Source organism: Stegodyphus dumicola, chromosome X2 (genome assembly GCF_044657685.1).
Source record: "Stegodyphus dumicola isolate Sdum_Otavi_A_Nest chromosome X2, ASM4465768v1".
Classification (NCBI taxonomy): domain Eukaryota; kingdom Metazoa; phylum Arthropoda; class Arachnida; order Araneae; family Eresidae; genus Stegodyphus; species Stegodyphus dumicola.
Window position 1 is genome coordinate 14,074,736 of NC_140781.1, and position 433,699 is coordinate 14,508,434.

The 433,699-nt window shown below is 33.3% G+C and overlaps 2 protein-coding genes and 1 pseudogene across 11 annotated transcripts; 1 reads left to right on the forward strand and 2 right to left on the reverse strand.

Moving 5' to 3' along the window:
- Positions 1 to 18,588: 18,588 nt before the first annotated feature.
- LOC118201288 (tetraspanin-33-like) lies at positions 18,589 to 86,914 on the forward strand. Of its 8 annotated transcripts, none has more exons than XM_035373363.2 (8): positions 18,589 to 18,743; positions 61,398 to 61,477; positions 65,814 to 66,002; positions 72,427 to 72,606; positions 75,572 to 75,694; positions 78,029 to 78,088; positions 83,511 to 83,624; positions 86,614 to 86,914. In XM_035373363.2, exons 2-8 carry the CDS (start codon positions 61,406 to 61,408, stop codon positions 86,800 to 86,802), a joined length of 927 nt encoding a protein of 308 aa, XP_035229254.1. In that variant the 5' UTR covers positions 18,589 to 18,743; positions 61,398 to 61,405; the 3' UTR covers positions 86,803 to 86,914. The 8 variants fall into 8 exon arrangements, with proteins under 8 accessions (XP_035229254.1, XP_035229255.1, XP_035229252.1 ...); XM_035373364.2 differs by lacking the exon at positions 18,589 to 18,743 and adding an exon at positions 33,861 to 33,899; XM_035373361.2 differs by lacking the exon at positions 18,589 to 18,743 and adding an exon at positions 48,672 to 48,814.
- A 98,779-nt stretch (positions 86,915 to 185,693) lies between these two features.
- Positions 185,694 to 412,859, reverse strand: hook (hook microtubule tethering protein). 3 transcript variants are annotated; one of them, XM_085809576.1, is made up of 23 exons: positions 412,646 to 412,859; positions 398,932 to 399,017; positions 384,437 to 384,509; positions 369,843 to 369,893; positions 360,568 to 360,700; positions 348,026 to 348,093; positions 333,795 to 333,941; positions 331,852 to 331,946; positions 319,803 to 319,882; positions 315,321 to 315,385; positions 296,866 to 296,949; positions 294,428 to 294,470; positions 286,168 to 286,253; positions 278,673 to 278,837; positions 274,872 to 274,941; positions 268,267 to 268,345; positions 263,141 to 263,281; positions 259,377 to 259,576; positions 250,908 to 251,008; positions 248,753 to 248,857; positions 230,769 to 230,837; positions 219,751 to 219,881; positions 185,694 to 186,147 (listed from the first exon to the last, which is right to left on the reverse strand). In XM_085809576.1, exons 1-23 carry the CDS (start codon positions 412,676 to 412,678, stop codon positions 186,135 to 186,137), a joined length of 2,118 nt encoding a protein of 705 aa, XP_085665702.1. In that variant the 5' UTR covers positions 412,679 to 412,859; the 3' UTR covers positions 185,694 to 186,134. The 3 variants fall into 3 exon arrangements, with proteins under 3 accessions (XP_085665702.1, XP_085665701.1, XP_085665703.1); XM_085809575.1 differs by having other exon boundaries at positions 230,769 to 230,840; positions 412,646 to 412,857; XM_085809577.1 differs by lacking the exons at positions 384,437 to 384,509; positions 412,646 to 412,859 and having other exon boundaries at positions 230,769 to 230,840.
- Positions 412,860 to 419,606: 6,747 nt separating this feature from the next.
- LOC146992686 (uncharacterized) lies at positions 419,607 to 423,953 on the reverse strand (annotated as a pseudogene).
- Between the last annotated feature and the right edge of the window lie 9,746 nt (positions 423,954 to 433,699).

The following is a 433,699-nucleotide window of genomic DNA, read 5'->3' on the forward strand; positions in this document are numbered from 1 at the left end:
ACAGGTGATGATGCAAGGAAAACTGAGGGTGTAGACACTAGAAGTCAAGATGTAGGTGCCCACGAAGAGGGAGGGTGACTGACATATATGACAGTTCTGGTGCAAAGATAAGAACTATTTTGAGACAACCAAAGCTCACCACTGTGTCTTTGTTTCGATAAAGTACCCGATACTTCTTGGGTTGTGCGACATAGAACTAGATGTGGACCTGTATAAGTAGACTCCAAAGACCTTTTTTGATACATCGCGCGTCAAAACACATTCGAGGATGTAGCGAGTTTTTTGGAAATAAACACAGGCCTTCAAGAATGTGCACTAGTGAGTTTAGAAGACAATGTAGCCTTGGTCTCGTTAAAGTGTCTGAAAAACGCATGAGGCTTGACATTGATTGGGTATTTAGTGAGGGTTATAAATGTTGTGTCTTTATTGTGTATTTATTGCACAAGACACATTTACATTTGTTTAATTTATATGACATTTTATTTACATACAAAACTCATCACCACTACACACAAAAGCTTATAACTCCTTGACCGGCTTTCACCGTCTAGTATATCTGGTTCCCAATCGCCTCACGCACTTGGCGATGCTTATTGCTGCGTGGCGAGAGACAGCTTTAAGTTCGATTACTATTAAGTTCTCGATACACGACATCCCTTCCCCTTTATCCAAAGTTTAGACTTAGGGGGTCGTCAAATTCTGGTGGACTAACGCAAAAGTTGCAGCACAGCTGGTCTCTTTGGTAACCTGGTTGTATCAGCAGCAGGTCCGGTGGATGAAAGATTTGATAAAATCTTGGGCTACCTGTTGGCTATTACCTTTGGATGGTTCTGTAACTCCACTCTTATCCGTTTCTAGGGAAATCGCGAGAACTGGAGGTGAACGTATCCAGTCATCATTAATTATGGTTATTCCATCACGTATCTGGTCGACATGTCGCCGCTATATCTGACCGCCTACATTTATTGTGTAATGTAGCTTTCCATCCCTGGATTGGACGGTTCCAAATCTCCGTCATCTGTCACCTTGGCGATAATTTCGTACTGCCACTATATCGTCAACAATGACTCCTTGGCCTGCAAGCTAGTAGGTTCCTTTTCGAATTTTTCTTCCACCCTCTTCTTGAGATCTCGTCTCAATACGTCAATTCTTGTGCGAATATCCCTCTTCAGCATCGGCATTGCAGTGCTCTGTAGAGTAGTTAAGTTCGGAGAGTTTGGAGCTATTGCATTAAAAATGCACTGAGTTTTTTCTCAAAGTTCGCGGATAATTTTGCATGGTTCTTAAGGATAGTTTTAGTCTAAACACATACCGTTCATCATGCCCATTACTAGTTGGCCTAAATGTTGCTGCGGCCTTTTTTGTTTGTTTGATTCTGTTATTCTACAGTATTCTTAAACTGTGGGTTGTGACCCCTGTGGGGGTCGCCGGACCTGCAGCAGGGTTCGCCAAAACTTTTAACAGTTTAGATATTTCTTTAACTCATTATAATAATTTTACAATTACCTAATATTTTTACACAGTATATCTGAAAATAGATAAAGATAAAACAATACAGACAAAGAAAAAACAAAACGCTTCGACGCTTTTTTTTATAATATCAGCGTTTATTTTACTTGCTTTGTCCATGACGCGGTCATTTCGTCTATTACTTTACAAGGTATTTCTGCTGCCCTCCTAGTGTGCCTTCGTGGTGTAGTGGTTCTGCACGCTGGGCCGGTATTCTAGAGTTCCGTGGTTCGATTCCCGGCGAAGACGATTGCCCATATTTCATCTTGCCTGCTCCTCAAAAATTACTATAACTCAATTAGACATAAATTACTATAACTCAATTAGACACAATTAGACATAAAAAAGTAACTATAACTCAATTAGACATAAATAAAAGTAAAGATATATATGTGGGTAAAAGAAGAGCGTTTCTGATAATAGAATTATCTCATTTATTTCTGTTAAATCTCAGAGACATTGAAAACTGTCCCTGTCATGATAAATTAAGAAGCGGTTATGAAGGTAACATAATCAGTATTTTAATCAAGTATAAATTTATTCGTGTTTCACAGTAAAAAATATAACCATTAACTTCTATATCTCCAAGATATGCAAATGAAAGACAGTATAAAGTAGTCAATAAATGTGATCAAAAATATTTCATACAAAAATATACCTAAATCTAATAACTTCCCATATTCTTATCTAAAATAAAATAATAACCTAACAAACAACATACATGGCAGCTGTATTTAAGAAAAAACATGAACTAGTAGTGTTTGAAAGTATGAATAGCAGTAGGAAGGTAACAGAACTAAAATTTCCAATTAATAAAAAAAAGTGTGTTTTTTAAATAGTAAGCAATTAAAAGTGCTATAATTATGGATTGCAGTATTTACTAGTAATGCTGATGTTTCTTAACACCGTTTCTTTCGATCATATGTAAATGTATTTACTAACTTGCTCCGTTACTAACTTGTTCGAAATTAGCAGCTAGCCAAAGCGCGCAGCCGCGAGCTCAGATGTTCGTTTATATAATCATCCAGTAAATAATATGCATCGAAAGTCGAACAGCAATTCAGTGCAACGTTTCAGCGATTTATTCGATTGCGTTAAACCTTTCGACGATTCTTCTGATAATTTAAAAGAACCTTTTTTAAATGGCCTAGAAGAATTATTTCAACTGAATAGAATTACGAACAATGTTCACAAAATACGAACAAAAAAATATTTATCTGGATCGCTAAAACTTTTGTAATGTCAATGTCCCTAAATCCCGAGTGTACCGTAATACTAAAATTAAACCAAGCATTTTGGAATGCACGTGAAAAACGTAAAAACATAACAAACTGTTGATCAGAATTTGTATAGGTAACGAATTTCGTATTTTTGTTCACAGTTTCTCTAATTTTGATGTCAACAAATTAGTAATTTATCAAAGCCATTAATTTTGCCGTTTTCCATTAAAATTGTTAATATTTCTTTCTCCTTTTCTATTAATTTTTCCGTTCTGTTTGTCCTGACCGTCGATGAAGTTTCCGTCATATATATTGGACAGACGTTCAAAATGCATGGATATGCATCGTCTTTTAACACTGGACGTTTTCTCGGAATTCTTAAAATCGCCCTATTTTTATCCGTGTATACATCTTCGCGAAAATTGTACTTTTTGCTCTGTATGCGGTAAAATGTTTCATATTAATGTCAGAATATTAATTCAAGTAAATTCGTCCTTACTTCAAAAATAATAAATAAAGTCATATTTTAGCAGTGAAATAATTGCTAACATGCGATTTGCATTGATTTCGGAAATATAATTTTTTTTTAAATATATAAAATGCATAACTACTTATAGAACATAAAATGCACAACTACTTATAGAACATAAAATGCAACGTACTTTATAGATTAGTTTCGTTTTAAAATATTTTGCTATAATATTAAAAAAAATATTTTAAGTACTAATTATTTTTCAAAATTTTAAACAATAATTTAGCACGTATTTTATTAAATTTACATTTCATTAGATGGATCTACCTTAGATTAATGTATTTAGATGAAATAAAGTAATGAAACCTCGCAAAATAAATCTTATGCGGACTTCAGATTCTTGAAAGGGTAGATTTAGTCTCATTTCATTCTAAAAGTAACGCTGATAAACTATGAAAAAAATGCTAAAACGATAACGTCTAAAAGCAGTCATATCATGACGTTTCAAAGACGTCGACAAATTGCTAAGATGCAACGGCAATATTTTGCGTCTTCGCAACGTTGTAAAGACGTCGTAAAAGTTACCATGACCACTTTGAAACCTTTCGGACCAGTTTGCAACGTCGTGTGTTACTTGGGATGCTTGGAATAGCCTGTCAATGTAACGTTGCCAAATTGCCAGCGCTGCATTCAGCGCGAATATTTATCTGTTACACTTATATTATCCTTTCTGTGTGTTTATTGTTGGCACTTTTTAAGTCTCTGGGTGTCCTTTCATTTCTAAGTACACTGGTTATCATAAATTAAGGAAAAATCACAAAAATAGCGATAACTCCCTCAAAAATTAGCCAAACCGTGTAAAATTTGAATATGTTGCCAAGTAAGAGTAGCTGAGTAAAACTCCAAAATGCAAATTAGTGGCGCTGCACTCGAAATACGTCATCTGCGAGGAGCATAGAAGTCCATGTTTGAGAGCAAGCCCACATATTTCACTGTGATAATGACATCAGAAATCTGAAGATAGCCAATTCGTAACAACGATCTCCGGGCATCATCTGCCTGCAGAACTACGACAGAAAGCCATTGGGAGACTAGAGGCAGGACAAAGTCAAACAGAAGTGGCCGGATGGCTAAATGTGAGTCCTTTCTGTGGTTCATAGACTTTGGAGGCAATTTCAAATCACAGATTCGGCACCTAGGAGGTTCAGCCAAGGACGGCCAACTGCTACGACGAGCGCCGATGACCGATATTTGATATTATGTGCACTCAGGAATAGAGCCGCTACTCCGACTCTTCTTAGATCCTCCCTTGCTGCAGCCACCGGAAGGTTCGTGTCAACGTCAACTGTGTGTAGAAGGCTTCATGAAGGTGGTCTGTATGCGAGGCGAACAACCATTTGCGTGCTGCTGAAGTCACGCCATAGGAGAGACCGTTTGCAGTGGGCACGACAACATGTCCACTGGACGCCTGAGCAATTGATTTCTATTCTCTTTACGGAAGAGTCCAGATTTAGTCTAGAACGAGATAGTAGGCATTATTTGATATAGAGACACCTGGAACCCGTTATTATCCGTCAAACATCCGTGAAAGGGATGCATACGGAAGAGGCAGTGTCTGTGTTTGGGGTGGCATCTCTTTGGGTGGACGCACAGACCTACATGCCTTTCCAAGGGAAACCGTGAATGCTCAGATTTAAAGAGATGACATCCTACAAGTAAGCATGTTTAAATTCAATTTTTGAAAAATGCTTTGTCCCACACAAACAAGAAAATATTTCCTCAATGGTCTACAAAGGGTGTTGATAGGTTGCAATATTTTGGTTTATTGTCACCGAGTAGTCGGCACACAGTCTTAACTACTGGTACTATCGGAGTTGCCCATTCTGATGTTTCAACCTGTAGAGATTTATATTTATTTTAACTAATAATTTAAAGTTTTATTTGAAACTTTCCTATAAGCCTTCATTCCCCTAATTGTCAGTGCCAGAAGAGTTAAATATTGTAGCGCGCGTGAACGCATGTAAATTTTCTATGTTGAAGGAAGTAGTTAAAAGCCGAGTTTCGTTAGGAGAAAGGGAGAGTTAGGCTCTAGCTGCTGTCTCTGCAGTAGGTACGTTTTGCTTATTGCTGGTTCAAGTGGCTTAATTGCATTGCTTTGCTGCCACTAGCTTAGAAAGGGGTTTAAGTTCGGGATCTCGCTGAGCCCTGTAGGCTAGTTTATCATTTGTTAAACATTTCAACTTTTAATTTCAATTATCTGACTTTCAGTTACCGCCCAAGTACAGGCGAAGTTTGTTAGCGTCGAGTTCACGCATTCTGAATTTTAAAGAGTTAATTTATAGGATTTGAACCCTTCTTCTGTGTAGTTTCCAGCTACACAGTATACAGATAGAAGTTAACCCACCTGGACTCTACAAACCATTTCGATCATGCTCTCCTTTCCAAATGATCAATTTCTTCATTCATCCAACATTTTAATGGAAATGGTACTTGCCTAGTTCTACAAAATTTTGGTGAAACATTTGGTTTTAATTCAAGCTTAACCTCATAATTTTTTTATCTCCCCTAATGTTCCGTCAAAAATCTCTTTGTATTGTTACGGATTTGGTATTTGAATAGATAATATTAGTGCAATTATAAATAAAATTATTTTATTCCCGTGCAGTCCAGCGCGTGACGAATATTAAAAGAATGCTAAGCCAGAAGATTAAAAATACAAGAGCGCGTACATTTAACATTTAATAAATAAATAGCTCTTTTTGATTTCCAGAAAATTCCAAAAAATTCTCGCGCGCGATTTAAAATCTTATAATGAGGAGGGAAACCTCTCAGTTCGGTGATTTTAGTTAGTTTGTTGTTATTTTAAGAGTTTGTTTAGAAATTTGCTCTTGTTGATTGTAGAGAATTCGCGGATTAGCTTTCTTTAGCTGTTTTGAATTAAGTTTTTCTTGAACGTTTGAGTAGTCAAAAGATAACTACTGTGAGTTATTATAATACTGCACGAATATCTGAGGAGATTTAAGCATTTTTGTTGTGATAATAATAAATTTTGTTGATTTTACATCGGTCTTGTCCATTCATTTCGTAACGAACCCGTACGCACGCAACAATTTTTGGTGTCAGGAGTGGGGTTTGAATGCCAATAACAAGAGCGATGGAAGAACAATTGAGGCAGCTCATCAGTGCTTTTGCTGCGTTCCAAGAAAAGATGGAAGCTGGCCAAGCATCATTTAAAGCAGAAATGAAAGCGGGAAGGGAGGAATGAAAGCAGAGATGAAATCTGGTCAGAAAAGATGGAAGAATCTGTTAAAAACGAGATGAAACTGTTAAGGAAGAGATTATCTGCATAATAGAAAACAGATTTGATTTTATGGAAGGCAGAATAGACGCCGTTGAATATAAAGTTGGAGAAATTCAAGAGAGAGTTTCTGCTGTGGAGCAACAAATCGAAGGAAGAGTTTCGGCCGCATTCCAACATCGAATCGAACAACAAATTGAAGAAAAAGTATATGTCGTCCAAGAACATGTCGAACAACAAATTGATGACAGGGTTTATGCTGCCGTCGCCAAAGAAGTTGAAAGCCTAAAGAAATACATAGCGACAGCAGGAAACAATTCTGAAGGTTTTAAATTTCTATCTATGCCTACTCGTCCCTTTCTGATGATATGATGGGAAGACCTCCTGGCAAGTGTGCAAAACCCAATTTTCTATAGTTGCGGATGCGAATGGATGGGATTCCTAAGCTAAGGCCTGTCATCTTGCCGCTTCTCTGAGAGCAGACGCAGCGGATATCCTGCAGACGCTTCCCGAAACTCAGAGACTATATTTTGAAGCTCTGTCCGGCGCGTTGGAGCTGCGCTTTGGGGAAAAGTGTTTAAAAGACTACAGTAGGCTTCAATTAAAATCCCGCCAACAGAAAACCACAGAAACACTCCAGGAACTCGCCACAGATGTTGAAAAGCTATCCCATCTCGCCTTTTCGGAATGCCTGACAGAAACAAGAGAAATCCTGTCCCTGCAGTACTTCATCGACGGCATCCGGGATCCTGAAATACAGAAAGCTCTTCGAATGGCAGATGTGAGGAACATAAAAAGCTCTCTGTTGTACGCCATGAAGTTCGAAGCAGCCCAGCAAGCAACTAGTATAGATCGCTACCCAGTCAGAGCTGTGCGAGTCCACGAGTCAGTGGATCAACTGATGGCTCGTTTAGATGATTTAGCCAGAGAAGTCAATGTTTTGATACGGAGTAGGAGTGAGAACAAAGTGGCTCTAAGCTGTTGGAAATGTGGTATTGAAGGGCACATACGACAGCATTGCAGAACACCCCAGGGCACGGATAATAAAATGGATGATTTGACAAGACCAGTAATGCCTTGAGACGAAATATTGGTGAGAAGAATCCAACCCTAAAGTGCTGGAACTGCGGTGTTGAAGGCCACATACGAAGGAATTGCAGAACACCCCAGAGCACGGAAAACAAGATAGGCGGCTTAAACAGACAAATAAATGCCATGGAACAGAAAAAGATTGACAAGAAACTAAAGTGCTGGAACTGTGGAGCTGAAGGCCACATACAAAAGAATTGCAGAACACCCCAGGGTACGAAAATTGAGACCATTTCTGAGCAACGACGCAGGAAACAAATTAATGACCATATCAAGGAACGGAGGTTGCCAGATAATGAAAAACCTTGTTTTAAAGCACTCAAGATTTCTACGGTGAGTGGCAACAGTAGCGGACTGTCCATCCATAGGCATATGGATGGAGTTCCTTGCAATATGATCATTGACACAGGAGCCAATATTACCATCATTAGGAAAGATTTAGCTGAACAGTTTAAAGATAAACTTATTTGGACGCCATCCTGTGTTACCCTTTAGACTGCGTCTGGTGACAAGATCGACATAGCTAGGAAGTTAAACCTGAACATCACGTTTAGAAGTGCCGCCTACCATCACACGGCATATGTGGCGGATATTACAGATCCATGCATACTCGGATTGGACTTTTTAAGGAAATACAATTTTCCTTAGACTTCAAAAACAACAAACTGCTTTCAGCATTTGAAGACATGACTATCCATCCTCAAAAGGGAGCCTCGCCTGGAAATGTCGACTACTTGTCCGAAAGACCCAGCTCGGGAAGCTGCCGAAATCATACTAGGAGCGAAAAGAAACGCAAGACTACCAGCTATTCTCCATCTCAGATGCTCTTCGGTCAAGACCTTCGTCAGCCTCGTGACCGTCTGCTTGGTCACCCTACGGATGCGCCTTCATCGCCTGAGGAGCACATCTAAGATGTTCAGGCCCGCTTTGAAGTGATGCACCGTTCTGCATGAAAGCGAGTCAACTTGGCGACGGAGAAAGTGAAGACGAGATACGACACGAGAGCTACTGGACATAGATTCAACAAAGGAGACAAGGTGTGGTTGTGGAACTCGATTCGACGAAAAGGAGTCAGGCCTGAATTACAATCATCTTGGGATGGTCCGCACACAGTCCTAAACAGGCTGTATGACGTCGTGGTTCGGATCCGTAAGTCTTCGAACTCTAAACCTAAAGTCGTTCATTACGACAGGTTAGCTCATTACTATGGCCATAGCACGTAGCGTAAATAATTGTAAATAGTGTAAGACCATGGTCCTTTTTGTTTCTAAATGTGTATTTAGTATTTGATAGCATTTGATTTGTTTTATTTATTGCATTTATTGTTCATGTTGTTTATTATTATAATGTAATGCTTATTATTGCATTTATGCCACAGTTGTAAGTTTGGCTTCCTGTCCAGGGATTGTACTGCCCGGGACGTGCAGTCCTTAGGAAGGGGGCAGTGTTACGGATTTGGTATTTAAATAGCTAATGTTAGTTGAATTGTAAATTAAATGGTTTTATTTCCCGCGCAGTGCAGCGCGTGACGAATATTAAAGGAAAGCTAAGCCAGAAAATTGAAAATACAAGAGCGCGTGCATTTAACATTTAATAAATGTGTCTTTTTGATTTCGAGAAAGTCCCAGAAAGTTCTCGCGCGCGATTTAAAAATCTTATAAAAAGGAGGAAAACCTCTCAATTCAGTTAGTGATTTTAGTTAGCTTGTTGTTGTTTTAAGAGTTTGTTTAGAAAACTGCTTTTGTTGATTGTAGCAAAGTCAGGTATATGATGTGAAAATATAAGAATTATGTTAAAATTAGGACTATACTGGAAATTATGAAGGTTAAAAATGTATGAGAGAAATCAAGTAAAAGTCATGTATATAGTGTGAAAATATAAATTGGTTAAAAATTAGAGTACATTAAATATAATGAAGGTTAAAATATACAAAACAAGCTAGAAATGTTACATCTAAAATTAAATACAGGTCATCTACTTGTATATGATCAGAAAATATATGAAATAAGTTAAAATACAGAATATGTTGAAGATCACTAACGTTAAAAAGAACGAAAAAAGTTAAAAATTACATCTAACATTGAATAATATAACACATAAAAACGCTCGTAATTACGCTCCTAAAATATAACAAATAACTTAAAAGTATGGCTAACAAGTATGAAAAAAACTCTGTTTAAAATGAAATTAATAATAAAAATGAGTAATGTAATTAACATTATGGAAATTATATCTGATATTATGAACAGAAGATTTAAGAAATAAGGTAAAATTCTGAGTGTATAGGATCACTCAGTCATTAAATTCGAAAATAATCGACGTTAAGGGTACCTAGGAAATAATCATCTTATATGTAGTAAAACAGTTGGAATACAAAGAAAAAACACAAAGGCTAAAAATTTATTAACGAAGGAAATCACCTTCGGTAAATCAATAAAATATAATCTCTTATTAAATTGTGATGACATGTAGCAGTTTCGCAGATATTCAGTCATAGGATAAATACAAGTAAGAAATAATTATCTTCCAAAGAGGTTATACTGTGAAGGAAACATTTTATTATATAGTAATTTTGTAGAGTTTTTCTTAATTTGCATAACAAATTTATTTTAAGTTTTCCTGTTCTCGGCTTCTCAAACTTCCCCTCACATTCTCTCGCCAGGATGTAAATTTAAAGTTAAGTGAAGTGATATTTAAACGTGTGATAATCTCAGTTTATTTAGAGCGTGTTTCGCTAGCCTAGCGCACGTTTCGTTGTTATTTCGCTGTCACGCTAGTAAGCCTCTTGGCCATATCTGTTTAGTATCACGTCGGTTAGATTTCTGTGAGTCCATCTCTTAGGAGTAGTTTGAAGTGCGTTCTTGCACTCGTTTATTTTGAGATTTTAATTTGTCTACGTTTTGTTATCGCCGCAAGTGAACGGTGTTTTGTAACGCACGAAGTCCGTGCTTTCTGTTAATTTAGTTTGAGTTAATAAAGGGTTATTTTGCACCCTTCTTCTGTGCTGGTATTTAATTCACGCCTGTGCGAGAATTCGCCAGGTTCATTGTAGGATCTAAGTTAGTGTATGTGGACAACTAGAGATAGATCTTACAATTTCTGTTTAACGAAAATCAAACACGTACTTGATATATGTTTTTAAGAACTCAATATAAATAAGTTCACAAGTGATCACATGGATCTAAATGTCTAAATCACCAAATTATGAAATAGTACTCAATATTATTTGTGTTTTAATAAGCTTATTATGAATTGGTTTAAAATTTGTTGTCTGTATGAAGCCCATTATATGTAGCTGTATTATAGACATTCAACCTTCGGTTAAATGCAAGTAAGAAAATAATTATTTTCCAAAGAAGTTATACTGTTAAGGAAACATTTTATTATATACTAATATATGTTTAAGGAAATTAACTGTATCAGTCATTGAAAGCACCTACTTGATACATGTTTAAGAATTAAATATAGATAAGCAAGTTTACACATTATCATATAACTACTAAATGCCTAAATCACCAAATTAATAAACCTCAGCACACGTCTTTTTTCTGTGACATAGCAACTAACCCTACTCAATAAGACTCCCTGTCCCCATTTTCAGATAAGCCTACCTCCCACGGCCAATCATTCCTCCTCGGGAGCTCCCTCAACTCCCGCTCCTTGAGCTCCCATTGAGAACTGTCATTTCCTCTACTAAGATAAATAAAAATAAATGATAAATAAATAAGTTATAAAAATTAGATATGATTAAAATTTGAATGAAAAAGTTCTATAAAAATAACTACAGTAAGGAAGACACCAAGGCTAAAAGAAATGTAAATTATTTCAACTTCATTTTCGTTGTTTTAGATTCAACATCAACAGTAAATCTGATTATGGAAGTTTTCTTAAATTTGAATTTTTATTGGTTTAGATTTCAAAACTCAATGTTGGAAATTTACTTTTTTCATTATTAAAAAGATCAGAGAATCTTTAAAACTTTAGAACATCTGGGAAATAAATATTTACAGCAATTTTTCAACTAATGAATTAAATGAAATTGAGAAAAACATATATTACTACTCCAAACTTGCCTCGCAGATTATTATCATTTTTTTATTAGGCTTCTGTTTATGAAGCATTATTTTTTTCATTAGTTTTATTGGCTATTAAGAGAATGTTAGGCATAAAAATGTACGTTTTACTGTGAGTCGAAATAAAATAATTCTTTAAATCTTTAAATACTGAATGCTGGGCTCTATTAAGTTAATACCTGTCCAAGGCACAACGCCTTTTTCAACAGCTCTCAAAATTCACTTTCCTTACTTTTATAATTTCAAAAAGACTTTGGGGAAACAAGACAGTTAAAATTGCCTCCAGACCTAGATCATTTTAATACTGAAAGTAAGCCCTTACCTTAGAGTAATTAAGTTCTGAATAAACATGTCATCCAGGTCCCTTTTGGATACTTTTTAAACTCCAGATTTCAAAAATAAAAGTGCTCTTAAAGAATGAAAGCAAGATTACTTCAATCCTATAGAAATGTTATGGGTAAATGTGATTCTAACTTCTCTTTTGTCTCATTATTTACTTCCCCTTTTTGGTTCAAGATTTTAAAATCCTTACTTGCAGTGGTACATAATATCACTCGTTCTCAGTGTAAGTAATCTTGCTGAATTGCAAGTTGAAAACCCTGTTGGACATTGGTAATTGGTCGCGGGTCTGGCTGATGTCCAGGTCATGGCATTTTCTTGGTTTTTTTCTATGTGTAGAGCGAATACGAAGTAGTTCCGATGACAAAATCCTCCCTTCTAAAGCAGTTAGTCCTGAGAAGTTTCATCGTAATCATTTAACTTGCTATACGATTACCCCACATAATTACTAGACGCTATTCAGAAACATTTGTTGGCTGTTGCTCATTGAATACTTGCTAATTACCTAAATATCAGCATCGTATTTTAAATATTCTTCGCTCATTTTTTAAACAACATATAAACAATTTAGCTTCATTTCAAAGGATCCGATCTGCTGGCACATACTCAGAACAACGCTTTAGAGCAGCGGTTCTCAACCTTTTGATTAACGCGTACCATTTAAAAAAAATTGAAACCTATAGTACCACCATTACCTTTTACAATGATTATTTTTCAGTTTCTTAATAAAAATATTTAAAAAAAAAATCCGAAAGCTTTCACACTTTATATTACGCCCAAAGAGGCATTTTTTTTTAACGTTTTGCGCGTTACTTTTATTTGTTAAATATAAAGTTCTTCGCCCTTAAACCATAAAATTCAATTCAACAGCAATATCACAAAATATTTAAAAGAGCATATCTTTAGAATTTCTGATACACAGTCTCGCGTGATGGAGATAAACATTTATTTTTTTTCTCCCCCAGTACAGTGCTGCCATTGCTCGCTTTGAAATCGTTGAGTTTGTTAATCGAAAATTCGTTAAAGAAGTTACAAAATATGAAATCGATAATAAAACAAATTCCAAATTAGGGCTTTCAGATGCCCATATTCGGTGGCGCATTACGTTATTCAAAATTTGATGGCTCTAGGTACCGTTGTTTTATCACAATGCGCGAAACACACATACATTTATGCAAATTCTTCATTATTTAATTTCTTTAAATATAACACAGGGGATAATATTTGCTTGCAAGATATTTAGAATTTCCGATACACAGTCTCGCGCGCTAGAGATTAAAATGATTTTTTTTTCTTTTCGCACAATGTTGCCATTGCTTGCTTTGGAATCGTCGAGTTTGTAAATCAACAATTCGTTAAAGTTTTGTAAAATTTGAAATAGAAAATAAAATCAATTCGAAATTCAAAATTTCGGGCTTCCAAGTGGTCATGTTCGGTTGGAAGACTACGTTATTCAAATTTTGATGGCTCTAGGTACTGTTGTTTTTTCCCAACTCGAGAAACATTCATGCAAATTCTTCATTATTTAGTTTATTTAAATATAATGCATGACGATAATATTTGGAAGCAACAGTTTGAAAAGTGAAGCGACGTAAAATGCCGTTTTGAAATTAATAGCCCTTCTGGGCTAACGCCCTTTGGACTAAAAAATATTTTGGCATTTGTACAATCTATTGGTTATTTGAAATAAGTATGCACAGACAAAAATATTAGGTTAAAAAAAATTGGTTACCATTTTTATAATCAAAATTTAAGTTTATAAGGTATTTCTCCCGCCTTCCTAGCATGCCTTCGTGGTGTAATGGTCAGCACACTCTGCACGTATTCGACAGGTCCGTGGTTCGAGTACCGGCGAGGGCATTGTTCATTTTTCATTTCTTCTGCTTCGAAATAACCTAATGTCTCTACTGTGGCGCCCGAAGTAAAAAAGGCGGTGAACAATGATTCTCCACCACCAGGATTTTTCGAGTGGGTCCCCTAATCCCCAGTCGCCCTTTAAAAGGGAGGTATATAAGGTAGTTCTCCCGCCTTCTTTGCCTTCGTTGTGTAATCGGCAGCCCATTTGGCGCGTATTCGTGAGGTTCGTGGTTCGAGTCCCGGCGACGGCATTGATCATTTTTGATCTCTCCTGCTTCGAAATAAGCTAATGTGTCTACAAGTTATATTACTTTAATTCTAAAATTTAATGAGAAATTTGGGCCTGTTTAAGTGAAATAAATTTCTTTATGGTGCTATTTCACTTAGTTTTAAGCGTAAATTAGAATTTACATTTAACTTTTTTTGTGTACTAGACCTAATCACCAAATCCTGGGTGTGGAGAATTATCATCCACCACCCTTTTAGTTCGGGCGCCACTTGTAGAGATAGATATTAGGTTATTTTTTTAAAGCAGAAGAGATGAAAAATGAGCAACGCCTCCGCCGGGAATCGAACCACGGACCTCTGCAATACGCGCCCAGCGTGCAGACCACCACACTACGAAGGCATACTAAGAAGGCGGGAGAAATACCTTATACCATCACCTGTGAATCATCACCTTTCCGGTTAGTCAATCCTACGCATGTTTCCATTTTGAAAACCTAGATTTGTTTTATTATTTTTCCACAAATATTTAAATGCACAATATATTAGGACTTCTTCAAAAACAGACGTCGATATTCTCTAGAAAAATAAGGCATACAAAGCACAAGAAGATAAAATGTCTACTATTAGAGGCAGCAAACCGATGTAAAAATGATTCTCATTAGAAACGGAGCAATATGAGCCCAGAAATGGTGACATAAAGCGCTGACATGCTAATAAATCGATAAACTCTTAAGAGAATTAATGACATACTATTATCTTTTTTATAGGAACTTATTTTGATTTCCTATTAAACACAGTATCCATTTCTATCACTCCTTTTAAAAACATCACTTATGGCAAATTTTGTTATGTCTACGGCTAAAAGAATATTCTTGAAACGTACAACATGGAAGAACCACGAAAACTGCCATGCAGACAGATCGTTCGCCTCTTGCTAAAATCTATAAGGGACTTGACCTTGAACAAAGCTCAGATTGCATAAATTTACGAGTGTTAGAAATGTTTGAATTTAACAGTTAAAAATACTTTACTTCTTTGCCTACTACCTATTTTTCTATTGCGTATCACCCAGTGGTACACGTACTACCACTTGAGAACCCCTGCTTTAGAGCAGTTTCTTTTCCCCCCATCCTTCTTTTCTTTTATGTATGTGTGTGTGTTACGTATGCGCATAATACACTCATGTCCATAAATTAAGGATAATGCAAAATCAAGCAAAGGAAGAGTTAGAAGCAAAATAAATTTGACTTATTTGTAAAGCTTATTTATTAAACAAAAGGTAAAGAGCAAAAAAAGATGCTATATGTTTGTTATTATTAAAAAAAATTAGCGATTTTTTCTCCCTGGAGCAAATTACAAAAAAAAAAACCTATTTACAAAAAACCAATATTACATGGTTGGTACGATTTTTAATACACTGTATGTGTCCCAGACGATGCAATACAGTCCGTACAACGCCTAGGCATGCTGAGTATCAAATTATCGATCTGATCTTGGGGGATATTACACCACTCAAAAAGCAATGCTCTCAAAAAGTTCCGGTAGACATGTAGGAGGAGGTTGACGGGCTGAAACTCGTCGGCCAAGCATGTCCCACACGTGCTTACTGGATTCAAGTCCGGTGAGAATGCTGGCCAGTCCATACGGGTGATATCCTCCGATTGAAGGCACTCGCTTACGATGTTTGCACGGTGAGGACGGGCGTTGTCATCCATAAATACAAATTGTGCGCCCATGGCGCCCCGAAACAAACGTACATGTGGTTCCAGAATGACATCCCGATAGATTTGGCTTGTCATGGTTCCAATCTAAACATGCAGGTCAGTTCTGGAACCCAGAATAATTCCACCCCAAACGAGCACTCCTGCACCACCGTAACGGTGTCGTTCAATGATGTTTTCTTGGTGGTAACGGGTGCCTGGAGCTCTCCATATGAAAGTCCGGCGAGAATCAGACTGCAAGCTAAACCTGGACTCGTCGGAAAACATCACACAAGCCCACTGTTGCGGTGTCCACAATGCATGCTCTCTACTCCAGGCTAACCACATACGACAGTGAGTTGCAGTAAGTGTAACGCATCTGACAGGTCTACGAGCATATAGACAAATCTGCCCTAAGCGTCTGTACACGATCTGCCTTGAAATTGTCGTACCAGCGGCTGAAGAGTGCTGACGAGACAGGTCTGAGGCTGTGCTCCGCCTGTTTCTTTTGGCAGTGTAGCTGCCAAATACTGGTCCTCATTCGGCGTTGTAACTCTGGGGCGACCTGTGCTGTAACGTCTACTCACATAACCATCATTTTGGAATCGTTGCCAAAGCCTCGAGATGACACTCTGGGCAATTCCAAGTTCGTCTGATACTTTCAGTTGGGTACGCCCACATTCCAGACGGCCGGTAATTCTACCAAGTAAAAAATCATTCAAATGCGTCCTTTGTGTCATAACTATTCGGTCATTGCACTGAAATGCTTATAAAGCGCCTGCGAACAATTTTACTTCTTTGCCTGTATTCCTTATATATCACTCTCTTACACTCTCGTCATTGTGATGTACCATCGGTGTCATCTGGTTACTTCCTGAAATTTGCATATGATTCTTGAAGATGTGTGTAGTGATTTTACAGGTGATATATTTAGAGTTCGATTTCCGCGTGACTCCAAATTATCCTTAATTTATGGACATGAGTGTAGTTTAAAAGATGCTTATATTAGTTGCTAACTGCATCATTCGAGAAAAATATTTTTTGTTTGCTCGTGCGAGATAGAGCTGGCATAGCGATTGATACTCCAGTTTTATGAAATCTCTCTTCCTTAAAGCGCAATTTTTTTGAAGGACGTAAGACCAAATAACGTCTGTGTAAAAAAGGAAAGGCTCCATAGACGTAATGTAAACCAGTTTGTCTTCTGTGCCGCTAGAAAGAAGAGGGAAAATTCGCCAAGGGATTTGGCGACGGAACCTGTTGGCGAGTTGGTTTGGTTTGGTTTATTTAATTACGGCAAAGCACACTAGGGCTATCTGCCTAAGGGAAGGATGCCTCCGTGGAGGACTTTCTAAGGGAAACTGGCTCGTATACACATTACACACGGGGAAAACCTCGAAAACACCCATGCAGCCAGCCCATTCGCGGGATTCGAACCTCGAACCGAACTACCAGTGTTTAGCGACTTTACCGTTCGGCCGCTGGTGGGCCCTGTTAGAGAGAATTTCCTCTTTTGTGATGCACCGGACCTGGACCAATTTTCCTTCTCCCCGACGTGTACAGGAAATTGAGGAACACGGGTTAAGATGAATAAAAAAAATTAGGTAAAGTTTCACTTTCACTGGCTGTTGAACTTGCATTATCCATAGCGCAGTTTGATGTCTGATTTTACATGCGTCAATATGGAGGGGGAAAAAATGGAGTAACGCAGCTTTAAACTCTTCATAAACGTGATCGTCGAACCTGTTCGAACTTTGACATCAGCTTCGAGCTTTGGCGCCTTTTGACGACAGATATTTCACGCATGCGCAGCTGTTTGCCTTTTCGTTCTAAGGAGCCGATATTTTGAAAGACTTTGCTCTATTTTATGATTTCGAGTGGTAAAATAATTTTCTGTGCAGCAATTTTTGAGTTACGCGTATTTGGGGGGCAGGATATTTTTTTCTTTTTTACCCCAATTATCTTTGTTACATTCAAAGAATTTTTATGCTAATCTCTTGTACAACTCCTGCGCTAGAACCGATTCGTTTGCGCAAAAACTGAGCTGCTTTCCTTTAAGATCTTTCCTGAAATAAATTGTTGCTTAAAAACTGGATTCTCTAAATTTTTAGCGCTATTCTGATTCGCGTATATCAGTTTAATTATGCATTGTTATTGCTAACCGTTATATTTACTCTGGGGTTAATGATCCTTACACAAGTAAAATGTAGATGGTTGTTGCAACGCGTGCCTAGACTTCTGACTATTAAAACGAAGATTGCGATTTTGCGTATTAATGGTAGATTTATTTTACTGATCCATATTTTAATTTGTGTTTTCACTTACGTAAATGATTGTGATTTAATGTTAACTATCTTAATATAGATAATTCATCAATAATTTATTATAAATTTTAGACCGTTTATATGAGAGATTTTGTTTTGATAATTTATTCAGTGCTTAGTATGTTTCAAATAGAAAAAAAGGATTTTTTTTTTTCCGTTCAAAGCATAACATTTATATTTCTGGGTATTTTAGATGACTTTATTAATTTTCTCAGAATTTATTTGTCCTTTATCATATAAACAAGATATTGCATGCTTAGTTTTACGACATCTGGCTTCTGTATGTGAATTCAGAAGTTCGTATAAGCGGTTCAAAAGCCTGTAGTTAAAGACGTTCTGGATAAGTGATTTATAACCAAGCAAGTGCAGTCAGCGCCGCCTTGGGTCAGTTGGCTGATCGCGGACCCTACAGCATGAAACAGGTCATATCCCAACTGCACACTGTAATAACACAATCAGATATTTAGGAAAAAGAATCAGCTACATGTCGTAGTGAACAGCCTGTTCAAACAAATGCTATCCCAGAGAAAGCTGGATTAACATTGAATGAAGAACACAAAATTGGTTCAGTGGGAATAAATATTATTTCAAGATATATTTCTAACAAGGATGCGTCACTCGTGAATAAAATGTGCAGGTCTGTTGAATTTTTATTGATTCTGATTGTAAATTTGGTGATATTTGTTTCAGTGCGAGGAAAACTGCATTGGATGTCAATAGATAATTTTTCATTTACACACAGTAATCGTGAATGAATCATGGCATCATGTAAAACTTGAAGCATCAATAATTCATGTCATGGAATAACTTAAATTATCAATGAGCACATAAGATATGCATTTAATTTGTAATATCCGAAAGTGTGTCAGAATTAACGGGAAATAGAAAATTTACATTTTTCTCTAATTTGTTAAGTATAATTTTAGATTTGTTTAATTTATAACTGGGAGCGATTACTTAGATTTTTAATAGCTGTAAATTTTAACAGTTGTGGAAGCGTCTCATAGAAAGCGACTTGTTAAATAAAAGAGAAAGAAAATTTTTCATTGCATTTGTGAAACCTCTGTCTAATGTATTGTTTTGTACATTTAACTTCGGTACTGGTGTGGCACAAGCCCATGCCTTCATGCATTATATTTCTCTAGGTATTTTTAAACTGCAAATAAGCTTCACTTTAGCCTTTCTACCTTAATAATTTTTAATGAAAATAATGAATATATTTTATTTGAAAACAAACTCATTAATTAATTATTAACTAACTGTGTATTTGGAAAATAATATTAAAATGTTTAATTTTATTTATAGATAGATTTCTTGGATGTGATCAGTTACTCAGCAATTTTTTACCATACTCGAATCATTCTGTATATATATATGTACTTTGTATATAAAATGCAGAACAGGAGAAGAAATATTACATACTGTGTAATTTTGAAATATATGTCAGTTGGAAAACTTTAATCACAAAGTTTTAAGAGCTTTAGCGAAACTTATTTTCTGGCAGTAATATTGTATTTATTTTTTGTGTAAACTAACCATTTAAAATAATTTATGTATAGCATATCTATACAAGGAAATATTATTTTAGTTTATGATATATATAGGTATGTAATAGCCAAAGACGCGAAACAGTTGACTCTGGCTTTGTTCTCACTAGTTGTTTGTTTGTTTGTGTAATTATGGCAAAGCCTAGAGGGCTATCTGCCTAAGGGGAGGGATGCCTTCGTGGAGGACTTTCGAAGGTAAACTAGCTCGTATACACTTTACACATGGGGAAAACCACGAAAACGCCCATGCAGCCAGTCCGTTTGCGGGATTCGAACCTCGGACCGAACTACCAGCGTTCAGCGACCGCTCTGCCGCTGGTGGGCCTGTTCTCACTGGTTGAAAAGACCGATTGCAAGAGGTTTTTCATGATTAGTAACGTAAATGCGAGCCAATTGGCCTTATAAAGTCCTTCCCAAAGGCATCGTTCCTTGCATGCAGATAGTTCTAATAAGCTTGGCAGTAATTAAATGACGAAATCCAATGTATACATTCATATTTTGTATTCTTTGAATTTGAATATGGGTTACATATACATATCTTCCACATGTAAGTATATGACACTCTTATTCTCAAAGCTTTATTAGTAATTTTATGAACTCACCAGCTGCTAGACCATAATAAGTAAGATAACTTATTACATAAAAACATTGAAATCTATTTGTCATACCTTCCAATAATAAATCATTCAGAAATTAAAGTATTATATGGCGGAAGAGTAACTGCACTTTTTTCGTGAATGTCGCAAAATTTTTCTAGAGTTATTATCATATTTTAAATAAATAAGCAATAAAAAATCAGGACACACTGAAGTGTGCGTATTTCAATGGAAGAAGATATGAGTGTCTCAGAATGCCGAGAGATTTTCCGTAAATCCACCTCAATCTAGGTTGTAATTTGCCCATTTTAAATTTTCATATCTGTATTCTATTATTCCATATTTTATCCCACGTGCATTTTTTACGTATTGAGCACTTTGATATGTTTTTTACATGCTGTACATTTTTATGTACATTAATTGTGTTCCTATTAAAATTTTTGATGGCATGCATACAAAGCACTTAATTTTCCTTGATATATTACATTTCGATTATTTAATGGGCATAAAACATAATGTTGCCTACAATTATTTTTTATTTATTTTGAAAGGGACACTCTTGGTGAAGTAATAAAAGTTAATAAACTTAACAAACTTGGTAAACTTAAATAAATTTGTGAGTAGATCAAGAAAAATTATTTGTATATTAAAATTTTGGATGTACTCCAACTGCGCGAATGAAAATCCCCCCGGGGTCCTGCTATAGTCCAACTGCGCGAATCAAAAATTGTCCCCCCTGTTGCCTACAAGGTTACAATTTAACTTTTCGAAGACAATTGTAGCCAAGAGGAAAATAAAAATAAAGAAATAGAATTACATATCACAAGAACAAGTAAAAAATATCTAACAAGCAGCAGGCTAATTACTTGAATAATAATAATAAATGCGAGAGCTAACAAAGAAAATAAAAGGTATTGGTAAACATACGTATTAAAATTACAAACATCTTTCATTTATTATAATAATATCATAAATTAAATAATTATAAAGATACCAATTATATTTTTTATAAATTACATCAATAATAGTCAAGATGTCTGAACTAGACTGGAAAATTTTATAGAGTTCACTGGCGTGTAAAAGATTATTCCATATCAAAGTGTGTTAAAGTGTGCTAAATATATTTTTTGTTAATTAAAGTAATCATGTAAATGTTTGCAGAAATTAATAGTTAAATTTAAAAAAGCTCAGCATGAAATGTATTATAACAACATTACTATGCATCTGGAACACTGACGTATAAATTGTAAATAAATTTAAATTATTATGCTAAGAAGTTTTTTCTAAAATTTATCTAGAAGAAAAGAATTAGATAAACAGTACTGCAAATTAATATAATCAATCAGGCCTCTCAATAAATAAAAGTTTATTTTTTTTTAACAAAAGTTAAAAATTATTATGCAAAAGTTTGTGTAATATACTTGGAAATACCGGAGCATATAATTAATTAGAAATTTATAATTAAATTAATAACAAGCTAATTAACAGTAACATTAAGCATAATTTCATTCAATCTAAAACAAGCAATCGATCAGGAACTCCGCCTAACTGAAGTTTTATTGCTATTTTGCGTAGATTTGCGTATAAAATAAATATTTGCACTTGTTAAACAAGTGAATAATGTACTGATAGTCAACAGGAATTAAAATACAGTGGCTAAAAGTATAACTACTTGTCAGAGGGTATGCAAAGTTGCCATGGCTAGAGGAATTGAATGATTAAAGAAAACTCATAAAGTTAAACGCTACAGTGTGAAAAGAAAATTCTGGAATAAACATGTTAAGAAAATTAGATGGAGAAATAATCCGTAATTTATTGATATCCATATAAACTCTATGCTTTTGGAAAAAGTTACATATCATTTGCATCGAGGAATGAATCACCAAAAACGAGTTAATTTCTTTCCTTATTTTTTCTTATTAGACGGATTTGTAAAAGTGTATGCCAAGGTGAAAATTTGTGCAATGTTTTTAAAGAATAAATTTAAAAACTATTTTTACTCCATGAGCTGAAATTTTTACGATACATTTTTATACAGTAAATAAGTACAAAAAAAGAAAGAGCTGGGAGATCTCTGGGATCAGAAACTCGCGTCGAACTACTAATGTTTAGTGACTTTTCCGCTTGATCATAAAACCTTTTGAAATTAGGCTAAATAGAAGATACAGCACAGATAAGAACAAAAGTGGGCTGAATTAGAGATTTACATGTTTGGTGAATGAGTTAAACTTGTCTGTATGCCATTAGGAAATATTAGGAATGTAGCATAAAGGCATCAGTGAAGAAGGTAATGGCAATCTAAATCATTGTAATTTAAATGTATAACATTATCAGTATATGCTATTAATTTCAATACTGTTGAAAAAATTATAAATGAATTATATTATAAATCACATGGACTCTTTCCATTATAAATCACATGGACTCATTGCATTATAAATTACAACAGTTAGAAATATTATTAGCATGATTTACCGACTATCTTTGTTAACAAATAATTTCAAATAATTAATTCAGCCTAATACTAGGATAGAAAATAATCTGCATGCTGAAGATGAAGCTTTACCAAGGTGTTAAAAACATCTTCTGTTAACTAGTTATGATGCAAGAATTTGTAAAAATTATCATTTAAATATAATTGGCATAAATACAATACAAAATATTATATATTTTGTATTGTATTTATTATTTATATATTTTGTATTGTATTTATGCCAATACAATACAATATTGGCATAAATACAATACAAAATATGTAAACTCTACATACATGAAAACTTGAATACAGTGCAACAATATGCGAAAAAGGAATGGATTAAAAGGGAACTGAAAATCCCAAGATATTAATATGAGAGAGCTCGAACATTTTTTGTTAATTATGAAAATTCTGAAGATACTCATAATTATCAATTTATTAATTAAATGTATATTAGAAATTAAATGTATGCCAAAGTACATCAGGTAGAGTAACTGGAGAACAGAATAAATATTTAAACGTGTTTAGTATTAAAATATGGAATTTGTACTAAAGTTAAATAACCTTAATAACTTCAATGATGAAAATGGAAAGCTTAGTACGGCATGTATTGCAATAATATTAGTGTGAATTTAGAACCACTTAAGAAATCCAATTTTTAGATTTAATAAAGAGAATTTTTAAAATTAAAGTTGAACTGTTTACCTAAAATGGCGACTAAAATCTACAACTTGGAAAGTATTTAATTCTTACAGAGAATAAAAAAGATCTGGCTCATTATTAAGCATCATAAAACTTTAAAATGAGTGTAAAAGAATTCATTTTTACTTTAGCACACGCCAGATTTTAAATTAGTATTTGTTTTGTATGCACAATTTTTACAATATTAATAAACGAAAATAGAGGCTTGCACTCTCAATAAAATGTCCCATTAATGACTTTTTGTAGCACCCATCTTCTTGGGAATTCAAGTGGGACAGGAAAACGACGCGAAGTTCGTGGATTATATAAGAGGGAGGAGGGATCTTCGATCAAATTTCGCGCAGTTCGTACCCTACCAAAATTTTGAATCTCTATATTTTAATGAAGACTATTTCTTTAGAACTTTGAAGGAAGTAATAGCATTTATTATTTTAAAAGATAAAAATCTCAAAAACTTAACAGCTTTATTAAAGCTTTATCTTTAGGTAATAAATCCATATTTTAAGCAATTTTAGTTTGCTTGAAAAAGAAAAACTTAACTAATTCCAGTTCTGTCTATTTTCATAAGGAAAGTAGACGTGCGGACTTTTCAGTGTGTCAAAGTATTAAACTGAATTTCTGCACAAAGAGCTTTTAGTGGATATCTATATATGCAAATAAAACAAACTGTGCAGTCAATTGCTACTTTTCATCAGAATACGTTAAATCCTAAGTATTCATTAATTTTGTAAGTTAAATACAATTAACGAATATGAAAATTCAAAACTTTTCATCAAAATATGTCGCTATAATCATAAATTTTTAAATACATTTTGTTTAAATAAGGTTAGCTTTAATAAAGGAATGAAGTAGGCTTTACAGTAAGAAATCTTGCACAATGTCACATTTATAGCATTTATGTATATAGTTGTAGGAAGCCCTTGCTTATCTGTTAAGTGACACTGTACGTGTAGTAAATTCGTGTAGGAACTACACAGGAGAAGGGTTAAAAGTACCCTTTATTAAACACTTTAAAATTCACACTGCGTCAACTTGACGCTAACACACTAATTGAGCGGTAACTCAAATTACAAGAACTAAAATAAAAATTCGAAGATATTCACAAGTAGTAGTACAGGGCTCAGAAAACTCCTGTTACTTAAAACCGCGTCGAAAGTAGTGGCAACAAAATAAATGCTGTTATGCCACGTAAGCTAGCAATATCTGCGAAAGTAGAAGCTCACGCTACAGAGGTGACGGCAACAGCCTAACGCTCTAACTTTTCTTCTAAAACTCAGTATTTAAACTTTTTCTCCTCAAGGTAGAATTTGCATTCCTTCACGCGCACTACCAAATTTAAATATTCTGGCATTGACAATTAGAGGAATGAAGGCTTATAGGAAAGCTTAAAATTAAACTTAACTTGTTTGTTAAAATAAACATAAATCCCTGCATAGTAATGTCACTGAATTTACCCCTCGTTACAATTAGACAATTAACTGAGAAAAAAATATATCTTAGATAATACGCCTATGTTTTCAAGCAGTTTCGTCTGGAGAATGAACTCATTTGCTTACATTAATTAGATCAGTACTCAAAGTTTTCTTCCTTTCTGTCTCACTTTACTTCTGGCCTTTTATATATCTCTTGCGTACTTCCTGTTTACACTACTTTAGTATTTTGATATGAGTCAAGAAAAAGCAAAAGATTAATGGCTGTGCACTTGATTCAGTTTTAAGATGGAGCAAGTTACTTTTAAGAAATTATTTAAGAATGTTAATGTATTCCAAATTACGTACAATTAACTTACGTACTGGGGCCCACTAGCGACCAATTGGTAAGATCGCTGAAGACTGGTAATTCGACACAGGCTCAAACCCTGGCAAACGGGCTGGCTTTCGAGGTTTTCCCTATGCTTAGTGAGAATATCAGCTAGTTTCCCTTAAAATATCCTCCACAAAGAAATCCATTCCTTTTGGCAGATAGCCTCGTGTGCGTTTTATCTAATCTAAATAACTAAATCTAACCTAAATTACGTACCGCTTGGATAAAAACAACTCAGAAGTTTCTTAACATCATCTGTTGTCATTGCTGTTAGTTTTGTTTTAGGCTGATAGTTTGTGATGTTAAGTTTTGATTCTTTCAGGAATAAACAAATTTAACTTACTTTTTAGACATAGTCCATCCGCCATCCGATTAATCGGGAGGTGACTGTATAACGTAATCATAAAATATTGTTACGTTATTTATCTTCTGACACCAGTTGTTACGTTATTTTCTTCCTTCACATTCGTATGGGGTTCGTAGATTTGGAGTGAATAACGACAACACTTGATGAAGTATTGAAACACACTTTATTGGGCCAATATTTAATCAGGACAGCTCCAAAGTCACTTTTACAGTCGTCGAAGATCTACTTTAAACACTCGCTGGAACAATCAGCGACACAGCCTTCAGGTTATCAGGCTATCACGGTGGAGACAGCTTCACTGCAAAGCACCAGAGTACAGCTCGGTATTCTGCTTTGTCGTTCTCGGAACTTCACGTACTCTCGAGACTCTCCACGCTGCAACTCGCGATGCACTCGACACACAGAGCACAGCTCCCGACTCTTCGGTTCAACACGCTCTCCCGGAGCTCAACACGCTCTCTTGACGATGCACTAACCGCGATGCGCTAAGAGACTCCTTCGGTGCACTCGACGATCCACTGGCACTCGCTGGCCGGCTGTCAACTCGATCGTCTCCGCACGGACTAATTAGATGAGACACTCCGCACTCTAGACGAGACACACTCACTCGTCCTCTCGACGAGGCACTCTAACTGACTGCGGACCAGCAGGGTTTATATAGCTTTCGGCTTGTGTTCGAGAACATTCTGGGCTAAACCGGTAAGAATTCGTTCCAGAAGGTTCTCCATCCGTCCATGGCATATCGCCAATTTTGTCGTCAAATGTCGCCAAATGGGCGATTTTTCACCAAATGTGGCAACTCTGCCTTCCCTTGCCATTTTATGGTAACACTAAAACTGCTTTGCGGGGAAGCCATCTTACCGCGCCTGGACATTTCGTAACAATATTAATGTACACTGCTTTAGATTTCTATAGTAGAGATTTTCAATCTTTTTTACTCCATTCCCCTTCTTACCATGTATCAGAGTGCTATTTGTCCACTTTATTATTATTATTATTATTATTACTATTATTTAAAATCTAAATAATGCGTTTCAAATAATAGTTAAAACAAAGAAACACAAATTTTACTGTGTTGGTTAAAAAATTGTCGTTATTTTAGTTTATTGTAAGGGCATATGTAAATTAAATCTTTTTCATATTAGATAAATATGCACTATATATCTGCTTATTAATTTATAAATTATTGTTGTATTCTATAAATATAGCTATAATATATCTGTTGACTTCTCTTCATCTAGCTGATGCTTAAATTTAACTTTTTTCAGCTCTTTGCGTTTAGTGATTTCAACCACATCTCAGTTATTCTTTGCTATGATTATTTCGTTCCTGAGTCTACCATTTCCCCTCTAAACAAAATTGCTTCTCAAGACTGTGAAGCTGCCCCCATTAGAATGGAATTTCCCACTGATTCAGGATTTCAGTTTTTGGGGATTTTAATCTAATTTGATATTTTACTTCTGTTCTTTGAATAACCAATATGGGAAATATTGTCTTATTGCAATAACTAATGTCTGTGCCTAAGTTCGCAAAACAACTCTAATGATATTTTCCAACAATTTTCTCTACACACGCTTCCTAATTCCTGATTAGATTAAATCTTATGTTTAAAAACTGCAGATTGAATTATTATATTCAGATTTCATTTATAGCTGTACTACATGCATTTTTGCAACTTTCTCATAATGGGCTGCATGAAGTTCTGAGGTAAAATGATCTTGGGGCATAAAAACATAGTTTCTGAGTAGATAATATTCAACATTTTTACTGATGAGGTAAATTTTTAAAATCAACAGAACGGAGGTATTGAGGTACGCGCGAGTAACACGTGCCTACAAAAATATAGATAACATTGCTTAGAAAAGCAGCAAATGTAATTGAGATAGCCATATACCATTAAGAATGAGATTTAATAAAGAGAAGTAACATAGATACATGATAATGGCTTAAGAAAGAGTACAGTCCCAACACGGACACGGATGCCGAAGTTTATATATCACGTTGAAGGCCCAAGACTAGACTGAAGTCGTTACACAGACTGGACTGCCGGGGAAAACTCGTCTACCTCCGTCAGCCCGTAGGGTTGCCAAACAGGTTTACTGTCTTTGTTTGCTGTTCTCTAGATTTTTTGAGTCTGTATCGCCTGTTTCGCACTGCCGCTGAAAAATCCCTCCGCAGTGTTAACAAAATGTGACATACCGATGCGGGGGTCGGATTAATCGTCCAGAACGGGTGAAATGCCTGAAGGTTTTGTTTTCACACTCTTGGAAACAACTTGAGAAGAGTCCATGGTTAGAAAAGCGTGTTTCAGTCTGTCTATGGAGATCGTTTGCTGAATCCCTTTTATTTCGAGATCAACTGTTTTATCTTGTCTTTCCAGCACATTAAATGGTCCATCATAAGGAGCTTGGAGTGTTTTTCTAACTCCATCGTGTCGAACAAACACACGCGTGGACTCGTGAAGTCGTGGATAAACTAAACAGGTTCGCTGGTCGTGACTAGAAGTCGTGGTCGGGCGGACATTGGCAAAGTGGGATTTTAAATCCTCCACAAACTGTTTGAGAGACGCTTCCGTAGGTGTCGGATTGAAAAATTCTCCTGGGAGACAAATATTCTTTCCATACACAGGTCCAGAAGTTGGTTGCTCCTATGCCCTCCTTGAGAGCGGAGCGGAAATCCATCAAGAGCGTTGGAAGGGCCGCCACCCAGTGACTGGTATCATACGCTTTTAAGGCAGCTTTTAACGGTGAAATTCCTCTATAAGTCCATTCGCCTGTGGATGGTACGGAGACGTCCTGATCCTCTTGATTTCCAACAATTGGGAAAGGGCTCGAAATAAGCCGCTTTCAAACTGTCGCCCTTGGTCAGTAGTAATAACAGCCGGACAACCAAATCGAGTAATCCAGTGGTCGTAGAAAGCCTGTGCTACTGTGCCTGTGCCCTAAGCAATACCCATACCAGCCTAATTATGTCTGGTAGGGTACTGCTTCGGGCCATCTAGTAAACCTATCTATCATAGTTAAACAGTAATAATTATTTTGAGAAGAAGGTAGCGGTCAAACGAGGTCAAGGTGGGCGTGATCAAATCTGTGTGGTTGGTCTGGAAACTTCATTAAAGAAGTTCTAGTATGTCCGCTCACTTTTGCTTTTTTGGCACGGAATGTACTGTCGTGCCCAGTTTGCGCAATCTTTACGGATGGAAGACCAAACAAACCGAGAATATATCAGCTTTGTTTATGCAGGAATGCCGGGAGAATGTAAGGGCGGGCGGTAATTCATGGCAGTGAAGTAAGTAAACAAATTCCATGCTAGTTCTCTAATAAAATTTTTGAATAATTACTTGTAGCTGTGGGTAAATGTTACAAAATTTTATTTTTTGCACATTTTTAAAAGGTTTATTTGATTCGTAGAAAGAATTTACAAAAAATGGCAATTTAATTGTAAATGGCTATTTTCTTTTCTCACTTGAAGCATTAAAATTTTGTTTAAAAATTATGTTTTAAACGCTGAAAATGAATTAGCACAAGATTGCGTTTGTATATTTCTTCATTGTGTAAAGATTTATTTGCAAAAATTTCTCATACTCTTGTCGATAACTTAGAAGAAAGGAGTCAAATGAAATCTTTCATTGACGCTTGAAATGCTTCTTTGAATGGTTTCGAAATTTCATTATAATTATAATTGCTTCGTAAAGAAATTGTATTTTTAAAATTGCTTCTAAGAAATGTCGCTTTTCATCTGGATCTTGAAGTATGCCATCCAGTTAATAACTAACGGGAAAGAAATAAAGAAGCGTATATTTCAAGGATCGAGCTGTCAAGAATTAATTTTCCCTTTCGTAGGTCTAAAAAAACTCAAATTTCAAGACATAAATGAAATTTTGATGAATAAGCAGAAGGAAAGTTATTTATATTCTAAATCGGGAGCAAAAGTTTTCTTCAAAGTAATCGCAATGAAAATGCAGAAGTATTAGAATTTTTTATAGTAAAATATTTTTAATTAAATAACTAGTTTTAGGTTTTGGACATAGTTTAGTTGTTTCTAATAATTAATAAAAAATGTTTAATGACATTAAAATAAAAACCTATTGGAATATAGTTCTCTAATGGTTAATTTTAAGTTAAAATGTTTTTTCCCTTCGTTATTAACAATAATTTTTGCGATAAAATCAAGAAAACTTTGGAAAAAAAAAACTGAAGTACATAATTTTCTTGCAGAATTACTTGGGAAGCATAAATCGGTTGCTTAAACGTGCTGTTTATTGAGCTACAAATACATGAAAACGATTTTCAGTAAACTGTACGGAACACTTCTCATCCCAAGGCCGAAATAAAGAAAGCTTCCGTGTTTCTTCCGCTAGTTTAGGTTAGTTTAGGCTGTTCGTTTCTGATTGCTGCTAAATGTTTTATCTCATTATGCATGTTTGCAGTAGATTCCAGAACCCATAGTAAGTTTTCGTTTCGTTATGTATGTCTACCATAGATTCCAAGGTTAGGCAATTACATTCTGATCTAAACGCAAAAGAACTGAGTCTCCAATTAAAACGCAATATTAATTATCGGTTATTTAAAAAAATGTGAACCAATAAGTGACTTGTTTCACTGCATCATAGTATGGAAAGATGGGCACTGTTCTCAAAAGAAAATTTAACTAGAAAATAAAATACTTAATGATATTTATTCGGTTAAATCTAATAATGCAATATTGGAAAATAAATTCTTTAAAAGTTGTAAGGTTTATTTTAGTTAAAGCTACTTTCCGTCCTTCCTAACTTCAGCTTACAATTTCCTATCAGAATGTGTTTTTAGAATAGCGGTTAATGCAAATGAGTAAGAGTGGTATTTAAGTCGAAGTATCACTGACTTCGAGAGAGAGCCTCAGAGTTTCTGACTAACGCGCGTTCGTCTTTTGGTTACGTCTCTCTCTAAGCTGTTACTACGCTTGGCCGTATTATAGGCCCTTAATAGTTTCGCTAGCTTTTTCGATATTTAGGGGCCAACAACTTAGAGTTTTGATAGATTCGGCTATATTTTTAATTAAGCATTAGTTAAGTTTTATTTGTTATTACTTTGTACCCAAGTGGAGGCTTTGCTGCACGCCTTGAGAAAGAGGCCGTCTGTTCAATTCTTAGTTTGAGAAATAAAAGGTAGTTAAACCTTCTTGAGTTTTCGTCTCTGCTTCTGAACTAAAGCGATTATTCGTTTAACTGCTCACCAGGTTCCTACAGATTTAGTTGCTAGATAAAAGGGTGGAGTCCCACAAAGTAATTGCCATTATTTAAATATGAAAAATTGATTTCTCATATCCATACTGGTCACATTTAGTTCGGGTAATAAATATTTAAATTATGATTTAAAAAAGGACATTTGCAGGCTTGAAAGAATAGCAAAGTTTTTCCCTTCATTTGACAAGCAGTTGCGGTTGTGATAAGTCTTGCCTAAGCTGACAGTAAGATTTTGATGCAGATGGAAGCAAACTGCCAGATAACTTGTAAGCTCAAGACGCAACTTGTAAGCTATTAAAAAAATGCTGAAATAAAATTCTAAAAATGCAGCTTTAAATATACGGTTTAAGAACAAATTTGTATTAACATAGCCTCCTAGATACCCTATAAAATGAAGTGATCAAAAATAATAAATAAATAAGTGAATAAACAAATAAAATAAATAAAAAACTAAGGTCTAAATTTATGACAGTAAAAGGAATTTTTCTTCGCTTAGTAAGAACAAAGAGTTTTCCCCCCTCACTTTTAGTAAGGATAAAAGGTGTGGTGTATTTAATTAAGGCAAAGCACACTAGGGCTATCTGCCTAAGGGGAGGGATGACTTCGTGGAGAACTTTCTAAGGAAAACTGGCTCGTATACACGTTACACATGTATGAATAAAAGGAAAAAGGATATTTGTAATAAATCTGAAGAAAATTCATGGAATACTAAAAAATATCAGAAAACAGCTGAGTTCTATCGATTTCTCAATAGAATACCCTATCAATTAAGTTCCTCACATGCTTTTCGAACTTTTATAATTTTATTTTCGGCTAGACGCTTTCACTGTTTGCTAGAATGGTAAAAGAATCTAGTTGAAAATAAAATCACCAGAATTCGTTTTTATTGACGGAAAGTAGCAAGTTGGAAACATGAAGTACATATTAAACTGCAAGCAGAATGTGCAAAAGGATCCACACAGAATCAAAAACTAGCGTTAAGAATAACAAATATCTCCTCTCGTCTTTTTTTAAAAAAGGAAAACTTTCCAAAAATACTGAAAATTATTCTTTTCTTAAAAAGTCTATTATTCACTTTGGGGGGGGGGAGGAATGCGTATAAAAATTTGGTTATATTTTATAAATATTTTCATAAAATGATATGTTTGTTTTATTTATTTCTGCTTTCAAGTTAATGGATGTTAGTCTGCTGATAAATTCACTGTTTTTCTTAGAGTCATAAAGATCTATTTAGCTCTACACACATTTCTCCAAAACCTAAGCTTAGTTATCTCGTAATAAATAGAATGTGCACTTGAATCGTAAATCAATACATTTGACAACTGGGGCATCACCATATGGTCTGCTGATATTAACTTCCTCGAAAAGAGTGAAAAATCATAAATTGCCTTGCTAGTTACACTCTATATAAGTACTTTTTTCTTTTCTACTTAAAGTTAGACGTTGTCAACCGGAAACAATCGGAAGTTTTATGCTTCAGATCACTTAGATCGTAGCTCATGCACATCAAGTAATGTGGTATAATTTTTCTTCGTATCTTTCGTAAAAACTTTCACTCTTGCTAAAAACGCCTGAAAGCATAAGTTTATAATAAGCATGCAAAACAAAAAAAAAAAAAAAAAAAAATCTGTGAACAAAAAAAAAATCTGTGAAGTTATAAGGTATTTCTCCCACTTCCCGAGCGTGCCTTCGTGGTGTAACGGTAGCACGCTAGGCCGGTATTCCAGAGGTCCGTGATTCGATTCCCGGGGAAGGCGGTTGCATATTTTTCATCTTTTCTGCTTCCAATTAACCTAATGTCTCTACAAGTAGCGCTCGAACTAAAAGGGTTGTGGATGATGATTCTCCGCACCCAGGATTTGGCGACTAAGGTCCCCTAAAACCCTAGTCGCCCTTTAAAAAGGAGAGTATATAAGGTATTTCTCCCACTTTCCTAGCGTCCTTCGTGGTGTAGTGGTTCTGCACGCTGGGCCGGTATTCCGGAGGTCCGTGGTTCGATTCCCGGCGAAGGCGTTTGCTATTTTTCATCTTTTCTGTTTTCCAAAACATCCTAATGTCTCTGCAAGTTGAGTAGTAAAATCTCTAAACATTGGTAGGTCGTCCCGGATTCAAATTCCGGCGAAAATTATCGTATTTATCTTCGATTAATTATCCTACCTGCATAGGGCATAGGATGTTTTATAGCTTTCTCTATGTGTAAGCCAATTTGATTTAAAAGTACTCCACAATGGCATCCCTTTCCTTAAGCAGATAGCCCTTGTACGGTTTAATGCTGTTTAAAAAAGTCCTATCTTGATGAGGACATTGTTGATTTTTCGTTTCTTACGCTCATAGTAGTATCTACAAATTAAATTAGCGGTATTAGTGCATATAACAGTGTAGTAATTATGCTTAGTGTACAAAAATTAAATTTAGGTTCAGAATTAATGTTTAATGGACTGTTTCTTTGAAAGTAACATGAAGGTCAGACATTTTGTTTTAAGTGAATGCTAAACCATTTCTTTAATGAAAACTCTTCAGCTTTCTTGCTCAAATAACAAAAACCCAAAGTATCACGATTTTAAGTAAAATGCTGATAGTCTTAAAATTGGTCTTATAATAGTTTGTAAGTAGATTTTTAAATTTCATAATCTTCCTGTCAGTGAAAAGAAGTGGACATTTTTAATAAGACAATCGTGATGCGATAAATAAGCTAATTCTAAACAACATTCCATTTCACTGCTCAGCTGCTATGAAATAAGCAATTATTTTTTTTATTTTTTTTCATTACGAAAAGACATGAAGGAAATTCTGGATATTTATTTCATCACCATATTACTCATTCTGCGGGAATTATTATTTAAAAAAATAAGCAAAATCTGAAGTTTTTTTAAATTTTTGTTTTCCTTTGTAGGCACGTACGTTTTTCGCGGTGCATCAGTTCATCCTAACGCCGTTGCACCATGCGCTTGTTGTTTCGAAATTTGATTTTGCATTTCTCTTGAAAAAGCTCGAACGATTTAAAATCTTCATTTTGGCTCTTGTGAAGGGGCGTTAACAGGTTGTTCTCTTCTGCTTTAGAAGACTGCTAGAGTTCAGGTACTGATACATGTTTTGCTTTATTTTGAACCTATAATAATCAGAAGAATTAATTAATGCTAAAATATTATATTAAAAATATTTAAGAGAATTTGCCGATTCTTTTTGTTTGTTAAAATGACGTTTTTCTGTTATGTTATGCTCTTGCATCCGCACTAACGTACTTCTTATTTCATTGTTACACTGGTTGTAACATATTGAAGAATACGATGACGCAGAAAGTAATAACTGTAAATATTATTCTGTCTTTCAGTTGCTGATTTCAAAGCTGTAGCTGTGAAAAATTAGCCGCCTTCGTACTATCTCTGAGCCAGTACGCGCAAAATTATGGCAACATAAATATTTAATAACAAATAGTCCATTCACGCCTTTGATAAACGGGTGTTATACACTTTCATTTCCTGTTATAAAACTGCTCGATACCTACAGTTTCCGATATTACGGGAACTTGGACTAAAATCGCACGTAAATAACTCAGTCCCGGAAGTAGCTTGCTAAGCAATAATGCTTCTTCAACCTTCAAATCTCCCTCTGTTGAGGATTTGTTCGTCTAATCAGCATTTTAATTTTACCAAAAAAAAAAAAAAAAAAAAAAAAAAAAAAAAAAGTTAAATGACTAAGCGGTAACTGAAAATTTAGGAAATAGATTTAGCAAACAATTTTGTAAGAATGTTATTGGGTGTGAATTTTATAAATATGTGACATTTATAGTTATTAGAATTTTGATTGAGTATACGTATAAGACGGCGTGCATTTTATTTTACCTATTTGTTGCGCTCTGTTTATTATATTTTGTTTAGTTTAATTTACTATCTCGTTGATGTGGGGGAATGACGATACCGATGTATTACTACTAACATATCATTTTAATGATAAGATATTTACGTAGTGGTCAATATCGCGTCTGGTGATAGTACTATTCACCGATTCGTAATGGTACAATTTCTTAAGTGCATCTAGTAATCTTTTGTTTTAAAATTGCTGAATAGCCGCTGTGTCCGATTTTATTCAGGTCTGGCTGCTTAAAATCGTACGTAAATAAAGAGACGCAGAAACAACCAGCCTAGCAACGCAGCTTCTTAGGATATCAAGTCCCTCTGAGAGGATTTCTTTTTTGTCTCAGATGAAATGCTTAACTATATAAATGTTCATATGCATGTGTATATATTTCAAAAAGGCCAAGCTGTCTCTGAACATTTCGAAAAGGATTTTCTTAAAATAATTTTGCAACAGATATGTATTCGTTACGTGATTATTTGGCGATTAAGTGACATCTATACTTTTTCGGAGTTTGATTGATGTATATGTACGCGATCTTATTTTATTTTCTTTTTTCTTTTGAACTATCTGTTAATCTGTGCGTTTTTCTGTTTTGTTTATTTTCTTTACTTATATTAGCTGAAATGCATAGAAAGATTTTTAAATTTTAGTAATAAAGAAGCATGTACTGAGTTTGTATCATTTAGTTTGGTTTCATTTTATTAGCAAAGCAATCGAAACCTATGTGTCTAAGGGGAGGGATGCCTTCGTAGAGGACTTTCTTAGGGAACTGGCTCGTATACAAGCTACATACTGAGAAAACCACGAAAATGCCCATTCAGCCAGCTCGTTTGCTATGATTCGCACCAGTGCTCCCAACCGCTGATGCAATTACCAGTGTTCAGCGATTTTACCTCTCGGGCACTGGTGGGCGATTTTGTCTCATATTACCTAAATATTTGTTGTTTTTTTTCCCGTTGGGAAATTTTTCGTTTTCAATCTACAGAGAGTTTAATTCCACTGCCCTCCTGCGTCAGACGAGTTAGAATTTTAATTTTTAAGAAGAAGGTTTTTATAAATACCGTGGAGAATAAAAGACAAAGAAGAAGGTTTTTATAAATACCTTGGAGGAAAAAAAAAAAAAAAAAAAAAAAAAAAAAAAAAAAAAAAAAAACAAATTACATTATTAAGATGAAAGTAGTTTCTAGTTACCTAAAGACCTTAAAAATCAGAAAGTTTTCTATAATTTTTTGGCAAATACGAAAACACATTACACTTTAAAAACTTCAGCTTTTCTTCTTACTTTTACATATTATCCTGATTTTCGTAAAGTTACTGATAAATTTGAAATCTATTTTGAATAAGGTTTTTTAACACAGTGAAACCTCGTGTATCCGAACTTCGATCACCATAAATCGCGTCTAACCGAATCGATAGATAAAAATAACATTAAATCAGGAAATTTGAAAAAACCAATCATCTTCTTTTATTTTAGTTCCTTTTTTAAAGTCAGTTATTTTCACTTTCACATTATTTAGAGGTATGTGCATGTTTCAAAGTATAGGTAAGTGTTAGTATATTTATACAGAAATGCTGACTGTAAAATCTCTGCCTCTCTAGGAAGGAATTTTATATACGTATATATTTTCCCTGAGTTTATGCAAAGATTAAAATTTGCTTTTTATTTAAAATGCTAAATGAAAATGATTAAAATACAAGGAAAGTAGAATAAAGAAGTAAAATATCTGCTGTTACATTTCTCTCAAGGGAGAGCTTTGCCCGTAGAATGCCACTGATATTAATAATATTTTAGAAGAGGGCTTTGAAAAGTGGAAGTTTAACAGCTGAGTACGAAACATTATGAATTTTGTTTTACTTAGTTTCACGTTTTTCCATACATTGCATGTTTCTACAAATATGAATGCAATTGAACTAAACTCATATTAATTTTATGTTGTAGTTTTCTAAATTCTGAGGAACTGTCTTAAAATGAGAACTGCAATAAAAGAAAAAAAAAAAAAAAAAAAAAAAAGAATTTTTTAGATACAAATACATACTGTTTCTTACGCATAATTTAATTGGGAATGAAACTATAGAACAGAAATTTTACAAAATGCATACAAGTTTATACGAAGCACATTGAAACTATTGAAACGTAATATCATCATCAGAAATATTGAATGAAATAAAATATATCACTCAAAAGTGATATATTTTATTTCATTTCATTCTATTTATTTATGTATTTTTTGTGAAAAGAAGCTTGATTATACAATAAATATATGAATAAATAGAACTCTTATCCGAAATTTAATTCATTTTATTTTCACAATTCATTCCTCTATGAATTATAAGGGTTAAATAAAACGGAAAGCTGAATTTTATTATATGATATGTTCATGAAATTATGTCAGGAATTAAAGGGATGAAATGGTAATGAAAGCAATCTATCTATAAACATCATCGTTTTTAAAACATTCAGTCACTATTTTTTTTTTTTTTTTTTTTTTTTTTTTAAGTTTGACTGTAAGCTTTTGATTTTTTTTTTTATCCTAAGAAACAACAGAAAAAGTTACCAATTTATTACATTTTCTAAATTTTAATTTTGGATTTTTTTTGATAAATCTATTCAGATTAGATGTATGTAATGTGCTATGTAGCTTATGATGTAGATTTGCAAGAATAAGTTATGTATTTAATGATTAGCTATATGTAATGCATTATTTAAAGTTGCAAGACTAAGTTTTGAATTGCAATCCTAACTAAGAAAAAAAATACTATGATCACTGTTTATTTCAAATATTTTTCATTAAATTTTAATAAATGTGATGATTTACCTAAGTCTTGCTTTTTAAAAAATTTTTACTATGGAAAAAATATACGCAGTTAAAGGATCAAGTATGCCTTGAATTGAGAATGTATAATAATTATTTTTAAAGATTGAAATTTTTTCAGTTCATTAAAATATATTTATTTATTATCCTTTAAAATTATTATACGCTATAAAGAAGAGGTATGCAATCAATTCTGTTAAAAATGTCGTTAAGATATTAGTCAGTAGCAGAAAAAATTTAGAGCAACCATAACCATTCTGGCTAATGTACAACGCGAATACAAGTCACTGTAATTTAAGAGTCCTTTACAGAACAGGGCATTAATAAGTATACATAGGACACCAGGACCTTCCCATGTATTGATACAGGTATTGTACCGCGATACTAATGATCCAGTGAAGCATTTTACAGAGGCTCGCGTGCTTTTTTTACAAAATGTTTTTATGCAGCTCTTATTTAGAAGGGATGCAGTTTTGGATTATTTATAATGTATATATTTGAAGCTCGAGTTCGTTTGTAGTAGGGGTAGCATTGAGATGTGCTTATGTTAATGGGCATGAGAAGAAGTACTATTCTGCTTTCGCCTCCTTTCGCCGCAAATGCAGTTGTTTAGAAACAAATATTTTTTTCATAGTAATAGGTTGAGAAGGGGCAGTGTCCAGACTTATATTGATTTAAATGGAAGTAAATGCGACATCTTTTTCAGTTTATTACATGAATTAATTTATGTGTTCTCTTGCCTTGTGCTAAATTGAGTATTACGTACAAAGATAGGACGAGTTTTTCGAAGCTCCTTAGAAAATCGCTAATTAGTCCGGACATTTTTCAGTGTTTTAAGGAACTTACGTATCATTGTCTGCGTAATGATTAATACAACTTGTGGATATGCGATTTATGTCTTTACAATCGTTTTTGTATAGTATCTGGCATCTATTAACCCTTTGCGGCACACCTAAAAATTTCCTTCTGTATACACAAAAAAAATTGAATGAAAAAGGATTTATAGGTTATTATAGGTTACTCTGAACCTTCTTTATTTATAGTAGATGGCAGCTCAACACAAACCAGTCCATATATTTTAGCCATGTTTAGTTTTTTAAAACCCTCGTTTTTCAAAGAAATCTTCCAGATTTTTTTTAGGGTATACAAGGAATTGTTTGAAAAGAAATTTCTATGTTACATTTTTGGCTGTATGCCAATCTCCTTATTCTATATTAGTTTTAAACTTTTACCTTGAAATCTTGCTTAAAATTAAACGGCGAACCCTAGGTGTTCCTAGACTGGGCTCATCGATAATCTAGGACAACTGGGAGTCTGTATTCTTTGTTTCTCCGCACCTCATCGTGCAGTTTATTGACAACAATGCTCGTTTCAGCACTCTTTTCGAAACTCTATTCAATCAGTGTGCCCACAGAATTAAAGCGATAAGTGCTATCTTTACAAAATTTTACTTGTGTACTCCTCTAGGCCTAATTAGACTGCCTACTTTTTTTTAAATTAAAACTCTAATTTTAAAAGGTAGCGAGCCGACAAGGGTTAATGGTACTCAGTTCTATTTTGCTAATTTGTGACACTTTTAGTTGTGAAGTAAGGCTCATCTAAGCATTCTGCCATTTTACACCCGCAAGTAGCAACACTATATATTCAGTGTTTGAACTATTATATTAAGTTATATATTTTTTCAATCAGTGGATCTGCATTCTAAATAATTTTTATTTTAAGAGTAATTGTGATGCATTCATTGTAGTGGCATTTAATGTGAATTGAAATTCTTTTCAGTAAAATAACCATGCTTGTATGCTCGATGTTGCAGTCTAGACACGTGTTATTAAGCATAAATTTTGTTGAGCAGTGACCCAGGCTCTAAACGTTTTTCCCGCATTTATTGCATTAATGCAATAATGCCCCCCAATATCAATATATAATTTAAGCATCTAAAGTTAAAAGTAAATGGGAATGACAGCAAACCAGAAGAACGAAACACGCATTCGAAACATATTAATCGACTTTTATGAAACTTTAATTCATTTTCCCCCGATGAGTTCTGAATTAGAGTTTCCGTAAAAGGAGATTGGCTTTTATATTTTTATTATTTGTATATTTGTTCCTTTTCGTACTTTTATGTTTCAAGTTTGCTCTACTGATGAATTCTTATTTTAATATTGATACTGTTGCGTGCGTACGGATTCGTAATAGATTGAATGCACAAGTCCGATACAAAGTTAATAAAATTTATTCCTATCAGAAGAAATATAACAGAACGCTGGATTTTTCTTCAGAGATATTTTTACAGTATCACAATATCGCACAATATAATCAGCAGCTGTACTTTAAACTACCAAAAATGTTAGAATACAGCGCAATGCAAAGAGAAAGCTAATCCGTTCTCTCGCTGAACTCTAAACAATAACAACAGCTGCTAACTAAACAACTGAGCTGAGATGTCTCTCTCCGGCTTTTTAAAGCTTTCAAATGGTCGCGAGAGAGTTCTAGTAATTTCTTTGCTTCTCGAGATTTCTGGAAACCAACAAGAGGATGGAATTACGGTTACAGCTAACAGAGTAGTCAATCACATTTATTCAATTTCAATACAAATGAAAGAGGTAACCATTTATTCAATGTTAAATGCACGTACTCTTATATTGCTACTTTTCGGAGTAGCCTTCTCTTAAAATTTATCACGCGCTGCATTGTACGGAGAAATAAAACAATTTTAATTATAATTCTACTAAAACTATCTAACTAAATACTAAATTCGGAACACTGTCCCCTTCCCAAGGACTGCACGTCCCGGGCGCATATTTCACAACTGCACATATGTGTAGCCACCGAGGGAGTAGCTTCTAGGGTGGACCAATGGGCTTCCAGTAATATTTCTATCATGTCAAATAACCTTTGGCGCCCTTTAAGCAGGATGGTTGAAAACATTTTGCCACGCAATTTCCTGTACAAAATAATTAAAGCACCGTCGATTTCTTCTGAAAATTTTCGTTGCGAAGTTAGATTAAATTAGATTAAGATTATGCGAAGTTAGATCAAGCAATTGTTAAGATTTCACTATCTGGTTGAAAGAATTTGAAATAAATACAAACACCTGTTGGATACTTCGCAATACTCGGACAGATCAATCTCGGTTTCTGTTTTCAAAGAACTACATTTGTCAGCATGTTTCATATGGTAAAGTAAAGGTAGGTACTTAAATTTACAAGTTATATAACAGTTATGTAATATTTTGTATTTAAGGGTAATTGACTGCAAGATGGTAATTCGAATTGTTATTTAAAATTTGTTTCAGTTACTACATTCACTTCAGATGAAAAACATATATTTCTATACATTTGGAGTAAAAATTGTCTTACAATTGTTAAATACCATTACATAAATTTATTGAGAGTAATTTAGAAATTCCCAATAAAACTATGGAACTGGCATATTATTATTATTATATCTATATTTTACATCTGGGTGAAAAACTAGCATTCAATCCAGATTTATTTAATTATTCGGACTTAAATTTGCTACTTAAAATATTATAAATGCTGTTATTTTGCAGAAAGAAAAACTATTAAAAGAAATAAAATGCAACAAATGAAAGAAAAAGAAATGCAAATTTAAAATGTTACTAATATTTAAGTAGAATTGTAGCTGTACCGAAAAAATACAAACATTTTGTAAATAGAAGTTTATTTTAATTAGAATTACTCACGGTTCATCAGAATTAGTTTGATTTGTGAATACTATGTCAAACTGAAAAGAGCTTGAAATACATATCCACAGATCAAAATATGGTTTCTCAGTGCCTTTTAGGAATTTCATTCGCTGTGCTACAGTTGCATACTGTTATTTAAAACTTTACTTCTGTAAGTAAAGTTCTTCTGTATTAATTTCTATTAAACTAAGTTTTAAAACGGTACACATTATATATAAATTTGTATATATACATATAAATTTACTAAAGTAAAAATTGCGATATTACTTTCATATTAAATTTGCTATGAATATTTATTTGCATTCCTATACATTTAGTGTGTTAATTTTCACATTTAATTACTGTTCACTCTTAAATGCATTATCTGCACAAGAAATACCCTTCAAACAGAATGAATTTACCTTATTCACAAAGAATATATTTAGTTTATTTATATATAACTTTAATGTTACAATAGATTTAATCAGATCATACATAATATATATTTTGAATCTTACACTTTCAAAATCAAAAGAATGCAAGCACTGAAATAAGAAAATACTAGATTCATTGTAACACTTCCCAGTCCTTCTTAGCTCAAAAAAAAAAAAAAAAAAAAAAAAAAAAAAAAAAAAAAATTATACACTTGAATTCTCTTAATGCACAGGTGTTGGTAAATGCATAATATTCGAGGCCAATCGTAGCTTGTGATCGCGAAAGTGAAATGTCTGCGATTACGTCAACTCATAAAGCGAAAGCACTATGAGAATCTCTACTATTACGCCATACATTTTATAACTGCGAAACAAATGCAGATTAAACCGTAAACCGCATACGCTCATATGCTCAGTTGCAAGCATTCACCGTCAGAGCAATAGAAGCTCATTGGTCCATTTTCGATACCCTTTCCTCAGTGGCTACGCTGATGTGCACTTGTGAATTGCAAGGAGATTAGAATAGAAGTAAGAAAGATTCAACTCAAACCGACTCTCTTGGCGGCCATGTTAACTATTGTTGCTGTGACTTGTGCAAGGAAGTCTGTCATTGCAACATTTTTTTTCTTTTCTTTTTAAAGCATGTCATCTTGTGTTGCATATGGATGCACAAATCGATTTTCAAAAAAAGATTCCTGGGATTACTTTTCACGCGTAAGTATTGATTTTTTATATAATATGATAAATATGTTAAAAAATATCACAATGTCATGTTATTTTTTATCCAGATGTGAAAAAAGGACTTAATAATAATCAAAATATATTTAATACATTTTAAAGTTTTTGTTTATAGCGGGTATCTTCGTTCCTTAGCATACAATCATTTATGCCAGGATTTAAACTGTATAATTTGAAAGTTTTAGATAATTCGTTTTATAATTTTCATGAAAAGTAAGACCTCAATTGTTACTATTTTTATGAAATGCAAGGTGTTAAATAAAGTAATTATGTATGTTTTCTTTATGTATTAACTATTATTCATTTTAAAGTTTTGTGAACTGTTAGTTGTCCAAGATAAACTGTTCTATTGTTAAAAATTGTTTGCATAAACTTACAAATTTCTGGGCAGTATAGCGATAAAAGTAAGTAAAATATTTACACAGTTAACATGTGTAACGACGCATTCAAAAATTTATATAGGTATATTTCTGTAATTCAGCTTATTTCAAGGCAATTTGTTTGAAATTCATAAATATGAAACACACATAAACTGAAATCATTAAATTCACATAAATCAGTTTTATTTTATTAATATTTATTTTCTTGTTATTATAAGGTTGTTGGTTCTAAAAAGGATCTATTTAAAACTTTCATTTAAAAAAATGCAACCTGTGACTATTCTTTTAGATAGTTATCTGCTTTTTTAAATATGTCAATTTATGTTTTAGTATATTACAAATTAAAGCTGAAGTATTAAGCATACTAAAATAAAATAACTTTCTTTCCTATCTCTTAATCTGCTTTCGTTTTTATGGTTTGTATATGAAATGATCCTTTAATAAATGATGATAATATTGTGAATAAATTAGAAGTATCACTTCTTAAAGGAAAAATTGGAAAGTACACCCAACAGGTTTCTAATAAAATCTAAACAAATCCTTGAAATATGCAGAAGCATCGTTTTTAAAAGCTTTAATGTTATACGCATGTATTTAGATTTCGAACTATTTCTTAATAATTTTCTGTACATAGTAACTTATGATATCTTCTTTATTACTCTAAAATAAAAATTTAGCAATAGCGAAGCATTTCATAATAAATTTAACATATTTTTACTGGAAAACACATGCACGAAATAGCTTACAATGTATTGACAGAACAAACACGGACGCCATTTGTTATGTAGGATTTCAGTCCCCGATAGTGGAGGAAACTGTGAACCCTCTCTCCTATTCTAACCTCCTTTGGTGAATTATGCTTCCCGGGCAGTACAATCCCTGAGTAGGAACCCACACTTACAACTAAGGCATCAATGCAATAATAAAAATTATGATACAATAACAAACAACATAAACAATAATTGCAATAAGTAACATAAAACAAATCAAATACTAAATCAATAAATGAGTGTATAAATTTAGAAACAAAAAGGAACATGGTGTTATACTATTTACATTATATACACTACGTACTATGGCCACGGTAAAGAGCTAATCTGCCGTAGTGAACGACTTTAGGCCTAGAGTTTGATGACTAATGAATCCGAAGCACGCTGTCATTCAGCCTGTTTAGGACTGTAAGGATCATCCCAAGGTGACTGTAGTTTAGGACAGAATCATTTCCGTCGAATCAAATTCCACAACCACACCTTGTCTCCTTCGTTGAATCGATGTCCTGTAGCTCTCGTGTCGTATCGGGTCTTCTTCTCCTCTAACGCCAGGTTGACTTCGCTCTCGTGCAAAATTGTGCATCACTTCAAAACGTGCCTGGAGATCTTAGATGCACTTCTTAGGAGATGAAGGCGTATCCGGAGGGCCAACAAACAAGAGATCGGAAGGCAAACGAAGGTCTCGACTGAAGAGCATCTGGAATGGGGAATAGCCGGTAGTTTAGTGGAGAGCACTCCGATAAGCCAGTAAAAATAGAGGTAATTTTCTTGTCCCAGTCCTGTTGGTTTCTGGAAACCACCAACGAGAGGTTATTAAAGATGGTTCGATTAAACTGCGTTCACGCGTTCGCGCGTAAAGCGTTAACCAATCAGAAGCGAGTTCAGAGGCGGCATTTGCCGGATGGCCGGAGACCGCGTGAGTTGACTCAACTTCAACTTCTTGACGCTTGACGCGTCAATTTCAGGCATCTTGTTTCAAACGTCCAGTTTATACCATGGTTTTTAAACGATTGCACTTTCAAAAATTCTTCTTGATGGAAAAAAAAGACAAATGAACTAATCTTAATAAAAATTTGAGATTAAATTTAAAAAAATGCATACGCTAATAGAATAAATTATTTAGAGGACAATTCTCAAGTTTATTAATAGTAATAAACTTTAATAATCAACCATAAATGATATATGGTTGATAATTTTTACAGAATAATCAATTGTTGTAATAGATTGTTGCGAGAAAATAGTGATGGATTTCGAAATCTCACATTCTGAATATTTCTTAAAATATATCTGCATCAGTTTAAAGTTGATCTTGTTGCCTAGTGGATAAAACGTTGGCTTCTTGAGTTAAAGATTTTGGATTCAAGCGTCACTAGAGGGGTGTTGTAATGGAATTGGTATTTTTAAAAATGTATTTACAGAAAATATTATGGCTAGTTTCAGAGTAGCTCAGATGCTTCTTTAATTTCTTGAAGGTGAAGTGTGAAAACGATGCTTACCCGCAAGGTACCTTAGCGCGGAGGTAACATGCTCAAGTAAAAAATTCAGCTTTTACTAGAAGATTGTATTGCAGGTTTGGTCCTTGCTTTTTTCTACCTTTGATGATGATACGAATATGCTTTTTTTATTTAATCTACCGCGACTTTTTTTTTCGGGGGGGTTACACAAGAAACTTGCACTTAATTTTCTCTCTCTTCTACGTCTCTGCTACCTTCCAAAGTCTTAAATTTGTTTTCTATTACGCTGGTAATTTCTCTTTTGGACTAGTCCCTAGTCCCTGCACTACACCTTTCTGTAACTCTCCCTCAGATACATGAATTAAAAACACTGTAATTCGCTTATTAATTGAGTTTAATTGGCTTTTATATTCCTCTGATTTCAGTCTAACGGTATAGTTGTCTAACCTAATTTTTCAAACTTTCCTCGCAGATACCTATTTCTACGTTAAGTTAACCACCTACAGGCCTATCCTCCACTTTTTTTCTTTATAGCCCAAAGAGTGTTAGCCCAGAGGAGTTATTAATTTCGTTTTGGCATTTTGCGTCGGTTCGCTATAAAAGTCTGAATCGTTTTTTAAAATTGTTGCCACCAAATATTAGAGCCTTGCATTATATCTAAAGAAATTAAATAATGAAGAATCAGCATGAACGTATGTATGTTTCTCGCATCGTGAAAAAACAAAGGAACCTGGAGACATCAAATTCTGAATAACGTAGCCCTCCACTCGAATTATGGGCATCTGGAAGCCCAAATTTGGAATTTGGAATTAGTTCTATTTCATGTTTTGTAAAACTTAAACGAATTTTTGATTAAAAACTCAATGATTTCAAAGAGTTTCATTAACATTAACATTACATGCATCTTCAAACACGGATATTTTATGCGGGAGATTTCTTAACATTTCTTACTGGTATTATGTTGATAGCGTAGCAACGAAAAGACTTAACAATGTCTAACGGTATTTTGCGTCGAATATCGGTATCACTTTTCAAACCCTGTTTCCAATACCCCGTGAAAAAAACGCCATTTTGTGCGTAAAATAAAATCTGAAAACTTTCAGATTTTTTTATTGTTTTAATTCTTTTTTATTTTGTTTAATCCATTAATTGAACTTAATTAATATATCATTTCTCAATTAACACGGCCCTATTTAACGTAGCCTCTTCAAACCTCGTCCGTTCTTCTTCTCACATAATTTAGTGTATCTTTTTCTTAGTGTTAACCATCCTATACTCATCTCTAGACTGAGTTTAATTAACATTTTATATCTCGTTTAACTGTCTTCTAACTAAAGCAACTTCTTTAAACAACTTGCTTTTGACTTTTGTTATGAACCTACATCTTTTGGCACCTCTCTTATTTTTCCCTCTCCAAACCTAAATTTAACTAGCTCTTTAATTGGACCTAATTAACAATTTATTTCTCTTATATCTTGTTCCCTTGTTCATGCATCTGTTCCGAACAAGGCTCAATCTTTTCCTCAACTACTAATACTTCTTTTGTCACCACGTTAGTCAACTTCGCTCTCCTCCCCAGTTTTAACAGTAATTAATTGACTTTGATTAATTGGTTTATATTTCATTTTTCTTATATCTCGCCTTCTTATAATGCAGCTCTTCAAATAACTTGCATTAATCTTCCCTTGTAATTCCCCATCACCTGGTATTTCTCACTCTAAATTTAATTTTAATTAATTTTATTTGGTCTTAGCAACTTCTTAGAGTTCTGGGCACTCATCAAAGCCATTATAATATTTTGTCATTCTCTTGAATTCTATCACAATTTTGCCAGTGCTTAGAACGCCTTTTCTCTGTTACAAGTGTTTTCAAGCAAGCAGCTTCGTGCATAATTACTGCCATATTAGTTATAACATCTAAGTAATATGTTATTCTTAACTTTTCATTATTTTGCAAGTGTTTAGAATATTTGTTCTCAGTTATAAGTGTTTCATGTGTCTTGGTGCATACCTGCTATCATAATAGCTCTGAATAATAATTTGCTCTGTGCACAGAATTTTGTATTATAACCTCTCCCAATTCCACTTGAGCATACAGACTAAGCACGCTAGCACGGCAATTTAATTTGAGTTCAGTGTTAACTCAAGAACTTCCGATGCAGCATGACTGACATGGACTCATCGATTCCCCGCAAGTTCCTCAACATTAATTTCCTCTTGAATTCGGAGTCACTTTCATATAAAGGAAAGTTACTAGCTCTCCACGAAGAGTGCCGTGAAATTATCATAAGGGCTAACAGAAATTTGTTTCCGCAAGGTTAGTTTTGTTCCCTATCTTGAAAATTTCGGAGAAGATTCCTAGATGAAGATACTTTTTGAATAAGTCTATAAGTAATCGGGAAGAGGCCTTTTGAATTAGTTTTATAATTTTGTTTTTTATCCCATCCAGTGATGGTGATTTTTTATTTGAAAATGATCATGTTATGTATTTCTATACAAAATTCGTTCTTCCTCTATATTTGGGATGCTATGATCTCTCTTGGCGTATTGTTTTCGAAAGAGAAACGCAACTATAAAAACAGAATCCACTATTTCTGTGAACGAAAAAAAAGGTTGCGTAGGTTTATGTCAGAACATGGAACATGAAAAATCAGTTATGTCCTTGACGGGATTCAAACTCAGGATTGCCCGATTGCTAGCTGAACGGGCTTCCAATTACATAACGAAGGCAGGCGGTAAGGAAGAAAAAAAAGTGCTCACTGTTCCCTCCCATTTAAAATGTGACTGGGGAGGAATGTCGCAGTCACCAGTTGCAAATAGTGACGAGCCATTGCTCATTTTTCTCTTCTGCTGTTTCGAAAGAACCTAATGACTTTACACCTTTTTCTGCTCTAAAGCGCAACACACTTGTATAATATCGAAGTTAACTGATAGAGAACGTTAGGAGTTTTGTAGCAAGAAGTGAGAAAAATCAGTCATGCCCTCTTTGGAATTCGAATAACGGATTTTCGCATTGAGAGTTTGCTGTTTATACCCAGACAGCAAACATGTGGATTGTGATAATTTATTTGAAGCCAGTTAAAAGGCAATTAGAGAAAGGCAATTATAATAAGGTATGCCCTCACCGGGATTCGAACTATGGTTTTGAGGCTGCTTCCTGTATTATAGTAGTTATATATACCAAGGTAACGCTCACGGGGTAACGCGATGATTCCTCATAAAATAAAAGATCTTATGCATTTTCGATAATTAACAACGTAGTCCCGTGTTTCTGATCATTAGGCCAGGAATCCTTCAAGAATTGCGACATTCTGGGCTATAAGTACGTTTTGCGCCCCGTATCAGTTAAACGCATTAATAGTAATTCAAAGTAAAGTATCTGTTTATTCAATATCACTTGGTAGAACAATTTAAATTTTAACCTCCGAAAATCTACATCCAATTACTTAGAGTAATAACCGTAAGAATAGAAATTGGTATAATTTTATTACTATAACCTTTATCTAATTATGTTTTTTTTGAAAGTAACTACACACAGAGCAAGAATAACTAGATCTAGAGAGAAAAAGGTGAGCGAGTACAACCCTCAACTATTCTATTCTCCCAAGTGAAACAGGAGTGTGAGTGGCAATTTCTTTACGTTGAAGTAAATATTGCAATTCTTTAGCGTCGTCATACTTTATGGCCTATTGTGGGTAATAGGAGAGCATCTTGAATGAAAATTTTCCGCTACACTCGTGACAGTGTCAAGAGTCAGTTGAATTACGTCTCATGGGTAGGGAAGTTCTAAGTTTTTCTTTTGACAGATAAAATGGCACCTCTCAAGACTAGCTATGAAGAGAACGTTTTTTCTCATCCTGTAAGTAAGTATAATGAAAGCTCAAAATTTCATTTATCGAGACTGCAGATACTATAATTACCGTTTGATTTATGAGTGTAATTTTTTTTTGCAAATGCCGTACATTCCTTTGAGAGGTAGAAATGTATAAATTATCTCAAGTTTCTACTAATTTGAATACAAATCATGATTACCCTCCTACGAATAAAAAGGAGTTACAATTTCATGCAAATATAATGCCAATACAGAGTGCTTTAAAAAGAAAACATTTTAGTTGCTCACAAAATCATTACTTGCACGCAGTATCCTAGATGGTCTGTTATATGTAATCTGAAGAAGATAAGAAGAAAGATTACATGCTCTAACACTCCGTTATTTCCAACCTGTTATCTGGATGCAGCTTTTCCTCTCCAATGAATCAGGCAAAGGTCAACTGCAGTGGTTTCGGCCTCCCTCGTCTCGCAACCGTTTGGCCCTTTATTATATGGACCCTTCGTTAACCCCATTCTGCCTGTGCTACCAGCTCATTATAAGAATTTCGGGAGCGATTGGCTGCAACCATGCATTCCATAACTCTTGTGTGATTAGAATACTAAGGCAAACGTATACATAGAATTTCATACATAGTAAGCATTTTCTCTTTTAATGTGTGACACATTTTTGCATTCATAATGTAAAAATTTTGCAATGAAGCTCTTTCTTTTTAAAACATCTACAGTATTGCTAAAAGGCTAGCATATATCTTTCGAGACATTAAGTAGTTAAAGTTGCATTTTGATACTTTTGAATCATAAGGCATTTCTCCCGCCTTCTTAGCATGCCTTCGTGGTTTAATGATCAGCACGCTCGGCGCGTATTCGAGAGGTCCGTGGTTCGACTCCCGACGAGGGCATTGCACATTTTTCATCTCTCCTGCTTTCAAAAAATACCTAATGTTTCTACAGTGTCGCCCGAACAAAAAAAAAAAAAAAACGTGGTGGATGATTATTCTTCACCACCAGGGTTTGGCGGTTGGATCTCCTTTAAAAGTGGGAGTATATAAGGTATTTCTCCCGCCTTTTTAGCATGCCTTCGTGGTTTAAGAGTCAGCACGCTCGGCGCGTATTCGAGAGGTCCGTTGAGTCCGGTCGAGGGCATTCCTCGTTTTTCCTCTCTCCTGCTTTAAAAAATACGTAATGTCTCTACAGAATGTCCTGATTTTTATTGTAATTTTGTTCCTCATTTTACATACATTAATATATGCCTGTCTAAATTATAAATTGGAAAAACTATGAAACGAAAACTATTGTTTAAAAATTAAATTAAAAAAAAAAAACATTTGCAGGATATAATTGTTTAACCTAACTGTGAGACAGGGTTGCATGTATAATCTAAACTACGCTTTTTATAAGAAATTAAAAGACTGAATGTGATTGTCTTATTGTAGCAAGGTTTTATGTCTACGAGAAAGGATGCCTTTGAGAGAGTTAATTTTGGGAGGAAACCGTCTCGCTTTCGCACTGCATAGAAATGACAACGTAGTCAACCCAACCAACCTACTGAGATTCAAGCCAGTATCCAAGTCAAACGAAAGAAAGCAAATTCCTTCGTTTCCACAAAAGTGTCATTTTCGATAATGCACGGTTAACTCAAACATGAGTAACCAAGAAATAATCCTACCAAAATGTAACTTTTGAATTCCCCTACAACCTGTGAGAAAACCATTTTAATGTTAAGTACGAAGAAAAAAGCTGTATGCCGTGTCAGGATACTTTAATGTGTAACGTCAAATAACGCACTTTTATGCATACATAGTTTTGTTCGACTTGCCATTCTTTATCCATCTTATTGTTATAGATAAATCAATATCGAGCCCGAATGCATTTTTCTTCGAATATCATTTTATTTGTAGTAAACCGAAAGAATTTCGAAAAAGCAATAAAAAAAATGGCCTCGAAAATCTATTGCAAAACGATCTATGACAGTAAGTATTTTTTACAGATTATTCCTAGATGAAAGACAATATTTATTTAAAAATTAAGCGAAAATTTATTCCGCTAAGCAGATGAATAATTTGTGTTACGAGCTCAGTTATTATTCATTTTTAAGGAAAGAATATTTAACCCGGAAGTAAACTCAGACATTTGAAAATGCAATTGCGTCAACAGAGCTAGAATGCTGTCGAAATAGTTTTAAGAATAGCAGGAACTACAAGGAACGTTAACCCTTACAAATTATAAATTACAGCGATAAGCACGTTGAAGCGACAGGCGTGTCAGAGCCATAAGCACTTTCAAATTTAACTTAGGTATCAACGTATCTTATTTATACAGAATTTTTCAATGTCTAATTTTGCGTTAAATATCCAAAGGTATTTTAGCTTCCGAGGGCATGGGAATCGCTGTTTGAATTCTGGTTATCAGTTATGTATGTGTTAAACAATTTATCGAAAGCAAAGCATTTAGAAGACATACACATCAGCAATAAATTTGTTTGCGAAAAATCCGTTAAATATTACACTTTCTTCAGTTTAAAATTTAAATAGCTATGATCAAAACGATCTTTTTCACCTGTGGTATTTTTTTATAACAGCTTCTTTTGAAAGACGTCAGCTTTCTTTAGCAATTCTCAGCTGTGAGTTGATTGCAAAATATGCTTCCTCTTCTGAGACATAAATATATCATTGAAATGCCTTTTAGTATATGCACTAAGTGCATAAATGTTCTACCCTCATTTCTCAAGAACAACTGTAAGTGTTTGGCAGAAGGTGAGATGAAGATTGCACATCTTATCATCTATTATGACAATCTTGTGAGCTTTTGAATACCTGCTATCTCGTTTCTAAAAACTTTCTCATTATGAGATGCAGATTAGGCTCATAGATACACTTATCAGTTGAAGCTAATGAAAATGCTAATCACTGTCATCTTGCCAAATTCAAACTCTAATCGTTTGTGTGGCCGACTATGAATTTATTTGATTGGCAATATTAGGTAAGCATGACTAATTAGAGAATTCGTCTAACTTTCTCCAGTGTTTAAATGCTCAAACAAGACAACACCGATCATTTTTCATTACTTCTAAAAGAGATATCTATATCATTTGAAAAATTGTTTGTTATTATTTATTTAAAAAATAACTCCGTCAAAATTACATAAAGAGTGCATAACTTTCTTTCTCCAGCTTTTGCTGGCTGCTAAGTTGAAATAATATTATGCAGGACATGAGATTCTTCATTAGCTAAAATTTTTATTTCTATGCCACCAATCAGTGTCTTAGATATATATCTTATTCTTAAAAAATTTCCAATCATAACAGCTAAAATATTTCAGCATGTTTTCAAAACCATAATTAACACTTTTAAACCATGTTGTGTTTTCACCTTTTTTGTCAAACTTCATTCTAGAGAGGGAATTTTTTAACATGCGTAATATAACTTTGTAAAAGCTGTTACGTTTAGGAGAAAATCAATTGTGCCTCACCGGGGTTCGAACCACACATCTTCAAACGCTAACTAATAATTTATACCACAGAAGTCCACTCGGTGGATTGTCATAATTCCTTACAGCATATTTAAACGATTTAGCTATATTTTCTTCAACTATGCTGAAAAATAAACTAATTTTTTAATTTGTGACGACATGCGAAAAACGTGCTTGAATTAGTACTCAGCTCGAGCTCTACTTTAACAGCAAGTGGTTTATTACCGGAAAACGGAAAAATTCTACCTATTATGAAAATAAAAGCTTACATTTATTTCCATGAAAGATTTAATATTTAGTTATGGTTCAATTTTCGTTGAACCGTTTACTTTAAAAAATTTAATCTCTGAGTCTTCATATGGTTTTACTTTTTAACTTGTTCCTTGATTTCAGTATATTAGTTCTATGTAATGTCATTACTGTATAGTATAGGAAGATATCTTCCTATACTATACAGTGACTCCAATTTAAACATAAAATTAAATCAATAATTGACTAAGTATGATAAAATAAAGCGGAAATATATTTCATATATTTTGTACTTTTTTAAGAGTTCCTTAACGAAATATAGCCAGCAAACGATTTTATGTCAGAAATAAATACGTACGAGTTTAAATGTAGTGTTAAAAATAATCTAAAATATACCCTGAAGGGAGAAAGAATTCACAAGCATAATTTACGTTTAAAGTTGTAGAGACATTAGGTATATTTTTGGAAGCTGGAGAATTGAAAAATGAGCAATCGCCTTCGCCGGGAATCGAACCGCGGACCTCTGGAATACCGGCCCAGCGTGCAGAACAACTACACCACAAAGGCACGCTAGGAAAGCGGGAGGAATACCTCATACACTCCCCTTTTTAAAGGGCGAAGGGGGATTTTAGGGGACCCAATCGCCAAATACTGGGTGTGGAAAATCCTCATCCAACACCCTTTTAGTTCGGGTGCCACTGTAGAGACATTATGTTAATTGGAAAAGCCAGAGAGAAGAAAAATTAGCAAATGCCTTCGTCGGGAATCGAACCACGGACCTCTGGAATACCGGCCCGGTGTGCAGAACCAATACACCACGAAGGCTCGCTAGGAAAGCGGGAGAAATACCTTATAAAGTACATTCAATAGCTCTACTTAATTACATTAAATTTAACGGACCTGTAACCGAAAAACACTATTTATATATATACCAGAATAAAGGGTACTTTTCCTCAAAAGACCCTAGTTCATGTGGTGTGGTGTATTTAATTATGGCAAAGCACACTAGGGCTATCTGCCTAAGGAGAGGGATGCCTTCGTGGTAGACTTTCCAATTGAAACTGACTCGTATACACGTTACACATGGGGAAAACTACGAAAACGCTCATGCAGCCAGCCCGTTCGCGGGATTGGAACCTCGGACCGAACTACAAGTGTTCAGCGACTTTACCGCTCGGCCGCTGGTGCCCCCCCAGTTCATGATTTCTGTTAGACACTAAACAATAAAAACATAAAGCATTAAATGTGGCTGAGAAGAAGGTTGTAGAGACAGGTTATTTCGAAGCAGGAGACATGAAAAATGAGCAATGCTCTCGCAGGGAGCCGGAACACGGACCTCTCGAAAACGCGCCGAGTATGCTGACCGTTACACCACGAATGTGTGCTAAGAAGCGGGAGAAATACCTTATATAGTCCCCCTTTTAAAAGGCGACTGGGGATTAGAATACCCAATCCCCAAATCCTGAGGTGAAGAATCATCATCCACCAAATTTTTTTTAGTTCGGGCGCCATTTTAGAGACATTAGGTTAACATGAAAAATGAACAATGCCCTCGGCGGGACTCGAACCTCAGACCTCTCGAATACGCGCCGAGTGTGCTGACCACTACACCACAAAGGCAGGCTAAGAATGCGGGAGAAATACCTTATAAAGTAGCTGAATGAAATTTTGCATATTTAAAATTAGTTTTACTTTTAGTTTTAATTTTAAGAATTATTTTCACGTCAATTTTTTAATGAACATTAAGAACAATTTTCGTATATTTAGAAATAGTGATAATTGATCCATCCCTTCTTTTTCAGGAATTATTGCATCTTATTACTTTAAAAATAAATTTAAGGCAATTAAATATTCCCGGAATGAAACTCTAATATAAACATTATAGGACAGTCTCGGAAGGAGTGAATTCATTTAGTTAAAATACGTTTACAATATTTTGGAAAAAAAAAACAGGTCTTTTTTTCTGAGTGTGCATTATTATCCAACCGACCAGCAAATTTCAAAATCACAAATTGTTTCCCCACTTTTTTTTTTTTTTTTTGTAGTAAATTGAAAACAGTGTTAGTGTTAACAGTGAAGGGTTATAAAAAAATTAAGTTTTTTCCCTAGCTAAAAAAAATAGGGAAGATAAAAATACTTAGTTAAAAGCAGAGAAAGAAAAGAAGTAGTTATATATCAGGCTTCATGCTATTTGTTTAAGTACTGTTGTTGAAAGCATCGCCTACATTGTATAATTCAGGTGAAATTATTCCTTTGTAACTTATTATTATTCCTTTGTAACTTATTAAGGATATTAAAAAAAGAAAGAAAAGAAGGAAAAAAGAAAAGAAATATATAATAGTGGAGAAAAATAATGGAAAAGTTTTAAATGACCTCTTCAAATTATAACTGAAATAAAAGGTCTTAAATAAAAAGCAAACAGTTTAATAAATATTTCTATGATCTTTATGTCATTACAACATATATTAAAAAGTAAGGTGTTCCCGCAGCAGTAACCCCAGCTATCTTCACCCTTAATGTGGCGCAGTCTTGTCCAGCATACCGTCACGCTGCGTGACCTACCTGGCTGTGAGAAGAGTCGTACCTCATGTTAGACTCAGTTTTCAGTTCAATATCATAACTTGGAATTGGGACATCCCTGCACTATATACTTTAGTGATAATCATAAAAAGATATAAAATACATAAAACATAAAAATTACTTTTGATTATACATCTCTTTCGCTTTTATACATGCGTATTTAGACCAAATTTTATTAAAATCTACCTATTAGTGTTTTAGAAATTCGACATAATGGGCAACTTCTCTTAATTCTGTATAGGAGGTTATATAAGATGATACCTTTGCATGCCCATTCTGTGTTGTTCTTCGTGCGTTTAGCAGTTCCACCATAGCAGATTCTTGTCTCTGCGTCCAAAGTTTTTTCAAGGATTCTCTTTTTGGAGATAAGCACGCACCTGATATACTTTCATGCAAAATTGAATTTTTTTAAGTGTTCATAAAAGAATAATATTTTTCTATCAAGCCCATGTCACTACAAATAGTTCTAAATGACACATGCATTAGAAATTGCCCGACTATGGATTATGGAAATGAGAAGCACAAAGCATATAAAGTGTTGAAGGAAATATTCTTCTCAGCTGCACTTGTACGCCTTTGAATGTCTTGGACATGGCTGCTTCGTCATCATACCTGTGCAGGCAAGCCTCCACATTTATTCAACATCAAGTCTGTTCACTGCGACCGCTCAATGACAGAGCGAGATTGACCACTACAACCGGTTTTCTGTCTCTTCTCCTGCTAGACTCCAAAGGTGTAACACGGTCTTCTGTCCGTCCTTACCGCCGATGACGCGCGTCTGCAATTTTGTTCCTTTTCGTACCTTTCTGACGACCATCTTCATATAGTTTCATTTTGTCAAAAAAATAATAGTAAGTGATAGGAAGATTCAACTAAAACTGGTCTAGATGCTGACTTCTGCGGTAAATGAATGATGTTTCACGACTTGAGACGTCCTCGGAAGGAATTCCCGTGCACGTGTTGCATCTGATGCTAGAATTGGCCTTGTGTTTCCACAAAAATATACTGGAATAATAATTCAAATCAAAGTCCTTCGCTATAAAAATTGAATTTTGTTATCATTTAACTTTGTGTAACGAAGATGAACTGAGATTTTTTAGATTGGAACTTTACGCATTTTGTGCACGAAAGGCTAGGACTCAAAATGGTAGGACTGATTCTTACTGCTGCAGTAGTTTGCCATCTATTGTCTTCTGTCTGGATATGCTTTCTTGATTTATACTAATATTAATTTAAATTTTCACGATGTCAAGATATAATAAATTTCTCATAATTCACATTAATTGAAGTGTCATTCTTTGGGGGTAAGTTACTTTAATTCCACATTTTTTTAGACCACACACTTCTATCATCATATTTGGCACTTCATTATTATTACAATACCCTTGACCTCTCATATATTTCAAATATTAGCCTATTGCTGTTAAATTATCTTAGGCGTTAGCCAGAAGAAGGAAGTCGTGTAAGCTTTGCCAAAGCAACAAGCCAAGGATCCTCAAGTGCCCATTCTTAATGGACACTTGAGGTAAATTCTTAACTCAAGTGTCCATTCTTAATTTTAACTCAAAGGCTATTTTGGAAACTGAGATCTCATCTAGGGTTTGGAACTCGACTCAGAGATTAGCAACCGGTTCCTAGCCGATTCGGCTTGCTCTTCTAATGTACTCTAAATTGAGATTATTTTATTGATATAACCCGTCACGCCCAGAAGCAGGCTTTTAACAACTGTTAATAGTAATATTTATCCGCATTCAACCGTCTTCCAACATTCTCTAGCTTGACCGCTATAATATATGTTCATCCACTGTTTTGTGAATAATAGGGATAAGCATTAACCAAATAGGCGCATGTGATCTCTTCCGATAAGACAAAAAACTAGATGTTAAGAGAATTGAGAGAGTCCAAAAAACATTTCTTATTTAAGGAAACTAGAAAAAAAAATGCCACCTTTAGGTTTTATTAATTTTCAGTACATGAAAAAATTTTGGGGGCTGCATATGTCTCTTTGCAATCCCGGTTACGCCACTGCTCCAAAGGGCGGACGATAGCGTTTGTGGCCACCCCCTTTCAGAAATTTTTTTCAGTTTCCTTGTGAAGTTTAAGAGACTTTAGAGGGGAGGATCAGACAATAAAAATTATCCTAAAAACAATGGATTCCTTAAATTTTTGTGGGATGACTTATAAATATCTCATTAGACTCATTGGGCAAATAATTTTCTTTTGCTAGCCAAGAAAGATTTATAATTTTTTCTGCACCATTGTCATGAATGCATGTTTTATTTTTAATATTAAATTTAGATTTTAAAATTGTAAGGATTATGTTAATGTACCTAACAGTTAAGTTTTTAGTTAAAGTTCCTTTCCTGTCTTCCTGAATTTCAACTTACAACTTCCGGCCAGATCGCAGTTTTAGAATCACGTTTGAATGCAAATGAGGAGGAGTATTTAACCGTGAAGTTCTACAGACTTCGTTAGAGAGAACCAGGCATTCTGGCTAGCACGCGTCCGCCTTTTTAGACTACTCTCTCTTAAGCTATTATTACGCTCGGCCGTACTTTAGGTCCTTGATAGCTTCGCCGTTATTCAGCTTTAAGGGCCGACTGGGTTCGAATCTTGCTAGCTTCGGCTATATCTTTTTATTTCAGATTAGTTAAGTTTTAGTTCTTACTTAAGTTCAAGCCCGAGTGGTGGCTTTATTATAAAACTCCAAGACGGAGTTCTGCTAAACTTTATTGGAATAATGAAGGGTAATTTCACACTTCTTACGTGTTGTCTCTATCTCACGAATTCAAGTGATTATTCGCTGACCAGTTCTCAAGATTCTTCAACTTCAACTGTAACTTAAAAGTACACAGGACAGAATCTTGCAAAGTAATTATTCTCTTGCAACATCAAAATGTAAGATCAGAAATACTTAAAACTAAATCGCTAAACTAGAAAATGTGTTATTCTTATATAAGTTTATCAAATACTCAGTGGTTTTTCAATTTATTTTTGCTGTAACTGTTTTACCACCTACCTCGGGGGTAAAGTTGAAATCTGTGAATGTCTTTTTAGTTCCTATGCTTCAGTATATTTTCATTTTTCTTCCTGACAAATATATAGACATTATGGCTGTCAGTTCTGTGATTTGAACCTTTCAGTTTAAGTATCCCAAAGTATATAAAATAGATTAATTCTGAATTTATCTGCCATCGGTGAGACCATTGCTGCCATTTGTAACGGGAGCAATTACCTGCCAGCATTTGGTTCTTTCATGCGTCACTCCGAGAAATTGCCCATTCCTTTCATTTCTTATAACTTGGAACACTATAATGGTATTTGAGCATGTTTGAGCTAAAGAGAGCTTTGTCCCATATGCATAAATCTAGTGCGGGACAAGATAGTGTCATCTATGAAGAGCTGAAGCATCTTTCCTTTAAGTCAGTGTGTTATTGAGACTAGATCAGGTAAGGTTTGTAGTGATTTGTCCTCATTTTTGCGATGAAACTATCATGTCTTATTTTTTGTCCATTTTGAATAGCACACTTAAATTCTTTACTTTCCTCTTCAATTTGAGTCGCATTATGTATACACACTTTTTGTTCTAATAAAACATTTTGAACCTTTCATTGAACTATCAATAAGTATAATATTATTTTCCAAATGAGTATATAATGGCATTAAATTCGATATAGATTCCAAAAGAATTTCCAAAAGTTTCCATGAAGAAATGAGTTCTTTGAATTTTCTTCTTTGATATTTGTTGCTAAATTTAGAATTTGAACCTCTCATAAAACAGTAGTAAGTTTCTCTTCAAAAATTTCTCTACAAAATTTTTCATGTGTGTCAAATCTTCTCTGCACCAGTATGAAGTTTTAGAAAATTTTGATAGTCTACGTTTTGGGACAATATTGCTCTGAGAATATGGGAAATGTGTACAACAAAATGTAAAACTAGAACCTGGGCTAAATAAATAAGTTATCTGCCTTCTTGATAGTTTCTCTGCATTTGCCATTTTTCTGTTATAAAATGCATTTCTCACAAATTTGCCTGGACGCATACTTTTTGACAACTTTTGTTTCCAAGTACATTCAATTTTTTGTAAACATAATTTATAATTTATTATAAATATCTTGGCGAGTCTTCTAAATATACAGGAAAGTATGCATTCTTCTTCTTTGAACATTACCTTTCAATAATTCTTCATTCACAAATTCTCCTTTAAGGTCTGAATTATTAAAAAATACTGATTACTTTTGATAATTAATAACATTTGTTTTTCATTTCATTGTTATGTATGATTCAAGTATCTCATTTTTAATAATTACTGGCGATTATTATTGTAATTGACTTCAGTCTAAGTCACATGTACCTTTTAGTTTCTTGACAACAAAAAGTGAACAAAAAGTATTTTCGTTTCTGAAACTTTTCTATTTAATCTTGTCTGCATTAAAGTAACCGAATGCTTACTCTGTAATATTTAAATAAAACTATATCTTTTAAAACTATTAAACATTTGTAGATTTTTTGTCTTTATATTATAAAACAGAACAGTGTATACTACAAATAATATAAATCATTGAAATTATAGAGATCATTATCTGTTAATTTTTCAGCTACATTCTAAGAGTTCTCTTTCAAGTTTGGGAGATGTGGCATATGGTGAATTTTTAAATCCAAAAAATACACAATCGTCAGTGCATTTCAACTCAGAGTGAATTAGTATGGAACAGGATCTATGAATTGCTAAGTTTTGATGCATACTAAACATGATGCGCGGTAAACCTCAGTTTCATAATTAAGATGCTTTAAATATGGTTTATGTGATTACTTCTTTCCTATTTCATTATTTTTTAAATTATTTCTTCATAGACTAATTGATTTAATAAAATTTTGTAAAAATTGATAATGATTGTAAATGGTCAATAAGCTTCCCTTTTTGGGTGGCGCCTGATTTTGCCGCCCCAGGTTTTGCGCGTCAAATTATCTCTCGAATATTATTGACGTATGCTTTTAGTAGCACTGGAATCGGGAAGGTATGCATTCATGGTGTGCAGGCTTAAGAGGACCTTCTTCAGACAACAATGAGGGAAGACCGAAGTGCAGACTGATTTACACAGACTGCCCATCAGTTCTGATTGTCGGTATTCAGCAAGCAGTGATTCTCTCCTAGCCGCATCCTATTAGAATTAGTACCATTAGCAAACGAATGCATGCCATAGAAATGTAGACCTTTACCATGATTGCCCTGACAGCACACACTGAGGAAGGCACCTTGAACTCGTGCTGAATCGACAACAGGTAGATTTTCGCGGTCAAGTTAGATTACTTGAATATGACAAAATGCCCAAGAGGAGGAAGAATGAGTAAAGGAAAGGATGCTTTCGAGGAGGATTTTTTAAAGGAAAAACTATGCTTTCATGCATTTCGGTCAAAACTGAATGTATCATAATTGCACGAAAATCACGAAAGCTAGCCATGAAGCCAGCCCGTTCACTTGGGATGGAACTTCTGTCAAACTTCCGTATTCCGCGGTCTTAAACTTTTGTCCAGCTCGTGGGATCTAATCGTTAGTGACGAGTCTGGCTATTGTCTTGGTGCAGAGGAAAAAACTTATTCGAAAGCGGAGGCAACGTGATCGGCGCCAAGATAGAATTTTGTTGTTATGCATCCAGACAGATATGTGTCATTCTGTGGGACACGATTTTGTACGGTGCGCGATTCCCGTTGGTCTTCATTATACACTTTGACAGACCAGTGATACTTATTGAGATCCACTGACCAGTGGACCTGCCATTTACAAATGCTCGCTTCTGTACTCTATTCCAACTGGATAACGTTAGCCTTCCTGCTATTGGCACCTTAAGCCATAGACACTCTCTGTGAGCAGCTGTAACGTTAGACCAGTCCTCCAACAGAGAAACCTCTGGAATGCTCTATGCCGTTTATCAAGACTGCATCTCTGCCACAAAATCTGCAAGAACAACAAGACAGACTGCAAGCTACCTGTGATGAGCTAATGCAGGATTATATTTACGGCTCCATGACGCAACATCTGGTAGAATTCATAAGAAGTAATGACTGGTTAATGTCCTGTTGAGAGTTACAATGTTTTTGTAATTTGTGCATTAAATATTTGTCATAATACCCTCGTGTTTTAATCATTCATTGTGGTTGATGGCACTGATTGTTTTTCCAAATAATAATATTTTAGCCTGATACTTCCTTCCAAGTGCAACCATTCTTTTGCTTTAAGGATATGTCTGTAGACGGAGTGAATCACTAAACCCATGAGCTAATAAACTCAGAATACTTATTTTCTCTTATTTCAGGATTCGCCATGCCTGCGGGAGATGACTTTATACCAAAATGCTTGAAACTCAGCGTTTTCTTCATCAATTGCGTTTACTGGGTAAGTTTTATTAGCATGCATTGCACAGATTTATAAGTTTTCGAAACATCAAACATGAAAAACAACCGCACCTACACCAGGATTCTGACTACGGATTTTTCAGCTTCTAGCTGAGCTCGTAAACTACTTACACTACTGTCACAAAGAGTGTATTACTAATTTTCACATTTAATTGCATTATGTTCACTTAATATATAATACTTATTAATCATAAAATGAGTGAAATGAAAAGTGGATAAAATTTTAATACGAAAGAAGATTTGAAAAAAAAAAAAAAATACCTAACTTGATATTTATTAGTCAGTTTTTTAGTAATTGTTTTTTTATTATTCAATCAGTTTTTTAGCATCTTACATCAATTCATCGAAACTAACATATCTCAATAATTTATGGACTGTGTATCAGTAATTTTACATCATACACGAACACATATAGTTTCAAATCGGTGCCTAATTTAAAGAAATTTATTCCGATGCAGCATACAGATATAAAAAAATAGAATGGTGTTTTTAAATACTCTACCATTTCTTACTTGATAAAACCGGAACGTATTTATTTTGCATAATTTTTTAAAGTAAAATAAGTTGATCTATCAATTCCCATATTATCTCTTTAAGCATTTAACAGAAGGATATTACTTAAATGTCGGCTATATGACATTGCAGAACGTTAGTAATACCAAATTTTTATGACCAAAGGGCATAAAAGAAATGGTGAAAAGTGAAATACTGGACAAAAAGAGCAGAACTAGTTTCAAAAACTTTTCTCAAAATGTAGCATCCATTTTTCAAACCATTTACATATATATAACGCAGCAAAAAGCAATTTTCTTTTTCTTATGCCTTTCCTCTAAGAAAATTTCTTGAAAATGTTTAAATTACGGAGCTCAAAATTTAGATCTCTGTTTCATTTTTAGTTATTTTTCTATTTCTCTCATATTATTTTTTTTATTTTGAACACACACGATCTCCCCGTGCACCATAAATGTACAACATAGGGCTTACAAAAGTAAGTTAATTAAATCACAAATATTACACCCGTAAATAAAATGAATAAAAACAGAGAACTGCAGTCTAGAATTCACGAAAAAAGATAAGTTCACTAGCCAAGTCACGCCAAGCTTTTTCAAATCGTTCTGCAAGCATAATATAGGGCCATCGAAGGAAGGACAGGAAAAACTTTAAATGCTCTACATCTTGAGGTAATTTTTTTTAACATTCACGTAACTTATTTGATCTTAGATTAAAACCAAACAGGTAACTTGCAAATTTACAGTGACCAGGTAAAACCTGAGATGCTTTAAAGTTAATAAACAGGAAAAACTCTGAATGCAGTTTACGGTAAATAGAAGGTAATAACCTTTTGGTGCACCCAGCACAACAAGATAAAATATATTCTTCATTACACTGAGATAAAACTTCTTATTACAAAAGAACTTCCAATAACTCTTTGGAATGCTAATATTGATATCTGTACAAAGAATTTGAAGTATCTTTAGCTAAGAAATCAGCTCTTTCATTTCCATAGAATCCATACTGACCACACACATAAGCAAAACGGACATCAGTTCCCTTATTTATAACCAGAGTTTCGATTAATAGTTTGTCGCTTCTATTAATACTGTTCAGAAGATGACGAGAAGAAAGAGAATCAGAATATATAATGTGCCCTAAGGATGCTGTCCTATTATCCTTGTTCACTTGACGACAAGATAAATACAGAGAAGGTCCTCTAGAAAAACTGTGCATTCATTTCGAATACGATGCTTAAAATAGCCTATCTTAGATTGGTCTTCAAAAAAACAATGTTAGACCAATATTATTGTTAATGTTATTGCCATCTGTAAAGCAAATCATATGAAAACACTTTTCATTAGTCCATTTATAAGCGGAGAAATTTATGGGCTCTAAAGCAATTGGATGAGGAATATTGGGGAAGGGGGAATTTCCATTTATGCAGTCTTCCAAAGTATCAATTGTCAATGTCTCGAAAATATTATTCCTGTATTGTGTTTCAAAATCAATAGGCCGAAGACCTGAAAAGCAAACGTAGCCTTATAACTTAGTGTTCTGTAGCCACTAATAATACGAAGAATTCTCCGTTGAGTATTTCTCAGATTTCTTTTGTTGACATTCTTTGCAAGAACGTGTCTTCAAACGCGACAGCAATACAAAATGAAAGGCACAATACATTGCTTATATATCAGTTTCATTTTTATGCTGGAGATGTATAAAACGCGCAATGCCCTTGCTGAGATTCGAACTCGTTAATACTCCTTAATACTCGTCGAGTGTGTTCCAGTTACCCTAACGCATATAGAAAGGAGGGAGAAAATACCTTACAACTTCACAGCTTACTCGAAGAGTAGTTTTGGCAGTTCGATGAAAACTATTAATAATCTTTACACAATCTAGTACAAAGAAATTCAGTATGCTTTTTTCCACGTTAAACTTTGATCAAGTATGACGCCAAGATGCTTAACACTTTCTACAAATTACAAGAATGAATCATCAAGTATCAAAAGAGCAGTATTTTGTTCATCAGAATTTCTGGAAACAATCATACTTTTACTTTTTGGAGGATTGAAAGTGAGTTTCTAAGAGATCCTCCAACTGGAAACAAATAAAAGGGACTGGACTCGAAAGTTAGTCAAAATGTTTCCTTGAAAAATTAAAAGTAAGTCGTCTGCAAATGCAATTTTTAAACCAACCGTCGAGATGACTTAAAGATCATTTATGATTGTGTTTCAAAGAATAGGACCGGGCACAAAGCTTTGAGTGTAGCCTTTTTCCAAAGAGTAAACCGTACTTTCGGAACTCAGCGATCCTTCCGCTTAAGAAGCTTGTAAGCAGATTATAAATATTATGTGGTATTCTAGCATCTTTCAGAATTTTTAAGATATGAAACTAAGCCACTAGACATTATCAAAGCACCTTTGATATCCAGAAAAATAAGAGCTGTTGTAAACTTCATTGGCTTTCTATAATGCAAGATATTACTAAGGCGAATAAGGGTATCTTCAGTAGATTTCTGAGAAGTAAGCCCGAACTGATGATCCCCCCCCGAAAAAAAACATTCCTATCCCAAATACCAATTTATTCTATTAATGAAGAGAGTTTTAAGACAGTTTCTCAAAGTAGATAATAGGCTAATGCATCTAATATTGCCTTCAGATTCTTGCATCTGAAGTTTTAGGGATCAAATTAATAAATGTTTGAAGATTTCTAAATCCTTTACTCTTCATAGGAAAATTATCACCAGATTACTTTACGGAATAATTGAGCAATCACTCTCAGTTCTATAGGTCAATCAAGGAGAAGTATTATAATTACTACTCTTAACAGACGAGGTCGTTCATTAGAGAGCTATAAGAAATATTAGGTCATCCCACAGGTAATGTCGATTTTTGAAGTAGGTTTTGAAGAAAAAGAATCAATGAGATATTAATTTAGTCAACTATATATTCCCCATCTGAGTCAATAACATTCTTTCAGAGACATAATAGGTTTTTTTATTACATTTATAAAGAAATTAAGCGTTTATTGGAAAAATAGTCTTGAAGGGCCATTTCAAGCACTCATGGAATTTTTTTTTCCTGTTTTAAAAATGAATTTTGGAAACTTCGAACCACCAGTCACAATATGGTTGAAAAAAAAATTTTACCACTTAAAGCTCAGTAAATGTTCGCACGTTCTCCTTGATTAACGTCAGTAAGTTGGTATGAAACTAACCTGTCAAGCTTAGAGACGATTCCCAATTTTTACAAATGGCGACGGACAGTTGATGGTGATGAATTAATCACTTCCACCAACCCTTCAACATTTGGATTTCTTTCAATACATGCAGCTTTCAACACAACATCATTAAAAAGACAGGGCAGCCACAGGAGCAGCCATCTTTCAAGGTACGATCGCTTAAGTCAAAATTTATAGAACTGTACTTATGAGTATTCAGAACAACTTTATTATAAATACTGCATTGTTACCTTTTTAATACTCGGAACTATTAAAATAATAAATTCGTAGCCGCGTGCTTACCAACCGCGATTTATCTGAATGAATTTGTCTTTGTTGAGTGGTAACAGTAGGACTTTTATAGGAAATTATTTTATCCTCATTTTGCAAATTAACGAGTTAAATTATTAAATTGTATTTCTCTATATGTGAATAGATTTTAAATTTTTTTAATAATTCTTATGGAAAGTTTTATACGGTAGTATATGCTTTATGGAAATATATGATTCAGTATCAAGTTTCGGTTAAGAAGCCCTTTGTTTTTATTACACAAAGGATATATTTAATATTTTTGATTAAATTAATAATGCTTTTTCTTTCAGTTTCTTGGAGTGGTGACTATAGTAATCGGAGCTCTTGTCCACGTTATTCAAATACAACCGGTGCTACGCTTGGTTGATCCAAATCCTAATCCTTCCATTCTTATGATAATGCTCGGTGGAATTCTATTTGTGATGGCCATCTTTGGATGCATTGGGACACTCAGAGAAAATGTTTGCTTGTTGAGATGGGTAATTTAAATTTTAGAAGCAGCTCATAAATTAGAGCTTAAAGAATTTGTTTTTATCCGAATGTATTTTAGAACAGTTTCAAATTACGCGTAAAATTATTACACGTTGTTTATTCGACAGAACTTAGTATGTGAGAATTTAAGATATAATAGAGTGCCTTTCAAGGATTCGACAGGTTAGTGTTGCAGAAAGACAGAAATAACAGAAATGCAAAAGTAATCTTGTTAACTTGCAAATATAACGCATGAGTTCTTGTTTCTTTTCCGAAATTGTAAATAAATTGACTACCCATTACTTGTGACTATATGTTAAAGCTAAATACCTCACAAGATGTGCAAGATTACTGCTAAAATTTAAAAAATGATTAGGAAATAAGTCGAAATAAAGGACTCCCTTGTGTACCTTTGCAAGCTTGTAAACTGTGTATAGAAGTTCAGGATGTAAAGAGTTAATTACTGAAAACGGGAGTAAGCCCATATTTCAAATTAATAGCCTGTTTTTTATTAGTAATAGAAATTTCAGGAATCCTGAAGATCTACAATTGCCTATTATAAAATTAAACAATGCAAAATATTTATGAAATCGAGGAAACAAGAAACCATTCCGCTGAGTATGGGATTTATGGAGCCATACCTGGCTATTGTGGATATTCGCATATCCGTTCAAACAAAAACAAACTGTGTCTAACCACACAATTAGCCACTTACACGCAGCATAGAATTCCAATAAGGAAAGACCATTAAACATTAAGGACTGGGTAAGGTTATTTCCTTTGGGCAAAGAATGCGAAGGCTAATTTTCTGAGCTCCATCTCAGTTTTGATAGATAATAACCCAAGAATGTAATGTGAAGCCCCTTTCCTTATTACAAGGCTTGAGTATTTTTGGATTGACATGTTATAAGTGGCCCTATGTCGCAAAGACACTACAGTCACAAATTTCTATTCCTTACTCGATGTTCGAGTCTGAACCAAATTATGAAAGAACCAGCTACCTTTCGGTATCTATTATCGAAGGGTAGTTGAATATCTTGAACCATTACTACCATACGGTCATTCATGTCTAGAGGGGTCCTCCTTTATAAGGTCCTATTACCCTTCCAGTATCCTTTGTTTCACCCGAGAGGGCCAAAGAACATTCAATAGAATTCCAGTAGACTTCCAAAGCTCTTTGGATGGAATTCCTTGAATGAGTAAAAGTGCAGATTGGTTCTGCGCATCACTTGATATGAAGTAAAGTTCTTTAATTCTTGGAACCAATGCTATGTTCATGGCATGCTCAGGCATGGTTATTGCAATTGTCCTCGCTCGTTGTCAGTTGAGTTTGCGATCTGTAAGTCGCGAAGATCTTTTCAAAACGTTTTGAAATTAAACAAACTTATTTATAAAATCGCACATAGAGTTATTGGACCATGTCAGTATTTGCTCAAGCAACGAAAAAGGAAGGCATTATTAGCATCCCAGCTTCACAAGCAAAACAACAAAGAAATCTATCTGTTATATGGTTTCAAAATTAGAATGAAGCAAGCTCTCTCGCTCTTTTTTTAAACAGCTTCTGGCATAAGATGAGTTTTATGCTACAAAGTTATTATAAAAATATTAATGTCTTACAAAGTCCAAAGCTGAGTTATGAAACAAGTTTTCTCTTCGGTTATTGCTATTATATGAAAGATAATATGTATAGTAAGTTCCGCAGTATTTAGTTTGCTGTATGGCGTTCGTTTTGCCTTAAGGAGGTTGGTAAATAACTGGTTAATATTGGGTTAATAACTCTGCATTTACATGTATGTGTTTCTTACAGATTCAATGAAAAATAAGTCTGTTAGCTTTACGCTTCCCTGGGAATTTATGCAGAAAGTTTGCTCCGTTTTAATATGTAAGAATGATTCCTGAATAGACGATTTCAATAACAGCCTTCCTAAGTACTTGATGTTTTTTTATTAAATCGCAGTATTTCACAAATCAGTTAACTAGTTAGCTATTGTCAGAAAAGACGAGGTGGAAATCAAGTTCTAAGTTGAAGTCAACCAATGGCCGAGTATGCTGGTAGTCGAGAAATGCTGGTAGTTCCTTTCGTGCTGTTTTTCAGACAGTTGAACGGGCTAGCTATATGAGGTTTTCGCATGTATTAACGCAAATAAGAGCAGATTACAGTTAAAAATTCTTCTACGAAGGCATCCCTCCCCATAAACAGATATTTTCATGGCACTTTGCTATAATCTGAATGCCAATCGAATTCGAAGTTAGAAGCAAAAACGTAAATATTCTTCAAGAAGTTAAATCAGTAAAGTGAACTGATTTAAAGAAAAAAAAACCTCTTGACTAAATACGCCTAAAATACTCGTTTAGTACTTTTGAGCTGAACGTTATAGTATAGGCATAAAGTCCCGGTCATATAGACATGAGTGCCGTTAGCTTCCATTGGTAGTGCAGGAAACAACACATGCCATCATCAGTAAAAGTGTGAAAGCATTTGCAATAATTTCGAACAGTGGCGCAGAAGGCAAAGGCTGTTTTACTACAACTGGCTAGACACGTTCAGCTTAACGCAGAGATCGGGAATGACCAAAACCCGTCGGTCATTTAGCCGTCTCATCATCGAGAATGTCGCCAAAGGCGTATAATAGTGCATGGATGAATTTTCTCTACAAAAACGGGGTTCCAATTTTGACGGAGAACATACCTTTTATTCTACTGGAAGAACAGATCGGTTCCGAGGATGTCCCACTCCTCTTCTCGTCTTACCAAAAGTATTGAGAAGATTTTTGGCTCCTCAGTATAAAGTGCTCTCATACCCCACACTGACAAACATATAAAGCTTCAAGACTTTTGGTTCCCCAGTATTTTAAGTGTCCTCACACTCCATACTTACAAACATCCAAAGCTTCCCCCGGATAAGGCAGCCGTAATCATTAACCAATATACTGATTAGGGCAGCTGTATATACAGGGTGTATCAGTATAGGTGAGGTGACAGGTGAGAGCAGGGTTCGGTCATCCGGACGGCTTTCTCTGACTATTCGGGTATCGTCCGAATTCCGCAACTGTCCGGAAAATGACTATTGCAAACAGGGGCAGATGATGGAAGACAGGCGTATTGCGGATTCCTACAATACCAATGCTTATTATACAATATATGACAATATAAAGATACTTACATCAAAAAGTGATGTTACTATGTTGAATTACCACAATAGTAATACATCGTTTTACATTATACATTAATAGTGCACTATTATAATAGTCGACGCAGCGACGATAAATTAATACATACAATAACAATATTTCCAGAACTCTGCAGACATTGCAGAGCGGTATCAATGCGCATTGTATAACCTATAACTATATATATTATACATTAATATTACATGTATGCTTGCAATACATTAATACATAGATAACATAATACATTATACGTTAATAGTGCACTCGATATATTAAAACATACAATAAAAAAGTACCTAAACTCTACACTCTGTGTCTGGAAAAGGTACTGGATCAGCATTTGTGGTTTATTATTTTAAGTTTTCGAAACTGATCACGAGAAAATTAAATTAAAATTTCTATAATTCAATATGTCAAGCTTAACTCGTAGCATTATTAACACTTAAACGGATAAAAAAAGGGAAACTGACATTTAATTGTAATATTAATATTAGTATATACGGATTGCTTATCTGAGCTTGAATCCATTGCTGATTCTGAATCTAATAATGGCTTAGTTGTGACGATTAAAGATATTTATAAACCTTTCTTCTTTACATATGTTAAGATTCCGTCGGGTTAAAGCCCATACTGGGATACGAGGCATCAAGAGGGCTGACATACTGGTCAATAAAGCCGCTTTGGATAGTTTCGGAATTGTGTTCGATGTCCAGGCTTCTAAAAAATACTGATTGAACAGTATGAAAATCTATTTTCATAATTGTTGGAAACAAAATTGGGTAATTTACTAGGAAAAAAAGATTGTTGAATAAATTTTGAGGTAAAGAAACAAATAGGTGTAAAAACTTCTATAAACTTAAATCATCACGGAGCACGGGCGCTTTCCGATTTATTAAAGGAGAATTTAAATTGATTATTATAAGTCTGAATATTCGTTGATTATTGCAGATTTTAAATGATATTAGAAGGAAATTTGAATGTAAAAGTGTTTTGTTACTATTGTTTTATTTAAGATTCTAGCTAAATTAACTTTACTTTTCTGGCTAGATCCTTATTTGAATAGTAAAGCGAATATTCGCTAAGTTCAAACAGTATCAATGACAAGACGTTTGAAGGCTGAAAAGACCCTTTTATTCAACTCAAAAAGAAGTTTACAGGCGGCAGTTCTGGTGCTTAAAAATCTTAGCCAATGTTTTGGGCTGAAACTCAAAATAGAAATATAAAAATAAAACTAAGTTAAATAATCAGCCGAAGCTGCAGACAGGGGGCTCTTAGCCCTATCACCGACGTACACAAACTGAAAATTCATATGCATAGCCGTAAAAGTACAAGCTTCAGTCATCGAAAAAACGTGGGCTAACGGCAGAACACGCTGTGTCTGAAGCAACTCAGACACCAGCTTAAATAGTATCTTTGCACCTTACTTTGCATAACACGCGAAACTGAAATATTATTCTGGCAGGATATAAAAATTGGGGAAGATAGAAAAGATAAATGATTGAACAAAACTGGTTAATTTTAAAAAAGTAAATGATTCTTTGCAAAATAATAAAGTCCTAATGCAAGAGAAATAATGCATAAAATTAACAACACTAGAGAAGTCCTAGGGATATTTATTTGATTTTGTTGGTTTATTTTGTAGATGAATTTTATTTTAATGATTATTTTATTATTATTAATTATGCAAATTTATTTAATGATTGCAATTTTTTTTATTATGTGTAATGATTTTAGGGAGTTTTAAATAACTTCTGACTTTGTATAGTTTGATTTTTGGTATTCATGTTTTGTGCTTTGTGGCAGTTGTTCTGAGTTGCGGAATGTTAGGGTTTTTATTTAATTTTTAATTTGTTTATTTACTAACCTATTGTTTTTAACAGTTTGCTTATTTTATGTTTTTCTTATTTTTCTTTTTGTTCCGTTAAAAAGTCCAGCAGTAATGTGCTCCAATGATAATATTTTTATGATTTCTTTTTGGTTTTGCTTTACTAATTTTTCAGTCACTCGGCCCTCAAAGCTTAATTCCCCACGGTGCGTACTTAATATTTTAAATCTTTACAAGTTTTTCATGGTAGGTTATTGTCTGGGAGCCTTGTTCCTGACATTGTCGCTGGACGTCTTCATTTGTGAGTTTTTCATGGTGATACTTGGAGTATCATATGGCAGAAGAAATCGGCTAAATAGAACCGATCAGGGAGACTAGGCAAATGCCATTTTCAGAAATGAACGTACGATTTATTGCAGCTTCCATTACCTCAATATCGGTTCCTATGTAAGGAGAAGACAGCGTGTTTTTGAAGAAACTGTGCACGATTCATTTTATGTTTTGATATAAGCCAGAATGACAGTAGCACATCTATTTGGTAAGTATTCTTTTATTGGTTTTCTTACGCATGTTAGTTATCTCGAAAGATTCAATGCCCTGGGCATTTCACAACAGCAAACTGAGAGAAAGAGGATGTGATATTAGCCCACTTTGAGTTACCTGTTCGATGCCTCAGAACGAAGTCTTTTCTAATCTCTCGATCTGACGAGAATCGTACGATTATCCATCTGCACTTTCCTTGCTTCCAAGAAGTCTCGATATCGGATAGCTAATCCTGAGATTTCATCAAAGACTATGTGCATAGACACCTCTATTTAACAGACGATGAACTTAAAAATGGCTTGAAAGCTTCCAAAAAGGGACCTCACGAACGTTGAATAGAGCGACATAAGCCACCAGCGCAGTCAGCTGTACGGAGAACCATGGAGGAACATATACTGAAAATTTGGGTACATTGTGCGATGCACGTACTATACGAATCTGTGGATATATCGACCTTTATGCTCACTCAGTATTTTGATACATGGAGTTATGGTATTTGGGGATATAAGCTAGATAATTTCAGATCTCGACACAAAACTATGGTATTAATTAAATGTCAGTTTTTAGGATGCGTACGGAAAAGCGCTGAATTTAGTGCAATTTCCCTAATTGCCACTAAAATTTATCCCTTAGGTCATGAATATTCGTGCCGTATCTAAGTTTTTAAAAGGTATTCAAATACCTTAAATTGCAATGCACATAAAATTTTCTACACTATAATACTGTAATTAATTATATTTAAAAATTAATTTTTGCATAACGTTATATCTGTAAGAAGGAAAGGAGTTAGATTCCATATTTAATTCCATTTCGTTGCTTAATAATTGTGAATAGAAATATTAAAACTTTCGTTCAATAAATGAATATATTTTAATAACAGTTTCATTTCTCTAGTATCTCGTCTTCTTACTTGCCTTGCTGGTTCTGCATCTAGCCATGGGAGTAGTTTCTTTCATCTTTATTTCTAGAAGACACATAAAAAATAATACTGCAGATGATGCGTTTCGCCAAGCGATACTCAACTATCAAGACGATGACAGTACAGCTGACTTCATTGATTATATCCAAACTACGGTATCGTAATACTCTTAAAAGTTTTTTTTTCAGTTGCATCCGCATATGAAAACTTCCCATCTTGTTTTCCCTGTTTTTGAATAATAAGGGCGGTCAACAAAAATGAACCAGAGATTTTTATAAAACGAAATGATATAATTTTTTTTTACAAAAATATGTACTGTTATTATTTAGACGTTCGGTCCAATAGGATACAAACGACAGCTTTCTAGTAAAAAATTTTCAATAGTTTTCTGGTAAATATCTTTAAGTTACGTTTGCTGGTAGTGCACTTAGTTGAAATGATTTCCGTTCACTATACGATAGGAATCATAGCCTTTGCAAAGCTTTCTTCAGAAAACTTTCTGTATTATTACATGTCTTTGAAAATTTTATCTATTATTTCATGTCAGTCTTTCTGAGCGACCTCCATGACTTTGCAAGAATGGCTCTGTGACGTGCTTTTGTACACCATAACGTTCCCGTGTACCAAAGATAACCTTCCTTTCTATTCTTATTTACCCTTTTGAGTGTATAGCTTTGTCATCCACTATCTGTCCCTTCTGTCATCAAAAAATGCTTTACTCCGAGTTGTTCTTTCGATGCTTTCTCTTCTTATCTCCTAGTACGCTTGTAGAATAATGATGGTGCAGACAGCTCATATGGTTAGTTGGTCACCTTCTGCTTACGTGGACTTACAGTTAGCTTCTTTTGATGTCCGATGAATGTATTAGAATTCCATCTGGATTGTAATTACTTTTTAAACACTTATGCAGCTTTTCTTGAAACAGCAGTTTCTTCTAATGGCCTTCAGCTTGCTTTTTATTGAATGCTCCTCAAGAAACCGCTACGTAGTTTTCATTGCCAAGCTTATTTAAGTATTCCGTGACGTAAATTTTTAGTTGCTGCACCATGAGAAACATGTTGCAATCAGCTCAGTATACTTTGCTATAGAGCATGCAAAATATGTATTTTATAAATATGACAGTTGTATAATTACTTTTACTTGTCGACTATGTCTAAGAGATACAGAGATACCGAACTACATGCTTGTATCTAAAGGTGAGTCTTATTTCTTCTTTCTACGTGGAACTTTGTAGAGACATTAGGTATTTTTTGGAAGCAGGCAAGATGAAAAATTAGCAACTCCTTCGCCGGTAATCGAACCAATTACACACTGAGCGTGCAGACCACTACACTACGAAGGCCCGCTAGGAAGGAGGGAGACATACCTTATATACTTCCTCCTTTTAAGGGCGACTAGGATTTTAGGGGACCCAATCGCCAAACTCTGGGTGTGGAGAATCATCACCCAACACCCTTTTTAGTTCAGGTGCCACTGTAGAGACGTTAGATTATTATTATTATTATTATTATTATTATTTTGAAGCAGGCAAGATGAAAAATAGCAAACGCCTTTGCCGGGAATCGAACCACGGACCTCTGGAATGCCGGCCCAACGTGAAGACCACTACACCACGAAGGCAAGCTAGGAAAGCGGGAGAAATACTGTATAACTTAAACAGGCATTGTAGAGACATTAGGTATTAACATTGTAGAGACATTAGGTTACTTTTTAAAGCAACAAAGATTGAAAAATTTGCAACGTCTTCGCTGGGAATCGCCTCTCAATAACGCGCTGAGCGTGCAGCCCATTACACCACGAAGGCTCGCTAAGAAGGCGGGAGAAATATCTAATAACATATGGAAGTAGTGTATTATGTTATTCTGCAATGGAATCTGTGTGCAGATTAGTTAGTAGGAATTTATTTTGATCTTTGCGGGAAGGCTCATCACATCAGATATTTGAGATATATTCTTCACCAATGAAAAATTGTTACAAAATTGTAGGTGCGCTTAAAACGGAAAATTAAAAAAAGATTTCCAATTATCATGTTTTCCAAGATTGATGGGGATTCGGTTTTAAACTATTATCTTATTTATTTACTGAGAAACAAATGGATTACGAGATGGACATCAATTGATTCATAGTTCCTCCTTTAATAAATCTCCAGACGGTAACTACTTCAAATGAAAAGTTTATAGCTAAAGACTACATCTTGATTGCAAGAGGTCTCCTAGCCATGCTGACATCTTACAAATTTTTTAATTATACAACAAACGTTATGATATTAGTTATTTATATGGACATTTGTATATGTAGGGAGTAACAGATATGATAGTAAAAAATATAAGAAGTGACTGAATAACCCAAAATTAATTTTCGTGGCACAGTGTGTGGTGGGACGGGAAATTTGAAAACAAAAACATAGTACAAAGAACGCAAAAAACGAAACGTAGTTTCAATCAAGGATATTTACCAGAAAACGCGTTTGATATCTACAGCAATCATTGAAATGAACGATCCAAACTTGCAGTAAATGCATCACAACGACGAGGACATCGTTTTCGAAAGGCAGATTAAATCTCCTCAAGATCTGGTTGCCAAGAATTTGCCTCTTTGCTGTAGAAGTACGCGACATGCTGAGCAGCTTCCAAAGTGTAATCCACTTTACTTCGCTGTGATGTATGTATCGCAGTTAAGGGTTGTTCATTTGATATTTCCTGCAAATATGAAATATTATTTCTCGTAAATGTCTGTGCCCGAAACGATTTTTCCGTTATCCATATTCTCCATATTTAGTGCGTTTCTGTTTTCACATTTCATATTCCACTGCACATCAAATTTCAGAAACTGTTAATTTTGTCATGTTCTATCACCCTTTAAAGTAGGAGTCCTCATTTCGTTTTAACCTTGTAAGGGTGAAAACACGCAAGGAAGGTTTGCATAAAACCTTCATCGCGCTTATACTTTTAAAAATTAGTTTAGCGAAGAATTACAAAAGGTAGTTATTTGACTCTGTTTATTGTTCTAAGATTATTTATGTAATTTGGTATGTTCAGTGTATTACATTATTTCCCCATGAAATCCAGTGTACCATGTAATTCCCCATGTAATTACATACTCAAATGAAATTTCTTCTAGCTTCAGTGTTGCGGTTCAAACGAATATAAGGACTGGGCACTAAATCCTTACTTCAGATGCGTCGAGGATAACATCAATACAGAAAAATGCAGTGTACCCCCTTCTTGCTGCAAATTTGTCGAGGTAAAACTTTCTTTTTTGATATAATGACTTTAGATACGCGCAATTTTGTCATTAAAGCGTTAATTTACGAAATGGATCATACACTCAGAAATGATGATGAATTTAGAAAATTGGATTCTAACTAAGTAAGTTACCAAGTAAGTTACTTACACATATAATGAACAGAACACAAACTCTAAAATTTTCTTATTAACATAGGATAGTTTATATCATAACAAAATTAGTAACTATGAATAAAAGAAGTCCACTATGAAGAGCAGAGGAATTTAAGTGTAGTTAAAAACAGAGAAAGTTTTCAGAAAACGAAATTTTCGAACAAAAAGTAGCATAAAATAGTAGCACGTTATTCGATTTTGTGGTTAGTATTTTGAAATTTAAACGTTATTGCGAGCTTTCAGTTTCAAACAACAAAATTTAGCGAGTAAAAGTTTCTAAACTTTTTTGAAATATTTAGTTGTTTTCACGAGGCATATTAACTGTAGCAGAACGCTGTGATGTAGCAGAACGCTTTAAAAGGCTTCGCTTTCCAACTTTAAACTTATCTTAAGAATAATAAGCTTCCAGAGGTAATATTTGATTTTTAAATTTTTTATTGTAGGCTTTAAATGGACAGGATCATATGAAAACAAAGGAAAAATTATCGAATATATGTCTTCTGTTAAAATAAAAGGATAGATTATATTCTCGTGCTTCTCGATTAAGGTTTATAGAAATATTCAGCTTTTCAAAGCGGAAAACAAAAAATCAATTGCACTTTCAGCGGGAATCGAAGTACGGATTGTTTTCGTCCTCCGGATGTGCTAATCACTACAACACCCGAGGAAGTCCGCACATGGGGAACAGCAAAGTTCCTTAGAGCTTTGTGAAAAAACGTGTTCCCAAGTAAAACATGCTACTGCATAAAGCGGGATTCAGTATTTAGACTTCGGTTTCAATAAAATGCCTCAAATTTTAAGAAAAATACTCGAATATCTCTTGACGATATTATACTTGTTCAGCAATTTTTAACTGGTTTCAACCCTGGATAATATCTTCAATATAAATTATTGTATATACATCTTCGATATAATTTACTGTATATATATATATATATATACCCTCGACATATTTTGCGATAATAATTCGATATAATAACGGTAGCACACTTGGCCCGTATTCGAGAGGTTTATTACAATTTTATTACAGTTGGTATGCTGAAGTAGTTTCACGCAACCAATTTATAATTTTTTTCAAGAACTAATAATTCATTCTTAATATTTTCTCGAATTTTAATTTCTTTTAAATGATAACCTGACGATCTGAAGTTTAATAAATAACTGACGTTTAATAAAGTTTAACCTGACGTTTAATAAGTAAATTAATTAAAACAAAATTATTTGTCATTTTAAATTTATGCAAATAATATTATGATTTGCCTGCATGCCAATAAAGAAACCTGACAATGTTTTCTAGAACACGCACGAGAAGGAAAAAGTATGTTTTTCACGATATTCTGCATAGATATGCTCATCATTTAATCTATTAACATCAAAAATATTTTTCTAAACTAATATTTACTTTTCATTACACGCACACCCAAACATTCCGTTCTTCAGTTTGTAAAATGCCCCTCAATATTATCTCTGTCTTTAAAAGGAAGCATCTCAGTCAATTTGCGTTATATGAGAGTAAAATCTTTGTATTTTATAATGAGCACAAAATTTTCCTAAGTATAGATGTAAGGACTGGGGTGGAGACTTACATTTAAAAAGTAAGATTTCGGAATTTAAAAATATATATATATATTTAAATTACAGAATGCCAAAACATGAATATTTGCGTCATGTAAAGTATTTTCGTATTTAGAAACATACGTCTGCAAACAACGGTAGCCAAAATAAAGGTTGTTAGTTTATCTCTGTTCAATGGCCATAATTATTTTGAATTTTTTGTTTCTCCTTTTGAATGTTTTTGGTCTTTTACAATAATTTTTCAGTTTTTGCATTTTGTATTTGGAGTTTTGGAATGCACCTGCACAAGTTTTTGAAAAAAAAAGTTTTCCTTTTCCTAGGAAATGGTTGTTTCTTTTTTTTATATATACAGTAAATTTTATTGCTTACTATGTAGCTTCAGGGAAGGTTTTAGGCTTTTTTTCACATGCTTTGAGAACTTTATATCTTAGAATTAATTTAAAACTGATACCGCTGGAAGACTACTAACTTCCCAAATCAGAAGAAGCATATTTCACAGTAGAACATGAAAAAATATTTTCTTTCGTATTTTTATATAAGAATCTTATACTCTTTTATAAGGTGATAAAAGTTTAATCGTTTTCTATTTTAATTTTTTCTGCAGAGTGAATCAATCAACACGATGTGCGGCTATGGTGTTTTGAATGATTCTGCATTGTCTCAGGTGATGCATTTTTTTATCGTTATTATTATATCTTTTCATGTACTTTCATGTAAATCTTTGCCCTTTCAAAAAATAACTCAGTAAATTTGCACTAAAATCTAATTTGACTTATTTAATTAGAAAATTAAAAAAATATTTTGTATTCTTGAAATTATCCATTGATGTTTAAAGGTAATTGTATATTCAAGAAGAAAAACCTGTAGCAAATGTAGGTACACTATGTGCCATCAGAAGCTTAGCATAGAATTCAGACAATTCGAGAATAAAAGGGAGCAGCTTAACCACATTTTTTATTCACATTACATCAATATGCATCCTAATGCTTTGCACCTTTAAACACATCCGCATAGCTTCTGGAAATCGTCTGGATACATTCATTACCTTAATTTAGATCTCCACAACAGCTCGCCGATGATCGTTGTCTAAGTAAGACCATTCAAAGGTACGGAAGATAATCTCAAAATATCCAGTCCGGTGATTAAGGTGAAATGTAAAATATATGTATACATCTGTTGTGCAGAAGAAATTTCGTCTTATTGTTCAGTCTCTGAAGCCTGCTGCGTACTAGCTGCGTAAGATGAACCAAAAAATTCCATTTAAATTTCCCTTCAGAGTAGGACACGTCTTAAAGAACGTAATATTAGTTGAGGAAGCAATATAAGTTGTGATCATTTCCACTAGGTACTTTCTGGCAGCTTTGGTGAAACTGGTGAAGGAGTTTCCGTCTCACAATTTGAAGACGAACTATGTACATCTACTTCAGTTACCACTGTTGAAAATATATAAGATTTTTTTTTTTTTTTCAGAATACAATCATTATCGGAAGCACTTTCCTTTGTTTTCTAACTAAAGTAATGAAGCACGTTTATTTTCTGTCTTTAGGACAGTCTTTCTGCTTTCATAATGATAGCAGAATTTTTTTTTCGCCATAGCACGTGTAGTGATAAATTTATCCAGTAAACGCTAATTTTTTTCCGTTAAAATTTTAACAAGATGAATGACCTAAATTTTAACAAAAGGAGTAATCAGAAGTATTTCGTTCCATTTTACATCATTTTTTAAAAATTTTAATATTAATATATTATTATTTCGATGGGATTTTTAATACCAATAAGTAATTAATTGTTTATCTAAAAGATCTAATAACAGAAGGATGTTTTAGAAGATATTATCGGTTAATTCGTAGGCATGTATTAAAGTATATTTTTCTTGACTATACTTTTATTAACAGAGGGCCTACTCTTCTAATTCATCATAAGCCCATGACGTGAAAATGTTTTTCTTTTCTAATATTTGTTTCTGTTTTTCCTTTTCTTACTTGCATTACTATAATGCTTTCAGAATCTAAAATTAGAAAATTACTTACTATAAATTCACCTTTTGGGAGATTTCAAACTTTCTTTCGCCGCTAATGCCAAACAGCGTCTACTTTTACCTTTTGAATTGCTGTCCTATGCTCTTTTGTTTTATAGGTAGTGAGTTCAAAAATTAATGTTCTCTGTAAATTTTTATTACATTTTGTTAATTATTACATTTTAATTTAAATTTTAATATTAGTAAATAGTGTGGTTGTATACTTTAAATTATTCATTGTTTTTTGAAGGTAGCAATTTGAATTTTAATATTAGTTTCATATTAGTAAATAGTTTGGGGTTTACAAGGGCGTAAAATTAGTAGAAATATCTGCTACCCCTGGCAGCTAAAACAGCCCTTACCCTTTTGCTTTTTTGGACATTTAATTTATTTCATTTGGATTTGTTTTTGTATATTTTTATTTCATATGAAGTGAGAGCTGCTGCGTCGGGGAGGCGCTCTGAGTTTTCGGGTGAGCTATTAGGATTAAATAATTTAAGGTGGTTCATCAGCTAATTTTGGGTGAACAGAAGCGCAGTGGTTTTCCTGGGAGAAGGGATTCAATTGAATCTGATCTACCTTCTCTTAACAACGTTGAATCAGATTTTAATTATATTTATGTTCCTATTTTATATATTTTTATAAATTTATCTGGTTTGGGGGAATTCTTCTGGTTTATATATGGTCACTGCCGTTAGACATCTCCTTGCATAAAAGTGCCAAAATATTCTGTACATTTGGTCTGGCTCGTTGCAGATCTGCAATAGTATGCTTTTAATGGTTGAGATCTTAGCATAATACTATCTCATTTCAAAAGTTTTAATTTAATTATGTTTACACCAGTCTTCATTACTTAGTATGAATCCATAACGTCTTTAACAAAGCTAACGTGTGATTATCTACCTTTAGGTTTTGGCCCATTAATGCAACTTTTATTACAAAATTTTCTCTGTTAGTTGAAAGTCTCGACACAGTTAACTTTGCACTTCCCACTGCACCTTGAAATACGAAGACTGATTCAGTGATATTGCGACCTCGTCTAGGCAATGACATTCGGCGAATCAAGCTACGTTACTACACATAGGCCTATTTTGACAACAATAGCAAAGTTAAGCGTCAAAAGTGCACTACTGGCCGTTAAAATTGCAACACCATGAAGGAAAGAAAATAAAAAAAGATATTTATTGTATGTAAACAGCATGACATGAAGACAAAATTATGAAATTTGTAAGCAGTTTGGAGGTTTACAGGGGTGCGAAATTAGTAGAAACAGCTGCCACCCCTGGCAGCTAAAATAGCACTTACTCGGGTATGCAAGGAGGCGAACTGGATTGGATGACAGAAACGGGCAACTCATTCCATGCTGTTTCAACTCTATGTCACATTTCACGAACCGTATTAGCTGCAGAGGAGTGGCGAGCCAGTCTCTCAGTAACCCATGACCAGATGTTTTCAGTGGGTGACAGATCTGGAGACCGTGCAGGCCAGAGCAGCAATAGAATACCCTGTGTATCGAGAAAGGTCAAAACAGGACGTGTAACATGTGGTCTTGCATTATCTTATTGGAAAATGACGTTTGGCAGGCCTCGAAGATAGGGCACAACCACTGGACGTAATATTTCAGAAATGTACCCATCTGCGTTCAAATTACCATCGATCCGAACTAGAGATGTTCGTGTCGTATACCAAACGGCTGCCCAAACCATCTCACCAGATGCAGGGCACCTATGCCGATATCGAATGCGAGCAGGCGACGTGCGGTCTCCTTGGAGTTCCACACACGTATACGGCCATCAGAATACTGCACGCAGAGCCGGGACTCGTCTGAAAAGACGACATTGTGCCACTCCTCTACCCAGCTTTCTCGTTCGGCGCACCAGAGTCGCCGTCTCTCTTTAAGCTGCATTGTCAAGGAAAGCCGAAGTAATGGTTACCGTGCTGATAGTCCACGCTGTTGCAAACTTCGACGCACCGTACCGACGGATACTGGGCGGGCTACAAACATGCCCATTTCCTGACTAATGGTCCGCGATGTGGTTGTACGGTTTAGCAGGGCTGACGTCACAGTATGTCTGTCCTTTCGGGCGTTAGTCATGGGAGGACATAGCGATCCTGCATGCTGTTCAGTATGACCCTCAGCAGCACATTGTTTCCATACTCGCATGACAGTGGTTGCATGTCGACCAGTGCGACGGGCGATATCATGGAACGATAATCCGCACTCTCGATAGGCAACAATCCTGCCTCTATCAAACTCCGACACTTGCTGGTAAGCATTTCTTATTATTATTCGAGACATAACACGATATTTTGAACAAACTCCGATATTACAAAGCGCTTACCGAATGAGAAATCCACTACATAACTTTTCTTTTATGCAGTGCTTCAGATGTCGTTTCTCCCTCCCGCATCGTCTAAATGCACTGAAATACTAATCATTTGCATATCCCAACCTCGTCTTCCTTTTGTGTGATTTTGACGTTCAGATCAGATCTTTCCTTCCTGTTGTTTCAGTTTTAATGGCCAACAGTGCAAAAAGCTAAGATCAGAATAATTAGTTCTTATCGATATCACGGATATTATGCAGCAGGAAATTGTCGGAAGAATACATATTATTTGTAGAGTTCACTTGATTAACTCTTGTGTGAGATTTGTAAAAGTAGTAACTGCACAGAAGAAGAGTTAAAAGTACCCTTTATTAACTTTTTAAAATTTACAATGCGTCAACCCGACGCTAGCACACTACGCCTCTGCTTGGGAGGTAACTGAAATCAAGGAATTAACTAAAGATTTGAAGATATGTACAAGTTGTAGAGACATTACGTATTTTTTGGAAGCAGGGAAGATGAAAAATGAGCAATCGCCTTCGCCGGGAATCGAACCACGGACCTCTGGAACAGCGGCCTAGCGTGCAGAACCACTACACCACGAAGGTATGCTAGGAAGGTGGAAGAAACACCTTATAAAGTAGTAGAACTAACTTACAGGGCTTAGATAATTCCTGTTTCTTAAACCCCCGTTGAAAACTAGTAGCAGCAAGTAAAGGAAGTTAAGCCACGCGAACCAGCAATAACTCTCGGAGCAGACGCTTACGCAACAGAGTTAACAGCAATAGCCTAACTCTCTCTTTCCTACTGACCCTCGGTTTTTAAACTCTTTCTTCAAGGTATAATTTGCATTCGTTCACGCGCGCTACCAAATTTAAATATTCTGGCATTGAGAATTAGGGGAATAGCTTATGGGAAAGAATAACAAATTAAATAAAATTGGTTATTTAAAATAAATATAAATCCACCTTTCAAATGGCGCATTTTGTCAACAATAATAAAGTAAGGCAATAACAAACAAACAAACAAAACAAAACAAAACAAAACAACACAAAACAAAACAAAACAAAACAAAAAACCTAAGACCATGATAATTTACTTTTATCGGTATCAAAGATTATGTGCACCATTAAGTTTTCCCTCAAGTCAGCAGAAATATTTGCCAGCTTCCTTATTAAACGTGTGTGCAATGCACTAACACTCATCTTCCCGACTTGTGTACCATGGACTGCTTTGCGTGGCAATGCAAGATTACGCACAGTTCTAATTGTAATACCGTGTTTCATTAAAAAGTCATCGCTTTGTTCCCATGTCCTTTCTACTCAGATGATCTATCGCTATAAGATTGATTTTTATGTTTCGCCTCCATGCCTGAGAGAAACATTAAAAAGAGAACAACATAAGAATACCGAGCTACTTAGGCTAAGGACTGAACTCATTATTGAAAAATGACACTATCCAGCTGTTCTAAAACTTACAGAAATCCTCAAAACAGAGTCCCGTAAACAGAGGTGGAAAGGACTGTTGGTTTGTATATTTTACAAACTTAAATCTCGGAAATTTTGGAGCAAGTGCTGCATTTCCTTTACTAATGCTGAATAAAAATTCAGCAAAAATAAATAAAGTAAAAAAACGATTTCGACGTAACATTTGTCTTGTTTCAAAGGCACAACTCATTATATCAGTTTCAGCATGTAAATCTCTCACAGCGATATTAATGAGTGTATTTTCCCATTTAATAGCCTGAAATACGCAGCTTAGTGTACCGAAAAGGCTGCATTACAAGGGTTGACGAAAACATCCAATGTGCTGCAGTTGTGCTTGGCTTTGCTGCATTTAGTATATCAGTGCCTTTGGTAAGTATTCTAATTTTATAAAAAAATGCATAAATTCCATGAAAGATCCTATTTTAATTCATGAGTCATTTCAGGTTCATTTAAAAATTTTCAATTTCTACTTAAGTACTGTTGTAAAATGAAATTGGGTTTCTTGAGAAACCTGCCCTGTCGATTTGAAACTTCAGACAAGTGGCACAAGAAGTAGAATTTGAATAAAATACAACAGCAGTTCTCTAATATTATGCTGCTCGATAAGCCACGATTTCGGATATTAGTAAATGCCGCATAATCAATGAGCAAATCTAAAGCTGAGCAACAAAACCAGCAGCAAGTAGAAAAGCATTAAACAAGTAAATAATTTACCTAAACCTTTCAAGATTAACATCCTTTCTCTGTAAGAACACATTTTTAAATAACTTGTTAACCTCAACAAAATTATAAAAAAGCCTGATCTTAAAGACCTGAATTTGGAAATGGCTAACGTAGATTGTTAGAAACAATCTGCGAGACTATATTATATCCTAAACAATTCTTCGCTTACTTTAACATTCAAATGCTTTTTAATTTTTCAAAGAGCTGTAATATGCACTACTAATTACCATTTGATTTCTTTCTCTTTATGTTCGATATTTCTATTAGAATAAAATTAACCTACACTGAATTTTCAATAAATGAGCAGTTAACTCACACAGATTTTTATAATTCTAAAATTGCTGAATAAACTAGTTCTTTTTTCTTATGTCATGTCACTGTTGGAATTATTGATCAGGAAAACCTTCATTTACAATACCATGCTAGTCATTTTTGTAATACTTACTGGGATTATGGCCCTGCCGCATTCTTTTCAGAACAAGAAGGAACCTTAAATTTGAGATTTAATCTGATTCAAAAATAAAAGATGTCAGTTAAAACTTGCTGCTAAATAGCTCTATACAATCCAGAAAAGATAAATAAATATTAAGATTTCATTCGCAAGCAAAACATTATCAGATAGAATTAGACAGCAGTTTGAAAGTTTGGAAAGTAATACCACAGTGCAATATCTCCAAAACTGCTTGTCTACAGTAATTCAGCTAATAGAATTATATACGTTTATATAATTTCTAATGAATTCATTTCATTTTTTTAATACTCTTCATTCCTTTTCTATGTGTGTGTAAGTGTGGTACTTTACTTTCTACAATTTCATTATTTTCTTTAGAATGCTTCGTGAGTGATAAAATTGTTTTCTTTTTAATCATGTTAATGATCTTAATCTTTTTAATCATGTTAATGTTAATGATCTTGCCGTTTTTCTTTACATAGAAGTAAGCCATTATCATAGCTGAATTTACGATTCTCAAATTCTTATTTCGATTCGATTACAGAAATCTAGCTGTTTCAGAATACATTACTGTTTCGATTATGGATTCAGTGAACCTCATTTCTGATATATATTAAATCGACAGTTAATTATTGGTTTCAACAAGAAGAGTGCATTGTTTCTACAGGACAAAAATGACTATACTGTGATGCATACAAAAGACGATTTTCACTTCTACCCATTCTGGAGCCTTTTCAGAGGTTAAATGTATTCTTTCCTGTTCATTTCCTATAAATCTTCTAGCCGCCAAATTTGAAATTTTACCTAAAAGCTGAAATTGTTACGAAAACAAGCTCATCCTCTTCTGTGGCGTTTCGACAATCGACGGTCATTACATACAGATAACAAAGGGTCTTTTCCTTCTAAATTTTTGTTAGCAAAGCCCCTTTTTCAATAATAAGGAGCAGTAATTGTTTGTTTTATGATTTAGATTTAACTATAAATATATATAATGGAATTCGTAAAATACTCGTTAGGGAGTAGTACTCTTTTAGCATATTAAGTTTCCAATTATTAACATCGGAGTAAATATTACTTATGGAAATATATCGCCTTATTAACATAGTGGTAGACCAGCCAGATGCCCTAGAATCGAGCCCGAGATCGAATCCTACCGAAGGCATGTGTGTTTGTAAATGCGTAGTGTCTTTGCAGATCGGAGGTCTCTTAAAATAGTGTCACACTAAAAGTCCTTTCGGGGGTTGGTGGTAGGAAAAGAGAGGTAAGTGGACTTTGCTTCTGTTCCCCAGGGTGTTCTTCTTCAGAAGTGGGTCGTAGTGAACGAAGGGTTTGTGCCAATCCCAACAAATACCTTAAACAGCGAGTGTGTCAGTAATTTGGAACAACAAAAATTTATAAGATTATTTAATTCAAATAAACTATGAGCATTTTTAAGCATTTTCATATAAGTAAGAAAAAGTTTAAATACAAAACAATCGAACATAATCACTATATTCTCTACAATAAAATTAAAAAATAATAGAAGTTTAATTTTCATATAATATGGCTTTTTTTAGTAGCATAGAACTCCTGCATGAGTATCTTCCACTGATGGGGCAGTATAAGTTCTGACATTTTACTGCAATTTTCAGTTAATCTTAGCATTATCGCTTTGATAAAATCTGCGAGGGGCTTTTGTGAATTGAGCAAACGGATTGCTTTCATTAAAAGTATTCTCTGTTGACATCTTAACAACTCAAAACTCACCAGATGGAAGCTAAATATTCAGTTATTTTACAGTTACATAATAAGTTAATACAGTTATTTATATTATATACAGACAAGGGTTATTTTTATAAAATGATTTTAATTCACAGTAAGGAAATACATTAATAAAATTAAACAATTCAAAAACGTTATTGTCTTTTGACAAATTAAGCAATGCATAATAATGAAAAATGCGAAGACGAGAAAATACTTTTCCAGTTAACCGATTAAATCGTATGATTTAGCTTTAAGAGCCTGTTAAAATTTATCTTGAAATCTTATTTACCTAGTTTTAAATATCTGATGAGAAATGAAACACATTCTACTTTTCATTCTAAGAATCTAAATTTTATGTAATTCTTTGCTATTCCAACATTGTTGTAGTGCATAGTCATACTCGGATTATTTAGTAAATGAACTCTTTTTATTTACTTCTAGCTCTCTGGTATTATATTAGCAACTCGTATGATCAAGTCCCTTGAAGAAAGCATTAAAGAATACTGCAGGACCAGAAGACAACGGGATAGAATAATTAACATCGTTCCAAACACAAGAGTTTATCATATACCTGACCCTCCGACCGAACAGAAACCTAATTCATATGCTGCTATCTCAGCCTCATTATAATTTTCATCAAGGCTTATTTTTTATGGATTTAAAAGGCATTTAACCCACTGTAAATGGAGTTATTAAACAAATGCATGCAATGATAAATGAAAATAAATGATCTTTGAGCATATGTTCTAGCAATTTCATTTAATCATATCAACGATAAAGACAATATTTTTCAAGTCGCTTATTTTGAGACCTCTCTAATCTCCGCCAAAATTAGAACAAACTCATTTAGTTCAATGTACTTAATTGGAAAGCTACATACAGGCTATTGAAATACATAAATTTTGTATGCTAAAATGCTATTTGCAGTGATACCTTCTCATTAAAACTCAGAGAGGGTTTAGTGCTAAACTGAAAAAATTCTCAGTTGCTGTTCCGAAGGAAATTCTGAAAATTCGTCATATGTGGCTTTAATACTTTAGCTTTAAACTGGCAAACCATTTGATAAGGAATTTTGGCACATTACTGAGAAAATACTTATTTTGTGAAATTACAGTTACCTAGGTGGATAAAAGCATTTCTGAATTGATACACTTCTAAAAGGAAAAGAGAATATTTTAATGAATTCTTTTTTAAATATAATCTTTTAGTACTTCGGTATACTTTTTAGATAGTTTAATAAGCAACTAGTCCGTCCCTGGCAAAGTATCCTAAAGGTTTGTCTTCGGTGTTCCAAAACATCTATATTTACGCCATCATCATGATTAAATATCTTTCCTCGAAAGTCAAATTTCAGTTTGAGAAACAGATAATAATCATTTGGAGCTAAATATGAGCTGTAATGAGGGAGTGATCAACATCCTTAACCTTTTGATCATCAACGAGTTCAGCTCGCTTCCAGTTAAGCGCAAACGAACGCAGCTCGCATTAAAAATTTGCGACTGACAGATATCGTGCATATTTGAGAACAAGGAATTGCTTAATCTCGCAACTGCCAATGGGTTAAACCTACATTTCTTTAGTACTATTTTTGCAACGACAGCTGAATGGACCTGAGTATTAACATGGAAAAGGTGGCTCAACATTTCATTCCTTTTTCTCTAATCTCATTGTGCAAGATATGCGAAAGCTTGCACAAAAGGTTTCTTCTTTTAAAATCTATCAGAAGAATGCTTTGATAGTCTGCAAAAATTGTGGCCATAATTTGTTTCATAAACTGCTGACCTTTTGCTTATCTTGGGGGGGGGGCGCTTTACCAGGCTTCTCTCGACCACTGATTCGCTCTTCGATAGAGGATCATAGTTTGATTGAGGATCACCATTATGAAGGACTATAGTTTCATCAGCAGTTAATATCAACTGTAAAAAATATCTATGATTTGCACTTGCAGAGATTTGTTCATGCGAAGGTATTCAATGCTGCTGCTTCTTTGAGAAAAGTAGTATTTCCTGATGTCAATGCCTCCAATAGCCAACTTCCACGAGAATAATTTGCCGGTTCTCGCGCCCATGCCAGATTGTTTTATATATTCTTTCATTGTAGAAAAGAAAGGACTCAAATCAGCATGCACATGATCCAAATATTATTTTATGTTTGGGAACAAGATCTTCTTTCTAGTCAAACATTTAAACCGAAACGATACTAAATTTTAAATATTTTACTACAAATTAGCACATCGCTTTCTTCAGTAAACAGTCAAAATACAGCACATATAATTTTGAGAACGAAACTTTCAAATTTATTCATTTAGTATTGTCACTACATATCTACTAAATTACTAAAGGAAATTTTTACATGCAAAGCCGAAAACGTTTTGGTTCTACCTAAGTAAAATCAGTAAAAAGAAGCGGAGGGCAGTTCTATATTTGCCATTCTATTCGACCGATGGACGAAATTCTATTTACGTTTTTCATGTCACGAAAACGCAGCTTGAGATATATATTAAATTTATATACAGCTCTGTTCTAACATATGCATTTTGATATAAAATCAGAATCAGCCTTTTTCTGAACTTAAAAAAAAATTTTTTTTTTTTTTTTTTTTTTTTTTTTTTTTCCGTATTTTGATCCTACGCCACTGAATTTGTCAAAGTACCAAGTTTTGAGAAAACTAGCACTCAAAATTTTAACTCTGGAATGTTAACTGAATTTGGTATATATTTAATAATGTCGCTATTTCTATTAAACTTACTTGAATTAGTCGTTCATTATTTAGAATTTAAATTTTATCTAAATAAAATCCCCCCTTTTCCTAATTTGTTTTCAAATTGTGTATTTGTAAGTAATTTTTATAAAATTGGCGAAAAAAATAATTTTATGAGTTATGTAGAGACATTAGGTAATTTTTGTAAGCAGGAAAGATAAAAATATACAACGCCTTCGCCGGAAATCGCACCGCGGACCTCTCAATTACGCGCTGAGCGTGCAGACCACTACACCACGAAGGCTCGCTAAGAAGGCGGAAAAAATACCTTATAGTTATAACTTCGAAAATTTTTAGCACAATCTTAAAAGTAGACATATTTTTATGCTGTAATGAAGATCTGCTGTAAGAGATCTCTCCATTTTTGAACGAACAACCAACTTTATTAGCTAGAACTTACAGAATAACTGAGAAACATTTTAAGCGCGTGTATCGTCTGCACGGATATTCTTTGCGAGCGGTTTCATTACATTTCTTAGGGGAATTATGTTGGTAGCGTAGCAACGCAAATACGTTACAGTCTTAAATTCCTTCCCGCGCGGGGAACTTTTCGAAGAAAAGTTTTTCTTTCAATTTGATGGAACTTTCAAGAAACATTTTGAGTTTAAATACATTTTTTTTTTTTTTTTTTTTTTTTTTTTTTTTTTTTTGCAAGATAAAGATGTTTAAGCATATTTGTAACAAATACAATTAGATACCTGACCAAATGAGTACAAGTGCTTTCAAAGAGGCATTTTAAATAAAGATATAAAATGTAATATTCTAATATTACAAAAATTTAAACAATGAAGTTTTAAACTTCCTAGAATGTATGTTTTTAATTGTGAAATGTTTGGATACAACAACTTAAACTTGTCAGCATTTTGATGGTGCTCTCCTTTTCTATGCGCAACTTCATAGTTAAAATTTTGTAAGATCATAGTTGAAATGTTGTAAGCCCATCGTAATAGTGGAATAATGTTGGTAGGGCTAAGACCTCTACCGTGCGAAACGATAAGACTTTCACCGATCGAAAGAGGTAGAAGCCCCTCCTTCGAACCGCCCATATTTTGACGTCAAACGATATTACAACCACCAATGAGAAGACTTCTTGAAGACTTGTTAAATCGTAACTTTAATTTATTTTTTGTAAACATGTTTGTAAACAACGTATGTTTTTCCATCTCTTTTTAAAATAAGCGCTCATCTCAGATAACTTCTCGTCAGTTAGAGATATTAGTGTCTTTCGTTGAAAAGCACCACGAAAGATAATAACATCACACACATGCATATATATATATATATGTATTATAATTTAGATTGCTATTATTCATTTCCATCATGACTTTTCTTTCAAGAAATTTAGGATCATTAAATAACTAAATCAAATTTTGTGTCATCTTGTTCATCTGATGTTCTTTAGGCAGTTTTAAATTTTTTAATCTAAGATGTAGAAAATTTGTTTTACGTATTTATTATTTTTTTACAGTTTATCATTCAATTGAAAATCTGGCTGATACGCACAAAATTTTTTTATTTAGATCAGGTTAATTAGGTCAGTGAATTTAGGTCAGGTTTATACACTTTTTGGTTAATTAAAAATATTTACATATTTTTAGAAATCTCAGCATGGAAATTAGATTATTTATAGTTTTCATGAACAGCAATAACTTACAGCACAATCTGAAGATATATTCCAATAATTTATATATAATTTGAATGACTAGTAGCAGGCTAAAAAAATCATATCATTTAATTATGAATTCCTAAATTGAAATGCAAGTTTTACATGTAAGGCAACTTTAAATATTCTGTTGTGGGTTGTTTGCTGGATTGCCAGATACTCTGAATGTATTTGTGTTCAACAGAATGATTTATGCGTTTGGAAAAAAATAGAAGCAGATTTTCAAGTAATATATTATTGGACTTGGCAAATGTGAAAAAGGATGTTAAATGAAAACATACTGAGGAAACAAGAAAATATTAAATACTGAAGAAATAAAAAAATTAGAGTAATTGTTAAAAGATAAAGTATGTTTTTTAAATACTTTAAAAAATAACTCAATAAAAAGTTTTCAAGGCATATCATTTTAGTTTAGTTCTTTTTCTATTAAAGTAGCTAACATAAGGATTATTTCATTTACATATATCTCATTAATATGTAAAAAATATAGATTAAGTAAGTTTTATGTGCATATAGAAATGAGGAAAAAAGGCCACAAATTAAAACTTGTTTTAAAGCAATAAGTAAATAAACAAAATACGATGATTCTATTAACACCTCAAAAAAGTACCGCTATATAGTTTAAAACCAAATCCCAAATATCGCATCATGATACATAAAACTCTTACAAAAGAAGAAATATGTGATTAGGAATATACTCTTTTTATTTATTTGATAACAAAGAAGAGTAAAACATATATGCAACATCACATCATGAAATGATGTGATGTTGCATATATGTTTATGTATGATGTTGCATATATAAAATATATGCAACATCACATCATGAAAAATCCTGCAAGTCATTTCAATACTATAAGACATTGATTAGTAAGGTAAACAACAGTTGAACATTCTTTCACAGTAGCAAAACATTTTTCCTTCAAAATTCTTGATAATATGCCAAAATGAGATTTACTACTGGTGCCTCTTAAGGTCACACAAAAGTAAATTTGATTTAGCAGACCATGAGAACTTCCATGACAAATTTATGAGCTATGCTGTAGAGACATAAGGCTTTTTTTTTGGAAGCAAGAGAGATAGAAAAATTAACAACGCCTTCGCCGGGAATCGACACACGGACCTCTGGAATGCGCGCCTAGCGTGCAGACCACCACACAAGAAAGGCATACCAAGAAGGCGGGAGAAATACCTTATGAGCAAATTGACCTTCCATTTATGAGCAAATTGACTTTCTTCAAAATGTACCTGCAAATTTAACAAAAGCGTGCATGAAATTTAACTTAAACATTTAAAGCACTAGTATTTAATTACAGTTACAGGTATTAAATGAATTTAATCACGCTTTTAAGAATGCAATTTTCTGGTAAATTTTAATTTTTATGTGAAAATAGAACAAAATTAAGAAAACGTAATTAAGTTTGTAAAGCTACTTAAAACATATTTCCTGTTCACGCATTGATTAGCAAAATATTCAAAAGCTTATCGAGAGAGCTTCAAAGAATTCAGATGTAACAAGAGAGCGCCAAAAACTGTATTACGATAGAAGTCTCCGTGAATCAAATTTTAATGTGGGGAATAAGGTATTGAAAAAAAAATCTACTCTGTCTAATGCACCAGGGAACGTTGTAGAGAAATTCGCTTATTAATTTTGTAAGGATTTTAAGTTTTACTAACGTTTATTTTATTTTAAAATTTTGTTATCCTCTCTTATTTTCCATTTCCGGCCAGAATAAACGCGAACACATTTGGTTATGCAAATTGTGCTTGCAAACTGTTAAGTATTTAAGACATGGCTTTTAGCCAAAAAGAAGAGTTACAGAGAGACTCCGCTGCCTTACCAGGCGCGTTTCTCAGTCAGTTTTTGTTTGCCGTTAAGGCCAGAACTTAGTTCTCCTTGATACTTGAAGACGTATTGTAATTTCTCGCATTTTTGCTCACTACATACGTAGAGTTTAAAAGGCCAATCTTCACGTTACTAGTCTTTGTAAAGTATCTGAGTTTAGTTCTTATTTAATTTAGTTAGTTTCTTCTTATTTTTTAAGTTTCAAACCATAAGTGCTGGTTTTTGTATCCCGAAGTACGGGATCGGCTGTACTCTGTGGAAAATATAGGGTGATTTAACCCTTCCCTTTTTTTGTAGTATCTTCTAGCCTCCTCACACGCACGAACATAGTTTTTTAGTAAACTCCTTGTTCCTACTCAGGACTCCAGTTATGTTTGCAAAGGCAATGAGAAGGAATAGTAGTCCTAATAGTGGCGCCCAAAGAAGAAGAAGACCTATAGCCGATGATCAGGAAGAATTTGATTTACCTGCAGCATCCCCCCGGGGGTCGACGTAGAGAACTCTGGGAAGCTACTGGCTAGGATCTTTACCTAGGCAGTCTCGGCCACGGGGGATAAAATTTATGAACATGGTGGTTCTGAAGCTCCTGGGAAAGGTCATTTATTGGCCGGCCTCGGGGACTGGCATGTCTTGAGTGGTGTGGAACCGTAGCCGGAGAGCTAATTCCCCCCGGTTTGCTGGGTAACGGCCCACTGCGACGGGCTCGCCATGCGAATGGCAGGAACACTTTGACGACCGGTGCTGCCTGGTGAGTTTTCCAGGTGGTGCGCTGCTCCCCTGGAAGGGTAATAGTGGAGGTTGAACCTCCACGAAGTGCCCAAAGGGGGAGTAGACCTGTAGTTTGATTTAGTTCAAGAGGCAGGGAAGCCAAAATCTTGTTGTTGTTGTTACCTGCAGCATCGGCTCAGAATCCCGAACTGCCAGCCGCCAGCCTAGAAGGAGTCGGGTACATTGTCCAGACCATGCGGGCAGGAATGAAGCCGTCGGCAACCTTCGATGGACATTCATCGGTGAACGACTTCTTGGAGAAATTAGACGCCCATTTTATGCTTTATCGTGTCCACGAATTTTTAAAAGTCACCTTGGCTACTAGCGCTTTGAAGAGTCAAGCGCTTAATAAGTTCAAGTGCATCAGAAAAAAACTTTTGGGTGAACCAGGACGTCCCACCCAGACGTACGAAAATTTTAAAGCTGCTTTAGTAAAGGCCTTCCCGGTAGTAGGAAATCGAGCCAAGTTGGAGATGGAACTCTTTAGTGTATATCAGTAAAGAATTGAGGAGATGTCCAATTTCATTTTGAGAAAAACACAAGTATTTAAACTGCTGTATGGAAGCTGGCCGGATCCTGAAATAATCCAGGCGATTTTGCCGAGATTACTACTACCCCAGGTACAAGACTTCATTGAGTTAAGGAACCCTACGACACTGGATAAATTATTCGAGCTCGCAATCCAGTTTGAAAGCAGAAGAACGGCGGAAAACGAAAGAAGACGCCAATATAAGCAACGAAGCCAATTTGTTGCGCCAAAGGGCCACAACGGAAGCAAGTCAAATCATTGGTCTAAGAAACCCGAAAATTCAAAAGCAACTGGCGAACATAGACAATTCAATAATAAACTAGACAGAAAGTACGAAGTTCAGCGAAAAAAGAAAGACATCCCTGAAAAGAATAAAAAAGATTTAAACTGAAACGTATTTCTGCTGACGGGAGGGTGCAGAAATCCCAAGGCCAAGAAAATCCCTCTACCATCAAGCTCAATAAAGTCATTGTGAAAAGTTTCGTTCTTCCTAAAATTGAAGTTCTCGTGAATAATATCCCAGCCATTGCCCTCCTGGATACAGGCGCTCAATGTAGCTTCGTGTCAGATTTGTTTAAAAAAATACTTTCGCGGATATAGTACGGATGATACAACGGTTATAGTTGCCGAGGGGGAAAGATGTAAGTGCACAGGTAAAGTGGCCTTATATGTCCGGATTAAGGACGAGCAGGTAAAAGTAATGTTTCTTATAGTGAAAAATCTACAAGCTTCTATTATTTTGGGGATCGATTTTTCTTTCAGTAGCTAAAGCCCAATTAGACTTCCAACAATCGTCACTCAAGTTATCCATGAAGCCAATCCCAAAAGTAAAAGCGCCCCCCACATTAAATCTTCAGCACCTGCCATGTGAAGAAGAAGAAAAGCTGCAGCAACTGGTGAGTTTTCTACTCTGTTCGGTGACACTCCCAGTTTTACGTAAGTGACGCATCATTCAATAGATACTGGAGACTCACAACCAGTTAGACACAAGCTGTAAAATTAAGATAAAGCTAAAGAAAAATTATTGAGCGGCATATCAAAGATATGCTGAGTGAAAAGATCATCACACCCATTTCCAACAGTCATTGTTCTATGTAAGAAGAATAATGAATATCCGGTTACACAAAGGTGGCGTTTTGCAATAGACTATCGCAAACCAAACAGTGTCACAAAATAACTGGTGTACCCATTACCCATTATTGAGGAAATCTTAAGAAATATAATTTCAACTGGATATATGATTACACTAGATTTAACATCTGTTTTCTTTTAAGTAGGCGTAAAGACTGAAGATATACCTTAAAAATAATGTTACGGCAATAGGGCTTTCATGACGAGGTAATTTCATGACGAGCACTTATGCATTTTTTAGTATGCCGTTTGGCCTCTTGAACGCGCCAGCAACATTTCAACGTTATTATGGATATTGCTTTAAGAACCGTCCTAGCGAAGAGCTCTTTTATACATTTGGATGATATCATTGTCACCAGTGATAATTTGGAACAACATATTAAAGACTTAAGAGAAGTGGTTTCGCTGTTAAATGAGGCCGGTCGAAAAGTTAATGTTGATATGTGTAAATTTGCAGCAAAAGAATTACGTTATTTGGGGTATAAAATTTCCCAGAAAGGAATTGAAACAAATAAATAAAAAACAATTGCCATTCAGAATTACCCGCCTCCAAATACTGGGAAAAAATTATCTTCTTATGTAGGAATGTGTTTGTACTACAGACCTTTTATAAAGCATTTCGCAAGTATTGCTGAACCACTACTAAAATTAAAACGAAAGAAGGCAAAATTCTCTTGGACAGCGGAAGCTAACACCGCTTTTGAAAAATTAAAACAAGCGTTAACACAAGCCCCTGTTTTGAAATTCCCTGAAAATGAAAAAACTTTAGAGATTGCGGCAGAGGAATAGGATTAGGTCATAGGGCCGGTACTTTCCCAAAATGGGCAGCCCGTGGAATTCTTTAGTCGTACTTTAAATGATACTCAAAGGAATTATTCGGCCACTGAAAGAGAAACACTTGCGGTACTGTTAGCGGTTCAGAAGTTCCGAGTCGATTTTGGAAATTCTCCAGTAACAGCCTATTCCGATAATAAGGACATAATAGCGACATAATAACGATAATTGAACTTGCAAATTGTTAAGTATTTAAGACATGGCTTTTAGCCAAAAGGGAGAGTTAGAAAGAGATTTTTCGCTGGCTTACCACGTGTGCGCTTTTCAGTCAGTTTCTATCTGCCGTTAAAGCCAGAACATAGTTCTCTAGCTCTCGTCTTAGTTCTTGGCAAAATGCCCAAATTACTTGAAACTGCAGGTGAATGATCGAGTTGAAATAATCAAAATCTGCTTTATTAACGATAGTATGGGTAAGCTACAACCAGTCAAAACATTACTTGATGGCGGCAGTACTCCATCCGTTATAAGTAGAAACTTTGCCAATAGACTCCATCTTCACTCGAATAAGGTAAACATCTCAATTTCCGGACTAAATGATCCCTTGTTTACACTTCGATCGAGAGTTTCGGCATGCATTAGCAATAAATATAAAAATTACGTGAGACATTTAGACCTATTAGTAGTACCAAAACTCACGCAAACTTTAATTTCTGCAAGGAAAATTGATATTAAAATGCAGGATGTTTGTAACATAAAATTAGCCGATGAGAATTTTAATGTTCCAAAACGTATGCTTTTAGGAGCTGAGGTTTTCTTTGAAATATTAAAATCTGAACAGATTCGCTATGAAAACTCGAGTCTTATTTTGCAAAACAGCGTGTTTGGGTTTATTGTGTCGGGAAGCGTTACATCAGTAAAACAGAACAGCGTACATTGTGGGCTAATGAAAACAATGGATGACTTGGAACAAACAATGAGAAAATTTTGGGAAAGGAAGAATGTTGAAACAGCCATTCCAAAAAATAAAGATTTGGCAATATGTGAAGAACATTATGTGCAAACTCATAAGAGGAATGAAGAAGGGAGATACATTGTAACAATGCTCCTAAAGGAAGATCCTATTTGCTTAGGAAATTCAAAAGATTTTGCCCTTGAAAGGTTAAATTCCCTATGGAAAAGATTAGTTAAAGACACCGAATATTTAAGTCTGTATCAGAATTTTTTAAAGGAGTATGAAGAACTAGGGCATATGACTGAGGTTAAATAGAAAATTGAGACTGGGGTAGTGTACTATATACCACATCAAGGTGTATATATATCCCCCTAAAAACAACTAAAGTGAGAACAGTGTTTAAAACATCATGTTTAACATCAAATGGAATTTCGCTAAATTCTTTACAACGTAATGGAGGGGTTATTCAAGATGATCTCTTTACAGTCATGCCTAGATTTCGAAAATACCCATTCGCATTTACGGCAGATATTAGAAGAATGTATAGAATGATTGAAATTAACCCTGAAAAGAGATGCTTGCAGCGAATCCTGTGGAAAAAAGGAAGTACTGCACCTGTGAAAAATCTACGAGCTTAATACTGTGACCTACGGTACAGTTAGTGCGCTATATTTAGCTATGAGAACTTTCAAGCAATTGTCGATTGATGAAGGTTCACAATTTCTATTAGCTGCGCTGGTCTTACTTAAAAAATTTTATATGGACGATGTGCTTAGTGGAGCGGAATCTTTGAGTACATCTAAGGAGCTTAAATCTCAGTTAACTGCAATACTGAAGAGTGCCGGAATGACATTGCACAAGTGGTGCAGTAATCATGCTGAACTTGCGGAAGAAGATCACACCTATCCCTTTCCTAATGAAGAAGAATCTACGACTCCGAGTGTCCTGGAAGTCTAGAAGAGACTGTTTCTGTTTTAAAGTGAAGCTCAGCAATGACATAGTTGTTACTAAACGACAGATATTGTCGTTTAGTAACAACTATGTCATTGCCCACAATATTGTACACAATGTATTGTCCACTAGATATTGTCCACAATTGCAAGATTTTTTGACCCGATTGGTTTACTAGGACCAATCATAAGTAAAGCCAAAATATTCCTCCAACGGTTGTGGTTGTTAAAGCTGAATTGGGATGAACCATTTTCAAAACAGGAAGCTGATGAATGGAAGAAGTTCTCTACCGAATTGGAAGTTATAAGTAAAATAGAAGTTGAAAGGTTTATCCTCATTGCAGACGTAGACCATGTGGAACTTTATGGATTTGCAGATGCCTCTGAGGTAGCATACAGAGCAGCCATATATTGCAAGTTCCGTTCGAGAGATGGAGAAGTGAAGATAAGGCTAGTGACTAATAAATCCAGAGTCTCGCCTATAAAACGAGTTACTATTCCGAGACTGGAACTTTGTGCGGCAGTCTTACGTGCAAGGTTAACAGTTAGAGTATATCTGCATTAGAGATTCCTGTGAAAAAAAATATGTGGAGTGACTACATGATCGTACTGTCATGGGTACAAAGGGAGCCTTACCAATTGAAGATTTTTGTTGCAAATCGATTGGCAACAATTTAAGAGTTGACTAATGGTCATCAGTGGCGTCATGTGTCATCAAAGGAGAATCCGAATGATCTTATGTCCCGAGGTTTCGACCCAAGTAAACTTCTATGAAATGATTTGTGGTGGAAAAGCCTCAGTTCCTGACAAACGACGAGTATCCAAATAAAGAAATTCCAGTGGAAATCATTGTGAAGGACTTTCCAGACGAACTTAAAATCCTTAGGTACTCTAATATTTTTCTTAATGTGAAAGCTAACCCTTTCATTGAGGATTTCTTAAATTTAAGTAACAATTACAGTAAAATTAGTCCTGCTTTAAGTTTCTTTTTTAGGTTTGTAAACGACTGCAAAGGGAAGGACAAAGTTTCAGGTCCTCTTCAGAGCTCAAAATCACAATTATCAGAACTTAAAATTCTAAATTCTAAATAAAGCTAATTCAAAATAGTGAGTTTAAAAAAGAAATCTCAGGCCTGCAAAAGAAGGATAGGGTACCTCCAAATAGTAAGGTAAGAAATATTTTTCCATTTTTAGATCAATATGGAATTTAACGAGTTGGAGGTAGATTAGCTAATTTTAAGTTGAGCTTCGATAGAAAATTTCCGATAATTTTACCAAAGAATCATAACTTGTCTTCTAGAGACATTAGGTACTTTTTTGGAAGCAGGCAAAATGAAAAAATAGCAACGCCTTTGCCGGAAATCGAACCACGGACCTCTGGAATACGCGCCCAGCGTGCAGACCGCCACATCAGGAAGGCATGCCAAGAAGGTGGAAGAAATACCTTATAGACTAAGCTAATTATTGTGATGTTTCATAAGAGCTACATGCATATTGGCCCATAAGGCTTACTGTCTATTGTTAGACAAGGGTTATGGCTCTTGAACGGGCGCAACATTTGCAAAAAAATAGTACATGAGTGTGTCGTATGCTTCAAAGCAAAACCAGTGCTCTGTCAACAACTTATGGGTCAATTTCCTCAAGAAAGAGTCAGCCCGAATTTTCGTTCAATTGTGTTGGAGTTGATTTTTTTTTTTTTGTTTTTGTTTTGTTGTGGGGGGGGGAGAGTCCTTATTTTATAAAATACCCACATCAAAGAAAAGGTCAGCTTAACAAGGTGTATGTGCGCATTTGCGTTTGTTTAGTTACCAAAGCTTGCCATCTTGAGTTGGTAACAGACCTGTCTAGTCAAGCATTTATTGCAACATTAAAGAGTTTTTTCAGCAGGAGAGACAAGTGTGTACACGTATTTTCAGATAACGCAACCAATTTTGTTGGTAATAGCGCAGAATTAAAGAAATTGAATAGACTAGTCAGCAAATCAGATGACGAATTAGGTAAATAGTGTTACGAATTTGGTATTTAAAAAGCTAATGTTAGTTCAATTATAAATTAAATGGTTTTATTTCTCGCGCAGTGCAGCGCGTGACGAATATTAAAAGAAAGCTAAGCCGGAAAAATTAAAAATACAAGAGCGCGTGCGTTAAATAAATAAATTATTATTTGATTTCGAGAAAGTACTGGAAAATTCTAGCGCGTGATTTTAAAATCTTATAAAAGGAGGAAAACATCTCAGTTTGTAGTAGTTGCTTAGTTTGTTGTTGTTTAGAAAACTACTGTTGTTGATTGTAGCGAATTCGCGGATTAGCGTTCTTTAGCTGTTTTGAATTACGTTCTATTGGACATTTGAGTAGTTAAAAGATAACTACTGTGAGATATTGTAATACTGCATGATAATAATTTGAGAAAATTTAAGCATTTTTGTTGTGATAATAATAAATTTTTGTTCATTTTTCATCGGACTTGTGCATTCATTTCGTAACGAACCCGTACGCACGCAACAATTTTTGGTGTCAGAAGTGGGGTTTGAATGCCAATAACAAGAGCGATGGAAGAACAATTCAGGCAAATGATGACTGCATTTGCTGCTTTCCAAGAAAAGATGGAAGGGGCCGTCAAATCCGTTAAGGAAGAAATGAAATTGGGCCAGGAATCCGTTAAGGACGAAATGAAAGCCGTTCAAGCTGGTCAAGAAAAGATTGAAGCATGTCAAGAAGAAATGAAAAGAGAAATTACCTGCATAATAGAAAATAAATTTGAAGCTATGGAAGGCAGAATTGACACAGTTGAAAATAAAGTTGGACAAATTGAAGAAAAAGTTTCTTTCGTAAAAGATCAAATTGAAGAAAGAGTTTCTTCGGTGAAAGAAGAAATAGAAAAAAAAGTTTCTTCTGTAAAAGAACATATAGAAGGGAGAGTTTCGGCTGTGGAGGAACGAATTGAAGGAAGAGTTTGTGCCGTCCAACACCAAGTCGAACAACAAATTGATGAGAGAGTTTCTGCAGTTGCCAAAGAAATGGAAACGTTAAAGAAATTCGTAGCGACGGTAGGAAACAATTCTGAAGGTTTTAAATTTTTATCGATGCCTGCTCGTTCCGTTCTGAAACTATCTACATATGATGGGAAGACATCCTGGCAAGTGTACAAGACCCAGTTTTCTATCGTTGCGGATGCGAATGGATGGGATTCCCAAGCTAAGGCCTGTCATCTCGCCGCTTCTTTAAGAGCCGACGCAGCGGATATCCTTCAGACTCTTCCCGAAAACAAAAGGTTAGATTTCGAAGCTCTGTCCGGCGCTTTGGAGCTGCGCTTTGGCGAGAAATGTTTAAAAGACTACAGCAGGCTTCAATTAAAATCCCGTCAACAGAAGCCCACCGAATCACTCCAGGAGCTCGCCACGGATGTTGAAAGGCTGTCCCACCTCGCCTTTTCGGAGTGCCCGACAGAAACAAGAGAAATCCTGTCGCTGCAATATTTCATCGACGGCATCCGGGATCCTGAAATACAGAAAGCTCTTCGAATGGCAGATGTAAAGGACATAAAAAGCGCTCTGTTGTACGCCATGAAGTTCGAGGCAGCCCAGCAAGCAACTCTTAGAGATCGCTACCCAGTCAGAGCTGTGCGAGTCCACGGCCCAGGGGACCAATTGATGGCTCGTTTAGATGATTTATCCAGACAAGTCGATGCTTTGATACGGAGTAGCAGTGAGAACAAAGTGGCTGTAAGATGCTGGAGATGTGGTTCTGAAGGTCACCTACGACGGCATTGCAGAACACCCCAGGGCACGGATAATAAAACGGATGAGTTGACAAGACCAGTGAATGCTTTAAGACGGAATAGTGGTGAAACGAAACCGACCCTAAAGTGCTGGAATTGCGGTGTTGAAGGCCACCTACGAAGGAACTGCAGAACTCCCCAGAGCACGGAAAATAAAGCATACGATTTAAACAGACAATTAAATGCCACGGGAAGGAAAAGGACTGACAAGAAACCAAAGTGCTGGAACTGTGGAGCTGAAGGCCACGTACGAAAGAATTGCAGAACACCCCAGGGTACGAAAATTGAGACAATTTCTGAGCAACGACGCAGGAAACAAATTAATGACCATATCAAGGAACGGAGGTTGCCAGATAATGAGAAACCCTGTTTTAAAGCGCTTAAGATCTCTATAGTGAGTGGCAACAATAACGGACTGTCCATCAATGGGAATATCGATGGAGTTCCTTGCAATATGATCATTGACACAGGAGCTAATGTTACCATCATTAGGAAAGATTTAGCTGAACAGTTTAAAGATAAACTTATTTGGACGCCATCCTATGTTACCCTTCAGACTGCGTCTGGTGATAAGATCGACATAGCTGGGAAGTTAAACCTGAAAATCACGTTTGGAAGTGCCGCCTACCATCACACGGCATATGTGGCGGATATTACAGATCCATGCATACTCGGATTGGACTTTTTAAGGAAATACAATTTTTCCTTAGATTTCAAAAACAATAAGCTGCTTTCAGCATCTGATGGCATGACTATCCATCCTCAAAAGGGATCCTCGCCTGGAAATGTCGACGCCTTGTCCGAAAGATCGAGCTCGGGAAGCTGCCGAAATCATATCAGGGTCGAAAAGAAACGCAAGACTATCAGCTATTCTCCATCTCAGAAGTTCTGCGGTCAAGACCTCCGTCTGCCTTGTGACCGCCTGTTTAGTCTCCCTACGGATGCGCCTTCATCGCCTGAGGAACACATCCAAGATGCCCAGGCCCGGTTTGAGGGGATGCACCGTTCTGCACGAAAGCGAGTCAACTTGGCGACGGAGAAAACGAAGACCAGATGCGACACAAGAGCTACTAGACATAGATCCAACAAAGGAGACAAGGTGTGGTTGTGGAACCCGATTCAACGAAAAGGACTGTCACCTAAATTACAGTCACCTTCGGATGGTCCATATACAGTGCTGAACACGAATGACGTCGTGGTTCGGATCCGTGAGTCTTCGAACTTTACGACAGGTTAGCTCATTACTATGGCCATAGTACATAATGTAAATAATTGTAAATAGTATCAGACCATGGTCCTTTTTGTTTTTAAATGTGTATTTGATTTGATTTGTATTTAGTATTTGATTTGTATTTAGTATTTGATAGCATTTGATTTGTTTAAGTTAGTTATTGCATTTATTGTTCATGTTGTTTGATATTGTGATGTAATGTTTATGCCTCAGTTGCATTTATGCCACAGTTGTAAGTTTAGCTTCCTGTCCAGGGATTGTACTGCCCGGGACGTGCAGTCCTTGGGAAGGGGGCAGTGTTACGAATTTGGTATTTAAAAAGCTAATGTTAGTTCAATTATAAATTAAATGGTTTTATTTCTCGCGCAGTGCAGCGCGTGACGAATATTAAAAGAAAGCTAAGCCGGAAAAATTAAAAATACAAGAGCGCGTGCGTTAAATAAATAAATTATTATTTGATTTCGAGAAAGTACTGGAAAATTCTAGCGCGTGATTTTAAAATCTTATAAAAGGAGGAAAACATCTCAGTTTGTAGTAGTTGCTTAGTTTGTTGTTGTTTAGAAAACTACTGTTGTTGATTGTAGCGAATTCGCGGATTAGCGTTCTTTAGCTGTTTTGAATTACGTTCTATTGGACATTTGAGTAGTTAAAAGATAACTACTGTGAGATATTGTAATACTGCATGATAATTTGAGAAAATTTAAGCATTTTTGTTGTGATAATAATAAATTTTTGTTCATTTTTCATCGGACTTGTGCATTCATTTCGTAACGAACCCGTACGCACGCAACAATATTTATCGAGTAAGAGTATTAATTGGTCTTTCATTCCCCCTATATCACCCAATCATGGAGGTCTTTGGGAGGCAGAGTATCAAATTTTTCAAGTTTCATCTGAAACGCGTAATAGGTAATTTGAAACTAACCTATGAGGAGTTTCTTACAGTAATTGCTCAAATTGAAGGGATTTTAAATTCTAGGCCCTTGCATCCTTTATCATCTCAACCAGAGGACTTGACACCAGGCCATTTCCAAGTAGGAAAACCTATCAGTGATCTTGCAGAACCTAATATTTTAAACGTTAATGATAATAGGTTGAAGAGCTGGCAAAAATTGACTAAAATCGTGCAAACAATATGGAAGTACTGCAGAAATAACTACTGAGTGCAATGCAAGGAAGAACTAATTGGTCCTTTGAAAGGAAAATTATCAAAGTTGGAACTATGGTAATTTTAAAGACTGATAACTTTCCTGTATGTAACTGGCCTCTTGGCAGAATCGTAGAGATATTTTTAGGTAAAGGCAATAAGGTTAGAGTAGTTTCAGTGAAAACGAAAAGCGGTATTTTTAAGAGATCAATTAATAAAGTTTGTGTTTTACCTATGCCAAATTAAACCAAAAAATATGTTTGTAATTAATTATTATGTTTTCTTATTATTATAGTATTTGATTATTATAGTAGTTGATGTTATTAGGTTAATATTTACAATTATTTACTTGCATTTTGTATTGTGACACTGTAAAATTTCATTGTAAGATTTACAATCTTGAATGATTACATCATGGCAAGGCGGGCGGTATGTTGGGTCTGCTCGCCCATCTCAATACTTGCGTCTGCGCATGCGCCTTGAGCTCATGGAGTTTTGTTACATGAGATTGTGAGTTAAGAGTCTCTGAGAGAATTCGTGGCTTCGAGTGGCCCTGAACGGTGAAAACTGAGAATAAAGTGTTACTTAAAAGTACAGACCACTATCCCTGAGAGTTTATTATAGTGTAAGTGCATGTGTCAGATGACATATTAAGTACATTGTGGGGTTGTTTACAGGCGAGGGGCCATGTATGGGATTAACATGTCGTTGCTAGGTATTGATATGAGGGACGCGGAGAGGTCCTGGAGAATATATATTTGTGGAGCGCATAGGTTGCTGAGTGTGTGTAAACGGCAAGCGCGATGACATGTTGACAGCACAGGGGGATGAGCATGTTGACTAATGTTAGTGGCAGATTTTGCTTGATTTATGCAGAGTCACATATATCTTGGCCCATAGCTGCAAGCTGGTCAATGACCTTGCAGATTTTTTTAAAAATAATAAACCGTTAAAAGGCATCTGTAGGAGGAGTGGGATGCTTAATGTGGTTGTCTGCTGTGAGTGGGCAAGAGTAGATGTAGTGTTCTGGTGATACAATTTGGCCGTACACGCAAGCATCTGTAGTGGAGATGTTGTGCCTATAATAATAGGCTGGATAGGAACAGGATTACCTGAGTCCTATAGAAAAATTCTACTTTTGTTAATATCTTTGCATTTTTAGTTTAGTTCTTGTTAGTTGAGCTAGCGCCCGAGCAAGGCGTAGTTTGTTAGCATCAAGTCGAGACATTGTGAATTTTAGAGTTTAAATAAAGGGATCTTTCAACTCTCCTCCTGTCTGGTTCCTGCACGTACTTCAACTGTCACATCAAAACCTCAACAGGCAGATATTACAAACTTTTGCAGACCATACTTTATAATACAGTTACGCTATTAAATCTAATGAATTAACCCAACAATGAAAATAAATATAAAAGCCATAAATAATTATGGGACACATTTTCGCCCGTCTGACTTCCTAGATAGAAGTATGAGAACCGAAGCAAAATCCAAAATAAAAAGTTTATTAACACGTGACGGTTACAAAAATTGAGATTAACAGAAACAAAACTTCCCCCAAGAATAACGGCTACTCAAAAACGTAAATCAAATATAATCCACAGTATCAGCAAAGCCTAGCTTTGGCTCTTTGGCTCCACTCACTGAGAATTAAGGTAAGCAAATCTTTGTCGAAAAGCTAGTGTAAATATCAGAAAAGTGGAATAAACAACTAGCCTAAGCTGTCACACGCTTTCCGATAAATTTTGAAACTTGACGCTTAGTAACGCTTCGAATTAATCTTCTTTCTGATGAAAGGTAACGGAAGTTCGAAGTATAGGACAACCAAAACAATAAAATAACTTATTAAAATAAACCCTTACCAACTGTGTATAACATATAGCAAAATTAACTCGATCACAAGTGGACTTTTAATGATAGTTATCTGGAATAAAAATGAATTTATGACACAACATTAAAATTAGCATATTAAGTTACTATAAAGGGAACTGGTAAATGAAAAGCAATAAATATTACTTATTTAATTGATTTTAAACGAGAAAGATTAGCTAATAACAAGATAAGAATCTTCATCAGTGGATTACCCAGACCTTGAAACCAAACGTCCCTGAGCAATAGCAGCTTTGGTTTTACTTAAGTTGTTCTTTCTACATGAAATTATCTAAATTAAACTAAAGGATTGTTTAAAAATTTAGTAATTTTCTAACAAACATGAAATTATCTAACAAATTAAACTAAAGGATTGTTTTAAAATTTAGTAATTATTAAATAGGGATAATATACAAATAAATGAAAAACATTAAATATGACTTATAATTGATTTAAAAAGCGAGGAATTTCAGCTGATGATAAGATACGATTCCTCATCAGTGGATTAGGGATCTCAAAACCAAACGGGTTAGGTTATTTAATTACGGCAAAGCCTCGAGGGCTATCTGCCTAAGGGAAGGGATAGCCCTTCGTGGAGGACTTTTTAAGGGGAACTGGCTCGTATACACGTTACACATGGGGAAAGCCACGAAAACACCCATGCAGCCGGCCCGTTCGCGGGATTCGAGCCTCGGACCGAACTATCAGTGTTCAGCGACTTTACCGCTCGGCCGCTGGTGGGCCCTTCAAAACCAAACGTTTTTGAACAATAGTAGCTTTGGTTTTACTTAACTTGTTATTTCTACATGAAATTATCTAACAAATTAAACTAAAGGATTGTTTTAAAATTTAGTAATTATTAAATAAATATATATTTAATTTTAAATAGGGATAATACACAAATAAAGGGAGCTGGTAAATGAAAAACATTAAATATTACTTATAATTGATTTAAAGCGAGGAATATCAGCTGATGAAATATGATTCATCATCAATGGTTTACCCAGACCTTAAAACCCAACGTCTCTGAACAATAGCAGCTTTGATTTTACTTAACTTATTCTTTCTACATGAAATTATCTAAAAAATTAACTAATTGATTGTTTTAAACTTTAGTAACTTTTGAATACTTATCATATTTTTAATTTTAAATGATAATTTTTATTTTTTGTTCAAACAGTCCTTTTCCAACAAACCATTATGTGTTTAGAGGAAATTTTTAGCTTTCCACAAGAACTCAAATAAATAAATAAATAAATAAAATAAAATATTTCCTTAACCTAAGCCAACAGCTTTGTAAGTAATCTATAGAAAGTGTTCTATGCTTTCATTTCCCAATTATCCAGAAGCAGATTAACTCGATCCTGCCCAAAAACCAAAGTTAAAATTCTCTATTGCGGTAGATGAAAAAATTACTGTTGCAGACTGTGAGCGTTTAGGAAGAAGCAAGAAAGTGAAGAAAGCATGATGGTAGATGACAGTGGATAGCAGATGATTTCATAGTATTTGGTAATTGTTTTTCTTTGCATCAGTAAATAATGTAAATGTACGTAATCCGTATTATAAAAAATCATCCGCTAAAAATAAATTGCTCATTATTCAAAATACGTTGTAGAAACATTAGGTTTTTTTTTTTTTTTTTTTTTTTTTTTTTTTTTTTTTTGAAGCAGGCAAGATGAAAAATAGCAAACGCCTACGCCGGGAATCGAACCACGAACCTCTGGAATACCGGCCCAGCGTGCAGAACCACTACACCACGAAGGCACGCTAGGAAAGTGGGAGAAATGTCTTATATACTCCCCTTTTTAAAGGACCACTGGGGTTTTTAGGGAACCCAATCGCGAAATCCTGGGTGTGGAGAAACCTCATCCAACACCCTTTTAGTTCGGACGCCAATGTAGAGACATTAGTTTTTTTTTTTTTTTTTTTTTTTTTTTTTTTTTTTTTTTTTTTTGTGTGTGTGTGTGTGTGTGTGTGTGTGTGTGTGTGTGTGTGTGGAAGGCAGGCAAGATGAAAAATAGCAAACGCTTTCGCCGGGAATCGAACCACGTACCTCTGGAATACCGGCCCAGCGCGCAGAACCACTACACAACGAAGGCAAGCTAGGAAAGTGGGAGAAATACCTTATAAAGTTAAGTGCGCAACCTTCTTCAGTTTTAAATAAACTAAATTTGAAATGATCTTCAGTTTTAAATTAGCTCCTACAGAAATTCACAAATGATGTAATTAACTATACAGCATATACACCATGAACCTTTACAGAAAAAAGAAGAAGAAACAGAGAGAGAACTTCAAATGCTGATTTAGTTTACGCAACAAAATGAAACTTAAATCTCCAGATTAATTTACTTGAAAATCCAAGTAAACTGTTAAGTTTTTTTTTTTTTTTTTTTCTTTGTTGTTGTTGTTAATGGGAATATGGGTTATATACCTTTCCTGTGTATTTTTATCTGCCCTCAGATTACATATACATCGCATCCAGTATTACGACGGGCCTAATCGGGAGTTGACTATAGTTTGTGACTGCTCTGTAGTTTTACAGTAACATCGCTTGTTATATATTTATATCCCAGATGTACTTTCACTTCTGAGCTAGTACTTGATAGCCTTGAATCACGAACAAGTTTTATTATTAACTAGAATGGTAAAATTACCTCCAAAATAAATTTAATAACTGCTTTTTATTCTTCATCAATAAACACGTAAATAATCGTAGTACCTAACTCGCATAACATGAATTGGCTCTGTTCTTCCCTTGCAGAATGTATATCTTTAAATGAGAAATGCACATATTTAAAATGCATTTAAAATTTAAAAATCTAAAAGTTCAGAATTCAAGCTTGTACAGATATTAGGATCTTTTTGTTTCTGTTTTTTGACAGGAGACTTGAAAAATGAGTACTACCCTAGCCGGGATTCGAAACTGGACCTCTTGATATGCTCCGAGTGTGATAACCGTTACACCACGAAGGCATGCAGAAAAGAAGGAAAACATACATTACATACTCTCCTTTATAAAGGGGATATTACATATCATTTTTAAAGGGCGGCCCACCAGCGGCCGAGCGGTAAAGTCACTGAACATTGGTAGTTCGGTCCGAGGTTCGAATCCCGCGAACGGGCTGGCTGCATGGGTGTTTTCGTGGTTTTTCCCATGTGTAACGTGCATACGAGCCAGTTTACCTTAGAAAATCCTCCACGAAGGCATCCCTTCCCTTAGGCAGATAGCCCTCGAGGCTTTGCCGTAATTAAATAACCTAACCTAACCTAACCTTTTTAAAGAGCGACTGGGGATTAGGGGATGAATGGCCAAATCCTAGTTGTAAAGAATCATCATCCCCCACCCTTTTAGTTCGCGCGGTACTGTAGAGTCATTAGGCTATTTTCGAAGCAGGATATGTGAAAAATGTGCAGTGCCCTCACCGGGACTCGAACCTGGACCTCTCGATTACGCGCCGAGTGTGCTAACCGTTACATCACGAAGGCATGCTGGGAGGAGGGAGAAAATACCTTATAAGCTAACGTTTTAACACTTAGGAAGAAATTTTCGGATGCAAAAGTTTCTTTTCATTCAAGAGTATATTTATACAATTTTTACAATGTTGCTTGAAATAAGCTACAAAATATGCCATAGTTTATATAGAAATCTATTTGAAGAAACTCAAGGTTTAATTCTTTTTTATAACAAGCGAAGAAAATTTTAATTGTTTTCAAACAAACGAAGATTCCCAGAAATATTAAAACGCCAGCTTATGACAATGGAAATGAAGGGAAATGGAAACTTATGAAAGACATGAAATCTCATGAAAACTCATAAAAATGAAGGGGAGGACATGAAATCTCATAAAGACGCCTGAAAATGAAGGAGAGGACTTTTACATACACGTTAAGTAATTATAAAATACGGTAATATAAGCGTAACAAAGTACAGAAAATTTATCAATTGTTATTTTTTTAATATATATATATATATATTTAAGAATCCTAATATCCATTTCAGGCTTGCCCACCAGCGGCCGAGCGGTAAAATCGCTGAACACTGGTAGTTCGGTCCGAGGTTCGAATCCCGCGAACGAGCTGGCTGCATGGGCGTTTTCGTGGTTTTCCCCATGTGTAACGTGTATACGAGCCAGTTCCCCTTAGAAAGTCCTCCACGAAGGCATCCCTCCCCTTAGGCAGATAGCCCTAGTGTGCTTTGCCGTATTCTCAATACACCACCACACCACACCATTTCAGGCTAAAAAAAATAAGCCGTTTTCTAGTCAGTCCAATCTTATTTAAGGGCAGCTAAGAACGATATTTTCAATAGTGCTTATTAATAACAATAAATTTATCAGTATTATGCGGTATCCGCTCTGGCTCCATTCTACGATTTGAAATTTTCCATAATTATCTCAGCGATGTAGAAATCATTAAATACACTTTTAACTTCCTTATTAAGAGACTTGAGCAGTGGCATCATTATTTTCCTCATTCGAAATTTGTTAATTTTCGCCTTTTTAGCTTTAAGTTACAAAGAATTACTGTTATTTACAATTATTTCTGCAGTTGTCTTATAATTTGACAAGCACCACAGAAAGATGACCTCCTGTGTTTATTGACACACATGGAGTGCCGCGAATGGCGACAGCCTCATTAGTTTTCCTTATCTCAGCTGGAAAGATTCGGTGTTTGTTTTTAGCAGTTATTGCATTATATTTATTACAGTTAAGCATTACTCATTTTAATAACTGAATTTAGTGTAATATTTCAGCTAAGCTACTTCGCGTAACCCCGAATGCAGTAAATGGAGGTTAAGTTATAAAGATAGTTTTCCCAGCTTTTCGTATACCTTTGCGCTGTAATTGGAACTCGTATCCCAGTGAGGGTGTAGTGTATATCGTCAGTTTCCTAGTATCCAAAAGTTCTAATGATTCTAATAACGTTAATTGTTTTAGTGTCACTTTGAAAGTTTTTTAAAAAATTAATTTTACTTTTTATATTTTTCGTATAGCTTTGAAAATAAATATATGGCTTCACATTTAATATGCAGAAAATATCTTTGAAAAGTAACTATTTTTCAGGTATTTTTTTTTTTTTTTTTAAATGTTTCTTATCCTTTATTCTTTTGTGCGGTTAAACCTTCGCAGTTATCTATTTAACTGCATCGGTTTAAACTTCTCTTGCTTTAATGGATTTTCATTTTCACGTTGAATAAAAGTCTTAACTTTAAGAACACAGCCAAGAAGTAAAAGCTACATCCTGTAATGCAAATGAAGATTAATATTAGCGGCGCTTACATTACTGAAATATTTAATTAAGTATAATGCATAAACAAAATTTCAAATCTAATAACTTAATTTCTGCTAATGAACATTCCAGTCCTTTACGCTAACAAATACAAAAGTCACTCAACAAAAGAGCAAATAGCCATAAGTGGGCATCTCAAGGTAAACAGCTGCAATGTAGGGTCACCGAAGCTCTCTCCCTGAATTAAAAATTTGCTAGCTGTTTAATTAAAATCTAATTTGCATTCTGTCCACGTTTGACTTGTAAAATAAAAGGTACAGAAAGGAACTCATATAAAAAAGTGTATTAGCTAAAATAAACCTTACAACCTATCCAGAAAACATCTAATGTCTGAAAATCGTTTTTTAGGCCTATATGCATACGGGAAAATATAAATACACTCGCAGATAATATTATATTTACAACAGGTTTTAAACATTTAAGTGCATTTCATATTAATTTGTAAACTAACTAAATGTTCAGTTTGCAAGGTAACATAACTCTAAATGTATTTCTTTCCAATTTGCAAGATATCTTTTTTTTTTTTATAAAATCTGAATTTTTCATCTAATCCAGAACACTAAAGGCAGCATAATAGGCTTCGGGGAAAAGTCTTAAATGCAGCAAAAAATTAGATAAATAATTTAGCCAGTATTAAATAGTACTTACTTCTATAGCTAATTTGTAATTTAGCAATTAGAAAAGCACTGAAAAACAATTCAAGCAATACATCTTTAAAAATTTAAAACAGCATGCAGTTGCAAGTAAATAATTTTATAAGAGTTACAGAATTTTATTAGAAATAACTTTGTAATTTCATTTGAGTAATATTGTTAATACGCAGAATATTTGGATTACAATACGTAAAATAATTAATAAAAATTTAATCACTTCTAAAAAAAAAGCAATATGATTAAGGTACATGGAACACAGAACCACCTAGTTTATTATGTACAAAGCCTTGATATTTATAGTCGAGGCTATTTAAAAAATTTTAATAAAATGGATTAGTAGTATCTTGTTTTAATTACGTAAGTGGGACAATTAACCGAAGTTTTAAAACTTTAAAATCTGAAAAGTTGGTCCAAACGATTTACAAATATATTCATTGATTTTTTAAACATGTTGTACAACAAAAAATATAGAAATATATATTTAGTGATAAAAAATTCATGCTAGAGGGCTTTCACTTTTCTTTCCTTTCTATGCAGCAACTTAGCCATCATTAAGAGTAAAATTTAAACTTCTAGTTTGCGAATACATTAAGTTTATCTAACTCCTTAACTATCTATGGCTGAAGCATCTGCTTGGTTAATTATAACAAATTCTGCCTTACTTAATTATTTTCACATTAATCGTGGTACGTAAATAAATAAATACAATTACATGTATAAAAATGCTCTAATTTGCAGTTACGAACAAAACAGTATAACTTAATTAAAAGAACCGTTACTGGTAATATAGTATTCAAATGCACTCGTCATTTTGTTATGATCAAGAAATGTATTTCACATAAGCTGAGCATAATGAAAGCAGAAGAACAGCAATACTTACCTTCCCTCCCCAAACCTCTACGCAAAATATGATAAATCATTTCCTACTAAATTGTTTCTTTAGCCCTTTTCTCATTCCAACTTCAAGCAGGCAGAGAATTTTAGATTTCATGAATCTTGTTTTATCCGAGCTGAATTTATTCTCATGACAGGTTACATTTGAGTAATTAATCACATACCCGCCAGGCAATGCATCTTTTGCAGTTAGTGAGTTCGAATCCCAGAAAGTGTGGATATTTGTGGCTAGAGGATCTTCGAGAAATGGGGGCACTTAAAATCTATCGATAGGATAAGCTGTTTGAGAAGTTGGTGGTCAGTGAAAAGGAATACAATACCCTACGATTTAATTCCCTGGGGTGCATTCGATCAGACCTGAGATGAAACGTTGGCAGCCCTATGCTTTGCCCCTGTAAAACCCCTTGCTTTATAATCCAATCCTATGTAAACTTTCTGGTATAATTAATTAGAGCAGGTGCTTGCGTATTTTGAAATCAGAAATGACAGAACTGAGAAGAAACTAAGAAAAAAAAACTTAGCAACTTTAACTAATAGTTGCAACAATTTTCCAGGAAATGTTAAAATTTTATTTTCTGTAACGAACGTTATATGGCCTTTCATTGTTGTTTTTAAATTTATTTTCGAAAGACCGTAAGCGCTTATTTCTGCCGTAATCATCAGACTGATTGTGAGCGAATATCAACCTAGATATCTAAAGGAGGAAATGTATTGCTTCCATTATCATGCTATGAAGTATTACAGTAACAGACAACTGCATTGAAAAGTATCTTTATTCACTGGCATATCAAGAAAAGTTCAAATTTATTGTTTAACATTTGTAAATATACGATTAAGATTCTTGCTTACCTTAAAAATTATACTCTGAACGGAGTATCGGGGTGAAATGATATGTGATTTCAGATAAACAAGCAAAATTCTGTTTTTTTTTCCCACCTGTCTACGGGTTTTTTATTTTTTAAATTTATTCCAATTAAAAATTCCCTTTGAATCGGAATTGGTAGTATGTTGTTGCAATTTAGTACCAGATTCTACAATTTTAAGTTAAAAAATTGCCTTTGACTGTGTCTTAATCACATAGACTACTAGAATATCCGATGTAGTCATACTGCAGTAATATGACGTCAGTGAATGAGGCCTTGTTAAATAATTATATAAAAATTTTTAAAAAATCAAGATTTTATGAAAAATAAGATTTTTAAAAATAACAAGAATTTTTTAAGATTTTACGTTGCAACAAAACTTACGTCACACTGTGGATATTATTCGTGGAATATTGTAATCGTGACATACTGAAATGTATATTCGTGTAATATTGAATCGTACATTCGTTTAATATTGAAACGTATATTCGTGTAATGTTTAAATCGCGTAGTATAATAAAAAATTATGAACTATTTTCCAGCTTACATCAATCTGATTGATACACAAGTGCATTTACCGTTTTCCTAACCAAGTAAAAAAGAAAAAAATTATTTGCGATTGTCTTCTGTAAAAATAACAAGGCTAGTCTGATAAAATTTAGCTTAAACAAACAAATAAATACTTTCAAAGGTCTATTCTCGATAAATTAAATAGGTTGAAGTTATAATCTTAGGAGTACTGAAAAAAAAAACATACGCTTTCTTCTACAATCCTTGAATGCATTCGTATTTGCAATAAAAGTGACTAATAAATGATATTTAGTTTATAAATTACATATTCATTGACACTGCTGGTGTTAACGATTGAATTTCAACATCAACGGTACTACCTTGACACCAAGTCAGTTGCTATACTTTCCTCACCAAGATTGTTTCTTTGACTGTATCAATAAGATCGTTGCTCTCATTGACTGTGTGAAGTGTTTTAAACGTTTATATGTTAGATAATTATATTGCGTCTTTGAGTGAACTTACAAAGAAAAATTTAACAGTTAAGTATCATAGAACGCAGCAGGATTTTTGTCAGAGAGAATTCCTAATACTGCGTTTTTATGTAGCATATGATTTTAAAGAAAAATTTTTTTAACTTTTTTAAGAAACACCGTAAGAAAATTTCTTGTTCTTGAGACGTTGATATCAATTTAAACAACCGAAATGCAAAGGTCTATTTTCCTCCATTTCTAACATTCCCATTTCAACCCAGTTTTGTGTAAAATAACTGAATGCCGATTTTAAACTTTTTGACTTTATAAATTTACGCTTTATATACATAAGTTTTATATTTAACTATTAAAACTCTATAATTTTCAAACTTCGGTGAATCTGAATTTTTAATTTTCTTCCAAACACATTTACGAACTTTAACATTTTCTTCCAAACACATTTACGACTTTAACAACTTTAAAAGTCTGTAACATTTTACAGACTTTTAACTTATCAGTTTATTAAAATTTAAGGTAATATTTTGAAACAAATTTTCAGATGTGTAATCATCCATTTTTAAAACTTTCAGATCAGCTTGTTTGTATTATTGATATCTTAAATCTGGGCATTATTTTCGAAATGTATTATTACACTTATACCAATAAATTTTAAGAGAGCTTATGAAAGGGATCACTTAATACCTAAAATTCTTGAAATGATCAATATTGTGTACCAAGTTCGGTATCCAGAACTCTGAGATCTCTGTATTAAAATATAACTTATCTTTATGCAAAGACAAATGAACTAACAGTGCTTTCATTCACAAAAACTTCCAGTGAGAGGTTTCAGAAACTTGTAGCAGTAAACCTGTGCTTGAAAATTATATAACCTACTATATTGTTAAATATAGCATATGAACTTTAAAAGTACATCCTGATAATAAAATCAATCAGCATTCAATTTACTGCTAAAATTAAATCAGAATTTTATAGATGGCAATTATAATTTAAGCAAAAGTTACGGCAAACAAAAATTCATTAAAAAAATGTGACGAAAAAAAACATAATGTTGGTATGGAATACATATAATTTTCACCTAAATAAATTTCAAAATAATATTTCATATCATTAGAACCTTAATGTTTTTCATATTTTGTATGATTTAAAAATTATTTTAACGAATTTTAATAGCTTGCTTGTATTACTCCTTCCTTTCATTTAAAATTCAAACTCAGGTTTTGAAAATAAGTACATCTTTATCTTATTGCTAAAATTAATCAGGAACACAGGAAGTAATCTTTCAAGAGCAATTCTTAAAGAAAACTGACTTTTGAAAAATATAATCTTATCGACACCGAATATGCACCCTTCAACCTTAAAAGGTATCTTATCCGATAAAATGGTGACTTTTTCTACAATAAGACCTAGTTGAGATATGCATAATACACGTTAAGGTTGTAAGGAGCGCCCTAGCCAAACAAAGCTTCCGCTGCATACACCGTATCATGGCCGGCAAACTGAAGAGTGTTATCACCAATGTTTGCTCACCACTAAATGTAGAGTACTTTGTCCCCAAGCTATGATGCTTGCTGTAATCAAGTTCCTTTTGACTGTGGCGTTTTATCAGTCATATATAAATAATCCATACTACCTTGGTTGCTAACCACAGAGTGACTTCATCTGACATAACTGGCTGATCAAAGGAGTCAAAAACTCATTTTGTTCATACTTGGAAAATATTCCTGCTGGAGTGGAGATACTTGCACTTTCAAAGGTAAACATATGATATTTCAATTCTTTTCGATGCATTCAAACACTGATATCTAGGTAATACATTCTGATATCTTAGGTACCTAGTTCCCAAATATACTAAACTTTGGGCAAATAAAAATGAGAAAAAGGTAATCTTTCAGTTATAATTATCGAGAGAGCTTTCCAAAGAGTTATTTTTAATTGAATAATTTCGTTAATTCTAGTTTTCTTTTAATGTATGTAGAATTTTTGTTTTCTTTAAGTGACAAAACACTTAATACTTCTTAAATTTATGGAATGTAAAAAAACTCATTTCAGAATTATCTTTAGAGTAATAGAAATGTAAACTTAATTCTTTACAGATGTGGACAAATTATTTTAATTAGAAAAGATAAGAAACGGGTATCAAAAATAATGCATCTTGATGAAATATAATTTTATGTTGTTTTTGACTTGTCAAAGAAAAGTCTTCAGTTATTTAAAAAATCAGCCATCAGTTTTGATTTTCTTTGAATCAGAAGAGAAATTTTCGCCTGTTTTTAACAAGCTAACACTTGCTATTGACGTTTTTGAGTTAAATAACAGAATAGTATGACCTTTTCACTAGTTAAATATTAGGTTCAATTTTTTTTTTCTGAAACTCTATTTGAAAAAATGATGAGTAAAATCTAATATAAGAGAGTTTATAAATTTCATTATGCCAGAAAAATTACAAAATAGTAAACAGGGAAATGTTTTTTGAATTATCTTATTATTTATAAGCATACAAGAGTAAACATGCCATATGTTTCCACCGAAAATTCTTAGTGTCTAGCAATAAAACATTGTAATAACCTATAGAAACAAACACGCCTACTAATTATCACATCCTATTAGAAATTATTAATTAATCAAGAAAAAATCTTAATCCCACTGATTTGCAACTTAAAAAGTAGTTCATTTCTGGACAGAAGTTGCACTTTAAATTAGTAAAAATATCCAAACATAGACGATACTAGAATTAATGGAAATACATAAATTCAGGTTTAATTAAATTGCTAAATTATAGTGCCATTCACTTCCGAAAAAAAGCTTTAAAAATGTCCGCTAATATTTTACTTACCTTATCAATTACTTATTTAGAGAAAGCAATGCTAACTGTATTTCTGCCAGCCTAAAAAAATTTCATTTGCAGAGTAAGAGGGGAATAATACTCTTATTAAAACACTGTAAAATTACAGTTTATTTTAAAATATTCGAATAAAGCATTCCTGGTCCAATCAGAATTTTGAACTGCATATAATTTAACTGCGTTTAAAAGGGAAACAAATTAATCAATCGGAAAACAATAGTTAATTTTATATTTAAATTTTCAGAATAAAACAGTAAGCTTATTTTTTAGCAAAAAGTGCATTCAACGCAAAACTCCGGAGGAATTTTTAAAGTTGTGAAAGCTTTCCAGGTTAAGAAATTATTTTCTTAATCATAAAAGTTTTTTCCCCCCTAATGCGGGTACTAGGCGTTACAGTCGTTGGCCACTATTAAGGCAGAAAGAGGTAATTACTTTACTGTGGAGGCACCTAATAGGTGGGCCACAGAGTCCTCCTATTGAAGGGACAAACAATATGCATCCATGCCTTCTTTGGATTCGAGCCAGAATTTTTCGTTGCGGCAGTTTGAGTCACTAACCACTTACCCGTCGGAGCAGCTTACCACAAAAACATTTTTAACTGAATCGTTTTCTTTATTGTTTCGCAAACTTATCACAAATAATATCCCTTTCAAACACCTTTAAGAAATAGTATTTCTGTTCATTAAGGTTAACTTAAATGAATTTTAGTTAAAAAACTCGTAAATAAAAAGAAAATGTATTTCAAAGTTATCTTCAAATATAATCTAATATTTAGACTCAAAATCTCTATTTTGACATCAGTCTCGAAATCTGTATTTTATTTAAATAATTATGATGGTCAACTTCAAAGCATCAATGTTTATTATTTTAAGAACTGTTGTATTATTTTAAGTACTGTTGTTTACTATATGTTATCTGTGAAAAAAGTAACTCAACTCTTGTATTTTCCGTTTAAGTTCCTAAAGAATTTATGCTAAATTTTGAAAACTATTTAAGATTCTATTCCACGCGGCATCGTATATTCAGTTTATTCCAGATTGATTATTAAACCAGATTCAATAACAGGGAAATAAAAGATTTTTTCTTTGACATCTGAGTAGATCTAGTTAGTTATAGCTGGAAATAAATCTTGCTAGCGATTCTTAGTATGAAGACATAGCATGAAACTTTATATAAATTTAAAATATAATGTGGAAAATAAAAAATCAAAAAGTACATTTCACAATTGCCGCTTGTAATACAGAAACTACCATCGGCAGTTGAGAAATGGGAACAAGAATCAAGAATTTTACTGATTTGCTCATAACCTTAATGGATAATAATTTTAAATTTTTGCGCTGAATTAGGAATAAGAGGGTCAATAGTATCGATTTTTAAAATCCGTATGGATCTGAGTATTTGGTATTTAAAATTATGTGAATTTTAATTCGAAAAACGGGTAAAAAAGTTTCCACTGTTAAGTTTTAGTTACAGCTGCTCACGTAAGCAATGTGCTTCCTACTTTAAATCAGTTTTCAAGGGAACTATAGAATATTCCCAAAAATGATATATTACTCTTTTAGATCTATCGAGAAAACTTCCTGGGTTTTCAGTCATTATATAAACAAGAAATCATGGAATCAACGCTAAATTATTTTTTCCCTTTGACGGATGCTATAGGATCTTTGTGCTCATTAGTAGTCGAAGAGCTAAGGACCCAGAACACTGGTATTCCTTTTGCTGGGTTTTTTAAAAGCTAAACGAAGTGGCTGTAGAGCTTAATTCAAATTAAAGTAATTTTCTTTAGAAAATCTTTCACGAAAGTATTCCTTTCCTTATTCAAATAACCCTCCTGAATGTTGCTACAAATAAATAAACCATTTAACCCCCTTTCCGCCATGCTAGCTTTTAAAGTCGGAGTTTTGATAAAAAAAAAATAAATAAATAAAAGTGGGCAGTCTAATTAGGCCTAGAGGAGTACACAAGTAAAATTCTGTGAAATAGCACTTTAATTCTGTGGGTGTGGCCAAAGTGGCAACTGATTGAATAGAGCTTCGAAAAGAGTGCTGAAACGAGCATTGTTGTGAATGAACTGACCGATGAGATGCGGAGAAACAAAGAATACAGACTCTCAGTTGCCCTAGATTATCGGTGAGCCCGGTCTAGGCACACCTAGGGTTCGCCGTTTGATTTTAGGCAAGATTTCAAGGAAAAAATTTAAAACTAATATAGAATAAGGAGATTAGCATACAGCCAAAAAATAACATAGAATTTTCTTTTCAAACAATTCTTTTATACTCTAAAAAATCTGGAAGATTTCTTTGAAAATGAGGGTTTTAAAAAACTAAACATGGCTAAAATATATGGACTGGTTTGTGTTGAGCTGCCATCTACTATAAATACAGAGTAACCTATAGTAACCTATAAATCCTTCTCAGTTTTTCTGTGCGTACAGATGGAAATTTTTAGGTGTGTCCAGACCGGACACACTGCACCGCAAAGGGTTAATACAATATTTGGAAGTAAATTCAATGTCTAGGCAAAAACGAAAGTACATTATTATATAAATAGGTCAAAATTAGGAAAGAGTTTGGAATAAGTAAACAAAACAGAATTCACCATCTTATTCATATTGAAAGTAATGGCGAGGTCTTCAGTAATACATAGATTTTAATGCGAAGACATTTTCTAGATTTAATTTGCAAAGGTTGCAGGAAGTTAGCAAATGGAACTTAATTTTTTATTTCCAGTTAGAAGACTTTTTGTTGAAGAATTAGTAAGTTTTTACGAAAAAGCACTCAAAAGCTGCCTTTGTGGCTCAAGAGCGACTTTTTTACGTTCACTTAACATATAAGGATTTAATTGAATTATTCAATTAAGGCAACACGCACTAAAAGTATTTGCTTAATCTACATCTCTGTACTTTTCGAATTCCATGAAAATATTTTATACAGAAATCACCTTGGAGAAGATTATTTGAGGCTCTTGCACTTCTCTTTCTCTTCCATCATTATCTCATGAAGACATATCGGCAGATATTAAGCGCTCCGTTCCGCAAAGATATAACAGCCAAAGTCTTAGGTTAAATGACTGGAAATAAATTACCATCCGGGCTAACCAGCTTACTATCCAGGCGGATTACACGCATTAGAAAAGACACGTGAAATCTAAAACAGCTTAACACTTTCAGCCTCCAAAACTGAAATCAAAATAATCTTCTAGTTGTATTTAGCTACTAATGGATTGACGACAAAGATCCCTCGGTAAGGTATACCTTTCAAAGGATTATAGCAGGAATTTCATTAAATTTCAGGCACGTTAATATCTGATTCTGTTGCACTCTTAACAAATATTTCAATACAAACTAATAAATAAAATATTAAACAGAAAAGCGAATATATAAGGTATTTCTCCCACTTTCCTAGCGTGCCTTCGTGGTGTTGTGGTTCTGCTCGCTGGGCCGGTATTCCAGAGGTCCGCGGTTCGATTCCCGGAGAAGGAGTTTGCTATTTTTCATCTTTCCTGCTTTCGAAAAAAATCCTAATGTCTCTACAGTGGCGCCCGAAATAAAAGGGTGTTGGATGAGGATTCTCCACACCCAGAATTTGGCGATTGGGTCCCCTAAAAACCCCAGTCGCTCTTTAAAAAGGGGAGTATATAAGGTATTTCTCCCACTTTCCTAGCGTGCCTTCGTGGTGTAGTAATTCTGCACGCTGGGCCGGTATTCCAGAGGTCCGCGGTTCGATTTCCGGCAAAGGCGTTTGCTATTTTTCATCTTTTCTGCTTTCGAAAAAAATCCTAATGTCTCTACAAATAGAAACACTAAAGAGAGTTTCTCTTAACCGAATGTTTACAGAAAATACTAGTGTACTTTTATTGGCCTGCTGTTTGGTATACTTTTATTGGCATGCTGTATGTTTAACTACATTGAGAATGCCAATTAAATGAAAAGAAACGATTTTCAACACATATATTTGGACAGAGAATTTCCCGGAATTAATTTCTTACTTCTAATTGCGCTGATTACACATTTCGAAGTTCAAACTAGCAACATCACCTCAAATTTGGTACCTTGAACTGGTTGAGCTAAAATTTTTTCTACGTTAAAAAGTGAGGTACATAAATTCTTTACAGAAACACATCTTCCCGTCAAGCAAGAGCCTACCAGCAGCCGAGCGGTAAAGTCGCTGGGCACTGGTAGTTTGGTCCGAATCCCACGAACCGGCTGACTGCGTGGACGTTTGCGTGGTTTTCCCCATGTGTAACGTGTAAACGAACCAGTTTCCCTAATAAGGTCCTCCCCGAAAGCACCCCTCCCCTTATGCAGATAGCCCTCGAGTGCTTTGCCATAATCAAATACAACATCCCCTAATGCAAATGATTTCTTTCAAACTCTCAGTCCTTTACATGTATTCCAAAATATTCTAAATCCGCATAATAGGTTTAACGTGGATTTTAATCGAAACTCTAAATTGGCATGCTTGTTTGTTTAAATATAGCGACAGTTTACGAGAAATACCTCGCTTAACAGGATATATTCCTTTGTGAAATACTTTTTAAGGGCAACCTGCTTCTATTTACGTAATTCATGGAAAGGTCAAGAAACCCCCCTTGCAACTAAATTATTCGCCGGGTTCAATTATGGCTCGAATTCAGCGGTTTCAAGCACTTGACCAATGGTTGGCACTTAAGACTTGACCACTGATTGGTGGCTGAGTGAAAGTAGTTATTGTGGAATTAATGTTAATATTCCAAATTGTTTTGATTAGAAAACATGCCTTCAGGAAGAAACACTAAACCTCTATGCAATCAATAATTGTAAGTGTTTATTTACTGTTTTTCCGAGTTACAAGAAGCGAATAGTAATCTTAAATAATATCAGCATGAAAGTATAGCTTTTGGATATTGTATTACGATTTGTTGCTGGTTTAAAATTCGATAGGATTACTTGAAAGGATTTAAAAATATGTAAAAGTTTCAGCAAAAATATTTTTTATAAGTAAATTGATATATGTTTGGGTATGCAAAGAACTTTTTTAATGAAAACTTTTTAAATATTTTTAATTCTATTTTTCATGTTACTGTTTAAATCTCAAATTGCAGGTAACAAGTAATCAAACGATAACAACCCATTTTTCTCTCAAAATAATGCTTGTCTGTTAATTTTAAAATCTTTTCTAAGGACACAGAATACAACAATTTTCTTAAAGATGGTACAATTAAAGAATTTGTTGATTCTAAATTATAACCACCCAGATCGCGACTGATTTTGTGTGATAGAAATTATTAAGAAGAATAAATAAAAAAAATGTCATTTTTTCTACATTAGAATAAATTAATTTAGATCATGACTCTTTACAAAAATTATTTATTTATTTACTTATATATTTATTTTTTATAACGTATATATGTTGACTACTGAAATCATTTCAAGCTGGGAATCTTAAAATCTACATAATAAACTTACTATTTATTTGAAAATTTTCAGTGTGCTCATATTTGCACGCAAATGTCTGAAGCCATTTTTCAAAAATACTTTTTTTTGTACTTATCTGAATAATTTACATGATCTTTCAATAATATTCAAAGATTAACTTCAGTTTTTAAGCTGAACTAATTTATTTTAATTCAAAACAGAAAAAAATGTCTAATTTTTGATTTATTCTTTCTAATCAGCTCTACTACCGTAACTACCCATCGCCAGCCGCTATCTGTATAGTTATAATGTAAAATGAGTGTGTTCGCTAATTGTAAGAATAGTCAGAAAGTTCTCATATTTAACCATATGCCTGTGTCCTTAGAGAAGGTTTTACATTTGAAAGGATAACATTATTTTAAGAGAAAATTGTGCTATATCATTTCATTACTTATAATTTGTGATTTGATTTAAACAGTTATATTTAAAAAAAGCATAAAATTTCAAAGGAACAACAAAATAGTTTGGTGCAAGAATGATAAAACACGTGCAATATGACTGAATTTGCACTCCACTACCGCAACTTCCCATACTCTGTATCATGACTTTCAAACGACTTCCCATTTGAGTCGCATGTAGGAAATAAATATATCATTTGATGTTTATGAAAGCTGATTTATAACGATCATGAAATTTTAGAATCAAAATATGAAATGTCCAGTTGAAACAGCAAATAAGTCTATTTTAAAATTATTTAAAGATATTTTAACAGCAAATAAGTCTATTGTCTAAATAAGTCTAATTTACAAGATACAGTGGAACAGGAAACAACTGATCGTTACAGAGCAGACATAATATTTTTTAATGTATATTTATGATAATAATACAGTGATATGAATTTATCAAAATACTCCGCGTAAATTTTATTAGGATAAGCCTCACAAGGCTTAGGATTTATTAGGATAAGCTCACAGTGTGTTGTGACTTATTTCACGTGTCTGACAGTAACATCAGAACAAGCCCAGGAAATTCATCGTGGCAAGGAGAGCATAATTGCTCTTGTAGTTGGCTAGGGCCTTGAGCACCATGCATTTGCAACTTCGCGCAGCTCAGCCCCAATTTTAATGCAAGATATCCCAGGGGGGCGGTTCGAGAGTCTGCGACTCCTTTTCCACTACCCTCAACCGCTCGAGAGGATTTCCGGCTCGCCATGTATTTAGAGTGCCTCCATGCCCCGAAGACACTATACATTTACAAACATCCATGCCTTTTCCGGATTCGAACCCGGGCTCATCGGTATCCCAGTAGGCTCTCTTAACCACTACACCGTCTGGATGGCGTAAAAGATGCTCTTATTCGCTTAGTTCTACCTTTTTTAAGCCCACCAGCGGCCGAGCGGTAAAGTCGCTGAACACTGGTAGTTCGGTCCGAGGTTCGAATCCTGCGAACGGGCTGGCTGCATGGGTGTTTTCGTGGTTTTCCCCATGTGTAACGTGTATACGAGCCATTTCCCTTAGAAAGTCCTCCACGAAGGCATCCCTCCCCTTAGGCAGATAGCCCTAGTGTGCTTTGCCATAATTAAATGCACATACACACTACCTTTTTTAAACAAAGGTATCCATGTATTTTACATCTTTTCTGATTTCCTAAATATAAGACGAATGTCATCTTGAAGCTCTAAATCCGTTTTTTACTTTCTTTTTCATTTTAAATAGCGGTTTATGGTGGTAATATAAAATAGCTTGAACGGAAATTTTAGCATGTACGCTGTTTGTGACATAAAGCACATTGGAATTTCAGACTTAGAAATTAAATTAAATGCACATATATTGGTAATAACAAATAAAAAATTATTGTTCGTAGTAAAGATGTTATTTACTATAAATCATTCTAATAATTTTTGCGACTTAACATCGCCGGGTTCTGCCATTAATTGAGTTTATTCTCTCGTCAAGAATTTTGGAGCACTGACGAAATTTGAACATTATATGCTTCAGTGAACGTTACGTTCAAGTCGTATAAAATTTTAAAACAGGAGTCACGGGGACTCCTGTTTTAAAAGTTAAGTCCTCTCCCTAAGTATGAATACTTGATGGGAGGAAATTCTGGAGATACATATCATTGGGCAATGTATTCCGCCGTCTTCAAAACTATCATACGATTATAAAGGCTGAATACCACCGGGATATATCATATATTACAAGGGATATATTAAATATATTAACATATAACCAACATAATTTAGATTTCATTTTGGCGCTTTTAAGCATGTAGAGTTTCATAGATATGCATATGCCAGTCAATGTAGTGAGTTAAACTGTCTGCACTCGGATCCTGGTCTCCCTTTTCTACTGTAAACATCTCGCGAGGTATTTTTTCCCCTCCGGCTGACATGTCTGGCTGTCAGTCGCCAGATTATGGGTCGAGATAAATCCTATTGTAGAATAATTATGCTCTCATCAACGAAGAATATTGAATTTCTTAATTTATTTATTCCTTCATGTGGCATACTGTGTAGCCCCAGTTAATTGAGTACTGTATCTGGAGATAAGTAAGCCGAACCCCAGAAACTGATCCTTAAGCATACATTTGCTGCAAAATCGTTCCTCAGTAGTAGCTGTAGGGGTGTTGTGTTTCATCTTGGAGCCTAAATTGCTAGAATACAGTTCTTTGGAGTTGTCCTGGAACTAGTTTCTTTGATACTGAGTATCCGCTTTAAGACTGCTACTCAGACCTATGAGTGTTTACTATGATGAATATGTAGTCATTTTTGTTTAACAATAGCTTTGGAAATACGATAGAAGATTTGCGCCAGTGTTCATATGTTAGGAAGTAAAATATTTAAGAAACTTCAGCTTACTATACTATCTTTCTTTTATACTAAAAATGTCCCCCCCTAGAATGCATTGTAATACTCATTTACATACTATTTAAGAGTGTTGTGATCTTTCACAAAATTATACATATTTTACAACTATTTCTTCAGATCTACAGAAGAAAACCTCCTTTTACAGTGGTAATTTGCCATTCAAAGTCAGTAATTTAGTTATAAGACAGTAACTTTGTAGTAAATGGCTCTTAGATCAAATGTTTCGATAAGTATTAAAAATTTAGTTTATAAAAAGCAGTTTAAAGCTCAGTTAATAACGCCCAACAGTAGCTGAGATCAGTACTAGCACCCTGGATTCAACTCTCAAAAGCGAAATGGAATGGTTGCAATTTGATGTTCCTTATGTGCGCATATTCTCATTCAAAAATCCTCCATGAAAATGCATCTTCCTTTAAAACTCTTGGAGTTTTGCCATTGAAATAGCGATAATTATCACGGATAGTCATAGAATATTTCTCTCAAAATTTGAAGGCTTTGAAATCAGGTTATAAGGTAATTCTCCCGCCTTCTTGGCATGCCTTCGTGGTGCGGTAGTTTGCACGATGAGCGCGTATTCTAGAGATCCGCGGCTCGATTTTCGGCGAAGGAATTGCTCATTTTTCATCTTGCTTGCTTCCAAAAATACCTAATGTCTCTACAGTGGCGTCCGAACTAAAAGGGTGATCGATAATGATTCTCCACACCCAGGATTTGGCGATTGGGTCCCCTAAAAACCTCAGTCGCCCTTTAAAAGGAGGAGTATATAAGGTACTTCTCCCGCCTTCCTGGCATGCCTTCGTGGTGTGGTGTTCTGCACGCTGGGTGCGTATTCCAGAGGCCCGTGGTTCGATTCCAGGCAAAAGAATTGCTCATTTTTCATCTTGCCTGTTTCCAAAAATACCTAATGTCTCTACAAGGTAAGGAATCTAGTCAGGTAATTCAATAAATGAAATCAGATAATCGCGTAGGTAAGCACACGAGAAATGTATTTCTGTCAGTATTTGCAATACATATTATACCATGGCTGATTGCACTTGCTTATAATTATCTTTAAACACTTACTTTCTATACTTTTATTAATTTTGTGAAATAATAAGTCTTATAATGGTTAATATAAGTTAATCTTATTTTTAAAGCGTTTCAGGAAATAAAATTTCGTGAATCATTAATATTATTCTATAACCGATATTTAATATACAGTAAACAAGATTTACTTTTCTTGTTTTGGTTTTTGTTTGATTAAATACGGGAAATCGTATAAGGGTTCTTTGCCTTAGGGAAGGGATGTCTTCGCAGATGGCTCTCTAAGAAAAATTGGCTTGTATTTAAAATTTGGTTGGAGATCGGGAAACCATGAAAGTAACCATGCAAGCTGCCCGTTCACTCTGATTCAAACTCCTGACCAACTATTAGTGTTCTGTAGTGTAATCTGCGTAATAATTACGGCTGGTGGGCCAAATCGATTTTATAACGGATTGAAAAATAGAGTGTATGGAATGCATTTAAGGAACAAGAAGAATGAGAGATTTGAAATCTGAGTAATTCGGATAATGCATTAGGTATTCAGATATGTAATAGGTCTTTTTCTTTCAGGAATCACTTTGGAGAGCTATCCAAGCTGAAAACTGGCCTGACAGCAAATAATCTGTAAAAACATTGAAGAACTTGAGGTCAGTATGAATAATTTCTTTTGTTTTCTGCTAAGAACATGAGTATTCCAAGGTAACATTTCATTGAATAATAGCTTAAATAATGAAGATTTTGTATCACTTTGATCATCTCTAGAAGAGCATCTAAAAAAATGTCGCTAGCGTTCAGAAACTCTTCATAATCAGTCTATGGGAAATATCTACCTGTATTTTTAGAAAGAAATAAAGATAATTTCAAAATACATGCAGTAAAAACCTATTAACCAACGATAGGAGACAAATTCAATACATCTAAAGGTATTTAACTAAAATATAAAGTTAAAAATACAGAAATCAAACTAAATAATAATTCTTTATTTAATTATTGCTTTTACTGATATCATGATGTTCATGCAACGTAAACATTTCTTTTAAACTGAATTCAAACTGATTCATTTGAGAGATTCACATGATAAAATTAACCTTAATTCTAGTTAAGTTAACAAAATGATTATTCACCTTCTGGTTCCGTGTGTTTTATGTTTTCTTCATGTTTTAACGAGGTTCTGTCATTAGCTTAAATTAAAGAGAAAATACTCTTTTGACTCATGTAAAATGAAGTAGGGAATTTAGCATATATATGCATATTTGAAATATCAGATTTATACTGCTGAATTGGAAGTAAAGTTTTCCAGAAACAAAATTCTGAAAACATTGAAATCCATGCAAATGAAACTAATAATTGGTGTGTGCTTTACACGTGCCTTTTTCCTTTTAAAATAATGTTTAATCTGTACAGACTTCACGAGAAAATTTTAAATATGGGTTAATGCATCAGTGCTAAGGAATATTCTCTGACGAGTTTGTAATAAACTTGACATTTTTGCCGCGAGGCCATGAAAAGAAGTAACATAAAAATTTACCTAACTGGCTTATATAAGAATTTATCAAAGAAATGTTTTGCCTTTTCATCCCATAACTTAAATTACTATGCATTTTTAAGTTGAGACATACGGTTCTTTTTTATTGAGCTATGGAGAAATGTTTGAGATAAATTAGAACATTATTTTACAACTCATTAAAATTTATACATTCTTAATTACAGAATATAACAAACTAGGTAGTTAGCTGCATATTAATTCAAAATACGCGTTTTCTTGCAAAATATTTTCTGCTACGAATTTAATTTTACTTCTATTTCTTTTCTAAACAGTTGTAGAGGTTTTCTTTATTTTTCATATGTGTAAAATAAATATGAAGCAATTTCTCCACATTAGATTTCATAACTAGGTAAGCCTCGAGTGTTTTTCTGTTATTAATTAATGAAGAAATTATCATCCAGCTGGTAATAATGCTGAAGTGCTTTTCATCTCTTGAAGTGAAGCTCATTTTTTCTAACTGCATGAATAATATTACTCTCATTAATTTCTAATATAATGTAGAATAACATCACTAGTTTCCTATTTCGTTTATGTTAAACATTTGATAGTTTATAATGTTTTTAGTATACGTATGCTGTTTTAGCAAATTTAAAAATGTTTTGGAATTACGCGAATGTTTTATGATCTCCTTCTGAATTAATCCTGCATGATATTTCATGAGATGCTACAATTTTAATGAGAAAATTTCACGAAAGAACATTTTGGCTGAATTTTGAAATTATTATAATTTTAGTATACGTATGCTGTTTTAGCAAATTTAGAAAGGTTTTGGGATTGCGCGAATTTTTTATAATCTCCTTTTGAATTAATCCTGCATGATATTTCACGAGATGCTGGAATTTTAATGAGAAAATTTCACGAAAGAACATTTTGGCTGAATTTTGAAATTATTATGATTTTTAGCTTCTAAATTTTAGTTAGTAAAGACATTGACAATGCAGCTTCAACTTGTGAGCAATGAAGAAAATTGGACGAAGTAAGAAGTAAAATTACTGTACGCTGTTACAGTTGGAACCATAGATCTTGACATTTTGATTTGCTATATGCCAGATCTATCTCTTCCAGCTGAAACAGGTGCAAAATAGCTTCATGGCGGAACGATGAAAATGGATTCATGACCAAATGTGGAACGTAAGTAACAAATTATTTGAATTTAAAGAACGCTTATATGTCATTAAAATATAATAAATGTTTATTCACCTATCTAATGAGACTTGATCCTGCCTACATATATGAAATCAAGGAAAAGTTTCCAGGTAAAGTATGAAGAAGTTACATGGAATGTATTGGCAATGAATGTTTTGGTACGGGTATATAAGAGTTACTCGTTGGCATATTTTTTCCTGTGGTATCCATATCAAAATTTAAAATCCGTACACATTGACTAACATTTGTCGTATTATCATTGTCTGAAAGTCTGCATTATTTGAATCATTTCTTAAACCAAAATCTTAAGTCTATGACCCCTAGTTTCACAGAAAAGAATCGTGGGCCTATGATCCAGTTCAGGTGATATTTAGTCGACTAATCTTTATGGAAAGCCCTATTTGTCGATTCTCGAATCCATGTGACAAGGAGAGAAAGCAATATTCCCAGAACACAGTCTTTTCCTTAGAACCAAAGAACAAAGAAGACATTTAATTGGGATAAATGGCTATTTAGCCGCTGTAACAGGCGAGAAACCTAATTTGAAGCGCCCTGCAAGTTAGCTAACACGATGCAACAATTCTTAAGGACTATCTGAGCAGACACGGACATTTCTATTCTTACATAAGAGTCATCCATAAAACATATCATATTTTCTAATTTCCAAAGAGGAACAGTTATGTACACAAGCTTAATCACGAGGAAAAGTAAAATAATAAAAAAAAACGAGTGTTTGACACAAAATTTTTACCGAGGAAAAATTGCGATATTTCTCTTCTATATTCGCATTTCCAAAACTCCCAGTTTAGTTCGACTTAAAAAGTCTATGAGATTAGAAATCACCCAATCTGCACCAAGCTAGTAAATGTCAATGCTAGCAGAAAACATAGGATCTGTATCACAGTGGTGAGCAGAGATTTAATGAATCCAACACATTTTTGTCATTTTAATAGCTCATTATCACATGCATGAGGAACACATAAATACAAGAATTCACTTACCAAAGCGCACGGCCATTTGCCATGTCCACATAAAAAGTTACATTGCTAAATGCCAAATTCGCACATTTAGTGGCATATTTAAACAAGCTAAAACTTTCTGTCCTTCGACAACTCCCCCCTCCCTGTAGGTCGCTTACTGCACTGTTTTGGGATACGTATTCTGAGAGTCGTCCTTGGGGGCATAGGAGTTTGGATTTGCAAAACAGATATTACCCGGTGGTATATTTTGTGTCATATACAATATAATCAGGTGAATTATCTTTTCAGCCTTGTCACTAGCTATGTCCTTCGGCATGGGAAAATCTGAAGTGTTTGGTTTCTCTTTTTAGTAGCAATAACTGAACTTATATTGTTGAAATACATCTTGTTAAGAACTAAAAAATTAGATTAAAAACAAATCTTAGGAATTATGACATCAAGACATCTCAGAAAGAAATGAAATTTTAATACCTGTTAGAAGCGAAAAGTATACAAACATCGCTGTGAACCTCCTCATACTAGTATTTTCAAAATTCTTAGTATCTTGACCCACATGTACATGCAGGTTATTGTGGCCTATGCGAATATAGTTGTTTTGATAACATAAATAAATAAATAATGAGAAAAGAGAGAAGGATATAGTAGGAACTAATGTGATAATGAAATAATAATAAAATACATATTCTAATAATTAGCCAACAATTATAAATAAAAGTATGTAGTAATATAACGAAACAAATAAAATTTCAATTCCTTTAGGAATTCACCAAAAATTAATTAATGACTCACTTTCGTATTACGAGATTTTAGATTACGGTAAAGCACCCTGCTGTATTTGCTTCGGAAAGAGAGAACTTCATGGACGACTTTTTAAAAGAAACTGGCTTATATTCACAAAAACGGTCCATGCCAAACAACCCGTTCGTCGGAATTTGAATCACTACCGTAGTACTAGTGTTCCATGATCTTATTCGCTGGAGAGTTTTGGTCGCGATTCACACTTTGGGAACTACTAATAGAGATTATCTTAGTCTTCACTTTCCGATAACATTCAATCCTATCCAGAAATTATAAATCTAAAAATTCGAAACATAACCCTTTTTTTATCTATTTCTTTGAGTTCTCTTACTTTAGTAAATTTTAACTTTTATCCCACTTGCACACAAACACACACATACATATATATATATATATATGGGGGGAAGGGATACATATATGTATGTATATACACACATGTGTACGTATATATATATATATCTGTACACATGTGTGTTTATGTATATATATATATAATAAAGAGATAATAATTAAATCAAAAAGGGATCAACAATCAAAAACAGAATGCACATACAGGAAAACTGAAGCAAAATAAAAAAGAACTCAAATAAAATAATGTTATAAAAATTGTTGAAATTTTTATGTCACCAAAACTTGCCAAAAGTGAGGTCAGCACTATGGGAATTAGAAACTAAAAGATCGGAGCTCCCTAGGTGAAGTTCCCAACACTGTTTTGCTAAACCTACGTCCTCAGTCGTAGTTTAAACTCTCTTATTGAGCATTTCTGGTGAAATTTACAAGTTATAGAAGTGCAGGAAAAATTTACTGCGAGAAAATAAATTACGAATTAAAATAAACCTCGCAGTTCGATCATTTAAAATGAAACCCAGAAAACTGTTAGTCAGATGACTATTGAAAGATCTGAAAACGAAATTTTAAACTACGCCATTTAAATACAAAGCTCTTAGTAAAATGATTTTTGACGGACATTCATGAAATGAAGGGATACATTCATCGAATAATGTACACTATATTTGCTAGACGTACATAGAATGAAGGTATATTAAACGCTTCATTTCGTAAATTTTAACATGGTTTCAAAAAGTTGCAACTTGATCTTGAATTTGAATATAGAGTGCCATATCACTACTCCAAATAACAACGAAAAAGTACTGTGTAAATACGAAATGAAATTTCAACTATCTATCAGTTTTCATATTATATATTTATTCCTGTTATTTACAGACCGTCAGATTGAACGGCGATGAGAAAATAGTGGATTCTATGTTTAGTACAAAGATTTGCATGAAAAATTCGGTAATAAGTTGTATGTTATATGCTGAATACGAAGAGAAAAATGGGTCGTATATTGAGTAAAACAAATGTTGTTCACGGATGATCTTTTTGGTCTAAAGACTGAACCAAAAATTTGAGAATGGGTGGTTTGCAGCAAGAAATTTGCAGCAAGAAATAGTTGAAATTAAAATATTACTATCAGGTTTCTTCTCCAAAGCACTTTATTGCATAAAATATAATTTAAAAATTTATATCATTATGCTTTGTACATAAATAGCTCTGATTTATTCACTTTAATGAGATTTTCAAACTAACTTTAACGTTGCACATTTGTACTTTTGTTTTAGTATATTTTTATTTAAGGAACAATCTCGAGTTAATGAATTTTATCGGAGGTTCGCAGCGATTACTTTAGTGCGAACTGGCTATAGAAAATTCTGGATCAAGCATATGTAAAGAATTAGAAAAAATATATATATTTAAAAAAATGTATGTATAACATGCGGTGAATTATTTAATAGTTCGAACGCAATTGCGAGTAAAATATAAGGCGTTCCGAGTAAAAGGTTTGCGCTTTTTCGCTACCAAAATTAATCTACAAATTAAGAAAGCTGAATTTGTATATCACTGATTACCTTTCTGCAACAGTACTCTGACCCGTAGCTTGTTAAACAAGGGGGGACGCTTATACATACCTTGGTTTATTATATATGTTTGAAATCTCTTTTTCCTCTTTAAAATGTCCTCCACAAATGCATCACTTCCCTTGGGCAGGTGACCCTCGCGTGCTTTACATCAAAATGTAAATAACCTAATCCATGGGTTCTCAACCGGTGGTGCGCAAGAGAAAAATAGGTGGTGCGCAAACAAGCAAAGTATTTTTAACTATTAAATTCAAAAATTAAAATTCTAACATCCTGATTAAGTTTTTTCTCTAATACTCTTAAATTTATGCTATCTGAGCTATGTTCAATGTCAATAGCCGCTTATTAGTAAGAGGCGAACGATTTGTCTGCATGGCAGTTTTCGTGGTTCTTCCATGTTGTACATTTCACAAATATTCTTTTAGCCGTAGACATAATAAAATTTGCCATAAATGATGTTTTTAAAAGGTGTGATACAAATGGATTATAAAAAAGATAACAGTATCTCATTAATTCTCTTAGAGTTTAACGATTTATTAGCATTTTAGGGCCTCATATTGCTCCACTTTCAATGAGAATCATTTTTTAAGTCGGTTTGCTGTCTCTAACAGTAGGTATTTTGTCTTCTTGTTGCTTTGCATTCCTGAGTTTTAATGACGTTGTGTTCCAACTGAACATGGCTACTTGGAAGCTAGCCCGAATTTTGAATTTCGAATTTGTTTTATTATCTACTTAAAATTTTGCAAAATTTTAACGTATTTTTGATTAACAAACTCAACGATTTCAAAGCAAGCAATGGCAACACTGTACGGAAAAAAAAATTAATCTCCAGCGCGCGAGACTGTGTATCGGAAATACTAAAGGTATGGTGTTTTGCTGTTTTTAAATGTTTTGTGATATTGCTGTTTAATTGAATTTTATGTGTTTTAGGTGCGAAGAACCTGATATTTAATAACCAAAGGTAACACACCAAACTTAAAAAAAACGCCCTTTTGGGCTTAATATAAAATATGAAAGCAGTCAGATTTCTTATTTCTTTTCTTTTAGTCCAAAGGGCGTTAGCCCAGAAAAGCCGTTAACTTCCTTTTGGCATTTTGCGTTGAAAACTTAAATGTCCGTTTCACTTTTCAAATTGTTGCCACCAAATATCATCGTCCTGTGTTATATTTATAGAAATTAAATAATGAAGAATCTGCATAAATAAATGTATGTATGTTTCTCGCATTGTGATAAAACAACGGTACCTAGAGCCATCAAATTTTGAATAACGTAATCCTCCTGCGAACATGAGCATCTGGAAGCCCAAATTTGAAATTTGGAATTTGTTTTATTATCGATTTCATATTTTGTAAAACTTTAATGAATTTTTTATTAACAAACTCAAAGATTTCAAAGCCAGTAATGGCAACGTTGCACAGAAAAAACATTTTTATCTCCTGCGCGCGAGACTGTGTATCGAAAATTCTAAAGATATGCTCATTTAAATATTTTGCCATATTGCTGTTGAACTGAATATTATGGTTTAAGTGAGGAGAACATGATATTTAATAAATAAGGTAACTCACAAAACGTTAAAAAAATCCCTTTGGGCGTAATATAAAGTCTGAAAACTTTCAGATTTTTTTTTTTTTTTTTTATATTTCTCTTAGGATATTGAAACATAATCATTGTAAACTGTAGTGGTATTACTAAAAGTTTTCAGTTTTTGTTTAGATATTTGTTTTGATAGATAGTCAAAAGGTTGAGAACCGCTCACCTAATCCATTCGCCTTCCTCTTCCCTCAGTCTTTTTCTCTGTTTCTACGTGTTTCCATTTTCATATTTTTCTGAAAGAATGTTCATATCATCATCTGGCTTTTCACTTCAAAATCAACTAACCGTCATGAACCTCAAAATACACGCGAGCAGTTTGCATAATGGATCCTTAGAATTTTACAAAATAATTAATAAACACTTTTGTATAAAATTTATTTAATAAGCATTCAATTTTTAAGATTTCCAGGTTTTTTCAACACATGTTTCTCTTTGGATTTAGTCTTCGGTAATCAGATTTGGTCTCTGTAGATTAGAATCATTTTTTAATTCATTTCGTATTTATATCGTTACATAACTCTCAATTTTTTTTATGTATAATCACAGTTAGTTTCTTTTGCTTTTTTAATTTCTGCATTTTTTCTGTTCGTAAGAAGATTTTCTTATATTGTTTGAGGTAAATGGTTCATATTTTTTTCCTTATTCAGTTAAGAAAATTATCCGTTTATTTCTTTATATGTAAAATTCAATTGACCATAAGAACCGCACTTAATGCCTTTCTTTAAAGTGCAATTTAATTTAACTTTAATCCCTATTAGAGCAATATACTGTAAAACATAAATATTCCTTCTTATAATTTGTTGACATTCTTTTACATAAAAAATGCATTTAAAAATTTACTTTTGGAATGAAATTTTAAGAACAATGATGTAACATCTCTCTTTCTTCAAATTAAAGATAATACCCATGATTTTTAGAATGTAATAAAAATTTGCCACAAATGCTCAGGTCTTTTCAGTTTTTCTGTGTTCATAAACCTTGTTGAAGGACAGTAATCCCCCCCCCCCCCGTGTAAAGAAATTTTCTCTGTACTCAATGTGTAGCCACGTTTGTGGTTTAATTTATGAATAAAAAGTGTCGGAACCCTAGAGAAGACTGTCAGGAATCGTAAATATTAATACAATATATAATGAGAAATTCGCAGGAAATGTTATGTAGTGAAAATAAATCATATCAATGGTAAATAGATGAATACGAAATAAATTTAATTAAAAGAATTAAAATAATTATAATGAAAATAAATTTAATTTAAATGCAAATTAAATGAAATGATATAAAAAGCAAAATGAATGCATTAATGGCAGTGAAATATAGAGCCGAGTTTGAAAAACATTTCAGTTAATTTGAAAGTATAATGTGCATTTTTTTCATTCATACACTTTGTAAAATTATATTCGCAAACGGGAAAACAATGTATTGTGTAGAATTTATTATAGAAACAGGAAACCAAACTTTATGAAATTTCTAAACACACAAATGTTGATTAGGTATTCAGATTCGTGTTAGCTACAAATGGATCACTAAAATTTGATTTAAAAGCCTTTCTTTAATTTGGGTTCTTCAGCGCCCTTAATGTCAGCTGTATTTTAGTATTCAGTACCAAAACTACGACATAAAATAAGTGTTTTTATGGTTTTACCTGCTTAAAATGTTTCACATGCTTAAATTTCCTTCACCATTTTTCAGCTTTCATTAAAAAAGCCCTCGACTTGCATTTATTACATTTCAGCTGTATCTTGGGTTTCTCAGGATTTTGAGAATATAAACGACACTTCACTCTTCCGAGAAAAAGCATAAATTCAGAAGCTAGTTTTAAGTGCCTTAGCTTATAAGAACCACAAAGTAAAAATAATTTAATATTCTTACCTTACAAGAAAAGCTATCGGAGCTTTCAACAGCAATTGCCACAGAAGCTTCAGAAGGGATTAAATGTGTGAACAAAATAACGGGTGCAATGTGTACCGTTTCGCAATCAATCTCCGGCAATAACCAAAACAGAGCATAAAAATCTCCACACCCACAAATATTTGCAGCCACGAACTGACAATAATATCTCAGGGAGTTAAACGGCAGTTATATGGTAAGGCTTCTTTCTGGCAGGTGGCATGCATGTAGTACAACAGTTATTAATGCCTGCGTATTGTACGAGTAATACAAAGCATGAGCATGTTCGATCGCTAACAAACAGAGTTAAAGACTAATAAGTATGTTGTACGATTAACCAAATGAAGTGCAATCTCCATGTCTTAATACAAATGCTAGTGAAGGAGGTGACACAGAAATACCCAACTGATTGCACGGTTCCAACGCATATTGACTAGCATTTTTCTATAGTATATTTTGTATTTTTGTTGGAACGACAAAATTCCTTAGCAGAAATTTCCCGAAAATACAAGCCAACACACAGCAAAGTGCAGCAATATATAACTGATGTTGAGACAAGTGAATAAATACAGTGGAACACAGAATGGCACAAACCTGCCAGCAATATGTACATCAGATTCCAAACAGCACGTAACATGTGTTCTTCTGATGTTTAAGCAAAAATAACTGTACGTAACAGAGAAACGCTTTTACAGGGAAAATATTCAAATTTATGATTTTACTGAATAATAAGTTTTAAAGTGTTAGTCAGTTATTTTCTACAGCAAACTTCGTTAGTAAGGAAAGACGATTGACCTTTAAGACAATCACCACAAAACATTCAAGTGTGCACGAACATAAGAATAGAACAACAGATGGCATTTAATCAATACTCCGCAACCCCCAGAAGCCGACATACAAAGTGGAGCATGAGCTCATGATATTTACAGTCATAGATTGGTAAACGTATTGTGTCTGTGAGGTACGAAACCTTCTGTCGTCAATAGAGGTTAAAGTCATAATGAAGATGTCGTGCACATACGTTACTTCAAGGAATGGTAATGTGGAGGTTTGCCAGCAAAGTTCAAGCGTGCACTGCTAAGTGGATAATAACGGCACAAGACTCCCAGGTTATATACGTGAGGCTCAGTGCGAAACGCTTTGTGTCCGGAACGAAAGAGGTGTTCGTGGTGATGAAGGAAAATGTGTAATTAAAACTGGAATAGCTAATTCTTTAGCCCACTTCTTTAATGTAGTAGTTAAACCTCCCGTGGTAATAACCTGCTGTAGATCTCTATCTTTGAAAATGATCGCTATTTCGTGAAGCATAAATAAACATGGATACTAGATTTCCCACTTTTAGGCGACCATTTTTACAGAACATTAAATTCATCTAGAGCTGTGGCTAGTACTGGTTTCGTTGTATGCACACTATTAAACAATGTACATTATGTGGAATAAGCTCAGTGTTTTAGCAATGCAGCAAGGACAGGAGAATGCCTTCTAATTATGGTAGTTTACTTGTGAAATGATTAATGATAATTCTGTTGTGAAAGTTTCTGTGTTTCAAAATTTAATGATGTGGACTTTCAAAACATACCTTATATAGACTTGATGATACGGTCTTGGTTTGGTAAGTCTAAGATATGAGAAATGAGAGTAGAATTGCAAACGAATAAATAAACAGAGTAAAAATAAATAAAAGTAAAATAAAGCCTTCTGCACCTTTATTCAGATCTGTAATTAAGTTCAACATTATACTTATTACTTAAAATGAAGCACAAAAATTCTTCAGATTCCAGCCATGCATTTAAAAAGGTTATTAATTTAAATTGCATTAAATTGGTATCACTGGTGCGTAAAAAAGAAAAGCTCATCGAAAAATCCAAATCGATTTTTTTAGCGATGAGGATTGTCTAATTAAATCAGTACGAAACATATTAGTGCTGTCTACCACATTCGCTCCTTTCCATTTTTCAACAACAGCATTTCTGAAGATGGAATCTACGTACCTTTTTTTCCCTTATGATCAATCTCCTAAGATGATCCTTTTAAAAAGAGATGGATTTCGAGTGCCACATTCTGCAAAGGCACTGTAGTTATGGAGAGACTATGATTGGGCTGGCTTTCAGGTCGAGATTCAGATATGAGCTCATTAACGTGGCAACCAGGCTCGAATAATCTGTTTAATAATCAAACTGTTTAATGATACATGCATATAATAAGTAAACTAAGTAGAAATTATAAAGATTTCGGATTTATTTAGCCCATTTTTGGAGGAATCCAAATTATCAGGGAAGGACGCATTCCTTTTTTTCTTTCTGAATACAACAGTATTTATCGTTACCATCTACCATGTAAATAACCTCTAAATAAATTTTCAAAATAAAATAAACATATATGCTATTTTCATTTGTACGTTAAAAGAAAATTATATTGTTATTTCTCTGTTTTTCCTCTGGATGTAAAAAAATTCTTCAACCAAGGTTAGAAATATCTATCGCTAATTGTACTAATAACATAAGTGTTAGAAAAACCAGTTTCATAGAAAAATACCCAAATATTACTAAGAAGTGTGTACTGTTCTGTAATATTTCTCTTTGTTTCGCTGATAAGCAATGCACTAATCCATAGGCACGGATTAGAGAAGCGTTTTCTTTTCCCATATCAAGAAATTTTGTACTACGTGAAAACAAATACGGGCACCATCTTTTAGAAAATATTAACTGTAATAAATAAAAATAACAGATCTGAAATGATTTATATCTTGGACAGAAACATCTATTTGTAAAACGTAAAATATATACCATGAAAAACTTTCGACTTAACGAATTCTAGTAGGTCGTTTTATGGCGCACGACATCAATTAAAATAAATGAAGACCTTTTTAAAGAATAATAATTCTCAAATTAAAAAATTAATTTTACCTAAAATAGTTTAAATGAAAATAAATCCGATAAGTGAATTTTAACTCGTACAATGATTTCTCTGTTTCTTTCAATTACAGTAATATTTCGACTAGAGACAGTCAATATTTCATACTACTGCTGTAGCTTTCCCTATTTATCTTCTAAGCTTTTACCCTTTGTTTTGGCATTTATGATTAATCTGAATTAAATTTGTATTTTATATATTGTCTTACAGTTCTTCTACACTTTAATTTACAAGAACGTGACGAGAAGATATAATTTTAACGCTTTCGCAAACAATTTTTTCTTTCCTTCAGCCATTTAATTTGCTTATGTAAAATGAAATATCAGGATCCTTTTAAAATTAAAATATTTTTAGATACATATGCGATAGTTCTAAATATTTTTTTTAATATTTAGAAGCATCTATAGTAAACCTGACTGTATTCCAACTTAATGCGATAAGTTTATTTCAATATTATCGCAGTTAATATTTCCAAGATCATTTATTTTAGAACTAAAAATTAAATGATGAAATTTTTATGAAAATGTTTTCTTTTCTTGCTGTATTTGGAACATAACTATTCCTACGAAAATGAAACGTTTTTGTAGATAATCCAATATATAGATTTATGTTTATGACCTAAACCTTCGGTGAAATAACAATATAAACCATCAAAGCCCCAATATTTACCTATTTAACATTAAACTGATATAATGTTCATTTCTCATTTCTTAGTTAAAATATGCTGACGCTTATTATAAGTAAAATATATATGTAAACAGAACAGAAAACCTCCATGACATCTCCCGATCCAGAAGCCTTTTCTGGCATCCATAAATGGGGTTTCGCGGACCAATGTACCAAGCCTAATCTAATATATAACTATATCCTTGCCGAAAGTTATTAGCAACATTATGATTCACTTTTGCTCTCGACTCGACTTTCAGCAGCGGAAGTTCTTGTCACTGTAAAGATTGATTTCATCAGCCCCCCAGAGCTGAGACTGTCAGTGCACAAATCCTTCTTTTCTTTCCCCTTAAACAAACCATCTTCTACAACGCAAAGATATAAGACGCTTTCTGGCGCGAAAAAAAGCTGTTTTTCTCATGCATCGGCATTATTCTTTATGTCTCATTTTTATTTTGTATCACCTCATGAAGTTTGTCTGTATGTGTTCCCTGGTTGTGGCATGGATTATCTTCTTTATTTTGTTTCATAGTGGCCCTGTAGTTCCCCAAAACATTTAAGCAACATTTGGCAAAGAAACAATTGTCTCATTTCTTAATCCCTCCGTTCATCATTTCCTCAGAGGAACCCTCAGTTCTCCTCATACTCTTCCCCTTGTGTATTTTATAACCTTATTTTCACTAAACCGGAGACGTAACTCTCCGCTCGATATTCGCAGCTAAATCCTCAATTTCATAGCTCACGTATCGTCATTAGCAGCTTCCAAGGAATCGGTATACAGATGAGAAGTCGGAAACTTTAATTCCTAAAAAATTCCTTTTTATTTTTATCAGTGTTTGCCAAATCTGATATTTTGATTCCATTTGCTCTAGATAAAGAAAGTTCTTTACATTAAATCTTGTTGTTTTTGCTAATTTAGTAACATCGAAGTAAGTTGCAAAAGTAACTGTTGCTATGGGTCAACAAACAGTTGAATTTAATAAGCATGTTTCCATAAGATTGATAAGTAGAAGACTACTAAGTAGTTTCATATAACTCGAATGTATTTCCACCTACTATAAATCAGAAAATAAGCCAACAGAACGTTAGAATTACGAGAAACGTTTTCTTTTACTACAGTAAAACATTTAACAGATATTAGTTAAACATTGAGTAAATAATCAAATACATAGCAAGTAAAAACAAAAAGCCAATATATATCAATAAAAGAGGCTAGCCCTTTATTGTTCCATAACAATGTTTTTTCCTTTCTATTCATTTCTATCACTTATTAATAGATTTAACTGCAGATTTTGGCGCAACTAGAGCATATTCTTTGCTTTTGTATAAAATAATTATTACTTTTCTATGTCTTTTAGTCACTGTGCTTCTGGTTTTTTATTATTGCATAAATGGTTTGTTTCTAATTGAATGGATTTTAAGAGTTGTAACTCAATTTATTTTTCATTTTATATAATACACATTACGTGACTACTGGGTACTGGGAACATCCCAGTAGGAAGCCTGTTCACCTGAGAAAACTCAGGTGAACGGGCTGGCTACTTAGTTTGTTTACGCAGTTTTCTTCATGAGTAAAGTGAATACGATCTAATTTCCTCTGGAACTTCCTTCATGAAGACAACCCTTCCTTATGCAGATATCCCTTACCATATTTGAATTTTCCAATATATATATATGTTACGGTGAAACACCGAAATCTGGAGAATGTCCACTTTCACCGGTGAATGTCAACATTCACCTAGTCGCTTGGTGTATGTCCGAAATATTTTCCAAATACTCTTAATTCTGACTTACACCGGTAAATGCCGACATTCACCATGTACGAATGGTGAATGTTGAACGTATAAGAATATTATATTTTCTTCTCCGTAATTCAATCGCAAAAAAAAAAAAAAAAAGTCCTCAAGACTTAAAATAAGAACTTAATAACATTAAACTTAAAACACACAGTACATTCAAAACGAAAAAGGAAACTAATAGAAGTTAAAAAGTTACTCAATTATGTGATTCAAATCTTAGTTATTGCAACAACGTAAACTATTATGACACTTTGAATTGCACAAGAGGCCCTTGTTTTTACAACTGCATTTATTTGTGTAATACTTCCTTTAGCAATGACAGCGTGTACATATACTCCTCTCTTTTCGACCTACACCAGAGCATATCTGTGATTGTCGACATACACCGGTGAGCGTCCAAATGGATAAGAATGTAATGAAATATTCGATCTTTCATCGACGTATTTGGTGAATGCTGACATTCTCCGGTGAAAGTCGACATTCTCCAATTTCGGTCTTTCACGGTAACATATGTACACATAATATTGGACTCATCATACATCTATACATAATCTTGATTTATAATAAAGGCCACTACCTCGTAGACAGGAAAGAGGTGTCCAGGAATGGAATCAGAAAAGCGATTCTGATTTTTGAATTTTATGGATACTCCTTAAGGACAACCACTAGAGCATAACAATATTAACATTAATGTGTCCTTCGCCTCTTTTTATTTGAAATAATAACATTGTTTCGTTTTTTTACTGTTGCCAGTTATAAATTATTCTTAATTGCTTTAAATAAGGCTGGATATATATATATATACACACACACATATATATATTACATATATAATTATAGGTGAGTGTATATGCATGTGCGCTCAGATATGATGAATTCCACTATTTTTATTTGCGAATCATACAAAAGTATCCATATCACACACCTTTACTACAGATCACACAGACTGTTTTCTCTTTTGCTCAGTACCTTCCTTTGCTAAATTTTCTTTCGAGGCATCTAAATTTCGTGTATTTCCAGTTCTCTGTAGAAATCTGTAGCGTGGATTTATTTATTTGTACTTGATATGTATTTGTATATTCCCTGGAATTAGAGCCATGTTTTTAAAACGCCTTTCAAAATTCTGTGTTTTTCTCAATCGTAGAATTTGTTTCGTTACTTTTTCTGTACTAGGAGTTCTTGAACTTCATATTGATATCATATTATGAAAATATTTGTCGCTAACATTAATGTAAAGCTTTGCTGCATACCGATTCAGATAATTTTTTTTTTCGATTTTATTCACACATCTTTTCAAAGTTCCTAAATTAATAGGCTTTGGCAACGTATCTTTTCTTTGTCACATTTACTTTAATGAGCAATAAAATGCCGATCCCTGTACAGTTTGCAAATTAAAAATGCCTGTGACTCCAACAAATATTTTTAGGAAAAAGTGCAACAATGATATATACCTGGAATATTTTATGTGAGATTTCTCCCAATTTTTCAAGCTTGCTAGATTAAAATTAAGCTTCGTAGAAAAGTTGTATTACATGGATGTAGTTACTTCGCGCTTTAATTAATCTTTGTCCTCTAAGTCAGTATTTTCCAACCGTTTAAGTACTGCAGCAACCAATAAATGTGTAGAATTTCCTAGCAAAACAGAAAAATTTTCAACTAACTCGACAATACAATGAGCACCTGAAATCATTTTCCCTCCAAAGTCAGTTTTTTAAAGTTCAGTTTTTTATCTTTAAGAAACGTCACTTTGAGGAAAGCCTGCTGCTTTTAATACCGAAAAATCTTCTAAATGGAATGCATTTGGTTTCCTTGTTCTTTGTCAAAAATATTCATAGGACATATATTCATGGGAACTCATTAAGCCTTTTATGCCAGTATTTCTTAAAATGCTTAAAATGGTTAATGGTTAAAATGGTTAATGGAAGTAAAAGCTTTTGTTGTAATTCATATGTTAGTAAACAGCAAGTATTATTAAACGAAATTTTTCTCCAGGTATTGCTTTTAGATACTGCTTTGGCAAAAGTGGCTAAACACGTTTTTGGGCCACATTCAGATTGGTTGCCATTGCATAGGGTGAACATCGGTACAGTTTCTACACAGCCGAACATTAGAGAAGTGGGAAGCAGGTGGAGAAGTGGTGTCTGCACTTCAAACGCAAGTGAGATTCACTTCCTCCAACTTATTTCCTGCTTCTCCATATCATCGAGCATTTGCCACAAGACAAATTTCGGAATCACCGGAAAGGTAAGTTACCCCAAAATATTCTTTTAGATGATGATATCGTTTTAAATTACTATTTACCAGTTGCAGGAATTTATTCTTGAATTAATGCTCCAGATTTCATAATATTTTTTAATTTAGTTAATATTTTTTAATTTTAATTTAGTAATTTGTTCTTCTACAGTTTGTCTTCAAATTCAACATGGTAAGTCAAATTTCTGACTGGTATGGAAGTCTTCAAGCATCTTCCGTTTATTCTAATGAACAATATTCTGGTTTACTTTGAATTCTACTTTGTTCTTGTACTCGTATATTTTCTTTTACTTGAGTGTTACGTGAACTCAAATTATATGAATGCCAGGAAATAGAGCAGAAATCCCAGTTTACAGCATGTTTAAAGCACAACTGAGGATTGTGAAATGCGAACTGACACAAATGTTAGATATTTTATGTAATATTACTTACATTCCTTTATCGGATTAAATTAAAATTTGTTTTCTGTTAGCTAAACGAATTAAAAATTTTCTAACTAAATAACTTTTCATAAACAATATGTATTTAAGATTCTTGATGCAAAAGATATGTGTTCCGTTGAACTGAATTCGGCTCGATATTTTTCAAATTTTACCTGGTTCAACAAAACGGAACAAGTTGCTTGCAACAATCAAGCAAAAACAGCAATGTTCAATTTTTTGGTCTCTTCCTCAGTAGCTCCTTAGAATGCGTTCGTACCAATTACTGAACACCAATGAATAAAAGAAATTTGAAAATTACATCAATAAAAAAATGCAGTTTCATTTAATACAGTATTCTTTATATTGGCCTGTTTTCTTTATTGAGTTTTCTTATATATGTTTCAATAAAAAAATATGTCATAATAGAGATATTATTAACATATCGTAATATATAGAGAAATAATCAAGACTTCAGTATTATGCATGTTACGTGAAACCATGTCCTGTTTGCATGAAAAGTTGCTCTTGCGTTCAACCAAATCTAAATTTCTCATTTTATAAAATTTCTCTCCTTTAACTGACAGAAAAAGACCTGAAGCATTAATTAAAATACCAATTACAATATGTGGCGGTCAATGTTCAGCTCGAATTTTTTTCTGAATCTTTATAACTTGTTTACCTCTTTACATAGTAATTAAAGCCTGTAAACGAAATATCCACATTACATTCGAGGCTCAAATTCTAAAGAGCAAAATCACCATAAACCAGTCTCACTGAAGTTTTCATGCAATCTGCAGCTTTTAATAAAAGAATACAGAATTTTAACAGAAATCTAAGATGTGCATAAATTGTTCTTTGTGATAAAATTATGTAAATTAAGGAGATGGAAGCTTTACCTGAAAACTTCTACATATTTATAATCGATGGAGTGAAAACACATTAATTAAATACATTAATTATGCTCGAATGTCTCTTATACTAGTGAAAAAGTGCATATATGTGAACTATAAGTAAATAATTCCTTAATCAAATATATAAAAAATGTGTAATTCTTTTATGTGCTTAAAGGAAGAGCAATTTTATAATACTGTTTTCTAAATCTTTCTACCGTATAAGTTACGCATGTCAAAAGAAATTATTATAGTTATTGATAAGCACTTTTAGAGGCAAAAACGAGCTGAGTTTATGTAATCGCGGAAACATAGAATTGATGAAAATACAGGTTATATTTGTAAATTGCCATTAATGATACGTTTATGAATTAAGAAGCAAAAATATTTTCTCTTGAAGATGTCCCAACTACACACATATTTTTTTTTCGAAAAACGTTTTATATTTCACTTAATAACTCGAATTGTTTTCGTAATTACTTATTTTAGAAATCGTAAAGATTTAGTTCGACCAGGACTGATAACTGGAACTCCTCAGTTAGCCTATTAGCGCCCTTTTGCTGTAACACTAAAACAATTAATTATGTTTTCTCAGTTTCGACTTGAGCTTCTAAACTGATTTCCCACTGCATTAACTAAAATCCGACGTAGAGAAAATTTCTATATTAGTACTAATTGCCTTAGTGTATAAAGGCAATTATTATATTAGAAATATTCCTTTGATAATTACAAGCAAAATTAAGATATCTTCATACATTACAATAAAGATATAAGTTTATTTAAAAATAATATATGATATGGTATTTTCAATAGTACATTATACACAAGATACTTTAGGCATTTACTATAGTTATCAGACTTATATTTTAAGTAAGAAATTTCATCAAGTTCTCTTGAGTTCTTTAAAATATAGAATGCAATACATTTTAGAAAACCCAGTTTCCTTTTTATCTCAAGCTTTGCCTGGAAAAGTACAATTTTTTTATCCCCTAAAAGGAGACGATTACGAATGTAAAGGAGATTATCAGTTTCTACAACATTTAGCATAAAATCATATTTGTGATTTTGGGAAAGAATGTTAGGCACAATGATGAAAATTTCCCATGGCCATTTGTGCTGTCTAATAGTATTTCATTACTCATTAGCATTCATATTAGCTAAAATTAAATAAGCGAATCTTCTCGTTTTGATTGTTTGTCATCTCTCTCACCATGAATTTACTACCTATATTTTTCAGTCGAATCTTTGCAACTTTTTTAATTAATGGAAATACCATATCTATAATGCATATCAGTATTGTACTCTTTGTTGGAGAGACATACATAAATTATTACAGCAGTTTTCATAAATTTACTCTGCAGAATAGACCCTTTTTGTGATGCAGTATCATTTTAGTGCACATGCGTTATAAAATTTCATTCACATTAAAACATTGCGTTACTTTTTGATGAACCAAAATATTGTGACATGTAAAAGCTTTGTTTAAGCATTAGCTCATTGCTGAACTATGATTGTATTACGAAAACGCAACAGTTATCAAACAAATAAAATTAAGTACTTAAGTAATAAATTAAGTTAGCAAACCTTAGTGAAAGCAAACCAATCTACAGGATCAGGCCCACAGAAACATGTCATGTGTTAAAAACCTTTCTTTCAGGACTTCAGTTTGTTTTAAAAGTTGCGTTTATTTTTTGTTTACCTAGACAGCACTTTTGAGATAGGTAGATAAGTACTTTTGAGAGGTTATAAACAATATTATAAAATTTCATGACATAAATTAGCAGATTACATGGAAGACATCTGAAGAACTAAATAAAACTGCTTCAAGAAAACATTTTTTACTTAACTTTCAATTGATGTTTCAATTTGATTTGTATGAAAAGTTAGAAAGCTGTTTAAGTATAATTTTCGTGGGTTTTGTTAACGTAAATATAAAGCACCTGCATTCGCTATCTCTCATAATTAGCTATTTGCCTCATCTCGAACTTAGAATCGAACGAACTCAGAGTGATGGCCACAGGTGTGCGAAACTAAAACATTTATAATGATACTCCAATTTGAAGATGCTCAACTAAGGAAATTAACAAAAAACTTACTTTCTGCCTCTTTCTGTCTTTTGTTCAATTATTTACAAAATAATAGTAAATACTAAAAACCTGGCTTTTAAACTAACGCATCATCTCACGTATACAACTGAAAACTAATTTAGCACAATCAAAGCAATACTTCAACAAACTGACTCGGCATTATAGCGCTCTAGGCCGAAAACTGTATTTCTGTATTTAGATTCTCATTCGTTCTTTAAAATCATTTTATCAACGAATTTTCTCCTTCCTAACTGCATGCCGTATTAGTGCAAGCAGTAGCACGTCCGGGCAGCAATCGGAAGATCAGGAGTTCGAATCTCGGTGAGGGCATTCTTGATTTATCGCATTCTGTAACTCTTAAAAATTATAATAGCTCTACAATTTAATTTGCATTTCTTGTGGAACAGATGAAAAGCAGAAGCACAGGAACGATTCACCATAAGAAATAACATGATAATTAAAATAAACAATGCATATTTTTAAGAGAGAGTGGTAATATTTGTTTATTCGAATATTCATTATTGCACGAAAGGCCTCCACGAAAATCTGTAATAATGGCCTATTTTATCTTCTGCGTTGCTTTTCTTTAAGGGAGCGGGTTTACCTAAATAATAAAGTAACATATTGCACATGGATATTTTCGTCAAAGAGAAATTTCATCTTTGCTTCAAACATTTTTTTCAAGTTCTTGTCTAGAATCTGCACTCTTGAACATGTAGCCATTATTTAATCTGCAATTTAACCCTGCAGGGAAAATGGATCTTTTGGACAGACACACCAGACGATAGATCTCCGACCCAGATCCATATTCTAGAGGACCCATACAGAGTTTAGATATCTATAGTCCGTGGGAGCTCATCCTTGCGGGCGCAACCCCCGCAGTCCCCGCCCGGCTTTTACAAAGCACTGGGCAGAACGAAACGTTGCTATGTTGAAACTCTGTCATTTTGCCTCCGGGCACCACTCCATCGGCAAAACTTACATTGTTGTGGGTGCTCTGTCCACTCTGTCAGTCCCCGCCACAAGAAATGAATAGGGTCAAACCCCCGGGGACTCTGCCGACTATCTCCGATCTAGCTCCATCCCAGCCGAAGAAATAGACACCACAGTACCAGTACGGTCCCTGCCAAGCCTGAACCGACCTGAGTACAATACTCAGGTTCTAGTCCTGTGAAGCCAAATTATATACCCCCGTGGTTGAGACTGCCTAGGTACAGATCCTAACCAGTACTTCCCAGGCGTTTGCCTGAGTCAACCCCCAAGGACGGGGAATTTTGGACAGAAGGAAAGCCTCGATCCTTATCTTAAATGTGGATAGATTTCATTAACATTTTAAATTTTTCCTAATTTATATCTCTGTAATGGTCCTTCATCTGAGATTCAAGCATTAAGTTTTATGGCCTAATAGCTGTCCTTTCGTTACCCCTATATGTATTTCTTTCTTTAATAAATTTCTACTTTTGCAGAACACTTTCCCTCAGCTAACTACAGAATTTGTCATGAATTTCCCCTTACAGGATTTCCTTTTAGCTGTATGTATTACTTAAAATAAAAAATAAACCTTTTTGGGTTTAGTCAATTATAAACAGACCGGTCTATCACTAATAACAATTAAGGTATTATTTTCTGCTCTTGTCTTCAACAGTCTTTCTTTTTTTCTGTAACTCCTTTTTTTTATTGTCGATTGAAAGGACTAACGGCTTTATTTGTAGACCATTATCTATTTTTGTCAAAGTCGGTTACTATATAGTTGAGGAGAACTTTGTACTTTTCCCTTGGGTTATAGAGTTACTATCAGCGTAAAGTCAATAAGAATAATGCAGGATAAGTAAAGTAATAAAACAAACCGGATACATTTTGCTTGCGCAAGAATGTAGGCGTTATGTGTTACGTCAGTAAGCCTGCCCTTATCAACTGAATGAAGTTTAACAGCCCCCAAGTATCTTGAATGGTTAGAGATTTCGAAAATGCATTTTCAAAACTATCCATACTAGCATAAATACAAGCTTGCAACCATTATATTCACATCACAAAATTAAATCTCTAGAATATCATATTTAGAATCTACCACGCTAATCAAAAAACTGCTTTATATTATTCATGTCTTCAATCTGATTTAACATTTGACGCTTCAAACAACAAAGAATTTGATCAGAACATAGTACATAAAAAGGAAAAGTATATATTGTTGCGTTTGTACGGGTTCGTAATGGATTGAATGCACAAGTCCGATAAAAGGTTAATAAATTTTATTCTTATCGCAAGAAATATAACAAAACGTTGGAAGTTTCCTCAGAGATATTCGTACAATACTACAGTATTGCGCAATATAAAGACTAAAAATCCAACGCTATGCAAAAAGAAAGCAAATCCGATCTCACCGCGAATTCGCAAAAAAAGTAACAACAGCTAGCTAAATAACAACTGAGCTGAGATGTTTTTCTCCGGCTTTTTAAAGCTTTCAATCGGTCGCGAGACAGTTCTAGTAATTTCCTTTGCTTCTCGAGATTTCTAGAAACCAAAAGTGTAGAATTACAGTCACAGCTAACACAGTAGGCAATTACATTTATTCAATTTAAATATAAATTACGAGATAAATTTTATTCAATGTTAAATGCACGTCCTCTTGTATTTTTACTTTTCCGGCGTAGCTTTCTCTTAAAATATGTCTTGTGCTGCATTGCACTGGAAAATAAAAATAATTTTAATTAACATTCTACTAAAAACATCTAACTAAATACGAAATTCGTAACAATATATATAAACAAAAATATGATAAATAATAAAAAGAAATTTCAGTTCAAATAAAAGGTGCATTTACCCTCATTACGTAACTTTATAATATTACTGTAGCAATATCGAAAATTGTTATTTTAGTTTTTATGAAACATTGTAATGAAGTTGATAAATACAGTCGTGAGCAAAAGTTTAAAACCACACACGCAAAAATCAGATTTATTGGAATTCCGCAACAAAAACATATGTTACAAATGAAATTTGAATTTAACAAACATTCTTTATTCGTAAAAAGCAAATTTAGAGTTAATTAAATGAAATTGAATTACAAATAAATGATTAATTATTGCTGGGAACTAAACTACAATATCATTTAAATTCTGAGAGCATATGTAAATCAAGTCCAAGTATCGAAATCTATGAAAATATAATTCCAATAATTTTTTTAATCCTAAAAATTTATAAAAATGCATAAGTGAATAATTGTTGAGCAGGCTGGAGACGGACTTATCAAGCTGAAGCTGCCTCCAAACCTAACTCTTTAATTATTCAAATCGTGTTTCGTCATCCATGTAGGCAAGGGTAAAAGGAAAAATCAAAACCAAAAGTAAAACCAAATGTTGTGAATTACTAAAAAGAAATTTAATCAAGTTTAAACAAGCAGAATTTTGAGAAATTAGTAAGTAGAGACTAGAATTAAAATAAAATTCAATAAAAGTAGAAAACCAAAGTAATTTAGAAACTCTTGTCTACAAAGGACTTCCCCGACAAAGAATTATGCATATAAATCAAAAAGAAAATAGATACTATTTATATAAAATACTAAATATAAATAATACTAAAAAGGCAAGTAATTAATAAGTCTTAATTTAACTTACCAACTATATTTGTATTTGGAGAGTGGAGCAGCATGCCAAACTAAGTGATGTAAAGCAATGTGTTTGTTCTAACTTTGTAAATAGGGGGCGCTAATATAAGGATAAGTTGAGTGTTAAGCTGCTTTCTGTTAGATCTATTTTAAAAACCTATTCTGTAAACTTTTAAGTAATGTAAAATGTGTGTTCTGTTGCAAAACGTTTTTGCTAACTGTGAAGTATTGTAAAAATGTGTAAAAAATGTAAATAGATTTAGAAGATCACGGTATAAACAAGAGACTGGCAGTAACCTTGAGAAATCTCTGTACACCACGCATGCTTTTTTGCTTCAACAAGTTCTGCAGCACTGGATGGTAGCTTCTCCGCGACTTTATTTTTCACAATAAACCACGGATTCTCTATGTGATTCAAATCTGGGCTGTTACCTGGCCAATCAAGCACTTGGATTTGAGTAGCCCTCAGATAGTCCTTAACATTCCTTGCCCTGTGACACGGAGCCCCATCATGCATAAAAATTGAACATCTGTGAACATCCATGTGAAGCTTCACCTTGTAACAAATTAAGGTACCGACTGCCGTTCATCGTGATTTTAGGTGGCAAGGAAATACACAGCAGCAGTACCAAACGCAGAGCTTGCACCCCATATCATTTGGCTTTGGTGTTTCACTGTCGGAATCGTATATCTGTCATCATATCTTTTTCCAAATGGGCGCCGAATACATTTAGGACGTTCAGAAAATTGCTGCACACTTGGCTCATCGGAAAATAACACTGTACTCCACTGTTGTTCAGTCCAAATCTGATATTGTCTGGCGAAAGTCAGTCCTTCCATTTTCATACTTTAAGTAAGTCGTGGTTTCCTTGTAGGTTTATAAGGAAATAAACCATAATCTTTAGTGAAACGTCTTGAAATAGTACTCGAACTGACGTTGGTACCCTTTGCAGGCAGAGCAGCTTATTGCAGGAGGTTGTTGGACATCGAGTGATCATCCTTCTTATCACACGATCGTCACGTACACAAGTTTTTCTTGGACCACCGCTTCTCTTAAGATCCATATAATTTCCCGAAATTTTGAATTTACTGATGCATGTCTGCCTTGCTGATATTTACCTTCAAACTTATTTCCCGTTCATAAAAGCCAACTTCATGCAGGGCCCCTATTTTTGTCCGTTTTTCAACAGTAAGTGAAGGTTTTTTTACCCATTACAAGAATTATACAATAGCACTGTGTACGCAAAATCCAATAACGAACTACTGATAATCGAGACCACGTTATATTTACAGCAGTATAAAGCGTTTGATGCAATCAACGCATGAGATAACGCAATTACGAGCGAAAATGGTGCAATTTGTTAAAAATACAGGAAAACGGCTATTGGTCTTAAACTTTTGCACGTAACTATAATATTCGCCAAAACGAAGATCTGCTAATTCAATTAGAACGCTAAATGGATCTTTCGTTATATGTTTATAAAGTATAGCTCAGTTTAGATATTTCTTCGCCTGAGGCAAAAGTTAAACGTGCGCCTCTGCGTACAATGCAATATAATATCTGTGCACTTTTATAATTTATAAATGTAATTTTACAAATATTGTTTTAAATCTTATAATAATTTTAATTGTAAGTTTTTATATGCAGAACAACGTGCATATTGAGCTAAAAAGGAAAACGTTAAAAAATGCATTTTTAATAATTCAGTCAAAATAAAGAACGGCTTTAAAATACTAATATAAAAACAAAAGGTGCAAAAAAAATTACGTTCGTTTTAAACTTTTTCTATTCCAAATTTTTTTTGTTCCCAACTAAGAGTAATTTATTTTCTGTAGAAAGCGTAAGATCTATGTTTGATAGTTTATTCTTGGCACTTTGTAGACCTTATATAATATTTTACTGTTTTCACTTTCTAAAGCTTCTACTAGCATTAACAACAATAATCTCCGAATAGCCGCCCAAATGGGAAAGTGGTTAGTGACTCTGAATACCGTAACCAATGGCTCAGGTTCGAATCTCAGCGAAAGCATGGATGTAAATTGTCTGTCCCTTTATAGGAAGCATCGCAGGTTCACCTAATTAAGTGCCTCCAATGACCATCAGTTTCGGCCTTAGTAGTGGCCAACGTCTATAATGGCTAGTGCCCGCCATTGGAAAAACAAAAAAAAAAAAAAAAAAAAAAAAAAAAAGGGGAGTTAATTGCCAGTTTTTCAAAATATTCTTCATGCAGCTTCCAAACTTTAATGAAATGGAAGTAAACTGTATTCATGAGTATCTTTAAAACAGCTAAGCTTGTAGCTGCTTTTAATGTTCGGAATTATTATAGTTACTTTGTTTTCAAAGCTAGATGTTTCTGCAGCATTTGTACCACTGGATCTTTATTAGTTTTTTTCCCCCCTTTCAAATCGCCTAAATTAAATGGCATTTATTTTTAGCTATTCAGAAAATTAAAATGGGTAGATTATTTCGTTTAATTTTCTCTACCTCCATTAGTTGTGAGAGGACCTCTTACTAGATCCTCTCACAGATCTATTTTGAAAGAATATTAGTCTGAAAAATTAATTGCTTTATCAACTGATTCTTAGCACAGCAAAAATGCGACAATCCGGAAATTTATCAGCACTGGATTATAATATGCGCCAGATTATCGGATTTAAATTGTATAATGCTGCAGAATGACTTTTTTCCCCCTGTTATTGAATGTACGTATTAAGGAATGACAAAAGTTATATGCAAAATCTTGCAAACAAAGTTAATGAGATAAATTTATTAGGAAATTAATTTATTCATAGTTTAATCATATTTAATCAATGTTCCCTTTGAAATCATCAATACTGTTAATACATGAAGTCTTTCAAAATAAAGTTCAAATGTCCCTCTGCTTCATCAATTCCTTTTTTTCTCCAACACATTTCATTCCGTAGAATGCGAATATTCATTATTTCACTACTTATATTTTTTTTTAGTTTTTTCGGCTAACTTCACAAAAGTATTTAACATTTCGTTAGCCTCATGCTAAGTGATCTGTGAATCTCCTTCTTCGTCCTTCTTCATTTCTTTTATGACTTGCTGAATCAACACACTTTGGATTACAACAGCTTCATTACAGAATTGCTTCGTTTTCACTTTATTCAATCCATTCAATAATATCGTTTTCCGAAAGTGTTATTAATACATTATTGGAAGGAATATTTTCAACAGTTTTCAATAACTCAATGGGCTTATTCATTGGATTATCTATATTTTTGCCTTCTTCAACAGAATTCTCTTCACGGCATTTAGCCCTAATTTCCGAAAATATTTTTGTAGCATCGTGTTGTTTATGTATTTCTGAATGATACCAGCCGTAAAAATTGTGTCTTTTTCATTGAACTGAATTTCGAAGTCCTCTAAGCTGCAGAGTTAAATAAATTTCGAAAACAAACAAACACTTATGTCTGCATTTAAAGTTTTGAACAATTCCTTTATCTGTAAGTTACATCAAGGCTGTTAAATTTGAGAAGAAATGATGCAGTATTGTTTCCCGATAGAGTTGCTTACAGAAGAAGCAAATCAAAAGGCAGAAGTTTATTTAGAGTTGCTAGGAGAGCCAAGCTTTCCCAAATTACAAGTATTTTTAAGATAATTTCTAAATTTTAAATTTCCCAATAACATTTGATTTAATTTCTCCAAAAACATTTATACAAAATAAAAATAGTCAACGTACCTTTATTATATTTAATACCTTTTGCACATTTATCTTCAAACTCAAATGTTGTCTCATCAACATTATATGCTTGACAAGAGGATAAATTATTTTCAGCCACAATGACAATGGAAGTTAGCTTGTATTTAGGTCGTACAGAAATGAATGACGCAAATGCTTCCACAGAGCGGAGTAAAATTTATTAACAAAACACTGATAGTACATTAGTTATAAATAATCCCCGCCCATGTCAATACACTTCTGCCATCTGGCTGGGAGGTCCCAAAGGGCTTTGGTAAACTAGTCTGTGGGGGTGTTGGTGCACCACCTACGAAAAATTTCATGCAATTCGGCAGAAGATTCAACAGGTTGGCCCCTGACAGCGTCCTTCATGTTGTCAAGAAAGGCGTAGTCCGAGGGTCTTGGTTCCAGGTTCGAGGTCCACCGACTTTGCACACACATTTGTCATCTCTAAATCACCATGCACAATCGTCTGCAATGTCTCTTGCGCAAGCCCTGTATCTTCCTGCATCTTGCTGAACGTTATGCGCCTGTTCGCCATGATCAATTCCGACACGGCTGTCACATTTGCTGCTGTATGCCATCACTGGACTACCCACACAAAAGTCGTAGCATTTGCAGACGATGCAACTTTCATCATCAACAGCCGCACCAGAGAACAACTCCAGGAAAACTGCAATAGCACCCTTCAAATTTTTAACGCTCTAAGCAAAAGAATAAAACTACAGATCTCACACCAAAAACCGCAGGCACTGATTGTCCACAAACCGGGACGAACTATAACTCGGAATCCCACATTTAAAATAGACAGCCACAGGATCCGATGCGTGAAAACGATTAACTACCTCGGCCTCACCATTGATAACAAGTTGAATCGTATTCAGCACTTACACAATAAAAACTCACCACTATGAAAATAGCACAAGCTCTGAAGACAATCAGTGCGTGGTTACTCATGGGGCTTGAACCATCGAATTATGAAAATACTACTTACAACCGTGGTGAACAAGATCATCACATATGGAGCCGCTATTTGGGCAATACCTATGAGCACCAGAAAGGTGCGAGCTCTAAACGCCATATGGTAACGCCATAAGGAAATGGTGAGACCTTTCCTTAAAATATCACCAGAGCATTTTCAACTACCTCTAACAACGCTCTACAGACACTAGCAGGTGTGCTCCCACTCCCAATCCAAGCACAAATGGTTGCAATCTCCGCAATAGTCCTCCAACTCAAGCAACTAACTTTAATGATACCACATTCCACCCAACAGACTACGAAGATCAGCCTAAAAGGTACATTCATCACCCAGCTTTGAATCTCCAAATCCTGCACTGCATTTTCGACAAACCACCGCCCACAACGGAATACACGGCTTTCACTGACGGCTCAAAGATCGAACAAAAGGTTGGCAGCGCTGCAACCATCCAATACAACCTTAGCTCACATACATAATAGCAAGGGCACCTTAGAGATCTAAACAGCGTGCACCAAGCTGAACTGACAGCAATCCTCTACAGTATGCAAGAGCTCCACCAACTACCAACGGACACAGTCCACATCGTCAGTGACAGCCAATCATCAATCTATGCTATTAAAAACCCCTGCACAAATTCACTAATAGCCCGACAAATACAAACAATTATCAATTCCAGCCAAAATAACTTCGTTGTTACATGGACGAAAGGTCATAGCAATTGCGCCGGGAATGAAAGAACGGACTTCCTGCCAAAGCAGGCAGCCCTCGAACAGTCAGGCACTGCCATCCACATCCCATGACCACGCTCCGCACTGAAGTTTACGCTAAAAGTGATGGCCAAAGAACAGTGGCAGAGACAATGGGACCGCAAGGCTAAGGACTAAGGACGCATTCACTTCTCCCATGTGTCGATACTGAGCACACCATATATAATTATTATCTCTCTCAATATATCTCTGGTCATGGACCGTACCCAAAGTACTTCAGTACTTCTATGAACGAAACCTTTCAGAGACTGAAATATGCGTTTGTGGCAATCCGGGTGATCCAGACCATTATTTATCCCAAATGCCCAATAACAGCAGACTATCATATCCGCCATCCCACAGCACCAGGAACAGACTTCAAACGCTTCCTGATAAAGCACCGGAAAGTCCACATTAGTATGAAAAACATAATTGACACACTCCATCGTCACAGCCTAGAACTTGTATCAAAGTCAGTACTAATTTAGCACCTAGGCAATACGACCACAGTTATGCACATCAAAAAATGGCATAACTGGAACTGGTGAACTCTACTGTATGTATGAACTCTGACTCAATCCATGAACGTTTCATGAACTGTGAACCATCTATGAACTGCAACTCCGTACTGACACTGCACACTGAGCAAACCTATCAACTTAAACCCACAACACCCACAATGCAATTCTCAAGTACGTATTACACTGTCCCCAAAATATCACATTAATATTACAATAACTTAACCAAGATAATAATGTTTAATGTTTTTCCATTCAATTCTATTTGTTTATTTGTGTTCATTTTTGTACATCTACTTATATTTATATTTCACGATCAACTGTAATGTATGGTATTGTATTGTAATGTCATTGTCATCAGCAACTGTATTTCCCGGCCATGCTCTGTACCACAAGTTCTGTATGCCCTAATGATAACTTTTCAATTAACACCGATGCGTGGCGTAAGTGCGTCCTGTGGAGGTGTTCTTCTCAAGACGGTTAGTGTGAAGGAGCGACACCAGTTCTGCCAAAGGCGATGTGTTGGTGCTTCCCACACTTAGTCCTGCCCTGTCTTATATGCGATGTTGCTGGTCGTCCCGCGCTAACACCTTTGGCTGCGGTCTCCACTCCACTCCTGAACTTGGCGAACCAACGAGATACTGTACGCCTTGACACCATGCGACGATGGATCTCACTACTCTATATCCCTTCCTTCCATAGGAACCCCGCTGTACAATTCTGACAGTGATAATCACCTTCCATCATTGCTGTCCACGCTCACAATGACGACGGCGAAAGGGACGGGGGTTGACTTATACCGCTCGGCTTGCCGGCCAGCTCCATCTATGCATTCTGAGTAGCTGACGACCCCTTCTGTCTATTTCACTTGTTTACCCTTCGCATAGTGTAATAATTTCGTGAGAGCCATTTCTGTACGATCCAAGTATTTTCCTGTGGCATCTTTACCGGTAGATTTTGGTACATCTTTAACGCCCAATTAACTGATATTATGCTTTGTTTTAAAATTAAGACGCCATCTATCATAAAATAAATAGATGTATTTCGTAAATTCATTTCTTTTTTAAGCTTCTTAATATTTCCTTTTGCATAGATCATGTCACAGGTTTACCTTCAAATCTCAATGCACAACTGAAAATAGTAAAATGACGCAGAAGCAACTATCAAACATTCCTAAATATTGTGTCAAGAAATGCCAATTTTCTTATTTCAATTTTTAAATATGTGTTAATTGTCGAAGATCTTTAATTGGTTTCCAGATATATCAATAGTAGTTGGCGAGTCTTATGGCATGAATGATACAGCGCACGTTTCACTTTTTATACGATTTATTTCATCTACAGGTCTCAAAGAAGAACTTTTAGAATTATCGCCAATCAAAAATGAAACACGTGGAGAGGATATAACAAATGCTGTAGTTGAATGCATTGAAAAATATCATATCCCATTCGATAAAGTTGTCTTAATTGCAACAGACGGGACGAAAACTATGATTCGCGTAATGCATCATTGCATCATTCATCAAGAAGCGCATAATGCATTAAATTAAAACTTAACTTTTATAGTCATAGCTATATTTTAAATTATATCAGCATGTTGTAATATTCTTTAACTAAGGTAAAGAAAAAAATATTAAGAAGCCTCTATTTTGCTTCCCAATCTTTCAGATTTTTACTCTGATAAGTAACGTACCGTTATGATTAAACAGATCTTCTCGTGGACAACTCCGAGAATCAGCAAGACATTTGGCTGCATAGGCAGCGAAAAGTAACATGATAGAAAAGAATGAGTTATAGACATTTTCACTGTCAAAAATAACATTTCAAATTATGTGTGTGGGGGATTATGGCAAAGCCTCGAGGGCTATCTGCCTAAGGAAAGGGATGCCTTCGTGGAGGACTTTCTAAGGGAAACTGGCTCACATATACGTTACACATGGGGAAAACCACGAAAACGTCCATGCAGCCAGCCCGTTCGCGGGATTCGAACCTGGGACCGAGCTACCAATGTTCACCGACTTTACCGCTCGGCCGCTGGTGGGCCAAAATTTCACATTAAATCATTAAATAAAAAATTAAACGAAAGGAATTAATAAAACACAATGTCAAGTATTCAGGAGTTATGCTTAAATCTAATATCATTTTATACAGTTCTTCAGTAATGTATATATTTTATCTGAATATTTTAGAATAAAATATACACCCCATATTTATAAAAGATTAAATTTACTATCTGTTTTATAATCAATGTGCTGAATTCAATAATATGATATAGGTTGGATAAGAAAAATTTCATTCATCTTGAATAGCATATTTCATTCATTTTATAAATATGTTTGGAATTCATTAATAATATCTGTTGTTGTTGAACCAGCCCACGAAATTCATCATGGCAAGGAAAGCAAGATTGCGACTGCCATTGGCAAGAACCTTGAGCACCATACGGGTGAGAGTACGACTTTGCTCTGTTTCGTCCCCAGTTTTGATGCAGAGCACCCGGATCCGAGGGTCTCCCACCCCTCTTTCCTAAAACCAACCTTCCGCGGCATTGATTATAACTTCCTAAATTTTCCCTTGATTTAGATTTACTTTACATTTACAAGTGGTTACTGAGTTAAAATAATCTCAAATAACATAACTAGCAACTCTCAGAACTTCATATTGTTTTGTTTGATGCCACCTGATTCGAATATAAAACGAAAGGATACGGTATCTCATCTTAATGCTTGTTAAGATGCTCAGGAATTATTATTTCTCTAAAAAAAGCGAAAAAAGTGGAAAATACCGAATCTCGGTTTCTTCTGAAATTAAGAACTGGATAAAACTATTAGACTATTTTAAAATGAAGGTCATTTTTAAGATTCTAGACAGACAGGTAGAAAATATAAATTTGAAGATTATTTTGTCAATCGCTGCCTCATCACTTCCGGATTCGGTTATCCTAGATGCCTAGACGCATGAAAAAGCATTTCATCGCTGAGGGTGATATATATTTAAGCTCTATTGATAAAATTTCATAAAAGATCATCTCTTTCATAAAAGAAATAATACTCTATAATAGGAAATAAACGCGCATTAGCTCGTCACTAGGCAAATCTAGATTCAAATAATGCATTCTGTGGAATAACTATTTTAAGAATTCATTTATATGCAATAACCAATGCATATGTGAAGCAAAACAATAAATCAATTCGTCTGGTCATGATGAAATCATGTAGTTTACTCTTAATAGAATTCGCATGAAAAATAGGGGTAATACAGCAGGAACAAAATGCTGAAATATAAGCGACCCTATACAAGAGCGTAAGAGATTATTCGGGCTCTCAGGCGAGACAAAACAGCGCAATATTCATAAATTTGTAGGGCTAGTTTCAAAGGTTTAAATAGAGAACCTTTTCCTTCAGCTGCGGAAGTGAAAATGACAAAATAAAGGACTATTCTAATACATTTAACAATGAGGGAAACGAAGTAAAGGATCTCAAGCTTACAGACGTAATCGGCAATTCTTCACCAGGTATGGAAGCAGACGGAGAAAAGAAGGAAACCAAAAAATTCAGATAAATAGTGAGATCCAGAAAAGAGGAAAACTAGGTAGATACGACAAATAAGAGGAAACTTCCAAACTAAGTACACTGTCCGACATTGAAAATGCAACACCAAGAAGGAATGGCCAAAGTGATGAAACTCGGCAAACAGAGAGAGACAGCAACGAACAATAAGTTAACTTTATTTCAAAATGATGTGCATAATACAAAGTGCGAATATTGTCGGCTCACTAGTTTTAGGACCACCTTGGTCGGTGATACACGAAGCAACACGTCTAGGTACAGAGTCAGTGAGACTACCTCGGACGATGTCCTAAGGAATGGCTTTCCATCCCCTGTGAACCAGTTGCCACAGTTCGTTTCCTGAACGTGGCAATGGAAGGGTCTGCAAATGGAGTCCAATTACATCACAAATGTGTTCAATTGGTGAGAGATCAGGAGAGAACGACGGTCAGGAAGCTTCTGTACACCTTGCAGAGTACGTTGCCTGATGCGAGCAGTGTGTGGTTGGGCATTTTCTTGCTGATAAAAAGCACTGGGCCTACCCTGAAGGTAGGGGAGTGTCACTGACAGCAGTACATCATCTATGTATCGTGGTGCCATCATAATGCCCTGAATACGAGCTAGAGGTGACCTGGAAACTTACGCATTTGCGCCCCCAACCATGACACCGCTTTGTCGCGGGTTGGGACGTTTCACAGTTTCTGCCGGATTGGGCCTGTCTCCATATCGACGACACACTCGTACGCGGTGACTATCATTGGAGAAATAGAAGCGTGAACAGAAAAAGACATCTAAGAACACGACTCTGTGCAATTCCGTCATCCACATCGCTCGAGCCCGGTAGCATTGCAGACGTTGGAGTCTATATGGAGCCAATGGCAGTCTTTTTTACGGAGGCGACGAATACAGGCCACTAGCCACCAATCGACGGCAAATGGTTCTGGTGATATGGGAATATCCAAGGTGTCTTTAACATGCTGCAGCATGGAGGTAGATCTGGCCTGAGGGTGTGCCACAGCTTTTCGGCGGATGCGTCGATCCATGCGTACTGATGTCACTCTAGCTGCACAGACTACCCTCGAACTTGCCACATTTCCTTGTTCCAACCTTCGTCGCCACAGCCGGTACACTGTGGACGCATCCAGGTGCATGTCAGCTCAGATTTGTCGTATGGATCAACCTGCCCTTCTCAATCCGATCACCATTTCCATAGTGGAATCGTCTGTCTGGCTGGAACTGCCTTCGCTGACGACGACCTGGCATGCTCTGCTATTACACAAGTCCTCTGAGATAAGACCAAATTTTCTACGATGGTTTCCCTAGCAGAAATAACGGCAAGAAAACTAAACATTCTGCAGATTCCTTCCCTTATATCTTCTTCAACGTGCCCTGGAGAGCTGCGCGTTTCACATCGTTCGCATAACTCGGTGACCTCAAAATTTGCATAATTTTCGGGTCACTCCTTCTTGGTGTTGCATTCTCAATATCAGGTAGTGTAGTATTCGTATTATAGCAAAATATATGATCGCTACCTGCTTAAGGGGAGGAGTGTCTTGGTGGAGGACTTTTAACGGAGAAATTGGCTTGTATTCCTTTTACACACGGCGAAAATCATGGAAAACTGCAGTATGCTTTCTAAGATTTGAATTTAAGTACAGTAGAAGTCCGATAATCCGGCACGTTCGGGACCGGCTCGGTGCCGGACTACCGAAAATTCCGGTCTATCGGGCGGTAATTATAAGAACAATTAGGTTAATAATTAAACTAAAAATCCAGTATGCAAATACATACAACAAAGTTTATTTTACATTTCATATAATGTATGTACACGTACTGTAAAACATATTTCACTTAGATTTAAAAAAGTCACGAATGTCTTTTTGTTTTCTTGACTTTTGGCGTTTAGTATAAAATTTATTTCTAATGATATGGAAATCAATAATTTCTGAAGCACTGTAGCTAGTACTAGCCTCGGCAAAAGAGATAAACTTATTTAGTGATTCTGCAGCTTCTGCCCAGCTGATTTTTTCCTTTTCTTCCGTTTCGGCATCTGAGTCATTTTCTTCAATATTTTGAGTAGGCTGAGGGTTTACTACAATGTTGATAATGTCCTCATCGGTTAGTTCTTGTTCAACAGGCTCATTCTCGTCGATTAAAAGCCACTCCTCATCTTCAGGCAGGTTTTTCAAGGGATTGTCAGTACTTCTAACGACATCCAAAACGTTGGTCAGAGCGTCTTGATGGTTTTCTTCCTCATCAGTCTGTAGAGTTAGGTCAGATGCAGGGTTTGCAGCTGGCCAAAGTTTTCTCCAGCATTTTTGGAGTGTTGTATTTTTTATCTGGTTCTAAGACTGTGCAATAGCATAGACGGCATCTTTTACTGTAAACGTTTTTTGAAAATCAGTCACGTCACAGTCGGCATTTAACAGGCCTTGAATAAAAGACCTTCTATAAAAGCATTTAAAATTTTGAATAACCCCTTGGTCCATGGGTTGAATCAAAGATGTTACGTTAGGTGGGAGCAGAGTAGCAACAATATTTCCAGAAACTAACTCATCTACTGGCGGATGGGCTTTGCAATTGTCCAAAAGAAGGATGGCTTTAGTATCTTCTGGTAGACCAAGGCTTTTGAAGGATTCCTTGACCTCAGGCACAAAGTGGTGAAAAAAACCACTCTTTAAAGAGGGCGGCAGTTATCCACGCATTTGATTGAGCATCGTATTGGACAGGCAAGTGTGTAACATTCTTAAAAGCCCTGGGTTTTGCAGATTTACCTGTCACAAAAGGGGTCACTCGGTGGTTTCCAGACGCATTAGCACATAGCAAAACGGTTAATCTGTCTTTGTTTTTTTTAAAACCCTTGGCTGCTTTTTCTCCTCCCCCAGCTAGTGTAGATGTTGGTAAACATCGCCACAATAGCCCTGTTTCATCAGCATTTTAAATCTGTTCAGGTGTTAAATCATTATCAGCCACGATTTTCTCAAACTCGTCTTTGTATTTTTCTGCAGAGTTTTGGTTTGCTGAAAGGGTTTCTCCAGTTACATCAAGTCTTCGAATTCCATTCCGAAACTTAAAGTTTCTGAGCCAACCATCAGAATAATTACATTCACTTTCAGCAACTCCTAAATCTTGGCCGAATTTCTTTGCCTTTTCAACAATCATTGGCCCTGTTACCGGCTTTCCTTCAGAACGTACTGCACTAAACCATTTGAACAATACACTATCTAGCTGTTCCAGTTTTGGTTTTTTTAATGTTTGTCTAGAAGCCAATTTTTCAGTTGTTACCGATTGAGAAGCAAACTTCATTAGTTCATCTTTTTGTTTTTTAATGTCATAAATAGTTGATGAGCCAATATTAAACTCATTCATTAAAACATTTCTATTCTCACCTTTTTCTAGCCGTTTGATGATTTCTAGTTTCTGATTGAGAGTCAGTGTTACGTGTTTTCGTTTCTCTCCTTTTGAACTCGAAGGCTTAGGTTTTGAAAACATGGTCACTGTACAGTTAGAACGAAAATCACTTTTTTTATAAACAGTTTCAAAAGTTACGTTTACTGCCATGTGAAAGGACACAAAACAACAACGCAAAAAAAAAAAATGGCGAAGACGCTTCGTGATTGATTAACGGAGCTGCACTGCACATGAATTTGTTGTTTCCGAACAATACCGAGCGCTTCCGGATGATCTCGAACTACCCCAAAAACTTCCGAATAGCTCTCGAGCGGTTTTATTTGCTTTAAAGACACACTTTTGGAGAAAACCAAAATTTTTACAATTTTCCGGAGCGATGCCGGACTATCGGGCATTCCGGACTGTTGGATGCCGAACTAATGGACTTCTACTGTAGAACTTATCAGTATTCAGTGATTTTACTACTCGGCGCCGGATTGGTCATTGATGAATTAAAGGAAAAGGAGACAAACATTAAAAAACGGTTCTCGTGGAATATTACTTTCGTATGAAAACGTGTCCTTCAATAAGGACACCTAATGTCTTGCAATTAATGTTTACTCCTTTCTCAATATCTTGAAATAGTATTTTATTTTATTTTCTGCAGCACATAGAAAAAATAGAATGTTCTATTGTGACGATGGGTATTGGTTTCCTCCGGACAGCGTATAGGAACCACCAGAAATAATCAAAGATATTTGGGTATAATAGAGGAGACTGTGACTAACAGAAGAATTTGGGGCATTTTCTCCGCGTCTCTTTACTATTGCTGTTCACTAGAGCAATTAATTATGAAGGTTGTTATCCCAAATATTGTGATACTCGCTCCACTTGAAGACAATAGCTCCACTAAACAATTGTCTTTGAGTGAATTTCTGTGACCAGCGCATTCATCAGTGATATATGCTGATGCATGTAATGTTCACTAAATCATATATTTTGTTAAAATTAGTAATTGAGAACGTTCAACTCCTAATCAAGAGAAGTTCTCATATCAGATTATTACTGAAGGGATGTTCCTTACGGCTGAATACCAATGCCAATACAATACAGTACTTATCGTTTTTTTTTTTTTATTTATTTATTTTTATTACGTGCTCCGCCCTTAGGCACTACACGGAAGAGGGATGCCCCGTGGAGGTCTTTCTAAGGGAAACTGGCTCGTATCCACGTTACACATGAGGAAAACCACGAAAACGCCCATGCAGCCAGCCCGTTCGCCGGGACTCGAACCCCGGACCGAACTATCAGTGTTCAGTGGCTTTTACCGCTCGGCCGCTGGTGGGCCTACTTATTGGTTTATGGCGCGATTTTGCCAGCTTCGTTGACGCACTGCTGCATCCGACACATGACTTTGCAAATACGCTGGTATGTTACTTCCGTAAAATGAAAACGATAGAAGTGTAGAGAAAAAAGGGGCCATAAAACTTCACAGTTCTAGGGGAAGTCCAAATATGTCCTAAGTTTAAGAAGTACTTCATGTATGAACGTCGGAAAGGGTTTTAACACTGGTAAAATTCGCAGCTACCGTACACATCAGACATACTAACAAAGTAGACAGATGTCTTGTTTTGCACCTGATAAGTCTTTCTGCATCGATGGGCGAAAAATCAAGCTTAGGTGCGAAAGAAAGTTATATAGAAAGGGGGAGCAATTTCGTGTTTCAGAAGAGAGTAAAAAAGAACTTCGAACATTTTATACGAGTTCAAAAAACCAGGATGAAAAGATGGGAAAAAATAAAATTAAAATATATGGCCCAAAAGTACTAAAGAGAAAGAAAATCGACCTATAGAAAGAAAAGGAAAAGAAGTAGAAAATTTCGTAAAATTCGACTGAATCCATGAGTGTAGTCAGAAGGGGAGGAAGCTGTGTTCATTTCTAATAGTGTCTAATAAATAGTGCCTCCCAGGTGTGTGTAGTGAGTGTGTTTGGTGAATCTGAATAGATGTGATGATGGGGGAAGAAAAGCAAATAAATATAAAATAAAGATTGGGGGGTCCAGTTACATAACAGTATTAGTCTAGTTGAAAAGCTAACTTCTGCTAAGATTTCGCCGCCATCGTCTGTGATCGCAGCGCCTTCATGGAAAATAGAGTGTATGTGCCTAAAACCGAAAATCCTCTGATTAGATGCTTCCATGTCTTTTAACATAAGGTAAGAATGCAGCAGTTGCTTCTGGATGCTTCAGTTACAGAGTAATAGCGCATTTAAACTCCTGTCTAAAATATAATAAAACACTTCAATCTATATTATTTTCTTTATCATAGAATGCTTTAAAAGAATTGTGAATGCTTTAATATCCTTCATATGTTTTGCAATATACAGTTATTGTATTTTGCACAAGAATAACAATATTTAATTTGCTTTCATAGCAAAATTTAAAGCTAAAGCAAGAAAATGCCAGTTATTTTAAATGATAAGTTAATGTGTGCTTAAGTCTTCAGTGAATGATGTTTTAAAACCAAGACTCGCATTAAGATCTGATCTCTGTTAAGATCTTACAGGATCTCTTTCCTTACAACGTACCTTTGCAGTATAATTAGAAAGCATGTCTGACTAACTATTGGATGGTCCGGAGTTCGAGTCACTTTGAGGGCATTAAAAGCACGAATTAAAAAATAGTGGCTAACCATAATTCGTCCACTGGGGGCAGCATTTGGAAATTAGGTCCCATTCTCCTCAGTTACATTTAAGTAAAGTTTCTTGGTCTCCTTACCACTTGCCTTCGAGGTGTAACAAGAAAACACTTATTGCTAGAAATCGGAAAGTCCGGAGTTCGAGTCTCGGGGATGGCATTGCTTATTTTTCACACCTCTTGCCAAAACATAATGTGCCTAATTATATCTACAAGTTCTATTCTGCATTCTTCTAGTAAAAGCTCTTGAGTTCCATTAAGTTTAAATTTCACTAAATCCCGAATCTTCGGGTACCTTTTATATCATTTAGCAAATCGCCACGGCACAGCAGTTTTAATTCAACCGATGGGTAACTGAGTGGGTAATTTTCCTGGGTTTTTTTCCCATGTGTAATGGGAATGTGACACTGTTTTCCTTCGGAAGTCCTCTGCGGTGGCATATCTCCAATCAGTTAGATGGTTCTGGCGTTCTTTGCTATACTCGGATAAATAAAGAAGCTAAATTTAGTCAAGAAAACTTGTTAGTTCATTTTGAAACATGTCAATTACGTTTCGAAGCAAATTTTGCCATTCCCACGTTCTTCAAAACACCTTTCTTTTGCATAGTTTATCAATCTTAACACTTCTCATTTTCAGCCTTATATACTGTCTGTAGGCAGTTTGTATGAAATGTCAATAAATATTAGTCACAAAGCATTGAGTGACACACTCAGATTTCTATTAATGCATTCTTTTAACGTTATTTATTATTTTGAGGTTATTATTTTGAGATTTATTTTATTGCATTATTTGAGGCTGTAATGTACCATTGGGTAGTAAAATGATGCAAAGTGTCCTTATTCGTAAAACCAATGTATTCAAATTATTAGCTTTATGCAGTTCGCCACTTGGTTTTTTTGAAAGGCTTCATAGTTTTAATACTTAAAAAAAACCTATTCAGTAGGTTTTTTTTTTTTTAAGTATTAAAACTATGAAGTTTTTTTAAGTATTAAAACTATGAAGTATTTAAGTATTGAAACCTACTTTAAACCTATTCAGCAGGACAAGGCTCTTTGTCCTGCTGTATCGGTTGTATTTTCCATGTGTAACGTAATATGAGCCAGATTTTCTCTCAAAACTTTCTGCTACATCATAGCGACACTACAAAACGACCTTCCATGCCATTTCATAGTGATCCGTCTTCTTACCTCAAAGAAACTTGCTTTGTTTTCAATCAATATAAATTCTTCGGAGAAAAAAAAATCGACGCTGTAATAATGGCACGGATGGAAGTATGGCTTATATCATTTATTAATAGTCTAAAAGGATGTTTTTAAATGATTTTTCTCATACTGGTGATTAACGCATAATCAACATTGTGAAGAACCATCTTAGGGTAAGGTTGCTATCGAGGGGCCGGTTCCTTTGAGCCACATCTGTTATTTTCTAATTATTGGATAGTAGGTGCTACCTGTTGACTGTTTAGTATATTATATGAAGCTTGAAAAACCGCCTTTTTGATTGGGAATTAAGTCATGCTTCAAACAAGTTTGCTGTACAAGAAAATAAGAATTTTGTACTTTTCCTCTAATTTATCAATGTAAAGAAAATATAGATATCAGTAAGACGTTAATAGTGCTTTAGTTGTTACCGATAAAATTTAAAACTGTGTTCAGTCAACAATATTTCCCTGTATTAACAATAGTTGTTTGCTTTGTCATAACCGAAATCGCGGACGTATTACATACCAACTACTAGTTGCCTTCAATGAGCCAGCCTGCGATGCTATGAATGGGATGCTGGCCCGACCATGAAAACCAAATCAGGCTAATATTTTGTAACTTTTTCAAGATGAAAAATAAAATGTCACTACATCTGATTTAGTAAAAAGTCATCAAGAGTAATTAAATCTATAATTAGATAATGATCTTATTTTCTTTGCTATAAAAATAATTAAAAGCCATTAATCTAATTTTAATCTAAACCGGAATATCCTTAATTCGTGTGTAAAAGGAATATTTCATTGAAATCATCTTAATGATTTTCATTACTTCTTGCGTAATTTATGGCTATTTGCAGTTTTAAAATTGTATCTGCACATTAAATAGATTAAGGAACATGCATAGTGTAGGAATTAAATCAGAAAATTAACACGTTCAGATGTATGGTAGCGTAATTCTAAACGTTGTTTTCATCAAGAACTTTCAACAATGCACACTTGTTAGTGACTTTAAAACAGTTTAGCCAACAGAAACCAGACGTTATATTTATGATATACGCTGCATATTTTTGGGATCTGACAATAGCTTTGTACATTCTTGTCGTACATCTCTGATTCTGATGTTAGTTTACAAGGTATTTCTTCCGTCTTCTTAGCGAGTGCGTAGTGGTCTGCACACTCAGCGCGTAATTGGGAGGTCTGAGGTTCGATTCCCGGCGAAGGGTTTGCATATTTTTCATCTTGCCTGCTTCAAAAAAATACCTAATGTCTCTACAAGTTAAATTTATGAAATCGGGGCCACAGCTGTGAAAGGACGACTCTAAACTTCTGGGCAGGAGAAGAAAGTTGAAGGCTAAACTTTCATTGCTTTCAGTAAGTAGAGTTAAGAATTCCAATGAGGATTCATGGTTCTGTGTTATCTGTTGTGATGACTTCAAGGAAGACATGATTTAGTGTCTATCTTTGTAAAGTGTAAATTCATGAGAAGTGTGCTGGTGTAAAAAGGGAATCGAAATATATTGTTGTGAAAAATGCAACTGAAGTCATCAAGAACGAATAATTGATGCTGGAATTTGCGTAAAGCCTAATATTAATAGTAGGCTTCATAATTATTTTATACTATTTGAAAGTTTTGAAGTTATGGTTATTGTTCCTTTTATACTAGCCTGACTACAAACAAACTAACCTCAAATTCTCATTTTCATTAAACTGTTTCTAATAAACGAAATTCAATGTTATTTCGCAGATTCTCGCATTAGGCTTATTTTATGCTTATAAAGATTAAACTAAAATCCAACTCCTGATCCCTTGTGAATAATGCAAAGCTATCAGTTTGTTTCACTGTATTTTTAGTTGCCCGTGTTAGTTTCTAACCAGCATTTTATATTTACAAATCCTGCTCAAAACAGTTTTAAACATTTTATTGACTTGTATTAAGATGATACTGTATTAAAAAGAAAATAGCTACTGGCCCATTCGTAGAAATTCCCGGTTCAATGAAGGCGACCCGTTATCTTCATTAGGCCAGTGGCACCTATTTTTTTTTCCTAATATTTACTGCGCACCTCATAATTATAACGTCTACGTTTATTCCTAGATATGTGTAATATGGAAAGTAATAGTTACATTAACATGAACAAAACTGTAAAATTGCGACGATTTTAAGAATTATTTTGTAAAAGTGGCCCATCAATAGCAACCTTCTCCTATGTAAATCCTTAGCTGATATTCTTCAACATTTTGAACGAACATTTAATTTTTCACAATTTAACACTTCACAATTCTGGAGTTCTTCATCAAGCTGCTTTAATATTTTTTCGAGTTACACTGCTTAACAGATAAAAGTTCTATTTTCAGAAATTTTATCAAATAGGTGTACACCTGAAAGTACCTGACATCTCCAGAACATAAATGTTCTTGCTTGAATATGTAACTTGCCCAGACATATCAAAAAATATTAAATGTCTGCTATTTCAAGTTTACCATGATTTCATCAAGCTGTACTACTTTCCTGGAAACTTATCTTTAAGATGTTTTTACAAAAGAAAAAAAAAATCTTTTCAATGCACACATATGGCGATTCTTGAAGAGCAAACAATGAGAAAAGATAAAGTACTCAAGTTACAACTCAACGTCGGTGCAATATCTTGAAATGAACCAAATAGCTGAGAACCTTTGGACGTCGTTATCTTTCATTCTCTTTATTGTTGACTCAAGAGAGGCCCAGCACACCTGATGTTCCTCATACATTTAGCTTGCACACCCTGAGCTGATAAGAAATGTTATCAAATGTGCGGTGTTCAAAAGATGGGACTAAAATTCTTGCCTAACCATAGTACCTTCTGGAGTGTTTACACATTAAATATAAAATGCAAGACGACTTCAAGGTTAGCAATTGGAAGGAAAAGTACCACAGTAACTGAACAATGGTTAATGCAAATTTTCTAAACTAATGCTCTTCAAACCTTTCATACTTAGCATTCTAACTTTAAATAGCTGTTAATCCTTTTGTATACGCAATATCTATTTTTCATCTACTTGTTTCTAAATCATTTATCCTCCGCAAAGCATCCCTTCCTTAGGCATACTGCTCTTATATGCCTTTTCGTATCCAAATAAATAAACAAATTAAGTATAAAAGTCACTTAAAACGTTTAAGGAAAGTCAGAAAAAGCAATATAGAAAACAATATGCACTTTTAAACTCCAAATTTATCAGAAATATTTATCACCCACTCAGTCGCAATGAAAGCAAAGAAAATATGTAAACTAGTCCGAGTTTCAAATTATATTCCATCCGCAGCATAATATTCTATTATCTATTTCGCACTTTTTTACATCGATCTTATAAAGATTACATTCAGTAATGAAAAGCAATGAGAAATGATCTTTATATTGTGAGAACATAATCGGTGCTCACAACTTTTTACTGGTTTCTTCGGTTTCAGCTGACATACAAGTTCAGGTGCTAAATTTCAGAAATTAACAGAAACATATGGTCTTTGGTAACTTCCTGTATTTGCAACAATTTAGTTTCCACATGCATGCGAACTTGGCCTTTATCATGGGAACCAATTTTAAGCATATTATAAGAATATAAATATAAGTACTGTATGTTTAAAGCGTTTTTCTACTGGTGTCTTATATGTGTGGCGGAGTTTATTCAATGCATGAAGTGCAATAGTTAGTTTCAATACTTGTACTCTGAAGACTGGAATACAGTAGTAAACAATAATTCTCTATAAACTCAATACTCTAAATGGATATGTAATTTTTGTGCGTTTTTTTTATTTATTTTCATATTTATTTGCGATCCTCAGTTAACAAAACAGTGACGACACTTATTGCTTTCCGAAAAATGCTATAAGTGCCGTCACTGTTGCATTTTTCGGATTACATCGATGCTTGTTAAATGAAAAAGATATAGCTATGTTCTACCACTAATTAGCGATATTGATAAAGAATATGTTCTGCATGATTATTCTCCATCGCTAACAGAAATTTCTTTTTGCAATAATTCTTCTTTCACATCAAAGCATCATGACCGATAGTGATTCTTGGAAAAAGTACACTGATCAAACCAATTAGGGAATATTATAGATTTGTATATAAACTGCAGATGAGACGTTTTGATGACTAATATACCAGTTTCCAAAAATTAAGGAAAAATTACAAAAATAGCAATAACTCGTTGAAAAATAAGATAATCTGTACAAAATTTGAATATGTTGTTAAATAAGAGTTGCTGAGCAAAACTGCAATAATGCAAATTAGTGGGCTGCAGTCGTAATACGTCATCTGCGAGGAGCATAAAACTGCATGCTTGACTGCAAGCCTTCAAATTTCGCTATGATACTGAGATAAAAGATCTGAGATATCCAATTCATAACAATAACCTCCAGGCATCATTTGCCAGAAGACCTGTGATAGAGAGCTAATGAGAGACTAGAGGCAGGACTAAATCAGACAGAAGTGGCCAGATGGTTAATGTGAGTCATTCTGCGGTTAATAGACTTTGGCAACAATTTCTAACCACAGATCCAGGAGGTTCAGCCAAGCACCGCCAACCGCTACGAGGAGCGACCGATATTGCTGTTATGCGCACGAAGGAATAGAACCACAACTCCGACTCAACTCAGATCCTCCTTTGCTGCAGCCACTGGAAGGTTTGTGTCAATGTCAATTGTGTGTAGAAGGCTTCATGGAGGAGGTCTGTACACTAGGTGACCAGCCTAGCGTTCCGCTCACGTCACGTTATAGAAGGAAAAGTTTGAGGTGGGTACCTCAATATGTTCACTAGACAGCTGATGAATGGAGAGCTTTTCTCTTTACGGATGGATCAAGGCTTATCCTCCAAAGCGATAGTAGTCATTATTTGATTTGAAGAGAACCGTATAAGGTATGTCTCCCGCCTTCTTAGCATGCCTTCGTGGCGTGGTGGTCTGCACGCTGGGGGCGTATTTCCAGAAGTCCGCGGTTCAATTCCCGGTGAAGACGCTGCTCATTTTTCATTTTGCCTTCTTCCAATTAACCTAATGTCTTTACAGTGGCGCCCGAACTAAAAGGGTGTTTGATGATGATTCTCCACACCCAGGATTTGGCGACTGGGTTCCCTAAAATCCCCATACGCCCTTTAAAAGGTGGAGTATATAAGGTATTTCTCCCGCCTTCTTAGCATTCCTCGTGGTGTGGTGGTCTGCACGCCGGGCGCGTATTTCCAGAGGTCCGAGGTTCGATTCTCGGCGAAGGCGTTGCTCCTTTTTTATCTTGCCTGCTTCCAAAAAATACCTAATATCTCTACAACTTGGAACCCGTTATCATCCATCAGACATCTGTGAAAAAAGATGCATACGGAGGAAGCAGTGCCTGTGTTTGGGCTAGTATCTCTTTGTGTACCTGCACAGACCTCCATGTCTTTCCATGTGGAACCTTAAATGCTCAGGCGTATAAAGATGACATCCTTGATGTTTATGCGTTCCCTTATGCCGGGGCTATAAGTGATGATTTCCTGCTACAGGACGACAACGCTAGACTGTACAGGGCTCGTATCATGGATAATTATCTTCAGCAGCAAGCAATTCAGCGCATGGAATGGCTAGCTCGATTACCGGACCTGAATTCTATCGAGCATATTTCGGGTGCTTTGGGAAGACATATAGCTACTCTCAATCCTCCTCTTCACACCTTTGTCACGCTTGCAACTGCTTTGCAAGAGCAATGGCTCTCACTTCTTACGTAACTGATAGACCGCATAATTGACAGCATCGCACTTGGCTGTGTGAGCTGTATTGCTTCTAGGCGAGATAATACTCCATATTGAAGGGAATTTTCCTATACCCAACTGACGCATCCTATTTATACATATGCTAACTTCATAACACCATAATTTGCTGGTAATTTCTTTTTATGTTATTTTAAACCTTACTTTGTGTTTTATATTGTGGGTCAGTTTGATTAAATTCTACTTGTAACTTGTTGAGTAATCGTCATTTTTAAGATTTTTCCTTAATTAGTGATAACCAGTGAATTCGATATATAGGTGTCGTAAGATATGGGAGAAGAAAAAAAGGAAACGAATAAGGAATAAATCTTATTGACTATATTTGCCAATAAACAGAAAATTCGCAATTTGTGCATATACAAACAAACAAAAAAATCTGATTTCTTGGATACAAATGAGTTTCAATAAGGTGTATGGTTTCTTCTCACCGAAAGCAGTGTTGCACAAATTCTCCCTAAAATGGCCCAAACACATTCTATTGAGGAGGCTACATCTACGCATTCTATTCGAGAAGCATGCTGGCCAATCCATTGGCAGGATTCCTTTGCCGAAAAGAAAACTGTGTTCTATCTGAGCACAATGTGGCCTGCGTTATCATCCATGAAAATGAATTCATCCCCTATTACTGCAGTCTAAAGGACTATAATATGTCTCATTCCTATATCGCTGAGCCATTAGTGCTCCATTCCTAATAATGTGCAGGTCATTGCTGCCATTGATAGAAATATTGCACCAGACCATTATTGCCTCTACCAAACCGGACCCTTTCATAGACAAATGCAGGAGCATTCCGTATACCGGGTTCTCAGCAGATGATAATCCGCCTATGGTCAAGCCGTCAAGTTGGACACTAAAGCGCGACCCGTCCGTGAGGAGTACGTTTCTTCACTCATCTCGTCTCCATCTGAGATGCTCCTATGCCCGCCTTCTGCTGGAAGCAAGATGCCCTATGTCAACGAAACACAAAACCATAAGTCTGTGAACATACAGACCCACAATGGTGGAGTTTGTTGTTGAGTCGAAACTCTTGTACCTTCTGAAGGTAATGATGCTAGAAAGTGGTTCATAATGCGGTTTAGTCTGGCCGTTAGTATTAAAACTGAACCTCATTTTGTGTTGTAGTAGGCGTACAATCTTGTCTCGATCTTCTGCGAACATTTCCAGTTTCCCAAAACCGATTTCATAGACTGAAAATGACACTTTTGGAAACCCCTAACGCTTCTGCTATAATGGATTGCGTTTGAACCGCCTGTAAACGATCGATGGCGCTCCAGGTTACTGATTTAGCTAAGTCATCTTGCTGAAACATCGTATTCACTGTTACAAAACATTCAGTACGGGTACATTGCTTTTTAATCTCCTTCTACAGAAGGAATGCTACAGATGGCTTTTCACGCTTTAACTAAAATGCGTATTTTTCGATGTCACAAACAAAATGTGCATATTCTCAACTTTGTAAACGTTATAATTTTCCTATTAAACCTCTTCTATTTCATTTTTGTTAAAAAAGTTGTTATTTCATGTCGAACTCACAATATCTCCTAATTATTTTGAGCAGTGTATAAAGAGGTATTCTGGGGTCGGAAGAAAAATTCCAAAACAAAGGTGCACATTTTAAGGGTGCGGAGAAAATAAAATTAGTCAAGCGGAATTTAATAAAAAGGAAATATTTAACTAATTTTGAAATCTGAGGTAATTGCTAAAATGGTGATGGAAGCAAATTAAATTTGGTGTGCGGGATAAGACATTCAAGGACATTACAGCATATTACTTCAGTGTATATTACAGTACTGCAAATGTTGCTTCATCCTTATGAAACTGAGTTTTGTAAACTTTCATCAGAGCAAAACGTGAATACACTGTAGCGTCATTAGGTTATTTTGAAGCAGGAGACATGAAACATGAGCAGCGCCCTCGCCGGGACTAGAACCTGCGCCTAGTGTGCTATCGTTACACCATGAAAGCATGCTGGAAGAAAGGAAAAGATACCTTATATATATATCCCAAATCGCCCCTTTAAAGGGCTATTTAATATATTGCAACAACGGCAGTGTGTGCATCAGTATACAATTGTTGTTTTGTAAGTTACAATTATTGTAAAATGTTTAAATATCAGTTTAAAATGCTCAAATTTCAATATAAAGCACCAACAAAAGTTTCTATTAAGCTCCTGATGCCGTGCTTCTGGGGGACCAAAGAAATACCGCGTTGTACAGTTGCGGACTCTGGACGATACACGAATAGTTCTAGTAAGTCGCCCGAGTGTCCGGATTCTCTCTCACCTGTCACCTTTAAAGGGCTATTGGGGACTAGGGGACCCAGACGCCATATGCTGGTGGTGGCCAATTATCGTTCACTACTTTTTAGCTCGGGCGCCACTGTAAAACCATCACTTTATTTTGAATCAGGAAATGTAAAAAATGTGCACTGCCCTGGCCGGGACTCGAACCTGTACCTCTCGAATACGCGCCGAGTGTGCTGCCGCGACACCGCGAAGGCACGCTGACTGGAGCGAAAAAATACCTTATAACAGGGCCCACCAACGGCCGAGCGGTACAGTCGCTGAACAGTGGTAGTTCGGTCCGAGGTTCGAATCCCGCGAACGGGCTGGCTGCATGGGCGTTTTCGTGGTTTTCTCCATGTGTAACGTGTATACGAGCCAGTTCCCTTAGAAAGTCCTCCACGAAGGCATCCCTCCCCTTAGGCAGATTGCCCTCGTGTGCTTTGCCATAATTAAATACACCTACACCAACACCTTATAACATATTAGAGAATTCAAATCATTCAGCTATACATCACATTCAGCACAGGCTTCCCCCAAAAAATTTTCTTATAAAACTCAAACAATAGAAGTAATTCCATAAAATCCCAGTGCAATTTTATCGAAAATATCTGTCAATATAGAGATTATATACAAATAAGGCCTAACAGAGTTAAATACTAGGCAAGCTGGTTAAACGCTTCAGAGTTTAAGGTTTTTCAAAACCAGTGTCAAGTCAAAATCAGCGGTCTTCGTAAGGGTTTAGCATATGTATACTTGTATTGATAAAATAGGATTTTATCCACACCAATAATATCCTGTATTTCTACAGTAAGTACTTCTGTATGCTACAAAGTCTCGAGTCCATTCATCACTCTATTGAAAAAAAATCTGATGTGCACACCACATGACTTCCTTGTATGGCCTATTAAATTATACGCACTTTTCGCTACTTACACTTATTTCCTCGAATTTTATTAGAGATATATTTCTCATTTAATTGAGTCAGTTCTCACTTCGTGGCAAGGCAAAAATACATAAAAACGCAAAACCTCTTCATTAAAAATTGAAGAATATTGAAAAACATAAAGCACCAAATTCAGTTAAATCAGTTTAAAAAAAATTACAATTAAAATTAGCATTTCCCCACAAAAACAAGCAATTCGGGCTGCGGGCAAAAGGCAGCTTTTTAGGTGCATAAAACTGAAAGTTTACTTTTCGTCCCACTCGGCAAAAAGAAGATGCAAAAAACGATTTATTATTCTGCTAAATTTCAAATGTAAACTTATAGCTGCTCCGTTAAGTTTAGTCGCACTAAAACAACTTTTAAATTGTTAATAATTCTATGACTATCGCTTGCAGATTAACTACAGGCACATAAACCTTAACCGGAACAACATAATTCAATCACTTTTAAACCAAAAATGGATAATTTACAAACATATAAGGATAAAAAAAAAACCTGAGCTCACAAAGCCAGTGTTAGAGTGAGTATTATATGTAATATAACTGTGCCATTATTATAATAAGATGACTTGGTGGAAGTAAGTTGCAATGGATTAGCGGTGGTTCTCTGCACTATAACTTGAAGAGACTTTAATGCGTAGTTAGAAAAATAACTTGGTGGTAAATTCCATGTATAATTTTATTCCTTCATAATGCATATTATCATTATGGGTGCGCTGTGCACCTCACACTTTCACACAGCTTACATTTCTTAAACAATGGACGAAATTGGAAAAGTAATCTTTGCGTGGCTAGCGGCAAGGCGACACAGCGAAATGAAGCAGAAGAGAAAAGCGAAGGAACGGAGGTGCGACACAGCCGAAATGAAGCAGAAGAGAAAAGCGAAGGAACGGAGGTGCGACACAGCCGAAATGAAGCAGAAGAGAAAAGCGAAGGGAGTTACGACGCAATTACCTTTTTATACCGAATTCAAGTTCAGATCACATGACAGATTAATTTTTAGATGTTGGGTTCATATTTCATCAATAAGTGTGCATCAGAACTGTAGGGAGTTTAGTTAGAAAAATTATTGCTGTTATTTTTAAAAAGTAAACGGAAGTTAAAGAAGGCTATTATTAATTTATTATTTGAAAGATATTTATTTTATATTTTACATATCCGCCCCCCTTCAAGACGAAAATGGCTGGGTGAGAGAAAAGCGTTTTTAGAGAGAAATAATTTGAAAATTACAAATCCTGAAATTTTAACCAAAATAATTATTTATATGATTACAAAATATAAACTTTAGATAATAAATTTAGAGTCTCATTAAATTTTTTAGTCCAAAAGTCTTTATGTTTTAAGAGTCCACATAATTAGTTTTTCAGGGAAGGCTTTGCAAAGACAGAATATCACAATTGTAAAATTTTTGCACACATATTACTTTGAATAATCACAAAAAATTCAAAATTTTCAAAACATAACTAATAAAAGTGAACTAAAATCTAAAATTAACCAATCGTAGCCTAGCTGTACATATGCATGCAAACATCTCTGCGTTGCTATGCTTTCCTGTCTAGGATGCTTACGTCGTACTTTTAAAACCCATGTGTATCGCATTTAAGTATGACTGGTTATTGATTGGTTGTCTACCAAAATGATAGTGACTTGATATGCATGAAAATAAAGATTGTGATAATTCAAGCTCACTTTCGTTAGTTGCATCATCATGCCTTCATCCTCAGCCACTACAATTGCAATAAAATATCATATATATATGTGTGTATTTGCTACCGTGAAAGACCGAAATTGGAGAATGTCGACTTTCACCAGAAAATATCAACATTCACCAAATACGTCGGTGAAAGACCGAATATTTCACTACATTCTTGTATAATCGGACCCTCACCGGTGTATGTCGACAATCACAGATATGCTCTGGTGAAGAAGTCGAAAAGAGAGGTCATAAAGTGCCATAATAGTTTAAGTTGTTGCAATAAATAAGATTTGAATCACATAATTTAGTAAGTTTTTTATTACTGTTATTTTATTTTCTCATTTAGAACGTACTGTATAAATAAGTAAGTTTTTAACTTCTATTATTTTCCTTTCTCATTTTGAATGTATTGTGTGTTTTAGGTTCTCATGTTCTTAAGTTCTTATTTCAAGTTTCAAGTGCGTTTATTCGCGACTGGATTACGGAGAAGAAAATATAATATTGTTATATGTTCAACATTCACCATTAGTACATGGTGAATGTCGACATTGACCGGTGTAGTTCAGAAATAAGAGTATTTGGAAAATATTTCGGACATACACCAAGAGGCTATGTGAATGTTGACATTCACCGGTGAAAGTCGACATTCTCCTGATTTCGGTGTTTCACTGTAACATATATATATATATATATATATTCACTTTAGAGTAGGTATATATACGTTTTCGTGTGTGTATCACTTTTGTTAGTTGAGTCATCATGCCTTCACCCTCAGCCACTACAATTGCATTAATATAATAATTAATATATGTATATATATATATATTCACTTTAGAGTAGGTATATATATTCACTTTAGTGTAGATATATATATACGCTTTAGAGTGTGTATATATATTTTTTAATGCAACTGACTGAGACCAAAACAAGGAGGTGCACAACAGTCCCCTATACAAAATTTTAACATTCTGAGGCTACTCAGTTATGCGAAATACATGCATACATATATATATACATATATATACGTACAGACGTCACAGAAAAAAAGAATTGCTTCTGAATAAATTTTAAATCCATTTTTTAATCCGTTTTGGGAAAAAGAGACCTTTATTCTGTCCATGTGCACGGATGTGACGTGAAAACATCGTTCGGATGGATTCGAGAGAGATCAAAATGGATATTTTCGCTGAAATATGACATCCGAAATTTTTAGCTATTAAAATAATTCCTTTACTTCGTACAAGGAAGTTAAAAATACTTGTCATTAGTTAGTAATTCATTTTTAAAAGGTTTTCTTTATATTTTAATAAATCCTGCAAAACTTTTTCAACCAAACGACCTAAGACTTGCAACTTAATGTACTCGCTTGGAATGGCCGAATCCACCAGTCATTTAGCCGCCTTATGACCGAGAATGTTACCTACGTTGTCCCACAATTGAAGACCGGTATTACATTCACGAGAAGAGAGTGAAGGACTTACAATAATAACATCGCCTTGTGCGGTCTTCAAGCCTACACTATTAAGACAAGCAGTCAGCTTCATCTAACCACTAGAAACTAGACTGTTTGGGGAAGGGCACTCCAAAAATGTTATAAAGGTGTTCCAGCTTTCAATTATTACATGTTTACCAAAATGAAAGAGATTGCAAAGACAGATTGAAGAAGTCACGAGACAATTTCATATGAGATTTTGTTCAAAAACGGAGACCTGCTGGAGCTGGGGTTTCGCTAAATTTAAGCCCTACTTGTATAACTTACCGCTTGTACCACCGTCTCTTAATGTCTAATTAAGAAAATTAAGAAATTGCGGCAGCTACCGAAGCACTTGCAGAGCAATCGGATTTTACTTCAAAAGTATATAGTTTATTCTCTCTCTCTTTCTACGGATTTTACAATGAAGAATTATGAAATTTGAAACTGCCACAGAAATTGCCAAAATTTTGGATTCTAGCCTGAAAATCTGAAAGCATCTCTTTCAAAATGTCACTAAAGAGTGTTTGTACTACCAAGAAGTAATCTATGAGATTCTCATTCTTTAAAAAAAAAAAAAAAAAAAAAAAAAAACTTTAATATATTATAACACTATTACACTTGTTAAGGATGCACTTGGTAACAAACATAAAACAGTACATTTTCTCTTACAAAATTAATTCGAAGCTTGATCTTGTTTAACCCCTTCGAGCCGGGTAGCGAAAACATACGCTTATCGCTGAGGCCGGCAATGTCTTACGCAAGCGTCTCTCCGGGGCCGGGCGCCTTTTTTGCTGCTAAGCCTAATAAATCCATGAAATTTCCGAAGTATCAACGCATTGTTTAATAATGCTCTATAGAGTATTTAAATGGCTTATGCTTTATAGATATTTTTATATATATACTTTAATTACCTTATTTCTTGTTTAAATGCATATTTTACACATTTTATTTTAATTACTCACCATGTTATGAATTTTAACATTATACCTATGAAAACTAAATATATTACTTAAAATTCTCTTTTCGTATGAAAAATTTGAAAACAGGGATCTACACACAGTCCTACGTTACATTCCTTGCACTCGTAATAACTTATTTGCCGTTTTGGAGGATTTTTCCGGGAATGTGAACAAACGAAGCATCGTCGTCTCATTTTCTTATCAGTCTCTTCTGAACAAAGTTTTGGAAAATGTCTTTCAGTTAATCTTTCAGAATCAATATCAGAATTTCAGAATCAATATCTGAAATATTTTGCATTATTTCTGCTATTTCATGCTCTGTTAAACATTTTCGACGCTTCGACATTACAATGGTAAAAACAAAGAATTCACGTCTAACAAGATCTAATTATTTTCTAAAAACTGAACTGCAAACTGAAATACCCAACGCTTTAGAGCAAATGTAACTTCTCTACTTACAGTAAACAACTACCACGTGCGAATAAAGTGCGATTTAAAGAGACGTCATAAATCACGCCATTCGGAAACATTTACTTCCCCGTTTGTTTATATAATCAAAAACACATATATGCGAGTCATGCTTCTCTCATTTCAAGTAGAAGTTCTAATGTACATGTATCTGAAACCATATGGACATACAGTGCCATCTTGTGGCAGAAATTATAGTTTGAAAAATGTTCCAAAGTACTGGCACAAATACATGACAGTCGGTAGAGAACGGAACAATCCTCTGGCACGCCTGCGTGTCGGCCAGTAGATAAGTGTGTTCGTTGCTGGCACGTATACGTGACAGTCGGCGCGAAGGGGTTAATGGTCAAATATTTTCTTCTATGCCATTAGCTTGTGCAATTAATGTAAAGGAAACATGTGAAAATATAAATAACCTACTAGACAAAATTCAGTAGGCCAAACATCATTGGAACATATGTTTCAAAGTAAAGTTGTAAAGTTTATCCCAAGTTTTGAACAGTTAATTTTTAGTTAAAGCCTATTTCCTATCTCTAAAGTATCTAACCAGATACTTTAAAATATGCTTTTCATAATTTCTGCTTAGCTACCATATTTCATGGTAACGATGATGATCGTAGCCACGAATTTGAAGGCTTTCGGATATTGCAAATCCACAGGTGAAATTTTACATAATGGATTTTGTAAAGAAACATAGAGAAGTAGTAATAAATGAAGATGATATAAAAGGAGTTTTTCATTGTGATGACAATGCTCCAATCATGTCAATTAACGGATGGTGAAATCTGTAGTATGATTTCAGATCCAGGAAGTACCGCTCCCGATAGTGAAGGAAGTGACAGAGAGGTTACTGAAGATGAAAAAAGTTCGATTGACAAGATAGTCGAAATTCTCGACACAGCAACTACAGGACTTCAACAAAGGAACTTACTAACTGAACAAGAAATTATGTATGTCTACAGAACTGAAGAGAAAGTATCAGCACAAAAAAGAAGCAACTTAAACACTTTACATTCAAAGAAATGTTTAATAAAGTAAACAAATAAATATTAAGCTTTGTAAATTTTGATACCCTTTAGATCATAAATGCTTCATTAGTTCATAAATCATGATTTCATATTCTTAATTTTATAATTTCTACATGCCATCTTACTAGATTTATACTGATGATCTAATATCCAGAAAAATCCCAAATCCGAAATCACCGAAGTCCCGACGAGTCCAGATTTTGGACTTTGTACTGTATTAAGCAGAACAATGCTTGGCCTCATACAGCATGACTTCTCAGTGTCTTTGACACGTTAATGTCTTCGAATGGCCTCCAGACTGCCTATCGAACATGTTTCAGACACGTTGCACAGGCAAATTCAGCTGTGTACTTGCTAACCAGTCACTCCATTTATGGCACAATCTACCACAGAGGGACACTGGCAACTTCATAAGTTCCATGCCCAACCAAATATCAGCTCGTATATTTGCTAGATGTGGCTACATCACCTACTGATTTTCACATTCCTTGCATTGCTATTAGCAAATAAAAAAATTTTCCCCCCAGTTTTTTATCATTTGTTTATCTACACGAACACTATACTACTGCCGAGTTTTGGAATTGTGGCTTGATTCTTTCAGAGCACATATTTTTTAGCAACAGAGTGTACATTTTTCTTTTTAATTCCAGTCCCCAAAATTCTTTACCAATGTTCTGAAAGTATATGATATTCAACTTCTTATTTCAGAATAGAGTACCTGTGAGTGCAATTTGCTGAATTTCCTTCTTGGTCAAAGTTTGTCCATTGAATTCATTGCTTGCTTACTTCTGTTTGATACCATTTCATTCTACGAATACTACATAAAAAGATTGCTGCATCAAGAAATTTGAGTTTAAATGGCACAATTTAAGATTCAATTGTAAAATCTTCCAATGTACACTGTGAAAAAAAGCAGGGGGACAGTTCTTTACTTCCTCTTCTACTGTGCCGATTGAGGAAATTCAACTTGCGTTTTTCATGTCTTGAAAGCGTGACTTAGGACATGTATTAAATTTATATATAGTATTGCTTTAATATAGGTATTTTGACACAAAATCCAACTTTTTTTGAAATGACATGCATTTTTTTTTTTTTTTTTTTCATATTTTGATTCTACGACTCAAATTATGCCAAACTGCCAAGTTCTGTAAAAATTGCACAAGTAGTTTTTTAAAAATTAGCTCTCAAAATTTTAGCTCCTCAATGTTAATTGAATTTGATATATATTTATTAATCTCTCTTTTTTTTATTAAACTTACCCGATTTGTTTTTTCAGTATTTCAAATTTAGGCTTAATCCAAATATAATTCGCACATTTATTGTTATTTATTTTTTATTTTTAAATAATTTTTATAAATTTTTTTATTATAACCTATAAAATTTTTAACATCATCTCAGTAGATGTATTTCTAAGCATATCTGCACGAAATTAGAGTTATTCAAAATTTCCTACGATATACGTGAATTTACATTTTGGCACGTTTTGAAATTTGGTGTATTTAATATAAGTGATAATAACGAAAATGTGGTTTATGCACTTTGTTAAAATTATTTGAAAGTATGAACGATGACTTTTTCCCTGGCTCATGCACAAAGAAAAAAAGGCAAAGGAAAATAGGCAAGGAAAATTAAGAATTCTACCAAGTGATTTATTCTTGGCACAAACTGAAAACAATTTGCTAAAATAAATTTTTTAATTTCTCCATCAATTTCTCATCAAAAATTACAAAATTTAACATCTAGGTATGATTTGAGTCGTAGAATCAGAATAAAGAAAAAAAATTGAAATGTTACTTCAGAAAAAGTCAGATTTTTGTGTCAAAGTGTCTATGGGAGAATAATGCAAATCTAATATATATCCTAAGTCGCACTTTTGAGACATGAAAAATGCAATTGAATTTCATCAATTGGACCAGTAGCATGGGAGATACAGAACTGCCCCCCCATTTTTTTAGGTAAAATAAATTTTTAAATGCTCAGATTAATCCCATATCCATAAACTTCTGTTTTCCCCATTTCCTTAAACCAGAGCAAAATATTTGTTAAATAGTGACTTTTTGCTAAACATTTCAAAGCTTTTTAGCATATAAGCAAATATTTCAACAAAAAAATGAAAATAAACAGCCATAACGTATCTTAATTTCCAATCAAATAATTCAATTATTATTCAGACTGTAATAAAAACATAAAATTCAGAATTAGATCAGCTCTAACATTAGCTGATTTATGATCACTATGATAGTGAGGAACTAGATTTTGCTAATTAAGGACTAAAAAGGTCCTAACATTTCAAATAAACTAAACAAACATTTCACATATTCAGAGATCTTAAGCTTTTCCATTAAAAAAACTATTCCAATACAACAAAAATTTGCATTAATTTAATAATTCTCAAATCAATTTCAGAATAGCATATATAAATATTCTTAAATGTTTCTCTATAAGCCATCGAGCTAGATGTATGAGAGTTTTCGTGGTTTTTTTTCAATGTGTGATGTGGAAATGAGCCAATTTTCCTTTAAAAGTCCTCCACAGAGGCCAGTCTTCAGTTACTTTGCCTTAACAAATTAACCTAGCTTATAAATCGTCAAACTCTATTTACATTACCTTGAAATTAACATGAAAAATTTATCATAAGAGTTTGACTCTGAAAAGACAGAATAACCATCTCGCATATTAGTACTATTTTAGCCGATTAATATTTAACAGAGCATAGGATAAATTGAAAAGTGTACTCCAATTATTCCAGAAGGGATTTTTTTTCCTTACAAAAATATTTCAATCAATCAATCCAAATAAGTTAGATAAGAACACTAAGAAATTCATAAATGAGGTATATTTTTTCAAAGCAGACAGCCCTTTAACATGCCATAATCAAATACGTACATAACAAAAACAATTATATTTACTGCCCATATGTGCCAAATTATTAGCAATTTAAGAAAATCAATGAACTTTGGCAAATTTTCAGAGTATTTATAGAATGAATAGACACATTACATATATCTGGTTCAAAGTTTATGCTGTTTGCATAACTAACAAAAGCAAAGTCATGTGAAAATATTTCATGCTATATAAAAATGTTAGTATGCGTTATTTGATACTAATAAAGCTCACAATAAAAAGACAAAAAACAATGTACTTTTTTTAAAAAATTTCTTAATATATGATTTAGAATATATACATTAATTTACACAAATTATCTCAATTATGAAATAGAAACAAATCAATTTTGTGGAATTTAAATATATGCCAAGATGTCAAAACGTATGAAGGAAACGAGGAAGAATTCAGAAAATGAATTCTGTAAAGAAACAAATATATCCAAATTTATGCATGCAAACACTCATGAATATCTTAAATGAAACAGAAGTCAAAAAATACTTCATATAAGTTTTAATTTTATGACTGAAATTAAACAACAATACATAAATAAAGCGCATCAAATAAAATTTCAATATAAATCAACAGACATCTCAAGAATCTGCAGGTCACTTTTATCCACTATTCTGTACATATAATTCTATCAAAAGGGAATATAAAAATTTCCTAACAAATATTAATAAATTAGTGAGGAATGATTTAATAATATACATGGATTTGTGTGCAAATTGATGAGTTATACGCATTTATACAATTTTTCAATTGATTTATAAAATAATAGTTTACGATTTAAACATACAGAAGTATACAAAAATAGCACAATTTATGACTAATGGCAAGGTTCCATAAAATGAGACTTTCTCAATCTGGTCATGAAAGTACTTCTTAAGTCAAAATCAAGGTCACTTCTTTCAGAATTACACATTAAAACATCCAGTTTTAGTGCTCAAATCTAAAGAAGAAAATATATATTGAATCAGTTTCAAAGTGTTACAAACATCAAATCTGAAAAAAGCATTCACTAATACATTACCTAATTGCATTATGTAATTTCCAATATATACAAACTAAAAACAATACATGATTTAATGAGAGTAGAAATATTTTGGCTTATCTTAATTATTACCATTAAACACTTGCATGTGATTTGTTTTTCTACAAGGAAGCAGTAGTTTACATACATAGAAAAGTACATAAAATTAGACAATTTACTACAAAAGCAATATACAAGCAGTATTAAGTGTTAGACCATATGTAAATCTAAGATGTGTATTACAATAGTCTACATGAATATGACAAGTCTAGGATATATTTTCTAACTTATATCATGCTCCAAAATACTACATTAAAAATTTCAATCTGATCATGAATAGCTCTCAAGGTAACTTTAAAATTAAAACATACAGTATAAAATTTGAAACCTATAAAGGGAAATACAGATTATATACGATGTGCATTATAAAAGGATACAAGAATTGTAGGATGTCCTTTCAAAGTTATAACATATTACAAAATACTATATTAAAAACAGAAATTTCCTGATGCATAGAAAAAAGTTAATTCTTGTTGAACTTCATCAAGAAAAGTTTAAATTTCATTGAGATTCCCTTTTGGGAAGCTAAATAACAATAACTTTTGAAAGCTCAAAAGTACTTGACATTGTTGCCTTTGGAAAAGAAATGTACTGCTTTCCGTAGAAAATATTCTAGTATCTAGAACATGTCAAACATAAAGGAAAAAATAAGTAATAATGGAGTTAACCCCTTTTATTCGGCACGAGACAGAGATACTAGTAGCAAAAAAGAAAAAAAAAACTAATCGAGGATTAAGATTCAGAGACGAAACGCACAGTAGCTTACTGACTGCAGGCTGAATTCGGAGGTTCTTTTAACAATTTATCAAAGTTATTTTAATGACAAAAACTTGCAACCATGGGCATTTTTTAAAATGAAAGCAAAATTGATCATTTTCTTTATGCATCTTCTTGTACTCTAACTGTAAATTAAATATTAATATGAAAATTTATGGATACTATAAAGTGGCTTTGATTTTTACTCAAATGTTACATCATTTGCATTGCACTTTAACAGTGTTATGTGATATATAGTGAATTCACTGATGTCTCAATTTAAGCAGTGCAAATCAGTCTATTTTACTGCAATTTACATGACATTCTACAATAAACTGAATTCATGAGCCTCTCAATTTTCACAAAATGCTATAGCTATCAAATAGTATTACTAAGATAAGACATACTCAGATGTTGACGGAAAAATAACATTAAAAAAAATCACACAAAATTTATATGGAAGCAACTACTATTTCACACACAGCAAAGTCTGAAGTATGTAGTTAAACTATGTTAGACTGAACTTTATTTTAAGCTAATCATTTGTAATAAAGTGAACATAATGTTGAAATGCTTTTATGCTCTGAATTAATAAACATGGAAATTTGAAACTATTTCATTCTAACTGCATTTATGAATTTTAACTTTGAAAAAATTATGTCTCACTTGAAGGCTATTGACTTACTGCTTTATTGTTAATGGCAGTACATAAATATACTGAAGTATTATTTGTTCCCAAACTGAGAATTATGGATGACTTCAATGATCTGCCGTACAGCAGACTCAGGTTTTAGGCTCCTATAATGCCCAAACCCTACCCCAATGAAATTCATTCAAAGTTACATGAAAACCACGATTTACAAAGAAAAAAAATTCATGATCTTATTTATCATTGGGGGTGGGGGTAGAAACTACAGAAATTACAAACATTAATTCTATAGGATTTCACTTTAATGGCCTAGTATTATTTTTTAAACAATGTTTCAGAATAATAATAACTGAAAATTTTTTGCCACCAACTTCTCAAGTGTTATTTTTTATCGGCTTATTAATAAAGTTCTTAAAATTACTTTTAAAAATCATTCTATCTTATCTCTGATAGGATCCACACATCCTATCAGACATAGGCTCAAGTTGAAAAATTAATAATGTTAAAAACATTTGTGTTCAATGTACAGTTGTTGATTCAGGAACCTAAATTAGTGTAAAGGGGGAAAAAAAGTGCAGACAATTTAGCTTTGATAGGTTTTATTAATAGCGTTTATCATCTTCCTAGACATTATGCCTCCATTCATAATCTGAAATATCTGACTACAATATTGCTCATAAAAATGCTTGCTGAAGTTATAATTTAAGTAACAACATATTTACTGATCACTGTATTTATTGATCCCTATATTCAGAATTACTTAAGGATAAGAACATCTTACCAATTTTAAGTGCCTTTTACATATTAGTGAATATAATTTAAATTAAGGTAAACATGTGCTTGGCATGAAAAGATTACCTTTCTAGTCATTCAGCATCAATCAGCACAGCATCAAACTCCTTCCGGAGAGAAATGACAATTATGTACAAACCATCAAATCTCTACAGACACTTAGGGTTACCTAATAATTATCAAATGAGTATTTTACATAATAAATTTTTGCATTTCCCATTAAAGATACATTTAAAAAAGGCGGAACCAATATCCTTCCAAAGCGATCAAATACTATAAAATACTACAAAATTAACTAATACAATTTTCTTAGCATAGCTGAACCCAAACAGCACATCCTGTTGTGCCAACAGCATAAGCAATAAATCACTAGAAGGTCCTTTGAATAGATTTTTAACATAATTCTTGAGTACTCACTATTTCTCTCAGTTAAAATGCCGACATAGCAGAAAACTGTTTCCTTCGGACTTCTTATAATCTATGTAGCTAGAAAACATTCTAAAGATATGTTTGAAGTTTGATTAAAGTTCTAATTATGATTCAGTTAAAAGATTAATGATGGCTCTTATTAGACAATAGTGGAATTTAAATGATAACTACTGAAATATACGACATAAAAGGTCAGGACAGCAATTTTAAAATGTTTAAAGAAAATTCACTAAGGAAGATGAATTTACCAATTGTAAGATAAGCAAATGAATTATCAGCACCTGACATAAACAGACAACAACGGCAAATAAATAAATAAATAAAATGAAAGTTTCGGGTAGGGCAATGCTCCAGTATAATTAGCAACTTTTTAAAAGAAAGAAAAGCTGAAAGATATTTAAGTAAAATAGGTCTTTAACGGCTTTTGATCTCATCACAGTTTACATTTTTGTTAATAAAAAATAATTTTGGCACTTGTATAAATTTATAAGACAATACCACAGTGGTGCCAACATTGAATGCCATATGGCACGCAGCTGCACTTAGTGAAATTAATTCCGATGTTTTCATTTGCAGTTGCCTTGAGAACTGTTGAATGAATAACGATGCTTACATTATCTTAAAGAAGTGAATTGAGTTTATTGTATTGTATAATCATGAAAATGTGTATAAGTTTTAATGTAATTAATTATGTTGTCCAAGATTTAAAAAAACTCTGTACATGTAATTTTTACTGCCCACAAGAGGCACTACAATTTTTTTCTTCAGAAATGGGATACAGACCAGCTTGTGAATAAACTATTTGGATTACAAAATGAATAGCTTCGAAGCAACTCTGCAAGCTTTCACATTTGACAACACATTTTAAGTAAAATCCAAAAAATATATGTTGCAATGAAAAACTGTATAGCAGGTAAGTTCAAAACTTTACACAGATTTATTTTTGATTCTGATGGTGATAGGTTAAATCAAAAGAGAATAAGACATTTTCCTGGGTTTGACTGCTTCAGACAGCCACAAATTTCAAAAGAAATTAAAACATACAAAGGAAAACTTTTTATTGAGTTAGTCACAATTTCTAATATCCTAAGCTTTTCATTTGAAAGCAATAAATCAAACCAAAATAAATCTAGCAAAAGAATGTTTATCTTTATTAGGTAATGTTGAAACACTAGCTTGAAATGTGAATGATGCTAACAAGTCTAGCTCCGATGAATTGTAAACAGAATTAGAAAGAAGTGAAAACGATTTTTCAATGCAGCACAATATTTTTGGGAAGAAAAATAACCTTGATTCTTCTGTGCAGTGTGATTATACTTGCAAAAATGTAATTAATGGAAATTATATAATTCAGACTACTAACATTAATTATTTGAACATCGAAAGCACTATTACAAAGTTCAATGGAGAATCACATGAAAATGTTTGTTGGGTTGAACATACTTCTACATTATTTAAGTTGTCGGATTTAAATTTTTTTTTCTTCAAATGGTCACTTAGCAAGAATACTGCATTACTTATTTGAACAGAACTGGAACTCAATTCGTGGCCAAAATTAAGAAAAGCCTTGATTGACAAATTTTCTTTTGAAATAAATTCTGCTAACTTACATGAAAGGAAAATGAGGGATACTGATTCAGCTCAAAAATATTTCTTAAAGATGAAAGAATTATGTAATTTTGGGAAAACGGATGCTGCTGCCTTAATGCATTATGTTATAAAGGAAATAAATAATATGCAGGAAAACATAATTTTGTATGAATGCAAAAATTTATTTGAATTTAAAGAAAAACTGAAAGTGTACAAAGTAATGAAAAATGATTTTGCAAAAAGCTGCTTTCGACAGAACGAGAATGAAACACGATTTTAATGTATAACTAACTCAATGAACGAAAATGTTAATAAAAATAAAGTGTGACTGCAAATCTGATATGAAATATAGTTTTGAAGGCTATAACAATAATACAATTTGCTTTAATTGTAGCTTGAAAAATCATATTACTAAAAATTGTATTTATAAACATAACGGAATTAAATGTTCAGAGTCATAGCTAGGGTTTTCAGCGCCCAGGGACAACTGTAGATTTCGCGCCCCCTACTGCTTGCCAAGGATGGAAAACATTTAATTCTAAAATGTCGTAATATCAGTTTGGCATCCCTTGGATTCTGCGCCCAGGGACAGATGCCCCCCTCTAGCTACGCCCCTGTAAATGTTTTAAATGTGAAAATTTGAGTCATAAAACTTTGAAATGCTCTAAAACAAATTCAGAACCAGAAGCAGACAAGATGCTTGGCCGACGAGTTGCAGCCCGTAAACCTCCTCCTACATGTCTACCGGAACTTCAGAGAGCATTGCTTTTTGAGTGGTGTCATATCCCCCAAGATCAGATCGATAATTTAATACTCAGCATGCCTAGGCGTTGTATGGACTGTATTGCATCATCTGGGAGACATACAATGTATTAACAATCATACCAACCATGTAATATTGGTTTTTTGTAAATAGTTTTTTTTTTTTTTTTTTTTTTTTTTTGTAATTTGCTCCAGGAAGAAAAAAATCGCTAATTTTTTTAATAATATCAAACATATAGCATCTTTTTTTCCCTCTTTACCTTTTGTTTAATAAATAAGCTTTACAAATAAGTCAAATTTGTTTTGCTTCTAACTTTTCCTTTGCCTGATTTTGCATTATCCTTAATTTATGGACATGAGTGTAAATTAAGGAAGAAAAAGAAATAAATTGCATATTTACTGTATGAAGATGAAAACTAAAAAAACAGAGATGCCTAAAAATGAAAAGGAAAGACACCTAAAGAAGAATGAAATTATGCCTAAAGACACAGAATCTGTGGTTAAAGACATTAACTATTGTTTTTAAGGCAAAAGAAACTTGAAGACAATTTTGTCATTCCTGAAGCTGAATGACAATCAATGATTCTAAAGCCATTTAACCTTTATTTTTTAGACACACTATTATCATTTCTTTTTAGCCCAAAGGGGCTATTTGCCCAAAAGGGCTATTAATTTTGTTTTGGCATTTTGTGTTGATTCACTACAAATGGCAAATCACTTTTTAAATTGTTGCCACAAAATATTAAAACCCTGTACTATATTTAAAGAAATTAAATAATGAAGAATTTGCATAAATGCATGTGATAAAACAACGGTACCTAGAGCCATCAAATTTTGAATAACGTACTTCTCCATCCAAATATGGGCATCTGGAAGCCCGAATTTCAAATTTGTTTTATTATCTATTTCATATTTTGTAAAGCATTTAAGAGTTGTTGATTAAGAAACTCAACGATTTCAAAGCGAGCAATGGCAACACTGTATGAAAAAAAAAAAAAAAACATTTTTATGTTCAGCACACGAGACTGTGTATTGGAAATTCTAAAGGTGTGACCTTGTGATATTGCTGTTGAATTGAATTTTATGGTTTAAGTGAAAAGAACATGATATTTAATAAATAAAGGTAATACACAAAATGTTAAAAAAACACTCCTTTAGACATAAAATATTGATTTAAAAAAATCTTTTCTAAGACCAAAGGGCTATTAATTTCATTTTGGAATTTTGCATTGATTCACTATAAATGTCGGTTCACTTTTCAGACTGTTGCCTCCAAATACAGCCTGTTTCAAAAAGAATATACATATTTTGAATGCATATATTTATTAAACTGTATACGAATATGAAACTTCACACACATGTGTACAAACCTCTCAAGTTCATGTTACAGATGTTCAATATGTCCTCCATCAGCGACACGAACAATATCACATCGATACTCAAATTCCTTCCATACTTGGGCAAGCATGTCCATCGTCACTGATGTTATGACAGTACGGATCCAGTTCTTCACCTCTTCCAGGTTCTGCGAGAGTGGTGGTACATAAACGTTGTCTTTAATGAAACCTTAAAGGAAGAAGTCACAGGGTTTCAAATCCAGTGACCGTGGAGGCCAGCTGAGACATGCTAAGTCGCCAGCTCCTTGACGACCAATCCATCGGTTTGGTAGAGTTTCATTCACATAATCACGCACTTGGCAACACCAGTGAACAGATGCTCCGTCTTGTTGAAAAATGAAGTTGTCTTCATGCAGACTCAGAAACAACCAGTTTTGTAACATAGCGAAATACTGCTGACCGTTAACTGTGTTTCCATCAAATAATAGTGGGCCATAAACAGATGATCGGGATATTGCACAAAAACATTGATTTTGGGCGAATCTCATACATGTTCAATAGCTGCATGTGGGTTCTGTAGGCTCCAAATTCGAACATTTCATTTGTTTACATGACCACTAATATGAAAAGTCACTGAACACGATGCGTTGTGCAAAAGTGCTATCATTGTCAATAGCTTCAATAGTAATCTCGTTACCAAATGCCACCCGTTTGCATTTGTCACTAGGATGCAGAGCCTGTAACAAATGTAACTTGTACGGCTTCATAACCAACCGATGTCTCAAAACACACCACATTGTTGTAACTCCTGACTGGCACGATGAGTTGATTTTGAAGGACTACGTTGGAAAGCTGTTTGAATTCGTACAACATTTTGGTCAGGAACATGAGGGCAGCCTAGACTCTATTTTTTACATACACATCCTGTACTTACAAACTGTCGATACCCTCTGCGAATGTTCCACCCATTTGGAGGATCACTTTGGTACCTCAACTTGAAACGTCTTTGCAATCACGGAAATGCACTTTTCAAACTCAAGAACACAAAATGATTTCTGCTGCGGAGTAACCATTTTAAACATGTGACGGTTACCATGCAAAACAGAAGACAACTGACATCTACTGTTATTAATATACTAAATTAGACTGCGTATTCATTTCGCCAATAGCCGAGCCGAGGTGCAGTGATTGATAGTTTGGACAAAATATCACTTTGTAATACATATATTCCTTTTGAAACACTGTATTATCATCCTGTGTTATATTTAATTAAATTAAATAACGAACAATCTGCATAAATATCCGCAAGTTTCTCGCATTGTGATAAAACAACGGTACCCTAGAGCCATTCAATTTTGAATAATGTAATCCTTCACCGAATATGGGCATCTGGAAGCCCTAATTTGGAACTTGTTTTATTATCGTTATCATATTTTGAGACACTATTAATGAATTTTTGTTTAACAAACTCGACGATTTCAAAGCGAGCAATGGTGACACTGTACGGGGGGGGGGTATCTCTAGCACGTGAGACTGTGTATCAGAAAATCTAAAGATATGCTCATTTTAAAATTATTTTGCAATATTGCTGTTTAATTGAATTTTGTGGTTTAAGTGCGAAGAACATGATATTTAATAAATAAAGGTAACACACAGAAAGTTACAAAAAAATGCTCCTTTGGGTGTAATGTAAAATCTGAAGGCTTTCAGATTTTTTTTTTTATTTGTAGCATCACGCGTGCAGGATGGCTGAAAGAATGTGGTGCCGATGTCAAAGGGCAGATGGCAGAGCTAAACCTTGTGCAATTCACTCTAATATTTTTGTTTGCAGCTGGCCTCTAGAACTTTTAAATGAATGATGATCATTATACTATCTTATAGAAGTGAACTTAGTTTACTGTATTATATAACTGTGAATATGTGTATATGTTTTAATGTAATTAAACAAATTGTCTGAAGTAAAGAACTCTGTACATGTAATTTCTACTGCCTACAAGAGACACTACAGTACCTAGACTTAAATGCATTACAGTAAGACCCAGCCTAATGCTGGTTCATTTAGCACTGTTTTGGTTTAACCCATTTTTATTGGAATAGTGGGAGTTCCTGAAAATTGCACACAGCATTGGGCTTCCCCAAATTCAAAAGTAATTTATCTGCATTGCTTCACTGTAGTGTTACACAAATATATTTTTATAATTTCAAACATTGATTGCTGTTATTGTAATTATAAATTTATGTAATGTAATGATTGATATAGTTGTTTGAGTAATGCCAGCTACAACTCAACTCTGTTTACGTTTTGTTTTAAAAATAAGCTCTATCGTTTCTGTAAGAACAACTGCTTCTAAACTTTGTAAATAGCTGCAATTAAAGTGTTTTTTCATATTAAATCCATAGTTATTTTCGAATCCTTTAAAATACTGGCATCCATGGAACAGGACTATGGATAATTTAAAACGGGAAAGAACACAATTATGGCGATATTTCACAACTTCTTTGAAAGAAGTGGAACCTGTTCTAAAAGATGAAGCAGTAAGTAAGATTGATTTGATATCTGTATTTAATACTTTCAATGATAAAGCTGACAGATTATTTCAGTTAGATGAAAAAGTTACAATAACGTGGCTAGAAATGGAAAATTTTAATGAAGTTGAATTTTCTAAGGATATGGATTTAACGGAAAGCTATCAAAATCAGTGGGTTGCTATGAAAACGAAAGTTGATTTAATGTTATCAACCACTGAAAGAAAAGGCGATATTTCCAGTATAGTAAATGAAACTAAGAGAAAATTATATCTTCCTAAGTTAGAATTGAAATGTTTTGATGGTAATATTAAAAATTGGCTAGGATTCTGAGGACAATTTAAAAAAATTCCTGATGATGATAGCATTGATACAGATAACAAATTTCAGTATCTTTTACAAGCAACTGAAGAAAGTTCATCGGCCAGAGATTTAGTTGCGAGTTTTCCACCATTTAGCAAAAACTATTATACTGCTATTGAACAACTGAAATCTTGTTTTGCTAAAGATGAACTATTAAATCCAATTTATGTTCATGAACTTTTAAATCTAGTTTTAACGTAAGTGAAAAGTGGCAAAAATTTTACTTTTCAGGTTTTTTTATGATAAAATGGAGATTCAGCTGCGAGCATTAGAGACTTTAGGGGTAACGTCTGAAAAATATGAAGCAATGTTATATCCTTTAGTAGAATCAGCTGTGCCAGAAGTTCTTATCAAGGAGTGGGAACGCACACATAACCGTGTAGGAAATAAAGAGAAGATGAACATGTTAGGAAATGTATTAGAATTTCTTCATTTGAAAGTCGAAAGTGAAGAGCGGTTACAACTTGCTAGATCAATTTGAAAAATTTAAAACGAAAGAAAAAATTCCCACTGCAGCTTGCATTGTAGCTAATGAAAAGCAAAGAGCTGAGCAAAATGCAAGCATTGTTTATTTTGTAAGAAGTCATTTCATAATACTTCGGAATGCTTTAAAGCTGCTGAGATGTGACTGGAAGAGAAAAGGGAAACATTAAAGAAAAGGGGAGCTTGTTTCATCTGTTTAAATCCAAGAAACAATTCTAAGATCTGCAAAGCTTATTTACAGTGCATTATATGGAAAAAAAAAAAAAAAAAAGCATTATGTGTCCAAATATAAATCAATCAAAGCAAGACAAACAGCCTGAATTGGCTGCACAGGTTCTTTTGTCACCAAATAATTCTTCGTTATTGTTAAGTGTATTGGTGAAAATCATCAATGATGGCAGGTCTGGAATCGTTCGTGGATTCTTTGATATTGGTGCTCAGAGATCTTTCATACAAAAAGATATTGTGCAGAAACTAGGATTGAAACCTGTAGATCAAGAAATGATGAGTCATGGACTTTTTCGGGGGCAGTGAAACTAAACAAGAGTCCCACAATGTTTACAATATTACATTAAAAAGCTTGTGTTCAAATTTCAAGTACACTATTTCAGTTTTGGATGAAAAGAAGATCTGTGGTGCAATTCCCCGCATAGAGGATTCTGATATTTATCCAATTTTGAAAAAGAAAAATATACGTTTAAGTGATACAGGAGAATATGTGCCCGAAATATGTTTATAAATAGGAGCAGATTATCTTGGCATATTACTGACTGGGAGAATTGAGCCCATTGATAATAATTTGGTAGCTATTAAAACAAAACTTGGATGGACGCTTCAAGGTAAACAAAGAAACTACTCAAAATCTTTGGAGAGTATTGTATATGCTAATAATTCAGATTTGATGAAATTACGGAGCCTAGATGTCATCGGTATAAGATGTTCTGCAGAAGTAAAGTCAAGGCAGGTAACTGCTGAAGAAACGGTAGATTTTTCCGTAAAACTATTGAAAGAAAGAAGACAAAAGATATGAAGTATGTTTGCTATGGAAAAGTGAACGTCCAGGATTAGAAACAAATAAAGAATTAGCCACTAAAATGGTTAATGTCAACTACCAAAAATCTCATTAGATATGGACATTTAAGAGAATACGATGATGTGTTTAATGAGCGAGTTCAGGATGGAATTATTGAAATTGTAGATAAAGACGAGAAAAAGGGACACTATTTACCACATCATCCTGTGATAAAAACTGTGATAAAAACAACCTGTGATAAAAACAACAAAAATTTGTTCGGCTTTTGATGAGTCGACGAGATTCCAAAGGAAATTCCTTGAATAATTGTTTAGAAAAAGGACCAATCAATTTATTGGAATTGGTACCCAAATTGATAATGCAATTTCAGAAAAATGCAATTGCCCTAACATCAGACATCAAAAAAGCATTTTTACAAATCAGTTTAAATCCAGAGGATATGGAATACAGTCAAAAGTCTTTAATCCAGACTCGTCGGGACTTCGGCGATTCCGGATTATTGGTTTCTCTTGATTATAGATCATCAGTTTAAATCTGGTAAGATGGCATGCAGAAATTATACAATTAAAAATATGAAATCATAATTTATGAAATAAAGAGCAATTGTGATTTAAAGGGTATCAAAATTTACAAAAAAAAAAAAAAAAAAAAAAAAAAAACACCACCCTTAATATTTATTTGTTTACTTTATTAAACATTTCTTTGAAAGTGCGCATACGTAAAGCATACATTACACATAGTCGAAATTAGAAAACTGCAATCAGAAAAGCTATTTGATGTGTATTCGTGATATTCATAATGACGAGGAAATTGATTTAAATCATATCGGAGTTCATCGAGATGAAACACTACATTTAGTAAGGAATTATAAGCTGAATAAAATAAAAACATCTGCGCTGAAGATGAGGATAGTGCTGACAGATCAACTTCCAGTTTATTGCGCACCGTGACAACTGGCCTTTAGGAATCGTCATTGAAGTCTTTTCTGGAGCAGATGGGCACTCAAGAGTTGCCAGAGTGAGAACAGCTGATGGAGAGAAGTCGAGACCATTCCAAAGACTTTATCCGTTAGAAATCAACAGCTCAGAAAAGTTACCATTCATTGCCCAAGATGCTCGAAGGGATGAAAGTGCTTCTACGAATATGCCTCTACACCCTGCAGCTGATGATTTAGATTCCAGTGAAGATGATGATTCATCACCCAAAGTCCCAGATCTTGTTACTAGAGCTGGTCGACGTGTTAAAATTTCCAATAGACTTGATTTATAACTTTTATTGCAATTTATAAGTATCCTACAAATTGCAAGGTGGGAGGTTGTTTGAGTAATACCAGCTACAACTCAACTCTGTCTAAGTTTTATGTTTTAAAAATAAGCTCTATCGTTTTTGTAAGAACAACTGCTTCTAAATTTTGTAAGCATCTGCAATTAAAGTGTTTTTCATATTAAATCCATAGTTATTTTTGAATCCTTTAAAAATAGTGATAAATACTATAATTTTTAGTTTTCAATATAGGTGATAATAATTAACACAAAAATAAAGTGGCAAGAAAAAGCATTTTGCTAGAAACTAAAATGCAAATGCTTAGAAGATTAGACAGTGGTGATGTAAAATAGGTGTTGCACTGAAGTGGTCAGCTTCAACAAAAAGGGTTTTATTTATTTTTTTTTTTTTTAAATAGAACAGCAATACGTTTCTTAACAGCAGGCTGTGAAAACTCAGTTCATATCCAAATAATATGGGATCATATCATAATACACAGCATACAATTAATAAAGCAAGCAAAACCAGTTTGAAATATTAGCTTTTTTTTAAATTTTAAAGCATGAATTTCATAAGAGAACTCACAAATAATTTGAGCATTAAAGGCGCATTCACATTTTATGCACAATAACCTAAACACAGTTAAGTAAAAAATGGACCTCTGACCAAACTGAGCTAGCTCATTCACATTTAACTTGAATTCAGAAGAACTTTCAGTAGCTGATATGAGCCGAATATTACACAAAATTTCTGCTGGTTGTAGGAAGTGTACATTTTGCTCAATTATATACTTATCACATTAGGCAGCAGAATTATACAATATTTAGAACAAAATCATAACAAAATATGACTACGATTTGACTACCAGCACTTTTATTCTTCAAAATTAATTCAAGGCTTCCAGACTTTTATAAAATTTCATGAAGATCTGTGGCAAAATTCATACAATAATATTGCAGAGTACAACTTAACTAAGATTAAATTTACAGCCAAGAAGTTAAGAAGAAAAAATGGATATTACAATCAGTCATTTGTTTATTCTTTGCTGTAATTAATATTATTCCAGAGCAGTTCTTATTTATTTATAAATAAACTATTATTTTGGGAGGGGGCTGTCCTGAATATCAATTATTCAGTACAACTTTTTCCACCCTAACAATAATATTAAACAAAATTTAATTCATCATTTTGAGGAAATCAGACTGAAATAAGGATCCAATCACATTCTCTTCTGACTTATTTATTTTTAGCTGACTACCCCTGCCCTAAAAGTATCTGATGCGAAATATTTTTCAGTCCCTGCTTATTCATGGTTACTAAAACATAATAAATATAAATCGCAGGGAAATAAAAAAAAAAAAAAAAAGAAAAGAAAAATTATAACTTGTGGCTCCCACCTAAATACAATGTATAGTAAACATACCGTAATTTTCAAGCTAATTATTTCAACAGTGATAGTTTTTTTAGTACTGCAAACTTTTAACACTTTAATTTATTCTAAATTTATTTTATTTGTATAAAAAAGTTTTAAAAATTATTAAGAAAGGCAACAATAATAAATTTACAATACAATCCAAGCTTTAAACTCAATAGTTATTTAAGGGATTTGAGCCTGAGTATTATTTTGATAATGGAATCGGACTGCAAAAGAAGGAAGAGAATAACAAAGATGATAATAAAAACATATTGTAGTTTATCAATTTTTTCGATTATATCTAAAAAGAATTATATAATATTTTATGCAGTTTTTCTTTTTAATGAACAAGGTTTTTTTTAAATTAAGTATATATATAAAATAAAAAAATACATAAACCAAAATTATAACTTAAACTAACAATAATCATGTAATACTTAATTTTAATCTGTATATTACCCTTTCCTGGTCTAAAGTAGGATTCGTCTTAAATTTTGCTGGACTGTACCTTTCCAAATTAATCTGCTTCATGATTTTTTTTATGTAATCTGATTGAAACAGCTGTCTGCTTAAAGATACTTTTCACTCTATTCCTCAAGGTTTAGTGAATGCACATTCCTTTTCCTACTTCACTCTGCTGCTGCTAAGATATATCACTTGCCTCTGCTGTCTATCGTCCATTGTTTGAAAATGCAATCTATACAAAATTATGTGGGTGCACATTGCACACATAATAATGTGTGAATCAACATTGCATCTCTAGAATAGTTTTAACAAGCAATAAAATTATATTGAATTTGGCCATTCTCAGTCTGTAAATGTCATCCTACATATCTAAGAAGCTATCTTCCAAACATCAAGATATTTACTGAATTATACTTTAATTTAGCCCAACAGGATTTTTCACTTATCTCAAACCCTAATTGAAAAGTATCCATAAATTCAGAAGTCTAACAAGTGAAATGAAACGCGGCATTACAACTGCAACACAAAGCTAGTGCTATTCCCTTTAGATGGGAAAAAATGCTATTGAAATAATGAGTGATTCGGCATTGCAGGTCACGGTTATCAATTTGCCTTTAGTGAAGTATGTTGCACGAGAAATGTATTTGCTTCAAATTTTTAATGCAGCCATTATGTTCTGCATCATTATGCATTGTAATACAGTACAAAGTCCGTAATCTGGACATCCATTACCCAGAATGATCCATAATCTGGACCTCAAAGCCACAAACCTTTTTTTTGGTAAGCTTTACGCGTGCGCGTTTAATGTAGAATGGACGATAGCCGCGAATTTGAAGGTTTTCGGACATTGCAAACTAAAGGTGAAATTTTCCAGTTATTGGATTTTGTTAAAAAATGTGGAGAAGCGGTAATAAATGAAGATGATATAACAGAAGTTTTACATTGCGACGACAATGCCCCAATCATCAATCAATTAATGGACTGCGAAATATGTAGTATGGTTCTAGATCCAGAAATTATCGCTTCCGATAGTGAAGGAAGTGATAAAGAGGTTATTGAAAATGAAAACATTTTGATAGACAAGTTAGTTGGTATTCTCAACACAGCAATTACAGGACTGGAACAGTGGAACTTTGTAACTGAACAAGAAATTATGTCTGTTTATATAATTAAAGAGAAAGTATTAGCACAAAAAACGAAGCAACTTAAACAACTTACACTGAAAGAAATGTTTAATAAAGTAAACAAATAAATATTAAGCTTTTTGGGGGGGGGTAAATTTTGATACCCTGCTCTTTATTTCATAAATCACGGTTTCATATTTTTAATTGTATAATTTCTGCATGCCATCTTACCAGATTTAAATTGATGACCTATAATCCAGAAAAACCCCTAATCCGGAATCGCCAAAGTCCACAGTACGAGTCTGAATTACGGACTTTGTACTGTATTTTGACATTTAACAAATAACTATATTTATTATTGAAGTGGTATGAAATGGTAATTGAAATAAAAATTGGTAAATTGCATATTTTTAAATGATGATGTGTTAGAGACATATACAATTAATGGTTTTGTTAATGGGTATGAAATGCCTATTCTTCAAGTTGCAGCCACAAACTGTCAAACACATCTTTGCTTTTTGGAGAAGGAGGAACTGGGGAACTTGTAAGGGAATAATCACACACTATCCACAGAAGATGAATCAGCAGGTAAATAAGGTGAGTCAACTTCCATATCAATAACTTCAGTTTTCTCATCCGGAGATGAATGTTTAGATTGTTTATCAGACTTTTGTAAAGCATTGACAGAAGCTTGACCTTGTTATTTCACGAAAATATGTAGATAACACAAAAATGACTGGAGAACGTGTCTGAGTACAATATCTTTTAAATGACCATTTAGTGTGTCTACCATTAGCTGAAGTTGAAATTAATTGTGAACTTGTCATATATAAACAAATGCAGCTGTTGTTACAAATGTTCCTGGCAGATACGTATTGGGTAACAAAACTGCTCAGTTATTCAAAGATAAACAATTCTTAAATTTAGAAAGGATAAATGCGGTTTTGATATGATCTCAAGTAAAATGATCTCATGAAGAAGATCGAAGTACAGACATCAAAATGGGGAAACAAGAAGAACTGTCTGTTATTGAGACTGATGAAGATATCTTACTGGAAGCTGATGAGGAAGACAAAGAAATTAAGAAAGTAATTAATGTTAATTCCAAGGAATTAATTGAATCCCAGCATAAAAGCAGAGATCTAGCCTCATTGCTAAGCGAAGCTAAAAGTGAAATTTCCAGCCAGACAAATGATTTCAAAGTAAAAGAAACGGTTGTTGGTGGGAAAAAAATGAAAATAAAAAGGAATTAATTATTATTCCTGAAAAATATGGGGATCAAATGCAGAACTATACATCTTTGATACAGAACCAAACAAATACAAGTGCTAAAACTAAATTTGGTCAACACTCACCTCCTAAAGGTCAAGCTTCTTTAAATGCTTCACAAAAGCCTGATAAACAATCTAAACGTTCATCTCTGAATGAGAAAACTGAAGTTATTGATATGGAAGTTGACTCACCTTATTTATCTGCTGATTCATCTTCTGTGGATAGTGTGTATGATTATTCCCCTACAAGTTCCCCAGTTCCTTCTCCAAAAAGCAAAGATGTGTTTGACAGTTTGTTAACAGCACGTCAAAGAACTTCTGATAAAAGAATCATGAAGGTGCTTCTAAAGCTAAGAAATTAAAAATACGTTCAGAATCTAAGCATGAGCCAGAAAGCAAAGAGGCATAAACATGATAAAGTATACTCAAAGTTGCCATATTCAATGAGAATGCAAGTACAGTCAAAAGTCGTTAATTCGGACACCCATAATCCGGAATGATCTATAATCCGGGCTTCAAAGCTACAAACTTTCTGCGCATGCATTGCGTTCCCGCATGCGCACAGGCGTTTACGAGAGTGCGTAAGACCCTTGCGGCTGCGAATATGTTTGTGCGCATGCGCGTTTAATGTGTAACGGAGTTATACGCTAAGCTAAAGTTATCTAATTCAGTTAATGTTGCAGATTGCGTTGTTCCTTAATCTTCGAATTGGATCCTGCTTATTATTTTTTGCAGACTGTTAGAGCAATTTTATAAAAGTAAGCTTGAACTTTCGATTATGTCAAATAGAATTTCCGATACATATTTACTAATATGTAAAGGATCTACAAAGCAAAAGTATGTTTCGAAGTCCATTAAACAAAAAGTGGAATTGCTGCAAAAAATGGATAAAGGCATATCCTTTGTTTCTTAACCATTCCAAAATCTGTTTATCAATTTCCCGCTGCTCAGTGGTGGGGGGGGGACGCCGCAGCTCGCAATGAATTGGAAGTTGGTCTGTCAGCACTATCCTTATCTTCAGGGCAGCTGTTTTTATTTTATTTGGCTTATAATTCCTTACTAAATGTAATATTTCATCTTGATGTACTCCGTCTTTGATATGATTTAAATCAAGTTCCTCGTCATTATAATTCGCTTCCGATAGTTAAGAAAGTGACACAGAGGTTATTGAAAACGGAAAAAAATTCGATTGACAAATTAGTCGGTAATCTCAACACAGCAATTCTAGGACTTGAACAGCGGAACTTTGTAACTAAACAAGAAATTATGTCTGTTTAATAGAATTAAAGAGAAAGTATTATCACATGAAAATTGAAGGAAATGTTTAATAAAGTAAACAAATAAATATTAAGCTTTTTCTTTTTGTAAATTTTGATACCCTTTAGATCATAATTGTTCTTTATTTCATAAATTACGGTTTCATATTTTTAATTTTGTAATTTCTGCATGCCATCTTACCAGATTTAAACTGATGATCTATAATCCGGAAAAATCGATAATCCGGAATCGCCGAAGTCCCGACGAGTCCGGATTAATGACTTTTGACTGTAATAAATAAGAACAAAAGTTCATCTCGCAACGAGCAAAAACTATCTGAAAAGAAAGAACTGACAAATTTAGCCAATTCTCAGTTAAAAATTCTAGATGAATTGCAAAATTCTGCGGTTGAGATGGAAGTCAAGGAGAAGTTTTTAAAGAAACTAAACAGACAAGAGAGTTGTTGAAGAAGTAAAACTGCCCCAAAAGCCTCTATTACACTCACCTAATTTCAATAAGGAGTTTATTTTGCAAATTGATGTTTCAGACTTTGGTATGGGTGAATTAACGGTGAATTAACGGGGGCGCAGCCCTCAGCCCACCCAACCAAGAACACTGGTCATATGACTTATCACAAGGGCCCGGCCCATCTAACAACAAACGAGGGGCCAGAGACCCAGCCGCGCTAAAAAAAAACTAACAAAGAAAAACAAACAAATAAAATATTAAACTATGAATCCCGGGAAACCAAAAGCCCCAGGAACCGAGTAACAAAAAAAGTTAGAAAAAAGAGAACTAAACAAAATCATAAATACGACCAGTGAATTTCATGTCATCACTGGACCTTAAACATTCACACAAACGAACATAATAAAATAATAAAGAACTGTTAGAAAATAAAAATAAGACAACACATAACCAAGCAAATACAATACGAAAACACCATTCACACATAGATTCCTATGGCTTCTCTTGAGCTATTCACAATCTTCATAATTTGTCTAGAATATTCCACAAAGTTCTTATAATTTTTCTTGAAATCACTTCTATAATATTTTTGATATCTATCCCTTGCACTCCCGGTAATAATACAGTTCTCAAAGAAATGCATAGAGTCTCCAGTGACATTACAAATATTACATTTATCATTGTCCTGCAATCCAAAACGTTTCAAATATGCAGGGAAGCGTCCATGTCCCGTAAGCATTTGATTGGCATCTATATCTTTATATAACTTCATTTTCTTTTCAATATTTATATTTTTCAGTAAACCACAATTTCTATTAGATTGTTCCCAATTATTTTTCCATTCGTTCAATACATAATTATATAGAGTAGAGGTGGCCCTTCTTCTAGAGTCTGGGATATTTTTAATAATCACATTTTCATCCACAGCTGCAGACTTAGCTAATTCGTCCGCCCTCTCATTCCCTTCATATCCTGCATGTGCTTTTATCCAGTGAAGCTTAATATTATGTATATCTTTCAATTGTGCATATGTCTTTTTTATTTCAAATACAAGAGAGTTTTTACTTTCAGGACCCGAGAGGGTCTGTAGCACCGACAATGCATCTGAATAAATATTTATATTATATCTAATTTTCAATGTGCCTTTAATCCAATTGAGAGCTTCAAAAATAGCATACATTTCTGCTTGATAGACAGAATTCATAGAATTTAAACGAAATTTCCAATTTTGTATTTCAATTCCATAGAAGAATACCACAATCGCACCTCCAATACCCCCTCGAGTCCTGAACCATCTGTGAAAATATTCATTTCCTGACATTCGAGAAATGCACAATCATAAGGAATCAAAATCTTATTACTAGGATCTATACAGTCATCATCAAAGTTTTGAAAAGCTTCACATTTAATAACACATTCATTTATATCTATATAATCAACCAAATTATTCGAAAGTAAAAATTTTTTATAATAAAAATTATACTGGAATGAGAGGGGCGGGACACCAGCAAGTAGGCAGACCACCTCTGTAGAGACTGTCCTGAAGACTCTCGTAACTGCCAGCATCCAGCTTCTCTGCAAGGTATTCAATTTGTCTCTCAAGCGGATCAACTCCCCTGCCCTAGCGCCCCAAGCACCTATTCCATAGAAAATTTTAGGTAAGATAACACTGTTAAAAATTCTCTTCAGTATTGGCGCTTTTTTATGCAAGGTTTCTGTATTAAAAGTACTACGGTAAAAATGTAAAATTCTATCAGTTTCTCTATGTATAAATTTAAAGTGTTCAATAAAACTTAACTTTTCATCTATGATAACACCCAGATATTTTATATTTCTCTGAAAAACGGATATTCTTACCCTCAAATTTCAATTTTGGTGCTCTAGTTCTAGCACCCCCTCTAGGAAAGAAAAGTCCAAAAGTCTTTTCCACATTAAAATAAATATTTTCAGATTTACTCCACTTCAACATCTGCTCTTCAACTTTTATAAAGGTATGTTGTATTTTTTCCAGAGAGGAGCCCTTAATAATAAGCAGAATATCATCTGCATAACAAATTATTTCTGCATTAGAAACATCAAAATCCACAAGGAGAGTATTAACTATTAGGGCCCAGAACAGGGGAGCACTACACGATCCCTGCGGACAGCCTTTAAACATATCCAAATTTATATCTAAATCTTCTGAAAATCCCCTAAAAACAATTCTTCTATTACTAAAATAATCCCTGATAAGTAAATAAAGATCTTTTGTAATCTTCAGCTCAAATAATTTATTTAATACGGAGGACCATCGAACAGAGTCAAAAGCAGCCTTAACATCGAAAGAAACAACCGCGACATGTTCAATACTTTTTAATCTACGTATTTTATCAACTACCCTAAAGAGTGCCAGATTAGCAGATCTTCTTTTCCTAAATCCATATTGATTTTCCGTAAGATGTTGTTTATCATTTATGACATATAAAAGTCTATTTACAATTAGCTTATCCAATACCTTAGCAAAAACCTTTAATAGACAAATTGGGCGATATTTATCTTCATTTTTAGGCAACAAAATTAATCTTCCAATCTTCCAGGCAATAGGAAAAACATGCAAAGACAAACATTTATTAAACAAAATAATAAAAAACAAAGGATAGTTCACAAACAACCTTTTTACAACTCTTGCCCGAATTCCATCCAATCCTGGAGCGGCTCTGTCTCTAAGACTTAAAATGACTTCCCTAATTTCTTCGTAGGTAAAGTCCAATTCACCATCTAAGTCGTCATTACCAAAGTTATCACCATTATTATCAGGATCATCAATTTCATCAGTTTCAATATTCAGTGTCTTTTTAACAATTTTCAAATATTCTTCCTTTACATTCGTAGCCGCTCTATTATCACTATCTCGTAATATAATCTGTTTCTTAATTTTATTCGTAGCAACCTTAAAAATTCCTTCGTAATATTCCTTGTCTTGAATAAAAGCCTTATTTCTAAAATCACCCTTCACTTTTTTAATTTTCTTTTTATAAAAAGCCAAACATTTTTTATATTCTATTTTTCTTCGTATTCTAGTTTCATCATCCAAGTCTTTCACCTGGCAGCTCTTGCGGATAGCCCTGACTCTCCTTCTAAGAGTATTCAACTCATAATTCCACCAAGCAGTACCACTACGTTGTCGTATTTCACATTTTAAATCTCTCTCATTCTTTCTTCAATTCGCTTCTCCATATACAAAATTAAATCATTAAATTCCCCAGCATCCTTCATATTGACAATACGGTCTTCAATCTCAAAAATAAACCTTCTCATCTTAACGCAACATCTATCAATTCTTTTAACATTATTTGACAGAATAATATCCCTCATCTTTAATACTAACATCCTTTATACTTATCAAAATATAGTTATGATTGCTAAGGGAATTTTCCTCCAATATTTGCATGTCAAAGTTCTCAATAAGAGAATTTGGAGAACACAACACCAAATCCATATATCCATCTCCACATGCAGAAGAGAAGGTGGGTCTAGAATTTTCTTTGTTCAATAAAATCAAATCATTTAAAATGATAAAATCTGAAGTTAAAACCCCTCTTTCATCAAGACTCTTAGCCAACCAAATAAAATTCTTTGAGTTAAAATCTCCAATAATAATAAAACTGTCTTTAAAAACAGATATAACTTCTTCTAATTTTAAAAGATACGTATTCAAACAATCCACAGAGGAAAAATAAACTGAAATCACACCATAATTCCTTCCCTCTTTCTGTATTTCAATTTCAACGATAATATCAGAAGCGTGTTTAACTATGAATTCAATCCCAGGGTTTACGACAACAATAGCAGCTCTTCCTGTATCTGCATGGATGGTCCTCCAACTGTTTTTAATATAAGCCATTTTCTTTCCAATATAATAAGGTTCTTGAACTGTAACAATATCAGCGATATCCTCAGAAATATTATCTATTGCAGAGAGCCGGCATGCCGCAGCATTACAATGATTAAGATTAAAATTTAAAATGTGCATAGTTAAAAGGATCCAAAATAAAACCATTCAATATAAATAAATATAATTTAAAATCCAATGTATACAGTTTAAAAACAATATATACAGTTAAAATCAGCAATAATTATCCTGAACTTACCTGGGAGGCAAGGGTATAGTTTCTTCCAAGATTTTCAATTATATCATATTCAATTTCAATTATATCAATATATTATTTTAATTATATATACTTTGGTATGGGTATCATTTTAGCTCAGAAAGAAGAAGGAGACAATGAATATCCAGTATCATCGCTCAGTAAGAAGTTTACAGAAACTGAAAAAAAGTACTCTAGCACGGAAAAGGAATGCGGCCCCATAATATTCGCTGTAAAGAAACTACAATGTTATTTAGACGGGCCCCTAGTTTGGCTCAAAAATAATGTGAGTCTAAATCCACGACTTATGAGATGGGCACTAGTATTACAACCCTACAATTACACTGTCGTTCATCGAAATGGTAAAAACCCATAACAATGTAGACGCATTAAGTCATACTCCCTGGCCTGATTAAATAATTTATTTCCCTATATAGATAAAAAAAATATTTTGTTCTTTCCTCTCTTCCTTACTGTATATTATATGTAATATTTCAATTATGTATTGTGTTGATATTCTTTGGAAAAAAATTGTACACTTTCTAAAAATATAAATTAAAGTTTATCTGGAGGGGAGAAAGGTTGTAATATTTTGGTATTTAACAAATAACTATATTTATTATTGAAGTGACAACGCCATATTTGTATGATGTAACCATTGCTCAGAAATGTAAGAAATTGTTTAAAATGAATTTTGAAGTTTGATGCATGAAAAATTTGTAACTAAAAGACTGTATTCAAATTATCTATCTCTGTAAACTAAAAATAAAAAAAATAACTAAAAAGATCACCTGTTATTTTGTCAATTACTGCAAAATACATTACAGTATCATTATCTGTGTCATTATTTTACCATTAAATCTGTTCTCAGCACTAAGAATGAAAATTATGGTGTGAATTCATTATATTTGGCCTCTAAGATTAGTTCTGGGAAAAAAGTGAAAGACTTTATTGTTGCGGTTTGAAAGCACAGAAATTCAGTATTTGTTTTAAACAATTAATAATTCTGAATTTATAAGTTTCTTGAGTAATTTTAATGTTATTTCATAATTCATTTGTAATACTTTTAATGATGTTTTACATGTTTATAGTATCATCATAATGAATAAGCAATTTGTTGAATCTGCAACAAATTATAAATGCTTATAAGGTCTATATTATTGTGAGGTAATGCAAAATTTTTATTCACCGAATCTGAAATTGAATTCTCATCTTTATATTTAAATTATGTAACGCTGAAGAATTTTATGGCCATACTTCATAACTAATAATTCCGATATAGTTATACAATGCTAAATGCCAGCTATCTTGTAAGAGATTTTTATTTGCTGTTGTATTTTAGCATCTGACAGCCATCAGCCAGTAGTTGCATTGATTTGTTTGTCAGGACCTACCATTTTTATCAAAGTTTATTTTGTTGTCCTATATTTTGTTACTTTTTGAGTTTATTAAATTTTTTAAGCCCATTTTACAATGAGTAAACAACTACATTTAATAGAATTTCAAGAATATGTAAAAGAAACATTTTGGTTCTATAAGGGGTGTTCAAATGAAAAGATACGAAACGTCATAACAACCAAACCAGTTGAAATTTCAATATGCCACTTTGGCACAATATAATGAGACATCTAAGGACGTGAATGCAGTATCCGACATGGTCGTGCACATGCGCAAGCGCCCACACATGAAGACAGTGAAGGAGACAGTTGTGTGTTCCGTCCAATTTATGCGGCAGTGCATGTGATAACATCCTGGCGTTCACAATGCAAAATTCAGCAATTGAGGAGCAGCGAGATGTTATCAGACTTCTGAATGTGGAAGGGGTTAAACTGGCTGATATTCATCACCAGATAGTGGCTGTATACGGAGAAGAATTGGCACTCCACTTTCTCACAGACTTGCTGGACACACAGACTGCTCCATATACAGCTACCATCCGGTGATGAATATCAGCCAGTTTATCCCCTGCTACAGTCAGAAATCTGATAACATCTCGCTGATCCTAAATCACCAGATTTTGCATTGTGAATGCGAAGATGTCATCACACACACTGCCACATCAATTGGATGGAACACACAACTGCCTGCTTCACTCTGGCCTCATGTGCAGGTGCTTGTGCACAACTGTGCTGGATACTGCATTCGTGTCCTTAGATGTATCACTATGTTACGTAAAAGTGGCATATTCAAATTTCAACCAGTTTGGTTTCTGCAACATTTCATACTTTTTTATTTAAAGACCCTTTATACACTTCCAAAAGTTAAACCACCGAGAGAAAAATGCTAATTTCCAGAAGCCAATCAGAATTGAAAAGGATGCAATTCACTGCAGAGGTAGATGGAAGTATGTAAATATGTTAGGTAACAGCTAATCGCGCTTTCATGTCAAGAAATATTCAAAAAAGGCAGTCTTATAAGTCAGCTTTATGAAGGGTTACAGAAGTTGATTGTAAGTGCTGAAAAAAGGTGTTTAAAACTTTTGTACAATTTTTTTTCAAGACGTGTGTTTCTATAACTTCCAGAAGACAAATGAAAGATTCCGAGCGCTGTCTTGCTGTGGGGCGCATTGAAGCAGGACAGTTGATCACAGATGTTGCTCTTTTCTTCGGCGTTCATCATTCTGTAATTTCATTTTTATGGAAACAATTCCAAACCACACAGGCAGTTGCCCAAAGACCCGTGGCCTGTCGCCCAAGGGTTACAACCCCCACAGAAGATCAATACTGCTATTTGTAGCCATGCAGAATCGCAGAGAGACCTCCCCATGTGTGACATCTATGGTTACAGCGTCCGTTGGTAAGCCGATATCTGCAGCTACTGTTCGCCGAAGATTACATAGGAGTGGACTGTATGCCCAGGTACCTCGAGTTTATGTTCCTCTATCCGTCCAATCAAGAGGGACACGATAACAGTGGTGTCGGGAACATGTCAACTGGAATGTGTCTGACTGGGGCAATGTCATGTTTACTGATGAGTCAAGATTTGCTCTGGAGCCAGATGACAAGCGTATAAGGATATGGCATGAACAATGAACACACAATCAGTCCCAAAAAATCACGCATTCTGAGGTGGAAGCATTATGGTGTGGGGAGGGATTTCATTAGGATACCGCACCGGCCTGCGCATCTTTAAACGGGGTTCTTTGACGGCTGTCCGGTATCGAGATTAAGTCCTAGAACCCATTGTGAGAATGTACACTGCAGCAGTTGGCCCTACTTTTCTTTTAATGGACAATAACGCACGTCCCCATAGAGCTGACATCGTCGATGACTACCTGGAGAACGAAGGGATTGTGCGTATGGCCGTGACCTTCAAGAGGGAGAAGGCCATGACACTTTGGAAACATGGTGGAGCTTTCCGTCCGATGTTGTCTTCGTAAAGTCATCTGGATTTTTAAATTTTTGTCGGAAATATAACTTTATCATGTTGCTTAGTTAATTAAAATAGCTGAAAGAAAGAAGGCTATATACTTTATTTTCTTTAGCTTTTTTACAGATATTTTAATTAACTTTGCGCATAAATAGAATTGAGAGAACTGAAGAACAAACGAACATTTTACAAAAATTTAAACGCTGATTGAAAATTGCTACTGTCATGATAAATTGGAAAGGGGTTCGTAAGATAATAATTAATATTTTACCTAGGCTCAAGTATTAATTTATTTGCATTTCAGAACAAAATATACAACCATCAACTTCTATATCTCCAACATATGTAAATGAAATACTATATAAATTAGCTAATAAATGTGATAAAAATATTTCGTACAAGAAACGAACCTAAATCTTATAACAAAAAAGGCCTTCCAACATTCATGTTTGAAATCAGATAACCTAACAAACAACATAGACAAATTAAAAATATTAAAAAAAAATATTTGAAATATTTTAAAATAGTGGATGTTGGCATATTTGGTGTATGTGGCGATATTTAAAAAAACACAAACTATGCAGTGTTTGAAAGTTTCCAGAAAAAAGTAACAGAATTACTATTTCCAATTAATAAAAAATCCTTTAGAGTTTTTTAAATAGCAAGCTGTTAAAAGTACAATAATTTGTAGCAATGCTGATGATTTTTAACATTTCTTTCGATTACATGTAAATATACGTATACACTTGTTTTAGACAATGGCAGATTCTCATGGCAATTTTATTCATTTTTTCAAATCAATAACATTCCTTTGGATACTTTCCCTTGAATACTGCGCAGAAATGATTTGAATAATATACACAATAGTAAGAACTGCACATTTAAATCTGCTCTTCGTTAAATAGCACACAACAAAAAGTTTTTTTTCCATTTAATCATGAATTTTATTGCTATCACAAGCATGTACAAAAATTAACAATGAAAATAGAATGTATTCAAATGTAATAATTAAAAAACATAACTTGCAACACTCGTATTTATACCAAGAGATATATTACGAATTCCAAGAGAAAAATAACAGAACTGCAATTTGCACTTAATGTAAAATTTAATGTTTTTTTAAATATTATATGATTAAAAATCCAATAATTATGAATTACAATATTTAGTAGCAATGCTGATGTTTCTTAACACCATTTCTTTCAATCATATGCAGGTGTATATACATATTTTTAGTTTCTAAATTTTAGGATAATGGGAATTACGATTATCATTTACATGCTTTTTATTATTTTTTATTGCCAGTTGTGTAGGTTATTTGTTAGGTTATCTCATTTCAAATATGAATGTTGGAAGGCTTTTTTGTTATAAGATTTAGGTATGTTTCTTGTACGAAATATTTTTATCACATTTATTAGCTAATTTATATAGTATTTCATTTACATACATTGGAGATATAGAAGTTGATGGTTATATATTTTGTTCTGAAATGCAAATAAATTAATACTTGAGCCTAGGTAAAATATTAATTATTATCTTAAGAACTCCTTCCCAATTTATCATGACAGTGGCAATTTTCAATCAGCGTTTAAATTTTTGTAAAATGTTCATTTGTTCTTCAGTTCTCTCAATTCTATTTATGCACAAAGTTAATTAAAATATCTGCAAAAAGCCTAAAAAGCTAAAGAAAATAATGTATATAGCCTTCTTTCTTTCAGCTAATGCAATTAACTAAGCAACATGATAAAGTTATATTTCCGACGAAAATTTAAAAATCCAGATGACTTCCCGATGACAACATCGGACGGAAAACTCCGCCATGTTTCCAAAGTGTCATGGCCTTCTCCCTCTCGAAAGTCATGGTATGGCGTGGCCAGCATATTCACCCAACCTTAACCCCCTAATGCCCATGGTAGTCCAAAGTGTCATGGCCTTCTCCCTCTCGAAGGTCATGGTATGGCGTGGCCAGCATATTCACCCAACCTTAACCCCCTAATGCCCATGGTAGCATATTTGCTACCATATATTAAACAACACGTTTTTATACCAGGTATGCCATGAAATGTAATTTTTATGTCATAAATTTATAGACTGAACCTTTCTCATGTATTAGCAAATTTTAGGCATAGATAGCTGCATCAGCTTAAGGGGGGGGGAATTAGAAGAAGCATGGATGCAGCAAACAATGCAAGCACCTTTTTAGACGTAAGTTCTTTGTTTATTTCACTAAAATTTTTTTAATAAAACAGTTAATAATTCTATTTATATAAAGAGCTAGTGTATCACACAGTATAAAATAACTTTTACAAAATTATTGTTTTTAATACTAAAATGTATTTTTAAAATCATGGTAGCAAATCTGCTACCATGGGCATTCATGTATCTAAGCCTAGCAGTTCTATGAAGAAAATATGTTTTTACATTGAAATTAGCTCATGATCTTTAATCTTTGTAATGTTACAGATAATATTATCCTTAAATACGAATTATGGATTTAAATTTTATTAGTTTAAATTTTTACATTTTTCAATTTAAGAAATATTTTAAGATATATATTTTCCTGTGAAAAAGTCTCTAGGAAAATTCATTTTGAGATTTAAATTGAAAAATAAATTTAATCCTCTATTAAACCTCAAGTTCTTTTTAATATATTTGCACTTTATTTACTGAATAAAATTAAAAAAAAATAATTAAATAAAATATAATAGTAATTTAATAAAATTTTCAAAATTTTGAATAAAGTTTTGAATTTTTTTTTTTCAGCCATGCACTTCAGGTCTCTTTTTCCGCAGAGTAAGATGAAGAAATGTGTTTAAAAAACTAGAAGATGCCATAGCATATATGAATAGTTTGGAAAGTGATTTATCCGATATATCCGATGACGACTCTGATGATGAATATATCCCTACACAATCGTCTGATATCTTCCATGAAGGAAGCTCAGATGATAAAGACCAAGATCATATTGAAGATGTAGAAAATGACCAAAATGCATCAAATATTGAAGAAAGTGTCTATCTACGTAAGAGCTATAAAAATTTAAAATTCTCTGGAGGAAAAAAGAACCTAATCTTATGCCTTCATCACATGATGATAACTTTCCTGATCCTACAGAACCTCTTCCATCTTGCATATTTTCAGACTGTCTTATCAACAGATATGATAAAATTATTAGTTGAATAAACAAATCTGTATAGTGCTCAACAAACAGGAACTTTTCTTATGGTGATGACAAATGAAATAGAGCAAGTAATTGGAATGATTATCAGAATGGGATTAGTCCATACACCTCATATTAGAAAATATTGAGAAGCGGGAATAAAGTATGAACCAAATTGCAGAAGTAATGTCTAGAAACAGATTTGAAAAAATCTTAAGACTTTTGTATATTGCGAATAATTCAAACTGATAATGATGTTAGAAGTCACAAATGCTGGAAAGTGTGACCGTGGTTGTCTAGACTTAGAGAACACATGCTATCCGTTCCAGGTGAGACCAAGCAGTATATTGATGAAACAATTCCATTTCGTGGAACAATCTATATCAAACAATATAAGCCTAAAAAACCTCATATCAAACGGGGTTTAAAAATATGGATCCAGTGTGGAAAATCAGGCATTTGTTATGATTTTGATGTTTACATTGGAAAATCTGAAGGTTACTATTGAGATCAAACTGCCTACGCATTAGGTCTAGGAGCATGTGTTGTGATGCAGTTATGAAGTACTCTTACTATCTTTGCAGATAACGTTTTCTCTGGAATCCCATTAGTATGTGAATTATCCAAGAAAAATATAGGATTTGTTGGGACTTTGAGAGAAAACAGGCTAATGAAATGTAAATTAAAGAACGAGAAGGAATTGAAAAAAGAAGTCAGAGGATCCATTGATTATTCTGTAGCATCTGTAAAGAATGCAGATATCATAGCTGTAAATATAAATATTGTAACTTTAAATATTTGTTTTTATATTATTTATTACTTTTAGGACCAAAGAACTGATTGTGTGCATCACTGGCCAGCATAATAATTCCATACGGGAAAGATGCCACATATGCTCTAAAGGAATATTTACTCAAGTTAAATGTGACAAATGTGAAAAATATCTTTTAACAAGGCCAGAAACTGTTTTAGAGCTTATCATTTGTAAATAACTGTACATAAACTAAACGAAATTTTAAAAAAATGTGTTTGAAAATCACTTGATTTGTACCCTAATCTGCCTATCGTAGCATATTTGCTACCATTAAAAAAACATTAATATTTTTTTCACAATTTTTCACCACGTTTGCTTTATTTCACCTAAAATAACATTCTTTTAACTAACAAATAATTTTTTGTTTGGAAATTTCTTGTAGTGGGCATTAGAGGATTAATCCCATTGAAAATCTCTGGGATGCTCTCGGTCGTGCTGTATCTTCATGTTTCCCATCTAATTGAAAGCATGGTCACAAGGTGTAAACTTTGTATACAGATGAGGGAGGATCACATACCCTATTAATGTTTAGATTGAACATTTATATTTGATCAAATTTTAAAAGCTTAAAGGTTTTATTGGGAATTCCTCGGCGACTCTGTTCCTGGCCCTTCCAGATGTTTTAATTCTTTGATTGTGTTATGTGTTCGTATGCTTGTTTATTGTGAGCTGTCTGTTTGTTTGTTGTTCTTCTTCCTTCTCTTTTTAGTTGTTATTAACAAAGCATTTTCCTGAGTTAGTTATGTTCTTCTCACTTTCCTTTAGTATGGGTGATATTCAGCTTTGTGACCTTTTATTGTAAGTTTACTTTATTTTTGGTTTCTTTAGATTAATGTTTTTCGTTGCCCGGACTCATGCTTTGGTCTCTCGGAACATTTCAATCTCACCTTTGGCTTTATGAGCAGATCTATATCAACCTTCTATCTTTAGGTTGTTCCGGCTCTTTATTATGTGAGGAGCCTCGGATAGCTGGTAGCCGTTGTTTTGGTTCTCATTTTGGGGGAAGACCTATACACGATCATACGGTCTTTAATAAGACTAGGTGGATCGGTCTCTCCTCGTATTTCACCCTATTAATGTCCTTTTCTTTCATTTTATGCTGTTTATTTTCACTTTAAAAATAATTCTGTTTAAGTCTCCAATATGTCATTATCTGATAACTTACCAAAATTTAATATTGTTTTCATTTCTGTATACAATTATTGATTTTGTTTTATGCATAAATATATATGCTACTTTCCTGCAGAATTTTGTGTAAATCAAAGCAGTATTTGTTGATTTTTTTGCATTTTACATTTTCATGCTTAACTTTTGGAAGTGAGTGTATATTGAACACGACACTTTTTACAATAAACTAAAAAGGACTAAAAATCACATATGATATTCAAACAAGGATTTCAAGAACTATGAAATATTACAATTATTTCAAGAACTGAAATTAACAACTGAAAAATTTATGATCATTTTTATATTTTGAGGGGGGAGGGAATATATTACAAACTTTTAAAACTACACTGAAAATTTTAGTAAGAATATGAAGCTGGCAATCATTCATAAAAATGTTATAGTCAAACTATTATAATTATTTAAAAAATTATTTACATCCAATTTTATGATTTTTCTAACATTACATTCATTTTCACTCAATGCTCTAATGATTTTTTTCTAAGAAGGCATTTCTGACACCATATCTTTTCCTCTTTAAAAGGGGGGAGGGAATATGTACGATAAAAAATATGTACATCAGACTTATAACTTAAATTAACAGTAGTCCCTTAATTCTTCATTTTAATTTGTATATCTCTTCTCTGTTTTGAAAGTAGATTATTATAGACAATTGTCTATAATAATTTTGCTGGACTGCCATCTCTACATTAATCCATTTCATGCTTTCTTAGGTAATCCTGCTACAATGCAAAGAGCTCTTGTCCAATCAGCTTAATGAAACCTTTGACCACATATGTCATGCTTTACTGAAAGCACACTCCTTTTCTTACTTCACTTTGCTAACTGCTGCCCATTGTCCATTGTTTGAAAACATAAGATACAGAAAATTGCAAGGGTGCATATCATAACCATAAGGATGTGTGTATCGATATTGCACCTCTAGAATTGCTTTATCCAACAATAAAATTATGTTAAATTCGGCCATATATGCTTGTAAATGTCATCCTATGTATCTATACAGCTATTTTCTAATCATCATGCTATTTACAGAATTTATTACATGCATACGTTGTTTCTGCACAGAATATTTTTACAGATTTTTCTTATCTTTCCATATGCTGATATGTATATTAACTTTTCTGAAAATTCCTTTGTTTAAAAAATTTAATGTTAATAAATTTTGCAAAGATCTACCTGTTTATAACTTTCAGTCTGTGATTTTTTCTAGAAAGTAAATTTTTTAAAAATGTTTTTTCTCAGCAAAGAGTTTATTTTTGTCTCTAAATCTTGCTTAATTTTCATTTTGTTTTTAATCTTAGAATAACAATATCATTTTAAACACCTGTAACACTTTTCTTTAGTAGAAACAACACGTTCAATCCCAAGCCCCATTTAAATGTTTTAAAAAGTTCAGGCATGGATCAACAACTATGTTGGTAACCGAAATCTCACATACTGATGTTGGAAATGGGCTCGTTCCACGAATCCCTTTGCTGAATGGCTGTACACATTTCAGATCTTTCAACTTAAAGAACTTCGCAGAGTGATATTAAAAACAAATAAATAAAGAAAGACACCTCATGAGTATTTCTTGTGTAGGGATGCTTTCTGTGTGTCCCTTAATGTTTAACAATGGGATTTGGTGTGGATTTACAAGTCACATTGAATTTATGTTTCAATGGGGATTCAGAAGCTGCTAGATGCAGATTTTGTAATATGTTAATGAATACTTACATTTTTGACAAATGGATACACAGATAATTTGAACTTCATAAAATTTTTAGAAAACATAAAAGCAAAACTTCAGATTACATTAAAAATGAATGAAACTGAATACCTTCAATTTAAAACTCGTACTCAAAATTTAAATATTTCACATTACTATTTGCAAAAATAAAGTATGATCTAGGTACTCTAGTAGAGAAACTTGGGTCATATTTTCTACAACAGACAACATTAGATACCTATACTATTTACTGAATTTGAATTAGTGCATGGACACAAAGTTTCAGATGACTATTCAGACAAAACATTACAATGAATAGTTACATACTCATGTAGAAGTTTTCAGTCATTTTGAAGCCCGAAACATGAAAAATCATCTATATCCTTGTTGGGATTTGATAGTTGGTACTGCTAATAACTTAACCAACCTTGAAAGCACATACAGTCGAATGTGATAATTCTTTGCATTCTTAATCACTTAAAAACTACCCCAGTGGAGAATGAGAGTCAGGCAACCAAATCCAATTTATGATGACTTATCACCCCCTACATTTTGGTTTGAGCACCACAGGAGTGATTACCAGGCCTTTTTAAAACAGAAAACAAGAGAAAGTAATTGTTGTCCTCAATAAAATTCTAATCATAAATCTTCCAATGTGATAATAATTGACATTCTCCCTATTTAATTCTTATTCATATTCCTTAGACACAAAGCATTCAAAGAAATTATTTCATAGTTAATCAACTTTCTATGTGTCTTAATACCTATCCCTATACAGTTAAAATTACACTGTTTCTCAAATGCATGAGTGTATTAAAAATAACATTTTGACGCCATTTACGACTGATTCTATATTTTGTTCACATTTCTACTACACATTCAAAAAACTAAATCTCTTATATTTAAGAACCAGATCTACTTTACTTGTATGTGGAAGCAATTCAAAGCATTTCACTATGCATTCTGAATGAAAACTGCACTTTCACATCAAATAATAAGTAGGGTGAGAAAGAATTATGAGAAATCTGTGTAAGATTTCTAATGTTAGCACATTAAGAAATGCAGTGCTGAAGTGACGCAATTACTGTTAAATCTTTCTATGAATTATTAACTATACCTGGTTGCTACTCCAGACGAGTTCATATTTATTCTTCTTGTAGTAGCTTGTCTCTGATGGGATAAAAATGTCTGACCAATGCCACCTTGACTGAGACGTTCTTCAGCAACTCTCTTTTGTAGCTGAGCACCCTAGAATTAAGTAAGTGTAATTTATAGTAATAATAAGCAGCTAAACACTCACAAAGGACATTGACAGACCGTCAGAATACACTTCTGGGCACCCAAAATGCAATATGAAGAACAAGATATATTTCAGCAATTATACATAGTATCAATGTTGATTAATCTAAAATATAGCCTCCTTTAAGGTAAGGAAGATGAGAAAATTAGTAATGAGTATTGCCTCTACATTTGTCAATAACCATTGCTACACATCACAGCATTGAAAGAGGCTTTGGACGTGTTGTTGGGGAATAGCAGCTCATGCTGCCTCCACAAATAGCTGAAGTTCATCTGGTGTATCCACAGGTGTGGCATGCAGGGCTAGCCATTCTCCAATCATTGATCAGACATGTCCGATGAGTGACAGATCTGGAGAACGGTTAGTTCTGCATAAAATACAATATAGTGAGCTAAGGAGAAAGCTTTAACATTGACTACAACATCCTGTTGAAATGTGGCTGCAGACAAGCCCTGAAGGTAAGAAATGAGAAATGCTGCAAAACCTCAGAGATATAGAGCTGGCTGCAAGCGTGGGAATAATATGTATTAGGTAGGTGCGAGAGTGGAATCCAATAACATCCCACACCATAACATCAGGTGTAGGATCAGTATCATGATGCATAACACAACAGTTGAGCAACCTCTCTCCATAGTACCTTCAAACTCTAATTTGATCATCATGGTACTGCAAGCAAAAACATAATTCGTCTGAAAATGCGATGCTATGATATTTGGATGTCCATCTCTGCTGTTCAGTGCACCACTACTAACACAAACACCTGTGTATTAAAAGTAAACCAAGCAATAGACGCCTAGCGAGCGGTTCATTGTACTGTAAACAATGTCGAACTGTTCGTGCATACACAGTAAACCAAGCAATGGATGCCTAGCGAACGGTTCATTGTACTGTAAACAATGTCGAACTGTTCGTGCATACACTGATTGAGGCATTAAAACTGTTCCATCAGTGCCATGCACACAGTATGGCTGTCTTCTCATTAAGTGATGCAACAAGGCATCCTAGTTGTTCACTTCTGCATCTACTACTTAAATATTTGCACAGTTATTGCTTGGCTACATTCAACATAGCTGATTTCCCGGAAATATAATCCACAATACCTATATGCAATAATTCTGCCCAGTCAAACTCAGAAACCTACTGTGACAAGGTCACATTGAATTAATTATTTACTACGTTATGGCAATATTTAGATATTTGCATCAGATTCCATTGGCGACAGTTCCCTTTTTTTGCCAACTTGTGTTGTAAGGTGAGGAACAGACTTCATCAGATAACTGTTGTAAGCGCAGGAAAGTCTTGCGTCAGACAACTAGCGTCTTCACTTCTGTTTGCCTGGGTAGCTGAAAGTATTTTGCGATTGGTTGCCTTCTGACGGATTTTTTTCATTCGCGGCAAAACTTAACTGTGGAACCTTATAAAAGGCGGTAATTTTTGTCCACCAGGGAGAGAGGAGGAGAAAGAGATTGTGAAGGTGCGAGATGGAGATGCTGCATGGAGAAAGTTACTGTTCGCTGGTTCACTAGCCAGATTAAAGAATATAAAACTCTGAATAATTGGAATGATAAAGTTGCAGTATTATATCTGAAAAGTAAACTTGTTGGTGCAGCACAGCAGTTCTTTGCAGAATCGCCTGCATGTCAAAATGTGACTTACCTCGACGAGGCTTGTGAAAAACTGATAAACTTCTTTTCGAAGAATGCTAACCCTTCATCTAATTTAATTGCTTTCCAGACCATTCTGCTGTTACCTGGTGAATCAATCAAAAGTCTTGCTCATCGCATTGAAACTTTGGCTCCTGCTACATACAACCATGTTCAAAATAGCAAAGCATTGAACCAAATAAAATCTTTGCAGTTTCTAGCTGCTTTACCAAAAGAACTCAAAGAAAAATTAATTAGTGAATCTACAGATAATTTTGATCAGCTTATGAATTTTGCTCAGCAACATCATTCTAATTTGTAAAATCTGAAAATAATGCAAACACATTCCATTGCTCTGAATAGCAAAGATGATGCTATTGAGAGTTTAAAAAGTCAAGTTGAAAACCTCAGTCTTCAAATTGCATTACGGAATGAAAAATGTCAATTTTGTAATTTAGATAAGCATCACTTAAATCAATGTAATGCTGTTTTGTCTTTACGGACAAGTAATCCCACACAAGCTCAGGATACAAATGACCACTATGTCAATTGGATGCAAGAAACTCCCATATATCCTCCATATCCACTTCCATGCTTATACTGTCATAAATTTGGACATTCAATATCACTATGTTGTGCGTATTTGGCGATGTGTAGCCCTCGCCAGAACCAGGTTAGAAGTTCGAGTAACTATGTTAGCAGTCGTCCTAGTCTTACTAGACCACAATTCTATAGCAATAATATGCGACAAGGTGATAACTCAAATGTTAACAGATTTCCATCTTATGGTCAGAGACTAAATTATTATAATCAGCCAAGATACAGTACACCTTTAAAACGCAAGGGGAGTTCACAAGTAGGTGGTGATGTGACCTCTAATGTCTCAACCAAGTCACCAAAAACCAAGTATCATATTAGCAAAGAATCGAAGAGTATTGAAACATATTTAAATAAGCAAGTGATAATCAGTGGTAAACCCTCGAGTTCTATCAAAAGAGTTTTTGCAACAATTTCATGTCAAAAGTAAAAGTAATTGTTTACCTATTGTGCATATAAATAATGTCTTTTCTGATTGTACTCTTCCTTTGATTCATGTAACATTTGGTAAAAATTTGTGCACTTTATTACTTGATTCAGGAAGTTCTGTGTCATTGTTATCAAAAGCTGTATTTGATACAATTACATTTTTCAGCCTGTGCAGAAATATCATTTAAGATAAACAAGCAGCATTTTAAACATGCTTTTTATGCATCTGATGCTTTTCAACCAAATTTTCATGGAATTTTAGGTTATGACTTTTTATCCAAACATGATGTCTTAATATGTTCTAAAAGTGCAGTTGCAAAATTTAATAATTTTGATGTACCTCTAATTAATATGTCTAATGTAAAAAATGATAATTGTAATCTGGTATCTTCAGAATGTTATGCAATTTTGAAACACAAAATAATGTTAGATCCTGGGAATCGACAATTGCACACTTAAGAGTCAATAGTCCTCATGCTAATAACCAACCTGTCCTTTTTCAACCAACTGTAAGTAAACACAATATTGAATTGTATCCAGTGACCCACACTCTAAATGACAATTCCTTCATTACTGTCATCAAAAATATTGGTTCGAACAGTGTTCATATTAACAAAAATCAGAAGCTAGGTCAAGTCACATCTGACATTGAATTTGTTGAGACTATACCTGATTCTGTAAATTCGGATACTCTTCAAAATGAGTATCGCAATCTCATAACTCCATCAAAAGAGGTTTTAAAAATAAGGAAACAAGAATTGTTACCGACTTTGATCTTAACCATCTTTCTCCTTAACAAAGGCAGTGTTTATTGGATGTAATTATGCAGCTTTTTCCAAATCTTTAAAATCACTTGGCTGCACTGATAGGGTAACCCCACAAATTTGTTTTAGATCTTCGAATCCCATTAGGACCCTCCCTTTTGAAATTCCTTATTCATTGCAATCTCAAGTAAAAGAAGATTTTCAGGAACTGCAGGAAGCTGGCTTAATTCATCGAAATGTTGCTGAATGGGCTTGTCCCATGCTGTTAGTAAAAAAGAAGCGAGATCCCAAATACCCTAATAATCCACCCAAATATCACATGGCTCTTGATTTAAGATTGCTTAATTCTATTATTGAACATTCAACATATCCTCTTCCAAAGATTTCAACGCTTATAAACAACATCTCCACTTACAAATACTATTCAGTACTCGACTTAAAAAATGCTTATTAGCAAATTAAACTTCCCAATCACTTGCAGTATGTGTTAACATTTACTACACCTTTTGGATCCTTTGCTAATAGAAGGCTAGTTTTTGGCTTAAAGACTGCCACCAGTACTTTTCAAGCTTTAGTGGATACGCTTATTGATGAACTAAAAATGGATGACATCATAGGTGTGTATGCATATCAGGATGATATAGTAATAGGTGCTTCTGACTTTGATGGTATAATGACTAAGTTGACTGCAGTATTGAAACTTTTATCTAAGTATAACATAACACTGTCTCCTACAAAATGTGTCTTTTTCAAAACAGCTATAGATTATTTTGGATTTCACATCTCTCAGAACCCATTTCAACTAATATTGCCAAGATCACTAACTTTCAACCACCTAAGACTGTCTGCCAGGTCAGAAAATTTCTAGGCCTTTGTGGTTTCTATAGACATCTCATACCAAATTATGCCGAACTTACTGATATTTTGACACAATTGACCAGTAAGAAGAATAAATTTAAATGGACTGATGTGCATAGCATCGCATTTGAGAAACTTCAGCATATATTCTTTTCTGAACCTTTAGTTATCTTACCACAATGGGACAAGGAATTTATACTGAATACTGATGCCAGTGGTCATGCTATTTCGGGAGTTCTTCTGCAGGAACACAACAATGAATTGCATCCTGTGTCATATTATAGTCGAACACTGTCACCATCTGAAAGGAAATACCCAGCTATAAAATTGGAACTTTATGCCATTTATCGGTCTGTTACTGCTTTCAAATCATATTTATATAATCAAAAGTTTACAATTTTGACTGATAGTAAACCCCTGTTGCATTACCAAAAATCTACGTCACCTGCTGACAATACGACTAGGTGGCTTATGGAGTTAAGTGAATATACTTTTGAATTTAAGCATATTCCTGGAAAATTAAATTCTCTAGCTGATTACATGTCATGTATGCAAGATCTCGATCATAAACAGCCAGTGTTGGCTGAAAACTCTGAAGATAACTCAGTTATTCTTCTGTTTGTTGAAACAAATATTGAACAACCACAAGTGAATGCCCTGGTTTCTTCTGGAGATCCTGCTCATGAAATTTCTGAGTCAATGTTTCTTGCTGAGCAAAGTTCGGATCCATTTACTTCAAAAATTATCACAATTTTGAAAAATCCTTCCTTGCTTAATGCTGCAAAGGTACATAATTTCTTCATTAATGAGTCAAGCAAGCTTCTTATGTTTATTTCAAACAAACAAAATAAGTTAATTGTTGTTCCACAAGCACTGAAATCTAAAGTGTTAGAAATTTCTCATATATCCCATCTTGGGGTGCAAAAGACTTATGAAATTTTATCGAAACGTTACTTTTGGAAGGGCATGTATAATGACACAAAGAACTTTGTCCTCTCGTGTCATTTATGCAACAAATATAAGTCTTTCGCTCATAAACAAGCACCATATAAAGCCAGCAGAATACTTAAGTACCCAAATGACTTTATTTCCATGGATATTGTCGGTCCTATAAGGAATTGTGGCCATGTTCTTACTGTTTTAGATCATTTTTCTAAGCATCTTGCTTTATATCCACTTAAAAATCTCACTGCTGAAACTATTACAGGACATTTATTACAATATATATCTGTACATGGAAGACCAGAAGTGATCTTGACTGATTTGGGCAAACAATTCACTTCATTAGTGTTTGAATCAATTACAAAATCATTATGTATTAAATTATCTCACTGTACTCTTCAGAGACCGGAATGTAATGTACAAAGTGAATGAGTTAATACTTCAATCAAAACTTCTTTACTTACCCTTTATAGGTATTTTTTATAGGTGTTTCATTTCAAAATGCATTGTTAATCCATCAGAATATTTACAATGGTACTGTACATCCTTCAACAGGCTATTCTCCTAATATTTTGCATTTTGGAAGAAACTTATCTTTAATTTTTGATATATTTCATCCTGATTCAAGGCCAGCTCAATTGGATAAATCCCATTATTTGTGTGATCTTCTAACACAACTGAAATTAACTTATGAACATGCCTATGAGATGCTTGAGTGAAAACAAGTAGAACAAAATACTCGTCAACTGAAAAATGCCAAATTAAGATCATTCAATATTGATGACATAGTGTATCTGAAATCTAAGGACACATTTAAACCCAGACTTTCTGGACCATTTTGTGTTGTTTCAAAATCAAGTGATGTAAACTACACTATTCGAGTGCTTGACAATGAGTTTGCTCAACCATTCAAGATTCAAATCAATCGCCTTCATTTGGCTCCTATACAATTCTCTCATTTAGTTCAAAATCCACCTCCTGCTCCTCAAGTTACACATCATTATAATCTAAGAAACAGACAGCACATTTAAATTTTCTTCTCGTCTTAACATAGTATTGTACTGTAGAATGTTGATATATATGAAAAGTTATGTATTGTTAAGTAGTGTGTTTATATCTAATTGTAACAAATTTATTCTGTTGTGCCTCTTTTGTTGAATTCTTATGATTGTACAGGCATAATCATTAGAGTTTAAGGCTTGATCAACCTTAAATATCAATTATAGATTCCACAACATTGTGCCTAACATATTTAAAATGATTAAGACACAATAACACGCCAAATAAATACTAATTTAGAAGTCAAACAACAAAAATCAGCGTTATACCTACAAAATTTTCACAGGACTAGTTTCGATGGTTTTACTGAAGATGATGGTTCGGTAAAACCATCGAAACTAGTCCTGTGAAAATTTTGTAGGTATAACGCTGATTTTTGTTGTTTGACTTCTGAATTAGTATTTAAAATGATTAAAGGTGTTTTGTTTTTCAAAATCTCTCTGTATGATGTGATTATAGTTGTATTATAATATTTTGTCATCATAAATGCTATTTATTAAGTGTAACTAGGAGTATGTTAAAATTGCAATTTTGCTTTATCATAAAGCATGTTTTCTTATTTTGTTGTAACGGTTCTCTAATCTTTAGTCACCATGAGGTGTGTTGAGATAATTTATACACCCTACTTATATCTTGAAACTGTATGTGTTATACTACATATTTATAGCATGAAACATGTTTTCCATCAAAAGTTGGTATGTGAATTTTGTTTGTTGTATAGCATGAGAAGTATTGTATGTCATGATATATTTAATTTGGTCGAATGGTTAGATGCATATTTACTTTATTCTAAGGGTTTGTGCTGCTCCCTTTTATGTGCTAATTCAGAATGTAGGTAATATCTAACTGCATTGCAAGTAGCATGAAATGATATATGTTAAACTATATTACATGGTATTAATAAATTACTATAGCATGATATTCTGTTACTCTGCCTTTGAGGACTCACTGTTAATACATTTACCACCACAACTGTCTTATGTCTTGTAAGTTAATTTTATTTATATATATTTCTGTGTTTGTGTATCCATATATCTCTTAAATGCTGAATTCTATGCAAATAGAGCAGAATGTAGGTTATGAACTATATGAACAATGTTCAAATTGTTTGACATCTCGGCTATTTTTATGGACTGTGTAGTTATTTAACGCACACTTATTATCAATTATGTGCCTAGTTCTTCAATATTTTGGACAAATTATGTGAATGTGCAATGATTGTATCACTTATTACTGAGTACACATGTTAAGAGACTGTGCCTGAATACTCAGTACGGTAATTATTTTAAACTCATACACTTTTTTGATATTATGAACTCTATTCATGGACTTTTAAAATGAATGCTTCCATTACTGAATATTTTTCATGGACTTTTAAAATGCTTCCATTACTGTGCGTGATGCACAGAAGGCTATCGATTGAACTCTAATTATCTGTGCCAACAGTACAAAATTGGACTCTTTGCACAATTACCCATATACTTTGGTGTTAAATAACAGCAATTTAACCAAGTGATTTCCATGCTTTAATATGTTAAAAATTGTATGTTTGTTTATAGCGCATCTGATTATGTTATTTGTCTGGCCTTTGTATACTAAGTACTTTTATTTATTATGTAAACAGCAATTTGTGTGTAATATATGTATTTTCAACCAGCACTTTAACATGAATTGGCATGAGTTGATATGAGGCTGCCTCTAAACACTAGCAATGTCTTCGTGCACATAGGAATATTTTTTTTTCCCTTTTTTTTTTCGAAGGAGGGGTGGATATGTTACGAGGTCACATTGAATTAATTATTTACTACGTTATGGCAATATTTAGACATTTGTATAAGATTCCATTGGCGACAGTTTCCTTTTTTCGCCAACTTGTGTTGTAAGGTGAGGAACAGATTTCATCAGACAGTTGTCGTAAGTGGAGGAAAGTATTGTGTCAGACAACTAGCGTCTTCACTTCTGTTTGCCTGGGTAGCTGAAAGTATTTTACGATTGGTTGCCTTCTGATGCTGGATTTTTTTCATTGGCGGCAAAACTTAACTGTGGAACTTTATAAAAGACGGTAGTTTTTGTCCACCTGGGAGAGAGGAGGAGGAGGAGATTGTGAAGGTGCGAAATGGAGATGCTGCATGGAGAAAGACGGTAAGAGTGGGGTGAAATGCAAACTTTTGGAATTTATCGTGCAAGCTTTCTTGGTCTCCCAGTGTGTATGATGGAAGCGAGTTTTCTTTCTCTTTGAGGCTGTAGCTACAAAATTTAAGCTAATCTCTTTTTTTTCTTGGGCTTGGCATTTTCGCCCGGCATCCCGATGAAGAGTACCTGCATGTGATTGAGCTGAAATATACCAAGTCTTCAAAGGGCTCTGTGGAAGAATTGATATATCTTTTTTTCTGAGTGAGGAGGCCTCATATCGCCATATGACACAATGGATTCAAAAAATAATCTCTCTTCAATATTCTTAGTATTCAATAAAGATAGAATTAAATCTGTTTTCACGTGTTTGTCACTCTCTCGTCACGGCGGGCTATAGACCTGGATCTTGTCCGGGTTAAGTTGCCACTATATTCCTGTTTATCATAACATTAGACATGTACTTTTGCCACCACAATCAACAAAATAAACTTTACCACACCAACTAAAATATACTTGTGCTTTTCTACGAGGCATACTGAAGCTGCACACACAAAATTCTCATGAGAGTACAATTCCTGTTATGCAAATAGCAATTTTCCCTCCCTTTATACACACTGTAAAGAGCACTGCAGTTGCCCATGATGTGTCGGTGAACTCAAATCATAACCATTTACATATTCCATTGTGATATACGTCCGATGCAAGTTTTACACCATTTGTTTACAAGTTTTACACACTTAATGGCATTACCACTTTGGATAACCAGAAGCTTGCTAAGAGTAATTAGTACTACATTAAAAAAAATAAATAAATAAAATAAAAAACTGAATCTTATATAAGTAGCTATATATATGTTGCCGTGAAACCCCGAAATTGGAGAATGTCGACTTTCACCTGAGAGTGTCAACATTCACCAAATACATCGGTGAAAGATCGAATATTTCTTTACATTCTTGTACATTCGGACCCTCACCGGTGTATGTCGACAATCATAGATATGCTCTGGTGTAGGTCGAAAAGAGAGGAGTAAATGTACACGCTGCCATTCCAAAAGGAAGTGTTCCACAAATAAATGGAGTTGTAAAAGCAAGGGCCTCTTGTGAAATTCAAAGTGTCATAATAGTTTAAGTTGTTGCAATAAATAAGATTTGAATCACATAATTTGGTAAGTTTATAACTTCTATTATTTTCCTTTCTCATTTTGAATGTACTGTGTGTTTTAAGTTCTTATGTTCTTATTCTGAGTCTCAAGTGCATTTTTTCGTGAATGAATTACGGAGAAGGAAATATGTTCAACATTCACCATTAGTACATGGTGAATGTCGACATTCACCGGTGTAAGTCAGAAATAAGAGTATTTAGAAAATATTTCGGACATACACCATGCGACTATGTGAACGTTGACATTCACCGGTGAAAGTCGACATTATCCAGATTCCGGTGTTTCACCGTAACATATATATATATATATATATATATAAATAGTGAACTGATTACTAGAAAAATTAACATTAAACCTTCCAGCAATTTTAATTACATAGCATTATTAATCTTGTACATTTCACAGTGCTTTAAATAAATAAATTATGTAGTATAGATGTTACAGAAAACATATACAAGGGCTTAAAGCAGAGAAAAACTAACCTCCATACAAAAGTAAAGGCAAAATTTTAAACACACAATAAAATATTATAATTCTTTGCTTTCATATTTAAGTGAGACAGAAAATAAAGAGGACTGGTAATGTAAAAGGAAGTGTAAAATAAACATGGAAGTCAACATAGAGAGAGAGTCAAGAGCAACTTTGAAGCATTTAATAATACTGTAACACATATCTAATGCCACTAGAGAAACTCTCAGGTTAACTTCACACTGAATTAAAACTCAGTATTTACAGCTCATCCACTCAGAAGTGATCCAAAGTTGTATGAAAGGATGCATCAGTAACTTTGTGAAACTGGAATATTTGATGCAAATACACAATAATTCTCAAAGTGTAAAAACCATAAATGAAGCCTCGAAAAAGTACTGTAAACAGACTCTGCTCTTCACTTAGTGCATACAAACAAGATCCTCTCACATTAAAATGTTAAGTATTACAAACAAAAATTCATGAATGAAAAAGACTGTTTCATTCAATTACATCTCACATTAAACTCTTTCATTCATTCCTATCACACATTAAACTCTGCCTTTATGAGACAAACTATTCTGCAGTTATGCAATGAATTACACCATATAAAATTTGTCATGAAACATTTAAGACTTCCTAAGGTATTTATTACATAAATTTCTTCATAAAAAGAAATTTGCGTATTAAAGCATTTTAACTACAAACTCTTAGCCATATTTAAATAACAAGCATAAATATTAAAAATTATCTGAGTAAGATACTTTCTAAACTACTTACTAAATTATAAAATGCTGTTGTAATAATTTTATCTTCCATGTCATGCAAAGCTCGTGCTTTATCTGCTTCCTTCTAAAAATTAAAAGTATTTTACAAACAATACTACATAGTGCAACAAATAAATACAAAAACTGCAAGAAATTTTTAAAACGTCCAATATTCCATAACATCAAAAATTTTAAAAAGAAATGTCAAATGTTTTAATTCCTTAACAAAATTATGAAACAAGCTGAAAGCAGCAACTTATTATATAAATTCAATCAATCTGACCACAAAATTACTTTAGATATTTCCCCCCCCCTTTTTTCCCCTTGTTTACCCAATTCATGCAATCTATAGGTAATTCTTTAATTTCACTTTATGACAGTAAAACTAAGTGTTTAACATAGCTATTTAATAAGAAACAATTTGTTTACAAAATAAATCAGCATTTTTCAGGTATTCAAAAATAATACCTTCCAAAAAATTAATAAAAATAATTTTGGGGAATCAAAAAAGTATTATAATAATATCATTGTCCTAAAACAGCAAGAACAATTTATATAAGAGAAAGATCATATTCTAATTTTACACTTTCTCTGGTTTGCTCTCCTTAAAGGACAGAAGAAAATTAATAAAATGTGAACATCACAAAGCACTGAATACCATGTATCACAAAACTATGTTTATAGCAGAACATTTTATCATCAGTAATAAAATTTTCTTAGTCATCAGACCATTTGTCACATCACTCTTAATGGCAATCAACAAAAATGAATTTTAAATATTTAATGAATTAATTTTAATTATGATTGTTACCGATTAATTAAAATCATTGTTAATTACGTACTACCCAATCACTGCGAAAGTTGACTACCATTAAGCTATTAAAGTTGATAAAGATCACATCAAAGTTATGCCAATCATTCCTACACAATTCTGAAGGAACTGCCACCTTTTTATTTTATAAACTATGAATATTTGAGATGCTTTGTTTTTGTAAAAGGCTTTTCTAAATTTCTACTATTTTGCTGGGCCCTTTGATTTTACCAGAAGCGCTGTTTAGAACACTGCGAATGCAAACTTCTTGTAGGCAATTGTTCCAATCTATTCCCATTTTGTTGCTCATATTAGGTTTGGTTTGGTCTGTTTAATTATGGCAAAGCACATTAGGGCTATCTGCCTAAGGGGAAGGATGCCTTTGTGGAGGACTTTCTAAGGGAAACTGGCTCGTATACACGTTACACATAGGGAAAATCACGAAAACGCCCATGCAGCCAGCCCGTTCGCGGGATTCGAACCTCGGACCGAACTACTAGTGTTCAGCAACTTTACCGCTCGTCCGCTGGTGGGCTGTTGGTCATATTGAGTTGACTATATTGTGTCCATTAATATATACTCTTTTCAATGGCAGGATCCCATGAATTTGAAATGATCTATTGCTTGCTATTTGGTCGAAGGCAGGTGCCAAATTTTAATCTTTTTTCCTCCAAAATACAATACATATATATATCATAATTTCAGAAACATTGAAGAGGAATTAGCTTGCAGTCGTAGCTGAGGGTGAAGGCTTACAGATGAAGACAAGAAAACATGAACTTGACAATTTTAGAGTCTTTATTTCCATGCATATAAAATCATCTCCATAGATGTTTATCCAATCATACTGAAATACAATAAACATCTATTTACATTGCTTCTTGAAATTAAGATACAGGCAGTATTTAGATGGGGAAGCTAATGAAGGAAATATTAGCAAGGTGGAAGATAGGAAAGAGTGCCGCAATTAATTGCCAGAGGAATTTACACCAAGTTTGATGTACTTGTACAGCTAATCTATGATTGGTTAGTAGCACTACATAACATAGAAAAATCTCGAATTTGGGAGAACAGATGAATTTAGGGGGAGATCGCCAAATCCAAAATGTTAATTTTGAGGTTACCAATTATTTTTTTAAAGGAGCTATCGTATTTTGTTATATCTTACATATATATATATATATATATATATTATAACACTGTGCAACGTGCATTTTGGATTAAGTTCAGATGTGATCCCTCAAGGGATAATAACAACTGTAGATGGTATCATCAGTTTGAAAATACCAGCTGCCTTTGCAAAGGGAAGAGTACAGGACGGCCAAAGGTTAGCTGTACCAAGAATTTTCGACTTGATGAGTGCCGTGTGACATCGAACATTTGTAAGCTTGTAGGTTTAACTGTTTGAATTGCTCTTTCATTTTATGTAATTATAATTTTAAGTTTTATGTAATAATTACTACAAAGCGTTAAAACTCTGATATTCATTTAGAAACACCCTGTATATATATGTAGAGAGAGAAATAATAGTTAATTTTATATCTGCATTTATAAATACAAAACATGGCTTATTGAGAATCAATCAAGGTTACCCTAAATCAAAACGCAAATGATCTGCATGTGTTTTAATGTCACACTTACCATAACTAGTAACAGTTTCAATGCTCAACAGGTTAATAGGAAAAGTAAAAAACTGTTAAGATAATAATCATTAATTACAAGAATTTTAAGGAGTTTTTGCTGCATTAATATAATTATTAATTTTCCAATATATCACATTCCAAAAATATCACATTCAATCCAATTTTTTCCCCAAATAATTTACTTTTTAATCTTTTGAGCAAGGTACAGGAAAAGCTATCGCCTTTCCTGAAAATATCCGTAATAAGGATATTAAAAATTGACAAATTGTATATAAAATATTCACATTGCTTCTAAATCTATCACCTTTCCTGAAAATATCTAAAAATAAGAATATTAAAAAATGACTGAAATTGTATATAAAATATTCACATTGCTTCTAAATAGCATAACTCATTACTTCGAAGTCATAAAATGTATCATTTGGGGGTACAGGAATGTACACAATGAAGACAAATTAATTTAAATGCTTAAGCCACTATTACAAATCAGTTACACTACTGTTATGACAGCATGCTCAATATCCCCAAGAAATAATTTTTTCTAAATAGATTTCACTAATTTAAGCAATTATTTACATCAGGCAGTGATTACATGTTTACATTTGTAATAAGACGTGTCTTTCTTACGCTGTGCTAGTTCGATCGCAGAAGTGTTTTCTACTGTTTCTTCCACGTGCTTTGTTTGCTGTTTTGAGCTTATGGGCGATTCTATGCTAGTTCTTCATCGTATTGGATTTAGGCAGATGTGGATTACTTCTGAATTGTGTGACTTTTGTGTGCAGTGAATAGTGATATTTCGGCAAGGATTAGTGTCTACGTGCTATGGTGGGGAGCTCTGTATGGCTAAAATGGATACATCTGTGGTTAGGAACCACGTGCTAGAGTTAACGGAAGAAATGCATTGTTTCCTAGATAAATATCTAGGAGATAATTGAGGTGGGTTAATAAATGTGGAAACTTTAATATTAGAAGAATACTTGTGTGTGTTACAGAACACTAAAAAGTTAAAAAATAGGATTATGTTGATTGATATGGACTTGGAAACAATGAGCAACTCTGAAGGTGCTGAATAACATATTCAGTTTCTTCGGAATTTGTATACCAGGGAACGTGGATTCGCCGAGAGACTATTAAGGATATATGATGGTAAGTGTAAGTTTCTTGATGCACATAATCCTGACTGTGTTAATTTAAGTATTACTGATATTACTCAAAACGTTATGGCTGGTAAACTTAATAATGTTAAATCAAACGCATACTTGCCAACCTATGACACTCAAAAATCAGGAGATTTTTTTAAGAAATCAGGAGATTTTTTTAAGAAATCAGAAGATTTTTCACAATGTTAAAAATATTTTTTAAATGATAAAAATATACTTTTTAATGATAAATTAACTTTAAATAGTTACTAAGTCTTAAATGCAAGCAAAACAAAAATACCTTAGACATAACAAACGTTTTTATTACTTGCATCGTTAAAAAAAAAAAAAGACACTTTAATCAGTTTTCATACAAATGTTATGGACAGTGGCAGATTTTGCTTTCGTTAAGAAAGAAACTTCATAATTTTGTTCATAGCAATTGTCACGTAGGCCTGCTTTTGCTATGCTTTTGCTAATAAAAGTTTTTCTAATGTGTCATCACTAATATTAGATCTAAATTTAGTCCTCGTTTTCGCAACAACACTGAAAATCCTCTCACACTCCGCATTACTATGGGGAACTGTCAAGATGGCCAACATAATTCTAGAGAGTTCACTATATTTTAAAATTCCATCAGCACCTTTCAGTTTTCCAGTTAAATTTCACTGGGTGTCAATCCTTGCTGATTTTATAACTTCATCTAAGTTTTCTAAATGTAAACTGCAAAATTGCGACTGCAATATTTATCAGTGGCAACATCAATATATCATCTTTCATGACTAAATGAAGTTAACACAGGAAATCTGTTCAAAAAGTACCTTATATAAGAAAAAGACACATTTGCTAGAGCAGAAACATCAGCAACTTTAGCATGCAAAATCAGTTCATCGTTGACTGGGAATTTATGTAGTATGTAATCACATACTCGACAGAAGTAACTTCTAACATGAAGATAAAACTTATTTTTGTCTTCTTCTGAAAGTTCTTCCACTACTTTTATAGTTGCAGCTCCTATTACCAAATCTTCATCTTTCTTCTGATTTTCTGTTTCACCACAAATCACATCATATATAGAATTACAAGACAAAACACAGACTGGTTTTACAAACTTTGTAAAATGTCTTTAAACAGATCATAAATCATTGATTGCAAAACATGAATTAATGGAATTCTGCTTTGTAGAATTGCGTTAAGAACATCAAATGATGGCAAAATGAATTGTAAAAAGCAAAAAGCTTTGTTAAGGTCCGAAGAAAAAAACATAAATATTCATTCTTCACAAGATAAACTTACAGTAATCGGAAAATGTTTCGTGTGCTGAGCAATTTTTTTATTTTGAGAGAAATTTGTATCAGCTTTACGCTTATATTTTGCAGTATTATTTTGAGAACTGCCAGTTGAAATGCTGAATGATGCAGAAATTACTTTATTTTTCTCAAACCTATTTTTAACAATGGAAGTAGTAACTACATCTCCATTTACTTTAGGTACTTTATAACTTTCAATAGAGCCTTTTATCTTAAATCTCGAAGCATTTACTTCTTCTTTAAAAAATGCAAGAAGTGGGTTCCATTGATCGAGGATTCTAGATAAGCATTTCTTTAAAGACAGCCAGCGTGTACACACGTTTCAAAATTTTTCTTATTTCAGTATTATGCAGCTGTTGGAACTGTTTCAATTTTTCCTTTCTTTTAGAACTTCTTTCAAGATAATAATAAATATCAACAATGTGTTCATCCACATTTAATGGTAAAGAAGCTGCCCCTTTTTAGCTGCTAAATTTAAGAGGTGACAGGTGCACCTCATTATCTGCAAATCTGAATTTGCCTTTCTTAAGATGCCTGCAACACCAGTCTTCAAGCCTACCATTACTGGTGCATTATCGGCACCAAGTGCTAAGCAATTATCCAGACGGACTGCATTTTCTTTTAAAGTTTTAATAATTAGCTGTGCTATATTAAAGCCTGTCGAATGTCCTTCTAAAGTGGGGACAGAAAGTAAACTGCACTCAATTTCTGAAGACTCTGGATTAAAAAAAGAAACAACAATTGGATACAGTTTCGAATTGGTATTATTGCTTCCATCCGTAGAGAGGCAGAACGGAGCTGTTTTAATGCAATCAATAACTGAAGATTTATTTTTCAAACCCATTTCTTTAACAACTGCACCTGTTTTGGTCCTTGCACTTGAGTATTTCTTAGCGATTTCACTATCGGGAAACATTTTTCTAAATAAAGCTGCAGCGTGATCCGATGCATTCAGTGGCAGGTTGTGCTCCAGTAAAAAGGCAGAGAACAGGCATTCTGCATTAATCACTTTTGGTTTTTTGTTTCCGAAGAAAAATTTAATTTTTCATTTTTTCAAAACAACTCATGTTGTCCTTGTGTTTTTGTGTACGCACATGTTTGAGAACATCTGCCCTTCCACGAAGCAAAATCGAAAAATCGCAACGACAGATGGTACACATCGCAAATTTATTACATTTCCTTGAAGAAATAATGGAAGGAAAGTCAACTGTGTACGATTTTTGAAACGTGCACGAGTATTTCACCTTTCTCGCAGACATAACAAAAGACGATAATTTCTAAAACTATTTCCCAAAGGCACGTGTACTCACACAACTCAAGACAAGATGAACGAAATAACGAAAGAACATCCAAATAACGCCCAACAGCCAAAGAATCTTCTTTGCAACGGCCTTGAGCTTGCTTTGTGCTCATTGGCTAATATATACCAGATGACACGCAGTGGAGCTCGATGCCCATTGGAGAACTGGAGAACGACGTTTCTGGATACGTATGCTGTCACTCACAATGTAGAAATTCTCATCTGATTCGCAAGGTTTTATTTTAGATATAATCTAGAAAAAATTCAGTTGCTTTCAGACATCCAAAATCACTTTTTTTTTTTTTTGTTCATATAACGAAGTATTAAGCCAAGTTCCATAAAAATCATGAAAAATATTAAGAATAAGAAAAAGTCGGGAGAAATATATTGTAAATCAGGTTGGCGGGAGAGCGGTCGAAAATCGGGAGTGTCCCGCCTAAATCGGGAGAGTTGGCAACTATGCAAATGCTTGTAGGAATATTGATGTTAATGTAGAAAATTGTTCTGAAGTAATTGCTAGCAATTCTGAATCTAATGTTTATGATAATGTGGATATTATTAATGCTAAGCCCAAACAACCATCTAAAAAGAATAAGAAGTCAGCTACTGAAATTACTGATTCTGATAGCTTTGTTTTTCCGAAAAATCCAGCCAGGCCAGATAAATTGATTAAATGTAATGTGGAAATTCCAGTTAGCAGTAAATGCAGTGGCTTGAATGCAAATGATAATGGTAATGACAATATGGATCAGGGTGAGCCTGAGATTACCAAAACTGAGCCCCCAAAAGTTAAACCTATTATGGTAAAACCGGCAGATAAATTTTCTGATTTTGTTAAGAAATTAAAAAACGACTTAAAACTAGAATTTGCAGCCAAAATTAATGGTGAATTCTTGAAAGTTTTCCCGAAAACTAAAAGTGACTATAGGGTAATTACAAGTACCTGGAAGATAAACAAATTGATCACTATTTGATAATTAGTAAAGTGGATAAACCCATTAAAGTTGTTTTCAGGGGCCTTCCCTGAGATTGTCCCAAGGACGAAATACATGAAGAGCTAGTTGCTCTTGGTTATAACAATTGCTCTTGGTTATAAAGTACACAAAGTTTCTCAAATGCATAACTTAAAATCAAAGGTTCCGATGCCGCTATTTCAAGTACAGTTGGAGAACGTGCAAGGGCGGAGGAAATTCCTAATTTAACTTATTTCATGTGTTTTTATGTTTCTGTTAGCCCTTATGATTATGTCAGATGTGTTGTGCAGTGTCATCAGATAACTGTAAACTAAGGCCTCGATGTGTCAAGTGCGCGAGGCTGCACAAAACTGAAAATTGTAAAGCCAAACGTATAGATAATGTCATGTGCTGTAACTGTAAACAAACCAGGTAACATGGCCAATTACCGTGGTTGTCCAAAGTTTCCCACTGCTAGGAATGTCAAAATAGCACAAAGTAATGAAATAAGGACAGTTAATGTGTCAAATGAAGGAAATAATGTTAATAGAAGTAATATAATACCAGGTGTTAGCTATGCCAATGCAATTAGTGGGAAGTTTGCTACTGTAAACAATAAATTGTAGGATTATAGTGTTAAAAATGCAACTATTAGTAGTAGTAGTAGTAGCAGGGGAAAACCTACTGAGGCAGGTCAGAAGGTTTTTACTGATATGTTTAAATGTATTAAGGAACTTGTGGACATTTCTAAAGGTTTCTCATTTGTCAATATTATTAGAAAAATTACAGATACGATGCAGCTTGAAGCTGCAGAGCACACTCTTGATAAGATGTTTATTTTGTTTGAAATATTTGAAAATATTTTTGGTTTTAAATGTGATGTTTAATGTATAGTATTGTAAACAATTGTATCAACATCATTACATGGAATGCAAATGGTTTATCTCGTAAGATTAATGAATTTTGAGATTTTATAAATGAGAACAGCCCAGACCTATTCTTCCTACAGGAACACAGACTTGGCCGTTCAAACCCAATTCATGTTGCACATTACTGTGTATACAGATCCAACAGAGGTATAACTGCTGACAGGAGGAGAGGAGGTGGCACAGCTCTCCTTGTTAAATGCTGCATTCCTCACTATCAAATAATAATTCCACAGCTTTCAGCCATTGAACCTACAGCTATTTCTATCACAACATTTGTCTCCACTTACATACCACCATCAAAACTCCGTACAGCTGTTGAGGCTGATATCAAAACATTCCTCACACTTGGCACACACCTAATCGTAGCTGGAGACCTGAACGCTAGACATTGCGCATGGAACTGCTTTAATTTACACAATTGGCAATGTTATATTCAATTTGGCCCACAGGGTCTCTTTCCAGATAGTGGCTCCAACTACCCCAACAGGGTATACTACTAGATCCACCGGTATCTTAGACTTCTTCCTCCTCAGAAACACCAGTGTTCTGCTGGATGTTTCTGCGTTGGATGAATTATCTTCCGACCACAGTCCAGTCCGTTTGATACTGGATATCAGTAGTTATACTACATCAGTTAAAAGAGCCTTTAAAACTGATTGGCAATATTATGCCAAAACTCTAAACAACATCCAGCACACTATCCCAACGATACACTCAGGCAATGACATTGATAGTTTAATCAAGGAGTTTACCAGTTCAGAGCAAAATGCTTACAAAAATGCTTAGACAGAAATGAAAAAGCCTAAATTTGCCAGATCCAAGGAACTTAATCAGCTCATCAAAAAATGCAATGCTGCCAGGAGGCAATTTCACAGTACCAGATCCAGGCAGGACAAAATCATCTTCAATAGGCTGTGTGATGCAGTCAAGTCTCGCACTAATAATTATTCACAACTCTGCTGGGCTAACTACCTGGAGTCCCTCTCTGCAAATAATAACTCTATATGGTTAGCGGGCAAAATGTACAAAAAATGCCATAGCATTACACCCCTTAAAGGCCCTAAAAGGATTTATTACACAGAAACTGAGAAAAAACTTTTAGCACAGCATCCAGAATCTCAGTTTCGCACAAACATTTATGATTCCACAACAGAGCAATTAATTACTGACTTTCACAACAACTATATGACAAGCTTACACACAAACATGATCTTAATTATGCCGTTGGAGGTCTGCTCGTATGTAAAGAAGTTGAAAAATAACAATAGCCCTGGGTAAGATGCTATTAGCAACAGAATGATCAAAAGATTCCCAGTCAAGATTTTACTTTACTTCACAAGATTATCAACCTCTTACTCAGATGGCAGCACTTCCCGGAAAGTTGGAAATTGGCTCAAATTATGCTGATTCTGAAACCCAAGAAGCCAGCAAATTCACCAGAATCCTAACGTCCGATAAGCCTATTGTCCTCACTTAGCAAAATTATGGAAGCGGTGTACTACTCAACAGGATCAACCAATATCTGGAACAAAAGAGTATAATCATACCTCACCAATTTGGGTTCCGAAGCAGACATTCGACGGCCAACCAACTATATCGGGTTGTGGAACTCATCAGCAAAAGGCTGCAGAATAAGAAAGTTACAAGAGATCTGTTCCTGGATATAGCAAAGGCCTTTGACAGTGTACGGCTGGCTGCTATCATTTACAAACTATACAACCTGGACTTCCCAGGCTACATCACATAGTTAAATGCTGCCTAACCAGTAGACACTTTGTTGTTCACATCTCAAATACACTATCATCACGTAGGGCAATCCTTGCTGGGATCCCCCAGGGAAGTTTGCTTGGACCTACTTTATTCAATATTTATGTGAACGACATTCCCACCACACAGAACATAACACTTGCAATGTATGCAAATGACATTGCAATCCTCTCACAAAGTGCATTCAAGAGCCCAGCAATACGATTACAAGACTACATAAACATAAGAGACTTGGCTTACAAAATGGAAGATCAAAGTTAATGTATATAAGACTCAAGCAATCCTTTTTACCAAGAACAACAAATTCAATAAAAACCTGCAACTTTACAGAGAAGATATCCCATAGGCCAAGCAAGTCCTTTATCTTGAGGTGATCCTCAGTAAAACTCTCTCATGGTACCCACACATAACATCTATCCTTAAAAGGTTTCGAGTTAGTAAAGCTACACTTCACCCCTTAATTTCTCAAGTATACTTTCAATAGATAACAAGTTGCTTATTTATAAAACTGTATTGTGTCTCATACTGTGTTATGCTTGCCCGATTTGGGCATATTCATACAAATCATATAGGAAAAAGTTACCGCAGGCACAAAATGAAAAACTTCATGATAAATTAGGCATCGAAGAACAGAAATATTTTTAGTGCCAGCTTGCCCAGAATTTTTATACTAACCTCGCAAGTATCAACAACCCTGTAATAAGATAATGATGTAAATGACCCAAATAATTGTAAACGGCCTAAGGCCATACTTAGTACCCATATTGTTTACTTTTACTTACTTTACCTGTACTGTACTTTATGACTTATGCTATGATTTATGTGCACCAGTTGACTTACACTATATGTATTATATGTATGTATTATCGGGTTGGAGGGAAAGTTCTGTCGTATTTTAAATAGGCAGGTGATTTTTCTTGTAAATAAAAAAAACATCTGGCTAGTGAGTCAATCGGATTTTTTTTTTTTTTTTTTAGCTGCTGTATAATATAAAAGGTGCCCTTTTTTACCGTTCATCATTTACTTGTAATATTTAAAGGAAAAAACATGTCGGTAGATAAAGTGCATTTACGACACTGCATTTTATATGAATTCCAAAAAGGAAGCAATGCATCTGTTGCATGTAAAAAATTTATGTGCGGTATTTGGAAAAGATATTGTAAATGTTTGTACTTGTCAAAGATGGTTTAGCAAATTTCGTTCCGGGGACCTGAGCCTCAAAGAAAGTGTTCGATCTGGACGACCATCCAAGATCGATAATGATGTTTTGCGATCCATGTTGGAAAATAATCCACATTTAACAAGTCGAGAAATTGCAGAAGAGTTTGGCATTCATCATACAACTGTTGGAGATCACATTAAATCTCTTGGGTTTGTGTTAAAGCAAAGTGTTTGGGTTCCACATGAATTAACAGAAAAGAATTTGTCTGATCGTGTAAGAATATGTTCATCACATCTGATTAGACACAATGTGGAGCCGTTTTTGGACAGGCTGGTTACTGGAGATGAAAAGAGGATTCTTTACGAGAATATTAAAAGAAAAAAATCTTACTGCAAACCAGGAACATCAGCAACAGTTCCAAAACCAAGTATCCATCAACGAAAAGTACTGCTTTGTTTGTGGTGGGACAGGAAAGGTCCAGTGTATTACGAGTTGCTGAAACAGGGAAAAAACATCAACGCGGATCTGTACTGCAATCAGCTGGATAAATTGAATGCAGCTATCAAAGAAAAAAGGCCAGCATTAGCGTCCAGAAAAGGAATAGTGTTCCATCACGATAATGCTAGCCCGCATACTGCAGTGGTGACACTACAAAAACTGAATGCGTTAGGATGGGAAATCCTTAGTCACCCCCCGTATTCACCTGACATTGCACCCTCTGATTATTACCTGTTCAGATCTCTGCAAAATTATCTAACGGGAAAAAAATTCAAGTCTTTTGAAAGTGTTTCTAAGGCAGTTGCTGACTATTTTAACTCCATGGATGAGAACTTCTACAAAACAGGAATTTACAGGTTACCTGGAAGATGGCAACAGGTTGTAACAAATAATGGAGCATATATAATTGATTAATATTAAACACATATTTTTATAAATGAATTCAAATATTTTCTTTAAAATACGACAGAACTTTCCCTCCAACCCAATATATATGTATCTCTAGACTCAGGTTAAAGCCAGCTCTTTCCCCCTTTCTCAGCTCTCCCAGATGGCATTTTCAGGTCTTTAGCCTACATGTTCGACAAGGGGTAGGTCCTTGACCTACCCTGTTGTTACACTGCTTCTAAGTGTGACCACATAAATACTTCAAAAATGAATACAAAATCTTATTCTAATAGAATAAATTCATAGATTACTATTTGATACACATTAAAAAATCAATCTATGTCAAAAAAGACAAAGAGGCAATATGGTCATTATGGAGTTACATAAAAGCTGTCTCAAATTGTGTTAGAAACAATGTTGTGTTTTTCAGTTTTAACATGCACAGTAGGTCATATAAAATCACCAGGAATTTGCATAAACTGTACTTCTCAGTCATATTGCAGAAAACAATTTTAAACAATCCCGGCTGCATTAAATATTCCTCATTTTTGTGCCTGATGTGGAAAACGAAACAGAGGAACCAAAATACAGCAGATTTTTTTTAATATGCAGTATATCAAATGGTACTTGTTAAATACGAGAAAACATTGTGAAAGGACAGCTAATTTTAATCAAAAAGGAAAATTTCATCAGACTAGATCAATTTAATCATGACAAAGCACACAAGGGCTATCTGCTTATTTTCGATCTGAATTGAAGTGAGGTAAATATTTGAAGAAAAATACATAAATAAAAAAGTGAAGCTCTAAATTACTTCATAACCCTCCCCCAAAAAAAATGATGAAGACCCCTTAGTTTATTGACAGCAAGTTTAATGAGGCAGGAAATATGGACTAAAAAAGCAAAATTACAAAAATATGTCCTTGAATATTTATAGAATATTTTGGTACACAAAACAGTTCACATTTTACAACCTGTTTACCTTGTAGTTAAACTTTACTTTTGGTGTATATGTGCAGCAGCATTACAACTCTTACATACTTGATAGACCCAAGAGTGGTCGACTGGTTAAGGCCACTCAACACTACACCTTGACCTGACTAATTGAAATCTTACAGGTTGACCTTGTGATTCAACACACCTGCTGTGTGACGTTATGCTGAACTATGAACTCTCATGGGCCAGATCACTTGAGATCTCTGAAGGAGAAACTCGCATGCTGCATCGTGCTAGATTTAAAAATTTTACATATACTTTCCATGTATCTGCTAATATTATGTAGGTTTTTTCCTTCCCTTTAAAATATGTTTTATGCATAGAAGTATTGATCATTTTGGATTAATGTTTCTTGAAGGATTGCAAGTGAAAGAAAGATCACCTAGTGGGCCTGGCAAAGCACCCACCGAGAACAATGCAAACACCTTTTTAATGATTTAACTTCATTAACTGAATTTGAAATAACACATTTTTAGGTGCCACCATAACGTGGGGCCATAAGTTCCATTTGAACTGAAATTTAAGAGATTTTGCTTTAAGCAAAAAAGGATCTCGAAAAAATTAAAAAGAAATGAACAGCTTTAACAGCATTAGTCATGAAACTAATAAATAAGCTAGAAACAGAAATTGCTAATAAGGGCAATAAATGTGTAGTTGAAGAAATGGTTGTGCAGTTAATTAGTAAAGAACTAATCTTACTGGATAAAGATATTGAAAGTTTAATTGATGTAAAGAGTTTAGAAGATTAAATAATTTTTACAGAAGAGTATAAAGATAAAATTATTGTTTGGAAATTATGTACGAAACGATATTTCGATATTAAGTCACACAGCACTAGTTCTACTTCATGTGGTACTGTCATTGAATCACAAAAAAAAAAAAAAAAAATTAAACTCCCAAAATTTTGGGTTTGGGGTATGATTTGAGATGGCTGTACACAAAAATGAAAGTCTAAATGCAGTAGATAAACTTAATTATTTAAAGTCAATTCTTATTTCCGATGCCAAAACTGCAAAACAAGGATTAACATTAACAGCAGAAAATTACAAGGCTGTGAAAACATTAAAAGATTGCTTCGGTCACAAGGATCTAATAACAGATTCACACATGAATAATTTGTTAACTCTGACTAAAGAAGTCTTGCGATATGTCAGCCAACTGTTATAGTGTCGCACATAAAAAGATTTTTATTTATTTATTTTTCTCCCAACAAAAAAGAAAACCGCAAAAATTTATTGATTTGTTTTTTTTCTTTGCACAAAATGTCTTTATTGTAGAAAGAAGTTACGAGATCAAGTGGCTGTTTTAAAAAATATTATGAAACTGTGGTTGTTTTATTCTATTTTGGATTATCTCATATTTTGTATTGTTGAATTGCTTTTCACATAAATGATTCACTCTTTAAAAACTGCATTTAAAAGAAAATTTTAGCAGTTTTAAAATTAGTAAAATTAACTAAATTAATTATGACAAGCCTCAATTAGAGAGTTCATACTTTAACTAAAGGGAAAATTTAAGGAAGTATTAATAAAAAATAAGGTTTTCTTTATTGAATTTTTAAAGATTGAGGTTTATTTAAAATCAAACAGTGGCTTTTATGGGACATTAGAAAAGGCGGATTTGTCAGTTTTAGCTGCTGAATTAGAAATTCAAGTGGATCTAAGTATGAAAATTGTAGCAATACAAAATAAAATAGTTCAGAGTGACACATATGATGAAGCATTTGCTAAAGAAATTTTTTTAATGATTGTTGAACAGAGAAAAAGAAGAAACAGAAGAACTGTGAAAGAATGAAGAGATTGAGGAAGAGAGAAGGAAAGAAAAGATTGAAGAACGGCAGAGGAAAAAAGAAATAGAAGAAACGCAGAGAATAGAGGAATTAGAAGCACAACATAAAAGAGAGCAAATGGAATTTGAATTGAAGAAAGTTGAAATTGAATCTCGTACTCGATTAACATAAACTCCATAGATAAATGAAAATGGACAACATAATTCCGATTTAAATAAGCTTGTTCCTAAGTTCAAATTAAGAGACAATGATATCATTATTTGTTTATCCTTATTTGAAAGACAACCTAAAAGAACAAGACTGATCCTAAAAACTGGATCTCATGTTTATTGACTTTATAGCCATCTGAAATCATTCAACTAATTGACAGAGAATCTGAAGAAAATTTTGAAGATTATGAGTCCATTAAGGCCATCTTATTGAACAGATTTAAATTAAATCCTGAAAGCTTTAGAAGAAAGTTTGTGATGCACCAAAAGAGCGCTGAAAAAGCATAGAGAGATTTTTGCTATGAAATTACAAGTTATTTTGAAGAATGGATCATTGGCCTTGAAATCAGAATTTGTCATGTTAAAAGACCTCATTATCACAGACCAAATTAAGAAAAAAGTGCCTTATGAAGTGAGAGACCATATTCTTGACTATTGAGTGAAGTTTGTTTCTCCAACCAAATTAGCTGATAAACTTCATGAAAATGACAGAGTTTGTAATGCTTCAAAAAAGACTGGTGCTGGTCTGCCAAATGACAAATTTAATGAGAAGTGGCAATCTCGTTCTCCACTTCCAGGAAGGGATTTCAAAAACAAATCATTCTCCATTCAGAACATGCCAAGAGTATACCCATCCCGTAAGAATGGCGAGCCACATAAGCCAATTTCCACGATAACTTGCTATAATTGTGAGAAAGAAGGTCATGCATCTAAATTCTACACCAAAAATCAGATATCGAGCAATACTCCCACAAAAAAGCAAAACAACTTAATCCAAATACAAGCACGCATTGCAGAAAAGAAAAAAACAGAAGTGCTAACTCCCAAGATCTCTATAGTCTCAAAATCCGTGACGTATCTAGAAACATAGATGATTTGAAACCTGTCAAAGATAAATGTGGAGATATTGTTCTAAATGGTATCATAGACATGGGATCACAAATTTCAGTAGTCCATGAGAGATTGGTTGACAACATACCTTGCGAAGAAGAAAATAAAATAGAGATTTCCACTTTTGGTGAAAACGAAATTACTCCAATGAAAATTTTCCAGATGAAAATTGACAATCTTCATGGTAGTGTGCCCATTCTGTTTTAAAAAAGCTAGTTACCAACTTGTTACTGAGTTTTTCAGCTAGTGAAATGCTCTGCAAAAATACTGAACTGTGTCACAGTGATCGTTAATGGGATGCACCTTCTTTACAGTGCGAAGAATCAGACAACGAACCCTCCCCAGCTGAAGGCAATACTTCAAATTTAGCTGTTGTTAATCAGATTTCCCATGGACACATAGAAACTGTGAAAACAACAAACAGAAAAAACTAGAATTTAGAGCACTTCAAGAACAAGATGAGACTCTGAAAAAGTTTTTGAATGGGTGAATAAGAATGATAATTCATATGCTTTTAATAATGGCATATTATTTCACTCTGAATATATCTGTGGTTAAAAGATCAAGCAAGCTGTGTTACCTTTAGAAAACAGAAAGGAAGTTCTGAGAATGACATATGAAATCCCTCTCGATGGACACCTCTGTGAGAAAAAGATAATTCGATGAATCAAGTACTCATTTTTTGGCCTCCTATTAAGAAAGACGTTAAAAAGTTTTGCAGAAAATGTTAAAAGTTGCCTGCACTCTTGCACATGTGTGAGTCAACAGGCCTATGGGCTATTCTGTACTTTCATTATTCGAAGGATGGAGTCATTCACACAAGCTTCATAGCAGTTCATTGCAAATTTTCATGGTTCATAGTGAGAAGAGATTTGTGCCAAATAGTACATACAGACAATGAAAAAAACTTTTAAAAGAGTGAAAAAAAAGGATTAGATTTATTGATCCAGGTGATGAAAGACAATAAAGTTCATGACAAGTTCTCTAAACAATCAAAGGGATCAAATGGAAATTTGTAATTAAGAGAGCAGCTTAGTGGGGAGGATTCTGCAAGTGTATGGTTGAGTCTCTGAAAACCCTAACCCTACGCAATAATCCTAGACATTCAGGGAACTAGAGATAGTCAACAGAAGTGGAAGCTATACTGAACTCCAGACCTTTAACAATAGTTATACATTCAGATCTAGGAGAACAAGAATCTGACTCTTCAGGAAAAATATCGAAAAGGCCAACCAAAAATCAGTCATATCTCTATATCTCTCTACATTTCCGGTGTTCATGATGAATTTCTTCCTGCAGGGCAAACAGTGAATGGTGCCTTCTATGTGGAGGTTTTCAAGCACTTGAGAGATTGTGTGCATTGAGTGTAATCAAATTTGTGTGGATGGATGGCTGCTGCATTATGACAATACGCTTACACATTCACCAGCGATTGTCTCATGCCAGACCGTACCCATATCTGCAGCAGGTCTCCAAGGTGAACAGCCTCTAGTCGATAGAACAATGTCAGTAAGGGAAGTCAGCAAGTTTGATCCATAACTTCGGGACAAGGATTGGCTCCAGCCGACTAGAGGCTGTTCACCTTGGAGACCTGCTGCGGATATGGGTACGGTCTGGCACAAAAATCATAATCTCTCCCTGCATGAGTTTCTGAACCAAAATTTTTTATCACAATGCCATATCATCCTCCCTATTCACCACTCTTATCCCATGGATTTTGTTTGTTTATTTCTGAAATATAAAATGGTCATCGGGGTGGCACTGTGATGACATGGAGATGATAAAACATGAAAAGGTACATGAAGTGCCAGATTTCTGAAGCCTTCCAGGGATATGCTCAACAATCGACATAGCATGCATTACTACAAATGGGTAGTATTTTGAAGGGGATAAGACTGCTGTATGAAGATTTTGTAAAATATACTGCTTATGATATCAGTTCATGTATTTATTCGACAGACTACATACAGCTGTGTCATTGATATTATATCCAGAATACATTTTAATACAAACTCTGATATTAAATTTCTTTAAAAAAGAGCTTCTTAGCTGTATTTTACATAAAGCTTCCAAAATTACCCATTAATACTAAAAAGATTTCAACAGCTTTAATTTAGAATGCTATTTAGGAGACTTTTTAATAATAAAAGCATTAAAATTTATAGAGCATAGTATTAAAAAATAAAAAGTTCCTAATAGTTAAAAAAAATCACCTCTAAATTAGAAATAATTTTTTCTTTTTCTAGTAGCTGTGCTTTCAGAGAGACTACATCCAAATGTGAATATGCATTCTTCTTTGGATCTAATGTCTTAATAACCTGGGGAGAGAAAATAATTATCATAGTATTTTCTTAATAATGAGGATGTGAATGAAAAACTATGCTAAAGACAAAACAAAAGAAGTTATTTTTATTACCATACATTAGTAATGCTTAATAAATCCATTTCTCAATTTGAGAACAAAATAATACATTACGGATCATGATTACATAATAGTTATGCAGGGTATTTGAAAACGATTTATGACTAGTTCTAAACATATGGTTTCAGTTTAGGAAATGAATTAAATTGGACCTTTCTCACAGACAATTTTTGGCATATGACATCTGTGAGTAAAAATGTGAGTAAAAACCCAAGATCAACATAATTTTAAGATTTAATTATGCCTTCTCAATTGACAGTATTAAGTTGTCCCTTCCTTTGCCCAAAAATATCTACAGAACAGTTCTTACAAAATTAACATTAAAAAAATTTATACGACTTCAGAATTATTATACGATTTCTTAAAATTCAAATAATGGATATTTCAGGTACTTTTTATCATATAAGATTTTGTGTTTTTTCTATTTTACTCATAATGCTGAGAACAATAATTTTCTTGATCACTTTTAGAGCATGAGACCCCTATGAAAATTTAAGTTTTATATGTTTTTGCTAAAATATATCCCACAATCAAAACAGCTGTTGTCTGCATTTTAGAGTGTAATTCTTTCAAGGAAATTTTCAAGCAACTTCAATGCAGCATTTAACTATTTATTAACATCTTCACTCTCTTAGTTAAAAAAACACAAAGGAAGTACTTCTGAAGACACACATGCTTACAAATACATGAAGAGCAATAAATTAATATAAATAACTGAACCTTAAAAATACCAATATGCTCATTCAGCATAGATGAGGTTAATGTTCAGTTACAAGAATAATATAATTGCTGGTTGCATTCTGGTTAGTTTTAAACTTAACACTCATTCCATGCCTAATTTTTCACAGCTTTGTTAAAAATAAATTAACATAAGAAACGTTTACTGCCAGCAAGCAAACTGAAGCATTATATGAAGTCCTAGAAGTTTGGATTATTTACAGGGACATTTTAATATGAAATTATATGAATATTTATGCATCCAAAGCCTAACTTGTATCTCTCTCAAGTAAATAATAAAATGAGTCTAAAATTCTTATGCAGTTGCAATTGATTCACGGAATCAACTACAGTTTTGCTATAATGTGCCAGTATTTCACGAAAAGTGTCAATGACTTGAACTGCACAACATGTACCTTTTATTTCTTTAATTATTATGCCATAAAGCTTATTCACTAGCACACATTTTTAAGAAATAGCTTTAAAATTAATTCCTTATATTTCTTTTTCATGACAGCTAAAGTTTTTAGAACTAAATGTTCACACTGTATTTTAGAAGAGTTGTATCCTTAATTAATTACAGTAACATACTTCAGGATTATCAGCCTAAGGAAAAGATGCTTTTACAGATAACTTATAAAAGGAAATAATATTTCCATAAATGGAAGTAATCTCAAGCTTCTCAACAGGAAAACATTCTCTGACAAGGAAGTTTATAATAGAAATAAGTAGATGCATACTCTACTAAAAATTTGTGTACATTGTGAATTATGAAAAAATGAAATTAATTCAATTAAAGAATGAAAAATGACAGTATGTTTAACAACACTACAACAAAATATAGTATAAAAAAGTAAAATGTCTCTCCCCGGAAAAAAAAATTTTTTTTTTTTTTTTTTTTTCTTCTTAAATCACAGCATTTGTTAACCTGAGTATGGCCAGCAGATATATGTGGAAGACTATTACATTAAGTGAAACTTCTTTCTTATCAACAAAGAGTTAAGCACCTTACTTAGTAACTTATATTCAATTTTTTTGAAGTCATGGGTTTTTAATGCTTCTTTGCACTATTAATTTATTTCTTTTTAAGTTTAAGATATGCTTCTTTGCACTATTAATTTATTTCTTTTTAAGTTTAAGATATGCTTCTTTGCACTATTAATTTATTTCTTTTTAAGTTTAAGATATTTTTATCTAATAAATACTTTTTAAAAATTATAAAAACGTACATTTTTTGCCTTTTCCAAATATCGCCTGTATCGCTCTTCCATAGCCTTCATTTCCTCATCTTTACGGTTCAAACATTCTTGTAGCTGCTGATTTCTACAAACTGAAATACACAAATTTAGATGTAATTATAATATAACACTATAAAGTAATATATTTTTTTTTTGTATGCGATCTATACACAATCAATCTCATCTTTACGGTTCAAGCATTCTTGTAGTTGCTGATTTTTACAAACTGAAATATACAAATTTAGATGTTATTATAATAGAACAGTATAAAGTAATATATTTTCTGTGTGCAATACATACACAACAAAAGAGAAATTAAAACTAAATTTAAAAAAAAAATGCTTAACAAAGGATTACATTACTAAAGATCAGCCAAACAACCCGGTAACAGAAATTTAGATAATTTTTTTCCTCCATATTATTTTCAAATGAATTTATATTACAAAAGTTCAAGAAAAACATTGTTATCTATCGTAAAAACTAAGAAATGCAATTACACACAGTTCATAAAAATAACTTTTGTTGTTTTAGAGGGGGGAAATGAAATAATAAAAAAACACTTATTGATGGTTTTTACAAAAATACATAGAGAGTTACATTCTAGCAAGTAGCAGTTCTTAATTAGATAAGAAAAGATCTGTCATAAATATACACCATGTGCATAAAAGTCCTTACACAACCTTTATTTTTGCAACCATTGATTACAGAAATGCACTTCCAGTTACAAAAATGTTTTAAATGCACAAGTATCAATAATTTATAATTTTTAATTAAAAAATTAATTTTGTAAAAATAAAATTTATTTCTTATATAGTCCCTGTTCCTAAAGATAGTTACATTTTGTAAAAAATTATACTCATTATAAAAAATACAATACAAGATGCTTGACTTCCACACAACAAAAATTAACACTCTACCAACTGATAACCTATAAATTGGCTTTTTGCCCCAGATGTTTAACCACTGACAGTCTATTAATATGTTGCTGCTAATGGCAAAAAATTAGAAGACACTGTTTTAATAGTTATTGAAACATTAAGAACATATGGCACCAGATTTATAAAGATAATTATTACAGCAGTGTCAATATAGCTAAAATTTTTCTGAAAAATAAAGTGCGATTGTGCAGACCCATTCGAAAAAATAGAGAGCTTCCTCAATCGCCCCAAACAATAAAAGTTTCAAAAGGTCAACACGAATTTCATAGAAACAATGAAATTTTGATAAAAGCATGGAATAATGACAGAAGAAATGTCAATATAATCTCACCTATAGATTCTGCACAATTAACGGAATCCAGAAACAGAAGTAAAAGATCAGATAGCTCAGAACAAAAGCCGAATTTAAACTTATATTATTCTTAATATATGAAGAGTGTATATCGCGTGGACCAATTATTTCATTGTTAGGGGAAAAAATAGACTATGCAAGTTATAATTTTTTTTTATCAATTGTGAACTTTTCAAAGCATACACAATTCTAAACAATAAAAAATACTAGCTACAAGAATTTCCTTCACAAGATGGTAGTTTCATAGATAGAAAATTGCGAAACTAATAATCGTATGAAATAAGATGACGATCTACCTAATTCTGAACCCACAAGTAGAATACCCAGAATAGACCATCCCAGAAGACCGCTGAATTTCAAAAAACAAACTTTATTTTTAAGTTTAGTGGCCAGTGGTCAAAGTATAAAACCGCAACGACAATGGAGAGTTTGTGCAGTTCAAAAAAAAAAAAGGCTGTAAATTTTGCAATGTTCTATTGCACAAACGTGACTATTTCGAATAATATCATACTTTAAAAATAAACTATTAAACTATTTCTTATTTGAAGAATGTCAGTATATATATATATATATATATATATACTATATGGATTATTGCATAACTATTAATTCCTTAACTGACACTGAAATTGCACAAGATTTACTCCCCAGTGCCACCGTTTTGTACACAAGCATGCATAGTTATACGATTGATTACATACTTGCCGACCTATGACACTCAAAAATCAGATTTTTTTTAAGAAATCAGGAGATTTGTTAAAAAGACTTTTTAAATGATAAAAATATAGTTTTTAATAATAAATTAACTTTAAACAGTTACTAATTCTTAAATGCAAGTAACACAAAAATACTTTACACATAACAAACATTTTTATTACTTGCACCGTTTAAGAAAACCAAACCAAAACAAAAAAAGACACTTTATTCAGTTTTCGTACAAATGTTATGAACAGTGGCAGATTTTGCTTTTGTTAAGAAAAAAACTTCATGATTTTGTTCATAGCAATTGCCACGTAGGCCTGCTTTCGCTAACAAAAGTTTTTCTAATGTGTCATTACTAATATTAGATCTAAATTTAGTCTTTGTTTTTGCAACAACACTGAAAATCCTCTCACACTCTGCATTACTATAGGGAACTGTCAAGATGGCCAACATAATTCTAGACAGTTTACTATATTTTAAAATTCCATCAGCACCTTTCAGTTTTCCAATTAAACTTCACTGGGTGTCAATCCTTGCTGATTTTATAACTTCATCTAAGTTTTCTAAATGTAAACTGCAAAATTGCGACTGCAATATTTATCAATGGGAACATCAATATTATCATCTTTCATGACTAAATGAAGTTCACACAGGAAATCTGTTCAAAAAGTACCTTATATAAGAAAAAGACACATTTGCTAGAACAGAAACATCAACAACTTCAGCATGCAAAATCCTTTCATCGTAGACTGGAAATTTATGTAGTATGTAATCACATACTTGACAGAAGTAACTTCTAACATGAAGATAAAACTTATTTTTGTCTTCTTCTGAATGTTCTTCCACTACTTTTGTAGTTGCAGCTCCTATTACCAAATCTTTTTCTTCTGATTTTCTATTTCACCATAAATCACATAATATACAGAATTGCAAGACAAAATACAGACTGGTTTTACAAACTTTGATAAAATGTCTTTACATAGATCATAAGCCATTGATTGCAAAACATGAATTAATGGAATTCTGCTTTGTAGAACTGTGTTAAGAACATCGAATGATGGCAAAACGAATTGTAAAAAAAAGCAAAAAGCTTTGTTAAGCTCCGAAGAAAAAACATAAATATTCGTTCTTCACAAGATAAACTTACAGTAATCGGAAAATGTTTCGTGTGTTGAGCACTTTTTTTTTTATTTTGAGAGAAATTTGTATCAGCTTTATGCTTATTTTGCAGTATTATTTTGAGAAATGCCAGTTGAATTGCTGAATGGTGCAGAAATTACTTTATTTTTCTCAAACCTATTTTTAACACTGGAAGTAGTAACTATATCTCCATTTACTTTAGGTATTTTATAACTTTCAATAGAGCCAGTAATCTATAGAGTAGTTTCAATAGAGTAGTAAGTAAATGTTTCAAGAGATCTTAACTCTCGAAGCATTTACTTCTTTAAAAAATGCAAGAAGTGGGTTCCATTGATCGAGGATTTTAGATAAGCATTTCTTTAAAAACTGCCAGAGTGTACACATATGTTTCAAAATTTTCCTTATTTCAGTATTACGCAGCTGTCAGAACTGTTTCAATTTTTCCCTCTTTTTAGAACTCCTTTCAAGATAATGATAAATATCAACAATGTGTTCATCCACATTTATTGGTAAAGAAGCTGTCCCTTTTTCAGCTGCTAAATTTAAGAGGTCACAGGTGCACCTCATAATCTGCAAATCTGAATTTTCCTTAAGATGCCTGCAACACCAGTCTTCAAGCCTACCATTACTGACGCATTATCGGCACCTAGTGCTAAGCAATTATCCAGAGGGACTGCAGTTACTTTTAAAGTTTTAATAATTAGTTGTGCTCTGTTAAAGCCTGCCAAATGTTCTAAAGTGGGGACAGAAAGTAAACTGCACTCAATTTCCGAAGACAGCGGATTAAAAAAGAAACAACATTTGGATACAGTTTTGAATCGGTATTATTGCTTCTATCTGCAGAGAGGCAGAATCGAGCTGTTTTAATGCAATCAATAACTGAAGATATATTTTCGAAACCCATTTCTTTAGCAATTGCACCTGTTTTGGTTCTTGCACTTGAGTATTTATCGATTTCACTATCGGGAAACATTTTTCTAAATAAAGCTGCAGAGTGATCCGATGCATTCAATGGCAGGTTGAGCTCCAGTAAAAAGGCAGAGAACAGACATTCTACATTAATAACTTTTTGGTCCTTTGTTTCCAAAGAAAAATTTAATTTTTAATTTTTTTAAAAACAACTGATGTTGTCCTTGTGCTTTTGTGTACACACATGTTTGAGAACATCCGCCCTTCCACCATGCTAAATCGAAAAATCGCAATGACAGACGGTACACATTGCAAATTTATTACATTTCCTTGAGCAAATAATGGAAGGAAAGTCAACTGTGTACGATTTTTGAAGCATACACGAGTATTTCACCTTTCTCACAGACATAACAAAAGATGATAATTTCTAAAACTATTTCCCGAAGGCAAGTGTATTCATATAACTCAGGACAAGATGAACGAAATAACTAAAGAACATCCAAATAACAGCCTTGAGCTTGCTTTGTTCTCATTGGCTAATATATGCCAGATGACAGGCAGTGGAGCTCGATGCCCATTGGAGAACGACATTTCTGGATACGTATGCTCTCACTCACAAAGCAGAAATTCTAATCTGATTCGCAAGGTTTTGTTTTAGATATAATCTAGAGAAAATTCAATTGCCTTCAGACGTTCAATTTTTTTTTTTTTTTTTTTTTTTTTTTTTTGTTCATATAACGAAGTATTCAGCCAAGTTCAATAAAAATCGTGAGAAATTTTAAGAATAAGAAAAAGTCAGGAGAAATATATCGTAAATTGGGTTGGCGGGAGAGCGGTCGAAAAAGTCTCCCGCCTAAATCGGGAGAGTTGGCAACTCTGCGATTATTAGGGGGAATATAAGTGCACGTTTCGTAGTCTAAAAACTGTTTACTTTCACAAGATAAAGAATAAAAGAGAAAATTAAAACACAAAATTTAGAGTAAAAGTATAATAAAAAGCATGTAAGTATAATAAAAATGATGTTTATATAATAAGAAAAAAGATAAATGCAAGAAGAGATAAAAATGCAAGATTAAAAGAAGATTAAAATGCAATTTCAATTAATTTAATTTTAGACCAACAAAGTGTAATATCAGGTTTCCATATTATACCTTGTAAAATAAGTATATCTAATATATATTTCATATGAATTGTTTGGATGCCAGAAGCAAGTTTTTCATATCAAGTCGTACCCAACGCCAAGCATCTTTCAGAGAACAGTCGCAATCCTCTTCATCTGATGTAATATCATATTCTGAGATGTCTAATCCTGAAGATGATGGAAATTAATCATTCATTTTACTGTCAGACATTCGTAAAAAAAGCACCTACTACAAACAGTACACGAAAACGGAAGACAGAGAATAAAATATATGTTTTACTCAAACAGAATCATGAGCAATAACTGTGCAGTCATTAGTCATCACTGTCAGACATATTCGTAAAAAAAGCACCTACTACAAACAGTAAACAAAAAAGGAACACACAGAATGAAAAAATATATTTTACTCAAACAGAAACAAAAACAATAACTGCGGGGTCATAAGATGGCTACCACATACACTATTCACAGCCAAAACAGAATGTTGAAAGAAACATTTCTCAGAACCCAAACCAAAGTAGCTGGAATAACACCTTCACTTGGTAAACAGACTTGAAAGCCAAACAGGAATCAGTTATCGCTCATATTAGTGAAAGAGATGTTTGCTTTCCAATTCCGTGTACATACAAAATATATTTTGTACAGTAATTTAATACTGTTGGATCTGTACCTTGGCAAAATGACACGTGTTTAATACATTAATTGTTAATTTTATATTATATACTTTTTTACTCCAAATCTTCTAATGATCTGTTGTACATATTTTTGTAAATATTTTTACATTGTACATTCAGTGATTTGTCTTTTTTTTTTTTTTTTTGGATTTTATTGCTGTAAACAATACTTTTGTATCCATATATTTATTTAATAACTTTTATGTAAACAATACGTCTTTTACCGATATATGTTTTGTGATGGGTCCAAAATATTTATTTTATCCCCAAAGTGTTAAATATTTCATGAAGGCTACTTGCTCAGTCTTTAGTCCAAAAGGACTTTGTCCCTGAAGGACTGTTGTTTTCATTTTGCGATTTTGCGTTGAAAACTTTAAAAGGCTGCATCACTTTTCAAATCGTTGCCACCAAATACTATCGCCCTATATTATATTTGAAGAAATTAAATAATGAAGAATCTGCATACATGTATGTATGTTTCTCATATTGTGATAAAGCAATGGTACTTAGAGCCATCCAATTTTGAATATACACACATAAGTCATATAATAAGTCATATAACACACACATAGAGATAAAGAGATGCGATGGTTTAGAAGTTGTTGATGTATGTTTATTAGTATTAATGTAATGAATAAGATTTCTATTAATGAATGTATATACAAATTTTTTCATCATTCATAACAATAAAGCCATAAATTTCCAATGTTTCAATATGTAGCATTTACAATAAAAATGTAGTTCTTAATGTAAAAATATTTCATTAATAACATGAAAATCCTAGCATACAAATTTAATGTATATTCTCATTTTTAGATAAGCTACGTTTTCCTTTTTTGTGCACGTTTTATGTTGTTTACAGCATGTTGCCGACTATGCAATTTCAATTTAAAAGTAGTAAAAGTAACTAGCAGAAAAGTAAAGTTATGCATATACAAACAGATTTAAAAAAATGATTCACCTTAAATTTAATTAAAAAAATTCTATTACATAACAATAACATTTCTTTCCACATTATCAGTACCAATTAGGACAAATTTGGCAATGAATAATTTGTAATCAAATCATCAGAAATAGAACGCCATAAAATACTGTCTATTCTGAAATTTCTAAGATTGTAAATTTAATGAATATATAAACATTTCAAAAATGTCTTGGCCTGTTATACTACAAAACAGCTATATATATATATATAAATTAAATTGGCTTCTATTTCTATCATTCAGGATCTCACAGTAGTAGCCATTGCCATATTGAAAATTGCCCATGATCCTTCAGAAGCAGAACTTTCATTTGATTGGTTGACCTCTACGTAGAACACAGCTGCAAACAAAACATTTTTGAAAAAGCTTCAAAATGTTCCTCCTAGCCTGGATATCCTTTCCTCGGCTAGATGGAACATTCAGAAACCTCCCATTTAAACCATTGCTACTAGAATTTTGTTTCTCGGAAAGATCTCGCCTAGCCACACACGTTGCTAGATATGATAGATTACTTTCACAGTTTCAGAAACATCCCTGTCTCCCATTCCTCCCCCTTTTCTTTGAAATAGCATCCTCCTTCGCATACTCTGTAAAAGTCAATGTGTTGCATTCCAAGCTTTGCAAATTACTGGTAGCGGCGCAAAGCAAATGATAGTATTTCGGAAGGGCATATATATATATATAGGCGCGGGGGCAGTTAATACATTACTGAGCAAGGCGTACATATATGCCTGTGCCAGTTAAGGGGTTAAACTGAAAATTGTTGTAATAGATAAGATAAATATAATTTAGAATTAATATGAAAGTAAAAGATTTTATTAAATCTAATTACTAAATTTAAAATAATTCGAAGATGAATTTTCCCATTACTGACATTCAGCAATATTCTTTTGTGATTAACTAGTTTGTAACATTCTTTAATTCATAATTTTGTTATGAATGCTCTGATGAACAAATTTTCATTTAAACACTTTGCAAGTTTTCAAATGTTAAATGAGCTTTCTAATTACAGTACTTCTTAATTAGCTAATCTAATTAGACACAAAATTGAAAAAAGAAATTTTCTAAAAAATTTCTTTTATTTCCTTTATTTATTTCTTCTAATTTATTTACCTTTCTTCTGCTATCACATCTCTTACAGAGAAAATGAAACATATATTCTATGATCACAAATTCTTTAAGGGCATTAAAAATAGGTTAATATTTTCACGCAGTTTCATTATAACAGAATATTATACAAAAAATTCATTAAACTAGAAACAATTCTCACTTTTAATTTACAAAAATAATGTTATGAGATAATTGCCTATGTGTCAAAATTGAAACTTGCCACTGTTTACTAAAGCACATATTCTATGAGATCCTTATCCAAATTAAAACATAATAAAAATTAATTTTGTAAATTTGTAAGTGCATATGTATGAGTATTTTCCTCATTTAAAAGCACTTTTTATTGGAGGTGTATGCCTATGAGCAATGGTTGCAGAATTAAAGACTGTGTAACTACTTTTAAGGACATGGTGCACTTTTTCTGTCTTAAGGTTCCTATAATTGCATATATATATGCATGCATGAAATTTGGGGGGGGAGATATATTACTCATGGAAAAACAAACCATTACCTGATGCTTCAATCTGACTTTCAAGAGACTCTATTGTTACATTATAATTTTGTATTTCGACATCTGTTTCTTTTTGTCTCTTAATTGCAGAACTCAGTTTCTGTTTTAATTCAGAATCTTCCTGAACAGTAACTGTTGACTGTTTCGCATGTATATCTTCAATCTGGCTTTCCAGTTCCATTATTCTTTGATTGGCTAATCTAATCACAGAGACAAAGAAATTAAAGATTAAATTACCCAAAGAACTCTTTTATGAATCACAGCAGAAAACAATACATTATAGAACAAGCATTTTCTAATGCTACATTTTGGCAAGCTTTCTAATTACAGCACTTTTTTACTAGCTAATCTAATTACATACGCATAATTAAGTAAGAAATTTTCTATTTTTTCCGTCTTTCATTTATTTCTTCTAATTTCTTTTCTTTCTTCTGTTATTACATCTTTAATAGAGAAAATGAAGCATATTTTCTATGATTACAAATTTTTTAACGGCATTAAAAATATGCAAGTGAATAATACTGAGTTAATTATGATGACTTACTGGACATTTCAGGCTACACTTGATTTAAGTTTTTCTATTTAATAACCCTGTCATAACATCACATTCATTACATATTTTGACCTGAAGAAACATTTAAAATAACTATATAAAATGAACTGTAATGTTAAATTAAAGTGTAGAGGTATTCTGTATTAGATGGGCAGTGACGCATTTCAAGTCAGCTTCAAGATACGTCCTGGAAAATAATCAGCATTCTGGATAAATAGAGTTGATACAATTTTATTAGTGTTGGTCCATACAGTGATGAAGTTTCTGAAAATTCGGAAATGATTTCAGTAATTAGATAATCACACTTTGTGGATTCACATGTGTTAACTTCCTTTTGTAGTTAAATTAATCACTCATAAAATGGTCGTAAAAGACAAACAAACATTTATTTAAAGATAAATCTTAATAACCTACACGTAACGCATTCATAAACGTACATAGCATAACAAACGTACTTACTGCATTGTACCATTAAACATTTCAAGCGTATATCATCTCAGTGAATATTTTTTTAAATTATAAATAGAACGACTTCCAGAAATTAGCTGTTGCCATTTTCTCAATAGATATTTTGTCTAATAACAATTAAATAATTTATAATCGTGCTTACACATGTTAGCAAACTTGTGATGTGTGCAAAACGAGAACTCCTTCAAAAACTTCTGGATTTCTAAATCAGATCCATTTCGATGCTGGAAAATGGACAGGGAAATCAAATCAAGAATTTTAAGCGAATCACCTTTCAGAAATACTGTAGAACATGTGTAAACGCATGAAAGATGGCTTAATGTTCAAGAGAAAAATACTTCAATAAAAATTAATTATCTGATGAAAAATCATTCAAAATACTGTATTCAGAAAACTATAAAATATCTGATAAATTAAAAATACTCTCTTTTTTATAAAATAAACCGAGTAAAAAGTACTACATTTTGTTTCCATACACTCAGAATAATTCTTTTTTTTCTTCTTAAAACTGTAATACTAACTCAGAATAATTCATTTTTTCTTCTTAAAACTGTAACACTAATAACTGAACTCTGCTTGCTGAAGATAATTACAATACAGCATATACAGACAATGAAGCATGGTTCCATCTGCCAGGCTACATTAACTCCCAAAATATGTAATACTGTTGAGGTGAAAATTCACATGGAGTTTCCATTGCAGGCTCAGATCCACAGTGTCTGGTGTGCCATGTAGTTGACAGTACATCATTCCTAAATTCTTTCTCGAGACTAAACTCAGTTCGTTATGCCAATAACATACTCAATGTGTTTGTTCAACAAATGGCTGAAAATGAGTGAAAGAATGCTCACATGCAGCAAGATGAAAATACAGCACATGCAACATGGAATGATAATGTACATTTAAGTGTTCCTGCCTGATCACATTGTGGTTCCCACCAACCTTGGCCACCTCATTCTCCAGATATATCACCCTGTGATTCCTTCGTGTGAGAAGCTCTAAAAGGACAGGTGTAGAGCAACAACCCTCATACATTTAAAGAACTCCATAACATTACCATAGCTACCAGGACACCCTGTAGAATGTTCTAGCTCATATTTCTTAGATCATGCGATCTTGTCTACACATGTGCCTCAAGGTCAATGAAGAAGTCTTCCAGCATCTCCTTTGTATAAATCCTTGACACACTGTACTGTACTTACTCAATCACTTACTCGTTTCACATGTTCCACAAGACCTCTTTTAAAATACTAACGGTGTATTTTGATAAAAATTCATTGAAATATATCATGATATAAACCTCTAAAAGTTCATAGTATATCTGAGAATATAAATAAACATTGGTATTGAACATCAACAATAATTTAGTTTCTAAAACCACTTTCACAGAAGACCAAAATCATTCATAACCTTACGGTCTGTGATTGCATTTATCTATAATATGTGACTAACTGAAGGGAAGACTTCTGAATCTGCGAATCACATCTGTGGAGTATAATCATTAAAAAACAAAATGGTTGCCATAATTGTCATGTAATAGCTTTAGAAAAATCACTTTAGAAAAGTCCAACAAAATACCAAGATCTTGAAAAAATTTACTGCAGCATTTACCTTACACTGTTTGGTTTACAGTTAAAATAAGACTGCAAAAATTGCCTTAAATCAACATTAAGCACACCATTCTACAAAAAAATTTATTTTCCCTCCCCCCAAAAAATAATAATTAAATAAAAATAAAAAAGAAAGGAATAAAATGGAAATAAGGAATAATAAAAACGGAATTATTTCTAGAATCCGCATTATTACTAGAAATCTGTCTTCAGATAAGTAAAATGCAAGAACAGAAAAGGAAGACAATTCAAAATGATTATATACAGAGATATGTGATCAAGAAAACTTGATAACTTTATGGATCACCAGATCTGCACTGCATACAACTAAAGTCTGATTACCTTGAAACTGTTGCAGATTCAGATGAGAACAGAATGATACTCACGACTAACATGTGCTCAACACTTTTACATAAGCACGTTCTGCTTCAAAGTCATTTGTACTAATAAGAAAACCAAAGTTAAACGGTAAAATTACCTATTCAGGCAGTTAATTCTGCTGCAAACAGACTTTTATACATTTTACATTATTTTTTAAATCACACAAAACGAAAAAATAATTAGGAAATGTAAGGTATATTGAAATCTTTATCACATTTTTACAGCAAATTATACAATTCATTATCACAATTTGCAAATGTATGACAACGCATACTTAAATTTCAGCATGTTTTTTTCATTAAGGAAAGTGGGATTTAAGATGCATAACATTTGAAGCAATGGCAATAACGTGTGTATTCTATATCCTTTAGCAAATACTATTATAAGCTTTAACTTCCTTCTTTCAACTCACCAGAAAGTTTTTGATGCTTCTCTTTTTAAACTGCATTTTTATTATTTTCTTGAAATAATATCAGCACAAAAAACTCATGTTGTGAATTTACAGAACTTCATTAGCAAAAAGTATATAACAACATGTTCATTGCTCTAAACGCACATTGCAACATGGGATTTGGATCGCTGAACAGAGGAAAGGAAATCAGCTAACTACAAAAATCAGTCCCCCCTTGAACAATGTGACAAGAAAACGTGCTCATGAAATAAATCTGTTATTTCTCAGGAGTACTTAAAAATTTTAAAGAAAACTTCAGAGGCTCATTTTGTGATCCCAAGGCTGAAATAGTATTCTATACCTGTTATCAGTTTCAAGCTCGTTAATTCTTGATCTTGCATCATCCAACATGCTCTGAATTAGAGTAAGTTGTTTATCAACAGTAGTTCCTTCATTTAGTTTCAATATTTTATTTTCATGTTGCAACCTGATTAGTTTCTCTCTGAAAAGAAAGAATTTTTATAATCTTACATTTAAACAATAAAAAATTCTCATATAAATATGTTTGCAATAAAAAATTTATACTACATGTTTACAATTAAAATTAAATACTACATGTTTACAATAAAAAATAAGTAATGTACTTTTTTTGCACAAACTTTAGATAATTAGAACATTTATGCAAACATGCTTGCACAGATGCTCAAATTCATTACAGTGAGTAAAAGAGCTAATAATGATACATAGTAATCAAAGTCAACTGCAAATATCAGTTTTCTAACCTGACAATTTGTTATTCATTAACTCTTTCCGGCACATCCAAAAAATTCCCTCTGCACAAACAAAATAATCACAGTCGAAAGGCTTTATAGGTTATTTTTAACCTTCTTTATTTATGCTAGATGGTGGCACAACAAAAAAACAGTCCATACATTTTAGCCATGATCAGTTTTTAACGACCTTCATTTTTCAAAGAAATCTTGCAGTTTTTTTTTTTTTTTTTTTTAAAGGATATAAAAGGAATTGCTTGAGAAGAAATTTCTATGTTATTTTCTTGGCTGTATTCTGATCTCTTTATTCTATGTTAGTCTTAAATTTTTACTTTCAAATCTTGCCTAAAATCAAACGACAAACATCTGGTGTGCCCAGAGTAGAATCACAGAAACACCAAGACCAGACCAACAATTGTATCTTTGTTTCACTGCAGTATTTTCTTCAGTGAGCTCATTCACACGAGAAAGACACATTTGTGTTTCATTCCCTGTTTTCTTTTTATGGGTGGGGTGAGGTTTGGTTATCAACTAAGAAACTACTGTTGGGGTGTTTCTCTGAAGGTCAAGGGTAATTTTGTTAGTTCTTTGATTTTTCACTATAACAGTTCTTTTTTTTTTTTTTTTTTTTTTTTTTTCCCTTTCACTTTCCTTGAAAGAAGTTTTGTTAGCTCTACGTTTTCAATTGTATATGTTTGTTTAATTTTATTTTACAGTTCATATTTTTTTAATTATAGATATTAGTTTATTTTTTCTGATTTCTAAGTATTTTGTTAATGAATTGGACAGGGCTGACTATTTCTGAAGAACTGAAGGTGCTAAACAAATTGCCTTCGGATACTGAATCCGATACGGATCCCGGCACATGTGCAAAACATGCAATGTGCTTTTTCAAAGGTGGTGACACTTGCTTCAAAAAGTACCACCATGAAAAAAATAGATGAAAGGCCAAGTGTACGTGTGTACTTTGAAAATGCTTACTTTCACAAGATAAGGAATAAAAGAGAAAATGAAAACACAAAATTTAATGTTTAGGGTAAAAGTATAATAAAAAACAAGTAAGTATAATAAAAATGATGGTTGTATAATAAGAAAATAGATAAATGCAAGAAAAGACAAAAACACAATTTCGAACAATTTAATTTTAGACCAATAAAGTGTAATATCAGGTTTCCATGTTATACCTTGCAAAATAAGTATATCTGAAAAACATATTTCATTGTCCACCAGCGGCCGAGTGGTAAAATCACTGAACACTGGTAGTTCAGTCCGAGGTTCGAATCCTGCGAAAGGGCTGGCTGCATGGGCGTTTTTGTGGTTTTCCCCATGTGTAACGTGTATATGAGCCAGTTTCCCTTAGAAAGTCCTCCACGAAGGCATCCCTCAACTTAGGCAGATAGCCCTAGTGTGCTATGCTGTATTCTCAATACACCACCACCACACACACCACCATATACACTGGTGTGCAAAAATTAAGAACGAGACGGTTTTTTCAATATAACTTTGTACAAAAGCTTGCGGATCCATAGCGCCTCAAAAAAGACGCACATATGAAAGAAGAATCTCGTTACAATAACGGGTCCCGTTGGCTGAACCTGCATCGAAGATGTGAAGGTCTGTACGACTACCAAGCATGATGTTTCCCCAAACGAGAACACCGCCACCTCCATAACCGTCCCTTTCAATGATGTTCGAGGGATGATTGCGGCTTCCCCGCTCTCTCCAGAAGAGTATGCGATGAGAATCGCTACTCAGACTGAATCTGCTCTCATCTGTAAAGAGTACTCATCCCCATTCATTGTCTCTCCAATTCCGGTGTTCTCGGCACCACAGAGAACGCCTTCTCCGATGGGCAGGTGTTAGAGGTACACACCGTACAGGGCGTCGTGCAAACAGACCACCACCGTGCAGTCTTCTGGCCACGGTAAAACGTGATATCGGTCGTCCAGTCACCTGTGTCTAGCGATTTCTCCCGCTGTCTGCCGCCTGTTTCTTCTGGCCTGTAAGGCAATATACCGGTCATCTGCGGGTGTGGTTCCTCGTGGACGACCACTACTAAACCCTAGGATAGCTGTTCCTGTAGTTTGAAATTGTCTCCAAAGTCGTGAAACGATGCTGTGAGCAATTCCGAACTCTGCAGCCACACTTGTCACACTGCGGCCTTCCTCCAACTTCCCAATGATTCAACCTCGCGTAAAAGCATCCAGATGTCATCTAACAGATTGATTATTCACCATTTCTCGCTGAGGCAGCAACTCGGTGTGATTTTAACTGCTATACGGCGTGCAATCTCTTTGCCAGAAATTCTGATCTTACACCGACAACATGCTTTATACTACTCAGACACTCCCCCATTATGTCTACTTGCATATCTGCGCATGTGCTACCGTACATCACCTTACTTAATCTCCTGATTGGTTTTTCTGTCCACTCTGCCTCTTCGTTCAGCTGATATGCTAATTTTTCGACTTCGTCCTTAATTTTTGCACACCAGTGTAGTTCATCTGAATTGGTTGGATGCCATAAGCAAGTTTCTCATATCAAGGTCATACCCAACGCCGAGCATCCTTCAGAGAATAGTTGCAATCCTCTTCACCTGATGTAATATCATATCCTGAGATGTCCAATCCTGAAGATGAGGGAAAGTAATCATCCATTTTACTGTCAGACATATTCGTATAAAAAGCACTTACTACAAACAGTAAACAAAAATGAAAGACACAGAATAAAAAAAAATATGTTGTACTCAAACAAGAATGACGAGGAATAACCACGCAGTCATTAGTCATCACTGTCAGACATATTCATAAAAAAAGCACCTACTAACAAACAGTAAAAGAAAAAGGAACACGCATTTATTGATAGAAATAATTTCATTTGAATAAACAGGTCACTATGTTGTAAGTAATTTTTCAGGTTACTTTAAGAAATCTGAAAAAGAATTTTGCTTTCAAGAAAGAAGATTTAAAGAAGAAATATTGTGATTTGCTTTATGCAATATTGCAAAAAACACAATTTTAAATGTGAAAGAACATACAAATTCAGAATAAAATTAAATGCATTTTAGGACAGCTTATCAAAAACCATAACAATAAGGAGGAAAATTCAATTCATGCAGTCGTGCACTCATGAATCTCCCTCTTGCCATAGAACACAACAAACTGACTTCAAGTACTACAACAGGCAGATATAAGAGTTTTAGACTTAGCAATCTCATAGATACAAATGACAATTAGGTAATAGTCAATCACATCTTTCCTCTTATGTCCTAAGCTCCTGTATCTGTCACAGCTGAACCACAAATGACTCGATGTACCATTGTCACAACCACCATATTCTACCATGCCCAGCCAATGACAATAATAAAAAAATCTGATGTGTACACCACATGACTTCCTTGTATGGAATATTAAATTATATGCATTTTTTCTTGCATTTCATTTAAACTTATTGGATTGAATTAAATTTATTTCATCATGGATGGAAATAAATTTATTTTGTCATTAAAGCATAAACCACAATAGAATAGATGCACTCTATAAATTCACTATATTTGTTTACCACAGCGGCACTCTGGCCCTAGGTTCACTTAACAGCATTAAATTTCCTTCATTTTTTAACTCAGAATACACAAAATTTATATCACCTTCAGAATTATCTAATCGTTGCCACATATTCTATTCAGATACTATAATAAACCTAAATGTATAAAAGAAATTAAGCAAACAACAACAAAAAACAAAAAAGGTTTTTCACAGAGGATTCAGTATTTCTCATTCAATTAATTCTGTTTTTACTCCGCAACAAGCAATAAAAACTCAAAATATCTGTATTGAAAATTATGAAGTAAATCTTAAACACTTATTTCCTCAAATAAATTCCAGAATGGATTAAGCATGATTTAATTCGCAATACTAAAAGAAGGCATTATCTTTGTTTTTGCGAAGCTTACTTTCTGTAAATTGGCAACAAATCTACTATTCTGTTGTTTCAAATGTAAACAAACATTGCTGCCATTGCAAAAGGCTTAGCGGCACTTAAAAAACTTTTAAATTCTTAATAATTCTAAAAATATCGCATGCAGATTTACTAAAAGTATTAAAACCTTAACCGGAAGATAAGAACAATATAATTCAATCATTTTTAAAGCAAAAAGTGCCCAATTTACGAACATATAAGAATAAAGAAACTGAGATTACTGAGCTGAGTAACACAATGGATATATATTGCAACCAAAATATGAGGTGCACATCTACATGCTATAGCAATCCTATATACAAAATTTCAATGTTCCGAGGCTACTCGTTTTTGAGTTTTGTGAGATACGTATATACGCACAGACGTAACGAAAATTTCTCTTCAGAATTCATTTTAAATCAGTTTTATTTTTTTGGGGGGGGGGACGTCTTTATTCTGTCCTTACATATGGATGTCAAGCAAAAATATCATTAAATTGCATTTGATAGCGGTCAAAATGGATATTTTCGCTGAAATATCATGCCTGAAGTTTTTCGCGATTACAATACTTCCAAGGGAACTTTTTAAGTGCCACAATAACTAATAATAATTTTGTATAATCTATAACAAATTATACACACAAAATGAAAAAGCAATTTTCTTCTATCTTTCCATTACTTGCATTCTCAATAGTTATAGAAGTATTTTGAATAAATGGGGGGAAAAAAAAGAAAAAGTTTAAAATCTTCATGTTACTTACCTTATTTCTGGAGGCACAGCATCCAACAGCTCTGAATCCCCCATTGATGCCTCATTCCCACTCCCTTCGTGAGTGCTTTCTGCACAAAAATTCAGTGAATTTAAATAAAAGCATTATGGAAGAAAAATTCATTTTAAACATATTCCTATAATTAATAGCAAACTATTAATAACTATTAAAACTAGGACTATTTCTCAAATGTTTAGTCAGTAAAATAAAGCAAACTGAATAAAATGATAATGATTAAGCACATCACTTCTAATTCCACTTCAAACTGTCACTCATGTATTCACATTCATGAAATTGAATGCTATTCATATTTCTTAGTCTGAATACAGTAACTCTAAGCTTCATCTACATCTAACAATTGAGTAATTTCAATAAGCCATCACATAAAACTTCACTCTGCTAAAGCAAAACTATTCCATATTTCTTCCATTTTTTTTCAAACATTATTTAGGTGAAATTTGTTTATCTTGATTGAGATTATTCTCAAATCAAGCTAAACAAATTCAATTCTAATGAAATACTAAGTGAATGAAGCCTTATAATTTTTCAATTTTCTTTTTTCAAAAATGTAATACCAAGTTTCATTGAAATTACAGCTTCAGTTGCTTGTAACTTTTGCAATTCGTGGAAGAAAATCGGCGACAAAAAGATAGGGATAAAGGATGGGGGAAAAGATATTTTTTCATTACACTTTTCATGTAAAATTTATCAACAGTGTTAAAAATGAGAATATTTAGAATATAAATCATGCATCAAGAAAACCCACAGCACAGAAAGAAATATTTTTTTCATAAGCATGTAATATTCTATGTACAAATAAAAATATTCCAAACAGGTTTTCATGCCTTGCAAATATGAAGTTTTATGGCAGAAAATAATTATCGAATACAACACACAGCGCCATTAAAAAAAAAAAAAAAAAAAAAAAAAAAAAAAAAAAAAAAAAAGAGGCTCAGAAACAGGTCAAACTTTGTATACATACAGACAGTCAAGCACTTAACAAATGATTTAGTTCTCAAAGATGTCAAGCGATGAGACACTTAGATATACATACCCTCAACAAAATGTTGTGACCTCATTTTATGTGATACATCCTCGAACATATCATCGCATTGAACCAACGAGTGTCCCAATCATAAGTTCCTGAAGCATTATGCACTGCACACTGGTCATGTGATTTCACACTTCATTTTCATTTATTTTACACTTTCTTCACAGAGCGTGGAAGGCTTTCCCCTTGCACATGATCATATTCCACAAATACATTCCTGACAAGACTGGAAGATCGGGCTGATGAAAAGAGCACTTGCATACCGTACAATGCATTCAAGGCAAGCTAAGCAATGCATGGCCAGGCATCGTCTTGTTGAAAAATTACCTTTGGGACGTCTTCAAGATATAGAAGTAAATGGGGCTGCTGCACACCATCAACAGTGTTCCATTAATGTGCCTATAAGATGCATTAGAGATGGATGGCTGTCAGCAGTACTACATTAATTTATACTGATGAACCAAGTGTCACTACAAAGCAGTAGCCAGGTTACCTCAACACATTCAAGCGTTGATCATCATTTGCGAGGTAAATGCCAGATTTGTTGCTAAAGACTGCTCTGACCTATTAGCATTCCAGGCAATTCTGCTGCAATACCACTGCACACATTCACAATTAATTGCACATACAACAATTGTCTGTTGTTTACAGAAAGCTTTGTAAAGAATGACAAACCACCAAACACTGTGAAAACTGCATTGCTATTGGAGCAGTGGAAACATCCTATACACTTTATAAAATTTAGACTACTCGAAACTAAAACCATCGAAACTAGTCCTGTGAAGTTTTGAAAATATAACACTGATTTTTGTTGTTTTACTTCTGAATTAGTATTCATTCGGCACGTTATTGTGTCTTAATTTTAGACTACTCGTCAGATATATTACTATTTGTCATATGTGGACAGCCTATTTGGCACTACAAGACCGGTCCCAGCTGATAATCCCCCCCCATATTAGGTAGGGTGAGGGAGACTAGCCAAAGTTCCCCCAAGAGGTAAATGTACACTAATCATGCTACTGCCCCAGGGCCGCATTCCATCACGATTCCAAGCGATCACAGTGGTGGCGACCACAGACTGGTCATCAAAAATACCACCCTGCCCTACAGGATTGCATGGAATTTGAGGGACAATGGACCAGCTGCTCCACAGCTACCGATACCTCTAGTTTGGGGACTTACCACCAATTTCCCTTTGGTATAACTATATAGGATGGTCTTTCCTTGGATTTCTGGAATGGCCAGGCTCATGTTTTTATCCCCCGTGCTGAGACTGCCAAGGTATAGATCTGAGCCAGTAAAATAAATGAGATATATTAAGTTATGAGGTTGCCTATTTTACAATCACTAAATCTCATCTACTATAGCGCGAACAACATTGACATAAAAAATGGTATCATCTACAGCCTCTAACTTTACAGAGAAAATCAATCTGTGGTCCATGGTTGATATGCGATCAGATTCATTTGACTTGATTGAGAGAGGCAAGTTTTCAGGCAGCTTTACACCAATCATAGTACAAAAAACTGACATAATTTACACCATGTGACATCTAAAGTTCTAGGAATGTTTATTTAAGCACTGGCTGAAATTTTAGGAATACTTTTCTCCCATAGTTTCACTGTGGACAGGTCAGTGGCATAGCTAGAGCTTCTTCCACTTGCGGCGGTTCCCTGAATCTGTCGAATATTGCAATATTTGGAACTTTATTCTGGGGATCATATTTTAGAATAAACTGCAAAGATTTAAAAGGACCACCCTTCAATGTAACATGAGAAACAGCTCTGCTTTAAATATGCTGACAAAATTTATTTACTATAGACTACTGATATGATCCACAAGACAAAAAAAAAAAAAAAAGTAAAGTACAAAGCACCTACATTATGATAATTATGTATTACTTATGAAATGATATATAAAGTTAACAATTATGATATTAGGATATATTAATTTGGGATTGTTTGATGTATTTATAAGTATGTTTATGTTTGATATGATGTATATGTTCGATGTATTTACTATAAATCTAATGAATTTAAGTTGATAATATATAGGACTGGCTTGTTATACATAAGTCACTTCAAGGAAATTTTTTTGTACGATATATTGTTTATATGATCTTACATATTAACACTTCCAAGGAATTATTGCATCCCTCTATGCATGTTATAAGTATCCAACTGGCAACTATATCCTATTCAACTGGCAATTAGAAAATACGTGGTTTTAATTCCACCATAAGCCCACTGATTTCTCACATTATGGATATTACAAAAAATATAACTTAACGACCTCACTCAAATAAAATGCAGGTCAGATTTAGTCAAAAAAAGCTAATGGCTCTTCCCCAGTTACTCTTTAAGTAGGGAAAACATAAAGAATTATGAAGTTTCCCAATGCAATGCTCTCTATGTGTAAATAGTTAGAATACGCAACTGGCAGTGGGAAGTTCTATGGTTTAAGTTCCGACAAGGGAATGGTTAAACTCTCCTGTTTCCCATTTGAATTATTTATTACCAGATAAATATGTTTATTAAAATAATAATTTCCTGATTATTCATTTATGTGGCCACTTACTTTTTTGAACAATCTTTATGAAATTATCAGCCACTTTATTTTCAAAGCAAAAATATTAGCTAACCAATAATTGCAAAATTCTGCTAAATTTTCCTCTGGCTATGCAAATGAACAGTAAGACATCAATATATAAATTCACATATCTTTTATGCATATGATTGTCAAATCATATAACAAAGTATGGATTATCAGCACACAAGATAAATGTGTAGCCCACATTTTACCATATATGTGCAAGTCTGTATGTATACATACATATATAATAAAAAACTGGAATAACAAACAGCATCTATACTATTAAAATGTGCGCACGTTTATGTTTTTTTTTTTTTTTTTTTTTTTTTTTTTGTGGCATTATCTCCTCCTCCGGAACAGCGGGGAGTTGAATTTCGAGAGAGATTATCCCCCCTCCTGGCTTCCAAAATTTTGTGGGAAGCCATTTCAACCATTCTCATCTTCATATGACTTTAACTAGAGGAGATATAAATTAAAAACTTTGAAAACGCTAATTTTGCCCTCAGTTTTTTGAGTGGCAACAGTCTCGCACAGTAGAGACAAAAATCTGCTTTATTTCAAGAATAGCTGCCACTGCTTTAAATCGCAAAGTAGAACACTGGGTTTAAATCGTAGAGTTTGTTAATAAAAAATTTCTAAGTTTTACAAAATAATAGCACTGCCAAGCATTAAACATATTCCCGATTCCAAAAAATTTGTGGGGAGCCATTTCAACTACTACCATGTTCTTACGACTTTAATCACCTGAGATATTAATTTAAACTCTGAAAACATTATTTTTCGCACTCATTTTCTCCGAGTGGCATTGGAGATAAAAATGCTTTATTTCAAAAAGTATGGCTACTACTCGCTTTCAAAATACAGAGTTTGTTAATAAAAAATTTGTTAGTTTTACAAAATATGAAATAAAAATAACATTGCCAAACATTAAACATATTATTATTATTATTATATAAGGTCATATTCTGGGGTTTAAGAAAGCATGCAATTGAATGTGACATCCCTGTATGTCGAAAAATGTTTGTTAATGTCAGCATTTTAAATAAATAGCTGGTGTTGGCAACATTTTTCGTTTCAGGTTAGTACAACTGACATGATATATTATTGCCACATTCATTCTTTTATTAATATTGAGAAAATGTCATTATATTACATAAAATATAAATCATGACGTCAAATGTATTAACCTGAAGTGTCAAAAGTTTTTGTTTCCTGCTTTGGCAATAAAAACGTTATTTTCAAATTGGTTGTTACTTGGAAAGAATGAACTAATTTCTTGCATATTGTTTTCATACATTTGCCTTTCAGGAGTACACAAAACTTACAAATTTTGCTTTGGCTGCAGCATGCTCATCCGGTGCGCTTGTTCGCTAGTTTCTTTTACAGTATAAAATTTATAACTAATATACTATAAACAACTAACTCTTGTATACACTTTAAGTTTGTAAATAAGAAAATATTCTTGAGTACTAACATATTAAAAAATACTATTTGATGAAGAAACCCTCAGTTTTACAATACTGTTACACTATAATAATAATAATAGCAATATAGTATCATCTTGGTAAAAAATCTTAGCACTTAACAATAAGTTATACAACTATAAATTACGTATAAAAAATATTTTCTAAGCAGGTATTTCAATCAAAGGACTAAAAAGTGAAATTTACTGATTTTCTATAATTCAAGACTCATTCATTAAATACCAAATTATAACCAGTTTTTAAAACTCTATTTTTATTTACTCTATTATTTTAAATGCTATTATTTGCATTTGTAAATGTGTACTCTGAAAAAAATTTCATTAGGAATGTTTGTTCCTATAAGGAATGGCATTTTTTCATAAGGCATTGTATAGATAGATATATGTAGTAAAATCTTGATCTATGTTTCGCAATGCATCATTCTCAATTTTATGATCTCAACCGAAGTTCTATATTTAAATAACATTATTTAATCCTGCATTTTCCTGGCAACAAAATTCAAGGCCTTTTTCTTATGCACAAAAACACTTTCAAATGGTTGTACATTTCAAAAGATAAAATGATGCTTCTTTCAATTTTTTTAAATGTTACATGAACATATATTTGAAATAATGCATACAATGCATTCAATGTTAGCACGCTAGTCTTGTAGTCCATTGATGGCATGCCACTGGTACCTATGTATCATCACAACCATCTTGTAGAAGGTTGCCAAAATTTTCAGAATGATCTGAAACAACAATGCACATAGGCAACAATGCACATAACCATTCTCTAGTTTTAACAAAAAATGTTACCATTTTTGTACGTGTTACATTTTTTGCATTCTAAATTTAAATTTTCTTACAGAAAAACAGTGACTTTTTAACTCAACTTCAGTTTTCAAATGTACTTGTGGGATTTGACTGCAGCAGAACAGTTGCCACAAAATCACTAAAGAGAACATTTTTAATCCATTCTTAAAGTAATAGTAATGAAATTTCCAACAGAACTTACCAAAAGAAAAAAATGAGAAGGAAAGAAATGTCTTAAGTTGATTGATTAATCTTCAAGATAAATACCTAATTTAAATGCGAAATATGATCATAAGAATATACATGCATGAACTAAGTAATTACTCAAACTTTTAAGTAATGATTCATTTTTTTCATCACGAAATCTCCAAAGTGTACCAAGTTAATTACATTAATATACAAGTAACAAAAATGGGATACATTAGTTTGAAAATCCAACAAAAATTTTAACAGAAATTTCCATTATGAGGCTAAAAGATATTAACAATCAATATTTCACATGCATTTATAATAGGTCCAGTAGCATCATTTCCTTTATTTCATTTCTACGCATAAAGTCTTGCTTAAAAATCCTCAAACAGCATTTCAGAAAGGAAAAAATAAAAAGGAATAGTTAAATTTTATGTGCATTACATAAAAACAATTTGTTTCATATATAAAATGGTAAAAATGTACCTTTTTGTAACTGCATACATCGTAATTCTTCCAAACTTTCTTTAAGTGAATCACGTTCAATTACCAATCTCTGCAACAAACAAGAAAACTAAAAAGTGCCAATAGAATCTAGTTTTTAACTTTATTATTAATTATATGAGATTGTCAGAAATTTAAAATTTTACATTAAGCTAAGAAGCAAGATCGTGTATCTAGTACCAAATAATCCATGCATCTTTTTTAGGCATTCACAGATGAATCTAGTCTTAGTTCAACACAGTCAACTTCAATAGAAAGTACAAAAAACTCAATGCTCACTTACTCTATATATTCAGATGGAATATGAACATAAATGAAAGATAATATACCTTAACATTGATCTCAGTTTGACAGATCACATATTAGTTATTGAGTTAACAAAAGGTCTTCAGCTCTGGTTAGGTTTGTAAAAGCCACATACAAAGCAGGTCATACCAAGTGGCCAAAAGTATAATTCACGTACCATATTTTACCAATTTTTTTTATAAAATTAGCCACATCTGCTTAAAAAAATACAGCAGAGACAGCTCTCCAATGGCAAATAATGCTGCAAAGGCCTATAACTAACCACCTATAACTAACCACTAACTTAAATTTCATCTGGTTTTTCCTTCTTCCCATAATAAGTTTTTTCTTAGATAGCAAATCACTTAATCTAACTTCAGCAAAAAGAAAAAGCAAAATGATTCAGATTTTATGTTCACGACAGGGTTTAAGGATTTTATATACTCCGAGCTCACAGTTTACCAATCTGTCCTTGGACTCACTTCTGCTAACACTGCTTTTTTTGTCTTTTTAACTTAACATTGCTTTCTTTGCCCTTATGTCACATAAAATCAACAGCAAAATCTCAAAATATTTAACAGCAGGAAATTATTAGAATTCCTGATAAAATATTTAGTATTGTCACACATTTCTCTATTTCTTTCAGTCTTTCCTCAGTTTATCATATCATAATTTTGTTTTCTAAACAAGATGATCTACACAATTATTTTCATATGTCACCCAGACGGTATAGCAGTTAGGGAAGCCTGTCTGTGATACCGAAGGGTCTGGGTTCGAATCCCAGGGAAGGCATGATTGTAACAGTCCATCCCTTCATAAGAGGAGATGGTGGCCCACCTATTAGGTGCCTCCATAATAAAGAGACCACCACATCTGGCCTTGTAGAGATTAATGGACTGTGTTACACTGTAACTGTTCACAATCTGCCATTGGGAAAAAAATTATTTTCATCTTTTTAACTTTATTTTTGATGAAAGGGGACGCAAACGCCCTTTCTTCACACTTATGCCACATAAAATTAAACAGCAAAATATTTAAAATCACTATCTTTAGAATTCCTGATGGCATGTTATGTTTGAAACATGAAATGGAGAAAACTGAGTCTTGAGACTAATAGCCCCTCTTGGTGGACAAATAAAGAGAAAGTGGCTATAATGTTTAACCTAGTCATAGCTTCATATCCCCCCAGAGACACGTAACGTAACAAGACAACTAGAAAACAAATCTACTTGAAATTTATTACTTTGAAAAAAAAAAAAAAATTAAACAAGTTTTCAGCACTAGAACTGAATGTTATGATTCCAATATACATATAAAAGATTTAGCTAACTTTTTCACCTTTTAAACAATTTTACTTTATTTTAAGTAAACTGTAGCTGGTTAGGGTAGACTCATTAGTACATCTGTTATTTTTTGGCTATTTACCTTACTAAAGAAAGCATTGTTTTTTTTTTTTTTTTTTTTTTTTTTTTTTTGTGTGTGTGTGTGTGAGTGAACTGGTGAGGTCAGGAAGCACAACTGCAGGAACTGTACCTATACTACTTCTTGATAAGCCATATACATGCATCATTTTACTGTCTATCATTTTTGTTGATTTTCATCTACCAGCCAACTCAGACATCAGCTTTATGGTTTCCTCGGAGAGCTCGACTCATGTGGGATGGTAAAACGTGGATGCGAATTTTGCAGGATGATGGACTGGACATTGTGGACCAGTTGAATGCCCACCCTGTTTACCAGATTTTCCAGTGTGGATTTCTTTTTATGGGGACATCTGAAGGACACAATTGAGAAGACTACCACTGACTCACTGGAGGATCTTGATGCATGACTATCCATTGCAGCAAGTGTGCATGAAATGCCTGCCATTTTTAAAGTATTCGTTGATCACTTCTATCATGCTACCATGCATGTATTTGTGTTGTTCGTCAAAATTCTGAACATTTCTTTGAATACTGTATTGCTACAAAGATGCACTTTGAATTGATTTTGTAAACACATTTTTCCTCCCATGTTATTTTTTTGTGTTCATGCCTTAACACATCACTTTAGCCCCTAAGCTTGTCCCATTATCATAGAAACACCCTAAACAAAAATATACTGTCTGTAAGAAGCAGTGCTCTTTTGCACATCGATAATAAATACGTTAAACTAAGAGAAATATGTGTGTTTTTGGATTTATTGTTATTGGTTTGATTTATTGTTATACTGATATTTTCTGCCATATTTACACTTCTGCAATTTTGCTGTAAACAGTCTATTCTGTCTTGCATTTTACGTTAAATTTTTTCTATTTTATCATGCATTTTACTTTTCATTTGCAGTAAAAACGTTTTATACACAGCTTTGTATATGTTTCCTTATAATTCTCAAATGGCTTCTGTGTCAGGGAAGCCTCCATTACTATATTCTTAAACAAATTCATATTGTTATTATTGACTACTTTATGTTTCAAAAGCTTTATGCTAGTTTTAAAGTCACTTACATGCTATATTTAGATTTTATTTTATAGCCTGATTTTCACTTTTTTGTTTTGTTTATATAAAAAATATACACATAAAAATCTTGATGATAAATATTGAAACATTTCATCAGTCAAGGCCAACTGTGTTCTTTTTCAATTCAACACTTCATATTACATCTTACATATCTATACATCTAATATGAGAAAACAAAGATACTAGAGCACTCAGTATTTCCCTTACGCATCTGTTAACGAAAAACAAGCCGTAACAAGACTACTACGAGTTAAAAAAAATGTTTCAAATCATAAGTGTTAAAAAAATCAGTGGATTTAAATGTTAAAAGTACCACTCACTTAAGAAATCAGGTTTTTCAGACTTTTACGCATTCATCTCTTTTGTATGCAGAATATTTCTACATAATGCAATAACATGACATAAGTAATTTATTTTGGAATCACTTAATATAGCTACAACTTTTGATGTTAAATCTCAGGCAAAATCTCAGGCATATCCAGGTAAATATAAGCTTCATTATAATGCACTAGCTCTAAATATTTAAGGTAGAAAAACATTACAGAAAACAAGCATTTTAGATTTCAGGGATATAAATGATACCCCCCCCCGGTATGTCCACAAAAGCTAAAAATCTCAAAACTGATAAGGATTGCAAATTTTCAGTTCTAAAGTTATAGAAAACTATTCTGAACATATTTTAATGGCAAACTATTTGCAGCTTTTTAAACTGAATAGTTATACAATCACACATACAAAGCCCATCTAAAATTTAAAGTCTCATAATATCTATTTTAACTATTCACCAAGCGCAAAAACCAAGACCAGCTTACTTCCTTAACACTAAAAGTTATGACAAACCTACTTTCAGCATGAAAAATGCTTCTTTAAAAATCAATCACAAACAAAAAAATATTCGTAAAAGGAACTGTTGCTGTTTTGTGCATATTTATTAACAAAAATCTTAGTTATTGCTTTAATTGTATTTGTTACATATCAGTTTGTGAACATCAAAACTTACATCTTTTTCTTGCTGGATTGAGTTTAATTTCTCTAATGCTCGCTTCTTTTCAAATTCAGCTTTATCAGCACGCTTAGTTTCTTCAGATAGCCTTGACTGCAGTTCTTGTACTTGTTTTTTATACATATCTACTTGTGTTTTTGTCATCACAGTTTTTTTCAGTTCCTAAACAAAATACAAAAACCAGAGATAAATCAAGAATGCAACAATATGAAATCCATACTTTGTTGAAGAAATGGTGCGATAATAAATCTTACATTCAGAAAATTAAGAAAACAAACATAAATATCAGTTTTATACATAAAGAAGTATTCAGCAATTCTTACTACTACTATATATATACATTTTTAAAACAGTAATTTTTTTGCATGTTATCTATATGCCATTATATTTGCATAACAGTAGAGCTTCAGATCATAAAAAATTTAGTTATTGAACAAATCATTTGTAAAAAACATGCCTTTGATCACAGATGGTATCTTGAATTTGGAAGGCTCTAGTGGGAAACTAATGATTTTCAAACATTTTGAGGTAATCACCAACACAGAGTTAATACTCAAGAGACCTCCAGAAACATTTTGATATTTTCTGCTGCTTAACTGTCATTAACAAAGCCTGGAGGCAAGGGCCATGAATTCGGCCTGAAGGAAATTATGGCCAGATTGTGTTGCAGGTGCAGATTTTGAAGGCTTCGACATTTAGGACATTATTTATTTATTTTTTGTTACCTATCATATTGTATTCTAGGCCTGAGCTTGGAAATCAAGAATGAATATAGGGAAAATTACAAGACCATAAAAATGCACATTAGAAAAATCTACTGTGAAAAAAATGACTTCAAAAGAAGTTAAGGAATAAATTATCTTAGTTCTTTTGACTCACAAAATATTTCCAAAATGGGACAAGACGCACAGTTTCATATAATGCCATTACCTTGATAAAGCAACTGCCATTTGGAACATAAGCAGTTTCAATATGAATGCAATGGGCTCACTTTAAAAACATTTTAAAACATACAGAACTACAAATCACATGGGACAAATGTTTAGCGAAGTGGAAGTCTAGTGAATCTCAGTCTCCAGTGGCATTACCCTTTCAGGATGGGTGTATCATACATGCATCAGCAGTTACTTCTCTTACGAGACGGCATGCCACTTAGCACAACTCACCTTGGAGATGGTGTGTTGTTGCAGTAGTAAGATCTTGTAAGACGGGATATTTTTCATCGCTAATCCTAACTTTTAAAAAAATTCATTAAAAATACTTTTGTTATCAATTGTTGATTTTTTGTAATGGTATTTAACACTAATATAATCAAAAATACAGAATACCAAAGGATTCTGAAAATTTTTTTATTAAAATCTAAATGAAAAATAAAATACTTCAGTCATGTTAATGAAATGTTGTCAAAAACTTACTTAAATCTCTACCTAAGCATACATAAAATATATGATCAAATATTATAGCATAAATGATTCAGAAAGGAGACCATGTGATAATCTAGTTGCTATCACTTTATTAGTTATTAAACACATTTTCAGGTCAAACTTTTTAATTATTCCATCCCAGCAGAATAATTAGTCCTAAGAATCCCCTCATTTCAGGCACATTTAGAGGAGTATTTTGATTTTGGATGAAGATGGATTTTCACTTTATCTTTTGTTCATAGAAATTATTAGATTCTTCAACTATTATCTTCATTAAAATATAAAAAATGGGTGAAAAAATAAATTTCACTTTCATAATTTTGAATTAAGTTTACTTCTGCAATTCCTGTAAATTCACAAGGCTTCAATTACTTCACAGATCGAGTTCATGAGGTAGCCACTGTTCTGCTGGATTGTGAGGTGAAAGCAAAACAAACTTCCAATTCAGTCCCTGAGAAAATTTTGATATCAAAATCGCTATTCTCACTTAAAGCTAGTTTTTGATGACAAAATAGCCATGGGCTTGAATGAACACTTATGGTCTTTACAATGCGAATATACTCTTCTTCTGTTAAAAACTTCTTTCTCTTAGACATCACACTATTAGTTTAACTCTATTACCCGGTATAAAAAACTTTCATCTGCTATCTAAAGAAGATGCAAACTAAATACAAACCGGAGTTCCTAAAACCACGGCTCTACTCATAATCTTCCCACAGGGGGAAAAAAAAAAAAAAAAAAAAAATTTGAAGCATCAGAAGCTGTTTGATATTTAAATCACGTGAGGCCTAAAGTGCACGTCAACTGGTTTTTTTTTTTTTTTTTTTTTTTTTACTTCATATCATCTGATCGTACATCTAAACAAATTACCAGAATCAAAAAGTACTTCATGGACACAAGGTCAACAATGTGTATGTTCAATTAAGCTAACTGTTGTGGACACAGAGTGCCATCTAGTGATTTAAAAAATTCTAAAAGAACATGTATGTTTGAGAGTGCATATATGCCACACCCGTCTGAAAGATCAATGCAAACGGCGATGCACCAGAGCATCACAAGACGTTGCGAAGGGGTTAATAGACAAAGAAAAGAAGAAATATGGTGCCCCAGGAAGACATTTTTATGGTTTGAAGCTCCTAATGTTAACAGAAACATCACTTCCCTTTCTTTTCTTCATCGCTTTTGATTGATGTACTAATTTTTATTCATATAGGTACAGTGAAATCACATTAAGTTTTCACCTATTTTATGCTTAATATTGCATTTATCTTTTTGCTTCAGATTTGATGATTTCAATTGGTTTTTTATTATGATAATGTATACAAAGCATAAGGTGTGTTCAAATGTAAGTGATTCAAAGCACCACGTGCGAAAAGTTTGCACTGGATTTTCATGAAACAAATGCGATGGTGAAGCTGTATGTGCCATACATGTGTGTGCGAAAGGAGATGTATGCTAACTTCAATTGTAACAACATGACATTCATTCAAAAATAGTTGGTGTGGATGCAACTGCATCAAAAATGGATCAGCTAGCTGTAATTAAGTTTTTAAGCCAGTGGACATACATCAAAGAATGGTGGCTTTATATGGAGACATGTGTGTATTGAAGCCCACGGTGGTGAGGTGGGCAAGAATGTTTAGCAAGTTTGCCAGGAGACAATGGATTCGTCGCAGCCTGGTCAGGCCACAAGGACAGGTAAACTGATTACGGACATTGATGCGGCAATTAAGGCAAATGGACGTCGTGACATTGCAAATGAGTTGAATTTTTCCATCGGTATTGTTCACAATATTGTCAGCAACATTCTAAAGTATCGAAAAGTTTGCTGTCAATGGTTACAAAGCATACTGTCTGACCACCACAAAAAACAGCAAATGGGCCTCAGTTTACAGCATTTGGTGCACTACACAGCTGACAGTGATGACTTTCCACAGCACATAGTGGCAGGGGATGAAACCTGGTGTCACCCAGTGGGAAGGGGAGTTCATCAGCATGCAATGGAAACATCCCGACTCGAGGCCCAAAAAATTCAAAACGCAGCACTCAGCCAAAAAAGTGATGGTGATGGCCTTTTTCAACATTCATGGTCCCCTATGACTGGAGTTTACGGAGCTGCACGCCTCCATCAATGCCCAACATATGAATGAATGTCACACCAAAACACTTGATAAACTGCATAAGTTGTAAAAACAAACGTCTAGGTATGCTGTCATGAGGTGTCATCCTTCTGCATGACAATGGAAGGCCGCATGTCGCCCGGGTGTTTGTCGAGGCACTGGCACATAAAACATGGGAAGTCTTGGAACATCCAGTTTACAGCCTAGATCTGTCACCTTGCGACTATCTCCTCTTTGGACTGCTGAAGAAAAGCCTATAGGGTCAATGCTTTCAGTCCGACAAGGACATAATGGCTGCAGTTATGAACTGTTTTCATGATCAACTGACATTGTTCTTCACGGACAGAATTCGTAACCATCCCAAGCAATGGGACACCTGTCTTAACGCAATGAGTGATTTTTTTAAACAAACATTGTATGCATTTTAATCATTATATATTCCTGTTTCTATCTACGTATCTGTCTCTTTTCTGTTGCTACGCATCTCATGGATACGTACCTCGAATCACTTTCATTTGAATGTCCCCCATACTTTTGTACAGTTTAAATAAGTAATCATTTGTTGTTCAAGAATGAATAATCTATTTAATGCTAAATTTCTATATGGAAAACAGTTTTGGTTTATGACCCTTTCAGATGCGAAATAACCTTCTAGAGAAAAAAAAAATTGGTGAACCAAGGTTCTCCTGTAATTTAGATTATGCTGTACACAAAACATGCTACTCAAATGATCTTATACATTTCTACTGTAACTAGAAGCTTGTGTTGAAGTTGGCAGCCCTCTACACTGATAGCAAGTTATCGCTTAGTCTAAAACAAATAACAGTCAGTCATGAGAAGGTTAAAGTAAGCCTTTTTTTTTTTTTTTTTTTTTTTTTATTATTATTATTATTTAACTCTTAAATGAACAGAAAAGCAACAGCTTGTGCAAGAGACAAACTGCCATGACTTGTGAGTATTTAAACTAATATAAAAGAAAGTTAAAGTTCAAATTTTAGGAATGTAGTCTGAGACTACACATAAAACAGACTATTTAGGCTGACTCAGATAGCTAATGCATATTTCAAGACATCACCTAGCAAGATACAAAAGCCGGACTACAACTTTGCAAATGAAAAAAGTGTATCTGCAGAAACAATCAATGGAAATATTATTCATAAAATTTGATTTTTAAAAATAAACCTTCAAAATTAAAATTATAAGGGAAAAAGAAATGTACACTACGTGGAAATCAAATCTTAAAACTTAACGGTAACCACTAAAAGAAAAATAGAAGACAAATATTTGATATAAAACCAAGCAAGAATAACAAGTCTAACTTCTCAAAGCAAAAACTCTAGATACTAGAATCTCAAACATCAACTGACAGAAAATATACATTCAACAAAAATGTCAAAACAGCATGGGCAAAGCCTATACATGGGAGGAACGGCAAATAATACTGAAAATGTAGTAAATATTTTACTACCCAGAAATTTCATCACTCATTTCTCAGATCAAGGGAATGAGCAATATCCATGTCAAAAACAAAAATTAGTAAATGGCTGGTTGGTTGTATATGGCAAAACACACAAGGCTTATGCTTAAGGGGGAGGGTACCTTTGTGCAGGACTTTCTAAGAGAAACTAACTTGTATTCATAATACGAAAACCTATAAAAATCAGCCAGCTTCTACACCTGAGGCTAAACCAAGGGATGAACTTCCAGTATTCAGCAGACTTAATTAAATCTGCATTGATTTATTATCAGGCATTGAAAACCAAATAATTTATTTTCTCATTTTCTATTAAAATATTCCCCTCTCATGAGCAGAATGAGAAGTAAGAAGTTTTTATTTTTGCTGTTACACTGTTGCAATAAAATACTGATTAATATTTACTAACACAGAGCACTGTGCCAATGTGAAAAAGTATACTAATTACTTGTGCGGTGAACAACTGGGGAAAAAGGACAGCATAAAAACCAAGAAAATAGTCTTATATACATTATTTTTCTGCATAAATAAAAGCTCAAAGCTATGAAATTTTGCCTAAAAATAAAGTTCAACATTTCACATCTTATAACAGATACCATTATTTAAATTCACGCAATTTTCATTTTTACAAGTGATTTTAGAAAATTTATTGCATTTTGAAATAATGTGACATTTATCGGAAACAAAATATTCAGATAATGTGTTAATATATCGAAAATTTTATGATTTATAGTCCACACCTTCCACTCTTGATTTTATAAATTGTTTCTTTGCCTTATCTTTTTACCATATAAAAATCCGAATTGACGAATAAGTCTTCATTGGCTAAGAAATTTTAAGTACAAAATTTTCAGTGCACAATTTGAGATGCACACATTTAAAAAAGGTAAAATAACCACTTACGCCAATTACTTTACATAAGAAATTTTAAGTACAAAATTTTCAGTACACAATTTGAGATGCACACATTTAACAGAGGTAAAATAGCCACTTATGCCAATTACTTTACATACTACGCTATTCTAAAAAATAATTAGCAACATAGAAAAAAGGAACAGACAATACATATAAAAAGTTTTCAGATGGCATACATCATTTGCCATGTTTTTTGAAAACATTATTTATACTGTGATAAAATTCCTATCATATAGTGAAAATAACTATTAACACATTATGCACCATATCAATAAATAATAATTGATGAAATTTTAAGTTGTGTTAGTCATTGGCAACTGATAGCATAAATTTATGAGTATTTTTTAGCAAACACTTCGGTATTTAATTCAGTCTGGCACTTAGTTTAATGTTCTGATAAGAAAAGCTTATGAAGAAATACATGTGTGACTGAACACATTAACAAGATGAGACAAGTGTAGTTATTCCTCTTAAAGCACACAAGTAAAATGTAACACAAACCATTTGAAGGAATTTTATGAAGCATACTGAATACAGATAATGTTATAATTATAACGAGATGCTATTATTTTCAAAGCACAATTTCTAGTACTACTCTTAAACCGTTTTATATTGCTTCTGTAATAACTTCATGCAAAATTTTCTGACTTTTAACATCCGCTCCTTTTTTTACATTCATTTGCATTGCAGCTGACTACAGTTTCTTCATTTCATCAGATTGTAAGCATAATCTGACAAGTTTCTACAAACAAAATACTGAGATAAGAGTTTCAGTTACATTAGTATTAATAACATCATCCAGTTAAATGAAATTACACGTTGTATATTATAGAATTGAAATGAGCTAATTGTAATTCAGATATCTTTTTAACTTTCAAAAACTGATTTAACTGTGCAATATATGTATTTATTCTTCTGATATGAATGTCACTGCTTATTCTTTACAACTCTTAATTCCTGATTAATACATATTGTATTCAAATTTAAATGCAAATGCTCTTCATTAAAACATCCTAATTGGTCTTGAGGCTGTGTATGTTGAAAATAATATAACTGATGGACTTTACTCAGTTACATGAGGCAAAGCAAGAAAGACAAACTGCGCTATCTTGTGTTACTTCTTCCAAGTCAATTACAGGAATCCCTGCACGATACAACAAGGAGTACGTACATCAGGGGAAAATTCATTTCAGAATAGCAAGTCATGTATCATTATCCATTTTTATTCCATAATGTAAAATTATTATTTTGTAATTATCTTTTCGCTTCACACAATCATTGCTTTGCGAACTAATTAACCCTTACACGTTAAATGATGATGAAGACAGCAAAGCTAAAAAAATTTTTAGGTCTTATACCATACTCATGAAACATTAGAGCAATTTAATCACTAACGATGATTATATTAATCTTTGATGTAGCAAATAGAAATGCCAACACTTTTTAACTTCCATGAAACAGCAGTATAGAAAACATGTTTTTTATATACAAAATTTAAAATTTTCAAAACAATTAGAACATGTAATGAATATTAATTATGAATCATAGTTTATTCATACTTCTTCTAACTCCATACATTGTTGCATGTAATGGGTATTCTTTCCCTCAAGAACTTTTAACTGTCGTTTTAAGTCACTCATATCCTCTGTAAAAAAATAATAATAATAAAAATAAATAAATAAATAAAATACTTTGAAGAATACACAACTTAATAGTGAAATAATAAGGAACTGGACAATTAGTGAAAATATAAAATGACTGTTATTGATAATATTCCCTTCACTTGCTGTATAGTTTTGGCTTTGCTAGCAATAAAAAAGGAACCCAAAACCATTTTACCTAAGAGGAAAGGTTTTTCGAGGACATTCTATGGGAAACTGGCTATCATTTACACTAGATATGCAAAAACAATCCAAACTCCTAAGGAGTAATTGTAAAATATTTGTATTATTGTAAATTAATTTAAATATTTATTGGTCATTTTTTGCATTGTTACAAATTTGCAAATAAAGTCATTTATCACACAGTTTCACTTAGCATGCTTTTTAATTTAAGATTTTTTATTAAATGCAATCTGTTTTTATTTAACACAGTGTGAATTCCAGTCAGCAAAGTATCCTCAGACAGCATATATTTTAATGGAGTTAATTATCACTTTAAGAAGAGATAGAAGTGCATTTGCCACCACATCAATCAAACAACAGTTACATCTGAAGAGCAAAGATACAAGTTTAAATTATTTTTTCCTTTCTTATAATCAAGTGCTTTATGCTTTTAAAATTAAAGTGTGATTTTACTCATTATACAATAACATAAAAAATAAAAAATGAAAGTGAGAATATCTCTCTTAAAAAAATTATTTTATAGCAGAATAATTTAAATAACTAAAAGAGATGAAAGTGACTATAGAGAAAGTCAGAATTCAGGTGTTATTTTGGAATGAATGAAAGTATAATAAAATAATTTTGAGACAAGTAGATGTTTAAGAGATCAGACTTAAAAACAACTTTTCAGAATACAATACTGTCTATTCAAAACTGGAGAGAGAAAAATGACTGATATTTAATATTTGTGATTTATATGGCGAAAAAATTGTATTCTGTAAGGTTTAAATTATTAACTGTATTCTGTAAGGTTTAAATTATTAACTGTATTCTGTAAGGTTTAAATTATTAAAAGAAAAGCTCTAACCATCTGAAAAGAGATGGAAAACTGGCAACAGAAAATAGTGTTTTAATTAGCTTTAGCTGTTCTAATAGTTTTAAAAATGCACTGAATTGCCCAATATATGAATGCAGAGTGTACTTGCAAATGCTGCAAAACGTTACATAAATATTGTAGATGGAGCACTATAACCACTGGCAGGTATTTAATATTGATAAAAAAACATTTATTTTGGCAGTATCTGCCAATAAAATCTTTCTTTGAATACAAGAGAAAACTTTGATTGCTTATAAAGCATCACAAGACTCAGGATGAAAGCCTGAGTAAATTATTTTAATTTAAAATTTTAATGGGGGAAACTTTTCCCCCATTCAAATGCCTTAGTGAGAATATCATCATCAGAATGCAACATTTATTAGTTTACCATTCTCATATCATTTCAATTTTGTCTCAATAAATCCTTATGTTATGATCCTTATGTCTTTATTTGTTGATAAGAGCATAAAAGAGTTTTAAAAATACACTGGACTTCACAATGTCAGAAATCTTAATGATCTAAAATGAAAACCAATGAGCTACAAAAAGTTAAACGTAAATTTAAAATTATAGATGGAAGGAGAATTGCTTGGAGAACTAGAAATGGAGTCCATTATTCTGACAGATTTGCTGAAGAGCCATACTTCCTTCCTCTGACATTTGAAAAGCATGCTTTAACCTGACTGTTGTTTATCCTTTGTGCTCTTCTTTAACCTCTTCACTCCCAGTATATAATACATAACATGCTTCCGTTGCCCTGTGTGGGCCCACCATATCAAATGTAATATGGATAACCACCACCTGTGGTCCAGCAGATCATATTTGATAAGCTAAAACTGAACTTCTTAATTTATAAATGTGGCATACATGTTGTTAGAATTCCACGAAAATTAACAGAATGGAATGTGTTGAGCATTGGCCTTGTTTTTATGAGTATTATTTACTATTTTCAGCATTACCCAATTATCCACGTCACTAAGAAAATCCCAGAAAATTATTGATGAGGCAACGTACTGTGTGTCATCAAAAAGTACTTATGTAGCAACTTATGTATGCACATATCATATATGTGTTTCTGTACTTTTGAAAATCATGCCAGCTGACGAAAAAGAAAGTGCTGCATTTCTTCTGAAATACGGCATTTTGTCCAACAACGAAAAATGCAAAAATTCACAGTCTGTTAAATTGCAAGGACAGAATTTTATGAACATACAATGTGAAAAACTGCAAGCAAAATGATAAAATGCAAGTCAAACTGATTTAAGATCATAAATTGTATCTTGTTTACACTGTAAACTATACTTAAGATATTGTAATGTTGTTGTTTGCTTTATTTATTGTTGCACAAAGGAATATATGTCGAAATTCTGTGAAGAACAATTATTCGTAAGCACAACAATCAACTGGTACAACTACTTCAAAGTGTGCAGATTTTTTTATGAAAAAAGAAAAACAACTTTTTTCCTATAAAATAAGCTTTTACTTAAAGCTCATAAAATAATTAATCTGTTAAAAGGAGAAAAATAATATATCACATACTAACAACAAGGTATTAAATAATTCCTTTTATAAAATACATCTACACTATATTATAAATAATAAGAGTGGGAGAACCTTGATAAACCAATTTGATTTTAAAATTACACTATTTAGACCCACATGCTTTTATTATTTCGGACATAAAACTGCAGATCAATTTTGTAAAGAGAACAATTTAATCTTTTATTCACATCAAACTATATGAATATTAATTTTCTCCTTTTATTTTATGGATTTTAAATAAAAGCTTATGTTATACAAAACTTTTTATCTTCTTCTTTCTTTCTTAATTATCACTTGTATTAGTTAATGGAAAAACTTTTTTTAACTATGAAAAATCACTCTTTTACAATTCTGTGGCATGAAATGATTGAAAGATTGAGAGTGTTTCAAAAGTTAACCAAAAAAAAAAAAAAATCAGACACTACATTAAAAATTTCATAAAAACTTCATTTGAATTATTTTTTTGCCACTCTATCTGGTGGCACAAATATTAAAATTCTTCAGAATTTTGGTTTGTTCATAAAACAACAATATGCATGAAAAATCATTTTATCATTAAATATAAATTGAATTTTGAAAAAATTGCATCACTGCATTATATTGTCACCCACAATGAAGAGTGAGAGCAAAATTTAGGCTAGATACTTATTAGGAAATAGTTTAAAAAATAAATGGCAAAGATTTGACAAAGTAGCAAACATCATGAATGAATTTAACAAAAGCTTATAAAAATGCGATTTTATTTTTACTTCCTTGTATGAAGTGAAAAGGAAGTATTGTAATCGCGAAAAGCTTCAGACAGAATATTTCAATGAAAATATCCATTTTGACAGCTTTCGAATGCAATTTAACGATGTTTTTGCGTAATATCTGTACGTAAGGACAGAATGAAAGACTTTTCCACCAAAAAAATAATAAAACTGCTTTAAAACGAATTCTGAAGAGAATTTTCCATGGCGTCTGTACGAACATATGTATGTACAGATCTCGCATAACTCAAAATCGAGTAGCCCCAGAACGTTAAAATTTTGTATATAGGACTACTATAACATGTAGATGTGCACCTCGTATTTTGGCAATCGGCCGCACCAAACGTATATAAATATATTTATATATATATCCACTCTGTTACCCGGCTCAGTGATCTCAGTTTCTTTACTCTTAAATGTTTGTAAATAGTACATTTTTTGCTTTAAAAATGATTGAATTATGTTGTTCTTATCTTCCGGTTAAGGTTTTTATGCCTTCAGTAAATATGTATGCAATATTTTTAGAATTATCAACAATTTTAAAGTTGTTTAAGTGCCACTAAGCCTAATAATTTTTTTGATGGCGGCCATTGCTTGTTTACATTTGAAACAGCAGAGTAGTGGATTTGTTGCCAATCTGAAGAAACGTAGCTTCGCAACAACAAAAATAACGCCTTCATTTATTATTGCAAATTAAATCATGCTCAACCCTTTCTGAAATTTTTTCAAGGAAATAAGTGTTTAAGATTTACTTCGTAATTTTTAATACAGATATTTTGAGTTTTTATGCATTTTTTGCTTGTTGCGAAGTGAGAACTGAATTAATTGAATGAGAAATACTCAATCATCTGAGAAGTCGAGTAAAAAGATGTTTCTACATCTTGACACTCGAGAATAAAATACGATCTGTGCGTGTGTGAAAAACTGTTTCTATTTTGCTTTGTTTGCTTAATTTCTTTTATACATCATTCTAGCTTTATTACAGCATTTGAATAGAACATGTGGCAACGATTAGATATTTCTTTAAATGATATAAATTTTGTGCATTCTTAGTTATAATATGAACGAAATATAATACTGTTAAGTGAACCTAGCGCCAGAGTGTCGCTATGGTAAACAAATAGAGTGAATTTTAAAGAATGCATTTATTCTATTGTGGTTTATGCACTGTCGGCGAAGTAGATTTAATTCAATCCAATAAGTTTAAACAAAATGCAAGAAAAAATGCATGTAATTTAATATTCCATACAAGGAAGTCATGTGGTGTACACATCAGATTTTTACTATTATTATAGAAAGTCGGCCTAATTTATCATTTTTGTTTTAAAAAATGATGAAGAGTTTATAATCTTTGAAAATTTCCATAAGCATTCCATATAAAATATCAAAATAAAATTTATGAAATGGGAAAATTTAAATGACATGGTTGATGTCAACAAATAGTTTAAAATGATAATTGATCCTTAAAATCTGTTGTCCTTATCTACTGTTGCTAAAGTCTACCCACAAAGTTCTGGGAGGGGAGAATAGCATTTATACAGCGGCAGTAGTCATCTATAACCTGCTAAATTTCTTTACAAGTAATTACTTCTCACAAGCGGAGGGACTTAAATACATAAACTAATTAAATATTAGAGAAGTGCATATGGAAGTAGAGATAATATCAACCAATTAATAACTTTCAATTATTTTCACTTTAAAAAAATGGGGAAGAGTTTGTTTTACAATCTGTGAAAAGTTTCAAATCTTTCTTAACAATACATTTTTAGATGTAAAAATTTCGGAAAAGGGGATAACAAATGGTCAAAAACTAGGTCTTTGAAAAATTGCTTAGTAATCAGAAATTAAAAAATTTTATATCAATTTCATTAAAATATTTTTTGCTTTATGTGATGCCCCAAACAGTAAAATTTTGAAATTTTTAGCTTGTTAAATGAAGATTTCTGCAAAAAATCATTTGAACATTAAATGTACATTGAATTTGAATTGAAAAAATTCACTTCACCACATCTTAATTATTGTCAACCACAAAGACTGTGAGTGCAAAATTTCAGCTGGATATCTTGCGAGAAAATAGTATAAAAAATTTGCAACAAACATTTAACATAGCCCCAAATATGAGTGACTGAGTTAATGAAAGCTTACAAAAAAAGATGACACTGGATGTGCTATTGAAATGCAAATATTTCTTTCTAGAGTCAGCAACAAGTTCATGACTTCTCAGAGAAGGTGCAGATAATCAGAAAGTACTCTATTTCATTTCATAAATGTAAAATGCACGAAGCATATGACTCACATTCAACATTTACAGGAAGTTCACACAGTGCAAGCGGCTCAAATATTTGTATATAAACATGCAATAGGATATAACAGGCACTGAAATTTTAATTCTTACCTTTTCTATTTCTTTTTACATAAAAATAATTTAAACATGCAAATAAAATCATTCCTACTAATGCAGCACTTTTATTTTTAATGAAAATGTTAGGATTTTCTAATTATATATATTAAAAAATTAATTATATATGCAAGAATCCAAATATTTTGATACAAAGAAAATTTTAGAGGAATTATTTTTGTGTATAAGGTTTAATTGCAAAATACGTTTGGGAACACAGTGGCAACTAGCACTTCAGGATCACAGGCAATCTTCATTCTGCCAGTGCCAGGAGCGAAGAGGTTAAATCTAATTTCCAAATTAAAATGACTAGGAAAAAAAAAAAAAAAAAAAAAAAAAGAAAAGCATTGAAAAGCATATATAAAAGATGGAAACTTTAAAGACTGATTCTTTTAAAACTGAAATTTTTAAAGACTTTCCCAAAAACACAAAACTGACAAACATAGAATTATTAAAGAAACTGTTTATTCTTGCATGAAAGCTGAAAACAAAAAGGGACTCCAGCTTACAGACAATCAAATATGCTATACATCTAAGATAAAAAATTTCCCGAGGATAAGGACTTGTTGAATTTTCACTTAATGTTGAAGATCAAATATTCCAATTGCACCTTTGCTAATGGTTAAGTTAAATAATGATGAATACCCCCTTCAGGGAAGGTATGATTTCATACAGAATTTTCTAAAGGAAACTAGCTCCTATTCACATTACATACCAAGAAAAATTCCATGCAGTTTGTCATGATTTGAAATAACAGCTTTCAGCAATTTTATGCACTTGACCACAGGTGGACAATATACTAATTCAGATTCGATGGGGAAAGAAAAACCTTGCAGCAGAATGTGAAGTGCATTTGTTTCTCACCTAGAAGAGGCATAACTTTAAATTTCACCACAAAATCTCATACCATGAGCAAGGGTTCTAAAGGTGACCCAAAGAAATCCGCTAAAGAGAAATTTAAAAATTTAACCAACAAACTGGATAGTTATTTGAAAGGCATTTTTAACATCAATGAAAAAGATTTCTTTCACCTCATACTTAAAACTAGCCTTTGAAGGGCTCAGTGTAATGAAGTCAAGATAACAAAGATTAATTATTTTTCTCTGCGCAAATGCTGGCGCAAGTGAGAAAAAAATGATATCTCTAATTAAAGCAAATTCAGAAATCTAGATGTTTCAGAAGTATTGAAACCTTGTCATCTATAGTATCATTATTCCCATGGGCATTTCTACAAACTGCTTCAAGAAAGTGACAAAACAATAAGATAGCAAAACTCTAAAATTTTCCTATTCCTGAATGCATATATCATTTACCTGCAACCACTTAAAATTTTTGAAAATGCAACTTCTTCACATTCAGGTGCTATCCAAGAGATCAGATACAATTACAAATTGCTTTTATCAATAAAGATCTTTCAAATCCAAAATGAGATAAAAATAATTCACAGAGAAAGGGATGATGAAATTGTGATTACTGATGAAGAGGATTGTAATCACTTGGGAACAAACATTACTTTTGAAGAATACACATAAACTATGATGCCTGCCTAATGATGTGAAAACTGCACACAGTCAAAAAATTGAAACCTAGATTTGTGAATTAACATTTAAGTAGCACAGATAACAAGAAAGCCCTTGCTTATAAATATTCCTATCTCCTTTTTATTGCACTGAGACACTCAGAAACTTTTTTGTCATAATATTATTTTAAAAGTATAATTCAATTCATAGTCCTTTGTTTAGGGCTCACAATCAAAGGCATTTTCAATAACAGTAAAGTTATTTTTTCTTTGAAAATAATTTAAATCTGCATGTATGTTAAAATCCATCATAAAGAGTATTATGTATTCAAGATGAACAACTGAAGTAAAGGAATTGTCATTACCATCTATAAAGATTACCAATGGAATTTTTGCAATTTAAAAAATGAAACAGGTCAACTTTTTTTTAACTAGTATACATAAGAAAAAAATAAAAAGCATGATTATAAAATTAATTTTATATGACAACAATAACAGTAAAATTATACAGCTATAATGTACAAATCACATCCTGAACTAAAATTTCAATTACATGTCTTTTTTTAATGATGCCTTGAAAGACATAAAACTGTGCTTCACTGCACAATTGATTTACTTATATTTATTTCACTGACACAAAATGCTTCAACTACACATTCTTTCAATGATGGGTCACTATCCAACAGTGTGAAGAAACACTTTCCCAGCGGTTGTTAACCACAGAGGTACTAAATCTGACACATTACACAAAAATCAAATTCAGTTAAAACTCAAAGTATGACACAAAAGAAAATCACAGTAGCTACATGAAAACTCAAATGTGTGGCCAGCAAATTTGCATTTTACTTTTATTAAACTGAAAGTATATAAATTAAAATATAGAAATAAATGTACAATAATTGCACACAAACCTAATTTCTTCTTATAAGACTCTATGGTTGCTTCATACACATTCTGAAAAACAAAAATTAACTATAAGCTTGGAAACAATATCTGTACATACACACAAGCATATATTTAAGATTAACATCATTAAAAAGTACATTTATGAATAATATTAAGAAAATTTCGATTAAAAGTAATGAAGCAGTTTTGTGAGATTTGGCTTGTTAAGCAACATATTAGAAACTAATAAAAATGAAATATTTTAGAATGTTTTGGAATACTATTCCATACACAAATATTCAGCAATTAAACTGACAAGAGATATAGCCATAAAGCCTCATAACAGCTTAAAATAATTAATTACAATAATGGAATATAATAATAGAATGATAATCTTTGCAAAACAACTTTTCTAATACAGTACAAAGTCCGAAATCCAGAAGTCCATTATCCGGAATAATCTAAAATCCAGATCTCAAAGCCACAAACTTTTTTTTTTATATGCTTTATGCATGCGCGTTTGATTATTACTTCCATAATAAAACATGTGGAGATTTTCCCTTAAAAATTATGATTCTTAATTTCACTTAGGTACTAAATATAATACTTCATTATGAAAAAAAAATCACATAAGCATAAATTTGTGGGTCACCACATGTTATCAATACACGACAGTTCCAGTAACAAATCGTGCAGTGATGTCTAAACTTTTTTTATATTAGTAATTGAATAACAAGAGTATGGCAACCTTTTATGCTAACATTATGATTGGCGACGATTATAGATTTTTAAATGCTCTAAGAAATGTTGAAGAGGAAATATTCAAGAAAAATTTCTATTCATATGCTAAAAATAGATTTTGTTAATGAAACTCATAGGCCAAAAGATTACATTTAGTGTTATTTTAATTCAGAATAACTGATTTGTTATTCACTCTAAACCCAGAAGCGGCAGCAAAATATGGCTGCACCAGACAGCAGAATTTAGGGAAGACAAAATTTTTGGAATTATTAAGGCATGAGAAGTATTTTGTAATTTACAGACACTGAGATCCAAAGTTTAGGTGCAACGAAAATTTAGAACTTTGGAAGGTACTTCGTAGCAGAATTTAGGACACGCAGAGACTAAACCGGGTGGTTATAAAGTGCCAACCCTAGATAAAGCCTTAAGTATATGTGGGGGTTTATTTATTCAGGACTCATATTAATTTTAAACATGTGGAAGAAATAAACGTACGTAAATTAAATAACTAAACTAATACAATTCAGGCTTAATTCAGACGCAATAGAAGAAAGACAAAATTTAGCAAAACAACTTAACTTCCATCGCCAATCTTGTGATACACAGCCAATAATGCATAACAGACGCTATTAAGCTAGGCTAAAATTATCTTTACTGATTCGAAGGCATTTCAGTTAATGTAGCAGACTGCGCTGCTCCCTAATCATCTTTTAGTTTGATCCAGCTTATTATTTTTTGCAAACTGTTATTATTATGGCAATTTTATAAAAACTAAGCTGAACTTTCAATTATGTTGAAAAGAGTTTCCAATTCTGGAGCTGCTAAAGGATCTACAAAGCGAAACTATGTTACGATGTCCATTAAACAAAAAATGGATAAAGACATATCCGTCTCAAAATTATGCAAAGAGTATGGCATTGGAAATTCAACTGTACATGAAATAAGCAAAAAGAAAAAGAACTTTTTGAATTTTTTATGGAAGCAAATTAGACAGCTTACACTGAAAGAAATGTTTAATAAAGTAAACAAATAAATATTAAACTTTTTTTTTTGTAAATGTTGATACCCTTTAGATCATAATTGTTCTTTATTTCATAAATTAAGATTTCATATTTTTAATTGTATAATTTCTGCATGCCATCTTACCAGATTTAAATTGATGATCTAATATCCGGAAAAATCCCAAATCCGGAAGCACCAAAGTCCCAACGAGTCCGGATTTCTGACTTTGTACTGTATTTGAGATAAAACTCTATGAACATACAGACTAAAACTTTGTTATAATAACTTGACAAAAAAAAAAAAAAAAAAAAATGCAACATATACCATAACTGTTATATGAAGAAGGAAAAACATAATATGTATTAATGTACTTTAAAAAGAAAACACAAAATGGGTTATTAAAAATAAATGACTAGCACTCAAAGAAATAAAACAATAGAAAATTACACAAAAGTTCATTTTTACTGAGGGAATCATAAAGACATAATTATGTTACTTAGGCGCATTCAATTAAAAATTCTGATAAAATTCTCTTCTAAAATAGCATGGCTTAACTGAAACATACAAACCACAGATGAAACTTAAAATATTTCACAAAAGGTAAACTCATCTAATTCACATTTCAAAACAATTTATTTAATTCAAACAGAGTGATATAAAATCACAATATGTAACAACTGTAATAAATCAAGTGTTCATAGAAACTAAATATTAAACTTACAATTTTATCAGATGTATGCCTAAGAACATCAAGTTCATCTTTCATAGATTGTGATTCTTCAGCAAGCCTTTGAAGTTCTTCATTCTAAATTTAAAATTAAAAATTACTGTTATCATATTCCAAACTAACGCAGAGTGCTCTAATTTACACTTTATGATTTCCAAGATACTGCTTCAGTAAGAAAATAACACATACAAAAATTTTATTACTTTTAATTTAGATTTAATATACACTGTGCCCCCTCCCAAAAAAAGACAGTTCTATCTATACAGTTTACTGGGCCATTTGACGAAATTCAAATTACGTGCTCATGTCTCGAAAGTGTGACTTAGAACAGATATTAGATTTACATATAGCATTGTTCTAATATGAGTATTTTGACACAAAATCGGACTTTTTGTGAAATACCATGACACTTTTTTCCATATCTTGATTCTACAACTCAAATTATGCCCAAATATTAAATTTTGTAAAAATTTGATGCGAAATTTACGGAGAAATTCAAAAATTTATCTTGGCGCACTTTTTTTTCACTTTGTGCCAAAACAAATTCACGTGGCAATCTTCTTAATACATGGCAACCTATTTTCCTTTACCTTTTTACGATGTGCATGATCAGAAAAAAAAAGTCACATCGTTCTTACTTTCAAATAATTTTAACAAAGTGCCTAAACCACATTTGATGTTGTCATCACTTTTAACACATATGCTAAATTCTAAAACTCGCTAATGTATAAATTCACCTGTATCTTCAGAAATTTTGAATAAAAAAACTAATTTTTTGCAGGTATGCTTGGAAATACATCTACTTTACAGTCATGGAAAAAATTTTATAGATTACAATTCAAAATTTTTAAACATTATTTAAAAATACAAATTTTAAAAATAAACCATTAAAAATGGGTGAATTTTATTTGAAATGAACCTAAATTTAGAAATGTGAAAGGAAGTATCAAATTAGCTTAATTAAAAAAAAGAGAGAGATTAATAAATATATACCAAATTCATTTAACATGGAGGAGCTAAAATTTTGAGAGCTAATTTTTTTAAAACTACTCGTGCGATTTTTAGAAAACTTGGTAGTTTGGTGTAATTTGTGTCATAAAATTTAAATATTGAAAAAAAAATGTTTATGCTATTTCAGAAAAAGTCCAATTTTGTGTCAAAATACCTGTATTAGAACAATGCTATATATGAATCTAATACATATCCTAAGTGGCACTTACGAGAGATGAAAAATGCAAAAATTTAATCATGACAGATAGATAGCAAACTACATGACTGAAGGAAGACAAATGAGGACAGATGAGCCAGTGAGGAACACAAAGATGGGCATGATAGACGCTGAGCATAGATGGAACGATGGACTTCTCTTCAATATACTTCTCACACTGTATATATTATTTTATTCCAGTTTCATATGTGTTATTTTCTGAAAAACATCATTAAAACTCAGTTAATTATTCATTTGGATTTTGTGCATGCATTCCTCTAGACACTGAAAGGTAAAGGCCCATTTCCACTACTGCGTACGAACTCGTTGCGTCAACTGAAGACACACCTACAGCATCCGCACAAGCGTTTCCACTGCTGCGTATCCGTAGATTATTTTCATTTTCTGCCGCTAGTTGTCACTGTAATATTTTGGCACCAAACAAGCAGTTCACGAGTTATGATGCTGAACGTCTGAATTTTTCTTGCTTAAGCAAGTATTGTTTGTTTTTGATTTGATATGGATCCTGACGTAAAATGCAGAAAAGTTTTCTTTACTAAATTCCATGTTATTGAAAATTTTTATTTCTGCTTATGAACTGTGAAAGTAAAGTACGGTAGCAATTTTAAGATAAGTAAGGTTATAATGCATATTATGAACATCACTAATTGCATAGAAGCTGAAGTAAATTTTAAAAATTTCTTTGCATTTCTAGAAGCCTTTAATATTAATGAAATAATATATATACATACTTGCCAACCTATGACACTCAAAAATCAGGAGATTTTTTTTTTAAGAAATCAGGAGATTTTTCACAATGTTAAAAAGACTTTTTAAATGATAAAAATATAGTTTTTAATAATGAATTAACTTTAAATAGTTACTAAGTCTTAAATGCAAGCAAAACAAAAATACCTTAGACAAAAAAAACATTTTTATTGCTTTCATCTTTAAAAAAAAAAAAAAAAAAGGCACTTTAATCAGTTTTCATACAAATGTTATGGACAGCGGCAGATTTTGCTCTCGTTAAGAAAGAAATTTCATAATTTTGTTCATAGCAATTGCCACGTAGGCCTGCTTTCGCTAATAGAAGTTTTTCTAATGTGTCATCACTAATATTAGGTCTAAATTTAGTCCTCGTTTTTGCAACAACACTGAAAATCCTCTCACACTCAACATTACTATGGGAAACTGTCAAGATGGCCAACATAATTCTAGAGAGTTCACTATATTTTAAAATTCCATCAGCACCTTTCAATTTTCCAATTAACCTCCACTGGGTGTCAATCCTAGCTGATTTTATAACTTAATCCAAGTTTTCTAATTGTAAACTGCAAAATTGCGACTGCAGTATATCAGTAGCAACATCAATATCATCATCTTTCATGACTAAACGAAGTAACACAGGAAATGTGTTCAAAAAGTACCTTATATCAAAAAAAGATGCATTTGCTAGAGCAGAAACATCAGCAACTTTAGCATGCAAAATCACTTCATCGTTGACTGGAAATTTATGTAGTATGTAATCACATACTCGACAGAAGTAACTTCTAACATGAAGATAAAACTTATTTTTGTCTTTTTCTGAAAGTTCTTCCACTACTTTTGTAGTTACAGCTCCTATTACCAAATCTTCATCTTCCTTCTGATTTTCTGTTTCACCATAAATCACATCATATATAGAATTACAAGACAAAACACAGACTGGTTTTACAAACTTTGATAAAATGTCTTTAAACAGATCATAAATCATTGATTGCAAAACATGAATTAATGGAATTCTGCTTTGTAGAATTGTGTTCAGAACATCGAATGATGGCAAAATGAATTGTAAAAAAAAAAAGCAAAAAGCTTTGTTAAGGTCCAAAGAAAAAACCATAAATATTCGTTCTTCACAAGATAAACTTACAGTAATCGGAAAATGTTTCGTGTGTTGAGCAAATTTTTTTTTTTTTTATTTTTTTTTTTTTAATTTTATTTTGAGAGAAATTTGTATCAGCTTTACGCTTATATTTTGCAGTATTATTTTGAGAACTGCCAGTTGAATTGCTGAATGATGCAGAAATTACAAAAAATCAAAATTTTTCTCATTTCAGTATTATGCAGCTATTGGAACTGTTTCAATTTTTCCTTTCTTTTAGAACTCCTTTCAAGATAATAATAAATATCAACAATGTGTTCATCCACATTTAATGGTAAAGAAGCTGCCCCTTTTTCAGCTGCTAAATTTAAGAGGTGACAGGTGCACCTCATAATCTGCAAATCTGAATTTGCCTTTCTTAAGATGCCTGCAACACCAGTCTTCAAGCCTACCATTACTGGTGCATTATCGGCACCAAGCGCTAAGCAATTATCCAGAGGGACTGCATTTTATTTTAAAGTTTTAATAATTAGCTGTGCTATATTAAAGCCTGTCGAATGTCCTTCTAAAGTGGGGTCAGAAAGTAAACTGCACTCAATTTCTGAAGACTCTGGATTAAAAAAAGAAACAACAATTGGATACAGTTTTGAATTGGTATTATTGCTTCCATCCGTAGAGAGGCAGAACGGAGCTGTTTTAATGCAATCAATAACTGAAGATTTATTTTTCAAACCCATTTCTTTAACAACTGCACCTGTTTTGGTCCTTGCACTTGAGTATTTCTTAGCGATTTCACTATCGGGAAACATTTTTCTAAATAAAGCTGCAGCGTGATCCGATGCATTCAGTGGCAAGTTGTGCTCTAGTAAAAAGGCAGAGAACAGACATTCTGCATTAATCACTTTTTGGTTTTTTGTTTCCGAAGAAAAATTTAATTTTTCATTTTTTCAAAACAACTCATGTTGTCCTTGTGTTTTTGTGTACGCACATGTTTGAGAACATCTGCCCTTCCACGAAGCGAAATCGAAAAATCGCAACGACAGATGGTACACATCGCAAATTTATTACATTTCCTTGAAGAAATAATGGAAGGAAAGTCAACTGTGTACGATTTTTGAAACGTGCACGAGTATTTCACCTTTCTCGCAGACATATCAAAAGACGATAATTTCTAAAACTATTTCCTAAAGGCACGTACGTGTACTCACACAACTACACAACTCAGGACAAGATAAACGAAATAGCGAATGAACATCCAAAGAACGGCCAACGACCTTGAGCTTGCTTTGTGCTCATTGGCTAATATATGCCAGATGACACGCAGTGGAGCTCGATGCCCATTGGACAACTGGAGAACGACGTTGCTGGATACGTATGCTGTCAATCACAAAGCAGAAATTCTCATCCGATTCGCAAGGTTTCATTTTAGATATAATCTAGAGAAAATTCAGTTGCTTTCAGACGTCCAAAATCACCTTTTTTTTTTTTTTTTTTTTTTTTTTTTGTTCATAAAACGAAGTATTAAGCCAAGTTCCATAAAAATCGTGAGAAATATTAAGAATAAAAAAAAGTCGGGAGAAATATATTGTAAATCGGGTTGGCGGGAGAGCGGTCGAAAATCGGGAGTCTCCCGCCTAAATCGGGAGAGCTGGCAACTCTTTATATATAATTAAAACTAAATGTACTGTTACTGAAAAAATAAACAAATAAATAAATAAAATAAAAATGTTAAAAGAATTAAAAAATAGTTGGTACTTTAAAAATACAGAGCAACTGTAAAGAAATGTTCACAATATTTATACAAAATTTGCTTTGCTTGTATACCACTGACTTCAGGGTCATAGCTAGATAATTTATTAGAAATCTCGTTTGTTTTAAAATGAACTATGGGCAGTTATATTTTATGCATAATCCATAAAATATTATTTTTAATTTAAAAATTTTTAATTCATATCTCTTTTTATAGAAGTTATAAACATAAGCTTTTTCTCTTTATATATACACACATTAGGTAAAGAAAATGGAAATATTTAATTAATTCCTGCACTTCTGCTGGAGAGATCTGAATTTAAAAGCAATTATTATAGTAATTTTTTGTTAAAAAAATATTTAGGACATTAATACTGTCTCATGTTAATTGGTAATGAAAGTTTAGAGCCGTAAACATCCCAAAGTCTGAGCGTATGTATGTACATTCACATAAAAGTGAAACAAATATATATATATATGTGTGTGTGTGTGTGTACAGGGTTTCAAAAGAATAAATAGTAAAGTTAAATTACATTTAAATAATTCTCTTCTGCTATTGCTGCAAGGAATGAAATTTGAATTTAACAAACATTCTCTGTTCGTTAAACCCAAATTTAAAGTTAATTAAATTTAAATTAAATTTAATGCAAACAAATAAATGATTAATTATTGCTGCGAACTAATCTACAATATCATTTAAATTCTGAGAGCATATGTAAATCAGTGCAAGGGTCAAAATCCATAAATAAATATATAATTCCAAAAATTTATTTATCCTATTATTAACTTATGCATTTTTATAAATTTTTTGGATTAACAAATTTTTGGAATTATATATTTATTTATGGATTCTGATACTTGCACTTGATTTACATATGCTCTCAGAATTTAAATGATATTGTAGATTAGTTCGCAGCAATAATTAATCATTTCTTTGTTTGCATTAAATTTCATTTAAATTTAATTAATTTAAATTTGCTTTTTATGAACAGAGATTGTTTGTTAAATTCAAATATATATGTAAAATGTATGCTTTAAATTTGTATTATATAATTTTGAAAATTTTTTGCAGGGAAAATTTAAATAAATAAGAGCATAAATAAAACATTATATTTAATGCATATAATAATAGAAATAAATTATAAAACACGGATATAAATCAAATTGGTACAAAAAGCTAAGAAAGTTGCAGACAGGGTGGAAAAAGCATATGGGATTCGAACTCATGACCGTCAGCTTCACCACCAAGCTAGCATCACACAAGAATGTTATGCATATTTTGGCTTATGATCAAGTAAATCAATTCTTAAAACTAAATTTTTTGGTCGTATTTCAGTGTGCTATCGTCTAAAAAATTCATCAGAGTTTGTTCTTCAGCTCCTAGTACATTTAAAAAAAATTATCTTTTAAAGTGGCGTTCCGATTGAAGCTAAACGGGGCTGCTAAAAATATATTTCATGTGCTTACAAATATATGTTAGCCAAAAAGATATATTTATAAATAGAGAAATACAAATTTAACATACTCTTTAATGCAGTGGAATATTTAAAAGGCTATTAAATGTAATTTATAATTAACGTTTTTATTTTTTACCTGTTTCAAAAGAAAAAAATAACAAATCTTTTAATGCTCTATCTGATTTGCTATAGCAGTTCGATATAGTCAGACATTCATTTTCATTAAAGGTAAATGTGTATGCAGAACTAGGAAATAATTGTCAGGACAAATTTTACTATTTCATAGACTTGAAATTATAACTTTTGCCACTGATTTTCTTGAATTGAATTTCTTGAATGCCTGATTTTATCTGCAAACAAGTACTGTAGTTGCAGTTATCTTATTTTTCTTATATTTTTTTAACTAAATTCGCTGATTGCTGACTTTTTCAGCACGCAGATTACTCGCTATAATGTTAATTCAGAAATAAGTATTTTTTAGCAAAACATTATTTCCCTAAGCAAGCGTTAATCGCTACTTCTGCCGCCATTATTTTTTGGTGAATACACCCGACTGCTCCTTTTTTACCACGTAACCTCAATGCATCCGCAGACATATGGATAAAAGTTGAACATTGTTGAACTCCACCTGTACGTCATCCGTCACCGCACATCGACTGGATTGCAGATGTCAATTAAAGTGAATTCGCTCACTGATTGGAAAAACGCATGCGCACCGCAGTGGAAACGTACCTTAAGCCTTATTCTATCTGAATATCACAATGAAGAGTAACTCCACATTTTGGGTTCATCTCCAAATAAGCCTTGGACACAAGAAATAAGGAATTAATAATCATAACACTGTAACAGTCTTCAAGCTTAAGTTTATATTCCACTCACTTGTTTTCACACTGCTATTCATTAAGAATACTGAACTGCATTATTAAGCGAGATGAATATGCTTAATTATATTCATAGAATTACTGAATCATTAAGAACTGGTTATACAAACTCTTTCAAGCATTTCTATCACATTATGTTTGGAACTGTAAGTGACAAGAAAAATATCTAGATTGTGTAACTTTTCTGTTTTTCCATGTGATTTTACTGTAGCTGAAATCAATCAAACTACTTTAGACATTATACACAAGCATTTTAATTTCTGAGTCTAATTTTTTTTTATCTTAATTATGAGTAAAATGCTGATTAAAACTGTGATTTAATACTGAAGAGTGTATGTGATTTTAAACTTTTGCAACCCAAACTTGATAATGATGATGAGGTACCTTAAAACAAAAGAGTTCACGGTTCTGATAACGATAATTCTGTTAAGCCAGAATCACCTCCCACACATAATCCAATTGATCAAAACATGACACATTCTAACATTGCATTACAATTCAGTGACATTTTAGGAACTGTTTGGGATTAATGGTGCTGATACATACTTAGTTAAATCATTCATTCCCAAGGAAGTGATACTTATCTGGTCAAATCATTCATTCCCAATCTAGAGGAATCTTTTAAATTTTTTCTATTATTTGAATTACAAAAGATTTTGTATTTACAAAAATGTTTCTTATTGGTTCTGCTAATGTATTTAATTGGTCTGTTGGAAATGCTAATAGCTAGACATATTTCTTCTTCAAATTGCTGAGACTACTTACATGGCAACTACTCCAGTAAAAGAAAAAAGGTGAAAAAGAAGACAGTTATTGATTCGAGTGGTTTGGCAACAGATAGGAACCAGACGAAAAACCCAGAACCAGCATTTTTATTTAGAACTTTAACTTGAACTCGATTTTTGGGAACTTTTGAATCAGCTGCAATCGAATATTGTTCTTTAAATGATTATCCTTTTAAACTAAAAATGTAAATTATATTATGTCAATATAAGAAAAGCTAAGTCATGTCTATGATTATTTCTACTTGATGAATGATTTATTAAAGACGACGTTAAGTTTTTTCCCAGCAGCTATCCAGAATGTAATCCAGCATCAAAGAACTCATCAAAAGGGTAAGTCTTGATATTTTTTTAGCCTTTATATTAACAGATTTAATACAAATTAGAGTATATACTATTTTACGTAAAAGACACACAATAATTTGCAACTTTCTAATATAATTGCCACAACATTTTGGTGAAATGGATGATACGTGATAATATTTTGTTTTGCCATGGGCGACAATAAAACTGCCCAACCGAATGGCAAAGCTAGCAAGGTAGGCATGAAACTTCCACTGTCTCGGGTCAAAAGACCTGATATGTGGTTTTATCAGACAGACACAGGCCCAATTTCAAATTAGTGGAATCGAGAATGAAGAAATGATGTTCAATTATTTGGTCGCACAATTAGAACCCAGATTTATTGAGAACATCTGGAATATGAAAGAGACTCTACAAACAACAAATATTCACCTGCTAAGGAACAATTACTCAACACTTTTAAGGAAATTGAAAATCACCGTATTAAATGTATGCTCACCAGGTTGGAATTGGCGACATGAAACCCAGCCAACTCCTTCTCAGAACGAAATCTCTGGAGAGTAGACATGTCGGAAGATATTTTGCAAGCTCTTTGGCTGGAAAAGATTCCAGAAGCTGTGAAAAAAATTCTAGTGGTTAGCAACAAGAATCTAGATAAGTTGGCTAAAATGGCTGATAGAGCTGTGGAAACAAGCTCACGTCAGGAATCGGCGGCCGTCAGGAATCGGCTGCCATCAGCAAAAATACAGTGGTAGAAGAACTACAACTAAAAATTGCCTCATTTAGAGCTCCACAACGGCAGCATGACCAGGCGGTCAAGCTGGCAATTCCCACGGAAGTCCAACAAGTCTCAAGAAGTCCAAACCATAGATTTGCAACTTCATTACAAACTGCAGAAGTTTAAGGTCAAGAAAGATATTTGATGAAAAAGATAAATATTTTTATTACCATTTTAAATTTGGCACTAAATGCTATCTTGAAAAATGTAAACAACCTTGTGAATGGAAACAGTCGAGAAACGTAAATCAGCAGTAAACTCCACAGCCACTTCTATTACAAGCAATAACTGCCGCAAATTCCGACTATATGTCACCAAACACAAAATCAGGATTACGGTTTTTAGTGGACAGTGGAGCCAACGTATCCTGATCCCAGCAACTACAACAAAAAATCTTGACTTCGGACTCAAATGACAATTTCATTGGCCATTTATCGTTGGCAAAGTTAATAAAGGTATCATTGGGGCTTATTTTTCTAAATCATTTTCAAATACAGTACAAAGTCTTTAATTCGGATGTCCATAATCCGGACCTCAAAGCTACAAACTTTCTGAGCATGCATAGCGTTTATGCATGCGCATATGCATTTATGCATGTGCATAATATGTTTACACATGCATGTATAACGGACAGTATAAGCTAGGCTAAAATTATCTAAAATTATCTAATTATCTATTTCAGTTAATGTTGCAGATTGTGTTGTTCCTTAATCTTCTAATTGGATCCAGCTTATTATTTTTGCAGACAGAGCAATTTTATAAAAAGTAAGCTTGAACTTTCGATTATGTCAAAAAGAGATTCCAATTCTGGAGCTGCCAAAGGATCTACAAAGCGAAAGCATGCTTTGATGCCCATCAAACAAAAAGTGGAATTGCTGCAAAAAAAAGGCATGAAGAAAGTGACAGAGAGGCTAGTGAAAACGAAAAAAATTTCGATTGACAAGTTAGTCGGTATTCTCAGCACAGCAATTATAGGACTTGAACAGAGGAACTTTGTAACTGAACAAGAAATTATGTCTGTTTACAGAATTAAAGAGAAAGTATTAGCACATAAAATGAAGCAACTTATACAACTTACATTGAAAGAAATGTTTAATAAAGTAAACAAATAAATATTAAGCTTTTTTTTTTGTAAATTTTGATACCCTTTACATCATAACTGCTCTTTGTTTCATAAATTACGGTTTCATATTTTTAATTTTATAATTTCTGCATGCCATCTTGGCAGATTTAAATTGATGATCTATAATTCAGAAACGCCCCTAATCCAGAAAGTCACGACGAGTTCGGATGAAAGACTTTGTACTGTATTTATTGATATTCATAACAGAAAATTGATCGATGGTGTTACTCAGTTATCTGTAAAAGCTGGAGTTAGGTCTATCTCAGATGAACATATCAGCAATGAAAAATAACCATAAATCACCATAAATCACAGTTTTATGAATTATTTAAATCTTACCCAGACTTAACTAAGCCATATGTTTTCAGTACCACAAATAAACATGATGTGAAGCATCACATAACAATGGGGTGCCTGTGCATTCATGAGCCGTCCACTCGATCCTGAAAAACTTGCCTTATCCAAGCAAGAATTTCAATTCATATTGGAGAAGGGAATCATTCGACCAACAAAGTCTCAATGGGCTAATCCCCTACATTTAGCCAGTAAAAAGGATAGAACAGTTAACAGTTACAGCCTGCAGGGACTATAGATGCTCAAATGACCAAAAAATAGCTGACCATTACATGATTACCAGAATCGAAGATTTTCATCTTATCTTGCAGGGTAAATAGATATTTTCAAAGATTGATCTAGTAAAAGAATAGCATCAGATACCAATCGCTTAAGAAGAAAAACCAAAGATTGCCATAATTACCCTTTCCGGGTTATTTTAATTCAGTGTCGAATTTAGGACTCAGAAATGCACTGGCTACCTTTCAGCATTTCATTAATGAAGTTTCCTTCGGTTTCGATTTTCTATTCCCATATTTAGACGATGTGCTAATAGCATCATCATCTGAAGATGAACACAAAACCTGCAGATAGTGTTTGAAAGACTAAGCAAATCTGGCCTTCGCATTAATGTATCGAATCCATTCTGGGAATAGATCAAATTGAGTTTCTGGGTTATCTGATTACTGCTAAAGAATGATGTCCCCTGCCTAGCAAGGTCCAAGTCATCTTAGAATACCTACTGCCTGTAAACCTACAAGACTTGCATACCTTCTTGTGTATGATAAATTTTTATTGCAGGTATTTGAGAAATGCTGCTCAAACACAGGCACCACTGCATGAGTTTGAAGGGTAAAAGAAGTCTCATGGACTCAGGAGGCAATACAATTTGAAAAATGCAAGCATGATTTAGCTACTGTTGCCCTTTTATTTTTCAACTCACCTGGACTTCCGTTTTCATTGTGCACAGATGCATCAGAATGGGCTATTGGCTCGGTACTACAACAATTTGAAGCAGGAAACTGGAGGTCGACTGCTTTCTATTCAAAGAAATTGAATGATGCTCAGAAATCTTACAGCACCTACAATACTTGAAATATACTTGCATATAACTTGAAAGGTTTCACCTTTCAGTGAAACCTTTCAAGTATATGCTAGAAGGTAAAGAATTTGTAATTGTAATGGATTACAAGCCATTGACCTTTGCCTTTAAGCAAAAAAAAAAAAAAATTATAAAGCATCCCCGAGACCACTGTGTCAACTACAATACACTTCACAGTTCACTACAGATATCTGGTATATTAGTGGACAAGAAAATGTGGCTGCAGATACGAATCTCTGTTAGTGATTATGAACAAATTGCCATAGACCAAAGTACAGATCTATAACTGAAAGATATAATGTAAAAAGACACCACACTTAAATTTAGCCAGTCCATACTTCCAACTTCAAAACTTTTATGGTACGATACCTTACAAAAGAAAATTCGGCCTTATATTTCAGCTAGTTTCAGGAGAAAACTTTTTTATCAAATTCATGGTTTTTCACACCCTAGCATTAAATCTACCATTAAACAGATGACTGCTAGTTTTGTGTGGCCTGGAATGAAAAAACAAATAAAAGATTGGGCCAAGCACGTATCAGATGCCAAAAATGCAAAGTTACTCACACCAAATCTAAATCTGCGAAATATCCAGAACCAGATACCCGTTTCAGTATAATGCATATCGATCTCATCGACCCAGTACCCCTTTCAAATAGGTATGTATATTGTTTAACCTGCATCGACCGATTTATAGGCTGGATGGAAGTCGTCCCAATACTATATATCACTGCAGAAGTTGTAAGCAAGTCTTTTATGAGCATTTGATTTGCAGATTTGGCATCCTATATAAAATTATTACGGATCAAGGAACACAGTTTCAGTCACAGTTGTTAAGGAGTTTGTCCATAATATGTGGGGCTAAAGTCCTTCACACTAGCGTACCATCCCCAATGCAATGGAAAAATTGAGAGGCTTCATAAAACATTGAAGATTGCTATAAAAGCACATAATAATGCTCAATGGACTGAAACACTACCAACAGTTCTGTTGGGTCTTAGATCTGCTGTACGATGTGACACAAATCACTCGATAGCCCAAATGATATATGGAACAAACACTGAACTTACCTGGTGAAGTTTTTGATCCACCCAATTTCAAAGTTGACCCTGCTACCTTTGTGGGTAAACTCCTAAACTACATGGATAACTTAAAACCGATAAAAACATGGCATGCTACCCATCAGGAAGTTTTTATCCACAAAGATTTAAAGTCATGCTTGCATGTTTTCGTGAGAACAGATAAAGTGAAAAAGGTCACTTGAAACAACTTATACCGAACCATTTCAAGTATCTGACAGAAATGAGTAATAATTTTCTTTGCTTATTAAAGGCAAAACAGTTAATATTTCTGTTGACAGACTAACGCCTGCTACTGATTCTGATGCTGTTCCTGACAAAGTGATTGTGGATAGCAAAACTAACAAACATTCAAGCGAAAACTTTTCCCAACCTATGAATAACAGCAAAACTCTTACAGCCCAAACCCATTATGGTAGACAGGTAAAATTGCCCATCCGGTTTCAAGATTGAAATTAAGCCTACAACTGTCTCTCTGTTACTCACCATGTATACTTAGTGTCGTAACTTAGTTACTCGTGAGGCAGTAATGTTGGACATGGTAATAGGTAAACATATTTCTTCTTCAAATTGTTGAGATTACATTCATGGCAACTATCCAGTGCATTACTATTAAACATAATCTAATATTTAACTTAATTATAAAATAAATTCAAGAATAAAATTAACTTCATAATTTTTTTCAATTAGTATAAACTTAAAATTCCTAGAAACATTTATATTTTACATTTATTATAGACCCACATATTTTAAAGATTACTGATATTTTTATTTAAATTTTACTAGGTTAGCTTTATAATGGGGTTTTTTTTTCCCTTCACTTGTCATTTCATCACAAACACTCTATTCAGAGGTTTATGAAAATTTTGTGTCAAGTGGCATATCCAAAATAAGGATTAAGAGAAGGCAATTATTCATCTTAGCATGTAGAGATTACTTCTACAGGTGAGCAGCTAGTTACAAATAATTAAATTAAGTAGTTAGATATCCTTAGTCATAACAGATTTACATGGTTAAAATAAAATTTTTTTCTTTATTTCTAAAGAATACCCATTAAAAAAGCTCTTAACATTTTAAAGCAGTTAAAATTTATGATATTGATTCTAAAGTGATATTAGTGCAACAAAATACTTATACGTCTTTTTAGTTTGAAAATTTGCAGATATTTTGACTAATTTGCATCAATTTCCTTCTCTTCAGCACCTTTTCGAAGTTTGTTTCAGTAAACAAATCAAGGTTTCCACTACTTTCCGCTACATCTTCTAATTTGCTAATGCTTCAATAATGCACCTTTGAACAATTATAACTCTGCTTATAAAATCAATTTTTATTAACTTCAGAACTTTGAAATTTAATTACACATATGTTATTCTGCAGAATTAATTGTATTTAGAATGCATAGAAGAAACTGCCACTTTTATTTCTTTAACAATATGAAATGATATAAGCCCAGGGGCTGGTGCCAGAGCCATTGTGGGAGAATTTTTAGAATTTAGTGAACCACTGAGCAACAAAACTTAGATACCAAGATTTTTGGAATTTGCAGCAAACACAAAGATATGTATGGTGCACTGAGACATATAAGTTGAATCTTTTAATATGTCAGTTTACAATTTCCATGCTTTCTTTGATTGCTTCAATGTCTAGTGAAAAGATAAGAAATAGATGGAAGATAAACATATTAAGAGAAAAACTTCTGAGATCAAAATGAGAAAATTAAAATAATTTTGTTTTCACTGCTCTTAAAAAATTCTCCAATGGATAAGAAATTCATCATACATTCCCTATAAAATTTGTCCCATATGTGTTAATACCATGAAGACACTTTTTATTTCATCACATTGTCCTGGAAATTGTAGGTCTATAAATCTTGCCTTTAAATCTTCCAAGGTGCAAGGTCTAAAATCCAAAAGAAAAATTAGTAAAAAGCCAGAAGAATTTTGAAATAAATTAAGAAAAGAGAAACGTGAAGTGAATTTTCAAAAGAAAATTGATAAACATTTAAGCATTCCAAAATAATTACATGGGGGGGGGGGGTAAAATCTTATCATGAAAAAATATGAAAGACAAATTATATTAATTTTTTAATAATTACAGTAGCATTCTGTTGTTTCTAAGATATGATTTGGAAACTGTGTTTTGGAACATTTATTACATTTTTTATCTTTCAGAATCAAAATATTCCACCAGTCACCACAAGTCACCAAAACAGAAAGTAATATCACTTTAAAATGCAGCAGAAGATAAAAATGTTTTATCTCAATGTTATTTCTTAAATATAATTTTAATATATTATAATTATTTTGTCATATTTATCAATGTTTGTAACAAAAATTCTCAGATCTCCAAATAAAATTTTGTATGCCACCTGGTCTTTAAATCACTAGAATGTTGATAAGTCACCAGATTTAGTGTTGTATAATAAAAGAACTCATATCCCAAAAAAAAGGAAAATTTGCTCCACCATTTATATTAAGTAAGAAGGAATTCAAATGTTAACCCATCAGATACATATTTGTCCATGCATCAGCAATAAATATTCCTCAAAATGTTAATTCACACTCAAAAACTCAAAATGGCAGTCTAAAAAAACAGAGTCAGATTGGTAAAATTAAGAACATTTTGCTGATTTTTACTGAAATTAATGACTTTTTAAAGACCAAAAATTGTTTCCAGAAAATCTAAGGCCTTTAAATAAAAACAAACCCTGTACAATGATGAGGAAATCGATTTTAGCCATATTAAAAATGCAATCCTTAGTGATGAAATATTGCGATTAGTAATGGAATTATAATACGAATAATATAAAAAAATCATCTACTCTGAAGAGAGACTGATGTTGACAGACAAGTTTCCAATCTATTATGCAGCGAGACATTTCTCCCCCAAAGAGCAGCATGAAAGTGATAAACAGATTTTTGAGTGATTAGATAAACAAATCATAAAACCAATAAATATTCAATAAAGTGCTCTGATTACTCAAGTGATGTTGTATTAAACTAAAAGAAAAATGGCTTGTATCGGTTATACATAGACTACTGAATAAAAATTAATCCACAATCACTTTCTGTTGCCATTAATTGACATTACTGATAAATTAGAATCGCCAACAGCATATATTACATCAGTTGATTAACAGACTTGAAAAATTGGTTTCTTCATGTCAAAGTAGATCAGGACTTTAAATTTGAAGATAAAGAATGTTATGCTTTCAACAAATATAAATGCATCTTGTCACCTAAACCTGATTTGTGTATTCATATTCTGAAAGCAGAAATGGAAATACCACAATGATGTAGTTAAGAGTCTAGAGTTAAAGTCTTGCTAAACCTAGAACTGATAACCCGATGTATCCAATTTATAATATAAGCATATATCGAAGACGACAGATATCAAATATAAATTTTAAGCTACTAATTAAAAGCTAAAGAGTAGAGGCTCTCAAAAAGTTTAGAGTTTGCATATTAGGCATTCTATTTAAAATTTTGTGAGAGATTGCAATATGTTCAAACAAACTATCTGCAAGGAAGACATTTGTACTAAAATATCTTTATTGGCATTAATACAAGATTACAATTGAACACAGATCTGGTACCTACATGTAGCATGGTCAACAATGAGTAGAAACCCTGTATGTACAGAATTCAAGACTGGGTAACATTTACGATTATTCAAGCTCAAGAAACCAATCAAATACGGAAGGAAGCTATAAAAGAAGCTTTGAAGTCTAAGCCATGAGAGGATTATTGGTTACAAAATGACATATTTTACAAAATGGTGGATGGAACTGATGTACTGGTAGCACCTGAAATCATGCAAATTGAGGTAGTTGAAGATGCACATAAATAAGGTCATTTTGATACAAAATTTAGTGAACAGCATTTGAAATAATTTTTTTTTTATTCCAAAGTTGAAAGAAAATTGAAAAATATAGAGCAAACTGTATTGCTTACACACTGGCTAAATTATTCATTCATTACCTAAAGAAGTTATGCCTCTCGATACATATGTGATCAAACAGTGATCTACAGTCAAAGTGAATGATACTCTAATAGTGAATTCTGATTGCACCCCAAGTGATATTCATTCCTCTGTGAATGAAAAAGGTTCCATCAACAATGAATCAGTGCAAGAGGAAAATCAAGGAAACAACATAATCAGATTTGAAGCCATTGAGGAAAGATGCCACCATAGAAAGAGATTATGAAAGAAAAGCACTTTTCCGAGGAAGTGTCAGTTGCTAAAGATGACTAATCAAATGCCAAGTCTTAAAAAAAATTCAGTAGCAACCCCCTGAAATCAAAAAGCAAAAGAAACTACTGAAAATGCAGAATCTGCTGAGACCCTCAAAGAAAAGGAGAAGGCTGAAAATTGGAAGGCTGCTGTAAAATCTGATGACAAAGACAATTGGATGCAGAAAGCAAAAATGGAACAGAAGAAACTAAAGGAGAGAAAAATGAAGCAAAAAAGCAGATTCAGAAGATCCAAGAAGAAAATTAAAATACTGTATTTCACGGCATAAGATGCACCCTTATTTAGAAGGCCACACACATGTAGATGTAGAAAAAGTTATGTGTGTCTAGGCCTTTATCCGGGCTAAAAATAGCATTCAGTATTGAAAGTTAACCTGCGTCCTTTACGTATAAGACACGGGTAACTTTTCTGAGACGAAATTTAGGAAAAAAAGTGCATCTTATATGCCGTCAAATACGGTAATAATAATTTTATACTGATTTTGCAACACCAATTTTGACGATTCCTGCACTAAGACTTTTTCCCAACTTGACAGACTATTTGTTTTAAAGGTACAGATAAAGACATGAACCATTATTAAGAAAAATCAAGAGGAGTCTAAAGATGAAACACGTTTACAAAGAGGCTTTAAAGTAGACAACATTTAAGAAGATGTATCCATATGGGATTTACTCCAACAATATTAGATTGAAGATGGCTGACTGAATAATCCAAAGGTTTTCTCTCACTGCAACCTAAAATTCTCTTTTTCACTTAAAATTTTTCATATTCCCTGACAACATTCACTTTTTCCAGCATGTGAGGACACATGCTGTCAGAATGGATGGGATATATACGATGACATCTTCCACAGCAGACAGATGACATACCACGGCACTGAACGAAACCAAGAGAGAACACGAAGGTGGTACAAGATGAAGACATACCTGTTAGACTCTGTGCAGAGATGGGATAATGGAATTTTCATCAGTATAATACTTGTTATCTTACACATATTTTCATCCTGTTTCATATGTGTAATCATTTTTTGATAATCAGCGTCAAAACTCAGTTAATTATTCATTTGGATTTAATGTATGTGTTCCCCTAGACACTGACAGGTAAGACTTAGCTTACAACAAGAATATCATGATGAAGAGGCATATTACAATATAGAAATATGTTAAGCTATTAAAAAATATATATTCAACAACTACTACACAGCATCATTTTCTAATTGATTGTTTCAATATTTACAATGACTGCATAATGGTTATTACTTAAATGCCCATCACCAACAATAAGTAAGTTGATAAAAGCAACACTAGATACTGTTTCCAAATTAATACTTGACAGAATTATCTGTGTTTGCATGTAGTCTTAATTGTCATATTACGTAAGAGACTTAAAAATTACATTTTACGTTCCTTAAGCAAATTTCTTTCACTACATGAGGGGATAAAGAATTATTTATAAGAAATTATTAGAACTTATTATAAAGAATTAGATTTCTTATTTAGAAAATAATGAAAAATTAAGGTTTTTTTAAATGGCCACATACTTTTTGTTGGAGATCAACAATTTCCTTCTTTTGATTTTCAACCTTGGCTTTAAGTTCATCTCTGCCTAATTCAATATAAAATTACTATATATTAAACTAACAGAAATTTTCAAAAACACAAATAATCACATAAAAGTTTAACAAAGACCTCAAATCATACCACATCCATAGATAGCACAATTCAAAACCCTCCTTTTTTAGTAAGAACAAAACGATATAATAAAAACTTCAAATTTTTAGAGATGAAGATAATTCCCAATGTAAAATGTTAATCTATGTCTTTACAATTATTCAAAATATTCTGATTACTTTTGGTTTCCTAGTAAGCTTCTCATAGCAGAAAACACGTCTTTTTATGAATAAATTATTCTTTTTTAATTTGAGATGTTTAATTTGACAAATTTAAAATTTTAGATTCTTGGGAAACTGTATTAAAAATTTTTAAGGCTATTTAATATTGAAGATATAATGTTTTTCTGCTGAAACTGTCATATCTAAACAGACACTAAAGTTACTGTGTCCTTTAACAATTAAATTGAAAATGACTCACTGCATCAAAACATCTGCAATCTAGCAGCACACACTGACCATGTCTCTATCTATTAAAACACTTTTTATCAAATACAGAGCATAATTTATTAGAATTTATTTTACAATCGAAAGTTCATTCTCATATTAAATATATTTTTTAATAATCCAAATCTAGTTAATATATATTTATTCGTAACTAGCTTCCTTTTACAATACATATTTTATTAGGGGTACATTTTTATTCAGTCAAGCAATGAAAAACAAAATTAAGAAACCTTAGATTTTGATTCATATTTTGTATTTTAACATTAGAACTTTAAATTATCTTTAAAAAGGTGTAGCAATATTCATGCAGTAAACAATGAAAACTAAAAATGATTTTGCAACACAAATGTTACATTAAGAATTTTGTGAAAAGCTATAGCCAGCAAATCATATTAACACTTTTATTAGTAATTCAGAAGTCAAACAACAAAAATCAGCATTATATTTACAAACTTTTCACAGGACTAGTTTCGATGGTTTTACCGAACCATCATCTTCAGCTGCAAAACCGCAAATGAACAAGATAGGAAATAATGATTAGATAAGATAAGAAAGCCTGGACAAGAATAAGCAAGTGGCGCCATCTGTTGGCGAAACCAGAACTAAAACATAATTTCTCTAAAAGCCGAAGGCAAATTTGGATTGGAATTAGGATCGTTAACTAGAACAGAAAGATTTTTATGAATGTGAAATGCCTCTAGAAAATCCAGTTCTCCAATGGAAGATGTTTTTTGAATAATTTTGGCAGCAGAAAAATTGAAAGTGTGATTTTCGGACCAACAATGTTGAGCAACAGAAGACTTCTGTGTTTCCTTTTTTCTAACATATGCCTCATGTTCTTTGAAGCGAAATTTTAAGGCTCTCTTAGTTTGGCCAATGTAAATTAAACCACACTGGCAAGGAATCCTATAAATACCCCAGGAATTCATATCTGGAATGGGGTCCTTGAGTATAGAAGTTGGCATTTTATTGATGGGAGAATAAACAACCCGAAAGTTAAATTTCTGCAAAATATGTGCAACTTTTTAGCTAATTGATGGAAAGAAGGGAATGACAACAGAATTTTTATAATCTCCTAAAATAAGAGTGTGGCTTTTAGTGTGTTGAGATGAAAATTTTTTAACTGCTTGATTAATAATGTTGGGTGAAAAGCCCCTGTCAATAGCTATTGCTTTTAAATAATTTAGTTCTTCATCAAGGGCTAGTTGGGAGGAGCAAACTTGAAGAGCACGGAAAACATAGGAATAAAATGAAGCTAACTTTTGTTTAGTCGGATGACATGATTTAAAGTGTGGTGGAAGGCAAACCGATGAAGGTTTACGGTAAACTGTAGTACTGAAGTTGGATGTGTTACGTGTGACCAGAATGTCGAGAAACGGAAGAGAATTGCAAGTCTCAAGTTCAAAAGTGAACTGAATAGCAGGATCAATAGAATTCATTGTTGAAAGAACTTTATTTAAATCATCTTTATTACCTTCAAACAGGGTAAAAGTATCGTCTACGTAGCGGAACCATGCCGGGAAGTTTAAAGTTTCAAACAATTTTGATTCATAATAATGCATGTAGATATCAGCCAGGATGGGACTGAGGGGGCTTACCATGGCTAATCCCTCAGTTTGCTTGTAATATTTATTTTGGAAAACAAAATGTGTTTGTTTCAAACAGAGTTGAGTGAGAGAAATTAGCTCTTCAATTTCGATGCAAGAGAAATGAAATTCGCGAAGTCTGGTTTCTAGACAGATTAATGCACCCTCCACTGGGACATTGGTGAATAATGATTTTACATCAAAAGAAACCATGAGTAAATTACTAGGAGAAATGTTTTTAACCTTTTTTACAAACTCTATTGAATTTTTTATGGTGTAAATGTTATTGTCTAATAGAGTGGAAAATCTAGAAACTAAATATTTAGCTAATGGATACGAGGCAGTACCTAAATTTGATACAATAGGGCGGAAAGGAATACCACTTTTATGAATTTTGGGAAGAGCATATAATCTGGCACAATTCGCAACAGATGGGATAAGCGAATGTTTTAAGTTGCTTGAAATGATTTGCGAAGATTTGATCGCAGTTTTTATTTTGGATAAGTCCGAAGGTGAAGGATCTTTAGGGATCAGATTATATGGTCCTTCGTTTAAGAGTTTAGTGACACCATCGATGTAAGTGTTCTTATCCATGACGACTATCTGGCCACCTTTGTCGGCCTTTGAAATGATAATATCCGGTTTAATATCCGGTTAAATGATAATAAAGTTTAGTTTCGGCTTTGGTATGGGGGAAAAATGCCCGTTTGTTTCAAAAAAAAAAAAACATTAAAAACAAAAAATAGTGCTTTAGAGAAAATGTAAGGAATTTATATTTTATTTTCATATATAAAGACTTATAAGCACTTGTAAGGACCGCTGTGAACCCTGTTAATACACATATTCAAATTATTTAAATATGAAAAATAAGCCAACAGGTAGAATGAAAATAGGGAAAAAATAAATAACAGGGAAAACTGAAATTTACCAGTTTAATTAGAATTCACAGAAGTTCACAAAATCCCTATAATTTGCAAAATTCTCCATGGATATTTGTGTCACCATTAAATTACTATCCTTGTCATGCATGCTTAAATTCTGCCTCATAGTTGCAAGAAAGCATTAGTTCTGGCAGTAATGTGACAGCTACTATTTTATAGCATGCTTTTACTATGATTTGAAATAACCAAATAGCTAACTAATTAGGCTATTTTTATAATGAGGATAACTAAAAAATAAACAGAAGTTAAAAGCTTAATTTACATGAAAAAATAAAAGCATTTCAACAATTTAAACGGTTAAAATAAACAATCTTAAAAGCTTTTTTTATGTAAAAAAATAATAAATGCATTTCAACTATTCAAACAGTTAAATTGCACATTCCATTTAAAAATTAAAAGTTACTTTGATTATTTATACATAAAATATTTGACTTTTATTAAAATCTATTAATTGTAATTAACACACAAAGAAATGACGAAAAATTACAGCATATTTATTTTATACGCAGAATCTGGCCAAATGTAAAAATATAAACCAAGTGCCAGTGATAAAATGGTTTTTCAAATCATGTCTCTCACCAGCTTAAATAAAACTGGCCAATTGCCTACAACAGTGTACCGGAGGTCAAAATGAAATAAATAGGAAAAAAGAAAGGAATAAGTCATACACTAAATGTATTATTAAATAAAGCATTATTATTACACTCTGAACGAAAGTGTATTATTACACTAAATGAAATAATAGCCTATTTATTTAGCACTAATTTTAGTATTTAATATATGTGGCTAAATTTAAATATAAAATTACTAGTGTGGTACACATAAATTTAAATAATTAGAAAACTGCATGTGTGATATTTAGATTATTAGTAAACTGCATGTGTGATATTTAGATTATTAAAAAATTGCATGTTCTGTTATATTCTTCAAACTAGCCATACTTTTGTCATAAGCTTAAATTGTTTTATACAGTATTCATACTCAAATATATATATATATATTTTATAAAAAATAACATATAACAAAATGTAGGTCAAAGTAAAATATTTACAAAACAAAAAATTTAATGAAATCAAATAGCATATTTCATGAAATAAACTTAAAATGAATGAAAATACAATTAGGTTTCAAAATATCTTATTTAAATTCAGTATTTTCATGATATCCATTCATTCTTCAGTCACCAAAACTTAAATGCATAAATCAAAAGCATTGCAATTCACATCAACAAATGAAAATTTATCCAAAAATTTAAGAGTTTATAATTCTATCCTTTAAGAGTATAGAAATTTTACTGAAAAGACAAAAAAACTGACACAAGGAAACAACTTGATTATGCAAGCACAAACTTCAATAATAGTTTTTAAAAATACACCAACCGGTTTCAATTTTGAAGAGTTCATCCTGTAATAATTCTAACTTCTGTTGCATTTGCTGAAATCGCTTCCCAGCAAGTGTACTAAAAAAAGATTAGTCATGTTACCAGCATTTATTATAACCACAAAAAAAAAGTTAACCTTCCAGCACGCGCATACACGCAAAATTTACGACAAGTTCAGTTTTTAATGCACCTTTTTCACATATTGAAGCTGAGACGTCTGAAGGTCATTTCTATTTCTCCTTTCTACCCTTTCTCACATCATGGAATGTGCCAACAGGAAGTCATTTGACTTTTTTTTAACTGGGCTTTTTGTGCTATGTGGCAGCTTTCTCATAAGTTACGACACGCGTGTGGTCGTGTTTTAAAATTCGGACATCATTTTTTAAAAATATTTTGTAATTTTGTGTTATTAATTGCTGCGTATTATTTTAATTTGAATACATTTGGTCTGTAAATTTTATATCGATTTTCATGGCAAAAAAATATGTGCAACCAGCTGATTTTGCTCGGATTCTTCAAGAATTATCTGATGAAGAAAAGTAAGATAAGGAAACCTTTGGATGGGAGAACAATAGTGATTTTCATTCCTTATTTTCTTTTATTTCTATTTTTTAGAAATAAATAAAAACATTAAAGTTAGTTTAAAGTGTGTTTTTGTAACCAGTAAGAAGTAAATTTCCTTGCTAAACTTACTTTTTTCCCCTACCAAGGTGTTTTCTTTTTTTATTGTCTATACTTGTCTTTGATGAATATTAAAATTAGTTTTGATTTTAAAATATAATTATTAAATAATAAATTTAAAATTTTCTATAATGAAATACATCATGGCATTTCCATCTTACTAACATAAGAACTTAAGAATAATTTACTTATATTTGAATGTGATATCATTTGTATTTTGCAATAATAAGATTAATATTTTATTTCTTAACAAATTTATTCTTATTTCTGTAAATTTTTCATGCCAAAAACGGTAAAATAACGGATGTCGTAAAAAACACGACATGCGTGTGCTCATGTAAAAATTGCAAAGGGCATGCTGGAAGGTTAAGTCAGAGAGTAAACTACTTTGCAGCATAACATAATAAACAAACTGAAGAGAGACTTTGTGAGGTGATACCATTAATCTACTACATAAATTAAAGAAATCATTGTAGCTACTGAAAAATATCATATAGATAAATTCTGATTTACTGATTATTAAAGGATTCAAAAAAAAGCAAAGGCATCATTAAAATGAGTATGCTGCTTAATATAATTCTGAACATGATACATACTATAACTTTTTTTCATATTTAGCAATTATCAACCTCTTTCGTATATAATGCACACACATAAAACCACTACTTGATAAATACAGCTCTGCTTCAATTTATATTTTAGAATGTTACTCATCGCCTTATCAACACTAGCAAATTTATTAAAAATAAACCTTGTTCTTGTCAAACATCATCTAATAGCAAATGCCTAAACAATTCCCATATCTCAAAAATTACACTAAATTTTAATCATTTCCTGGAAGACCACAATGTTGCTACTATAACTGCTACACAATTAGAAATATGCAAATGTAATGTGGTGGTAAAAGCATTCCTTTGGCAGAAAGTAAATTCAGGTGATAACATCCTAATATCTTAGATGTTCAAGTAATAGCATCTTTATAATATGGGAATTTTTAATAGCTCATTATACTTTGCATGTTGAAAATGCTTGTTGCATGCAACATGAAAATTTTGCATGTTGTTTAATATCTATATCACACATTCCACCTCCACTTTCAAAATCAAAGGTTTCTTTAACTCCAGTGTGTGTACCATGAATCAAAGTCAGTACAAAGTCTGAGATCCGGGCGTTCAAGATCTAGAATGATCTAAAATCCGGACCTCCAAAGCCACGACCAACTTTTTTTAAATTTTAGTCCAAAGGTGCTTTGTTGCTGAAGGAATATTGTTTTCGTTTCGTGATTTTGCATCGGAACCCTATAACCTGCATATCACTTTTCAAATCGTTGCCACCAAATAATATCGCCCTATATTATATTTGAAGAAATTAGATAATGAATTATTATCCATATCATATATTTTGTAAAACTTTAACAAATTATTGATCAACAAACTCAACGATTTAAAAGCAAGCAATGGCAACACTCTACTGCGGGGGGAGAACCTTTTAATCTCCAGCGAGCGAAACTTGTATCGGAAGTATCGGAAATTCTAAAGATATACTCATTTTAAAATTATTTTGCGACATTACAGTTGAACTAAATTGTATGGTTTAAGAACAAAGAACATGATATTTAATAAATAAAAGTAGCACACAAAACGTTAAAAAAAGTCCCTTTGGACTTTTGTGTGTGAGTATGTGTGATTTACGTATGTGCATTTGATTCCAAACTGTGCATAATTAAACATGTGAAGAGTCCCGATTCTTAATTTCGCTTCGGCACTGAATAAAATTACTCGTTATTGAAGAAACATTCATTTTAGTATAAATTTGTATGATAAAAAATTTGGCTCCATAGCTGCATATCTGCATATCATACTACATCTCAAACCGAAACATTCTATATATAAACATCCTTGATTTTATATCCCTGATGCCAACCTGGTGAATCATTATTTATTACATTTTGTTTCATCACTGCATGTTTATCAACACAATGACTCATGCTAATAATGCCTAAACAATTTTTTATATTAATAATTAAATAAAGAGTATGGTAGCCTTTTGTATTGACATTACAATTGGGTATGATTACAGATTTAAGTTAAATGCACTAAGAAATGTTGACAGGAAAAACTTTAAAAAATGTCTTTCCATTTCCTAAAAATAGATTTTGTTAATGATATTAATAGGCCAAAAGAATGCATTTAGTGCTATTTGAATTAAGAATAACTGATTTGTTATTCGTACAAACCCAGAAGCAGCGCCAGAGCTCGTATGACCACATCGGGGGGCAGAATTTAAGGAAGACAGAGAGAGGTGTTTAGCAGCAGAATTTAGGACTCACAGAGACTGCATCGGGAGCTAAGATTTCTAGTGCTGACTCTCAGTAAGCCTTAAGTATATGTGGAAATTTATTTATTCAGGACTCAGGTAAGCCTTAAGAATGTGCAAGGAATAAGCCCTGTTTAGATTTTAAAATTTTTCCAGTAACTTAAACATTTACTGTTTACTAACTTAGATAGATCTCGATTTTTGTAATTGTTTTAAATACTTACTTATTTCGAATTTCAATTTTTATATTAGACAGCTGAAACAGGTCGGGGAAAAGAGACAATTCAATGAGACTAGAATTCTTCTAATTACTTTTGATGATTTAATTGCATTATTACATTCCAAGTCTCACTGAATTAGTAGGAACGAAACTTGTTTTAGCTGGTCTAGTAAATCAACATTGTTTGAAGCTTCAAAACATTTTTCCCTTAACAAGTTCTATTTTGAAGCTCTAAACAAAAGAGATTTAACTATGTGTTGATAATACTAGTTTACCATTTTTGTTATTCTACTTTTTAGTACTTAAAACATTTTTGTTCACCTTTAGTACCTTTCAATTATGATGTATTTCGGAAACAAGGCTAGGTAGAATCCAGATATCCTTACTTGCTTAGTCAGATTATCATCTCGACTTTTTTAATTTAAATAACTAATACAATTCAGGCTTAATTGTCTCAGTGCATGACAGAAGCAAGATAAAATTGAGCAGAACAACTTGTCTTTAGTCACCAATCTCATGATACATAGCCAAATATGTATAGTGACTGACAGCTAAATGTTATGATGATAGCCGCGAATCTGAAGGTTCTTGGATATTGACAACCAAAGGTGAAATTTCCTAATTAACGGATTTTGTAAAGAAACATGGAGAAGTAGTAATAAATGAAGATATTATAAAAAAAGTTTTTCATTGTGATGACAATGCTCCTCAATCATCAATCAATTAATGGATGGTGAAATCTATAGTATGGTTCTAGATCCAGAAAATAGCGTTACCAATAGTTAAGAAAGTGACAGAGAGGTTACTGAAAACAAAAAAATTTCGATTGAAAAGTTAGTCGGAATCCTAGACACAGGAATTACAGGACTTCAACAATGGAACTTTGTAACTGAACAAGAAATTATATCTGTCCATAGAATTAGAGAGAAATTATTAGCACAGAAAAAGAAGCTTGAACAACTTGAAACTTAATGACTTGAAAGAAATGTTAATTAAAGTAGACAAATACATACTGAGCTTTTTTTCTAAATTTTGATGTCCATTAGGTCCTAAATGCTCCATTATTTCATAAATTACGATTTCATATTTTTAATTTTATTATTTTTACCTGCCATCTTACTAAATTTAAACTGATGATCTAATATCCGGAAAAATCCCAAATCTGGAATCGCTCAAGTCCTGACGAGTCTGGATCTTGGACTTTGTACTGTATCAGGTTTTAGTGTTATACCTTGTAAAATCAGTATACCTAAAAAAGCATATTTCTTCTGAATTGGTTGGATGCCATACACAAGTTTTTCATATCAGGTCATACCAAACATCAAGCATCTTTCAGAGAATAGTTGCAATCCTTTTCATCTAACGTAATATCATATTCTGTGTTCTATCCTGAAGATGATGGAAAGTAATCTACTTCACTGTCAGACATATTTGTAAAAAAGCACTTATTACAAATGGTAAACGAAAAAGGAAAACAGAATAAAAAAAATACATTTCACTCAAGCAGAAGGACTAGCAATAATTGCACAGTCAATTACTTTCACCGTTTCAGAAACATTCCCTTCTCCAATTCCTTCCCCCCCCCGCTGTGAAATGGTATCCTCCTTCACATACTACGTCAAGGTGTCGCAATGCAAATAATGGTATTTTGAAAAGGTCATATGTATACACCTGGGCATTTAACACATTAGCTGAGCAAGGCGTACATATATGCCCGTGGCAGAACAGGCTAAGTGGGAATGGTACTTAATTGCTTCCGGAGAAGGTAAAGAATCATTCTTACACTTATTTTTCCAAGTGATGGGAAAGGCTGCACATTTAAGCGAATTCAACAGAGTGAAGATTGTAATGGGCCAGACTCAGAACAAGTACGTCCAAAGTTGTATGACTAATAGGTTGTTGACAATCTGCCATTGTTAATTTTTCTGCAAAGTGGGTAAATGACAGTGAAACCAGCAGTAGATGCCATGGTGTTGGACATCCACACATCATCAAAGGAAAAGGACGTCAAAGACTGTCCCGCTTGGTACAGCAAAACTGGCACCAGGCAGTGGCTCAGCTGACAGCACAACACAATGCAGGTCCTAGTACAAGTGTTTCGGAATACACAGTTCAGCGGACATTGTTGGATATGGTACTTTGCAGCAGATGTCCCAATTATGTGCTTAGTGGCCACTATGCCTACAGTAGCCCCAAGAACACTGATACTGGACCACAGATAAGTCAAAGACATTTGCCTGGTTGTACAAATCACGATTTCACATTCATCACATTGATGGTCATGTAAGGCTATGGCGTCTTTCAGGTGAACAGTTGCTCCCCCCTGTACAGCAGGTCATACAGAGGCTGGCAATGTATTATACTTTAGAGGATGTTCTCATGGGCAGCTCTGAGACATTTAATTGTGATAGAACAGACCATGAAAGCTCTGGACTATCTGAGCATAATCGAGGATCAGTTGTACCCTCACATGGCATCTATCTTTCCAACTGGAAATGGAATCTTTCAGTTACCGCAAATTTTAAAGAGTGCAGTTAAATTTTAATAGTTATTTTTCAGAGCTAAACGAAAGTGACAAAGAAGCATATTTAGCATATTTTGCTTTATGAGCTTAATTAAAAATTAATATGACATATATGGAGAATGGACAATAAGAATGACATATATGGAGAATGGATAAAACAGTCTATGGCATATTAACTGTTAAACCATAGTCAACAGTGGTTTCAGACGATGAGCCTGAATCTACTACCTAGAAGATAAACCTCATCCTGGAAAATTTGTAGAGCTCAATGAGGAAATCCCGCAAAGCCTGCTGAAACGAAATCCTATAGTAATCTGAGGAACAAGCACAAAATCAAGGAAGTTATATTTTAGATTTAAAAAAATAACTGATTTTATTAATGAAAAAAAAACAAAAGAAGCATAAAAAAATCTAAAAGATTTCAGATTTTAACACTCGCCTAAAAGGGTTTGTTAAGGTTTCTTAGGCTCTTGTTGAGCACACAGTGTACCAGCCTGCTAATCCATTTTGTTTTTTAGCTTTATTATTAAGCGCCATTTTCTCTGCAATTATATCACACACAAATCAACAGAAAAATCACAATGTTTTTAAAAGCAACACAGCACAGTGTGCACAGTATTATTGTGCTGGCATACATTTTTATATTTTTTGAGCCGTTTCTAAGTTCATCATATCAATATTGTTTTCTTAGATGGCTAACAATTTTTTTCCTCTTTTAATTATTAATTTCTTATGTGTTACCTTTGTTTATTAAATATCGCATTCTTCATACTTTTATTTTAATTACAATTAATTTCATTCCACCAATCAGTCAATTATTTTTATAATAAGATTTCAGTTCTTGATTCTGAGTTGTACGATTTAACTTCTGCCTCCTTCATGAAAAATATAACAAAATGACTTTCTCTAGTCCCTACCCTTTGCTAAATTTTTCATTTTAAATGATAAGATGGTTTGTTTCTCTTTTGTATCTGCATTTTGGTTGGCTAGCTTTTGTATCTAATTACTTTGATTATTTTTAAGGAGGACTGGTTACTACAAGTATCCAGATGGGCATAATATTACTGCCAGCATAAAATCATAAAGTTGTTCCTCTGAAGATACTGAAGTTCTTCGAACTGGTTACTGAGTACATGAAATTAAAACTCGCCCACATTGCATCATGCTCACAAATTTAGGACATCGTGAAAAGTCATACCGATGATTACAATACAGTAAACAATGTGTGCATATTCATGCATGGTCTGCCATCAAGACTGCCGAACTTTGCAGAGCCAGATTCCTTGTTTGGAATTTGTATAACAATGCTAAAATACACTATGCCTGTATGAGCCAGATAAATAATAAAGATAAGAGTAAAGTACGATGTCATATCCAGTGCAAGAAAAAACACTTTGTATTTGCATATGTTTACCATATGATTGGACCATATCCGTCTGAACAAATCACAGGACATTCATACCTGGTATTTCTCTATGGCATATTAACTGTTTTCCTAGACAATATACTCTTAGCAGCAATACATGACTTATAGTTGCAGCATGATGCCTCTCTGGCACATTCCAGCATCCCTGTACATATCTGGCTGGATATGGAATACATAAACCACTAGATTAGAAACAGGGGTCATAATTAATGCATGTTCTGGCAATGTAATAGTCATTGTATCTGAAAGAACGCTACACACTCGATCTAAAAAATGTTAAAATAACTAACAGTTATTCATTGCAAGTCTTTTTAAAAAGTTTGTCTGTAATGTGCCTCCTAGCAGTTTTTTCCGGGGGATAATCTTTCAACAGATCCTTTGAAATGTCTCTATAAATTTTTTAATTAATCCGCAATTTAGTTATGGCTACAGTCCTCTAAATAGCGCAAGTTTAATTACAATCACCATGTATATTACACACACACATTTATATACACTGGTCCATCAAAATTAAAGGATAATGACAGAAATAAAATGTAAATGACTCTTAATGAAAAATTATTAATTAATAGAAATTTGTACATAAGCATTAGTAAACATAAATTACAAAATTTGACAGTGGATTATTTGTAAAATATAGAAATTAAAACCAAATTTATGTAACTTGGAAAATGATGGATTCTTTAATATGGTGCATAGCCACCTTGGACCACACTCATGCATATTTCACTCACATCACAAAAATTAAGTCACCTTTTGTAGAAAACATTTTTCTTAAATATTGTGTATGGTCACCTTGGACCACACTCATGCACACCTCACTCACATCAAAAAATGAAGTTACCTTTTGTAGAAAAAAAATTTTTTAATATGGTGTATAGTCAGTCACGCACCACACTCATGCATACCTCACTCACATCTTGATTTCATGGACTTACCAAAGTGTTGATCAAGTCTTGTGGAAGTGCATGCTACTCTTCTAAAAGTGCACTTTTCAGGTCCTGGAAGAAATTTGGCAAGCTGAAATTCAGTGTTCTATTCACACATGCTCAACTGGGTTCAAATCGAATGACTAAGGTGGCCAATCCATTCAAGTGAAATCTTCCATTTGCAAGTAGCCTGTCATCACATGCTCGATGACAGTGGGCATTGTCATTGATTAGCACAAACTATCGGCAAACAGCACCCTAAACAGTCTAACTTGGTATTCCAACACCTCGTCCACATATTTCTGATCAGTTACAGGAACTCCTTCAAAGATATGCAGCTCTGCGGCCATTGCCATGATTCCTCCCTAAACCATTAAAACCATGGCAAAAATGGGATACTTCACGAACAAGGGAAGGCAAGTTGCATGTTTTTCCCTCTCTCCAGATCAAAACACATCTAGAATCACTGTTCAGACTATATCTGAACTCATCAGTAAACAACGCTCTGGTCCGGTCATCTAGGCTCCGACAAAATACAGTCCATCTGATGCATTTGTTGCTCTTGGTCACTTGTCTTATCAACTGACCCAATGCTTATTAAACAGTGGCTAAAACTCTTGATATGACACTTTGAGGGATATTCAAATCTTACGTGATCTCCATTTGTGTTTGACCTCCCTCAATTCTACCAAATATTCACCACTTTTGATCTTTACCCTTCCAGGGGTGATATATAAAAAAATTAAATTGTGATAAAATTCTGCATGAATTGTAACTTGTGGACCCTAAGAATACAAAATTGAGAATTTAAAAAAATACAGAGTGAAATTGCAAATTTTGAGGGCCAGTATATATTTTACTCTACTGCCCCTATAAGACATTTTTTCCCATGTAGCTGCCAGTTGTTAATTTTCATATTTTTAATCTGCTTTTATGTATTTTTGATGTGTGTCTATAGAAATGGATGCTTGAATATGGTTATGTAAGTCTAAAATAGAAAAGTTTTAAAATTTCTCTATAAATTAAAAATTTTAGAAATAACATTTATGTTTTTAGGCACTTCAATGATGCCACCTAGTTGTACAAGCTTACATAAAATATGTGTAAAAAGCTTTTGAATGTGATTTAAACTCAATATTATTTTATTGAAACTTTAGCAAATATAACACTGTATGAGTAAACCGTATCATACTCTAACTGAACAAGTATAATGTTACATGGAAATGCAACTCGGCTGAAAAATAGATGTTAAGAAATGAAACACCGCGACTCAGCTGAGAAATTAGTTACATTTTTTAAATTATTATATTTTATGCTCTAGGTAATACATTAAAAAAAGAACATGCTTCCTGCTATGATATCAAGACGCACTGGTATATTTTATATATCGGTATTGAAATTGTATAAATAATCCTTTGATTATCAGTTTTAATTCAAATGCAGTAAATAAAGGTTCAGCATGTGCATGCCATATATTTGAAGACTTTGAATTTCTTCCTCTCCTCCAATAGAATTTACAACTCTTCAAACATACATTTGAACGAGGTATATTTATTTCATAACTGCAAAATACTGAGCATTCACTGGGCAAAATAAAATACTGAGCTGGAATTCAGAATCAAAAGGAAAGACTAGAAACTCATGTTCACAGTTTTAGTGTAGAAAAATTAGCATTTTTAAGGAGGTCAAAAAATTGACAAACATCCAATATATTTTATACACTGGTGCCCTTTAAGAGTTAAATGCTGTCATTGAGCCATAACTACAGAATACTGATCACTCTCAGAAACCGCGCTGACAAATGCGTCCATTTCACACCACATTGACATTAAATAACACTATAGACTGGAATTCCAATATGCGTCCATTGCTCACCACATTGTCATACATCGAATTTGCATATTTCTGGTTTAACATATGTGCTGAGGTGCAATTTTGTGTTCAGTTGCATTTAATTAACATAAATAATTACAGTACTGGATATTGGTTGAAACATTAACTCAGTATGCATATTTTTATCATTATACTTTAACACTGATGAACAGTTTACGTATATATATATATATATATATAAACACATGCACACACACAGGGTATTTGGAAAGTATCTGCCAAAACTAGTAAAGGTAACCAAAGCAAGCATTTTTTTGTCACAGACTCTGTGCCCTAAAATAACACATTTAATTGCTGGAAGGGAGGAAAATAAGAAAGATAGGCCAAAGGAAATTTAACAAACTTTTGTAACAAGTATTGTTTTACAGCAGATGCTCATTCGAGTGACTTACAACACAAACACATGCTTCACACCATCAATATATATACATACGATGACAATACATTTTCAAGCATGCTAAGTATGCCCCTAACAACTCCAGCAGCAACAGTCTGACAATAAGATTTTGTTTGCAGTTAATGAGGCAATTCTACACAGTGCAAAATGCTTTTCAGAAAGAATGAAAGAATGCTCCCAGAAAAAATTCAAATCTGACAAAGCTGGCAAACACAGTGGCAAACAGGTCCACGTTTACAGTGGTTTGCATGTATGTCATCCAGATAGTTCCTGATATGAGGGCTAAAATGTGTGTGAATGCCATCATGTTGGACTTCTGCCTCAAAGAAACATAAGTACAGGTGTTACGGGCAACTTTTACCGATGCACGTGTGATCAGCCGCTATTTCCCTACAGCTTGGCCTCCCTGCTCACCTGATCTCACGCCATGCGACTTGTGGTTATGGGGATTCTTAAAGGATCGGGTCTACCGAGAACACCCAGCAACCTTGGCACATCTGAAAGACACAAATATTCGACATGTTCGTGGAATTAATGGGGACTTACTGCATTCTGCTGTGGAACACACTGCTTTGTGAATGGAAAGAATTGTGGATAACCACGGCACACATATAGAACATCTGTAGAATGTCTTGTTGATCTGCAGCGCCACCTATCAACAACTTCTTGTACTAATTTTTTTTGTTTAATAAATCTCGAGTGCATGATCTGAAGTGTTTATTTTTAAAATTTCATCACATTGTGACCCATACAACACTCTGCACAGGCCTCTGAGTTGGGGAAGTTTAATTTGGATAACCATGTATATCGGCCAGCAAATCTGGCAATGTCTTTTGCAAGATGGAGTATGTGTGCCTGTCCAAGCTACAAGATAGGATGTATGGTCCAATCAAATAATTATGCACTAAACCAGCCCATACATTGACTGAAAATTTTTGCTGGTATGTATGGTCTTACCGCATGCAGATTTTCAAACACTCAAGACATGTGCTGTGGCCATTTAAAAGTGCTCATTCAAATGTTGCTTTATCTCTAAATAATACATATTCTGTCTGTAATGCAATCTATTGCAGATACCAAAGGATAAATTCCACATGGAGATGATAGTTTTTCACTTTCCATGCTTGTACTCTCTGCAAGTGAAATGGGTGCATGCCTTCGTCATATAAAATCTCCCGTACGAGTATCAGACCTAGGTCATGTGAAACAGCTCTCATGCTTGTGGAAGGATTGAACCCAACTGCATATAATTTTCTGCATATTCAGAGATATCTGCAAACTGTAAAGTGATGCATGCTGTTGTAAATCCCATAGGAGAAATAATGCCTTTACTCCCAAATCCATCAACTGCCATAACCTGCGCCATCTACTGACACTTAAATGTGTCATTTCCGGCATACTCTATATGACAGAGCACGCATTTTTTTATCCCTTCTACCACTTTAAAAATTTTGCCATATATTTTCCAAGCAACCTCTGTGTATATGTGTATTGATTTTGCAAGTTTATCTATAAAAATGTGATGCAATTTGTTGATAAATCTATTACAAATTTAAATTACATTCTTCAATGATGATCTGAGAGGTTAACAAATTACTCCAATTTAAAAAAAAAATATTCTCTCAGCTCCAAAAATAAAAACTAAGATTATGAAAAGATACCTGGGATCCTCAAAGCTTTCTATATGGTTCAGCCTCTCTAGAAGTTTTTCATTTTCTGATAACAGGCTATTTTTTTCTTCTAATAGAATAGCTACCTATAAATTTTGAAAGAAATCTTTTACTAAAATATAATGAACCTACAAAATTTACTTACCTAAGTCATTAAGTTCTCTAAATTTCAAACCTAAATTTTAAAAAAAGGGGGTGATGAAATGCATATTAAAAGGCTTGCCCATTTAAAATGCTTCATAAAAAATATCTGCACCTGATATTTATAATCTATAAAACTCAAACTGAAAATACTCAAAAGTATTTGATATCCAGACTCTCAGTAGCTTTAAGGGACACTGATAGTAAAATTTGCAATAATGCTACCACATAGATTTATTAATTAATATACAGAGGTAGCATGGTAAAAAAAGAGGAACATTTTGGAAATAAATTATTTTCAGTCTCATTGACATAAAGTCAAGAAATTTTCTAGCAGCAAATAAATTTGATTGGTATGTATTTGTTGTAAAGCAACATTTGTACAACTAATAACAGTACAACTTTGTTTGTAACATTTGTACAACTAATACGAAGAATTTTCTCCGCATTCAAAGTAAGTGTTGTTATAGTTGCTGTATTTGGATACATGTTCATTATGAGCTTAGTTTCATAACAGAATAATAACCTAAGTTGTTTTCAATTATGGCTGCTAACATCAATTTCGGTCGATTTTCTAAAAATCTCATTCTTGATAATCATTAATCATTATGTAGAGATTTCCAATGATGAACTTATGAGTTTTTCAAATTTTTCCTTATATACACTTCAAATACAAGCCAATTTTTACTGTTGGAAATTGGAAATTGTAATTTTCATTAGTAAAGTACAGTTTTGTTTCCTTTAAAAAAAAAAAGAGAGAGAGAGACAGAAATACCAGTTTTCTAATTTTTAAAAAGAATATTTTCGAAAGCTTATGGAAAAGGAATTAAAGGTAGCTACACATTTATAACAAACAAACTTTAAATTTTGTTTTTAAGGGGGAGGGAAAACTATGCAAAACATCTGCTCCTGCTAACTAACAATTCAGGAAGCTCTAGTCTACGTTTTGTTTTGACAGAGGTACGATATTCAGTAAACCAAAATCAAAATCAATCACAGATAACACAATAAAGTTTTCAATTTTGTTCACACCTAACGATTATATGGTAATCCATTCATCAAATAACTCGTTTACTAAAACTCTTTATATTCATATGGCTAAAATGAGTTTGACTTCAAAATAAACCAGTTTTTGAATGCAAAAAATGGCCTCATGCAAGTCACAGCTGTTAAACTGCCAATTTAACAGCTATTATTATTGCAGCTACTTTTATTATTTTACTAACAGCAGTTATAATTTTTATGTATCAGTTCCATGCTTTTAATACTTAAACTTCTATGCTTTTAATGTTTAGCCATCCTACTCAGATGTTCGTAAATTCAGTGTCTGTGCAGCATGGGGCACTCTAAACATGTGGTGAGACGAAAATGCTCTCGAGAGGTTGGTGGTAGGAGTAGAGGGTGGGAGACCTTCTAACCAATCTTCCTGGTGTGCTCTTTCCTATTGGAGGCAGATCTGAGCAAAGTTGTACTTACACTTACGATGATTGTACTTATGATGCCTAAAGGCTCTTGCAAATGACAGGTCAAATCATGCATCTTGGCCATGATGAAATTTCATGGGCTTGATCTGATATAAGACGAGAATGATTTGACAGAACAACACTTTTTTTCATTTGTACTATGATATGTTTATAGTAAGCTGAATTTGTAAACTGTATCACATTTTCAAATGTATATATACATTCATAAAAAAAAATTTAGATCTTTTAAAAGCACAAACCTTTAGCACACAATAAACACATAAAATTTATGCGAACAACAAAGTGCATTAATGCTTCATAATCACTAACCTGCATATCAAGTTCATGGCAGCGTTGAGTAATTTGTTCTTTGGATTCTTTTGTAGAATGTAAATCCTCAGTCAATCCTTTCAGCTGGTTGTTCAAATCAACATAAGTTTCTGACTGATAAGATGCAGGTATTTCCTTAGTTATCAACTGCGAAAGTGAAACAAACTTAGCAAATATTTCAAAACACCTTCAACATATATGGCACAGTAAAGTACTCTTGAAGTACAATGTCCACAATTAGGGAAAACAAAATTACTATTTCAAATATAACAAGACACTTATAACAGAAGCAAAAGTAATCGCTCAGAAAATTTATTATATTCATCGTTTACATAAAAATTAACTACTGTTAACAAAGTTTTAGGAAAGCAAAAATTCCAAGATCATGATGACAAAAAATAATTTACCATTAAATTTTAAAACAAACATAAAATGTGATGAACGAAAAATCTTTATATCCATTATGATTATGTGTTAAGTTTTATAACAAATAGTCCCATGCAAATATCAGACAAACTCTGTGGTAGCAAACTGCATATTTAACAAGTGGTCTTTAATGTGGTCACATCCGACCATGACCATTTTGATATTATTAAGCAATGTGAAAATGTCAAAATTTCAAAAATTTAACTAGTTTAATAAAACTACATTTATAAACACATGCATACTAACATTCACAAAGATAATTTAATAGTTGATGGTCTACAGCTGTTACACAAAATTTCACTATGAAGTGTTCAAATTCATAATGTTTCTGGAATTATCTGACCAATGCTGTACCTCTAATCTTAACACTCTTAGGGCATCTCTCAGATCTGCATTATTTCAACATTTATTAAAAGATAGCCATGTTTAAAACAGTAATTTATTGTATTTTCTGGGATGAAATTCCAAAAATATGTTCAACAAATGCAACGCATTGAAAAAAGGCTAGCTTTCCTTGCTTCAATTGCACTTGCAACCATAACATGCATGTTATAAAGGATTCTAACACTCGTTTCATGGCAACAGTATTCTTTCACCACTCTAATAATCCCTTGATCACATGGCTGAATTAAGGCTATGGTATTTGCATGCAAATACTTGTATATAACTTTCAGTATGTTTAAGAGTGACATTTAAGCTATGCACTGTGCAGTTGTCCATAAGAAAGATATCCATTATTAAATTTGAAGAGCCACTGTTAAACAATTCACACACCATTAAATTATACGTGTATTTTAGTGGTACTCTTCTGATGCATCACGGATTTTTTTTTTTTTTTCCTTCCTTCGATTACACATGCTTTTATAACCCTTTAACGGTTTGACCCGGATTTTCTTATTTTTTTATGCAAGCTGCTTAACGGTTTCTCCCGTAATATTGTCATTTTAAATATCTCCTTGAAAACGGACTGTCCCGTGTTTTTGTTACACTTACAGGAAACGTGAAGAACGGATAGCCCGGATTTTTGAAACCCCAAGTGCCTAAGGGAACAAGTATCCCTCCAACCCTGATGACAATAGTTAATGAATGACCCTCAATAGCGCAGGAAGTTTTACGATCAAGAACTCTACTTGATGTTTTACAATAACGGCAACCTTACACTGGTTCTAAAGTAATAAGAAATTTGTTACCAGTTAGAAAGTTAATTTAAGAGAAAATAAGAATGTTTGTTTTAGATGTTCTTCAAGAAATGAAAAAAAATTACAAAAAAGATTTTTATAGAATAAGCTTTTATTTATAACTCAAATGATTAATAAATTAAAAAAAGAAGAGTAATTTAGCTATTGTTCTGCTATCGGAAGGGATTCAGGAATGTATGTATGCACATCATTTGCATGTCTGTGTATTTATATGTGTGTAAACACACGTATATGTTCGTATGTATATATATGCGCATACATGAACACATAGATCTGTATATACATGCATACATTTTTTAATTCGATCCTGATAACAGACGAGTAGCGTAATTTATTATACAGTCAAAAGTCTTTAATACGGACTCGTCGGGACTTCGGTCATTCCAGATTAGCGGTTTTTCCGGATTATAGATCATCAGTTTAAATCTGGTATGATGCCATGCAGAAATTATAAAATTAAAAATGTGAAACCGTAATTTATGAAATAATGAGCAATTATGAACTAAAGGGTATCAAAATTTACAAAAAAAAAAAAAAAAAAAAAAAAAAGCTTAATATTTATTTGTTTACTTTATTAAACATTTCTTTCAATGTAAGTTGTTTAAGTTGCTTCATTTTATGTGCTAATACTTTCTCTTTAATTCTATAAACAGACATAATTTCTTGTTCAGTTACAAAGTTCCGCTGTTCAAGTCCTATAATTGCTGTGTCGAGAACACTGACTAAATTGTCAATCAAAATTTTTTCGTTTTCAATAACATCTCTGTCACTTCACTATCTCTTCACTATCGGAAGTGGTACATCGAAACATGCTTTCGCTTTGTATATGCTTTGGCAACTTCAGAATCATAAATTCTTTTTGACATAATCCAAATCTCAAGCTCACTTTTTATAAAATTGCTCTAACAGTCTGCAAAAACTAATAAGCCAGATCCAATTAAAAGATTAAGGAACAACGCTATCTGCAATATTAACTGAAATAGATAATTAGATCATTTTATTCCAGCTTATGCCGTCCGTTATACATTAAATGTGCATGCGTAAATGTATTATGCACATATGCGCATAAAAGTTTGTAGCTTTGAGGTCCGGATTATAGATCATTCCGGATTATGAACGTCCGGATTAAAGACTTTTAACTGTATAGATTAATAGGAATAAGAGATTAAATAATATTCTTTACAAAATTCATTTACAAATTTATATCATGAATAATAAAAAAATGTGGCGCCCTTTATACATTTTTGACATTGGAAATCGACTGTTTGATTTCATTATTTAAGTGTCTGCACTTTTATAATCCTTGATACAAATTGCACATGAATATTGTAAAGAAGTTTAATTAATCTCTTGTTCCCATTAAAATATGCCATAAATTATTTTTTGCCTTTGGCTTATTAAGAATTTTAGAAGTTTTGAATAAAAGCTTATGTTAAAAAACAATTTAAATTTTTGTTTTTAATTTTTATTTTCTTAATCTTAATAACTCATTTTCAATGAAAATTTTCAATTGAAAAATCATTTTTCAAAAATGAATAATATTTTTTTTTACTTCCAATAAAGTAAATGAATAATATTTTGTTTTACTTCTAATAAATGCCTCAAACAATCGAAAACATTTTCTGACTTTTCACCCAGAAATCAGAAGTTACGTTAAAAATGTTACACAAATTTCAATTAAAAGAATATTTTACGTCAGTGCAAACGTTATACTTTTGACTTTTATAGATGGCTTGCAAATGAAAATATGTGCAAAATCGTGTCAACATTAAATTTTAAAAAATTTTAATGGAAATTTATAAAAACTTGTTTTACCATATTGTATTATCATCCGCAATCAATATGTTTACAAAATTTGAACTCGATAGCTTATCAGGAAGTAGTATATAAAAACCTTTGATAGCCCCAAATACCAAGAGTGAACTAAATATGTGCTACTTCTTTGCAGAAATATTAGGCTGTTTGAAAGATGTCATCAGAAGAAATTTTGCATATTTTTAATTATTTATATAACTACTTATACTCGCTTATGACATTTGCTGCCATTTTGCAGCAATTATTTTATTTAAAACATTTTTTTGCCTCTCTCACACTTAATGATCTTATCACCATTCTGATGAATCTTCAAAGGCTCTGAAAAACCAAACTTTGAGTAGGTTCTCATAAATTTAACTTGATAAACACCTTAAAAATACAACTGTTCTTATATGAGTAGAATTTATTGCCTGATGAAAAGGTTTTCTTAGATTGCTTTAGTAATCGGTAGAGTTTTATATCGATTCTTTTTTTCTTAATTTTCAGTTGTTGTTGCCCTACCACCAACCTCTCGAGAGGACTTTCGGCTCGCTGCATGTCTAGAGTGCCCCCATGCTGCACGGACACTATACATCTACGAACATTCATCTTTCTCTGGGATTCGAGCCGGACTCTTTGATGCGGCAGTCAGCGACGCTAACCACTACACCAGCTGGGCTACATTTTTCAGTTGTTCGTGAGTCCACTAAAAAGCTTTGCTGCTTAAAATGTCAATTGCTTAAAAATATTTGCAGTTTAAAGCAAATTTCATATTTACGTGTTTTTACCTTAATATTTCTTTACAAAGATAAAATGATAGCTGTCAATACAGACGGGTTTAATGTATTTGGATTACGGCGAAGCACGCAATTGTTTATCTGTCCAAGAGGAAGGAAACTTTCTAAGAGGATCTGACTTATATTCTCATTCCTTTTGTAAAAAAACCAAGAAAACTTCCACGCAACCACTTCGTCGGCCAGGATTTGAACCCGTGTAGAGCTAGCTGTGCTATGCAATTTTAGATGCTCTGCCAGTGGGGATCCGGAGTCCAATTTAAAATCTTGTTTCGAAATCTTCTATCCTAATTTAGTGTGATAATTGTCGTAGTATGAGGGTTAGGGCTATCTGAATATAACAAAGCATATGAGAGCTATCGGCCTTCATGCAGCCGTTTCTGTGGGAAACTGGGTTACACATATAGAAAACCACGAAAACCAAACAGGCAGGATTCCCGTCACAGAGAAATAGAACTGATTATTTTCCTTTAATCTGAAATCTCAAACAAATACGATAGAAAAAAGCGCTTTTCGGAGGATCCGTATTCCGTATTTAAAATTTATTTAAAATAAGCTGTAAGCTTTTAGTACAGTTTTTGTACAAACAAATAGTAGTTAAGCGGTGCTTACTGCCTCAGTGGATCGGCTGCCTCACTTTCGGTGGAAAAAAAGAAAGTAGTTTAGCTTTCGAATGTAACTAACATGTTGACCAGCATACAGAGCTCAACTTGTATCATTCTCTATTAATTCATTAAATGAAGATTGGATCATCAGATATATTTTGCTTCTTCCAGTGCCAGTTACAAATCGTACAGCTGTTCAATAACATTTTAACTATATCATTAACGTTGCATATTGCTAAAATGTGTTTGTTCTTTAAAGTCCTTGACCTGTTCTAAAAATAGGACTGCAGAAGTTTCAGAAATAAAGTACAATTTTAAACTACTTAACATTTCTATACATATAAAAAAAAAATGAAACTGTTTTAAAAGCTTCGTGTTTTATTTGAAATAATATTTCAAAAATAAAACTCGTGTTGGTTACGACCCAAGCAATACTTAACAGGATAAAGAGCCAGCCGTAGTTTGATAATGCTAGGATCATGCATTCAGTTTTTGCTGTTTTAATAAAAACCATTATGATATTTAGGCTGGTAATTATAAACTGCATTTACGTATACAGAAGTATGATTAATACACTAATATCACAGAATATATGCTTGTTATGCTCTGGCAAGTTTTGCCAAGATGCCAATTTTTAGTTCATATATACTGCTCGACATTGAAAATGCAACACCAAGAAGGAGTGGTCAGAAATTTATGCAAATTTTAGAGTAGACGCACGTCACTGAGTTATGCAAATGATATGAAATGCGCAGCTCTCCGATGCACATGAAGTAAGATATAAGGGAAGTAATGTGTAGAATGGGCAAAATTCATGTCGTTATTTCTGCCAGAAAAATTATCGAAGAAAGTTGGGTTTTGTCATAAAAGACACGTGTAATAGAAGAGAATGCCAGGCCACTGTAAATGAAGGCACTTTCAGCAGATAGATGATTTTACGAGGGGTATGGTGATCGGACTGAGAAGGGCGGGTTGGTCCTTACGTTAAATCGCAGCTGATACCCACATGGATGCGAGCATGGTGCATCGGCTATGGCAAGCATGGTTGAAACAAGGAAATGTGGGAAGAAGGAGGGGTGCAGGTGCAGCCAGCACACGTGGATCGACGCATCCGCTGACAAGCTGTGGCGGTCCCGCAAGTCACTTGTACCGCGATTTTGCAGCATGTGCAAGATACGCTAGATGTTACCGTGTTGACCAGAATCATTTCCCTTCAATTGGTTGAACGTAGCCTGCACTCTGTCCATTAAGAAGACTGCCATCGACCCCACAGCATAGATGCTAACGTTTAAAATGGTGCCGGACTGGAGCAATGTGGATGACAGAATGGCGAAATGTCGTGTTCTGGCGTCGACGTGGAGACAGAGATATAATCTGGCCTAGATCAAATCTAATCAGTAACAGTGAAACGCCCCACCACATGACAACTTGGCATAACAGTTTGGGGTGCTATTGCCTACGATTCCAGGTCACCTCTAGCTCCTATTCAGGGAACTATGACGGCCAAAGATACTTGGATAATGTACTGCAGCCGGTGGCAATCCCCTACTTTCAGGGGCTGCCTAATGCAATTTTTCAGCAGGATAACGCCCAACCACACAGAACTCGCATCTGCCAACATGCTCTGCAAGGTATAGCTGCTTCTCTGGCCCCCGTACTCTCCTGACCTGTCACCAATCGAACATGTGTGGGATACGATTGAACGCCGTTTGCAGACTCTGCCCCTGCCTCGTTCAGAAGGCAAACTGTGGCAAATGGTTGAAAGGGAATGGAGAGCCATCCCTCAGGACACCATCCGCACTCTTATTGACTCTATGCCTAGACGTGTTTCTTCATGTATTGCTGTCCGCGGTGGTCCTACATCCTACTGAGCCGTCGCCATTCTCGCTCTGTATTCTGACTATCATTTTGAATTTGAAATAAAAATCACTTATTGCTGCTTGCGGTCTCTGTCTTTTTCCAAATTTCATCACTTTCTGACCACTCCTTGGTGTTGCATTTTTAATGCCGAGCAGTGTAAATTCACAGGCCAGATTCCATTTTTATATAAATAGGAGCATAAAAGACAAAATGGAACAGTTAATTTCATTGTTTATTCTTTTTCAAAATTCAATTCTTTTAGATATAATTTTTAATGGTAAACAATATTCTGCCAAGTTATAAGAATATAAAAAATATTACTAATAATAATTTACATCCTAATTTAATAATATTATATCCTAATTTATATCACTCAAAACAGAATTGGAAAACTCATTCAAATCATATTTAATCAAAACATTTTAAGCAGTTTTGGGAAAAAGGAATTTGGGGGTTTGTTTGATTTTTAACAGTAAATTCAGTCATTAAAACATTTTTACCGTGTTTCCTTATTCATATAAAATTAGCAAAATAATTTATTAAATAATTTTTAGATGTAATAGTATTCTTGTTTATCTTTTGTTATACGACTAGAAATAAATAAAAAAGTGGCTGATATTCAATATTTATTTTTATTTAATTATTTAATTACAAATACTTGGCTATTGGTACTTAAGACATAGTCTATCATGTTATCACTTTTCTATTAGTCCTTGAAATTATGTTAAGGACCTAATAGAATTCGGGAAATCCTACGATTACATTAAACTGCAGGGATGCTAATAATGGCAAATTTTAAATGAAAATAGAAATTTATTTAAATAGACTACAATAGAATAGAAATTTATAATAGAAATTATTTAAATTGATTATAATTATTCTTATATTCTATGTCATTTCAGTACTATAATTTCAGTTATTACCTTAAATACTGCAATGTAGTCATATAATTTGAACGTGGGAGTCCCACGATTTTAAATTTATGCATATACAAGCAAAAATATTTTGAAAGTTTAAAAAATATATATATTTTACAATTCATTTAACTGAAACCATAAGAATCAAAAGAGATTTTTGTGGGTGTCTGCTTTATGCATTTAATCTATAAAATGCGGAAAAGTAAGAAAATCCATCCAACACAGAGAAATACTTCTTTCTGGTCTGGGGTAAGATTGTATCAAATTCATTTAAACTTCCGCTTAAATTCGAAATGCCATCTCTCAAATCAATGAAGGAATACATTTTGGTTTTAAATTCCACATTGCTAGCAACTGTATAATAGCTAAACTTAGCAAAATATTTTTAGAAAACCGCCAAATTCTAGAAATTGCTTTAAAATCCCGAAAAACATTAGGAAGATTATTGCTTGCCAATTCCATGCTGAAAAGATCAAGCGTTTATGAGCATGAGCTCGACTGTTAACGAACAACTTGTGGGGAAAATTCAATGCTAAATATAAATATGTATACCAAATTTTCCGAAAATTCCTGAGAAATATCGTACTCTCATTGTAAATATATATGGACTTATAATGTGAAGAAAACTGTGTCGGTAAAAAAATGGATTAAAATTTAATTTCCCAAAATAAATTGGCCTACCAAAACTAAATAAAATAGTAATAGTAAAAAAAATTGTGTAACAAAATAACTGCCGATAAAATGTCGAATAATTGAAAATTTACAAGCTTGGAAGCTAAAATTCTACAAAGATTTCAGAAAATTCAGACTTCACATATTAAAGAAACACGTCTAAAGCTACAAGTACAAAGAAAGAGGAGAGATGAAACTAACACAAGTACTTCTTGCCATTCATTAGAGGGGAGGCAATTTTATCGCTTATCCATCACACTAAGAGGAAGCAAACATACTGCCCTAGGCTGGGCCATCTTAGGGAGATTTCAGAAAACGAAAGCGATTTTTTTTGGACAACACGGCCATTTTCAAAGCATTTCATTCAGAGGGGCAGGCTCTTTAATGGGTTAACCACATACACTGATGCAGCATAAAATACTCACGACTTTTCAATACTTTGCACCCTTTTGAAATTTCAGTTTTAAATAATTATGTATAATGAGTATAGTATAGTTTCGCTGGAATTACAAAACATTTTCAGGACAGTAATTTAGACCATTCATTTGACAAACACATTCCTGCAACAGGTAAATCAGCCTCTTTTCTTCACCATGAAAACTGTTATGAATTTTGTACACAGATAGATGATTTTAGTGAAATTATATGTGAAAGTATTGTATTTTTCTGTATTATGTAACATCAAAAGCTTGAGAGAATGATGCCCTGCCAGAAAAATGAGAATACAGGTGCAGATAGATTTAACTTTCAGTAAACGGCTATTTCGCTATATTGGAGGGGTATCATCGAGACTGGCAAAAGTTTCGCCGAGTAATTTTTTTTGCCAGATTTGACAAGAAATCTCCCTAAAGTTGGCAAACTTGCCGATCATTTTAGTCGGGTCCCTGTATAACTGTAATGGCTATTGTAACAGAATAACTGTAACTGATCCTCTGTGCAACTGTTAGGTTTCCGCTCTAATATGCCTTCCAGTAATTTTGAGAAGTACAAGAAATTTCTCCGAGGGAAAAATATATCGGATTGGGGAGAGCCTAAGTTTCTCAGTTTTTAGTTGTTTAGTTCATTGAGAATTCAGAGTACTGAGATATGTCTGAATTAGCTTCACACTTTATATGAGGTTTGCATTGCATTGTGTTCAATGTCCTTAGTACTCTGAAGTGTAACTTCCGATTGCAGTCTGTGATAGTATTAAGAGCTGTATGACTATTTTTGTGTAAAGTTCCAGAACTGTGAAGTGTTTCCTTTGATGAAAGAAATTTTATCAAGCTATCATCAATTCCATGTTATCAATTTCCATCAATCTATTACAAACCTGTATGCACACAACAATACATTTATAAACAATGTTTTTTGCTTTTCTCCCACCAGCTAAACTAGCCATCTGTTGCTACAAAATCATCTTTCCCAATTTTTACAGGTAATTCTCCAATTTTCAGCTGCATGAATTGGACCGCTGAATGTAACATTTTTTTCATGAACATCTGCAAATGAAAGCTTTAGCACTTTCTCAACATTGTAATCTTTCTGGCTATGCATCTATTTCATGCTTTCATTTTCAAATAATACCTTTACTATCCTCTACACAATCTCTTGTGTCTTGCACAAGAAGGGCTGAGAAATATTCAATTTAAGAACAGAACTCTGTTGACTAAATTTGCGAGCTAGACATAGTGTAATAACAAGTGAACTTAATCCTTTAGATCATTATCACTTTTGCTAAAACGCTGCTATATAAATAACTAAACAGAATATAATAAACATATCATGCAACAGAATATTCATAAAAAAGTAAAGTTCAAAATAACAGATGACATTTTTGGCATGAAACATTAGGTTACCTGGAACTCAGCTTCATTATACTGGTTAGTCCATTTGATCTTCCTATAAGATTTAAAAAACAGGTTTCTTTTACATGGTTGCTTTAAATTAAAATTTGGGTAACTAGTGATTTGATCCCTTGCTTGGTGACACCTCTGATACATTTGGTATTTCATCCTCATTTGGTAATTTTGTTTCATTTCACGAATTGACTTCAATTTTATTCTATAATATTTTGATAACTTACTTGTTGATCACAATAAGCAATGTATTCTTCATGTCTTTGCACATATATGTGAGAAATTTGGCAATTTGATAATAACATCCAAATAACATTAACAGTTATCACAATAAGTGGCACATTCTGCATTCAACAGCAACGTATATGTATGAACAAGTCTAATGAACATACAACATTCATAAAAAAGCAATGTGCAGAATTCAATCTAAAACATTCAAGTTTATGAAGAAATCTTCAACCTCAAATTTTTCCTTTATAAGTCCTCCTCAAAGATATCCATATCATCAGGCAGATAACTTTTATATTCTCTGCCATATTCAAGAGTACTAAATGACTGTCTATCACCCTTACATGATGGAAATTGAAAAATATCCATTATGATTTAAAAATACCGAGCAGCCATTAAAAAAAGACCACAGATTATAGATATACTCTATAAACTAATACCTTCTCATCGATACTGTTTTTAACTTTGTACTAAAATATAACAATGCTCAGGAAAATGGCCATTTCTTCAGGTTTCTAGTTATATTCTAGTTAAATGGTTATTTGCCTATCAATTCAGCAAATTTCTGCCTCAGTGGGTCAGCAGTTGTTGATCAATCATTCATTGGAGAAGGATTATCAGCCATTTTCAACTTTCCTTCATCGAAAATGTAATGATGATAAATCAGAAACAGTAGTCAATAGTGCATATATGCCTTACAAACATCCATACCTTTTCATGGATTCAAACCATGCACACATTCATACTTTAACTTCACACAGATTCAAACAATGTCATTTTTATATCTAGCCAATAATTTATGGTTTTTAGGGGGGGGGGAATAAAGAGTAACAATCCTAGAATGTTCAATTCAGTTCATGAAGTTAGTTTAGATGAAAAAATTACACATATAAGTATCATAGTTCAAGTTGGGAAAAGAATTAAAAATGATGACAAAGACAGCAAAAATGATCGCGAATACCAATCTCAGTACTCATAATTCAAGAATGTAATTTCATAAAATGCAGAATTTCAGTTTTTAATATAAAACTTTTTAATACAAGTACACTATACTTACACATAGTGATTAAAGAAGCTAATACATTCCATCACTGAAATTATTTAACATCTTCTTCATATGTCTCTTTTAATACTAATCCCAGACCATGAGAATTTGAATTTTTTCATAAACATAAATTACTTCTATGACATATGTAAGAATACACTTCTCCACACATTTTCAGACATGGACTTTCACCTTAAATGCACTTTGTAGCTTATTTTTTTTACATTCCACAGAACAAAGGCAAACTTGTTTACATTGTCAGAGAATAACTTAAGATGTTTGTGTGGCATTAAAAATCAAAAATTGAATAACACTGGAATAAAAACTTGAAATTGTCTTTTAATAAATCCAAAATTTCAGTTCTAACACTTCTTGCAAGTTGCTAGTGAAGATATTCAATATCATATGTGCAGAACATGATGGATTTAGCATAGAAATTCAATTTAGGAAAAATCACACAGGTTACATTTTTGCACACAGTGTTATCTCTTAATTTATCTAGCTTTTCTTTCATTTAAGAGCACAAAAGTCACATAAAGAATTTTGCAATTCTTGTCATTTTTAGGAAAGAGTTCCTTTAATTAAAACCATTTCTAATAGTTACCGCTTTTTTCACCCAGTTTCTCCCTTGCACTGCATTTTTGGAGGCATATAAACGTATTACAAAGCATAATATTAAATCCTAAATATATCCTGATTAATTCCCAGACAATGATTTTTGTTATTTATTTATTTGGGGATGATGTATTATCATAAAACAAAAATCACACAAACTGGTTCCAAGTATCAGGTTTTATTTCATTCAGATCTATATCTGTCCAGGTCACTTATGCACCTATCAGTAAACAACTTGTTTTTTAAAAAAATACCATTAGCGGCTTTTAGAAATATCAATTCAGTGATGATAAACTAAAAGAACTATTTCATCTTTAGAATTTCATCACATAATTTAATCTTCTGTTGTGTTGTCAAGAAATTGAAGATGAATGTAAACAGAGAGCTAGTTTTTAATTCCTTTGCAGCTCAATTCCTATATTTATGCGCAAAGAATCCAAATTTCATGTAAAAATTAGACAGAGAAAGATGTAAAAACAAAGACGACCTCTGATTTGCAAAATTCACTTATACACAGGACCCTTAGTCGAGGTGTGTGGATTACTGGAATCCTACCATACATTTAAGAAAAATTACTATTGTTATGTAATATATTAAAGAAGTTTATCTGTAGCTGAGGCAAATAATTATTTTCAGTGGTCTCTGTAGCTGAGGCAAATAATTATTTTCAGTGGTCAGATGCACCACATATAACTTTTTAGATAGAACATTTAATTAGTAATTTTTGTTGCTACTAGATGAAGCTATATGCCTGTTACGGTAAAATTTATCGAAAGTGAAGCATGCTGACCTTTATTCCTATGCAATTTTTTTTATTTTTGGTACTTTGTTTCAGAATGAGATTCGTAGGTGTTGAGGGATGTATTGGCGCCTTATATGGTCAGTAGATATAAAATTTAGGTGTTATCCATGCTTCAGAATAATGTTCCTCCCCCCTTCCCTTACGGGTTCTACTGTGCAGATATGATTAGGGGGTGAGTTTTTTTATGTCCATCCTGTATAACAGAAATATTATTAAATACTCTGCTTCAAAGTAATAATTACAGATCACATAAATTATTTCATTTGCTCATTAAATTAGCAAATAACATAAATAAAAAAATTAATATCTGAATTAACAAAATATCCTTATTTTCCTAAAAAACAGAGAAATTAAAAAATTTGTCAAAAAGTAATTCGTCATTTAAATACCACAATTCAACATCAGTCAAAACATCACTACCATTCAAAAATGCTCATATGTTCTACGTATCTAGGCATGCAAACTCATCTTTGTTCCACCAAAATATGAAGCTAACGTGCTACCTTTAACATTCCTGAAAATGAATATGCCACACAAAACTTGGTTAATCTTTCTGAGAATACCATTCGTAGTCTGGCTTAAATAAAGCAAAGCATACAAGGGTTATCTGCCTACAGAGATAACTTCAAAGAGGACACCTTAGGAGAAACCAGCCTATAATTCTGTTACACGTAAGGTAAAACATGAAAACACCAACACAGCCAGTCCATTCACCAAGATTTAAACTTAAGTCAAAATATCAGTGTTCTTTGGCCTTATCTACTTGGCCGCTGGTGGGCACATATCTTCAAAGAAAGCAGAATAAATAAGATGATTATAAATCTGTAGAAATATAGATTTATCTATATATAACCATTCAAAATTTGGTTATGTTCCAGTGACTTTAAATTTCGAAGAACAAAGAAAGCTTTCTTATAAATAAAAAGTATTCAATACAATAGATATTTGAGATCTACATTATCTACATAGTGCCATTAATTTTAAATTTGATTACTTAATTTAGAACATGAGAGCTGTCTACACAAGGTCCACCTCAATTTTAAGTTGGAACAACACAGGAAATAAAATCTGAAACTAGTAGTCCTCTTCCTCTACTGCCAAATCTCTTCAGATGACTTCTGGCTCAGCAGATTCTAAGTACTTGCATGCCCAAAAATACTAGTCACAAACATACCTGATTTACCAAGGATTTGAAATCGAACTCAACAGCATGAGAACTAAGTCAGCCACTACTAACAAGCCTGCCATGATGACCAAACACAAAGACTTTTACAAAACAAAAAAAAAAAAAAAAAAAAAGGCATATTTTTCTGCTCAGTTTAATTTTGCTAATGTAGCAGTAAACACTACATTTCTCAGCAGTGAGTTACAACCCAAAACCAAATCTACACAAAAATTAGAAGCTGTTGGAAAAAAGAAGAAATCAGGAAAACTACCTCTTGGATTGCATTCATTACATCATGCTGTATATCTTCTTCCAAACCCATCAGAGCTTCTATATATTCTAAAAAAGAAAAATCACATTAAAATATGTAAAGTGATTTTAACTTCATTATGTGATTTAATTTCAAAGTCGTTCATTTAAAAATAATCTAATATTTACTGTAAATATCCTAGTAATCTTATGCAATATAGACTCTGCTATGCAGATGTAGATACCACACAATGTAACTCTACAATGGTGCTTCAACATAAAAGCCAGCTTAGGCCACCATCAAAAATAAACCCAGAAAGAAAATATCAGTGTTCCATGGTTTTAAATGCCTTGGAAATGCTCAACCCTGATGATCATTTAGTACTGCATTTTAGAAAATGAGAAGATTTTGCACAGAATATTTCATATTAGCCATAAACTTTATGAATCAAAACTGCATCATAATGAATAACAGTATATAGTCTTGCAGTGATAATAGTTAAATTTTAGAATGAAAAACGACAACAAAAATTTAATACAAATACATATTTAATGCTTTAAGCCAGTGATGTCAAACTGGTGGCCCGCAAATGTACTTATTTTAATACAGTGCTTACATATTTCAATTTAGCATAAATTCAGTGGGCAGTAGATTGCAATACAGTGTTTCTTAAAAAAATTTTAAAATCACTAGCATATATTTCACAAGTCATCATACTCTAATTGAGTTCAGTTCATCATACTCTAATTGAGTGCTGGCATATATCTAAAAGTACATATGCAATGCCTACATAACAATGCTCTGACAGACTCACAAAAGAAGGTAAAAGAAAGGACATTAATTACACATATCAAGGAATGACAATTTAAGATATAAACAAACATTAGAAACGTGGATTGTGTTCATATGTGCAATTAATCGAATAAGTAAATTTATGATGACAGTTACATGAAAAAATTACAGACTTTGTATGATTTCATGCCATGCCACATGCCTAGACTAAGGTAACACAATCAACAAATTTATTCGTCAGCCCAAAGTTGATAAAATTTTTATAATCTGGAGTGCCTGTTTTCCACCTATTGAGTTGATACTTTTACTTTCTTTGAGAAAGTAGATGGTTGAAAATTAACAAGTCTAATAAAAGGATTATCTTCCAGCAATTTTTCTCCAAGGTTACAAACTTTATTAAACACGAAATGCCATGAGGTGCCTACTTGTAAAAAAATGCATAATTATTTATATACAATTGTATATACTTTTTTTATATGTGCCATTAAAGTTTTAATATACAAAAGAACGAGAACAACAGAAAGTGCATAAGCATTGGTATTTATTCTTAAGTTTTGTTCTACTGGTGAAGCTTTCTGTGAAAATTTGGTAAGTTTTCATAATTTGTTTATATTAATATTGAATTTTTATAACATACATTATACAGTCCTTAATTCAAAATATTACAATTATTTGAATTAGATATCAATCCAAAAATTTAGTATTTAGTTGCTAATACATTTGAATTATGAAATGGAACCAACAGAAATTTGTTAAATATATAAAATAAGGATGAAAAATTTGAAATTTTTCCCTTTGTGCTCTTAGTACTATTATTTGCTTATGTATGTTTTTATAAATATTTAGCAAGTGAAATTTAAAATCAAGCTTCCTTTCTTTTTTCTGCTGACGAGACAGGCAGTACGCTTACGAAAGGTGCCTGTCAACAACTATAATTCTTTTTGAGTGCCTTATATCGAGCTCCCCAAAGTCTGCTTTTGCAAGGGAAAGTGAGTGAAGGGAAAAAAAAAATGGAAGGTGAACTATAAAGGCAGTAATATTTTGGAGGGGGAATGGGAACAATGTGCAGGCTATGAAGCATTATCACTGGATGCAAACCGATCAATCATTCAAATAAGGAATTCTTCATGTTGCTGAATTTCTGTCACAAACAGCATAAATTTGTACATAAATACATTTTTATGTACATTTTTATAACCTCTAAAAATGTTGATGCACTCATCATTAATACAAATGTACAGATAGTGAATACTGCAGTTATTACAAATGATTGCACGTAAACATACAGTCACTATTAGATACATAAATCGGTTTGAATAAATATGCTGTTGCAAACAATCCTAATATAAATTTGCAGATACTCAGTGTCTTCTTACAGACACCATAAATTGGTAAATAAATACATGCGCACAATTATACACTTTGAAAGTTTATAAACCGGTACAAAATATACGTATTAATGGATAATTGCTAATGCAAATAAACCAAGTTCTGTTACAGAATTAAAGAAAATTTATATACACAGTCACTACTGAAATACATTAGCTAGTTCAAATAATATAGTTCAAATGTTGATGTGCGCATCGATCCTAGAGATGTCGAGATAGGAAGTTCGTTAGGTATTATAAATAAATTCTGTTAGATATTATAAATACATGTATATATACAATTATTATTAAAATACATTTGCTAGTTAAAATAAATATGTCGGTACAGACACTCCTAATATAAATATACAGATGCTCAGATTCTGTTACAGACACGATGAATTTGTATATGAATGCATGAATTTATACAGTCTTTGAAAAGGGAAATAATGAAAAAATACTAAACTTGTCAAGATCTGAACAGAAACAGAAACCCACAGTATCATTATAAGATAGTATTGCATACAAAAAATTGACATAAATGCAATAAGTATGTGCAAGTGGAGAAAATATACACTAATAAATAGCAATGCAAGTATTATGACACTGAAATAACAAACATTTGTATATGTACTCTGCGCCAAAAAAAGGGGGAGCAGTTCTATATCTTCCATTCTACTGGGCAGATTAACAAAATTAAACTTGCATTTTTCATCTCTTGTAAGCGCCACTCTGGATATGTATTAGATTTATATATAGCATTGTTCTAATACATGTAGTTTGACACAAAATTGGACTTTTTCTGAAATAGCATAAACATTTTCTTCAATATTTCGATTTTACGACTCAAATTACCCCAAACTACCAAGTTTTCTAAAAACCGCACAAATAGTTTTTAAAAAATTAGCCCTCAAAATTTTAGCTCCTCAAAGTTAATTGAGTTTGGTATATATTTATAACAATCTTTTACGATTTATTTTTAAGATTTGTATTTTTAAATAATTTTTGTAAATTTTTTTAAAAAATGTGAATTATAATCTATAAAATTTTTACTGTCATCTTAAAGTAAGATGTATTTCTAAGCATACCTGCAAAAAATTACACTTTTTTATTCAAAATTTCCGAGGATATACGTGAATTTATATGTTGTCGCATTTTGAAATTAGGCATATTTGTGGAAAGCGATAAAACGTCAAATGTAGTTTAGACACTTTGCTAAAATTATTTGAAAGGAGGAACAATGTGACTTATTTTCCGCTCACACACAATGTAAAAAGGTAGGAACGAGGTGACTTTTTTTTCTGCAATGCAACACCAAGAAGGAGTGGTCAGAAAGTGATGGAATTTGGAAAAAAGAGAGAGACAGCAAGCAGCAGTAAGTGATCTTTATTTCAAAGTGATAGAATACAGAGCAAGAACGGAGTCGGCTCAGTAGGATGTAGGACTACCACGGACAGCGATGCACGAAGTAACACGTCTGGGCATAGAGTCAATAAGAGCGTGGATGGTGTCCTGAGGGATGGCTTTCCATTCCCTTTCAACCATTTGCCACAGTTCGTCTTCTGAACGAGGCAGGGGCAGAGTCTGCAAACGGCGTCCAATCACATCCCACACATGTTCAATTGGCGACAGGTCAGGAGAGTACGGTGGACAGGGAAGTATCTGTATACCTTGCACAGCATGTTGGCAGATGTGAGCACTGTGTGGTCGGGTGTTATACTGCTGAAAAATTGCATTTGGCAGCCCCTGAATGTAGGGGATTGCCACCAGCTGCAGTACATTGTCCAAGTATCGTTGGGCCATCATAGTGCCCTGAATACGAACTAGAGGAGACCTGGAATCGTAAGCAATAGCGCCCCAAACTATTATGCCACGTTGTCACACGGTGGGGCGTTCCACGGTTACTGACGGATTAGATCTGTCTCCACATCGACGCCACACACGTATGCGGCAACTGTCACTGGATAAACAGAAGCGTGACTCATCTGAGAACATGACATTTCGCCATTCTGTCATCCACATCGCTCCAGTCTGGCACCATTCTAAACGTTAGCATCTGTGCTGTGGGGTCAATGGCAGTCTTCTTAACGGACGGCGTGAGTGCAGGTCACGTTCAACCAATCGACGGGAAATGATTCTGGTTGACACGGGAATATCTAGGGTATCTTGAACGTGCTGCAGAATCGCAGTACAAGTGACTTGGGGGACCACCACAGCTTGTTGGTGGATGCGTCGATCCACACATGCTGACGTCACTCTGGCTGCACCTGCATCCCTCTTTCTTCCCACATTTCCTTGTTCCAACCATGTTCGCCATAGCCGATGCACCATGCTCACAATCATGTGGGTATCAGCTGCGATTTAATGTAAGGACCAACCCGTCCTTCTCAGTCCGATCACCATACCCTTCGTAAAATCGTCTATCTGCTGGAAGTGCCTTCATTGACGGTAGCCTGGCATTCTCTCCTATTACACGTATCCTGCGAGACAAAAAACAACTTTCTTCGATAATTCGTCTGGCAGAAATAATGACACCAATACTGCCCGTTCCTTCTCTTATATCTTACTTCACATGCATCAGAAAGCTGTGCATTTCACATCATTTCCATAACTCAGTGATGTGCATTTGGGGGCACTGCTGGCCTTGGCCCACTAGAGCTGTTTCACCACTGAGTTTAGTTTAGTAGTTTAGTGTATATTAAGAACTTCGCCAAGTGAATTATTCGTGGCGCAAACTGAAAAAATTGTTCAAGATAAATTTTTTAATTTCTCCATAAATTTCACAACAAATTTTACAAAACTTAATATCTACACATAATTTGAGTTGTAGAATCGAAATATGGAGAAAAATTGGTATGTTGTTTTCAGAAAAAGTCAGAGTTTGTGTCAAAATACCTATGTTAGAACAATGCTATATATAAATGTTATATATATATCCTAAGTAGCACTTTTGAGACATGAAAAATGCAATTTGAATTTTGTCAATCAGCCCAGTAGAATGCGAGATACAGAACTGTCCCTTTTTTTTTTTTTTTTTTTTTTTTTTTTTTTTTGCACAGTGTACATGTGTGGAAATTACAAGACAATTTGCTATCACAAATTAGCAAGCAAACGCTGTGACGCTGATATATATAGGCATGTTAATGCTGATATTGTTAATGTATAATATATATATGAAAACACTATTACTATGCACTGCTAGCTGGTGAATTAACCCTAAGACATACATAGGGAAACACGTATGAGATAAGAAAATATGTAAATATAGTTCTATGTAAATGCCGAAAATTTGGAAGGCAGCACGACATGCAACTATGGCACTACAGTGAGAATTGTATCACGACACCAAATTGTTAAGAAATCAAAAGTGAAATGTTGGTGCATTCCTTAATGCCCAAACGTAGCAATGTTCATTGGCTGATTTCCAAAGGTAAAATTTAGTTGTTTCCTGGCAATCGAAGACTTAATGATACGAGACCTCAACAGCCCCACAAATGCACTGATGACTGTCTCAAAGTCCGAAACGGTCTAAATAACTCACGTAAGGGCCATGACCTACGAGGAATTGAGTTAATTCAGATGTTCTGCTGTTGAGTTTGCCACTGACTCAAGGGATGTATTTTAATACTTTTTTCCTGTGGAGGCCTCATTCCAGCTATTCTGCCACTGTTCCATGAGAAGAAAATTTGTTGCAGTCTTCATATGTGAGCTCGGAGCTTGCATGAAGAGGGTTTTAGTCCATAGCTGCCTGTTTTGTTCATTGGCTCTTTCATTACCAGAAACCCAAGTATACACAAAAACCCACTTGAGTTTTGGTCTCATGCTCTCCGGCAAAGATAGCAGAGTCTCTGAATCTCTTTCACTATTTGCATTTTGCATTGTTTGTCCTAGATAGCCTGGAGTCTGAATCCCTATATTATTGTTAACGGCTGTTCTGTCTGAATGCAGAATCGTAAAGCTGCTCTGAGAGCAACTAGCTCAGCTTGAAAGACTGAAATGTCAGGACTTGGCTTTACTGACCAGGTCAGGACTGCATCACATCCTAGTAATTTTGCAGAAACCATTGCCTGCACACCGCGCAAAAAAAGGGGGGGACAGTTCTATTTCTTCCGTTCCACTGCGACGATTGATCAAACCCAAATTGCATTTTTCATGTCTTGAAAGCACGACTTAGGATACATATTAGATTTATATATAGCATTGCTCTAACATAATAATTTATTTACTAAATAATATTGATGAATGGATTATAGGTATTTTGACACAAAATGGGACTTTTCTGAAATAACACACCTTTTTTTTTTTTTTTTTTTTTTCCACATTTCGATTCTATGGTCCAAATTATGCCTAAACATTAAATTTCGTACAAAATGGTGCGAAATGTACTGAGAAACTCAAAAATTTAACACTGCACATTGTGCAGGAGCGGAAAAAACATCAAATCGTTCCTACGTTCTTACACTGTGGATGAGTGGGAAAAAAATCACATCATTCTTACTTTCAAATAATTTTAACAAAGTGTGTAAACCACATTTGATGTTATTATTGCTTTCAACAAATATGCCAAATTTCAAAATGCATCACTATATAAATTCACGTATACCTTCGGAAATTTTGAGTAAAAAATTCTAATTTTTTGCAGGCATGCTTAGAAATAAACCTAAATTTTGAACCTAAATTTATGAACCTAAATTTTGAAATGTGAAAGGAAGAGTCAAATAAATTTCATAAAAGAAGAGATATTTATAAATATATACCAAATTCAATTAACACTGAGGAGCTAAAATTTTGAGGGCTAATTTTTTAAATACTACTTGTGCGATTTTTACAAAATTTATCAGTTTGGCGTAATTTGAGTTGTAAAATTGAAATATGGAAAAAAATTGCCACGTCATTTCAGAAAAAGTCCGATTTTTGTGTCAAAATACCTGTATTAGTACAATGCTATACATAAATCTAATATATATCCCGAGATATGAAAAATGCAACTTCAATTTTGTCAATCAGCCCAGTAGAACAGTACATATAGATCTGTCAATTTTTTTCCCCGCAAGTTTAAGAATATTCTAAAAGGAACGATGATAACTGATTCAATTCGAAAGATATTTCCATTCCCCCCATTTGCATCCAGTAATACATTATCTACATCCTGCCATTCAGTGCTTTGAATATTTGTTGTTAGAAGAAGTAAGTTTCTTTTCTCTGCCCTCTTTTCATCTTAACGAATTTTGAATTTACACAGTTGAAGATTATATTCTGGAAAAGTTAAAGTAATAGAAAGGCAGTTCTTCCAGTTTGTAGAAAATTCATTAGGATTTGCAACATGAGAAAATATACTTTCAAAAACAGTTTAATATATTCAGCATTTTTCCTTTATAAACTTCAGAGATGTAATTTACATATTACCCTTCTACTAATTTCATTAAATTTTGAGTTATCATTTCACCTGGCAATTTCTGGATGTTGAAAAAATTGCTTCATAGTTCATCAGGGCATTTATCTTTGAATGCAGTGTGAAAAATTTTACATTTGCTACTGGGTCTTAAGGACCCATCAATAAATGTCAAATTCAATGGGTATCCAAGTGGAAGTTACCTGTTCAAGGGTAAATACATTATCCAATGAATTTCTGCCCAAAAGGCAATAAAAGAAGGCCTTTTTGTTCAAAGGTCAAAATAAGTTATTAAATTATATACTTAAAATTATATAAGGGTGCACAAAAATCCTTCACGCTGGGTCCTGACCCCCATAACAGGCCTACTGGCTCATATTTGCACAACAAACTCTGCAGTTACTTTTCATACATGCAATTACTTACACATAAAAATTACTACTAATTTCATTTTCTTCATAAACAATAATGTACTGTTATGAATTTTGTATATAGAGTGCAATTCCATGCGTATATTTAGTGCAATTAAATGTGAAATTTTATTTTTCTGGATAATGAAACATGAAAAGATGCGAGAAATGATGATCTGCCAGAAAAAAAGAATACAGGGGCAACATTATTTAACACAGAGTAAATGTGGTGAGATACTGCCAAGCTGGAGACTGTTTTGGTGACTAATCTTTGTTGACAAATTTGGCGAGGAATCACCAAACTTGGCACACACTTGGTGACATTTTGGTCAGTTCCGGTCCCTGTATAACAATAATGGATATTGTAATTAAATAACTGCAACTGATGTTCTCTATAACAGTAACCCTATGCCGCTCTAATATGATTTACAGTAATTTCAATAAGCAGAAAGTACTAGAAATACACAGTGATTCAATGAAAAAGGAAATTCTGAGTTTGAGTTGGTAACAGAGCGCATTTGGTAACATTGAATAACAAAGTCTGTCAACAACACCCTATCATTAAGTTATCATGAATGCCTGGAGCAATGTGCAACCTGCTTTCACGATCAAAGCGTTTTACAAGAACAATGACAGTGTAGACAGAATTCTGCCATCTAAATTAGGATGCCATGATCATTTTCCATCTGTGCATGCAATTAAATCATGTATACATAATTTCGAGAAATCTGGTTCGGCAAAGAAAATGAAACCTCCTGGCTGTATGCAAACTGTTCGTACACCAGACGATATGCAAGCCATTCGAGATGCTGTCGTAAGAGGTCCACATCTGTCAAGCCATTGTCACTCAGAATCTTTAAAGAAATCCAAACCAAAATCAGAGAAGAAATTGCCAAAATTCCAGTTCAGATGTTACGTCAAACCATGAACAATGTAACAAAGAGACTGCAGGAATGTCTGCATAGAGAAGGAGCTCATCTGCAAAACATCATCTTAAAAAGACAAGTTGTACTGTATGTATTATAAACTGGCATTATTTCTATTATTAAAAGAGACAAACAATTTTAAGCAATCTGTTTTCATGAAATTATTTAATTTTCAGAATACCCCATCTTTTCCAATCACTCTATATCTTAAGGCGACCAGGCTAAAATTATATAAGATGGCAGAGAGCACAATTTCTAAGCTGTAGTTGTTACATGTGAGTTCAGAGTACTGAGATAGCTCCAGGTTAGCTTCGCTCTTTAGATGCCCTTTGCATTTAGTTGTGTTTAACGTTCTTAGAAGTATGAAGTTCTTAGAAGTTAGTAGGACTACTAATTGTACTCTGTGATACTATGAAGAGTTGTATGATTATTTTTGTGCAGATGAAGAGATGCAAAAAAGATGCAGAACTGTGACGTGTTTCTTTAAATAAAATAAACTTAATCAAGCTATCATCCATTCTGTGCACAATCAACATATTGTGAACCCATACACATGCAACAATTCTTGGCATCAGAAGCGGGATTGAATGCCTATGACAAAAGCGGTGGAGGAGTAAGTAAGACAGGTCGTGACTACTTTTGCTGCATTCAAAGAAAAGATGGAAGGGTCAATCAACTTCATTAAAGAAAAGATGAATGTGGGCCAAGAATCCGTTAAAAAAGACATAAAAGTTATCAAAGATTCTGTTAAAGAGATGAAAGCTGTTCAAAAAAACGATTGAAGCAAGTAATGAGGAAATGAAAAGAGAAATTACCTGCATAAAAGAGAACAAATCCGAGGCTATAAAAGACAGAATAGATACAGTTCATAACAGAGCTGGAGAAATTGAAAAAAAAGAGTTTATTCTGTCAAAGAACAAATTGAAGAGAGAGTTTTCTGCTGTTGCCAAAGAAGCTTACCTTAAAGTCATAACGACAGTAGGAAGCAATTTTAATTGTTTTAAATTTTTCCCTATGCTTTCTTGATTCTCTCTAAAGTTCTCCACATATGATCATAAGATCTTCTGGCAAGTGTATAGACACACAATTTTCTACAGTGGCAGACGCGAATGGATGGGATTCCCAAGCTAAGGCCTGTTACCTTGCAGCTTCTCTAACAGCAGACGGAGTGAATATCTTTCAAACAATTCCTGAAAACCAGAGGCAAGATTTCAAAACTCAATCTGCCACTTTGGAGTTGTGCTTTTGGGAGAAGCATTCAAAAGAATATATCAGACATCAGTTAAACAACAGAAGGCCACAGAAACATTCCAGGAGCTCTCCTCAGATGTTGAACTGCTGTCTTATCTCACTTTTTCGGACTGCCCAACAGAAACAAGTGAAACCCAGTCCCTGCAAAACTTCATCAATGGCATCCGGGATCCTGAGATACAGAAAAGTCCTGAGAATTGCAGATGTTAAGGATTTAAAAAACATTCTCCTGGAGCCTATGCAATTGATAAGGCAAACTTCCTTAGAAAAGGTGAAATGGTTACAGTACATAATCCAGTAACCTGCGTTAAAACAGTTACCCTCCAGGATCTGAGCCTAACATTAGAGTTACTGCAGAATGCACAACCAAGCAATGAAGCGAGAAATATGGCAGAACATGTCAATTCAAGGATTTCAAGATGTTTTCTCCCTCTCATCTCCTGACGTACGTCTAACCAGTTTGGCTCAACATAGAAACGATAGGGAAGATCACCCACCCACCAATCAAGCAACATTCAAGACATCTACCGATTGCTAAAGAAGGTGTGAGAAAACTTTTAAAGGACATGAAAGGAAGTTTTGTTACAGAGCCTTTGGCAAGTATTTCTGCCTCTCCCATCATCCTGATCAGAAAAAAAAAGCTTATTCAACTAGATTCTGCATAAACACAAAGAAAGGTACACTCTTCCTAGAAATGATGACAATTTGGACACCCTTTCTGGAAACAAGTGCTTTATGATGCTTGATTTAAAGAGTGAATACTGGCAAGTAGAGATACACCCTGATGACCAAGATAAGATTGCATTTACTACCGAAAAAGGATTTTGGCAATTCAAGGTGATGCTTTCTGAATTATGTGATGCACAGGCAACATTCGAATGCCTCATGGAGAATATGTTGAGATGTCTTTCCTACAAAGCCTGTCTGATATACCTGGATGACGTTGTTGGGAAGAGTTTTGAAGAGCATCTAGAAAATCTTAGAAAGGTGCTTCAGAAACTGAAAAAAGCCAATCTAAAGTTGAGTCCTGCTAAATACAAATTATTCAGATAGGAAGTGATTTACCTCGGACATATCTCTGACAAATTTGTGTCTATGGATCCAGAAAAGGTGTCCGCAGTTAAAGACTGGAGATGCCCTGAAAATGCCCATCAGCTGAGAAGTTTCTTGGGGTTTAGAAGAATACAGAAGTAAATATATCGATAGACAGATTGAAGCCAGCATATATTCTACCACAACAAATCCCTGAAGGAAAGAAACCTATGACTCCAAATTATGTAAACAATGCACCTAACACCAATTGAAATTCAAACCAAAATAACTCTGACTCAACCTAAAATCAAATCAGCTTTAAGACAATCCCACACTGGTACACTTATTAAGACACCATTGCAATTAAAAAACTTATATTTTATTTCTACATTAATTTTGTTATTATTTTGATGATAAGCACTATTACTTCTTCCAATCTTTCTAACGTAACGTTCGTTACTAGAAGGGGAGTGAATGCAATGGCATAAAATATAAATTTAGTTTGAAAGTAATTCTCATAATGTTTTAATAATTATAAATGTTTACTTGCATATTATTGTATTATCTTTTTTTTTTTTTCCCCCTTCGGCAACAGTTTTTATCTTTAGAATCCAATTTGTTTTTAAAAATAGAAGATGAAATTTTGACTATTGAGTTGGAGAATAAAATTATATTTGGTGTTGATATGGTAATCTTTTTATTTTATTTGCATCTTATTATGTTGTACCAACTGAAGATCCATAAAATGCATACTTATAAACCTTTTCGAGATGGCACACCTTTGTTTAAGATGTTCGCTCGATATGGATGGGAGTCGAAAGGAATTGTCCCACAGGAGGGAGGTTTTGCATGAACTAAGCCTAACTTTAAAAAAAAAAAGTTTACGTCCAAAATGTTATTCAAAAGTTTTTCATATCCTAATTATATACAGACTCAAACTGCAGAAAGTGAAATGTCATGTACTTAAGATAATCAGTAGCCCTCTTCCAAAAAAATACACATATATTTTAAAGTTCTGCACCCAAGTTATATAATACTCAGCAACAGAAACACCCATATTAAACTAATTATAATAGCTAAAAATTTTTTAATATCTGGATATGAATAAGTATCATTAGTCATACTCTTTCAGTCTTTGAGAGATGAAGTTTCGGCTTTACTTTTTCTACGAGCTAACTTTTTTTTCTATTCACAATACTTAATACAACAAACAAAAAACTGCAGATTTTTCATATATATATCACTTAGTTAAATAATCTAAGATACAACTTTACATATTCTTAGACTTCTACACCTAAAAGGTTATTTTGTTGAGTCGATAAACAAGTAGTGATGAATTCACATTCAATGTAACAAATAACATTCTTTGTAACAAAAAATGACAGCAACTTACCTTGCTTCCGCTCACAATTAACAGCACAGCCAAGAACTAGCTGAAGCAATCGGCCAAGTTCAATTACGTCATTCTTCTCAGCAATGGCATTTACATCTGGCATACGAAAACCAGTAATCTGTTGTCCCAGTACCTGAATTCAAACCATATCATAATTCATAACATAATGCAAAATTAGATACTTTTCCATTAAAGCCACATCACTTGGTGCTTTTCTTATTTTGTTATATTTCCTCAGTAGGGAACATAAGTTGGTTTGGCTTTTGTCCTGGTGATAATTGCCTTTAAAACCATCGCTCATATAATCTTTCTTTCATCTAATCAGTTTCCCTCCCACTGCAATGGATTCCACAACTTAACAAGGAGATATTCTTTACAAAGAAAGATTGCATTTGAATAACCACCTCATGAAATAAAATTGTGACTCAAAGCAGAAATCGTGATGCAGCTTGCTTATGCCAGTTGGAAAAGGTTCTGAACACAAAAACCGTGACTCAAAGCAGAAACCGTCATGCAACTTTTGCTCATGCCAGTTGGAGAAGGTTCTGAACACAGACTTGGTGTGCTGGATAATGCATTCCTTTGACTACTGCCTCATAATTCATTTACTTCTGATGTCTGGATTTAACTGATCAAGTTTCCACCACACCCTGCTTCAAATAAATCACAACACAGTACTTGATTGGAATAATTACATCAATAAAGTACATGCCAATTCCTTGCTATCTCATCCAAACATTAAAATTGATGGATGCAACAAAATTCTGGAAACTAATGAAAAACTTATCGACAAGTAAAAAATATATTACATGTTATGTTCTTCCCCAAAAATGGATTTTTTGAGGATTTTATACTGAAATTAGAGAATATTTTCTGTTGCTGTTTCTAACCATTCTGTTTCATTTAGCATTCAGCCAAAGGCATGGGGAAAGAAATCAGCTGAAATGTGCCAGTACAGCATCAAAAATACATGGTATGGCTTTAATAGAAAAGCACCCAAAATTAAAAATGGACAATCACAACTAGAATCATCCAAGAAAGCTTGAAATCTAAGAGAAATTGTCATTTCATGTATTGTCACCACAAATTTATACTCCAGTGCCTCTTGAAGTAAAGTATATGACAGGGTGCACCAGAAAAATGTATACACACTTTGAACTCTCATAGAAAATTTATTTTCCAACCTACAATGTTAAATTTCTTGGAATAGTAGTGTTATATTCCACTTTGAAAAATAAGTGTACTTTCTGGTCAAAGTGAATGTTCGAAATGGTGTTTAAAGTAAATGTTCAAATAATAATCTTCAGCATCGATACATTTCTGAGTATGAACCAGGACTGATTCCCTACTTTGCCGCAAAATGTCAATTCAATTTCTGTTTACATCTCTTGAATCTCATCCCAAAGTGTGTCCAGGTTTAGGACACATTACAATGGTGTTTGGGTCCAATTTTGTGAATGGGTTCAAGAGATGGTTACATATGAACTGGAATTTATGGAAACATTGTTTCGCCAGATGAAGTACAATTTAAACTTAATGGAATTGTCAATAGGTATAATTGTGTGTACTGGATTGAAGACAATTACTATTAAAAAGGCTGTGAATTTGCCTGGTGCAAAAGTGTTATGTGGTTTGTCTCCTTGGGTAATCATTGGACCTTTCTGTTTTGAAGGTAATATAATTGGAGCAAAGTACCTAACAATGCTTGCTAATTCCCTTTTCCTGATATTCTGTTATGTACAGCAATGCTATTTTTTTTAGCAATAAGATGGCGCCCCTTCGCACTATCACAGAGATGTGCAAGAATACCTGGATCAAGATGTACCAGGCCAGTGGACAGAACGCAGGGGACCAATCGAGTTTCCTGTGCTCTTTCCAAACTTTATGCAGCTCGATTATTTTATGTGGCACAGTCAAAGATGAAGTGCACCACTGTAGACTACGTAACCCTGACACACTTTGAGATGAGATTCAAGCAGTGTGCGCAGAAATCCCATTGGACACTTTGAGGTGAAGTAGGGAATCAGTTGTAACTCATACTCAGAAATGTATCGATGCTTATGATTACCATTTTGAACATTCAGTAAGACTAGAAAGTACACCTATTTTTCATATTTGGACTTTACCCCTACTTTTTCCAGAAATTTAACCTTGTTGGTTAGAGACTAAATTTTTTATGACAGTTCAAACTGTGTATACATTTTTCTAACGCACCCTGTATTTTTTATGACAATATCTAATATTCATTCCAAGAAGATGCTCCCTCTAAAACAATTACTCTTAAAATACATGTAAAACTGTCTAAAATTCAAGTGATGTTCCCTTGATCTTTTACAGAAGTACACATAAAATTCTTTCTAAACTTCAAATGACAGCGGCTTCATCTATTTTTCTAGGATACAGCCATACCCTCTTGTTCTAAGATTGTTTTACAGAAAATACTTTACATATTTTGGAAGAAATTCTATTTCATCCTAACTATATTAAATCTCCTTATCAACCTGAAAAACAATCTCAGTTTAATCTTCTATTATTTATATAGCTTCAATAACAATATTTAAATATATATTATGTAATTGCATTAGTATGCCTTAACCGATTTTACCAGATAAACCTTGTGCCTTTTTTGCATATATTATCAAAAACTGAAATTGTATGGTCTCTTGTTACAATTTCTATACTTTCATTAGTTACTTTAACTTAGTATACTATACTAAATATCTGATTTAATAAAAGCTAATTTTTCTCAATTCAGTTGTCATTCTAAGTATCTGGACTGGCAGAAACAATGCTGTTCAGTTTAAAAGCAGTAAATTTACTGTATTCTCCAAAAGTAAGCATTCACCCATTTTCAATCAGCTGCTGTTTATTTTAAATATACTACACATATTTATAAATTCCGAAATAATCAGTTTCCTAATTCCCATTACATCTACCAATATGCAGTAAGACATGGAAAATGACTATAGCTTCTAATCCTAAGAATGCTTTCATTTAGAACCCCACCAACCCTTACCATTAGCAGAATTTCGTAACATTAGAGAGGTAATTTTTATTAATACACATACATATAATTAAACAGCTATTCTACTCATTATGCTTGTTCTTGTAGTGAATTGTTGTGGATCGTACAGAATGCTAGTTGTGCATATTACATTAAATGTTGTTACTGCATCCGTCAAGAGCTTTCAGCAGACATATTACCGAGTAAAAATCAATCTTTATTGTAAGACTTCAAATATGCATGCTACTACTCATACAGCAGGTCACTCTCTTCTCTGTGCTTCTACCTAGGGTTGCTGTATTTTGTCGGCACATGTGCAGAGGGGGGGGCGCAAGGTGATAGTGATAAGGATGTTCCTTATCACTATCCCCACAGTTCCCCCCCCAATTTCTTTGATGGCAATTGGCAATTCAAAGGAATGACATTGGATGAATATTTATGAGGATCTGTGCTGTCGAGTATTTCTTTAACACAAAAATAGGATATAAAATTAGAAAAATCAAAATGTGATTCAACATTATGAAAAGGTAATAATGCATACATACAAAAAGTAAAATATATTAATAAATATGTGAAAAAAATTAAATTTCAAATATTTTTTTAAATTGTAATGTAAGAAGCAAGTTTCTTAGGAAACTTCACGTCTTCCAGATCGTGTGACAGTTTGTGTCTTTAAGTCTCTATCTGATTTCGGCTCAGGTAAATCAGAGTCTGAGAACAAATAGGCTGGTTTGACATGGTCTATGGGCACCATTGATTTAAAGCCATTTCTGTCAATTGTGACAGTTTTGCCCGCTCTCTTGAGGACTTTGTGCACACCTGAGTTCGGCTGGCACAGCAGCGACTTGACTCGATCAATACATAAGTATACACGTGTACACGATTTTAGTGTGGACTTACATAATACCTCTCTCGACAATGTGCAGATGTCACTATAGGGTTTAATTGCTGCATTCTATGTCGGAGATTGGTGATGAATTAAGTGTCGCATGAAGATACCGTAGTTGATGTTATCATCTACAGTATGATGATGTTGCTAGGCAGCCTGAGTGTTGTGCCGTACAAAAGTTCTGCACAAGATGTTAATATATCCTTTTTAATTGCTGTCCGGATGCAAAGCAGAACAACTAGGAAGTGATTCAGTCCAATTATTGTTCTTGTGAGCCTCGAGAAATGATTTTCGGTGCCGGAGAAATCGCTCAACAATGCCATTTTACATTGGATGATAGGCTGTCATCATGATTTTGTTTGTTCACAAAATGTGAGTAAACTCTGCAAACATCATGGATCTCATTTGAGAACCTTGGTCCGTTGTTATAACCGATGGGCAGCCAAAGCGAGATATCCACGAGTTGAAAATGGCTCAGCAAATAGCTTCTGTTTACATATCGGGGATAGGTATGGTTTCAGGGCATCTGGAAAATTTATCTATTAAAGTCAAAAAGTATATGTTGCCTTCTTGATGGCAGTAACGGGCCAACAATATGTATACGGATTTGTGAAAAATGCACATCAGAGAAACAAAATGTACCCAATGGTGCTTTTGTGAGTTGGCTTATTTTTGATTGCTGGCAAGAATCACAGAATTTCACCGAATTTTTTATATGACATTTCATATCGGGCCTTACATAATGAGAACAAATGAGTTTCATAGCAGCTGCAATTCCTAGATATGATAGATTATGCAGATGATTAAAGATGAATCTGCAAAATGAATTTGGCACAAATGGACAAGGAATGTCAGTAGTGATGTCACAAAGAATGTTACCATTGGAATATTGGCACAGCTTGAATTCCAGCTTCAAAGATGATGTATTATTTTTGAGAAGGTTTTGTACCTTCGGATCATGCTGTTGAGCTTCGGAAATTTTTTTTTAAATCCAAAAAATGGAGATTTTGTTATGAAATCAATTTTGATTCGGAAATTTTTTTTAAATCCAAAAAATGGATATTTTGTTATGAAATCAATTTTGATTCTCAAAAGGGCATCAGAAACAACATTTTTAGAACCTTGCACATGCCTAATATCGGTAGAATACTGAGAAATAAAATCCTGAGTTAATGTAATACTCAAATTATACTGACTGGGGTGAAGCCCAAGAATCAGCAATACTTTAGAGCATTTCTTCATGCTAAAAGCAATTTTAAACACTTTAGTTTCTTCTTCTACAAAATCAACATTGGAAGCTGTTGAAAAATGCTATAAATCTCTAACAGAATTGACTACAATACTGTTATCAACATTTCAGATATGAATCTATTAGGTTGTTTCACTATTACCAACTCATATTGTCAAAAGTTGACTTGCAAAGCTAATTAAATCAGATGTAACAGCAAAGTGATGATGGTTTATTCACATTGAAAAAGCTCATTTTATTTATAAAAAGCAAGGTATTTCATCTATAGAAGCAATCTGTGGCATGATGTAAAACCAAATTGCTTGGATTTAATTGAATTATTGATGATAATGCATTATTTCATTTAAATCGAAGTAATTTCTGATAAAATGATGGCTCAGACCTTAAAGAAGATATAATGGACCAAATGCTTATTAGTTATACGTAGGTTGATCCAAAAACAAGTTACGAGCAACAGCGCTTGAAAAATAATTATTGCCGGAGAAGAGAATACTTTTATCTCCAGCATATAGACAGATAGCAATAGCTGCTTAGCAGCAGTTAATGTGGGTACATAGCATAAGTTTGTAGATGTGTCAGAGAGATTTAAATGTTAAGACGTTTAGAAAAGTGGCCTTACTTGCAGGTGCAAGTCGTGATTCATTATCCTGATCAAGTATCTGGAACATAGCCATACCATTACTGCCTATTGTTATTGTGCCACTTTGACAAGGTTATGTGAAGCTACCTGACAGAAGTGCCCTGGCATGTTCAGTGATGATGCTATCCTCCCGCATGACAATGCCCGGCTCCATACCACTTGCCAAACTTCTAAAACTGCTGCAAAAGTTTACATGGGAGGTCTAGAGTCAGCCTCCATATAGCCCAAATTTAATACCCATTGACTACTTCCTTTTTCCGAAATTGAAGTAACATCTATCTGGGATGAAGTTCTCTTCCGACAGCGATGTGAAAACAACTACCAAGAACTGGCTTGGTAGTATGTTCAGATAAATGCCTAAGGAGATTTGATTATTACCTAAATTGTATTGTATTGTTATTACACTTATAACTTTTTTAATGGATACACCCTCATAGCTTACCTAAAAATCAGGTAGAGATAATAAAAGCAACAAAAATAATATCCTGGTGAGCATTAAATACTGCTGTGATGAATACAGCCTACAAGATGAATTCAAATCAGGAAAAATCATGAAACATGAACTACATTAAAAGACAGAGAAATAAAAGATCCAATAAAATCACTTAAAACTAAATCAAATTAAATAATATAGGTGAGTCCTTCTTACAGCATGGAATAGATTACAGTTGCACTCTTTTCTTATTAAATAGTCAAGAGGTAAGTCAGAGCTATTCAAATACAATGCCCTCCAAAAGTTAAGGAACAGTATGTATTTTGTGTCCTATTTGTGAATAAAGCAACACAGAAACCAGAAATTTAGAGCACATGCTCACTAAACAGCTCTTTAATGAATATGACATAAAATGTTTCTAAAGTTCAAAACAAACATGAATTACAAAAAAATTGTACTCTTGGCAGAGAAATCCAGTCTTGAAGAAACAGTATATCGCAGTTTTTTGAGGAAAAATGGGGTAGTAATATTACAAAAATGGGTTCTAATACGGAATGTGTTGACCCCTAGCTGCAATACATTGGCGGTAGCGACGTTCCATGCTGTCTGTTAAGTTGTCGGTCATTGAAATGAGAAGCAACAACCAGACATGAAGTAATCCTTGTTCAAGCTCATCTAATGACCTTGGAGGGAGACTTAATCCTTTCCGGTACGCTACCTTTTAAATCTGGAATTTCTACAAAAAAAAAAAAAAAAAAGATAGGCATCTAATCAGGCCTAGAAGAGAATACAGGTAAAAATTTGTGAGGATGGCACTTATTGTCTTTGAAAACAATGCTGAAACGAGCATTGCAATGAAGCGCTTAAAAGAGTAAGAGATTTTGCCTATGATTAAAAACGATAGATTCTGAATACCGTAGCAGATTTAGCATTGCCCATGGTGAGCCACGGGGAGGACTGCTACTCTACACCCCCCCTAAAAAAGCTCTTCTTGGTTATATGATGATTACATGCATATGAATGGAAAAAAGGGAGTATATGACATTTACATTATTTACATTTCTTATTTACCCTTTCCTCTATTTTTTTCATGGTGGTACTTTTCGAAGAAAGTGACACCACCTTTGAAAAAGCACAAACCAATATTGCATGTTTTGCACATGTACCGGGATCCATATCAGATTCACTACCTGAAAGCAATTCGTGTAGCACTTTCAGAGATTCAGAAATGGTCAGCCCTCTCCGATGTATCTGGAAAATAATTTAAAATACGGAAAAAAACTAATACTATATCTACAATTAGAAATTTTAATCTATTAAAAAAAATTAAATAAATGTCTACAACTCAAAACTATCAAAGAGTAGCTCTAACAAAACTTTGAACGAAAGTGAAAGAGAAAAAAAAATCAAACAACTAACTGATAAAATTACCCCTGACCTTCAGAAAATCCCCCCAACAATTTCTTAGTTGATAACCAAACCTCCCTTCCCCCCCCAAAAAAAAAGAAAAAGAAAAGAAAGAAAAGAAAAAGAAAAACAGGAAACGAAACACAGATGTGGACCAACCTTTCTATTGTCAATGAACTGACCGGAGAGCTGCGGAGAAACATAGATTCAGTTCTTGGTCTAGTCTTAGTCTCTCAGTAAGCCCACTATGGGCACACCTGATGTTCACCATTTGATTTTAGGCAAGATTTCAAGATAAAAATTTAAAACTAATATAGAATAAGGAGATTAGCACACAGCCAAGAAAATAACGTAGAAATTTCTTTTCAAATAATTCCTTTTATATCCTATCGTAAAAAAATCTGGAAGATTTCTTTGAAAAATGAGGGTCTTCAAAAACTAAACATAGCTAAACCCACAGTTTCTTAAATTTAGATATAGCCATGAAACTTCAAATACTACAGGATTTTACGTATCAGAAAATGTTTCTAAAGCTTCTAGTGTCAGTATAAATTATAAACTTTCCCTGCATAACTTAAGATATAAATGAAAATGCATGATACATAACATTTGATTCAGGATTAAGTATTGAGCAAGCATCATGCAGTCATCTACTTCCCACATAGTTCCGAATCACATTATGACATGATGCAGGAAGTGCAAGATTGATTTTTCATGAATTCAATTTTTCATGAACAGGACATAACTTATCTGATTGATGTTTCATGAACAGGACATAATACATCTGAAATAGCTGCCAATAAAGCACAGGATACCAGTACAGTGACAAAACTGTCTGAGTGATGCAAGGGACAATTACCATCCATCAAGAGCTGGTTATTCAGCTTTTTTGTGGCATGGTATAGCTAAGGCAGAAAGTTAACAAACATCAACATTTACAGAACATGTCATATCATTAACAACAGTTTCCAGATGCCTGATGACTATGGTTAAAAATAAATGGTTATGAGAGTTCCACACAAATCGCTGAACAGCTAGAAAAATGGCAGTTTAGTCAACACATTTTTGTAACAAAAGTAATATAATTACGAATAAATTTTATGTATAACATTTCCATCCCAGCCAAGTCCATCCAGCCATCTTGATATTGAAAAATGATTCTTTTGCTTCTTACTTTGGAAAAATATTCTCAATTCAACCATTCATATAAAAAGTTTGTATGTTACATTTTTTTTTCACATTTTTTACAACCATTTCTTCAGACAGTGATGTGAAGGTTTTGAGTTTATTTTTATTTTTGTGACCTCTTCAGTTTATTTTTAATAGCTATCAATTTTCTTATAACAGAAATACATTGCTATATAATCCACAGCAATTGCACAACTTAGATTCTCACATTAATTAAAACATTTTTAAGAAAAATTTATCTCAAACCAGCAAGCGTTGCAAATAACTAAATATTTCAATCAGATCTCAAACTTTGCAAGTAACTAAATATTCCAAACAGAAAATCTTACAAATTATTAAATAAAAATCTGAAACACTTTTAGCTAATAAAAGGGCATATAAAGAATAAACAGCTAATAAATTTAAGATTGAATTTATGAACCAAGATCATGTAACAAAAGCAGAGTCCAGAGTTAAATTCCTTACCTCACTGTAGTAATCCAGAATTCCTTTCAAAATCTTCTTCAAATTACTGGCCTTTAAAAAAATTGCAAATTAAAATATTTAAAGGGGTATTTGTGTCATTATATTGTTGATTATCACTGCAACAAATGCTGATTAAGTTCGGAAAATCATCTGAACAACTTTTATAATAAGCAAAAATTATTATTCATACAAAATAAATCTGAAAGAAAAATATTATACAAGTAACATGTCCTTATTAATACAGAAAACTTAATTTTTTTATAGTGGACAGTCCATTTTTAAAGTCAGAAATCTCTACAACAGAATTCAAGACCAGACAGGACATCGGGGATTCTGGAAATTATCCGAGGCACCAGTAGCCATGATGCTGCTACAACCAGTGCTTAAATTGCGGTGGAGCCCGGCTCCGGTACTTCTGAATTTTTAAGATAAATTACAATTCTAGCCGGAGCGCACCGGAGCCCTAAATAAGATGAGCTCCGGTACTTCTTTTTATAAAACTGAGCCACAATTTCAAGGAAAAAAAATTGAATCCCTAACATTTTAATTTAACAATAAGCAGATCTTGCAATACTCTATTTCCCTAGAAATACGAGCTCATGAGAAGTTCAAGTAAAGTCCCCTCACACACATGCAGAAACCTTTCCCTTTAAGAAGAGCAATAAATTTGGGGGAGTTTGTTTAGGAACGTGTGAAATTCTCGCCATGCCATCGTATCTAGTGTACGATGGTTACAAATAGTTATCCTTGCAAGAAGGAAAATTTGTGTTCTTAAATGTGCGTTAAGTGACAGTGCGTACAATATGAGTGAAATACTGAGATAAACTGCTTAATCACATCCTATACGTCGTCTTCAAACAGTATCCACTAATGTAACCAAATATGTGGGGGCGAAAAGTGTAACCAGCAACTTTGCATTCATCCTTAGGAGTCAGATTCAGAACTCATTTTACCCCTGACACACATCCACTTGATGGCTATAATTATATCAGCAAAGAGCCGCGGTCAAAGAAATGTTCTCTCTCACCAAGATTCCCCTCATTTTTTGTTTCCACCCACTCATACCCTCATTCAGTTTTGGCCTCTTTTTAGCATTATCTTAATTTTCATCAGCTATATTTTAAGTATATTTAATTTTTATGATGATTAAAGAACTTTCCCCCCCCCCCCTGCGACCAGAGCTTATATTGTTCCAGAGCCCGGCTACTATGCTTCTTAGTTTTTGTAATAAATCATAATTCTAGCTGGAGCACACCGGAGCCCTAAATAAGAAAATTGCAGCACTTCTTTTATGTAAATGAATAAAAATTTTGATAGAAATTTCATCTCGAAAATTTTATTTTTAGCAATAAAATTATATTAAAAATAGCTTATTAAATTTTAATTTATCTCTTTACATTTAATTTTAATTATATAATAATTATTGATTAAATAACAATTTATAAACATTAATTAAATACCTATTAATTAATTTGATAATAATTAACTATTTAATTTTAAAATTATTAACGAGTTTAATAGTCATTTTATTTATTTATTTACTCTTGTTCCTCTTTGCTGACGGTCTTCCATAGGGCTCCCCCACTTCTAATTTTAGAAATTAAGCCCTGGCTACAAGCATTGATATCAGCTAATGTAAAACTGATGAAACTGTTACTATAGAATAATCAAAACTACAGAATGCAGCACAAAAACAATAAATATGTAAAAGGAAGGGAGAGATTTAATGACATGAAAAAAATGTAACTATTTAAGATAAATTAATGGTAAATGTCTTAAACATATTGTCTTAGAGCGGTCATTTGTTATTTCATTGCAAATTTATCTTAGTCAATCTAATTTTTTATTCTGCACACTATAAAGGGGGAATTTTGATGTCTTTTCACTAATTTGCTTTCAAAATAGTGACCTTCAAAATAGTTTTTTTTTTTGCAAATCAGCCATTGCTCACCTTGACAGAAACATTCACAAGACCGCTTGACAAAAGTAACCACCCAAAAATAACACTAATAAGTGAATTCAAAAAGAAACAATAACAGTAAAGACCCCTGATGAATGTTATTGTTTTGCCAAACCATGAACAACTTGCTTATGGCGCTGACTCCATTAGGCAGCAATCCCTTGCCACCTACATCTGCTGTCTTAAATATGGGCCAAGCATGAAGGCCCTGTGAGCATAGGGGCCCATGTTTTGGTCCATTTATTGCTTTCTTGAGACAAAGCAGTACAAAAAGACAGCACAACAATATAAAAGCCTAGGGCCCCAATGATTCTTTTAAGATGGCTATGACTAACCTTTGAAGAGGTGGAACTAAAGTCAGAAGTCTTTTTCTTTGGCCCTAGCTACAGTATGTCACTGCACATGGATAATGTTCTTTATGGTGAGGCACTAAAATTAATGAGTTTGGCCATTTGCATCAAATGCTTTGAGCAAGCACCTGGCTTTTTGGCAGGAAGTGTGTGTACACATCATGCATCAACTAGAAATAGGTTAATGTCCTGGATCAGATAATCCTGCTGACAAAATTACATGTGGTGTTAAAGTGAGTGAGCTTGTAGTAGATCGAATGCGGTCGCACGGACCTACATGGCTTCATCAAGATGAAATAAATCGGCCCACAGTGAACGAGCATTGTAACACAGTAGGTAGTGTTGAAGAAAGAGTTGTGACTGAAGTTACCAGCAGTGTTCAACTTTTACAACCTGTGTTAAAAATAGAGAACTTTGTGACTTAAGAAAACTTTTAAGAGTCACATATATATTTAGATTCACTACTAATTTATTGGTCCTGTGACCAAAAATGAAATATGTAATGCTATGAGTTATTGGATTAACTTATCACAAGGCGAGGTTTTTTTTTTTTTTTTTTTTCCTTCCAGAGTTGAATGATTTTAAATGTGAAAAAAAAAAATTGTCTTAAAATTCAAATTGTTTGGATTAAATCCAGTAATGAACGAAAAAGGTTGTATAAGAGTTGGAAGTAGATTAGTAAAATCATCATTAAATGTTGATGAAATTCAACCTCTAATATTACCAAATAATTATTTTTCTCGTTTAATTACTTTAAACTGTCGTGAAAAGGTACTTCATAGTGGAGTAAATGAAACACTCGTCGAGTGCAAGTAAGAGAGAAATTTTGGATTTCAAAAGTTAGACATTTTGTAAAATCTGCATTACATGATTGTAGATTTTGTAAAAAATATAATGCTAAAGCTAGACATGAGATCAGCTCCTCTTCCTGATGACCGAGTGGAGAAAGCTCAACCATTTGAGGTTAAGTGGCCTAGATTTTGCTAACACTTTGTATTTAAAAGATGGTACAAATGTGTATATTTCATTGTTTACTTGTGCAGTGACTCAAGGAGTCCATTTAGAATTGTTATCAAATGTAAGTACAGAGTATTTTATTCAAGCATTGTGTAGATTTTTTGCACGTAGAGGTATGTGTAGAGTTATTTATTCTGATCACGCTAAGACTTAACACTGCTGATTGTGATTAAAATATTTATATAAATTGTGCAAAGATGAAAAGGTTCTAAATTTCCTTGGGAAAATGAGGTTGAAGGAAATTTATTGTAGAAGGTGCTCCTTGGTGGGGCGGATTCTGGGAACGTTTGGCAAGATCTTGTTTGGCAAAAACTTGTTTAAAATGTATCTTAGGTAAAGCTTCTTTATATCATGAAGAAGTGTATACTGTTTTAGTTGAAGCTGTTATTAATTCTAGACCTATAACCTATGTACACAATGAACCAAATGCACCTGATCCTCTTTCACTATCTCATTTTATAACTGGATCTAGATTAACTGTTTTACCTTCTCCTGAATCTAAACTAGAATCTACAAGATCTCAGTTGATTAAGAGATGGAAGCATAGGCAATTACTATTAGAGCATTTTTTGGAAAAGTTTTTATAAAGAATATTTGTTAGAATTAAGATCAGTCATGTTTTCAAAAACTCCAAATAATTCTCCCATGTTTAAAATTAATGATGTTGTACTTGTATGAGAAGAAAATGTGAAATGCTGTACTTGGAAGTTAGGTAGGATTAAGGAATTATTTCATGGAAGAGATGGTAGAATAAGATCTTCTAAGATTCTGTTGGATAAGAGCAATGTTAGAAGAACAATTGAAATACTTTATAATCTTGAAGTTCAGTAAAATTTATGCATCCGTTTACGGATGCATGGGGGGATCGGGTGTTAAATATAAGTTTATGACTATATATCATCCGATCGCCAATAGATGGCAGTAGTGCTTATTTGTAAAAAGAAACTGTGATGACATAATTATGTATGTGTATCAGATCGTCTTTGGTATTTGTCAATAAACGTTGTGTGGAAAAACGCTCTCTGTTTATTACTTTAAATTCAATCCCGTCTGATTTATTAGAGACTGACATATATTTTGTTTAGCAATAAAACATAACTGATACTTAATTAAAAATTATTAATAGAAATTAGTACAAAAGCATTAGTTAACATAAATTAAAAAGTCTGACAGTTGATTATTCGAAAAATATTGAAATTAAAACCAAATTTAAGCAAACTGGAAAAAGGTGGGAAAATTAATTCACTTCTTGGAGAAAAATTTTCTTGGACATCTGACAGATATGCATACCTCACATCTTGATTTCATAGACTTTACCAAAGTCTTGATCAAGTCTCGTGGAATCGCATGCTATGCTTCTAGATGTGCACTTTTCAGCTCCTGCAGAGGGTCTGGCAAGGAATTTGGCATGCTAAAATTCAGTGCCCTAAGGCATCCCACACATGCTCAATTGAGTACAGGTCAGGTGAGTAAGGTGGAAAAATGCATTCGAATGATATCTTCTGTTCGCAAGTATTCCGACAAAACATATCTCAATAACACCGAGCACTGTGATCCATTAGGAAAAACTCTAGGCCAACAACAACCCTAAACAGTCTAACTTGGGGTTAAAATACCTCGCTAATGTATCTCCAAGCAGATATAGAAACTCCTTGAAAGACATGCAAATAGCGGTTCCTTTTGTTATGTTTCCCCAAACCTTTAAACAGTGGTCATGGAAAGGGGCTATTTCATGGACATGGGAAGTCAAGTTGCATATTCCTTCCTCTCTTCAGATTAAAACATGTCTAGAATCATTGTTTAGACTATATCTGGACTTGTCAGTAAACAACACTTGGGAACAGTTATCTCGGCTCTACTGAACATGGTGACAGCACCAGTTTAAAAGGGCCCCTCTGGAAGCTGGAATGAGTAAGACACAAACCATTTGTTTTCTCACATACAGTCCAACCTCATTAAGCATTTGTGTAGCAGAACAGCTAATTCCAGTTTCTGCGGAAGCTTGAAAGTATACAACCAAATCTCTTGTCACTTTGTGGTTTCCAACGATGAAAGAAAACAGTCTTCTGATGCAGATGTTGCTAGGCTGTCTATCAACTGATCCAGTGCTTAAAGCAGCTCCAAACTCTTGATATGACACTTTGAGGGATATTCAAATCTTGGGTGTCCTCCATTTGTGTTTGTCCTCCCTCAATTCTACCAATTATTCACCACTTTTGACCTTTACTTAAATGATATCTTTCAGCCATAACTACTGAATACTCTCAAAAACCACATTCACTTTAAACAACACTACAGACTGGAATTCCAACATGCGTATCCACTGCGCACCAAACTGTTAATCACTGAATTTGCATATTTTGCATGCTAATATATGGGAAGAGGTGCAATTTTGTGTTCAATTAACATAAGTAATTACAGCATTAGGCATTGGTTGCCACATTAACTTAGTAAGTACCCTTTAATTTTGATGGCCAGTGTACATAAAAATGATATTGCTATTGCGATTGTTTAAGTATCTTCACTGGAATTTCGACCACGCACAAAACTTAATATTCGCATGATGCTCAAGACACACATTTCATCCACTGCCACTTTGAAACACCTGGCTCAGAATACTTAGACTCATAGGAAGAGGCCAACATTATGAGAAGAGAAACAAACAAGTATAAAATATGAAATCAGATTAAACAAATTAGCTCAGATTGTTGTAAATTTAAATGAAAGGGAAAAATTTATCCCCTAGAGAAAAATATAACTAACTTTTAGGAAGAACCTTTATTAGCACAATTTCAGTTCCTTAGGGAATAAAAAATGTTAGCAATAAATTTTCTATAGTAAGTTATTACTAACATTAAAAGGTAATAATAAAACACATTATATGATGGTATATTTACATTATAATCTGGTTTCCAAAAGTTAAGCATGTGATAGTAAAAATAAAATAAAATAAAGTGGAAAGTAAAGCTTTGATTACACCAAACTGCACACGAAGATGGCAAATAAGCTTATGCATGAAAGAAAACAATCATTATGCAAAAATGAAAACAATATTTAACTTCTGAAAATTACATGATGATGTCACATTTGGGCCACTAACAAATTGATGTTAAAGCTAAAAACAAACACAACTTACATTATTAAGATACATGATCAGCCCGGACCTTCACACAAACTTTACAGCATTTGTCTATGCTTTCAGTGAGGTCATCAAACACTGCAGATGCTAACAATGGCCATTCCTACATTAGAGCAGTTTCCATCTGTTAAAAACTGGCTGGAGTAGGCAAACATGCTAAGACTACCTGCCCGAGGTCATCTCAATGATTTTCAGTGGAATTAAGATTCCATACAAAAAATGCCTTCAATATCCAGGTCTCTTTAACGATGTTGGCTCGATGAGGGTAGGCATTATCATCCATGAGGAGGAAATTAGGACCAACTGCTACAGCATAGTCTTAACAATGGGGTGTAAGATTTCACCACAATACCATGTAACTGTCACAAACCACCTTTAACCCGAGCAGGACCAGCATCGCATATGCACAACACAACAGCGTAATGCAACACCCAGCATCGTGTATACGCGAAGAGCTCCAATCCATCTCTTCAGCCCAGTGTCGTGCATAGGTAACTAGAAAATGGAATGATTTTTTTTAATTTTTAAATGCCAGTAGATGGTGCAAAATGGTAACAGTTTTCACATTAAGTCATGTAGCTTTTGACCTTCATGTATGAGCATCAGTTTCTGTTCTGTGCTTCTGTTTTTGATAGATTTATCGATGTAAACAAACTTGGAATCACAGCTCTTTAAGTTAAAAGGACACTGGCATGTTTGTTTATTTCGTTAGGAGTCCCCCCCTTCATTTTTATTCTTTGCAGACTTGTTATTAGAATATTCAAAAATGCATCCAGCACAAAGTTTTTTTTTTTTTTTTTTTTTTTTTTTTTTTTTTTTTGAGAGAGAGAGAGAACATGAGAAAATGCATCTAGCTGACTACAGCGGGTGTAACGTCGCCGAACTTCCGCGATGGAAAAACTCAGATCAGTTGTCCTTTTTCATATCTATTTTACAACTTAACATGGACTAAAAAGTAACTTCACAGCATTATTACAAAAGGGGAACATATCAGCTTTCATGATGCATCTTACTTGCTCGGCATATGCTCAGTGAAAAAAGCGGTCATTGTCCTGTGTGTCGATTCTCGTTTTGAATTATTCCACACACAGCAGAATTATTAAATTGGAATTTAATTACCTTCAGATAATTATCGCTTAATCTTCTTTTACATTTCGTATTCGTAATTTTGTTTTCATGTGTACAGTATTGTTTTCATGCTTATAGTTATAATTTTAATATTTCGTATGTTTCACATATTTCTATTAATGTGATATGCGCTATAAAAATACATATCACAGAAGAATTCCAGAAATCTGCAAAGCTTGGGACCAGAAGTTGTGCGGATTTTAGGATTTTGCGGATTTCAGGACAGAAAAGATAAAGCATAATATTCGGACTAAAAGCGCAAAACGAATAAGGCGTATTACATACATTTAATTAAATTATGATATACATTATTGCAATAATTTATTATATGCATTAAATTATTATTACATATATAAACTGATTATATTATTCATTGTATTATATGTACACAGCATCGAGGTTTGCCGATTTTGCCTCATGCAAAGATTTCCGGTTTTAGAATCCCTGTTGCTGTAAAATTTCAACAGCTTTTCTTTATTTTTTGGTATATCATACACAATCGTGCTTCAATTCCATAACATTCTGCTATAAATCGAGGAGTAGCACCTGCTTCCATCTTTTGCAGAATTTGCACTTTTTGCGTTACCGTCAATGCAACGTGTTTACGTTTTTCAATGTTGCAAGCAGTAAAATCACGAGTGCGTTTCTTATCTATCATTCTATTAAAAAGGGCTGAAATTAAAAATAATCTTAACTTATCCACAAAATATCCATATAAAAAGAAGGCAGCACTAAACAATCTCGTGCGACGAAATAACAAAGCTCAGAAAATACAACATGAATCGTGAATTTGAACAAAGAGTTGAGTGAATAGTCTGCTTTTTTACCTCGATGCTGATTAGAGGGGAAAAAACTTATTTATTTTATCTTATTTTTTTTAACTTTTTTTATCAATAATTTGGTATTTTCGTTTTGACTCATTATTATTCGGTAAGTATTTTTTCTTCGATATTTCGTACTCAACGTTTCAGTTTTCAGAACCTATAAACTGAATGTTTACATTCCAAGACACAACGCGGATTTCAGAAGTTGGCGGATTTCAAGTCGCCGGATTTTCAGTATTTGACTGTAGTAGTAAATATTATATTAGTAGTAAATATTATATTAGTAGTAAATAATTAGTATATTAAGTACGTAACTTCAAAAATTGAGGTCATTATATTAAAATGCTGATGCTATATGAATTTTCTCGTAAAAGTAGGCTTAACTGCTGAAAATGTGTGGGCCGACGGCAACGTTCTTTTCATAGGGGGCAGTCTCGTGGCTGCGCTTCATTCTCTGCAGGGTGGTCCTCAAGCATTTAAAGATCTGCATCTTGGTACAATACCTCACTGTAAATCCAATCGACACCAGATATGCTGCCCCCTCTGAATGTATGACATTCAATGAAGAACTAGGACTAATTCTATGTGCCTTATTCTTATGTGCTAATCATCTTATTCCAGGGATTTACCATCCGCCATTAAACACACTGGCTTAGTACTACACTCTGAAAGTCTTGGTTCTGGGAGCAAAAAATACACTTACTTAACACCAGCTGAGTTGCTGTACCACCTGTTGTATGACTAACAGCATCTGTACTCAATTGGTGGAGCATTTTAGAGACACTAGGCCTAGCCAAAAATCTCTATAGAATATTAAAATTTGTAGTGTAATTTATACTTCGGAAGATGGGAATTTCTGACCTGTGGTTATTAAAGAGACCCTGTCAAGACTTTGACTGTGCTGAATGAGGATTTCAGCAATGTTTTATGCATTGTGATTCTGAGTTTACAGAGAACATTTACTCTAGAAATTGGTGGTAAAAAGGATATAAGAAGTTATTCTGATGCATTATACTGAGCAATATCAACTGGGTATATTAATGTACATCATGTGCTGTTCACATATTTGCAAAGTTCCTGTGTAATATTTGCTTGTCACATTCATAGTAGTCACTCGTGTTATTCACTTATGGTTCGCTTACAATTAACTTACGTATAGTCTGTCCATCTGATAACTGAAGGTGACATTTAGAAATCAGAGTATACAGTTGGAAATTTATGTGTTTGTGTGGTTCACTTATACATAGGGCACCACTTTATATCTCCTTGGCATTTTGTACCAGTTACTGGCACAGGACACTTGAAGATGGGACTAGAAAATATTAAATTCATTATAACACCACTCAGCCGTTCTAGATCTGTGATGAGAGTTTTTTTTTTTTTTTCTTTCTTTTTTAATTTAGTGTGCTTTTAGATTTTCACAGTTCACTGCCAGGTAGAGAGCCTTTTTTTTTTTTTTTTTTTTTTTTTTTTTTTAAATTTAGAGTGCTTTTAGATTTTCACAGTTCACTGCCAGGTAGTCTATGAGAGTTTTGTTTTGTAGTAGCTTACTCTTTTGGAGTTGTTTCAGCCATACTTGGGCATTTTCAGCCGGAAATGTAGATCTTTGGTGATTTCGCTCTCAAACATATGGTGATCAATGGTATGTGTTGAGCTGCATATGCATGAACCTGTGTGGTGCAATCTGAAGTGAAACAGCCTGTGCTGTCAGGAAATATGTCATTGCTCTGTCTGTAGTGGTTAATTCTCTTGAAGGCACCAGGAGAAAGTTAAATGTCCTCCTGCCTGTTAGCTCGTGTCCAGTTAGTTTTCCAAAAGGACAAAAGGTCCTATTCCAGTCCTCATTTAAGACGTGATAATGGAATTGGCAGAGAGATGGCTAGGGCAAATTATCTGTTTGCACTATCTCTTGTCAGCTGGCTGCTTCATTGTCCATTGTGCCCACATGGGTGTGTGTCCAGTTAAGCTTGGGATGGGTATTCTCTGGGAAATAGGACAGTAAGCGTTGAATTTCCCTTACTAGTGACGAGCAACTCAGTTCGATTATTGCATGTAGGCTTGAGGCATTGTCAGAAATTATAACACTTCTTTCTTTCTTGTCGTTTCCTGGCAAATTTCAGAGCTTCTCTGATAGCTAACAGTTCAGCTTGAAATACTGAATTTGTGCTGTTAAGCTTTGCCTGCCAAGTTTTAAAGAGCAAATTAATCCTGTAGGCACAGAAGGCACCTCTGACACCCAATTTAGTTTTTGATCCATTCACATACAAGTAGATTCGGATTGGGAAAACGTCTATTGAAGAATTCATTCGGATGGTTTGGCCATAGATTTATAATTGTGCTTATGTTCTTCATAATCTGTTGGATGGTACACTGAATTATTGAATGTGCTGGGTTGGCACAGTCATGCTACTTTAAATTTTTTTGCCTCTTGTTCTATTGTTATGGCGATTGGTGGAATGCCTGCTATGACATTTAAAGCACTTGGGAGGGTATTCGATATGCCTTTGTGATTGCCAGGAGAAAAAGTCTTTGTACAGAAAGTAACTGCCTTTGGGCATGCGCATTGAGGTTTTTGGCTTAAGCTGAAAAACCATGTAGTAGAGTCTCTTATCTATTATGAAGCATAAAATACACATACCCTGTTCTACTGGCCAAAATGGCAGTATTGATAGTGATGTTGGCCATTCAAGTGGGCTAGTACAATGGCCAAACCAATGTTCATAAATGAATTGCCCCACCCTTAGTTGTCTCTGTGCCTCCAGGAGTGATGACCCTGGGAAGCCAGTTCAGCAATGGGTGTGACACAAAGAATTCATAATAAAATCTGCTGTCTGTGGCGAGAGCTCCCATGGGTATATAATTAGGAATGCTTTTTAGGCCAGCTGTGATCAAGACATTGTGCCAATCTGAGACAGACCAACTGAGATGTTGACAATACCACTTTAATATTGTCCCACTGGATTTGGCAGTCAGTGGAATGTAAAACTAATGTGAATGTGTATCTTGGGCATACAGTCCCTTCATGCCTTCAGTGCATAGTACTGGCAGATACTTCCCACCAAGTGATGTTGTAACAGCTGTAGAGGTTGCTCGTCAATTGCACTTGATTACTACACCAATATACCAGTATTCAGAACAGAGTGGTAATCCTTTGTCAACCAGACGCAGGTGTCTGGACTTGTCTGATGTGTTTGAAAGTGTTTCCACATCAACATATTAGTGTTATTTGCCACTCATGTTCTTTCAGCCACAGAAACATTAATATCATCAAAAATGATCCTACAAAAGTAATAAACACTTTATATAAGCATTAAAATGAACTTTCTGAAACCCCCGAGTGCCAGCATCTTCAAATATCTTCAAATAATTAGCATATATTTAGACAGCCAATTGCCATTGGCCTTAACATACAATACTGCATACAACCATTTGCATCTGCAGCAATTTTCAGCTATTAAAATTCACCTACACTTTTAAAAATTGCTAATTTGGATTGAGTGTTTAACCTTTGGAAGCCAATGTATTTCTTCAGTCTCTTTATTTAAATGCAGAAAAATGGCATATTCTAAAGCTTTTGTCCAATTCTCAAGAAAGTCAAAAACAATGAAAAATACCATAACACTATACAGTATTATATTATTTCATGGGATGATTAATAAAAATTGCACTTTCCATAACCATCTCAATACAACACATAAGCAATAACACTTCAGTTCCAATCTTGTTTAAATACTTAAACTCAAGATTAATATTGCTATGAGAAAAATAACACTGAGGGCTTTAGAGCTACAATATTTCAGCAATTTATGGCCCATTTTGTCTTGTTGTACAAATGTTATGTCTTTAATATTTTAAAACTGCACTAAACGATGGATAAATGAAATTCTGACACATGATTTAACGGCATCTGCTAAAAACATCTCGGAGAAAACAACGCTAGGTGAAAACATCGTAGTACAAAACATTGTGGGAGAAAAGAAAGCAAAGAGAAAACATCACAGTTCTAAAATATCATAGTACAAAATATCGTGGGTGAAAATAAAGTGGTTCAAAAATCGCAGTTTAAAAATATCATCGTCAAAAATATCATGGTAAAAAATAAAGTACAGTCCAAAGTCATTAATCTGGACTTGTCGGGACTTCGGCGATTCCGGATTATCGATTTTTCCGGATTATAGATAATCAGTTTAAATCTGGTAAGATGGCATGCAGAAATTACAAAATTTAAAAAATGAAACCGTAATTTATGAAATAAAGAACAAATATGATCTAAAGGGTATCAAAATTTACAAAAAGAAAAAGCTTAATATTTATTTGTTTGCTTTATTAAACATTTCTTTCAATGTAAGTTGTTTAAGTTGCTTCATTTCATGTGATAATACTTTCTCTTTAATTCTATTAAATACACATAATTTCTTGTTTAGTTACAAAGTTCCGCTGATCAAGTCCTATAATTGCTGTGTCAAGAATACCGACTAATTTGTGAATCGAAATTTTTTCCGTTTTCAATAACCTCTGTGTCACTTTCTTAACTATCGGAAGCGAATTATAATGACGAGGAACTTGATTTAAATCATATCAAAGACGGAGTACATCAAGATGAAATATTACATTTAGTAAGGAATTATAAGCCAAATAAAATAAAAACAGCTGCCCTGAAGATAAGGATAGTGCTGACAGATCAACTTCCAATTCATTGCGAGCTGCGGCGTCCCCCCCCCCCGCCACTGAGCAGCGTGAAATTGATAAACAGATTTTGGAATGGTTAAGAAACAAAGGATATGCCTTTATCCATTTTTTGCAGCAATTCCACTTTTTGTTTAATGGACTTCGAAACATACTTTTGCTTTGTAGATCCTTTACATATTAGTAAATATATATCGGAAATTCTATTTGACATAATCGAAAGTTCAAGCTTACTTTTATAAAATTGCTCTAACAGTCTGCAAAAAATAATAAGCCGGATCCAATTCGAAGATTAAGGAACAACGGAATCTGCAACATTAACTGAATTAGATAATTTTAGCTTAGCTTATACCAACAGTTATACATTAAACGCGCATGCGTAAACGTATTACGCGCATGCGCACACGCATATTTGCAGCCGTAAAGGTCTTACGCGCACGCGTAAATGCTATGCATCAATGCGATGCATGCACAGAGAGTTTGTAGCTTTGATGTCCAGATTATAGATCATTCCGGATTATGGGTGCCCGAATTAACGACTTTTGACTGTATCTACAAATCATCACATGACGATAATATCGCACATATGCATTTTTCAGGTTTTAAAAATTGTAAGTGCATTTTTGAATAATGATCTGGGAACGCAATAAGGAATTTTTACTTCCATATTTCATACTTTCAATGAACTAAACTTGCTGAAAAACTAAGAAGGAAACTTAAGCGTTTAAAAATTGAAAATGAGTAGAAAATTAATACAACTCTATAGCATTTTATAGAATTTTAAATTTACATAGTTAATTAACAAAGGTTATCAATAAAATAATCTTTTTTAATAAAGTTTTACTGATAATTCTTCATGAAAAATTCACTCTAAAAAGGTTTAGGAAAAGGAAAATAAATAACTGCATGAGGTTACCTCTATAAAAATTGCTTAGTTAATTATAAAATTATGTTCTTCCACATTTGTTTATCTGTTATTATTTTATTGAAAATTACATTTTCTTTTGTTTCCCTTTATTCATAAGAATGTCATTAACATTTTCATCCTCTTTCCCACTTTCCTTCTAGCGCTCTAAAATTATTATCTGAAAATGCATTTACAACTTTGAAAACCTCAAAATGCATATGTGTGATGTTGTTGTCATGCAATGATTTGTAGGTACTTTATTTTTTACTACGAAGTTTTTGAACCACTTTATTTGCGACCACGATATTTTGTACCACGATGTTTTAGATTTGTGACGTTTTCTCTTTGCTTTCTTTTCCTCCACAATGTTTAGTAGTATGGCATTTTTGCCTCACATTGTGTTATCCATGATGTTTTCGTCCGCGATGTTTTCGGCTGTAATTGAATCAACAGATACAGGGGCATAAGAGTACTTATCCATTAGAATTTTTTTTTAAGTAAAAATTTAATTATAAGAGGTAAATTATTTTCATTAAATACCTTACATAAAATCTAATCATATGATGCACAAAACATATTTTACCTTTAATCTCCAATTTGTGCCAGTATCTGTTTTGATTTTAGCCAGCCAAGCATCTTCAAAAAATTCATTGTCACTAGAATAAATTCAATATACTGAGTGTAATTTTTTATTTTATTTGGAAATATTAACAAATTTGAATATTGAGAATGAATAAAACAGAGTTTCCAAATATTTCACTTTTTTTAAAAGCACCACTCATTCAAAATATTTGTTAATATTTGAGCACCACTCATTCACTATTTGACAAGATTACAAAGTTTCCTACTTACTAGAAATTTTGTATTAATGATTATCTCATACAACAACAGGTAATCATCACTTTGTGTTATCATAATTATATAACACAGATGTGGATTTATCACTGTTATTAACTGAACCATACATGAAAGTTCTCCATAATAGTTTAACTTCTGCATAGTATTTTTCAGTGTTAAAATTACAATAAAACAAAATCTTTGGTTTATGTTCCATCTTTTTTTATTGGATTTAACATCAAATTTTCTATGGCTCCTCTGTGCTGTAAAGCTATGTGTTGGCGCCTGAATGTCTGCTACACAAAACCTCTCTCCTCTCTGCCGTCGTTGCCTACTCTTGTAACATGCATGCGTCAATATCGTTTGTTTTTGTAATTCTTTTTATTAGCTTGTTCGATGAAAAATTTGTTGCTTGAATTTTTTAATGGCTGCTGATTGAGCGGTTAATTTTTGAATAGAATAAAAGATGGATTTAAGAGAAAATTAGTTTCGTTATTTCGTAGCTACAGTCCATAATACTATGATTAGAAGTTTGAGAGAAAGAAGGGTAAGGGTCATCCATTTTCAAGAAGTGATTAAAGAGACGCACGCTGACAGAAATTTCTATCCAAAATAGAAACTGATTTTCACAATTCTTTCTCTCAGTAATGCATTCAAAATAGATTAAATATCTGTTAGAAATACTAGACCACATATTAATTATAAAAGAAACTTATTATTTTACTTGAAAAATTAAGAAAGTGTGTCAGGAATTTGCTTCGATTTAACCTTCTTATAACCAGCACACAAAAGCAATTCCTGTTTTCTCCACACAGTTTCAGTCAAGGACTAAACGGAAGAAAACTAAAGTTCCTTAACCCGTTAACTGGGGAATAAGCTTTCAGTAAAATCGTTTCACAATGGGGACCTTTTCCTTTGCAGTAATTTCAGCACATCGCAAGGAATAAATAAAAGAATATCGCATTAAAATATTTAATGATATTAAATATTAAAATTAAACATTTTTAATCCATAAAAACAAATTAATTGAATGAATTTAAACAATTATTTCGTATGATATTCCCTAAAGGAATGCGGCATACACAAAGCAACACTGCAGTCGGGACACCAAAATCTCGATTATTCCCTAAGACCTTTGGAATAGCACAATGTGCGTTTCCTCGTTACATTAACTCTTGAAGAGTCGGATGGTATATAGTCTGCAAAATGTCTTTCAAAAGAGTCGAGATGGTTTTGGTGTCAAAGATGATCGTCCTGTACTAGTAGATGGCAACTGCAATCCGTCTCTATAATTTTCAACACCTTTTCCTACAGTTTCGATAAGGAAATGAAGGCTATCTAGGTGACCGCCATCTTTCTTGTATAAAAGATATGCATTCAAACACACCATGTCTAGTGCATGTAAAAATATCTTGTAGTAATACTTTTTTACTTGGTTTCTAGCGATTTCATAAGTTTTCATTTGTCCATTTAGCAAGATCAACTCCTCCCATATTTTTTATGTAGCCAGCGATAACTTCCGGTTTTGATATCGTTTTCCTTCGTTTTTCTACTTCTACAAATTTATTGCCGTGGATAGTACTCAATATAATTACATCCATAATCATTATTTTGTCTCTGTACCTAGCAATATGTTAATCTTTTTTCAAAACACAATTTTTGATATCAGATAGTATTCCCTTTCTATTTTTTCGCATTTTCCTACAACATCACTTTTTCTTCTGCACATCTTTTCAGCTAGATCAGTACTAGTATACCAATTATCGAGATATAGCGTATATCCCTTATTCAACAAATCGTGGCACAATTCAAGAATAATACGATTTGGTCCCTGTTCTTCTGGATAGTTCAAACCATACTGTGTGTCTTTACCTGTATATATAATGAAATCACTTATGTATCCGGATTTACTTTCACATATTTTATACAATTTAACACCAAATTGACTACTTTTCGATGGAATGTACTGTTTCCAAGACAGTCTTCCTTTCCATAGCAAAAGAGACTCATCTACAGATATTTCCTTATCTGGTACGTATAACACCTTGAATTTATTTCTCAAATAGTTCAAAATGGAATCGATTTTGTAGGTTTTTTGTTGCTCACTTTTAAATCGAAAGCATTGTTATTACTAAAATATAAAAATTTTACTAACAGTTGGAATCTTTTTTCTGACATAATTTTATAAAAAATGGAGTCTCCAGACTTTCTTGCTTTGTAAAAAAATAGTAATAATAAAAAATAGCTTTTAGTAAAACAATAAATACTCTCATCTTTCGGACATCTTGAACGCGGTTTCATGAAAGTATTTTTTTCAAAAAACTGTCCGGCGTATTTGTTTGATTGTTCCACAATAAGTTCTACAAAATTCTCATTGATAAATTTCTCGAAATAAAAAAGCCAATCCTTTTCTTCAGGTCCTTCAAATGTAAGTCTAGATTGAGATAAAAACGGGAAAGGCGATAGCAATATTCTTTCACATTTCCATTCAGCTAATGTCGGTTGAGTATTTTGGTCTATAACATCATCATCCTTTGATTCAATGTCCATAAAGAAGACAGTAAAGAAGTCGTTATCACTTTCTTCCGAACTGGTACTTATTCTTAGAATTTGACGTTGTTTACCAAACCTCCCGGGCAATATTTCATCGTCACTTTCAGACAATTCAAAAATATTTTCTGCTTCACAATAATTTTTAGCCATATTTATAAAAAACTAACAATTACTCAAATCAACAAGTTATTACTAATATGTAAAATACTGAAATGCAGACTAAAATGAAATTAAGTTGTGCAAATTAGGAGTGCTATCACAATTTATGAGCAGATAAGTGTTTTCATTGATCGATTTTTCTTGAACAACAGTCAAGAGACAGATTGCAAAAAAATGTAAGAAAATTTCGTCATGCCCATTGAAATAGTCTTCCCAGCATGACGAAAAATTTTGTCATACCCATTGAAATAGTCTTCATAGCATGACGAAACATTTCGACATACCCTTTGAAATAGTCTTCCCAGCATGACGAAAAATTTTGTCATACCTATTGAAATAGTTTTCCCAGCATGACGAAAAATTTCGTCATACCCAGTTAACAGATTAATTCATTTAAAGGAAAATCTATCCAAAGGTCAAACGAGCCAACCATTTAGAATATAATGCACAAAATCTCATTCCTATTTAATCTTTTATTAGCTTTGGTTTTTGTTTAGTTGGTTACGGCACAGCACAGCACACTAGGGCTATCTACTTGAGGACAGGGATGCAATCGTAGAGGACCTTCTGAGAGAAAGTGGCACATGTTACATGAGGAGAAAACCATGAAAACGCACATACAGAATCACCTGGAATACAGTTCACCTGGAATCAAGTCCCGGTCGAAACTACAAGTGCTCAGCGGTTTTACCACTCGATCATTGGTGGGTCTTATTGTCTAAAGCTTATTGCATAAAATAAAGTAATAATTAAAAAATTTCAGATTCAAAATCATATGCAGCGACACCATATATTATATGGTATGTATAATGTTAATATCAACCATACATAACATGGTTAGTATTACAACCATACACTACATTGCATAACAAAACAATAAATCCATTCATATGATAAATTACTGCTCTTGATCCAGATGTGACACAGTAGACAAACATGGACAAAATATTTTTAGAAGCGCTGAATATACCTATACCTCTAGTCCTTCCTTTCATGGGAAATATGTTCAACATTTCTTCTTTATCAATAAAATCTCTAAAAACTATACAAATGAAAATAAGCTGTTAGGCTGTGTTGTGTTCATTCATTAATTTGTTAAGAAAACCACAACCATTTATTAATATTACTATCAACTGCTAAATTTTTATTATTTATTCTCTCAGTATACTTTTTTTTGAGGGCATTAAAAGACAGCTGATTTTGAATTATGTAACAAGCATTGCAAGTAATTTTAAAGTAAACTTACATAATCATTTTCTGGTGTTAATAATTTTTCACATTAAATCACTGTTTAATGGATAATACCAACTTGTATTAATTACAGAGATATGCAGATTCTTTTCAAATTATCATTCTTAGTTATGACTGCAGATGAATTTTTCTTTCACAATTATGAAAATGTAAACATGAATTTTTCTTTTACGATTATGAAAATGTAAACATACTTCCATTTTTCAAGAAAATTAAAGATCTTAGATATTTTTTAGCTATCATTTTAACTGGACAGCTCTTAAAATGACAAATGAAAAGACTAAATGCTCTATTAACCAATGATTATAAATTAATTTTAAAAAAATTTGGTTCTTCCTGATTACCCATACCTCCTCAAATTATTCACAAGGCAATGCACTACGTTCTCAAAATAAATATGTGGCAACTCATGGCATCACCAATACTTATTTACCTGGCAACCAACATATGCGTGCACGCACAGCAGATGCATTTTAGTGCACACAGATTTTTACCTTCCAAATCGAAGATCACTTTTCTGATTAGCATTTGTTTTTGCATTGAATATATTTTCTTCTTTTGTAACAAATCCTAATGGGACCATGGAGTCTGCAGGCTGATGAAAACGAAAGCATCATATTTCTTAAGATATATTTTGTTCAGAAAATGCGAAAGTATCGTGTTTTTTAAGTGAAAACAAATAGTTGTGAACGTGAGAAAAACAAGAGAAAATCGATAAGTTTGCACGCAATGCCGAATTTCGCAATTTGCAGATTATTTTAGTGAAAACGGATTGCTATGTACAGGGGTGTGAACAACAATTTGCACAGTGTCAGTTTGTACAATTACCTCCCATTTTTTATTACCCCCCATGGGAACATCACTATGTACATGGAGAAAATAGCACAAAAAAAATAAAGTGAGGATATCCTGAAAAAGTTATGCATTTTATTAATGGATGTTTTTGTTTAATTTTATAGATTAATTGCTCTTTCACAGAATTTTCGTAGAATAATGCCTTCTTAGTATGCTATCGTTTTGAATATGGCTGATGCCTTTCATGTATTAACTTTAAAAAAAAAAAAAAAAAAAAGCACAAAGCAAATACAGTTTACTCCCAAAGATGGTTACATTGATAAGAAAGTGTACAGTTTAGGTTATTCTGGATATGATAAAACACATGAGAGCTATTTGGTTAAAAAAAAAGTACCCTCATGGAAGGCTTTCTATTAGAAACTAGCCCCCATTCATGTTAAGGGAAAAACCAACCATGCACCCAGCCTTTTATCTGGGATTGAACCTGGATTAAACTCTCAGCAATCTTAAATATTCAGCTGTTGGAGGGGCCAAGAATAATTGTAATGTACGGTTTGACCATTTCACACATTGCTAAATAATAAAAGCCATTTTCAGTTTAAGAACACACACCAGCATTTAAAGTCTATTGTTTAAATACAAGAAGATATCACACTTCTATGCTATAGGGCCTTGTCAGGGAAATTTTAACTGGTGTCCTACCACCTTGTCAAAAACTAATGGTTACTAATCTGTACATAGGCACATGGTTCACATGTCATGTAGCACATAGTTTATATATCTTCAGCTAGTAAAAATAGTCTTCCCTTTTTCATAGAAAATATTTTCACTTTTTTATTTTATGGGAATCAGTGAAATAATGAAAAAGCACAAGGGTATGGCTTGCCATCACTGCAATAGTTAAGTGACTGAACTGTAATAGTTAAGTAAACTAATAAATTATATTATTTTTATTTATTTACTAATTTTACTAACGTCTTGTAATCAAGAGCTGTGAATTTCTCTTTAAACTTCTTTAGAATTAGTACATATTTATAAACATAAATTTTCCCATCTAATGTATTTTTCAAGGTTGCATAACAAAATGTGGATCTTACTGAATAAAAGAATATTGAGTGATATTTGGTATCATTTTGTACAATTGGATTAAAAAAAGGGGGAAATTGCCAGTACTGTCTGCAGATAATTTTTTAAGTGAAACTGTGATCTGCCTCCAATCTAAAAATTTATTTTTATATGTGCTTTGTAGTAGTAACAAAATATCAATTATAGTAGTAAAATAATGCAATACTTAACGAAAGTGAGTTTAGTTTTCAGTATTTTTTAACTTGTAGCATTTTTTTATTCCAGAATTTTATTGTTGTTCTATGTAGAAAGGCCTTCTTAGGGAATCTCAAAAGCACAGTGTAAAGAAGTCAGTCCAGGGAGTGAGTGGTTCGGTTGAGTTGATTCCAGCGATCCCACTCCTTGTTCAATTCTTTCTGCTTTTCCCCCTATCTTTGCACACCATTCTTGATCTATGCCTACTCTGAGGGCAATCATCAAGGTCTTGTAGGAGTGGTTTTGGGATCCGTGACACTTAAGACGGCAACCACAAAGCCAACAAGACAGTTAACCGACAACATTTAGCCGACATGAACAGTTACCTGACAAGACATTTAGCCGACACGAACATTTAGCCAACAGGGCATTTAACTGACAGCTGGTTTAAGTGACAACGCATTTACCAGGCAGCACATTTAGCTGATAATGCCTGCACTTAAGCAAGAGCATGCCACAAGATTTTAGTAAAATCTGTCCTTATGTCTCCAACAAATATTTAATATTTCTATCAAATAAAAACATGCTTGGATTCTACATTAATTCACCTTTTAAGTCATTTTTTTTTTCTGTCATCAAAAATTCGATTCTTAAAGATCCTATCTCTGTGTTTAATTCCTGTGTGATTTAACATATCGGACAAACTGAAAAAGCTTTAATATTTCTCATCAGGGAACATGAATTGTATTTTCGAAAAGGAGAAATAAATTTTCAAGAGCTAATCACCGAAGGACACTTGTTTACATTTTCGCTTTGGATCTGCAATAATTATCCACAAAGCTTCTTCATGTAGTAAACTGGAGTTCTCTGAATACTTTCATATTAATAATAATTTTTCTTCTTTAGTTACCGACAGTATTTTTTTTTATCTCTCTTCCTATCACTGTCAAAATTCTGTCTCTCACCATTTTAACGTCTCGTTACTATTTTGCTCGATAGATCATGCAACATAATATATATTCATATAAAATCGTTTCGCTCCTCCCACTGCTGAAATTTCCTTTTCCTGTCATCAAGTAGAGTGTCCATTTTGCATAACTGGTAACTAGTGCTTCCAAATGAAAACTTCATTTATAGGCTATATTTTAAAAAATGATACAAACTGAGAAGAACGTTCCAAAGCTGAATAATGAAGTAAAAATTATTGCTATTATTGAATTATACATTTTATAGAAATAAATGGAGGGTTAATTTAGTGAATGTATTTTATTTTATTAAACATAATAAAAAAGTATTTTTAAGATTCTAGTTACTGATAGGAGATGCTTTAGATACATTGTGATTGAGAGGCAGTTCACACCACTATTCTTAAGATAAAAATAAGCAACTCCATTAACCCCTTAAGGACCAGCGCACAGAGATTGAAGCGCAGTCAGAGGACCATATCCGCTGAAATGGATTGTCGCCGCCGGCCCACATATTTTCATCAGTTAAGCCTAATTTTACCCAAAAAAATCAGATTAAATCAGCATTTTGATACAATGACTTCAATTTTTGAAGTTGCCTATTTAATGTACTTGTTTTCCGTGTATATTAATATAAAGAATATCACATTAATAAAAGTAAACAGACAAAGTACTAAAATCATAATTATACGCACAGAAATAAATACTACAAACATAAAAACAAAAATATAAATACGAAATTAAAAAAAAAAAAAAAAAAAATACTAAGCAAGAATTACCTGTAGGTAATTAAATTCCAATTAAAAAATTCTGCTGTGCATGAAATAATTCAAAACCAGGATCAACACACAGTCCTAAATTGCATATTTTGCACTCAAAATACGTTCTTTCTTTCACCTTTCCTTGTTTTTGTCGATGTAAATTTTCAGAAAATGTCTTCCAGTTAGACGGAAATGTCAAGTGTCTGGTGATTTTGGACAAAATTTTAAGTTTTTAAGTAAGGTCTCTTAGCCATGGCTAACGGAATGAAACTGAATATAACCCAACATATGTCCCAAAACTTCAAAAGACACCCACAAATATTTCATCCTCAAACACTGTGTGACATCAGGTTTATATTAGAAAGCTTCCTGTTTTTCTAGATCAAAAAACAGTGTGCGCCACGACGACTGGAAAGTGATCAAGGAAAGAACCCCCCATTGGTGGCATATTCGTTAATGATCCCGTCAATATATAAATTATATATGATTACATTATATGTAAATACATTATATACCATAATATAATGCCTGGGTCATTATATATAATGACCATTCAAGGCATTAAATATAATGACCTATTAAATTGAGTAAGAAAAACAAAAACACTGGCTCTTTCCTGAGAAATGCGAGCGAATAAGACAATTTATGCGTCGAAAAAGCGGATGGTCTTTCCCCTTCTGTAATAATGTTACTTTTTAATTAACCAAGAAAGCTTATGTTAAGTTTCAAAACAAATGAAAAAAAGGGACAACTGGTCTTGAGTTTTCCCATTACGGAAGTTCGGCGACATTACACCTGCTATAGTCAGCCGAGTGCATATTCCTAACAAAAAAAAGAAAATAACATAAATGAAAACAAGGAGACGGATGCATTTACCCACATTCTAATAATGAAAAAAGCAAAGAGCAAAAGCAAAATTCCTAACAAAATAAACAAAAATGCCTGGGCCCCCTTTAATTCACAGGCACACTTATAAAGAGCCGCCATTCCCAGTTTGTTTATACCAATAAATCTATCAAAATCAGAAGCACAGAACAGAAACTAATGCATACTTGCCAACCTATGACACTCAAAAATCAGGATATTTTTTTAAGAAATCAGGAGATTTTTCACAATGTTAAAAAGACTTTTTAAATGATAAAAATATAGTTTTTAATAATGAATTACCTTTAAATAGTTACTAATTCTTAAATGCAAGCAACACAAAAATAAATTACACATAAAAAACATTTTTATTACTTGCATCTTTTAAGAAAACAAACAAAAAAAAACAAAAAAAAGACACTTTAATCAGTTTTCGTACAAATGTTATGAACAGTGGCAGATTTTTCTTTCGTTAAGAAAGAAACTTCATAATTTTGTTCATAGCAATTGCCACGTAAGCCTGCTTTCGCTAATAAAAGTTTTTCTAATGTGTCATCACTAACATTAGATCTAAATTTAGTCCTCGTTTTCGCAACAACAATGGAAATCCTCTCACACGCTGCATTACTATGGGGAATTGTCAAGATGGCCAACATAATTCTAGACAGTTCACTATATTTTTAAATTCCATCACTTTCAGTTTTCCAATTAAACTCCACTGGGTGTCAATCCTAGCTGATTTTATAACTTCATCAAAGTTTTCTAATTGTAAACTGCAAAATTGTGACTGCAATATTATCAGTGGCAACATCAATATCATCATCTTTCATGACTAAATGAAGTAACACAGAAAATCTGTTCAAAAAGTACATTATATCAGAAAAAGATGCATTTTCTAGAGCAGAAACATCAGCAACTTTAGCATGCAAAATCACTTTATCGTTGACTGGAAATTTATGTAGTATGTAATCACATACTCGACAGAAGTAACTTCTAACATGAAGATAAAACTTATTTTTGTCTTCTTCTGAAAGTTCTTCCACTACTTTTGTAGTTGCAGCTCCTATTATCAAAATCTCCATCTGATTTTCTATTTCACCATAAATCACATCACATATAGAATTGGGAACTGTTTCAATTTTTCTTTCCTTTTAGAAAAACTCCTTTCAAGATAATAATAAATATCAACAATGTGTTCATCCACATTTATTGGTAAAGAAGCTGCCCCTTTATCAGCTGCTAAATTTAAGAGGTCACAGGTGCACCTCATAATCTGCAAATCTGAATTTTCCTTTCTTAAGATGCCTGCAACACCAGTCTTCAAGCCTACCATTACTGGTGCATTATCGCCACCAAGTGCTACGCAATTATCCAGAGGGACTGCATTTTCTTTTAAAGTTTTAATAATTATCTATGCTATATTAAAGCCTGTCGAACATCCTTCTAAAGTGGGGACAGAAAGTAAACTGCACTCAATTTCTGAAGACTCTGGATTAAAAAAAGAACCAACAATTGGATACAGTTTTGAATCGGTATTATTGCTTCCATCCGTAGAGAGGCAGAACGGAGCTGTTTTAACACAATCAATAATTAAAGATTTATTTTTCAAACCCATTTCTTTAACAATTGCACTTGTTTTGGTCCTTGCACTTGAGTATTTCTTAGCGATTTCACTACCAGGAAACATTTTTTCTAAATAAAGCTGCAGCATGATCCAATGCAGTCAGTGGCAGGTTGTGCTCCAGTAAAAAGGTAGAGAACAGACATTTTGCATTAATAACTTTTTGGTCCTTTGTTTCCGATGACGGAAAATTTAATTTTTCATTTTTTTTTTTTTTCAAAACAACTCATGTTGTCCTTGTGTCTTTGTGTACGCACATTTTTGAGAACATCTGCCCTTCCACCATGCAAAATCGAAAAATCGCAAAGACAGACGGTACACATAAATTTATTACATTTCCTTGAGGAAATATTGGAAGGAAAATCAACTGTGTACAATTTTTGAAACGTACACGAGTATTTCACTTTTCTCGCAAACATAACAAAAGATGATAATTTCTAAAAGCATTTCCCGGAGGCACGTGTACTCACACAACTCAGGACAAGATGAACGAAGTAACTAGAGAACATCCAAATAACAGCCTTGAGCTTGCTTTGTGCTCATTGGCTAATTTATACCAGATGACATGCAGTGGAGCTCGATAACCATTGGAGAACTGGAGAACGATGTTTCTGGATACGTGTGCTCTCACTAACAAAGCAGAAATTCTCATCTGATTTGCAAGGTTTTGTTTCAAATATAATTTAGAGAAAATTCAATTGCTTTCAGATGTCCAAAATTACTTTTTTTTTCTTCTTCTTCTTCATATAACAAAGTATTAAGCCAAGTTCAATAAAAATCGCGAGAAATTTTAAGAATAAGAAAAAGTCAGGAGAAATATATTGTAAATCAGGTTGGCGGGAAAGCGGTCGAAAATCGGGAGTCTCCTGCCTAAATCAGGAGAGTTGGCAACTCTGCTAATGCCAGTACATAAAGGTCAAATGCCATACGAATCAACCCATGTGAAAATGATTACCCTTTAGCACCATCTAATGGCTTTTAAAAATTCAAATAAATTGTTCTGTTTTAAAGTTACGTATACGTGACGCTGGGCTGCAGAGATCAATCGGAGCTCTTCGCATATACACGACGCTAGGCTGGTAGGAGTGGAATCATTGCGTTGCGTATACGGGACGCTGGTCCTGAATGTGTTAAAGTTACAGTATCAGATAACACCTTTGTAAGCATTTTTACCTAAAACGTTTTGCCATATTGAGACGACCAAAGCATTGCATAATTTTTATTTAGAGAAAAAGAAATATGTGTATGTGGGTGTATATATATATATATATATTATGCCGCTTGAAGCAAATACGAAAATTACGTAGCAAAAGAACAAAAATGAAATTTATGCTCCTTTCACCTCAAAAAACAGGTAAGATATCAAACTTTAACAATAACTCATTTTATTTCTAATAGTAGGTAAAGTATGTGCACTAGATTCCCCTACTAACAGACTTCATTGCATGCACTAAAACCCAAGTTGTTGCCTCATTCTGCTATTTCTATGCTAAATGAAGCAAATCTTCGTTACCTTTGTGGGATTAAAAGCCTTGGCATTAATCCCACATTTCTGTAACATCTTTTTTTATTGACCGTGCCTTTCGCTTAAAATACATATTTAGGTTAAATCAGGGTTGTAACTCAAACAGAAGATTGAAATTCCCCCGACTTTTCCAGGTGTGTTTCAAGAAAATTCCAGGATATCTGCATAGTGCATGTTGACTTTGCTAAGCAAAAATTAATTATGGTACACACTTAAAAACACAAAAATGTGCCAGTTACATATGACTTTATATGATATATATCCCCAAATAGGAGTTGTTTCCTCCTCCGAGGATTGAGATTAGAATCAGCCCAATCGAGATTTAAAAATTACTGCAGACATTTTGCAGCTAAAGGAAAAAAGAAGTCTATTTAATGATGTTTTAAATCAAACTCAAATATTTTATATTTATTTTGCAGCATATATAAGTAAAACATTGTGCATTAAATTTTGTGATGGTACATCATATTACTGCTATAATTAGTTTCACAAGTATGCCATAGAAAATTGTCTGAACTTTGACAGTATTATGTATTAACTAATAATAAATAAATTTAGAAGGAAGAAGTTACATACGAATAACATTAATATAAAGCTCATTACGTAAGTATTCTTTATTCTATATTGGTTTTAAATTTTTACTTTGAAATCTTGCCTAAAATCGAGTGACAAACGCCTGGTGTGCCCAGAGTGGGATCACTGAAACACCAGACCAACTAACAACTGCATCTTTCTTTCACTGCAGCATTTTCTTCAATGAGCTCATTCACAATAGAAAGGTGGATGCAGAGGCATAGCTAAGGTTTTTAGCGCCCAGGGACAACTGGAGATTTTGCACCCTTTTCTGTGTGCCAAGAATGAAAAATATTTCATTCTAAAAATTTGTAACATCAATTTGCTGCCCCCTGAATGCTGCACCCAGGAACACATGTCCCCCTTTGCCCCACCCTAGCCCTTTTCTGAAGGTCAAGGGTAATGTTATCAGTTAGCTCTTTGATTTTTCACTAGAGGTTTTCTCTTTTTTCTTTTGCTTTCGTGAAAAGAAGTTTTGTTAGCTTTACGTTTTGATAGGTTTGAGTTATAGATGTTTCATTTTATTCTATAGTTTATATTTTCTTAATTGTAGATATTAGTTTAATTTTTTTTTCTGATTTTTTATTATTTTGCAAATAGATCAGAGACAGCTGACCGCTTCTGAAGCACCGACAGAGCAAAACAAATTGCCTTCATATAGTGAATCTGATTTGGATAATGGTACATATGCAAAACATGCAATATTGGTTGTGCTTTTTCAAAGGTGGGTCACTTGCTTCGAAAAGTACTACCATGGAAAAAACTAGATGAAAGTCTATCATATAGCTAATCTATCATTTTTTATTTATATGCATGTAATCATCATATAATTAAGAAGAGCTTCTTTAAGTGTAGAGTAGCAGGCCTTTCCATAGTGCAGCCTGGGTAATACTAAATCTGCTACGGTAATCAGAATCTAGTGTTTTTTAATTGTAGGCAAAATCTTTTATGTTGTTGCGTGCTTCCCAACAATGCTCGCTTCAGTGTTCTTTTTTGAAGTCTATTTATTTAGTAAGCCTGCTCCGAAGTGCTATCTCTGTAAAATTTTACTTGTGTTCTTCTCTAGGCTTGAGCAGACTGAAGTGTGTGTGTGTGGGTTGTTGTTGTTGTTGTAGAAATTCTAATTTTAAAATGTAATGTGTCGGAAAGGGATAACCTCTTACGTGGCTTGGGATCTACAAAATATCTATCACTAGCAATTCAGCTTGAAGACCAATACTGAACAAGCATCTTCTGCCAATTTGTATAACTAACTGCTAGACCTTTTGAGTTTAGTAAAGGATATCCCAGTTCACTCACAGTACAATACGGATTGGTACACACCATCCTTTTAATCTAATGATTCATACAAGCCAAAGTTCACCTCTGGCCAACTTTTGCTGTTATCCAAATTCATCATTCTTGTAACCAATCCATTGTTCAATGCTGCGAAAGCAATAATACTAAACAATGTTGATGCCCTTGCCTAACACATAGTGATATACCAAGGTGATAATCATTTCTAAGCAAAAAGACTCTTTTCCTGTCCATTTGCAATAGATGATAAATGTCCCATAAAGGCATTGTAATAGCAAACCACAAACCTTATTACAATTTCTGAAGTCTTATGTTTCAGAAACCAATTGCATTCCAAAAGGCTTTTCTACCATTTAAGCCTCTCTCACATGCAATGATTACATGTAGGCAATTAAAATTTTTCAAAATTGAACCTGAAAATATAATGCTGATTTTTGTTGTTTGACTTCTAAATTGATGCTTGTTCAGCATGTTATTGTATCTTACTTAAAAATTTGTCTTAGCCTATACCTACAACTTTCCCACTTATGTAACTTTAACGGCTTTCCTTTCTGATGTTGCAATTTTAACATTCAGCAGTACACTGAAAAATGTTCAAAAGTAATAATTGTTACTTACATATTATTCAGAACTTTAGAAATAACTACACCATTAGTGAAGTCTTCAACAGTACCATCTACGCCTTCAATGTTAAACGTTTTCAGCTAAACAATACAAAAAAAAAATTATGAATAATTCTGTTTAGTATTTTGGACAACACAATAAAAAAAAATTTAAGCATAAATATTTACAAAAATTATGGACACAAAAATACATAATGGCATTAGCATTACATGGTGAAGTCTATCACAGAAAAGATTAAATATCTAACCATTTTCCCTGAAAGATTAAAGAGCTCTAAGGGCTCTATATCCTACACTGCAGTTAGTGACTTCATTAAAAATTTTCTAAAATACTACCAAATAACATATTTAGTGAAGCTGTAATTTTTAAAACAGAGAAATCTCGAATTTTAGAAAGTAAAATACAAATATAATAAGAAAAAATATCAAAGAATGGACAAATATTAATATCATCACTTTTTTAAGTTAGCACTACTATTTAGAAAACTCCAAAAATATCACCAACCTCTGATACTTGCATATTAAAACGCAATCACCTTGGCACAATTTGGAGATTTTTACAGATGAAAAGGTAAAAATTACTTACCGAGTGCAAGTTGGCAGTTTTTGTGCCTTTTTTTGGGGGGGGGATGAGCAGATTCACATACTATTAATATTTATTGGCAGTAAACATTATCAGTACATGAAATGAAAGCATTCTTTAGCAATTTAAAATACAAACATGAATTATTGAATATGTATCAGTTAACATGTTCTGCCTGTCACCAAATTTGCTGTCCTTTCCGTTCAGCCGGTTATCTTGGTAACAAATTCGGTTTAATCCAGATTCATAACAAAATGTTTTCAAAAAAGTTGTTATGTATTGTAATATGAGTAAAGCTAAGCTGCATTTTTTGTTTAGAATGTTTCAATAAATTTCATTAAAACTACATTTGATCACATTTCATCGAGATTATATTTATTTTTCAACTTTAATACTGTCGGTCCTGTGGACAGCCACCAGCCAAATGAAAATTCCAGTGCTGGTCCCATGGTAAGTTCACTGCCGCTCCCCAGGGACCAACGCCGGCCACACGGAAAGTTCACTGCCGGCCCCTAGGGACTGGCACTGGGTTCAACAAGTTAAAAAATAAAACACATTCTTCTTAAACTTCTCTCAAAGTACATAGTGATCTGTTTTTGCTTATAAAAACATCACAGATTCATGTAGGTCTCGGCAACAGTAGCTATCTAGGAAATGCAATTCCTCGTTCCCTTTAGAAATTTTCAGCAAAATTCTGTATACCTGCAGAAATTTTACCATGGTTTCTTCTATTGATAGCAAATTCCACAAGCTTCAAAACTAAGTTCAAGGCAAAAAATATCATGATTTGTTTATAAAAACCATTGGAACTTGGAACACAACAAAAAAGAATGCATAAAAAAAGGGCAACATTGCTTGACTGACAGACTGTTATGAGCATGATTGTCGGAAGGATGGTTATGTATTTGTTGTCAGAGTTTGGGTTATTCTGAAAATTTGTCGATTTCTACTAAGGTGGTTGCATTAATAGGTAAGTACCAAATTCTATATAAAAGAAAAAAATTTAATTTACAGCAATTATTATTATTCAAACAAATGCACACAAAAAAATTGTTTTTATTAAAAATATTTATGATAGGGAAGACAAGCCTTTCCCAAATCAAGATCTTAGATGTTCCAGTTACTAATATCATTTTTTTAAATGTTGGTTTACATATGTTACATAAAGCTAACAAAGGCAAGTAAAATCTTAACACATAAAGTGTGGGTATTTTTCCAAATACTGCTCAGTTGCAGTCAGTCATAAATTATAAAAAAGTGAAAACACGAGGAAGCTAGAAAAAAGGGAAACTGCGTGCTTCAGAGTTGTGGAAAAACATAAGGGCAGTTTCAACATCTAATTTCTTTGCATTCATTTTTACAGACATGAAAATACAGAAAAATTGAATTCTTTGAATGAATGCAATTTTGTATTACGAAAATGACTTATTGAAATATAATTCAAATACATCTTTTTTTTTAAAGATATAGAAGTAGAAAGACATATTTTTGTTACAACAATGAATTTGTATTTTAAATATTGAGTTCTGTATTTTGAATGTTATATTATATGAATACAAAGTATCTGAGTATCCTTGAAGGTTTGCAATAAATCTATATTTTCATTAAAACGGGAAATAGTCTTAAATAATATGGACAAATTGATGACCAAAACAAACGGGAAATAGTCTTAAATAATATGGACAAATTGATGACCAGACAAATGATGTCCTTTTCACATCAAAGGACAGTTTTTCAAATTAAAAACATATTGCAGGTCCCTGCTTTTTGGTTAATTTTCTAATGCCATTCACACATTTAATTATTTTCAATTTGGAACTTATGAATAAATGTGTATTGTATGGATGTATATATGAATGATGCAGGTATGTACATAGGTACGTACAGGTAGTATATACATACGCATATCATTTACATTATATTTACATGTCGTTGATATAGAGTAATTCAGTGATCTCAATGCTGTTTCCATTTCCAAGACATTTCCGTCTGTTTGTTTTTCTTTTAAATTTTTTATTATTTATGAAAGACTTTACTTTTGTTTTTCAAAGTGAATCACCAGAGTGCAATGTATTGATATATGTACTCTACAAAAATTTCACGAGCATCCGGTGAGGGTAAAGCATTAGTTATTTGGTCACGTTATTTTAGATTCTTTCTAAAAATTGAAAATTGCTATGAATTCTGAACATCTAAGCAGCAGTGGAAAAACAAACGAAACAAAAAATAAGAGAAAATAAGCAGGAAAAGCAAACAGGTGCAATATTTTCATTCATTACATCTTCTCTATAAGGTCGAAATAAAGACCAAGTTGAATTATTACCTTCCACCAGTGGTGGTGAAATATCTAAAATATCACCTTTTGCAAGTTTAGAAGCAGTTGATAATTTTGATAATAATACTGAAGCTAAGACGACAATATCAATGAAAAAGATGACCTACACACCATTTCCTAGTGATTTGACAGACTGCCCGATGTATATACACTTTATAACAAAAAAAATCAGCGCACAAAGAAGGAATTATCCGATTCCTTTGAAATTTCGCATGCATAAATTTTTTTATCAAATATGCAAATGATTCAAATTTGGTGTCTAATGAATGAATAGTGTGATCTCCAGTGCATTGGAACTGCGCATCCCGCAGATGTACTTATATATAAGGAGCTGTTCTTGAACTGTTGTTAAAAATTTCTGTTGCATTGCGATTTAGGATACCTTTCAACAACTGAAAAAAATGCCTCGTAGCAGGATTCGAGCTCATTTCGAGCAATTGTCAGAGTCTGAAAGGTCGTATCATTGCACTGAAAGAGGCAGGTTGGGCAAATCGGCGCTCATCATACAAGTCAAAGCAATGCGGCGATTAGAAGATGCTGGCAAGAATGGGTGGACAATGGCAGATTTCAGCGTCATGATGGTAGCAGTCGACCTAGGGCCACAACAGACTGGGAGGACAGAGTGACTGTCAGATCAACTGTCACAAAGCCTGATTCATCGTTATCGACCAACAGACATGCGACCCGTGCACGAGTGTCCATAATGACCATTCACAGATGGATGATAGAGCAAAATCTATGCTATTACAGACCATTGCACCACCTACCACTCACGACTGCACACTGTCGAACCAGATTACAGCGGTGCTTCGCTCGATCAGGTTGGAATGATGCTGACTAGGGATGTATAGTCTTTAGCGATGAACCATGCTTCCAACTGTGTCATGAGGATCATTGAAGACGTGTCTGGAGACGCCCATGTCCCAATCCTGCTTTCATTATTACACACCACACAGGCACTCAAACAAGAGTTATGGTCTGGGGTGCCATTTTTCTTGATAGCCAGACCTTTTTGGTTGTCAGAGGCACACTTACAGCACAGTGCTACATCAACGACATTCTGAGACCTATTTTGCTACTGTTCCTTTTGCAGTTACCATGACCTTATTTTTCAGCAAGATAATGCCAGATCACATATGTCAAGTGTTGTTATGAACTGTCTTACAGCTTGTCAAACACGTCCTTGGCCAGCCAGATTGCCAGATCTCTCTCCCATTGAGCATGTCTGGGATTTGATAGGAAGGTGACTGCATCTACCAGGGAATATTGATGACCTAGCCCGACAATTAGAGCAAATTCGGCAAGAAATACCACAGGAGACCATCCGGGAGCTTTATCAGTCTATGCCACGCCATGTGGCAGCTTGCATCCAGGCTAGAGTTGGGTCAACACCTTATTGAGCTTGTTACTTTGTTACTCTAAAATAAATCATTCAATTGTTCTAAAACTTTAATCATTTTCTATTCTGTACATAATCTTCCTATCCACCAATTTTTTCCCTCCTTCAGACAACTCCTTCTTGTTGTACTTTTTTTTTTTTTTTTTTTTTTTTTTTGGTTATAAGAATGTATTTTCGGACTTTCAGAGATATTTTGCTAAAAATCTACCTAGGCAAAAAAATTGACAAAATAAGTTTTTTTGCAAGGAACCACTGCAGAGTGATATATAAAAACTGTCCCCGCTCTAGCTACATCCCTGAAAGTAAGCATTAATTTAAGTATTTACCAAATAGATTTTATCACATTTTATGCATCATGCAGACTACATTTCCAGCTCTTTCATTTAAGTGCAAATACTGTACAAGCTTATTCATAATTTAATTCAGTTTTCATCCAGACAATTGCTTTCTTAACACCTATTAAACTTAAAATAGTTTAATAGATGTTGCTGTAATTTAACACTTTTGATTGTAATTTAATGTTTTCAGAAATTTGCTAAATTAATCTGTTAACTGGGTATGATGAAATTTTTCGTCATGCTGAGAAGAAAGACTATTTCAATGGGTATGTCGAAATGTTTCGTCATGCTGGGAAGACTATTTCAATGGGCATGACGAAATTTTTTGTCATGCTGGGAAGACTATTTCTATGAGCATGACGAAATTTTTCTTACATTTTTTGCAATCTGTCACTTGACCGTTGTTCAAGAAAAATCGATCAATGGAAACACTTGTGTGCTCATAAATTGTTATAACACTCCTAATTTGCACAACTTAATTTCATTTTAGTCTGCATTTCAGTATTTTACGTATTAGCAATAACTTGTTGATTTGAGTAATTGTTAGTTTTTTATAAATATGGCTAAAAATTATTGTGAAGCAGAAAATATTTTTGAATTGTCTGAAAGTGAGGATGAAATATTGCCCGGGAGTTTTGGTAAACAATGTCAAATTCTAAGAATAAGTACCAGTTCGGAAGAAAGTGATAACGACTTCTTTACTGACTTCTTTACGGACATTGAATCAAAGGATGATGATGTTATAGACCAAAATACTCAACCGACATTAGCTGAATGGAAATGTGAAAGAATATTGCGATCGCCTTTCCCGTTTTTATCTCAATCTAGACTTACATTTGAAGGACCTGAAGAAAAGGATTGGCTTTTTTATTTCGAGAAATTTATCAATGAGAATTTTGTAGAACTTATTGTGGAACAATCAAACAAATACGCCGGACAGTTTTTTGAAAAAAATACTTTCATGTAACCACGTTCAAGATGTCCGAAAGATGAGAGTATTTATTTTTTTACTAATTTTGCAAGGATAGGAAAACCTTCTTATCAACTTTATTTCACAAAGCGAGAAAGTCTGGAGACTCCATTTTTTATAAAATTATGTCAGAAAAAAGATTCCAACTGTTAGTAAAATTTTTACATTTTAGTGATAACAATGCTTTTGATCTAAAAGTGTGCAACAAAAAAAACCTACAAAATCGATTCCATTTTGAACTATTTGAGAAACAAATTCAAGGTGTTATACGTACCAGATAACGAAATATCTGTAGATGAGTCTATTTTGCTATGGAAAGGAAGACTGTCTTGGAAACAGTACACTCCATCGAAAAGAATTCGATATGGTGTTAAACTGTATAAGGTATGTGAAAGTAAATCTGGATACATAAGTGATTTCATCATATATACAGGTAAAGACACGCAGTAATGTTCGAACTATCCAGAAGAACAGGGACCAAATCGTATTGTTTTTGAATTGTGCCACGATTTGTTGGATAAGGGATATACGCTATATCTCGATAATTGGTATACTAGTACTGATCTAGCTGAGAAGATGTGCACAAGAAAACCAATGTTGTAGAAACAATGCGAAAAAATAGAAAGGGAATACCATCTCGTATCAAAAATTGTGTTTTGAAAAAAGATAAACATATTGCTAGGTACAGAGACAAAATAATGATTATGAAGTGGAAAGACAAAAAGGATGTAATTATATTGAGTACTATCCACGACAATAAATTTGTAGAAATAGAAAAACGAAGGAAAAAGATATCAAAACCGGAAATTATTGCTGACTACAACAAAAATATGGGAGGAGTTGATCTTACTGACGGACAAATGAAAACTTATGAAATCGCTAGAAATCAAGTAAAAAAGTATTACTATAAGATATTTTTACATGCACTAGACATGGTGTGTTTGAATGCATATCTTTTATACAACAAAGATGGCGGTCACCTAGATAGGCTTCATTTCCTTATTGAAACTGTAGAAAAAGGTGTTGAAAAATATAGAGACGGATCGCAGTTGCCATCTACTAGTACAGGACGATCATCTTTGACACCAAAACCATCTCGACTCTTTGAAAGACATTTTGCAGACTATATACCATCCGACTTTTCAAGAGTAAATGTAATGAGGAGATGCAAATTATGCTATTCCAAAGGTCTTAGGAAAGAATCGAGACTTTGGTGTTCCGACTGCAGTGTTGCTTTGTGTATGCCACATTGCTTTAGGGCAGTGTTTCTTAACCTTTCTAGCGAGTCGCATCCCATTGAATCTGAAAATATATCTCCCGCACCCCATTGTAAAATGTGGGCTGATCTTTAGAATATGGTAACTGGTAGTTTGGCGACATTTTGGAGGCGATAAAGGTTACTAACTGGGACTTTGGTAATAATGTGAGCAGTACTCAGTTCCGATTACGCATTATTTTGTGTGAGGGAAATGAGAGATCATTGGATATGTCATGTGATATTAATGGACGAATTACGGTTCTTTAATCGGAAAAGGGGGGAATTTGGAAAAATATATGTGGCTGTATATTATTTTGTATTAAGCTTCATTGTGTGTTGTGTGAAGTAGGGTTGAATAATTTTGGGATTGTATGGCGCTGTCTAAAGTGAAAAATCGTATGAATGTTTGGAAGATGAAGGTTTTAAACATCTTGCTGTGAACCACAAATATTATTTTAAAGATCCGGAAACAGGTGCACATACCAATATAATAGAGGGCACGTGGAGTGCTATAAAAAGCACCATTCCGAGGCACTGTGATAAAGAGAATTTTGCTTTTTATTTAGCGGAGGAAGTGTGGAGGAAAAATTCGCAGAAAAAAATCGTTGAATAATTGTATTGAATACATAATAAAAGTGTATCCACCATGTAAGCAAAATTCTGAAGAAGATTAGGTAAGTTAGTATTTTTAATTATTTGAGGATATTATTTTTATGCATTGTTCTAAATGTAAGGTGGAAGTAAAGTAATTTGGTATTATTGGGAAATTGTTATTAGCAATGATTTAGTTTAAAGTAATTAGGATTGTAAGCTAATTTTTATTAATTTAATGTATGTGCTTATTTATATTTTAAGTAGTGCTTTTGAATTTAATTATATTTTAATTAAATGATAGTTATTTTGTGAATTTTATGTTTGTAGGAATTTGGTATACGTTTTAGTTGAAGTAAACGTGCATGGAAATAATTTAAATATTTGACACTAAGTATTTGTAATGTTTGCAGTATAAATTCGTTGGTGACGTTTATAATATAATAGATAATTTAGAGGTAAAAGTTTTTGGATATTTTATTTATTTTATACGTGGAAATGTTCATATTTGGAAAGGGTATATACTTTTTCGTTATTAGGTAATTTCCTATATGTTCTTTTTAACGGGTTTAAAGATTTAGAAAATTCTCATACATTTTCGTGAAATTTTTCTAATTTATAAGAAAAAAGCAGTGTACATGGATAAGGTGAAGAGTGTGCGCAATGCCACTTTTGTGCAATTCTGGGATTTTTTTTTTTAAGTAAAAATAAGGCGACCTGTACATGGTTTAGTGATATTTTAATTAAATGATAGTTATTTTGTGAATTTTATGTTTGTAGGAATTTGGTATACATTTTAGTTTAAGTAAACGTGCATGGAAATAATTTAAATATTTGACACTAAGTATTTGTAATGCTTGCGGTATGAATTTGTTGGTGACGTTTATAATATAATAGATGATTTAGAGGTAAAAGTTTTTGGATATTTTATTTATTTTATATGTGGAAATGTTCATATTTGGAAAGGGTATATACTTTTTCGCGATCAGGTAATTTCATATATGTTCTTTTTACCGGGTTTAAAGATTCAGAAAACTGTCATGTATTTTCGTGAAATTTTTCAAATTGAGAATAAAGCAGTGTACATGGATATAGTGAAGAGTGTGCGCAATGCCATTTTTGTGTAATTCTGGGATTTTTTTTTAAGTAAAAATAAGTCGACGTCTACACGGTTTATGTGTATGCGTTACTTTGAAAAACGCGTATAAACGCGCGTATGGTATTGTGCACTTTTTCCCAATTTTGCAGTGAATATTTGTCATGATTAAGCAGTTTTTGTAGATAAAATTTCTAGCATAAGTGTAATTCGGCTAGTAGATTGTTGGAAGAAGTGTTCAGTAGATAAAAAAAAAAGAAACATGTCTTTACTTCGTGAAGACAAAATGGCGGTGGGGGAAAAAAAAATAGAGGGTTGCTGTAGGAGAGTTGGTCGCCAAATTTTCGCCAAGTTACCATAATCTAAAGATCAACCAAAATGGGTTTTAATTTTTTTAGTCTAGAAAAATACATTTTTTGCGAAACTTATTGTTTATTGAAAAATATTGCACATTTTATATGAATACAAAACAATATTATTTTTATTAATGACTAGTCTGTTATTGTTTGTTCATTATTATACTGGCGAGGCGAGGTTCCTTTTTTGAAAGACATACGCGTAAGTCATCACTTGCATTTAAGCGATTTCTCACTTTAGTTTTTATATGCAAAAGCGATGAAAATCCCATAAGTAGGTGGTAGCAAAGGGTAAGACTAACTGCAGTGCTCCGTTCGCTAACTCTGGATAACGTTGTAACTGTGAACATATATTGAACTCAGCACATGCGCAAGCTGGGATAACGTTCTCCGCTTGTATTCCCACAAAGTTTTTTTCTTTTCTCCGTCACCTAGCTGCCTGTTCACGTTCGTTTGTAGCATTTCGTGCCTTTTCGTAGCGTAGTGTATACGCCCATTGGCACCGGCTCTTTCCTGTGTCTTTTGCCGATAAGTGAGCTAGGTGGTACCAATTTTTATGAGCTTCAATATTGGGGACACTATTCCAGATTTCAAATATTTTATTATAAGAAATTTAATAAATGATATTTAATAATTTTTATGGTTAGTTAGGGGCTTCTCCCGCACCCCCAAAAATACCTTCCCGCACCCACCCCCGGTTAAGAACCACTGCTTTAAGGAATATCATACGAAATAATTGTTTAAATTTGTTCAATTAATTTCTTTTTCCAGATTAAAAATGTTTGATTTTAATATTTAATACCATTAAATATATTAAAACAATTTTCTTTTATTTATTCCTTGCGATGTGCTGAAATTACTGCAAAGGAAAAAGTCCCCATTGTGAAACGATTTTACTGAAAGCTTATTCCCCAGTTAACAGGTTAAGTTTATCTTTGTGTGACCTTGCATCAAAGGCACCAATAATAAATTTGGTTTGGCATTCACTGCTAAAATTTTTAAAGAAAAACTTATTATTGATGTAAAAGAAGGAACAAATTATATTTATCTTGGTAATATGTCTTATGATATTGTCTTTAGTTATAGTATCTTATGATGTGGTTATTTATGGTGTCTCATATTGCAGTAACTTAAAGGGCATTTCATATAACTTATTGTTTCTTAAGTTGTATAACCTATTTTCATTCAGCAATTACAAATTTCATCATTTTATATAATGAATAATATGATTAATGGTGAAAATGTTCTTTGAGAATGGTTAATATATAGCACAAAATCAGGGCAAGCATATTGCTACATGTGTAAATAATTTTCAAATAAAAGCATCAATTTTATTACCGTTGGCTTCAATGACTGAAAAATATAAGCATAAATCTAAGTAATCTCACAGGAATTCTTCAGAAGACATTTCGGCAATAAGAATTTCAGTTAGCAGAGGACTTGTAGAAGGTCAAAATGATATGCAAATGCGAAAATTCTCTGAAGGTAAAAGAATATTGGAGAAATATTCTTAAAAGGTTAGTAGTAGCAATAAAATTTTATCAAAAAAATAGATTGGCTTTATATGGCTCAGCTACAAAATTATTGGCAAAAGGCAATAGGAACTTTCTGAACTGCACAGAATTTCTTAGTGAGTTTGATCCCCTTTTAGCAACACATTAGTGGAAGTGGAAATGTAAATTATATTTCTTCAGCGGTTTGCAATGAATTTATTGCTCTTCTTAGAAATGAAGTTAGGTCCTCTAAACTAGAAGACTGTGAAGTATTTTTTCCATAATTATAGATGCGACTCCTGATATTTCCCATATAGATCAATCAACAATAATCGTGCTGATTTAGTGGGGAGCCAGTAGAGAGATTTTTGGGATTTGTTCCTATATTTTCCCATACTAACCGAGAATATTGCATATATTATTTTAGAAAAACTTAACAAATTGGTTGATCTTTACATTATGGTAACTTGGCGATTTTTTGGCGAAAATTTGGCAACCAACTCTCCTACAGCAACCCTCTATTTTTTTTCCCCGCCGCCATTTTGTCTTCACGAAGTAAAGACATGTTTCTTTTCTTTTTATCTACTGAACACTTCTTCCAACAATCTACTAGCCTAATTACACTTATGCTAGAAATTTTATCAAACAAAACTGCTTAATCATGACAAATATTCACTGCAAAATTGGGAAAAAGTGCACAATACCATATTCCTTACGCGTTTTTCAAAATAACACATACACATAAACCATGTACACGCCGACTTATTTTTACTTAAAAAAAATCCCAGAATTGCACAAAAATGGCATTGCGCACACTCTTCACTATATCCATGTACACTGCTTTTTTTCTCATAAATTAGAAAAATTTCACGAACATACATGACAATTTTCTCAATCTTTAAACCCGGTAAAAAGAACATATATGAAATTACCTGATCGCGAAAAAGTATTTACCCTTTACAAATTTGAACATTTCCACATATGAAATAAATAAAATATCCAAAAACTTTTACCTCTAAATCATCTATTACATTATACACGTCACCAACGAATTCATACCGCAAGCATTACGAATACTTAGTATCAAATATTTAAATTATTTCCATGCACGTTTATTTCAACTTAAACGTATACCAAATTCCTACAAACATAAAATTCACAAAATAACTATCATTTAATTAAAATATCACTAAACCATGTACAGGTCGACTTATTTTTACTTAAAAAAACATCCCAGAATTGCACAAAAATGGCATTGCGCACACTCTTCACTATATCCATGTACACTGCTTTTTTCTCATAAATTAGAAAAATTTCACGAAAATACATGACAATTTTCTCAATCTTTAAACCCGGTAAAAAGAACATATATGAAATTACCTGATCGCGAAAAAGTATTTATCCTTTACAAATATGAACATTTCCACATATGAAATAAATAAAATATCCAAAAACTTTTACCTCTAAATCATCTATTACATTATACACGTCACCAACGAATTCATACCGCAAGCATTACGAATACTTAGTATCAAATATTTAAATTATTTCCATGCACGTTTATTTCAACTTAAACGTATACCAAATTCCTACAAACATAAAATTCACAAAATAACTATCATTTCATTAAAATATAATTAAATTCAAAAACACTACTTAAAATATAAATGAGCACATACATTAAATTAATAAAAATTACCTTACAATCCTAATTACTTTAAATCATTGCTAATAACAATTTTCCCAATAATACCAAATTCCTTTCCACCTTACATTTTGAACAATGCATAAAAATAATATCCTCAAATAATTAAAAATACTAACTTACCTAAGCTTCTTCAGAATCTTGATTATGTGGCGGATACACTTTTCTAATTCATTCAATAAAATTATTGAAAGATTTTTTGTGCGAATTTTTCCTCCATACTTCCTCCGCTAAATAAAAAGCAAACTTCTCTCTATCACAATGCCTAAATACCCATTTCGAATTCACTTTATTTAGGACCATGGGATCCAAAAATTAAACAACACTGTTTCACACAACACAGAATAAAGCTAAATACAAAATATCCACATTTTTTCCCGATTTCCCCCCTTTTCCGATTAAAGAACCGTAATTCGTCCATTAATATCACATGACATATCCCATGATCTCTCATTTCCCTCACGCAAAATAATGCGTAATCGGAACTGAGTACTGCTCACATTATTACCAAAGTCCCAGGTAGTAACCATTATCGCCTCCAAAATGTCGCCAAACTACCAGTTACCATATTGTAAAGATCAACCAACAAATTTAACACAGATATCAATTATTGTTGAGGACAAAGTTACAAAAACATTTGCAATATGTGCAATTCTTAAAAACGCGGCAAGCAGTGGGCGATTCTGCATTTTATCCCAATTTCGCACCTAATCTTCATCGTGATTAAGCCCTTTTGTTCCATAAAAGTTCTCGCATAAGCGTAATTCGGCTAGCAGATTGTCAGAAAAAAATTTTGAGTAAAAAAAAAAATATGCCTTTACTTCGTGAAAACAAAATGGCGTCCAAAAAAAAATAGCAGGTTGCTGTAACAGGGTTTGGTCGCCAAATTTTTGCCAAGTTACCATAATTCAAAGATTAAACAAATCTTGTCGCAAAGATAAACTGACACGAAACCCGAAAAATGGCAATAAGAAAATAATATTTGCAAATATCAAAGGACCAACTTGTGTTTATTTTGTAAACATCTCCTACAACAAACGAATGATTTGCTACTCTGTTTAAAAAAAAAAAAAAAAAAAATAGGGGAAATTGCAGAATCGTCCACTGCTTGGAGCATTTTTAAGAATTGCACATACTCGGTATCCATGTACACACTGACCTATTTTTACTTACGAAAACATCCCAAAATTGCACAAATGGCATTGCGCACTCCCTTGACTTTATCCATGTACACATTGACCTATTTTCACTTAAAAAGTCAAAGAAAATTGACAAAAATTCAATTCTTCTTACTCTAGTAAAAAGCGCCAATCAAATAAGTGGGCGATTCTGCACTTTAGCCAAAAAATATCTATTAGACAAAATCAGAAGATATTAATATCAAGAAGTTTTCCTGTCACCGAAGCATTCGCAATTTAGTTTGGGAAATTAACTTTCATCATATTTGTTGTGCATCCCGGTGTATTACGATTGCATACCATTTTTCTTTTTTATCTGCAGCTGCTGTGTTATTTCTAAAAAAATTAGAGATCATAAACATTTAAATATACAACAACACTTAAATATAAATTTCACTAAAACTTACCCACTGTATTAGACTACCAGGAAGACCTTCCATTGAAATTTCAGAAATGATGGATTAACATATATACGAGAAACTAAACATATATATGAGACATATATACGAGAAATGATTTGTTTTAAAATTACTATACATGTCTGCTATATCATCTAACAGTTCACGCTTAATATAAATACGTACGATTAAGGAGGTTAAAGAGACTGAATCAAGGAACTGTTGCCAAAATCCTAAAATATACTACAGTCAAACCTCGGGGCTTAACTTACTTCATTTTAGTTAATTGGATTTCTTTTGACTCTTGCCAAATCCTATTTAATTTCCATGTAGTATATAAATATATAATCATTATTAGGTCACTTTTTAGATGCTGACTGCAGCTATCTGGTCACAATTCAAACTCGCAAGGACAGCACGATTTTTGTTCACAAGACACGGAAAAGGTTTGGTTCTGTCCAAAATTTTCTTCACATCGCACTAAATCCTTTTTTAGAGTTTCATAAAAATTAGTTAGCAACTGTCAACCAAGAGTCGGCATGAGGTGCCGCGATCTTCAGCCAGAAAGCAATTTCATTCCTTCTTTTCGTTTCATTGTTTCCCAAAGAAATATCTTAAAATTTGAGCAACAATTTAACCTAAAGCAGCAGATCGAGGATGAGGACATAGGCGACAATAACGGTAAACATTTTAAATTATTTTATGGATAAAGGAACAAATTCCTTGATCAAATCTGTTTTGTTAATTACTAATAATTGCAAATAATGGTATGGTCAAATTCAGAAATCTGCTGCATAATGGACAGATTCGACTGCTGACCTTTGAGCTAGTTGGACGCTGTAGTGGCTAATCGTACCGACACACACACGGATCGTATTTTATTCTCGAGTGTCAAGATGTAGAAACATCTTTTTAATCGATTTCTGATCTGGATGCGTATTTTTACTTACTGCTCCCTTGGAAACGCAACCTGCGACTAAATTTGGCGATTTACGAGGTCTTGGCGAAATTGTGTGGCTAGAGCACGCGCAGAGATGAAGCAAAAATCCTAAGGTAATTGTGTAGTAGCGTCTAGCCCTAGCATTGAAGTTGCTTCACGCATGCGCAGTAGGCATATTTCAGCATGGTAACCTTCGTCGCTTGGCCGAAAAACATCTATGTATGTTTGGCTTGGCGATGATTTCAGATTTCTGCGATTCGTAAGTGAAGTGTTGCGGAATGTGTGAAATTCGGTCACTTTCTGCCCACTTATGCGAGCAATTATTTGCTATATGCTTAAAATGGCAGGTAAAATCCTAGTATACGGTGCGGCCTTGGCGCGAATTTTAAAATTGTCGCCAACACCAAAATGATGCGTTTACGTTTGTGGCCAAATTTTTGGCAACCTCAAAGTAAAGCGTCACCACAAGTTTGAGTTGGCAAAAAAAGTAAACAAAATGATAATCATAAGATAATAAATCCTAAGCATACGGTGAGACACAAGAAAAAAAGCAAGCATTTATAAATTAAAAATAATTTTTAACAGACTTTATAACAAATAAAAATATAATTTTCAACATGCATCACAGCAAATACAAAACATTCACATATCAAATATAATAAATTAAATACCATGGCTCAGTGTCACATATGTTTTATAGGGTCTATATCATAACTCAAATGCCATAGCCCTCAAACTCGGGTGGCGGATATATTGCTTTTATTGCAAATATAAAGTCATTTATATATATTTAATATATTATTCATTTATTCCAGATATATTATTCATTTTTTCGGATGACGATTTATTATTTTTCAGGCGTCGCCACATATATTCCACCAAATGAGTCAAACTCTTCGCTTACCTTTTTCGTCCCCTTCATCCCACGCTTAACAGCACTCCAAGTTCCTTCCAAATCCTAGTATACGGTGCGGCCATAGTGCGATTTTTAAAATTCAGCAGCTATCCGGCATCTACTGCCCATTGAATTACAGCAAGCTTTACTTCCGGTTCTAACTTCCAAAAAAATTTCGTGTTTAAATATTCGCAATTGATAGCACTGCACATCATAATCGAAAAGTAACGTTATCCAACTGTAGAACAAAATACGTTAGCAACTCGAACTGTAGAATAAAAGACGTTATCAAACTAAAATCATATTCAGCATCTGACCAAAAACCGATTAATTAAAAAATATTAACCAATCAGAAACTCGGCGGAACCACTACTGTTATTTTAAAAAATACAAAAAATAAAAGATAAATAAAATTTTACCTGAACATACGTTATCCTTTCTCATTCAGTTCAGCCGAAGACCGAAGATTAACGGAACTTCAAACAATGGTTTGAAATAATGCTTCTCTTCCATCTGCACCAATCAAAACTTCTCAATTTAAAATATTTAATGAGCATGCGCGAAAATGCCCCCAAATGCACTCTCCTCCAGAGCATTTAAAATCGGCTTGGTTACCACAATTGGCGCGCTTATTAGTCTCTTAAACCCGAATTTTGCCAACTCTCATGTGCACCGTATACTAGGATTAAGCCAAATGGCATATGGGTTGAGCTTTGTGCTCAAATATCTGAGAATTTACTTACTGGGGACTTTAAAAGCAGTATAGGGAAATAGACTTTATCTTTTTTCGCTCGTGTTGATGTTTTTGAGTTGCTTAAATTAATGTTTTAGTTTTTTGTAACATGCAATAATCAGTTAACCGTATTTTACATTTATTTCCAAATGTATTATTGTTTGATATTTCATCTTATATTTACCGTTATCATATTTTTTTATTTTTTTTTAATTCATGCTTTCCTTAAAGGCATGTCTCATTCTAAGCAAATAACTCTTCAGCCTTTTGACATAATCAATTAATTTAACCTCATTTTACAATTTTTTTTTATTTCATATTTACAGGTATCATAAAAGACCTTGGCAAATAATTCTTGAGAGCTTAATATATTTAATTTATCCTCATTTATCATAAAAGTTTATCTTTTAACAGGCATTCAGCAAAATAACATACTGTGGTCCTTTCTTTTCGTATTGGTTACATTATCTTACCTTAGTAGTAATCCAAAAAGTATAGGTACTACTTTCAAGTAAAGAAGTTGTTTACAAAATACAGCAATGAGTTAAAATAAATTTCTGGCGATTCAACATACCTCATTCAGTAGTATTTTTCACTAGTGTGAAGTTTGGTAAAATCCTCGTGTACGGTGCATCCTTGATGCGATTTTGAAAATTATCGCCAACACCAAAATGACCCGTTTAAATACTCATCGTATATGTCCTGTTTACTGCTAATCATAAAGTCGGCAAATCCCTTGTGCACCGGATACTAGGATTAAACCGTGAAGTTTCTTTAAAAATTCTTTGTTATTTTTAATGGCATAAAAAAATTCACTGCAGTTTTTGTTCACTATTAATTTTGCAACTTACTAAAGCTTTTACCTTTGGTTCAGCCATTTTACCTCTTTCTGCATACTATAGCATGTTCATTATTTAGAATACTCTTTGGACTGGTGCAGATGTGTTTGGCATGCTTATTTGAATGGGACTGAACAATGAAGTGCATTTTTCAATGAAATGACTGAAAACGTGTATCCATAAACATGCATTTTATAATTGGCTGACCCAAAAGCTTTTGAAATCATTAATTCTTCAAAAAATACATCCGTGTTCATTGTATAATCTGCAACATTTTCATAAATATTTTTTTTTAAATCTGCAGCTTCAGTTTGAGCCCATGTTAATATACTGTTGTTTATACAAATAACAGAGTCGGCTCCGCCAAAACTGTTGTCTCATAGCTCCGTGTAAGCAAAACATCTATCATAAAATGTAATATCATAAATAGGTACATTTTATTAATCATAAAATGTTTTTAATTAATTTATTTATTTTTTTGCATCATTAAATGTTTTGTAGGATTAATAATTTCATTATTTTCTAGTATTCTAAAATGTTTTCTGCTTCTTGAAGCATAAATTTACTATCAGGCAAACCACAAATACATTTCACTACAATCATTATCATCTCTGCAAGGTGTTCTTGTGAAATAAAATAAGAGTTCAGTTCTTTGGAGATTTCAAGTATTTTGCAATAGCTGGTAGTAGTAAAAAAAATGGTTGTTGTTATGTTGAAGAACATTTTTCATACTGTACATCTACAAATTCAGATAAGGGACAAAGAATATGCCCCCGGGTATGAGATACCCGGCACATGTGCTCCTGGGTTAAAAATATGTCAAAATAGTTTTCGGTATTTTCTGTATATATTTGTTTTCCAGGATTTTTTCCTCATTACACAATATAGCTTTTTTGTCAATAAATGATATCAGTTTTATTAATATTTTTTGTAGTCAATGAGATTTTGATTATGCTGATCAGTTTTGCCAATGCACATGCATGAAGCAAATGCAATGCTAGGGCAAAACACTACTCATAATTCAGTTATCAACCCCTTAATCATCAGTGACCCTCTTCATAATTTCATCAACCTCTGAGGAGTCAATACCAACCCCACTGGAAACCAGTGGACTAGAGAGACTAGCTTAGTGCCATTTTTATCCTTTTCTGATTCATAATTTATCTTCAGCTCAAATCAGTGCCCTTTATCCTTTCTTACTCATCTTCAGCTCAATGTCTTCTCTCACCAATTTCCTCCTTCGCAAACTACTTTCTGATACCATGAACATCAGCTTTTGTCAATTAAAGCAGTTTAGAAAAGGTTCCCCTTACTACTTTGACCTAGTTTAGCTTTGATTTGCAATGTTATTCATTAAGTATTTTAGTACTGTTCTAAGGACCAGATCCAGAAATGTATGTATGTATGTGCATATATACACACACAATATAGCTTTTATATATATGTATGTTGTGCAGTATAGCACAAAATACATATATATTTCTGGATCCAGTCCAGAAAATTACCAGTATTTCTTTTAGACAATTTACTTTCAGCAGAATATTGAATGTTACATTCCAATATCTGAATCTAGTTTCGACTTCGTTACAATTCTGGCCACCCTTTATGTTTTATTGTGCCTTTTATTTTTTTTTTTTTTTTTCAGTACTAAATCCTTCGTAATCCGTAATCCTTCGGCGATTCCAGATTATAGATCATCAATTTAAATCTGGTAAGATTGCATGCAGAAATTATACAATGAAAAATATGAAACTGTAATTTATGAAATAGAGAGCAATTATTATCTAAAGGGTATCAAAATTTACAAAAAAAAAAGCGTAATATTTGTTTACTTTAGTAAACATTTCTATCAATGTAAGTTGTTTAAGTTGCTTCGTTTTTTGTGCTAATACTTTCTCTTTAATTCCATAAACAGACATAATTTCTTGTTCAGTTACAAAGTTCCACTGTTCAAGTCCTGTAATTGCTGTGTCGAGAATACCGACTAACTTGTTAATCAAAATTTTTTCGTTTTCAATAATGTTCCCTGGTCCTTTCTTTACTATCGGAAGCGTGCATGTGTAAGTTTGTGGCTTTGAGGTCCGGATTATAGATCATTCCAGATAATGGACGTACGAATTACGGACTTTGTATTGTATATGTATATAATAATAATTTAACGCATATAATAAATTAATGTAATAATGTATATGTATACTACTTGTATTATTATAATGTATATAATAATTTAATTAAATGTATCTGTCTTATTTATTTCACACTGTTCCGGTGCACCGGAACAGAACAACTCAACCTGACTCATTTGGAACTATGCCAAAGAACATTGAATTCAGTTGAACTGTCGGTCTCAGACGAACACATTTGCAAGGCAGCTGGAATGCTGTCTATTTTTCATTATTTTTGTTCTGTTCTCGTATTTATAACTTTTATATGTCATTTTCTTGTTTATACTTCTATTGTGCAATTATTCAATATAAGTTTTGTTTATTCAATATAAGTTTGTGCTTAAAACGAGCACGTATATCGAATTCATTCACGTTACATCGCAACACACACTTATAGTCTAATATTATGATTTCCTGTTTCTGTCTTGAAATCCGCAGAACCTTTGGTCCCAAGCATTGCGAATTCCTGAACTTCTACTGCAGACAGGGTTCATACACATTTCTGCACATGGAACTTGAGTACTCTTAAGGACCATTAATGAAAAAAATTAAGGACCCTCAACAAATGGGAACTGAATAAATTCAATTAAAGATATTAGCTATGCCTGAACTTCACTTTTGTGATACTATGGTAACAATAAAAGAGATCCACAAGTACAATGCATTATTGTTAAAATTAATTTAATAAACATGATTATAAAAAAAATTGTGAATAAAATCAACCTTATAAAATTTATCAGGTAGCATTAAATATTTTAAACTTATAATAGTTGGACATATTTGAAAGAAGATTAGTGACATTTTATTTAAGTTTTACTAATTTAGCTTTATGTTGATATTTTTATGTTTCATTTTGTCACGTACTTGCTCAGTTCAGAGGTTTAGTAAATAGCAGGTAGATTTTATGTCAAATGGCATAGGTTAAAATGAGAAGCAAAGTCATAATCAGCATGATTCGTTACAGAAGATTGGCTGTTGCCACCGCTACTGCTTACCTAGAGAGAGGCCTGCTGACAGAACAAACCTGAAAGCCTGATATAGGCACCCTTGGCAAGTTTTGAAAGTTAGTTGTGCTCTGGCCTGTCTGATGCAGTTTGTGTCATAACTTCAAGTTCCTGGGGTTGTAACACAGTTAATATAGTTTAAGATTCCAATAAGCCACTAAAGCACCAGAGGTGATAAGCTGTTTTGTATTAATTTAAGTCTCACTAGATTCAAAGAATTAAGTTTCATGTTAATTTTTACATTTTTGAGCTGTATCTTGTGACCACGGTAAAGATTAATGAAAGGCAATAACTTACTTTAATATGCACAGATAACTTTTAAAGGTGACTAGTTAGTTACAAATAGTTAGATAAGGGTACTTAGTCATTTTAGATTTACATGGCTACTATTAAATTTATTTTTTAAAAATATTTATTAAAATCACAATCGATTAACATGTCACAGTTTAAAATACATGTTATTTATGATATTGATTCTTAAACAACTTTAAGATATACACATTAAAAGCTACAAAACATTTACATTTCGTAGCAACAGTACTCAGCAAAATATTTGTTCATCTTTATAATTTGAAGCCTTTCCAGACATTCTGGCTATTATATCAATTTCCTTTTTCTTTAAATGTCTTTTCTAACTATAAGAAATTTGCTTCAATATGCGAACCAATATTCCAACTAGTTTCTGCGTGTTCTATCTCCTAACTTGGCAATCTCTCGATAAAGTACTTATGAGGTTTTACTTGGTCTGGTAAACATTAAATTGTCCAAAACCCCTGATAGACATGAAGCAAATTATTGCTATGTCTAAAGGTAACTGCAAAGTCAGATAAAGATCTAAAAAAAAGCTAACTCTTTTTTGAAAAGACCTTAGAACATAAAGGCATGTTCTTATGCAGGTTTGCTTTAAGTCCAATCGGTGCCATCATGCAAATGTCTAGCGAGCGCCTTTATGCAGTGACGATGTTAAAGGGAAATTGTTTATGGTTAACACTTAAAATGAAGCATTATTAACATAATAATATAAAAGACACACACACGAAAAAAATTATCTTTTGTCTAAATATGCAAACATTTTGTGCTTTGTTAAAACTCGCACTAAAACATATTTATTGACGAATTATACATATATTTAAGTTATAAAAAGCCGCTCAACCAGTATAGTAGCTAGCGTTGCTGACTGCTGTTCAGAAGGGCCTGGGGATTGTTTATTAGATTATTAAACTAAATCAACTTAATGTAATAAATACATCAAGATATAATACAGTCATGTAAAGAAAATATGTCTTGACGTTGAATAGTACCATTCCCTGTTCCTCTGTCTTCAACTTAGTTATGTCAGGAATGTAGATATGATTTTATTCTTTGCAATATATTATCTTCAGAAATCATCTAAAATTTCACTGCAGTAAGCTTCTCGGCAAATCCAATGTTTATTTTTAAATTTCTTTTTAACATTTATGACCTTTATCAACAAAAATAATTATTATAATAAAATTGAAAATTATTATATTGTATTTAAAGAATTGATTAACACTGATTGCTGTGGGGATGGGGGTAACCAGTGGCTGGCACTCAACTTGGCTACAGCGCCTTGAGGCCACCAGTGATGCAACCAATAGTAAAAATACATAATTAGAGTAAATATTGATACTGATAAATTTTTAATAATACCATAGTTACTATAATAATTTCAAGAATAATAAATTGCAATAATGGTCTACAGCACCTTGGGGGATCACCGTTAATACTCACCATAAAAAGTGCATTAAACATAATTAATAAAACTCACCTTATCTTCTGTAAGTAATATTTCAACACAATATACATTGCATAATAGTTGGACATATTTGAATTAATAAAAAAAATCATCTTGGTGCCATGGTCAAATGACGTACGATGCACACAGCAGTCAAAGTATTAAAATTAATAACATACAGTAATGAGATGCCTTGATATAGACTTTTATTTCTTTTGTAACATTTATTATGAGCTATTACAAAAATTAGAATTACAAATTATTGCAAGGAATATTTGGCCATAAATTTATAGTGGAAGCTAATGGGTATTCAGACAAAGATTACCTGTAAGCATAAATAATTTATTATTAGCCTAGTATAAAGAAGCTTACTCTTCTGGATTGTATTGCTGTGATACTGGCCTTGTATTTGCATTATGATTTGATTCTCCAACATTTAGTAGGTGTAAGGCAGTGATTTGGAGTTCTTCCTTTGTGGGTTTACACAATTTTTTGTGTGTTTTTTTTTTTTTTTCTTTCTCCCTTTTTTCCAAAAATAAATGCCTCTGAGGCACATCAATTTTTTTCTTCTTTGTCGTACTTTGGGGTGTAATATTTTTGTTAGAAGGGCCAGCAGTTTGAATTTCAGAAAAGCTGACATTATGGGCATGCACTGCATCCAGTGTTGGTTGTACTGCATCTAACAGTCTATTTACTGCATTATACTCAGCATCATTTTTAATTGAGCGCACAATGAATAAAAACTTTTCACTCATATTGTGAACTTTTTCCATCAAACTTAGAGTTTTAGAAGTGCTAGGTAAATTTTTTTCTAATTCTGATAAATTATATCCTGCTCGGTAACTTTGTCATCATCATGATCGATACATAAATCACCTACTGAATCATTATGGTCATCACAATTTTTATTTTTTCTGTACTGACATACAGAATGGATATGCTTGCACATATTCCATTTTATACTTGCATCTACACATGTACAAGTATATTTGTGAATACATGCACTGCATTCAGTACAAGTAAGTTGGCAAGTACAATCATTGACTTTTTGCTCGACCAGATAGATTTCAGAACAATAACTTGATAAAACTTCCCAACCTCTTTCATTCTGAATGACTGAATACGATTCAGTTAGGATTACCTTGTGGCGTTTGCGCAGAATTTGTAACTTGCTGCACAGTTTACCCTTGTTCAGAATAATTAGTCTGTCGACCAATTTATCTTTTATAAAATTCATTAATATTGTAATAGACTTGTCGAGTCGTTTAACTATTTTTCCATTAAGATAGAGATACTTTATGGTCTTATGCATCCTTTCTAGATGCATGTTTGTATTAATCCCACACTGTAATCTATGGCAATATGCCCATGCAGTGGCATTTTTTGCATAGTGGCTAATGAAATATTGCCCAAAGGCATTTGTATCCAAGTCACTTAGCAGTGTTTCGGTTGCTGTTTTTAACATGTTTTCAAATGCTGTGATGTCCCTCTCTTCTAATAAAGTTCACAATATTTTGTACACTTCTAGTTGTTTTTCTTTGCTACTTACTTTTTTTAACTGCGTTCGCCATGCTCCATCTACATGCCAGCTACAGAAAAGCCGTTTTTTGGGGGCTGGCATAATTTGGCACCACCCGTTAAAAAAATTATTAGCCATGTCTGACATAAATATGTCAGGCTGAATGTTTCCACATGTTTTCTTAATGTGTGAAAAAAACAGTGCCATTACCGTTTGATTGTTTCTGCTACATATGCAGAAAGCACATGGAAACCCCTGACGAAGATTATCGAGGACCAACAGTGTGATAAGTTCGAACCCATAGTTATTTAAACCATGAGTCTCATCAACACAGACACAGTCCTTACCAAATTTTTCTAACATGTAACACTGAGCTTCATTCATAATTATAAGAATAAAATCTTCAAGGTTAAGCTCAGGGTACATGTCACTTAGCTGTCCTTGTGGTTTATAAAAGAGCACACAAGAATTTTCTGTGCCCTCCATTTCACGAACCCATGAGTCCACACTTACTACGTCATCTGCGTGTCTTACAGATGACAGATTGAACAGAAATTCAATATTGTGTAAATCATGGCGAGTAACTAGATGCATACGTATCTGATCTCCTGCAATAGAATCGCGAATCTCGCCTAAAATCCTTTCGAAAGGAATACCAGCAGCAATCTTGGAGGCTGAATGCATTCTATCTTCCTTTGAAAGAAACATATGCCCAATTTCATTTTTATGGCCAACATGAGTCTTTAAGTATTGAACACAGCATTTTCCATCAGTTTCAATAACTGTAATACTTGCTGGACAAAATCCATTTATTTTTTTTTTACCCTTGTAGTTTTAAATGTCTAATACTACTACCTTCTGGTGTATAAACACCAGAACGATGACACACAAAAAAGTAGTGGGCATCTGAATTCCTTTTTTGGGCACCACGTTCAACTATAAAACTGCACTTTGTCTCTGTTTCAATGCCTTTTTTCCATACATTAAATTCTTGAAAAGAAGGGAACTGCAAATCTTCAGTTACATGCAGGAGCTAATTCCTCTAATTTCGATGGATGGCACTTAGTAATATGCGCCCGTAGATTTCGTCGGAATGCATATGTCTCTGAACACTCTAAACATACAAAATTACCTTCCATAACGACCGCGATAGTAACACATTAACTAACTTCTATGCTTCAAATTTCTTATTCAGGCCTAACTTCTGCAACGTGGCAATATTTAGTGGAATAACATGTCTTTAGTTGCCAACCTGATGATACATCGCCAATTCTGTATAACGGACACCAGCCAATAACGCCAACGAAACTGTCATTGCGCATGCGTGAAGCAACTTCAATGCTAGGGCTAGACGCTACTGTAATTGTGCATGTGTCAAACATAATTACTAAAGCAGCAAACTTCACATGTGATTAGTGGGGGTATTATTAAATATAGTAAAATGGCGGTTCATTTTTCAACAGAGTGTATTTATGGTGCTTTTTTTAATGGCTTGACTACATGTCGAGCTATTGGCAGTTACTAGCACTGCATATGGTTAGCGTGGTCGCATTACAGTAAAGATAAATAGTAGGTATACACGGGGATTTAAAAAAAAAAAAAAAAAAAAAAAAAAACCCTCCTTCAGCTGAACAGGTGTTATTACATCTTTCCTGTACATTTTTGGGATTTAGTAAACCATGATATTTAATAATGATTATATTAAGTTGAAAGTGAACAATAAAATAATAATAATTCTTTCTAATTTAATAATGACTATTCTTAGTTTAGCCTATGTAGGCTAAACTAAGAATAAAGAAGCTTAAAGTATAAAGTATACGTTAATAACTCTTTAGGTATAACATGTATATGTTTACCTATTAAATAATTCTGTTAAGATATGTATTGTTTCTTATAAAATATCAAGTGGATGTATAGAAGTTAATAATTTATTCATTTTAACAGTTTTTATTTAACACGTTTCATCTTCCTTTGCTTACTTTGTCTAGTTTGTAACATATACAAACACTTACCAAGTATGATATATTTTTAGGTTTATTTTAGATTTTAACATATACTTGAGTACTAATTCAGAAGTCAAACAACAAAAATCGACGTTATATTTTCAAAATTTTCACAGGACTAGTTTCGATGGTTTTACCGAACCACCATCCTCAGCTGCAAACCCACAAATGTACGAGATAGGATATAATGATTAGATAAGATAAGAAAGCCTGGACAAGAATAAGCAAGTGGCGCCTTTTTGCTTCAGTAATTATGTATTAAGCATTGCTGCTTCAGTAACTATGTTTGACAATGCACAATTACCTTAGGATGGCGCCACTTACTTATTCTTGCCCAGGCTTTCTTATCTTATCTAATCATTATATCCTATCTCGTTCATTTGTGGTTTTGCAGCTGAGGATGGTGGTTCGGTAAAACCATCGAAACTAGTCGTGTCAAAATTTTGAAAATATAACGCTGATTTTTGTTGTTTGGCTTCTGAATTAGTATTTGTTCGGCTTGTTATTGTGTCTTAATATACTTGAGTAATTGATTATTACTATCTCTTTAATAATAGATTTAAATAAATTATAAATATATCTTTTCTTACTTAGACATTAAGTAATTATCATTTCTGTAACTTTTCATCATTAAGAGACTGTTAGTTTTCAAACTTTAAAAAATTCTATAATTTAATAACTTGCCCTAATAAGACATAAAAAGTATATTTTATAACTCATAATGATAGCGTTCCATTTAAAAACTGTTATTAGAAATGTAGGTACTTTTTTCCTGTTATATTTGCACTGCAAAAAACAGTGTTAAAATACGTCATAACTTGCTGAAGATAGCAACAATGTGATCAGCTAAGTCATCTTGGTTTTAAGAGTGAACTGAGCCAAATATTCATGTGTTATTATTTGTTTATTACACTTTATTATTCTCATTAAATAAATATAATTTACATGCCATACAGCTTGGGTTGTACATTTTTCCAATAATAACCGTAGACTTTGTACATTGGACTGCAATATATAAAGCATTTGTAATGAAATCTAGAAATTGTTCCTTTTGATGTCATTTCAAAACAGAATATGCATTTTATTTCCTAGTCCTCTATGAAAGCATGCAGAGCCTATTTATTGGCCCCTGTTTGACATTCTCATTCTGAGCATATGCCGCAGAAATTAAAAAAATTATGCACGATGTTCCATCGATTTAATTTAATGTCTGCTGGACTTGTTTTTAGGCTGTGCTAAGCAGAATTTCCGAAACAACAAAATGTTGTTCAGACCATGAACATTCTTGAAAAAGAAACTGTCACTGCAATTTCTTATATCCTGTATAGCATGGCTTTATACTGGCTGCTGTTAGAGATATAGTACAAAGTCAAAGATCTAGAATATTCGTGACATTGGCAATTTCAGATTTGGGATTTTGCTGCATATTAGATCTTAAGTTTAAATCCAGTAAGATATTAATTTTAAAATTAAAAATATGAAATGGTGATTTATGAAATAACAAAGTATGTATGACCTAAAGGGAATCAAAATGTACAAGAAAGAAAAGTTCAATATTTATTTGTTTGCTTTATTAAGCATTTATTTCAATGTAACTTGTTTAATTTTTTGTGCTAACACTTTCTCTTGAATTCTATAGATAAAAATTCTTGTTCAACGGCAAAGTTGCCTGGGATTTACAAAAAAAAAAAAAAAAAAAGAGTAGGAAGCAGTGAAATTACTACAGAAAAAAGAGATTCTTCATAGCTGAAAATTTTGTAAAAATAATCCTGAAATGATGTGTTTTACCAATTACGATACACCAAAATAACGTTTCAATCTTTCTATCATTGTTCAGATATAATTTCATTTTTTCTTTCAAATTATTGAGGTCACATAAGAGATTTTTGAAGAATGAACAAAAAAAAAAAAAAATTGAGTACCACATATATTTTTGTTTTGATGCACTGTATTCATATGATAAATCTGTATCTATTTTGAAAAGTTTAGAATGAGAATTAAAGGGGTGCAGGTTGGTGGCATTTAAATTTCTTTTCACTTTGTGGCATTTGTGTATATAGCAAACCTTAAATTGCGCCGGACTCAGTTTTCGAGATAAATTATAATTTCTGCTGGAGCCCTAAATAAAAGGGCTCAGGCACTTTTTTTATGCAAGGGAACCACAATTTTAACACAAATTTTGTTTTAATAGTAAACATGTCTTAAAAATCCGATTCTAACTTCTGAATGCAAGCTTGTCTTTCCATCGCACTCAAGCCTTGCCACAGAGGTTGAGACTTTTGAGAAAAGCCCCCAATTATGTCAAAGGCTTATTCTCCAGGATATGCAATGAATTTATGAGAGCGGGTAAATTTCGTATTCCTCAAAGAACTAAAAGTGACATCCTGGTAGTCAACGTTCATGCTAGTGACTTCCTACTGCAGAGCTGTAGACTTTCTGAATGATGTAACCAAACGGGGGGAACCACTGCTGCCACTTGTACCGAGAAGTCTTATATTTATTCTCACGTTGTATTCAGGAAAAGTAATCAGGGAAAATTTCTGCTTGACGGCTAGAATTATATCCACAGGGCATCGCGACCAGGTAGTGTTGAACTCTTTCCTCTTTATCTTCAAAGCTACACTTTTCAGTTAAATTTCTTTCCATACCCTCATACTCTTTCTAGAATTCTCACTATTCTCCTTAGTGGAGCTTTAATCGTTTTATCTTTTTTCCTTGGTGTGCTGCAAAAAAAGACTGATACTTGTCATCCCATCCCTTGGAATAGTACATTTTATGTATAATCAGGGCCTTAAACTCAGACGGAGATTGGCTGAGCTGCGTCTTAGCATCTAAGTGGAATTGTAATTCTGGACAATGCCTCAAATAAGATTAGGTCCGATACTTTTTTTTTCTATTTAACTATTCAAAATTAATTTAATAATTTATTCAATTTCTCTTTATCTTTACATTTTTGTTAACTTAATTAATTAAATCAATTTAATAAAATTAATTAATATTAATTTAAATTTATTTGTTAATTATTAGCTATTTTAATTATTTATTTTTTTTTCCTTCCTCACAGTCTTTCATAGGGCTCCGGCACTTCTAATTTTAGAAATTAAGCCCTGGTACAATAAGTCCTCAAGAGTTAATGGGAATGGAAGAGGGGTAGATAATCTTTGGATCTATCTCCTGTTCATTGTTTCAAAATGAGATAGAGCTGGGCAAATTCATATCGTCACCTATGATGTGTCCAAGGTTTAAACTAATGACAGATATAACCAAGTGCACTCTTGGTCAATGATTTCGTAGACGTTTTTGATGTTACTATCAGAGGAGTCAGTAATTATATTTAGAACTTAATCAAAAGTTACTATGTGTTATTAATTGCTTCAACATTCAATTAATTTATTATTAAATAATCAATTAGTTAAGTGATTTGTCATTCTATCGTGTCTGAATAATTTTATATTCTGAAGCTGTCATTTCAATATACTTATAGAAACTAGAAATTTACTCATTATTCCATAATGTAATGGATGAATTAATATGCTTAACAATTGCAATCTAATGTGCTTTCAGGTGTTGCAAAAAATGCCTTCAAAGCTTCTTAACTAGGGCAATTAAAATAATGCCGATATCTTAAGTAAAATTCATTGTACGAAATATGAGGTACTGAATAACACGAAAAGTAATAAAACATATTGTTCATTAGGTAGAACAATTCTACGTTCAGATACACGTTTATGAGACTGCCTTTATTGTCACCATTTTGACGGTATTTATTAGAGTGAATTCTGTGGATGTATAGCAGAATAAAAATATTATATTATTAATTGTTATTTTACCGGCACGAAAGTAGTTGATGAACATTTCTTTCACCGAACCAATTGGGCGTAAGCAATTCCACGCTTCAGCAACATCTCATCGATGTGTATGCCGAAATGAAACTTTAATCAAAGTGCATAGATTCTTTTTCACATACTCATCACGACATCTTGTATACTTATTATTTTTTAATTCTGACATGCAAAGCAGCTAAACATTCTTTATTTCTGAAACTAGCCTCTTTCTTATTTAGTCTTGCATGTTGACACACAAAATCTTTCTTAAAAATAAACTTATGTTCATACACATTTCTGCACATGGAACTTGAGTACTCTTAAGGACCATTAATGAAAAAAATTAAGGACCCTCAACAAATGGGAACTGAATAAATTCAATTAAAGATATTAGCTATGCCTGAACTTCACTTTTGTGATACTATGGTAACAATAAAAGAGATCCACAAGTACAATGCATTATTGTTAAAATTAATTTAATAAACATGATTATAAAAAAAATTGTGAATAAAATCAACCTTATAAAATTTATCAGGTAGCATTAAATATTTTAAACTTATAATAGTTGGACATATTTGAAAGAAGATTAGTGACATTTTATTTAAGTTTTACTAATTTAGCTTTATGTTGATATTTTTATGTTTCATTTTGTCACGTACTTGCTCAGTTCAGAGGTTTAGTAAATAGCAGGTAGATTTTATGTCAAATGGCATAGGTTAAAATGAGAAGCAAAGTCATAATCAGCATGATTCGTTACAGAAGATTGGCTGTTGCCACCGCTACTGCTTACCTAGAGAGAGGCCTGCTGACAGAACAAACCTGAAAGCCTGATATAGGCACCCTTGGCAAGTTTTGAAAGTTAGTTGTGCTCTGGCCTGTCTGATGCAGTTTGTGTCATAACTTCAAGTTCCTGGGGTTGTAACACAGTTAATATAGTTTAAGATTCCAATAAGCCACTAAAGCACCAGAGGTGATAAGCTGTTTTGTATTAATTTAAGTCTCACTAGATTCAAAGAATTAAGTTTCATGTTAATTTTTACATTTTTGTGCTGTATCTTGTGACCACGGTAAAGATTAATGAAAGGCAATAACTTACTTTAATATGCACAGATAACTTTTAAAGGTGACTAGTTAGTTACAAATAGTTAGATAAGGGTACTTAGTCATTTTAGATTTACATGGCTACTATTAAATTTATTTTTTAAAAATATTTATTAAAATCACAATCGATTAACATGTCACAGTTTAAAATACATGTTATTTATGATATTGATTCTTAAACAACTTTAAGATATACACATTAAAAGCTACAAAACATTTACATTTCGTAGCAACAGTACTCAGCAAAATATTTGTTCATCTTTATAATTTGAAGCCTTTCCAGACATTCTGGCTATTATATCAATTTCCTTTTTCTTTAAATGTCTTTTCTAACTATAAGAAATTTGCTTCAATATGCGAACCAATATTCCAACTAGTTTCTGCGTGTTCTATCTCCTAACTTGGCAATCTCTCGATAAAGTACTTATGAGGTTTTACTTGGTCTGGTAAACATTAAATTGTCCAAAACCCCTGATAGACATGAAGCAAATTATTGCTATGTCTAAAGGTAACTGCAAAGTCAGATAAAGATCTAAAAAAAAGCTAACTCTTTTTTGAAAAGACCTTAGAACATAAAGGCATGTTCTTATGCAGGTTTGCTTTAAGTCCAATCGGTGCCATCATGCAAATGTCTAGCGAGCGCCTTTATGCAGTGACGATGTTAAAGGGAAATTGTTTATGGTTAACACTTAAAATGAAGCATTATTAACATAATAATATAAAAGACACACACACGAAAAAAATTATCTTTTGTCTAAATATGCAAACATTTTGTGCTTTGTTAAAACTCGCACTAAAACATATTTATTGACGAATTATACATATATTTAAGTTATAAAAAGCCGCTCAACCAGTATAGTAGCTAGCGTTGCTGACTGCTGTTCAGAAGGGCCTGGGGATTGTTTATTAGATTATTAAACTAAATCAACTTAATGTAATAAATACATCAAGATATAATACAGTCATGTAAAGAAAATATGTCTTGACGTTGAATAGTACCATTCCCTGTTCCTCTGTCTTCAACTTAGTTATGTCAGGAATGTAGATATGATTTTATTCTTTGCAATATATTATCTTCAGAAATCATCTAAAATTTCACTGCAGTAAGCTTCTCGGCAAATCCAATGTTTATTTTTAAATTTCTTTTTAACATTTATGACCTTTATCAACAAAAATAATTATTATAATAAAATTGAAAATTATTATATTGTATTTAAAGAATTGATTAACACTGATTGCTGTGGGGATGGGGGTAACCAGTGGCTGGCACTCAACTTGGCTACAGCGCCTTGAGGCCACCAGTGATGCAACCAATAGTAAAAATACATAATTAGAGTAAATATTGATACTGATAAATTTTTAATAATACCATAGTTACTATAATAATTTCAAGAATAATAAATTGCAATAATGGTCTACAGCACCTTGGGGGATCACCGTTAATACTCACCATAAAAAGTGCATTAAACATAATTAATAAAACTCACCTTATCTTCTGTAAGTAATATTTCAACACAATATACATTGCATAATAGTTGGACATATTTGAATTAATAAAAAAAATCATCTTGGTGCCATGGTCAAATGACGTACGATGCACACAGCAGTCAAAGTATTAAAATTAATAACATACAGTAATGAGATGCCTTGATATAGACTTTTATTTCTTTTGTAACATTTATTATGAGCTATTACAAAAATTAGAATTACAAATTATTGCAAGGAATATTTGGCCATAAATTTATAGTGGAAGCTAATGGGTATTCAGACAAAGATTACCTGTAAGCATAAATAATTTATTATTAGCCTAGTATAAAGAAGCTTAGTCTTCTGGATTGTATTGCTGTGATACTGGCCTTGTATTTGCATTATGATTTGATTCTCCAACATTTAGTAGGTGTAAGGCAGTGATTTGGAGTTCTTCCTTTGTGGGTTTACACAATTTTTTGTGTGTTTTTTTTTTTTTTTTTCTTTCTCCCTTTTTTCCAAAAATAAATGCCTCTGAGGCACATCAATTTTTTTCTTCTTTGTCGTACTTTGGGGTGTAATATTTTTGTTAGAAGGGCCAGCAGTTTGAATTTCAGAAAAGCTGACATTATGGGCATGCACTGCATCCAGTGTTGGTTGTACTGCATCTAACAGTCTATTTACTGCATTATACTCAGCATCATTTTTAATTGAGCGCACAATGAATAAAAACTTTTCACTCATATTGTGAACTTTTTCCATCAAACTTAGAGTTTTAGAAGTGCTAGGTAAATTTTTTTCTAATTCTGATAAATTATATCCTGCTCGGTAACTTTGTCATCATCATGATCGATACATAAATCACCTACTGAATCATTATGGTCATCACAATTTTATTTTTTCTGTACTGACATACAGAATGGATATGCTTGCACATATTCCATTTTATACTTGCATCTACACATGTACAAGTATATTTGTGAATACATGCACTGCATTCAGTACAAGTAAGTTGGCAAGTACAATCATTGACTTTTTGCTCGACCAGATAGATTTCAGAACAATAACTTGATAAAACTTCCCAACCTCTTTCATTCTGAATGACTGAATACGATTCAGTTAGGATTACCTTGTGGCGTTTGCGCAGAATTTGTAACTTGCTGCACAGTTTACCTTGTTCAGAATAATTAGTCTGTCGACCATTTATCTTTTATAAAATTCATTAATATTGTAATAGACTTGTCGAGTCGTTTAACTATTTTTCCATTAAGATAGAGATACTTTATGGTCTTATGCATCCTTTCTAGATGCATGTTTGTATTAATTCCACACTGTAATCTATGGCAATATGCCCATGCAGTGGCATTTTTGCATAGTGGCTAATGAAATATTGCCCAAAGGCATTTGTATCCAAGTCACTTAGCAGTGTTTCGGTTGCTGTTTTTAACATGTTTTCAAATGCTGTGATGTCCCTCTCTTCTAATAAAGTTCACAATATTTTGTACACTTCTAGTTGTTTTTCTTTGCTACTTACTTTTTTTAACTGCGTTCGCCATGCTCCATCTACATGCCAGCTACAGAAAAGCCGTTTTTTGGGGGCTGCATAATTTGGCACCACCCGTTAAAAAAATTATTAGCCATGTCTGACATAAATATGTCAGGCTGAATGTTTCCACATGTTTTCTTAATGTGTGAAAAAAACAGTGCCATTACCGTTTGATTGTTTCTGCTACATATGCAGAAAGCACATGGAAACCCCTGACGAAGATTATCGAGGACCAACAGTGTGATAAGTTCGAACCCATAGTTATTTAAACCATGAGTCTCATCAACACAGACACAGTCCTTACCAAATTTTTTCTAACATGTAACACTGAGCTTCATTCATAATTATAAGAATAAAATCTTCAAGGTTAAGCTCAGGGTACATGTCACTTAGCTGTCCTTGTGGTTTATAAAAGAGCACACAAGAATTTTCTGTGCCCTCCATTTCACGAACCCATGAGTCCACACTTACTACGTCATCTGCGTGTCTTACAGATGACAGATTGAACAGAAATTCAATATTGTGTAAATCATGGCGAGTAACTAGATGCATACGTATCTGATCTCCTGCAATAGATCGCGAATCTCGCCTAAATCCTTTCGAAAGGAATACCAGCAGCAATCTTGGAGGCTGAATGCATTCTATCTTCCTTTGAAAGAAACATATGCCCAATTTCATTTTTATGGCCAACATGAGTCTTTAAGTATTGAACACAGCATTTTCATCAGTTTCAATAACTGTAATACTTGCTGGACAAAATCCATTTATTTTTTTTTTACCCTTGTAGTTTTAAATGTCTATACTACTACCTTCTGGTGTATAAACACCAGAACGATGACACACAAAAAAGTAGTGGGTATCTGAATTCCTTTTTTGGGCACCACGTTCAACTATAAAACTGCACTTTGTCTCTGTTTCAATGCTTTTTTCCATACATTAAATTCTTGAAAAGAAGGGAACTGCAAATCTTCAGTTACATGCAGGAGCTAATTCCTCTAATTTCGATGGATGGCACTTAGTAATATGCGCCCGTAGATTTCGTCGGAATGCATATGTCTCTGAACACTCTAAACATACAAAATTACCTTCCATAACGACCGCGATAGTAACACATTAACTAACTTCTATGCTTCAAATTTCTTATTCAGGCCTAACTTCTGCAACGTGGCAATATTTAGTGGAATAACATGTCTTTAGTTGCCAACCTGATGATACATCGCCAATTCTGTATAACGGACACCAGCCAATAACGCCAACGAAACTGTCATTGC

Coding starts and splice junctions, on each gene's coding strand:
- LOC118201288 (XM_035373358.2), top strand. CDS start 48,767: ATGGCACCTCTCAAGACTAGCTATGAAGAGAACGTTTTTTCTCATCCT. Junction 75,695..78,028: donor CTTGCTGCAAATTTGTCGAG/GTAAAACTTTCT, acceptor TTTTTTCTGCAG/AGTGAATCAATCAACACGAT. Junction 78,089..83,510: donor ATGATTCTGCATTGTCTCAG/GTGATGCATTTT, acceptor CCCATTTAATAG/CCTGAAATACGCAGCTTAGT.
- hook (XM_085809575.1), bottom strand. CDS start 412,678: ATGGAAGGTCTTCCTGGTAGTCTAATACAGTGG. Junction 319,883..331,851: donor GAAAGCTTTGAGGATCCCAG/GTATCTTTTCAT, acceptor ATCTTTTTTTAG/TACACTTGCTGGGAAGCGAT. Junction 315,386..319,802: donor ACTCTTCAAAATTGAAACCG/GTTGGTGTATTT, acceptor ATATTGAATTAG/GCAGAGATGAACTTAAAGCC.